Source organism: Ovis canadensis, chromosome 5, assembly GCF_042477335.2.
Source record: "Ovis canadensis isolate MfBH-ARS-UI-01 breed Bighorn chromosome 5, ARS-UI_OviCan_v2, whole genome shotgun sequence".
NCBI lineage: Eukaryota > Metazoa > Chordata > Mammalia > Artiodactyla > Bovidae > Ovis > Ovis canadensis.
The window spans coordinates 73,756,865-74,332,510 of record NC_091249.1 but is presented as its reverse complement, the minus strand read 5'-3'; the positions used below and the strand labels follow the sequence as shown (position 1 = coordinate 74,332,510).

Below are 575,646 nucleotides of genomic sequence, written 5' to 3'. Positions count from 1 at the left end.
CCCACCCCGCCACCTCTCTTTAACCGCTATCCACTCCAGCTGGTGCCTCATCTCTTATTGTCTACATCTGTAGTCTCCACCTCCTCACTGCCGGTTTACTCCAGAACTCACTGCAGAGGACCGGATTTCTTTCTATTCCTTGCTCAATGCACAGCAACATTTCTGCTCCCTTGAGGACACAGCTGCGATACCTTCTCCGGGAAGCCCCACCTCCTTCCCAGCATGCACTGCGTTAGGTCCCCCCACAGGCTCCACAGGCTTCTCTACCCACTCCCAGCGTGCACTGCATTAGGCCCCTTCACAGGCTCCACAGTCTCCTCTACTCCCAGCATGCACTGAGTTAGCTTCCTCCACAGGCTCCGCAACTGCCACTCCCCACTCCCAGAGTGCACTGCGTTGGGTCCACATGTAGGCTCGGCAGCCTCCTCTACCTACCTCACCAGAGCTCACTGATTTGAAGTCACCCGAGCAAGTGTCCACAAAACCGTGAGCTCCTCGAAGGCAGTCAACACCTTGTCCATGTTGCGGATGCACGCAGCAGGTATCGTCATCCTTGCCGAGGGTAGACCCCTGACAAATGTGTGCTGCTAAAATTGTTCACACCTGACCTCCTTGATATGTGCTCTCTCACGACCCTCGGTTCACCTCTGTGTGGGGCACTACGATTCTCTGCATTCCACAAATAAGGAAACTGTGGTGCAGAAAGTGAAGACACTGGCCCAAAATGGCCCCGGGAGAGAAGGAGGTGAGATTCAGAATCGGAACCACTCTGACCACCTGCTAGGGCAGGCAGCAGCCGGGCTGGGCTCCAGGGAGGACGCAGAGATGAGCTAGCTTGTCTCCTGTCCCCAGGAATCTCTGACCCCATCCCAGAGAGTGAGAACCAGCACTCAGGGCAGACTAGGGTGACGGCTGGACCTGGTAGCAAGGTTTCAGGAGCCAGAAAAAGAGGCAAGAGAGGGTGGCAGCACCTGGGAGTTCTGGGAGGATTTGTATGGATGCTTAGCAAGTTGAGATGTGGGGGAACCGTGCAGGCAAGAGCTGGGCTGAGAGCCCTGACTGGTGGGTCGGTTAGGGGAGAAGGGGGCCACAAGTGTCAGAAGGCTGAGAGTGCCCCTGTATCTACCGTGCTGCTAGCGTGCTAAGTTGCTTCAGTCGTGTCCGACTCTTTGACCCTATTGACTATATATAGTCTGCTGGGCTCCTCTGTCCATGGGATTTTCCAGGCAAGAATACTGGAGTGGGTTGCCATGCCCTCCTCCAGGGGTATCTTCCCCACCCAGGGATCGAACTCACATCTCTTATATCTCCTGCATTGGCAAATGGGTTCTTTACTACTAGCGCCACCTGGGAAGCCCCCTATCATGCTGGGGGCATGCCTTTCCAGGGCATGGGTGGGTCTCCAGCAATGGAAAAGGTCTTCCCCAAACCAGGGCCATAGTAAATCTTTCAGGGAACAACCCCCAGCCGGTGCTGGGAGTGTTTGCATAGGGCAAGGCGGGGCAGGTCCAATCCTGTGGGAATGTCCCCCTACTACGTCCTTCCTCCCGGGATGAGCCCCACCCTACCTTCTCCATCTGGGCCTGCCAAGGTCTCCATGGCCACTTCCCTCTGGGCAGCCGTCCCTTCCAGGGCCCTGGGCCACAGCAGGCAGGGAATGGAGTTATCTAGGAGTGGACTATAGCTTCCCTCAGGAAAAAGGGGTGGATTATCATCACTGTATGGCCTTGGGTGAGTTACTTTCCCTCTCTGGACCTCAGTTTCCTCATTATTACAACTATGGGGGTAAACTTGTGGCCCCCAAATATGGAAACTGGGCTGGCTGCTCAGAGTCACCCAGGAAGTTTGCTAAAAATACAGATATTCTAGGCTCCACCCACAGGGATTAGGACACATTAGGACTGGGCAGGGCTCCAGACCACTGTTGTTTTCGTAAGGACCTAGTTTGGGAATTCTGTATCGAGCACCCCCCTTCCTTGGTTCCCACAGTCATACTGGGATTCAGTTATCGGCAGGCCCCACCCAGCCTTCCTGCTTCCCCATCCTGCTCCCCTGACTCAGCTAGATCAATATTGACCATCGGCCCCTCCCCTGCCTCTGACTTCTGTCACCCCAACCCCTGAAACTCTCTGAGACCCTGACCCTGGGGCAGCAGAGGCAAGGTCAAAGCAAGGCTTTTGGCCCAGAGGACCTGTCGCACTCCCTGACCCCAATCCAACATCCCCCACCTCCAGCTGGTTTCGCAGGACATACCAGCTCACTGAAGAAACCATCAGGGCTCCTACTCATGAAGTCCATCCTGCAAGTGAGGAAAACCCCTGAATCTGGCTACAAAGAGGTGGTGCTCCCCACATAGCTCTCCATGGCATGGTCACTGACAAAAGGCTGAATTGAGCAGGCAAGGGCACAGAGCTTCCTTCTGCCCACGGCTCTCCCTCCAGTCACCTTTGTGGGGCACAAGGAGCTTTTTGTCCAACCCCTTCATCTTACTGATGGGGTCACTGGCCTAGCCTCCAAGGAACGTGCCATGGAGCTGGGAGTTGCAGGCCCTGTGCCTCCGTCTTGGCCCTTCTCTGGCTCCAAGCACAACATCCCACTCTGTTTCTTTACCTAGACAGCAAGCTCATGAGAACCATTCCCCCTGGAGAATTTCTACATGCCATGTTTTATGTGAAGCACTCTAATCATTTTTTTAAGCTATGCATCAAGCAGCTATATTATCTCATTTAATTTCCTGTTATTCTCCCCATCTGAGTCTGAGGACATCTGGGTTCAGAGAGGGCAAGTCGATTCAGCTGGTCACACAGTCAGTGAGCAATGGAGTCGAGATTGGACTCTGGCCAGCAGATGTTGGGTCCTCCTGGGCTGCCACCCACTTCAGTACTCAAAGGCATACAACTCACAGGTGTGGTGGACTTTAGCGGGAAAAGGCTTCCCTCACCCCCTGCCCACACCTCACAAATGAAAAGTAATCCTGAATGGGGCTGCTGGGAGGAGGCCACCATGTGGCCAGAAGGGGCCGGCTGCTGCTCTGTCCTGGGGGAGAAGGTCAGGCAGCAGGAAGTCAGGCGGACATGGAGCAGGGTGCTGACCATAGCTCTGCAGGCGGGAGGCTGCTCCGGATGCCCTTCCAGGGCAAGACGAGCGTCAGCGAGGCCTCAGGCCCCAGAGGGAGCGGTCTGGAGCTCAAGGAGCCAAACTTTCCATGAGCCATTAGCAAAAAATGAGCCTGGAGAACAGTGTCCACCGCAGACCCGGAGACTCAGCAACCCTGGGTCACGTGGAATTCAGAGGGGCTGGGACTGTCTTAACTCTTCCCTGGCTATCCCCAGAGCCACTGATGCTACACCCATCGTGCGAAGCTGTGAAGTGGCAGTGTGGGTCCCCCAGGCCACACAGCCAAGACAGGCAGAGCTGGAAATGACTGAGCAGTCATTTGCATGGCTGAGCAGTGCCCCCATCCCGCCCATGGGGCCCTGCTGCTGCCCCAAGCACTCAGGTCCAAGGAGTGCAAAAAAAAAAAAAAAAAAATCTTCATAATTCCATGAAATGGTTTGTCTCAAAAGGCCATGAGTTGCCCTGTGCAGGCTGACCTGGGCTGTCAGAGCTCACTGGATATAGGGCTGAGTCAGCCCCCATGAAGACTCCAGGAGTCCATACCTGGGTGCTGAAGAGTGTATAGAGATGGGCCCTAAAAGGATGGGCAGGATTCCAATGGGTAGATGGAGGAGGCACTAGGTCAGGGAGCCTGGACCTACACAGGGAACCATGCAGAGATGAACTTGGCTGGGGTGGTGAAGGGCAACGCAGGGGGAGGGCCTACTGAGGATCAAACACCAAGATAACCAGTGTGACCCCCAGTGTTATCTCTTGACCCTCACTTGACCTTGGGAATATGGCTGCTCTAATGTGCGGCCAGAAGCTTCTCTCTCCTTTGCCCCACCCCCACCCCCATTTGCTCTCACAGATCGTAGGCTGGAAGTCACTGCATTTGGTCCAGGGCCCCATCTCAGTGCCTCCCAGCATTGCCCAAGGAAACACCTTTTCTGAGGAGTCCCAGAATAGGAATGGAGGGCCCCAGGCCACCTTCCACCACATCCCAGCCAGGCACATTCATTGCCTCCCAGAACCCTCCACCAGCCTCCCAAGGTCAGGGGTCCATAGACACAAAGATCAACTAAGACAGGAAGCAGAGTGCTGAGTAGGTGTGGGGCGCCCTGGGTGGGGCTGCACTCTAGGTCATTCTCACTGGGGATTCTCAGGCAAGCCCTGCCTCTCTGACTGCTAAGCCCCTAAGTCTGCCAAGCTGTAGGCCTGCACTGAGGGCCCAACAGGAGGCCTTAATTGAGCCATGCTGCTTTATACCTTCCAAATCCTTTTTAGAAATGGGACATATTTTGTAAAACTCCAGATTTCACTCTTCTCTTAAAAACCTAGAATATCTGGCAACCCGGGCCCACACTTCTGAAGGGTAGCTGCTCCTTTAGAGAGACAGACCTTCTTTCCCAGCTCACCACAATCTGCACCAGGCCCTCTTGTCTCTCTAACACTCACTAAGGGTCAGCTGCCACTTACTCTCCCACTCAAACCTACAGCTTTGCTCACCCAGGTTCTCTGCCCAAGTCCCTGTAGGCACTTGGGTTTGGCACCTGCTGGGACACTCTAGGATTCCAGGCTAGGGTTCTACTCCAGGCAAGGCCGATGTCTCCTCTCAGGTGAGCACTGTGCTGTCAGGGTTTCCTCCAGCTGTGGGTCGCTGATCCCCAGTCGGCTCCCACTGCAATCGGGGCCTAACTGGCATCTGGTATAAGGCAGGGAGATACGAAGTCAATATGGGGACCAGGATGGGAGTAGTGGGGACACGGTGTGGGCAGCAGAGGGAACAGAAGTGTGGCAGGGCAGGGAAGGCTGTGGGAGCAGCAGGAATGGGAAAAGCAGGAAAGATTGGAAGACTGGGCCAGGGAGGACAGTCCAGGAGCTGCAGAGGCAGGAGGAAGCAGGGCTGGTGAGTGGGGCTGGAGGGGCTGAAGCTGGTGGGGGTCTGTAGAAACCTAGAATCCTCCAAATGCAGACTTGGAATCTAGGAAAAGCAAAGCCTAAACTCTTAGGATCCTCCATTCCTGATTCCCAGGACCCAGGCCTACAGCTCAGTCCTAGAGCCCAGGCTTAGTCCTAGATCAAGTCCAGAGCATGCTTCCTCCAGGCCCAGGGCAGCTCTGAGCAGGCTGGGCACCAGGGGCTCTGTGAGCAAGGCTTGAGCCCACCCCCACCCCCAGGGTGTGGGAAGAAGCCTTCTGAATTGTGATGGCCATTCCTGCATCTTTTGCAAATTAGCAAACCCATCTCTCCCCTACCTAGAGCCCCAAAGAGGGGTGGGGCAGAGGGGGCTCTGACCCTTTGTTAGGGGAAATTTATTAATATCCGAAATATGCAGCAGCCCCTCCTCTCCACCCCAATCAAAGCCTTTGCAGACACCTGGGCCTCGCATTTGAAAGGCCCTGGGGCCCTTTTATATTGGCAAGGTCCTGCCAGATGGGGGTGGGTAGAACCAGGAAATTCTTCCAGCCTGGGAAACTCTTGGGTCCTCCCAGTCCCTCTCTTGGAGCTCTAGCTGCTACTGCAGGTAAGGCTGAGGAAGACTTGGGGAGGAAAGGAGGACAGCCAGCCAGGGAAAAGAAGAGGACTGGTGGGCCCTGGTTTGTCCCCAGCTCTGCCTGTCTCCACGGGGTAGCCTTGAGCAAGTCTCTACCCCTTGGTGGGCCTTGGTTTGTCCACATGTATAATGGGAGACTAAGTGGTCATTAAGGACCTTCCTTATCATCCTTCCTAAGCCCCACCCACCCACCCCTGCCTTGGACAAATCGCAAAGCTAGTGTCAGGCCAGGAGGGCCAGGAAAGGTGGCAGCTGAGCTTCAGTTTCCTTATCTGTCCACTGAGAACCAGGAAGTTCTGTGCTGCCCACCTTGGGGCTCTCACTGGCAAGGAGGCAATGTAAGGAAGATGACTTCATTGGTGTTTATTAACAATAAGCCAACAGAACACAGATGAGTTGGGGAGACATTGGGAGAGAGAAAGAGCACAGAGGCTGGACAACCACTCCAGGCCGCCCTGCCCCACAGAGGATGCCATGTGCAGGGAAGCTGCTCAGGCATTTTCCCACCCCACCCTCACCCTTCAGGGAAGGAGGGACCCTAGGACAGCCCCTCCCATGCCTGGGGATTGAAGACGCCAGAGTCTCTGGGTAACCTGTCCCCAGGTCACAGGCCTGGGGTGTCAGTTGCTCTCTGCCTCTACCCTCATGTCCATGCCCAGGGACCCACGTGCTGAAGCAAAGTGGGCAGCATTGGGACCAGACAGTCATGCGTGTGAACCGGCTCTAAGTCTCTTAGTTGCCTGGTGGTCCATAGCCAAGGTCAATTCCCCAGCAATGCCTGGAGCTGGTGGAGACAGTGAGGGCTCCCAGGACAAGGAAGAGGGGAGGAGAGGGCCCTAGGTCCTGACTGACCCCTTGTCTCCACCTCTACAGGGCAGGGCAGGTGCCCCCTCCTCCAGTCCTAAGCATGTCCACGGCTCCCCGCACAGAAGGAAATGGGGTCCAGTGAGGGAAGTTGTGGGGTCCTCCTCCTTCCCCTTCCCTCCACCTGCTTAACACCCTAGCTTAGGCATTGGCCCCTGTGCTCTGTCCTCAACAGGCTTCCCACCTCCACCCTGCACACTGAGCCAGAAGTATATTCTATCTAAAGCACAGGATCATGCAAACGCCCTGCCTGCCCACGTCCCTGACTCCCCCACTCCCTCAGTCTTCATTCACACCTGAAACCTGGTGTAACCTGAAAACACTTGCTTCTCCCACCGTTCTCCCTTCTCACGTGCCCTTGGTCACTCCCTGGACTGCCTCCTGGCAACAGGGGAGGAAAACGGGGCCATATTCTAACCTCCATACCTTGGCTGGGTGAGCGCCTTGGCCAGAGGCCCTCCCCACCCTGCCCTCCTCTTTTTCTCTCTCCCCCCAAATCTGCCCATCCTCCAGGGCCTCAGGCCCTACGTCCTTTAGGAAACTTGGCCTGTACCCGTGACCCCATGGGAATCTTTCTTCCACTTGACTTGCTAACCCTTGATGGGGCCTCATGAACCTTGGGACACCCAAGTGTCCCTGGCAGCTCAAGATTCCGGCTACACTGAAGTGTATGGGGCAGGCTCCCTTAGGGAAAGAGAGGGGGCTGAGTCCTGAACAGAGATGAGAGGGTGGTGCCAGCTGCCATGTGAGAAAGGAAGCTCGCTGGTTAGGAGGCCTGGGGTCCGGCCCCCTCTGCCATGTGACCTTGAGTAAGTCCCTCCTTGGCCTCCGTCTGTCTGTCTGTGAAGAAAGGGCTGAGCTGGCTCATCTCAGCTTTGAATGTCTGTGTGTGTGTAGGGAGCAGACAGAGGTTTTGGGAGAGGCAGAGTTCACAAGAAGGACTTGCTTTGGGGACCAGCATCACCATGGCAGCCTCCAACAGCCTCAGGCCTCTCAGAACCCCCGAGAGTGTGCAGCTCCCCTCGGGGGCCGGCAGGGCCTGACATCTGCCTTCTTCCCGTCTCACATCATGGATTCCTCCTCCTCTGCAATCTCACGGTCTACTTCGATAGCCGTGTTCTCGAAGCTGGTGATGCCCCCGTACTTGCGCATGTGCACCATCAATGGCTTGGGTGACTGGCTCCCGGCCAGCGTAGCCACATACATGCCTGTCCGGTTCTCCTCCAGTGATGGGCCCCAATCCATGGTCGGCCGGCTCGCCTGCTGAAGCCGCTGCAGCAAAGCAACCACAGGGGTGAGAACCAGGGCTGGTGGAGTGCTTCTTGCGGCTGAGCACTGGTAAAACCCTCACCAAGTCACCTGGATTAGTCTTTGCAAAAACCTGGGGAAAGGGAGGGGGTGCTGTCACTTCCCCAGAGGAGTGTCACATAAGTGGAGAGAATCCTGCCCTGCAGCTCACAAGTTGGGTGGGTGGTCTTTGGGCATGAAGTTTAAGCTCTGCTTCCAGCATCTGTACCTTGGGAACAGGATGCCTTCAAAGGATGGTTAGCAAGGCACTGAGATAAAGCTCTCAGCAGGGTGCTGGCAACAGAGTAAGGCCCAGTAAATGGTGGCTGCTGTTGTGGTTACATGGTAGGCAGTCTGGGAGTCCACTCTGGGTCCCTTTCCCTAGATGCTGAGTCTTGAAGAGCTGGGAGCTTTGGTGGGACACCCATGCCCTAGAAGGATGGAGACAGAAGGACCATGCCTCTTTCTCTTTTTAATTTTTTAGTCACAGTGGGTGGCATGTGGGATCTTAGTTCCTTGATCAGGGATTGAACCCACATCCCCTGCATTGGAAGCGTGGAGTCTTAACTGCTGAACCACTAGGGAAATCCCAGAGTGGCCATCTCTGACATTCTGCCTCTGTTTTACTCTGACCTTTCCCTCTCCCAGCCCAGTTTCCATGGAAGGAGGGAGCTGACTAAGATGATAACTAAGCCTGGACAATCTAGGATTCTATCTTCCTCAAACCACATTCCCAAGCTCTCTGCCTGCCCTGCCAGGGAGAAGAGCCCCAGACTCTTCAGTGAAGAAAGACACCAACAGTAAGTGGAGCCATGGGGTGTAGGTTCCAAGGGAGATAATGTATGTGAGCCCTGGGCTAAGGGCCTCACACAGCCCCATACCCAAAGCATAGTGATGTCCATTTAGATGTGTTTATTGGAAGCATGTTACCCCACTGATCAAAAACCTGCCAAAAACTTGTCATCTCACTGGGAATGAAATCCAAAGTGCTCACCTGGCCTCCGCGTCTTGGCCCCTCTCTATCTTTGTGATGTTGGCTCCTGCCACACTCTCTCTACCAGCTCTGATCCAGTCTCACTGACCAAGTCCTTGCTGGCCTCAAACATGCTCGCTCCTCCTGCCTCAGGGCCTTTGCACTGACTGTCCTTCTGCCTAGGATGCTCTCCCCTTAGACGTCTTAACCTTGGCAGTTTAGTCAGGTCTGTATCCCTTCCTCAGAGAGGTCTCCCGTAGTCACGCTGGCCTGAACTTCCTTCACTCTCTATTCCGGTATTCTGGCTCGGTTTTGTTTTTAAGTATTATACTTACCACTGCCTTCATATGTTTGTTTATTGTCTGTCTCCTGCATTAAAATACAAGCTCCCCGAGTTTAAGGACTGAAATTTGTTTCCAGCTGCACTCTAGTGTCTAGACCAGGTTTCTCAACCCGAGAGCCCTGCTGACTGTGGTTAGAGAGGAGTTCTGCACACTGAACAGTGTGTAGCAGGATCCCTGACTTCCAGATGCCAGTAGCATTCTTCCTCTAACCCTGCCCTCTCAGGACAATCAAAAAGTCTCTAGACATTACCCAGTGTCCCCTGAGGGCAAAATCACCCCTGATTTTGAGGCGATTTTGAACTGGCTTAGAACTGAGCCTCGTGCGTCCCAGCTCTGTGCTGAGGATGGGCTTATGTAATCCTTAGAGTATCCCTGTGAGAGGGCAGTATTATTACCTCCAGCCCCACAGATACTATCTGAAGGAATGGTTCTGAGACATTAGTTAAATTGGCCAAGGTCGCACAGGGGGGACGTGGTAGTGCTAGTGTTTGAACCCAGGCAGTCTTGACCGCATCCTGAACTTGAAAACTACCCTGCTTTTCTGTGTCTCACAGTACTGACTATGTTGATGAGCTTTTTTTCTTCTCACAGCAACCCTATGGGCAGGTATCACTATACTTATTTTTTCCCCTTTTTTTCCTAGGGAGAGTGTGAACTCAGTCCCCCACTATCACAAATTATGCAGTCGAGTTTTCTGCATTTGGGGAAATCACAGGGGTTAGCACATCTGGAGTGCGCTGGATGAACCACACCCTGGAAAACCACGTTCGTGATCATGGCAAGTCCCCTGACAGGTAAGGACACTGCCCTCATTTTAAAGACAGAGAAAGCAAGGTTCAGAGAGGTGCACTCACTTGCTTAGGATCCCAAAGCTGGCAAGTGGCAGCCCCAGGACTCCTATCCTAGTGTGTCAGTGCTGGGAGCCCTGGTCTCTGAAGCTGGCACTCCTGAGCTGGACAGTGACTCCTCTGTGGGACTCACAGAGCCCCCAGTGCCCTGGCCCCTCTGCCTGACTGTGGGTGGTGGTGGCAGCGGGACAGGAGGGAGACAAAGCCAGGCTTGGGCACCATAAACTTCCTCCTTCCCTCCGCAGACACCCGGGCTCTCAACATGGAGACAAGTCTCCTTTAGTAGCACAGGTGGGGCTCCTGCGGTTCAGAGAGGGAAGGGGTTTGCCTCAAGTCACACAGCAGCTGGAGACAGAGCAATGGCTGGACTCCAGGACTCCCCTGTGGTCTGTGCTATGTGACCACAGTCCACTTCTGCCAGGGAAGGGCTCTGAGCTTCTCTTCAGAAACTGGAAGGTGGGATGAGGGACAGCCAAGGAACAGTGAAGGTGAACGAGCAGGGGGGCAGCAGTGTGCTGGTTAGCAGGCTGGGAAAGAGTGGAGGGGCATAGGAGTCCTGATTCCTAGCCAATTTCACTGTTACAATTATTCCCACCCTTGTCAATTTCATGTTATCAACGATTTGACAACTGGCTCACAGTTTTCCTGAATATTTAACAGTTAGCTCTCATGAAGCAGTGCTGGTGGCTCCAGCACACTTCTGATGGTGGGCGTGTATGTGTGTGTGTCCCAAGGCTGTCTCTGGGCCCTAGCATGCTCACTCAGCCCTGCTCACTCTGACACCCTCTTGCCACCAGAGGACTCCCCGCCCACTGCCTTAGAAGCGGAGGACCCAGCGTGCTGAGGGCACTTGAGGTTCAGAGGGGCTGGGTCTTCAGCAGCCATACAGCATCCTGGCACATCCACTGACCCACAGAGGGCCCCTCCTCCCGTCTTCTGAGCCTGCAGAATCCCATGCCGAACGGCTTGCACTCTGTATGCTTCCTGGGTCTCCCCACAAAGCCCTGGCCATGGGCAGGGCTCCTGGTCATAGGAGGAGGATGAAAGCTCATCCCTGGGTTCCCTCAATGTTGCTTCAGACCCGGAGTTCCATAGGAAAGCTAGCAACCCAAGTTCAAATTCTGACCTGTGCACAACTCACCATGGGACGGTGGGTAAACCCCTTGTCCTTTCAGGTTCCCCCATGACAGGGGGGCCTTGGCCAACATTAGTGGTCTCTGGATTGCTCCCCTCCCCTGCCAGAGGCCCCGCGTGGTATGAGGGGCCATAGGACAGGACTCTGGCCTCAGAGCATGCCGCAGCCCAAGCCGATCTGAGCTGACTCACAATTCAGGCTATGGGTTAGGAAAAAAATGCTCTTCCCAGTTAAAAGCACCCTGCAGGCCCTGAAAACGGTGTTGGAGCAGAGATTGTCTGCTCTAGAGGTTGGGCGCAGAGCAGGGCCATGGGGTTGGGGGCTGGGGGCAAGCAGGGGTGGGGCAGACTCACCTCCCAGAGCGAGCCCTCCTCTCGAAGCACGGCTACCAGCATGCCGGCTGGGATCATGAGGCAGGACAGCAGGCCCATCAGGATGCCCAGCAGCTCTGCCCAGGCTGGGAAGCGGTAGCTGCCATACTCTGAGGGCTGGTACTTGACGATGCTATACACCAGCAGGGCCTGCAGGTGGGGGCTCCCAGCATCACAGAGGGCCTTGGGCAGGCCCCAGAGCTTGGGATAGCCCAGGTTTGAGCTACTGTAAAGCCTGAGATAGCTCAGCCCAGGGCCATCCCAAGGCCTGAGAGAGCCCAGCCCAGAGCCACCCAGTCTCTGAGAAAGCCCAGTCCGAAGCTATACCAGAACCTGAGCTGGCCCAACTTTGGAGCCTTTGCAAGTCCTGAGACAGCCCTGTCCAAAGCTGACCCAATGCCAAAGCCTGAGATGGCCTATCCCTGAGCTGCTCCAAATCCAAGGCTAAGAAGCACAGCCTCACCACCCCAGCCCTAAAGCTCTGAAGCCTAAGAAAGCCCCACTCATTCTGCCAGTCAGATGCAGGGCCAGGCCCAGTACAGCTACAAAAGCTGGGGACACCACGGGAGAGGGGAGTAGACCGGGATCCTGGTACTCACTCTATCCCCTAGCCCTGACAGAGGTCCACTGAGGGTCAGGGCAGTCCTCCCAGACTGAATGCCCAGAAGGGCCCTGCTCTCACCCCTAAGCCTCCAGCCAGCAGCCCTCCCTTCCACCCTGGTTACCAGGAGCGTGGCTGGGGACAGGAACAGCCAGCAGGCCCTGAAGTAGAAGCCCGGCTTGAAGCCCAGCATCATGTGGATGTCCCGGCAGAACCTCTGGATGCCTGCACAGGGGAAGGAAGGGAATGGCCCCACCCACAGCCTCACAAGCACCATCAGCCCCTCCTCCACCCCAGTTGCCCCCACTGGAAACCCTGGCCCTTGGGACCAGAGACCCAGTGCAGGGGGGCCCCGGGGTAGACTCCCATTCTCCCACAGCGGGGAGCCTGACTCCGCCTCCCACAGCCCCTCTCACCATACACCCGGGTGACGGCGAGGCATGTGGTAATCACCACCACCATCAGCCCGAAGCTGGCGCTGTAGTCGTCCAGAAGGACCAGCCAGTACATGCCCCCCTGGAACACAAATCACAGCTCTGGAGTGCCCTCATCCCAGCCTCGATCCCCAATGCTGCCCCTTCTCCAGGCAGGAAGTGAGCTGGGAGCAGGCAGGCCAGCAGGGAGGGCGAGATGATAGAGCGTGACTGCTGTCTGCCTGTGAGCTCTCTATACACACCATCCAATTTGAGTCTCACAAGCCGATAGCCCATATGTAGACCCCACTTTATCAGTGGGAAAACAGGCTCAGGAAGGTGAAGCCACTTGTCCTGAGGTCACTCATCAGTGCAGGAATAAGGCTTGAAGACTTTTTAGACTCCAAAATCAGAACTCTGGGTCATAGGCCAAGCTGCCTCTTGAGAAAGAGGCTCTGGGGTCGACTAGCTTCCTCCCACAGAGGAAAGAAGCAGGTAGCTTGGGGCATGTTTGGACTGGCCACAGACAGCGCTGCAGGTGTCTGCCCCAGCCTTGCCCACCAGCTGTCCGCCCACCCCACAGCACCACTCACATCCGTCGTGAGGACCAGCCCCATCAGGTACATGGCCACGCAGATGAGCCCCGAGAACACAGCCTTCTTGGGCCGGAGGTAGTACGGGAACTCATCCGTAACAGCTGTCACAATGGTCTCTAAGAAGGCAAACTAGGGGGAGAAGGGGGCTCAGAGTTCTGCCCCCACCACACACATACAAACACACATAGAGAGGTCCATCCCACAGATGCAGATACACACACAACACACACATATCATACGCACATCACACATATCATACAAACAGAAACATCATGTGAAGACATACACAGATACACAGGCACACATCTCACACTGGACAGATACACACAAACATAGATGCACATACAGACAGATATACCCGCATCACACACGGATAACACGTGCAGCGAGACGCACACACACTGCAGACACGGACCACAAGGCACGCCCACTGGCATGGGCAGCTCACCTGGCTGTCCAGGCCGAGAGTCAGCAGCATGAAGAAGAACAGGAAGGACCAGAAGGGTGACAGAGGCAGCATGGTCATGGCCTGCGGGTAGACGACAAAGGCCAGGCCAGGGCCTGGGCCGAGGGCACACGGGGTCAGCAGCCTGGGGAACGTGGGGCCCCACACATGTACTTAAACACACATGATTACTACTTACACCCACTTGCGCCAAACCCAGAGATGTACACTCACTGCACACTTCCAACACTTTCTTAACTCCTAAGACACAGGCCAGCACACTGTCCGTGCTCCGTAAACACAGGTTGATTTAAAAAATGAATTAATAATAAGTACATGAGTAAACACAAGACCAAATATAAACCCTCATTTGAATACGCTTATGCGCACAATCATTTGCACGAACAGTTCCACGTACACACACACACTCAGATACTCCCATTGGCGCAAGACACTGATTCACAACATCATCCAAACCCTCAATGCACTTACACAGGCATCTCCATACAGGGTGTCACTCATCTGAACAAGCAAGGCAAGTTCCTGAGGTGTGACAAAACACGACAGTCTCCTCCAGAAAGTCACTTCTCTCCAGACACAGGTTGATACATATTCATTTGCACACCCATCCTTTTGCACTTGAACACTCAGAAAACAGCTCAAACACATTCATTTGCATGCATGCTATGCACGTACACACATACACACACCATACCCATCCACAACCTTGCTGGTCCACATATATGCTCACTTGCCCAGCCCAGCTGTGCCCGATGCACCCTCCACCCACCAGGGCCAGGCAGCCTGCCCACCTGCTTTGGCTACTTGGTCCACAGGTACACCCAGCTCCTGAGACATGTAGCCCAGCACGGAGAAGATGGCAAAGCCAGCCAAGATGCTGGTGATGGCGTTGCCCAGGGTGACAATGAAGGTGTCTCTGCCAGGAGAAGTCCAGGCACAGGCCGGGGTGAGCGGCCTCCATCCTCACCCACAAGGCCCTCCCCAGCAAGCCGCTCTCCTACCCACTCCAGCTGCCGGGGTCTGGGAGGCAGCACTGACCTATAGATATTCTGGTGAAATGTGTTGTAGGAGGCAAAGGTGAGGAGCCCCCCGAAGCCCACACCCAAGGAGTAGAAGATCTGAAGAGCAGCTTCGATCCACACCTGTGGCAGGGAAGGATGCAGAGGGAGGGCAGAGAGGAGAGGTTGGCACAGCGTGGTGCCCAGAGAGGGAAGGCGGTAGGGCAAGAGCCGGTTGACAGGCCCAGGGATGCTGTGATGAAGGACCTGGCTAATGAGTGACAGCACCTGGGAGCAAGGCCCGCTCTAACACTGCAGGACTTGGTCAAGTTCCTTCCTCTCTCTGGGCCTCAGTTTCCCCATCTAGGATCTAGAAGATACTCTCTAAGCTTGGTCCAGTTCTGAAGAAAGTAGTGCCTTGTATAAATTTTCAGTAGATGTATACTGACAGTCAGCCCCTGTAACCCTTTTACTGCCTCTAGAGTTGGAGGAACCTGGATTTGAATCCCAGTTCCCCCACTTTTGAGCTGTGTAGACTCTTCAAGCCAGTTACCTCTCCAGCCCTCATGTCCCCCATCTGTACTGAGGGGATAGGAATGGTACCTGCCTCATTGGCTGGTGGTAAGGATCACATGACTACATTATGCACAATGCTAGAGCAAGGGGCAGGCATAGTCATCCACCAACAAGTAAGAATGCTACCTGTCAGGACCATTTTTCTATTATTATTACTAATATCATCCTTGGGTTTTACAGTCAGGTCTGGGAGGAAATTCCAACTCTGCTGTGTGACCTGCTAATTCTTTTGGGCTTCAGTTTCTTCATCTGTAAAATGGGAGAATAATGTCTACTGCATAGGATCGTGTATATAATAAAGGAAAAAGATACACAGTGCCAAGCACAGTGTCTGGTACAGGGGATTCACCATGTGGGAGATCTTCCCCCAACTCCCTTTCCCTAGGGAGTCTTCTTTCCACTCCCTTTACATGCTAGCTTGACCCCTCCCTTTACATGCTGGCCTTGAGGGTCTCACCTTGGAAGACAACAGGTGGTGGAACTGAGGGGTGAGATAGAACTGGATGCCCTTCCAGGCCCCAGGGAGGGTGACTCCACGGACCAGCAGCATGAGCAGGATGAGGTAGGGGAACGTGGCCGTGAAATACACCACCTGAGAGACAGTAAATGGGGACAGAAGCGGGTGACCTTCTCTCTTCTCTCCTCCTCTCAGAAACCCCCATCTTACTGACTCACCTCCCCAACCTTCAGGTAGCCCAAGTTAGAAACAGCCACCATCTGTGATGCTCTCTTTCCTTCCCTCACTCCCACCACACATCACTGCTTCCCAGGGCTGTTCCCACCCATCCACTCTCTCCAGCCCTGCGCCCTGGTCCAGGCCCCCCACTCCACCCCTTCCCCCACACAAACCCAGCCTGCATGGTCATTAGACATTGGACATGCCCAAACTCTCCTCTGTCCTGTCTCTACCTGTTCCCAAACCTCCAGCTTCACCCCCAGCAAACACCATCAAGTCCCAAGCCTCTCACTGCCTTGGCTTGCACCACGATGACCTCTCCTGGCTTTCTAACGGTCTCCACACTTTCTAACCTTTCTTTTCATACTTCTTTTCCTCATGGACAACATCTCAGCACTTTGCAGAGAGATAAGTTCTAATTTATAAATGATCGAGTAAACCACTCAGAAGGTTTCCAACTCCTAAAACAGCTCTATGGCCCTTCCTACCCTCCATAAGCTACAGTGGGCTTTGTCTTCCCAGCTTCTAGCTGGTCTTCAGTTGCCTGACTTTTCCACCTGGGGCTGTTTCAATTTCCAGCTCCAAGCCCAGCTAAGTAGAGCACTCCACCCTTCTGCCCAGGGTGACTGGTCCAGAGATGAGTCTAAGACCCATCTATCCAGTGAGACTCAATTCTAGGATTTTTGAAACCTAGGGCAAGGGAGATAGCACCCCACTCCAGTACTCTTGCCTGGAAAATCCCATGGAAGGAGGAGCCTGGTAGGCTGCAGTCCATGGGGTCAGTAAGAGTCGGGCACGACTGAGCGACTTCACTTTCACTTTTCACTTTCATGCATTGGAGAAGGAAATGGCAACCCACTCCAGTATTCTTGCCTGGAGAATCCCAGGGACAGAGGAGCCTAGTGGGCTGCCATCTATGGGGTCACACAGAGTTGGACATGACTGAAGCGACTTAGCAGCAGCAGCAGCAGGGCAAGGGAGAACACTAAGTAGGAAAGATATATGTGTGGTGTTGCTCGGGGCAACCTCATGAAGAATGAAGCCTGAGAAGTTGACAAGAGAACAACATTCCTGATCTGAACCGCTAGATCCAGCAGTACCTGAAGCAGACCCTCTGGACTTTCCAACTGAGTGTGATAACTGGCTTCTAGTCCTTGCATTTCAAAGAGCTGTGACTCATGCGCACCCTCCAGGCATTCAACAAACACTTGCTGAGCTTCTCCAAAGTGCCAAGCACTAGATTAGGATACAAGCTTGAATAACAGATAGGTCCCGCCCTTGGCATATTTCTAGTCTAGTGAGCCAGCCTGGCCGCCATCCAGCCCCGTCTCCACATCTTTCTTCAGGCAGCGCCTCCCCCTTCCCCTCAATGTCCTCTCCCTTCCCCTCTTCCCAGTTGAAGTCCATTCATCCTCTCAGGCTCGGTCCACACCCTGCCTCCTCCAGGAAGCCTTCGCCCTTCCCAGCCTCTCAGGCCTCCAGGGCCTCCCAGCTTCACCTTGCCCGAGGACTTCACACCCTTGAGGATACAGAGGTACACGATGACCCAGGCGAGCAGCAGGCAAAGGCAGAGGTTCCAGCGGATATGCCCGGGACTTCCGATGCCCCGGCTTCCTTGGATGTGGAGGACGTAGCGGCTGTGGGAGACAAGGCTTGAATGTCCTCTGGTCCACTTGCCATGCTCCACAGAGATGGAGTGAAGCTGTGGCCGGCCCGCAAGGCTATCCTAGCTATTCTGTGTTTGATTCCCCTCCGTCCTTCTCTGAGCAGCTCTGCGCCCAGGAGCTGGGCCTCCAGAGACAATGTCACCCAGGCTCCTTCCTCGTCAGTCTCCACATGGGTCTGGCCAGTGGGAGGCAACAGCCGGAGACTGGATGATGGGTTAGGGTATTTGCACACTTGCGTGTATACATGTGTAAGCATGCACGCCTGCACACCATCAGAGGCTCTACAGCACAGCGCTGGCTAGGTGGCCCTTCCTCTGAGGCTTTCGATCTCCCCTGATTCTGATAACACTGCCTCCTTGCCTCAGGGGCGGTATGACTGTCCCTCTTGCTAGTCCCTGGTGCCTCACATTTCCATGTAGATCCCTGCACCTCTGTGAAGTCCCTCCACTCACCCAACTCCCTTCAGTGAAGCCCTGTGACAGTGCCATCTGCTTCCTGCCTGCTCCCCAAATGATATAGCAGGCCACAGCGTTGCCATGGAGACCCTAGGCAGCTGCCAGTGACCATGTCATGTTCTTTGGCTTTTAGTTGCAGACCCAAGCCTGTCCTTCCCCACTGGTCAGACATATTCCTCAGCAGGTGCAGACACTTTAGATTCATTTCAAATGGACAAATGAATGAACTATGTAATAAATGCAGGTTGGAGGCTAAAACATTTAAAAACATGGGGCTCATTTGGGAGAAAACTCCTAAGAGAGTAGCCTTTTGCAGGCAAAGGGTTATGGTTATCTGGTCTGTGTCCTCTGGTCAGCCAATGGTCCCTACCTAGGAACAAGGCTAGTTTGGAATGTTCCAGAACAGGATCAAGCATCAGGAGGCCTTGATTCTAGTACTGCCTCTGCCAGTAAGTTCTGAGCAAGCCTCTGGGCCTTGTTTTCTCAGCTATAAAGTGGGACTTTGGGACAGGCCAGTGGGCAGTGATGCCCTTCTGACCCCCACCACTCAAAGGGGCTCGTGATGTGGCTGGTTCTGAGTTAACTGTGTCATTCTCAAGCAACCCTTTACTCTCCTAGAGAGTCTCTCCTGTTAGACTAACCCGAGATGGTCCTGTTTGACCATGGTCTCTGCTAAGTGTTTTGCCTACTAATATAGTCGGCGCTCAATAAACACAGATTGAATAAATAAACGAGTGACTGATACCATCCTATGAAGCAGGGACTCTCACTACCCCTTGTACAGAGGAGGAAACTGAGGCTCCAGATGTTGACAATGACTGTTATCATCAACATCATTACTATCAGCTAGCATTTATTGAGCACTCACTATCCACCAGGCTGAGCGGCACAATTTATATGCCTTCTTTCCTTTAATCCTCACAGTAGCCTTCAGATACTATCACACCTGATTCAAAGATAAAGCATCACAAACCAAATAAATTGTTCAAGGCCACACAGCTGGTCAGGTGAAGAACTGGGGTTAGAACTCAGAGTGCATCCAACACAGCGCCTGAACTCAACCTTTGAGGCGCATGCGGAGCCCCACAGGAGCACGGGCACAGTGCTGCCCCTGTCCCCCCCTGACTGCTGCTGGGCCAGTAGGGGCCTGACCTCCAGTACTCCTCGCTGGGGCTGACAGTGCTGGTGAGGTTGAGGGGCAGGGCCCCGGTGCCGTCCGTGGAGCCTCTGTGCTCGAGGCAGAGGTCCGTGTTCCACCAGTTGCCACAGTGTTCCCAGGGCAGGTTGCTGGTGAGGGAGGCGAAGAGGTAGAAGAGGACGTAGGCGATAATCATGTTGTAGTAGATGGCCACGAGGCCCACGATGAGCAGCATGGCCGCGCCGGCGCCTGGTGGGGGGAGGGGCGGCCTTCAGGCCAAGGAAGCCATCCCCTTTCTAGATTTCACCTCCCTCTCTGCCTAGAGGACAGAGAGTAGGGGGCAACCTCCCTGCCTCCCTCAGGCTTTCAACACTGCCCACCCCTACAAGGCCTCACCTTTGAAGAGGGGGCTGATTTTCCAGACGGCCAGGGGTCCCAGACTGGAGAACTGGCCCAGAGACAGCTCGAGGAAGAAGAGGGGGATGCCGCAGATGGCCAGCATGAGGAAGTAGGGGACAAGGAAGGCGCCTGCAAGGAGGAGGGAGGGAGGGGAAGGTCTAGGGATGGGAGGTCAGCTCCCCTTAAAGCCTAGCTCTAGCCCCACCCCCTCCCATGACTGGCAGACACCTTCACTTCTCACGTGGGGCTGGGCACTGCGGGACTGTCTTCTTTTCTGCCAGGAGATCACTGAGGGCCAAGTGGACATATGGGGATTTACTTACCTCTGTAGCCCTAGTGCCCAGGCCAGGACTAGGCTCAGACAGACATTGAGTGAATGAATGAACAAATGAGTGAGTGAATGAATGCATTCCCTGCCAGATAAAGCACAAACTCCTCAGTACAGAAATCGATGACCTTTAGAATCTGCCTCCTGTCTACCTGCTCCTCCCCTCCTCCCAGTGGCACCTCAGATGCTTGTGGCTGCCACCTGTGGTTGCCTGTGCCCAGCATCCCTCTTCCTTTTTGTCTCATATTGGCAGCTAGCTCCTTTACAGGACTGCCTACGACCATATGGCTCTGGAAAGGCTCCCAGTCACACCAGCCAACCCCTGCCCACCCTTCCTGGGCACATATCCCAAGGCAGGCCAATTAGAGACCTTCCCTGCAATCCAACATAGATTCATTCAGAGGGAACAGTTCTGAGGAGGAAGTCATTCCATAGTTGTCTTTGGCCACCCCCGACACACCTGTAGGGAGGAAGTCTGATCCAGGGAAAATGAGGTCAGCACACAGAAAGAAAAAGCCTTGGGAACCAGGGAGAGGGAGGGCAGAGACCACTGTGGACATCCCCGAGTTCCCGGAGCTTCAGAGGCTAGCACTCATCCCATACTTCCCCGTCGTCCCAATTCATCTTGTCCTCTCTTCATCTAGTTTTCCTTGCGTTTCTGTCGCTCTGCCAACATCTGCTTCTTTAAGGAGTTTGGTAGAGACAGGAGGAGACACGGAGTGCTGGCAGGAGCAGATTGGCTCCGGAGATGATAACCCTGGGGTGGAACGTTGGGTCGCCAGCATGTGACCTTGGGCAAGGAACCTGGCCTCTCCAAGCACAGTGGCCTCATCAAGACAACAGTGCCCACCCAGGTGGTTGTCATCAGGGTTAAGTGAGGCAGGCCTGGGGCCTGGCAGATGGTGAGTGCTCAACCCCAGCTATTGGTGGTGAGACTTAGAATAGCCACTTGATGAAGAAGCAGGGACAGAGAATTTAAGATGGAAAAGATGTTGTATTTGCAGCTTGAAAGGAAGGAACCAAGAGGCAAAGCTAGATTGAAGATTTAAGAACCCAGGAGTAACTGATTGATGGAGTGAGGTTCCAAGGGAGGTGAGGTGGGAGAGGAAGGGATGCAGAGAATACTGAGAGCGCAGTAACCACTGACAGGCAGATACAGCTCTTTATCACAAAGCGGAGGCAGTCCCCTCTGCCCATCACTCAGGGCCCAGGAAGTGCCAAGGCTTAGGGAGAGAACTGAGTGAGTATCTACCCTGGGGATGAGAGGGGAAGGAAGAGACTGGGAGAGGAAAAGTGATGAGGCTGGGTGAGCGCCTACTTCCAGCCCAGGTCACCGCTTTCAACTAATCAGCCCAGGGTCACATAGGGGACAGTGGCCAAGGTCACTTAAAACCTCACTCCACCCTGAGCCTTGGTCCACTGGCCTCAACACCCCTCATGCAGGCATCGGGCTCATACCTCCTCCATTGGTATAGGCTCGATAGGGAAAACGCCAGACGTTCCCCAGGCCGACACAGTAGCCGATGCAGGACAGCAGGAAGTCCAGCTTGCCTGTCCAGTTCCCTCGGTCTGCGGCAAAGTCCACGTCCAGGTCTACATCGCCCTGGTCGCTTGGGGTCATTAGCAGGTCTGGGGTGACAGGCTGCCAGCGAGAGACACCAAAGAGGTGAGACAGAAAGGCGAGGCCAGGTTGAACTGGGACCCCCCCACCCCCACTCCCATCTCGAATAAGAATATGAACTCAAACAGGGCTAACTGCAAAGAACTCTATTAGTTCAGACAATCAGCTGCTCTCACTGTTACCCTGGGCTGACACCCAGGAGCTAACGTTAGCTGAGGAGCTCCACGGCAGGAGCTCCTCAAGATTTCAGGTGACTACAAACTTTTGAGAGCAGCAGGGTGGCTCTGGCACTAAGAAAGCTATCTTAATCTTAGTTTGGCTAACACAGAGGTGAAATCAAGTGATGGTCCTATTTTGATGATGATCTTAATAACAGTTACCATGTGTGAGCACTTATCATGCACTCACTGTGCGAAACATTTTACTCATTACCTGATTTCATTCCCAAAACAGTTCTGAGAGCTAGGTACAAACAGAGGTACTTGCATACTCAATTGTGTCCAACTCTTTGCGACACCATGGACTGTAGCCTGCCAGGCTCCTCTGTCCATGGAGATTCTCCAGGCAACAATACTGGAGTGGGTTGCTATTTCCTCCTCTAGGGGATCTTCCCCACCCAGGGATTGAACCTGTGTCTCCTGCATTGGCAGGCTGATTCTTTACCACTGAGCCCCCTGGGAATGTCTGAAAGCTAAGTATTCATCAAAGGGAAACTGAGGCTCAAAGAGGTATCAATAACACATCCAGAGCTTTTACAAGGCTGACTAGTGGGAGAACTAGGTCTCCAGTCCAGGCTTCCTAATGCTGAGGCCCAGATCTTCAATCACCCAGTGCCGGAGTTCCGCTACTCCATTCTAAGCGCCGTATTTTAAGAACGATACCAGCAGTTTGGAGCATGTGCACAAAGCAGGTGGCTGGACTGGAGCATGTTCAGGAAAAGCAGTTACAGGAGGACAAGAGGAAGAAGCAGGGCCCTTAGCATAGAAAGGATGGGGCGTGGAGGGAACGTGGGCTCCCTTGGGTTTAGATGTATGCTGTGTGGCTCAAAGAGGCCTGCTGAGGACTGTGAATTTTAGTTCTGAAGCAGTAAGAAGCTACTGAAGCCCCAGTCTGTCTAAGGAAGTTGTGACCTTCCTGTCTCCAGAGGAGAGATGCTCGCACAGAGGGGAATGGGAACCAGCTGTCCCTAATATCCCCTCCCATAATTTGAGGAGGGTGGAGAAGTTCACTGGGCATCCTCCCTTTAGGCTGGGGCTGGGAGATGGAGGCCCTCCTCAGGGTGCTTGGAATCCTGGCCCAAGGGATGTGAGGTAGTGTGTCCGTGAGTTGTCTGGGCTTTGGACCCGGAAGAAAGCCCAAAGTCCCCAGGATGACTATCTAAAATTCACACAGCAGCTCCCAGAAGTGCCTCTGGGAGCAGGGCAGGAGAAAAGGGGCAGCTAGATATTTTCTGCTTGACTCTGAAAGCCATGTCCCATGTAGAGGAGAACAGAGCTGCAAAGAAGGCAGGTTATCAAATAGTGTCATGGTTTTCAGAGAGGAAAAAGGACCTCCTGCTTCCTGCTGAGGACAACCATGAGAAACTGTGATTCCACTAGACTGGACGTCAGGAGATGACGATTCTCACCCCCGATCTGTGCCAATTCAGTACGCAACCTTAGGAAAGACTCTTCTGAGCCTTAATTTCCCCATATGGACACTGAGGAGATTTCCAAAAACAAATCACTTGAAATGTTTGTAGATGTTTGAGGGAACAAGGGATTTTTTAATCAAAAAAGTTTGGGGAAAGCTGGGTTATCACAAGGTAAAACAGGTTTCTTTGTTGCAGGACTTGTCATATCCTTTAATGGGCGTGCACTGTGACTCTCCAAGTAGGTTCTAGAACAGACAAATATCCTCCAATTCTACTTAAGAAAAGGGTTTCAAGGAGCTAGCATGCCAGGATATCCTTGGCAGAAACACAGATCTAGATAATCTTTAGTTAGTAGTCTTCTGGCTCTGATGGTCTGTGAGGCGAGATTCACCAAGGAGACTTCACTGCAGTGGTCACGAATCAGATCAGGTCCAAGCACAGGGATTCAGCAAATAGCTCCACCCGATTTGTTTTATCTCCTAAAATTGCCCTTCCTGGCACCAGCCCAAGGAGGTGTCTACATACACATCAGGTGACAGAGGAAACTTTGCTGGTGACTTGTCATCTGACAAGTGCTAGCATGAGGATGGTGAAAGGACGGTCCAGGTATCACAGAACTGGAAGTTTCTGGCTGCGCTGGCAGAAATGTGGTAACAGCATTGGGCCCTCGGTGATAGTGACAGCCGTGGTGGTGATCCCGCCTGAGGCTGGCTATCGGCCAGAGGGGCAGTGGTGATGAGGGCAGCCTAGCATGATTGTGGGTGACGGTGACAATGAGAAAGAGCATGAAAAAGCTGCTTTTCAAGTAACGGGGCTCTAAGGGTTGAAACCAGTATGTTGCCAGTAATTTCTTAGCTGTGATCTCAGACATGCTGGGGTGAGGGTAGCAGCAGTTCCCGGACCTGTATGAAACCCACCTCTTCCCTCCGATTCCCTTTCACTCTCCAGCTGAATGGGTTTACAGCCCTCTGGAGCCACTCCCTCCCAGGTGAACTCTAAGAGGGATAGGGTAGCAGCCATTGACACTGGCCCCTGGTATTGGATGGGGAGGCAGGCCTGACACCCTGTGACTCCCCAGTCCCATTCACGCCAGCTGGCAGGAGGGCCCGATAATGAGGTTCCTCTGATCCCTCCTGAGAAGCTGCTGCCCTTTCTGTGTTCACAGAGCGGTCCTGGCTCTCTGTTTCCATGGTGACAAGAGTTTCAAGAGCAGGATGCTGTCAGCTCCTCCCCCAGTCAGAGGGAAACCTGTTTCTGCTCCAGAGACAGAGGATGGGGTCCTCCAAAGCGGAGCCAATCCAAAACCCATGTGGTACCTCCATCCCAACCACGGGGTAGATCCCAGGGGGCTGGCATAGCAAGGATGGAACTAATTGAGAGACAGGAAAGCAACCAAATCAATGGGGCAGGCTGGAAGCTTAATGAGTAGCTTCACATGTCTGCCTGAATGTGAGGCTGCCACCCCTGATCCCCCCACTCCCCACCCAGAGTCACAGAGGAACACAAATCTTAGCTTGCCAGATCCGCACCCCTCTTTTAGGGACCAGCAAATGTAGTCACCAGCAGCAGCAGGTCTGGGAGAGGTAGGATTTCTCAAGCCAAGGCTCTCATACCTTCTTCAGGATGAGAGAGACAATAGGAATTTGGAGTCTGACTTCATCATTGTACAGACGAGGAGATGAGTTTCAGAGGAGAAGAGGTGAGCTCAAGGTCAAATGGTAAATTAAGGGCAGAGCAAAGCCGGGACCCAGACCCCTGACTCTCAGTTGTATGCTCCTCTCTGAACAACACCATTCCTTTGCCACACTTGGTACTTCCTCACTCCCTGCCCCCTTCTCTTCAAGACCAAGAGAGGGGACCCTGAGGCCAAGGGCCCCACCCCTGCCCTGTTGGTTTTAGGTTGCTCAGTTTAACCTTCAGGAAAGCAGTTAGTTGCACCCCTCTGTGCCTCAGTTTCCTTGTCTATAAATGGGGGATAATAAGACCCAGCTCCCAGAATTGTTGGAGAATTACTTGAGATAAGGTTTCACACAACATGGGTATTTACATAATGAGTGGCCTTGTGCCAGTGAGGGGTAGGGGCTCTTGTGAGGAGGGAAAGGAAGGAGGAGAGAGTAGGATGGAAAAGAACAGCGGCTGGACTTAAGACGCAAAAGATCCACAAATGACCCTAACAAGTCACTCATGTCAGTAAATAAAAAGAACCCATTTATCACAGTAGTTCCACACTCAGCTGCCCCAGGGCAGAGAGCTTGAATGAGTGCATGTTGGGGGTGAGGGTGTGGCTTGTGGGAGAGGGGACAGTCAACAATACGAGCTGCTGTGAGTTCATGGTATCCCCCCACCCCAGGACTGGGGGGCCTGCTTTGGTGCCCCTCACTTGGGACCAGCGATGGTCCAGGTTAGACAACGTACTTGCTCAAAGTCACCGCGTAAGTGGCATTTGCAGAAACACTACCCATGAGTTTGGACTTCTTGGTTAATACTGGTACTTTTAAGCCCAAAGCCAGAAACTTCCCCCAAGACTCTCCCTTCTTATGCACTTGCAACTTGGCTGGGAGGTCCAACCCCAAGGACAAGGTGGGGAGGGGCTGAGGTCTGTGTCTAGGAATACAGAGACTTGGCCTCCTCTCTCATGCCAGCTTCCACCCCACCTCCTGAGCTATGGGGTCTTGCATTTCTTCCCTCCTTGCCTTTGCCTCTCTTGTGTCCTGCTGAGGGGCAGCCTGGGGTCTTAGCAGGGAAGCTCAAGCTGCCAGGAGAACGAAGCCAGTGGGGAGGAAGGAGGTGGTGGGCGCTGCAGGGGCAGAAGCACCTGCAGGAAACCAGAGTGCCCCTGCTGGCTCCCTGAGGCTGCTTCACTGTAGAGTGCACAGATAAGGACCTGGTCCAAGCCCCCACCCCCATTAACCCAGCTCAGGGCTGTCTCAGCTATTCCAGCATCCCCCATCCCCCACCCCCCTAATTAGCTCCTGGGAGAAAGGGATGCAGGTACTGGGGAGGGGCGCGTGCCTAGCCCCAGCACCCCTATCTCCCGCCTCCTGTGGCTGCAGACACCTGTTTGCAGAACTTGGCCCAATGAACCCTAGCCTCTCCCCGCCTCCCCTCCCCCACTTCCGCCGTCACACTGCATCCGGACCCCCAGATGGGGAAGGCCACCCCCCTACCCCGCGCAGACCGTGACCCCGCCCCTCCCTGCAATCCAGCTCAGCCGGCCTCCCCGAGAGCCCTGAGCCAAGTGTAGGTGTCCTCGCCAACCCTCCCAGGGGGCGGGCTTCTGCACCCCTCCCTCAGGTGCGCCCCTGCCCTCGTGCCCTACCTTGCGAAGGTGAGCTCCCTGGAGCTTCTTCATCTTGGAAGGCAGGTCGCTAGGGCTTCCCGGCTTGGCTTTTCCTGAGCGCAGAGAGCGGGCGAGGGAGCAAGAGATCGTGTCGCTGGCCGGCTGCCGCGCCTTGGCCTCCGCGACTCCCGCACACCGGCTGGGGGACCGCGGGCGCAGGCGCTGCCGTCTGCTACGGGCGTGGGGCGCGGGTTGGGCGCTGCAAACGCCCTGCTTCTCCCTGCGCAGCGCCCGAGGCTGGGGAGGGGCGCACCACTGAGCCGGTGTAGACTCCCAGACTGAGGGGCTGACTGATGGACAGAGGAGGAGGGGGAGGCGGGGGGAAGGGATGCGCACCCCCGCAAGCAGAGCTGCGGATTGGAGGGGCCCCGAGCGCGTGAGGAGGGGAGTCTAGGAAGGACGCCCTCGGTGTTGAGGCCTCGGCTGTTGCCCCCTGCGTGACCTTGGGCAAGTACTCTGCCTTCTCTGGGCCTCCCTCTCCCTAGCCGGGCAATGAGGGAGACAGGCCGTGCGCATGAGCACTAACAGCCCAGTCTTGGGTTCCAGCATCCCTGTGCCTCCTCTTTTCTGTGTGACCCTGTCCACGTTACTTAAACTCTCTGTGCTGTCGCTTCTGTGTCTGGAAAGTGGTAACAACAAACTTACCTTCCTGACAAGAATGTGAGGAATCCAAGACGTTTGTGCATAGAAAACATTCAGCGTAGGGCCTGGCACATTGTAGGGGCTCAGTAAACGTTTATGGACTTGTCCATATGAGTTGTCCACTCTTGCCAACAAATGAACAGCCAATAGCCAGGTATTTATTCAATCACCTAACCTACCAATATTTATTAAGCACCTAAAGTGTGCCGGATCCTGGGTTAGGTGCTAATATTTTCTCAACACAGTGACCTGGAGAAGAGGTTATTATCCTTATTTAACAGAAGGGGAAACTAAAGCACAGAGAAGTTGAGTTACTCAAGTTCACAGAGCTAGTGAGGGACCTTAGTGACAGAGTCAGGCCTCATGGGCCTTCTAGACTAGTAGTGGTCCTGAACATGCCCCTTTCCTTGGGATGAAAGTGAAATAAGAACTTTGGGGTGAGGGGAAAGAATAGGGCAAGTGGCACTGTATGGTGATGATAGCGACTTAGATCATGAGCACGTGGGTTCCTGTTCCCCAGAAGTATGACCTTGAAGATGTTCTAGCTTCCTATCTGTAAAGTGGGCCATCAGCCAGTTTGGGCTTGGCTGACTTCTCAGAGTGTTGTGAGGGTCCAGTAAGCCCACAGGTAGGATGGGAAATTATTAGCTAGGGCTTCCCAGGTGGTGCAGTGATAAAGAATCTGCCTGCTAATGCAGGAGATGCGAGAGACTCAGGTTCTATCCCTGGGTTGGGAAGATCCCCTGGAGTAAGAAATGGCAGCCAACTGCAGTATTATTGTCTAATGGTTGATTTCCTTTAGGATTGACTGGTTTGATCTCCTTGTTGTTCAAGGGACTCTCAAGAGTCTTCTCCAGCACCACAATTCAAAAGTATCAGTTCTCTGGTGCTCAGCCTTCTTTATGGTCCAGCGCTCACATCCATACATAACTATTTGAAAAACCATAGCTTTGACCATACAGACCCTTGTCAGCAAAGTAATGTCCCTGCTTTTTAATATGCTCTCTAGGTTTGTCATAACTTTTCTTCCAAGGAGCAAGCATATTTTAGTTTCATGGCTGCAATTACCATCTGCAGTGATTTGGGAGTGGGGTGATTTTTAGGTCCCAGCCGCTCCTTTCTTTAAGCCTGGCAGGGCTTTCTTTAAGCCTCACAGGGCAGGCAGGGCCTCTCCAGACCCAGGAAGGAAGGAGCCCCTTAGCCATGAATGTGAAGTGAAGGGGGGATTCACTGAGCCCTACTGTGTGCATTGATGCGCTCATATCCAATATCTAAATTTTAGTTCTTTCCAACAGCCTGGAGAGTCAGCTTTGTGCTTCCCTATTTTGCACCTGAGGAAACTGTCTTCAAGGAGTGAAGTTGTATGCCCAGAGTCACAAATCACTGAATCTTTGAGCTTTGAAGATAAAGCCAGGAGGGCCTTAGGCCATGCCTCAGTCAGTTCAGTTTAGTCACTAAGTTGTTCTGACAATTTGTGACCCCATGGACTGCAACACGCCAGGTTTCCCCGTTCATCACCAACTCCTGGAGCCTGCTCAAACTCATGTCTATTGAGTCAGAGATGCCATCCAACCATCTTATCTTCTGTCGTCCCCTTCTCCTTCTGCCTTCAGTGTTTCCCAGCATCAGGGTCGTTTGCAGTGAGTCAGTTCTTCGCATCAGGTGGCCAAAGTATTGAAGCTTGTTTCACCATCAATCCTTCCAATTAATATTCAGGACTGATTTCTTTTAAGATTGACTGGTTTGATCTCCTTGCAATCCGAGGGACTCTCAAGAGTCTTCTTCAACACCACAGTTCAAAAGCATCAATTCTTCAAGGCTCAGCTTTCTTTACAGTCCAGCTCTCTCATCCATACATGACTACTGAAAAAACCATAGCTTTGACTAGATGGACCTTTGTCAGCAAAGTGATGTCTCTGCTTTTTAATATGCTGTCTAGGTTGGTCATAGCTTTTCTTCCAAGGAGCAGGCATCTTTTAATTTCATGGCTGCAGTCACCATCTGCAGTGATTTTGGAGCCCCCCAAAATAAAGTCTCTCAAAGTTTCCATTTTTTCCTCTTCTATTTGCCTTGAAGTGATGGGACCAGATGCCGTGATCTTAGTTTTTTGAATGTTGAGTTTTAAGCCAGCTTTTTCACTCTCCTCTTTCACTTTCATCAAGAGGCTCTTTAGTTCTTTGCTTTCTGCCATAAGAGTGGTATCATCTGCGCGTCTGAGGTTATTGACATTTCTCCCAGCAATCTTGATTCCAGCTTGTGCTTCATCCAGCCCGGCATTTCACATGATGTACTCTGCATTTAAGTTAAATAAGAAGGGTGACATTATACACCCTTCATGTACTCCTTTCCCTATTTGGAACCAGTCTGTTGTTCCATGTCTGGTTCTAACTGTTGCTTCTTGACCTGTATACAGATTTCTCAGGAGGCAGGTAAGGTGGTCTGGTATTCCTATCTCTTGAAGAATTTTCCTCATTTTGTTGTTGTCAAAGGCTTTGGCGTAGTCAATAAAGTAGATGTTTTTCTGGAACTCTCTTGCTTTTTCGATGATCCAGCAGATGTTGGCAATTTGATCCTTGCTTCCAGGCCATGCCTGGGGAGAGGCAAAAGCCAGTGGTTCCTGGATCCAAGGGCCTGTGGCTGCTATCACACCTCCTACAGGATGGGTGGCAGCTTGACTGAACCACTCCCTCTCATTGGCTTGTAGGTTTCATTAGGCTCTAAGCAAGGCACAGAGAAGCATGGGAACAGGGAGTAGAGACAAGGCCTTGGCTCAGGAGCCCTGAAAGACTCGCCTCCTTATTGCCGCTTCCCAGTAGCACCTGCTCCCCGCAGATCCAGCCCTGGAGGGAGCCAGTGCTAGAGGAGGGGAAGGGAACAGGGCTGGGACTTTAGCCATTCTCAAACACATCATGACGTGGCCACCAAGCAGCAGCAGCAGTCACTGGGGCTCACCTTTCACATGGGGAAAGGGAGGCCCCGAGGAAGCAGGACTTGGAAAATCATTCAGTGAAGCAGAGGCAGGTGAGGCCTGGAATCAAGGAGTCTGACCCCACCCAGACTCTGCCCTCCATGTCACAACTTCCTCCATCCTCACCCTCATCACCACAGCCCTTGTTGGAAAAGTCTGTACTTCATACAACAAACAACCCCCCTTCCCCAACATTTTTCACAAGACATTGTCCACATGAGTCAGTCACCTTCTGAAACGCTGGTTTTATGATCATGCAACTGGCCATGAGTTCTGCCACTGAGCACATTTGACAGTTGTTCTCAACACAACCCCCCTCCCCCTCCAAGGGGAAACTTGGGTACCACTTGGCAAAATAACTAGTTAGGAATCAAAACCTAATAAATAATCTATTTCCCTTTTCCCCTTCCCTCTCCCTCTCCTTAATTTTTCTTAGTCTCACATCAAACCAGAAAAATGGGGATATGTACTGGACTTAAAGAAAATGTGAGATGAAAATGTACTTCCTTTTATTATATAGGAAGATATTTTTAAATGCATATAAATAAACATTTTTAGTTTGCTTAAATGTTCAGACTTTATCTCTGAAGAGCATGTGTTTTGTTACACCAGCCAGTGGTGACTGTGAAAGATGAGGATCCAGACTGCTAGTCCATCTGGTGAGATTCAGAGAAAGTAGTTCTGGAGCGGCCATACCCTCTGAAGCCGCCCCATCCTACACCTGCTCTGCTCCCAGCTTCTGTGTCCCACTGGTTGGGCATCTCTTCCACTTAGAGTCAGGCTGGCTTCCTGGCTAGAGACCTCATCTCTGTGAATACTCCACTCCCAGCCCCAAGTCCCTCCCTAGTCATGATCTGTGACCCTCTCCGCTCAGCCCACACCAGGCTCTGGGCAGTCAGTGACACAGTCTCGTCCATAAGACTCAGGTTCTCAACACAGTGTTAGGGGTCTACAGAGATGTAGCGCTAACATACATGTTTCGGATGTGCTAGAGGCCATGACTAGGCCCTGAGCCTTGCACAGCCAGGCCAGGCCAGATTTCACTTTTGCCTCCACACTTTCCCCATCTCTAATACCAACTCAGGGCCTGCCACGCAGCCAGGTGGGGAGCATAAAGTCACTGTATGCAAAGCAGAAGCAGCACCAGGTCATTCCTGATAGGAAAACCCGAAAACCTCTTAGCACGGGGGTGACTGCAGGGTCTGACAGTACTTGAGGGGTACTTTTCCTGAGCCATTACAACACCCAGAACTCTCTGTGTGGCAGGGAATGTATTATCTCACATGGCAGCTCAAGACATGGCTTGGAAGTTGTCTTAGATCAAAGTTTCCTTTTCCATGAAGCTCAAACAGCAGTTGACAGGTGATGGCCAGCCCAATCTGCAGGTCCCACCCAACCCCTTGACTTCCCAGTAGACAGCAGCTGCAACTCCTCTAGCCTGCCAGGCCTGGCGACTGACCTCCAGCCCCACGGAGGTCTTCCTGTGGCTGGGGACAGGCTTATCCTGCCTCAGATCCTCCCAGCCACCATCTGTCCTCTGCCCTGGGGCAGGGGTAGTTAGAGCATCAGTCAGGCCTACCAGTGTCTCACCCTAGGATATAGCGGCCCTGGGAGCAGGTGGCTAAACACAGGCCTTATTGCATGCCAGGCCCTGTGCTAAACACAATTCTGAGACAGCTTAGAGTGTTTTATTTCCATTTGACACATGGGGATGCTGAGGTTCAGAGATGCTAAGTAACTTGTCTGAAGTCTCACAGCTTGGAAGTAGGCAAGCTGGAGTCCAGGCCTTGTGACAACAAACTTGCTAACTAAACACTGAGTCACAGCTGAAGCATGGCCCTCCAGCCCCTCACTCCAGAGCACACAGTGTTCTGTGGGGTGCTGGTAGGTGCTGGTAGGGGTCTCCTCGACAGTGAAGCATGAGGAAGGCTGGATTAAAGAAAATTCAGGGAGTTTTTTTGCTGTGGGACTTGTCAGTCTTTGATGTGTTAATACACCTCTGTGACTATCCCAGAAAGGTTGAGTCTGCAGGACTTCCCAAATTTACTTGACCAGAGCCATTTTTTCCTTGATAAACAAGCTCCTTTATCTTACAGATGGGAAAATGAGGCTGAGTGGGGAAGCAATTCCCTGAGGGTCACACAGCAAACATTTCTGAAGATCAGAAAACTATATTCAATCCCTGCTAGCCACCCTGCCACCAGTCTTCTTCCTCTGCTCCTGGAAGACTGGTCCTTTCCCCTGGTTCCACCAGGTCCCCATGCCTTAGACGTCCACCATCCTCAGTTAAGCCGTGATGCCTCCCAGGCCACCATGAGGAGGAGGAGAGAACAGAGCCCCTGCTCCTCAGGGACTCATGTGGGGACTAGCTCTACCTCGCGCGTCGTCATGTGCCCCAGGAGCAAAGGGCAGGCAGGCAGGCTGCACACGGGTTTTATGGCTGGGCCACCTCCCAGAACAGTAAACAGAGGGGCAGGCAGCTGGCACTGGATCCCTCCAGGGAGTGAAGGCCCCAGGCAACAAGACTCCTCTCCACCTCTGAAAGGGAGCTGAAAATAGCAGCTTTTCTCCAGAGTTTCTAAAAAGTAGACTTCAAGCTCATGTTGCTCATAATCTTTTTTTTTTTTTTAACCATTCCTCCATCTTGGCTTAACAACACCCACGAGTCCTATAGGCCACACTTCAAACATCACCTTCTCCAGGAAGCCTTCCCAGATCCTCCAAGATAAGCTGGGAGCTCTCTCTGGACTCCCTGGATGCTCTGCTCCCCTGATACCTAAAGCATAGCTCAGACTGGGAATTCTGGGGGCAGGTCCAGCCATGCCTGGCACGTAGGAGTACCCAACGAATGTCATCTGCTAAACGAAATCCCTGAGTATTTGAAACATTCGAAAGACGGAAAGATTGAATCTGATGATTCTGCTTACAAAATGGACTTAAAATTTGACATAGTCTCATAGACTTACTCTAATGATGTCATGTTTTGATCTTTCAAATGTGTTTTAAAGGTGACCTTGTTGTATGCCTGCTTAGACTAGGAGGGACTATGCAGTTGCTGAGAAGGATGAGGATGATTTACACTTTTTAAATATTTTCCTTTCATGCTATTTATAATGATTTTTATACATTTTTAAAAAGAGAAAAAAAAGTTTATTCTTGAAGCTGCATCCAAGAGATTCCATTCTCTGTGCAACACACTTGCTCAGTTGTGAGGTCTGTTTGGTTCAGAGAAAGTCCTCTGGGGGCTCTCTGAGGCCTGGTCCCCAAGGGACAGCCTGGTGGGTTGGTAGAAACTTGGTAGGGTAGACTCTGCCCCTATGTCCCCTGCAGGGGCCTCCCCACAATCTGGAAACCCCACTGAGAATGGGTGTGAGGGGATATGCTGTGTAGCTCAGAGAGGATGGTCATCTCTTGCCCAGGCTCAATCCTGCGGGCTTTGTGCTTTGCATCCCACAAGGAGAGGGTTCAAGGCATGTGATGAGGGAGGCAAGTAGACCTGAGCCTGCAGGAAAAGGCAGGTGGCAGCTGACACCCTTCCCTTGGACCCCTCAGGTCATGGTCTGCAAACCATCTTCTCTGGATTCCATCTCCTTTCTCCAGGAGTCTGGTCCCTACAACGGCCTCCCACCTTTGAGCCTATGGAGGAGGAGCTAGCCCCTCCTCACCTTGCCCCCTGGGGATTAAGACTTCCCACCCCAGGCGCCCTTATCCCCCTGAGGCCTAGAACACCAAAGCGGGAAAAGGTTCACTGCACGGATGGGCCCAGGGGATGCAGGGAGTCGGTGGGTGATTTGCCCAGGGTTACTCAGAAGGTCAGTGGTGTGGCTTGGGACTCAGACTCCTGGGCCCCGACAGGAGCCACATGCCCAGCACCTGAGTCCTCAAGGGCCCCAGCCCACAAGGCTGGTCCGGGGGCTATGGCAGATATTCCTCCTTGACAGGCACTGGGGAGGAGGCACCCAGGAGGCTGGCAGAGCTGGGGCACAGGCCCCCCAGGGGTGGCCCTGCTGGGGTGGGGGTGATGTCATGGGCTGGCGGGGGTGGCTGTGGAGGCTGCTGCTGCTGCTTCTTCTTGTTCACTTTGCGCTCCTTGGCCCGCCGGTTTTGGAACCAGATCTTCACCTGTGGGATCAGAGAACAGAGATGGGGCAGGTGGTATGGAGACTGAACGGCAGAGCAAGAGGAAGAGAGAGGGCAGTGGAGCTCTTGTTTCTTGATGTGGCATTTGGGGCTTCCCTCCGGCTGCAGCTACCCCAACTGTTCATGTACCCTCAACATGTTCTCCCCTCCTGGAACCTGTTCCCCTGCCTTTTTGTTTTTGTTTTTTTTGAAGTACCTGTAATACTTTTTTATTCTGCCCAGCAGTTTTTTAAGTTTTATTTATTTTTAATGGGAAGATAATTGGTTTACAATGTTGTGTTGGTTTCTGCTGTGCAACATGAGTCAGTCATAAGTATACCTATATCCCCTCCCTTTTGAGCCTCCCTCCCACCCCCAAACCCACCCCTCCACCCCTGCTCCTTTACTCTTAAGACAACTTTTTCTGTAACCCTCTTCCTCTCCATCTTCCAAAGCCATGCTCTAACACCCCTCCTCCAGGAAGCCTTCCCTGTTCTCCCTGTGACTGCTCCCTCTGGATTTAAACAGCACTGATCAAAGCCTGCCGTAGCCTAGAATTAATCAGACCCCCTATCCCCCTATTGGTGCCCAGGGATATTGGGTTTTATTGGCCAGGGGATTTATGGCAGCAGCTCAGTTTCTGTTGTGTTTGTATGATCATGGCCAGGAGACAACCTCTCTGTCCTCCCTTGACTGAGCTCCATAATCTGCCTGGTAGCCTGGAGGCCAGACTTGCAGTACTGCTCCTGCGGCTGAAGTAGGGGCCCTACGCACCTGCCGTTCAGTGAGCCCCAGGTTGGCGGCCAGCTCTGATTTCCGCCGGATAGTGATGTAACGACTGTAGTGGAACTCCTTCTCCAGCTCCAGGCGCTGGTGGTCGGTATAGACCACGCGGTATTTATCCTTGGTCCGGGTCTTACCTGAGAAGCAGAAGTGCCAGGAGGAGAGGTGAGTGGGGAGAGGAGCCTGCAAAAGGCCAAGGCAGGGCTCCCAGGGGGAAGAGCAATCCAGGACCCCTGAAGAAGAACGCTGAGAAAGTAACAATCAGGCTTGGAGACTCCCAACTTGGGAGTCAAGCACTGTTCTCATGCCCATGTGGGGTCCCTAACACTGAGAGAGAGGCTTCCTCGATGGTTCAGCAGGCAAAGTATCTGCCTGTAATGCAGGAGATGAGAGAATGTGGGTTCAATCCCTGGGTCGGAAAGATCCCCTAGAGGAGAGCATGGTAACCCACTCCAGTAGTCTTGCCTGGAGAATCCCACGGACAGAGGAGCCTGACAGGCTACAGTCCATGGGATTGCAGAGTTGGACACAACTGAGCGACTGAGCACAAGGCTCAGAGACAGGATGCAACTGGCCCAGGGTTACCCAGCAAGCTGCAGGTGGAGTTGGGGTTTCAGCCAGGTCTGCTGACCCAGAGCCCTCCTCTGACTGCCAGACCCACCAGCTCTTATGCACCAGTTCCCAGGTGTGGCTGCACAACAGTCACATGGGGAACTTGTGAAAACACAGCTTCCAGAGCGTCACTGGGCATGTAAACTCGAAAGCCTTGGGGTGGAATCTGCATTTTTCACAAGCTCCCCAGGTGGTTCTAATTCGGGGATCCTTGGAGGAACACCTGGCAGCAGGGGTAGGTTGAGATAGAGACATCGGCTGCTCTTCTCTCTTGTGGTGGAGAGAGCAGGAAGGGCCGCCGCAGCCAGAGGCTGGAAGCAGAAAGCTTTCAGAACTGCACTGGGGTATATGCTCCTCACTTCCTGTTGAATGCCTGTTGGTTGCTGGCCAAACAATCGGACAGAAAGTATTGGGGCTGCTGGTTGTTCCCCAGGACCTGTCAGGTTCCTCAAAAGACCCTGGTTCTAGACAGGAAGCCCTGAGCTGGGGCTGCACACCTGAGGGGGGGGGGGGGGGCTAGTCTGCTTGGAGCCATTCACACTCCAGCCTGAGCCCAGGCACACAGCAGGAGTGCTCAGGCCAGCCCACAGATATTTACCGAGTTCCTGCTGTGGGCCAAGTCCCTGGTACAGCAGGGAGCTGAATTAAAAGTCCCTGCCCTCCTGAAGCTTAGGTTCTAATGAAGGGAGATGAGTAAAAATAAAAAATATGAAAATTATTGATATGTTAATTGATGAAAAACTTTTCAGAGAAAAAAGGAGGACTGGGAATTTAGGGAGGAGAGAGGCTATGATTTTGAACAGAGTGGTCCATGAAGGCCTTACCTTGAAGGGGAGCTTGAGCAAAGATCTAAAGTGAGAAAGAGCGATGCAGCTGTCTGGGAAAGAGGTGCCCAAGCAGAGGGAACAGCAGGTGCAAAAGCCCTGAGGTGGGGACGTGCCTGCTGTCTGAAGAGGGAGGAAAAGTGAGAAGGCTCGTGCGCCCAGGATGCAGTGAGCAGAGGGGGTGGGCAGGTCATGCAAGGCCCACAGGCCATGGAAAGGGCTCTGGGTTTTGCTCTGTCTGGGGCAGGAGCCATTACAGGGTTTTGAGCAGAGGAGACATGAGGTTTGATGTAGATTTTAAGATGCCTCTGGCTGCTGGATAGAGAACAGACTGGTGAGAAAGGGGAGGTGTGGGGAGACCTGCCATAAGAAGGTGGTGGAGGAGAAAGAAGTGGAGAAAGAAGAAGGAGAAAGAGGTGGTATCTTGGCTTCCACATGAAACTCAGCCTTGGACCAGGAATTGGTTGGGTTAATGTCAGGGATCTCTTTCAGGCTGGGATCAGAGGTCTGTCTGGAGAGACTATTAAAGAGTCATGCTTGGCCTGGGCTGCTGTGAGGGCCTGACTCAATACCAGTGTCCTTTTGTAAGAAACAACACGTGGCTATGACCAGGAGGCACATGCAAGCATTTTCAGACTCGCCCCTGCATCCCACTAGGGCATGGCCAGTCTGCATAACCATCGACCCCCTCCCACTTCACCCAGATGCCCCCACAACAACCTGACCATCTCCGTGGTCCCAGCTCTGGGCCTGCCTGTCCCTCAGCACCCCTGTGCTAACTACCCCCCCACACTGTTCCAGCCTCCGCCTTCCCCACCCAGCCCACACAGCTTGGCAGGACAGTGCTGGGCTCCCCAAGAGCCAAATGGTTTGTGGAGAACAGGAGACGGCAGATGTTCCTGGGCTCTTTCCCTTGAGTTTCCTGCCAGAGGAGCAGAACCACACTGGACTCTTCCACAACCACTGACCTCAGCCCATTGCCCGACACAGCACGAGACAGCCCCGGCCCTCAGCCAGGCCTAACCCAGGAAAGGGACCAGGGAGCGGCTGCCGAGGCCTTGGCTCCAGATGGGGCCCCTTCTTGACCTAGAAAATTCAGTGCCAGCTCAAAAACAATTCTGCCTAATGCCACCACCGCTGGAACCCAGCAGATCTCTGAACCCACAGCCCCGCTGGGTTCACTGGGCCAAAGCCAGAAAGGGTCATAGAAGTTCAGTCTCCTCCCACATTATAGATGAAGATACTGACATTCCGAATGGTTATACAGCAGCCAGAGGTCCAAATAAGAGAGGCCTTGTAAGTTCTTTTAGTCCAAACTCCCTGTACATTCAGGGTCACTGAAGCCCCAGGCAGTTACCAGGCCTGCAGCTCCTCATCCCACCAGATTTGGGGTCCACAGAGCCTGCTATATGGCCCTCTAAGCATTGGCAATAGAAGCTCAAACGGCAGGCCCATCGTCTACTTGTATTTCTGGAAGAGAGGGTTTAGACCACGGTGAGGGCAGATCCCCAAAAGTCCTGGCTGGGCCTGGAGGGCCCTCAGGTTGAAAATGCCAAAAAGATTCACTTTTGGCAGTAGCGGATGGAAGCTTCCTGCCCACCCAGACCTCAGCCTGAGAGATTATAAAGACACCCTTTTCCTCAGGCATCCAACCTTCACTCCTATTCTCCCTGATGAGCAAGTGGGCATCCATTATACCCATTTCATAGATGGGGGAAATAAAAACTCAGAAAAGGGCACTTGCTGAGGGTCATCCTGCCTGGTAGTGGTATCAATCTGGGCTCAGGTTTCCTGACCTCCAGCCTGAGTTCTTTCCCCCAACTCTGAGGGCAGCAGGAACTAGATAAGAGATAGCGTTCTGGCTGCATAGTTACTCCTCTCTGCATAGTTGCACCTCTAGTAAGGCTGCTAGTGAAGACCCAGGACCTGTTGCAGCCTCCTGGACCCAAGAGAGGGGCTGGTGGGCTCAAGAACCCAGAGACCAACTTCTATCTGGGGAAGTTGCTCAAAGCACACAATGTATTGCTGAAAAAATGGCTCTGCCAAAGAACCAAATGTTTGAAATCATACTGTGTGGTCCAGGAACCAGAAAGTCCCGTCTGCTGGCCAGAGGGTGATAACGGGAATGTCCTCCTTGGAGCCCAGCTTGGTGATCTCAGCCTCATTTAACATGCACATGCCCTTTGACTCCTGAATCCCTCTTCCAGGGAGTGATCCCACAGAAAACTGCCCACAGAGGTAGCTGTTTCAGATAGTACAAAAGTTAAGAACAATGTACATGTCTGTGAGTCAGGACTAGTTAATAAGAGATGGTACATCCATGGAGAGGATCATTAGGCAGTCATCAAGAAGAAATTATAAAGCTCTATATGTGCCAACATGGAGCAATTTCTAAAAACATTACGTTTTTTAAAAGGCAAAATGGTGTGAATAATATGTTACTATTTTCGTATAAAAATGGAATACACACACACACATACTCAAACATGTTTGTACACCCATAGAGTTCTTTCTGAAAGAATATACAGGAAGCCAGTATCGGGGCTGCCTGGAGAAGGGACTGAAGCCTGGGAAGCCACAGGGAGGAGGGAGTCTTTGGGGTATTTGCATTTTTACCCCCTGAAGATGTGAATTTGTATTTTTAATGACAATCAGGCACCTTGGGCTCCAGTCCCAACTCTGGGCCAGAACTCCCCACTGCTGTGAGCAACCCTCCTTTGCCCTCCTGTTATCACCTGTGCCACCCTGGGGGCCCAGGAGGGAGGGAGCAGGGAGGTGCGTGACAGCGGTGGGGCAGGGAGAGGGCCCAGGATGAATGATTTACAGGCCTTTGGGACACTGGGCCTAAGAGGGAAGTCCGGACTCCTATAACAGGTGTCTGATGGGGGCCAGGCCACTCCCAGTCACCTAATGAATAACTCTCTGGGCCAGATGCCAAGGCACGTAGGTGGGAGAGAGGGTGGGAGTCCCCCCACCAGCTCTTAGGGGTGAAGCATGGGAGGAGAAGAGCCTTGGATAACTCTCCAAATGAGAGTCTTTCTCTCTGCTCTGGTTGTAGGATGCTAGGAACGGTCCATCCATATGCATCAGGCTGCCATAGAGGTTAGCAAGCTCCCCACCCCTAAAGTATGCACAGCAGAGGCCCTGGAAAGCTCCAGGCTAAATGTCCTGACTCCTGACCAGCAGCCTCAAATGCCTGAGGAACCTTTTAAAAGCACAGATTCTGGCCCAGAAGTTCAGACTCAGGGGGACTAAAATCGGGCTCGGGGATTTGATACTTGAACAGCTCTCCAGGTGACCATGACATGTGGTTGTTTGGGCAGGCAGACCTCTAGGGCTTGCTGTCCAGCTTCTCACTGGCTGGGTTCTGAGCCTCGTGTTCTGTATCTACAAAATGGCAATAATTATTCTAATAACAGCCAATATGTCCATGTGTCAAGAACTTTGTATACGTCTCTCAATAACCTATGAAGCTGTGCAGGTGTTAGCCCCAGTTTACAGATGAGAAGACTGAGGCCCAGCAAGTTCTGCACATCTGCAGGTGGGACCTGGCCCAGGTCTGTCTAGTTTTAGAAACAGCACTAGAACCTATCACCCAGTGTAAGGTCTCCTATAATTAACTACCACCCTGAGTATATAGGGGATCACTTGAGATGGATGGATGAATGATGCCTAGCATATACCGAACACATAGTAGGCATGCAGGGAAAGGTAGATCCTAATGATTTCCATGGTGGGATAACCATACGGCAGGGATGCTGGGAAATGGATCTAAGCAATGGATTGTATGTTGGATGAGACCATTTATTTATAAGGTCCCTTCCAACTTGGAAACATGAAGTTCCCAATGTTTGTTGATGCTCTGATTATATTTGTTATTATTGCTGAAAGAATTCTAAGACTGATTTCCCTGTCTGAGAGTCTAGAAACAAAGTCTGCCCAGCTGGAGGGTGCGGGCAGGAGCCTGGCGGTCTGCAGTGGGGCCTCCTCATCCAGCCTGGGCCAGGCAAGGACAGAGTTCAGCCTCTGCCCCCAGGGCAGGGTTGGTGGCTCCCAGAAAATCAAGTGGCCTCTGGGTCAGCACTTCCTTTGACCCCTTCCTGCTGAGACTGTGGCCCTGAGGGATGACACTGCCAGCTCTGGCCCTCAGAGCTTGGAACACAAATCCATGACCCCTCTCTGTGTGGTCCAACCCCACTGGCCGTACATCAAAATACCCCACACCCGACAGACATACACAGACACAGAGAAATGCACACAGGCAGGCATGGATGCTTGTTAAATATACATATTCACAAGCTCGCAGGCCTGTTGCATCCTGGTCTCTCTGCCATCTTTAACAAGCCTACCAGAGGGGATTCTGAATCACCAGCTGAAGTAAGTATGTCCCGGTGCTGTGCCACCTGTGTGGCCATAAATAAGTCCCTTCTCCCCTCTGGGCCTGTTTCTCCGATGCAGCAGCAGAAGGTTTGGTGTCAGCTCCCAGGGCCCTGTAGATTCTGAACTTCTCTGTAGCTCTGAGCCCATGGGCCCAGGTCTGCATCCTTAGCTAATGGATTTAACAAGTGGTTGAACTTCTTTGGGCTTCCCTTCCCCCTGGGGAGCAGAATGGATTTGAAAGCAGTTTGCAAAGGGCAAAGAGCTATGGAGACGACAAGCTGAACCGAGCTATTTGTAGAAGCGGATGTTGGAGGGATCCCTTGGGAGAAGGAGGAATGCCGCCTGATGGGGGCCCTCAGGGCAAAGAACATTGCCTGGGGGTGGGGAGGTCTGGCTGAGCCACCAGCTGGACATGTGAGGTTCTGCTTGGAACCGTTTCCCCATGTGTATGACCAGTGGGTAGACTTCTGTCGCCCAGTTCCATGATGGATGGATATCCTCCCTGGGCCATGAGGCTCTCTATTGGGCCCATGATTAGTCCTTGTTTTGGCTGCTCTGCCAGTCCTACCTGCTCTAGCACGACTCCTCATTCACTCCTGCTCTTTCCTGGAGCAGGAGTGACGCTAGCATGGGTGTGCGAGAGAGATGAGAGGATGGCCAGACCAGCCACACTCAGGGGCCCTGCAGGCTTAGGCAAGCTTCTCCACCCCACTGTCACCCTCCTTCCTAGGCACTAAGCTCAGTCAGCACCTCCCCCTCCTCCTCCCAGGCTGCCTCTGCACCTTCCCCTCACCTATCTTCTTCAAGGAGGTCCCCAATCTGACTCGGCTATGGCAGGCAGTGAAGAGGACAGAAAGTTCATAGTCAAACAAACCTGATGATTCTAACCCGGCCCAGCCATGGGCTAGCAGTGGGAACCCAGGCAAGTCACTGAACGTTTCTGAATCCCATTACTCATCTGCGAAATGAGGACAGGCATGCCTCCTTCAGACATGGACGCTGTGGAGAGTAGATGTGATCGTGTATTTAACAAGGTATTAATAAAAGCTATCTGTGACAGCAGAGAAAAAGAAAGAGGGGAAGGGAGGAGGGGGGATAAGAGGGAAAGGAAGAGGAGGAGCAGGGGGAAGAAGATGATGATGCAGAGCCAAAAAGATGATGACTGCAGATTCAAAAGAGGCCAGAAAATCCTCAGTGGAGAATAAGGGGCACATCGGGAATGGATTACCGTGCTAGGAACTCTGGAGAGGAATTTTCCTGCGCCGTCCCATATGACAGCTACTAGCCACATGTGGCTACCTAAATTGAAATTAATTAAATAGAATTAAAAATTCAGTGTTTTAGTCATGCTAGCCATATATATAGCAAGTGCTCAGTGGACACGTGTAGCTAATGGCTATCACACTGGACAGTATAGATACAGAGCCATCATTACAGGAAGTTCTATTGGACAACACAGCTAGACCAAACTCCCAGCGAAGTCCAGACGCCCACATCCTCATAGCATATACCTAGCCCGACTGCTTGGACTATCTGCAAAGCAGCCTGCCTGTCCTTGCGTTCATCACCCAGTTATATTCTTCCTAGGATTTTCCACAAGTGGCACCAGAAATAGGGGGCACCTCTGGCCTAGAACAGCCCTTCTGAGAGTTACAAGCAGCAACTGCATCCCTCTGTCTTCTGGGCTGAACAACCTGCAGCCTCTCAACTGTCTCCTGGTGGAGTTTCCAGGCCTCTGCCCTACCCCGGCCACCCTTCTCTGGTCTGGAGGTGAGGTCTTTGCCTAATCGTCCACAGGTGTGGGTCCTGAAGAATCACATCTGGGGCAGAGGTACAGGGAGGGAGGAGCTGTGGACCCCAGCCCTTTTCATGCTCACCGAGGGACCTTAGCAAATCCCTTCCCTTTGGTTCCTGGCTCCCTACCTGCTCCATGATGGCAGAGACCATGCATCTTGCTCATTTGGTTCTACAACTGTGCCAGACACACACACAGGGAGTACTTGATGAATCCTTGTTAAACTTAACACAGACTCACTGCTTCCTGACCTTCTCCTCACAGTAAATGTCCCCTCTCCTCCAGCCACTCAGGCCAAAAGCCTAGGTGGCAATTTCCCCGCTCCCCACATCCCATCCATCAGCTGGTTGGCTTAACCTCCAAAGGACATCCTTCTGTCTAACTCCACTGTTCATACAGCCTTAGTCACAGCCACTGCTCTAATAGAGAAATGTGTTGTCCTGGGGTCAAAAATACTTGCATTTGAAACACAGTGAGTACTCAATAGATGGCAGTGCATATTATTATTACTATGGGAAGTGCTTGGTGCTTATTTGTTAAATGGTTCATTCCCACTTTCAAGGGTGGGGGGTAGATTAAAAACAAACCAGCATAATAGTTACAAACTGTGATTAGTGTGAAGGAAAGGAAGCATGGAGCTCAGAGCATAGCCTCACACCTCTTACAGTTATTATGATTAAGATGTGGGGGTGGGGTGGCAGGGGGCAGAGAGCCTACTTTATTTAGCTTGAGGAAAGTGTCCTGGAGGAGATGACATCTAAGCCAAGATCTGATGGTTGAGAAGGAGGTCTCTATGTCACCAACGGGGAAGAGTATTCCAGGAAGCCAAAAGAGCATGTGCAAAGGCCCTAAAGCAGAGAGAGTAGCAACAGAGGGCCAGACCCCCGAGGGACCCCGTGTGCCTTGCCCTGGCAGGAATCCCCAGCACCTAGCAGAATAGAAGAAAGACTCAGAGACTAGCACCACCTGCCTGCCTCATGAATGAATGAGAGAGGCACAAGAGAGGCTGAAAAGGCTAGCAGGGTTTTGAGCCCTAGGGTGAGGGGCTTGGATTTGACTTTGAGAGCAATGGGAAGACATCGGAGCCTGGAGGGTCAGTCTTGGCTTCCACTGACACCTGTTCCCTCCCTCTGTTGATGCTGAGGGGTCTTTGTGGGGCACCCCTATAAGGCTGAGGGGCAAGTATGGCAGGGGGAGGGCTTAGCCTCTTAACATGGTGATGGACCTGACTCCAGACATATATGTTGTTTCCAGGTCCCAAAAACTCTGGGACAGAAACTTAAGAGGCATCTCATTAAGATAATTTCCACCAATGAGAGAGGCTTGCTGCTAATAAAGCTGTTTTGGTCCTTCAGAACAACTCCCCATGCTCTCGGCAGCAATATCTGCAAAGTGGGGGGAAAACACCCAACCAAAAAAAGCCTTCTGCCACCTTCTAACTGGGTCATTCCCCCCCTTCCCAGCTACATCTGAGAGATGAGGTGTCGAATGGAGCTTCTGCCTGGAGAACCGGTTTTAAACAGCCTGCTGTGCCCATCCTCCCCCTTCAGCCTCTTACAGCCCATCACTGACTGGCCTCCTTTTCCCCACCTGGACTGGAATGCACATGGGGAGGGGGGCTTGGGCTCCCATTCTGAGGGTGTTGCTTCATGTGATAGATGGTCATCAGGCTGTAGAGGCTAGGTTTGAACCCTGGGCAGCAGCAAACCTGGCCGTGTGAGCTTTGGCAAGCCACTTACCCTCTCTGAGCCTCATTAACTCTACCTGTAAAAATGAAGCTTATAATAGATCCTCACACCTCTTACAGTTATTATGAGACTTAAATGAGATCACCCATGCAGAGTTTTTGACACAATGCCTGGCACGTGGTAAAGACTTAGCCGATGTCACAGTTATTAGCTTTATCATGAGCTCCTACTATGTACAAGGCATGATGAGAAGGATGAGACTGACTAGGACTGTTCCTTGAGGCAATAACAGATGGTAGATGGCAGAGATCAACAAGACAGTCAGTGATAAATGTTCAAACAAGGATCTGATACAGTGCTTGGAGGGAGGGAACCAAGGAGGGCTTCCTAGAGGAGGTGGCCTTGGAGAAGCAGCATTTGACCTGGTAAAGACAGAGGAGGACAGTTCAGGTCAAGGAACCCACACTAGAGAGGCAGGGAGTATGAGGTATGTGCTCTCATGTACCTGCTAATGACAGGTAGAGATGGTCACAGGCACCAGTACACTGAGCGCCTACTGTATGCCAGGCTCAGGACTGTGTTTTACAGGAACCATTGCTTCAAGGTGTAATCCTGTTATCATCTTAATATCACAGTGGAAGAAGCTGAGGCTTAGAGAAATGATCCACATCAATTTGACTGCAGCTAATGCAACTTCTAACAGAAATACAATTCCAGGCTTGAGGCTCTGAAGCTGGACTCTTAACCGTCCCAGGTAAGCATTTCTGTATCTCAACAAACTAATGGGAAAGTGGCTTCAAGAGTGGGTTGGGGCTGGTTCTCAAGAGGACTCTGAAATGGGGCTGGATTTTCATTACAGCAGTTGAACGGTATAAAGCGAAAAGGCAATTCCATGGCAGTGGGGAGCCATGGGATGCTCTTGAGCAGTGGATGAGCTTTGAGAAGGTAAATCCAGCAGTGGTTTAGAACAGTGCCCCTCCCCCCAACCTTGGCACCAAGGACTGGTTTTATGCAAAACAATTTTTCCAGGTATGGGCATGGGGAATGGTTCAGGGGGTAACGTGAACAATGGGGAATGGCAGATGCAGCTTGGCTTGCTCACCCACCGCTCACCTCCTACCGTGCCACCCATTCCCAACCGGCCACACACCAGTACCAGGGGGTGGAGACCCCTGGTGTAGAGGACATCAAGGTCAGAGCTGACTCATTTGAAGAGACCCTGAGGCTGGGAAAGATTGAGGGCGGGAGGAGAAGGGGATGACAGAGGATGAGATGGTTGGATGGCATCACTGACTCAGTGGACATGGGTTTGGGTGGACTCCGGGAGTTGGTGATGGACAGGGAGGCCTGGTGTGCTGCGATTCATGGAGTCACAAAGAGTCAGACACGACTGAGCGACTGAACTAAACTGAGGGCAGTAGGGGGGCTTCCCAGGTGGCTCAGTGGTAAAGCATCTGCCTGCCAATGCAGGAGACACTGGACATGCAGGTTTGATCCGTGGGTCAGGAAGATCCCCTGGAGGAGGAAATGACAACCCATTCCAGTATGTTTGCCTGGAAAATCCCATGGACAGGGGAGCTGTGATAGGCTACAGCCTGGTGGGCTACAGCCCATGGAATTACAAAGAGTTGGATATAACTTAGCGACTAAACAGCAGGAGCAGCAGCAGCAGGGTATTAGGGAGAGGCTGAAGGTGAGAGGCCAGGTTGGTGGCTGATGCTATGGGCCAAGGGAGAAGGCCTGGAACGTAGTGGGGGGAAGAGGGTTCATCCCTTCCATGGGCCTCAGTTTCTCTGTCTGACAGCTGAAGAAGTTGGACCAAGATCCAAACCCTGCTACAAGAGTCTTATCATCTGAGTGGACATTTCCCTACTTGTATGGGACTTCAGCCACACCAATGGGCCATTAACCTGTGAAAAACTATTTATTGATAGTGAATCAGAAACTGAACCTTTGTTAAAGGATGATTTATAACATTCCTAAAGAAAATATTTATAGTTGCAAAAGGGGAAGACAAAAAAAGTAGAGCTGCTTGCAGTCATTTCCTATCCTGGCCTCAGTCAAGTGACAGTCATCACTCAGAACTGGCTAATATTTTGTTTATGGACAACATAATAGCCTCTCTCCTTCCCAAGCTTTGTTGCCCTCTCCTTAGGTAAAACTGGCATCTTAGTCCCAGCCTCAGCTCCGCCAATTCTCCAGGTAAGAACAGAGTACTGACCACCCATGGAATAGGGAGAAAGGGGCAACCAGGCTTCCACTGGCATGAGCGGCTCAGCTGGACAGTCGTGGGTCCCATCTCCAGGTTGAGATCTTATCTCTCCCCTCTTCTCCCAGAGCTGTCTTACTGTCCCTCACACACTTGCCCTGTTCATTCATTCAACAGAAAATATTGAGGACCTACTAAATGCCACACACAGAGCTGGGTGCCTAGAAAGCAGTGAAGTGAAAGCCACTCAGTCATGTCCGACTCTTTGCAACAGTCCATGGAATTCTCCAGGCCAGAATTCTGGAGTGGGTAGCCTTTCCCTTCTCCAGGGAATTTTCTCAACCCAGGAACTGAACCCAGGTCTCCCACATTGTAGGCATATTCTTTATATGTAGGCATATTCTTTACCAGCCGAGCCACAAGGGAAGCCCATCCCTTCTCCAGCAGATCTTCCTGACCCAGGAATCGAACCGCGGTCTCCTGCATTGCAGGTGGATTCTTTACTGCCTGAGCTATCAGGGAAACACAGTCATGGGTCAAATAAACATGGTTCTGGACTTCATGGTAGTTTACCTTGGTGAGTTGGTGTGGGAATAGACACCACACAAACACACAAACACAAAGTAAGTAAAGTAATGGGAATAGACACCACACAAACACAAAATAAGTAAGTAATGAAACAAGGCAAAGATCATCAGTGGGTATGTGGGGGAGGCACCGACTTCAGAACATCATGGAAGACCTCTCTGAGGAAGTGGCCATGAAGCTAAGTAAGACCTGAAAGGGGAGGCAGCTTGCAAGGAGTTTTCCTGGAAGAAGGAATACAGCTAGTATAAGACCTGCCTGTAGCAGTACACATAGCTTTTTAGACCTCAGGAAGAAGTGTAAATTTTGCCCTAAATATAATGGGAAGCCATCAGAAAACTTTAACTGACTCATCCAACATATACCCCAGCCCAGCCCAGCCTCCACCTGTGTGATACTAGAACATTCCCTTACAATCTCCAGGCTTCAGTTTCCCATCTGTATGTCTGGTCTCTAACTGTCCACTCAGATATTCTAGAATGCTAGAAGCACAGAAGGCAAAGAAGGGGCAGGAAGGATACCATCAGATCAGGGACCAGCAGCATTGAGGGGGGATGGCATGCACCGACCTTCCCTCTGCTGTCCCAGACAACAGCGTTACCCAGGAAACACCCCTGGAAACCCCACATCTTCATTCCCCAGAGGGACAAACTGAGGCCAAAGAGGAGAGGAGCTTGGCCTCTCTCTCAGGGAGGGTCTGTAACCTCAACCCAGTTCTGCCCCCGCCTCAAGAGGACTGGTCAGCTTCAGACTCCACCTGAGTGGACAGGCAGCAGCTTCTAGCTTCCAAAAGGCAGAGTGGTTCTCGCCTGGCTCCAGGGGTGGCCCCTTTCCTTGGGAACCCCCAAACCTCCCTTGGCCTGCCCTTCTACTTTCTGGGAGTGAGGGTAAAAGAATGTTTGCCTTTGGGCAGAGTTAGTCCTAGGCCTCCAATGTGCCCAGGGCAACAGTTTCCAAATGACTTTCCAGACCCGAGCCGAACTGGGTTTGGCAGCTCCAGTGCCCAGAGAGCTGGGATTTGCCTGACATCACACAGCCTGGAAGCTCCTCAGGGCTCCTGCCAGTCCTCTGACTGCCACAGGCCCCTGGAGATCCTCCCCGTCCATCTCCATAGTCGGCTGATGAGCAGGAAGTAGCAGCTGGAATAAAGGAGCAGGACAGTGGACTTTCTTCTTCAGAGAACAGACACAGAACCGCAGGACCCAAGTGTCAGTGGCCCCAGACGCTTTCTCTCATATATTCTAAGGTAAAATTCTCAACTGAGGTTTATGGATAAAGCTTCTAGGGGCCTTTGGAACCCCTGAAATTGTCTGCCGAGTTAGGAAACACTTTTTCTTTTTTCCTAGGGAGAACATTTATGCTTTCCACCACATTTTTCAAAGGAGTCCTTTTGTAACTCAAACAAATGCACAAGACCCTTCTCGCTCATGTCACAGGTGGTAAAACTGAGACCTAGAAAAGATGGCTGATTTAAGGGACTCTGTTGAGAGGATCAGAGCACAGGCTTGGTCACATCCCAGCCCCACCGTGTACTGGTTACACAAGTTTAACTATATTTGCCCTACTTTGTCATCTCTCTATGCCATAGCTTCTTCATCTTGAAAATGGGGGTGATAATAGTCCCCATGATAAAGTTATAAGGATGAAAAGATTTTAGGTCAGAGCCTGCTGCATTACTAGGTGCTCTGTAAGAATTAGCTGTTATTATTTAGCCACGGAGACAAGTGGCACAGCTGCAGCAGAAACCTCAGGCCTCTGAGGCCTCTGGAGGCAGATAGGAGGTTCTGTGTTCCGGGGACTCTCAAGGAGGTGGTACAGTTGCAGCCAGACCTGTAGCTGCTGATCACCTTCTCCGCAGCATCTGCCCCAGATGAGCTGTCTGTGTCGGGGGACATGGGGGTGAAGAGAGAAAGGAGGGGGAGGTGGGGAAAGCCCAGGCTCACTCCCAGCTGGGGGAAAGGGAGGAGGGGCTGGACATCAAAGGGTGGGCAGGCCAACTTCCCGCCCCTAAGGCCAGGTGGCCTTTGTCAGGACAGGCCAAACACAGTCAGGACAATGGGGTATCATGTTCACTTTCCGGCCGACAGGAGTCACTACCGAGCCAAGGCCCAGCCTGTTACATGACAAAGGGGGGACCTATAAAGAGGTCAGGCCGCCCCTTATTAAAGCTGAGTCTTTGTCCTGCCCTGTCCCCTGCCTTTGAAGAGGGTGGATCCGAGAGGCCTGCCTGGGGGCAGGAGGTTCACAGGCTCAGGAGCCAAACAGCAGCCACCTTCCCAACTAATGCTGCTGCTGTCCCCTCCCCCAGGGTCAAGAGTTCAGGGAGAGCCCTGGGATGGTAAGGTAGGGACCCTCAACCACCAGCAATCTAACCAAAGAAGGCTCTTTTTTAGCCCAAAGGATATGACCCACCAATCTCTTCATTATATGGATAGGGGACTGAAACCTGGAAAGGAAAGTGACGTGTGTGTACACATATAGAGCATGTCCCGAGGCTGGGATAGGGGTGCAAGGAGCAGATGACCACCTGGACCAGTGCTGCCAAAAGTTTACCCCACGATAAAGGTCTGGGGACCTGTGTTCAGTTCCTACAGGGCGTCTTTCTTCATTGCTTGGGTCTCAGGTTCCCTACCTACAGGGAAAGACAGGTTGTGCTTTCCAATGCTCTGGCAGGCCGGGATTCAGAAGGGGGAAATTGAGAGAACAGCCTCCAGGGAGAGTGGTCGGGGGCCACGTTCTGGAACCCAACCAGGGCCACGGCAGAGGTCAGACAGCACCTGCTGGCTCCCAAGGGAACCATTCGGAGGCCCAGAGCGAGAGAGGGATCCTTACCGCTGCCACCGCCGCCTCCAGCCGCCACACTGCGCCGCATCCACTCGTAGGGTGTCCGCCTTTGCGCTCCGGGTGAGGAAGGTGTGCCTGGGCCGCCGAGGGGCTGAGCCAGGAGACCTGGGCCAGGCCCCGGGGGCGTGGGCACCGCGCCAAAGTCCGGAGGGGGCCCGAATGCCAGCGGGGCCGGGCTGGCTGTGGGAGCCGTGGGGCCCGGGCCGTAGGCGGCAGCCCATTCGTCCTTGGGCGCAGAGAAGGGCGCACTCCAGGCTGCAGGGGGCACGGGGCCCGGCTCCACGTGAGAGTAGCCGGTGAAATCAGGGTACTGCGGGGGTCCAGGGGGCGGGGGCGGAGGGCCATAGGCTTGCGGGCCCAGGCTGAGACTAGCGGGCCTGGCGGCGCCGGGGTACACGGGGGAATCCTTGTCCAGCACATAGCCCACGTACATGGTGGCCGCGAGGCCGCCCGCGCATGCTGGGCCCTGGAGCCGCCGCAGCCGGCTGCCCCGACGAGCAACTGCACACCTGAACTCCCAGCCCTGCTGCCGCCCGCCCCACCCAGGCCTTTTATAGCTCCGGGCCGCCTGCCGCCCCAGCCGAGGCGGGTTTGCATTTCAAAGCGGGGGGAGCCTCCAGGCCGCGAATCAAAGAGGGAAACCCGTCGGGGGCGGGGGGTTCAAAAGGAGACAAATTGCCGCCCCAAGCGGGAGGTGGACTCTGGGGCCAGAGAGGGTGGGGGCGCGGAGGGCGCATCCCGGCGAGCATCGAGGCACCACTAGGTATGGGAGCCTCCTGCAAGGCCCCGGCCCAGCGGCCTTGGGGGCTAGTCCTCCCCGCGGCCTTGTCCTCGCTGCCGCCACACAGACCTCTCCGCAACCCCATCTTACAGGTGAAGAAAAGGGACCTGAGTGGTGGTAGTGGGGCGACTGCAGGTTAGCGCCACACAGCCGCACCGGGCCTGTGGCGCAGTCGGTAGGGACCAGTTTGAGGTGAAAGGGAGGAACCGCTGACTTCAAACAGGGTTCTCGTCTTTAAGGTAGCGGGTCCTTAATCTTTTGGGGGGGAGGAGGGGTCACGACCCCTCTTAGTCTCTCCTGAGAGCTGTGGATGTTTTTCCCCTGGGGGAAAATGCACATATGCACATACGCGAGTCTGCAAACAATTGGGGAGTTCACCTGAGTTGGCTCTCTAGAGGAAGTTCTTAGAGAATTCGGGTAGGAGCACTCTTTCAGAGACATTCTAGGGAACCTTTCACAATTCTCTTGACAACCCCTCCCCCCTCCCCACCCCTGCCTTCCTTTTAATGAGAAGTTTCCAATATAATTGTAGAATGACTCACTATAGACCCATCATGAGCTTCAACCATTATCAAGATTCTGCCACACTTATTTAACTCTCGCCTCCCTTTTCTTGCTAAAGTATTTTAAAACAAATTTCAAACATCGTGTCATTTCATCCCTACATACTTCAGCATGCATCTCTAAAACACATGGACATTTTCTTACATAATATGCCATTATCAAACCTAACAAAATTAACACAAATTTCTGTGTATTATCTAATACCCGTTCACATTCAGAGTATTTCAATTGATTTTAAAAATGTCTTTTTAATAGTTGGTTTATGCTAAAGCCCTAATCCATTTATTATTATAGCTGGGGACCGCTTGGATTTTAAATGTTTCATGCATCTCCCCCCATCCTATCCAATTAAAGACTATCAAACATTTCAGAGCTATGATGGGTTGGGGGACAGGGTGAGGGTAAAAAGTTGAGAGGCCATTAGTGAATTGAGAGTGGGGAGTGAAACTGAGGGTTTGGGGGGAAGGATTCATGAAGAACAGGGCTCTGGATCAGAAGGCCTGTAAAAACCCCTTATGGGGTTTGATCTTCCAGCGTTTCCTGGGAGCCCCCTAAATGTGCAGGGACATGTGGCCCCGGAGGTGGAATCAGAGTCTTATCTATCCAGCCTGTCCCTCCCTTGAGTTGCCACACTAGCCAGGGCAGGTCAGCATCATTTCAGGACCAGATAGATATGTCAGGATGAGGATACAGTTCACAGGCCCCGGTGCAAAATGATATCGTGGGATCCCTTGTTCAAAACTCATTTTAAATTTCAGGATGGTAGCCGCAGAGTGCACAAGCAAGCACGGCACCCTTCTAAACACTGGGCCCTGAGTGACTGCACGGCTGTCTCAGCCATGAAGCTGGTCTTGGTCAGAATCTTGTTCTTCTGGGACTCTGATGGATACCATAGCCGAGTGAGTGACAGTAAGCCCAGGATGCCCTTTCCTGCTTGGAGGAGCTCTTTTCATTGTACAGCGGGAAGCACCAACATCCAGAAAGGAAAGGGGTTGTGCCCAACTCTATGCAGCAAAATGAACGCTGTTCATGGAAGAGAGGAAAGAGGGCTTCCTGGTTTATGGATGAGCTCACTACAGCCTCAGCAGGGAAGGTCAGGAAGTGGACGTGTTGGGGATGGTTTGATCAGAAGCCATCTGAACCCAGGACCCAATCTTTCAAGGGGTTGGTGAGAAACCGGGAAGTACACAAAGAAGGGAGAAGAGACCCAAGAGGACTGGGCTCTGTTCTCTGAGCTGGTGTAACTAGCACTGCTTAGACTGGACTGGAGGAAGAAAAGACCTGGAGCGTGGCTTGAAGGTCTGAGTTTGAGGAAGGAAACAGGGCAGACCTAAGACCTGAGAGAGAAAGCTGCAGGCACAGACACAGATTTCAACCCACCCATAGTAAAGTGCTCTCTAAAGGGCCATCTGCCGTGAAAGGGCTGCTGTGTGAGAGACTGAGTTCACCATCACAGAAGGTACACAAGTGATTGTTGGAGGTCCCCAGTCAGGGATGCTGCTTACAGGATGCCTATCCTGGGAAGTGAGAAAGTTGGTGCCCTCTAGGTACCATCTGATTCCACTAATATGTTACCTCAGAGCCAGATGGAAGGCTTAAAGTTTGGGAGTAGGTACAGGAATTCATTTGTTCCTGTATTCCTATGTTTGGTGGCAGGTAGTTGCTAAGTTGTATCCAACTCTTGTGACCCCATGGACTGTAGCCTGCCAGGCTTCTCTGTCCATACCATTTCCCCAAGCAAGAATACTGGAGTGGATTGCCATTTCCTTCTCCAGGGGATCTCCCCTATCTAGGGATTGAACCTGGGTCTCCTGTATTGCAGGCAGTCTCCTGCTTTGCAGGCAGTTCATACGTTTGGAAAATGTGTATTAACACTCCTCCTTTATGCTGACATTGTGTTAGGTACTAGGTGAGGCTCTGTCCTTGGGGTGCTTACAGAATGGGAAGGGGGTGAAGCAGGTATGAACAAATGATCACAAATAAGGGTAAAATTACGTTTTGGAGAGGGCCAGGAATCCAGAGAGTTCTCCCAAGGGAAGGAGACCTGGAAGTCTTGCAAGAGGATGTGACATATGGGTCAGGGCCCTGGGGAGCAGGAAAGGGCACTGTGGGCAGAGGGACAGTGTGAGCAGAGGGGCTGATGCTGGGGATACGTGGTCTTCCAGAACTGGAAGACTGATTTGGAGTTCAGTGATGGTGGTGGGGGCACAAGACGGGGGCAAGAGATGGGTGTGGGGAGAGACAGAGCAAGGCTTGGCAGAACAAGCTTGATGAGGGATATGGGAGGTTGCTATCAAGGGTTTTGCATGGTGGGAAGGGGGCTATGGCTGGTGTGTGGAGAATGAGCCAGAGGAGAGGCGGGAAGCCCAAGAGCTACAAGGAAGCTGGGCAGGGGTCCAGGACTGATGAAGTGTTCAGGACTTGGGTGGTGGCTGAGGGAGGGGGGACTTTCCAGGCAAAGCAGGGACTATTTTGCTAGCCAGGGAGAGAGCAGAGTCAGGGCAGCCTGAGGCCTGGGGTTGGGGGTGGGTAGGGATTGGGGAAGGGCTCCATGGCCCCCTTCATTGCCATCCTCTCCCAGGGTGGAGGCAGGAGGTGTCTACCCCTCCACAGACATCTCCTGGAGAGGCCTCTACCCATCTTTCTGTCACCCCATCTTGGGCCTGTTCTTTCTTGAGCCCTGGGTACTGGTGGGACAAACTGGCCTCATTTGCTGGATGAGGAAAGGAAGCAGAAAGCATGGAGAGGTTTAGGTGTCTGGCCCAAGTTACACATGGCTGGGCACCGAAGCTGGGTGCCTTTCTTGCTGCCCAGCCCAAGTACCCAAGGGCTTCTCAGCCAGCCCGGTGGATCCTCCAACTCACTCCTTTTACAGATAGAGAAACTGAGGCCCAGGAGCCTAAAGAAAGGATTTTTTTCCAGGTTCTCTCAGCAAGTCAGCGCTGTGCTGGAATCAGACCCAGGTCTTCTGATGCCCAGCTCAGCACTCTTTCACTAATCTTTCTGAGGTTGCAGTGTTTACTCTTTCACCTGTGCTGAAATAATAATAATAAAAGCATCATTATTTATTGAGCATTAATAAATAATGCCTAATAAATATAAATAAGTAAATAATAATATAAAGCATCATTATTTACTGAGTGCCAGGCATCATGCGAAGTTGTTTGCATGTATCAATCTCATTTCATCCTCACACAACGCAGTAAGGTAGGGTCATTGTTATCCCCGGTTTGATTTGCAGATGAAGCAGCTAGAGCTCAGAGGAGTGAAGTTCCCTGCCTGAGCCCACTCAGCAGGTCAGGGGCTTGTCTGAAGTTTTTTCCTCTCCGGCTGAGCTGCCTGGAAGGATAGTGAGCCTGAATGTGCCTCTCCTTCCCACCCAGGGTTTTGCCTAAACAAATACCTAGTTCTTCTTCCTCCTCTGGTTTCTCATGCAAAAGAACCTCAGCTACCCCCCACCCTCACCCCTATGTGGACCCCTCAATCAGAGACCTAAACTACCTGTCATGTTACATGTTAAGAGGACCCTATAACCTTGTTTAAAACTTTCAAGCTGGGCGTCGGAAATCGCAGGTCTTCCCCCTGCCTTGGCCTCTGACTCACCATGTGACCTTGAACCCTTGCCTCCTTGGGCTTCGGTGTCCCCAAGGTGCCCACTGTGGGCTGGTTGCTTTGGACAGCCATCTAGCTTTGGCACTGAGACCCTGTATAGCAGGAGAGCCCCCACGCCCTTGTCGAAGCCTCTTCCTCTGTGACAGCCCCTTATCTCTGGGAGCGGCTGTTTACTGGGCCCCTCTTCCCTCTGGAAGCCCTCCCTCTGGGCTGCTCTCACACACCCAACCTGGGCCTTCTGGGGTGGGGTGCAGAGACAATGGCCTCATAAAGATCTTGGTGATAACTTGGTTTTTAAATGAGGTTAATGGCCCTGAAAGAGAAGAGGTTCTGGGTTCAGCTTCCTGTTGGAAGTGATTTGCCTAAAGAGAAACTGGTGGGCACCAGGGCCAGCAGAAGGCTTACCTGGATTGCTCCCCAGTCCCAGCCCAGCCTCAACCTCACTCTGTGACCTTGGGCAAGGAACGCTCCCTTTCAGAGCTGTTCCTGAGGTGGAAGTGGGGATGGCGACCTCTGCCCATCTCCAGGGGACAGGTGTGAGGCTCATGGGTGTGTGCTGGGGCTTCTGGGAGCCCCTTCCCACTCCTGTCTCCCCTCTCATCACGGTCCTCTCCACCTCCTGCCCCCTCCAGTGGCTGGGGGTGCCACCTGCTGGCTCTATGAGGTACTACTCAAAGGCTCACTGGGGGCTTAGTCTCAATCGTGACACAGGAGGTGCTGATTCCTCTCCTCCTCTCAGAGCAGAGACAAGAGACGTAGGGGAGGGAGGCAGTCTCCAGCACACAGCTACTTAGGGAGCAGGGGGACTCGCGAGCCAGAGGTCCAGGGGTGGAATGTGCTCATCTGAAGGAGCACTGTGTTGACCCGTTGTTCAGAGGAGATAGAGGCCGGGAAAGGAAGGTCACCCTGTGAGTCAGAGGTCAAGCACGGACTTGTACCTAAAGCGAGCACACACCCATGAGCCTCACTCCCAGTTGGAACATCCTCCAGCTTCTGGGATGGACAGAGTCAGGGTGGGGACAGTCAGCCCATAGTCGACTACCACAGCCTCCTCACTAGACCCCTGCCTCGCCACACCTCTTGCCCCTGTTAGCCCATCCTCCTCAATGTACCACCATGATCCCATCGATCTCCTATTTAAAATCCTGCACTGGCCCCTGCTGACCCTCAGGACAAAGGCCATACTTTACTACTTCTCCAACCTTATACCCCACTATGTCCCCTCTCTGTGCCTCAACCTCTCTTTTCTTCCTGTTCATACACACCAGGCTTTCTGGCCTCCAAGCTTTTTCACATGCTGTTTCTTCTGTCTAGAACACTGTTCCTGCCCCTGCATTATATGTAGCCCTTTAACCTCAGATGCCAGTTTAAATATGTCTTCCCCAGAGAAGTCTCAGCCTACCTAAACAAGTACCTCTATATCCAGCCTATTATTCTCTGTTTCTTTCATCACTATTTTTTTTTTTTGGTGAGGCATGTGAGATCCTTGACATTAGTTCCTTGATCAGGGGTCAAACCTGTGCCCCCTGCAGTGGAAGCATGGAGTCTTAACAACTGGACTGCCAGGGAAGTCCTTGTCATAATTTTTATATTATTAATTTGTGGTTTCCTTAGTGTTTGTTTATGAGCTCTGTGAAGGTAGGGCTCAGAGCAGGTGTTCCACTAACTTGAACCGCATGAGGGAAACAGCCCGCTAGGCAGAGGTCCCATTCCAGACCTGCTGTGAGCCCTTAAGAGGGTTCTGGCCTTCTACGTGGCCCCTGTGGACCCTGTTGCCTGATGATCTGTGAGCCATCTGTGTACCAGAAGGACACACCCTTGTTTCCAGGGGCCCTAAGACCAAGGCCAACTGGAGGCTGGGGTGAGGCTGAGATGGGCAAGGTCTTGAAGCCCTTATCTCCGGGAACCCTGTCAAGCCTTGGTAGTGACAGCCTGGCCCAGCAAGAGCAGTTCTAGGAATCTAGGGTGGGAATGTGGCCTGAAGTCCCCACTGGCCCCTCTGCCCCACCAGATAGCCACTATGCTGAGTGTCCAGGAAGGGGAGGGGCAGTGTCCTCTGTGTGCCTCTTTTGGTTCCCTCGCCTTTAGGTACAAGGACCTACCTGTTCAGGGTGTGCAGGAGGGAAAGATAATGCACTGGGAGTCAGGAGTCCTGCCTTCCTGGCCCCTTCTGTCTCTGCTGACCTCGGGCAAGTCCCCTCCACTCTCTGGGGCTCAGTTTCTGTGCCTGTCTGATGGAGGCACTCTTAGGGCTCTTCAAGCCCTGATGTCCAAGATGAGTGTGCCAATGTGTGGGACATGCATGCTGCATCCTGACCCCAGGCCTGGGGAGCCTGGAGGAGGGGCAGTGCTGGGAGCGTGGGAGAGCCAGATGTGGTGGCTGCTGGCGCTGCCTGAGTGAGTGCTGAACTGGCCTACTGGGAATTCTCCCACTCAGGCGCCCTTTCTGGCCCCCCTCCTTCACCCTACGGAGAGCTGCTTCAGCTTCCGGCTCTAAGGGGCGTGGGTGGGGGCTGAGGAGGGGGGTCACTTCAGCCTGATTCCCTCCTTTAGAGAAGAACATGGTCCTGAGAGTCTAGACCAGAACCTGGGTGCCTGTCCTGGACTCACATCATAGTCACGCTCCATCCCTGGGCCTCAGACATCCTGGGTGTCAAATTGGCGGTTGCACAGGCTTCCCTCCAACCCTGGTGGTGGCAGCTCCCGGTGACACCAGAGAATCAGGCATCTTTTGTGGAGCTTTCTCACTCTGTCCTAGTCCTTGAACAAAATGCCTTTGGTGCATCACTTACTCAGGCCTCTCAACAACCCCATTTTACAGCTCAAAACACTGAGGCTCTTTGAGCTCAGTTCATGTAATTTGTCCACAGTCACACAGCTAGGAAGTGGCAGAGTTGGATTGGAACTACCCATATCAGAGCCTTGGTTCTTAATCCTTGAGCATGACACTGTGCAGTGGGAAGGGGACGCACCAAACCCCAAGGCCTGCAGCTCCTCTTTCCCCTGCACCCTCTACCTCAGGCGGGGCTCCCCGCACCCCTGCTCTGCCCTCTCAGCCTCACCCTAGCCTCTGCCAAGACAGGATGGTCAGAGGACGGACCCTAGCATCTGGACAGGTGGGAGACGGCTTGTGGCTCGTCCTGTCCACAGTGGGGCTGGGGGCCATGCTGACCACCCCAGTGTGACGGCACTGCTCTGCCCACTGCTCACCCCTTCAGAGTACATAGGGGAAACTGAGGCCCAGGAAGTGGAGGGCTCAGCCGAGGGGTACATAGTGGTGGGCTGCAGCTGGAATGAGGGAAAAACACTATTTCAAGAACAATTCAGACAGTGTACTAAGCCCTTGAGGCACATTATAAATGATAACAGTCTTTTGAGTCATTCCTTGAATTATCTCTTTTTTCAGAGGAGGAAACTGAGGCTCAGGAGTTTAAATGACTTGCCCAAGATCCTGTAGCTTCAAACTGCTAAAGCTGGGATTTGAAGCAAGCTCTGTCCATCTCTGAAACCTGCCCTGTCAATCATGACCCTTCTTCCTCAGCTGTCCAGCCCTCGGTGAGTGCCCTGTGGGGTTCCATGTGATTCTGCATCCCCCAACCCCATCTCAGCTGTGAGGAGGCGTAACAGCCCTGGTGCCTGCCAAGGGTTAATGGTGGTAGGGGCTAAGTGATTCCAGATGGGCTGGCCGGAAACCGGCGGCCGCCAGCTTCCCAGGGGAGCCACCAGCAGCCGCCCCCTCCCCTCTGTGCTGCATCTCTGGCCCCCAGCTGTCCCCTTGCCCTGGGGCCCACCCGCCTCCTCTCCCTAGCTAGAGTCCAGATCTAAGAGACTTGTAGACAGAGCATCCCAAGGGCCCTCCAGCGCAGTGTGCCCATGCTTGCTATGAACAGATGGGGAAACCGAGGTTCAGAGAGGACGAGGTATCTATCCAAGGCCACACAAGACGTGCATAGTTGGGTCTCGGGACTCCCAGACTATCTGGTTTGGGTATTGGGATTTGAAATGCCTCCTTGTTCTCCCCCACCAGCCCCACTGACCTGGTCCTAGCAGCTGGACCAAGGCTTCAGAGGTGAATGGCCAAGGCAGACGCTAGGAGGGGAGTTGTAAAGACTGATGAAATCTAGACAGGAAGGCCTGACTCTGTGGTCTTTGGAGTCCCCGGACTTGCCCTATGACCCCCTTGCCACTGAGCTGCACCAAGCCCCCTCCGTTGGGAGACTCTCATAGCTCCCACCCCATCATGTGGACCTAGTCTGAAAAACCCTTCTCCCTCTGTGGTCTAACCCAATGTTCTCCTGGGCAGTCCCTACTGGGACAAGACCAAGAAATGAGCACAAGATTGGTGACCGTGGTTGGCATGAAATCCCAACCTCCTTCCCCCATGAACAGACACATGGGGTGAGGTGCTGGAGGAAAAGGTTGTAGACAGAGGGCAGGATGGAAGGAGCTCTGGGCAGACTCCGTAGGGCTCCACCTGGGACACCTCTCTTTCCCTCTCTGGGACTTGGTTTCCCCCGTGTTACAGTAGTAGGAGTAGGGTGACACAACCCGATTCTCGTTAAAAATGATGCCCTTGGTCAGGAATCTGTGATTAGAGACTTGTTCTGATCTGAGGAAATGAGGGTTGAAGAAATGAAAGGATGGGACTTCCCTGGAAGTCCAATGGTTAAGACTCTATGCTTCCACTGCAGAGCAGCGGGTTCAGTCCCTGGTCGGGAAATTTCTGCATGCTATGGGATGCATGCAAGGGAAAAAAAAAAAAAGGAGAGGGTGAGAGGTCCAGGGGCTTCCAGAGAAGCCTTGGCAGACCTTGGGGCAGAGGTTGGAAATGGAACACAACAGTACTGGAAGGTAAATGAGAGTTGGGTTAGGGATAACAAGGAAGAGGGTAGGACCGGAGGGCCAGTCAACACTGCAGTGTGGGTCTTCCACTGGGGTCAGAGCACCTGAATCTGTCTGGTGTGTACAGATCTGACCCTGCCCTAGCTCTGCTGTAGCTGTGTGAGCTTGTGAAGCTCATCTGACTCCTCTGGGCTTCAGCTCCTTGTCTACACAACAAGGAAATAATTCTTTCCTGGTCCTCTGGGGATTTTGAGATGATAGAGGAAGATGTCTGGAAATCTGAAGTTTGCTGGGTGATCTTGGGCATGTCTCTTTCCCTTTCTGTGCTAATTCACCCCTGGACCTTGATTTCTTCTTATGAGAGATTGATAACCTCAGAAGGGCTTTTTCTCTCTTCTAAGTCACCTTTTCTCAGAAGCCCTTCCTGATTCCTTCAAGCCTCAGGGAGTGCCTCCCTCTTCGGGCACTGTATCTCCCACTAGCTGGGTACCCTGAGGTTGGAGACTGTAATTTACCACTGCAACCCCAACACCTGCCACAGTGTCTGGCACATAGTAGGTGCTCAGCAAGCTTGTTTAATGAATGAGTGTCGACTGAGTCACCGGGTGGGTTATCAGAGCTCCATCTGCAGATGGGAAAGCTGAGGCCCAGAGAGGGGACCCACCCCCAGGTGCCACAGCCAGGGGAGGCTACCCGAGACAGGCATCAGGCTAGTGGGCCAGGCCACTCTTTAATAAAAGTGACTCAGCGGCTGGCTGGCGTGGGCTGTGGAATTTCTAAACATCCCCTCACATCCTGAGTGAGCAGGCTACGGGAGGGAGCAAGCAGAGGGAAACGAGGAAGAAAAACAAGAAACTTGGGGGAAAAGAAAGAGGGAGGGGGAAACTAAAATTGAAAACAGACACACGCGCGTCCGCCCTCCCCGCCCCCAGCCCCCCTTCCCCCAGCTGGGCCAATCAGAGGCTGCTCTGCAGCCTTTCCCCCAAAGCAGAGGGGGTGGGGGCAGGGAAGCCCACAGTGGGGTGAGCTCCTGGGGCCGCCAGCAGCCCGCAGTCCCTGCCCGCCCTGTCTGGAGCCAGAAGGAAGGAGGGACTGGGAGGAGAGAGCCGGGCCCCTCTGACCAGCGCCACCAGGCAGCAGCCTGCGCTGAGCGACCCGGGCAGCCAGACCCAGGGCGGCCCCTCCTGGCAGCCCTTCTCCTCCACAAGGATGCTTTGGGAGTGAGGCCACTCCTCACCCCGTAGTCCTTCACTCCCTCCATTCTCCTGAGGCTCTGCAAGCCTACAACGCTCCTCACTGTCCTCCCGCTCTGCCACTGCCCCACTTCAGGTTCAGCAGAGTCCTTCTGATGACAAGGGAGAGTAGGCAGTGAGGAGGTCTTCCTGGAGGGGGTGACAGCCCAGAGCCCAGGACTTTGCCCACACTTCAGAAGGCATCAGCAGCAAGGTAAGCGCTGGGAAGAGGAGGGAACTCCAGCGTCTTGTCCTGTCCCCTTGTCCCAGACTGCGCCTTCTTGGGTAGGTCAAAAAACGGAAAATATTTTTAACAAAACCAGATGGGAAGAGGCAACGAGACTGTGGGTGACATCTGGGCTGGAGGAACCAGCTCTCTCCTGCTCAGGCTGCTTTTGGGGTGGGTGCCCCTTGCCCTCATCAAACAAATCCCAGGGGTTTCTGGCAGTGAGGGGGGAGGGGGGCTTCCAAAGCAAAGCGCTGCCTGTAGGGGGCCGCGAGGAGAGCTGGAAGGAGTATGAGAGGGGAATTGGGAGATGGATCCGGAGATGTATCCATGTATCCGGCTGGATACATAGAAAGAGAGCCTAGCAGGGGACTAGGGACCTCAGACACACAGCGTCTGTCCCTGGGCCCAAGCCTTGTCCCTAAGAATCTGCCTGGCTTTACGCCAGTCGGCCGCCAGGCAACCTCTCGGGATTTAAATGGATTTGCAAATTTTCCGGATTCCTAAGATGTCCTTCCAAACCCCCAGCGGCTGGGAAAGTGCGAAGGCGAGGGGGCAGAGGCAGGCCCATCCTCACACAGGCTGGGCTGGGGGTCTGGGATTCAGCAGTCAGATCTGGGGGCCCTGCTGTGAAGAAGGGGGTTGGCTGTTGGGCCCTGTCCTCCGGTCACAGGCAGCTTCTCAGGCCTTCTCATCTTCCTCTTTCTCCGCGCCATCCTAAAACATGCATCTGATCACCGTTCCTTCCGTCAGTCTCCCCAGTAGAAGGTACCTATGGAAAGCCCAAACTCCTAACAGCGGCTGCCACTCATCAACACATTGCATGATGCTAGGACCATTTGGCAGAGAAGGCAATGGCACCCCACTCCAGCACTCTTGTCTGGAAAATCCCATGGACGGAGAAGCCTGGAAGGCTGCAGTCCATGGGGTTGCTGAGGGTCGGACACGACTGAGCGACTTCACTTTCACTTTTCACTTTCATGCATTGGAGAAGGAAATGGCAACCCATTCCAGTGTTCTTGCCTGGAGAATCCCAGGGACGGGGGAGCCTGGTGGGCTGCCGTCTATGGGGTCGCAGAGTCGGACACGACTGAAGTGACTTAGCAGCAGCAGCAGCAGCAGGACCATTCGGAGTGTTTTCTATGCTTGATTTCATGTGCGTTCACCATCAAATCCAAAGGAAAGGACTGATTTTATACCATATTTATGGGTGAGGAAACAGAGGGTCAAGACAGCCACACAGCTGGTAGGTGGCAGAGCTCAGGAGATAGTAAGTTCCCTGCCCATCACACCAGACTTGGGCTTTGTGTTCCTGCCAGTCAGAGCCCAGTCTTCACAGAGGAATTTTCATGCTCCTGCCGGTAGGCATGGCCTTCCTCCCTACCTTGCCTTTTCCTTTAAGGACCCTCCTATTCTACCTCCTCCAGGCAACCTTCCTTGGTTCCTCCGGTCTTCCAAGAGCTTGCCATGCCCATCATCCTGGGGCCTTGTTGCTTGATCCTCTTTTTGTGTTCTGTTTACATATCAGAGATTGTTTGGGTCCCAGGCTTCTCCATCCTGTGTTCTGACCCCAGGTCCCCTGGGAAGACAGTGGGACTGAGCAAATGTAGTTGTGAAGGGGAGGAGGGACCTACTGAAGACCTGTGTTCCCAAGGGTGAGCCCAGAACCCAGGCCTCTTATCTTCCTTCCTTTCTTCCTTATCACCCTCTGGGTGCCTTTCCAGAACCTTACATGGTCCTCCTGACATTTTTCTATGTCAAGGGGGGAGTGTTCCTGCCTCTGTGATCCCAAAGTACACAGAAGCCTCTAGTGAGGTCTTCTGAAGTCAGGTATCTTCCCTTGCCTCCAAGCAGCAGGGCCTTGAATCCACAGCACTTGGGAACATGCAGACTATGTTGGTCACCATCCTGGAGTGCTAACTCTGTGCTGGAACCTCTCAGGCTTTATAATCCCTGTTGTAGGCCTTTAGAATCAGTATTATGATTACCCCTGTTTTGAAGACAAGGAAAACAAAGCTCAGAGAAGCTAAGTGACTTTCCCAGGGTCACACAGTTGGTAGAGTTGGTATGTAGGCTGAGGTCTGCCTGAAACCAAAGACTTAACCTCCTTGCTCCCAGGGAGGCTCTGGTCAGAGGAGAGAGTCTCCATTTTCCCTCAGAGCCTGCTCCTGGGTCTAGCATCTTCTCCAGCAGAAAGTTTAGCTCCTGGGTCCACCCGGCCCTGACTTGGTCCTGAGTGAGGAGGGAGACCATCTGGTGAGCCCTCTCCCTTCAGTGGTGATCAGGCTGCCCTCCCTCCTCTGTGGGAAGAAGAGCTGAGACTTCTAATTGCCCACAGATGTGGGGCAGCGGAAAGCACCGTGGATTCAGAGTCAGGAGACCCAGCGCTTGTCCTGGCTCCACTCAAATCCTCTGTGTGGCCAACCTCAGGCCCCCATGTCCTCTTTTTTGCTGCGTCTGCATCTGGAAGGCAGTGGGCATGGTGGGTAAACAACACCAGTTTCCGGCATCTGATGACGCCCCCTTGGCTCTAGCTAACAGTGTGACCCTGGGCCAATGCTCTGCCTCTCCGGGCAACAGGCCCCTCCTCTATGAGCAGTAGGGTGGGACAGAGGATCTACAAGATAATAATATAGATAAGGCACTTAGCATGGTTCCTGCATTTCGTGCGGCTGGACCTAACACCTAAGAGAGCAAAGAGAGCTCCTCTGCTCTCCCCGCCTCCTGTACAGGACGACATGGTTGTGACGTTGGTCTGCACATCGTGAAGGGCTGTAGCCATGGAAGGGAAGGGACCTGGGCGCCATGGCTGTGCTGAAGGCTCACTTTCATCCTCCAGGCGCACCCTGGCTCCGAGACCAGCTGCCTTCTGGGCTGAAGGAGAGAATTCTGGGCGTTTTGCTCAGGTTGGGCTACTGAATGGTGAGAGGGAGAAAGGAATGAGAGGGCCCCAGGTGCTGCTGAAACACCCCCATGCCCTATTTCTGGCAGATGGTTCAGAAGCCACAGCCAGTGGACCCTTGGAAGGGGGAGATCTTCCCCCCTATTTTCCACATCTCCTCCGCCCCCACCTGCCCATTGGCCATGTCTTCCCAGCATCAGAGCTTGAAACACCTCAACTGGGAAGCCATGTGTGAGAGAGGACAGAACTGGGAGCAGCCTTCTCTAAGCACTTTCACTGTGCTTTTTACATCCATTACCATCACGGTCATGGTTATATTCCTCAGCACTTAGAACAGGCCCGGCCTTCAGTGACTGCTTAATAAATATTTGCGGAACTAATTTAATCATCGCAAACTACCTCAAGGAGTGGACATAAACTCTCCATTTTATAGAAAAAGAAATGCCCAGAGAGGTTAAGAGGTTAAGTCAGTTGCTCTAAGTCCCACAGCTAGGATATGATGGAGTTGGGACTTAAACCTGGTGTTTTTGACTCCAGAGTCCATGACTGAGAGACTGGGTGGGGCCTGGGCTTCAGCTGTGGGGGCCCCTCAGAGCTCTAAAGGTGGTCATCAGACCCTGGAACCCATCCTGTATGACTGTGGGTGAGTCAGTCCCTCTCTGGGCCTCAGTTTTCCCATCAGTAAAATAAGGATTTTTGAACGAGATGATCTCTGAGTTCCTTCCAGCCGTAAAACAATTCCAGGATTCCAAGCCGCGCCAGCCCAGATTGGCAGCCACACAAGCCCTGTTGTGTACTCAGGGATCATGCATATTTAACTTCACAATGAAAGGGTTTTTTCTTACCCCTTTTCTGCACGTTACAGAAAGCGGTCAGGATCGATGACCACTAATGGAAAATGGTGCCCTATGATCAAGAGGAAGAACTTTCTGACAATCAGAGCCACCTGGAAATGCACTCTGTTTCTTGGGGGGGCTCTGAGTGTGTGTTTCCCCAGCAGCCACAGGCCCATTTTTCTTGGATACTGAGGAGGGAGGGTCAGGAGGACTGCCTGTGAAGGGGTGTGTGTGGATGCTGTGACCCTTTGCTGATTTTTGAACTTCATGTGCTCTGATTTCAAAGCAAGGCTTTGGCCTATGGTAGATGGACAAATGGTGGGGTCCAGAGGCAAGGGAATGGATGCAGAGACCCACCTCTAATGGGAGGAGTGTGGAATTCACACACTGTTGCTCCCAGTGTAGAAGCCAAATCTAAGCCCCTCCCAAGACTTCAGGCCCAGAACCCTCAGGCCAAAGAGCTTCCTGAACCCCCAGGCCATGGCCCCAGGACCCCTCTTCCTAACCCCAGCCAAGTGCAGGAGGTTGAAAATCAAAGTGCATCATTTTAGCTGCGTTAGCACCCTCTCTTCTCCTCACTTCAGATCAGAGCTCTTTAATGTCTCAAGTGCACAAAACCTTTCATCTGCCAGAGGTACCAGCTTCTCTGCCCTGTGATGGAAATGGTTGTCACTTGGGAGGTGGGGGCAGCAGGGCCAGGGGGTCAGACAGTTCCTGAAGGTCAGAGATGAAAAGGACTATGGGGATCACTGTGCTCAACTTCCTTATTGTATGCAGGGGACACTGAGGTCCAGAGAAGAGGAGACTGTGCCTCAGCCATAGCACTGAGCCCAGGACCCAGCCTGCTGGCCTGGACTTTCCTCTGTGCCAGGGCACGTGTTGGATCTTCTCCACCCATCTCTGTGGCCCAGGGCTCAGGCTCCAGCTCCCACTAGGTTGAGGTCACAGGGCAGAGTTTGGGCTAGAATGGAGCAACACCACCCCAGTGAGGGATGCGAGCCCCTCTGGGTAGTGCTGTGGACCATGGAGCCTTTGATTATATCACTTCTCCATCCCGGCCATAATTTCCTTTTGTGTAAAACGAGGGGGCAAGGGCACAGTTCAGTGACCCCAAAGGTCGCATCCAGCCCCATCCTTAGCCCCTGAGAGCTCCTGCCAGGCTCTGTGTGGCTGTGTCACATTTCACTGCTGTCCTGGCTGCCTTCTGTCTTGGAAGGGGAGCCGTAAGGGCTGTGACACCTCCTTTTCCTCCTCTTTTAGCTTCTCTACTCCTGAAGCTGAGCCTAAGTGGTGGATAGTGGGAGGAGGTTCCAGCATCAGCCCCAGAGGGAAGGGCTCAGGTTTACAAACCTGTCACGGAAGCCCAGGCTTCTCCTAGCCCAGGGCTTTGGGCATGAAGGTAAAAGCTCAGGGGTGACTCAGTGGACTGTGGGCTATTCCTCTCTTACCTATATTTCTGTTCTTATCATAATAATCTTATCTTATTATGTTCTTATCAGGCTGGGGCCTTTCTGTTGAATGCATAGTAAAAGTGATAAGTACACGGAGAGATGGATAAACAGGTTGGTGGATGGATGGATGGACGAATAGACGAATAGACGGCTCCCCTTTAGTCCAGGGAGCAGGGATGACTTCATAAACTTTCAACCTGTGCAGGCACAAAGGACTTCATGCTTAGAAGGGCCTTGCCTTGAAATGCTTAATAGTATTTTTTAACAAGGGTCCCAACATTTGCATTTTGCCCTCAGCCCAGCAAATTATATAGTTGGTCCTGCCAGGGAATTCAGGCTGGGTTTGAGACGGCTTCATCCTCAAAGCTGGTCTCGCTGCCTCTACTGTCCCCATCCTAATCCACACCCTCCCACAAAATGCCAGGCTCCTCCTGTCACCCCCTCTTGTGGAGGCCTCCCCGTAAGTGCTTAGAGTTGCCCTGTTGTCACCCTAGGCAGCAGCCAGCCCCCCACCCTCACTGTCAATACCCTGACAAGTTGGCTCCCCAGTGCCTCCAGGGCAGAGCCCAAGTCCTTACTCAGCACTCTAGTCTTCCCAAAGTGACCCCTGCCTTCCTTCTCTGCCCATCACCTGCCTCTTTGATGAAAAGCCCCAGTTTCCAGCCTCACAGTTCTTTGTTTGCCATCACCCGATGCCTCACGATCTCCCACTTCCTTAACTGCTCATACAGAGCTTCTGTGGAATAGCCTTCCCTGGCATCATCCCCCAGAGAGCCCAACTCACAGCCACTCCTCCCCCTCAGACCATCCTGTAATCATAACAGTTACCACTGACTGAGGACCTGTCATATGTCAGGAGCCTTTCATCATCTCTACCCCTCATAGCAATGGAAAAGGGTGTCTCTTTTGCTGTTTTCCAGGAAAATGGGACTCAGGGAAGTTAAACTCAGAGAAGTCGCATGGTTATGAGGCAGTGGATTAAGTGGCTGGGATTGCTGCTCCTGGCCTGGCTGAGCCCCTCTGGGTGCTTTCAGAGGCATCAGGCCCTGCCCTCTGGCATCAGAGTCCCATATGTCTGTTCAGCCCCCTCATCACCCTGAACCATCACCTCCCTAGATAGAAAGGGTCACCATTGCCTGCTATCCCAGTTTCCCAGCCCAGGGAGTCCTGAGTCATTACAGGGCAGCTGAGGACCAGAGAGCTGACCTTCCACAGCCATCTGAGCTCATGCTGAGTAAGCATCTATTGTGCACCTGTGTGCGTGCTAAGTCACTTCAGTTGTGTCCCACTCTGTGACCCTGTGGACCATAGCCCGCCAGGTTCCTCTGTCCATGGGATTCTCCAGCAAGAATGCCAGAGTGGGTTGCCATGCCCTCCTCCAGGGGATCTTCCCGACCCAGGGATCGAACCCGTATCTCTTATGTCTCCTGCATTGACAGGCAGGTCCTTTACCACTAGTGCCACCTGGGAAACCCATATTGGGCACCTACTGTAAGCCTAATCCTATATGAGGAACTTGAAGATATCCCCCAGATTGTTAGGTGGGCTTTCTCATTTGTGAAAAGTTGAACTAAGGGACTAAGACAAAGAGCAGGTTGGCAGACAGTGGACTGGGAGTCATTAGCCTTGGGTTTTGGTCCTGGAGGAGGGGACCCCACCCCTGCCCAAGCTGAGCCTGCTGACACCCCCAGTAACAACAGCAGTGACCCTTCCTGGCTTTCTCACCACCCCATTTCCCACACGCCCCTTTGCTGACAAGCCTAGCCTAGCCGGGTCTCAAGGCCAAGTGAGTGAATGAGTGAGTGACTTATTCTTCGTGAGTGAATGAAGAAGAGTCACATGGCCACTGACTTGGCTGAGGGCTGTGCGCCAGGCCCTGCTCTGTGCATTTTACTTGTATTAACTCATTCGAAGGCCTTGACAACTTGATGACGAGCCCAGACTTTGAGAGAGGAGACCCGAGGCACGGGGAGGCTGAGTAACAGTGAGTGGGAGACTCAAGGTGAGCTCCTGGAGGAAGGGATGAGAGAACAGATGTGGAGAAAATAAGGGGACTAAGACGTGGGAGTTTTCTCCCCTCTGGCTCTGCTGCGCAGGAGGGCTATGAGGGGAATCTCAATGCTCTGTAATTGGCATCAATTAATGGCAGATTCTTGTTAGCTAGCTGCCCCACCCGACGTGCAGACTCTGGGCTGCTGGGGGAAGGCCGCGTGCTGGTGGGTCAGTCCACACGGCCGAGGCCCGCCTGCCCCCTGCCCACTTGGCTCTGAGAACCCATTCTCTGTGCGGCCCCCACCCCAGCCCGGGGCTGATCCGGGGCTGGCAGCAGCCAGGGGAACAGAAGGTTTGCTTGTCTGCGCCTGCCGCACCCCCCTCCCCAGTCTGAGCCCGGGACCCCTCTCGGGGGCCCCTTTGGCTGCCAGGGCCTGGCGCTCTCTGTTGCCATGGCACCGGCCGGAGATGAGGCTCTGGGGGGCTGTGGGGGCGGGGTTGCAGGGAGGACAGCCGAAGGATGGTGGAGGCCTAGAACTCTGCAGCTGCAGGGGCCCCTGGGCCCTCTGAACAGTGGAAAGAGGGTGCTGGGGCCCCAGCAGGGGTAAGTCTGGACCCTGACTGCAGCATAGCATTGCACCTAGCCCGACTGCCAGGATGCTCCGTCTGAGGCCTTTGGGACAGGGCTTGTGGTAGACCAGAGCCCTGCTGTCCTCAGCAAAGACTCCTCTCCTCAGTGTAGATGCTGACCCCCAGGTTCTGCAGTGATGTCCCAGAAAGGTTCTGAGATCCCACCTTGCTTAACTTCCAAATTCCTGGGTGAGCTGGAGTAGATCCCCTGCTCAGGACTCTGACCTCTGAGGACCCCAAATACCTGAGAGTTTGACCCCGTTAGGGTGAACCCATGTGGTCGTGCTTCTCTGGGAACAAACCTGTTTCTGGGCAGAAGCTAGGCAGGCCAACATAGCGGTTAAGAATACATGTTTGGAGTCAGTCAGATGGGCCTGAGTTTGACTCTCAGCTTATCATTGGCTTTTATTAATTTGCTGTATGTCGTTGAGCAAGTTGCCACACCTCTCTGAGGCTTAGTTTTTTTCCTCTATGAATAGGAATAATGATTGTACCCTCCTCACAGGATTGTTCTGAGGATGAAACCAAATTCCCAGGTCATGTCATTTAGCAGAGTGCTTGGCTCTGAATTAGTAAGGGCTTTTGTTTGTTTCCGCATTGTAGAGCATCAGAAAAATGAACGGGAAAAAAGATGCCCTGCTTGTGGGGACAGGGGGTCATTGACGGTGGCAGGGGATATAAAGAGACAGACGGAGCACACGTAATAAGTTTCCAAACAACCTGACCCCTGAGGAACCTGAGCTGTTCAAAGTGGAATGGGCCATGGTGAGGTGGCGAGATCCCTATCATGGGAGGTGTGCAGTTGGGAGGCTCGACAATTGCAGAGAGGCTGGCGGGGAGGTGAGGTAGGAGGGCTTATAGCCCATCTCACACCTAAGAATACAGAGTTCTGTGAAAAATAATGTGACTGCCTCTTCCACCAACTTCAGTTTCACCCAGCTAAAGAGGGGAGAGGTTGGAAAACAGAGGGTGAACAAACAAGCCTGATGACTCCTTTATTGAACTCATACTGTGTGTCAGGCACAAGCTTGACGTCTTTGCCTCCTGCCTTAGAAAGGCCGTCCCACGGGTGTTGAGCCTGTGTGCTCTGGGATCAGTCCACCCGGGATCGAGCATGGGCTCTACCACTGGTGAATTCTGTGACCTTGGGCAACGATTTGCCCTCTCTGTTCCTTGTTCTCCTTATCTATAAAATGCAGATGCAACACCAGTGTCATGGATTGTTCTGAGACCATTCACATTAAGGGCCTGGCCCAGGCATTGGGTGATAAGAACTAAATCACAGTTAGCTATTCTTATTTTCAAGGTCTTCTAAGTCCTTGTTCCTTTTTGAGGGGGGCATTGAGGCCCAGCTGGGATCCAGAGGACTCTAGTCCAGGGATCCACTGGGCCTGGGCAGAGCCAGGCCACAATGGCCCAGGGGGTGGCCGTGGGGACGAGCAGGGAGGCCAGTGAGGCGCCGGAGGAGGCAGGAAGCGTTTGCTTGGCGGGCGGGTGGACAAGGGTATGTGGCAGGCCTCCCTCCCTCTCTGACCTCCTTCTCAGACCAGTTCCCAGCCTGTGTGGGGACCCAGACCCCCTCCCCTGGGCCCCCAGTGGCCGCGAGGCACACACTGAGCGCTTTCCCACGAACTGTTCCAAGTAACTAAGGCTGCTCCCCCTACCTCCAAGCGCCTGCTGCTACTCTGCGGCGGGTGAGGGGTGTGTGGCAGGAGAGGGGGCTCGGACTGGGAAGGATCAGTCCATGTTTTATCAGCCTGGCTCCAATCCAGACAGATGTTTCGTTTTATTTTGAACTTCCAGAAAAGAGGTCATTTCTTTCCACTGTGTCCCTGGGGAGGCCTCCTGGGGAGTGAAGAACAGAGTGAGTGACAAGAGCGTGGGGGCCTTGCTTGGGCCCCCAGGGAGCTGGAAGGACAGCATCCTGCCCCTTCTGTGGTGATGGACTGTCTGTCAGCAGGGCAGGGCGTGAAGGTTCTTACAGGCTGGGCTAAGAAGCCAGCTTTTATGTAGGGGGGATGGAGAGCTGTGGAGGCACCAGGGAAGGACATGGTTGGGTGGGGATTTCAGGAAGGTTCCTCTGGTCAGGGGATGAGGACAGACAGGAAGGCTCAGACTAGAGGCGATATGGGAGCATGTGGTACCAAGGGGTAGCCAGAGGTCACCAAGCTTGTGCTGGAGAGGGTGGGGTAGGGCCGTCAGAGTGATGTTCCATGGAACTGGCACTGTCCTTTCACCCCACATGGACTTCCAGAACAGCTGGATCCCATTCTAGGCCCCAACTTAGCTGATTTCTGCTGCTTTGTTTGGAGGACCTCATAGATACCTGGAAAACAGAAAGGTCCCCTGGGTCTAGAAGCAGCATGGCCGAGAACTGGGCCTGGGTGATTGTGTGGCATCACTGTGTGACTCAGGTCAGGCTGCTCACCCTCTCTGGTCTCCACATGATCCTGAAGTTTGTGGGGAGGTTCAGTGTGTAGGGTGGAACGCTGACCTTCAGCAGCAGAAGGGGCGTTGGACTGGTGGGGGGGGGCAGGTGAAACCTCCACAGCCTCTGCTCAGTTCTAGCTTTCTAACCCCTGCCCATGACTATCTCCCAGCCCAGCGGACCCTGCTCTCCTTCCTGGCTCCCAGGATGGGGTTCCCTACCCATGCTTCCAGATGGCACCGACAGCTCAGCCCACTTGGCGTGAGCCCACAGAGCCGCACCCTCTGCCATCACTCCCATACTCCCCCAACTGCTGGAGGGAGGACTCAGGCTTTGGCTCCAGATCCCTCTTGCCCCCACACACTCCCAGGCCTGGAGCTGGCTGCCTTCTTTGAGCTGAGTCATGACATCCTGGCCAGGGCCCCTCCCCACCACCCCACCCCCATCCCAGCATTTCAACTCAGCACGGCTACTTCCAGAGCAGGGTCCCGAGAGTCACCCATGTCAGCCCCAGCAGTGTTCTCAGGACAGCCCTGCCCACCCCATGTACAGATGGGGAAACTGAGGCTCAGAGAGGAGCAGGACTGTACAAGCAGGTGACAGAGCTGGGCTAGGACCCATATCCCCTCCTCTCAGCTGGGGATCTGCCCCTGAAGTTTGTGTCTGGGGCTGTGAAGTGTCCGTGGTGTATAGGAGGGAGGACCAGACCACCAGGCAGGAGACTGGAGTCTGCATCCCACTTCTGACAGCAACTTAGCAAGTCGCCTCCTCTGAGTCTGTTTCTAATCCCTGTCTGGCTGGGACAAGGCCGGGAAAGTGATATAAAGGTCTGTGTGTGATGGGCGGGGGCAGTATCCTGTCGGGAGGGAGTGGATAGCAACTGTTGTTCAAACCCTGGGCCTTGAACCACCAGCCTCACATCAAAGCCAGGGCTGGAGGCAGGGGCTGCCCAGTCAGTTGAACTACAGTGCCCCTTTGGCCCACTGAACCTGGCCTGCTAGGTCAAAACCCTGACACTGGTCCCTGTCCTTCTCCAAGCCTCAGTTTTCCCATCTGCACAGGGATGCACAGGAAGAGGGTTGGATCAGATAGATGGTCCCTGAGGGCCTCAGAGCTCTGACATTCCAAGACTCTAACCCCATGACCCTAAGGCCAGGCCTCCCCCTCCCTCTGGCATCTTGTTTATTCAGAGCATCCCTGGCCCGAGACTGCAGGCCTCAAGCACCCCTCCTCTGTGAAGCAGGGCTTCCTCCCATCCCCATCTCACTTGATCCTTGCCTCCAGACTGAGTGTCCCCCGTCCCTTCAGGTACCCACATCCCCTCCAAATCCTAAAACCAGCTCAGGGCCAGCTCCCACTCCTTCTGTTCTGCCTCATCCTCATCTCAGAAAAAGATATTGTGCCTCCAACACAGACACATTCCTGCCCCCTAAGTACTCCAAGCCAAAAATAGGAGTGGGGCTCATTTAGGATACCTCTTTCTCCAGCCCCTCTGCATCCAGTCACCACGTCCTGTCATTCTGGGCTGGATAAGTCTCAGTCCTGTCTGTTTCTATCAGTCCCCGCTGACGTGGGAACAGCCAAACCCAGTAAACACAGTAGTGGTGGCAGAGCCATCTGCCTTGGCTCAATCTCTGCTCTGTGCTCTTAGGCAAGTAAATAAGCACTCCCTGCCTCAGTTTCCCCATCTAAACAGGGTGATCCTTGTATCTGTCTACCTCATAGTGTTGCCTGAGGAGCAAGTGAGTCAGTCTACGTCAAGTGCTCAGGATAGTACCTGGCGCAGTAAGTGCATAGCGCACGTTGACTTGTGGCTTGTCTGCGCCCACACGTGCCTGTGTGTTCAGGTGAGTTTGGGGTCCCATGGGCACATGCTCTATGCATGTTGTATGTGCATAGCTTTGCTTGTGCTAAGTACACGTGTGATTTAACCTGCATGTGTGCACCTCTCATGGGCACGTGGGAAAGCCCCGAGGTGGTGATGCAGGCGCAGTGGAGCCGCATGCCTGCATGTGTGGGTGTGCGCATGTCTGGTGCCGGCGTGCGGGCTGGGCACACACAGCACCCGCTGCACAGGGGTGTGTTTCAGAGCATGTGTGAGTGAGCGCGGAGGCAGCAGCCTGTGCCGTGTGCACGTGCTCTCCGTGTGTGAGCCTCCCCCACTGGCAGCCGTGCAGGCCCCCCTCCCCAGCCTGCCTGTGTCGTGGGAGCCTTGGGACCCCGAGGGAGGGAAGCTGCTGCTAGCGGATGTGGCCAAGATGGACTGGATTTATTTAGATTAAGGCGGTGGGAAAGGAGTGGAGGCTTGCATGAGCAAGGCTGAGGCTCTGAGGAGGAATCCTCAAGCACACTTTTTCCTCTGGACTTGAGGTCATACCCTGGACTGAGGGGGTACCTCTGACTCACTGTGAGGAGCTGGGCAATTATCCCATCTCTGGGTGGATCTCTGTACCCCCAACTGAGCCAAAATAGGAAGAATCATGAGAGCGTCCCACACAGCACTCGCCTCACAAACAAAGGGGAGATCCCTGAGGGTCCCCTCCCTCTCTGCTCCAAGGGCCTTCTGAGGCAGGAGAGCTTGGTAGGAAGGGGTCCCTCCTCCCTATGACACCCACTTTGTCCCGGGCGGCTCCTCCCTTGAAAGCAGTCCTGCCCCTGAAGAAGAGAAGTGGCCACAGGCAAGCCCTCTTCCCCTGTATCAGCCACTTGGGCCTTTCTGGGGTTGGCTGGAAACATACAACCTCCAGGAAGCACAGAAGTCTATAGGCATTGGGTAGACACCTGGAGGTGTCAAGAGTCATCCAAGATGGCCCAGGAGGTTGGGTCCCAGTCCCCAGTCCGGTTCTTCCCCATCCACCAGCTTGTTGCCCATGCCACACCTCCCCTGTCACCTCCAGGGGCCCATATTACGTGTTTATCTGTCTGGAAGTCACCTGAAAAACAGAAGCCCAGAGAGGGAAAGACTCTGTCAAAGTACACACAGCAAATCTGGGACCAGACGGTTAGGGAATTGAATCCATGGAGCGAACATGGGTTATGGATGCTCATTTTGCTCCAGCCTCAGGAATGTTGCCTTTCCTCTCATCAACAACCCCATGTCCCCAGGCCACCCTGGCAGGAATAATAGTGACTAGAACCTTCTCTCTGGCAGTGTTAGAGCAAGGCTGGCTCTCTGAGATGATCCATCCAAACCTATCCCTGTATGGAAGGGGAAACAGACTGCCAGAGAGGGCTGGAGACTCAGTCTCATGGTAGGTCTGAAGTCCCATGTGAAATGCTCATTTCATGGAGGGAGAAGCCAGTTCAAGATCCCTGGTTATCTATACTCTCGCTAAGGTGTCTCCACTCTCCCTGAGCTCCTTTGCCCATCCCATCCTCTCTCTGCAGCCTGATTCTGCCTTTTTGATGTGACTGGGCCGTGACTGTCTGTTCAAGAAGGCCCCTCCCAGCTCAGAGCCTCCGGGGCTCTAATACCCCTGAGCCCCAGGTTTAGCAGAGAGGAGCCAGGGTCGGGGGCTGCTCACCCAGGGGCCTAGCACACAGCCTTCCAGAGCCAGGCCAGTCCTAGTTGTCATGACCTCCCATCTCCAGGCAAGCTGACCAAATTCCTCCTTTAGAATAATAAACAGTGTGGCCAGCCAGGGAGGTGGGGAGGGGCTGGGCAAGGAGGCTGAAATGACCCCTTCCCCCAGCCTCCACTGCTAATGATTTTCTTTGGCTGAGATCTCTAGCAGGAAGGGGGGATCCAGAGAGGCACCCACTAAGGGGCAGATAGGCCTCTGTGGGGGCTGCTGGCTCCACTGTGGCGCTGCTTCGTCCTGCCGGAAGAGGTCTGGCAACCAGCTGGAGGGCTGCAGCAGGAGGGGTGGGCGGGGGGCACTGGGGATGCAGCCTCAGCATGGCTGGGCTTTGAGTCTAAAGCATTTGTGAGAGGGGAGGGGGCTTTCAGGCAGGCTGGTCTGAAGGGATGGGGAGAAAGAGGAAGAGGAGAGCAGATTTATTCAGGGAGTTCTTAGGGTGCTGAGCAGAGAGCTGAGACCAGCGGTCCCCAGTCCAGGCCCTTGCCTGTGTCCCATGGTGAATGTGTAAACACAGCCCTGCAAGTGAGCCACTTGCCATCATCCTTTTTTTTTTTGAGAGCTGAAGACAGAGGCCACTGAAATGTGATGGTGCAGGAGGTAATCCTGCTGGGGCTCAAAGTCAGATCCTAGCCCTGGATTGCAAACTAAAAGGGATGAGATGAGGGTGGAGTGGGAGCAATCTGGCATGGGCTTAGGAGCCAGGCCAGGCTGGGCAGCCACTCAGGGAATGCACCAGGCCTTCTTGTCTCCTTATCACCTGGTTTCTCCCACATTTCTTGCCCTGGGACCCCCACCCACTCCTGGCCTCCTTCCTGTCGATACTGCGGTCAGAACTTTGCAAACCTGGGTATTGCTGGTTATTTTGGATCCTCGGATGGGGCTGCCAAGGGCAGGGAGAGGGTGAAGACCCATGTAGTCCAATCTGTCTCCCTCTGTGTCCCTGCTTCTCTTTCTGCCTCCATCACTGGGTGATTCCTGTCTGTATCTCTGAGTCTTTGTCTTTCTACCCCTATCGTTCCAGTCACTTTGTCTCTCTCCAGAACAAGCTCTGCCATGTAACCCTGGGCAAACTTCTTCCCCTCTTAAAGCCTCAGTTTCCCCATCTGAACACTGAAGGTGGGGGTGAGGGGTCTTGGATTCAGTAGTTTGCAAGGATGCCGTGCTGTGTGGTGAGGCCTCCTCTGGGTCCAGCCCCTGGCCCCTCCCCCTGGGCCTCCCTGTGCAGCTTGAGGCTGAGTTAAGGGGGCCAGGCATGGGGGGTGCCCCCCCCACATTCCACAGCCCCACTCCCCCGCTTCCCTTCCCATAGCCGCCTCCATTTCCTGTTGTGCTTGTGGAACTGTGGGAGTTCTTTGGGTTCTGGCTTACCCCCTCCCTCTCCCTCAGGCCTTTCATCACACTTTCCTAAATATTTGTCCTGGCAGATAAGAGCCTGGTATTGGAACTGTCACCGGGAGGACAGGCTGTTAGAGCCGGTGGGCCCCTGAACACTATCCAGGCCAAGATCCCACCCCCACCATACGTACCCAAGGAGAAGTGGGGGGTTCAGTCAAGGCCATCAGAGAAGTAGAGGCAGAGTCAAAGCAAGGTCCAGGCACCCCAAGACTTGGCCCAGTTCAGGGGAAGGAGCCCCTTGGGCATGAGTGCCCTCTTGGTGTGGGGTATGGGTAGTCTTTGACTTTAGCCTGATGGATCCAGGGGCTGGGTGGCTCAAGCTGGGTCTTACTCTACAGGACCAGGGCAGAGACGGGCTGTGGCACTGCCTCTGGCTACTCTGAGCCCTGACTCCTATGTAACTTTGCAGGATACCATGCGGCTTCCGAGCGCCCTGCGAGCTGCTGTCCTCAAAGGTAGGTAGGCTTGGGCAGAGATAGAGGGCCCTGGGGAACCTCTAGGTAGGACCCTGAAGCTGGCAGGGTGGTTTATGCTAGCACCAGGACCTGGGAGCCTAGGGACGCTGCTCTGCTCTTGAGCTTTGGTTCCCTGCCTTTCTAGTGGGTCTCAGTGGAGGCCTCCTTCCACTGTCCACCCCTCAGCTCAGAAACTTCAGTGGACCTCTGCCTGTTCAGAGCCATCAGCTCAAATCCTTGGTTTGGCCCTCCATACCACATGTCCCCTCACCAACTGTCCCCACCCTCTTCCCTAACAGTCACTCTGGTCTCCCATCTCTTATCAGCACTTACTGATACCAGTCTGGCCTGTCTGGTTCTGGTGAGGGACTCCCCTCCTGTTCATGGACCCCTCACTGGCTGTGAGCTCCCAAGTCTGGGTGGGCTTTTTCAAGCAATCAATGCTGACCAGGCAATCAGTGACCAGCCAAAGGTTCACCCAAGGATGACTGACCCACTGGCTGAGCACCCATCCATCTAAACGGGTGCTTATTTTCACCTCCAGGGTTTTCAGCTGCTGAGGCTGGGCACAAGGCCTACAGCATCCTTCCTCAGGGCATCAGCAGGCAGAGAGAAAACCAATCACTCGACATCCCCAGCACCCTTCAGCCTCCAGGGACCTCAGTCTCTTTCCTGACCTGATCTGGCCCACTCTGGACTATGTTGGCCACCACCTCCCTAAACAGGGCCATCTCTGGGCTTTGGGTACAACCTGGGCAGCTGGGGCAGCTGCAGGGAAGAGGCTCAGAAAGTGACCTGGGAAGTAATGCAGGAACTGGGGGCCTGGGAATTGCTTCCCAAGGATTTCCTGATGTCTTTGAGAGAACATGCCTGCAGCCTGAATGCTGCACTGCAGAAGGGCTGCAGGCTGGGGGTCTCTAGGCACTGAGAGCAAGAGGCCAGGAGTCCCTGGGGACTAGACCCTGGGCGGGCAGGTCTCGGAGCCAGGGCTTCCAGTCTCTGTTTCCTGTGGATTAGGGGGGTGTGCTCCTCAGGGTCAGCTGTGGAGAGGTGCTATTGCTCTGTGCCCTGACATCTGATGCCTCCTCTCCCAAAGGCCAGGTGCTATTGCTGCTCCTGCTGTTTCTGCTGGGACCACGGGCCTCCGGGAGCCTGGTCATCATACCCCCGGGGCCAGAACTTGTCCTCAACCTCTCCAGCACATTTGTTCTGACCTGCTCGGGCCCAGCTCCAGTGGTGTGGGAACGGATGTCTCAGAAACCCCCACAGGAAATGACCGAGACCCAGGACGGCACATTCTCCAGCGTGCTGACACTGGCCAACGTCACTGGACTAGACACAGGAGAATACTTCTGTGGCTACAAAGGCTCCCATGGGCTGGAGGCCAGTGAGCGAAAACGGCTCTACATCTTTGTGCCAGGTGAGGACCCCTGGCCAGTGCACTACTCCTCTACTGCCCTTCTCGGCTGCAGGCATCTGGGGGAGCTGAGAGAGCACTTTACTGAGATGGTGAAACATAGCCATCTCAGAAACGCAGATGAATCAGGGAATCCAGCCTGGCTCAGTCCAGGAGTATGTCCACTCTCACCCCTGGTTCTGGATGTTTGTCTGCTGTCTGCCAGCCCACCCCATTCCTGGTTCCCAAGAATGCTGCATTCTCAGCTGGTTCCAATGTGCACCCCCTTGGCCTCCGCATCCCATCTTCCCCATTTGCCAAGCTCCAGGTCACCAGCTGTCCTTCAGCTTGTGACTTACCTTCTTTCTCAGGCTGATGCTGTCCATATCAAATGCTAAGCTAGAAGGGACCTCTGAGAGCATGCTTCTTCTGTAGAAGGTAGACTGAGGGGCAGAGAGGGGAGAGACTTGTTCAAGGTGACCGAGCAAATCAGGGAAGAGCCAGAAACCCAGCTCCTCTGACTCACATTCTTGGCCCTGCCTCTGGCAGATCCTTCTGTGGGCTTTCTCCCTGTCGACCCCGAGGAGCTATTTATCTTTCTCACGGAAATAACTGAGACCACAATTCCATGCCGAGTGACGGATCCGAGGCTGGTGGTGATGCTGCACGAGAAGAAGGTGGATGTCCCTCTGCCCATAGCCTATGACCCTCAACGTGGCTTCTCTGGTACCTTTGAGGACAAGACCTACATCTGCAAAACCACCATCGGGGACAGGGAGGTGGATTCCGATGCCTACCATGTCTACAGCCTCCAGGGTGAGCCCCCTTTCTGGCCTGGTGCTCAGCCAAGGCAAGTCTGACCCTCCACAGAGGGAAAGACCTTTTCAGATTATCAAGTGTGCAATTCCATTTTCACTGGATTTCTCACTACAGCTATGGAAGGCAGGTATGTTGCCCTGTTTTACAGATGAAATAACTGAGGCTCAGAAAGAGGATGAAGTATGCTGAAGGTCATGGGAAGCATTAGTGGTGGAGCTGGGCTGTATATACTGTGGTAGGCAAAGGCATAGGCTTTCAACCAGTGGGATTTGAATCCCAGCTCTGCCACTTCCCATCTAAGTGACTTCACACAAGCAAATAATCTCTCAAAGTCGGCTTCTTCCTCTGTAAAATAGGGATAATACAGACCATTTATCTAGGGGGATTATTGTGAAGATTAAATAAACGATGGAGAGTACCTGGTTGTGCTCAGTAAGTTTCTTTTGTACTTAGGTGCCCAGAGAGTACTTTGATTTCAAAACATTTTAGAATGCCAGTTTCATGAGGACAGGAATTTTGTCTGTTGTATTTCCTGCTAAAGCCCTAGTGCCTAGAATAGTACTTGGCATATAGTAGGTATTTAATAAATATTTGTTGAAAGAATGAATCTTCCACACACCAGTCATGCCCTCCCTCTGTGGACCCTGACCCCATCCCTAAGCTGATGTTTGTGACTTCTTCAGCCCTAAGCCACTCTCTTTCCACCAGTGTCATCCATCAATGTCTCAGTGAATGCAGTGCAGACTGTGGTCCGCCAAGGGGAGAATATCACCATCATGTGCATTGTGACCGGGAATGAGGTGGTCAACTTCGAGTGGACATACCCACGCATGGAGGTAATGCCAGGCCACAAGTTAGAGGAAGAGTCAGGCAGGGATGGATATTTCAGCTTATAGCCTGACTTCCTAGACCTTTTCTGATGCGGGGTGCTTGCCCCAACTGTCCCTACAGAGTGGGCGCCTGGTGGAGCCAGTGACTGACTTCCTCTTTGAAATGCCCCACATACGTTCTATCCTGCACATCCCCAGTGCTGAGCTGGGAGACTCAGGGACCTACATCTGCAATGTGTCAGAAAGTGTGAGCGACCATCGTGATGAAAAGGCTATCAATGTCACCGTGGTCGGTGAGTGCCTTGAGCTTATCCCCAGCCTTCATTCTGAGCTGGACCCAGACCTTGTCACAGCCATGTTCTAATCCAGCTCAAGCCTCAGTGCCAACCAAAGCCCCATTTCCAGGATCAACCCAACCAAAGCACAGTATCAGCTCCAAATCCAGTCCTAATCCCAACCTAGACTTCCCAGCTAGCTAGAACCTTAGCATCAACCCGATTTCTAAATCCCTACTGCTTCCCTGGTGGCTCAGAGGTTAAATCGTCTGCCTGCCATGCGGGAGATCTGGGTTCGATCCCTGGGTCGGGAAGATCCCCTGGAGAAGGAAATGCAACCCACTCCAGTATTCTTGCCTGGAGAATCCCATGGACAGAGGAGCCTGGTAGGCTGCAGTCCACGGGGTCTCAAAGAGTCGGGCATGACTGAGCGACTTCACTTTCACTTTCACTGCCATTCCAGGCCCAGGCCGCCCCATCCCCAAACTGAAGCAGGCTATAACTCATCTCAGCCACAATCACGCACACCTAAAGAGCACTGCAACTCTAGTCTCGATCTTGAACCCTGCCCCCAAACCAATATCAGACTCAAATTTGGTTCCTGCTCCAGTCCATCTCAGTCCCAACCTGAACCCCCAAGCTCAGGTTCAGTCCCTAAAGCCTGAAGCCCCGCTTCCAGTATGCTGGGCTCCTTGGGTGTACTGCTGATGCCCCGCCCCAGGAGCCCCGCCCCCAGGAGGTGCTGCCCCATTGGCTCAGGACACAGCCCCACCCCTGACGGCTGCCCCTTGCAGAGAACGGCTATGTGCGGCTGCTGGGAGAGCTGGACCCTGTGCAATTCGCCGAGCTCCACCGCAGCCGGACACTGCAGGTGGTGTTTGAGGCCTACCCGCCGCCCACTGTCATGTGGTTCAAGGACAACCGAACCCTGGGTGACTCTAGCGCCGGCGAGATCGTGCTGTCCACGCGCAATGTGTCTGAGACTCGGTGAGCAGCCACCTGTCCACTCTATTATAATAGTTGTTGTTCTCTGCAGCTGCTAGGCAGCCCACAGCCTTAAGACCTATCGAGGCCCATCTTTCCTGAGAGCCTACTACGTGACAGGCACCCTGCCAGGCCACTGTGCCAGGCACTGGGGGCACTGCCTAGAAGAGAACCAGACAGTTCCATCCTTCCTAGAGTTTCCTCTCTAGAGGGGAAAACAGACGCTGGTCAGATGACCACCCAGATGTTTAGTTGTCCTTGTGATGGGTGGAGCCAGCAGGAAGCAGCCCTGGAGAAAAAGACAGATGACTAGGGAAGAGGGCCAGGCAGGCCACTGCCACCTATCCAAGAATGTGGCCCTGAGGCTGGAGATTAGCAGGCTGACCTGAGTGCTGTATGTTAGAATAAGGCAGTTCAGGCCTTTCTGAAAGGGATGAAATGTGGCCGAACAGACACAGTGTTTCCCCTCCACCATGCCCTCCACCCCAGTCCTCCTAACCCTCCCTCTTGGCTCACTGGAGCTGCCTATGGGTGGGGATCCAGAAGTCCTGGCACTGCTACCGACAGCCATGTGACCTTGGCAATCCCCTTCTACTCCCTGGACCTTGTTTTTCTTATCTTTACAAGAAAGGTGAGGGCTTGTAAGAGTTCTCCCAGCTCTGACAGCTGGTCCCCTGGCCTGTCCTCCTCAGGTATGTGTCAGAGCTGACACTGGTGCGGGTAAAGGTGGCTGAGGCTGGCTACTACACCATGCGGGCCTTCCATGAGGATGCTGAAGCCCAGCTCTCCTTCCAGCTGCAGGTCAATGGTGAGGAGCCTTCCCCCCTGCTTTCCTTCCCCTGACCCTCCCACCTCTATTCTCTCTCCATTCCTACACTGGCCATCCACCCAGAGGAGGAGCAGAAGACGGAGTCCAGGACTCAGAGGGCTGGATTCTAGACCAGGCTGCAACACTGACCACTGCTGTATGCACATCCCCTCTTTGGGCTTCAGTTTCCCCAGCTTTATCCAGTGCACGGAAGTCATTGCACTAGACTGGTGTTTGCAGAACCTCAGGCATTCATGTCCCAGTGCCATGATTTTTCCTTCTCACGCACCACGTACACTATACTACTAATTAGATGTTTATTGAGCAGCTACACTATGCCAGTCCATTCAAGATTCTTGAGGCCCTGCCATGGTAGAGCTTGCATCTTAGTGGGAGGAAGAAAAACATTCAGGAGTAGGGGAGAAAACCAGCAAGCCACGTACAAACAAGTGCTGTGAAAGAAAACAATAAAAGCTAGGTAAGGAGGATAGAGAGTCCTACGGACTGGGGAGTGAGGAGAGCTACAGTTTTAATAGCATGATCAGGGTTGACTGCATGGAGATGACATTTGTGTGAAGACTTGGAGAGGGTGAGGGCATTAGCCAAGTGGCTATTTGGGGAAAGGGCACACCAGGCAGTACGAAGGCAACATTGAAAGGCTTGTGTGGCCAGAACAGAGTGAAAGATAAACGGTGCAGATGAGGTCAGAAATGACCTTGAACGGTGGGAGATGAGATCAGAGCTGAGGTTGGCAGTTGGGGGCCCATGGGAGGATAGATAGTCTAGGCCCTCATGGGCTAGACTATGGACTTTGGCTTTTACTGTGACTGAAATGAAAAGCCACTGCAGGGTTTTGAGCAGAGAAATGACATGATACTGACTTAATGTTTTGTGGACTAACTTCCTAAAAATAAATTTATTTTGACTGAAAATTGAACCTCTCCATTGTAGATGGAAAATCAGCATCATATGTCAAATATAAAGCAACCACTAAAATAAACTCTGAGAAAACAAAACAAAAAAAATGCTATTAAATCTTGGCTCCATGTTCTTGCTGGTCCAGGACTCTGATCCGAGGCTTGCCCTCTCTTTGTTAAAAGGGAAGATTAGAAAATCTTAGGTGTTAAAGACAGACTAGCACCCCACAGGCATTCCCTTTGAAGTACCCAGAAGGGGAATCTGTCAGTTTTCACACGTGAGTCCTGGTATTTAACGCTCACCTGCAGTCTGCAGTCCCCCTCCCCCTCTCCCAAGGGAGACTCTGGACCCAGTCTTCCCTGAGGGCCTTGCTCATTGACTGTCTGTTCTGACCTCTCCACCTCTCTGCCTGCTCCCTCTCCATGCAGTGCCTGTCCGTGTGCTGGAGCTGAGTGAGAGCCACCCTGCCAATGGGGAGCAGACAGTTCGTTGTCGCGGCCGGGGCATGCCCCAGCCACACCTCACCTGGTCTACCTGCAGTGACCTCAAAAGGTGAGCAGACCCCCAAGCCTCAGTTTCCCAGGGTACCCACAGCTAACTAGATGGACTCAGTGAAAATCGTCTAGTCTGGATCCTTCCTCTGGGAACACTGTTCCAGGCTAGAGCCATAGTCTAGAAGACGTGGCCTCTTGGAGATGCTCTGCATGACCTAAACTGTCGCTTTTCTTTGCCTTGACCCTAAGGGTCAAACGAAGGGAGCGGATTTTGCAATCCAGGGTTCCCAAGTCTAGGGTAGGAGCGCCCCTGCTGGTCAGTCGAGAGATCACATGAGGAACCCACTAAGGAGCAGGCAGTGGGAAAAAGGAACTAGACAGGCCCGGCTTCCTTCCACCACCACCCAGTGGCGCTGCCTGCTTATGGCCTCAGTTTTCCCACCCGTGTAGGGTGGGAAGGGACTGGAAGTGAACCTGGCAGGTTCTCGGCAGGTGTCCGCGGGAGCTGCCGCCCACGCCGCTGGGGAACAGTTCCGAGGAGGAGAGCCAGCTAGAGACGAATGTGACATACTGGGCGGAGGAGCAGGAGTTCGAGGTGGTGAGCACACTGCGCCTGCGCCATGTGGATCAGCCGCTGTCCGTGCGCTGCACGCTGCACAACCTGCTGGGCTACGACGTGCAGGAGGTCACCGTGGTGCCACACTGTGAGTCCTCCATCCTCTGTGGCCCCTTGACGACCCCTCACCTCCACCTCCACCCTGCTGTACTTGGATCTGTGTCTGTATGCCCATGGCAGGCCAGAGTTGGCGGGGCCAGGGCACTCGGGAGCGCTGCGAGTGTATGTTCCTATGCGCTTACACAACAGCACAATATTGGCACACGTGTGTACATCCACGAGTGTATGTGTGTAAACCATGGCTATGAACAACTCTATCTCCTTATGTATGTACATTGTATATATGTATACTTGAGCATGCCTGATCCTTGGACATTGGTGTAAACCCTCCAAGTGTAGATTTGTAAAGCAGGTAGTGAAGAATGTCTCATCCTCATATACATGCATAAAGCTTGAGCATGTGTCTGTAAGCATGTACACAAGCATATTTGTGGGTGTAAACCCAGTAAGTATATGTTTGTAAACCACGTACATGAGCATCCCAATCCCTGGGCAGATATGTAAACCCACAAGTGTATGTCTGTAGGTGTGCATATGTGGTACACAATCCCCATATAAGTGTGCAAACAGTGCATGTACAACCCCTGTGCAGCGTGCAAACTGGCATTATGCATGGAGATGCAGCACACCTTTCGGTAAAAGTGTGCAACCCAATCCCCCACGTATATGCTTGCTGTGCCGTGCATGTCTGGTAGTAGGTACACATCCATGCATAATCCTCACCCATGTGAACAGTCACTACGGTGCCCAGATGCTTTTGCTACCTGCCAGTCCCAGTGCGTACATGGACCTGTATGCATAAACTTCATTTATGCACCTGTTTCCTCATCCAGTAAATAGTCACAGGGTCTCAGCTTCTCTCTGGAGAAAGCCCAGCCCTGCCTGTCCTCCTAGTGCCCATGGTCCAGAAAGGACACAGACGAGGAACTAGGCAACCTCACTGCGAGGGTCAGCTTCTGAGGGGAAAGCCTAGAGGGAGAAGGAGCTCCATCCCCATCTATAGGATTCAGAAAAGTATCCTGGTGAAATGAAGCTTTAGGCCAATATCTGAAAGAGAACTAGGAATTAGCCTAGTGAGGAATGGTGCTCCAGTCAGAGGGAACAGCCTGTTTAAAAGCCCAGAGGCAAAGTGAATTCAGAGCAATTAAAGAAATCAACGTGGTTGGAGAACAGAGTTTGTATGTATTTAGGGGGTGGGGGAGGAGGGAAAGGGAAAGGGACTACAGGAGAAGCCAGAAGCCAGTGTGAGCAGAGCTGTGCAGGTTGTACAAGGTGTTTTGGACACACTTATGCCGGCACTTAGGTAGGTATTTGGGCTTGTATAAGCAGATACTTCTTCACACAGGCCTGCCTTCCCCTGCCCTGTGGTGGGGTGGGTGGTGGTTTTAATGCCTTATCTCATCTACACTCCTATACATACCTTCATATTCCTGAGCAAGTGGGCACCTACCGACCAACTCTGAGCAAGGCAGAAGTAAAGCTTTTGTGTGCCGTCTGAGGGGGAAGCCATGTACCACCCTGCAGGGAACTGTCATGGCTGGGTGAAGTCCCCTCTTTTTGCTCAGAAGATGTAAGCTCCCTAGAGCTCTCTAGGGAGCAGAAAAGGGCCTGTGGGGGACAGGGGAGGAGGGAGGGAGTTTCCAAGGAAAGTCATGGGTGGCCAGAGGGGCAGGACAGGGGTGATGAGGGTCTGGCTGAATGAGGAGGGAGTGGGAAGAAGTGGGTATGTGCAGCAAAGAGGCTGAGGCTTTGAGGGTAGAGGAGACTCAGGGCTTGGGGGGCCCAGAGTTGGCCCTGTATGGTTATCCCTGTTGCCTGGCCCCTTCCTCATTCTGCTTTACGATTGCCATCATGGCGGGTGGGGGTAGGGGAGGGGAAACAGGCTCTTTTGTGGAGTCTGTATGCCTCAGGCTATGGGAGTTCAGTTATTGTATCCATCGGCCTCTGTCCTAGCTGTGCCAAGCCCCCATGAGGGCCTAGATTCAGAGGAAAGGTAAACCACAGCCCTGCTCTCAGGAGCTTGTCTTCAATCTGGACCTGCGGCAGACAGGCCAGACTGACCTTGGAAAGGGCTGAGGGGATATGGAGGCCAGTGGTGATCCAGGGGGAGTTACTGTAGGGCAGGGAGTATTTAGGGTGAGGCTGGAGGTGTGGCCCAGAAGAGAAAGGCTGGAGGTCTGACATCATAGGCCAAAGCGGGGATGGAGCTGGTTCCATTCTGGGCAGGATGGGCAGAGAGGTTTTGTGGTACCAGAGGTAGATTGCAGGGAGGGGAGCTGCCAAATGTCCTGTTTGTTCATAAGCATCTCTCATCTCTGCGTCCAGCCCTGCCCTTCAAGGTGGTGGTGATCTCAGCCATCCTGGCCTTGGTGGTCCTCACGATCATCTCCCTCATTATCCTCATCATGCTCTGGCAGAAGGTAAGCCCCGCCTTTGCCTAATGGGTTCAGAGTGGCACACCATTTTTTCACATGGACCTCTGCCATCCTCTAGTGCTGCAGGATCTGGCCATGTCTGGGGCCCAGCATGGAGCTCAGGGGATAAAATGATGTAAAGTAATGCAGGGTGTCTGAGCTTCCTCCAACCGCAGCAGCCTGGACCAACATGGGCCTGGTCCAGACCATCTGGAGTGCTCCGACTCTGCAGCGCACCCCACTCCCCACCCAGCATCCTGCTCGGGCATCATGTCTGTCCATCCTAGCCACAGGGCACGAGACCTTCAAGGTGGACTGCCTGGGTTCCAGCATTCTTCCAACTCTCACCCACACTAGGATTCTAGTGAAAGGCATTCTAATCCTGCTAATCTGTCATTTCAGTGGTCTGTACTGCCGTTTCACCATTCCATGATTCTACCGCAGGATTGCTGCACTCGATTCTGTCATTCTAAGATTCCAATCCTGTGATTCCAGCATCCTATGATTTCAACATTCTAAGGTTAAATCTTTCTGAGATTCCCACTGTGACTGACCCGGCATGGGGAGGGGCCATCCACATCCAGTGGAGTGTCCCTGCCTCATGTCACTTTCCAAGGCTACGTGCTCCTCTATTCCCATCGGAGGAGCAACTGAGGTTCTGGGAGAAGCTGGTGAGGAGGTCCTGATAAGCCTGTGGCTCAGCTGTCAGCTGCTTCTCTGCCACCTCCTCCTTACATCTGTTCCCATGGAGCCCATAAAGGCCTTGGCTCTATTGATAACTTGCTGTATGACTTCAGATCTACTGTATGACTTCAGATAATCTTTTCTGGGCTTCAGTTTTTCTTGCCTCATCTGTTTCATAAGGAGCTGGACCTAGTGGTCCGCCTCTGATGATCCATCCCTGATCTTGATCCTGCAGAAGCCACGCTATGAAATCCGATGGAAAGTGATTGAATCTGTGAGCTCTGATGGCCATGAGTACATCTATGTGGACCCTATGCAGCTGCCCTACGACTCCACCTGGGAGCTGCCACGGGACCAGCTTGTGCTCGGTCAGTCCAAGGAGGCCTCAAGTGGCAGTCTGGGGACTTGAGGCGGGTGGGAACACTGTCTGACATCTGGGCCCAGCCTTGCCATGATTGGCTTGAGACCTAGGGCTGATGTCTTGCCTTCTGTGGCCCTCAAGCCCTACCCTCTGTACAATGAGGGTAAGATGATCCCCCTTGAGACCCTCTAGCCTTTATGTTCTATGATCCAGAGATGCTGTGAGATGAAACCCCTTTGTGGAGAAAGAGGAAGTGCCAGGCCTGTGCTTAGTGCAGCTGGAGAGGCTGAGAGGGTACGGAGAACCTGTGCTCCCCTCTCGGGGAGAGGTTTTCCAGGGACTAAAGAGGGACCAGAAAGCAGGCAGGACTTAGGTGAGACCAGGAAGGACCGCAAAGCACTGTGATTTTAGGAGCCTTCATGGGAGAAACACCTACGTCCAGGGTGGCTTGAGGGATGTCTAACCTGACCTCAGAGAGCATGCATGTTGAGATTCTTCGTGAGTCAGCAGCTGAGAGATCATCTCTTTCCCAGGACGCACGCTGGGCTCCGGGGCCTTCGGGCAGGTGGTGGAGGCCACAGCTCATGGCCTGAGCCATTCTCAGGCTACCATGAAAGTGGCCGTGAAGATGCTGAAATGTGAGTCCTGGGAGCCCGCCCCTCCCTCCCCTCACCCCCACCTCCCCCGCACATTCAGGCACTCCCAAAGCAGGCCTTGTGCTGATTCTCAGGGCACAGAAGTACAGGCATACCACAGCCAGCAGCACTCCTGATTCTCCTTTGGGAAAGAGGCTTCCTCACCCTGCCCCCTCCTCCAGGAGCCTCCCCGCCCACCCTTTTTCCTTTCTCCTGCCCGTGGGTCCTCACCACCCTTGACCACCTGGGTCTAACAGCACAGACTGGGGCAGAGGAGCCAGAATAGGCTCCAGTGAGGCCTCCGTGACTGGGCCAGGCCTGAGGTCCTCTCTCTCCCTCAGCCACAGCCCGCAGCAGTGAGAAGCAAGCCCTCATGTCGGAGCTGAAGATCATGAGTCACCTTGGGCCCCACCTGAACGTGGTGAACCTGCTGGGGGCCTGCACTAAAGGAGGTACAACCCCCTCCCAGAGGATTCTGGGAAAGTGCCAGTGGCCAAGGCCTGGCCCCTCCCTGCCCCCTCCTCAGTCCAAGGACAACAGGACACTCTCACTGGAGGGCCCGTGCCTACCCAGTCCAGTGCCCTCACTTCACAGAGCCAGACGTGTGTCGGATTAGCAAGTCACAAAACCACATCACCTCTAAGACCAAAGCACTCCCCAGGTCACCATTCCTAGCAGTTTCCAAATCAAGGAGCCCTCTGACGTTTAAAGCTTGTCGCAGGCGATTTTAAAAAGGGTAATAAGTAACAGCTCATGAGACACTGAAACGAGCCCTTCCTCTGGAGACCACCAACCGGCTTGCTCACTGAGAGCTGCTTTCACTCGGATCGTAGAATAAGTAAGGTCTCTCCAGCTGAGTGTGTTTATTTGAAACTCTGATTACACGTTAGGCCACACAAAAAAAGTTATCACTACTTTCAGCTGCTTATTGTGAGATTTGGGATTTTCCTCAGTATTGTGCAACCAAAACAAAATACAGAAGTACACTATGTGCGTAGACTAATTTTTGTCTGCAGTGGTCACACATTTCAAAATGTTTGATTCCACCAGTATCTTCAAACTGCCAAGTCAATGCATTGTGCTTGAATTTAAACAGTAACCTGGTAATAATCAGTTGCCTTTGCTTTATATCCTGGGCTCAAATTTCAGCTTCATCAACAACAGCTAGCCCTATGCTTGCAGTTTGCCAAGCACTGAGCTGAGCTAACCAAAGGCATTATCTCATGAATACTCATGAGGTACTTTGGGGTGGGTATTACTAGCCCCGTTTGACAGATGAGGATAGTAAGGCTCAGGGAGACTGCCTTGCTCACAGCCAGGAAAATCCAGGTTTGCCTGGGGCCTGAGCCTGTTTGCTGTTCCACATGCAGCCTGTTGTTAGCCTCATGGCTCTGACCGGAAGCCTGAGCCCACCCCGACCCCCTGCCCTGGGACTCTTCCTGAGCCTGTCCTTCTGCAGGGCCCATCTACATCATCACCGAGTACTGCCGTTATGGCGACCTGGTGGACTACCTGCACCGCAACAAGCACACCTTCCTGCAGCGCTGCTCGGACAAGCGCCGCCCGCCCAGCGCCGAGCTCTACAGCAACGCCCTGCCTGTCGGGCTCCCTTTGCCTAGGTACCGCAGGGAGGCTGGGGCCTGAGTTGGTGGGGAGCCCTGAGGAGCACCTGCTTACTCCTCCTTGTCCAGGACAGGAAGTTGAGGCCAGGGTGGGCAGAGCCGCTCCTAGAGCCAGCCTGCAGCCTGGCCGCCTCGGCCACCCTAGAGGTGGGCATGATAATAACAGTGGTGATGATGGTAGCTGCCACCTGCTGGTTGTAGGAGGTGTGCCAGGCCCTGTACTGAGCACTCTGCAGGTGTGATCCCCTTCGACCTCTCACCAAACACACATCATGGTCTCGACCTCTCACCAAACACACATCATGGTCTCTCCATCAACGGGAAACACCTGGGGCCCTCCTGCTCCCGGTTGACCCTCACTGTAGCTCCACTCTGCTCCTCCCTTGCTGCAGCCTTCCCCCTCTTCCACACAGCAGTCTCTCCAGTGCTTCCAGGGTAGCTATACTCTCTCCTCTGCTTGTCCAAAAATGACATTTCTTTTCTCTCTTGCTCATTGCAAAAGCAATACTAGTCTATTTCAGAGGCAAGAGTCAGTTAAGAATAGCATTAAAAGATGTTAAAATTCATCCATGTTCTCTTCAACATTTTGATTGGTTTCCTTCCAGTGTTTTTTCTCCCCCTAGAGACACATGTGTACTTCGTCCCACAGCTCTCTGGGGAGCTGATGCTGTAGGCAGAGGCATTAAGGTGATTCACTGCTCACTTGCAGGGCCTCATGGCTGGACAGTGTCCTTCCTGTGACCCTTGTCTTTGGGTACTGGAATCACCCTGGGCATGAGTTCTCTGAGGACACAACCTAGATCTTATCGTCATCTTGGCAGCCCCAGTGCCCAGCTCAGGATGGGTCTGAGGTTGGCTGGAAGGGCTCACTACATGGTCGTTCATATTGTGACAAATTGTGAGTGGAGGATGCGTGAGTGAGGGAGAGAAGAAATGCATAAGTGATGGGGCCTTTCTGGCCCCAGTGTTGAGCAAAGGGGCAGGAGGGGGATGGACGGGGAGAGCCTGTGCTACTGTCTCTGTGATGCTCCTCTGCCCCCAGCCACGTGTCACTGCCTGGGGAGAGCGATGGTGGCTACATGGACATGAGCAAGGACGAGTCGGTGGACTATGTGCCCATGCTGGACATGAAAGGAGATGTCAAATACGCAGACATCGAGTCCTCCAACTACATGGCTCCTTATGATAACTACGTCCCCTCTGGTGGGTGCACACAGGGTCCTCACACCTGTGTTGTCATACATTCTTTCCAAACCCTTTCCTCCACCCAGTCTGGCAACAACCCTGCCAGGAAGGTGGCCTTGTGCCCATTTCATAGATGCAGAAACTGAGGCCTGCCACCTGCCCAAAGCTGCTGTGTGGTGGAACCACAATATCAACCCCTGTTTTTGGGTCAAGAAATGTACACACAGCCTTCAGGGAGGAGAGGAGCTTGGATTGGAGGGGAAGCCTGACCTGCTGGGGCCTCAGGAAAGAGTGGTCTGCTCAGAGCAGGCCCCAGGCTGACTAGTGCCCTGAGGAGCAGGCAGGCCAGGCTGAGCAAAAGTGGCCCAGGGCTAATGCCAAAAGTTTTTTCTGGAAGTTGGAGAATTTAAGAGATATTTGGAAATTGTTTTCCTTTTGGGGCAGCCTTAGAGGATCAGGAGTCTCCTCTCTGGGCCATCCAGCCTCTACGAGCCAGAGGCCAGGGTTCTGCGGCCCTGGGGAGACTCAAAATGTCCTTCTGCTCTTCTCTAGCTCCTGAGAGGACTTGCCGGGTGACTTTGATCAACGAGTCCCCAGTGCTTAGCTACACGGATCTTGTGGGCTTCAGCTACCAGGTGGCCAATGGCATGGAGTTCCTGGCCTCTAAGAATGTATGTGTAGTCACAGTGAGCAGAGTGGGGTCCTGGGGAGGGGGGTCCCCCGACCAGCCAGAGTCCTCCAAGTACGTGACCCGTACAGCGTCCCTCTGGTGGCTGAAGATGGCCAATGCCCCACACCTGGTGGCCCCTCATACCTGACCAGCCATGTATTTTTCATAAAGCCCTTGACCTGGAGAGCCTTTCCCCACAATTGCCCCACAGTCTCAGCTCCCATCCCCTCTGTCCCCAGTGCGTCCACCGAGACCTGGCAGCCAGGAACGTGCTCATCTGTGAGGGCAAGCTGGTCAAGATCTGCGACTTTGGCCTGGCTCGTGACATCATGCGGGACTCGAACTACATCTCCAAGGGCAGCGTGAGTGCCTCCACCGCCATCCTGGTTCACGTGGCTTTGGCTCACGGGAAGTCAGGACAGGGTCCTCATGGGCTCTGCCTGCCTGGCCCTGTGTGTAGGGACAGGAAGGGGAGCCACCAGCTGTGCATGGGGAGGGGGTGGGGGTGACAAGCCCAGGCCTGTAGGGTGGGCCAAGGGCTCAGATTTTCTGGGCATGGCAGAGGCCAAGGGGCCAGCTATAAAGGTTCTGGGGGAATGGATAGGGAGCAGGCCAAATGTGCTTCTCAGCAGTGATGGCAGGCAGAGGAAGAAGCCCAGATGAGTGAGTGGCAGGTGGTACTCGGATAAAAGGTGACCATCCTGCCTCGCACTCATGTCCCCACTTTCCACACAGGGACAGAACTGGAGGGACACTAGGCTCCAGAGATGTAAGGCAGCTAGGATGAGAGCTGGGGGACACCTGGGCACATCCCTGCCTCCCCCCGCAGGGGCCTCTGCTGCAGTCAGGAAAGGGATAGGGGTTGCTGTGTCCCCAGCTTGTGAGAAGAGAAACTCAGCCTCCTGATCCTCTGACTAACCAGCTTTGGGATGGGTGTGGGAACCGTGTATCGGCAGTGATGGGCCGTGGGGGACCAGGAAGTGAGAAACAGCTGAGGTGGGGACTGCCGGGCCTCCTCCTGCCTCCCAGGTGCAGAGTGGGGCTCAGCCCCTCCTTGCACTCAGCAGCCTCTGCCCTCCCACAGACCTTCCTGCCTCTGAAGTGGATGGCCCCTGAGAGCATCTTCAACAGCCTCTACACTACCCTGAGTGATGTATGGTCCTTCGGCATCCTGCTCTGGGAGATCTTCACGCTGGGTATGCTTCCGTCATGCTCCAGTGCTCACCCGTACACAGCACAGCGTCCACCCTGAGCGCCCACACCTCCATCCTAGGGGGGCAGTGGGACAGGACTCAGAAGCTCTGCTCTTTTCTTGTTACTGTGTAACCTCGGCAAGTGTCTTGCCAGCTGGATCTCCTTACCTCTGCATCTCAGTATAGATGGACTTGGACAGTGACGTCAGTAAGCCTGGCTGTGGTGCTCTCTGTTCTGATTCCGGGGAGGGATTCAGTCTGTGTCCAGGGCCTGTGAGGGAGCCCACATTTCCCAGCGCCATGATGCCCTCACCGATGCCTGGGCTGGTGTTCCTCTCCCTGTCCTGTAAGAGAGGGTTTCTGCCACTTTCCAGCACCTTGAGCCTGTGTCTCTTGTCTCTGCTCCCTAACAGGTGGCACCCCATACCCAGAGCTGCCCATGAACGAGCAGTTCTACAATGCCATCAAGAGGGGCTACCGCATGGCCCAGCCTGCCCATGCCTCTGACGAAATGTGAGTGGAGCATCTGGGAAGATATTTGGGGGTGCAGACAATACATATCCAACTTTACCAGCTTAAGACAAAAATAGATTAGCTCAGAGATGTAGAAAAATTAGGTTTAGACAGACCCAGTTGTTCACAGACATCATCCACATCTCTTGCTCTCCCCTGGGGCTCTGTTCTCCTTCATGTTGGCCTTACTTTCAGGCTGGCACCATCCAAATGGTTTCGGCCTGGCTGCTTTCACCATAGTTGCAGCAGAAGGCCCAGCAGTGGCTGTCAAGGACTCTGCTGGGGTCACAGGCCCATCTAGAACCAGCCACTGAGCTGAGGGGATGAACCCCTACTGGCTAGACCCAGTCGTGTGCTCACCAAGGTGCGGCCAACCCCATGGAAGCACTGAACTGAAGGTGAAGGAGGGGCTTCTCAAGGGAACATGCCAGAGCAGTAAAGGGGAGACCCCTTCCCTCCTCCCCTCCCACCTCTTTTTATTTATTCCTCACTTTGTCCTGGGAGGCGGCAGGCCCTGAGCCAGAGGCCCTGACCCCTCTGCCCCTTTCCCCAGCTACGAGATCATGCAGAAGTGCTGGGAAGAGAAGTTCGAGATCCGGCCCCCCTTCTCCCAGCTGGTGCTGCTTCTCGAGAGACTGCTGGGTGAGGGCTACAAAAAGGTATGCTGAGACAGGGGGGTGGGGGGGGTGGGGAGGGGGGTGGGGACTGGAGAGCACCAGTCCAGAAATAGACACAGGGTACAAGGCTCACTGTGACGCACTGGTGTTTGGGGACAATCCTTTCCCCTCTCTGGGCCTGTTTCCCTGTTGGTGCCAATAAGGGATGTGAGTGTAGTTTATTTTAGCAGTACAGAATTTCATAAAGTGAAATCCTACTTGGAAGCTGATTAATTTAAACTGGAGGCAGGGGCCTATAGCCCCCTCATCCTGCATCCTTCCACTTGCCTCTGCAACCAGACCAAACCCTGGGCCTCCGTCCCAAGTCTGAACAACCCCGGTGCAATGGCTACTAAGGGCCTGACTGCCTAGACCCCGTGGCAGGCTCGTACACGGCAGCTGTTGCCAGCGGGGCCTTAAAACCCTCCCCTGCCCCACTGCAAAGCTAGTGCGAGGGGGATGCATGTACCCTTTGTCCAGACACAGCCCTTTCCCTCAGTCCATTCCTCAGCCCACTCCGAGCCACATCTGGTTATGTGTCCAGGACCAGGGGTGAGGGAAACAGGCCCCAGCAAAGGAGGCTGTGGCAGGCAGAGAGCCCATGCCTGTCCCCTGAAGCAGGGGAGAGTTAGGGTCACGGGTGCTGGTCTGAGTACTGACCCCTCCCCAGGTGACCCTCAGCTCACCTTGTCTGGTGAGAGGCCAGGGAGGAGGGTAAATTAGTGGCTTTGGGCAACTCTCCTTCCTTTCTGAGCACCAGGGACCTTATTTACATAATGCTGGAGGGGCTGGCTCAGAATCTACCTGTTAGATGATCCCTAAAGTCATTTCTGGTCTGACCCTCCCTTTGTCTCGAATTCTTCCTGCCCCCTGAGCAGAAGTACCAGCAGGTGGATGAGGAGTTTCTGAGGAGCGACCACCCAGCCATCCTTCGGTCCCAAGCCCGCTTGCCTGGCTTCAGTGGCCTCCGATCTCCTCTGGACACCAGCTCCGTCCTCTATACTGCTGTGCAGCCCAACGAGGGGGACAATGACTACATCATCCCCCTGCCTGACCCCAAACCCGAGGTTGCTGATGAGGGCCCACTGGAGGGTTCCCCCAGCCTTGCCAGGTAGCTGTTCCTACTTGTAGCCCAAAGCAGTAGTGTACATACTGTGTGTGTGCACACGTGTGTGTGTGTGTCTTTGTATGTGTGTGTGTGTCATTCTGTATCTTCATGCCATCAGACTTGGCTTAGCAGTGAGTTACCTCAGCTGAGTACTTATTCCTGCCAATTGAATAGCAAAAAGAATGGAACTCATTTGACCTTTGATGACCTTAGGTGGAAATGGCAGGCTGGTAAGAGAAAGAATGGCCTGGGACACATTTGCAAAGTATCTGTTTCGTTTAAAGGAACCTCCACAGCCATCTACTCTGTCCCCTCTCTCGGCTGTGACTTAGCCCTAAGGAGAGAAAAGGAAAATCTAATTTGCATCCCTAACACCACATGTATTATTCTGTGGTGATCCCCAACCCTGTGATCTGGCCTTCAGCACCATGCGCTGAGGACCCCAGGGAGCATGGAACAGGGAGACAGAGGTGTCTACAGAAGTTCAGGCCAAAATTCAGACTGGGGAGAAGGTTCATGCTTTTCTTTTGCCTTGGGATGTGAAGTTACAGCATGAGAGGAGGGTTTTGGAGGAAGGCCAGCTATCGCCTGGGCTAGATGTTCCGCATGTGGCCAGACCTACACCCAAAACAAGATCCACCCTGTGGCGAAATGGCTGGGGCTGCAAACTGGGTTCCAGCTGTATCTCTGCCACTCGCTGCAATGAGACCCGGCCAGGTACCTTTGCTGTGAGCCCATCTCTCTACATGTACTAGGAGCACACACAGGACTTAGAAGGCCCTCCCCACCCTGTTTGAGAAGCTAATATTCCAAGGCTCCAAGCAGCCAGTGTACAGAGGAGTTCAGCTGAGTTCAGACAGCTTGGAGTATGAATGCTGGGGCTGCTCTGAGCCTTCAGACCAGCTGCTTCTCCTCTCTGAACCTCAGATGCCTCGTCTGCAAAATGAAAACAGTAGGAGTACTTCAATTTGGAGGTTGTTATGGGGACTGAACGAGGTCATTATGCGTTCAGGCATGTGGGAGATGGAGACTGATGAGTGAGCAATGGACTTTGGAGTCAGCTAGATCTGCTCTAAGTCCCCACTCCTATACTTAGCCACTGTGTGATGCAGGGCAATGACATAACCTCTCTGAGCTGCACTTTCCTCACGACGCCTGCCTCGCGTAATCTCTACAAGAATTTTAGTGAGCTAAAGTGTGTAAGGCACATGCAGCCAGCTCAGGTAGATAGAAGGCTCTATGTTAATGCTGTTCTTTCTCTGAGGTTCCCTCCAGCCTCTTACTCACTCGCCCTCCCTGCCTCTAGCTCCACCCTGAATGAAGTCAACACCTCCTCTACCATCTCCTGTGACAGCCCTCTGGAACCCCAAGAGGAGCCAGAGCCAGAGCTGCAGCCCACCTCCCACGTGGAGCCAGAGCCCAAGTGGCCACCGGATTCCAGCTGCCCCGGGCCTCGGGCCGAGGCGGAGGACAGCTTCCTGTAGGGGCTGGCCCCCACCCTGCACTGCCCTACCCGAAGCTCCCCTCTACCTCCCAGCACCCTGCACCACCTGGCCGGGCCTGGCCTCCCGTCAGCCAGGCTGCTCCTGTCGGCTGTCCCTTTCCAGAAGGCTTCTGCCCCTGGCACATCATACCCAATCCCTGGGGCTGGCTTAGGAGGCAAGAGAACTGGAGGAGCCGTGACCAGTCCTCTGCCTCTGGAGCACCCATGTGACTCTGAGCCAGGGTTCTCCCAGGGGACTCTGTTTCCCCATCTGTAAGATGGGAATGATGGGCTTGGCAACCCATAGTCTGGGATTCTCACCCTGCCTGATAGATGTGGTGGATGGAACTCTCAAGTTTCGTGAAGTGGTGGATTAACTCTTTTCTGTTCAGCCAGGTGCCCCTCAAGGAGCTGCAGCTCTCTCCTTGCACTTTTTTCTCCAAGAGCTGGGGAAGGGACCCTAGCATCTCCGGCTCCTGGCCAAGCTAGGGCCTGGCCTTGGACAATGTTGCCTCATCCAGAAGCCACCTGCCCTCAGTGCCAGTCTTTGCTTTCCCAGGCCCAAGCTGGTCTGGGGCCTTCTGTGCTTAATTAATGCTGGGGGCTGAGCCAAGTACAGGATACCCTGGCCTGTAGCCCCAGGCCCAGGCACTTAGGGTGCACCTCCCCATAACATGCCATGTCCATGTCTTCCTGGCCCCATGGGTCCAGGGATCTCCTTTCTTATCACTGCCAGTCTTACTCCACTCACCAGAGTCTCCAGGGCCAGATGAGCCCCACATCTCTGATGCATGTGTTGACATGCTTGCAACAGGTGCCTGCACGTGTGGACCAGTATGGCACTGGACCTGCTAAGAGACCTTGGAGGATTCCTTCACCCTCTCTGGGGCTGTTTTCCCTGTTGAAAAATGAGCAATTGGACTCACTGACTTCTGGTACCCTGCCAGCACTAACATTCTAGAGTATTCCAGGGGTTGTACACTTGCCCAGATGAAGCAAAGATAAACACTCCACACCTCTATCCTGGGATCAGCTGGGACCTGGAGAGGCTCCAATCACACATCGCACACTTCCGGGCATTCAGGAACTGGGCCCCTTCCCCAGTCCCCCGGCAGGTCCCAGAGGGCAGCTGCCCAGGCCTTGGCTCTGAGTGATAGCCATGGTCCTGGAAAGCCCCCAGAAGCTGCCCAGAAGGGACGGGGTGGGGAGACCATGGGATCCCTTTCATGACCCACATGGCCTCTGGCTGGAGCTGTCCTGGGCAAAGGAAGCAGGCAGCAAATCAGAGTGCCTGGCGCAGCCCGCCACTCCAGCACCTGCTGTCCAGGGCTGTGCCGCAGACCTGACGGGCAGTGAAAGGACAAGATGCCTTGGAGGGGGTACCCGAGGAAGGGGTGCAAGGGGTGGGTACTTGGGGGTTGCCTTCCCGCCTTCCAGCTGCCGCAGCCTGAGGAAGGAACTGTGAAGATGGCTTTGTCTGCCCAGGGGTGCTCACCTCATGCCTCTGTCAGCCCAGTGGGCAGTGGTGGGGCCTAGGCAGTGAGGGCTGTGGCCAGGACCACTGGCAGGGGAAGGGCTGGATGGGGTGGGGGTGGGTGGGTGAGGGAAGGTCAGTGACTCTGGGAACCAGCCAGCCTCCTGTGTCGGTTGGCACCTCCCTGCCCTGGGACCCCCAAAGCCTGGTCAAGGAGAGGGTATGGGTTCTCACTACGGTACCAAAGATGTAATCACCTAGGTTTACAAGTATTTTTAGGACTCACGTTAACACACATTTATATGACAGAAGTGCTATTTTGTACGCCATCAAATTTTCCTCCCTGTGTACTTTTTTAAGAGAAAGATTTTAATATTAAACCTGGTGCTTCTCACTCACAGACTTTGTGGTATCCCACAGGTGTGGGTCCCTGGGCCCAGGAGGAGGCAGGAGTGGGGTGGGGCAGCTGGGCTCACCCAGCCGTAGGATCCCCACATGACCCCTCTGCTCAAGCCCACTCCCATTTGTGAGATGGGGTTTTTCACACTCCCACCCACCACTCCCTGGTAGTTGGGGGACCTGGACCTCAGGCTTTGGTTTTCCAAGTTGTGGAAGAAGAAGGCTTTTCTGGCACCGTAGTGCTTGGTTCTGGGTGGGGGCCCTGAGTCCCACTGCCACCCCCACCCTACCCTGCCATGTGCTTTGGCTTTGGCCATTAAGCCAGCCACCCTCCCTGCAGCCTGTGGCCCAGATCCAAGCTGGTGTGGCTCATAAGAAGCATTCGCTACAGCCCAGATCCCAGGCCCTGGTGACTGGTGGTCAGGTCTCAGGTACGGGCAGGGAGACAGACGGTGTGCCCGAGAGGGCAGAGAGGAGGAAGGAAAGAGGAGAAGAAGCAGCAAGGAAGATGTGGGTGAGTGTGGCCACAGCACGGCCAGGGGAGGGAAGCAGGGGCCTAGCTGTGGCTCCGAGAGCAGAGTCTGCCAGGCTGGGAGAGGGGTGCAGACTCACCCCTCATGGCTGTGGCAGCTTAGTGGTGTGTGGGGCTGTTGTGAGCCAGGCGTCTTGGTGTCCACTGGCCAGCTCAGTACTGGCTGTAGGCTCTAAGCAGAGCCCAGGTACAGACAGCCCTGTCTGGGAGACACGGCAGCAGAATGGGGCCAGGGCAATAGAGCTGCCGGGACGAGGGCAGAGCACACAGATCCTGGCCCTCCTGCCTGTGTCCTTTGGGACGGGTCACCTGAGGGGCAGCAGGGTTCTGCCTGAGACCTGTCACACCTCACTGTGTGGCCTTGGCCATTCCTTGCTCTCTCTGAGCTGGGGATGGGGCATCCCAGTTTGCTTCTGGGGACTAGCACATCCTTTTGGAACCACAGCCCTCCCTGGACTGCCTCCAGAAGTCTGGGGCCGTGGCTGCCAGTGGGGAGAGGAACAGAGACGTGAGGCAGCTCTGACTCACCAGCCCAGCCGCCAACTCAGGGGCAGCTGAGCCATCCCCAGGGAAACCCCGCTGCCTCACCTCCCCTGCTGCAGGGCCTGGGGGTCCTGGCCTTGGAGCCCATGACCCCATCTCCCCTGGCTGTGGTAGGAGATGAATAAGCCACACCAGGATCTGCCCTGTAAAGAGAATAATCAGCCACATTCCAGATGGGGATTATCCTTGTCTTTGGGAAAGCCTCCATCTGGTCAGGGGACCTTGATCCCTTCACCTCAGGCCTGCTCCTTATGGGGTCTTGGGTGGGTTAGACCAGAAGTGGATGCAGCTAAGACACCACAGAGAGAAGGGAGGAAGACAGTGCGGGTGCCGCTTACTGAAGCGTTCCTCTGTGCCAGGGATGTCCTGTTGCTGCACACATCTTCCCGTTTGCCTTCACATCCACCCTGTGAACCTAGGGCTGCTTCTGTCCCCATATTACAAAGGGGATACCAGTTCAGGAGAGGTTGTGGTGACTTGCCCACGGTTGTCAGGTTGGTACAGCAGGGAGGTGATGGGCGCCTGGGCCAGGCCGAACCCCAGGTCAGCTCTCAGGAGGGCAAAGGGAAGCTTGGGTCCCAGCCCCTGTCTCCTGACTCCAGACCTCTGGGGCTGTGAGTCCCCAAGAGAAAGTGCTGGGGGGAAGAAAGGAGCTAAGAGACTCTGAGGGCTAGGTATATGTAATAAACAAGCATCTGATGGGCTGGGAGCCCACACACCCCTGTGCAGAGGGGATGTGGGAATGGGAGGATGGGGGAAACTGTAGCTCCTGTGGCTCTCCCATCCCCACCACTCAGACGGGCCCATGGGAACTGGTGAGCTGGAATTTTCCTCCCAGACGATGAGCCACTTGACTATACAATTCTTCCACCACCCTATTCACAGCCAGGGTCCTTGTTCCTGGAAAAAGAGAGAAAGACTGAAAGCTTTTGCTTCCAGGGCCCTGACCCTCAGCTGACAAGGGGTCCCACAGCACCCATTAATGCTCCCTCTTTGAATTAGAGCCCTGTCTCCACAAGCTCTCTTCTATTTCAGTTTCTCATTCAGCTTCATAAACATTTAAAATTGCTTTCATAGATGCAATTATATAATATATGCCTGCATTAACAAGTATCCATTAGCAGATGTATGACAGAAAGAGACCCATGAGACCATGGCTGTCTTGGTCCCTCATCATTTAGAGTGGGTTCCTCTCTGTAAGCCGATGTGATGTTCACAATAAAGCTAGGCAACAAGCCAAGGGAAGACCCAGATGAAAAAGCTAAGGCTCAGAGCCATGAAGTGCTGGTCCAAGGTCACATTGGGAGGCTCATTCCTGCCAGTCTGGTGTCTTTGCTATTGCCTTCCTCAGGGAGATTTGGAGTCCAGTTTCTGGATGCAGAGGGGATAGCAGGCTGAGAAGCCATTGGATCAGGTTGCCAGCTGCCCATTCAGGGAGAGGGTCTTGGAATTCCCTGAGTCGGCTCCTCCTTAAAGGGAGCTTCTGGGGCTTTTTCTGGGCTGTGATCGGTTCTCACAGCTCAGAATACCATTAGCCATGACTGCTTTGGAGCCTGATGAAGGGGCCTAGGCCTGGGGCAGGGAGTTGGGCCTTCTCAGGATCCAGCAGGAACTCGGGGACATCACAGAAACCAGACTATCTCCCTGTGGTCCCCTCCAACTGGCTCAGCCTCTGCCCTTCTCTCTGGGCACATTATGGCCTGTGTGTCTGCTCTTTCCAATGGCTTCTTTCCACCTGACAGGGTTGGGGCAGTTCCAGTCTCTTTCTGGTTTAGGGTTTTGTGGGTAATCACTGCGAGGAACTAGAAAGTCACAAACACAGGGAAGTAACAAAGCTTCTGGAAAATCACAGAATTCTCAAGTAGGTTGTTGTTCCCCTTCTGAAGGTACAAGATGGCAACTTCCATGTCTAAAAATTTTTCTTCTCCATTACTGATCTTCTTGAAGCATACTATGATCTTGTCTCTATTTGCTCAGACACCTTCAATGGCTCCCCATGGCCCAACAAAGTCCAGACATCCTCATGTGGTCGTGAAGTTCCCTCCTGACCTGGCTTCAGCGTCTCTCGCCTCTCCCATGCCTGTGCTCCAAGGCCTGTCTGTCCCTGTGTGGGCCCCAAGCTGTCCAACCTTCCAACAGTGCACAAGAGCTCCCTTCTCTCCACATCCTCGCCAACACTTGCTATTGCTTGTCTTTCTGACAGTAGCCATTCTAACAGCTGCGAGGTGATTTCTCACTGTGGTTTTGATTTGATTTCCCTGATGATTAATGATGTTATACATCTTTTCATAGGCCTGTTGGTAATTTGCAAAAATGTCCATTCCTCTGTCCGTGTTTTAACTGGATTATTTTGCTGTTGAGTTGAATGATTTCCTTACGTTTGGATATTAACTCCTTAGCCAATACATATAATTTGCAAAGATTTTCTCCCACTTCACAGGTTGCCTATTCATCCTGTTGCCTGTTTCTTGTGCTGTGCAGAAGTCCTGCCTCTTTACCTCTCTGGGTGCTGCCCTCACCACCTAGGACACCCAGCTCTCTATGACTGAAAGGAAAAGTCTTGCTCTAACTTTCAGCCCAGTGCAAAGCCACCTCCTCCAAGAAGCCTTCCCAACACCCAGCTAGAAGTGGTTTCTTTGCCCAGTCCTTTGCTTGTGCCTCTGATGGGCCCTCATCAGTCCACTAATGTCCTATGCTCTCTCATCTCCAGGCCTTTATCATGCTGTCTCTCCTTCCTGGAAAATTCCCACTCCTCTCTGCACCTCTCCCCAGCTCCTTCTCAGTTTAGGCAGACTCTTTCTTGTCCCTTCTGCAGTGCTCCCAGGATGTCTTGCAACTCCACTGCTGTCCTGGTTCGTCTTCACCACTCGGCCATGAGCTCCAAAGGGGAGGAACTATGCCTACCACGCTTAGCACCATTCCCAGGGCCAAGCAGAGAGTCGGTGCTTGATAAATATTTGTTGGATGCACTTCACCTGCCATTACTGTCTCACTGAATCTGAATTAGTAACACTTCCCTTGTTTTACAGAAGAAAAAAAAAAAAAAAAACAACCTTAGAGGCCAGGATCTGGCTGTGGTCACACAGCTATGAGTGGGGAATGTGATTCCCAGTCTGTCTGGCTCCAAAAACCAGGCCAGTCCCCCTCTACCCTTGACCTTTCTGAGAGCCCCAGCCGTTGCTGAAGCAGGTAGTTAAACACATGGGCTCTGGGGCTGAGTTCCTCAGTTCAAATCCAGCTCTGCCACATGTCAGCTGTGTGACCCTGAGCAGAACACTTAACATCTCTGAGCCTGTTTTTCCTCATCTATAACATGGAAGAATTAAACCTATCCCCTTAGATGATTATGAGGATCAGATGAGATGACTTGTACAGAGAGTCTAGTCTGGAGATTCTCACAAAGGAAGTGTCTAATGAACAGAGGACTCAAGATAGCCCCTCTTCGCGTAACTGCTTTACTGTAATTGTTAATGGCATCCCTTTTGGTCTCAAAGGTTCATGTTTGGATGACAAATCGAGCAACAAAGATTGATGTCAGAGTGAGCACCTGCATTATAGTACCACTACTGGGGACAGGGAGGGACCTGCAGATAGGAAGCAGCCCTGAGCCTTTCCTTCCTGGGCCCAGAACAGGGCATGGCTGGTTTCTGAGAGTGGAGGACTCCGTTCACTCTCTTTTCATTCATTTACGGGCTTCCCTGATAGCTTCCTCAGCTGGTAAAGAATCTGCTTGCAATTTGGGAGACCTGGGTTCGATCCCTAGGTTGGGAAGATCCCCTGGAGAAGGGAAAGGCTACCCACTCCAGTATTCTGGCCTGGAGAATTCCGTGGACTGTTATAGTCCATGGGGTCACAAAGAATCGGATATGACTTAGTAACTTTCACTTCACTGCCTGCAATGCAGGAGACCCTGGTTCAACTCCTGGGTTGGGAAGATCCCTTGGAGAATGGAAAGGCTACCCACCCCAGTATTCTGGCCTGGAGAATTCCATGGACTGTATAGGCCCAGAACAAGTCACTGCTGGTTTCTGAGAGCGGAGGACTCCTTTCACTCTCTGTTCGTTCACTCTCCGCATGTTTAATCACTTATTTGTGCATCCAGCACTGACTGAGCTGCCACCACCTGCCAGGCATGGGCCAAGAGCAGAGGGTGAGGAGAAACCAGGGCTGTGCCGGGGGTGGAGGGGCTCGGTCAGCAGGACGTTACATCAATAATGTCCCCCACTGAGAACAGCCCTTCACTGAGAAGTGCTGTGACCTCAGGGGGCCAGTGTAAGGCAGACAAAGGGAGGAGGGGCGAGTACAGACCAGACAGGAAGGACCACATCGCGCAGTAAGAGAGCAGGGTGAGTTTGGGAGCTGGGAACTGGGGCTTCAATCCTGCAGAGAGAGTGGGTAGAGAGGGCAGAAGCACTAAGGCCAGCTGTGGGCAGGTAGCAAAGGCCACTGTAAGCCCGGCTAGAGCATGGGCCTGACCTGCACCTCTGGGCTGAAACAGTAGATGGGAACAAATACCCTTGGTAGCCTAAGACAGATGCTAGAACTCTTCCCGTCCTCAGTCCTGACGGGAGTCAAGTGTCCTGATGATGGTCCCTGTGTCCTGGCTTGGCCCCCTCTCCCTGGTGGGGAAACTGCCTGCATGGACTGGGGCTGGGGTTGAGTAGTCAGGAATGTGGAGGCTGAGCTCTCCCTGCCATGGAGCCTAGAGGTGCCAGGACCCCAGAGCCAGGGAGAGACCCTCAGCATGTGCAGGAGTGTGACAGGCCCACACAGTTGCTTCAGGATTTCCTACCATTTGGGCTGACATGCAAATCCTTTGCAAAGTTCCTCTGCCACAGGAAGCAATGATGTCAGTCTGGAATCCCTGTTCATCATCCTCCTAGCAGCATCACTGAGGCTTCCCCAGCCAGGGGTCTCCCCTACATCACCCCCACTGTGCCCTACAGTGAGCCCAGGGCACTTGTACCCACATTTATGGGTGGTCAGCACCCTCACCGTAGAGAAAGACCCAGGGTCACATTGTGTTTTGTGGCGGTCATTAGCAAAGTCTCTGCAGCCATCTCGGTCACCTGGTGGCTCTGGGACCTGGGGCAAGTGCCAACCTTTCTGAGCTTTGCCCTTCTTATCTGCAAAATAGGGATAATTAATAGAACCAGCCTCCTGGTTGAGAGGATTAAATGAGATAAATATGCCAAGAGCCCAGTGTGGTACCTGGCATGTAAACAACACGTGAACAATGTTAGGCCTCCAAATGCCATATTTCTAGGAGGGCAGAGTGCCTTCCTACTCGTCGAGCTTTGGAACACGGCTTTCATTCACAGATTCATACATCCCTCAAACATCTAAACTCAGTGGATCAGAATGTTCAGGTATACCACAGGCTCAGGAGGCAGAAATACCCTAACCACCTGTGTGATCTCAAGAAAGTGACTTAACTACACTGAGTCTTGGGGTAAAAGCCACACCTACCTGTAAGTGTGGCCTGCAAGTGAGGAAAGAACTGAAATGCGGATTAGTCCAGAAGGCTTGCGATGCATAGGAAGGGCAGGGAGGCCCCTTCGAGTTAGTCCAAGCTGTCGGATTTTCCGGGTGGACAGAAGTAATAGGACACGCAGCTGAAAAGCTTCCTCTGATCTCTGGGACAGGGACATGCTCTGCTGAGGCCACCCCTCAGGTCCACTGTTGACTTCCACTACCCACCTGGGCTAGACCCATCTCTTCTCCACCTCTACACCCTCCACCAGGGACGGGCCTCCGCCAACCCGAGCCAGGGACTCTGAGAACTGCATGAAAGCCGAGTATCCTACTCCAAGACCAGAGACAAACTTCTCCTACATCTTAGAGATTCTCAGGTTTCCACAATGCCATTCGTGAGCTTTCAAGGGCGGTGGCCTCAGACATTAGTATTAGAATTCCCTAGAGAGTCTGTTTCCTGTACAGGTTCCTCCACTTCTAATTCTGCAGGCTTGGGATGGCCCTGGAATCTGCTTTTTAACAGGTCCCCTTGTGATTCTGAGGCTAGGGTTCCTGGACTGTAGCTGGAGGTACTCTGTCTGCCTGCTCCCAGGAAGAACTGTGGCCTTTGGGATAAAGCCTAAGCTCCTGGCCATGTGGTCAGGGACTGTTTGCATTTGGACGTCACCCCTTCCCACCTCTGCCTCTGCACCCCTCCTCTGGCCTGCCATGGGGAACTTGGACTTTTTGTCCCCTCCGTCCTCATGCCAGTCAGTCTCCTGAATTTCCTTTTTGCCTGAATGACTCCTCCAAGGACCGCCTCCAAAGCCACTGCTCTTGAAGGCCTCAAAGACTCTCCATCCTGTCCCCTCATGACATCTGACTGTGCTCCTGTCACCACACAAAAGGGCTCCCTCCAACTGGGTGGGACGTGAAAAAGTTAATCACATTGGTGACCCTGCATATTGCTGAAGATCTGACGAGGGTGAGGCTGACCAGATGTGCTGGGAGACCAGGTCCCAGGAGGACCGCTAAGGGACTGAAGTGCTTGACTTAGAGACATGGTGCGTCCAGGGGCCCCGGCGAGGTCCCACGTTCCTGGAGGCCTGTCAGGGGACAGGGAACAGAGGTACCTGGGGGTCCTGAGTGCAGAACCAGGAGCAACAGGGGGTGCCCCAAGGAGACAGTTCTGTTCCCTGATAGGAAGTGCATGCTGCAGCTTTCTAAGGACTACAGGCGTGCAGGTGACCTGCCAGGAATGCTATGATTGTATGGGGAGTGGTAAGTAGTAAGTAGTAAAGTCACTCAGTCGTGTCCGACTCTTTGTGACCCCATGGACTGTAGCCGATCAGGCTCTTCCATCCATGGAATTTTCTAGGCGAGAGTACTGGAGTGGGTTGCCATTTCCTCCTCCAGGGGATCTTCCCGACCCAGGGATCGAACCTGGGTCTCCTGCACTGTGAGCAGATGCTTTACCGTCTGAGCCACCAGGGGAGTGGTATGAGTGGATTAACTTGATAGCAGGGAGCAGGAGTCTGGGCCTGAGACTCTGAGAATCCCAATTCTCTCTCCAAAGTAAAAGTGAAAGTGAAGTCGCTCAGTCGTGTCCGACTCTTTGCAACCCCATGGACTGTAACCTATCAGGCTCCTCTGTCCATGGGATTCTCCAGGCAATAGCACTGGAGTGGATTGCCATTTCCTTCTCCAGCGGATCTTCCCAACCCAGGGATAGAACCCAGGTATCCCGCATTGTAGACAGACGCTTTACTGTCTGAGCCACCAGGGAAGTCCATCTCTTTCCTAAAGTCTGTGTGTCCTGAGATAAGTCACTTACCCTCTCTGACCCTTCTTTTTCTTATTTGGTGGAGATACTATGCAACAGAGTGAGTCCCTGTGGCCCAGGCGTGTATGAGAAAATGGAAATGAAAGTGCCTTGTAGACAATGAGTGGCTCAGCCTTCCTCAGTTCAGTTCAGTCGCTCAGTCGTGTCCAACTCTTTGTGACCCCATGAATTGCAGCACGCCAGGCCTCCCTGTCCATCACCAACTCTCAGAGTTCACTCAGACTCACGTCCATCGAGTCAGTGATGCCATCCAGCCATCTCATCCTCTGTCGTCCCCTTCTCCTCCTGCCCCTAATCCCTCCCAGCATCAGAGTCTTTTCCAATGAGTCAGCTCTTCGCATGAGGTGGCCAAAGTACTGGAGTTTCAGCTTTAGCATCATTCCTTCCAAAGAAATCCCAGGGCTGATCTTCAGAATGGACTGGTTGGATCTCCTTGCAGTCCAAGGGACTCTCAAGAGTCTTCTCCAACACCACAGGTCAAAAGCATCAATTCTTCGGCGCTCAGCCCTCTTCACAGTCCAGCTCTCACATCCATACATGACCGCTGGAAAAACCATAGCCTTGACTAGACGGACCTTAGTCGGCAAAGTAATGTCTTTGTTTTGGAATATGCTATCTGGGTTGGTCATAACTTTTCTTCCAAGCCTTCCTCAGCAAGGTACAAAACCCAGAAACCAGAAATGAAAACACCAACAAATTTGACAACATACAAAGCTTCTGTGTAAACTTCTGTGTAAATAGAGAGCAAAATAGAAAGCTGAAAGAGACGTGGTGGACTGGTAGAGAATATTTTCAACATATCTGATAATAGGGTTAATAGACATAATACAGAATGTAAATAGTGTCAACAAATCAATAAATAATAAGAAACAGGACATGGATCATGGATATGTGCAGAAGAAAAAAGCCAAAATACATGTCAAAAAAGTTCATTTCACAATCAACCATGAAAATGTATATTAAAATCTCAGTGAAATAACATTTTACTTTTCCTATCATGTTGGGAACATTTTTAAAGATCAGTAATAGCCAATGTCAGCAAGAATGTAGTGAAGCTGGATTTCCCCGCACACTTTTGGTGGGAATGCACATTTATACAGCCTCTTTTGGAGGGCAATTGAACAGTACCTGCACATTTAACTGTACCTACTTTCAGGCCCAGCAATCCATCCTCTAGGAATGGATTCCGCTAAAGTGATGTCACACATGCACAATGATTCACATGCTCAGATGATCACTGCGATGGAGAAAAATCAAGTAATAAAGTGTCCATTCAGTAGAGGAATGGTAAAAAAAATTATGGGATATTCACATCATGAATACAAGAAGCAGTTTCAAAACCAAGGAGGTAGGTGTCTATGTACCCTACATATAAGTTAAATAAGCAGGGTGACAATATACAGCCTTGACGTACTCCTTTTCCTATTTGGAACCAGTCCATTGTTCCATGTCTGTTTCTAACTGTTGCTTCTTGACCTGCATACAGATTTCTCAGGAGGCAGGTCAGGTGGTCTGGTATTCCCATCTCTTGAAGGATTTTCCACAGTTTGTTGTGATCCACACAGTCAAAGGCTTTGGCATGGTCAATAAAGCAGGAAGGAAGGAAGGAAGGAACGTCACTCAGTTGGGCCCCATGGACTGTAGCCTACCAGGCTCCTCTGTCCATGGGATTTTCCAGGCAATAGTACTGGAGTGGATTGCCATTTCCTTTTCCAGCTGATCTTCCTGACCCAGGGATTGATCCCAGGTCTCCCGCATTGTAGACAGACGCTTTACCATCTGAGCCACCAATAAAGCAGAAATAGATGTTTTTCAGGAATTTTCTTGCTTTTTTGATCATCCAGCAAATGTTGGCAATTTGATCTCTGGTTCCTCTGCCTTTTCTAAAACCAGCTTGAACATCTGGAAGTTCACGGTTCACGTATTGTTGAAGCCTGGCTTGGAGAATTTTGAGCATTACTTTACTACTGTGTGAGATGAGTGCAATTGTGTGGTAGTTTGAACATTCTTTGGCATTGCCTTTCTTTGGGATTGGAATGAAAATTGACCTTTCCCAGTCCTGTGGCCACTGCTGAGTTTTCCAAATTTGCTGACATATTGAGTGCAGCACTTTCACAGCAGCATCTTTTAGGATTTGAAATAGCTCAATGGTGATGGAATTCCATCACCTAGCTTTTCCATCCTCCATTAGCTTTGTTCACAATGATGCTTCCTAAGGCCCGTTTGACTTCACATTCCAAGGATGTCTGCCTCTAGGTGAGTGACCACACCATTGTGATTATGTGGGTCACGAAGATCTTTTTTGTACAGTTCTGTGTATTCTTGCCACCTCCTCTTAATATCTTCTGCTTCTCTTAAGTTCATACCATTTCTGTCCTTTATTGAGCCCGTCTTTGCATGAAATGTTCCCTTGGTAGCTCTAATTTTCTTCGAGAGATCTCTAGTCTTTCCCATTCTATTGTTTTCCTCTATTTCTTTGCATTGATCACTGAGGAAGGCTTTCTTATCTCTCTTTGCTATTCTTTGGAATTCTGCATTCAAATGGGTATATCTTTCCTTTTCTCCTTTGCCTTTAGCTTCTCTTCTTTTTTCAGCTATTTGTAAGGCCTCCTCAGACAGCCATTTTGCTTTTTTACATTTCTATTTCTTGGGGACTGTCTTTATCCCTGTCTCCTGTACAGTGTCATGAACCTCTATCCATAGTTCATCAGGCACTCTGTCATTAGATCTAGTCCCTTAAATCTATTTGTCACTTCCACTGTATAATCATAAGGGATTTGATTTAGGCCATACTTGAATGGTCTAGTGGTTCTCCCTACTTTCTTCAGTTTAAATCTGAATTTGGCAATAAGGAGTTCATGACCTGAGCCACAGTCAGCTCCCGGTCTTGTTTTTGCTGACTGTATAGAGCTTCTCCATCTTTAGCTGCAAAGAATATAATCAGTCTGATTTCGGTGTTGACCATCTGGTGATATCCATGTGTAGTCTTCTCTTGTGTTGTTGGAAGAGAGTGTTTGCTATGACCAGTGCGTTCTCTTGGCAAAACTCTGTTAGCCTTTGTCTTGCTTCATTCTGTACTCCAAGGCCAAATTTGCCTGTTACTCCAGGTGTTTCTTGACTTCCTACTTTTGCATTCCAGTCCCCTATAATGAGAAAGACATCTTTTTTGGGTGTTAGTTCTAAAAGGTTTTGTAGGTCTTCGTAGAACCATTCAACTTCAGCTTCTTCAGCATTACTGGTAGGGGCATAACCTCGGATTACTGTGATATTGAATGGTTTGCCTTGGAAACAACAGAGATCATTCTGTCATTTTTGAGATGGTATCTAAGTACTGCATTTTAGACTCTTTTGTTGACTATGACGGCTACTCCATTTTTTCTAAGGGATTCTTGCCCATAGTAGTAGATAATAATGGTCATTCAAGTTAAATTCACCCATTCCAGTCCATTTTAGTTCGCTGATTCCTAAAATGTAGATGTTCACTCTTGCCATCTCCTGTTTGACCACTTCCAATTTACTTTGATTCATGGACTTAAGATTTCAAGTTCCTATGCATTATTGCTCTTTACAGCATTGGACCTTGCTTCCATCACCGGTCACACCCACAAATGAGTGTTGTTTTTGCTTTGGCTCCATCCCTTCATTCTTTCTGGAGTTATTTCTCCACTGATCTCCAGTAGCATATTGGGCACCTAACGACCTGGGAAGTTCATCTTTCAGTGTCCTATCTTTTTGCCTTTTCATACTGTTCATGGGCTTCTCAAGGCAAGAAAACTGAAGAGGTTTGCCATTCCCTTCTCCAGTGGACCTCATTTTGTCAGAACTCTCCACCATGACCAGTCTGTCTTGGGTGGCCCTACACGGCACGACTCATAGTTTCATTGAGTTAGACAAGGCTGTGGTCCATGTGATAGATTGATTACTTTTGTGTGATTGTGGTTTCAGTCTGCCTGTCCTCCGATGCCCTCTCCCAGCACCTACCGTCTTACTGTGGTTTCTCTGACCTTGGACATGGGCTATCTCCTCTCGGACACTCCAGTGCCGTGCAGGCACCGCTCGCTGCTCCAGCTTTGTAATGCTTCAAGTGTCTGTAGGATTGGTGGTGATGTCCACGCTTTCATTCTTGACATTGGTAATTTGTGTCTTTTTTCTCTTGGATATTTTATCCTTTTTTTTTTTTTTTTTTTTTTGCAATGAAATAGCTTTTGGCTTTACTGAATTTTCTCTAACATTTTCTGGGTTTCATTCATTTCTGTTGTTATCTTTCCTTCCTTATAGTTACTATGAATTTAAGTATTCTTTCTCTAGTTTCTTACGTAGAAACTCAGATCACTGATTATGTTTCATTCCATTAAAACAATTTTCTAATTTCCCATGTGATTTCTTCTTTGACTCAAGGCTAGCTTGTAAGTGTGTTGTTTAATTTCCACATGTTTCAATTTTCCAGTTATCTTCCTGTTAATGATTTCAAGTTCAAATTATTAACCTTGCTCAAGAATTGTGCAAGTTACTGTGCAATATCTGTATGATTTAGATACTTAAACTTTGTATGCTTTTTCAATTTTTAATGGTTTTTCGTATAGATAAGGTATGGCACATCTAGGTGAATGTTCCATGTGTCTGTAACAATGTGTATTCTGCTGTTAAGTGGAGAATTTTATTAATATCAATTAGGTCAAGTTGGAGTATCGTTTGGGTCGGGCTTTCTGTATTCTTACTGACTTCCTATTAATACTTGTACGGTCTGTTAGTGAGAGAGAAATGTCATCACAGATTTTCTGTCTCTTCCAGTTCTATCAGTTTTGTTTCACGTATTTTGAATGTCTATTCTAAGGTGCATATACATTTAGAATTATTGTCTGCTTTAATAATTGACTCTTCATTTGTGGTTTCTTCAGTATTCCTAGAAATATACCTTGTTCTGATGTCTATTTGTCTGATGTTAATACAGCACTCCAGCTTTTTTTTTTTTTGACTACTGCTTACATGGAATATCTTTTTGCATTCTTTTACTTTTATCCTACCCTCGTCTTTTTATTTAAAGTGGTTTTCTTTTTTTAAATATTATTGATATATAGTTGATTTACAGTGTTGTCTTAGTTTCAGGTGTTCAGCAAAGTGATTCAGATATATGTATGTATGTGTACATATATGTATTCTTTTTCAGATCCTTTTCACTATAGGTTATTATAAGATATTAATTGTAGTTCCCTGTGCTAAACAGTAGGTCCTTTTTATTTGAATATTTTGTATATAGTAGTGGGTTTATGTTAATGCAAAATTCCTAATTTATCCCCCCCTTTCCCCTTTGGTAACCATAAATTTGCTTTCTATGTCTATGAATCTGTTTCCTTTTATAATTAAGTTCATTTATGTAACTTTGGCAGATTTTATATATAAGTGATGTCATGTGGTATTTGTCTTTCTCTTTCTGACTTCACATAGAATGATAATCCCTAGGGCCATCCATGTTGCTGCTGATGACATTATTTCATTCCTTTTTATGGCTGAGTTACATATACACATATAGATAGATAGATAGATAGGTGTGTATTCTTAACGAAACCAGTCCTGATCACCTTTGGAACAGATGGGTAAAGGAGAGATAAGGGAGCAGAAAACAGGAAAATTCACCCCAGAGCATCCCTGCGTCTGGCCTATAGGAAGTTTATACAGCTGGACACATTTTGATTCTTCCTCACAGAGAATTTTAACCCTCTTTTGCATTAGCCAAACCAGCAGGGCGTTAGTATCGAATGGCTTTTAAGTATGTCTGTGTCTATGAAGGAAAGTTTGCCATGAGGAACAAAGATTGTGGTGGTGCTAAGGCCACGTGCCATGTGAGGTCTAGACTGAATGTTTTCTACTTGGAAATTTCCCAGATGCCAAGATGAGCTTGTTTTTGATGTCTGCTGGGGAGGTAAAATGTTGTGGTCATCTACCAGGAAGATTAAGCCCCTCCATGCTCAGAAAGGGAGGGAGGGCTTGAGTATTTCAAACTGTATGCTCCTGAATTCCCCTCTCAAAGTCAGCCCTGACTGAGTCTTAGACAATCCCCTCCTCACTTTGGTTTCTTCAAGGGGATACAGCCACCTCCTTCACCTGCCTAGTCATGGGGGAGGTTTTCCAGGTAGTGAGACAGAGTCTGGACTCTCCTAGGCTCCCCTGCAATGGGAAGCCTGCCCTCAGCACTCAGGGAAATTTTTAGGAGCCTCTGACCACACTGGCTACAGTCTCAGAACTGCCAGGACGGATTCCTGGGCAGCTGGGCAGCACCAATGACCCGTAGGTAAGTGGGCCCAGGTGCTGCCTATAAAGAAGCAAGTATGCACAGAGCCTCAGTTGGCAAGTCCTGGGGCTTCCCTTCCCCTCCCATGAATGCAGGTGTTTCCTAGGTGCAGCCAACTTTGCAGGGTCTCGCAGCATCACAGTGGGCCCAATCCGTAAACACTGGGGAGAAGCAGCAGGCATTTGGTGAAGATAGTTGTTACAGGCTCTTCTGGGGTTTTGCTGGCCAAGAAGTAAATTATCTTGAGCACCACAGTGGAGGAAACCCTGTCACCCAACTGCAGAGCCCAGTCTCTCTAAGGGCTTGGTTTTCTTCAGTGGATAAAAGCCTGGCTGTTCTATATCAGCCCAAGAGTAGGTAGGTATGGGACTCTGCTTGGAGCTGAAGTGCTGACGCAGCGGGAGGTGGGGTTCTGTGGGTGGGGGGGCGGTGGTTCAGAGGAGGGAGATAAGCCCACCTTGCAGCCCTGGCTGGTGGTCGGAAAGCACCAGAGGCTGGGGCAGTACCAAGCGGCAGTCACGGAGTCCCCAGTGGCTGTGCCAAGTGACTGGCAGAGCAGGAGGATAGGCAGAAGGGAGGAAACTTCGCAAGTGTGACCCAGCTGAATACTCTGGACTGGGAAAAAGAAATGGAGGAGGCAAGATGAAGGGCAGAGGGAAGGCTCCTGCATACACAGGGGATGACTCTTCGCCCTCTACCCCTTAGCCTCCCTTTGGTTGTATGATTCTCTTCTTTTGTGAAAGCAGTGCCTGCTTGAGGCCTGGCTGGGGGCTCAGCCCATCCACTTCTTGGGGTGCGTGTCTCTCCCTGGCGTCCCTTCCCCTTCCCATGTGCCCGCTGTTCAGTGGTGTATATTTCTCCCAGATGCGGGGCACATGCCCCAAGGGACAGGATCCTCTCCTTAGTCTTAGCTCCTGGAGCTCTTCATAAGGAGCTGGGGGAGGGGGAGGCACAGGAAATAGGAACTGAGCTGAAGCAGGGGCTGAAACTAGGCTGGGTGAGGGTGCGCCTCGCTCCCCAGCCTTCTTCGGGTTCTAGCTGCTGCTTCCAGGCAAAAGCATGGTCTCCCCCGCCCTGCTTGTGGGCCCCATGGTGTGATGCTGTGTCTGTGTGTTCTACACAAAGGTACTTGCCCTTTCCCTTCATAACCTACATTTGATGTGGACTAAGCCAGCATAAGGACCTCCCCAGTGGCCTCCTGCAATGCAGGGCCTATAGAAGACTTGGGTTTGATCCCCGGATGGGGAAGATCCCCTGGAGAAGGGCATGACAACCCACTCCAGTGTTCCTGCCTGGAGAATCCCTTTGGCAGAGGAGCCTGGAGGGCTACAGTCCATAGGGTCAAAAGAGTCTGAAATGATTGAAGCAACTCAGCACACACCCAGTTTGTCTCAGGGCCTACTGTGCCTCAGGCAAGGCAACATCCATTAAGACAAATTCCCTCAGGGCTAGAAGATCAAGATCCACCCAGGGTGTTTGTGTGCCCTCCCCACTTTTTTACCTCTGATCTGTATAACTGAAGGAAAAAACTCACACTTAAAAGGGCAGCTCTCTCTGTATGCCTATATATTCACTTTTGGGGAAGAGATCTATTAAGAGAATTAAAAGATTTTCTACTTTTCAGGAGAAAGTAGGCATTAAAGAACTTCCAGGTCCATGCTATATCCTGTACTCTGTGCTGTTAGAATCAGGAGACAAGCCTCAACCAGAAGTCCCTGAACAGATTCTACAAAAGGTTAAGGGTGGCTGTATGGGCTTACTGGAGGCCAGGAAGGGCCAAGAGGGCTGACCCAGGAGAAGCTAAACTCTGCAGCTGCCAAGGCTCCAGATGGAAAGCAATGTAGTGAAGTGAAGTCACTCAGTCGTGTCCGACTCTTTGCGACCTCATGGAGCCTACTACACTCCTCCGACCATGGGATTTTCCAGGCAAGAGTACTGGAGTGGGTTGCCATTTCCTTCTCCAGAGGATCTTCCTGACTCAGGGATCGAACCCAGGTCTTCCGCACTGTAGGCAGACGCTTTATTGTCTGAGCCACCAATTGGCGTGGGAAGGAAGATACAAAGCCTCTGATAACCTTTCTTAAATGTCTGTTAATATGACCCTGTGAATCCCCATAGAACACTCCAATTCTACTGATACAAAAACCTGGAGCCAGAAATTATTGTTTAGCACAGGATTTGAAACTGTAGAGGATGTGTATCTGGTTCTGTCAAATCCTTACACTTACTTACAACTTTATCTGGAAACTTTTGCTGGCTTATATTTCTGTGCTTGTTGAATTATAGGAGATATATCTACAGAGATAGATATATTCTAGATGCTTAACACTCATATATTTTGCAAATGATTTCTGCCATGTTATGTTTTCATTCTCTTGATGGTGTTCTTTGCACCAAAATGTTTAATTTGTGATGATGTCTAATTCATTTTTTGGTTGCTTGTGTTTTTGATTGTATAGTTATGAAATCACTTAGTCATATGCTTTCTTCTAAGAGTTTTATGGTTTTGCCTTCGATCCATGTTGAGTTAATTTTTGTATATGGTATGACATAAGGATCTGACTTCATTCTTTTGTATGTGGATATTCAAGTCTCTTAACACCATTTGTTGAAAAGACTGTTTTCCCCCATTGAATGGTCTTGACATCCTTGTTGATAATCAGCTGGCTGTAGATGTGAAGGATTTTTTTTTCTGAATTATAAAGTTTATTCTATTGATCTCTGAATCTGTTCTCATGCCAGTACCACACTGTTTTCATTTCATTAGCTTTGAGGTAAGTTGTAAAATTTAAAATTGTGACTCCAATTTCATTTTTTCAAGATTGATTTGGCTATTCAGCATCCCTTGAGATTCCATATGAATTTGAGAATCATCTTTTCCACTTCTGTAATAAAGGACACTGGGGTTTTGATACTGAATTTACTGGATCACTTGGAGGTATTGTCGTCTTAACAGTATTAAATCTTCCATTATGTGAACCCAGATGTCTTTAAATTCATTTAGTGTTCTTAATTTCTTTCAGCTGTGTTATGTGGTTCTCGGTGTTTATGTCTTGCATCTCTTTGGTTAAATTGGTTCCCAAATATGTTACTCATTTTGATGCTATTGAAAAACAATTATTCTTAAATTTTTTTTCAGGTTGTTCACTGCTTGTGTGTAGAAATACACTTGAGTTTTGTGTGTTGATCTTGTATCCTGTGACTTTGGTGAATATATTTATTAGCTCTGTGGGATAGTAGATCCTTTAGGGTTTTTCTATATATAAGATTATGTCATCTGTGAATAGAGAAAGTTTTACTTCTTCCTTTTAATTTGGGCACCTTTTATTTTATTTTTTTCATGATCGCTCGACTAGGACCCCTAATACAATGTTGAATAGAAGAGGTATGAGCGGGTGTCCTTGCCTTGTTCCTGATGTAAGGGTGTGGTGGGAGAGGGAGTTTTCAGGCTTTTATCATTGAATTAGCTGTGTTTTTTAAATATATATATTCCCTAGTTATGTGGAGGATGTTCATTTTAATTCCTAGACTTTTGGATGTTTTATTATGAAAGCATGCTAGATTTGTAAAGGGCTTTTTTTCTGCATCAGTTGAGTTAATCATGTGAGATTCTGTTGTGTTGATGTGGTGTGATCAATTGATTTTCATGTGTTGAACGAATTTCTGAGATGAAGCCCACTTGGTCATAGTGTGGCTCTTTATTTTAATATACTGTCATCATTTTAATATGCTGTCAGATTTGGTTTGCTAGTGTTTTGTTGAGTATGTTTGTATCTCTTTTTCTAAGGTATATTGGTCTGTAGTTTTCTTGTGATGTTCTTGTCTAATGTTGGTATCGAGATAATGCTGGCCTCCTAGAATGAGTTGAGAAGTGTTCCCTCACCTTCTATATATATATATTTTTTTAATGAGTTCAAGAAGGATCCAGGTTAATTCCTTAAATGTTTGAAGGAACTCACCAGTGAAACCATCTGGTCCTGGACTTGTCCTTGTTGGTAGGTATTTGATAATTGATTCAATCTCTTTGCTAGTATGGTTCTGGTCAGAATTTCTAGTTCTTAATCAGTTTCAGTTGGTATCCATGATTGCAAAAGGCGCAAAGCACTTTGCTAAAACATTAAGATTGGGTGAGTGAGTGATAGTCGCTTAGTCATGTCCAACTCTTTGCAACCCCATAGACTGTCGCCTGCCAGGCTCCTTTGTCCATGGAATTCTCCAGGGAAGAATACTGGACTGCCATTTCCTTCTTCAGGGGATCTTCCTGGCCCAGGGATTGAACACAGGTCTCCTGCATTGCAGCCAGGTTATAAAATCTGTATATCTAGGTGGATGGAAAGAACGTCTGGATAGACGGAAATAACAGGGCAAACAGCTTCCTCTCATCTCTGGGACAGGGACACATTCAGCTGAAGTAGCCTAGGCCACCCCTCAGGGCCACTGTGACCTCCAACTCCCTGACCAGCCACATCCCTTCTATACCTCAATACCCTCCACTAGGGTGTTGAGGTCCAAGTCAGGGACTTTGAATTACATGGAGCTGAGCACCCTGTCCTGAGACCAGACACAAACTTCTCCTACATCTTAGAGATTCTCAGGTTTCCTCAAGACCGTCTGTAAGCCTTGGAGGGCAGTGGCCTCAGACATCAGTAAGCATCAGAATCTCCTGGAAAGCCTATTTCCTGTGCAGGTTCGAACTTTGGGTCTGGAATGGCCCTGATTTGCATTTCAACAAGTTGCCCTGTGACTCAGAGGCTGGGGCTCCTGGACTGTATGTAGTTAGAGGTCCCCTGTCTGTGGCTCTCAGGAACTGTGGCCTGTAGCATAAAGCCTAAACTCCCGGCCACCTGCTCAGGGACTCTTTGCTCTTGGACGTCACCCCTTCCTACCTCTACTTCTGCAGCCCTCCTCTGGCCTGCCATGAGGAACTCGGACTTTTTGTCCTCTCTGTCCTCATTCCAGTCAGTCTTCTGGATTTCCTTTCTGCCTGAACGACTCCTCCAAGGACCAGCTCCAAAGCCAGTGCTCCTGAAGCCCTCAAAGACTCTCCGTCCTGTCCCCTCATGACAGCTGACTCTGCCCCTGTCATCTCATGATGGGGCTCCCTCCAACTGGGTGGGACGTGAAAATATTAACGTCACATTGGTGACCCTGTGTATTGTTGAAGATCTGCCGAGGGTGAGGCTGACCAGCTGTGCTGGGAGACCAGGTCCCAGGAGGACCACTAAGGGACCGAAGAGCTTGACCTGGAGACACAGTGCCTCTGGGGGCCCAGGGGCGGTGCCACATCCCTGGAAGCCTGTCAGAGCACAGGGAACAGAGGCATCTGGGGGTCACGACAGGTGCTTGTCATGACTGATGGGTGCCCTGAGGGAAGCACCTGCTGTAACTTTCTAACGATAGATATGCAGGTGACCTACCAGGAATGCTGGGAGTGTGTGGGGAGTGGCATTACCCATTGACCCCAGCTGTCAGGAGTGGTAGCCTGGCCCTGAGACTCTGAGAATCCTAATTCCAGCTCTAAGTTTTCCCCAAAGTCTCTGTGTGACCTGAGATAAGTCACTTGCCGTCTCTGACCCTTCTTTTTCTTATCTCTGGTGGAGATGCTAAGTACCACGCCGAGTCCCTGTGGCCCAGGGCTGCATGAGAAAATAGAAATGAAAGTGCCCTGTAGACAGTTAGTGGCTCAACCTTCCTCAGCAAGATGCAAAACCCAGAAACCAGAAATGAAAACACCAACACACTTGACAACATAAAAAGTAAAACATTGGTGTAAATAGACATAGCAAAAAAGAAAGTTGAAAGAGACAGGGTAGACTGGTAGAGAATATTCAACACATATGATGATAGGGTTAATAGACATAATACAGAATATAGTGTCAACAAATCAATAAAAGACAAGTAACAAATGGGAATATTGGCCAAGAATATCTACAGAAGAAATCCGAACAACCAATATACATATCAAAAAATTTTTTTCTCGTTTCTCCATCAACCAAGAAACGCACATTAAAATCTCAATGAAATAACATTTTTCTATCAGACAGGGAACATTTTTAAAGATCAGTAATAGCCAACATCAGCAAGAAAGTAGTGAAGCTGGGTTTCCCCACACACTGTTGGCGGGAATGCACATTTACACCGCCTTTTTTGGAGGGCAGTTGAATACCACCTCCACATTGTACTGTATTTAACCCTGGGACCCAGCAATCCCACCTCTAGGAGTTGATCCCCATCAGATGATGTCACACATGCAAAGTGATTCAGGCACTCTGATGTTCACTGCAGCATTGTTTGGAGAAAAATCAGTTAACTAAAGTGTCCGTCCAGTAGAGGAATGGTGAAAAAAAGGAATATTCACATCATGAATATGATAAGGCAATTTAAAAAACAAGGAGTAGGTCTCTAAGTACTGACATGGAAAGACTTCTGAGATATATGGTTAAGTGATAAAACCTAAGCCCCTAGCCTAATAAATAGCATATGAGACTATTTTTTTAAAACCACAAACTCTGGATGAATGGACGGATGAATGGACAAATGGATGAGCCTGCATCTGCACCGACCAACATCAGGAAGTGGGTACTGTGTACACGATTCAAACCAGTGGCTGTTGCTGGGAAAGAGGCTTGGTTGGGAGAAGGGTGTGGGGGTGCTTCCATTCTGGGGAGAGTAGATCCCTCTTTCTGTGAGACTATGTTACAGTGAGCGCTGTAGGAGCAAAGAGGACAATAGCTGGAGACCTGGGTTCGATCCCTGGGTCAGGAAGATCCCCTGGAGAAGGAAATGGCAACCCACTCCAGTACTCGTGCCTGGAAAATTCCATGGACAAAGGAACCTTGTAAACTACAGCCCACGGGGTCGCAAAGAGTCGGGCACGACTGAGCGATGTCACTTGTCACTTGTCACCAGGAAGATTAAGCCCCTACATGCTCAGAAAGGGAGGGAGGGCTTGGGTGTTTCAAACTGTATGCTCTTGAATTCCCCTCTCAAAGTCAGCCCTGACTGAATCTCAGACAGCTCCTTCCTCACTTTGGTTTCTTCAAGGCGATGCAGCCACCTCCTTCACCTGCCTCATCATGGGGGAAGTTTTCCAGGTAGTGAGATAGTCTGGGCTCTCCTAGGCTCCCCTGCAATGGGAAGCCTGCCCTCAGCACTCAGGGAAACTCTTAGGAGCCTCTGACCACACTGGCTACAGTCTCAGAACTGCCAGGACAGATTCATTGGTGGCCAGGCAGTACCCATGATTTGAGGCTACAGTTCTGACAGCCCTCCTCCTTAAGAGAACCTTCAAGTGCAACCTGGTCATCTTTGAGACTGCCCATTCTCCTCTGTGGCTTCTTCAGGGAATTCTTACAGCCAAGTTGGACTTTCCTGGTGGCTCAGAGGGTAAAGCATCTGCCTACAGTGCAGGAGACCCGGCTTGAATCCCTGGGTCAGGAAGGGGAAGGAAATGGCAACCCACTCCAGTACTGTTGCCTGGAAAATCCCATGGATTTTACCAGGATTCTACCAGAAGCCTGGTAGACTACAGTCCATGGGGTCACAAAGAGTCGGACCCGACTGAGCGACTTCACTTTCTTTTCACTACTACATTTGCTTGCTGCTTTCCAGAAAGCATGCTAGGAGATGGAACTGGATCTAAAATCCTCAAGTTCTTGTTTTCTCTCACACTTCTTGAGGCTGTCTGAGTTTCCTCTGCTTTTATGGGAGAGTGAGGGAAGGCCATTTCAAGCCTAGAGACTTGAAACCCACAGACTGTTCTCAGCTCTCAGATTTGAAACCTGGGATATTGACTAAGCCTTTGGCTTAGGGGTTCCTTGTTCTCATGCTCTGTAAACGTGCATTCTCAGGGGCCAGCTAACCCCTCAGAAGCAGCACTAAGGTGGAGAGCAGTTGAGGGGCAAGTGGCCAGCGTGCCCAGGTGCTGCCCATAAAGGAACAGAGTGCTCAGAGCCACAGATGTGTCAAGCCCTGGGGCTTCCCTTTCCCTCCCGTGAACGCACAGGTTTCCCAGGTGCAGCCAACTTTGCAGAGTCTTGCGGACCTGCCTGCAGTCTCCGAGAACACTGCTGGTTGAGATAAGGTCCAATCAGGCATTTGTTGAAGGTAGTTGTTCCAGGCTCTTCTAGGGTTTTGCTGGCTGAGGAGTAAACTCTTTTGAGCACTACAGCGGAAGAAACCCAGTCAGCCAGCTGCAGAGCCCAGCCTCTCTAAGGACTCAATTTTCTTCTGTGGATAAACTTCTGTCCTTCCTTTATCAGCTCAAGAGTAGGTAGGTGCAGGCCTATCCTTGGAGCTGAAGCGCTGCCACCCAGAGGGTGGGGTGGGGTAGGGGTTGGGGAGTGAGAGGAGACGAGCTTGGGGGAGGGGATCAGCCCACCACAGCCCTGGCTGGCAGCCAGAGCACCAGAGGGCTACGCTGAGGCAGCACCAGGTAGGACCCCAGGGTCCCTCTAGAGCAGCTCCCAGTGGATGTGCCGAGAGTTTGGAGGGAATGTCAGAGCAGGGGAGTAGGTGGAAGGGAGGAAACTGGATACTCAGACTGGGAAAAAGAAATGGAGGAGGCAAGATGAAGGGCAGAGGGAAGGCTCCTGCATACACAGGGGATGACTCTTCGCCCTCTACCCCTTAGCCTCCCTTTGGTTGTATGATTCTCTTCTTTTGTTAAAGCGGTGCCTGCTTGAGGCCTGGCTGGGGGCTCAGCCCATCCACTTCTTGGGGTGCGTGCCTCTCCCTGGCGTCCCTTCCCCTTCCCATGTGCCCACTGTTCAGTGGTGTGTATTTCTTCTCCCAGATGCGGGGCACATGCCCCAAGGGACAGGATCCTCTCCTTAGTCTTAGCTCCTGGAGCTCTTCATAAGGAGCTGGGGGAGGGGGAGGCACAGGAAATGGGAGCTGAGCTGAAGCAGGGGCTGAAACTGGGCTGGGTGAGGGTGCGCCTGGCTCCCCAGCCTTCTGTGGTGACCTTCCTGGGTTTCTAGCTGCTGCTTCCAGGCAAAAGCATGGTCTCCCCCGCCCTGCTTGTGGGCCCCATGGTGTGATGCTGTGTCTGTGTGTTCTACACAAAGGTACTTGCCCTTTCCCTTCATAACCTACATTTGATGTGGATTAAACCAGTCGTGTCCAACTCTTTGTGACCCCTTGGACTGTAGCCTACCAGGATCCTCCGTCCATGGAATTCTCCAGGCAAGAGTACTGGAGTGGGTTGCCATTGCCTTCTCCAGGGGATCTTCCCGACCCAGGGATCAAACCCAGGTCTCCCGCATTGCAGGCAGACGCTTTAACCTCTGAGCCACCAGGGAGGCCCCAGTAAACAGAGTAGATAGGTACAATGTTTGACTGGTTTTTCCAAGTTATTTTGCAAAATCAACTTGAAGAAGCAATGTAAAACTATATCCTATACCCAGTTTGCCCCAGGGCCTACTGTGCCTCAGGCAAGGCAGCATCAAGATCCACCCAGGGTGTTTGTGTGCCCTTCCCAGTTTCTACCTCTGATCTACATAATTGAGAGGAAAAAATCCACACTTAGAGGGCAGCGCTCTCTATATGCCTGTATAGGCCTGAATATTCCCTTTTGAGGAAGAGATCCACTAAGAGAATTATATGATTTTCTAACGGGAGAAAGTAGGCATTAAAGAACACCCAGACCCATGCTATGCCCTGAATACTGAGCTATTAGAAACAGGAGACAAGCCTCAACCAGAAGTCCATGAACAGATTCTACAAAAGGTTAAGGGTGGCTGTATGGGCTGACGGGAGGCCAGGAAGGGCCAAGAGGCCTGACCCAGGAGAAGTTAAACTCTGCAGCTGCCAAGGCTCCAAATGGAAAGCCATACCATTTGAAAAGTTGTGGGAAGGAAGATACAAAGCCTCTAATAACCACCTCTCTTAATTGCCTGTTAATATGACTCTGTGAATCCCCATAGAACACTCCAGTTCTACTGATACAGAAATCTGGAGCCAGAAATTATTGTTTTGTACAGTATTTGAGAGTCATTAACACAATCATAGAGGATATGCATCTGGTCCTGCCAAATCCTTACACTTTGCTTATACCTGGAGACTTCTGTTGGTTTATAGTTCTGTTCTTTTATAATTAATGGAGAGAGATACAGATATACTCTAAGTACTTAGCCCTTGTGTATGTGGCTTGCACATGTTTACTGCCATGCCGTGTTTTTAGTTTCTTGATGGGATTCTTCATATCAAAGTGTTTAATTTTGATGAAATCCAACTTATTTTTTGGTTGCTTGTGTTTTTGATGACAGAGCTATGAAAGCATTTACAAGTCCAGGTCATATGCTTTCTTCCAGGAGTTTTATAATTTTCCCCTTTATATTTAGGTCTTTGATCAGTTTGAGTCAACTTTTGTTCATGTTATGAAGTATGGGTCTGACTTCATTCTTTTGGATGTGGATATTTAGTTGTCTTAACAGCATTTGATGAAAAGGCCTTTTTTCTTTTTCTAAGTCTTGGCATTTTGTTGGAAATCACTTGACTGTAGAAGTGAAGGTTTCTTTGTGAACTCTCAAGTTAATTCTGTTGACCTCTGAGTCTATTAGGCCAGTACCACGCTGTTTTCATTTCTTTAGCTCTGTAGTAAGTTGTGAAATTGAGAAGTGTGACTCCAGTTTCCTTTTTCTGTTTAGCCTTTTTTTCAAGATTGATTTGGCTATTCAGCATCTCTTGAAATTCCATATGAATTTGAGAGTCATCTTTTCTATTATCATAATGGCCATTGCCGTTTTAACAGAGACTGAATTTATTGTTCACCTTGGGGTATTATCATCTTAACAATATTAAATTTTCCAATCTGTGAACACAATGTCTTTAAATGTATTTAGTCTTAAATACTTTGAGCAGTGTGTTGTGGTTTTCAGTGTTTACATCAGAATCTCCTTCAGTTAAATTGGTTCTGAAATATTTTATTCATTTTAATGCTATGGTAAATACAAAATTCTTTTAACAATTTTCTTTTTAGGTTGTTCACTGCTCGTGTATAAAAATACACTTGACTTTTGTATGATGAACTTGTATTGTGATTTTGCTGAATATATTTATTAGCTCTAATATATTTTGGGGGGTTATGGTCTTTTCGGAGTTTTTTGTATATTGGATTACGTCATTTGTGAATAGAGACAGTTTTACTTCTTCCTTGAAGTTTGGGTTCTTTTTATTCCTTTTTCTTCATGACTAGAACCTCCAGTACAATATTGTAGAAGCTGTGAGAGCAAGCATCGTGGCCTTGTTCCTGATGTAAGGGTGTTAGTAAGGGAAGGTGTTTTCATTGAGTTAGCTGTGAGTTTTTTATATATGCCTTTACTTATGTGGAGGATGTTCATTTTAATTCCTAGCCTTCTGGATGTTTTATTACAAAAGGATGCTAGATTTGTTAAGGGCTTTTTTGGCATCAATTGAGTTAATCATGTGAGATTCTATTGTTCTGTTGATGTGGTGTGGTCAGTTGATGTTCATGGGTTGAACCATCTTTGCATTTCTAAGATAAAGCTCCCTTGGTCATGGCGTACAATCATTTCAATGTGCTCTCAGATTTGGTTTGTTAGTGTTTTGTTGAGTATGTTTGCATCGCTCTTGTTTCCTTTTCTTGTGATGTCCTTATTTGATGTTGGTATTGAGATAATGCTGGCCTCTGAGAATGAGTTGAGAAATATCCCCTCATCTGTTTTTTGAATGAATTCGAGATGGCTCTGGGTTAATTCCTTAAATGTTTGATGGAACTCACCAGTGAAACTGTTCCTGGGCTTTTCTTTGTTGGGAATTTTTTTATGATTGATTTTATCTCTTTGTCAATTATGGTTCTGGTCAGAGTTTTTAATTCTTAATCAATTTTGGTTGGTATTCATGATTATGAAATGTTCAGAACACTTTGCTGAAACATAAAGTTTAGGGTTATAAAATTTGTATATCTAAGGAGATGGAAAGAATGTCCAGATAGAAAATATTAGGGCAAACAGCTTCCTCTGATCTCTGGGACAGGGACAAGTTCTGCTGAGGCGGCTGAGGCTACCCCATGGGACCACTGTGACCAGCCATATCCCTCTCCACCTCAATACTCTTCACCAGGGAGGAGTCCCTGCCAATCCAGGTCAGGGACTTTGAATTACATGGAGCTGAGCACTCTGTCCTGAGACCAGATACAAATCTCTCCTACATCTTAAGAGATTCTCAGGTTTCCTCAAGACTATCTGAAAGCCTTGGAGGGCAGTGGCCTTAGACACAAGTAAGCATTAAAATCCCCTAGAGAGCCTGTTTCTTGTGCAGGCTCCCACTTTGGGCCTGGGATGGCCCTGATCTGTATTTCAACAGGTGCCCCGTGACTCAGAGGCTGGGGCTCCTGGATTATACTTGGAGGTCCCTGCCTCTGCCAGCTCCACGAGGAACTCTGCCTGGTAGTATAAAGCATTAGCTTCCAGCCATGTGGTCAGAACCCTTTTGCAGTTGGACGTTGCCTGTTCCTCCCTCTGCCTCTGCCCCTTTCCTCTGGCTAGCCACGGAGAACTCTGACTCTTCACCCTGGGAGGCATCTGATTGAGCCCCTGTCACCACATGAAGGGTCCCTCCAACTGGGTGGACTTGAGTGATTAGTGTCATAATGTTGACCCTGCATGTTGTTGAGGATCTGATGATATTGAGGATGACCAGATGTGCTCGGAGACCATGTCCCAGGAGGACTGCTAAAAGCCTATTCCACAGCACTGGAGGCCTGTCAGGGGACAGGGAACAGAGGTGCCTGGGGTCCTGAGTGCAGTGACTGCTGCGTGCCCCAGGGAGGCAAATCTGTTCCCTGGCAGTGAAGCATGGGCTACAGCTTTCTAACAAAAGGCACACAGGTGAGCTGCTAGGAAAACTGTGAGTGTGCGGGGAGTGATACTGGCAATTGACCTGGGCAGCTGGTAGAGATAACCTGGGACAGACCCCTGAGAACCCCAATTCTGGTTTCAACCTTCCCAAAGTTGCTGTGTGACCTGAGATAAGTCACTTACCCTCTCTGACCCTTTTTCTTGTCTCTGGTGGAGATCCTATGCACTTCCCTGAGTCCCTGTGGCCCAGGCCTGCATGAGAAAACAGAAATGAAAGTGCCCTGTAAACAATAGTGGCTCAGTCCTTCTCAGCAAGATATAAAACCCAGAAACCAGAAATGAAAGGATCAACTGATTTGACGACATATAAAGTAAAACTTTTGTGTAAATAGAAAGTTCAATGAGATGTCGTATAGGTTGGTCAATAATTTTTTCTTTTTTTAATATTTATTTTTAATTGATTGATGATTGCTTTATAATATTGGTTTGATTTCTGTCATACATCAACATGAATTAACCATAAGTATACATATATCCCCTCCCTCTAGAATCTCCCTCCCCTCTAGGTTATCACAGAACCCCAGTTTGAGTTCCCTGAGTCATAGAGTAAATTCCCACTGGCTATATATTTATGTATGTTAATGTATCTGCATCCATGATGCTCTCTCCGTTCATCTCACCCTCTCCCTCTTCTCCCCCATCCTTGTCTGTAAGTCTGTTCTCTGTCTGCGTCTCCACTGCTGCTCTATGAACAGGTTCAGCAGTACCGTTCCTTTAGACTTACGTATATGTGTTAATATATGATATTTGTTTTTCTTTTTCTGACTTCACTCTCTGGAATGGGCTCTAGGTTCATCCACCTTATGAGAACTGACTCAAATGTGTTATTTCTTATGACTGAGTAGTATTCCATTGCAACTAAGATCATGGCATCTGATCCCATCATTTCATGGCAAATAGACAGGGAAACAGTGGAAACAGTGTCAGACTTTATTTTTTTGGGCTCCAAAATCACTGCAGATGGTGACTGCAGCCATGAAATTTACTCCTTGGAAGGAAAAGTTATGAACAACCTAGATAGCATATTCAAAAGCAGAGACATTACTTTGCCAATAAAGGTCTGTCTAGTCAAGGCTATGGTTTTTCCAGTGGTCATGTATGGATGTGAGAGTTGGACTATGAAGAAAGCTGAGCGCCGAAGAATTGATGCTTTTGAACTGTGGTGTTGGAGAAGACTCTTGAGAGTCCCTTGGACTGCAAGGAGATCCAACCAGTCCATCCTGAAGGAGATCAGTCGTGGGTGTTCATTGGAAGGACTGATGCTGAGGCTGAAACTCCAGTACTTTGGACACCTCATGCGAAGAGCTGACTCATTGGAAAAGACTCTGATGCTGGGAGGGACTAGGGGCAGGAGGAGAAGGGGATGACCCAGGATGAGATGGCTGGATGGCATCACTGACTTGATGGACGTGAGTCTGAGTGAACTCCAGGAGTTGGTGATGGACAGGGAGGCCTGGCGTGCTGTGATTCATGGGGTCACAAAGAGTTGGACGTGACTCAGCAACTTAACTGAACTGAGTACTGCATTGTATACATGTACCACAGCTTCTTCATCCATTCATCTGTCGATAGACATCCAGGTTGCTTCCATGCCTTTGCTATTATAAATAGTGCTGCAGTGAACATTGGGGTACGTGTATCTTTTTCAGTTCATGTCTGATAGGGTTAATAGACATAATTCAGAATATAAATAATGCCAACAAATCAGTAAAAGACAGGCAACAGATGGGAAAATGGACCAATATAGAAGAAATCCATATAGCCAATGTACATTTCAAAAATTTTTTTTTCTCATTTCACCATCAACCTCAGAAATGCACATTAAAACATTAATGAAGTAACATTTTTCTATCAGACTGGGAACATTTTTTAAAGATCAGTAATAGCCAATGTCAGCAAGAAAGTAGTGAAGCTGGGTTTCCCCACACACTGTTGGCGGGAATGCACATTCACACTGCCTTTTTTGGAGGGCAGCTGAACACCACCTCCACATTTTACTGTACTTTACGCTGGGACCCAGCAATCCTGCCTCTAGGAATGGATCCCGCTCAGATGATGTCACACATGCGCGGTGATTCAGGTACTCTTATGTTCACTGCAGCACTGTCTGAAGAAAAATCAGGTGGCTAAAGTGTCCAGTAGAGGAATGGTGAAAAAAAAAAAACTACAAAATATTCATCCTGTGAGTACAATACAGCAATTTTAAAAATAAGGAAGTATAGATCTCTATGTACTGACATGCAAAGACTTCTGAGATGTGTGAACGAGTGGTAAAACCTAGGCCCCGGCCTAATAAATAGCATATGAGACTACTTTTTTTTAAATCACAAACTCTGGATGAATGGATGGATGAATGGATGGATGAATGGACACATGGATGAGCCTGCATCTGCACAGACCAACATCAGGAAGGGGGTACCTTGCGCCTGATTCAAACCGGTGGCTGTTGCTGGGAAAGAGGCTTGGTTGGGAGAAGCGTGTCAGGGTGCTTCCATTCTGGGGAGAGTAGATCCCTCTTTCTGTGAGACTATGTTACAGTGAGTGCTGTGGGAGCAAAGAGGACTATAGCAGAGTGGTGGGAAGCGATTCCTGGCTCTGCTGCCCTCTGCCTGCTCCTGTAACTGCTGGTGGTTGACTAGCAGGTCTGCTAATTGCCTTTGTTGTTCGTTTCTTTCTAAACGCCCTTTTTTCTTCCTTGCCTCTGCCTGGCAAAACCCAACCCTCTCCAGCTTTTCTTGCATAGCATTCAAACAAACAATACCCCGCAAATCCATAATAAAAATGAGACAGTTATTTCTCTCTCAGCTACACCTTGCGCAGCTGATCCGGTGGTCTTAGTAGGCATCACTCGTGGATCTACAGGACAGTTGGAGGTTCTGCTCCAGGCTGGGCTTGGCAGAGAGACCTTAGGTGGTACAGCCCTGCTTTACATGTTTTATTCCTCCCCTAAGGAGCAGCCAGTCAACTCAGTGATGCTAGAAGCATCTTCTTGTCTTGCCAGAGATTTGTCCATTTTCTCTATCTTGTTGAAATTACATGCCTAGAGTGCATTATAGTGTTCCTTTATTATTTATTTAGTGTTTGTAGGGTTGATGGTAATGACCACTCTTTGATTCTTGACGTTTGTCATTTGTATCTTTGTTTTTTTAATTTTTCTTGGATACTTTTATCAATTTGTCTGAATGAAACAGCTTTGACTTTACTGATCTTTCTTTGACATTTTCTGAATTTCATTCATTTCTGTTGTTATCCTCTTTCATTCCTTATAGTTACTATGAATTTAATGTGTTCTTTCTCTAGTTTCTAGTTTCTTAAACTAGAAGCTCAGAGCATGATTAATTTTTCTTTTCATTACAAATAATTTCTAATTTCCCATGTGGTGATTTCTTCTTTAACTCATGGGTTGCTTCTAAGTGTGTTGTTCAGTTTCTACGTATTTCACTTTTCCAGTTGTCTTCCTGTTAATAATTCCAAGTTTAATTCTGTTCTTGTGCAATAAATACTTTGTATTGTTTAGATATTTAGACTTCGTATGCTTTAAAAATTTTTTTAATGGTTTTTCATATAGATGAGTTATGGTACATCTATGTGAATGTTCCACGTGTCTCTAAAATGTGTATTCTGCTATTAAGTGGAGAATTCTATTAATATCAGTTTGGTCAGGTAGTTGTATAGTTTGAGTCTGGTTTTCTGTATTCTTACTGACTTTCTACTTGTACCGCCTGTTACTGGGAGAGAATTGTCAGCACAGATTTTTTTGTCTCTTCTTTCAGATCTATCATTTTTGTTTCATGTATTTTGAATGTTCTAAAGTATGTATACATTTAGACTTATTATCTGCTTGGATAATTGACTTTTTTGTCATTATGTGATATCCTTTAGTATCCCCAGAAATACTTTGTTCTGATGTCTACTTTTTCTTATATTAATTCAGTACTCTAGCTTTTTTTTTTTTTTTTTTTTACTGTTTACATGAAATACGTTTTTCCATTTTTTTAACTTTTATCCTGGTTGTGGTATAGTCATTAAGTCGTGTCTGACTTTTGTGACCCCATGGAATGTAGCCTGCCAGGCTCCTCTGTCCACGGGATTTTCCAGGCAAGAATACTGGAGTGGATTGCCATTTCCTTCTCCAAGGGATCTTCCGACCCAGGAATTGAACCTGGGTCTCCTGCTTTGCAGGCAGATTCTTTACCGACTGAGCTATGAGTGAAGCCCCAAAATGGAAGTTTTAGGTGTTGGCTATGAATTCAGCCTTCTCCTAACACTTTTATCCTACCTATGTCTTTATATTTAAAGTGGCTTTCTTTTTTAAATTATTACTGATGTGTAGTTGATTTAAAATGTGTTAATTTCAGGTGTACAGCAAAGTAATTCAGATATATGTATATGTATGTGTGTGTGTATATATATTTTTTTTCATACTCTTTTCCATTATAGGTTATATAAGATATTAAATGTAATTCCTGTGCTATAAAATAGATCCTTTCTGTTTATATATTTTGCGTACTGTGTTTATTAATCCCAAATTCATAATTTATGCCCCCCTTCCCCCTTTGGTAACCCTATGATTCTGTTTATCTTTTGTAAATAAGTTCATTTATTTAATTTTTGCAGCTTTCACATATAAGTGATACCATGTGGTATTTGTCTCTGTCTGACTAGACTTACTATGGTAATAGCTAGGTTCATCCAGGTTGCTGCCAGGTTGTTCTTTTTTATGACTGAGTTATATATTCAAACACACACACACATACAGGTATACCAACCGGGATTACCTTGTTGGGACAAGCAGGTAAAGGAGAAAGGATGCATAAAGCAGGAAAACTCTCTGCCCTAGAAGGACATACTCTGGTTCTGGCCTAAAGGAAATTTCTACAACTGGACACATTTTAGTTTTTCCTTACTGAAAATTTTAACCCTCTTTGGCATGCTTAGAGAAAAAGGGGGAAATTGAAATAGCACCTTTTAAGCTGGTTTTGCCTCCTTAAATATGTTGTTGATGAATCAAACCTTTATTTTATGGAGACAACACAGCCCTGCACATGCGCAAGATGGGAACCCATGCCTTCAGGGTAACCCCAGAACCAAGAATATTTAGTCTGTGAAACTCAAAGAATAGAAATGTTGCCACCAGCGTGCTTTACAAAGTGAGAATCCTTCATAAGTAAAATCTGGTTTCCGGCAGCGTCCCAGGTAGCTTATACAGACTATTCGAGACTAGCCAATCAGCTTCCAAGCTTGAAATCTTCCTGAACCCTTTTAAGTGGAAGTGAGTGAAAGTCCTTCAGTCCTGTTGGACTCTTTGTGACTCCATGGGCTATACAGTCCAGGGAATTCTCCAGGGCAGAATACCAGAGTGGGTAGCCTTTCCCTTCTGTAGGGGATCTTCCCAACCTAGGGATCGAACCCAGATCTCCCTCATTGCAGGCAGATTATTTACCAGCTGAGCCACAAGGGAAGCCCCAAAATACTAGAGTGGGTGGTCTATCCCTTCTCCAGAGGATCTTCCTGACCCAGGAATTGAACCAGGGTCTCCTGCATTTTAAGAGGAATCTTTACCAACTGAGCTGTCAGTTCAGTTCAGTTCAGTTGCTCAGTCGTGTCTGACTCTTTGTGACCCCATGAATCACAGCACGCCAGGCCTCCCTGTCCATCACCAACTCCCGGAGTTTACTCAGACTCATGTCCATCGAGTTGGTGATACCATCCAGCCATCTCATCCTCTGTCGTCCCCTTCTCCTCCTGCTCCCAATCCCTCCCAGCATCAGGGTCTTTTCCAATGAGTCAACTCTTCATATGAGGTGGCCAAAAGTATTGGAGTTTCAGCTTCAGCATCAGTCCTTCCAATAAACACCCAGGACTGATCTCCTTTAGGATGGACTGGTTGAACTTGCAGTCCAAGGGACTCTCAAGAGTCTTCTCCAACACCACAGTTCAAAAACATCAATTCTTCGGTGCTCAGCCTTCTTCACAGTCCAACTCTCACATCCATACATGATAACTGGAAAAACCATAGCCTTGACTAGATGGACCTTTTTTGGCAAAGTAATGTCTCTGCTTTTGAATATGCTATCTAGGTTGTTCATAACTTTCCTTCCAAGGAGTAAGCATCTTTTAATTTCATGGCTGCAGTACCATCTGCAGTGATTTTGGAGCCCCCCCAAAATAAAGTCTGACACTGTTTCCCCATCTATTTCCCATGAAGTGATGGGACCGGATGCCATGATCTTCATTTTCTGGCTGTCAGAGAACCCCTTAAATTTCACCCTAAATCCTGGATGAAAAGAGATTTGAGAGCCTTACTTCTTATCTCCTTGCCAGTTGACCTCATAATAAAACTTTGTTTTCTCAAAAGCTAGTGCCATAATATTGGCTTCTCTGCATGTCTGGTACTGAGTCCTTGCTGGGTAACACCCAGGAGTAAATTACTGGGTCATGTGGTAATTCTCTGTGTAACTTTTTGAAGAACTCACAAATTGATGACTGCAGCAGCTGCACCATGTTAAACTCTCATGAGGGTTGTATAAGGGTTCCAATTTTTCCACATCCTTGCCAACACTTGTTATTTTCTGATTTTTTTTAAAATTGTGGGCAACCTAGTTGGTGTGAGGCAGTATCTCACTGTGGTTTTGATTTGAATGTTCCTAATGACTAAGGATATTAAGCATCATTTCATGTATTTGTTGGTCATTTGTATATCTTCTTCGGAGAAATATCTATTCAACTATTTTGGTCACTTTTAAATTGAGTTGTCTTTGTTGAATTACAGGTAATATATCTAGAGGAAAATATATATGATACTTAACCCTTGTATAAGCATTTTGCAAATATTTTCTGCCATTCTGTGTTGTCTTGTTACTCTCTTGATATTCTTTGCACCAAAATGTTTAATTTTGATGAAGTCAACTTTATCTTTTTTTTCCTTTTTGTCTCTTATGGTTTAAGAACATAGCAATGAAAACATTTTCAAGTCCAGGTCATGGATATGTACCCCCCGTGCTTTCTTCTAAGAGTTTAATAGTTTTAGCCATGTATTTATGCTTTTGATTCATTCTGAGTTCATTTTTGTATAAGGTATGAAGTAAGGGTCTGACTTCATTCTTTAGAATGTGGCTATCCAGTTCTCTTAACACGATTTGTTGAAAAGGCTGTATTGTCCCTAATGATTGGTCTTGGCATCCTTGTTGATTATCAGTTGGCTGTGCATGTGAGGGCTTCTTTCTGAACTCTCAAGTTTATTCTCTTGGTTTCTGAATCTATTCTTATGCCAATACCACACTGCTTTGATTTCTTTAGCTTTGTGGTATGTTGTGATATTGGGAAGTGTGAACCCAGCTTTGTTATTTTCAAGGTTTATTTGCTATTTGGCATCTCTTGAAATTTCATATGAATTTGAGAATCAGATTTCTCCATTTGTGCATTAAAGGCTGTTGGGATCTTGATAGGGACAGTGTTGAATCTAGATCACTGCGGGGAGTATTGTCATTTTCATTTTGTGTGTGAGTGCTCAGTTGCTAAGCTTTGTTCTGCTCTTTGCGACCTTATGGACTGTAGCCTGCCAGGTTCCTCTGTCCATGGGATTTCCCAAGAGAGAATACTGGAATGGGTTGCTGTGATCCAGGGACTGAACCCACATCTCCTGCACTGGCAGGTGGATTCTTTACCACTGAGCCACCTGGGAAGCCCATGTTAACAACACTTACTCTTCCAATCTATGAATACAAATATCTCCCCACTTATTGAGCTTTCTCAGTTTCCATCAGAGTGTGTTGTGGTTTTCAGTGTTTATGTCTTGTATCTCTTTGGCTTCCAAGTATGTTATTCATTTTGATGCTGTTGCAAACACAGTTGTTTTACTGGATTCTTTGCTAGTGTATATACATGCGCTTGAGTTCTGTTTGCTGATCTTGTATTCTGCAACTATGCTGAATACATTTATGAGCCCTAATAGATTGGGGAGGATTATAGATTCTGATAGATAGAGTGCCTGATGAACTATGCACTGAGGTTCGCCCATGCACTCACCATCCCCATGGGAAAGAAATGCAAAAAAGCAAAATGGCTGCCTGGGGAGGCCTTACAAATAGCTGTGAAAAGAAGAGAGGTGAAAAGCAAAGGAGAAAAGGAAAGATATAAGTATCTGAATGCGGAGTTCCAAAGAATAGCAAGAAGAGATAAGAAAGCCTTCCGCAGCAGTCAATGCAAAGAAATAGAGGAAAACAAGAGAATGGGAAAGACTAGAGATCTCTTCAAGAAAATTAGAGATACCAAGGGAACATTTCATGCGAAGATGGGCTGGATAAAGGACAGAAATGGTATGGACCTAACAGAAGCAGAAGATATTAAGAAGAGGTGGAAAGAATACACAGAAGAACTGTACAAAAAAGATCTTCACAACCCAGATAATCATGATGGTGTGATCACTCACCTAGAGCCAGACATCCTGGAATGTGAAGTCAAGGGGGCCTTAGAAAGCATCACTACGAACAAAGCTAGTGGAGGTGATGGAATTCCAGTTGAGCTCTTTCAAATCCTGAAAGATGATGCTATGAAAGTGCTGCACTCAATATGCCAGCAAATTTGGAAAACTCAGCAGTGGCCACAGGACTGGAAAAGGTCAGTTTTAATTCCAATCCCAAAGAAAGGCAATGCCAAAGAATGCTCAAACTACCGCACAATTGCACTCATCTCACACGCTAGTAAAGTAATGCTCAAAATTCTCCAAGCCAGGCTTCAGCAATACATGAACCGTGAACTTCCAGATGTTCAAGCTGGTTTTAGAAAAGGCAGAGGAACCAGAGATCAAGTTGCCAACATCCGCTGGATCATGGAAAAAGCAAGAGAGTTCCAGAGAAATATCTATTTCTTCTTTATTGACTATGCCAAAGCCTTTGACTGTGTAGATCACAATAAACTGTGGAAAATTCTGAAAGAGATGGAAATACCAGACCACCTGACCTGCCTCTTGAGAAACCTATATGCAGGACAGGAAGCAACAGTTAGAACTGGACATGGAACAACAGACTGGTTCCAAATAGGAAAAGGAGTGCGTCAAGGCTGTATATTGTCACCCTGCATATTTAACTTATTTATATGCAGAGTACATCATGAGAAACACTGGGCTGGAAGAAACACAAGCTGGAATCAAGATTGCTGGGAGAAATATCAGTAACCTCAGATATGCAGATGATACCACCCTTATGGCAGAAAGTGAAGAGGATCTAAAAAGCCTCTTGATGAAAGTGAAAGAGGAGAGTGAAAAAGTTGGCTTAAAGCTTAACATTCAGAGAACAAAGATCATGGCATCATCTGGTCCCATCACTTCATGGGAAATAGATGGGGAAACAGTGTCAGACTTTATTTTGGGGGGTTCCAAAATCACTGCAGATGGTGATTGCAGCCATGAAATTAAAAGATGCTTACTCCTTGGAAGAAAAGTTATGACCAACCTAGATAGCATATTCAAAAGCAGAGACACTACTTTGCCGACTAAGGTCCATCTAGTCAAGGCTATGGGTTTTCCAGTGGTCATGTATGGATGTGAGAGTTGGACTGTGAAGAAGGCTGAGGGCCCAAGAATTGATGCTTTTGAACTGTGGTGTTGGAGAAGACTCTTGAGAGTCCCTTGGACTGCAAGGAGATCCAACCAGTCCATTCTGAAGGAGATCAGCCCTGGGGTTTCTTTGGAAGGAATGATGCTAAAGCTGAAACTCCAATACTTTGGCCACCTCATGCGAAGAGCTGACTCATTGGAAAAGACTCTGATGCTGGGAGGGATTGGGGGCAGGAGGAGAAGGGGACAGCAGAGGATGAGATGGCTGGATGGCATCACTGACTCGATGGACGTGAGTTTGAGTGAACTCCGGCAGTTGGAGATGGACAGGGTGGCCTGGCGTGCTGTGATTCATGGGGTCGCGAGGAGTCGGACACGACTGAGTGACTGAACTGAACTGATTCTTTAGAATTTTTCTGTGTATAGGATTATGTCATCTGTGAATGAGATGGTTTTATTTCTTTTTATTTGGATCCTTTTTCTTTTTCTTCACAATCGCGCTGACTAGAACCTCCAGTACAATGCTCAATAGAAGTGATAAGAGCCAGTGTCCTTGCCTTGTTCCTCATGTAAAGAGGTGGGAGAGGGACCTTTCAGCCTTTTATCATTGAGTAAGCTGTGACTTTTTTGTATATGCGCTTAACTGTGTTGAGGATTTTTTTTTTTAAATTTTAAAAGCCATTCCTAGTGAAACATTTATTTTTCCAATAATTGTATTGGGATATAGTTGATTTACAATGCTGTGTTAGTCCTGCTATATAGCAAAATGAATCAGGTATACATATACATAAACCCACTCTTTTTTAGATTCTTTTCCCATATAGGTCATTACAGAGTATTGAGTAGAGCTCCCTGTGCTATACAGTAGCTTCTTATTAATTATCTATTTTGCATATAGTTGTGTATATATGTAAATACAAAACTCCCAATTAATCCCTACTTTCCCTTTCCCCCTTGGTAACTATAGGTTTGTTTTCTACATCTCTGACTCTATTTGTTTTGTAAATTAGTTCATTGTACCATTTTTTTTTAGATTCCACGTGTAGGAGAAATCATATGATATTTGTCTTTCTCTTACCCCACTCAGTACGGCAATCTCTAGGACCATCCATGTTGCTGCGAACGGCATTGTTTCATTCTTTTTTTTATGACGAGTAATATTCCATTGTGTATATGTACCATGTCTTCTTTATCTATTTATTCATCAGTGGATACTTAGGTTGCTTCCATGTCTTGGCTATTGTAAAAAAAAAACACTGCAATGGCATTAGGGATCATGTATCTTTTTGAAGTATGATTTTCTCTGAATAAATGCCCAGGATTGTGATTGCTGGATCATATGGTAGCTTCATCATTAGTTTTTTAAGGAGCCTCCATACTGTTCTCCATGGGGCTTCTGTGATGGCTCAGATAGTAAAGAACCTGCCTGCAATGCAGGAGACCCAGGTTCAGTTCCTGGGTTGGGAAGATCCTCTGGAGAAAGAAATGGTTGCTCACTCCAGTATTCTTGCCTGGAGAATTCCGCAGACAGAGGAGCCTGGCAGGCTATATAGTGCATGGAGTCACAAAGAGTCAGACATTACTAAGTGACTAACACTTTCACTTTTTACACTGTTCTCCATAGTGGCTGTAGCAACTTACATTCCTATCAACAGTGTTAGAGGGTTCCCTTTTCTCCACACCCTCTTCAACTTTTAATGTTTGTAGATTTTTTTGATGATGGCCATTCTGTCTGAGGGCTTCCCTGGTGGCTCAGATGGTGAAGAATCTGCCTGCAATGCAGGAGACCTGGGTGTGATCCCTGGATCAGGAAGATTCCCCTGGAGATAGCTACCCACTCCAGTATTCTTGCCTGGAGAATTCCATGGACAGAGGAGCCTGGCGTGTTACAGTCCATGGGGTCACAGAGAGTCAGACACGACTGAGTGAAAAACACTTACACTCTGATTCTGACTGATGTGAGGTGATACCTCATTGTAGTTTTGATCTGCATTTCTCTAATAATTAGTGATGTTGAGCATCTTTTTAATATGCTTTTTGGCCATTTCTATGTCGTCTTTGGAGAAACAACTGTATTTAGATCCTCCGCCCATTTTTTCACTGGGCTGTTTTTTGGATATTGACCTTCATGGGCTGTTTGTACATTTTGAAAATTAATCCCTTCTTGTTCACTTTGTTTACAAATATTTTCTCCCAATCTGAGGGTTGTGTTTTCATTTTCTATATGATTTCCTTTGCTGTGCAAAAGCTTTGAGTTCAATTAGGTCCCATTTATTTATCTTTGGTTTTATTTTCATTACTCTAGGAAGTGGACCAAAAAAGATCTTGCTGCAATTTATGTCAGAGAGTGTCCTGCCTGTGTTTTTCTATAAGAGTTTTATAGTAGGTAGTCTTATATTTAGGTGTTTAATCCATTTCGAGTTTATTTTTGTATGGTGTTAGAGAATGTTCTAATTTCATTCTTTTACATGTAACTGTCCAGTTTTCTCAGCATCATTTATTAAAAAGACTGTTTTTTCTCTGTTGTATGTTCTTGCCTTCTTTGTCATAGATTAAGTGACCATTGCCATGTGGGTTTATCTTTGGATTTTCTATCCTATTCTGTTGATCTATATTTCTATTTTTGTGCCAGTACCCTACTGTTATGATGACTGTGTCTTTATAATGTAGTCTGAAGCCAGGGAACCTGATTTCTTCAGCTCTGTTTTTCTTTCTCAAGATTACTTTGGCCATTTAGGGTCATTTGTGTTTCCATAAATTGTAAAATTATTCATTCTAATTCTGTGAAAAATGCTACTGGTAATTTTATAGGGATCGCATTGAATTTATAGATTACTTTAAGCAAAAACAATACCCAGCTGTGGATGTGACTGGTGATAGAAGCAAGGTCTGATGCTGTAAAGAGCAATATTGCATAGGAACCTGGAATGTCAGGTCCATGAATCAAGGCAAATTGGAAGTGGTCAAACAAGAGATGGCAAGAGTGAACGTCGACATTCTAGGAATCGGTGAACTAAAATGGATTGGAATGGGTGAATTTAACTCAGATGACCATTATATCTACTACTGCGGGCAAGAATCCCTCAGAAGAAATGGAGTAGCCATCATGATCAACAAAAGAGTCCGAAATGCAGTACTTGGATGCAAATTTCAAAAATGACAGAATGATCTCTGTTCGTTTCCAAGGCAAACCATTCAATATCACAGTAATCCAAGTCTATGCCCTGACCAGTAATACTGAAGATGCTGAAGTTGAACGGTTCTATGAAGACCTATAAGACCTTTTAGAACTAACACCCAAAAAAGATGTCCTTTCCATGATAGGGGACTGGAATGTAAAGTAGGAAGTCAAGAAACACCTGGAGTAACAGGCAAATTTGGCCTTGGAATGCGGAATGAAGTAGGGCAAAGACTAATAGAGTTTTGCTAAGAAATGCACTGGTCATAGCAAACACCCTCTTCCAACAACACAAGAGAAGACTCTACACATGGACATCACCAGGTGGTCAAAACCAAAATCAGACTGATTATATTCTTTGCAGCCAAAGAGGGAGAAGCTCTATACAGTCAACAAAAACAAGACCGGGAGCTGACTGTGGCTCAGATCATGAACTCCTTATTACCAAATTCAGACTCAAATTGAAGAAAGTAGGGAAAACCGCTAGACCATTCAGGTATGACCTAAATCAAATCCCTTATAATTATACAGTGGAAATGAGAAATAGATTTAAGGGCCTACATCTGATAGACAGAATGCCTGATGAACTATGGAATGAGGTTCGTGACATTGTACAGGAGACAGGGATCAAGACCATCCCCATGGAAAAGAAATGCAAAAAAGCAAAATGGCTGTCTGGGGAGGCCTTACAAATAGCTGTGAAAAGAAGAGAGGTGAAAAGCAAAGGAGAAAAGGAAAGATAAGCATCTGAAGGCAGAATTCCAAAGAATAACAAGAAGAGATAAGAAAGCCTTCTTCAGCAATCAATGCAAAGAAATAGAGGAAAACAAGAGAATGGGAAAGACTAGAGATCTCTTCAAGAAAATTAGAGATACCAAGGGAACATTTCATGCAAAGATGGGCTGGATAAAGGACAGAAATGGTATGGACCTAACAGAAGCAGAAGATATTAAGAAGAGGTGGAAAGAATACACGGAAGAACTGTACAAAAAAGATCTTCACAATCCAGATAATCACGATGGTGTGATCACTCACCTAGAGCCAGACATCCTGGAATGTGAAGTCAAGGGGGCCTTAGAAAGCATCACTACGAACAAAGCTAGTGGAGGTGATGGAATTCCAGTTGAGCTCTTTCAAATCCTGAAAGATGATGCTGTGAAAGTGCTGCACTCAATATGCCAGCAAATTTGGAAAACTCAGCAGTGGCCACAGGACTGGAAAAGGTCAGTTTTCATTCCAATCCCCAAGAAAGGCAATGCCAAAGAATGCTCAAACTACCGCACAATTGCACTCATCTCACACGCTAGTAAAGCAATGCTCAAAATTCTCCAAGCCAGGCTTCAGCAATACATGAACCGTGAACTTCCAAATGTTCAAGCTGGTTTTAGAAAAGGCAGAGGAACCAGAGATCAAGTTGCCAACATACTGGATCATGGAAAAAGCAAGAGAGTTCCAGAGAAACATCTATTTCTTCTTTATTGACTATGCCAAAGCCTTTGACTGTGTGGATCACAATAAACTGTGGAAAATTCTGAAAGAGATGGGAATACCAGACCACCTGACTTGCCTCTTGAGAAATCTGTATGCAGGACAGGAAGCAACAGTTAGAACTGGACATGGAACAATAGACTGGTTTCAAATAGGAAAAGGAGTATGTCAAGGCTGTATATTGTCACCCTGTTTATTTAATTTATATGCAGAGTACATCATGAGAAACACTGGGCTGGAAGAAACACAAGCTGGAATCAAGATTGCTGGGAGAAATATCAGTAACCTGAGATATGCAGATGACACCACCCTTATGGCAGAAAGTGAAGAGGATCTAAAAAGCCTCTTGATGAAACTGAAAGTGGAAAGTGAAAAAGTTGGCTTAAAGCTCAACATTCAGAAAACGAAAATCATGGCACCTGGTCCCATCACTTCATGGGAAATAGATGGGGAAACAGTGGAAACAGTGGCAGACTTTATTTTTGGAGGCTCCAAAATCACTGCAGATGGTGACTGCAGCCATGAAATTAAAAGACGCTTACTCCTTGGAAGAAAAGTTATGATCAACCTAGATAGTATATTCAAAAGCAGAGACATTACTTTGTCGACTAAGGTCCGTCTAGTCAAGGCTATGGTTTTTCCTGTGGTCATGTATGGATGTGAGAATTCGACTGTGAAGAAGGCTGAGGGCCCAAGAATTGATGCTTTTGAACTGTGGTGTTGGAGAAGACTCTTGAGAGTCCCTTGGACTGCAAGGAGATCCAACCAGTCCATTCTGAAGGAGATCAGCCCTGGGATTTCTTTGGAAGGAATGATGCTGAAGCTGAAACTCCAGTACTTTGGCCACCTCATGCGAAGAGCTGACTCATTGGAAAAGACTCCGATGCTGGGAGGGATTGGGGGCAGGAGGAGAAGGGGACAGCAGAGGATGAGATAGCTGATGGCATCACTGACTTGATGGATGTGAGTCTGAGTGAACTCTGGGAGTTGATGATGGACAGGGAGGCCTGGTGTGCTGCGATTCATGGGGTCGCAAAGAGTCAGACATGACTGAGTGACTGAACTGAACTGAACTTGGGTAGTATTGTCATTTTGACAATATTAATTCTTCCAGGCTAAGAACGTGGTATGTATCTCCATCCATTTGTGTGATCTTTAATTTCTTTCCCCAGTATCTTACTGTTTTCTGTGTTCAAGTCTTTTGCCTCCTTTGGTAGATTTATTCCTAGGTATTTTATACTTTTTGATGAGATGGTTGATGGACTTCTTTCCTCAATTACCTGTTAAGCTTTCATTGTTAGTGTATAGGAATGCACTAATGTATAGTGTGCATTAATTTTGTATCCTAGAATTTTTGTTTTAATTCACAGTTTTGTAGGTATGTTACCATGAAAGCATATTAGATCTTGTTAAAGACTTTTTTCTATATAAATTGAGATAATCATGTGAGATTCTATGGTTGCTTTATTAATGTGATATTGATTTTCATGTGTTGAATCATCTTTGCATTTCTGTGATAAATCCAATTGGTCATAGTGTATAATCATTTTAATATGTTGTTGAAGTTGGTTGCTAGTATTAAGTATCTTTGCATCTATGTTCATAAGGGATATTGGTCTGTAGTTTTCTTTTCTCCTGATGTCCTTGCGGATTGATGGTATTAATGTAATGCTGGCCTCTTAGAATGAGTTGAGAAGTGCTCACTCATCTTCTAATTTTTTAATGAATTTGAGACAAATCTGGGCTAATTATTTAAATGTTTGGTAGAACTCAACAGTGAAACTATAAATCTCTGATTGGGCTTTTCCTTGTGGGGAGGTTTCGATGATTGAATCATTCTCTTTGATAGCTATAGGTCTGGTCAGAGTTTCTCGTTCTTGATGGTTTTGGTAGATGTTCATGATTAGTAAAGATTCAAAACACTTTACTAAAATACAAATGTATCTAGAAATTTGAATAGCTAAGGAGATGGAAATAATGTCCAGATGGACAGAAATAACAGGGCAAACAGCTTCCTCTGATCTCTGGGACAGGGACAGGTTCTCCTGACATGGCCTAGGCCACCCCTCAGGGCCACTGTGACCTCCATCTCCCTGGTCAGTCACTTTCTCCACCTCAACATCCTCCACCAGGGTGGGTCCCCACCAGCCTGGGTCAGGGACTTTGTGACAGTTGTACGGAAGCTAAGCACCCTATGCTAAGACTAGAAACAAACCTCTCCAACATCTCAGAGATTCTCAGGTTTCCTCCAGCCCCATCCGTGGGCTTTGGAGGGCAGTAGGCTCAGACATAAGTAAGCATCAGATTCCCCTAGAGAGTCTCTGCAGGTCCCCGCCTCCCACCTCTAATTCTGCAGCCTGGGATGCCCTGAAATCTGTAGTTTAACAAGTCACCCTGTAATCCTGAGGTTGGGGTTCCTGGGCTGTACTTGAAGGTCCCCACCTATACCAGCCCCCTAGCCTCATAAAATACAACACAAGCTCCAGCCACCAAAATGTTTAATTTTGATGAAGTTCAAGTTATATGTTTTTTCACTTTGGTTGCTTGTGGCTTAGCAAGCAATGTTAATTTGTTGACATAGCCATGAAACCATTATGAAGTCCAGATTATGAATATTTACCCCTGTGCTTTCCTATAAGAGTTTTATACTTTTAGCCTTTGTAGTTATGACTTTGATCCATTTGAGTTAATTTTGATATATGGTGTGAATCAGGGTCTGACTTAATCCTTTTGCATGTGGATGTCCAGTTCTCCTAACACATTTGTTAAAAAGACTTTTTTCCCCATTGAATTATCTTGGCATCTTTGTTGAACATCAATTGACTGTATATATAAAGGTTTCTTTCTGAGCTCTCAAGTTTATTCCATTGATGTCTGAATCTGTTCTTATGTACTTACCATACTGTTCGGATTTCTTTAGCTTTGTAGTAAGTAGTGACCTTGGAGAGTGTGACTCTAACTTTGGGTTTTTCCAGATTGATTTGCTATTTGGCATCTACTGAAATTTCATATGAATTTGAGAATCAGCTTTTCCATTTCTATCATAAATACCATTGGAATGTTGATACAGACTGATTTTGTCACTTTGGGAATATTGTTATCTTGACAATATTAAATCTTCCTATCTGTGAGCACAAATGTTTTCTGTTTAGTCTTAACATCTTTCAGCAGTCTGTTGTGATTTTCAGTGTTTATGTGTTACATTTTTTCATTTAAGCTGGTTCCTACATATTTTATTCATTTTGATATTATTGCACATAATTTAAAAAAATTTCCTTTTAGGGTTCACTGCTGGCATGTAGAAATGCACTTGAGTTTTTTGTGTTGATCTTATATCCTAGAAGTTTGATGAATGCATTTATTAGCTCTAATAGGTTTCAGAGTATTTTGTAGATTCTTTAGGGTTTTTCTGTATATAGGCTTATGTCCTCTCTGAATAGATGAACGTTTACATCTTTTAATTTGAATGCATTTTAATTCTTTTCCTTTGGTTGTTCTGACTAGAACCTCCAGCAAGTATTGAATGGAAATAGCGTCAGTGTCCTTGCCTGGTTCCTGATGTTAGGTGGGTGGAAGAGGACACAGAGCTTTCAATCTTTTATCATGGAGTTAACAGTAAGTTTTTTATATAAGCTTTTAATAATTTTGAGGATTTTAAAAAATTCCTAGTCTTTTGTGTGTTTTATCATGGTAGCAATTAATGTGAGGTTGGTTTTCTTGAGTTAAACTATTATTGCATATGTGGGATAAATCCCACTTGGACATGGTGTGTAATCATCTTAATACGCTGTCAGATTTGGCTTGCTAGTATTTGATTATGTTTGCATTTATGTTTATAATGGATATGTGTGCTTAATCACTCAGTCATGTCCAACTCTTCGTGATCCCATGGACTGCAACCTGCCAGGCTGTTCTGTCCATTGAGATCCTCCAGGCAAGAATACTTTAGTGGGTTACCATGCCCTCCTCCAGGGGACCTTCCAAATCCAGGGACTGAACCTAGGTCTCCTGCATTGCAGGCAGATTCTTTACCATCTGAGCCACCAGGGAAGCCCAAGAGTACTGGAGTGGGTAGCCTATCCCTTCTCTAGGGGAACTTCCCAACCCAGGAATTGAATTGGGGTCTCCTGCATTGCAGGCAGATTCTTTACAAGCTGAGCTACCAGGGAAACCCATAAGGGATATAGGTCTGTAGTTTTCTCATGATATCCTTGTCTATTCCATCAAAGTAATGCTGGCCTCATGGAATGAGTTGAGAAGTGCTCACTCATATTTTATTTTTTGAATGAGTTTGAAATGAATTAGAGTTAATTCTTTAATTGGTACAACTCACTAGTGAACCTTTCTGGTTCTGGGCATGTTCTTGTTGGGAAGTTTGATTCAATCTCTTTGCTCGATATAATTCTGGTCAGAGTTTCTAGTTCTTACCTTAACTTTGGTTTGTGTTCATGATTAGTAAAGGTGCAAAACACTTTGCTAAAACACAAATGTTATTTGCAAAATTTCTGTATCTAAGGAGATGGAAAGAGTGTCTTGGTAGACAGAAACAAGAGGTCGAATAGCTTCCTCTGATCTCCAGGACATGGACAGGTTCTGCTGAGGTGGCCTAGGCCGCCCCTCAGGGCCACTGTGACCTCAGCCCACTGATTAACACATACCACCAGGAAGGGGTCCTCAACAGCTTCAGTCAGGGACTTTGAGACAATTGCATGGAAGCTAAGCAACCTATCAGAGACCAGACACAAACCTCTCCTGCATTTCGAGATTCTCAGGTTTCCACCAGCTCTTCAATGGGCTTTGGAGGGCATTGGGCTCAGATATAAGCAAGCCTAAGAATCCCCTAGAGACCCTATTTCCTGCGCAGTTTCCCTCCTCCTGCCTCTAATTCCACAGGCCTGTGATGGCCTTGGAATCTGCATTTTCACTGGTTCCCCTGTGATTCTGAGGTTGGGCTTCCTGAACTGTACTTGGAGGTCCCCCGCCTATGCTGGCTCCCCGGCTTTATAGGAAACACCTAAGCTCCAGCCACCAAAATGTTTAATTTGATGAAGTTCAATTTATCTATTTTTTGTCTTGGTTGTTTGCGGCTTTGGTGACATAGCCGTGAAACCAATTTCACATCCAGGTTATGAATATTTACCCCTATGCTTTCCTCCAAGTGTTTCATATTTTCAGCCTTTCTATTTATGTCTTTGATCCATTTAGGTTAATTTTTGAACATATATGAAGTATGGTTTACTTCATTCTTTTGTATGTGGATATCCATTGTCTTAATAACGTTTGTTGGAAAGACTGTTTTTCTCCCATTGAATGGTAATAGCATCCTTGTTGATAATCAATTGCCTTAAATTCTTTCAGGAGTGTGCTGTGGTTTTCAGTAATTACGTCCTGCATATCTTTCATTAAATTGGTTCCCACGTATTTTATTCATTTTGATACTATTGCAGACACGATTATTTTTAAATTTCCTTTTTGGTTGTTTGCTGGTAGTGTATGGAAATACACTTAAGTTTTGTTTGTTGATCCTATATCCTGTAACTTTGCTGAATACATTTATTATCTCTAATATTTCAGAGTGTTTTGTAGACTCTTTAGGGTCTTTCTGTATATAGAAAGAATTCTGTTCTCTGTGAATAGAGAAAGGTTTTCTTCTTTTCATTTGGATGCATTTTATTTCTTTTTCTTTGTGATTACACTGACTAGAGCCTCCAGTACAATGCTGAATAGAAATAGTGATAGCTGGTATCTTTGCTTTGTTCCTGATATAAGGTGTGGAGTAGGAAGCTTTCAATATTTTATTATTGAGTTAGCTATGAATTTTTTAATATGCTTTTAATAATTTTGAGGATTTTTTAAAAATTCCTAGTCTTTCGTGTGTTTATCATGAAAGTACATTAGATTTTGTGAAAGGCTTTTTTCTGTGTCATTTGAGATAACCATGTGAAATTCTGTTGTTCTATTAATGTAATGTTGATTTTCTTTTGTTTACCCACCTTTGTATTTCTGCAAAGTGGGCTAAATCTCACTGGTAATGGTGTTATTTATTTTAATAGGCTGTCAGTCTTGGTTTGCTAGTATCTGGTTGAGTATGTTTGCACTTATGTTTATAGGGGATATTGGTCTGTAGTTTTCCCATGAGGTCCTTGTCTACTGATGGTATCAAGGTAATGCTGGCCTCATAGAATGACTTGAGAAGTGCTCAGGCATCTTGTAATTTTTAAATGAGTTTGAGACAAATCAGGGTTAATTCTTTAAATGTTTGGTAGAATTCAGAAGTGAAACTATTAGTATCTGGTCCTGGGCTTTAACTTGTTGTGAGGTGTTTGATGATTGAGTGAATGTCTTTGTCATTTATAGGTCTGGTCAGTTTCTAGTGCCTAACTGATTTTGTTGGTGTATATCATTAGCAAAGGCTCAAAACACTTCACTAAAACACAGATGTATCTATAAACTTTATATTATCTAAGGAGATGGAAAGAATGGGCAGATACACTAAATAACAGGGCAGACAGTTTCCTCCGATCTCCTGGACAGCAACAGGTTCTGCTGCGGTGGCCTAGGCCTCCCCTCAGGGGCACTGTGACCTCTGTCCCCCTGATCAGCCACCTTTTCCACCTCTACACCCTCCACCAAGAGGGTCCCACCAGCCCGGGTCAGAGATTTTGTGACAACTGCATGGAAGCTAAGTACCCCATCCCGAGACCAGACACAAACTTCTCCTGTATCTTAGAGATTCTCAGGTTTCCTCTATCCCCATCCATGGGCTTTTGAGGGCAGTGGGGCCAACATAAGTAAGCATCCAAATTCCCAAGAGAGCCTGTTTCCTGTGTAGTTCCCACCCCTAATTCAGCAGGCCTGGGATGGCCCTGGAATCTGCATTTTCACAGGTCCCCCTGTGATTCTGAGGCTGGGGTTCCTGAATTGTACTTGGATGTACCTGCCTTTGCCCACTCACTGACCTTATAGAACACAATCTAAGCTCCAGCCACCAAAATGCTTATTTTTTATGAAGTTCAGTTTATCTATTTTTTTTTCCTTTGGTTGCTTATGGCTTTGGTGACATAGCTATGAAAACATTTTCAGTTTCAGGTTATGAATAATTACCCCTATGCTTTCTTCTAAGAGTTTCATACTTTAGGCCTTTATATTTTTTCTTTGATCCATTTTGAGTTAATTTTTGTATGTAATGTGAAATCAGAGTCTGACTACATTCTTCTGTATGTGGATATCCAGTTCTCTTAACACCAGTTGTTGAAAAGACTTTTTCAACATTGAATGGTTTGGGCATCCTTGTTGAAAATCAGTTGACTATGGAAGTAAAGGTTTCTTTCTGAACTCTCAAGTTTATTCTATAGATATCTACATCTATTCTATGTATTTCACTGTGCTGTATTACTAAGAAAAACTTTGGAAACTTCTTTTACCTTTTAGGATAGGGTGTAGGTTTAAGACTTACAGCCCAGAAATTCATTATACACCCCTCATAAAACCACTGCTCTGGAATTCAATTTATTAAAAAACACACTCCAAAAGCAAGAAATACCCACATTCCTGATTGAAATATTTACTTAACCTGGAAAACCTTATCCATCAGAGGGCAGACAGAATGAAAACTACAATCACAGAAAACTAACCAAACTGATCACATGGACCACAGCCTTGTCTAACTCAATGAAACTATGAGCCTTGCCGTGGAGGGCCACCCAAGATGGATGGGTCATGGTGGAGAGTTCTGACAAAACATAGTCCACTGGCAAAGGAAATGGCAAAACTCTTCCGTATTCTTGCCTTGAGAACCACATAAACAGCATGAAAAGACAAAAAGATAGGACACTGGAAGATGAACTCTCTAGGTCGGTAGGTACCCAATATGCTACTGGAGATCAGTGGAAAAATAGCTCCAGAAAGAATGAAGAGATGGAGTCAAAGCAAAAACAACGCCCAGTTGTGGATGTGACTGGTGATGGAAGTTAAGTCTGATGCTGTAAAGAACAATACTGCATAGGAACCTGGAATGTTAGGTCCATGAATCAAGGTAAATTGGAAGTGGTCAAACAGGAGATGGCAAGAGTGAACATTGACATTTTAGGATTCAGTCAACTAAAATGGACCGGAATGGGCAAATTTAATTCAGATGACCATTATATCTACTACTGAGGGCAGGAATCCCTTAGAAGAAATGGAGTAGCTGTCATAGTCAACAAGAGTCCTAAATGCAGTACAGGGATGCAATCTCAAAAACGACAGAATGATCTCTGTTTGTTTCCAAGGGAAACCATTCAATATCACAGTAATCCAAGTTTATGCCCCGACCAGTAATGCTGAAGAAGCTGAAGTTGAACGGTTCTATGAAGACCTACCAGACCTTCTAGAACTAACACTCAAAAAAGATATCCTTTTCATTATAGGGGACTGGAATGCAAAAGTAGAAAGTCAAGAGATACATGCAAGAACAGGTAATTTTGGCCTTAAGAGTACAAAATGAAGCAGGGCAAAGGTTAAGAGTTTTGCCAAGAGAATGCACTGGTCATATCAAACACCCTCTTTCAACAACACAAGAGAAGACTCTACACATGGACATCACCAGATGGTCAACACTGAAATCAGATTGATTATATTCTTTGCAGCCAAAGATGGAGAAGCTCTATACAGTCAGCAAAACATGGCCAGGAGCTGACTCAGATCATGTGGCTCAGATCATGAACTCCTTATTGCCAAATTCAGCCTGAAATTGAAGAAAGTAGGGAAAACCACTAGACCATTCAGGTATGACCTAAATCAAATCCCTTACAGTTATACAGTGGAAGTGAGAAATAGATTCAAGGGATTAGATCTGATAGAGTGCCTGAAGAACTATGGATTTATCACTTTTTCACTTTAAATTAGTCATATCTATTGTTTAACTGAACATCAGTAAGGACATGGAATTTTTTTGCTAGATGGAAGCAAAAGCACATTTTGTAGTGGTGTAATCAAAGCCAAAACTTCCCTGGTGGCTCAGTGGTCAAGAAGGAGACACAGGAGATGCGGGTTCCATCCCTGGGTCAGGAAGATCCTCTGGAGGAGGAAATGGCAACCTACTCCAGTATTCTTGCCTGGAAAGTCCAGTGGGCAGAGGAGGATTTTCTGTATATAGGATTATGTCATCTGTGAAGACAGAAAGTTTTACTTCTTTTAATTTGGATGCATTTTATTTCTTTTTCTTTGTGATTTTTCTAGCTCGGACCTCCAGTATAGTGTTGAATAGAAACAGTGAGGTATGCTGTCCTTGTCTTGTTGCTGATGTAAAGTTGTGGTGGGAGGGGTGGGGGCAGGGAAGCTTTCAATGTTTTATCTTTGAGTTAGCTGTGGGTTTTTTTATATATGCTTTTAATAATTTTGAGGGTGTTTTTATTTCTAGTCTTTGGGTTTTTTTTTTTTATCATGAAAGCATGTTAGATTTTATTAAAGGCTTTTTTCTGTGTAAGTTGAGATAATCATGTGAAATCCTCTCATTGTATTATTGTGATGTCGATTTCCTTGTACTGAGCCACCTCTTCATTTGTTGGATAAATCCCAGTTGAGCATGGTGTATAATCATTTTAATATGCTGTCGGGTTTGGTTTGCTGGAATTTGGTTGAGTATGTTTGCAGTTAGGTTCATAAGAGAAATTCGTCTAATAGTTTTTTTATGATATTCTTTTTTGTTGATGGAATCAGTTACTGTAGCCCTCATAGAATGAGTTATGAAGAGCCCAGTTATCTTCTATTTTTTTGAATGAGCTTGAGACAAATCAGGGTTATTTCTTTAAGTGCTTTTTTTTTTGTTGGGTGGTTTTTACTGATTGATTGAATCTCTTTGATAGTTATAGGTCTGGTCAGATTTTCTATGTCTTTGTTTTCATGATTTGTAAAGGTTCAAAACACTTTGCTAAGACAGAAATGTATTTCTAATACTTATAGTTCTAAGTCTATGGAAAGATTAATCATTTTCTTGGATCAATGTTTATTGAGTGGTTTTCTTTTTAGATTCCAGAATTAATTTTATAACCATTTGAATAGAAATAAAGACACTGAAATAATCAACTAAAAGTGGTAAACGCAACTGCATCCAGGAAAGGCGGCAGAGGAATGCTGATTTTCTTAGACGTACAGCCGCACAGTTTACCCCTTTGTAAAAGTAAACAAACTTAATTAGTTCAGAAAAAGGCAGTTATATAGCCTGTGATGTTGCTGTTGTTGTTCAGTTGGTAAGTCATATCCAACTCTTTGGGACCTCATGGATGGCAGCATGCCAGGCTTTCCTGTCCTTTACTATCTCCCGAAGTTTGCTCAAATTTCTATCCATTGAGTCAGTGATGCTATTCAGTCTTATCCTCTTCAGGTTGTCTAGATCCAAATTCCACCTCCATTTGGTAGCTATGTGACCTTGGGCAAGTTTACAGTGTTTGAGCTCTCTGAACCTCAATTTTCCCATTGTAGAATGGGAATGATAACAGTACCTACTGTATAAAATTTTTGTGGGAACAAAAGGGGACAGTGGTATGTAAAGGTTTGGCTGGTGAGTATCCTATAAATGGAAGCTTCTTGATACTATCTGTTATCAGGCTTGTCCAGACCAACCTAACTTCCTTTTCCACTTAGCAAGAGCCCACTGCTGCTCTGGAGACCCCATGTGTACAGTCAGCTGCCTGTCTAACATTGGGCATGTCTCTACTCCCAGGGCCCCTTAGAGGCGGCTTCGGAAGGGCTCCGAACTTAGTGGTCCTACCCTTACTCCAACCCCGCCCCCTGGGGGTCATGTCTTTATTTTGTTTTGTTTTGTTTTTAACCAAGATTTCCAAACTCTGTGGTTGCCTTGCCTAGCTAAAAGAGGAAGAGTGGGATCAGCCCAAGAAGAAGGAGGAAGAGGAAAACAAGACAAACAGCCAGGGCTAGTGGAGAGGAACACATGTCCAGCGGGTCCGGTCCCATCAGAGCCAGTGTCTGAGAATCCGGCTCTCTGCCCACCCGCGAGCCCTGCATCAGCCTGCTACTTTCCTGCTGAGGCCATGGGCCCACGGACCCTGCTGATCCTGCTGGTGGCCACAGCTTGGCATGGTAAGAGCAGAACCAGAGCCTCGAGGGCCGGTGGGGGTGACAGGGTAGTGACAGGGTTCCGAGGGAAGGATTTTCTAAACCTCTGCCCCTCACTAGGTGTCTCCACTCCGTGTTCTCATCTCCCCAGCCCTGGACTGTGGGTGTGTGGGTGTCTGCTTTGGAAAGGCAGTGGAGGGAAAGCTGGTATGGGTGGAAGCAGCCTGGCCAGGGCTGTGGACCTGGCCCAGCTCAGATGGTGACTGTCCATGTGTCCTGAACACATTCCTATGCCCTCGGGGCTCTTTGGTGCCTACCGAACGGTCAACAGCATGTTTTGGGGGCTGATGGGCCAGACAAAATGCTCCTCAAACCCCGCTGTGCACACAGATCCCCCAGGGATCTTGTTACAGTGCAGACTCTGACTCTATTGGTCTCAGGTGTGACCTGAGATTCTTCATGACTAGCGAGTTCCTAGGAGATGCTAGTGCCACTGGTCCAGACCTACGCTGAGCAGCGTGGCCCAGAGAGCCCCTCGCGGCTCCGCTGGCACTGCCAGTGTGGGACTCATGAGGCGAATGAGGCAGGATGTGACTTGGAGGGGCCTGAAGAGGCAATGGTCCTTCCTTGGACAGCTTGGGCAAGAAGTCAGAAGGAGAGGTAAGAGGTTAGCCTCTCTGGCCCAGGGCTCAGGAGAAATAAGTTTGGGACGAGAGAGTACAGGGCTAGCAGCTTGTCTCAGGGGAGGACAGCGAGGGTCTGCTAGGCTGAAATCCTCCCATACACAGGCTGTGGGGCCTCAGGACAGAGAGCTGTGGAGCAGACCCCGCCCGAATCCCATCCCTCCGACAGCATTGGTGATGCAGGATCTCCCGCTAGGAGGGTCCCTAACGGAGGCTGGGGACTAGGTGCTGGACTCGTATCTACAGTAGGCCCAACAAACACGTTAAGTTCTTCTGGCCACTCTGTGCTGGATATGGGATCAAACCTGTGCCCTCTGCACTAGGAGTGTGAAGTCTTCACCATTGGATCACCAGGGGCGCCCCTAAATTTTCTTGCTTGTTTGGAGGAACACTGGGGAAGGATGGAGACTGTGAGTGGGGTAGGAAGGCAGTGGCATCTCCAGTCTTCCCACAGTCCTGTGGCTGTAGGACCCTGAGAAATAGGTACGTCTGGTCCCTGAGGGGGAGATGGCCCACTAAAGGGCTCTTTTGGGCCCAGTCAGTTGTGCTGGGCTTGCAAGTCTGTCCTCTCTTGTTGAGATGAATTTATGTGTAATAGAAAGCACAGATTCTTAAGCACCTGCGATGAGATTTGACAAGTATATATGCTTGTGTCCCCATCATCTCAGTTAAGATAGACACTATTCCCCTCATCCTAGAAAGCTTTGTGGGTTTAATTTCACTCTTTTGTCCTATCTTCCTGCCCAGAAAATGCCCGTGGGAGACTGATGGGGGATGGAGGGGCTGTCCAGTATCTCGCCTCAAAGGAAAGAAGAAATGGGGACTGCTGGCTGGAAGCCTACATTTTCAGTAGACCAGTGATGAATGGGGGGCAGTTGTGAGAAAGTTGGGGAACAGAATCAGTGCACCCTAGAGGCCAGAAGAGGCTTGCTAAGACTCTGGGCCAAGGAGGAGGCTGTGCCCCAAACTTTGGCATGGCGTGGGTGGGTGGGTGGGTGGGTGTGGGTGTGTGTGTGTGTGTTGGGGGAGAGGTGGGGGGTGTTTGGGGCACACCCTGGGAGCTGATGATGAGGGGGGTCTCCCAAGCAAGTGGGAGGGGGCGAGAAGGTTTGGGGAGATGAGATGGTGGGGTGAAGGGACAGAAGGGGTCTGGCCCCCACCCAGGGAGTAAAGGCCTGAGCAAGCTTTTCCTTCCCTCCAGTCAAGCCAGCAGTGGGCAGCTGGAGCGGAAGCTGAGGGTGTCAGCCCTGTCCTGCATGAATACTCGAGACAACAGGACCAAATAAGATAATGCCTCTCTGACTACACTTCCAGGAGGCCGAGGCTGGAGTTAGAGGACAGGGGAGGGGTGGAGGAAGGAGAAGGCGCCTGTGAGACCCAGCAGGGGCAGAAGCAGAATACAGAGTCACAGACTTTGAGACCGCGGGATGTTACAGGCATAGGCTGTGACCTTTAAAAGTTAGCACTTCAGCTGTCAGAGTGTCAGGATCAGAGAGGAGAAGTAACTTAGCAGCAGCAGCAGCTGAAGCAGTAACATAGGACAGGAGAGCTGACTCAGCCAGAGGTTGCGTATCACCTCCTTGAATCCTCCCAGGACCTCTCAGATGTGGAAATTCGGATTATTCTCATTGAAAGAGTAGCCTGAGGGTCAGAGGTTAAGCAGCCTTCTTAGTTAGCAGGGGAGAGCCACGTTTTAGACCCAGGTTGGCATAGCACAGTGGTAAAGAATCCTCCTGCCAATGCAGGAGATGCAAGAGACTCAGGCTCGATCTCTGGGTCGGGAAGATGCCCTGGAGGAGGAAGTGGCAACCCACTCCAGTATTCTTGCCTGAAGAATTCCATGGACAGGGAAGCCTGGTGGGCTACAGTCCATGCGGTCGCAAAAAGTCAAACATGACTGAGCGACGACTGGCTGACGTGAGCCCACAGTCAAGCTCTTCCCCCCAGTCCCGCACCCCCACCCCGATGCCCTGCGTGGCTGCAGCAGTAATAGGCTAGCACCTGCTCTGTTGGGACTTGCCAGTAGCCTGCCAAAAATGATGCTTGCCCCTCTCCCTGGGGGTCAGCAGCACAGGGAAGCCTGGCTACAACCCCCAGGCGTCGGCTTCCGCAGTATTCCTCTGGTCACTCCATCCTTTATGCGGATCAGAAGCCTGCACATCTCTGATGTGTACAAAATCAAAACATAAATTAAGTCATCCTGAAATAATTTGACAGCGAGGATCTTTCTGATTCGGGGGTTTGTGGTGAGGGCAGGGTGCAGTGGGATGGAAAGACCCATTTAAGAAGCTTTTGTGCAGTACTTCCCTGGTGGTCCAGTGGTTAAAAATCCACCTTCCAATGCAGGGGACATGGGTTCAATCCCTGGTTGGGGAACTAAGATCCCACATGCCTCTAAGCCCACACACTGCAGCTTCAGAGCGCTTATGCTGCAACGAAAGAGCTCATGTGCTAAAACTAAGACATAATGCAGCCAAATAATTACACTTTTTTTTTTTTAAGATGAAGCTTTTGTGCAAGATGATGAAGAGTCCCTGAATTTGCCTGGTTCCCTCAGGGTTGGGATGTCCGTGGCCCCATCACTGGGACAGACAGATTGGAATCAGTAGGGGGGTACCTAGTAGGTCAGTGGCAGTGCCGGGTCCCACAGCTTGGGACATGCCAGTGCCCAGCAGGTGGTACCGCCTGTTTCGCGGGGTGAGGGGTTCTTTCCCCTAAAGGGGACAGTGGCCAGGAAGCAGAAGTGAGAGCCTCCCTGGGAGAAGGACTGCAGGCTGAGCGGAAACGGGGGCTAGGCTGGGTGCCAGCAATGTGTTTCCGCCTGCACAAGCTGGAGGGCGCCTGGCAGCCCCTCCATGTCCTTGAATCAGCTCTCACTTCCCTCCTTTACCCCTATTTTAGGCCTTGGAAAAATGCTGACACTGCAGAGGCAATGGGCCTTCTTCCCGGAGGGCCTGAGATGAGTTTCAAGTTCTCTTTTCTCCTTCAAGAAAATTTTCCTTAAAAGAGATTGTCTCCCTAGTAAACACAGCAGCATTAGGATGTTAGGGTGGGCTCCTGGGGGTAGACTAGATGGTAAATAGAATGGCTAACCTTGGCTGAGTTATTTATATTTGGTGACAGGTGATGTTCTAAAGCTTTCTGTGCATTTAAATCTCCTGACATCCCAATAAATGGGTATAATTTTGGTCCACATCTTATATGGGGAAACTGAGGCACAGAGCCTCTGAACCTCCCCACTGTGCTACAGACCAGTGATGAGAGAAGGCACAGCAGAAGACTCTGAACTCTGCTATGCTAAGATCCCACACCCCTTTTCTTCTTCTTTTATTTCTTTAAAATATTTTTTTAAGGTATATGCATTTTTATTTGTTTTTGGCCATATCGTGTGGCATGTAGAGGAGTCAAACCTGTGCCCTCTGCAGTAGAAGCTCAGAGTCTTAATCACTGGACCATTAGGGAAGCCCCTTTTTCTTCTTCCTGGTGTGAATTAATTCAGAGCACTTTGCCACGAACATTCTATTCATCTGTTTCTTCCTTGCCTGGAGAATCCCAAGGACAGAGGAGCCTGGTGGGCTACAGTCTACGGGGTTGCAGAGAGTCAGACACGCCTGAGCGACTTTCATTTTTGCTTGTTTGAAACCCCTTCTTTGAGCTAGGTGCTGGACTTCGTAGCAGGAATGCAGGCCATTTATTACATCAGGCCGAAAGAGTCCACTCCTGGGGAGAATGATGCAGTCATGGCCAGGAAGACTGAGGCCAGAGGCCGGGGTAGCCCCCATGGGACAGTGGCTGGGTGGGAGGCCAAGAAAGCCCCCAGTCCCCTTCTCTCAGAGACATCAGAGACGTCAGTCCATCACAGAAGGTTTGGGGCAGGGCCTGAGTGACTGACCGGAGAGGGGCAGGGACTTCTTCGAGGTGGTCCTGCAGTTCGTAGCTGAACCCCAGAACCAGCAGCACCCTGCCAGAGCAGCACCCATGTCAGAGGCAGGGTACAGCCAACGGGATGTCACCTCAGCCCTCACTTCTGTTTGCCACTTCCCATCACCAGGTCAGGGGGTCCCGGTGATAGAGCCCAGTGGCCCTGAGCTGGTGGTGGAGCCAGGCACAGCGGTGACCTTGCAATGTATGAGCAATGGCAGCGTGAAGTGGGATGGCCCCATTTCCCCCTACTGGACTCTGGACTCTGATGCCCCCAGAAGCATTCTCAGCACGAACAATGCCACCTTCCTACACACGGGAACGTACCGCTGCACTGAGCCTGGAGACCCCTTGGCGGGCACTGCTGCTATCCACCTCTACGTCAAAGGTGAGGACTACGAGCCCCCTCCCAAGAGGACTAGCCCAGCACGGCCCACCAGGAATGGCCAAGAGGGCTGGGCCCTGACGTGAGCCATCATAACAGGCCAGCTCCACGTTTACTGAGAACCTGCCACGAACAAGGACCTGTGGTAGTGCTTCTAACTTCATTCCTCACAGCAACCCTGTGAGAAGGTTCTTGTTTCTGCCCACTTTCCAGATGCTCAGAGAGGCTGAGTCATTTGCCCAAGATCACACAGCATTAAATAGTGGGGCTGGACCTGGCCCCAGCGCCCCCAAGCATCAGCTGAGCCTCCCCGGTATTATGTGACCTCAGGCAAACAAACAGCATCTCTGAGCTTCACTGTCACCAATGTCCAGGGACTGGTTAGTCTGGCGGAGGGAGGGGCTGTTGTAACCCTGTATCTCCATGCTCCCCAGACCCTGCTCGGCCCTGGAGGGTCCTGGCCGAGGAAGTGACGGTGCTGGAGGGTCAGGACGCACTGCTCCCCTGTCTGCTCACCGACCCGGCACTGGAGGCGGGCGTCTCGCTGGCGCGGGTGCGCGGCCGGCCTGTCTTGCGCCAAACCAGCTACTCCTTCTCGCCGTGGTACGGCTTCACCATCCACAAGGCCAAGTTTATTGAGAGCCAGGACTACGAGTGCAGCGCTCGGGTGGCTGGCAGGGTGGTGAAGTCCCTCAGCATCCGGCTTAAAGTTCAGAAAGGTGCGTGGACAGGGCTGACCTGAGAGCTGGTGCCTGGCTGGAGGGCAAGTAAGGGTGGGTGCTTCGTTTCACCTCTTCCTCCCAGTCATGCCTATGGCATCCACGGGGCACCTGCTGAAGCAAGGCCATGAGGTGTGAGGTGCTGGGAGGAGAACCACATGTGTGCTGATAACTCAGCTGGCAGGGCAGTCTCAGGTCATGGAACAGGCTATGGAAAGCATTGAACTGGGCGGTGGCGTAGAGTGTGGGCGTGGGGGGCTCATGGAGACAGTGCCGTTTTATTTGAGCAGAAATGTGAGTTATGAGAAGGTGGAAACAGCAGAGGAACAGCAGGTACACAGTCGTGAGCTGGGAGCAGGCTTCAGGTGTTCCAGGAATGGAAGGAGGGCCCGAAGCTCTCCCACCCCTTCAGACATGGGTTCCTACTCGGGGCCCACCAGGTGCTGGGTGCTGAGCGCAGGAGAGGGGGCCACCATGAGCAATGCCATGGGGGGTCAGGATGGCAGGCGCATGGGACACCTCAGCATCAGCATCAGTGGTGTTGAAGTCTCTCTCCTGTCCGCTCCCCCCTTGTTTCTGCTGGGCTGGTAGATGGATTCCGGTTTCTGGGAGGACTGGTGTGAGTCAGCAGGACCCCAGGATCAGAATCTGAGCCTGAGACAGGAAGCAAGCACCAGCAATGAGGCCAGGGTCAGAGTGGCAGGGCTGGCCCAAGGCCCTGAGCCCACAAAACCTGTCCAGGAAGCCAAGGGAACCCACTGTGTGTGCAGAGGAGCCAGGCAGGACCTTTCCCTGTAGCCCACCTTGCAGAGGGATCCTAGGGCCCTCGTTTTGCCATGACTCTGGGACATGAGTGCGCTCCTTAGCATCTGACCCTGAGAAACTGAGTTAGGTTATCTTTCAACACAGCCAGAGATGTTAATTCATAGGCTAGGGCTTCCCTCGTGGCTCAGTTGGTAAAGAATCTGCCTGCAGTGCAGGAGACCTGGGTTTGATTCCTGGGTCAAGAAGATCCCCTGAAGAAGGAAATGGCAACCCACTCTAGTATTCTTGCCTGGAGAGTCCCATGGACAGAGGAGCCTGCCAGGCTACAGGCTGTGGAGTCGCAAGAGTCGGACACGACTGAGCGATTAAACCACTACCGCTGTTTTAGGCACTGGGTTAGCTGTGCCTAAACTAGGCATACCATACTAGGGATACCACCTTCATTTACTGGGGATGACAGATGAGAGAGAAAGCAAATAAGTGTGATGAACAAGAAACCAAGCTGAAGAGATTTGGGTAGGGGAGTCCATGGGAGTCTCCAGGCAAGAATACTAGAGCGGGTTGCCATGACCTCCTCCAGGAGATCTTCCCGACCCAGGGGTCGAACCCAAGTCTCTTACGTCTCCTGTATTGGCAGGAGGGTTCTTTACCACTAGTGCCACCTGGGAAGCCCAAAGCTAATTCAGCTAACCTGTGACAGGAGGCCCCTCTGAGGAATGTTTGAGCTGAAGATGTGAAGGGTGAGAACAACCAGTCAAAGTGTGGTTGTTGCATGGATCAAGCATTCCCAAAGGGAAGGGCAAGGGCGCATCTTTGGGTGGGAGGGGCCACGTGGCTGCAGAGCAGTGGTGGGTGGCAAGTGCATACAGGTTGGGAACAGGGTCTGGGGAGGTATGAGGGACTGCAGATTTTAGTCTGAGAGTGATGAGAAGCCACGGAATGTTAGCACAAGAGAGGAGCGTGACCCAATCTTCCTTGTAAGGAGCTCACATTGGCTGCTGTGAGGAAGCAAGGAGGCCTTCCAGGTAGCTGCAGGAGTCCAGAGCAGAGGGAAAGGGTGTGACTGGGGATAGGTGCTGGTGATGGAGCCAAGGGGACTATTCAAGGTCCTTTTAGGAGATGGGACTTGTTGCAGGGAAAACTGAGGTGTCATGGCTGCCTCCCAGGGTTTGGGAAGGGAGCCTGGGCCTATGGCAGGAAGCAGAGTGGCAGCTCTGGCCTGGGTGCTCATGGATGCCTTCCCCTGACCTCAGTCATCCCAGGACCGCCGACCTTGACACTGGAGCCTGCAGAACTGGTGCGGATTCAAGGAGAGACTGCTAAGATCGTGTGCTCAGCCAGCGACGTTGATGTCAACTTTGATGTCTTCCTTCAACGTGGAGACACAAAAGTCAGTACCTGGGGGTGGGAATGGGGTCCTGCCTGTCCTCCTGGCACTCCAGGCCCCACCTCAAGCTGGCACTGGGAGCTGAGGGCATGGCTCAGGACCAGAGAGGGGAGTAACTCTCCCAAAGTCTCACTGCTGGTCAGCAGATGATGCAGAAGCAAGTCTCAGGCTCCTGCATCTACACATGTGACGGGAGAGGGAGGAGGCAGTATTCCGCCCTCTTGACCCATGACCTTTGCCCTAGCCTGTAGACAAGAGGCACATGTCAGCTCACTTCTGACTTTGCAAGGGGTTCCAAGGCCACCTCTGAGGCTCAGGAATGTAAGGATTATTTCTGAAAAACTCTAGAGAGAGGAACAGGGGGTTTTCTCAGGAGGAAATGGCATTAGGCCACTTCTAAGAACATACTTCCTCCCCATGCCTTCTGCATGCCAGGCATAGCCCTATGCCATTTGCATTCTCCATCTCACTTACTCTTCACTACAGCCCTAGAAGCATGGGCCAGTGTCAGGCCCAATTTGCAGATGAAGAAACTGAGGCTCACAGTTCAGCCGCTGCCCAAGGAAAAGCAGATAGTAATCCTTAAAGGCTGAGAATTAGAACCCAGCTCTTTCTAATTCCTAAATCACCTCTGTGTACCGTTTCTGTTCCTTCTGGATGCAGCTTGCAATCTCTCAACAATCCGACTTCCGTGACAACCGTTATCAAAAAGTCCTGACCCTCAAACTCGATCACGTAGGCTTCCAAGATGCCGGCAACTACACCTGTGTGGCCACCAATGCCCGGGGCGTGCACACTACCTCCATGGTCTTCCGGGTGGTAGGTGAGCATTGGGGTGGTGGGGGAGGGTCAGCATGGATCCTGGGGTGAGGGGGTGCATATGGGGATTGAGAAAGCGAGAGCTGATATTTAAAAAAGGAGCTGACACTGTTAGGATAGCTCGCTAGAATCTCCCTTTTCTCAGCCTGGCTAAGGAGCCATGTCTGTGTCAGCCCTCTGATTCCTTCTCTCTCAGAACCCTCCCTCTCTCCCACCTTGGAGGCCCCACAGTACACGGCTGCATCTCATTCCAGCGTCATTTTGTTGTGTTTTGGGACTGATGTCCAGTAGCTCCCTCCTAGACTTCGCCGTTCACTCACTCATTCATTCCTGCATGCCTGGGACTCACACCTCATGGGCATGTGAACAGACAGCAGGCACCTGGGCGGGCGTGGGAGAAGTCTGAGGTGTCCTGGGGACACTAAGGGGGCTCCCCAGCAAAGGCTTGGACTAGATGGACTCTAAGCTGGGACCAGAGGAATGGAAGTGGGTTAGCCAGGCAGAGGGGAGGGGAAGAAGCAGAGCAGCACTTCTGGCCCAGGGAACAGCATATGCAAGGCCCAAAGGCAAAGAGAACAAGAGCGTCTGAGACATCCAGAGGAGCCGACAACAGCAGGGACGCGAAGGGGTCGGGGGTGGCCATAGGAAAGCGGGGCTGAGCGTAGTGTCCGAGAGCAAGTTGAACGGGTAGCTTGCATCATCTCTGGTGGGCGGGCGTCAAAGGTCTTAAGAGGAGAGTGATGGGATCAGATGGCAGAGAGGATGCAGGAGTGGTGGCCAGGAGCCCGTGGTCCTGAGCCACATTCCAGCCTGCCTCCACCAACGACGTAGGTAGGCTGCTTAAACTCTCCCCATCTGCGAAATGGGGATCCTAACAGTAACTGCCTCATAGGTTTGCTCTGAGGATTCATTGAACGTATCTTAACTAACTAGGGCAGGGTCTGGCACAGAGCAAATGCTCAGTGTGCCTGAGGAGATGTCATTTGAGAAAGCTCTGCCCTGTGTCATGTGGATTGGATAGGAGACTCAAGGCTGGAGACCCATCAGGGCAGTTAATGCGGTGTTCCAGGCCAGAGATGGCAAAGGGTGCTGGATTATGGTGGCAACCCCAGAGAGTCTGTTATCCAAAACAATCTAGGAGGGACAGTGGCTGCTGGGACAAAGCAGAAAGGAGCCGAGATGACCAGAGTGATTGGGGAGGAGGCAGCGACAGTCACTGGGCTGAGAATCCAGAGCAGAGGGCAGCTTCTTCAGGATGGGGACAGGTTCAGAGCGCTTTCATTTTGGCCACACCTCATGTATTAACCTGGGAGCCCGAGGGGAGGCGGGAGGGCGAGCCTAAGAATCGTTACCCTCACAGAACAAGTAATACACCAGGCTTGCAGGAGCACCTAAGCTCTGTTGTGGGCCCATTCTGTGCCGGCAGCTCTGAGGGCTAAGGCAGGAGAGGAGAACAGTGAACTGTCTCCCAGTTATGGATTCTAATCCTATCCGTTTTGTACTGCAGACCTACAGCAGTCACTCAACGGATGTTGCTTTCCTTCACTCTTCCCATTAGATCCTTTTTAATGTGGGGGATCCCATTACAAATGAGAGAGAAAATGCCCTGCCCACACGGAGTTTGTATTCTAGTTGGAAGAAGACAAGCAATAAGCAAAATAAATTATGAAAAAGACAATTGGATAGGATTTCCAGTTTAAAATTGGGTGGTCATCAAGGAAGACTTACTGGGAAACTGACATTTGAGCAAAGACTCGAAGTTGGTGAAGGACCAAGCCATGTAGAATCTTGGAGAAGAGAGCTGCAGACAGAGGGCAAGCAGTGCTCTTAAGGTGGGTCCAATCTCACCACGTGCAAGGAGTAAGTCAGCCAGTGTGGTGGGTGGAGCTTGAGAGGAAGTGTAGTACATGATGACATCAGAGGTGAAGGAGAAGGTCCTGGGAGGCCAACGTGAGGCCTGGGCTTTCCTTCTTGAGAGAGAGGGGATACAATTGGAGGGTTTGAGCAAAGGAGTGACATGATGTGACTTGAGGGTAGCAAGATGTAATATGGCTTTCTGGTGCTTTGTTGAGGATTGTCTATTGGGAGACGAGGATAGAAGCCAGGAAACTGTTAGGAAATTCCTGCTACTAGTTTGAGCCAGAGGTGATGGTGGCTTGATTAGGGAGGGATATGGTGGAGGTGATGGGAAGTGGTTGGAGTTTGGATGAATGAATGGCTGGCTGGCTGGCTAAGGAAGAAAGAGAGAAGAAAACAGCCTTGCCCTCAAAGCTCACAAGCTTGGAGAGAGAAGACAGCTACCTAAAGGGAGGACCAGATGCATGAAGTAGTGTGGTGGTGGTGGTGGTGGCTGAATCGCTAAGTTGTGTCTGACTCTTGCAACACCATGGACTGTAAACTGCCAGGCTCCTATGTCCATGGGATTCCCTAGGCAAGAATACTGGAGTGGGTTGCCATTTCCTTCTCCAGGGGGTCTTCCAAACCAGAAATCGAACCCAGGTCTCCTGCACTGCCGGCAGATTCTCTACCAACTGAGCTACGAGAGAAGCCTGAAGTGGTGTAGATGTGGTGCCTAATGACTGTACGATCTCGAAGGGCCACAGTGGGCATCCTGCCAAGTGAAATAAATCAGACAGAGACAAGTGCTATGTGACATTGCTTATATGTGGAATCTTAAAAATACCACAAAGGGACTTCCCTTCTGGTCCAGTGGTTTAGATTCCTCCTTCCAATGCAGGGGCTGCGGGTTCAATCTTTGGTTGGGGAACTAAGATCCCACACACTGCAGGATGTAGCCAAAAAGTTAAGATAAGTAAAACTTGGGGGAAAAGATCCTTTAAATATAAATAAATTAAACATTTTAAAATACTACAAACTAATGAATATCACACAAAAAAGGCTGACTCTCAGAGAACAAACTAGCCGTTACCGGTGGGGAAAGGGACGGTGGGAGGGGCCATATAGCAGTAGGGGATTAAGAGGTAGAAACTTTTATGTATAAAATAAATGAGCTACAAGCATGTGTTATACAACACAGGGAACATAGTTAATCATTTTTAACAACTTTAAATGGAATATAATTTTTAAAAATTGTGAATCACTATATTGGATAGCTGAAACTTAACAAATATTATACGTCAACTATACCTCAGTTTTTAAAAAAGAAAACGGACCCAGAGGAGGGAGCAGTCCTTTAGCCTGGAGTGATGGGTGGAGTCTCCCTGCTGGAGGAATCTTAGAGAATGAGAAGGATCTAAATAGAAGAAAGGAAGAATACGGGGTTCCTGGTGGAGGAAATGACTTGAGCAAAGAGCCCAGGTTGGAACTACTGTGGGGTGTTCTGGGGATATGAGAACACCAAGGTGGGTGGAGAATTGTGTGCGTGTCTGTGTGTGCACATGTGCGTGTCTGTGTGTGCACATGTGTGTAGGAAGAAGGGCCACGGCTAGATGGGCATAGAGAGACCTAATTGGGAAGAGCCTTGAATGCCAGGCTGAATAGTGGAGGTAATGGGGAATCAGAGTAGGCTTTTTGAGCAGGAACATCACAGGGTAGAAGAGTGAATTTTGGATTTTGTAGACTTGAGTACGAAAAGGAGCCCTGAGAGATGATCCAGTCCAGGGAATTTTTACAAAGCCTTGGAGTTTTAAGAAGGCATTTCAGAGGCATCCATGGGTGGCATGGAGAATCTGTGGATGGGGGTACCTTTCCTTTGCCTGCAATTCAATCAGAGCAGCTTGATTTTTAATTCATGCAACATTTAATTAGAAGGAACCAGTCAAGAATCTTTCATGTATAGGCAGTAGAAATCAAGTCAAACTGACCTCACCAAAAGAGGATTTCACTGGCCTTATAGCTAAAGCAAAACAAAGCAAAACGTGGTTATGAGCTTCCGGCACAGCTGGATTTTGATGTTCAGATGTGGACAAGAATCTATCGTTTTCCATCCCTCGGCTCTATGTTTTTCTTGTGGGGCAGCACCAAGCTTGGAAACCCCAGTGGAATGAAAGCTTCTGTTTTCCTCCAGTTCCAACAGAAACCATAGGAATGAGTGAGTCCATGGCAGTCATGACCCAAAGGGCACATATTACCCTGAGTGGCTGGCCTGGGTCGCATGCCCACTTTAGAACTGGATATGGAAGTTGCACTGATTAAAGTTCTACCAGAAAAAGGGGAAATATAAACTACTACCAGAAAAGGGGGCATTTTTAGCTGCTAGAAAACATTTTATACAGTTATAACAAGATATTCTATTAATCTCTTTATTACATAAACAACGAGGTAGAGGTGCCGAGGAAGTTAGGAATTTGCCTAGGTTCTTTCAGGAACTTGGAGATAAGAGTTTAAAGCCAGGGGCTTTTGAGAGGGGCGGGAGTGGTGGGAAAAAGATGAGAGGGCAAGTTTTGGTTGCAGGCAGGGTCTGTGTGACTGGCACAAGCTAGGTGCTCAGGGAGGGTCCCGCTGAAAGACTGGATGCACGGGTGGATGACCAAATGAACACATAGATGGACCTCTCCCCACTCACTCCAGACTTCTGTGCGTTCTGCTTTCCAGACAGTGCCTACTTGAACTTAACCTCCGAGCAGAACCTCCTCCAAGAGGTAGCCGTGGGTGAGAAGCTCGAACTCAGAGTCAAGGTGGAGGCCTACCCAAGCCTGCAAAGTTTCAACTGGACCTATGAGGGTCCCTTCTTTGGCTCCCAGCCAAAGCTCAACTTTGTAACCACCAGCGACACATACAGGTACCACCCACTAGCTCCCATCTGCATGGCCGGCAGCCAGACAGAGAACACTTTAACCTAGAGTCAGCACTCTTGGGTCCTGTCTCAGCCTTGACTAGGGGTTGAGTCCTTGCCCATTTCTAGGTCTCAGTTTTCTTGACTAGGTAGAGCCTCAATGTCAGTCATCTGTGTTTGAGATGTAGATGAAATCAGCATACCCTTTGTGCTGTATCCTTGGGAAATTAAACACTGCCCTCAAGAGCTCTACCATTTCTTGGGTGTGCGCATTCTGACAGTCACCCAAGGTCTCCTGAGCTTATTCATTTTCCTCTTTTGTGACTAATCCAAATGCAGAAGGCCATCCCCATGATTTCCACTCAGAGTCACACTCCTGATGGCAATTGCTCGAGGTATCTAGAGCTACACACACAGGTTTGGGGGACTAGAGGGAATTAATATCTCTCAGTCACAGATACATCGAAAGTTCTTTAAAAACCTGTGGCCATCCACCCTTGAGAATTTCTCACCAGCTACTCTTCTCTGCTGGATCAAAACTCTTCTTATAAAGGTCTGTCTGCCTGTGCATGCCCCCACCCTCCACTCTCAGAGTCCTGCAGAGCATTTTAGAAATGTCTTTTTGTCTCCTGTGGACTCTCTCCTCAGGGTCTTACTTTCCTGCCCAAAATGACCTAACCAGGCAGTTTCTAAACAAGAGAGTTTCTTCCCTAAGGAGGAACACTGATAACAAGTGTGAAAATAATCATTTCTCTACCCTGTTCTATTTCTAAAATTTTTCCTGGAGTAAGGAAACAGCAACCCACTCCAGTATTCGCACCTGGAAAATCCTATGGGCAGAGGAGACTGGCGGGCTACAGTCCCTGGGGTCACAGAGCCAGACACCGCTGAGCATGCGCACACTCCATCCATAGCTGCTTTACAGTGTGGTGTTAGGTTCTACGGGCAGCAAAGCGAATCATCTGTATGTATACACATATCCCCTGTTTTCTGGACTTCTTTCCCATTCAGGTCATGACTGCAGAGCAATGAGCAGAGTTCCCTGTGCCGTACAGTAGCTCTCGTTAATTACCTATTTTATACATAGTATTAGTAACGTATATATGCCAATCCCAATCTCCCAGTTCACCCCACCTCCCTTTTCCCCCATGGATATCCATGTTTGTTCTCTATGTCTGTCTCTATTTCTGCTTTATAAATAAGACCATCTATACCAATTTTTTCAGATTCCACATATATGTGTTAACATACGATACTAATTTTTCTCTTCTTGACTAACTTCACTCTCTATGACGGCCTCTAGGTCCAGCCACATCTCTAAAAATTACCCAGCTTCATTCCCTTTTATGGCTAAGTAACAGTCCACTGTATATACATACCACATCCTGTCTATTCCTCCACCATTTGAATGAGAGAGAACAGGTCCATTAAAGACAGCAAAAACGTGAATCACATGCAATCACTTCTCCTGCAACTGTGATGAGCAGCCCTAATTCAGTTTTGAACCGTTTCCTGCAATGTCTAAGCGCAGCCTCAGAGTCCTTCTCAATAGTGTCTTCAGGCTATGTTTCTACTAGAATTGGCTCGTGAGAGGAGACCTGTTTGCCACCTCTGCGGTGGGTAATCCCCAGACATCTTCCAACTCCCAAACTCTCCGGAGTCCTCTTTCTAGCTCTGGAAGCCCAGACCTCTTCGATTCCTGGATTCTTGTTTGTTGATCAACAGAATCAACAAAGACGTTCCCTTGTCCTCGTCTTCTTCTTCCTAGTTCCTTTCTTGTCCTTGCCAGCCAGGATTTCTAGCTCCCTCTTGTCTAAAGGAGAAGTTCTGAACTGGAGTCTGCAGACACCTGGTAGGGCGCTGATCCATGGATATGTTTCAGGGGTCTGTCAGCAATAGGGACACTGTGGAAAGGAACCAGAGAGGTGCCCTTGAACTCGGTAATCTGGGGCCTTTCAGCGCAGGGCACCAAACTGAGCCCACGTGGTAGGTGTGTTCACGGTGATTTGGACTCCTGCGAAGAGTCTTCCATTTAAGAAGCAGGCATTAGTTATCTCAAGAACTGACACAGGTAGAGGGGTTCTCTATGCCGACGAACTGGCTGAGTAAACACCATGGGTTTTAGTCTAGTAATGGCTGCAGATATTTTCCAGTGAAGGGGCAAGTGTCTGCAATGAGTCAGGCTCTCTGAATACAGATCCCTCACGCTCACAGAAAAAGAAGCAAAGGAACAGAAAGGTTAAGTATCCCTGCCTAAGGTCCCACAGCTGGGAAGTGGCAATACTAGGACTGGAGCCCTGGTCTCTGGAGCCCCCTGGCTGCATCCTGCCTCCCGTCCCTTTCAAAGCCCCTCCTGGCAGGGCTGGCACTTTGGGGATAGAAGCTGATCAGGTACTGGTGTTTTCAGTGAGGACTGTTTAGCCCAATGATGGTGGTGAAAGTAGATACATTCAGTGAGGCTTGTGAGGTGCCTCCCAGCATTGGCACTGTACAGACACCGCCTCCACTAAACCTCAGAACCAAAGTGCTTTGCGGATGAGAGCGGCAATTAAGGAAATCGGGTTGGTGGTTTTTCCATGTCTCAGTGGACCCAGCCTGGGTACCTGGCTCAGCCAAGGCCTTCGTGCCCCAGACCCTTGACCAAAAATAAAACCACCCGCTCTAAGGTGGTTGTCGGAACCCTCTGTCCTCACCCCAGATGGCCTGCTCCTCCCACACAGATACACCTCCAAGCTCACCCTGCCTCGCCTGAAGCCCTCCGAGGCCGGCCTCTACTCGTTCCAGGCTAGAAACGCCAGAGGCGAAGATACCCTGACCTTTGAACTCACCCTTCTATGTGAGTAGAAGGGCTTGGGGACAGAAGGTCCCTGGGGCGGCTGAGATAGACGAGCTGGGGGAGGTTGGGCTGGGGCAGAGAAGGCTCAGGATGGGCGGTCAGGCGAGGAGACTCAGGCCCTCTCTACCTCAGACCCCCCGGAGGTAGAAGTCATGTGGACCCTCATCAATGGCTCCAAAGCCCTGCTCTGTGAAGCCTCAGGGTACCCCCAGCCCAATGTGACGTGGGTGCAGTGCAGCAGCCACACCAACAGGTAAGTGACTTCCCTCCTCACCTGGGCTCGGGCTGGGCACCCCAAAGCTCTGACCACATTCTGTGCTTCCCAGATGTGATAAGACCCACGTGCTGGTCCTGGAGGAGCTGAACCCTGACATCCTGCGCCAGGAGCCCTTCCACAAGGTGACCGTCCAGAGCCTGCTGACCCCTGGGACCTTGGAACACAACAGGACGTACGAGTGCAGGGCCCAGAACAGCATGGGGAACACCTCTGGGGCCTTGGGGCCCATCTCTGTAGGTGAGCCTTGGACCCCTGCTCCAGGCTGTGACAGGAGGGTGCCTGGGGAACTACCCCCACCCACTCCTGGGAGCCAAGGGCCAGAGTTTCAGCGCTGAGCGGATCCCAGCCGTACCGAGTCTAGCTTTCCATGCGCGACTCTAGGCCCCTCGTGACCAAAGGCGGCAAGATGGGCAGTCTAGAACCCAGAGGGCTGGAAGTAGGAGGGGGAGAAGGGCAGAGGGGAAGCAGAGATCTAGACAGCAGCCTGAAGCGGCGGCAGCCTAATCTGGCCCCTCTGCTCTTGCTGCTGCGCTTGAGCTGACTCATTAGTTCACAGGTGTGTATTTGAGACTCACAGGGGAGCAGGGCCTCCCCCGGGGTTAGAGTCTGGTGATGGGGACAGGCGACTAATGAACACAGTCCCCGCCCCCAACCCAGGGCCAGCCTCCCCGGCCTTTCCCATCCCTCCCAGACTCCCTTCCATCAGAGACACAGTCCTATCCACCCGCGGCCGCTGTGCGGTGCGGGTGGGCGGCACCTGCCGCAGCAGCATCGTCTGAGGAAGACTCATCCCTCTCTGCACTGCACAGAGGCTGCATGTGGGTCAGTTCTTTGATTCTGAGTGGCCCAAGACTGTACAGGGCCACAGCACCCTCAGGCCTCTGAAAAGCAGGTTTGGCACCCACTGTGTGCCAGGCCCAGAGAGGACAGACTGGGGCCTCCTCCTGGCTCCAAGGGGCTCCTGGTGCCCTCGCCTTGGAGTCCCAAATTCACATGCGCTACCCTGGCGGCTGTGTCTCAAGCTGGTGGGCCTATGTTACAAATAAGAAAGCCAACATCTTGGCTTACGCTGCGCCAGGCATCATGCTAAGCCCCTTGCAGACATTATTTCAGTGCACTCGCCCAACCCCAGGAAGTCGCTTCAGTACAGTTTGCCTTCCCTCCTGGGCCATGATGGACCCGAGGCTTCGGGAGTAGCCACAGGTTTGCTCTCACGCCTCATAAGAGGTGGAAGTGAGGCTGAGCCTCAGGTTCATGCTGCTGACCTGGCCCGGGGGTAGAAATTAGGTCCTTCCCAACACATCAAGGGAACTGGGGCTACTGATGTGGGAAGAGGAGACCTGGGTCCATGAGCCTGGCTTTCAGACTCTTAGAGGGCTGTGTGGTCCCAGAGGGCACTTGGGGACGCTGCAGGGACCTCCTGGGGAGGCAGATTTCAGTCCAACCTCTAGAAGGTCTCTCCGTCCAAGCTGGCCAGAGGTGTAGGTAATGAGCCTCCACATTGGGGGAGGGTTCAAGTCGTGGCTGAGCCCCAGAGGCTTCTTACACAGGCAGGGGGTGGGTTGTGTGATCGGAGGGGCTCCCCCGGCTGCAGAGGCTATGAGTCTGGGCAGGGTTTAGAGCTAGGCGTGAGCAGGGCTGGAGGTGGGTCCTTGCCCCTGGTTGGGGGAGGGTCTGCAAGCTTCCTACTGAGAGGACACCTTGTTCAGTCAACAAGAATTTGGGGGGCACCTACTGCGCTCCAGGCCACGGGCCTGTTCCAGTAGGGTGCAGGGTCTCAAAGGCCCCTTCGGCCGGCTTACTCCCCTGGCCCGCCCCTTCGTGCAGGAGCCTCCATGCAGCCCCTCGATGAGCCCCTCTTCACACCGGTGCTGGTGGCCTGCGTGTCCATCATGGCCTTGCTGCTGCTGCTGCTGCTGCTGCTCTTCTACAAGTACAAGCAGGTGAGCCTGGGCAGGGCGGGGGCAGCCAGACCCTGGGGCAGCACCGCCAGGCTGCGTGGGTCCACCCGGTATAGCCACTCACCTGGCAGCCGGCCATTCACCGACGAGAGCTCTCTAGTGGGTGCCTGCTGTATGCTAGTGTGAGTGGCTGCGTGATCAAGACTCAAACCTCTGGGGTTCTGCTCTCGTAGGCTTCACTGTCTAGTGCAGGAAATGGCTGGTACCATGAAAGTGAAGGCGTGGATTACAGAGGAAAGATGCTACCAGGACAGCCGTGGGAGTCGGGGAGAGGGCGGAGGGGGGATCCTCTCCCGGCTGGGGCTTCCAGGGGCACAAGAGGGGCCCCAGGGGCCAGGCCTGTGTCTCTGTCGGGTGGCAGGTGAGTTAGTGGAGGGAAGGTCTGACCATCATCATCCTCTTCATTATTTTTTAAAAACGTATATTTGGCTGTTTCGGGTCTTAGCTGCGGCACCCCAGCTCTTTGGATGCACCTCTAGTCGAGGTGCATGGGCTTACTAGTTTCATATGCACACTTAGTTGCTCCACGGCGTGTGGGATCTTAGTTCCCCATCTAGGGATCGAACCCACGTCCCCTGCATTGGAAGGTGGATTCTTATCCACTGGACCGCAAGGGAAGTCCCCATCCTCTTCACTGTGCATGCTAAGTTGCTTCCGTTGTATCTGACTCTGCAATGCTACGGTCTATAGCCCGCCAGGCTCCTCTGTCATGGGATTCTCCAGGCAAGAAGACTGGAGCGGGTTGCCATGCCCTCCTCCAGGGCATCTTCGCAACCTAGGGATCCAACCCAGGTCTCTTATGTCTCCTCCACTGGCAGGCGAGTTCTTTACCGCTAGCACCACCTGGGAAGCCCCTCCTCTTCATTATTTAATATTATTATGAATCAAGTCTGATGTTAATTGCACTTTGATGTTTAGTACCCTGCCTGTCACTTTGAGGGCTCAATCAGTGATTGAGCAGTGATTTTAGGGGCATTTTTATGACATGTGTTACCTGTATCCTCTCACTTACTGCCCTCAGCAGCCATGGTGTGTGAGCAGTATCACTAACCCCATTTTACAGAGTTGGAAGCTGAGGTTCCAAGAGGTTGAGACAGATGCCCTAGTCTGCAGCTGGCTAGTGGCAGAAGCTGGTTTTGAAACAGTCATTTTCAAAACCATTTTGTAAAACATGAAGCCATCTTATTTTACCCTCACGACAATCGGGAGGCAGGGACTAGAGCAGTCAGCATTCTACAATAAGGAAATGGGCTCAGCAAGGTTGAAGGACCTGCTCAAGAATGCTAGTTGCTTCCTACCCCAGAGCCCATGGTCTCCACCATTTAGCTGCTCTGCCTGTCTAGATGAAAGACCATTTCCAGTACGGTTGGGCACTGACAGGGCCAGGCCAGAAGGCTGCGGGAGGCCAGAAGTGGAGGGATGGTTTCTGGCTGGCAGGGAAGGGAGTCTGCTTGGAGGAGGTGGCCTGGCATGGGTGAGACTGGCCATGGAGGAGGGGGCAGGCAGCCAGGGGAAGAGGAGATTCAGGGCAAGGGTGTCTCTGGGGAGAGGGCAGTGTACACAGAGTGGGGAAGACCACGGGGAGCACTGGAAATACTGATGCCTGGAAGGGGCACGTTGGATGTCTGGACCCCATCCTGAAGGTTCAGGAGATGTGAACAAGAGAATGAAGTGAGTTACAAACGAATAGCACACCTGTGAGCCCCTTGCTGCCTCTCCTTCCCCGCACCTGCCTTGGGGGTTTTAGTGTAAGCAGAGGTGGATGCTATGTTGAGGGTGCCCAGAGGCGCACAGGGTGCTCGGTATGTATCAACACCCAGCATGAGGGCGCAGCTGAGCGCAGCCTCCAGAATCCGGGGCCCCAGGCCAAGTCTTCAGGGATCTGGGTCCACCTCTGACGCTGGCCATGCGACCTTGACTGGCAGACTGCAGGCTGCAGGCTGCAGGCTGCAGGCCACTCAGCAAGATCCTGGGCTTGGACAGCGCTCAGAATGGATGCTGAACACGCCGGGCCCAGGAGGAAGTTGGCTGGGGAACCGAAGTTTGCTCACGCATTTTGGGATTGGAGGGCTGTCTGAGGTTGGGCATCTCCTAGACTACACGCCCAAAGTGGTTGTCGGGCACTGCTCGCCCACCTCCAGGGGGACAGGACTTTAGTCACTCTCGGGGCCTCCCGTTCCTTCTCTGAGCAGCTCTGTTGCAAAGTTCTTCCTTATATGGAGCTGAAACCTGCCTCCCTGTGCCCCACTGAGCTGCCTCCCCAGCCCTGCCGAGATTCCAGAGAAGGGCCCAGTTCCCCCTCCAGCCCTTTCTGCCTTGGACTGCCCGGCCCCCTTGGTCAGTTGTTGTTTGGGGACACTCTACCTTCTCTTCAAGGGACCATTTTTGGAATGTGTACTCCCAGGCACCTCTTATCCCATTTAGGAGATTGAACTGGCCCCTGAGCCCACCCGAGAACAAGAGAAGGAAGGCATCCCAGGGGTCAAGATGGCCAAACCCTGATGTGATGGCCATGCCTGAGGGCTTACAGCCCAAGTGTCTTTGCTTTGCCCCTTGGGGTTCTGAGCCTCGCCCCTTCCTGGGGAGCCAGCCTGGCTTGTCCTTACTAGCCAGGCCTGAGGGGAGGGTGGCCCCAATTGGGGGAAGGGTTGCTTCTGTCCCAGGGCTGAGTCATCACCTCTCTGGCCCCCAGAAAGACCACAAGGGGGGCTGAGGGGGAAGAGAAAAGGGCAGGAGTCAGCAGGCTAGAAGCAGGAGGGACGTGCGGAAGAAAGGATGACAGTGACAGGGAGGAGCAAAGCGGATGGTGGGAGGGGCAGTGGGGAGGCTGGAATTCTCGGGAATGAGGCGCATAAAGGGAATGCACAGGAGGGTCCCTAAGATTTCTGGTGAGAACTGTTCAGATCTTCCCCTTCCCGAGACAGAAAGCATCCTCCCACTGAGACAGCAGGCCTGCATGGGGAGTTGTAGGGACTTTGATGATTCCTTGCCCACCTCGGTCGGCAAGGGGAAGTGGCTGGGGCCCGTTACAAGGAATAAGTGAGATGACGCACGTTGAGTGTGGAGCCCAGCGCCCACTCACAGGAAGTGCTCAGCAGGCACGCACTGCCAGCATTCTGTTCCGAGGCCACCCAGAGGAGAGACCCCTCTGGGCAGGAGCTCCCAGGAGCTCCGCAGGAGGAGCCATGTGTAGGCGTGGCAGAGGCTGGGCAGAACTGGAGGCCGCCTTCCAAGAAGAGGGGTGGGGGCGCCTGAGACAGGCGGGAGAGAATGGTGTCTTCCTCCAGCAATCAGGTCTGGGATTCAGAGGCTGAAGTCCCAGCCAGACAACCTCGCTTGCCTTGATTGCCCTCCCCTTCCCCACTCTCCTCTGCCCGGCTGGGGGTGGAGTGGGGAGGGGGCTGACTCAGGCCCAGCTGCAGGGCCAGAGGAAGGAGAAGTGGCAAGGAGGAAAAGATAGCTTCACCGCAGTGGCTGCTGGAGATGGAAGTGGCCAGGAGAGGAAAAGGAATCCTTCCTGGTGCTGTTTCTGTCCTTTGAGTTGGAAAGGCAGCCACAGGCAGGGCTTGAATCCTCTGACACTCAGGAAATCCTCCTGTTCCATTTCAGACTATCCGCTATAACTCTACCATGGCCATCCTGACATTTGCCTGTAGTCTCTCGTTCTGAATCAGAACCTGGAAGTTCTTCCTTAGGTCTAACTGCAATCTCTCCCTCCAAACTACCGTCTGGACGTTCTTCCTGATGGCTACCTAGGAGGCTTCAGTCACAGGCCGCCCTCCTCCCAGCACCCACTTGAGCTCCCCCCACCTCGAGGAGGGTGCCCCATGGAGGAGCCCAGCTGCTAAACAACACAGCCCAGCTGGCCTCCATGCCCCACGAGTGACCGGAAAGAGAGTTGGACTGCTGACCTCGGTGTTCTCCAACGCTCCACCCCAGCTTCCACTTTCCACCTAAACTCTGTCTTCCATCAGCACTTCTCGTGGGCACCCCCTGGCATCATGCCCCCATGCAGCTGCCACCCTGGGCAGGAACGAGAGCGGCAGCCACTTCCCCGAAGTTCAGGCTCTGCCACCGGCCGGCTGGTTGGAGCAGCATGGAGAGCCTGAGTGGGTGCGCCAGCTGCTCACTGTTGTGTGTGCGGGGTCTCTCTCCATCTGTCCTTTAACTTTGTAAAGTCTGACGCATCACTCATCTGCATCAAGCCTAGGAGGTTTCTCCTGGCATGGAGAGAATTCACTCAGTGACTGGCTGCCCTCAAGACTTTCCTGCCTTCAGAACTGTGCCCGCTCGCCTCCAGCCACGTGGCACCTCCAGTCCCTCAGCCTCTCCAGAGCCTTTAGCACCTCCACACCCCTGTCCCCCCACTGCTCCCCTGGCCGGCACCCTCTCACCTCCCCGGGGCCCCCGCTGCCCCCCTGGCCGGCACCCTCTCACCTCCCCGGGGGCCCCCACTGCTCCCCTGGCCGGCACCCTCTCACCTCCCCGGGGGCCCCCGCTGCCCCCCTGGCCAGCACCCTCTCACCTCCACACCCCTGTCCCCCCGCTGCCCCCCTGGCCGGCACCCTCTCACCTCCACACCCCTGTCCCCCCGCTGCCCCCCTGGCCGGCACCCTCTCACCTCCCCGGGGGCCCCCGCTGCCCCCCTGGCCAGCACCCTCTCACCTCCACACCCCTGTCCCCCCACTGCTCCCCTGGCCGGCACCCTCTCACCTCCACACCCCTGTCCCCCCGCTGCCCCCCTGGCCGGCACCCTCTCACCTCCCCGGGGGCCCCCGCTGCCCCCCTGGCCAGCACCCTCTCACCTCCACACCCCTGTCCCCCCACTGCTCCCCTGGCCGGCACCCTCTCACCTCCCCGGGGGCCCTCCCTGACTTGTCTTCCAATGTCCCCAGCTCCCTCTGTCCTCTCGCCCTGCTGTATTGTCTCCATCGAGCCATCTGAAAATCTATTTTTTTCTACACTTTGTATTTGTAGTCCTATGTATGTATGTATTTGAGTGGAATGCCTGTCTTAGCCACTAGAATACAAACTCCAGGGGACAGGAACTCTGTTTTGTTCAACTCTGAATCATTGATGCCTGAAACAAATATGTGCTCAGTGAAATATTTAGATGGGAGTAATACCCAGCCTTAAAAGGGGAGGCAATGTTGATATAGGCAACCACATAGGTGAACCTTGAAGACGTCATGCTGAGTGAGACGAGACAGTCACAAAGGGACAGATTCTGCATGATTCCAATTAAATCAGGTACCTGGGACGGTCAGATGCACGAGATGAGTGGAAGGTGGGAATGGGGAGCTGTTGTTTAGTGAAGGCAGTTTCAGCTTTTCAAGATGGAGAGAGTTCTGGAGATTTGTTGCGCAACAGCGTGAATGTACGTACCACCACCGAGCGGTATACTGAGAAATGGTTGACTTGGTGAATTTCGTTATACGTATCTCACCACAAGTGAAAATAAAATAGCTGATACTTGGATGGGGGGGTGGATGTGTGAACCGACCTATAGTTTCACCCTCCCTCCTAGCTCAGGAATTACCAAATTATCAGAGCTGTCAAGACCCTCAGACATGGTCCTAAATCTTCCAATATACAGCTAGGGAAACTGAGGCCTGGCGAATGGATGGTCCCTTGGTAAGGCCAAGCCAGACAAGGACTGGGCTCTTGGTACCATAGGCGTGGGGTGGCATGGCCCCTGTCGCCAAACTGCGGGCCACACACCCACCTCCTTGCGCTGTGCGGTGGGACCGCCCAGCCCCTGTCCTCCTGGGTCGGGATGATGTCCCAGACCCCCCTGGCAGGCCCGGCTGACCTTCCTCCCCTGCCCCGCCCCCGCCCCCTACAGAAGCCCAAGTACCAGGTGCGCTGGAAGATCATCGAGAGCTATGAAGGCAACAGCTACACCTTCATCGACCCCACCCAGCTGCCCTACAATGAGAAGTGGGAGTTCCCCCGGAACAACCTGCAGTTTGGTGAGCCGGGGTCTCTGCACCCCCCACGCCCTCCTGTCACAGGGCCGGAGTGGGTGGCGGGGAGCCTGCAGGCCCTTAGAGGGAGGCCCTCTGGCGCCCCAGGACCTGAGAAGGCTGTGTGTGTGTGTGTGCCAGGTAAGACCCTCGGAGCCGGAGCCTTTGGGAAGGTGGTAGAGGCCACGGCTTTTGGTCTGGGCAAGGAAGATGCTGTCCTGAAGGTGGCTGTGAAGATGCTGAAGTGTGAGTGCAGGAGGGCTCGGGGGTGGGGGAGCGGGTAGGAGGCGGCGGACACCACCGGGACGGTCTGTCCTGTGGTCACGGGGCATCGCCCGCATTTTCGGCCTGTCAGAGCCTGGGATCGGGCGTGAAGCCGCTCTGTTTCCTTTGTGAGCTCCAGGCTCTCTCTTATCCTGGGTGTGGAAGGGCTTCTGACTGAACCCCAAAGGGGCTGGGATGAGAGGCCGCCCTGGGCTCTGGCTGGGCCCCAGCTTGGCCCAAACCAGTTCAGTGACACGCCACCTCTCCTCTCTCCCCCAACTCTCATCTGAATGCCACTGACTCTGCCTCTTTCGGCTTCTGATTACCGTGGGTGCTCCGGGTGCCCCCTGCTTTGCTCCGTGTCTCCTGTGTGTGGCCCTCCACGTCCTGCCCTTTCTCTGTGGCCCCACCTCCCAGCCACGGCGCACGCTGACGAGAAGGAAGCCCTCATGTCAGAGCTGAAGATCATGAGCCACCTGGGCCAGCACGAGAACATAGTCAACCTCCTGGGAGCCTGTACCCACGGAGGTGAGGGGCCCTGGCAGGCATGGCGGGGCCACGATCTGGAGTGTCTGAGGGCCCCAGGGCCTCACGCCATCCATCTTCCCCTTCCCATCCCCACAAAGTGAAGGTAGGATCCCTGTCTGGGCACCCCTTGAATTCCTAGGCCAGACGCCTGGACTGGTCAGAAGCTGCTTGTGGATGACAGGCAGTTCTGGGAGCTCTGACCAGTGGCTCTCAGACATGTGGGGACATCAGAGTCACCTGGAAAAGGAGCAAAGAATGCAGATCTCTGGGCCCCACTCCAGGGAGTCTGATGCTGTGGGTCTGGAGTGAGGCCCTTCAAACCTAACTTTAAGCCCCGACTCAAAGAGGCTGGGCACTCACTGCAGGGCCCATAGAAGTGTCCCAGGATCCACTGGGATTCAGCCCACCCCATTCTCTTCTCCTATAGCAACTGTGACTTATATGGAACTGCCTTAGTTTTCCTTTGAAGAAAGAATTCTTCAGCTAGTTTTTTGGAGGGCCCTCTGCTCTAGACAGATGTGGTCACTGAGGCCCAGAAAGCATGGAGGGCTGCTTACAGACAAGCAGGATAAGAACCTGTGACAGAGTCACAGCCCAGGTTCTTATTGCCCTTTCCCCACATTCTTGTCCAGGTGGGGTGGTGGATTAAGGGTGCACTGACCCCACTCTTGTGGCTGCTCTAGGCCCTGTCCTTGTCATCACGGAGTATTGTTGCTATGGTGACTTGCTCAACTTTCTGCGAAGGAAGGCTGAGGCCATGCTGGGACCCAGCCTGAGTCCAGGCCAGGATCCCGAGGCAGGCACCGGCTACAAGAACATCCACTCGGAAAAGAAATACATCCGCAGGTAGTATCCTGGCAAAGGCCGGGACTGGGAGGTGGGGCCCTGTGTCTATTCCCAAAGTCAGCTCAGGGTTGGGTGGCTGTGTGGGCTTCACCTTCCCGCTCGTGCTATGGGGAGTAGCCGCCAGTATTATGTGGGCACTTTAGTTTGTCTCCTACTTATTCCTATTGTCCAAGGAATATTTGATCCCCTACTATGTTCCGGGAGGATAGCGGGCAGAGATAGGCAGCTCACAGTCTGGTGGAGTCAGGTGTTAATGAATCATTTTATCGTGCATATAAGATCTATTCAGGGCCCTAACTAGAGACGGGCAAGTCTTGGGGATAATGGCCCTATTTCTCCCATAGCATCCATCCCAATTTTGAGTAGCCATGGGGAAGCGGGATAGAGTCTGTTCCTTGTTGGATGAGAAGGCATCATCCAACACAAAGTATCACAGCATAGCTGTGGCCAGGTCCTTGGTCCACTTGGGCCTGTTTCCCCAAGAAGCCATCCAGGCTGAGCCTCTGAGTCTCTGCTCTCTCACTCTGAAATGCTGTGATTTCTGGAAGCTACCCAGAGGGAGGGGGACAGAGCCACATGGGGAACCACAGAGAGGAAGTGGCATTTTGTGTCACACATGAGTCAGGGGCAGAGGCGGAGCCTGGTTGGGCCCTGCTGCTGCCACCTCGTCCAGTGCTCACCTAAGCCACGCCGCTCTCCTGCATGCCTTGGACTCAGGGCCTGTGAGGCCTCTGGGCCAGGCTGCTGGGAGCTGCAGCAGGATCAGGAGAGGGTATACACTGAGCTATTTTACCACTGTCAGCTACCCAGCCTGGGAGAAGGGGAAGGAGACCATGCCACTCTATCCAGTGACCTCGAGCACGCAGGCTGGCAGGATCTGCTTCCTCTTCGGAGTTTCTGACACCCTTTGGAGAGGGTGGCTCATGCTGGGCCTCAGCAGGCTGGGAACTCAGGCCAGATCAACTTGAAATGAGAACAGAAGTCAAGTGTTAGCTTCCATTTTCACGATTTCAAGAGCAAGTGGCATGTGGACCAATCCTGCTAATGGGATCCCAGGCTACATTAATAGAAGTATAGTTTCTAGACCACAGGAGAGAATAGTTTTTCGATGGTCAGACCATAAATAAAACACTGGATTGTTTTTCTGGGAACACTAGAGTAAGGACGTCATCACGGTGCACATCTCTATCACAGCAGGGGGCAGGAGGTGAGAGGTCCAGGCTCCTATCTGGTAGAAATATTAGAAGCTACCCAATCTTAACAGCTACCCAGAGCACAAGCTCATGGTCTTCTGAGAGCTGTTAGGAATGTACAATCTAAGGCCCCTCCAGACTTGCAGAGTCTGAACCTGCATTCAAATAAGATTCTCCAGGTGATTCACACACACATGCATTAGTTTAAGAAGCTCTAGATCAGGCCTCCACTCTGGCTGCACACCAGAATTGCCTAGAGAAAACTGCTAAGTGGGAATGACTGTTTGGTCCCTAGTTTCCAGTCTTTGGTCTGAGGGGGTCTGAGTATCTGGAGCTTCAGGGTGAAGCCAGAAGGGAGAGACACAGTGCAGACAAGTGGACTCAACAGAAGGGGCCCTGGCGTAAGATCAAATCCTTGCTGGGCATTCCAGGAAAGAGGGAGACACTTCTTGAGGGCAGAGCAAGGACCAGGAGGAGGGACAGCCCGGGGCCAGACTAGCATCAGGAACAGTGGAGGACCTTCTAACAGGCAGAGCTGACAAAGACGCAACAGGCTGTAAGCTTCCTTACTGGACGGCCAGGCAGAGGTCGCTGATCACTTGAGAGAGTGGGTCAGAAACTGAAGTCCAAGTTGACTCAGGGCCCTTCCTCTCTGCTGAGTGGCTGGGCGAGGCCTGAGCTGGGCAGCAGAAATAATGGGCCCCTCTCCTATGCAGGGACAGCGGCTTCTCCAGCCAGGGTGTGGACACCTACGTGGAGATGAGACCTGTGTCCACTTCTTCGTCAAATGACTCATTCTCTGAACAAGGTGTGAGGAGGTGCCGGGGCTGAGGGAGAGGAAAGGGGTTGCTGGGGTCAATGCAGGGCAGGGAGGTCAGCGGGGCCATCCTAATGCCTCTACCCGCCCTAGACCTGGACAAGGAGGAAGGGCGGCCACTGGAGCTGCGTGACCTGCTCCACTTCTCGAGCCAGGTGGCCCAAGGCATGGCCTTTCTTGCTTCCAAGAATGTAAGTCTCAGAAAATGGGTCCCTCTCTGTGGTCACCCAGGGGGGTGGGGGCAGCTGAACCCGTGAGGCTAGATGGGTGAGGACACGGGAGAGAGAATGGAGTTTGTGAAGGGGGCCATGCTCCTCACAGCACAGACTGGAGTCTAGAGCTGGAACAATGGCTCTGCCACTTGCTGTGTGGCTTTGAGCAACTGCCAAACCTCTCCGAGCCCAGGTTTCTACACCTATAAAGACAGCAATCGTAGGATGGCATGAGGGTAAGATAGGGTTACGGTGTGCGCAGATACTTAGGGGAGGGCCAGCCCTGAGGGTGGCAGCCGCTTGTCCTGTTAGCAGCTCCAGACCACCCAGCTTCTGAGGCGGCTCCTGCTGCTCTCAGCCAGAGGGCCAGTCACGGCGGTTTCTCAACACTGCCTGTCTGACCACATGACATTTTCTCCAACTTGGGTCATGGTACTGGAGCCAGGGTACAGGAGCAAATATGACGGCCACTGCCTCATCCGCCAAGCCCTCTGGGGCCCTGGCTGCTGCCCCTGCACCCTGGGGGGCCAGGACTGACCCTCAGTGCCTTCCCAGTGCATCCATCGGGACGTGGCGGCCAGAAACGTGCTGCTGACCAGCGGCCACGTGGCCAAGATTGGGGACTTCGGTCTGGCTCGGGACATCATGAATGACTCCAACTACATCGTTAAGGGCAACGTGAGTGCTGGGAAGGCTGGGGAGGGGTGGCGACCCTGGGCCCAAGGTGACCGGGGTCTGCTGTGCCAGGCTCGCCTGCCCGTGAAGTGGATGGCGCCAGAGAGCATCTTTGACTGCGTCTACACCATTCAGAGTGATGTGTGGTCCTATGGCATCCTGCTCTGGGAGATCTTCTCACTCGGTAAGCTGCTGGCCCGGTCAGGCTCAGCGTGGGGCTGGCTGGTGCTTGGTGACCCATAGCACCTGTACGTCCTGGGGGATGCTGGCCCAGGAGGCTTGGAGGTCAGTGCAGAGCAAGGGCTGCTGAGGGCGCAGGGGTCGGGGAAGCATCTTAAAACCAAGTACTGTGGCTCCCAACGTAGGCTGAGCCCCTCCACCCCGACAGCACTCACTCCAGGTCCAGGCTTTTTCTCGCCTGTCTGCTTGGACAGTTGCTGCTTCCTTGAATGCCGTTTCCCCTTGTCTGAAATGTGCATGTCCCTGAAGACCCAGCGCCCATCTCTGGGGCACTAAGACAAGTACTCAGGCTCGGCCCGTCAGTGTGCTCCTCCACCGACCAAAGCCTGTGCTGCAATTCTGCGGGTGTAATGAGACCTGGGCGAAGGCTTTCTACATCCTAGAAGTCTATAATAAGCAGGACACCTTTTGCAGCACCTGGCCCGTAGTAAGCGCTTGTTAAGGGGAGCTGCTGTTTGACTACCACGTCCAGCTGGGACCTGCCACCCAGCCCTGCCAAGATGTAGGGGACGGCGGGTGCTGAGCGTCTTTTCCGTGATCTTGCCTTTTGCAGGGCTCAACCCCTACCCTGGCATCCTGGTGAACAGCAAGTTCTATAAGCTGGTGAAGGATGGATACCAAATGGCTCAGCCCGCGTTTGCCCCAGAGAACATGTAAGCGAAGCACCCCAGGGTTTGGAGGAAGTGGACGGAAGGGGGTGTGGCCCGTCTTTCCAGTCCAGTGTTCTAGGACAGGTCTCCTCCCGCCCACAGTGGACCAATGCGGACCCCTTTCAGCAAGTTCAGGGTTTCCATGGGTTTTCCAGGTAGCATGGAGGACATTCTCAAAGAGGGATCTTAACGGGGCTGACCCCAAGACAGATGATGAATGTTTAATTCGGACTGCCATTATGAGCCCAAGAAGGCTCTTCTCTTTTCTTCTGTCCTGGCTGCCAGCCTCTTGCTCAACACAGCCACTAGCCACTGCAGTCTCTAACCGCCTCCTGACAGCTGGCTCCCTGCCCTCACCACAGCCCTTCTGCAGGCCTGCTGGCCGGTCTCGCCCACTGCGTCTTTCTCCAGCCACTGTCTCCCCACAACTGCTCCCTATGCCGCCCAGGCGCTCCCTGCCAAGGTGGATGCAAACAGCCCACTAACCAGCTCCTCATCCACTTCAGTACCACCACCAAGCAGCCACTTAAACCTACCTGCAGGCAGCAAGGGTGCCCCTTTGTGCCAAGAGCTTGGGCAAAGTAGCATCCTCGAGCTTTTTTTCTCAACTTTCAGGCCCATTCTGACAAAAGCCCCCTTTCCCAGGGTTACCGGAAAGATTAGATAAAGCGCACCAAGGACTTCGCACTGTCTTGTGCTAAGCTCACTTCTGACTAAGTTTCAGGACCTCTGCCAGGCAGGAGTGAGTGAGTGTGTGTGTGTGTGTACACGTACGTGTCTGCACATGTACATGATGACTCCCAGGCCCACGAGCTGCTTCTTCCTCTCCCGTCTCAGATACAGCATCATGCAGGCCTGCTGGGCCCTGGAGCCGACGCGCAGACCCACCTTCCAGCAGATCTGCTCCCTCCTCCAGGAGCAGGTTCAGGTGGGCAGGAGAGAGCGGGTGAGTGGGGCCAGACTCACGGTGGGCGGCTTGGTTAAAGCTGAGCCTGACCCTGGGGGACTGACCATGCCCTGGCCTCTGCACCCAGGACTACAGCAATCTGCCGAGCAGTGGCAGCAGCAGCAGTGAGCCGGAGGAGGAGAGCTCCAGCGAGCACCTGACCTGCTGTGAGCAGGGCGACATCGCCCAGCCCCTGCTGCAACCCAACAACTACCAGTTCTGCTGAGGAGGGGGCCACAAGGAAGTACTGCCCTCCCCGCCTCCAAGCTCGCACCTCCTCCGTGGATGGGGCACCACAGGGAGAACACACAGACTCTGCCCTTCGTCTTTTCCCTCAACAGCCTGGCCTAGCCCTGAAACTCAGGAATGGGGATCTACAGGAGGCTGACGAGAGCCCCACTCCCAGGGCCTGGGCCATCACTGCCAGTCGGGGACCGGGGCTGAGCCCCACCCCACCCCTCCAGTTCTCAAAGCTGTGGCCTCAGCTTCACTGTGCCAACTGGGAGCACACCCAGCTCATTCTTAACCTGTTCCCACTTCTGGGAACCACCTCCCTTCCATCCCTCCTGTTTCAATGGAAATGGACTCATTTGGTGATTGAAGTTTCCCAAGAGCTACCCAAACACTGAGACACCAAGGTTCCTTGGGCCCTGGCAGAATGGAGGAGACACCTACTGAGTGGCTCGATGAGAGCAAACAGATGCTTACGGCTGTGCTCAGGCCCTGGGAGAACCTAATTAACTGTCCCCTTCTGCCTCTAGGCCTTCTCTCTACAGCCCCATCCCGCCCTGGGTCTGGTACTGCTGCAATGAGCCAGGTGGCAGCTAAAAGCTTGGGAGTGTTCTGTCTGGCCCCCACCATACTGAGGTGGAAGGCAGGGGACCCGTGTGGCTGGCCACACCAAGCAAGCAGCACCCGCTCCAGGTTGACTCATCGTAACTAACAGTTACACTGTGGAATGTCCCTGTCAGCATTAAACTAACCCCATTAACAAAACCGGCCTCTGTGTCTTTGTGCCCTGCAGACTTCCAGGGACCTCCTCCGTCCTTCCACGGTGAGTGACCCTCCCCAGCACCTCTGGGGCCCAACCACACTGTACCCCACACAACGAGACTGGAACTGACTCTTGTTGCACCCAAACCATATAATTTAATAAACTTTATTCTGGTCAGGGAAGAGAGAGGGGAAAAAAGCCATCTATCCCACTCCTCTCAATAAATTAAGTAACACGGCCAGTTCCCGTGCCCTAAGCAAACCATAGGCACTTGAGCCAGTCCTGCTGTTTCCTTACGACCCAGTCTGCTTCCCCTTCACAGAAGGGAGTTTTCCTACTGCCGCTGGGTCATGCCATGCTCACAGGCCACTTCCTCTTTAGGAAGGAAGCTGCAGCAGCAGTGGCCAGGAGAGGAGGGGTCCTCACAGGTTGAGGCAGAGGAGAGTCCTGGAAGGGAGCACTGGCTCGCCCCTTCAACCCGCTCAGCTGCCCCCAGATGCGGGTGCAGAAGAACAGGACAGAGATGCACGCCTCCTCTGGGAGAGTGACGAGCCCTCAGAGCTAAGGAAGGCCCCGAGGCAAAGGCAACAGGCTGCAGGGGAGAAAAACGGCATCCCCGGGCGGGAAGGGCAGCCTCGGCCCAGCCAGGGCCTCCACCCCGACCCGCAGGCGCCCCAGGGAAGCAGCAGTCTCCCCGCCTTCTCTCAGCCTCCCCATCTCTCTAGTGGACACATGGTGCCACCCACGGTGCCTCTGGGTCTAGTAAGGAGCGTCCTGGTGCCTCTCTTGACCGCTGGAAGGCTGAGAACCAAGGACCCCGGGCTCCACCGAGCTCAGGAAATGGAAGCTCTTTGGTCAGTCCCAGCCTCAGAGGCTGGTCCCCTGGATGGATGTGCCTCGGGCAAGGGTCTTGTTATGGCTTGAGACGTGCAGTCCCTGGGCAAGTGCCCGGCTTACTCTGTGGCTGTGGCCCTGTCCTCTTCCTCCCCGTCCTCTTCCGCCTCTGTCTTGATCTGAGCAACCCCAAGGCGGTACAGGGTGTCACGGATGACCACCTCACCAGGCTGGCAGCTCTGCACAATGTCGTGGATCTGCCGGTTGACAATCTCGCGGCTGGTGAGGAAGTCCATGAGGCGGTTGTAGAGGTAATAGTGGGTGGCATTGTCAAAGGCGATGGGCCGCTGGCGGACGCTGTGTGGTTTGCTGTCTGCAAAGGAGGCCAGGATGGCTGCATAAGGTGCCAACTCAGGACACAGGGCCATGGAGTGGTGTCCAGCGCTGGGGTCGCCAGGGCTGGGCTGTGTGCCCGCGTGGACGATGCGCCGTGTGGCAGTCTTGGTGACTGGGTGCTGGACAGAATGCTCAGCTTCTGTCATGTCCACTGAATAATGCTGGTCCACGAGTTCTGGGCAGGACACACTCTAGAAGGGAGATAAAAAGCCACTGTGATGAAGGGAAGGTTAGGGTCCAAGTTGTGAAGGATGGAGTGAAAGCTGTGGGCTCAGCCAGCTCTGTTTCAATCCTCCATTACCACAGGGCAGGCACATCTCCTGGGGTAAGTCCCCCGTTCCTCCTCCCCGGGGGCCTCCGTTTCCTCATATGACGAGGGGGACATTAACAGGGGCCACCACCCAGAGCAGACACCGATTACCGGAAGTGCTCTTATTCTGTGTCTAATCAATTCTGCCCAGGGTTGCAGGGGAGGCTCCCCCAGAGATTCCGAATGGCCACCACCCAGAGCAGACACCGATTACCGGAAGTGCTCTTATTCTGTGTCTAATCAATTCTGCCCAGGGTTGCAGGGGAGGCTCCCCCAGAGATTCCGATGTCCTTCTGCAACGCCCTTCACCAACTCACGAGCGAGCAAGGCCCCGGGAGTAATAAGAAAAAGGCAAGCGATAACAATGATGTCCCCTTCCTCCTACCAGTCTAATGTCTTTTCCAGCAAAGGGCATGTGCCTGTGCTAAGAACCAAAGCCTGAGGCAACGCACTAAGACACAGAGGCCAGAGCTCTGCTATTAATCTGTTGTGGGACTCTCAACCGGTCCATTTCGCCCTCGTGGCCTTACTTTCCCCTTTTAGTTAGAGAAAAGAGGCTGATGAGGTGCCTCTAGATCACAACACAATGAATGCCATGCAGCAGATTCAGGCAAAGCCAAAGTAGGGCTGCTCTGGGCCTTTAGTATATCCTCACAGGAGGCAATTTTCTAGGCTCATCTGCAAGGCAATCCCTTTGACTCCCACGATATCTGTGTTTTTACCCTGGGTACACTAAATGACATGCTGTGACCTCACACACAAGGTCAGTAGAGATTTGTGGCATAAATACTGGTTCCAGAGTACTGAGACAAAACACTGGTGGAGAAAAAAAAGATGCTGGATGGTTCACAGAAGACCTGCCCAAAGAACCAGGGGGTGAGGCGTGGTCAGCCTTGTGGGATCCCAGAAGGGAACGTACCACTGGCGGCTCCGTGGGGCTAGAGAAACAGCCCTGATTCCTCCCCCACATCTGGCTGGTCAGCTCTGGGTAGCAGAGGTCAGCACACAGGGCCACGGGTGTGGCCATGTCAACCACGTACACAGGAGGCCAATGGCGGGAAGAGACGAGCAGATCCACGTGGTCGAGGGCACTCTCACCCCGCACGAGATACTTGGAGCCGCAGACCACCTGGTGGAGACGGACGGCACAGCACAGGGTGAGGAAGCATCTGCAGACGGGGGTGCGCTCAGCTCCTCCCAGGATGGTGAACAAGCAGGTTCCATGGCTCAAGTCCCGCCATCCTATAGGAGCCCATGACATGCCACTTCCCTCCTGCTTCTGTCCCACTTCACTCCCACACAGGAGAAGAGCATCCAAGCCTCAAATGAGGCTGAAACACACCCCCCTCCCCAAGACGTTGGCTCCAAACCCCCCTCGATATCACACCCCTAAACCCCATCTAGTCCGACGGTTCCCAAGCTGCATGGTACCTGCAGCTCAGAGATGGTTAGAAGCGAAAGTTCCTGGGTTTCCCTCCGAATCCACAGAATCAGCCTCTGGCAGTGGAATCTAAACACCTGTATTACAAGCAGCCGCCTACTAGACCCTGAGGAAGCTGTCCCGATGGGCACCTCTGGTGAAGGCTACACCTCCACCAGCAGGATCCCCCACATGCCAGGCTACTGCCGGGCAGCTCTGTGTCCGCTTTCTGTCCACCGTGTCCAATTCTGCCTCTACCTCCCTCCCTCCACAGCAGTGCTGGCTACCGCCTCCAGGTAGTATCACTGACCCCTCACAGCCCTAAGATTTATAGCGCTCACACCCCTGAGTCCTCGTGAGATGGATGCCAGTCACATAACATGATGCTCAGAGCAGGCTCTGACTTGTCAGGGGTTATAAAAAAGGGCTGATGACCTGACTCCCTTTTGATGGCCAGTCCTCTGCCCACTCGGCAGGCTTTGTGAAGCTGTCTTCCCCATTCATCACTCACTTTTCCAGGAGGTTTCCTACCCTGGCATCTTCTTGGTTCGCAATGACTGTCACACAGGGTACAACCTTCCCAGAGGTATCCTGGCAGACACCCATCCTGTGCACGCTCTCTAGAGATCTAAGGAGCAATCTTCTGAGAACCCAAACCAGACCATTTCCATTCAAGCCATCCAAAGGGCCCCTCACCACTCTTGGAAGAAAATCCAAACCGTTCCTCTGGCCCACCAAGCGCTACAGAATCTGGCCTCCAGTGACCCCTCCCCCCCCCCCCCCCCCGCTCACTAGGCTCCCCTCTCAGGACTCAGTGGCCACACGCCTCCCCCAGCTCACATGGGGCTCTCGGCCTCCTCTGGCTGCCCCACCAGGCAGCAGGCTCCTCTCAGATGCTTTCTATCTCCGATCCTTGTCTCGTTTCTGCAGAGCCGTTGCCACGAGCCATGAAAAAGTCGCTGAGTCATGTCCAACTCTTTGCAACCCCACGGACTGTATAGTCCATGGGATTCTTTAGGCCAGAAAACTGGAGTGGTAGCCGTTCCCTTCTCCAGGGGGTCCTCCCAACCCAGGGATGGAACCCGGGTCACCCGCATTGCAGGCGGATTCTTTGCCAGTGGAGCCACAGCCATGGTGACTTTGTTCCTCAGTATGAGGGCACTGAGGAGGAGCGAGGGCTTTGCCACTCACCCTCACACTCTCCACCGCTGATGCAAAGGCCAGCACACAAAAGCGTGTTTAGTACTCACTGGCGATAACCAGGAGGAGCTGTTACACAGTGGCCCAGCGACCTAAGTGCCAGCTCCAGGATGAGCTGGAGGGAGCAGATCCTCTGTGTGGCTAACTGCCATGAGCAAGTCCACCCCGAGTTCCTCACCATCCTCTTACCTGGTGGGGGCACACCTTGTAGACTTTGCCCCCTGTGAGATGAGGTGGGGGCTGTCGAGCTCTGGCTCCATTCTGAACAGATTCGTAGAGGGCCAACAAAGAGAAGCAGAGCTGCTCCTAAGCAGAAGAACAGGGTTAAACGGTGGTAAACGCTCAGGGACCAGGCTTGGTCCACAGCAACGAATGCTTGCTCAGGGCGAGTGAATCAACTGGTAAGGCCAGAGCGGGCCTTGAAGCCTCGCCAGCCCAACGTCTTGTACCTAAAGGTACAGATGGGAACACCGAGGCCCTGGAAGGACCAGGTCACAGACAGAGCCAGCCACACTGCTCAAGCTGCCAGGCTCTGAGGCCTGGGTTCTCCTACTACTTTTTACAGGGCAGGGAAGGCATCAAAGAGGAGCCAACATTTGGATCTGAACTCAGCACATGGGGTTTTTAAGCACGAAATACATAATATGTGGGTAAAATACACACACATTCATGCATACTCTCTGAACGCTACAGCACTTGTTTTGTAAGAGCCTGGAGAGGTGACAACCAGACACTGCAAACATCATGACGCTGGTATTTTGGTTACTGTCACTTTGCAAATGAGGAGAATGAGGCTCAGTTTATCTAAGGTCACACACAGTCAGCAGGAGAGCCTGGATTCTTGAACCGAGTCTGGACCCACTACCTTCAATAGAGGAACTGCCTGGATGCAAAGGCCTCACATGCAAGGCCTGACCCGGCTGCTGGCTATCTCCCAGGCTCCCCTGCCCGCCAGCACCCTCTGTCCCAAACAAGTACCCAGTCACAGGGATTTGTATTCCTGGTCAGAAAAACTGCCCACCAGAAAGTCCCTGTCCCCAGCACCGCCTCAAGACCCACCTTGGAGTCTTCTGCCCTGAAGGGGATGTCACACTGCCTCAGCAGGCACTGCAGCTCCTCCTCGCTGTAGGAGCCAATCTCCTCAAGCTTACACGCACCCTCCTGGAGCAGCCGCACCAAGGCACTGCTGTTGCCTGCAAGAGATGATGAGCTGATGGGAGGTGCTGCTTCAGCCACCAAACACCCTAGGAAGTCATTCACACCTGATGGACAAGTCGAGCAGGCTCTGCCCCGAGCACTGCCTGGCGGCTGAGAGAGGGGAACTCAAGGCAGGCCTTAGGGTGTTCCACCGACGCCTGAGGTCTCTCGGAACCAGCCTTCTGCCTCTGAAGGTCTAGGGGAGATATCCAGCAGAGCACTGGTGCAGAGAGCCCCCCAAATGTCAGCTTTTAACCTTTTAAGGTTTTTCAAAACCATGATCTCAGATGGTTACCACACCGCAGTAACAAGAGGAACAGCAGCTCTCATTCTAAAAATGCTCTTGATACGCTATGTTCCTGAACCTGCTAATCAATAGAACTATGTGGGGGCCTTACTTATAAAATCAATTTAGCAGGCCATAGTAGAGCTGGACACGACAGAAGTGACTTAGCAGCAGCAGCCAGGATTTTAAAAATGAAATAAGACAGCATTTGTTAAGGAAAAGGACGGTTTTATGAAAGTTGTGTTACTTACAGACACATACACACGTGCTACTTAAAGAGCAGCACACTGAGGAACAATGTAGAACCTACTGCTTAAACAAGAAACTCCACTATCAGCTCACTTAACCGTCACAACATCATGGCCCTCTGTAAACAAAACAACAGAGGCTAGGGCAATGAAGAGATGCGGCAGAGGCCACAAGGCTACTAAGCGGCACAGCTAGGAATCAAACCCAGGCTGTCGGAAACCGACGTTCTCAAAGGAGCCACCTGAGGGCTTCTCAACATATAAGCACAGACTACCTGCAAACCCACCTGAAAGACCTGTTGAGCAAGCCTGCCTCCCCCTACATCTGTTGATGAGAATCTGGGTTGCAGCCCTGACCCCAGCATTTTTCAGAGGGTTCCCACTGTTCAGTGCAGGGCATGCCAGAAGGCTACCAAGTTCTGTGGGTCAGTCCTAGACAATGTGGCCGACAGCTCTTCAAAACTCTGCACATGACTTGATTCTCCAGGGGATTTTGTCACAGGTTGTCACTATCTTTCCAGAAAGCTCTCTGGGTGGCCTTGGCCCCCTCTCTACCACTCATGCTATCTGGCTACAAACAACCTTCCAGACTCCACAGGACCATGCCCTGACCCCAGGCACCAGCAGGTGGCCTCACCAGGTACTGGCTGCACGTCCAGGCTCTTGTCTTTCTCGGTGTTGACGACCACAGCTCCTCTCATGAGTGGTGGGAAGAAGGGGGCAATGACGGAGGCGTCAAACCTGGTGATGGGGATGCTGGCGGGGAAGGCCACCTGCTCAATCACCTCTGTCTCCATTGTGGCCCAGAAGTCCTCCACGTTGACCTCATTAGATGCCAGGAAGTCAGGCCAGGTGAACTAAAAGGTCAAACAAAAACAGTCAAAACATATGAGTCACACAACATTAGCAACACAACACACAACAGCCTACTGTCTCAACACAGGCTTAGCAGGGGGAGGGAGAGCGAGAGCCATGTCCTGCTGGGATACCCTCAAATTTAACATCTTAGTGTCTTGCCTCACTGCTCCCTCCCACACCACTGTGTTCCCCAAGACCTAAGTTCCCTTTGCCTGTCATTTTCGCTGCCTCGCCAGCCTATCATGTGCCAGACACTGGCTAATTAACTACTACTATACAAGTCAGAGGGGGCCTGAGGTAAGACGAGACCACCAGGGTGAGGGACAGAATGAGAATGTGAACAAAGATCTAGTGCCAAACCCTCAATCCCTATGCCTGGCTTGCAGGAATCATGAGAGTAAAACTTAGCGGCACTTGCCCACTTTCAAGGCCCTGTTGTTTCCTCCCTCCCCACGAAGGTCCTCCCGACATGCAGTGATCTCCTCTACGTGCAGCACGTACCATCCACTGTAGACATCTAGCCTTGTGCTATTCAATTCTCCTTCTGTGAGCCCTCTGATGCGACCCCAAAGTAAGACCCTGATCCTAGTACTTCATCAGTCAGTTGTGTTCCCCAGAAATGCTGATACCTGGGCTCCATCTCAACCTGGATGAACTAAATCCCTAAGTTTGCATTTTTAAAAGTGTCCCTAGGTGAGTGGTTCTCGAGGTGTGATCCCTGGATCAGTGGCAAGAACACCACATGGGAACTTGTTGAAAATGCAAATGTTCGGCCCACTCCCCACGCACTGAAGCAGAAATCCTGGGGCTGGGACCAGCAAGCCTCACAGCAGGAATTTTGCAAACCGCGGTCCACTGTAATTCTTAGGACCACAAAATCTGAGAACCACCGCTCCACATGTGGACAGTCCAGATGGTTCTCCTCTACACAGTCCCCAAGGGGAGGGGTCAACTCTACAATTGCCTCATGGACAACTGCATATTTGTTTTGTTTTATACCTTCCTGTTTTAGTTCACAGACTTTAGAACACTCCCATCCCATTCTCCTCATATGCACTATCCAACTTTGCATCCCACATGCAAAAGGGAGAAAACTAAGTCCTGGTCTCTAGAAAGAAACAGCCGGTAACCCTGAAAAGAAGAGACACGCATATGGAAAGTGAAGGCAGCGCGACTCCATTCCGTGAGGAAAGAGCTTTGGTCGGGCCAGGGAAGGTGCCAAGGAGGACAAGGACACAAGAGCTTTGCAGGAAGGTGGACTTCTCTCTACTCTGGAGCAAAAAGTCAAGCAGTCTGTGACCACATGTGTTTCCAAAACTGGAGTTCAGGGTCCCAGGAAGTGCTGGTGAATATGGCTGTGCTTAAGAGCTCAGACTCTACAGTTAAGGAGCCAGATCAAGGCCAGGTCTCAGCACCACCCCTTCCCGGCTGGATGAGCTTGGAAGGGCTTCAGTCCCTTCATCTACAAAAATCTCACCGGGCTGAGAAGTCAGTTAGAAAGTAAAGCACTGAGGACAGAGTAAGAACCTGACATATGTGATAAAATGCTCAACAAATCATAGCTGCATTACTAGTAACATTTCCACCAGACAAGCAGATTTGAATGAGTCTGGAAAGAGCCACTTTGGCGATAGTAACACAAAAGCAATTCATTTTGCCTACAAGGAATACTCAGAAGGCTCCAGAAGTATTATGCCAGTTTTCATGTATCTTATTATACACTCCCCCCCAAATAGAACTATTTGATCATATAAATACTTTTTTTTTTAATTGAGAAGAAAAAGAAGAACATGCATTAAATCACTAATACAGCTGGTCAGGCGAAAACACACCAGAGCTTTTCTTCAGAGGTCCTGAACCATGCCCAGTGGAGTGAGCTACACCTCTAGTGCACAAAGACTCACACGGCTGAGTTCAGAGATGGAAAGCCTGCACCCACTTGCGACTACTAGCACACTCACTGGGCACCCCAAACCTGTGCAGGCAGACCAGCCCTCTCAGCATGATGATAGGGATCTTTTTAAAAAATTCCCAATACCAGGTTAAAGAATTTTCTCTATTAGTCTCAATTTGCAACAAGTTTTATCACAAATGGGTGCTGAACAAAAATGAAAGCCTTTTTAAGACATCCAATGAAATAATCATATGAGTTTTCTCCTCTAAACTGTTAAGTATTCAACTACATTAGGATATTTTCTAATGTTGACATAATCCTCCTTTCCTGGGATAAACTTAAGAGTCATGATTTTACTTTACATGCTGTTAGATTTGTACTCATTACTCTACTCATTATTAGATTTGCTATTATCTTATTCAGGACTTTGGTATCGATATTCCTGTGTACCATCAGCCCAAATTTTCATCTGGTATTAAATGTTTGGTTTTGTTTTCAGTTATATGGCCTTATGTCTTATGGAAATAAATCCACTTTTGCAATTCTTCTATGACTGGAATCTTATTTCTTGGATATTTGTTAAAATTAATATATTAAGTCATTTGAATTTGTTGTTATCTCTGTGTGACATTTTTCAGTTAAGAACCTAAGTCAGGTCTTTCCTGTTGGCTCAGTGGTAAAAAATGTGCCTGCCTGCCAGTGCAGGGGAGACAGGTTCAGTCCATGGCCTGGGAAGATCCCACACGCACGGAGTAACTAAACCTGTGCGCCACAACTACTGAGCCTGTGCTCTAGAGCCCGGGAGCTGTGCCCACTGAGCCCACAGGCCCTAGAGCCTGTGCTCTGAAGAAGAGATGCGACCGGTCCTCACTCACTCAGTCATGTCCAGCTCTCTGCAACCCCATGAGCTGTAGTCCACTAGGCTCCTCTGTCCATGGGACTGTCTGGGCAAGAGTACCGGAGTGGGTTGCCATTTCCTCCTCCAGGGGATCTTCACCTAGGAACTGAACCCGCATCTCCCGAGGCTCCTGCATTGCGGGTAGATTCTTTACCACTGAGCCGCCGGGGAAGCCCACAACAAGAGAAGTCACTGCACCGCAACTACAGAGCAGCCCCTGCAGCCGCAACTAGACAGAGAGTCTGCCCAGCAACAAAGACCCAGCACAGCCACAACTAAACAAACAAAATTACACACACATATATTCAGACAGGCCACTCTTTCTCAAAACCCTTCACTGGCTCTCCATTTCACTCAGCAAAAGTCCTTACAATGGCCTGGGCCGCCCAAAGCCTCTCAAGTCTCACATATCCTACCTCTCTCTCCCCTGCTCACAAAGAGCCAGCCACATCGGCCTCCTTCCTCAACCATGCCCAGCAAGCCCACCTCCGACTCTGTTCTTGCTGCTCCCTCTGCCTGAAAGTTTCCCCTGCTGAAATCTACATGGGCTTCAGAGCTCTATTCTGATGCCCTTCTACCAGAGAGGACTTCCCCGACCACCCTCTATAAAGCAAGAACCCCTTCTTCCTGCCACACTGCTCTCATCTCCTACCATGCCTTATTGTTACTATGTTACTTTTAATTAATATATATAAATAGTATATTAATATGCACAATTATTAATGTTTGTTTCCTATCTGTGTCCTCATATCAGAAAGGGAGCTCCATAAGCACAGAAACTCCATGGGTTTAACTGTCATTTCCCAAATGTCTAAAAAGTACACCTAATTCACGTTTAATAAATTAGTTGAGTAAGTAACAAATGCCTCCATTTCCATCTAGCCTTTCTTAGATGAAAACCTGGGCAGTCGAAGGAAAAGGCTCCTCGCCTTACTCTGGAAAGAGCCAGAGCATCTGCTCCAGGGACCTCATGCAGGAAGACGGCTGCCTAAGTGTAAGGAGGCTCTAACAGTGGCCCGTGGAGGCCAAGGGGCACTCACTTCCACACTCTTTAGTGCCAGCACATTGTTCTCACTCCTCTGTGCGAATTCCACTTTGGGGGCCACTCCACAGATGCCACAGATCATGTCATTGTAGTCTCGGACAGTGAGGCACTCGAAAGCCCAGTAGCCATTGCACAGCAGCTCCTGCAACTGGCTCAGCTCCTCCGAGGTAAGAGTCTTCTCTGGAAGGAAAGCAAGAGCTCTGAGAAGTTCACAGAAAAAGATCTGGAGGCCACGGGGCATGAGCAATGGCCATGAAGAACAGCAATTCTCTAAGAATGCTTCTCTCCTAAGAACACCTAAGAGGTGCTGTATCAACCACTGGAGTGTCAAGCACCTGGGCCTTTAGGTGTTCAGGCAGCAACTCAAAGGCCAATTGCCATCAGAGTACTGATGGGTGTACCCAGCACCCACTGGGACCCAGATGCTGTGCTGAGAGCTTTGAATACATTCTCTCATTTAACTCTCATCTTTATGAACCAAGAACAGTTATTATCTTCACTGTCTAACTTAAAAAAGCTGAGATTATAAAGAATAACTCACTGAAACCCACACTGCCACTAAGCAGCAGAGGCCAGAGTCAAACACAGACCATCTGACCCTACGACCTTTGCTCTACTCCATCTCACCTCACAGCAAGGAAGGGACAGGGGGCTGGATTCTATAGGAATGAATGGAGAAGCGTAAACAGAAAGAAATGAGGGAAGCAAGGGGAGAAATCATTTCTAATAATAAAGAGTATGGTGCCCATGCTCAGGTCTCAGTGTGAGCTTTATGGGGGCAGATCTCCAGAAACTGTGTATTCAGAGTGAACTTGATTAGCATGTACTAAGGCCAAGTCTATCTATGACCAAAGAATGAGCTTCTATAAAGTCTGTTCAATCTTGTGCTGAAAGCTGCTGGACCCGTGGGAAGACTCATGTTTTCCAAAGTTAATTCAGCACTTGTAAAACTCAAGAGGAAGACTGTGTTAGGAAGTCAATGTCTCCTTTTCAAAATATCAGACTCTCCTCCAGATAATTTTTTCAACAGAAGTCCATCACTGAAAATTCCCAGGGAGTCTAGGACTAACCTTGGGAAAAGGGAGGAAGCCAACCTTTACCTGTCTGCTCCTGTACTGACTTCAGAAGAGTGCTGATGGACACTCTGGGGTCCTCTCCCAGCTTGATCTGGTTTCGGATTGCAAAAAGCAAGTCCAGGCTCACTAGCAGCTTATTTCCCACATTAAAGAGACCTGCAGATTAAAAGTGGCAACAGAGAAATTCACTGTTAACAACATCCACAATGGCAAAAAACTGGAAACTAACTAGGTGCCCATCAATGGGGAACATTAAAAAAATAAACCAAGGTACATTCATAAAATGCAAAGCTAGAGGTCACCTGCAAGTTGGTAACCGACAAGCAGCTGTGAAGGAAACTGTTTAACTGGATTCCATTGTACCCGGAGCACCACATGTACTTCGTAGCATGCAGGGGTTGCTCAGAAAAACTGTATGGAAGATGGCAGAGTAGAAAGACGTGGGCTCACCTCTTCTTGTGAAGACACCAAAATCCCAACTAACTACCAAAAGAAACGTTGAAACCTACCAGAAAAGACATCCAACATCCAAAGACAAAGTAGAAGTCACAACAAGATGGGAGAGGGGAGCAATTGCTATAAAATCAAATCCCAAATCCATCAGAAGGTTGACCCACAACTGGAAAGTAATTCTATCACAGAGGTTCTCCCACAGGAATGAAGTACTGAGCCCCACGTCAGGCTCTCCAGCCTGGCAGTCTGGCAATGAGAGGAGCAGCCCCAGGAGCACCTGGCTTTGAAGGTAGTGGGGATTGATGGCACGGATTCCACAGGAGTGGGGGAAACAGAAACCATCCTTATAGGGCTCACACAAGGTCCTGTGTGCATCAGGACCAGGGGAAAAAGTAGTGACCTCTAAGATACTAGAGGGGCTTCCCTGGTGGCTCAGACAGTAAAGAATCTGACTGTAATGCTAGAGACCCGGGTTTGATCCCTGGGTTGGGAAGATCCCTTGGAGAAGGGAATGGCTACCCACTACAATATTCTTGCCTGACAAAATCTCATGGACAGAGCTGCCTGGCAGTCCACAGTCAAGGCTGTGTATTGTCACCCTGCTTATTTAACTTACATGCAGAGTGCATTATATGTTATATACTCTGCCCAGCCTGAAATGCCAGGCTGGATGAAGCACAAGCTGAAATCAAGATTGCCAGGAGAAGTATCAATAACCTCAGATATGCAGATGATACCACTCTTATGGCAGAAAGTGAAGAGGAACTAAAGAGCTTCTTGATCAAAGTGAAAGAGGAGAGTGAAAAAGCTGGCTTAAAACTCAACATTCAAAAACGAAGATCATGGCATCTGGTTCCATCATTTCATGGCAAATAGATGGGGAAAAGCAGAAACAGCAACAGATTTCATTTTTGTGGGCTCCAAAATCACTGTGGATGGTGATGGCAGGCATAAAATTAAAAGATGCTTGCTCCTTAGAAGAAAAGTGTCAAACCTAGACAGCATATTAAAAAGCAGACACATTACTTTGCCAACAAAGGTTCATATAGTCAAAGCTATGGTTTTTCCAGTAGTCACGTATGGATGCGAGAGCTGGACTATAAAGAAAGCTGAGTGCTGGAGAATTGATGCTTTCGAACTGTGGTGCTGGAAAAGTCCCCTGAACAGCAAGGAGATCAAACCAGTCAATCCTAAAGGAAATCAATCCTGATACTCACTGGAAGGACTAATGCTAAAGCTCTAATACTTTGGCCACCTGACACAAAGAGCTGACACAACAGAAAAGACCCTGATGCTAGGAAAGACTGAGGGCAGGAGGAGAAGGGTGTGATAGAGGATGAGATGGATGGATGGCATCACTGACTCAATGGACATGAGTTTGAGTGAACTCAGGGAGATAGTGAAGGACACAGAAGTCCGTGGTGCTGCATTTCATGGGGATCGCAGCGAGTCAGACACAACTTAGCAACCAAACAACATGACCCAGCAGTCCCAGTCCTGGGCATATTGTTGTTGTAGTGAAGAGGCTCTTTAGTTCCTCTTCACTTTTTGCCATAAGGGTGGTGTCATTTGCGTATCTGACATTATTGTTATTTTTCCCAGCAATCTTGATCCCAGCTTGTGATTCATCTGGCTCAGTATTTCATGTAATATACTCTGCATGTAAGTTCAACAACAATATACCTAGGCATACACTTGGAGAAAACCATGGTTCAAAAGGATACGTGCACTCCAACATTCACTGCAGTACTTCCAAGACCTGGAAGCAATCTAAATGTACATCAACAGATGAATGACTAACATGCGGTACATATGTACAATGGAATACTACTAAGCCATTAAAAAGAACGGACTAGGACTTTCTTGGTGGTCCAGTGGTTGAGAATTTGTTTGTCAATACAAGAGACACAAGTTTAATCTTTGGTCTGAGAAGATTCCACATGCCACAGGGCAACGAAGCACTCATGCCACCAACCACTGAAGCTTGCATGCCCTAGAGACCATGCCCCACAACAAGAGAAGCCACCATGATGAGACGCCCGAGCACAACAGAAACGGGCACCACTCACTGCAACTAGAGAAAGCCCACATGCAGTAACGAAGACCCAGTGCAGCCAAAAAAAATACCAAAAAACACAAAACATGCCATTTGCAATAACATGGATGGACCTGAAGATTATCATGTATGTGAAGTAAGCCAGACAAAAAAGTAAACATCAAGATATTGCTTCTATGTGGAATAAGAAAAATGTTAAAAATGAACTTATTTATTAATATGAAACAGAAACAGACTCAGAGACTTAGAAAATGAACTTGTGGTTATTACCAAAGAGGAAAGGAGTGAGGGGAGGGATAAATAGGGAGTTTGGGATTGATATATACACACTACTATATTTAAAACACATAACCAGGACTTCCCTGGTGGCCCAGTGGCTAAGAATCTGCCTTGCAATGCTGGGGCCAAGAGTCCAATCCCTGCTTCGGGAACTGAGATCCAACATGTCTTGCAACAACTAAGCCCGCGTGCCACAACTACTGAACTGCGCCACAAGTGGAGCCCACACACTACAGTGAAAGACCCCTCCCAAAACAATGATGGTGCCACAGGCCACAAGCAAGGCTCAGCGCAGCCAGGAAATACGCATGTTTGAAAAAACAGACTAGATAACCAACACGCACCTACTGGCGGCACAGGGCGCTCTGCTCAATACTCGTGAGAACCTAAATGGAAAAGGACTGACACCTGCGTGCGCATGGCTGGATCACTCTGCTGAGCACCCGGAACTAACACAGTCTAATCAACTATCTGCTGTTGTTTAGTTGCTGAGCCATGCCCAACTCTCCCGTCCACAGTCTGTAGCCTGCCAGGCTCCTCTGCCCATGGGACTTCCCAGGCAAGAATGCTGGAGTGGGTTGCCATTTCCTTCTCCAGACAATCTTCCAGACCCAGGTATGGAACCTGTGCCTCCTGCATTGGCAAACTATATTCCAATATAAAATAAAAATTAAACAAACAAGAAACCATTAAGAATAAAGTAAGTTTAAATGCTGTGACATGAAGTTTTCCACAATAGTTATATGAAAAGAACTACTAATAAAATACGCATCACAGGGTTTTTTCCTTTTTAATAAAAACATGAAATATCGCCTTACCACCCAATTCAGTCCTTATCACCAAAAGGATTACCATTCCTCCACCTCTCACAGTTATACCATGAGGAAAGGCCAGGAGCATCTTTTAGCCCAGGGATATATACGGAATATAAAAAAGGCTAATAACATCACCCCTATGTCAAATCTTGGGACCAAAGACCCAGAATAATTTAAATGCAGCTAATTTACGATGAATAAAAGAGGGTGGTTTTACATGTGCACAAAATGAACAAAAGCAAATTTTGGCATACGATTCCCAATAATGAACGGTATAGAGGAGAGGGAAAGACCTTTTTAAACATGATACCAAAGGCTGAGACCACAAATGAGAGGGTCCAAGTTCTGATCACATAAAAACTTAAGAAAAAAAAAGAAACACTACACACACAAAAATCCAACTCTCATGTCCAAAAAAATCAAATTTAAAAAACAACTAATAAACTGGTGAAAAACTCCATCAACAAAACAACCACAAAGAATGAAAATGTTTACAAAAGAAATTCATGAAAGAGACTGAAAAACACAGAAAACATATAATCTTCCCAGCTGTCAAAGAAATACAACAGGAGGAGAGTGATCAAGATGGTAGAACAGCAGGGCATGGAGCTCACCTCCTCCTACAAATAATCAAAAATACATCTACAAATGGAACAATTCACGCAGAACATCTAAACACCGCAGAAGATCTGAGACTTCCAAAAGGGCAAGAAAAACTCCCTATAACCAGGGAGAACAAAAGGGCGGGGGGGGGGGGGGGAGGGGGAGGAGGGAAATCAGGATGTGACCTGTGCCCCAGGGAGGGAGATGTGAGAGAGGAAAGGTTCCTGCACCTTGTGAAGTCCCAGCACTGGTGGGGAAACCAGCCTGGAACCAGGAGGAGCTTAGAGGGGAAAGCACAGCAGTCAGTGTGAGGAAGGCAAATCAGAGACTGACTTTGCACAGGTGGTCAGTATGGCCTCCCTGCACTCTCCGGTCTGAGATGCTAATCCACCCGTGCAGGCAGTGGGTGGGTGCTGAAGCCCAGACTTCAGAGATCATATCTGGGAAGAAGACTGGGGTTGGCTGCATGGAGACAGTCTGAAGGGGCTGGAGTACGGTAACTGACTGTGTACATGAAAGAGCCTGGGCCTCCCAGTGAGGCGAAAGACCACTGTTGGGGGGGTACACAAGGAGAGGGGCAGGAGCACCACAGGGGCGCTTCTTTCCCCACACATGCTATCAGACAACAGGACACTCTATGCAAGCTCCAGGAGCCAGCATGAGCTGCCGCTGCCATCACAAGCTCCAGAGGCACACAGGCCGCCCCTACTGCTAAGACATGCATGAGCAGGCACCAATCACTGGCCCTGCTGGTATGTGGCCCCAGGAGCACACGTAGGCCACTGTACCTTAACACTCCGTATCATAAGGATGACGGCAAGCATGGGCTAAGGAGAGAGGTGACAAGCATCCAAACTAATAGCAACAAAAATATTAAAGCCATACAGGCTTATACAAGGATGCTCCCACATACAGTGTTCCAAGACTATGGTAGATAATTGTTTCTCCTAAACTCATACAGTAAGAGAAATATAAGTAAAATGAACAAGCATAGGAACCATTCCCAGTTAAAAGACCAAGAGAATCCCCCTGAAGAACAAACAGTAAAAGATGCTTTCCATCTGAAATTGAGTTCAAAAAAGAAGTAATAAAAATTCTGAAGGAATTAACAGAAAGGCCATCGACAGAAACACAGATTACTGTAAAAAGGAACTAGAAACTATAAGGAGTAGCCAAGAAAAGTTAGAAAATTCATTTGCTGAGACAAAAGATGAGCTAAAGGCAATGAACAGCAGAATGAATAATGCAGAAGAATGAGTAAGTGATCTGGAAGACAGAATAATGGAAATCATCCAGTCAGAACAGGAGACAGAAGGGGAAACAGAAAAGTATGAAAGCAATATAAGAGACCTATGGGATAATCTAAAGCATGCTAATCTATGCCTAATAGGGATTCCAGAAGGGAAAAGATTGAAAATGTATTTGAATAAATTATGGTTAAAAACTTTCTATACCTAAAGGAAGAAACAGATAACTAGATACAAGAAGCAGAAGGTCCCAAACAAGATGATCCCAAACACACCTATGCCGAGACAATAAAAATGGCAGGGAGGGAAGGGACATGGGTGTACCTATGGCTGATTCTTGTTGATGTTTGACAGAAAACAACAAAATTCTGTAAAGCAATTATCTTTCAATTGAAAAACTGGCCAAAAAAAAAAAAAAAAAGGCAAAGGTTAGAGGATTCTAAAGGCAGCAAGAAAGCAACCAAGTTAATCCCAATGGAATCCTCCCCATAAGGCTACTGGCAGACTTCTTTACAGGAACTCTGAAGGTGTGAAAGTGAAAGTCACTCAGTTGTGTCCGACTCCATCATCGATACAGTCCATGAAGTTCTCCAGGCCAGAATACTGGAGTGGGTGGCCTTTCCCTTCTCCAGGGGATCTTCCCAACCCAGGGGTAGAACCCAGGTCTCCCACACTGTAGGCGGATTCTTCACCAGCTGAGCCACAAGGGAAGCCCTAGGGAGTGGCAAAATACATTCAAAGCAACCTAGAATATAAAACCCAGCAACATTATTTCTTAGAATAGGAGAATAAGAATTTCTCGGACACGCAAATACCAAAAGAATATAGCAATACTAAACCTACCATAAAAGAAATATTGAAAGATCTTCTCTAAATAGAAAAGCAAGAAGGTACAGATGTCACAATGGGAAAGCAAACCACAAAAATATCCATTTGTGAAAGTGAAGATAAACACAAGGAACAGCAATAGGATAAACAAGAAGATGTAAAATAAAATGTGGAGGAGAGGAGTAAAAACATTTAGATTCTCTCTCTTTTTTTAAAAGAATGTGTTTGAGCCAATATGACTATCAGTCTAAAGCAAGTAGATATAGGAAGGGGTTAATATACTTGAAAAACATGGTAACTGTAGATCAAAAGCATACAAAAGATTCACAAAAAACAGAGAACACAAGCATAAGACAAAAGGAAATCATCAAGCCACAAAATATATGATAAAAAGGAACAAGGAAGAAACATAGAGCCAATAGGAAAACAGGGTTTAAAATGGCAATACATAAATATTTTATCAATAATTACCTTAAGTGTCAATGAACTACATGCTTCAATCAAAACACAAGGTGGTAGATTGGATTAAAAAACAAGAGCCTACAACATACTGCCTATAAGACCCACTTTAAGGCAAAGCATATACACAGATTTAATGTTAAGGGATGGGAAAAGATATTTCATGCAAACAGAAATGACAAGAAAGCAGGGGGTTGCATACTCCTACCAGATAAAACAGGCTTTGAAACAAAGGCCATAAAGAAAGCTAGACCTTATATAATGATAAAAAGGGTCATACAAGAAGAGGATATTACATCCATTAACATATATGAACCCTCTAAAGGAGCACCTAATTATATAAAGCAAACATTAACAGACATAAAAGGAGAAACTTACAGAAAATACAGTAATAGCAGGAAACTTTTAACACCTCATTCACATCAATGGACAGACCTTCCAGACAGAAAATCAGCAAGAAAACAGAAATCCAAAATGATACAACAATCATTAGACTCAATTATTTCAGGATATTACATTAAAAAAAAAACAAGAATACACATTCTTTTCAAGTGTACATGGAACATTCTCTAGGACTGACCACATACTAGGGCACAAAACCTCAACAAAGTTAAGAGTATAAAAATTACTTCAAACAATCTTCTCTTCTCTAATCTACAATAGAATGAAACTAGAAAGCAACCACAGGAAAACAAATGAGAAAAAAAAATTACATGGAGAATGAAAGCATTTTACTAAAAACAATGGATCAATAAGTAAATCAAAAAGAAAAATTAAAAATGCCTTGAGACAAGCAACAATGAAAACACAATCATACAAAATCTATCGGATGGAGCAAAAAAAGTTCTTAAGAGCTAGGAAAGCTCACAGCTATACAGCCCTTCCTCAAAAAACAAGAAAAATGTCAAATAAGCAACCTAAATTACCACCTAAAAGACTCAGAAAAAGAAGAGCAAGCAAAGCCTAAACTCAGCAAAAGGAAGGAAGTAATAAAAGATGAGAAAAGAAATAAAACAGAGATTAAATAATAGAATGAAATCAATAAAATCAAGTGCTGGTTCTTTGAAAGGGTAAACAAAATTGCCAAACTTCTGGCCAGGCTCACCAAGAAAAGAGAAAGAACCCAGATAAACAAAATAAGAAATGAAGAAGAAGAAATAGCAACTGATACTGATGAAATACAGAAACCACAACAGAATCCTACAAGCAGTTATATACCAACAAATTTGACAAAACAGAAGAAATGGACAAATGTCTAGAAACATACAGCTCACCAAAACTGAATTAAGAAATCCATAATTTGAACAGATTGATTACTAGAACTGAAGTAGAATATGAAGGGAAAACAAAAACAACAACAAAAAACTCTCTACAAACTAAAGTCCAGGATCAGATGGCTCCACAGGCAAACAATACGAAACACATAAAGAAGAACTTTTACTGACCCTTCTCAAACTCTGAAGCAGAGGCAACACTCCCAGAGATATTATATGAAGCCACCACCACCCTGATACCAAAACCAAACAAAGGTTAACGCCAAGAAAGGAAAACTGTCGGTCAATATCCATGATGAATGCAACAATTCTCAACAAAAACACTAACAAACCAAATCCAGCAATACATAAAAAAGATCATATACCATGACCAAGGGGGTTCATTTCAAATTCACAAGGATGGTTCAATATACACAAATCGATTAATATGCTACACCACATCAGCAAAAGAGAAAAAACACGTAATCATCTCAACAGATGCAGAAAACACACTTGACAAAATTCAACATCCATTCATGATTTTAAAAAGAGGACTCTTAACAAAATGCATATAAAGGGAACATATCTCAACATAATAAAAGCTATTTATGATAAACCCACAAACAATACCCAACAATGAAAAGCTGAAAGCCTTCCCACTAAAATGTGGAACAAGACAAGGAAGCCCACTCTCACCACTTCTATTCCACACAGTATTGGAAGTCCTAGCCACAGCAATCAGACAAGAAATAAAAGGTATCTAAATTGGAAGGAAAGAGGTAAAATTGTCATCACTATATGCAGATGACACGATGCTATACATAGAAAACTCTGAAGACTCCACACAAAAACATTTAGAATTGATAAATGAATTAAACAAGGCAGCAAGATACAAGATTAACCCACAGAAACTGGTTGCAGTTCTTTACACTAACAGTGAAGTAGCAGAAAGGTAATGTAAAAAAAATAATACCTTTAAAAACCACACTCCCCGCAAAATAAATAAAATACTTAAGAATACTTTCACCTAAGGAGGTGAAAGACTTCTACACTTTATTCATAAAATATGAATAAAGGAAACTGAAAATGATTCAAAGAAACGGAATGATAGCCCATGCTCCTGGGTTGGAAGAATTATTATTAAAATGGCAACTATCCAAAGCAATCTACATATTTAATGTGATCTCTATTGAATTACTCAGGATATTTTTCACTAAAACAAATAATCCTAAGATCTATATGGCACAATGAAAGACCTTGAGGGAAAATAACAAAGCAGGAGGCACAACCCTTCCATTCTTCAGACAATACCCCAAAGCTACAGTAATCAAAACTGTGGTATTGGTACAATAACGGACATACAGATCAATGTAACAGAATAGAGAGCCCAGAAATAAACCCACATACCTATGGTCAAGGGAGGCAAGAATATAAAATGGGAAAAATCTTCAGCCAAGTGGTGTTGGGAAAGTTGCACAGCTGCATGTAAATCAATGAAGTTAGAACACACCCTCATGCCATGCACAAAAATAAACTCAAAGTGGCTTACAGAGTTAAATATAAGACATTATAAAACTCCTAAAAGAGATCACAGGCAAAACATTCTCTGACAGAAATTGTACCAGAGTTTTCTTAGGTCAGTTGCCAGGGCAATAAAAATAAAAACAAAAGTAAACAAATGGGATTTAGTCAAATTTACAAGCTTTTGCACAGTAAAGGAAACCACAAACAAAAGGAAAAGACAACCTATGAAACGGGAGAAAATATCTGTGAATGATGTAACCAACAAGGGCTTACTCTCAAAGACATACAAACAGCTCATGCAGCTCAACAACAACAACAACAAACTAAACCACCCAACTGAAAAATAAGCAGAAGACCAAAACAGACATTTACCAAAGGTGACATGCAGATGGCCAATAGGTATACGAAAAGATGCTCAACATCATTATTAGACAAATGCAAATCAAAACTACAATGAGGTACCACCTCAGATCAGTCAGAATGGCCATCATTAAAAAGTCTACAGATATAGAATGAAAGATCAAAAAAAAAAAGGAAAAAAAAGGGTTATATACAGTAAAAGCTGGAGACAGTGTGGAGAAAAGGGAACCACCCCCTCCACTGGTGGAATGTAAACTGGTGTAGCCACTATGGAAAACTAAAAATAGAACTGCCATATAATCCAGCAATCCCACTTCCGGGCATGTAACTGGAGGAAAACATGGTGCCAAAGAATACACGTACCCCCGCAGCAGCAGTATTCACAACAGCCGGCGGAAGGATGGATGGATAGATACACACACACACAGAATACTACTCAGCCATAAAAAAGAACAAAATAATGCCATCTGCAGCAATAAGGATGCGACAAGAGTGAAGTAAGTCAGAAAGAGAAAGACAAATACCACACAGTATCACTGATATGTGTAATCTAAAACAGCACAAACGAACCTACATATGAAACAGAAACAGCTTCAGACATAGAGAACTGACTTGTGGGGGAGGGGGTTGGGGAGGGATGGACTGGGCATCTGGGGTTAGTAGATGCAAACTATGACATAAAGACTGGATAAGTAACAAGGTCCTACTGTAAAGTACAGGAAACTATATTCAATATCCTGGGATAAACCATAATGGAAAAGAATATAAAAAAGGATATATATATGCATGTGTATGACTATGTCACTTTGCTATAGAGCAGAAATTAACATTATAAATCAACTATGCTTTAATAAAAAATAAGTTTAAAGAAAAGCAGTTTTATAACAGTTTCTATGTATCAAATTGACAAAGCTGAAATAATTATAAAGATGCGGAAGCGAAAGGACTTCTGGTTCACGATGGCAGAGTAGAAGGGTGTGCGCTCATCTCCCGCAAGAACACCAGAACTGCAGCTAGCTGATAAACCACCATTGACAGGAGGAAGCTGGAACCACCAAAATGAGATACCCTACATCCAAAGACAACGAAGAAGCTGCAGTGAGATGGGAGGAGGGGTGCAAACACAATATAATGCAATCCCATTCCTGCTTGGTGGGTGACCCACAGACTGGAGCACAATAATACCAAAAGAAGTTCTCCCACTGTGGTAAAAGTTCTCAATTCCATGTCAGGCTCCCCAGCCTGGGGGTTTGAAAAGGGCCTGGGAACCCCCTGGCAATCTTGCCTTTAAGGGCAGTGGGATTTGATTATATGACTTCCAGAGAACTGGGGGAACCACAGACTCCAGTCTCAGAGAGCACAAACAAAATCTTGCCCACACCAAGACCCAGAGGAAAGGAATAGTGACCCAACAGAAGACTGAACCTAAACTACTTGCTAGAGTTGGAGGGTCTCCTGTGGAGGCATGGGTTGGCAGGGGCTTACCACAGGGACAGGGGCGCTGGCAACATCAGACCAGGAAGTTCCCCTTTGGCATAAACCCTCTTGAAGTTCACCATTAACCCTACCATAAAGCCTGCAGGACCCAGGGCTGGGTCAAACAACTACCAGGGAATGGGTGCAACCCCACCCATCAGCAGATAACTGGATTAAAGCTTTACTGAGCAAGGCCCTGCCCATCAGAGCAAGACCCAGTTTTCCCCATTGCCAGTCCCTCCCTTGAGGAAGTTTATACAAGCCTCTTGGCCTCATCCACCAGAAGGCAGATGGAAGAGCAAAAAGAAGCACAGTCCCACAGCAGCCAAAACAAAAACCATATTACAGAAAGTTAATCACGATAAAAAGCAGAAAGTTAGGTCCTAGATGAGGAGCTTCCCTTGAAGCTCAATCCACTCCTGCTGGCAGTGCAGGAGACCCTGGTTCAATTCCTGGGTTGGGAAGATCCCCTGGATAAGGAAATGGCAACCCACTCCAGTATTCTTGCCTGTAGAATCCTTGGACAGAGGAGCCTGATAGGCTATAGTCATGAGGTCACGAGAGTTGGACATGACTTAGGAAGGCTTCCCTGGTGGCTCAGATGGTTAAAGAATCTGCCTATAATGCAGGAAACCTGGGTTCAATCCTTGGGTTGGGACGATCCCCTGGAGAAGGGCATGGCAACCCACTCCAGTATTCTTGCCTGGAGAATCCCCATGGACAGAGAAGCCTGGTGGGCTACAGTCCATGGGGTCACAAAGAGTTGGACATGACTGAGTGACTAAGTACATGTCCCAGATGAAGGGACAAGATAAAACTTCAGAAAAACAACTAAATCAAGTGGAGATAGGCAACATTTCAGAAAAAGAATTCAGAATAATGATAGTGCAGATGATCCAGGATCTTGGGAAAACAATGGAGAAGATGCAAGAAACGTTTACCAAAGGTCTAGAAGAACTAAAGAACAAACAGAGATGAATACATACACTAGACAGAATCAACAGCAGAATAACTGAGGCAGAATAAATGACCTGGAGGACAGAATGGTGGAAATCACTGCTACAGAACAGAATATAGAAAAAAAAAAAAAAAAAAGAGTTTAAAACAATTAAGACACCGTAAGAGACCTCTGCGACAACATTAAGTGCACCAACATGCGCATTATCGGGGTCCCAGAAGGAGAGAAAGAGAAAGGACCTGAGAAAATATTTGAAGAAATAACAGCTGAAAACTTCCCAAACATGGGAAAAGAAATAATCAATCAAGTCCAGGGCATGATAAACCCAAGAAGGAACACATCAAAACACATACTAATCAAACTGACAAAAGTTAAAGACAAACATAAAATATTAAAAGCAATAAAGGAAAAATGAGAAATAACATACAAAGGAACTCCCATCAGGCTATCAGCTGATTTCTCAACAGAAACTCTACAAGCCAGAAGGGAATGGCACGATATATTTAAAGTGATGAAAAGGAAGAACCTACAACCAAGAATACTCTACCCAGCAAGACTCTCCTTCAGATTTGGTGGAGCAATCAAAAGCTTTGCATACAAAGCAAAAGTTAAGAGAAGTCAGCACCACCAAACCAGTTCAGTTCAATCGCTCAGTCATGTCCTACTCTTTGCAACCCCATGGACTGCAGCATGCCAGGCATCCCTGTCCATCACCAACTCCTGGAGCTTGCTCAAACTCACATCTATCAAGTTGGTGATGCCATCCAACCATCTTATCCTATGTTGTCCCCTTCTCCTCCTGCCTTCAATCTTTCTCATAAGTATGCATAATGTATATATTTTAGAAAACTTATGAATTTTTGCCTAACTAAAAAATTTATGACATTTTGATTCCACTTGACTTACCATGAATAGAATGCTATGTTTAATTTAAAAGAGTAACTGTGCAACAAACAATGAAGGTTTACTTTACAGCACAGGGAACTACAGTCAGTATCCTGTAATAACCTATAATGGAAAATAATTTCAAAAATGTTATATGTATATATGTGTAACTGAATCACCTCGCTGTGTACCTGAAACACTGTAAGTCAACTATACTTCAATAAAATATATATATTAAGGAAAAAAAACCATTCCAGGAAAGAAATTATAATGCTAATCTACTGAAGTTCTTAAGGTTAATAAGTGAGTTTTACAAGGTCACTGATTAAAGTTCAGTAGATAAAACCCAATTATGTTTTTATACTAGCACCAAACAGAAATTGAACCATGTCATTTAACACTGAACAAAATTAAATGCCTAGGTATAAATCTAACAAAACACCTGCAGGACCTATATGCTAAAAACAATGAAACACTGATGAAAAAAAAAAAAAAGAAAACCTAATCAAATAGAAAGATAGACTATGTCATGTATTAGAAAGACTCAATATTTTTAAGCATGTCAAATTTCTGCAAGCTGGTCTACAGATTTAACACAATTCCAATTAGAATTCTAGAAGGATTCTGTAAATACTAACAAGCTGATTCTAAAATTCATATGGGAATGCAAAGAAACAAGAGTTAAAACAATTCAGGAAGAACAAGGTTGGAGAATTTATACTACCCAAATGATAAGAGCTACTGAAAAGCAACAGTATTCAAGACACGTGGTACTGGCCAAAGAATGGACAACATAACCAATGAAAAAGAGGGCAGAAATAGACCTACATATACATGACTATGGAGAAGGGAATGGCAACCTACTCCAGTATTCTTGCCTAGAGAATACCATGGACAGAGGAGCCTGATGGGCTACAGTTCATGGGGTCACAAAGTCGGATACGACTTTGCCTGTGTGTACTGAACTGTAACTTCCTCCAATTTTAAAGGAAAACTGGAGAAGGAAATGGCAACCCACTCCAGTGTTCTTGCCTGGAGAATCCCATGGACGGGGGAGCCTGGTGGGCTGCCGTCTATGGAGTCGGACACGACTGAAGCGACTTAGTAGTAGCAGTAGTATACATGACTAATTGTTTTTCACTTAAGTAGCAAAGGCAATTCAAAGCAGAAAGGACTACTTTTTAACAAACAGTGGAATAAATGGATGTCCACATGGGAAAAAAAAACCTCAATCTGGATCTCACACTTTACATAAAAATGAATTCAAAATGGATTACAGACAAATAAAAACCATAAATTATAAAGCTTTTAGCAGAAAACACAGGAAAAATGTTTATGATCGTCACCTAGATAAAGACAGCAATAACATCAACACAATTGGTAAAACAAAATTTGATGAATTGGTCTTTATCATACTTGAAAATTTTTGCTCTGTAGAAGATTCTGTTGGGAGAATGAGAATATAAGACACAAACCATAATAAAATATCTGCAAATCACTTATCTGACAAAGGATGTATATGAGAGTATATAAAGAACATTCAAAACTCAACAGCAAGAAAACTACCCAGTTCAACGGGCCAAGATGGAACAGGTACTTCACCAAAGACATAAAGACAACAAATAAACCCACAAAAAGATGGTCAACTTCATTAGTCTTAAATTGAGACCACACTAAGTTATTACTACACACACCTATTAGAATGGCTGAAACACACACACACACAAAATAGACAATACCAAGTGCTGACATATGAAGCTAACTGGAATTCTCACTAATCATTAGAGGGAACACAAAATGGCACCAACATGGGTAACCGGTTTGGTGATTTCTCATAACTAAACATACACTTACCACATGACCCAGCAATGTGACTCCTAGGGTATTTACCCAAAATAAAATGAAAATTTAAGTTTACACAAAATCCTATACATGACTATTTACAGTTATGAATACAACTGTCAAAATTGGTAAAAATCCAAACATTCTTCAAGGAATGAACAGACAATCAAGTGCGGCGCTCCACACAATGCAAAGCTACTCAACAATAAAAAGGAAAATCTACTGATACACAGAACGACATGGATGAACTTCAAAGACACACACACACACACACACACACACACACACACACAGAGTAAAAGAAGTCAGACTCAAAACACTGTTCACTATAGATTTACATGACATTCTGGAAAGACAGAAATATATGGAATGAAGAAACTATCAAACAGTTGCCAGAGGTTAGGGGCGAGGGGTTGTTGAAAGAGAATGCTTTTGGGATGATGAAACTGCTCTCCATACTGACTGCGGTGGCAGTTACAAAACTCGGTGCATTTGTCAGAGCTCAGAGCTGCACCACAGCAAAGTTTACTGCATGCACATACAGAACATAAGGTATATTAGAATAAAGAGAGAGAGGCCCAGGTGCTATACGCTGAGACAGACTGCAGGGAAATGGCACTCTCACTGGTGCTGAAGTAGTACAAGCTCAGTCTGGCAATACAAGACATTAAAAGCATGAATTCCAAATAAGGCACCTTAAGGTTCTGAAGACAAGGAAAATAAATACTCCTTAATCTTCAGCACTCGGTTCTACATATAAAACTCAAGATTCAAATTCTCAAAATGGTTGGTACATGGTCAGTGTTCAGTGAACGATGCTGATGAATAGAGGAAAAGGATGAATATACAGCAATTCCACTTTCGGGCATTTGCCCAAAGGAAGTAATTAAGGCTGTACACAAAGACTTAATTATAAAGAGAACTCTTAAAATGGATCACGGTCATATATTTCTCCTTAAAAATGGTGATGCATTTTGCCACCTGCCAGCATAAAAGGATACCCATGATACATTGCTAAATTTAAAAACAACACTCCAAAACAACATCCAGCACAACCCCATTTTTGTTCAAAGAAAAACTATTAAACCTATAAAACCGACACCTTCTTTTATTCTATAGGGATGAAAAACACATCTGAAAGACTACAGAATACAATGTTGAATATTAATCTCATAGCAGTAGGATTACTACTGATTTTTAGTTTTTTCCTTTTGTCAGCGTTTTGTTTTTTCCATAACAAAGATCTGTTACTTTAAACTTAACTTTGTTTAAAGAGCCCTAATAAGAGAGTCCTAACACTTCAGAGATAAATATAATCTTCTGGGGCTGGGCTAGCCAGGAGGAAAGACGTCCTCTTCCTCAGAAGCCTCATCTGAGAGAAAATCCAATGCTCACAGGACCAGAAGTCTGACCCACAGAAGCTGTTCTCAAACATGTCCTTTGAGGATAAAGAGGCTGGCACCCACCTGTATAGATGTCCATGAAGCTGTGCAGGGCCAGACAATGGGGATTCAGACATATCTTCACCTGAGCAGTCACGACCTGCAGCCAACTGGCTGTCAGCAGCCAGCACTCCTGGGGCCCCGCCAGAGAGCTAGTACCAATATTTGAAAAAAAAAAAAAAGGAAAAGCAACTTTTTAATGCAGTTCCTAGGCTCAGTGATCAACAGCAAACTCAAGACTTTAAATGTAGTAGGAAATGAAGGTGTTGGACCTTGTGCTTCAAGGATTTTCTTAGGTGGGTGTTCCCCCTTTGTTGGAATTGGGCTTATGGAATCACCCCTAAAGTTAACATAATTCTGAACTTATTAAACAATTTAACCAACACTAATGAACTCCCAAATCTAAGCATTTTACCAGGCAGTCCAGAAGTAAACTAAATCCTAAGTTGGGGACAGTACCATTTCAATAGAAATAATATATAATCACTCTTATTATTATTATTTTATTTTTGGTGATCGCAAAAGGAAAGGAAACCTTAGAAAAACTGAAAAGAACATCTGCAAAGGTTATAGCCTTAATGGTATTTGAAGAAAGGGTGATAGAGGTTAAGTAAGATGGGGCAGCTAGGGGAGGGTAAATCTGAAAGCGGTGCTTACTTTTGTCCCCCTTTGAATAATGGGCTGCTACAGAGAAGGCACTGCGTGGATGGAGACTCGTAGTAATTCGACCAAGAGGTTTGCTCAATGGTGACCGTCTCCTCACTCACGTTGGACAGGACAAGCCGAGAGCTATTAAGTTCATGAATCAAAGAGAAGACCTCGGCCAGCTCTGACTCATTCTCGGGAATCTGCAGGACTTTGCGCAGCAGCTGCAGTGTTGATTGGCGCTGGATCTCCCTCTGGGCTGCGTTCAGGGGCTCTGTGGCACTTAACACATCCGGGAGTGGTGAGCTTGCCTCCTGGAAGAAAGCAGATCCGTCACGAAACACCATTGAGGGCATAAAAGAGGCGGCCACGGGCTAAAACCACGAGAGGGCATGAGTGGCAAAGGGAAGGGCTTATGACTGAAGTGGGAAACCTAGGTCCTTAAGCCACTCAGCTAGTAACTCACTTTGTGACTCACAACAGGAGTTTTCTCTCTCTGGCACTATTTCTCTACCAGTAAAATAAGAGGATTATATACCCCTCTTGGTAATGGTTTCAAGATTCTGCTCCCATGCACTGGCTGTGAGGTTTGGAGGATAACAGACCAGGGGTTCAATTCTGGATATGCCACTGAAGAGCTGTAAATGGGTAACCCCCTCAAAACCTCAAAAATGAAGGATCAAAATACTAATAATCTCCTAGAGTTGTTGCAGAGTAAATGAGATAGTGCAAGTAAAGCACTTAGCATGCAACAAAAACTCTCTGAATGGTAGTTTTGATGTGTAAACGGGCACCTGTAGAGCTTCAAGCATTTATTTTTAACACTGTGTGGCTTCTGAGTACAAGGGCACTTTATACACCAGTCAGAGGCTTCCAGGAAACAAGGTTCTGAAACGCTCTCTGAAACAGGTCCTTCCTACACCCGTCCCGTTTCAATGGCGCTCCTTCCCTGATCTGTGCAAATGCAGCATCAATCACTCGCTCCTTCTACAGTCCACTCCTTTACTGCGTATTTCACTTTCTCGTAGGTGGTAAGCCATTGTTCTCTCCCCTGCTTATTTACTGAACTTCTAATACCACCACTGAGGGCACACAAAAGATGCTAACTCATATTTGCTGGACATATTATATGTTGTTTCACGGAGGTTAAGTGCATAACAACAACTTATTAACTCAGTATACCTTTGACAACTCTTATCTTGCTATCTGTAATAGTTTGGTTACCTATCTTTTTCCCCAAGCTAGACTGTAAGCTCCTCAAGGGAAGTGGGCATGTCTTATTCATCTTTGTATCCCCCAAAGCTGACCCGTAACAGGCTTTCAATACATGCTTGCTGAAAAAATGAATTTGAATGAATGGCTGTAGAAGAGTTGAGTGACACTAGAATGAGTTGCCCCAGGATTCTGTGTGTTCTTTCTCATTTATGACTTATGCTGCACCACGGGTTGGAAGATCGATTGGAAAGCATACTCTCCTTTGGCTCTGAAACACAGATCAAAGATGGGAAGGGAAGATCATTCCAGCCCATAGATATTGCAGTCTTAATGATAGCCACTGGTGACAAACTGCATAGGAAATGTATGCTCACCGGGGGCTCCAAAGAGAAGGCACATAAAGGTCCTTGGGTTTCCGAACAGTGTTTTGTGGAAAACAATTATTTTGTTTCTCTGAAATTTAGAGAATTAGAATGTGAGGGAATGTATGAAGATGAGGGTCATGGGGGTAGGCAGCTACCAACTCACCAAAGAAAAAAGAATATAAAAAAGAGTTGGACTTGAAATCAATTGCCAAAAGGTCCCCAGATAATTCTTATCTGACCAAAAAAAGTTAAGTCACTTCACCAGTAGAGACCAACACCCATTTTCATAATGCAAGCCACATCGACAGCTGAAGGAGTTCAGAGCATCTACCTACACAGGACTCAACTCCATTCCATAATCACTGACACATTATATATGCAAGCTCCAGCATTGGAAATATGGGGGCTGGCAATTCCCTGGGACCAGTGGTTAGGACTGTGCTCTCACTGCCAAGGGCCTGGGTTCAATCTCTGACAGGGGAACTAAGATCCCAAAAACCACGTGGCCAGAAAGAAAAAGGAGTACGGGCCAACAGATTACACTTGGCTGACTGTGGTCTTACAGGGAACTAAGAGGGTGTCAAGACAGGGTGTCGTCAACATTTTCTATTTGTTTCCTTAGAATCTTGTTTTTGTTTTAAACTTTTTATTTTGTATCAGGGGGCAGCCGATTAACAATGCTGTAATAGTTTCAGGTGAACAGGGAAGAATCTTTATATCCACAGTTTTACAGAGTTCTAAGCAAAGTACTGATGTTGAAGCTGAAACGCCAATACTCTGGCCACCTGATGCGAAGAACTGACTCATTTGAAGAGACCCTGATGCTGGGAAAGATTGAGGGCGGGAGGAGAAGGGGACGACAGAGGATGAGATGGTTGGATGGCATCACTGATTCAATGAACATTAGTTTGGGTAAACTCCGGGAGTTGGTGATGGATAGGGAGGCCTGGTGTGCTGCAGTCCATGGGGTCACAAAGAGTCGGACATGACTGAGCAACTGAACTGAAGCAAAGTACCCAGAACATTTGAATTTTTTCACTTATTAGATCATAACTTATTTCCATTTTATAGACTAATCTAATCTTTTTTATGCAGCATTAATAATTTACTATTAGTAATTAATACTTAATTATTGTTCTGTCACTAAGTCATACCCGACTCTTTGAGACCTCATGAACTGCATGCAGCACGCCAGGCTTCCTGTCCTTCAGTATTTCCCTGAGTTTGCTCAAACTCCTATCCACTGAGCCAGTGATGCCATCCAACCATCTCATCCCTTGTCACCCCGTTCTACTCTTGCCCTCAGTCTTTTCCAGCATCAGGGTCTTTTCCAATGAGCTGCCTTTTCATATCAGGTGGCCAAAGTACTGGAGCTTCAATACCAATGAAAATTCAGGGTTGATTTCCTTCAGATGGACTGGTTGGATCTCCTTGCAGTCCAAGGGACTCTCAAGTCTTCTCCAGCATCACAGTTCAAACGCATCAATTCTTCAGCACTCAGTGTTCTTCACGGTCCAACTGTCACATCCAAACACGACTACTAGAAAAACCATAGCTTTGACCAACAAAGGTCTGCCAGTAGACCTCTGGTGGCAAAGTGATGTCTCTGCTTTTTAATACGCTGTCTAGATTTGTCCCAGCTCTTCTTCCAAGGAGCAAGCGTCTTTTAATTTTGTGGCTGCAGTCACCGTCCGCAGTGTTTTTGGAGCCCCAGAAAATGAAATCTGGTATTATTTGTGCATTTTCCCCATCTAATTGCCATGAAGTGATAGGACCGGATGCCATTATAATTTATTTCAATGGTAGACACAGGTTATTTCTAATTTTATCTGTTGTAATTACAGAATGTGTGATGTTCCAGACAGGCTTTATTTCAGATATTTTAATTCTGGGAATATGTATTCTAGTATTTGTCTAAAGTATCTGTTCTGAATTTGAGTCCCAACACTTGTCAAGAACCATATAGATGTGTGTTTGTATGTGAGCACCGAAAGTTTTACTCTGGAAACTGACTTAAGGAAATAGTTCAAACAAACAAAAAGTTAATCTGGGGTATAAAATTTTAGATCTAAACCAATTTTCTTTATATTGCACTGGAATTATCCCTGTTTACAAAATAACATTCACTTTCTCGAAGGAAAAAAAAAATGGTGTGGTCAATGTGATATGAAGAGGAGCGTATCAACCACACGGAGAAACCAGAAGGAAAAACTCACTGCCAGCAGAGGGCGCCCTGTGTAACAGGACATGACGGGAGGCAGGGACGCATCTACAAGTTCTGAGACTCCTTGAAGCTCAACTCGTGTTTTCTCTAGCGCTCATGGCCCCAAGAATAGAACGCCCAGATCTAATCCACCTTGCCTGCTTTGTTTTACTGATGGGGAAACTAAAATTCAGGATAGGGAAAGCAAGCAACTTAGGGTCATTTCCAGGCAGGTCTCTCAATTCCTATTCTCAGTGTTTTTTCCTTTTAGTTCCACTTCTCTTTCTCACAATAACCTCAGAATACTACCTCAAGCACAGAAACAGTCCTGACGATTAGGGGTGAGATTCACTGCCAGAAAGCCCCCTCCCGTCCATACACATAGAAAACTTAGCTTGAAGAAGTCCTCCCTAACCTCTCTAGTTCTGTCTGCTCCCAAACCCCCTGACCTCCTGACATAACCCTCTGGGCCTCTCCATGGCTCAGGACATTCAGTATGACCCCCTGCCTGAAAAACAAACTGCCTAGTCTTAGCATTAAAGATCTTCCACGATACATGGTCCCAATCTTTTAAGACTTCTTTTCCATACTCCTCCCCATACACTCTCTCCTCTAACCCAATGGACCATCAGACTGCCTACCTTTTCATCTCTACTCATGCCTATCCTTGAGTATATTGCACACCTTTCTCTCCCACCCACATCCTGCACATCTTGTGAGGTGTGGGTTAGATTTGGAGTGGCGGGGGCTCCACCTTGGATCCTGACTTGTTCTGTGAGCCATCCTCTTTCCCTCCAAAGCATATGAGTTGATCTCTCTTTTTATGTTCATCCCAGTCATTCTGTTCACTGTCTTAGGTAGGTACTCTTTCTGTTCACTTAAAAAAAATTCCTATGTGGAAATTCAGAGGTCCCGTGAAACTGCCCATTTTCCCTGGTTCTAGTAAACAAACAAACAACAAACACAAGCCCTAAGGAGCCAAGTGGAATGTGTTTTACTATCCAGCAGGTTGGTCCCACTTCAGAGAGCAGGCCTGCCAAGACTGCTAGAAGTAAAGCGCTGTGGTTGGCCAAATGCTCTGCAGGGAACCTGAGTAGCAGCAATCTCATCTACAAAGTCTGAGGCTGGCACTATGTATTTACCAAAATTCTATTTACAGGCCCTTCAACAACCTCAGAGCTAAACTGACGTAACCTTTCCAACCCCTTCTACTTCAGAATCCTCACTAAGGCCTGTGTTGGCTATTTTTTTCTCCTGTGAATGAACTCTTGGTCCACTGAGCTCGAAGATTCTCGGAGATCAAGGTATCTGATAAACTCCCTTATCTTAGCAAAGAGGATAAGGAAGCCCAGAAAGAATGCACTTGCCAGGTTTAGAACCTAGAACCTGGCTCCAGTTCTGGTGCTAACTACAGTATGTACCAAGAAATCCTTTTATTTCTCCTAAAGCTGAACTGCTAACAGAGCCCTGTCCAAGACTGGGGGGTGTGTTTGGGGAAGGAACTCACGAGAACCTTGGTGGTTTTCTCAGTTCGGTCTTTGGCAAGGTTAAAACCACAGCTGGGACAAATCCGAGGTTTATGCCGGTTGGTGTAGACATAGCTACAAGAGGGATTCTTGCACTTTCCCCGACCTCGTGATGTAGCCAGGCCCAAATCCTAAAAAATAAGACCATATTTCAATTCTACAAGTCAATTTACACCTGGGCAGAGCCAAGAATCAGGATGACCTGCTACTGGTAAAACAGATGAGAGTGACAATTACAAACCCAGATTGAGACCAGCTCTCAAAGAGCCTTGAAAGTATCTTGAAACAAGATACTTTTTCTATGGTTATCCCCTTTCAGTCTTAATATAGCCTGAACAGTTCTGGCAAGTCCTCCTATCTGTGAAACAAAGATGAATCTCAAAGGTCAGAAATTCAAATGCCTTCAGGGTCCAGGCAATCGGCAGTGAAGCAGGTCTGTTCTAACAGAATGCCAGGGGGACCAAAGACTTCAAGCTCCGTCTGAAGAAATACTGTGACCTGTGGCCTCTACAAGCTCACAGCTCTGGCACTGAGGCTCTTACAACAAGCTGCAGTCTAATCAGCCGAAGAGAGGGTCCTGGGCAGTCCCCACCAAATGGTGCCCCCAGTGGCCTCCCATAGCCACAGGGAAGAGACAGTGAAGGGATGGACGGCACAAAGAAGGGAGTGATTAGGCCTTTGGAAAATGAAGCCTGAGCAGCCCTCCAGGATAAGAGAGCCCTATTCCCAAGATAGGAACAGAAAAGGCAATGACCCACCATACTATGTTGTTTTGTTCCTACTGAATGCCCAGCAGAGGGCATGGCACAAAGAATGTGCTCAATAGAAATTTCTGAATTTTTAAAAATCTTGAATTTAAAAAAAATCTAGCTGCTTCCTCAAAATCTGTGCATCTCACTCATCCAGGGGAACTGCCAAAGGTTACCTGACTGGTTTGGTACCTTAAGGATCAACAAAATTAGAGAGTATTGAGCAAGAGAAGCCCCAAAACATGCTTTCTAAGCCAAGAGAGTATTTTACAGACAGTGAAAACTGAGGACCAGAGAAGGAAAGAGCCTCCAGGTCAGACGGCATGCCAGCAGTGGAGCCAGAACCGCTTTTGGACTAGGTCTTTCGACATCTACTGTTTACTTCACTGCTCCAGGCTGCTAAGCCTGCAAAAGAATGACCCCAGAGCCCCACATTCGTTTTGGGGGATGTTAATATGTTATGTTAAAAATAAAAGCAGGGGAGGGAAAACCTTGGTGGGAAACACCAGGTTGAACAAAATAAGTTGCTTTTACTAAAGCACTTCTGAAACCCTATCAGATACCAGTACTGAATGTGACTGTTTTAGGGAGAAAAAAATACATTTCTCAAACTTGCATGTAGAGCACTAAAAGGTCTAAAGATGGCTGAATGCTGAAGCTGGACTGAATTCTCAGTGACCTTCCCGGAGAACTACTCAAGAGAAATATCTTGGTCAGCTGGCCTACACTTCATGGATCTCACTTGGGAAAAACAAGAAACCTAGCTGATTCACTCAGTAATCACTATGATTTGTTCCAGTGACAAGATGTTTAGAATCAATGATCGAGCCCTCACCCTACTCTCACTCCCAAGTACCACTCCCCACCCCTCCTCAGACTCCTACTCACCCTCCACCACACAACCAAACCACCCCTGTGTCCACCCATCACTTAGTTCCGCTTACCAGTGTGACAGTGCAGCTGTACTTATATGGAGGAAACATATCGGGCTTGACCTCCACAACTTTCACCTGAGATGTCCTGTTGGTTTGGCCATTTGATAGCTGCAGATCAAAACAGATTACTTAGTGCTCCTGAACCTCAGGCAAGCTCCTGAGGTCCTATGTACTGGAACAGCTTGAGGAAACAGTTGCCCAGGAAGTTGTAGAGCTATGCTCCAAATGAGCCCTCTGGGATGCTAGTCAGCAGTCCCCAGCCCACCAAAGGTTGAATGTCGCTTTCAACTCCCGGGGTTGCCACATTCCTTTGCACAGCTTCTAACACTGCATATTGGTAACACTATAAATCAGATTTACAACTACTATCAGGTGAGAAAAGCATATAATTGCTCTATACACAAATATGTGGTTGAATTATGCTGACATAAAGAAGTCTGTGGAATTCCCCAGCAGTCCAATGGTTAGGATTCTGCACTTCCACAGCCTGGGGCCTGTGTCTGATCCTTGATTAGGGAACTAAGATCCCATTTTTTTTGGCATGGCCAAAAAAAAAAGACATCTGAAAGATTACTCACTAAAATGCCACAGGTTAAGAGGAAGATAATGGTTGTTTCCCATTTTACCAGTAGCTATAAATTTCTCAAATGTTCTACACAAAATGCAAAAAAAGATGAAGGAAGCATTCTAAATTAAAAATATTCTGTAATAATTTAATTTTCAGAATATAAGATTTCATGGAACTTAACTGGTTTAAGACAGAGAAGGCGATGGCACTCCACTCCAGTACTCTTGCCTGGAAAATCCCATGGACAGAGGAGCCTGGTGGGCTGCAGTCCATGGGGTCGCTAAGAGTTGGATACAACTGAGCGACTTCCCTTTCACTTTTCACTTTCATGCACTGGAGAAGGAAATGGCAACCCACTCCAGTGTTCTTGCCTGGAGAATCCCGGGGACAGGGGAGCCTGGTGGGCTTCTGTCTATGGGGTCGCACAGAGTTGGACATGACTGAAGTGACTTAGCAGCAGCAGCAGCAACAACAAGAGCATTTGCCGCTTTTTACAAATACTGAATTTGCAAATGAAAAGGAAACTACGGAGAAGATTGGCAACTTACACACATAAAGGAGCTCTAAGGCCTTGGGATCTAGGAAGTCGCCGAAGCAGACTCATTACCATCCTTCTAGACTCAAAGACCACACATGCACCCAGAGGTGTCACCACTACTGGGTGAAAAAAGACCAACCTTCAAGGGAGAAGCTGACTGATACCCTTGTTGGGACAGACTTAGAACTATCACATAAAAGCAGGTACCTGACAGCACAGGGCAAGGGAGAAGGCAGACTGATGTTCCTATTCCAATGTGGTCCATTTTGGGGTTTTCAATTTCAAACTGAGGGGTCATGAAATTAATTTAATGGGCTGAAATCAGGATTTTGAAAAAGAAATGGAAAAATGACTGCATTTAATATGGGCATAGCTTCATTAAGCTTTTAATGTATAGATGTATGTACGTCTACTGATGTAGAAATGTATTTATTACTGATAGGCATGCTCAGAAAAAACTACAACAAAAAATCTAAGAACAAAGGTGCTTCAACACATGCAATTTTGACACCTGGTAATAAATCTTTAACAGCTTTATCATTAAATGGAATGAACTGTACTGGCTGCATGCCAGTGGATGAGATGGTTGGATGGCATCACCAATTCAATGGACATGAACTTGGGCAAACTTGGAGACAGTGAGGGGCAAGGAAGCCTGATGCGCTGCAATCCATGGCATTGTGATGAGTCGGACTTGACTTGGTGAATGAACAACAAGCCAGTATATGGAGGAAGAGCCATTCTTTTAGGTTTGAAAGATTACATTAAAAACATAAACACAGACAAATGCAGGAAAGGACTCGAGGGCTGAGACAGTGCACACCAGACTGTCAATGACTGGTATTTCTGGGTGACAGGATCCTAAGACTTATTTTCTTTCTGCCTTACCTGAACTTTCTACAGCAATCATGCATTCATTTTTTTCTAAAAAGATATGACAACTAAATGCAGTATCTAATCCTAGACCAGATCCTGTACTGAAGCAGAAAATGCTACCATGGACTTAACTGGGTAAAACTGACAAAACTGGAATACACATGAAAAAGTATCAATGTTTCATTCAGTAGCAAAATACTCCTATTTTTAGGAAATGCACAATTAAGCATTAAAGAGTAAAAGGCCACGTTACCCTTAAATTATGACTATTTTAAATACACACACACACAATGGGGGAGGATACATGAGCACAAATTATAATGCAAAATGGGCTAATACTAGAGAGTGCACAGGTGCTCTTTGTACTACTTTTATTCTTACAACTTGTTTTAAATTGTTTCTAAATAAAAGTACACATAACAAGAAATTTAAAAAATAGACAAGTCATTCATGCTAAACCTACTCCCAGAGCTCTACCAGTGTAATAATGGAGGCTTTTTGCCTATGGCTTTGAGACACTCAATGGAAGCCCTGTTCTCAGAGCAGCCAGTCCCCCCAGGGAGCTCCCCCTCTGGGGAATGGTCTTACCTTCACCTCACCAGTGCTAGATGGCTGCTGGATGGGCTGGCCCAGCTGCTTCAGCGTGCTTGGCTTCAGGCCACAAGTCCTCACAGAGGGAGTCTTATCTGAGACAATCAGGAGCCAAACTGGTGACTTAAGTGCATTCAGAGTGGCCCTAGGTCTCTCATCTCTATGCTCAACCCCCACTCCTGCCCCCTTCCCTTTCAACAGTCCCTCTTCCCGGGTCTGTCCCAGACCTTACCACTCAGAGGGAAGGCCTGCCTGGCCCTGGGCAGTCCCATGCTGCTGCCTCGGCCCACATTAGCTGGGGCTGGAAGAATTGCTCTCATGGGTCTTGCTGCAGCCAGTAATGATGGCTTGCCCCGCGCTCTGCCTTTAATCTCTGGGGCTCTGGGCATAGGAGTGAGCAGGTCAACTCTGAAAAAAAAAAAAAAAAAAGGAAACTTTCCTAGAAATTCCAGACCAAGGGGAAGAAAATCCAAATGCCATCTCCAGATAGCACTTTATTAGAGGAATACTGTCCTGGTTAAAATGTCATACTTTAGACATTAATTAAACCATTAAGTAGCTCTGTAACCCTGGGCAGGAAATCCCACGTCTGTTTACCTTAAGTTTCTGATACATAAAATGGGAAAGTAATTACAGGTACTACATGGGTCATTATGAAGATTTTTTAAAAGTGCAAAACCATGCCTACAGTGAGGAATTATCACCAGCAAAGGTAGTTGTAACATCTAGTCCACCCCTAGTCCGCTCAAGTATTTACAGTGTATCAGTCTCCCACATGAGGGCTGCTGAGAGGCCCTGGAGAACAAAGTCCGTGTTTCCTTCATCTCTGTGGCTCCAATCTGAGCATAAAGCCTGCCCACAGGAGGCCTCAATACACCTTGGCTAAAGCGCTTCAGCTGCCCAAAGCAAAAGTGCACAGCATCCTTCTCTAAAGACACAGAACCATCTCAGAGTATTGATATATTGTTAAATTTTAAAAGGTAATGAGTCAAAGTATGTATGTTATGCTGCCATTTGTGTAAAGAAAGGTGGGGGAAAAAAATAGACACACACACACACACAATTGACCTTGAATAGCATGTATTAGGGGAACTGACCCACACGTACTCAAAAGCTCACTGATAACTGCACAGCCCTTTCTCCATTTCCAGAGTTCCCCAACCCACTGCACACCATGTAGTACAACAGAATGTATGTGCTGAAAACAATCCATATGTAAGTGGACCCACACCATGCAAGTCCATGTTTGTTCAAGAGTTAACTCCTATGTACAAACATCACGTTTTCCCACCTTTCTTTACACAAATTTAGCACAACATACATATTTTAATATCTTGATTTAAAAAACTTAATATTATTATAAACACACACACACACACTCCTATCTGTTTATATATACTTAAAATTATCTCTAAAAACACAGAAAGTTGGAAATATTGTCTGTGGTAAATGGGAATGGAGCACTGAAGGATGGGACAGAAAGATTTTTTTTCAGGATATATTTTTTACATCTTGGAGTTTGAACTAAGTGTATTTTCTATTCAACAATAAAAAAATTTCATCATAATAATATAAACCAGAATTTCTAAACCATGACAATACTAACATTTTGGGCCAAATAATTCTCTGGCACAACAGGCTGTCCTGTGCAGTGCAGGATGTCTAGCGGCATCCTTGGCCTCTATCAGTAGATGCCAGTAACACTCTCTCCCCAACTGTGTCAACCAAAAATGTCTCCAAACACTGCCACAATGTCCCCTGGAGCACTGTGCCCCTTTGAGAACCACTGATATAAACAAATAAGGAATTTCCATTTTAAGATGATAGTTGCCTTTGGAAAGCAGCTACATAGAGCATCCAGTTAAACCTCTAAAAAAGGGAGGAAAAACAGCCCATACTTACGGACCTCTCCTATCTGAAAGCTTTACATGTGATCTTTTTCAGGCAGTATGGTCAGGCATTGAGGATATGATTTTTTTTTTTTAGAAGACTCAACTCAAAATTTTCCAGAGGGGGAGAATGGGTATGAAGTATCTGTGCCCAGTCAAATAGAAGCCCAGGAAAGAGTCACAATCAGAATTTAGTTCTCTGACCACCAGGACAGGAATCTTTACATAAGATGCCTTAATAATGCCTCGCTTTCCAAATGTAGGAGCCAGGATTGAATACTAGGTCTGTAACACTACCCACAGTCTGTACTAGCAAAACTCTACAATAAACGCTTTAGGCAGACTGACTGAAGGGATGTATAAGGACCAGGAACAGTAGCGAAAAGACAGCAGAGTATAGGAGAAAAAAAGGCAAATCAATGTCTCTAGGCCTTGGTTTCTGTATCCAACATAGAAACCATGAATTGGGCTCTGTTGCCTGTCTCAGGAATGCTATAAAGACATGGACAAAACACACACTGGGCACTTCACAAGCTGCTGTTCTAAACGCAATGCTATATATAAACACACTGGGTTACCCTGTAGGCTTTTTAGGAGCAGGGAGTGAACCGGAGGTGCTGGTCCCCTCGGCTGGTGGTGGCACGTCTAGTCCAGGACTGTCATTTTCAGTTGTTCCCAGAGAGACCTCAGGTTTGACCACTGGCATCTTAATGACTGCTGTACCATGATTCCCAGGAGTTTCCTTGACCAAAACATGGGCATCTGAGATGATCACTTCCTCCCACTCATTCTCCTCACCCACTTCTCTTGGAGGAGCTACACTGAGAAGCTGGCTTACAGCTTCTGAGTTCTCCAGAGTCAGTTTGGAAGCGTTTTCCTTAGCGGAATTTTGCTCAGTGGTGACAGGCTGCTGATTTCTTTTAACCACAGAGCCTTTGGAGGAGACACCAGAAGTCAATTCCACTTTGACTTTGGCTGGCTTTTCCTAGAAAAAATAAGAAAACCTTTTATGCATGTGGCATTTTACAGACGACAACACATTTACAAATATTCTCTCATTTGATCCTCGTAACAATAATGTGTGAGCAACAGATAAGAAGTTGAGGCTGAGAGAGGAAGAGGCTGACTTCAGGTCCCAAGTTTTATAAAACTGGTCTGAACCTAAGTCTTCTGATTCCCGTTTCCTTTCGCCATAATATTCAACGCTATAGTTGGCATAAACCTATTCTTCTAATAAATTTCTTAATGACATGTTTCTTTAGGTTTCAGCAAACAAATACTGGCATTTTTTTACTTGGACCTCTGACTGTTCAAGGCCTACTTCTTAAAAAAATTTCTTAACAGTGGTTATGTCCAAAATGGATCTCAGAGTTTTTTCTTCCACATGAATAGTGAAAGGCACTATAAACTAAAAGACAAACCACAAAAGCTGGGTTCTGTCTAGCCTCTGCTTCATCATAACTGCTTATGTCACCTGAGGCAAGCTTCATCTGATTCGTCATTTCCCATTATGGAAAAAGAAAGCTCTTGGGTCAACGGCAGGAAGACAGCCTTTTGGGAGACTTAATTGTTCATGGAAGGGCAGGATCCCTCTTTGCACTTTTCAGGAAGCTCAGTACCTGTGGCCAATGCCATTCAATTTCAGTATTGTCTCCCAGTCATTGACTATCAAAAAACCCTTACATTTCTTAAGTCCCTCTGGGCCACATGGTGCCTCTGGCTAAGAATCAACATAGATAATCTTTAAGAAATCTCCTATAAAGCATTCTTAGGTTCTAACACGGAGAAGGAAATGGCAACCCACTCAAGTACTCTTGCCTGGAATATCCCATGGATGGAGGAGCCTGGTGGGCTGCAGTCCATGGGGTCACTAAGAGTCGGACATGACTGAGCGACTTCACTTTCACTTTTCACTTTCATGCACTGGAGAAGGAAATGGCAACCCATTCCAGTGTTCTTGCCTGGAGAATCCCAGGACGGGGGAGCCTGCTGGGCTGTCATCTATGGGGTTGCGCAGTCGGACACAACTAAAGCGACTTAGCAGCAGCAGGTTCTAACACACGATGACAAACCATGAAGACAAGAAACATTCTTAGTAAATTGTACTCAGCTTCCTGACTGCTCAAGAGGGAAGTCAGCAGAAAAACAGGAAACATGTTAAACCAAATCCTTGAGATGAGGTATTTGAGCAAAATGTTGCCCACTAAGTAGGCTATAGACAAAAATTCTTTGCAGGAAGACTGAGTAATTTAAGCAAACAGAGCAAAAAAACTTGAGCTAGTGATCTCACATTTCCTTCACCCAGCATACCCTTTTCAGATGTCACTTTCTTTCAAGATGGAAGACAAATACTACCAGTTCCTCGTGCAGAGACCTCAATTATTGCTATAGGAGTGAGGCCTTGAGCTAAAGAGCCTTATATACCATCTTTTGTTCCATCCAACTCACTGGGAACTGTGCCACATGTTTCTTGGGCTAATTTTAGCCAGTATGAACTCCAGAACAATATAAGAAAAGGTGAGTCATTTCCTGACTGGCATGGACATATTTGGAACTTTCAGGAACTATTTATACTTGCTCCTTCAAAAATCAGAACTCAAGAAATCTTAAGATTCTGCAGCTTAACAGCACAGCAATGCCTGCAGTCTGGTTTAGTGGAAAAGACAATAGCATAATTAACAATGTGAATGTAACAAGTCATTTCTCCTCAATCTATTTTTCCTCAGCTAGAAACTGGGAGTTGAACTAGCTGATAACCAAAGTCACTTTTATCTCTAAAATTTTAAATGCATTTATGCTACGTTACCCTTTTTCTTCTCAAAATTACTTATTCTGTTCCAAGGAGACTTAGAAATCACGCTATATGCTCTTTACATGGTAATTCTTTTTTCAAAATATTTACTTATTATTTATTTGGTGGCATTGGCTCTTCGTTGTGGTCAATAGGCTTAGTTGCCCCCAAGGCATGTGGGATCTTAATTCCCCAACCAGGGATTGAACCCGTGTCTCCTGCATTAGGAGGTGGATTCTTAACCATTGGACCACCAGGGAAATCCCTACATAGTAATTCTTGGAAAAATCTTGGAGAAAAAAAATCTCTGACTTAGCAAGTAAAGACAGGAGACAAGAAGCTAAGAAAAAAAATTTATGCACGTCATGAGTTCAATCTCAGAAAGAGAATGGCTTAACAGTTATTTCAATAAAAGGGCAGGGGAGAAGACAAAATGAAAAAGCAAAGAAAGCCAAAGTCAAAACAGAATCTGAAACAGACTGCGCACAGGATCGGTTAGACTCACACAAAAGCACAGGAAACAAGATCATCCGACAGACCTGCTGTGTATCAGTGAAGAAGAAGGACCAAGGAGAAGTCCAACTGCTACCCAATTCTATCTTCCTACCGCAGTTGGGGAAGTGTATTTTGGGAGAATAATTAGGGTGGGAATAAATGAAATGGCTTCACAACACAAAAACTCCACAAAGCCCTAGGTATTTCCTGCCCCTTGAAGTGTTAATGTTCACAGTAATAACAAGAGACAGTTATACTGCTGCCAACAATGGGAGCAGTGAACACCTACAGAGGATTGAATATATAATTACACTAGAAATGAACCATCCACTTTGCATGGATAATTTCATCTGACCCCTCCAACAACCCTACTGATGTAGGTAATATTCTTAGCTTCTATTTACAAATGAAGCCTAAATCAAGAACAGAAATGTAGAATGACTTTCCCAAGGTTACAACGTTAAATACCTGAGTAGGGGTTTGAACTGAGGAAGCTGACTCCAGAATTATATTCTTAATTATTAACCTATTCTGTCTCCAAAACTGGTGCTATCCTGAACTTCAATACTTAGCCAGAGGGCAAAAGTCACTATCCTGATAATTTTCTAAGAAATGTTCTGTGGAAAATGCCCCAAAGGAACTTAGTAAGTATGATACTATGTAAGTTTTCTCTACAGAGAAAATAAGTCTGGACCATGAGTTGAAACACATGATGAACACAATCCTAGCCTAAACTATTTTCACAAAAACAATGCCTTCTCTTTCCTTTTCTATCTACCCAACTCCTATTGCTCTTTCCAAATCATCTCCTCTATAAAACAGCTTCTATTTTAGTCCTTTTGTCCCTAGATAATTTATAGTCTCATATCAAAAATGTGGCCAGTAGGTATGATTTATAGTCAGTGCCAAGCACACAGCAGGTAACAAAAAACATGTTCTGAACTGAACATCACAGGGGCATAGCTCTAATGCTCATTTATTTACCGAGCACCATTTATTTGGAGACAGAAGTACGTATTTGGAAAGTTAAACTATGGCCGAGCTTGAATACTGGGTTAAAGACCTCCACTTTTAATAGAAGCTATAGGAAACTAAGTGGGCTTCCCTGGTGGCTCAGACGGTAAAGAATCTGCCTGCAATGTGGGCGACCTGCATTTGATCCCTGGGTCGGGAAGATTCCTTGGAGAAGGAAATGACAACCCACTCCAGTATTCTTGCCTGGAAAATCCCATGAACAGAGGAGCCTGTTGCGCTACAGTCCATGGGATTGCAAAGATTCAGACAATACTGAGCAACTAACACTTTCCACATGAAACTAAAAGGACTCAGAGCTAAGGAATGAGATGTGCCCTGTGTGTATGAATAGTTAAGTAGTTAGTGTGGAGGGTGGAATGCTAAAAATGTGACCCTAACAGGAAATGAATAATTTAACATAGTATAGTCATTCATGGAAAACTATGAAGCAATTAAAGATAACATTTTTGAAGAATTTTTAATGATATGGTACAGTGAAAGAAAAAAGACAAGATACAGAATTTCTATACCCACGAATAAAGACTAGAAAAAATCTTAACAGACACTGAAATCTTAACAATGGCTTTTCTTTGGATGGAGGTTACGGATAACATTTTATTCTTTCTTCTTAAAAAGAAAGAAACTGACTTATTTGTAGCATCAGAAAAGTTAAATGAATATTAATTTAAGTCATCTATTCTTAAGGGGAATAGTAAGGTTACTCTGTGGGGTTTCCAAAGCAGTGATGGCCAATGGACTCTACCTTTGGGATCCACTTCCCGCCGAGGAAGTTACCACAGGTGGGGCACTTGGGTGGCTTGTGCCTGGTGACGTATGTAAAGGAGCAGCCCGGGCTGGTACATGTCCCATGGCCCCGCCGTGTGTATGTAGTAGTCTGTAAGAATAGAGAAGGAAAGGTCAGAATCAACAGTGCAACCTAATCTCTCTCAGATCCTGATGACTATTAGAACCCCAACAATGGCAGGAGGATATCAGCTTGCAAAAAATTAGCCAGTTCATGGTCTTAAAAGGTCAGAACTGGAAAGGCCCTAAAATACAACTAATTAGTTCACTTTTTAGAAATGGAGAAAGTGAATGCAAATGAAGAAAAACAACTGCGTAGGGTCACAGAGTTAGGTACCAGAAGAACAAAGATTATGATAGCTACAATTAATTAATTAAGTGAAGTACCACACAGGGCTAAACACTCTATCGATATCTCATTTAAAGTTCTCAGCAATACTGAGGTAGGTATTACTACTACTGAGGTTCAGAGTGGTTAGATGCTTTGTTTCAAATCATGAATCATGTGGTGACTCAAGGACAGAGCCAGGCCTAGAAGACAGATCTTTTTGATTCCTGGTCAAAACTCCTTCCATGCATCCTGCTGCACCCTACGGCTCTCCATACATCAAAGCACTTGCTTCATCTTCATTCTTATTAAAAATCAGAGAACCTAGACTCTAGGATTCAAAGATATAAAAACAGTCCAGTCACTAAAAAAATGAGAGGGAACTCCAGTTGAAACCAGGTCCTTTGACACTCAACAGAATTTGATTATTTGTATACATATATTCAATCACTGGCTCATATAATCTCTGGTGATTTCCCTTTGAACAGAATGTATTATATTTCAGCTAGAAATAGAAATTAGCCATGCTCCATTTCTTGATTAATGCTGGAAAGAAAACACTTCCCTGTCAGATCTGTTCGGTCACTTATGAATGGTTTACTCAGCTACTAATCCCTGTCTCCCTAGCCTGGCCAGAAAGCAAAAACCTCCCTTAGGAAACACCAAGCTGCCTCTAGGCTGCCTCTGGCCAGAACACCTAAGGAAAAAGGAATATGACAGTGATAGTAAATCAAGGATGAGTGTGAAGTTGTATGGCACCAGGAGCTGGGGGTAATTCATCTTTGTTCTTGGGCCCTTGATTTCCTCTTCTGTAAAATCACCTGCCCTTTCTGCTTAATGGGTATATCTTGAGGAACAAAAAGTTTGTAAGACTATTTTTAATGGAAAATAAAACATTTGTCTTTTCTCTGACTGTGACCCCACACAGAATAGTCATTCTGAATACATTCCCAGAGAAAAGTTAGTTCCATAAATAAATCACCACCAACCTGGAAATACTCCTAAAGAGCAGCATACAGAAATGACTTTAGAAAATAATGCCAGTGTTCAAGGCTGATGTTGCCTTCTTAAGTAGTTCTAGAAGAGCTTGATTTAACATTTATTAGACCATGAAAGAACATTAATTTCCTGAAGAGGAAAGGTTCAGGAAAAATAATTTACTATAACTTTCTTACCTAATAAAATATTATTTATCTGTAGCGGGAATTTTAAGAGGAAAAGGCAGACTATGACAAGTTAAATATATGTACCTAAAAGAAACCAAGATACATATCCTAAAAAAAAACCAATATGGTAATGAAGACAAAGTTAATGAGCCACAGACCAATAAATGAGATAAAATAGATTCATTAAAAATATTCAATTTGGAGTTCCCTGGTGGTCCAGTGGTTGAGAATCCACCTGCCAATGCAGGGAACATGGGTTCAATCCCTGGTTCGGGAAGATTCCACATGCTTCGGGGCAACTAGGCACTCATGCCACAACCACTGAGCCCGGGAGCTGCAACAACTGAAGCCCGTACACTCTAGAGCCCTAGCTCTGCAATGAGAAACCTGAGCACCACAGCTACAGAGTAACTCTCACCCACTGCTACTAGTAAAAGCCCACATGCAGCAATGAAGACCCAGGGTAGCCAAAAATAAATAAATCATTTAAAAAAATTTAAGCATTTCAAAAGAAAATATAATAAAACATAACCAAAACAATAACAAGAAGTAAAAGGACATATTTAAACCAAATCATATTAATAATCACATTAAATATATAGTGCCTAAATACTAAATACCTAAATTATAAGGCAGAGACAGTCAGACAGGTCTTGCTCTTACAGTCAAACTATATGTTGTCTACCAAAAAGGTACTTTAAATACAATGCTACAAAAAGGTAGAAGGATGGAAAAAGATATAGCTTGTTAATAACAATAATCAAAAGAAAGCTTGATACCAGACCTAAGTAGATTTCACGGGCAACAGTGTGAGAGATAAATGCCACTTCTTAATAAAGAAGTAATAAACTTCTCCAGAGAATTTAACAACCCTAAACATTTATGTATTTAGTAACAGTCAGAATACATGACACATAAACTAACAGAACTGCAAAAAGAAACATATAAATCTACAACGACTGGTGGATGCTTTCTTAGTAGTTGACAGAAACAGTCGACAGAAAATCAGTAAGGATCTGAAATGTACAGAACATTCCGACACCAGACTACACATTCTTTTCAAATGCACTTAGACCATTTATCAAGAGAATTCATACTCTGAGCCATAAAATAAGCCACACTGAATTTAAAAGGATTCAAGTCTTATACAAACTACAAAGTTCTAATCACAATGGAATCAAATCAGAAATCGATACAGAAAGATATCTGGAAAATCCAATATTTGGAAAGTGATACACCTCTAAATAACTCATGGGTCAAATAAGTTAGAAAGCATTTCAAACTGAATAAAAATGAAAACATACCCTACCAAAATTTGTGGGATGCCACTAAAAGTAGTGCTTGACAGTGAAAGTCGCTCAGTCGTGTCCAACCCTGCAACCCCATGGACTGACTATACAATCCATGGAGTTCTCCAGGCCAGAATACTGGAGGGGGTAACCCTTCCCTCGGAGAAGGCAATGGCACCCCACTCCAGTACTCTTGCCTGGAAAACCCCATGGACAGAGGAGCCTGGTGGGCTGCAGTCCATGGGGTCGCTAAGAGTTGGACATGACTGAGCAACTTCACTTTCACTTTTCACTTGCATGCATTAGAGAAGGAAATGGCAACCCACTCCAGTGTTCTTGCCTGGAGAATCCCAGGGACAGGGAAGCCTGGTGGGCTGCCGTTTATAGGGTCGCACAGAGTCAGACATGACTGAAGCAACTCAGCAGCAGCAGCAGCACCCTTTCCCTTCTCCAGGGGATCTTCCCAACCCAGGGATCGAACCCAGGTCTCTTGCATTGCAGGCAGATTCTTTGCCAGCTGAGCCACAAGAGAAGCCCGAAGTAGTGCTTGGAGGCAAATTAAGCACTAAGCAGCTATATTAGAAAAGAAAGTCTCAAATCAATAACCTCAGCTTCTACCTTAAGAAACTAGGTAAGACCAAATTAAACCCAAAGCAAGCAGCAGAATGATAATAAAGATCATGGCAGAAAAGAGTGAAACAGAAAGTAGAAAAACAATAGAGAGGATCAATGAACCCAAATGTTCCCTCTCTGAGAGCAGTAAAATCAATAACCTCTAGCCAAGTTTATCAGGAAAAAAGAAAGAAGACCCAAATTACCAGTGTCAGTAATGGAGAAGGGAAATCACTACATATTTTATAGACATTAAAAGGACAAAACTTTAAAGACGGAATTACCACATGATTCAGCAATGCTACCCTTAGGGTATTACATCCAAAAGAACTGAGAAGACGGACTCAAACAGACATTTGTATACCAAAGTTCATATCACCACTACTCACAATAATCAGAAGGCAGAAATAAGCCAAATATCCAGCAATGTTTATGAACAGATAACAAAATGTAGTATACACACACAATGGAATATATTTTAGCCATAAAAAGGAACGAAATTCTGATACATGCCATAAGACAGATGAACCTTGAAAACATGTTAAATGAAAAAGTCAGATTAAAAAGGTAGTATTTGAATGATTCCACTCATTTGAGGTACCTAGAATATACAAATTCCAAGAAATTAAATAGCTATTACTAGGGCCTAGGGTAGAAACCAGGGGCAGGGAATGGGGAGTAACTGTTTAATATACACAGTTTCTGACTGGAATGATGAAAAAGTTCTGAAAATGCACAGTGCTGATGACTGCATGACACTGTGAATATACTTAACATCAACAGCATTTGAATTGTACACTTAAAAATGACTATAAGGGTAAATTTCATTACATATATTTTACCAGTTTTTAAAAATTCTTTGAAAGACAAACTTTCAAAGCTTACATATATTTTAAAAATTGGACTTGCCATTATAAACCTTCCCACAAAGAAATCTCCAGGCCCAGATGAGTTCATTGGTAATTCTAACCATTTAAGGAAGAAATAACGCCAGTACTATACAAAACTCTTTCAAAAAATAGAAGAGCAGAAAATATTTCACAGCTCATTCTATGAAGTAAGCATAACTTTGATACTAAAACAAGAAAAACACTGTATAAGAAAATTAAGAGACCAATATTATCCCTCAGGAATATAAATAAAATTCTGAACAAAATGTTATCAAATCCAATCCAATAATATATTAGAAGGATAATATATCATTGCTAAGTGAAGTCTACCCCAGGAACACAGCGTTAACATTTGAAAAATACTATTAATCATACTAACAACAACAAAAACCCAATCATCTCTAAAGACACACAAAAATCCAATATCCAATCCTGTTAAAAACTTCCAGCAAAAATAACTTCCTAAACATGATAAGGGTACCTATGAAAAACCTACAGCTAATGATGAAAGACTAAAGACTTTCACCCTAAGAAGACAGACACACAAAGATGCTGGCTCACACCACTTCTACTCAACAGCATGCTGGAGGTCCTTCACAAAACCCTACGACAGTCTCAGCCCACATGCTGCAGTATGTGATTCAAAGAACAGTGAGAATCTAAAGACCTGGGTCCTTGTTCTGCCTTGTTTCGCAGCTCAGTGACCCTGACTCATAGAACAAGCCCTTTTTCTTCTTTGGACCTTTTCCCTAACCTGCGCAATAACAGTATTGAATCCCACCAGTGATCTCTCAAGTTTTCTACGCCTATACTTCAGAAAATATGATAAAAGCCAGGGAACCTGTCCCAAGAAATTACTTTTTCAAAGAGAAAAATTTGTATGTAACTTGAGTTCAAGGATCCTGTGGAGCTCTATTCACAGACCCGCCCCCCACCCCCTCACCCCCAGTTAAGAATATCTGAACCAGAAAATCTCTGAGATTTCTGCCAGTCCCCATGTCCTAAGTTCATAGAACAAGCCCTTTTTGCTAAATGGCAAATTGTTAAAGTTCATTAGCAATTTTAGAAAACTACCTGAAAGAGAATTCTTACGGAGCCATAATCTCCATCAACTCCCCACATACTAACCAGTTTGATGGAGGTGGGGTTCTCCACAACCGAGTAGGCAGGAAGAGGCAACATAATGAACTGTGTGGCTGGCGCAGAGGAGCTACTCTCACCAGAATCCTGCGGGTACAGGGAGACAAGACAGTTTTATTGAGATGGAGTGAAGAACACCCAGGAGCACTCGTAACACTGAAGACAATCAAGTCCAATAACCAGAGACAACATGCTTACCTAATGGATGCAGCAAGAAAATGTATGGACCTACAATTGTCTCAAAATAAAAGCTCAACTAAGGACAAAGGAAACCACTACCACAGGGAATGTGCTAGCCTCATTTTACAAATGAGAAAACTGAGGTTAAGATACTGAAGACTCCTAAGATCACATAAATAGTCAAAGAAACCAATTCTTGTGACCCTTTCAAATGTTCTTAGGAACCTATTCACTTCAGTTCAGTCACTCGGTCGTGTCCGACTCTTTCGACCCCATGAATCACAGCACGCCAGGCCTCCCTGTCCATTACCAACTCCCGGAATTCACCCAAACTCATGTCCATCGAATCGGTGATGCCATCCAGCCATCTCATCCTCTGTTGTATCCTTCTCCTCCTGCTCCCAATCCCTCCCAGCATCAGAGTCTTTTCCAGAGTCAACTCTTCACATGAGGTGGCCAAAGCATTGGAGTTTCAGCTTTAGCATCAGTCCTCCCAAAGAACACCCAGGACTGATCTCCTTTAGGATGGACTGGTTGGATCTCCTTGCAGTCCAAGGGACTCTCGAGAGTCTTCTCCAACACCACAGTTCAAAAACATCAATTCTTCGGCACTCAGCTTTCTTCACAGTCCAACTCTCACATCCATACATCACCACTGGAAAAACCATAGCCTTGACTAGACCTTTTAATCAGGCCAATGGCATGCTTCATTACCATAAACAGCATTGTGGCAACAAATAATAAAATTTATGCCTGGCAAGGAATCCTTTGGAGGGCTATCTGCTCTCACCCATCCAGGCTGTAGGGGCCACTGTACGCTGGTCCTCTTAGACTGAGCAGGACAACTACCTCTCTGAGGATGCCATCCTACCCAGGATGACAGACAGCCTGGTGGCAGCTCCTCAACTCTTCACTTCCAGGGTCCACACTGTGGAATCACTGAAATCACTGCTCTTTCCCCTCAACTGGGCATGACTGGAAAGCCACTGGGAAGAGATCTCCCCCTTCTTTCTTGGCTATTAGACCGATCAACCTGGCTGTGAAAAGAACTTCCTTCTTCTACTTACTCTGTGCCCAAGAAGACCATTTACAATCCCTCCTGAACAGTTTTCAAGATGCTATTATGTTTGCTGAAACAATCATATGGGAACATAAAATCCTAACCAATGCTAACAGCCTAACAGATCCTGGCTTTGAGTCATGGACAGGCCAAATCTCATTCCCATCCCTCCTGCTAATGTACCTTATCTCGTGTGAAGAAAACACTGGCTAAACTGAGCAAGAGGAGATGTGAGTGCCTAAGAAACTGAAGAGGACTTTGGACCAAGCCTAGGGGCAAAAAGGTTCAAGAGGACTACAGTCCAACTCAGAAATGCCACACCAATTCCTAAGTACCACTACTCCAGAATCACACCGCATGGGTCTAGCTGCCTTTTTAACTCTCTCAGGTAAAGCTCAATCACAGTACCTGTCACTTACCCTCATGACTGTTACTACAGACATACTCTCCCCCACCTGCGGGTGGGGCACAGCCAGGCTTCCAGTGGTAAGGTCTGATGAGCCGTTCACTAAGGTCTCTTCAATAACCAGGCTCGTCTGATAAGGTTGGTGGCTCTCCCCTACCTCCAGGGAAGCCTCATTTAAGAGCACATCCTGGCCGAGGATCTCTGAGGTGGCGATCTCCTGTACAGCACCAGGCTGGGCAAGGGCTCCCACATCCTCAGCTAAGGCCTCCACAGCCAGGCATTGTTCCGCCATGCCTGCATGGCCGGGCACTGTCTCCAGGGCAGTGTTGGACACAAGAGATGGTCCTTTGGGGGACATCTGGTTCTGGGCCACACACAGCTCTAGCTGAGGGCAGCTCCGCTCCTCCTGCAGGCTGCTCTTGGGGATGATGATGTAATCTGAGCGAGGGAGGATCTTGCGGAAACCTGGGATGTCCGGAACCACAGCAGTCAGTCCAGAGAGCTTAGAGTTCTGATGATGAAGAAGCCACGTCGGGAGACAAGGAGAGATAAACAGAGTTAGACCACATGAAATACACGTATAAGCTTCCCACCCCCCACCCCCCACCCCCCACCGAAGAACCAGAAAGATTCCATTCTCTTGACTTATGACTTAGATAGGGTCAGCCTCTGCCAACAGCAATGTCACACTTTAGCCAACGTAACTGACTCACTCAGTCACAAAGGAGACAGAAAGTGGATTAGATTCTATAAGGGGCACTGATCTTGGCATCATGCAACTGTGAGCTGAAATCCCAGATCTGGTGGAGTTTTGAACAAATTCTTTCCCCTTTTTAGGCTTTGCTGCCCTATCTGTAAAACAAGGGAACTGAATCTGGCTATTTATGAGTTCTTTTCCAGCTCTGACGCTTTAGGATTTCAAATTAGCTTTAGATGCCAGGATGTATAATGGAGATTTAGATGCCAGGACGTATAATGCTCAATGAAGCACTTAAAGCATAAGATACAAACCAATAGGCCACTCTGGATCTCAGGGAAGCAAGGAAGAATTCTAACATCACAGCATCTCCCAGACTTGCAAAGAAGGCTTCACAACAGAATGTGTATAGGGAAGGGGTTGTATCCTAAGGACCTGAATATACTAGAGGAGGTGGGAGAATATAAACAGTAACACTGACCTAGGAAGGTTTAGAAAATACTTCTTAAAAGCAATACTATTAAGTTAGGTACTACTGTCATCCCCATTTCTCAAATGAGGGAACTGAAGGAGGGCAAACTTTCCCAAAACACACAATTAGTGAATAGTAAGACTGAGACTCCAGGCCAGGTCTTCTAAGGAGCTAGAAGACCAGGTACTAGAACACTAGAAGCCACAGCGCTGCATGGCTACCTGGAACCAAGAAAAAGGTGCTTGTGTTTTATTTTTTCAATTTAAACTGCAAGTTACCCAACAAGAAAAACAGACAAGTTCAAAGTGAACAGGTAAGTGAGAACGGAAATTAAATGGACCTAAAACTAATTTTAGAAGCATCGTTTAAAAAGAACTAAATCAATTACAAAAGGATCTTTAAAAAAAAAAAAAAAAGAAGTGGATGAGACTCTTAGGCTACAAAAGCAGCACTCAGGTGAAACTTGAAAGGAAACTGTCCAAACCCATGATGGAGCCTGTACTGGAGAGACAATGAAGAAATGACATTCTCAAGCCACCCCGTGAAGCCGACAGGTCAAGAGAACAAAGCTAAACGGTGGCAAATACAAAGGCTGGTCTGGACTTTATCAACAAATCCAAGCCCAGAGAAACCAGGGCAGCCTGAATGACGTTCATCTTACACACTGTAAGGAATGACACTGCAACCACAGGCCCCGCAACCTGGCAAGAGACCTAAAGAGCTGCAAGGGACATAGCCCACCACAAGGTCTTCGGCAGGTTCCCACAGTACAGGCAGGAGGCTCCCACCTGCACACCAGGTAACTGGGGAGAGGTCAAACAGCACATACAATCTCACCCGGTCTTGGCACACCCCAGACACTCACTGAATGTCACCTTTTCTTGTTATATGGCCACTGGACGTTTAATCTACTAAAGAGTGGTATTTACTGACCAAATCAATATGGTCCAAGAACTCAGCCAGGTGTTTTACATTATCTATTTTAAACATTGCAAACAGATACTATTATCCCCATTTTACAAATAAGGAAAACAGGACTCAAAGCTTAAATGATTCTTTCAAGGTTATAGCTAGTTAATATTAGAGCTAGTTTATTCATAATAATCTTGGAGATAGTGGTGGAGATGACGGTAGATACAAATTTACATATGGATAAAAAATCATTATAGATGATCTACTTAAATTTTTTAAGTCTTAATAAGGACCTATAACAACACCCAGCTTTAAAAGCCATGTCAGGGGACTTCCCTGGAGGCCCACTGGGTAAGACTCTGTGCTTCTATAATAAAAAGCCTGGGTTCGATTCCTGGTCAGGCGAACTATGATCCCACATGACCAAAAAATTGAAATCTCTTTAAAAATTAAAAACTATATCATTTCAGGATTAGGTACAATTTTCTTGTATCATGGGCAAAAAGTTTGTGACTTTATAATGGGGAAACCAAAGAAAATATGTGTACTTTTCCCAGACTTCACCTCTCCTCCTCCACAGGGATTGTTTCCTAGACTCAGTTTACAAACAAATCATCCAGAGGAGGAGTAGAGTGGCATCTCCCAGATGGCAGGTAACACCGAGCTCTTCTAAGAAGAGAAATGCGAAGCCAACAAGGACAAACTAATCTAAACGGCGGCCAGTGGCAGATGGGCTCCACTAAAGGAAACAACCTGTTTTGCTATAACACGGTCACTGTATTCCTGAAGAACTTTTGCTCTGTACGATCAAAAAAGTCAGAGACTCTTGTTTCAACTGGAAAAAAAGGAGTTAAGGTGAAAAGGTTTCAGCTTATAATAACAAGGTTATTTTTTCCTGCAGGAATTTTTGTTTAAAAAAAAGCAGTACTAATAGCTGTCAGTACATTTTATTATTATGAACAATAATAACAAAATGGCTGACAGACACAAACCAAAGAGCTTTCTTGCTTATTCTTTAATGCAACCGTTCAAAGCCTTAGTCCCTTCCGTGAACTTCAGCTTTAGCCTTACACTTTTCGTTCAATAGTTCAATACCAGTGCTAGAACATGTCTTATATAAAGCAGCTGTGTCCACCTCTAAATTCACAAGCCTAATTGCTGATTATGGAATAACTGATAGTGGTCAACACAACACAAATTAATAACATTTACACTCAACTGATAACATGAAAATCCACGGTGTAGGAAAAATGTCTGTAGAAGCTACTCGATGAAGGGAAAGGAACACTTAACTACTCAAGGACGAGAGGCTCCAAGTTTTGCTAAAATTCAGAAAAGGAACCTAAGGCTCCCTGGAGACAATGTACGGCCACAAGCAAAGGGTACAAGAGAGTGTGGGGCATCATCAGAATAGAAACAGAGAGGGAGTGCCCTGGCAGTCCAGCGTTTGAGGCTCAGCACTCTCCATGCCACAGCCCAAGTGCAACCCCTGGTTGGCTTGAGATTCTGCAAGCCATGCGGCGCAGATAAAACAAGAGAGACACAATATCAGACTCAAGAAAGGTAAAAATGACTCAACTTTAAAGTTCTCCCAAGAGAAGAAAATAGGAGAACAAGAGGTTGGATTTCCCAAGCCTTACCACTAGAGCAATGGAGGCATTAGCTGAAGGGGGTAAAAAATTACTTACAGGATCCAGACCTTCTTTCTCTAGTTTGGCTTTCTCCAGGTAGTAACTCCTCTCGGCCACACTGAGCAGCCTCCAGCTCTCACTAATCTTCTTATTGATCTCAGACTGAGGGAGGTGGGGCAACTCCTGCTGCACTTTCAGGTAGATGTCGTAATAGTACAGAAGGTAAGCGGACCTGAGGAAGCAAGGACTTCGTAAGGCTTCCTCTCCCTCAACCAGTAAACTCTACAATATTTGAGTAGTGAAGAATTAAATACAAAACCCAGCTTTTCATTTCAAAAGCATTTCTGTAAACAGAGACTGAAGCAAAGAAGCGTTTAAATAATATCCCCGGAGGGTAAATGACAGGAGGGTTCTCCCTCCAGAAACCTGGAAGCAAAGGCTTACCTGGTTTCACCACCACCACTTTTTCTGCCGGGATGACTGACTTTAAATCCCAATTTGGGCAAAAAACAGATACAAATGTTCTGTCATTCCACTTTTAGGAAGAGGTTAGAGGACTGACTACCACTCACATCCTCCTCATCTACACAGCCTTTGGTCATCTCTCTGCTAAACAGCACCTAGCTGAGGCTGAGGGAAGCAAGCAGGCCTGTCGAAGTGACCCAGAGCTGGGGGGCCTCAGCAAGAAGACTGCGGAGCTCACAGTTAAGGAGGAGATTAGAGCTACAACCTGGATATTCTTTATAGGTATCATTGGTGCTACTTATAATCCCATACTTTTATTGATGCCCTAATTAAATATTTAGACAACAGTAGTATTAATAATGCAGGATGTGGTTCTCTTGTACAGAGCGTTCCACCATTTGTATGCCTATTTCCTGCTACAGCCTAGAAACAGGACCAAACTTTGGAAAGGAATGACAACTGCTGACATCAACTGGCCACTTCCTACTCCCCAACTCCCTCTCCCCCCAGCCCCACTACCACCATCAGGAGACAAGAACTGACATGGCACTCTCAATGAATCTGGACACACTCTAAAGTCTTCTTGTTCAACAGAGCTCTCCAAGCAGATTCTGTTTATAAATGCCAGCTACCAAAATGTGTTGGCTAACCTGGGTTTCTTGGCCTTTTCTCCATGTATTTTATACTTTTTCTTCTTCTTGGGTGGCCCAGGGGAGGTATAACAGTAGGCTTCCTCAATTTCCTCCATCACGACAGTTACCTCAGTACCATCATACGATGCATCCATGGCTAGAGGAAAGTCAAACACAAACAAGTGTCAAGAATCTACCTGAAAGAGGACAGCAGCCTCCCAATCCCATGATCCCTTATCTCTGCCAGAGCCTTAAGACTCAGTCATGTCCCAAACTCAGCAGATGGATCTTAAGCACCACCTGGGGGACTTACTAAATATACAGATTTTAGGATTCCACCTCAGCCTTCTAATCAGAATCTCTAAAGGGTATGGCAATGTATCCTTAACAAGATTTTTGTGCCATGTGCTTAGTTGTTCAGGCATGTCTGACTCTTTTTGACCCTTTGGGCTGTAGCCTGCCAGGCTCCTCTGTCCGTGGGAACTTTTCGGCCAAGAATATTGGAGTGGGTTGCCATTTTCCTCCTCCAGGGGATCTTCCTGACCCAGGAATTAAACACTCATCTTCTGTGTCTCCTGCACTGCAGGCAGATTCTTAACCTGCTGAGCCTTTGGGAAGCCCTTCATGCTGAAGCTCCAATACTCTGGCCACCTGATGCAAAGAGCCAACTCACTGGAAGAGACCTGATGCTGGGAAAGATTGGAGGCAGGAGGAGAAGGGGGCAACAGAGGATGAGATAGATGGTTGGACGGCCTCACCGACTCAATGGACATGAGTCTGAGCAAACTCCGGGAGACGGTGAAGGACAGGGGAAGCCTGGCGTGCTGCAGTCCATGGGATCGCAAAGAGTCGGACATGACTCGGTGACTGAACAACATCATCCTTAACAAGGGCCCCAGGTGATTCCTCTGACTAGGCAAATCTGGGGTCACAAGCTCAGCCCTTTCACTTATATTCACTCATGAGACACTCAGTAATCCTTCAACTCAAAGATTTATTAGCCCCATATTATAAGAATTCCATATAGTAACAGGTAAATACTTGGCCAGGAGTCAGTTCTGGATGCTCCCTCATGTTTCATGCCTTAAGTAAAATGCTTCATTGATTTTCATTCATTCAAACGTGTAGTAAGTGCCAATATGCAGGAAGTTTCTTTACACTCTGCCAGCTTGTGTGACTTTGGACAGGTTCTTAAGCTGCTTTAGGTTCAATTCTCTCTTTTTAAACAGTAAAAAGCAATGTCTCTCCCACCTTACCACAGATTTATAGTGATAAGGCTCAAGGAACAGTCAAGTGCTATACAAAAAGGATTTATTATTAAAGATGAACAGTCTGTGACTGAGATGCTTAATGACCTGCCCGAAGGGACACTACACCCAGGGACTTGAAAAGCAGGTTTTTTTTAAACTCAAAAATTCAACTGTGAGCCTTCTTCCATTATACTACACTGCTCCCATCTCTATTAGCAACATTCTAAATCAGCACTGTTCTATTAACATTTTGAAATGATCTAAATGTTCTTCATCTGTGCTCCTCCAATATGGTAGCTACTTATAGCTACTGAGCACCTGAAATATGGATTGTGTGACTGAAGAACTTGAATTGATTTCATTTTGTTTAATTGTAATTAGTTTAAATAGCCACATATGGTTAGTGACTTACTGGTGTAAACAGTAATCTGACAGACAGGCATTAACTCTCCAGAACTAGTCTAAGAAACAGATAATCTACTAATAGCCTTTCCTAGGGAAAGGAAGGCATTACGAAAAAATTCAATGACTAGTTCAAGAAGAGTTAGTTTATTTGTGGCCACATCCTAAATTGGAGTTTTACACACAGGCTCAATCCTTGGATGCAGAAAGGTTCCCAGAAACTTCATTTTACGAGAAATAACATAGTTGCTCGGGAAAATCTGTGAGAAGATAATTTAGGATTCTGGGAAGAAGGAGCTGTGTAAGTAAAACACAGAACTGATATGTGTATTACCAGGTCCACTCACATCTCAATTTAGAACTCACTCCACAAATGATGAAGTATCTGATAAGTTATAATGAGAAAAAGCACTGCATGTTGAGTCAGGAGACCTGGATCCAAGTCTAAATTCTAACCATGCAATATCAGGTAAGTCTATTCCCACCCTAAAATTCTGTTGTTCCTCAAGTGAGATGGAAGAGGCTGAAATCTGTGGCTCCTAACTTTGAGAGGCAAGAATACCTTTGAGAATCCTGTGAAAGTGGAAATACCCTCTCCTAGAAAATGTAGATAAACATTTCACTTTTAATTTTTAAAGATATACCAAAGGCTAAGAATACACTATTCCTAAAGTTCTTTCTACTTCTGTACCACCTCTAAATGATTTACCACTAGAAAACATAACCACCCCCCACGCCACCCACCCCCACCCCGCCTCCGCCAAAAAAAAAACCCCAGCCTTCTGTTACAGCACAACTCTGGAGGAGAACATAACCCACATTTGGCTGGGTCAGAAACAGGCCAGTGCCTTCATCGGGTAAGGGACCTGAGGGTTCAAATCAAGGCTAAGTGAGGATATGCTTTTTTTTGCCTTCAATAATTGACTCCTCAGCCCTTGAGTCTTACAGAGAAAAACAATAACTGCAGGAGAGCTTCTGTAAAGAATGACATACAGGGTTTTAGCACGCAGAGCAAAACAAGTTAAAAAACAAAGTCATACAAACACATTGAGGGTTAGGGGCAGGAGGAGACTACCCTAGGTTTTGGCTTGACTAGCCTGGCTTAAGCCTGGGTTCAAGAGTTGTTTTCAGATCCTAGTCCCCAGTACAGCAATGCAAAAAAAAAAAAAAAAAAAAGCCAAGATAATATAAAGGGTAAAACCAAGGGCTCTGGACGGCAGAAGATCAGGGTACTAATTTAATTCAGGCACTTTAACAGCAGGAGCACAAAGTTCTATGACCTTGAGCAATCTACTCTCACTCTCGAAGCCTCAGTTTTCTCCTCTTGTAAAAGAAAAGTAAGGTAATACTTGAAATACGTGACACACGTTGACTGTCCCATCAAATACCCCTCGGACCCTCATTAAACGGCTTTGACAGCACAGCTGTGGGCCATGGTTGGCCTATGAGCCTTAGACGAATGCGGGAGGAGACTAAGGCTCACTGCTCCTACACTGAGGAAGAGGCAACAGCGCTCAGAGAGCCGCAGCTCCCAGCTGTGGGCGCCCAGCTCTCGCAGCGCGGCGCTCAAGGGCGGGACTTACCTGGAGAAGCGTGCAAGCCGCGCGGCTCACATTCCCGGTGGCGCGCGGCCAGGGGGCTCGACGAGGGGGCTGGCCGGCGCACTCGCGCTCCGCGCTGTCGGCGAGAGGCGGCTCCAGTCGTGGCAGTGGCAGCAAGGAAGTGGAGGCGAGGACTCGCGCGCGCATCCCGGGGGCTAGAGGAGCCCCGGCCCCGCGGCGCCGCCCGGCGACACACGGCGCGGAGTCGCGACAGCCCCTCTCGCTCCCCTTCCTCGGAGTCGCGATATGGGGTCGTGGAGGGAGGGTGTGGAAGCACACGTTCGCCCCGCAGGCTCTTCAATGACGCCTGCCGAGGGCCCCGGGGGTCAAGCCCCGGGAAGCCCGAGAAAGAAAGCAGGGACACGGGCGTCACCGCGGCACTGGCTCAGCCGCAGCAGCGGCAGCGGCGACGGCAGCAGCAGTAGCAGCGGCAGCAGCACACCTCGGATCGTCAGGGAGACCCGTCCCGGCGGCCCTCGCGGCGCACCGGAAGCGGCCGGCGGCGCGTGACTGCGTGCGACTCCTCGCGCAAGCGCAGTAGCCCATCTCAGACTGAGGGGCGGGCCCATAGAAACTGCTTAGAAACTCAGAAGGGGGCTGCTAAGGAGGACGGACTGCTTCCTGCTAGAGGTTCCGGGAGGCGGAGGAAGCTACGGCCGCCCGCGGTGGAAGCTCTCAGCCCCTCGGGTGTTGCTGTAAGGCGTTCAGGTAAATGGGGCGGGGCTGTGCCGAGGGCGGGGGTCGAGGCCCCGCCTCGCCTGTCAAAGCCAAGTCGGGCCAGGGGAGCCTCAGCACGCTCCCCTAACACGGCGTTCGAGGCATGACCCCATTCCTGCTCTGTCACCGCTTGTTCAGGATAGGTTTGTTACTTCTTAGCGCGTCATCAAGCCGTCCTCCTCACCCAGTGATCTGCCTGCAATCCGTCTCTCCCACCGTCCCACGCACAGTAATGGTTGTGACTATTCAAATGGAACTGAATGACATGTGCAAGCAAATAAGAATTGTCCTTTCCTGCCGATGTCACAGATCGTCCTACATTTGTACAAGCCCCTGCACTCTTCAGTTCAGTTCAGTCGCTCAGTCGTGTCCGACTCTGCGACCCCATGAACTGCAGCACGCCAGGCCTCCTGTCTGTCCATCACCAACTCCCGGATTTGCTTATTTTCTCCTTATACCACTATCACCTTTCTCCATCTACCACTGTCGCCAGCCTTCTCCTAGTCACCTGCCTGAACTGATGCAGTTTCTTCCAATCTCCTCTCTTTCCCCTTTACAGTCTATTCTCCACACAACATGCAGACATATCTTTTTGTACTGTAAATCTGATCAGGTCACTCTCTGCTTAAGACCCTCCAATGTCCTCTTGTTTACTTAGAATAAAATTCAAACTTGACCTCCAAGGTCTTGATTTGGTTCTGAGTCATTCTCCTTCCACATCTCTTCTCAGTACTGGTATTGTTCCCAGAACAAGCTATATCGCACTCTGTAGTATGCAGAATGCTAGCTTTGTACTGAGCCTCCTTGGGTTTGAATTTCAGCCCCATCACATGTAAGCTGTATTAAGCATGTAAAGTATTAATAACAAGTTATGTTTACAAAGAACCAATAATTGGTACTCATTTCTGTAAATGGCATCACCATTCACTCGATTGCTAAGTGCTCAAGCCAGAAATCTGGGTGTTATCCTTGACTCCTCTTGCACCAATCCATCAAGAAGATCTGAAAAAACATTGTCCCAAACTGACCACTTCTTACCATCTCCATTATTACTCTAAAACAAGCCACCATTATCTCACATCAGGGGTCCTGCAACAGCCTCCTAGTCTCCTTTTTCTCTGACACCCTTCCATTACATTCTTCACACAGCAGTCATCTTTCTCTTTGCTTAAAATCCTTCAGGAGCTTCTTGTTGCACTCAAATTAACATATCCCAACTATATATCGCCTACTAGGCTAGCCTGCATTTATCTTCAGAGTTAGGGCCACCTCTTAGGAAAATGTGCTTTACCCATTAGGTACTCCACCTTGCAACCAAAAGACTTTCTAAAGTGCAAATCTGATCATGTCATTCCAAAAACAAACAAACAAAAAACCCCAAAACTCTAAAGGCCTCTTACTATCCCAAGATCCTTGTTTTCTTCTCCAAAGACACTCCCCCCCCACCCCCCGACAATGACTTTTTATTTTCTACAGTACATCATTGCTTTTACACATAGTTCCTTCTATCTCATGAATTCCTTTAACTCCCAACATCAATCTTGTTTCTTCTTAGAAGTACACTGCCCATCTCTGTCCCACTTCTTTGTTGATCATCCCACTTCTTTGTTCTTCCACAGTACACTGTAGCCTCTATTAAAGTACTCCATACACTCTATGGTTTTGTCTTCCCTGCTTCCCTAGTAATGTGCTCAGTGGTAGGCACTATGCTGCATTCATCCTTGTATGGCTGACATCAAGTATAGTGCTTTGCACAAAGAGGATGTCATGAATGGATAGACATGCGTGGAGGTAGTGGCAGAAGTCTCACAGCCTAAAGCACAGCAGCTTGTTCTCAGAGGATTCTCATGATAAAAGGTTTAAGCAGGCAGTTACCAAAACTGCTGCTGCTGGATCATTTCCTTCATAGCACATATCACACTCTAGATTAACAAATTTCTCTGTTCAATTATTATCTCCCTACATCACACTGTATATTTCATAAGGGCAGGAACCTTGACAGTGTTGTTCATCACTGTATCCTCACCACTAGGCGTAGTTATTTATTAAATGAATGTGTGGCTACCAGAAACATCTTCCCACAGTGAAAAATCCTTCCAAACCATGATGACAGAGCTATAAAGATTTCGCTGTGGTGGGATTTCAAGCAGGACTATAGATTGACAGTAACAGCACTAATCTGAGTCAAGAAATCTGAGCTATATGAACTTGGGTAGGCCCCTTCCCTGGGCCTCAGTTTCTGCATCTAGGAAATGAGCCTGATAATAATTCCTTGGATTTATATAATGCATTGCTATTTACAGAACTTTTACCATCTATTATTTCAGTCTAGTCTCATAGCACACAGAGCAGACAGTTATTATTTTTATGAAGGCTCAGAAAATTTGAGGAAATGACTAGATCTCTTCTATTTCAAACATTCTATTAATATGGTGAATCTGTATAAATAATCTCTACAAAAAGTCAGTAGCATGAATCCCATCTTCTCTTGACTTTGGCCTTATCATTTTTTAATATGATTTTTAAAAATCTGAACTCATCTGTTAGGGGGAATCCATTATCTTTGGTTCCTGATAAGCGCTCCATCTTGTCTTGTCGGTTTTCCACACTTGCAGCAAAACAAGCCAAGAGGAGGCACGGACACAGCCTTGGTAGTTGTGGCCTGACCCTCACTCTACAGATATGGGAAACAAGGGGAACAGGAAGCATCCGCAGTTCTCCCTGGAGGAGAAAATGAGAGTTGTGGAAGCTGTAGACTCAGGCAAGAAGAAAGGCAATGTGGCCGAAGAATTTGGCATCATTCCTTCTACTCTGGCTACATTCTTAAAGTGAAAGTCACTCAGTCGTGTCTGACTCTTTGACACCCCATGGACTATATAGTCCATGAAATTCTCTAGGCCAGAATACTGAAGGATCATGCCAAATTTGAAGAGAAGATGCAGGAGGCATGTATGGGACTTCAGCAGAAAAGGATAAGGAGTGCTTTTTATGATGACATTAATAAGACTGTTTTTGCCTGGTTTCAAGAAATCCATGCCAAAAATGTTCTTGTGACTGGTTCTGTCATTCGGAAAAAAGCACTAAACTTGGCCAATAAGGTTGGCTACGACAATTTTCAAGCAAATGTGGGCTGGCTGAACAGACTTCAGGATCGCCACGAAATTTCTTTGAAAGCAGTGTGTAGAGGGGATAGTGAGAGACTAATGCAAGGAGATCCAACCAGTCCATTCTGAAGGAGATCAACCCTGGGATTTCTTTGGAAGGAATGATGCTAAAGCTGAAGCGCCAGTACTTTGGCCACCTCATGCGAAGAGTTGACTCATTGGGAAAGACTCTGATGCTGGGAGAGATTGGGGGCAGGAGGAGAAGGGGACGACCGAGGATGAGATGGCTGGATGGCATCATGGACTCAATGGACGTGAGTCTGAGTGAACTCCGGGAGATGGTGATAGACAGGGAGGCCTGGCGTGCTGCGATTCATGGGGTCGCAGAGTCGGACACGACTGAGCGACTGAACTGAACTGAACTGAACAAGTGGCATGCAGAGGAAATTATAAAACTAGTTGCTGACTTCAGCCCAGATGATATCTTTAATGCTGATGAGACAGGAATGTTTTTCCAGTTGCTTCCCCAACACACACTTGCTGCTAAAGGGGACCATTGTCAAGGGGACAAGAAAGCGAGGCAGCGGTTGACAGCACTCTTTTGTTGCAGCGCTTTAGGAACTGAAAAAATGAGACCATTGATTGTTGGTAGGTCAGCCAACCCACACTGACTCAAGAATGTCCATTCCCTCCCCTGTGACTACTGAGCCAACCAGCAGGCATGGATGACACAGGATATGTTTAATGAATGGCTGATGCAAGTGGATGCCAGGATGAAGCAGGCGAACACTGGATCCTCCTGCCAATCAACAAGTGCTCTGCTCACAGCATGCTTCTTCCATGCTTGGCAAGGACTCAGGTGTGGTATCTGCCCTCAAACTGCACTGCCGTCCTGCAGCCACTGAATCTTGGCATAATTCATACCATGAAAGTGCGGTACAGGAGCCACCTTTACAACTGATCTTCCTCAAGTTCAACAGCAGTGAGGATCAAGAAAAAGTGGACATCAAGCAGGCTGATGGCATGATTGCTGCAGCATGGTGGTCAGCCAAGTGGTCCACAGTGGTGAAATGCTGGCAGAAGGCAGGCATCGTTCCTGTGGAACTGACAGATTCTGACAGAGGACAGCCACCGGTGAACCAGGTATTGCCACTGAAAAGTTGTGGCACTTGGTGGTTCTTGCCACCTGTGTCCCAAATGAATTTCCAAGACGTCGTCACTGCAGACGATGACCTCATCATCTCTCAGGAGCTGTTGGACACAGAGGTCATCCAGGACATGGGAGCCAGAAAAAGTACTGATGAAGCTGGAAGTGAAGATAAGGGGGAGGCATCTTTGCCACAGCAGCCAAAAATCACTATCACAGAGGCCATCTCAAGTGCACAGAAGCTTAAACGGTTCCTTTCCACTTGTGCAGGTGTTCCTGATGCCATTTTTGGACAGCTAAATGGCATAGATGAATATTTAATGAGAAGAGTGATGCAAACTCTTGTTGATTCCAAAATTACAGATTTTCTCCAAACAAAATAATATAGAAATTAACTGCTTCTTTTAATTCAGAGGATGTAGTTTACAAGAATAAATTTCTTTAGATAGGAATATTGAACTTAAATTTTGAGCAATATTATGACAACATTCCAGTTTTCTGAAATAATCAGGGAGCTTTCTTGAATGGAATTTGGGACCCAAGGGTTTTCATTTCTACCAAGTTCCCAGGCGATGCCAATGCTGATGTGGTCCAAGGTCCGTGCTTGAGAACCACTGGTCCTGCTGGGTTCTACCGCTTCTCTTTTTAACTGGCCATCTAAATACCCCTAATCACTAACTGTCAAAAAAAAAAAAGCATCAGCTGTTCTTACTGTAGAACTGTAACTCCTTCCTGCTGATCTAGTAACTCCAGAACCTTCTTAGCTATTTTCCTGAATGCCCTACCAAGTATTCAGTAGAGGTACATCTATGTCAAAAGAATTACCAAGAGCCATCTAGCCTATCAAAGCATCTTTTAGTACTTCAGGATTATTATCAGTAGGGTGCCAGAGTATAGGGAAATAAAGTGCCTGAAAGAGGAGACATGCTACAACCTGGAAAGCATGGTAATACCAGTGTACCTCTAAAATCCAGGCAAGGCGTGAGGAACGTTCATAAGAGAGATGACCTGTGTGAGAATGTTTGGATTATTCGGATAATCCACGGTGGTCCTCTGCACACCAGTGAATAACCCAGCCTGGACCATGTTATTAATACAAGGGCACACTGTTTGCCTCCACTACAATTACTTCATTGCTGTTGTTGTTCAGTCACTAAGTCGCGTCCAACTCTTTGCGACCCCATGGACTGTAGCCCACCAGGCTCCTCTGACCGTGGGGTTTCCCAGGCAAGAATACTGGAGTGGGTTGCCATTTCCTTCTCCAAGGGATCCTTCCAGGTCAGGGATCAAATCTGCATCTCCCACACTGGCAGGTGGATTCTTTACCACTGAACTACCAGGGAAGCCCGTAAGTCACCCTTATTCATTTGCGTTTGTTCTTCAAAGAGTCTGTAAGAGCAAAGTGAAGTTATTTAAAACTGTATAAATTTATCATCAAATTTATATTAAATATACCACTGTAAAGCAATTATCCTCCAATTAAAAATAAAAAATAAAATTATATTAAAAGTTTTTCTCCTATAAAAAGGCATGCTTAATATCCTCTGAAACCCTAGTATCTGTTAGTCATGAGTTAGATAAGTGTCAGGTTCATTTTTAGAAGGTACACGCAATACCTGTTACTGTTGTAGTGTGGTTCCCTGCCACAAGTTAATTTTATGGCTATTTTAGAAATCCATAGCAATTTAGTGATTTTTCTTCCTGTAGTTACTTAATTGAAACAGATGTATAAAGCAGATTAATCATAGAAAATACCACTTCCATGTTGAACAAAAGAACAAACACACACACACAGCAGATGCTTAAATAGATGTGTTTTTTTAAAAAACCTTATTATGGATATTTTTTCCTTTTAACAAACTAATAATATAATTTGAATTAAAGTTCTCATACATATTTTAAATTATTAACACATAGGAGAGGAAAATAGTGTCTTCTGGCTAAGTCCTGTGGTTCTGTCTCACTGTCAGCACCTTAATTGCTTTCATCATGTGTCAGGATTACTCATGAAATTTCTAATTTCTTCTCTCATCTTTCTTCCCGAAGTCCATTTTGCACATGTTAGAACTCTTTCCCCTCCCCAGTTATCTGTAGTGGCTCCCAAAGGCCTACAAAAGCAGAAGACTGTTTAGCTGAGTTCTAGCACCCTCTGGAGTTGACTACAACCTGCATCTGCACTTGGCTGTCAGCACAGCTTAGTGTGTGAGGCCCCCACCGTGGGCCGTTGTCTCCACTCCACACCATGTCTGCCAGTGTGCCTTTGCCTGAATGCCTCACCCTGCTCTCTACCAAGCTGGGCCTCACATGTTCTTCAAGCTCTAACCAGAGTCATCTTTTAGCCCTTAAGACTCCAGCGCCTGTTCCACCTTTCTCTCCCTCAACTCCTCAGCACTGCTGTCTCTATCATTCAGTTAAGCACGTAAATGTTTTGTCAACATTCTTAAATGTTTGTCAACATCACTTAAATGTTTGTCAACATACAGTAGCCAGACTGTACATGAGAGCAGGAACCTCTGCCTTTGTAACCGTAAAGGTACCTAGCACTGTTATGGGAACATCAGTAAACATCAGTAGGCACATCAGTAAACACTGGTGTATAAATTAATGTCAAGTAATGTCAAAGCCACCTTATTTTTAAAGCTGCAAGAAGCACTGATCTTACTAGAAAATGATTTGGAGATAAGATAGGGCTGCCATCTATTTTAAAAGGACTTGGCAAAATTTTTCCATGATTCATCGTTCAAATATTATTCCAGTCCAGGTTACAATCTATTCTTTGATTATGAAGAATTCTAATACAGAATTAAACCTATTCCCTTGCACAGAAAGTCACTGCTGGAATCTCCATTTCTGTAAGATAAGACTTTAGTGTGAAAGGCTTTGTCTCAGTGCTTTGTATATAGTAATATTCAGTATGTGCTTAAACGTGCTCTTTAAAAAAAGAAATCTCACATTCTTGATTCATTTAACATATCATATGAATTATATCCAAGCAGATGGAAATCAGACCCAGGGGAGCTTTTGCAGTCTGGTTTATGTCAGGTGAAACTTGGCTCCTCTTGGATATTGGGGGTTTTTGTTGTTGCTGTTGTTTTGCCTTCTGCAATGTGGGATCTTAGTTCCCTCACCAGGGATCAAACCTGTACCCCCGCAGTGAAAGCACAGTTTAAACCACTGGACCACCTGTAAAGTCCCCAAATTAGAGGGTTTTGACACTGTTTTAAACTAAAAGAGGTTGATGCTATCCCTCCTTGGTCTGCTGTCTTCATCAGGCCCTCTCTGGCTTCTCTCTGACTTTCTGCTCCCTCCAACCCCACTTGAGGATATAGTTTTGTCCCACCTGACCAATCCATTTTGTAAGCCGCCATTCTGGGATTACAGACCTACCTCAATTGTCCTGTCATGAGGATAAAAAAGTGTACCTGTAAACGCTGTCTGTTGTCATCACTTGCTTCCCAAGTGGCGCAGTGGTAAAAAATCCACCTGCCAATACAGGAGGCACAGGAGATGCAGGTTCGATCTTTGGGTTGGGAAGATCCCCTGGAGTAGGAAACGGCAACCTGCTCCAGTATTCTTGCCTGGAAAGTTCCATGGACAGAGCCTGGCAGGCTACAGCCCACGGGGTCACAAAGAGTCGGACACAACTGAGCGTGCGCGCACACACACATTGTCATTACTATCCACCCAATTTGGAACCTAACCATCTAGAGGCAAGGACCTGCCTTACCACTAAAATATCTTGGGGTTCAGTGTTCCAGAACCACCCAACCTGAGCAATAGATAAAACTCAATGAGTTGTCTTTGCCCTATTCCTATGAAGGGCTCTTTCATTAAAAAGGAAGAAAGCTAAGGGACTTCCCTGGTGGTCCAGTGGCTAAGACTCCATGCTCCCAATGCAGGGGGCCAGGGTTCGGTCCCTGATAGGGGAACTAGATCTCACATGCTGCAACTAAGACCTCAAGCAGCCAAATAAGTATTTTAAAAATTGATGTGTAAAAGAAGAAAGCTAAGACTTATTGACTGCATATTTATGTCTAACATTGTGTCACTTCTTATCACTTAATCTTTCCAACAAATCATAATACCAAAGGATAGATAGTTATCTTCGAATTGGGATGTGGTAGAGGGCTACCAGGGGTAGCTCAGTTGGTAAAGAATCTTCCTGCAATGCAGGAGACCCTGGTTCGATTCCTGGGTCAGACAGTTCCTCTGGAGAAGGGATAGGCTACCCACTGTAGTATTCTTGGGCTTCCCTTGTGGCTCAGCTGGTAAAGAATCTGCCCGCAATGCAGGAGACCTGAGTTCGATCCCAGAGTTGGGAAGATCCCCTGGAGAAGGAAAAGGCTACCCACTCCAGTATTCTGGCCTGGAGAATTCCATGCGTTGTAGTCAATGGGGTCACAATGAGTGACACAAATGAGCAACTTCACTCACTCACTCAGAGCATGTTCCTGCCACCAGAGGGCAGAGGTGGGCTACATGAGGGAGACAGTTCAGACAACTGAAGAAATTAGGAATTTCTTGGAATTTCTCTGACATAGCAGAGACTGAGAAAGTAGAGGAGGAAAGGGAGAGGAGACACAGGATGTGGGACTTGATCAAGCAACTGATTTAGAAATACTATAGCTTGAGCTTCCCTGGTGGCTCAGTGGTAAAGAATCTGCCTGCCAATGCAGAAGACACGGGTTCGATCCCTGGTCCAGGAACATCCCACACGCCAAGGAGCTACTACTAAGCCCATGTGCCACACAGCTACTGAGCCTGTGCTGCAGAGCCCTTGCACTGCAACTACTGAAGCCTGTGTGTCCTAAAGCCCATGCTCCGTGACAAGAGAAGCTACAGCAATGAGAGGCCTGCATACTGCAACTAGAGCAGCCCCCAATGTCCACAACTAGAGAAGTGAAGCAAAGACCCACCACAGCCAAAAATAAATAAAATTATTTTTTAAAAAGAAAGAACTGTACCTCAGACTACCCAATCCACCCTGTTGTACACATTTATCCCTTCAACTATTGATAACCACATGCCACATAATTGACTCTGGGCAGATAATTGACTCTGCAAATAAGCCAGTGTTAGAGAAATAGTCACCCATCAATATATCCATGCTTTCAATAATCACTGAAATGTTGCACCTTATGAAATACCCACTGCTGACCTGAAAGGCACAGAGAATGAATTAAGTTCATGACCCTCCCTTCAAGCAGTCCAGGAAGCAGAGGATATCAATGAGAGGGGAAAAATAATAATAGAGTTGTAAAGGCCATTTTAGAGAATAATCAGAGAATTTACAGAATTACAGAGATAGAGCCCAAAGGAGCCCCTGCATGAGAAGAGGAATTCAATAGGAATTGTTGCCAAGAGCCAGGGACATTTAATATGAAGTGTCTGAAGAAAAGAGTAGGGAGTTGTGTATATGGGGCTGGGAAGCAATCCCTGGCAGAAGGAACAGCCTTCTATAAAAAGGCCTGAGTATTTAAAAAATGGCCCATTTGGGAACAGCTAAGGTTAAGGTCCGTCTAGTCAAGGCTATGATTTTTCCAGTGGTCATGTATGGATGTGAGAGTTGGACTGTGAAGGAGGCTGAGCGCCAAAGAATTGATGCTTTTGAACTGTGGTGTTGGAGAAGACTCTTGAGAGTCCCTTGGACTGCAAGGAGATCCAACCAGTCCATTCTGAAGGAGATCAACCCTGGGATTTCTTTGGAAGGAATGATGCTGAAGCTGAAACTCCAGTACTTTGGCCACCTCATGAGAAGAGTTGACTCATTGGGAAAGACTCTGATGCTGGGAGGGATTGGGGGCAGGAGGAGAAGGGGACGACAGAGGATGAGATAGCTGGATGGCATCACGGACTCGATGGACGTGAGTCTGAGTGAACTCCGGGAGATGGTGATAGACAGGGAGGCCTGGCATGCTGCGATTCATGGGGTCGCAAAGAGTCGGACACCACTGAGCGACTGAACTGAACTGAACTGAAGGTTAGAGGTAGGGATGTCAAGCAAAGGATGTGTGGTAGGACAAGTGACTGGAGATGCAAACAAGAACATAGTTTTTAAGGTCCTCTTGGCTAAAGCATTAATTCTGAACTTACCCTAAAAACACTGGAGAACCACTTACAAGTGTCAAACTTCATTTTTGTAGAAACTGAGAACTAACGTAAAGGCTGAGCTGCAAAGATAAGGTAAACTAGTTAGGCTGTGACATCATCCCAAAGAGAAATGATACACATTGAGGGCAAGGAAGAGGTGTTGGACTTCAAAGACTCTTTGTCAGGTAGATGGCTTTGGTGTGAGAGATGAAGAGGAATGTTCTAGAATTTCCCAGGATTCTGGCTTGAGTACCTAGCTCATGCCATAATCAAGAAAGGTTAAACAGGAGGTGCTTGGAGATATATTGCTTATGAGATGCCCGTGGGATCCAGGTTGAACTGTCCAGGAACAGCTGTGGAGATTTATACACAGACAGACATGCTGGTTAGTGTTTAGAAATGTCAGGCTAGAAATTATGTTTGGCTGGCATTCGCATACATATAATAAGGGGATTAAAGCCATAAATGTGGGTACAGTCATCTGGGGAGAGCTTACAATGCAAGGTGTTTATGATATGAGGGTCCATGAACCAGCCTTTTTCTATAATCGTCTGTGTATACATGCACATGTGGCATTTCTCCAAGAAGAGCCATACTTGAATCAGTTACAATGGATCTGGAAATTCAAACTTTAAGCAGTAGTGCTATATGAGGAGAAACAAGGCCAAGGACACAAGCACTGAAAGGACCGACAGGACAGCAGAGCCCTCCAAGCTGGTTAGAGGAGATGCTAGAGAATGAGTGTGAGGCACTGCAGGGGCTCTGGATCCTAGATGCTGCGTGCAGACGGAGTGAGGGCACACTCCTTCACCCTGTGGGGTAGGTACGAGCTTAGGAGCAGAATGCCCAGGGCTACCAAAGCACTGCCAAAGGAACACTGAAAACTGTCCTTAACCCCATACACACACTCCTACTTCTTCTCCACAGCTGAGAGGCAGACGAGGGGGGACATTCCAAGAGGCTCTCAGCAGGTATGGTGAGGGGATGGTGGTACAGATTTGTCCTTACCAAGCGGTATGTGCTCCAGTTAGGAACTGCACTCCCACTTCTCTCACTTAGTTGGTATAAGGTGTTAGCTGCAATCTCAGGAGGAAAATGTGCTTCAAAATTCAGTGTTAGGACAGGAGTAAAACATAAGCCAGATTTGAGTTTTCTGATTTCAACACAGTAATGATCAGGAGTCATGCAACATAAGAACTGGCAGACTCTTTGAGCAATCCAGTCCTCTTCCCCTACTTCACTGATAGAAAACTTGAGTCCCCAAAGGGGACTCAGGACCCCAAAAGCAAAAAGGAAAGAACTAGGCTTTTTTATGCTTTAAGATTTTCTGTAAGGACAAATACTTTTGTCTGGTGGGAAAAATGATGACTAAATCACACTCCAATGTAAAGAAATGGTATTTTAAAATTCACTGGTGACCTAAATGTGCTTAGTTAGAAACACTTCCCTCTTGCACTTGAATAATTTATACACAGTAATATTTTATTAGCATGACAATTTATTAGCAGACAAATGACACCTCTAGATCTCAACACATAAAGGATCTTATTAATAATCATCACAAACAGATCCCAGAAGAAAAGGAGCTGCTATTAACCAATCCCCCCCTCTCTTGAAATAGGCTGTAATCCATCAATAACTCATCCTCAATCCATGGAGGATTAAGCATAATTTACGTGGAGTAGCATCAGCGCACTTGTTTTGTTTAAACAGATATACATACATGGTATAAAACACATTCCCAAAAGTCATTAGCCTTGAATAAACTGGAAAAAAAAAAAGCAGTATACTGTTTTAGTGAATAGACAAGACTCAGAATTTAAGTTCATTCAGCTCTAATCCTAATATTGTCTTGATTTGTATACAAAACTGAAAGACCAAAAAAGGTAGCATTTTATATAGATTGGTTTGTTCACACTAATTTGATGAATCATGGCAGCATCAGAACTCAAACAGTAACTCCAATTGATTTGAATTGAAAAGGCAAGAGCAGTTTCATTCCAAGTAATTTTTTAGGGATGGGGATTGGGGTGTGGGAAGAAAACTTTCCTAAAATAAGTTTCTTTAAACTGCAGTTAGAGATCCTTTGTGCCTAAGGATGCTTGTCTGTTTGCCTAGTAAAAACCCTTTGTTAGAAATTCTGTCATTGGTATTTTTAGTAAGATTACAATTATTTGGCCAATTTCAGAGTCATAATTCAGGTCCAAGAAAGGTTATTCAAAGTTCCAATGTAGATTTATAAATGTGGTGGCTCCAATGTAGGCATCTAGTGTCCTTCATTATTCCAGTTTTCATAATTTAATATCTCCTTCCAATTTTACATCACTAGGAGAAAAATACACACCAGAAAAAAAGTCTACTATTTGGTATAATGCTTATTTTACTTTCCTAACTGTATTAACATGTTTACTTTAAAATTTCAAGTGCAAAACACTTGTTTAAAAAATAGTCCTTGTCAAGATAAAAATTACCTTACAGAAATAAATTTCCCTCACTTATACGTTTAAATTCTCCATTTTAAAGTTACTAACATCTTTTTTAAAAACCTAAAATTGTATATAGTATTTCAAAACTATTTTACTTTAATAATGATAATAGGCTATGATAATAAACTAGTTGGTATATTATTTTGGCCTACTGCATAATTTTCATTCTTGTTATTAGCACTTGAATGATTCCATTCATGATTTCTAAAATCTTTATACCACAAGAAAAAAAAAAGCCTAATTAGTTCATAGCCTAAAAGCTTTCTAGATCTAATTTCTTCCTTTTCACAGTCCTTAAAGCACAGTTTCAAATAAGGCATCCACTAGAACAGATAAAACAGTAGAGGAAAAAAAGAGAAACATCAAAGAACAGAAAAATTAAAAGTCTGAATCCTATCGATTGGATTCTTACCTTGTCACTGTGCAATCATCCCTTGAGCAGAACAGGGGTGTCCTTGTTTGCCTCAGTTGCCTGCCTTCCCACTCAGACATCAGTCCAGGTTCAGCTTAGGCCCTCCATAAAGCACCTCCAAGTGCTGCCGTGTGTTACTAGAAGAGTTAGCATATAGCCCACCTACTGGATTTAGTATTTAAGTCCCAGCACCTGGCCCGCACCCTAAACTCCTGCATAGGTCCTCAGGAAGTATCTGAGGTACTGTCTACGTTGATGTTATGGCTCATCTATAGGAATACATAGAGGAAAACAAGAACGTGACTATGGAGCACAAAGCTTGAATTTATCGTTATAACCTCTAGCTTTAAGTTTCCAAAAAATTCACTACAACCCTGTTCTCACTTTTATATTAAGCTCAGGGCTAACACCACACATGTTCTTAAGTGACAAATTACTAACAGAATAACCCTGCAGAGAATTATTTTTCTTGTTAAAATGTGATCATAACATTAGAATAGTCTGATGAACTCATCTAATATATTGACAGTTTAAAGATCACCATTTACCATGCTATAAATTTACCAGTAAATTTTGGCTTCAGTGTCTACTGATGTTTAAAAGCTATTTCAGTTTATCCAAATTTTGTTTTCCTTTGCTCCTTAAAAAAGTTGACATCTTTCAGTTTTACTGATATCAGAGGCTACAGTCACTCAATCTAGAGTATCTACAGTAGGTCAACCCCGGCTTTGGCCTCAACCTTGGATACCGGCTCTTTCACTTTGGCGAATCTGTGCACTCCCCTTCTAGAAGCAGAATCCAGTTCTGAGTCTGCTCTCAAACTAAGCTGTGGCTCTTAATCCTGGTCTCCCTTCTTATGGACAGTCATGTCTGAAGCTAACCAGGGGCTGAATCCTGTTCATCTGAGGCCCTCATCTCCCTTGCTTGGTCAGAGATCATCTTTGTAATAGTCTATTCCCTTCACCTCTCTCTTGAATGTTACCCTTTGACTTTAGGTGAACTCTACCCCTCTGGTTGTATGAGTTTTAACCATCAAGAATGTACATATATTTCAATTAAATTACCATTTTAAGATAGTCAGAATTTTGTACATTCATCAATAAGCAATACAAATATGCGTCAGTTAGACTCTAAAGTTCAGAGTAAGCAAGACATTTTTGTGTCAATAAAGTGTGTAAAATATCACCTCATCAACTAAATCAACCAAACCTTTGAGCAAGAAAGCAGATTCCTTTGGCTTTGGTTATAGGCTTGATTCCTTTAAATACCAGCAATCAAAAAATCTTAACATGAAAGTACAGGCAGATTTCAATCCAAGCAGACAAGGTAAGATTTAAATTCTAGTGTATCTTCAGTATTTTTACAAATGGCTTCCAAAAGTAGAATCTCTTATTCGGTCGGGTAGGTAGGAGAAAAGCAAACCAGAACACAGATTCAAGAATCTGCTACTTGCATAAAGTTCCAGAACTGCTTATATCTACATTTTGGGCAGAAATGGGAGGTAAAGGTCAAAGCCTGTTGTTCTTTTAAGAGATTTTCTAAATTCTCTGGAATCTTTTCGAATTCCCCCGTGGTAAGGTCTGCTAAATTATAAAGTCATCTTGAAGAGGCACTCATTACTCTGTCACATGGCATTAGGTATTTACCACAATCTGGACTCAAACTTGGCTCGGGTGAGGTACAAGACCGGGTTGAAAACAAATGACAACCAAGATACTTTGATTTTACTATTCCTTTTCGTCTAAGACTAGAAAGACAGAGCAAATATTTGCTACAAACAATAAACAAAAGAGACACAAATACAAACAGCAGTTAACATTTCTGCAATTCAAGACTTAAATTCTAAAAGGATGTCAAAACTCTAAGGACACTATTACATTTAATCATGATGTCAATCACCTCAAAGAGAGAAATCTAGCTCCTGAGAAACTGCTTTGTTTTAATGATAGAAAGGTGTTTTTCATGTAAACTGATGGGCAGAGCTCTATCAGAAAATCAACACTTGCAGTTTATGGAGCCAACAAGAAAGATGTTTAAAAGTCTCCCACTTCTGTAGATGTGTTATACAGTTTGTTTCTCATAAACACATTGTTTAGAATGTAGGAATGGGTTAAAAATGATTTTGCACTTTTGTAGTTTTTATCTTGTTTGTTTAAAATGGTGTGCTAAATGTTTCAGTCTCATATAAACCATTTTCCTAAGTTTGGAAAATCTGTTTTTTTCCCTCACCCATAAAGGTCCAGATACAGAACTATAAGCTTTCAAGGTTGGACATACTTTTCCAAAGGAAATATTTCTGTACCACAACTAGTGACCAGGTATGATAAATAGTACATCCCCAGAACCTGGGTTGTATGAATATGATGCTTCTAAATCCTTTTACACAATAGTTTTAGGTGGCCCATAAAGCAAAAAGTGGTCACTGTCATCAGTATTTATTATACATCAACAGGGTGCATAGCGGTAAGCGTTAGCTTTGTTTTCACTAAAACATCTACAATTACTGATGTTCTTTTGGAAGCATTCTGTCACTTCTGTGCATTTTTCTCCATTGGTCACAATAAATTTTTTCTTACAGAGTAAAAATGAATAGTAGCTTCTCAAATATGAGAAAGACTGTCAATTCCCAGCTGACTTGCTAAGCATGGGAAGGAAAGAAAAATTCACTACTAAATAAACAGATTTTTAAAGGAAGTTGTCAGTCATTCCTTTTTTGCAATCTGTCCGGAACAGTTTGCCTCAAGGTCACTTAAAAAGCTACATGAAATTGCCAAGTCAGCACTGTGCCTTTTCTCTGGCAAACTTGTCAATCACTGGCAATCAGACATAGAGGTTTAGAACAGATTCCATGGGAAACACACTACACGAAAGTTAAAACAGAGCTTAATGGCAGATTAATACTCAGAAACAAGGACAGACAGGAATCACAGAAGAGACAGGGAGGATTCTCACTATGTTGACTGGCATGAAGAGCTCTTTTCTCACCTACTTACCCTAAACAAAAAGGCTGACTAAAAACATCAAATGTATCACACCACAAGCGTTCTGTATAATGTGGGACTGGCTGCTAGGGTTTCACAAACCTGCTCTGCCATCGGACTCCTGATAAGACTGTGCCAGAGAGGAACGATACTTTCCTGTAAAAAGCCAGAGATCCGACTGCCATCTGGAGAGCAAAGACGGGATAGAGAAGCTCAAGTGAGAACAAGCTTGTCTAGTTACCACCCTGCACTCCAGAAGCTTCTTGACTTGCTGTTACAAGAGAAGACATACATTCTTTCCCTACTTCCTTTATCCTCTCTCTCCAAAGAGCCATGTCAAACAGGCTCCAGCTCCTCTTATATACATGCCAGATTTACCCCTTTACCTCCTGAAGAAGCAAAAGTTCAGATGCCTATCTCCTAAAACAGGATGGTAATTAGGTTTGGGGCTACTTTACAGTTCAACAGATATTTAATTCCAAGAATATCTCATATTTGAGAGAAAACTTAAAACCACATTTTCTTTTTTTGATTCTGCCTAACTAAAAGCTCTGCTGCATTTGTGTATTTACAAAGGCCATCAACTTCAAAGGAAGAATTCTGCCTAGCCTAAAGGTTAAAATTTCTTGTGTGCAGCAATTTCCAGTTCCACAGTATAAAATGCTACACACTTGAATTTTAACCTATTGGCTAGATGGGATTCTTCCTTCCATCTACCTTCTCAATCACTGGAAAAACTTGGACCATTGGGAACATATCTCTCTTTTTGATTCTGAGAGTCTTCTGCAAAAGTCATGGCTTCATATACACTATAAAAGAGAAGGTTTTCTTCATCCTTTTTGCAGTACTCTCCCCTGGCCAGGGAGTCCCTCACAGAGGGATTGCACTGAGCCAGCAGAACCTGGATGCCAATAGCTTCATAATCTCTGCGAACTTCTTTCAGTGTATGGATCCCTGCTGTATCTAAAAACTGTATTGCACTACAGTCAATCACTATTGTATGGAACTCTAAGGGATCATAGGAAAGTTGCACTGAAACTTCGTCCTGGATTCCACTGAGTGTTACCGTTTCCCTTTTGATCTTTTTCTTTGCTGCCTTCCTCTGAGCTGCTTTTACTAAGACTGGGTTGAGAGTTTTTTTGTATAAGACAGATTTAAAATATTCTTTGTTTACGTAGTAGAGAGGGGCCACAAAGCGGAAAATCTTGATGCCTGACTTGGCCTGAAGGTTCTTGTAGGCACACATGGACTCAAAGACTTCAGAATCTTCCACCAAGCCAAGCAATGAAGCCTTTGGCTTCTGAGTGCGGAGGATAACACAAAACATAGAAAAACAAACCCCAGTAAGCAGGCCTATTTCAGTACTGATCAGTGCAGAGGACAGCATAGTAACAAACCAGATAACTGTGTCCATTCTGCTAATCCTCCACATCTGGGGCAGATCCTTAAATTTACATAGGGCTCCCCGGAGATTTACAATAGTGATCACACCAAGGACACTTTTCTGCAGGGAGAAGAACAAAGGAGCTATGACCAAGAGGACCAACAAAAGAACCAGAGCTGTCATCACACCAGAAACCTGAGTTTGACAGCCTGTGGATTCCTTCACCAGTGTCTTTGCAAGAGCTGCGCTAGTAGTGAAGCTGTGGAAGAAGGAAGGGATGATATTGCAAAAGCCGATAGCATACATTTCCTGATTAGCTTTGACTGTGTAGCCATGTTTCTTGGCAAACATCTCAGAAAGTGATACAGTGATAGCAAACCCAATGATAGCAATAGCTATTGCATCTACAGCCACTCTAGGAATTAAGTTCCAGTCAGGTGCTTTGGGTGGCATAAACCCAGTGGGAATATGCCCAGCAATACTGGTGCCATATTTCTCAGAGAGTTTTCCAAAATGAGAGGCTAATGTGGCTGCCACAACAACAAAGAGTTCAACAGGAATCGGTGCCTTAAGCTTGGACTTGAAGCGCTCATTGAGTTCTTTGGTTGGCAAAAGAACCAAAAGGCACAAAAGGCTGGTGATGAGATCACAGATATTGGTCTTATGGATGTTTCTGAAGATATGTATCCAAGTAGTGATGAGTGATCCCACTCCACCACTCCGAGGAAGGCTGAGTCCAAGGAGGTACTTGACTTGAGATGTAAGAATAGTGAAGGAGGCACCAGTGACAAACCCACCCAGCAAGGCATCGGAGAGGTAGACTGAGACAAAGCCCACTTGAAAGAAGCCCATCGCTACCTGGAAGAAAGGATATACAAGTGTTAAAGATCAATGGAAAAGACCTTATAAATCCTATATTCCCCTAGTATTTCTTTGTGTGGAGGCACTCTACCTGAGCACTACAGAATGTCACAGCTAGAAACAAAAACACAATCATTTATCAATTCTCTCATTTTACAAAGAGAGGGCTCATTTTAATGACACTCAGAGGCCTGAACAAGTTGCCCAAGGTCACAGTGTTACTAACTAGCCCAGACAAGAATTCAGGATTCCTACTTTCTTGTTCAATGTTTCTTAAACTTGAATAAGGTTCAGATTGCTTTGAAAAAGAAAAAGTCTCCCAAGGATCTATGAGAAATCATAAGGATGCAAATTGGAAAAATTCTAACTTAAAAAACATTTATTTTTCTTTAAATCACGTATCATTACTGTAAGTTTTTACTGATAAAACAAAAAACTAGATTCACATCAAAATGGAACCACACTTTAAAAATGATTATAGAACTCTCTTTAATCTAACTTCAAACTGAGAAACGATTTTCAGCTTGTGTACATGTGGTTATGCCACACTGCCTTCCATGTGAATTCTACATCCTCAAATATACAGTATTTTATTTCTTTTTCCTCTTCCCAATTAATTCTTCCTCAAAATTCTATTGTACCCTTTCTCATTCTTGGTGAGGCATACTAATGAAAAAGCAAAAATGAACTCTGAGGACACAGCTCTTCTGTTCACCAGCCTCTTCTCCCTCCCCTCCTACCCAGGCACCTAATAGAGTAAGCTACTCTTCTGCGTCCCATATTGGTTCTAAATGTCTCTAACAGAGAAAAGGGTTAATGCTGGCACTGACTCCTGAATGCCAAAAGGCACAGGCATGATGATAATGGCAGATCAGTGGATTCTGTGGAGACCCAAGAACTTCATTTCTAATCCTTCTCCTGGCTGACAGTATGAAATAGAGGTCCCCAACTTGTTTCCTCCCCAACAGTCCGAGAAAACTACAAACTTTAGTGAGAGTCACTGACTAGAGCAGCAATTCTAAAAGAAAGGGGGAAGTCACCTACAGTTTAAAAAACTTGCACTCTTCCTCTCCCAACCCCAGTCACCTTCTTGCCTGTTAGTGCTGACTCTGCCAATAACCAACCACAAGAAACTTCAAGCAAATCTGATAGTTCTTAATATACAAAATTAAGAAGTTGAACTAGGTGGTCTGAGGTCCCTTTCTGGTCTAAATTTTTACAACCAAATAATTAAATTCTGGCTGACTGACATTCACTAGTTAAAAGGCAGGCTGAAGTTGAGAAAATAGAAGCAGCCTTATCTTGCTTGCAGAGTCAAACCAGTGTTTAAATTTTGGCACTACCTCTTCCATATCCTGTGCACTCAATAAATGACAGCTTTAATTATTATGATTGCTAAGATCCCTGACAGAACTAAGACTTCACGTATAGTGATTTCTTTGCCAGAAAGAATCACTTATTCCATCGTTTCTTACCTGATAAACTCCAGCCACAAAGGTTACAGTGCTGCCAACTGTAATTGCATAGCAACTTCTGTCACATGTCTTGTTTGACATCTGGTTTACTAATGAGCTCTCATTTGAAGCGGCATGGACAGTGTCATAGCCAGCTATGTATAGTTCTCGGTCAACTACTTCACCAATCATAAGGCACAGTATTCCAAAAATGCCCACAGAGATGTGACGGGAGGTACCCAAAATGAAATAAATGAGGCTGGCAAAAAAAGATGTGTACAGACCATAGATAGGTTCTTGGCCAGCCAAGAGAGAATAAGCAATGGATTGGGGCACCAATAAGATGCCCACAATCAAGCCAGACATCATATCTCCTAAAATGTTTTTCTTCAGATCATATTTTGGGAGCCACTGCAAAACAGGAAGGAAACCAAAAATGGTATTTTTGGCTTTGGTTGAACTACACTGGCAACTCTTCTCTAGTTTTTTGATAACAAACTTCTTGAAGTTATTATCTGATTTCTCTTGAGGCTCCAAATGGATCCTAGGGTGTCTAAAAAGATTACTGGACTCAAACTGCCAGAAGTCATTACGTGATTCCTCTTCATGCTCCACATGGATCCCAGATGGAGCTCTGTACTGGTCATTTCCTTTAACTGAGTCCTTGGGTGAAAGGTCATTTTGCTCTTCATTTTTCAAAGACATTTCTGGAGACAGATGGTTCAGCCTCCTATTCCAGAGAAAACAGCAGGGTTAACTTATTATGTAATTCTCAGTACTCACATATTTTAATAGTCCTACTTGTCATGGATGAGAGTTAAGAGGAGTTCAATTTGGGGGTAGGTATCTTTCATTCCCGTTCCTTAGTTGAGCCTCATTTGTCTTGACCCAGGAAAGAAGAATCAGACCGTAAACAACCAAGTTAAAGCAAACAACTTACTGAGTACAGGGCTTCCCGAAAGTATAAACTATCAAGGATTCTTCTCCACCTCCGCTGGCACCTTATGCAGTTTTTCCCTTCAGAAACAGTATCAGGGTAGCCTGTCTCCTCCTTTCTACCTGCTACTAACTATCTTACTTTCAGGTTTTCTACTCTGAGGAATTCTGCAAAAGAGGTTCTGGTCTCAAACCTTAACATCTACCTTACCTGCGAAAGTCCTTGAAACAAGAAAGATGACTGATTTTTTTTAGAGGTAGGGCCCTTTTAAAATAACCTACTAGCTGTTGAAAATAAACAGAAAGGAAATGTGAGTGACAGAGTAAACTTAAATGTTCTGGGAAATTAAAAAAAAAAAAAAAGGACAGGATGCCTTTGGATCTTTGAACAACATATTCTAGTTTGGTAGAAAAGAAGAGAGTCAAGTTGATAAGGGACTGTTGAAGGAAACAAACCACCAGCATGGGGTGGACTGATGGGGCAAGTGTCTGACACACGCTCTGAAAGGTTTTGGTCTATTCATTCTACTTTGTTTTAGTATAGAGTCACATCTGTCCTGTGTGCAGGATCTATAAACATGCAAAGACAGATTTGCTTTCCTATTCCAAGTACATACTCTGAAACATAAGCTGAATAGAGGATTGATGGTGCCCAACATGTCAACTTGGAGGGCAATCCAGGTGACCCTGCATCTCTGGGTCCTAAAGCACAAAACCAGTGCCATACGACCTGTCACTAAAAACTATAGGAAAACAAAAAAGGTAGAAACAAGTAAACAGAGAGGAGGGATGACAACAACAAGAAAAAAATAAATCTTGTAGTAAAAGAGAAGGAAAAAGAAACAAGCCTTCAGAGGAACAGAGTGTCAACTGGCAAATACTTCACAAATCAGTGTCTTTGTGTTAGCTGTTTGCTTAGCTTAGAATGGCCATCCAACTCTCGCCTATCAAGATCCTAACCATTTTAAAAATCCAGTTAAAAATTCTTTCTCTTCTTCAAAGCACTGACCAATCTTCCTCAGCCCAAATGAATCTTAATCAACTGGCACTTCACAGCTGCATTACAGTACTAACCACATTCTTATATTAAGGAAGAGTCTCCTCAGCTCCTGGGGGAAAAGATATCTTGTTCATCTTTGTAATCATCAACAATGTACAGTAACTGTGAGAGAGCAGGCTTACAAAATGTTTGAATGAAGGAAAGAATAAATGAATAAACAAATTTATGAGTGTGGCCAATAAGAGGTAAAATAATATTAAATAAAGGATTCAGGGAGTTTTCCATTTCAGAACTGACAAAAAGATAGGCCCTTGTGAGGTTCCATAAGCCTAATATTGCCAAGACGCTGTAATCCAGGACCCATGACCCATTCAAGAACATAGTATTTGTAAAAGCAACCCACATTGATTTTGTTTAGGATAAAAGGACTATAGCTGGTCATCCCACTGAACAAGAGTAAAATAACAGTTACATTGATGGTCTTGTTAAATAAACAAGGAAGAAAAGAACAGATTTAGATGACTACTTACCCTGAGCAAGTCAATCAGATTGATGAAAACACACAGCAGCTCTTCATTCCTCAATGCAACTGGTCCATAACTTTCTTCTCACTTTCTACTTTCAGGCCAAGCTTGCTTGAGTGCATTCCCTATGTCATTCTATTTTGGAATAGCTCTTAGTGATTTCTGGGTCAGAAGGCTTTTCCAAACCTAAGGTATGCAAAAGAGGCATAAGAAAAACTAATAAAATTCAAATCTTGCCCTATATGACAGCTAGCTGGAAAGGAAAAGGTAAAAATTAATACTAGAAGTGTGACAGAGTAAGGAAATTGTCAGGAAGAACTGAGATGATATACGAAAAGTGAGAAACACAGTAACAGAGATAATGAATGCCTCCGACAGGACCATCAGACCTGACAAAGCGAAAGAAAGAATTGATGAAATTGAAGATAGGTCGATAGAAATTACCCAAACTAAAACAGAGAAAAACAGAATTTAAAAAAATCAAAAACAATAAGAACATTCAAGAGTGGTGGGGTGTAATAAATAACCAAATTTATGCATAATTAGAATCTCAAAAGGGGAAGACATAGAGTGGGTAGAAGGAATATTTGAAGACATAATAGTCAAGAATCTTCCAAAATTAATGACAGACACCAAACTACAGATCCAAGAATCTCAGAGGATACTAAGAAGGACAAATATAAAACGAAACCAAACAACACAGCACCACACACCTATAGAGATCGTATTCAAACTGCTGAAAACAAAGATAAAGATAAAATTCTGAAGACAGACAAAGGAAGGGGGAAAAAAAAAAACATGCTAAATATAGGAACAAAGACATGAATTATAGCAGACTTCTCTTTGGAAACCATATAAGCCAGAAGATGCAGTGATACTTTTATCACAGAAACATAACTGTTAACCCAGAAAAAAAACATTTTTTGAAGGATAAAAAAGAAATAAAAACTTTCTCAGACAAACATGAAGAGAATTTACTGCCAGCAGACCAGCACTACTACTGCTACTACACACACACACACCAGACAAAAACTCAGGTGTGCACGATACACAGAGAAATAAAGTCTAGAAAATGGAGCAAATGAAAATGAAGCTTGTATTTAATTAGAGCTCTTTAATTGCTTTAAAAGATAACTTCCTAAAGCAAAAATAGAAATGCATTTTGTTTATAGCATATGCAAAATAAAAAGCGTAAGAGTACAAATTACGGTAGGCAGAATTAAGAATTCTAAGATCTTGTACTATATATGAAGTAGTACAATACTATGAAGGAAGATGGATACTGTAAACTCAAGGGTAACCACTAAATTTTTTAAGAGATAAATAATAAGCTACTTGTGGAGATAGCATAGAATCGTAAAAAATTCTCAATTAACCCAAATGAAAAATGAGACCCAAAACAGACAGAACACGTTGAAAATAGCTAGTAAGATGGTAGGATTTAATTCAAACATATAAAAAAATCACATTAAGTGTGAATAGTCTAGACATACCAATTAAATAGATTGCCAGATAAGATTTAAAAAGACCCAATTATATGCTGTCTATAAGAAACCCACTTTAAATATAAAGATACAGACTATAATAAAGTGAAATGACTTACAGTAATTCATATAGCTTGTAAGTAAATTAACCAGATAATAAAATCCAGATTTTAAGACTCTAATAGCTCTTTTTTTGAGCATGTTACTATCCATGTCACGAATTAGTTTTCTTTAGCCTCACTTATCTCTAAACACTTTAAAATTCAGGTACCCTACAGATCCCAGTTGCACCCACCTGCTACCCAGAATGCCCTAGCACTGACGCCAACAAGCTTGTGTCCAGCTCTCCTTTCTCTATAGCCATGGCCGTGGTCCTTTCCCATCGGCAGCTCTCAAAAACTGAGGTGGAGCTAAAACAGGTATTCACTCACAAGCAGTCCTAGAAGTGGAACTGACTTAGCCATCAGTTTGAATCCAAAAACTATCTATAGTCTTTTACTGATCCTAGTCACCCTCTAGAATCCTTCACAAAAACTACTTTTTCCCCTTTTTTCAAGCCTATTTTAAACCCTCCCCCAAAAAAACTACATTAAAAATTATGTAAACTCTTAAACTAAATTGTAGGTATGACCTCTGTATGAATTAAGCTCCTTAAGAGCAAGTTCCATTCTGGTTCATCTCTGTATCCCCTACTGTGTCCAAGTGTATGCTTTCCAAAACATAATGAAATGAAAATATTTGCTAAATAAATAGCTGAAACACAGAAAAGGTAGTATGCAAAGCAGTATTTATTTTCAAGTGGAAATATCTACTGTGGAACACATTTTTCAAGTATCCTTTTTTTGCACAAAAATCCTCTCATTCCCTCAAACCTGTTACTGCTTAATTATAGTATTCACCAACTGCTTCATGAAAATTAAGAAGTTACAGTGTTTATCCTGAAATATAGTTGATAGCCAGACCCCCATTTTTAAAAAGTTAGAATACCTACTATATATTCCATGAAATTTAATAAAATAGGGTTCTCCTGTATCATCCAGGCTAATCTTTCCCTTTATCAACATTGATGTTTGAGAGTGAGGGATAAAAAAGGCTCAAAAGGAAAACGCTTGAAACTTTCACATTATCTTACAGGAACTGGAGAAAAATAACCAACAAAATATTTGATAAATACATTTATACATTCATATATTAAAGTATAATGGCAGTTCAGGCAACACAGAAAGAACATTTCTGTACTTCCTTCTTTGATCAGGCACATGAAGTTGTGACTACTTAGTTCTCTTTTCCTGGATGAAACAGCAGCCCTGGCACTGTTTTCCGTGTGAATTACTGATTCTGGGAAAGATTGAGGGCAGGAGGAGAAGGAGGCAACAGAGGGTGAGATAGCTGGATGGTAACACAGACTCAGTGGACATGAATCTGAGCAAACTCCGGGAGACAGTGAAGGACAGGCAAGCCTAGGTGCTGCAGACCATGGGGTCGCACAGAGTCAGACACAACTGAGTGACTGAACAACAGAGAGCACTGGATGAAAAGGGAGGGACATCCCTTCCATGTGAGCCTGACAGCAGTCGGCCAGCTTCTTTTTGGAATTTTGCAGATATAAGAGAAACAGTGTCTACTTTTTGGTTAGTAATTATAGCAAATTTTAACCAACAGTGTATATAAGACAGTTTTGCAATTTGTGAAATTGAAATGCCTTTTTGGAAGGCAATAGTCTTCAGAGACTGGTAAAGTCTCCCTCTGAAGCATAATGGTTCCATATTCATGCTTTGCTCTACTGTACTTTAGACTCTAACTGTATATTAGACAACTCCCTGTTAAATACACTCGAAGCTGCCAACTACTATGATCAGAGCATCTAAGCAGGGAAGAAATCTGCAAGAGATGAACAGTTTAGCAAGGCTTCAAGGGAACAACGTACCTACCTGGGCTCTGAAGTCTGGGTCAGAAATGAAAGAATGAAGACTTGGAAAATGGATGAGGGAGAAGAAAACACAAACAACAATAGTTCTGGGGTTGGAGGGAAAGAATGAAAAATTAGTATGATACGTTTAAACCACCAGGTGCATATGGAAGATCAGTGAGAGAGAAAGCGGCAAAGGTACTGAGGGGCAAAGGTATTGTGGGGCCTCAGTATGCCAGGTAAGAAAGGCAGACTTTCACGTGCAGACAGTGCACAAGCCCTGAAGGTTTTTGAGAAAATCACTTACTGTATCACTCATTTGATAATAATTATCTGTTATCTCATTACATCTTCTAGTCTTTTATGCTATTTAATTCTTTTTCAACTCAGTAATTAGTATTTTACTTTTCTGCCCTTTATGAATAAAAAGTAGTTTTAAGATTATTTAAAAACAAAAAAACTAAACTGTAAACAGGTAAAACCAAGACAGAGTTTCCATTTACACAGTTCCATCTGATCCTCTAGCTCACTGTTGTCAGATAAGTTCAGGGAAGATCATGACATTGTACAGCCTGGGAAGCTAAAAGGATGAGCTAAAGCTTTTGTATCCAGCTCCATCCCATCCATGAGTGCCTACAACCAGGATGGCTCAGCCCTGGCCACTGATCCAGCCCTCTGCCGCAGACTAAGAAGTTCAAATACTATGAGATGAAAATTCAGACCCGTCTTTGTTCTGTGGGCCTGCACCCCTGCTTGCTCCACAAATGTTCCTAAGTGTCAACAGCCTTCCAAGGATGGACTGGTTAACTTTCTATGTGAGCTCCTAGAGACTGAGTACGGGTCTCCTCATCTACTCCAAGCTAACCACTGTGCTAGACACAGTGCATCAGAACCTAGACTACAAATCTAGGGGTCGGTTTTGCTTTTGTTTACCCCTTACATACCCCTCCCCCCCCACCCCCTCATCTGCTCTACCTTAAATATATCCATCCTCTCCCCACTGTCCAAAGTATCTGGAATCCAGTCACTTCTTACTTCTCTCCACCATCAGATCTCAACTGGGCTACTCCAACAGCTAATAATATCTAAACCCTGTCCAACTCTCCAACCTCATTTCCTACTGGCCTTCTTGCTGTTACTGGAACATGCCAACCACATGCCAAGTTGATTCCCTTATTAAGGTCTCTGCACTTGCTCAACTTCTCTGCCTGGAACAAACACACACTCAGATCTAGCAGGCCTTTTCTCATTCTTCAGGCCTCATTTCCATATAATGGCCTTCCTTGACCACACCAAATAATACTGCCACTCCTCTCAAAAATCCTTATCTGGCTTTATTTTCTTCACAGCACTTTCATAGACTTTTGCAATTATATTGTGCATTCATACTTTTAAAAAATATTATTTACAGTCTTTTTCATACCTACTGTATCCCCAGTAAGAACACACAGTAGCACATAGTAGGAGATCAATAAATTCATATGAAAATGGATAAGAAACCCAGTTTCTAACCACAATTAGTGGGTTAAGACAGATTTATAAACAGATAAACTATAACATTCTAAGTGCCATAACAGAGGTTTGCCATACTCTGAGATAGAGAATAGGCTGTAGGTCAATGTGAGGAAGTTGCAAAGTAGGTAAGAAAAGAAAAGAAACTCAGGCAAGTGGAAGGTCCCAGAAAAATCCAAGACCCAGAAAAAAGTCACCTAGCTTGCCAGATTTCTGGAGTGAAACTGCAGAAGGTAAGACTGGAGTGCAAGACGGGTCCTTATGTAATCCCAAGAAGCCTGGACTTCATCCTGTAAGCTATGGCAGACAAAGACATAAACTCCAAGACAGGGCAGGAAAGGAGGTTTGATGTTTCAGAGGTGCAACTAGACAAAAGATGATGCTTGTAGGAAATGGACACATCTAAGATGAATTCTGAGGTCGACCACAGAAAAGGATAGTACATGGGACTATCGAGGAGAGAATGGAAAGACAGGAAGCAACAAAAAGGTTGCCTTATATTTCATAGGTTTGAGATTTTTAGATATCCAAATAAGGATATCCAGTAAGCAATTAGGAATGGGCATTTGGGGGACTTTCCTGGTGGTTCAGTGGTTAGGACTCTGGCCTTCCACTACAGGGATCGTGCATTTGACCCCTGGTCAGGGAACTAAGATCACACATGCTGCATGGTGTGGCAAAAACAAAAAGAAAGCAAGAAAAAAGAAACTGGGGATGTCAAGCATAGGAGAGAAGCCAAAATTGAAAAAAAAATAAATGAGGAGGGGAAGAGAACATAGATCATCAGCACATAAACAGAATCTCATTTATCTCTGGATTCTCATTGTTTGGATGTTCAATAAATGTCTGTTGAATATACATTTTATCTTTTCAACTAGATTAAAAATTATTCAAGGAACTACTTTATGCTTTTTGTGAACTCTCACAATACCTTGCATAGAACTGGGCACCCAAGAGGCATGTACTAAGTTTTCTGTTGGATAGATTTTTTAAAAAATTATTTTAACAAAAAAAGTTTTTTCAAAAATAATTTTTAACTTTTAAAACTTGATTGTTTCTTTGAAACATAATTGATGCATTGCATTGGGAATGTAAAATGGTAAAAACACTGCAGAAAACAGTTTGGTAGTTCCTCAAACAGTTACACAGAATTACTATATAACCCAACAATTCCACTCCTAGGTATATCCCCCAAAGAACTAAAAACAGGGACCAATTACCTGTACACAAAAGTTCACAACAGTATTAATCACAATAGTCAAAAGGCAGAAATAACCCAGGTATCTGTCAATAAATGAATGGGAAAAAAAACTATGGTCTAGGCCGCACAATGAAATATTACTTAGCCAATTAAAAGAAATAAAGCTCAGATACTCTTCATCTACAGCAGAGATGAGTGAAAGAAGCCAGACACAAAAGGACAAATATTATATAATTCCACTTATATACTTAATGCTACTGAACATTTAAGATGGTTAATAAGGCCAACGTTATGCTATATTTAATTTAATATATACAAAACCAGGAGCAAGCATAGAATTGCATCCTATACTATACATTAAATGATATAATATCACTTGAAGGCAAACTGTGATAGTTACAGATGCTATAAACTCTAAAGCAATCCCATTAATAACAAAAAGTTATGGCAAATGAACAATAGAGATAAAATGGGATCACAGAAAATACTAAATAATCCAAAAGAAGACAGAGAAGGGTGGACTTCTCTGGTGGTCCAGCAGTTAAGACTCCATGCATCCAGTGCAGGGGATGTGGGTTTAATCCCTGGTCAGGGAACTAATATCCCACATGCCATGTCGTCACAGGCAAAAAGAAAAAGACATAGCAGGGGATATAAACTGCTACTATATAAAATAACCTCAATCTTGGCCACCTCGTGCAAAGAGCTGACTCACTGGAAAAGACTCTGATGCTGGGAGGGATTGGGGGCAGGAGGAGAACGGGATGACAGAGGATGAGATGGCTGGATGGCATCACTGACTCGATGGACCTGAGTCTGAGTGAACTCCAGGAGTTGGTGATGGACAGGGAGGCCTGGCGTGCTGCAATTCACGGAGTCGCAAAGAGTTGGACACGACTGAGCGACTGAAAACTAAACTGAACTAAACTGAAAGTTTGTGGAAAACTTGAGAAGTCTTAACATTAACCTAATATTAATGTGAACAAAAAGTCTCTTTTCCTAAGTGGAAAATCTCAGTTAAACTGGGCTGGAATAGGTGTGGACTCTGTTGTTTAGAAATAATTTTCCAGCACTCACACAGCTTTTAAGTAATAGAATCATGATGAGAATCAAGACCTGTCTGATTCAAGCCTACTCTCTGTCTCTGAACAGCTTATTTTGAAACCTTTCAAATATTCAGAAAAGTTGAGAGAATGATACATGGACACTGGTTATTCATAACTCACCCACTTAACAATTCACCAATTGTTACTGTTTTGCTATATCTGTACTACTTTTGCACTCTTTACACATACCAATTGGTTTGTTTGGTGATTTTTCTTTCAACTATTTGAAAGCTGCAGACACACTTCAGCCTTAAACACTAAATAGAAGCAATGTTTTTAACCACCATCCCATGCTGCCTCTTCTTCAAAAGGAGCATTCATTAACAACATGACATCAAATCATTTGGATACACTCTTCAAAAATCTGCAATAACTCTCTACCTCCTTGAATACAGTCAAATAAGTTTAGTCTTCTCTCTGTGAATAAGCCTGCAGCTGCCTTTCTCTTGCTTCTTTTCATGCACCAGTGTTCCAATCACCAGTCCATGAAAATACTAAACAGCCTTTGTCCTTTGGGGCCCTTGCTCATGTCATTCCTTAGTCTGGAATGCCTTTCCCTTCTGTCTTCATCTGTCTTAGTCCTTTTTCTAATCTTCTAAGTCTCACCTCAAATGCCATAGAAGAAGGGGGCTGAAATTTCACAGGCTGTTTCTCCAACAAATGACATGATATTTAGCACTCAAGTCGCTCAAGTCTCTCAAATACGCGTACCATTTTCAGGACAGACACCAAGTCAACCCAGTGTCTACACACCCAGAATCTAATGCAATGCCTCCAACTTGCCATGTATGGCTACAGATTTATGTTTACTGAAATGAAGAAACAGGTGAAGTTCCAAGTAAATATAGTGAAGACAAAAAAAAAATTTCCTGGACTTCCCTGGTGGTACAGTGGATAAGAATTTGCCTGCTAATGCAGGGAAGATGGGTTTGATCCCTGGTCTGGGAAGATTCCACATACGGAGGGCAAAGTAAGCCCGTGTGCCACAACTAATGAAGCCCACGTGCCTAGAGCCTGTGCTCTGCAAGAAGAGAAGCCACTGCAATGAGTAGCCTCTGCTTACCGCAACTAAAGAAAGCCAGTGCAAAGCAACCAAGACCCAGAGGAGCCAAAAATTTGTTTAAATAAATAAATAACTTAAAAAAAAAAAAACCCTCCTCGGGCTTCCCTGGTGGCTCAGTGGTAAAGATTTTTGCCTGCCAGTGCAGGAAATGTGGGTTTGATCCCTGATCCAGGAAGATCCCACATGCCTCCGAGCAACTAAGCCTGTGTGCCCCAACTACTGAGTCTGTGCTTTAGAGTCCGTGCTCCTTAATAAGAGAAATCACTGCAATGCGAAGCCCAAGCACCACAACTAGAGAAAAGCCCGAGCAGCAACGGAGACCCAGCACAGCCAAACATAAATAAATAGTTTTTTTTAATTCCCTACTTTTCAGTTATCACAAATGATTAACAATGTCCATTAATGTCTGTGATGCAAAAAGAACCACCACCACAAGGCTTACATCAGTAGTATAAGCACTATGACATATTGTTTCTTTTATAAAGCCCAGTATAAGACAAAAGAATAAAATACCCAAGAGGAAAATAACTTACTGTAAAACCATGGTAAAATAAATAGTTCCTTGCACAGCACTACACTGCTTTCAAAGAAATTTCACCCAAATAAGAAAAAAAGAAAAAAAATGTAATAAAAATTTAGTAAGATTTCATCAGCATCTTCCACCTGCCTCCTCAGTAAATCTGAAAATTTACGAGTAAACTTAGAAAATTTAGAGTACGAATTCCTATTCTCCAGTATGAGAAAAATCAAAGTTTAGTCACTTGTTCAACTGGTAGAACCAGATTCTCAATCCTCATTTTCCAATTTCCAAGCTTCCTACTGCTACTGCTAAGTCACCTCAGTCGTGTCCGACTCTGTGTGACCCCACAGACGGCAGCCCACCAGGCTCCTCCGTCCCTGGGATTCTCCAGGCAAGAACACTGGAGTGGGTTGCCATTTCCTTCTCCAAAATGCCATTTCCTTCTCTAAAATACCACACGGACCCCAAATTTGCTTCCTTGCTAAGAGGTCTTAGGAGCTAGTTCAAAGCAGTAATTCTGTGGCCAAGTACTCAACTCATTTCTGAGTCTATTATTAATTTTGATAATTAATGCAGTTTGCAACTGTATCCCCTGTACCTTGAAACTGTATAGGACCTAATAAGAGCTTAACAAGTATTTGTTAAGCAAATGGATGAGTAACAGTTTAAGAGTTATGTTGGTGAAGAAAAGGGAATCACTCCTCCCCCTCCACCCTCATACCCCATAACCAAGTTTGTGTCAAGAAATTAGTTTGGCAAGCATCTATCTAACAATTTATACCCATTAAAAGTAACATCAATTCTCAAAAGGACCCCTAGTGAATCTAATTTAGATCTTGTCAAATCCCAATACATCATCTCTAGATCTTCCTCCAGGAGACAGCAAATTATATTACAATGACCCCCAACACAGAGCTCTGTTAAGATGCAGATTCTCAGACAAACCCAGGGATGAGATTCAAGACAGCCCCTTGGGTGATTCTGAGCCAGTAAGTAGACTGTGGGCCATATTTCAAGAATCACTAGGTATGTTCTGAAGTCAGAAAGAACTCTAATCAGATCCCAGCCACACTGTTCAATATCTGTATAGCACCAAGTGAAAAACTTCATTTTACTCAGCATTAATTTCTCACCTGTAAAATGGAGATAACATTTCCTAACTTGCAGTGTTGTTTTAAAACGAAGCCAAGTAAAGTACCTAGCACAGTGCCTAGCACATAGCATTTGCTTAAAAAAATGACAGCTACTAGTCTTCATCCTTTAAGATTACTGAAGAGAGAAAAAAAAATGGACTTATTTCTTGCCAACAGCTTTGGCTCTCCATTTCTCATTCACTCAACTTTTGAATACAAGAACTTCTGCTTAACTCAATATCTGATATCACATTAGTTCCAGATTTCACATAAAGAGCCCTAGGAATGAGGAAAAAAGGTTCTAGAATGAGTGTCAGAAAGGAGTTTAAGTCTTGAATGCTTCTAACTCACCGTGGTCCAACAATGTGCACAAAGAAGGGGACCAGTCTAATAGTCTGGATGAGTCTGGAAGAGCTGGGTACAAGTCCTAGCTCTGCAAATGACTTGCTGTGTGACTTCAGCAAGGCTCTGTCCCTTTTTGTGTCCTTTCAGTGTCTCCATCTCACCAGCGAAAGGACTTCAACTTCAGTCTATGAATCCCAAAGAAGCAGAGGTCTGATTTGTACTTAACCTGGTGTGTGGTTTTTAAAACCAAGATAATCAAGTCCTCTCTCCTGCCCAAGGCGAGTTTACCCATCTGAAGTGGTGAAGGTGGCCCTCATCTCCTCGGTCCTGCTCCCAGATATCTGGGTTCTGGATGGCACAAAGAGGACTCCGGCGGAAGAGCCGCACCTTCAGCTACGAGCTGAGGACCACCCGGCGCGTTAGACGCAGAAGGACGAACAGACCTCAAGCGCAGGAGCTGGGTCGGGTTCCCTGGGTGGGGTTCCCTGGGTGGGGATGTGGGACTTCGACGCTGGCCCTGCCTCCGCCCCTGCAGACAGAGGAAATAACCCCGAGGCACGCCCACCTCTCACGGCCCAGCCACGACTGCCCGCAGCGACCGTTGGCGAGGGCTTCCTCCCACCACACGTGGGACGCTGGTGAAGACGACTCCAAGAAGAGCCCGCTGACCGCGCGGAGGCCAGAACTGCTCACTCTCCCCGGGCTCAAGTCCCTCCCCTCGCCTCACCTCTCGAGTCTCGGCCGTACCGTGCGACCCGGCTCCAAGGCGCGTCCTCCGCCGCGGAAGGACTGAGGCGGTAGCGTGGCACGAGCGGAGGTAGCCCACTCCCGGGCCGGGCTCCCTTTAACCCGCCAGTCCCCTCGCCCGCCCATCGCCCTGCCCCAGGAGGAGGTGTGGCCCGGCTGGGCGGGACTGAGGCAAGCCGCGAGCAGGCACCCGCCGGGAGGTGCGGAAGGCGACTATAGAGAGAAAATTCAGCATGCGCAGTCACGTGGCACTGCGAGAGAGCGACGCGGCTATCAGCCAATGACGCGGCCAGAACCGGCAAGAGTGCCGCCCCCAAGCCGCTTTCCTCCTCGCGATTGGCTGTCCTGTACAGAAGAAGCCACGCGTTCCTGATTATAAAGGAGATTTCGTCTGTTGAAAGTGGGCAGATCACGGTCCTCTGGCTTAACTTCGAGGGTGATGCGAGGACTCGCTATCGGGCGAGACGTGGAAATGCTCTAAGGAGAGCTTAAATTGTTCTTCCTTTAAGAGGGGTATCGTTTTCATCTTCGGCTTTTTGGCACCCCTCTCTTTTATTGATAGAGGAAAGAAAGTGCTAGTCTCTCAGTGTCGTGTCCGACTCTTTGCGACCCCATTGGACTATATAGCCCGCCAGGAACTTCTGTCCGTGGGATTTCCCAGGCAAAAATAATGGAGTGGGTTGCCACTTGCTTCTTCAGGGAATCTTCCTGACTCAGGGATTGAACCCAGATCTCTGACATATGCGAGAAGATTCTTTACCATCTGAGCCACCTGGAAAACCCACTGAGAGAAATGGAGGCCTTAAATGGGGAAAGGTCACTACAAAGTAAGAGGGCCTCTTGCCCCAGTTTAACTTACTCTCCACCGAAGGTACCAATACCCAAAGGTTCTTTTAAAGATGTAAATGAGTATATAAAAATAAATATGAAATGTAATTCCTCCGTGGCTTTCCTTGACATTCATATATAATGTCAGATTTCTCCCTATTCCTCCAAAGTCCTCAACGTTCTGGGCCCTGGCTCCTTCCTTCTAACGTCGCAACTCTCCTTCCCTCAGCCCTCTCCTCCATCCTAGCCTCTTTTGCCAAGCTTGTTCTCTTTCTCTACCTAGACACTGACTGGTTCCAGTACCTGGTTTTTACTTATTTCTCCAGTGTCAGCCTAAAGACCTGCCTGCCCTTTCCTTGGCGACTGTCCTGCTCATCACTTTCTAGCATGTAGTCTTCATTTAATTATGTGCCACAAACTAAGCACTATCCGATATAGATTATATGTTCATTTGTTCATTTTCCATCTTGTATTGCCTGTAGCGGGGGTTCACAGATGATGATTGCATAGAATGATAGGATAGATGGGAGTGAAAGAAAACCAGTGAAGGAAACAAAATGGTTAGCTTCCTTTTCTTCCCTTTTCAAGAACACATTCAAGGAACTCCCTTTCTTATCCTGAGATGAGCCTCAGGTTTCTGTCACCCACCAGCTTCAGAACTTCCAGAGTCACAAGCCATATTAGGATTAGAACACCTGGGTTCTGCTCCTGGTGCAATCCCTTAGCAATGAGGACAAATCGCATAATCTCACCTTTCCAAGAGTAATTAATGGCCCCACACTCAAGAGTCCTGGAGAGGGTCAAGTAAGACAATGGGTAATGTATTTTGTCCACTCCTTATAAGTTGCAAACAAACAGAAGACAACAGTTAACAATTTCTGGTTATTTATTTCTGGATGCACAAAACTTCACATTTATTATCTTATTTAGGCCTCATAGAAGCTTTTGTGGAGAAGGAAATTGCAACCCACTCCAGTATTCTTGCCTAGAGAATCCTGTGGACAGAGGAGCCTGGTGGGCTGTCTATGGGGTCACACAAAGTCGGACATGACTGAAGCAACTTAGCAGCAGCAGCTGAAGCTTTTGAGGGAGTGTTATGTTATGATTCTCCCTTTATCGGGTGAAGAAATGAGACTCAGAGATGTTAGGTGATTTGTCCACAGTCCCACAGTTATTAATAAATGACAACAGCATGATTTCAATCCAATTATAGCTGCCTGCAAAGCCCACCCTTACCACTACACTCACTGTGTTAGTCAAATGTAAGACTATCCTCATCCCTGTGTGTAATAGATACCACTAAGGACTGGTTTAATATAATAAGGGCTATCATTTTCTGTCTCTTATTCCATACGTTCTCATCAACTTTTGTTGTTTTTGAGTTGCTAAGTCGTGTCCTATGGACTATATAATCCACCAGGCTCCTCTGTCCGTGGGATTTCTCAGGAAAGAATATTGGAGCAGGTTGCCATTTCCTTCTCCAGGGCATCTTCCCTACCCAGGGATAGAACGGGCATCTCCTGCATTGCTAGGCAGATTCTTTACCACTAAGCCACATGGAAGCCCCTCATCTACTTTGCAGATGAAGAAATTGCAGCTTGGAATATTGTTACTTAACAGAGCCACTCAACTGACAAGTAGTGGATTCTGAGGTGGGACAGGGAGGGGTTTTCTTTGTTATAGCTGTCTCTCTCCTGAGCCTGTCATTGGTGCCTCTCACACCACTAATTCAGCATCCAGGCTGCTATTTAATGTTGTGGTCCTCTCACCCACTCACATACAAATCCCCAGGGGCCTCATACAGCTAGACATTGGTCCACCATTCCTATTGTACTTCATCATGCTCCAGTTCTCTGCAGCAGGAATCTTAAGGTGTGAAACAGATAGCCAAATCCCTGCTAAAGGAGAGCTGGCTAAGTAATAATCAGCTTTTCCTCAATAACAGCATGTCAGCAGCCCAGCCAGCCAGAACCCAGATCTCTTCACCCCTCCCAACCAAGCCTGAGCATTTTCGTCCCATTGGTCTCAGGGTGCACAGAGGTGACTAGCAGCCAGAGGGTTTTACATTGTAGCCATTACTCTGTCCCAAACTCTTTTCCAAAGTGTAACTAATGATGTGTTAACTGGGGATGTTATGGGCCAGCAAAGAAGTCATCTCAGGTTAGGGATTACTTCAGGATTCAGTTCCTCAGCCCTTCCTGACTACCCACTCTTCCAGGAAGGACAGGTCACTTCCTCTGAGACTCCACTGTTGAGTGGACTGTTCCTGATTTGCTATTTGGGATTCATTTCTGCTGAAGTCTGCCTCCAATGTGGGAGACCCAGGTTCGATCCCTGGGTCAGGAAGATCCCCTGGAGAAGGAAATGGCAATCCACTCCAGTATTCTTGCCTGGAGAATCCCATGGACGGAGAAGTCCATGGGGTCACAAAGAGTCGGACACGACTGAGCAACTTCACCTCACCTTCTGCTGATATAGCTGTTTTGCTTTTTTCATTTTCTTTTTTTTTTTCTTTTTAATTTAACTTGATTGTTCTTTGGCAGAACTCACTGGTAGCTCAACTGGTAAAGAATCTGCATGCAATGCAGGAGGCTCCAGTTCGATTCTTGGGTCAGGAAGATCCCCTGGAGAAGGGATAGGCTACCCACTCCAGTATTCTTGCCTGGAGAATCCCATGGACAGAAGAGCCTGGTGGGCTACAGTCCACGAGGTTGCAAAGAGTCGGACACGACTGAGCAACTAACAGTGATTATTCTTAGAAATAGGTAACACTAGTAAACAAGTTCAAAATATCAAAGAGTTTACAATGAAAAGTAGATCTCTCTGCTACACTGTCTATTCTTACCCCAGCTTCCCTTTCTGGAGGCAAACACAGCACCAGCTTCCTGTGTTGCCTTCCAGGTTAGTCTATACCAGCAGTTCCCTACTCTGGCTACACATCAGAATCTGTTGGGAAACTTTTAGAAAACAAAAATACTTTGGTCTCATCCTCAGATATTATGATTGAGTTGGGAAAGAGTGGGCTCAGGCACATCAGGTGATGCTTTTTAAAAGCCCACCAGAAGATTCTAACGTACACCTAGGGTTGATAAGCCAGTGATCTATGCATGTACAAGACTCCCACAATCAACCAATTAGTCACTCTCATATATACTTTAAAAAAAATGGGCAGGGACTTCCCTGGTGATCCAGTGGTTAAGAATCCATCTTGCAATGACAGACATGGGTTCGATCCCTGGTCAGGGAACTAAGATCCCATATGCCTCAGAGCAACTAAATCTGCCTGCTGCAACTACTGAGCCTGCACACTCTGGAGCTTGTGTGCCACAACTAGAGAGTCCATGCACTGCAGTGAAAGATCCCACATGACAGTGAAGATCCTGCATGCTGTCACTAAGACCTGACACAGCAAAATAAATATATAAATTTTTTTTAAGAAATGGGCATAAATTATTATTCTATACTCTTAGAAATTAATAAAACTAAGCTTTGAAGATTCTTCTATCTCAGTGCATAAAGAGCTCCTTTATGAACTATCTATTGCTAAGTAACAAATCACTCCAAAACTTAGTGGCTTAAAATACCAATCGTCATTTTGTTATTTCTCATGGTTGCCGTGGGTCAGAGGTTTGGTAAGAGTTTCCATGGGTGGTTCTGGCTTGGATCTCTGATAGAGCTATATAGTCAGATAGTGGCTAGAGTGGAGACAGGGAATGAAGAAGCTGAAGGCTGAACATCTCTCTTCATGCAGACTCAGGGCCTCACCCTGTGTCTCTCTCTATGGGCTAGTTTAGGCCTCCTCACATCATGGCATTTTCAGGGCAGTCTGTGCTTAAATGACCTCTGAAGACTTCAAAGGTTCCAGTAATAGGATTATGTATAGCCTTTTAGGATCTGGCCTCAAAAGTCACTTACTTGCAAGTCTCAATAAGAGACATGTCCAAGTCACATTGTGAGAAGGACATGTGGGGTGGAGAAGGAATATCGCTGTGGCTATCCTTGGCCATAGCAGCTTCATGGTATCCCACTCTTTAGGGGGACCATCATTCATGTAAGCATTGATGGACATTTATATTGTTCCCATTCTTTTTAACTAATTAATTAACTTTACTATGCTGGGTCTTAGTTCTGGCATGTGGGCTCTTAGTTGTGGAATCCAGTTCCCTGACCGGGAATTGAACCTGGGCCTCTTTCACTGGTAACAAGGAGTCTTAGCCACATACCCCCAGGGAAGTCCTCTCCACTTTTCCTCAGCTCCCTCTTCCCCAGTTCCTAGAGGGGGCTTGGCACTTCTTGATCACTTGCCTCCCAAGGATGCTGTGTGGCAGGATAGGAAGTAACTATTCTCAGACTCAAGGAGAGATCCTCTCTTCTTTTTGGCCTTTGAGGGAAATTAGACTGAATTATCCTGGAGAGAGAAAGAATGGAGGAGGAAAGGAGATTTTTGAAAGCCTCTGCCAAGAGGGCTAGGCTTGGCAGGATCGTCAAGTGGCAAGGACGTGGGCCTCGTCCTGCCCTGGGGAGGTGGGAAGGTTTGACACGTGGGTGCCTTTTGGTAGCTCTGGGAGGCTGAAGCCATAGAAATAACCCCAGAACCCTGGCCAAGAAGAGCACTGTTTCAGGGCATTATCAGTTTGGACAAGGGGCCCATGTGTGGATGCAGAATGGACCAAATAAAGGTTACAGGGCTTTTCTCCAGCTGAACTGAGTTAGACCAACAGGTCTTCACGTGACCCTGGGGTGGAACAATGGTCACAGTAATTATTGAGATTGGATATCCTGCCAGCACTGTGGGATGGGGACTTGGAACATATACGATTTGATTTGGAGGAAGAAAAGAAATGTGACTCTTACACTGGGGGTGAAGCCGTACAAGTCACCCTTGCTGTAATATTTAGGTACAGAAAGTGATCTGTTATTTGGTGTTTCATAGTGATAACAAGTCCCAGCATTCCAGATTTGCTCTTTCAGGATTCTGAGCTAGGTGCTGTGGGAAATGGTCATTCAAGATGGAACATGCACTAAAATATTGACTTTCTCAACATTTCTTTACTTAAACGCTTTTATCTTTGGATAGCCAGGACAACATCTTGAAAGATTAGTAGTTGAAATTGTTCTTTCTGTTCATATTTTTATTAAAAGATAAGACAATAAGAAAGTGCACAAAGATTTAGCAAATGTTCTTTAAGAATACCAAAGAAAAGAAAAAAAGAAGGAAAAAAAATCAGCCTAAATAACCAATAGTTAGAAATATGTTAAATTATGGTACAGCCACCCAGTGGAACTCTGTGAGACCATTAAAAGTCATGTGGTAATGGAATATTTAATGGCACAGAAAGATGTTTACATACATTTAAACAAAATATCTAGGGACTTCCCTGGTGGTCTAGTGGTTAAGACTCCACACCTCCAGTGTAAGGAGCAGGGGTTTGATCCCTAGTTGGGGAACTAAGATCCCACATGTTCTGTGGTGCAGCCCAAAAAGTCTTAAACTACCTTTATGGGCTTCCCTGGTGGCTCAGATGGTAAAGAATCTGCCTGCAATGCAGGAGATCTGGGTTTGATCCCTGGGTCAGGAAGATCCCCTGCAGAAGGGAATGGCAACCCACTCCAGTATCCTTGCCTGGAGAATCCCATGGGCAGCAGAGCCTGATGGGCTACAGTCCATAGGGCCACAAAGAGTCAAACATGACTGAATGACTAACATACACTTTTTATTGAGAACTAGCCACAAAGAAAGTTTTATACATACACTGCCACTAAGCCTCACCACAGTTCTATAAAATAAGAATCATTATTGCAATTTGCAATCACAATTGGCAAATGAGAAAATTGAGACCAGAGTTTAGGAAATTGTTTGATCCCTGTTTAGGGAACTAGATCCCACAGGCCTCAGCTAAGAGCTCACATACAGCAACTGAAGATCCCAGCACAGACAAATAAATAAAAATTAATATTAAAAAAAGAAGAGAAAATAAAAATGATGTAAAGGTTAAAATGCACCTAAGGAGAACATTTTTCATGGCTCATCCATCACCCAGGTTAGATCCTCAAAGTAAAACAAAGAGAACTTCACAGACTAGCCACGCTCTGGAGGCAGACTCAACAGGAAACCCATGTAGCTGAATAAAGGCATTACGTCAACATCAGGAGGCAGGACAGTGCGGAACTGACATCAACTCTAGGTCAAGAAAAAGAACAAATGAAATATGGCAGACAGCCAAGATTAAGTATAAAATGAGGGTGTGTTTGTGTGTGTTCGGTCACTCAGTCGTGTCTGACTCTTTGTGACCCCATGGACAGTAGCCCACCAGGCTCCTCTGTCCGTGGAATTTTCCAGGCAGGAATACTGGAGCAAGCTGCCATTTTCAGCTCCAGGGGATCTGCCTGACCCAGGAATAGAACCCAAGTCTCCTGCACTGGCAAGTGGATTCTTTACCATTGTGACGCCTGGGAAGCCATAAAATGAGGATGGAGCCCGACAAAATGAGGCTGGAGGCCATTCCAGCAGTTTCAAGGTGGGGCCGGGAAAACCCTTCCCTTCTATGGCTTCACAGCGGTGGTGCGGTTTGGCAAGCCAGAGGTGAAAGTCCTCCAATCAGGAAATGGAGGCTAAATCAACATTTAATGCCAGCGAAAGGTCCTGAAGGGGGGCACTCAACGCCCAGTGACGTAAATTACCCAGGCTGACGGCACTGTTTCTCAGGCCCTGTCTCCCAGTCAACCAGTGTGTCTTCCACACCTTTTTCTTGCTTCTGTACCCACTTCCTTCCCTCCAGTCTCTCAATCCTCATTCTAGGCCAGTTCCTCATTCCTCTGGGAAAATCGCAAATCAACTATACCCCAATAAAATTTATTTTTAAAATATTTGCAACCACTTCCTTACCAATAACAGGAATCATCTTCCTATTTAAATGCTGATATTCGAATCCTCTGCCTTGTCCTGGGCTTACCTACTTTCGATGACAAGGACTTGACTATCTTTAAGGTTAATCTTTGATAGTTCTGATAACTAATATTGGTTGGATGACTACTATTAAACTGAACAGTCTGAAACTGCTGTCCCTGGAGGACAAAAATAGTCAAAGAGGAGCAATTTTATATGGTTCAATTTAACATGCACTGGGTACATAGCTGCGCATTACACAATATATTGTTTCATCTCCACAACCACCATGTAAAAGAATTCTAATTTTACAGCTAGCCAAAGTGAGGTCCAGGGATATTGAATAATTTACACACCACCTCTTAAGCACTATGGGTATTGCTTTTTTTTTCCCCTCACTGCAAGGCTTGGGCTATCTTAGTTCCACAACCAGGGATCAAACCTAGGGCCCTGGCAGTAAGTGCTAAGTCCTAACCACTGAACCACCAGGGAATTCCTTGGTGTTGCCTAATTATAATAACTTTTGTCTCTGACCTACTGGCTTGTCTGGCTCTCTGGTTCCTCACTGAACAAGCTGGCACACTCCACTCCCAATAATCTTTCAGAGCCTCTTCCTAGTTGAACATCCTTAGTTCCCTCATCATTGCTATTAACACAAGCGATGAACAGTGGGGGCCTGTGGACACCATTTCACACAACACTAGGATTTGTGATGGCCACTGACATACAACACAACCCATTCCCATTCTAGCAGGTCCTGAATTTCAGGCTCCTCTTCTTTCCAAAAGGTGCTTCACAAAACACCTTTCCACACATACCTCTCCTTCACCCAGTTGATTCCTTGCTGTGCCCTGTTTCTTTCCTTTATTCCTCCCTCTTTACCTCCTAACTCAGTGTCTTAAAACCACCTGTGGACCCAGCAGTTCCACTCCTGTGTATATACCTAAGAGAACCAAAAACACATGTCCACGCAAAGACTTGCATAGCTAAAAAGTGAGAACAACCTACATGTCCACCAACTAATAAATGGGAAAGTGAAATGTAGTATCTATATCCATCATAATGGAACATTATTCAGTCAAAAAAAAGAATGAAGCTCTGTTACATGCTGCAGTATGGATGAACCTTGAAAATATTATGCTAAATGAGAATGGTCACGTTGCAGGAAGGGGGACCCCTTCCAGGGCCCAAAACTGGGCTCTTGTCTAACACTCGGAAATGAATTGTCAGAGGAGACGTGCTGACAAAGCAAGAGACTTTATTGGGAAAGGGCACCCGGGTGGAGAGCAGTAGGGTAAGGGCACCCAGGAGAACAGCTCTGCCGCGTGGCTCGAAGTCTCGGGTTTTACGGTGATGGGATTAATTTCTGGGTGGTCTTTGGCCAGTCATTCTAATTCAGTCTTTCCTGGTGGTGCACGCATCGCTCAGCCAAGATGGATGCTAGCAAGAGGGATTCTGGGAAGTGGATGGACACCCAATGTCTCCTTTTGACCTTTCCTGAACTCTTCCGGTTGGTGGTGGCTTATTAGTTCTGTATTCCTTATCAGGATCTCCTGTCATAAAACAACGCATGCCAATGGTTACTATGGTGCCTGGCCAGGGTGGGCGGTTTCAATCACTGTGCTTTCCCTAACAGTCAGACACAAAGGCCACACACATATCGTAGAATTCTATTTATATGAAATGTCCAGAACAGATAAATCCATAGAGAAGGTAGATTAGTAGTTACCGGAGGATAAGAAAATAGATTAGTGGGGGCACAACATATGAAATACACTAAAAACCACAGAATTATACCCTTTAAAAAGATGTTTTTATGTAATGTGAATTTTATCTCAATAAACACAAATTTTAAAATCACCTATGATTTGAATCACCTAAATTTTCAAAGCTTTTCAATTTTCTTTTCAGTGAAATATAGATCTTGGGGTAGAGATTATGTTAAATAAATAGTTCCAGCTTTTCTTCCAGGAGGATCCTTTGGCAAGGCTTGTGGTCAGAAACAGACAGGTCAACCATCTGGTCAGTCTTCCCTCACTCCAGCCCGTTCAGAGTCCTGGAACCAGGAGTGCTAGAGATGATGTTATTCAACTCTTCTGTTTTGTTCTTAGGAAAATCAACAGAGCCTTGAGAGAAGACAGAACCTTTCCAAGGTCATAGAATGAGTCAGTGGCATTGTTGGGTCTACAGTCCTGTTTTCTCCTTTCCAGTAGAACATGTTCGTGTTTAGACTGGACAGAAAGCATTCTCTCCTATGCGTACTGGTAGCCCCTGTTTCCAATGAAAGAAGCTTCAAATTTCCTTCACTGACATCTGAACTGGTAGGCCCATTGAACAGGCTTATAGGAGGTGACCTGATGCAAATACTAGCTTATCCCTACCTAGCCAACAATTAGCACTAAAATTTGTTAGCAGGTTTGACTGTCTCATTCTGGCATATTGAAAAATGAGGTAAAAATAGATTTCTTGCAAAAGAGTTGCTTATATTCCCAGCCAGAACTAAGCCTGGTGGGCATATGACAGGAAAGGACCTGGCTGGGCTGTTTTAGAGACTTTTTTAAATGGGTAAAGCTTTACTCCTATCCTCAAAGACTTTGAGTTTGATGAGAGTACAAATGTATAGAAATGACACAGACTAGATTGTAGAAAGTCCTATTGACATGGAAGCAAACCAATAGTTTGGAGTTCAAAGTAGAAAAAGTCTAACTGCAGCATAAAGAATCCATGGTGGGAACAGCATTTGGACTGGGTGGTATGGGACAGGTCAAGGGCTCAGCAAGAATCAAGAGGCAAAGTCAGAGAGAATGAAAAACACTAGGGTGGAGCTTAGAGGATGTGTAGAGAAACTGCGCAAAATAAAATAAGAAGGAATATTGGGGTCAAATTTCGGAGTGCTATTTATGTCAGGATTAAGAAAGATTGCTCAATTTTTTGAGGGGCTCAGGGGTAAGAACAGCCTCACACACTCTGATAGAGCCTCTTAGAGCAAATTTTGCATTATGTATTCAAACCCTTAGATAGCTGCAAGCTCTTTGGGCCTGGGGTTTCACTTCTAGATATTTCCACTAAGAAATGTAAGTGTTCATTACAGCATAATTTATACTACTAGAAAATTAGAAACAGCACAGCAGTGGAGCAGTTGTTCTCAGTAGGAATAATTTGATCTCAGGGGACATTTGGAAATGTCTGGAAATGTTTTTTATTTCCACAACTTAAAGGGGAGGAAGTGCTACTGGCATCTAGTGGGTAGAGGCCAGGAATGTTGCTAAACATCTTTATAGTATACAGGACAGCTTCCCACAACAAAGAATTACTGAGCCCAAAATGTCAAGGTTGAGAATATATATATAGATATAGATAGGTATGGAAAGGTTTAAAAATATACAGAGAATATTGGCGATGATAATATCTGGAATTATGTTTTATTTCAATTTTTTCCTTTGTGACTTCCTGAACTTTCTAAATTTTAATCAAGAATATATAGGACTTTGTGGGACTTCCCTGGTGGTCCAATAGTTAGTTAGGAATCTGTCTTTCAACGCAGCGGATGAGGGTTCAATCCCTGGTTGGGGAACTAAGATTCCAGATGCTGCAGGACAACTAAGCCCACATGCCACTACTAGAGTAAAGCCCATACACCTCAGGGAAGACCCGGTGCAGCCAAAAAAAGAAATACAGGACTTTGTGTTAGTCAAGAGTAATATAATTCAGTTTGAGTCCAGGGGACGAAGGTTTAAGTCCTGGTCTGAGTCCAAGAATCAGGAGTGCCAACATCTACGGGCAGGAGAAGATATATGTCCCCACTCAAGCAGAGGGCCGATTCACCCTCCCCTCACCTTTTTTTTTTTTTTTTCCTATTCAATCTCCTGATGGATTGGGGAATGCTCACCTGTGCTGGGGAGGGTAAAATTCATTACTTTGTCTACTGACTCAACTAATCTCTTCTGAAACACCCTTAATGACAAACCCAGAAGTAATGTTTTACTAGCTACCTGGGCTTCCTTTAGCCCAACTAACACATAAAATGAACCACCACGAACATCATTTAAAAACAACATTACTGAGCATCAAGGATTATGCAAAGCCTCAGGAATCAGTCCTGACAGGTGCCTGCCCTCACTGGAGCGAGCTCACAGTAAAGAGAAGACACAGAGTAGACAAACATAGAACAAGGAGACACGTTTTATTAGTAATAAAGGAAATAAATGGATGATATGACAGGCAGGAATTGGGGAGAGAGTGATTGGGGCTCCTTGAGATAAGACAGTTAAGGGTGACTAGCATGAGCTGAGACCTTGAGGCTGAGGAGCTGGTGAGCCAGGGATTCACATTCTAGACAGAGGGCTCACGTTAGTTATGGTGGATGTGTTTGGAAAAGTTATTGCGAGGTCCACCAGACCAAGGGTCATCTGTATACACAGTGTTGAATAGGCACAGTATCCTGGGAATTAATTACACTCTACAATAAAGGGAGTGATCTATTAATACTTTCCATTAAAGTTCACTTACACAGTTCAAAGTGCCAACCACAGTCTATGATCCTACATTCCACAGTATTTACAACACAGGTGTGCCAGGCTCTCATATATATATATCCATAGTCACTACAGTATATTTCATCCAGAAAGAATGCTCTCCTCTCTTCCTGCCCTGGTGGGTTCGGAGAGACAACCTAATGAGGATTCTGGTATTTTGAGCCTCACCGGAGCTGATAAAATCCACACTATTGTGTGCGTTTCTGACTGACAACCCAAGAAGATACTGACTGAAGCCAGCAAAAGCACCCTAAAATGCCAAAACAAAGATCACGGACTGGAGGACAATAGAAAGTTAAGCCTCTACGGAAAGGACAGAAACAAAAATGTTAGCTAAAGGTTACCTCTGAATGGCAGGGTTATGGGTCATTTTAAGGGTCTTCTGTGTGTATTTTCTGCAGTAAACATGTGTATTGTAATAGAAAAAAAACTCTGAAAGGTGTTATTTTTATAAAGTGAAAAGTGAAAGTCACTCAGTCGTGTCCGACTCTTTGCGACCCCATGGACTATACAGTCCATGGAATTCTCCAGGCCAGAATACTGGAGTGGGTAGCCTTTCCCTTCTCCAGGGGATCTTCCCAACCCAGGGATCAAACCCAGGTCCCCCTCATTGCAGGTGGATTCTTTCCCAGCTGAGCCACCAGGGAAGCCCTGTTTTCATAAAGGTCCTTCAAATTCAGAGATGTATTGTGGAGATTTGGCCCATAATGTACACACGGGAAGCAGGTTCAGCGGTGAGCATGCAGAGGGAAGCCGTGTGTTAGGGAGACCCTGGGGACGGGGTGAAGAAGAGTGGGGTGAGGGGCCAGGGGCAGGAGGTGAATGCCCAGTTCCTCTCAGCTCTAGCCATTTCTGCCACAGAGAAACTGGATATGGAGTTGTTAGATCTTCTGATTCTCTGAGAGAAGCTAAACAAACCTGTTAAACAGTAAACATGGGCTTTCATGTCAAATGTAGAAGAAAAATACCATAGAGGGCAAAGAAAGCATCTTTATAACAGTATATGTCTTGTGTTACCAGTTTGCAGCCTCTGTTTTTGGTGTTTTCTTTTACTTTATCTCAATGCCAGCTCTGTGCCAAATTTTCTTCTCCTATTAGCGGACCAAGGTGAAAAGAGAACTCTCACCTCTCCCATCTGGGGCCCAGGAGCATCCGGAACACCCTGATCCTCATAATCCTTGTTCTGGGGAAATATTAATGATTTAATCTCCCAAGCTCACTCATTCTGCTCTGCAGCCACACCAACGAGGTTCACAGACAAGACTCAGAGAAGTCTAGGCCAGCCTCAGCCCCATCCACAGAAATAGACAGTGCAATTCCCAGCCATGGGCGAGGTGACGGCAGAGGAAGTAGAGAAGTTTCTGGACTCGAATGTCAGCTTTGCCAAACAGTACTACAACCTGCGCTACCGGGCCAAGGTCATCTCAGACCTGCTGGGACCCAGGGAGGCGGCCGTGGACTTCAGCAACTACCACCCGCTGAGCAGCGTGGAAGAGAGTGAAATTATCTTCGACCTCCTGCGGGACTTTCAGGACAATCTGCAGGCTGAGAAGTGCATCTTCAACGTCATGAAGAAGCTGTGCTTCCTGCTGCAGGCTGACCGCATGAGCCTATTCATGTACAGGGCCCGGAACGGCATCGCGGAGCTGGCCACCCGGCTCTTCAACGTCCACAAGGATGCTGTGCTCGAGGAGTGCCTGGTGGCACCTGACTCGGAGATCGTCTTCCCCCTGGACATGGGAGTGGTGGGCCATGTTGCGCTCTCTAAAAAGATCGTCAACGTCCCCAACACAGAGGAGGTATCCTCTTCCCCATGGGAGTCGGGGACAGGGAGGCATTATTCCACGGGGTTTGGAGGGGAGGGTATATGGGACGGAGAGCTGTCAGCCACCAAGACTGGGCTGGTGACCATTCGGCACTTTTCTTTTTTTACTTGTCTATTTTTTTTTAATTAATTTATTTTTCGCTGCTCTGGGTCTTCGTTGCTCTGTGAGGGCTCTCTCCAGTTGCTGTGAGTGAGGGGATACTCTTCCTTGTGGCGTGTGGTGGCTTCTCTTGTTGGCGGAGCTTGGGCTGTAGGTCCTCGGGCTCAGTAGTTGTGGCGCACAGGCTTAGTTGCCCTGTGGCATGTGGGATCCTCCTGGACCAGGGCTGGAACCTGTGTCCCCTGCATTGCCAGGCAGATTCTTAACCACTAGATCACCAGGGAAGTCTCTCTATTTGTTTATTGATCACTTTTTATTTTTTAAAGAAAAATCAGAAGAGTTTAAAATACAGTACCAAGAACTGTATATTGTTTATTCCAGTTCATCAACTGTTTACCCCTTACCCAGCTTCCCTGGTGGCTCAGCTGGGAAACAATCCACCTGCAACATGGGAGACCTGGGTTCAATTCCTGGGTTGGGAAGATCCCCTGGAGAAGGGAATGACTACCCATGCCAGTATTCTGGCCTGGAGAATTCCATGGACTGTATAGTCCATGGGGTCTCAAAGAGTTGGACACGACTGAGCAACTTTCACTTACACCTTACCACATTTGCTTTATGTCTCTATTTTTTCTGAGCCATTTGGGAGACAAACACAGACAACGCATCCTTTTAACCCCAGGAATTTTTCTGTGTGTTTTCAGAACAAGGACATTTCTTACATAGCCAAAGTACAATGATCAAACTCAGGAAATGTGACAGTGGTTACAATACTATTATCTAATGAACAGTCCATATTCAGTTATTTGCAAATCGTCTCAATGATGCCCATTTAGCACTGTCTCTTTAGTTTCCAATCTGAAACAGTTTCTCAATCTATCTTTGTTTTCCATGACACTGGTGTTTTTGAAGGATACAGGCCAACTTGTTCTGCAGAAATGTCCCTCCATTTGGGCTTGTCTGATGTGCCTTCACATTTAGATTCAGGCTATGCATTTCTGGCAGGACAATCACAGAGGTGATGTTATTTGTACTTTGTGCCTTGCGTCGGGAGACATAGGCTGGCAGTCATTACGGAAATGCTAAGTTGACCACTTGGTTAAGCACTTGGCCCTGTCTTCTAAGAGGTTAGGGTTCTGTGGGATTCTCCTGGCAGCTCTGACAAAGACTTCTTTGATCACCTACAGCAAATCATCTAATGCAGTTCTCCCCATAACTATCTGCCAGAGTCCACTCCTACTCATCCTTCAGATCTTAGCTTAAAGTTCACTTCCTCAGGGAGACCCTCTCAGATCCTTCTGTAAGTTTCCTCCCTAAAACCATTTACCACAGTAAGCCCTGGAGGCCAGGGACCATGCCTGCCTTATCGTCCAGTTTATACCAAATGTTTGTCCACTTTATAGCAAAGGTTTGGCACAAAGCAGATTCTCAACAAACACTTAGCAAAAAGACTCACTCTCCAGTAATTTTGCAATGATCCCTTTAACACCTGTCTCACCCCAATATTTGCCCTATGCTGTCAAGGCCAATGTGGGTCTCATTTATTGCTGCACTGGCCTAAGCAGGAGCCTATGTTCAGTCATTCCCAAGATCCAGCCTGGACATTTTGTGACTTTGTGTTCCCCTTACCTCTGACCTAATTTCAGATTAAAGGTCTTAAAATTAAAAGTTGGGGAGGTATGGGGCTTCAGAGATCATCTCATCCAGCTGACTTGTTTAATGGATGAGAAGTCTGGAGTCAGAAGATCTTGAGAAGCGGCTTGCCCAAAGTCACCAAGGCATCAGAGCAGAGCTTCCTGGACTTCACATGCACAGATGTAAGAATTCCAATGGATCATCTTTTTGACTTGGGTTCCTTTTTTGAAAAAAATTAATTAATTCATTATTTGGCTGCACCAGGTCTTAGTGATGGCATGAAGGATCCTCTAGTTATGGCATCGGAAAATCTTTAGTTGGGGCTGGCAAACTCTTAGCTGCAGCACATGGGATTTAGTTTCCTGACCAGGGATCGCACCCTGGCCCCTTGCACTGGGAGGGCTGAGTCTTAGCTACTAGACCACTAGAAAGTCCCTTGAGTTACTTGGCATAGACTTGGGCCTTTGTGGAACCTGGTTTTCTTTGAAGTATGCTGGGCTAGATCTCCTATGGGGTTCCTCTCTCCTTGGCCTTCCTAGAGTAAGGGTAATTCTGCACCCAGGGAACTTTCCTGAAGACTCATTCGACTGGATTGGAGTCTGTTCTCCCTTCAACTCTCTCTAGACTTCAACTGTAGCCAACATGGGTTGTCACAGTCTTACAACTGATTATCCCTGTTTTACAGATGATGAAATTAAAATCTTTTCTTAGTCGCACAGAAAATGGAGAGCAGGGATTTGAATTCAGGCACTCTGACTGGTGCCACACCCTTCACTGCTCTGCTGTTCTCTACTTCCTCCTGGCCTATAAAATGAATGCATTAAACTAAGTGCAGTCTTTTCAAATTACATGGCAGAAAATTGAGAAGTTAAGCTTTGAGGTCAGATCTGGGTGTGAATCAAGACTCCCTTTCTAATAACATGGCCTTGGCAAACTCTTTAGCTTGTTTGGGCTCACTTCCTAATTTGTAAAATAGAGGGAGAAAACCTAGCTTCTTTAAGTGTTGTTGTAGGATAAAATGAGATAATTCTTCCTCCTGTAGCAAAGTTCTTAGCGCATAGTTTAGGCTCTTACTGACAGCTTCTCCTCCTTGTTAATATCACTGCTACTTTGTTGTTGCTGTTAAGGAATTTATTCTATGGAATAGATGATGGACCAGGGCTGTGTGGGGCTTGGAGAGGAATCCAGTCTTGCCTTTCTGGAGCTTTCAGTTTAGATTCTGTTTGTGGGAAAGACAGAACAGAAGTGCTGAAAGCTTCTGTGGACCCTGGTGTTAAGGGACTGAGGATTTAAGTAGACTCTCTGATCCTAAAATATCCCTAAGAGTTTGCTGAGCCCCTGCACTAAAGGACAGCCTGCTGTTTCTTTGTCAGCCCCAAAGTTCACCCTGGACAGGATGGCTGTGTTCTCAGGAAGCTTTCGGGCCAGGCAGCCCCCTTGGTGTGTGCCTCAGGCCTGGAGTGATGTCAGTTCAGGTCAGCAAGCCTGGGTCCTTCAGTTGTACATATCTTCCTCCTTGAGATATCATACTTTATTGGGGTCTGTGGACAGACACTGGGACCTGGATGGAGAAGAAGCAGGGATGTGGCGTAGATTGGGGGATGGGTGGTCCCTGAACCACTAATAAGTGATACTGTTAGCCGTTAGCACACTTCCCGTCAGCCCCCACCAAAACCTGAAAGTGGTTGTAATTACTGCATTGAAAAATGTGAAACCATGAATGGGGTTTCCCATGGTTGTAATGTGGCTCCCATGCTCTGACACATTCTTACTTATCCTTGGGACCCTCGCGGGGGCAACTTGTCATTAGGGCTGCCAGATATAATGTAAGCTGCCCAGTTGAATTTGAATCTTAGATAAACAAAGAGTACTTTTTTTTTTTTTTTTTGGCTGAGCTGCACAGCATGTGGGATCTTAGTTCCCCAAGCAGGGATTGAATCCATGCCTCCTGTGATGAAGTGTGAGTATTAAGCACTGGACACCATGGAAGCCCCAGAGAACTAGTTTAGTATGTGTTTTGTGCTAATAACTGTTAAACTGTCAGTAATCAATGCTGTGACTGGACAAGCCCATATGGTTCTTACGATGAATGCAAGATACCCTTTAGCACTAGTGATCAGGAAACTTTGAAAAAACAAAGGCTTATTACTTATAAGACCTAGAAATTACATTGCCTACCTGGGGCCGCACAAGGAGGTCTCAGGTTAGAGAGGGAGAGAGTGGGCTCTGGCCTAGGACTTTCAATGAGGGTTGAGGGTTTCACAGGTTTACTCTTTATAGCGAATTTAAAACATAAGAACAGAAATTGAAATCTTGGTAAGAGAAAATAGAAAGCAAAAAGTGGCTCCAAATGATCAGTTATCAAAATCAACCAAGATCTTTAAAACAAAGGAGCCTCAGTGTGAGGAGTTGGCATGGCTCTTTATCTAGTGTGTGGCTGACAGTGTGTCTATTTGAGATAGCCAGACAGCTATCTTTGAGATGGATGTCAGCAATCAAAGCGTAAGTCATACACTTACATTACAAAAATGAAAACAACTACCAAGAGTGTCCAGCTCACACTATAGTATACCCTATGCAATACATGATATACTAAAAAACCGTTTACCTGAAATTCAAATTTAATTAATCCTGTGTTTATTTGCTAAATCTGGCAACCCTACTTGACATTGAGTATATGTCTGTGTATTTATTCTTTACCCTTTCTCCTTGGGAAAGCCCACAAAGCTTGTCTGTTCCCGCATATCTTATTCACCACTACTGGTCACCAGACCTAGCCCAGGGCCTGGGACAGAGTGGTTTCTCATTATAGTTTATTGAGTGCATTAATAAGTGATGGCCCTTTCCCAGGGGGCTGTGATATTGTGATTTATAAAAAGAAATATTTATTTGATCTTTGTCCTGGTTCCTGACACAGAACTGACCCTTGTAATTTCCTGAGTGATAGAACCATCTGACACAGAGCTCCTAAATCCCTTGGAGTTTCCTGGGTGGTAGGTGGTCTTTTGTTCTAATGAGAGGACTCTTGGTAGACTCTTGGATGGGGACCAGAAAGATCAAGCCTTGATTAGATACTTGAAACCTTCAGCCCATCCCCTATTCTCTTAAGAGGGTTTCCCAGGTGGCCCTAGTAGTAAAGAACTTGCCTGCCAATGCAGGAGGACATAAGAGATGCAGGTTCAATCTCCTGGAGGAGGGCATGGCAATCCACTCCAGTACTGTTGCCTGGAGAATCCCATGGACAGAGGAGCCTGGCAGGCTATGGTCCATAGGGTTGCAAAGAGTCGGACATGACTGAAGAGACTTAGTATACACGCACCAGTGCGAGAGACTCAGGTTTGATCCCTGGGTCGGCAAGATCCCCTGGAGAAGGAAATGGCAACCTACTCCAGTATTCTTGCCTGGGAAATCCCATGGATAGAGGAGCCTGGAAGGCTACAGTCCAGGGGGTTGCAAAAGAGTTGGACAAGACTTAGCAACTAAACAACAACATTCTCGTAAGAGGGGAGAGGGGCTGGAAATGGGGTTAATAATTGATTATGCCTTTGTGATTAAACTGTCATAAAAAACCTCAAAAGTACAGGGTTCAGAGAGCTTCTCGGCTGGTGAATACATGCATGTGCTGGGAGGGTAGTGTACACCCCAACTCCAGGGGACAGAATCTTTGGCACACAGGACCTTTCTGGATCTCACCTTATATATCTCTTTATCTGACAGTTCATCGGTACACTTATTCTAAGACTGTAAATGTAAACACTTTCCTGAGTTCTATGAGCTTTTCTGGCAAGTAATCAAACCCAAGGAGTGAGTCACTGGAACCTCGATTTACAGTCAGTTAGCAGAAGTACAGATGGCAACCTATGACTTGGCATTGGCATCGGAAGCAGGGGCAGTCTTCAGGGACTGAACCCTTCAGTTGTACGTTCCTGTTCTCCAGGTAAACAGTGTCAGAACTGAACTGAATTGTTGGATACCCAGCTAGTGTCAGAGAACAGGTCAGTGTGGGGGAAAAAACATCTACATATCTGGTTTGCAAAGTGTTGTGAATATGGTAGTTTTGTGAGAGTAAAGGAAAACAGTGAGTTTCTTCCAGACAGTGACAATCCCATTTCTGAAGACTGAAGCTGAAAGCACTGTCATCTCCAGAGGCTCTTACACTGGTTGTCCTGCTCTCCTTCCTGCCCTATGACACCTGGAACCCAGCATGCCAGGCCAGAAAGAAACCTCAGAAAGGACCTGGTCTGACACAGTGATTTTACTGAAGAGGAAACTGAGGCTTGGAGAGGTTTCAACTACTCACAGGCTCATGAAGCCACTCAGAGAACAAGTCACTACCTCCTGGGGCCCCAGGATACCATCAATTCTCTGGGGGCTTTCTTCACATTATGGCTTGAATTGTGAATTCATGCTTTACATGATGTCCCCACTGTACAGTGATAACCCACTGAGGACAATCTCACCTTTCTTACTGGTCTTGGCAGACCCAGTGCCTCTCACAGAGCCAGTGCTCAGTAAATATAAGTGGATGAATGACTCAATCCATCAATGAGCCGATCAGTGTATCAGTGAATGAATGAATGAATACAGAGGCGGTGCCATTTATGAGCAGGAGGATTGTCTATAAAACAGGGAAGGAGAGAGTTCTAAGTGATAGGGAAGATGTGAGAGTTAATGAATTGTCTGGCTCTGGGCCCAGTACATCATTGAAAGTGAAAGTCATTCAATAAATAGATTTCATCATGGCACACACTGGAGCTTGGCACAGAGGATATTTGAAAAGAGAAACTGGGTTTCCATGAATGAGAAGCAGTCTTGAATTACATTGGAATAAAATCAAAGCTCTTCCAGTGGCCTCCAGGGCCCTGTCACATAAGGCCTCTGCCCACCTTTCTGAGGGGCTTCCCTGGTGGCTCAGATGGTAAAGAATCTGCCTTCAATGTGGGAGACCTGAGTTTGATCCCTGAGTTGGGAAGATCCCCTGGAGAAGGAAATGGTTACCCGCTCCAGTATTCTTGCCTGGAGAATCCCTTGGACAAAGGAGCCTGGCTGGCTACAGCCCATAGAATCACAAAGAGTCAGACACGACTGAAGCAGCTTAGCATGCACATAGGCACGCAAGCCACCTCTCTGACTTCCTTGCCAACCAGTCTCCCTCACTAAGTAGGCCTTCTTCCTGTTTCTCAGATCAGTCAGTTCATTGCCCCCTGCTCCTTGGTGTCCTCCGTGCCCTCTGCTTGGAATACACTACTGTCTGGCTGGCTCTTCTGAGCCTTCACTCTCTGCATTACCTCTTAGAGAAGCCTCCCTACCCTCCAGGACTGACCAGAGCAGCATCAACCTACCCCCGCTTCCATCACTTTCTATAGCGTCATCCAGTTTCTCTTCTTCAAAGCAGTTGTTTACTTGCTTTTTGTCTGTCCACCCCATTTGAGTGGAAGCTTTACTAGGGAAAGATATTCACCTGTCTTATTCACTGCCTAAACTTCCTCAGTTCAGTTCAGTTCAGTCGCGTCCGACTCTTTGCGACCCCATGAATCGCAGCACACCAGGCCTCCCTGTCCATCACCAACTCCCAGAGTTCACTCAGACTCACATCCATTGAGTCAGTGATGCCAACCAGCCATCTCATCCTCTGTCGTCCCCTTCTCCTCCCGTCCCCAATCCCTCCCAGCATCAGAGTCTTTTCCAATGAGTCAACTCTTTGCATGAGGTGGCCAAAGTACTAGCATACATTAAAGGCTTTCTGTTAATGCCAACTGAATGAATGATGACTTGGGCTTTCTTCCGCTCGACTTCTGATTCCTAGGCTTTAAAACAGATAGGTTAGCGACTTCCCTGGTGGTCTAACGGTTAAGACTGTGTTCCCAATGCAGGGGGCCCACGTTCAATCCTTGATCAGGGAACTAGATCCTACATGCTGCAGCTAAAAGTTCGAATGCCACCGCTAAAGGAAAAGATCCCTCATGCAGCAACTAAGACCAGGCACAGCCAAATAAAAAATAAATAAACAAAATAGTTTTAGCAGTTGGCCTTTAAGGTCCCTCCGCCACTGATAAGTTGAGGTTCTATGACACAGCTGAGAACACTGTATATGCTGAAAATATAAGGATGCCAATGATTATACAGACACCAGCCAATTGGCAGCTGTGCTATTTGTGAGAAAGTTCTAGGGCTGAGAACTCAGTGGGAGAAAAGGTACTTGTGGCTTTAGTAACATTTGCCTCAGATGCAGGTAAGCCCCAAGTACTGCTTTCCTTGACAGAAGTGAATACTGAAAGACTGAACTGACTTGATGAAATGAATCTGGGCATGTCTCACTCAGGCTTGTATTCATCAGTTGTCCTTAGAGAGTGACATGGAAAACCCTTACGGTTAATACCTCTTTAGAGATTTTGCTTAATCCTCCAACACTAATTCAAGTTGAGCATTACAGGCTTCTCTTAATTCCTTTACCCTTCACCTGGTTCAAGACAGCTTCATCGACACCAGGGCCTGTTTATTTAATCCCATTCCAACTGGAAGAATCCACAGATGCACAACTTCTGCATTGTGGGAAAGTCCTAGTTCTAGCACAGCTCTGTGAACTGGCTCTGCAAAATACATTTCCTTCTCAGAACAGCATGAACTGTACGCAACTCGGCTGGCTTATGTTCCCAGCAACGCTGACTGTTGGGAAGCCTCACAGTGTGACCAAGAAACAGGAAGGTGGATTCTTTTGGATTTAAGACAACAATTCAGGCTCTGTCCCCACTTTCTGACCACCCAGACTGTACCGCCCTATACCGGCCTCCAAGTTTGCCTTCGGGGTGGGGTGTAGGAGGTGTGTGCTCTTCTGCACTCCGACTGCTTTGAGCCAACCTGTGTTAATTCTGTTAATTCTGTGTGATTCATCTGTGTGCTGGCCTGAATTTTAGTCTTCCCTCTGTCCCCGGTGCTTAGCATAATGCCTGACACAGAGTGGGGCTTCTGTTGAGATTTGTGGAACGGGGATAGCCATTGGATTGGCTGTGTGGTGCTAGAACTCGATCGCAGAAAAAGCTGAAAGTGGACCTCCCTGGTGGTGCAGCGGATAAAAACCTGCCTGTGAATGCAGGGGGTACAGGTTCAGGCCTGCTCTGTAAAGAGTCCACATGTCTCAGAGCAATTAAGCCTGTGAGCCAGAGCCACTGAGCCCAGACTCTAAAGCTCACGAACCACAACTCCCGAGACCGTGTGCTGTAACTGTTGAAGCCTGAATGCTTACAGCCTGTGCTTCATAAGAGAGACCACCACAATGAGGAGCCTATGAACCACAATGAAGAGTAACCCTGACTCGCCCCAACTAGAGAAAGCCTGCATGCAGCAATGGAGACCCACTGCAGCCAATAAATGAATAAATAAAAGCTGGAAGTAACAAATTCTTTGGTTCAAAGTCCCAGACCCAGGTCTACCCTTATCCAGGCTTCCCTGAAATAAAGCTTCCCTGGATGAAGCAGCAGAGCTGAGGGCAGTTTCTCAAATCACATACACACACAAGTAATAAGTAATGTTAATCTTGAGTTTCAGTTTCCCCCTTTGTAAGATGAACTGCTAATGGTCCCATTTCTGGGGTTATTGGGAAGAATACAGTGAGCTGATGCAGGCAAAGCGCCACACACGACACCTGCTAGCAAATGCGACGATGATACTCACTAAGGTCTCTTCCTCACTCAAGTTTCTGATTTACACTTAACTGTCATCAAAGGAAGAGAGCCTTCTCAAAATCTTCCTCCACAGACAAAGCCAACCCTCCACCTCCATCCTTGGGTCCCTCCAGTGCATTGCTCATGTCTCCATAACCCTTTGTAAGCTGTATTTCAGAGTTTCTTCTACTGGATTTTGGAGGCTTCCAGGGCAGAAATTATCTCTAATTGCCTTGTCCCTGATGAAGGGGAGTAGATGGAACTGGCTTCATTCTTTTGTCAACAAGAGAATGGGGAGCTTCTTTACCCCACCTCTGCAGCAAACTGTGGAAAATTCTTAAAGAGATGGGAATACCAGACCACCTTACCTGTCTCTCGGGAAACCTCTAGCAGGTCAAAAAGCAACAGTTAGAACCGGAAATGGAACAACAGACTCGTTCCAAATTGGGAAAGGAGTACATCAAGGCTGTATATTGTCACCCTGCTTATTCAACTTCTATGCAGAGTACATCATGAGAAACGCTGGGCTGAATGAAGCACAAGCTGGAATCAAGATTGCCAGGAGAAATATCAGTAACCTCAGATATGCACATGACACCACCCTTATGGCAGAAAGCAAAGAGGAACTAAAGAGCCTCTTGATGAAAGTGAAAGAGGAGAGTGAGGCTTAAAACTCAACATTCAAAAAATGATAATCATGGAATCTGGTCCCACCACATCACGGCAAATAGATGGGGAAACAATGGAAACAGTGAGACTTTATTTTCCTGGGCTCCAAAATCACTGCAAATGGAGACTGTAGCCATGAGATTAAAACATGCTTGCTCCTTGGAAGAAAAGCTAAGACCAACTTAGATAGCATATTAAAAAGCAGAGACATTACTTTGCTGACAAAGGTCCATCTAGTCAAATCTATGGTTTTTCCAGTAGTCATGTATGGATGGAGAAGGCAATGGAACCCCACTCCAGTACTCTTGCCTGGAAAATCTCATGGATGGAAGAGCCTGGAAGGGGTCACTGAGGGTCGGACATGACTGAGCGACTTCACTTTCATGCATTGGAGAAGGAGATGGCAACCCACTCCAGTGTTCTTGCCTGGAGAATCCCAGGGATGGGGGAGCCTGATGGGCTGCCATCTATGGGGTTGCACAGAGTCGGACACAACTGAAGTGACTTAGCAGCAGTAGCAGCAGCAGCATGTATGGATGTGAGAGTTGGACCATAAAGAAGGCTGAGTGCTGAAAAATTGATGCTTTTGAACTGTGGTGTGGGAGAAGACTCTTGAGAGTCCCTTGGACTGCAAGGAGATCCAACCAGTCAATCCTAAAGGAAATCAACCCTCAATATTTATTGGAAGGACTGATGCTAAAGCTGAAACTCCAATATTTTGGCCACCTGATGTGAAGAGCCAACTCATTAGAAAAGACCTTGATGCTGGGAAAGATTGAAAGGAGGAGGAGAAGAGCACAACAGAGGACAAGATGGTTAGATGGCATCACTGACTCAATGGACATGAATTTGAACAAGCTCCAGAAGACTGTGAAGGCCAGGGTTGCCTGGTGTGCTGCAGTCCATGGGTTGCAAAGAGTCAGACATGACTGAGTGACTGGACAACAACAGCAACCATGGGCACCTGGGACTCTGGGTTGTTTTCCTGTCTTTGCTCTTCCTCTGCCCACTCATGCTTTTCTTTGTCTACCTTCAGGATGAACATTTCTGTGACTTCGTGGACACCCTCACAGAGTACCAGACTAAGAACATCTTGGCTTCTCCCATAATGAATGGGAAGGACGTGGTGGCCATAATCATGGCTGTGAATAAAGTGGATGGGCCCCACTTCACCAAGAATGATGAAGAGGTAAGAGCGCTTAGAAATTGCTGGGCTGGTCACGCCAGCACATTCTCCCAGCTCACAAATCCTCTGACCCTTGCTATTTGTCCTGATCTTGGCTTTCCGCTCTGTAAGATAAGGAAGTTAGCGGTCTGATGATCTGTGAGGGAGGCAGGACAGGATAATCATTAAGATGTTGGGCTTTGGAGATAAGAATGTAAGGATAATGATTCTGGTTCTGCTAATATCTGTTTGACTTGGGCACATTTTTCTGAACCTCAGAGTACTTATTTGTAAAATGGGGATAATAGAGTATCTATAGTATCTCTTGAGGTCATTTGTGGCCATCAGGATAGCATATATACTTGACTTATCACGGGGCCTGCAAACTCAATGAACGCTAGCAACTTCTCATGAATACACTTCTAATAACATTGACGTTCTACATTCTGTGAGTTTTACCCTCACATAATGCAACATTTTATGAGTCAGCTTTCCATGATCCATCTGCTCAAACTGTCTCAGATGAAGCTTTGAAAATGTTCAAACTTATTGGCTGATGGTAGAAATGGCCAGAAGAGGGATTTCTCCTTCTCATCTGTTTCTCCTCATGCTGTTTGATTTTCAGATTCTTCTCAAGTACCTCAACTTTGCAAATCTAATCATGAAGGTGTTCCACCTGAGTTACCTGCACAACTGTGAGACTCGGCGTGGCCAGGTAAAGGGCTTGACTTGAGGGAATGGACTGGACTGAAGATGTCCTCTTCCTGAAGCACTGATGTGCTCAACTAGAAGGCAGTAGTGACAGAAGTGCCTGGGAAGTATCGAACAGTCTCTCCCAGCATCCCTGGGGTGCATGAGTCATGGACGTCTGTAAAGCTGTAACCCAGGGTGACTGCACATATATGCTTTCATGTCAGCCAGCTTGTATTTGAATCCCTGCTAAGCCGTTTACCAGTTCTAAGACCTTGAGCAAATCATTTAACCTGTCCCAGCTTCAGCCTCCTCTTTTGAAAAATGGGGCTAATTATGGGATAAAGTATATAGGATACTTGGGCTCTGTCAATGTTTGTTGTTATCACTGTTGTTAACAACCTAGGAAATAAAAGAATTGGAAAGAGTTAGACCCAATAGAAGCTGCCCCATTATTCACCTCTCTGAACGTCATTTTCTCCATCCACAAAACAGGGACAGTTATTCTTGGTTATTGTGAGCTGCTGTTCTGTGCCTCAGGAACACTAACTATGTTTTTGTATTTCTTCAGATACTGCTGTGGTCTGGGAGCAAAGTCTTTGAAGAGCTTACAGACATTGAGAGGCAGTTCCACAAAGCCCTGTACACAGTCCGTGCCTTCCTCAACTGTGACAGATACTCTGTGGGGCTCTTAGACATGACCAAACAGAAGGTGAGAACACTTAAGAGTAGACATTTCCAAGAACAGGTTAAATATATAGCAGCTATATACCAGGTGGAACCCAGCCTTGTGTCATGAATTCGGCTGCACAAGGAAATGGCTGGCAGGAGGTAGATGGTTATGAAAGGTTTTTCATAGGTCTTTTACACTGAGGAGAGGAGTACCAGCCTTTACAGAGGACAAGTCATTCCAGGGCACAGGGGAGGAAAAATAACCTGTATCTTCCCTAGTCCTTAGGGAAAAAATGAGCATGTGAGAAGAAGGCATGATGAGGTGGTAAAGGTGAGTGATAAAGAAGTTTCCATGTAAGGTGAAAGGGCAGCAAGAAGAAAGTTGCCAACTTTAGAAACTGTCAGAAAATACACTCAAAGGTGGGCAGAAACCTCTCCTATGGTGTATGGAGACCAGAGCTCATCCAGGCCGTGGAAGTGGGGGTACATACTTAGATCTGGCCTCTCAGAATGCTCTGAGGCCATGTTGGCTAAGGAGGCAGAGAGACTCAAATGGCCTCCAGCCAGTTTCTTCAGCCAGATTTCACCAAACTGACTCTCCCGTTGTTCTTTCTCTGCCTGTCATTGCAGCTAATCATTTTCTGCCTTGGCACAGAGTTCCAGAGTTACCTACACACATTTCCTCTCCAAAGTCCTAAGACTAAACTGTCAGTTTCATTTTGTGCCCTTTGTCATGTTGCATGCAGTACACAGCCAAGTAGAGATCCTCCAAATATTTGGTTGAATGAATAAATGAATTACAGAATCTGGGGTTGGAAAAGACCTTAGGCCTAGTCCAGAGGCTCCCAAATGTGACAGTAAATTAGAATCTTCTGAGGAACAGTTTCAAAATTGCCGAGCTAATCATCAAAAGGTCTACAAATAATAAATGCTGGAGAGAGTGTGGAGAAAAGGGAACCCTCCTACCCTGTTGGTGGGAATGTAAATTGGTACAATCACTATGGAGAATAGTATAGAGGTTCCTCAGAAAACTAAAAATAGAATTATCATATGATCCAGTAATCTCATCCCTGGATATATATCCAGACAAAACTGTAATTCAAAAAGATACATGTATCCCTATGTTCATAGCAGCACTATTCACAATAGCCAAGACATGGAAAGAAGATGTTATGGAAAAACTCAAATGAACTTTTTGGCCAACCCAATATATATAGTGGCATATTACTCAGCTGGAAAAAGGATACAATAATGCCATTTGTGGCAACATGGAGGGACCTAAAGATTATCATACTAAGTAAAGTAACTCAGACAGACAAAAGCAAATATCATATGATATCACTTATACATGGAATCTACAAAATTGATAAACTTGTACACAAAACAGAAACAGACTCACAGATTTTGAAAACAAACTTTGGTTACTCGAGGCGAAATGCAAAAGGGAGGGATAAATTAGGAGTTTGGGATTAACAGATACACACTAATAAATATATGAAATAATCTACAAGGACCTACTGTATAACAGGGAAATCTACTCCGGGAAAAGAATCTAAAAAAAGAATGGATAATGTTTTTATATAACTGAATCACTTAGCCATATACCTGAAAATATCATAACATTGTAAATCAACTATACTCCATTAGGAAATAAAATTTAGGACTTCCCTGGTTTTCCAGTGGTTAAGACTCTGTGCTTCTACTACAGGGGGCATGCGTTCAATCCCTGGTCGGGAAACTAAGAGCCCACATGCTGCATGGTGCAGCCAAAGTAATAATTATTGTGAAAAAAGAAAAAATAAAATAAAAATTAAATTAAAAAGATTAAATAGAAAATCTGACTAGACCTATAACAAATAAAGAGATAGAGTTGGTAATTAAAAAAAAGAAAACTTCCTCCAAAGAAAAGCCCACAGTCAGATATTTTCACTGATAAATTCCACCAAGTGTTTAAAGAAAAAATAATACAAATACTTCACAAACTCTTACAAAAATAGAAGAGGATGAAACATTTCTCTACTCATTCTATGTGGCCAATATTACCCTGATACCAAACATATTACAAGAAAAAATCATACCGATCAACATATTATCTGAATACAGAGGCAAAATATCTTCAACAAAATACTAGCAAACCACATATAAAAAATTGTGGTCACATATAAAAACCATGGTCAGTTGATTTTCAACTAGGGTGCCAAGACCATTCAAGGGCAAAAGAATAGTCCTTTTAACACATGGTGCTGGAACAACTGGATAGCCACACACAAAATAATGAATTTGGGGCCCTACTTCACATCATATACAAAAATTAACTCAAAATGGACCACAGACCTTAAACTATAAAAACTCTTAAAAGAAAATATAGATGTAAAACAAGTGGGACCTAATTAAACTTAAAAGCTTTTGCATAGCAAAGGAAACTATAAACAAAGTGAAATGACAACCCTCAGAATGGGAGAAAATTATAGCAAACGAAACAACTGACAAAGGATTAATTTCCAAAATATACAAGCTGCTCATATAAGTCAATACTAGAAAAACAAACAATCCAATCAAAAAATTGGGAAAAGACCTAAACAGACATTTCTCCAAAGAAGACATACAGATGGCTAACAAAAACATGAAAAGATGCTCAACATCGCTCATTATTATAGAAATACAAATCAAAACTCCAATGAGATACCACCTCACACTGATCAGAATGGCCATCATCAAGAGGTCTACAAACAATAAATGCTGGAGAGGGTGTGGAGAAATGGGAAGCCTCTTGCACTGTTGGTGGGAATGTAAATTGATACAACCACTATGGAAGATGGTATGAAGATTTCTTAAAAAGACTAGAAATAAAACCACCATATGACCCAGCAATCCCATTCCTAGGCATATACCCTGAGGAAACCCCAAATTGAAAAAGACACGTGTACCCCAATGTTTATTGCAACACTCTTTGCAATAGCTAGAACATGGAAGCAACCTAGATGTCCACTGGCAGATGAGTGGATAAAGAAGCGGTGGGGTATATATATATATATATGTATAATGTAATATAACTCAGCCATTAAAAGGAACACATTTGAGTCAGTTCTAATGAGGTGGACAAACTTACAGCCTATTATACAGAGTGAAGTAAGTCAGAAAAAGAAAGATAAATATTGTGTACTATTGTAATATTGTCTATCCCTGGTGGTCCATTGGGTAGGACTTAGCGCTTTCATTGCCCAGGGCCTAGGTTCAACCCCTGGTTGGGGAACTAAGAGCCTGAAAGCCATGTGATTCAGCCAAACAAACAAACAAGGAATCTAGAAATATGGTACCTATGAATTTATCTTCAGGGCAGCAATGGAGAGGACACAGGGTGGGGCACAGGAAAGAGAGGGTGAGATGTATGGATAGAGTAACATGGAAACTTATATTACTTTATGTAATATAGACAGCCAATGGGAATTTGCTCTGTGACTCAGGGAACTCAAACAGGGGCTCTATATCAACCTAGAGGGGTGGGATGGGGAGGGAGATGGGAAGGAGGTTCACGATTGGGGAGACATAGGTATACCTATGGCTGATTCACGTTGATGCTTGACAGAAAACAAAATTCTGTAAAGCAATTATCCTTCAATTAAAAAATAAATTACTTTTAAAAAAAGAAAATATCGATGTAAATCTTTGTGGCCCTGGATAAGGCAATGGTTTCTTGGATATGACATCAAAAGCACAAGTAACAAAGGAAAAACAGATAAACTGGGCTTCATAAAAATTTAAAACTTTTGTGCTTGAAAGGACAGTAATGAAGAAAGCTTTTGAAAAGACAAGTATGTAAAATATGAAAAGAACTCTTAAAATTAGGAGTATAGGATTAACAGATACAAACTATTATATATAAAATAGACAGGCAACAAGAATTTACTGTATAGCACAGGGAATTATACTCAGTATCTTGTAATAACCTACAACGGAAGGTGGTCCACTGGCTAAGACTCTGTGGTCCCAATGCAGGGGGCCCAGGTTTGATCCTTGGTCGGGAACTAGATCCTATGTACTACAACTAAAAGTTTTCATACCACAGCAAAAGATCAAAGATCCTGTGAACTGCATTGAAGACCAGGTGCAGTCAAATAAATATTAAAAAATAAATAAATAAAATAGTCATGATACATTTGTTAGTTTAAAAAATAATGGAAAAAATATATAATAATCACTTTGCTGAAACTGTCACAATACTTTAAATCAACTATACTTCCATCTTTTTTTCAAGTTTGGTGTTTGCTTATGAAGGGGAAAACAAAAATCTCTTAGTACTCAACAATAAAAAGATAACCCAATTTAAAAAATAAATTGCTGGGCAACACGAAATCTGCCTTTTTTACATAATGCCCTACAAACATAATTCCATAGTAGTACATGTGGATTTTTAAATAATATATGTATATATAACAAACACAGAGAGAAAAGCACTATTGCAGGAAAATAGTTCAGTGAATTATCACAAAGTGAACATTCCACTTAACTACCACCAAGATTAAGGAATAGAACATTACTGGCCCCTCAGAAACCCCTTTCTTACCTCTCTCTAGTAACTCCCATTCCTTCCTCCCAAAAGGTAACCACTCTCTGACCTTCAAAGCCATGTTAGCTTTTCCTAATTTTGAAATTCATATAAATGGAATTATACTCTTCTGTGTCTGACTTCTTTTGATCAAAATTTGGGTTGTAAGATTCATTCTTATTGCTCATCATAGTCATCAATTTTCATTAATTAGTTCATTAATGTTCATTCTTGTAGAATATTCCATTATATGAGTAATCCACAAAGTATTTATTTATTCTACCACTGATAGACATTTGAATTTTCCAGTTTGGGCTTTTATGAATATTGCTATCATGAACACTCTAGTACATATTTTTTCAGTACACATATATATTCTATGGTTCCTCTTTCTATAATCTGCTTTATTTCTTGATTTTTCAGTTAATCCCTATTTTGTACATGCCCATTATTTTTGTTTGAACACTAGAAATCTGTATAAAATGTTTTAGAGATGACTTGAAACTCTTGGCAATGCTGTATTCCTCCAAAGGGGATTTATGTTACTTCTGGTTATAAGTTGAGACAAAGGCAGAGTATCTGAATCTAATCGAGGACTGAGCCAATTTGAAGCTCAACTGAAAGCTCAACTGAAGCTGGTCTTCAGTTTTTGCGAGGGTTATTCTGTTTCTGATTCACTTTTACTCTTAGAGTATAAATCTTTAGGAAGGACCAGCTAAAAACCTGGGTTGTTTTCAAGAATGCCTCCTTTTTTGCAGGTCCTGAATTTCAACCTAGTCCTACTAGCCAAGTAGGTCTACTGAAAGCTTTGCACACCTTTCCAGTTGCTCCACAACATCTTTGGTGTCAGTAAGAGGAAAAGTTGAATCAGGCATCAGGCTCATATCTCTGGGCTTCCCTTCTCTGTGAAATCTTGGCCCATCAAATTATTGCTGCCTTGCTAGCGCTATGATTCCTTCACGTAAATGTTTATATACACATACACACATACATATACACAGTCCAGATTTCATGATAATTCTCGGAGGATTGGTTTGAAACAGACTGGCTACCATTGGTAGTAGTAGAAATCCTCTTTCTTTGTTCTTTAGTCCACATAGATTTACCTCATCTTTAAAAATAGTATGGGTATACCATAATTAATTTATCCTTTCCCCTATTTCTGGGCATTTAAATCATTTCTGGATAGTCTTGCAATTAAAGGCAATGCTGTAATGAACAACCTTGGAGTTAAATTCCTGCCCACTTGACAGAGACTATCTATAGAACAAAGGTGTGGAAGTAGATTACTAAGAAAAAATTTTTATTTCGCTTTCCCCAAATTTTCCCTCTAAAGGCTAAATCATTTAATACTCCCACTTGCACTGCATGAGAGTTCCCTTCCTCCAAACTCCTGCCCCCAATTCTGTGTATCATAAATCTTTTTTATTTTTCCTACTTAAACCAGCAAAAAATGTTATTATTCTTTTTTTCTAATTGTTTTTTTTCCACTGATTATCATAGAAGGGTAAATACATTTTATATATTTATTTGTAATTAACTTTTCTTTTTACATATATTGCCCAAGTTTTTCTGTGCAATATATTGCCCATTTTTCCACCTTTAAAATTGAATTCTTTGTCTATTTCTTATTAAAATATATGAGTGCTTTATATTATATCTGGAGAAGGAAATGGCAGTCCACTCCAGTACTCTTGCCTGGAAAATCCCATGGACAGAGGAGCTTGGTAGGCTACAGTCCATGAGGTCGCAACAAGTCGGACACGACTGAGTGACTTCACTTTCACTTATATGGATTATGTATCTGTCACCTGTGGATTATATTTCAACTTTGTCTATGGCATCTTTCATCATACAGAAGATTTAAATTTTATGGCTTCTGTGTTTTGAATTTTGTTTAAGAAAGACTTCCTCAACCTTAATATTATAGTCTGAAATAACCTGATGTGCTTTGATTAATACATTTTCATCTTTTACTCATCTTGAAATTATTAATATGTTATAAGGTGGAGATAAATTTTGTGATGTCCTCATAATTTCCCATTTAAAGAATAGTCTACCCTTTCTCTACTGTTTTGAAATGCCACCATTTTGATATGCCATTTGACAATATATCAGATTTTCATATATTCGTGGGTTTATTATTCTGATTTTTGACTTTAAAATAGCTCCCTAAGTGACTCTGGCGCAGTTGAGTCATATACTGATTTCAGGGAACTTCTGGCTTTAGTGCAGCTGTCCCTTTGATTTTGGTAAATTCCTGAATCAAATATTTTGCCAAACATGGCTAAATCCAGCAATAACACTGATACTCCTTCAGAAAGCACTAAATGAATGGTTCTTTTTTTTAATTAATTTATCTTTCATTGAAGGATAATTGCTTTACAGAATTTTGTTGTTTTCTGTCAAATCAGCCATAGGTACACATATATTCCCTCCCTTTTGAACCTCCCTCCCATCTCCTGTCCCATCCCACCCCTCTAGATTGATACAGAGCCCCTGTTTGAGTTTCCTGAGCCATGCAGCAAATTCCCGTTGGCCATCTATTTTACACATGGTAATGTGAGTTCCGTGTTACTCCTTCCATACGTCTCACCCTCCCCTCCCCTCTCCCCATGTCCATATGTCTATTCTCTATGTCTGTTTCTCCACTGCTGCCCTGTAAATAAATTCTTCAGTACCATTTTTCCAGATTCCGTATATATGTGTTAGAAAACGATATTTATCTTTCTCCTTCTGACTCACTTCACCCTGTATAATAGGTTCTAGGTTCATCCACCTCATCAGAACTGACTCAAATGCATCCTTTTTATGGCTGAGTAATATTCCATCGTGTATATATACCACCAATTCTTTATCCATTCGTCTGTCGATGCACATCTAGGTTGCTTCCATGTTTTAGCTATGTAAATAGTGCTGCAGTGAACAATGGGATACATGTGTCTTTTTAAATTTTGGTTTCCTCAGGGTATATGCCTAGGAGTGGGATTGCTGGGTCATATGGTGGTTTTCTTCCTAGTTTTTTAAGGAATCTCCCTATATCTTCCATGTGGGAATGGTTCTTTTCTAATCAGAAGAATTTCTGAGTAGTTGAATTCAAGAGTCCATTTTAAGGTGCTCAGTTTTTATTTTAAAAGATCAAAACACAGCTCTGAGCTGCAGCATTCTGCCCTCTGTTTCTTTTGAACTCTCCCTCAAAAGGGAAAGTCACATTTAAGTGAGAATATCCTGATTTAGTCATCTCCAATAGATGGAACAATCTAGCAATTAGAAGTGGGTTGGGTTGCCTATAATCACTCTAAGAACTGGTTCTCTTTCCCCTCCCCTGCCACCTTGCCCTACCCTAGATAGCTAAATTCTTAACTGAAGTATTGACTTTATGAAAAATGTCAATAAAGGCCATTGAATTGTACACTTAAGCTGGGCGAGTCACATGGTGTATGAATTATATCTCAGGAAGGCTGTTTAGAAATGAAAGAGAGACAGAGACAGAGGAAGTCAGGCACAGACATGCCCCACATTCCAGCCCACACTTTGTTGACATCTGCTTCTCCTCAGGACAGTCTTCAAAACCATGCAGTGTTTGACCTTGACAGTGTCAGCCTGATATCCTTCTTCTTGTCTCCTCTAACATTTGTGTTCTCTTTTTATTACTGTTTTGATTCTTACCCTGGCTACCTTACTAAAGTCACTCCAAGGCTTAGTTGTCTCCTCCATGAGATAGTAGATTCCTCTGGGCATGAACCCTACCTTGTCTCTATCCAGCACGAAGCGTGCTGTGGAGCTTAGGTAGGTCCCCAGCTCTCATTTTCACCCAGAACTGAATTGCTTCCTATTGTCGATAGTCAAGAGGAAGAGGCCACCTGGGCAGAAGGGTGAGGATGTGAAATGTGAATTTCATGTGGACTTCATTTCCCATCTGCTTGCCCTCTGGATGGTATAAGAGCAGACAAACCACCACGACAAATGTTTTCAAATGAGACAGAGAGAAAGTCTAAGAAGCAGAGCGGCTTGACATCCTGCCCATGGTAACCCAGAGTGAGTGGATCACTGTCTCTAAACACAGCAGATAGGGGAACAGAGAGGCACTGGAGGACAGAGACCTCCTCCTCAGGCCCAGATTTGGCCCAACCCAAGTGTGCAGGAGCATGTGTTGTAGAAAAGCCAGAGGAGAAGCAGCAAGGAAGCCCGTGTGGCGTCCTAGTCAGTTTCTTCTCCTGGGGCTGCGTGACCATGCAGAGCCTTTGCTGACCCTTTTCTCTCCTCTCTCTGCCCCTGTCTTTGCCAGTTATCTTACAGGTATCATCCTTTCCTGTTGAAGCTCAGATAAAGGTCTATCTGTCCATATTTGGCACCATTGTTTCTCTTTCCTTATTTGGAAAAAAAATTTTTTTATTATGAAAGCCATACATTTTATTAAGGAAGAATTGCTAAATAATCTCATTCCAATCCCCCCGAGGAAATCAATTGTTAATGCTTTGTTGTGAATTCTTTGAGAGCATTTTCTATATAGGGTTAAACCATTGGGGATCACATGATCTATGTATCTTTATCACTTCACATTTTTTACTCATTGATGTATCATGGACATCTTTTTAATCAATACATACACATCTGTAATATGCTTGTTACTAGATGTACCAAAATTGATTTAATAAGTCTCCTCCTTTTGAATACTTCGTGCTCAGTCACTAAGCCATATCCAACTCTTTGTGAACCTATGGAGTGTAGCCCTCCAGGCTCCTCTGTCCATGAGGCTCTCCAGGCAAGAATACTGGAGTGGGTTGCCATTTCCTATTCCATGGGACTCTTCCTAACCTAGGGATTAAACCCATGTCTCCTGCATTGTAGGCAGATTCTTTACCATTGTGCCATCGTAGGTTTTTTCCAATTTCTCACCACTATAAATGGTACTGTAAGCTATTGTTCTAGCTAAACATTTGATCACATGTTTAGCAGGTATGTAAGGTAAATTTCTTGGCCATAGAGTCCCCTTTCTCCTTCTCATGTCCCACAGCAGAGGAAGTATGCGGTTGCTCTTGCTCACCTCCCAATTCTTGGTTATTGATTAGACAGATCCAGTTCTGATAATACTGATATATTTCAAAGCACAGACATAATTGACTTTTTCCAAGTCTAGGGAATCTTGCAGCCCTGCCAAGCTTAGGTTCCACTGAGTTCTTCCCGTCTTCCAAATTTCAGTGATAGATGACTCATCCAGGTGAGTCTGCTTTTCTTAATCTCCTTTTTTGATCTGCTTTCAAGACGCATAATTATTGTTTTTCTCAATCCTAGGAATTTTTTGACGTGTGGCCAGTCCTGATGGGTGAGGCTCCACCCTACGCTGGTCCCAGGACTCCGGATGGAAGGGTAGGTCTCCCTCTGGCCTGTTCAGTATGAACAAATGTTTAATGAAATATAATGTAAGACACTGTAGGCCCTGCTGAAGTTTCTCTACCACTTAGGTATTTACCTCTTCTGGGTTGGGTCGTCACTGTTGAAATTATGGTAATTCCTCATGATTGCTCAAGCCCTGTATTTTGCAAGGTGTTTTAATATCTCCCTGGAGTTTCACAACAACCTGGTGGGACTGACAGAAGAGGAAAACTATTCTTATTCCATAGATGGGGAAAGAAGTCCAGAAAGATCAAGCAACCTGCTTAAGGATTCACTCAGCAGAACTGTAGACTATTAAAGCTGTATGTAAATAATTCAGCGTATGTGAATAATCTCAAAATCTAATCTAGAAGTACACGTTGATAGCTGGAAGTTCATTTCCAGTCAATAGATAAATATGTTTAGCTATGAAAGTTTTTTAATTCTTTATTTCCAACAAATGTCTAGATTCTCAGATTCTTTTGAAAAGGTGGCAGATCATTCAAAACTGCACAGCTCCCTCACCCCCATCCCACAGGTTAAATTTGACTGGAGCTGAGTAGCAGCTGCCTCCTTGCAACCTGGCCTGAGCTCCCTAGTTTGCCACAGTCCCCCTGACTCCCTCTTGTGGACCCCTGGCTGCCTCCTCTCGTTTTGTTTCTGTTAGGTCTCCCTTGGCTTTCAGTGTATGACCTCTGGCCTCCTACTATTGCTACATTTTAAAGATGAGACATAAACACTTTGGAGAAGCTGTAATGAAATATGTGGGGATGCAAAGATGAAGCAGGGTAAACAGATCTGGCACTCCAATGGCCTAGAGAGCCTGTGGAATGACTTTAGCTGGGGCCACAGAGAATATGTAAGCAGCATGGCTATATCCTGAACTGAGCTTTAGTCCAGTCATCCTCTCACAAAACCTTCCAGGCTGTCCGACATGGTACACCATTTCTGCTAGGAGGCCTGATTCCCCTTAGCCAGCACTAACACTACCCAAAATAAAGGACAGTCTGCGCGCGCGCGTGTGTGTGTGTGTGACAGACTTTATTCAACCTTAATTCAAACTCTAGGTATTTAGAATTAACACCCTGGCTGTGAGCTTCATATACACACCAAAAAAGATTTCAGCCTTGGAATCGACAATGTCTGTAGTGCTTTATCCAAAATGACCTTTATAATCTGCCGCTGTCCAGTTTCAAACTACTATTTTGCCCATACAATTTCATGTTTTTATTTTGGAGGACTAAGTCTGCAAGTCTAACATCATGTGCTACTATCAGAAAACTGTTTGGGGACATTTTTCCTTTTTAAATACAGCTTGCTGTATTGGCATAGTTGAGATGTTACTACTGAGTTTTCATCAGATTCACATATGAGCTGGTTTTGTTTCTTCCAGAAATTTAGAATTTTAGGAACTAGGGTAGAGACCATTCTAGCTTTCAGACTCCACCAACCTCAATTAATTTCAGTTTCCTGGGCTGCTTTATGAGCTGAGCCCTGTGGTCAGAGGTCATCTCCAACTCCAGAAGGCCTAGAAAAATATCAGGCCCTATCTAACTTATTCACCCTTGAGGATCCCTATCTTCAAGATTGAACTGAAGATTGGGGAGAATACAGATGTATATGTTTGACTGAGGCCATTTGCTGTCCAGTTGAAACTATCACATTGTTAATTGGCTATGCTGCTACTGCTGCTAAGTCGCTTCAGTCGTTTCCGACTCTGTGAGACCCCATAGACGGTAGCCCACCAGGCTCCCCGATCCCTGGGATTCTCCAGGCAAGAACACTGGAGTGGGTTGCCATTTCCTTCTCCAATGCAGGAAAGTGAAAAGTGAAAGTGAAGTCGCTCATTCATGTCTGACTCTTAGTGACCCCATGGACTACAGCGCACCAGGCTCCTCCGTCCATGGGATTTTCCAGGCAAGAGTACTGGAGTGGGTAAATAAAAGGTTTTTGTGTGTGTTTCTTTTTTTTTTAAAAGATTGAACTGAAGAGGACGTTTTCTCACTAAGCTCCAGCCTAAAAGGGATGCTCATCATCTGATCACTTCAGAAGCTTTAGTTTCACTGAGGTGACCAGCATATTCATGGGCAAAACTTTTCTTCCCCAAACCCTCCTCCACCTCATGCAGCAATGACTTAGTCCTTGCAAGAGTGTGAGATGTTAGGTTGCAATGGAAAAGGCCAGAAGACAAAGAACTTTGGTCTTAGTGGGTTGCTAGCCTGTAGGGTAAGCTTGGTCAAATAACCCCTTAGGGTCTCCACTTTCTCTTCTATGGAATGCTATCACCGAATTTATCTCCAAAGGCAGTTTGATGTTTAGGACACAGCTGGTGAGGAAAACACACAGAGGCCTGAGCCAGGGCCCAGACGCAGCAGGACAGGACTGGACAAAAGCAGATCTTCTGGAAAGAGCATAGGGTGAAGGGAAAAAGACTAAATTCAGGTCTCTGCTCTAGCAGCTGCCCGTGTAGCCTTGGGTGCCTCTCTCAGCCTCCCCTTCCTCATCTGGAACACCCAGGTAATCAAGCTGACCTAATCAGGCTGACCTAGGCAGGCCATCGGAGAAGGCAATGGCACCCCACTCCAGTACTCTTGGCTGGAAACTCCCATGGACAGAGGAGCCTGGTAGGCCGCAGTCCATGGGGTCGCGAAGAGTCGGACATGACTGAGCAACTTTACTTTCAATTTTCACCTTCATGCACTGGAGAAGGAAATGGCAACCCACTCCAGTGTTCTTGCCTGAAGAATCCCAGGGACGGTGGAGCCTGGTGAGCTGCTGTCTATGGGGTCGCACAGAGTCGGACATGACTGAAGCGACTTAGCAGCTCAGCAGCAGGCAGGCCATGGTAGCTAAAGTGAATCACACTGACTTGGCAGGCAGTCCGACAACCACGGCAACGTAAGTCTCACTCTCTGCTGGGCACTTCACCTGGAGTCTGTCATATACTCTTCTCAACAGCTTATGGAGGAGGTATCCAGGTAGCTCAGCGGTAAAGAGTCTGCCTGACAAGCAGGAGACATGAGTTCAATCCCTGGATCAGGAAGATCCCCTGGAGAAGAAAATGGCAACCTACTCCAGTATTCTTGCCTGGGAAATCCCTTGGACAGAGGAGCCTGGCAGGCTACAGTCCGTGGGGCAAGAGTTGTATACGATTGAGCGACTAAACAACAACAACATTCTCTTTATGTCTATTGGATAGCAGAGGACATTAAAGGCTTAAAGGGGAAAAACCATTTACACAGTTTCAAACCCTGGATACTTTTATTTCAGGTAACTATCATTGCAATCATGCTCCTTAACATCCCCTGTTGCCTTCTAACATCACTCTCACAATTGATCTGCCATGTTCACGCTGGAAACACAGTTTCTGTCTGGATTTTGACCAATTAACCTCCCTGAATCTTGGGTCTGAAGCTCTCCCAAAGCAGCTATACCTCACTTCATCTCCTTTTAAAAATAAAGCATTGTATGTGTGTGTGCTTTCATTATGAAAAACAGCTACATAGGCTTCATGAAAAAAACAAAAATGGCACTTCTTTTAAAACTGGTATATTTCCATGCACGATGATCTGGCTCTGGCTATATCTGGCTCTCTCAAAGACCCTGTGTTACAGTGTCAGCTGCTTAGGTGCAAGGTGACAAAGGCCCTCATTGATGGCTTGGTTTTGATTTTCCAAAAGCGGGTGGACTCCTACATAAATATGGCCTTGAAAGTAACTTGGCTGAGCTACAGCGTGTGGAAAAAGTTTTATTTGTCTAGAGAACACTGATTTTTCTGTTGCTGTCTGTGAAGGTAAAACTAAGTCTTATGTAAGTTTAAAAGAAAAAAGTCTATCTCTCATCTTTCTGAAGGAACCTAGTAGAGACCTCTGGGTAGGGCAGTCTACCAGGCCCAGAGAGCCAGCAGGTTGCCTGGGGAGCAGTGAACAGCCCAGGTCCAAGGACAGATGACCCTGAAGCAAGAAAGCCATCTCCCCAACCAGAGGAAACAGCTCTGCCAAAGGCCCAACAGATTTCTAGAACTGCCCATAGGATATGACTTCATAGTTTTAAAATGTTCTTAGCACAATTTGTTTATATTTACTGAAAAAGTAATACATGAGAACAGAGAAGAGCTCACACCATACAAAAGGGCACAGTACAGAAATCTAGCCTGCCTTGAAGCAGCTAGGCAGCCACTATGAGTGGTCTATCTTTCTCAAATGTCTATGGATATTTCTGTATGCACATAAACAAGCTGGGTTTGGAAAAGGCAGAGGAACCAGAGATCAAATTGCCAGCATTCATTGGATAATAGGGATTCCCAGGTGGCACTAGTGATAAAGAATCTGCTTGCCAGTGCAGGAGACATAAGAGACAAGGGTTTGATCCCTGTATCGGGAAGATCCCCTGAGGGAGGGCATGGCAACCCACTCCAGTATTCTTGCCTGGAGAATCCCATGGACAGAAGAGCCTGAAGGGCTATAGTCCATAGGACTGCAAAGAGTTAGACATGACTGAGGCAACTTAGCACTGGATCATAGAGAAAGCAAGGGAATTCCAAAAAAAATCTACTTCTGCTTCATTGACTACACTTAAGCCTTTTTCTATATGGATCACAACAAACTGTGGAAAATTCTTAAAGAGATGGGAATACCAGACCACTTTACCTGCCTCCTAAGAAAACTGTATGCAGGTCAAGAAGCAACAGTTAGAAGTGGACATGGAACAATGGACTGGTTCAAAATTGGGAAAGGAGTACATCAAGGCTGTATACTGTTACCTTGCTTATTTAACTTTTAGGCAGAGTAATCCTGGGCTCAATGAATCACAAGATGGAATCAAGATTGCCAGGAGAAATATCAACAACCTTAAATATGCAGATGATACCACTCTAATGGCAGAAAGTGATGAGGAACTGAAGAGCCTCTTGATAAGGGTAATAGAGAAGAGTGGAAAAGCTGGCTTAAAACTCAGCATACAAAAAACTAAGATCATGGCATCCGGTCCCATCATTTCATGGTGAGTAGAAGGGGAAAAAGTAGAAGCAGTGACAAATTTTATTTTCTTGGGCTCCAAAATCACTTCAGATGGTGACTGCAGCCATGAATTAAAAGATGCTTGCTCTTTGGAAGAAAAGCTATGACAAACTTAGACAGCATATTAAAAAGCAGAGGCATTACTTTGCTGACAAAGGTTCATATAGTCAAAGCTATGGTTTTTCTAGTAGTCAGGTATGGATGTGAGAGTTGGACCATAAAGAAAGTTGAACGCCAAAGAACTGACGCTTTCAAATTGTGGTGCTGGGGAAGACTTTTGACCGTCCCTTGGACTGCAAGGAGATCATTCCAGTCAATCCTAAAGGAAATCAACCTTGAATATTCATTGTAAGGACTGATGCTAAAGCTGAAGCCCCAGTACTCTGGCCACCTGATACAAAAAGCCAACTCATTGGAAAGACCCTGATGCCAAGAAAGATTGAAGACAAAAAGAGAAGAGGGCAACAGTGGATGAGATGGTTAGATAGCATCACCGACTCAATGGTCATGAATGTGAGCAAAATCCAGGAGATAGTGAAGGACAGGAAAGCCTGGCGTGCTGCAGTCTGTGGGGTCTCAAAGAGTTGGACATAACTTAGTGACCGAACAACAACAAATGTATGTATTCCACCACCACCCCCCTTGACAAATGTGATGATTCTATTTTGTGCCTTACTTTTCCACCTGAGAATATTTGGCACCTTTCCCTATCAGCACAGATACAACTCTGGAGACAAGCACCCACTACGCACAGGCACTGTTTTTTAATCATCTCCAAGGGCTGGACATCAGCTATCTCTAGGCTTTTTAAAGCAGTCTGGCTGAGAGCCCTAGGTGGGGAAAACAATGCTTTTACCTACGTTTGGGTATATATCTATAGGGTTTATTAGCATATGTAGAATTACTGAGTCAAAGAATATGTGCATTTTAATCTATAAGAGGCTATTCATGCTTACTATCCACCTACAGTCTTAGACTCAAAGCTGGAATGGGCTTTATGGATTCCCCAGTGCAGTGTTTTAAATTACCGGATTATCTTTAGAATCCTAGGTTTCCACAGTGGCTGCCTCAGCGAGGGGTGAATGGGGCAATAGAGGACAGGCAGCGAGGGAGAACCCAGAGATGCAGGAGCTCGAGGTACCGGACTCTGCGCCCATCAGGGTGGCATTGCTTTCCTCTGCTTTCTAGGAGTAGGGCCTATGCTTTGTGAGGAGAAAGAGTTCTGCTACTTGATACCGACAATAAGCAAGTACCACCCATCTTACAGCTGGGCCCAGAGAGGATACCAAGTGGAACCAAGACCAGAGCCTGAGTCTTTGCACTAAAGATCTATTCCTGACTCCATTTCATCGTGCTGCGGGGGGCATCTGGCCTCCCCCTGCATGCTTCCCGCTGCAGGGAGGTCCTACCTACCCTGGAGCAACCGTGGGTGCTCTGAAAGGGCACAGTCACTGTAGCTGCTTCCAGTGCTGGGCATTGAGGGGCAGAGTGTCTCCTTCTCCCTCATGATCCTGCAGGTCACAATTGCCTATCAACTAGGTACCTTGACTAGATGAGGAATTTCTATTTGTGGAGGTTCTAGGTCAGGCGGCCTGAGTGGGCTCAGCTATCTACATTTTAAATTCTAGGGCAATACTTCTCAAAATGCCTGGATTAAGGAATAATTTTTTTAAATTTCTAATTCATTTTGGACTAATACTTTTCAAGATATGATAAAGGTCTATATTTGAAAAAATTGTCTTCTAAAAATTTTAGAAGACATACAAAATGTTGTCTTTTAAAAATTATTAGTTTCAGCAGACATAACATAGTCAAATTGCTGTAAAACTTTCTAAACGCTGACTGCCAATTTCTGCTTTTATCTCATCATGGAATAGTAATAAATAGTGTAGACACTGGTACCAATCCAGGGACCACACTTTGAGTAACCTTGTTGTAGGTGAGGCTGATATGGAGAGGAACACACTATTTAAGCCGATGACCCTTAAGTGACACAGCAGAAAGAGCTCTCGGCCTGGAGTCAAGGGCCTAGGTTCTAATCCTAGTTCACTGTCTTATAATAAATGTGTCCTTTCCCCTCTCTGGGTCTCAGCTTTTGAATTTGTAAAATGCTAACATGTCTACCACATGTAGGTGTTTAGACATTTTAATAAGGTAGTGGATTTTTCCCCAATTACATTTTTCATGTAATTGAACAGATCTACTGTAAGAGAATGGGGGTTTTAATGGTGCAAGGAGGCAGGAAGGATGGAGGAGGTGGAAAGTGAGTGGGACGCATAGGGCATGATTGGGAAGGCAAGTCTGAAAGAGCTGACGAAGTAGAGAGGAGCTGAGTGAAGGAGGAAGGGGCTGTGACCGTGAAGCTGACTCCGCATGGAGGATGGCTGGGTTAATGATGATGCTAATGGGATAGGAGCCCCCTTCCATCTTCTTCTCTCACTAGACTCCAGCAGTAATCTTTTCTCCTTGTACTGAACCCCCAGGCCCCCTCGGAACACTTCCTACTCCTTTTTGAAGCCCCAGATCCCAGCCCCTGCCTGGCCACTGTGAGCTGGCTCCAGGGAAGAGCAGGATGAATCTTGAGACTCAGCTGACAGTGAGCTCCAGGGGCACTGGGACACGGCCTCAGAGGGCCAGGCCAGTGCTTCTGGAAAACCACAGGGCACAGGGGAAAGAACAAAGCCTTTCTCAAGGACATACTCCTGCTGGAGTTCTGTCTCAGACTCTGAAAGTATATATTTCTCTCTCTTCTGCCTAGGAAATCAACTTTTACAAGGTAATTGACTACATCCTGCATGGCAAAGAAGACATCAAAGTCATCCCGTAAGTCTCTTCTCCAAACGTGCAGAATTGCAGGCGCATTAGTGTCTATAACACACTCATTCAAAAATCAACGCTAACCAAACCCAAGAAGGCCACACACTCAGGCAGAGCAACAAAGAGACAATGCGGAAGGGTGGCAAAGATCATGCAGGCTGGAAAACGAGGCTGGATTCTTAGTCAGCTGCTGTGAGTTCAAATCCCAAGTCCAGTTTAGTAAGTGGCCTCTCTATGGAATGAGACCATGGATCTGATCAGTGCTTTTCAATGGTTTTCTGTGGAGGCACATCTGGGGCCTAAGGCAGAGGGTGAGGGAAAGGCAGGAAGTTAGCAAAGGAAGTGATTCAGCCCCCAGGGAAGGCTTACTCTCTAGTGTCTGTTTTTTTTTCTGGTTGTACCATGTGGGGTCTTAGTTCCCCAGAGATTGAATCTGCGCCCTCATCAGGGACAGCTCAGAGTCCTAACCACTAGACCACCAGCGAATTCCCCTCTAATGTCTTACGTGATCAAGGAGGATAATGAAAAGGCTGAAATCCCAGAGGGTGAGGCCTACCTACAGGCGGTGGGGCCTCAAAGTCCATTTTAAGATTCCAACAGTTGAGAATGTTTTGCATGTAAGCTTGAACTTTTTGGCCAGGAGAGCATGCCCCAAAACTCAGTTGGCTTTTTATCTATTCGAATCCTCTGTGAGTGCCAGGAGCCATGCCCACAGTTCTATCTGAGGCTTGGCACTTTCCCAAGTGAACTTCAGACTCCTTGAGGCCAGAATCAGCCTCAGTGGAGAGCCTCACCTTTCCTCCCATTTCTGGTTCAAATGAAGAGATTTATTGCAAGTCACCTCAGTCCTTAAACAGTGGGTATGAGAGGTCTCAACTGTTGTCAAAGAATTTTGATAATGCTGTCACTCAGATAAGCCAGTTCTCTGGTTTATCTTTTCCTGATGAGGGATGAAAGATTGCTTTAAGTTCCGGAGTTTCTGAGTTTTCTCTGTTCAGTCCTGTTTACACAACAACTAAGTCTTTTCTAAATTCATTTCTTTTTCTTTTTTTTCTTGTCAACGACATACTCTGCCCCCGTCCTGTTTTCTGACCCCTTCTCTAGAGGTGCTGGTTTATCAGACTCATTGTCTGTGTTCAGAGTTATCACAGGTCCCAGCATTCCCCATTTCACCACTTCTCACCAAGCATCACATCCTCTAGTCTCTGATAACATCCACCTCGCTGCCTTCTACAGTGGGGCTGTATCCACACTGAATTTGATACAAATTCCCAGAAACAACTTCAAGAGATTATACTACGATGCAACACCAGAACAAACAGCAGCTTTGACTGGCACAAAGAGACGGGAAAGATGCGAGGTGTGATAGACCCTGAATCTAGGTGCCAAGAGAGCTCTGTCGATATTCATGCAGAATCGCAAGTTCATAAAGCTTTGCATCACAGATTGACTGGCAGAATATTATCTTTCTCAGGTGCGTATAAGAAACGGTTCTTGGGAATTTCCTGGAAGTCCAGTGGTTAGGACTCTGCACTTACACTGCAGGGCTCAGGCAGTTTAGATCCCACAGGCTGGTTTCTTCTAAGAACGGATGAGTTCCAAGATATATTGATATATGAAGAAGTACCATATATCCTCTTTACAAGAGACCTATCTAAAAGATCATACAGAGAAAATGAAAGGATGAACAAAAGATATGCCTCGAAAATGATAATCAAAAGAAAACTGATGTAACTATGTTACTATCAGATTAAAAAATAGGTGTCAAGGTACACATTAGTAAAGATAGTCACTTCTTAATGATAAAGGGGTCAATTCAACTTGACTTTCTGGGAAGAATTTACAAATGTGTATATGCTTAATAACGTGGCCTCAAAAAGAAAGAAAAAACTGACAGAAACTTAAGAATTTATAGACAAATTCATGTTTGCTAATTGATACAGCAGACTAAAATAAACAGAATAGAGAATATTTAAATAAGATAATTACCAAACAATCTCATGGATATATACATTAGTAGAACATGACATCTCACACCCAAACTATAGAACACTCAGTCTTTTCAAGAATACTTGTTTCTTTACGATAACTGGTGATATAACAGACCATAAAACAAACCTCAAATGATTGAAATCATACAGAAATGTTCTCTAGTCACAATGAAAATATGCTAGAAACTAATAACAAAGAGCTAATTAGGAAAAAAAAATCTTCATATGCTTGGAAACTAGAAACTACTTTTACTAAAAAAAAAAAAGGAATACACTTCCATATTATCCATGGGTAAAAGAAGAACTCAATGGAAATTATTACATTTTCTTTCTGAACTGAAAAGAACAACAATATCACATGATATGTTATAAAACCAATGTGATGCAGTGAAATCATACCTAAGGTGAAATTTACAGTATTACACTTTCATACTAGAAAATAAAAAATAAAGTAATAAACTGTGTACCAAAATTATATCAGCCAGGGTCCCAACAGATACTAGGTGTCACGTTTAAATCAGGGTATTTCAGGACTTCCCTGGTGGTCCAGGGGCTCAGACTCTACGCCCCCAATGCAGGGGGCCTGTGTTTGATCCTGGTCAGGGGACTAGATCCCACATGCTGCAACTAAAAGTTTGAATGCGGCAACTAAAGATTCTGTGTACCACCACTACGACCAAGCACAGTCAAAAAATTTTTTTCATCAGGGTAAATCAAGGAGGGTTTATTTACAAAGGGATGAATTACAGAGGTGTGTGTGTGTGGAATGAAGGAAACCAACCACAAGAGAATATTTTAGTAGTAAAGTTGTAAGCACTTCTAGGCCCCAAGGAAATTTCTAGAATGTGGTGAGGGGAAACAGTCATGTAGAACAGGCCATCATTAGAGAAGTGCAGACAAAACAAACTCAGAGCAACGCTGTCGGGGGAACCCAAGGAAATAAATAGCCTGATCTTCCTGTTCTACCGCCCTGCAGTTTTGGCCAGGTCTCCCCTTCAGTTTAAACTCAGTCAGAAGCTAGAAGGCCAGACACCCTGTTGATGAAATCCACACAGACTGGCCTCCCGTGACAGGGAGGAGCAGGTTGGAAGTGGCTCTGGAAGGGCAGATAGGAGCTATCCATCACATGATCTCAAGAAACTAACAACAAACAAGCATACCCTTCCAAAATAATAAAGATAAGCCCAGAAATTAATTAAATATTAACAAAATATTGAACAAATGCCAAAAGTTTTTTTCTTGGACAGATTAATAAAATTGATGAATTTCTGGCAAGACTGAGCAAGAAAAATAGGAACTCGAATGAACTGTATTAGAAAGGAAAAGGGGAATAACCACAATCATACAGACACTAACAGGATACCATCAAAGGATATTATGCCCAGAATACTTTAAATCTAGATGAAAGAGGCAAATTCCTATAAAAATAAAACCTACTAAATATAAATCACAAAAAAATAGAAAATCACAATAGTCTTATAACAGTAATTAAAACCCTTCCACAAAGACATTTCAGGCTCACATGCCTTCAGAGATGAATTTTACTAAATATTTAAGGAAGAAATAACACAATTCTCATACAAATTATCCAAGAGAATAGAGAAAAAAGAAGTGACTAGTATAAACTTGACACCAAAACTCAACAAAGTCTGTATGAAAGAGGAAAATTCATACCAAGCTTACTTGTGAACCCAGATGCAAAGATTCTAAAAAAATTTTAGCAGATAATAACTAAAAAGGGTTATACATCATGACCCAATTGAGTTTATTCCAGGAATGCAAGGCTAACATTAGAACAATCAATCTATAAAATCTGTCACATTAACAGAAACATGTTATAATTATTTCCATAGAGAACTTTACTAACCTTAAAAAATATATTTTTTTAATGTCTGAAAATACTAAAGCATTGACAGAGACATGGAGCAAAGGCAACTCTAATATACCACCGATGGAAGTGCAGATTGGATTTTAGAAAACAATTTGGCTTTCTCAAGTAAAGTTGAGATATGCACATCTTATGACCCAGTATTTCTACTCCAGAAATACCACGTGGAACTGAGAGCATGCATATACCAGAGAGTTGGAAGCAGCAATATTCATATTAGACTCACACTAAGGGGAATGTCCATCAACAGTTGAATGCATAAATTATATACAAGCTTACAAGGAAAAATCGTTTAAGTCTATCAAACAAATGAATTATAGCAACATGAAAAAGAAGTCCAACAAAATAATGCATGTACCTTGAATGAGTCTACCTGAATGAAGTTGAAAAATATGTGAAACAGGGCACAGGAAACCAGGTGGTAAAGCTCCACAGAAAGCAAGAATCCTAAAGCTGGGACAACCATTCCCTTTGGGGTTCAGGAGAAGGTTGTGAGTGGGAGGGGCAGGTTAGGGATGTCCAAGATGCCAACAGGTTGTTCGAGTTTCATAGGTATAGTTCCATAGGTGTTCACTTCCAATCAACTGAAGTTCTTAATACATTTTTCTGTGTATTTTTAGCAATAAACAAGTAAAAATATATATAAAATAAATATATAAGTCTAAATTGTGATATTGCTGTGTATGTTAGTCACTCAGTCGTATCTGACTCTTTGCAATCCCATGGACTGTAGCCTGCCAGATTCCTCTGTCCATGGAATTTTTTCCAGGCAAGAATACTGGAATGGGTTGCCATTCCCTTCTTCATGGGATCTTTCTGATCCAGGAATCAAACCTGGGTCTCCTGCAATGCAGGCAGGAGAGTCACTGGGAATCTGAGTCACTTGGGAATGAGGAATAAATAAATATGTAAAGCTCCTAGCTTAGTGCTTGGCATGTGGTAGCAGCTCATCCTAGGTGGGTTTCCCTCACTCTATACAGTATTGAGCAACTCACTCTACATAGGGACTGGTGGAGGGAAATGATGGCATCCGGTTTTTCTCAGCAGCCAATAACCATCTGTTGGATCAATTTGTCTCTTAGAGAGCACGAAATCCATAAAACTGATTTATGACTTTTTTTTTAATGTCTACATTTGGACATTAAGATGCTTAGCCAAGATTTGGGGCTTGATCTTGGTGGGGGTGGTACTTGGAGCCACCAGAGGGAAGAGGGAGGGTAAGATCCAGTTTCAAGTTTTTAGTCCATCTGTCCCCACCTCGAAAGTCACCACTGTCTTTGGTCTTGACAGGAATCCACCTCCAGACCACTGGGCTTTAGTGAGCGGTCTCCCCACTTATGTTGCCCAAAATGGCCTGGTAAGTAATATAACGTTGAAGGGGGAGAGTTTTGAATCCGTTTTTGAATCATTCTTCTTAATGTTGAAGAGTGAAGGGATTTCAGATCAAGAGTGGGAAAAACTATGGGAAGTATGGATCTCTCAAAGCCTGATTCTCTCGTTTCTCAACTCACCTAATGGCTGGTCCAAGGGGATGTGCAGAGAATTGACATTTGAAGAAACATGAGACAGAGAAGTGTAAGTCTCCCTGACAACCAAAGATACATATGCAAAAATCAGGGATAATGTCATGACTGGCTGGTCCACTAGGCTCACCACAGAGCAAGACCCAGCCTCTTATCCCAGAGACCTGGTTGCCCCTCCCAAGGCCCCATTCCTGCCACATTTCTAACCACACAGCGGAGCTCAAATGCTCTGTCTCCCACATGCCCTACCCACAGGGTCCAGGGGAGAGTGACAGCATCCCCTGCCCTCGAGAGAAGGGCCATTGGTGTTAGCAGCACATCACCCCCGAATTTGAGGCTTCTCATCTCTGTATCCTTTCCCAGGCACACACTACACAGTGCTGTTCGTGTATCAGGGTGTTTATTTATTGGGCATTCCTGTGTGCCAGGTGCTGCAGTTGGCTGTGGGGATACAAAGATAGATGAATCAAATAATTTCTGTCCTGAAGATCACCATCAAATGAGAGATATCTTTATGAACAGATGTTTATATTATAATGCAATAGGGTCACAATAGAGATATACATGATATATTCTAGGAACACAAAGGCGGGGGGCGGAGCATCTAAACCAACTTTTACTTTCCAGGGTGTTTTGGTATGAGTTGAGTTTTAAAATAAATAGGGGTAAGGCAGGTAGGGACCAGGAAGCAACATAGTGGAGAAAACAACACGGGCCAACAACTCTAGCTTGGAGATTGGGTGCAGTTTGGAGTAGCTGGAGTGTTAGGTCTGAGACAGGAAGATGGCAAGAGATGAGGCTTGAGAGGGACAAAGGGAGGGGCCAGATGACAGCAGCTTTGGATGCTAGATCAAGAGGGTGGAACTTTAATCCACAGGTGACAGGTTTTTAAGTAAGAGGGTTGACACAATAAATTTCATTTTAGAATGAAAATTCTGAAAGCTCCCTGGAAAATAGATCTGGAGAGACAAGATTGGAAGCAGAGAGAAAAGAATGTCGTCACAAACAAGAGCTGATGAACATCTCAACAAAGGCAGAGGCAGTAAAGAACAGTAAACAGCCACAGCGTGCTGATGATAAGCCAGGCAGTAAATACATTTGGTCATTTAATACTCACGACTCAAACAAAGATCAGGTGGAGAGAGGAAGATCAGAACTCAGATCTAACAGTGCAGGGCTTCGTGACTGATTGTGAGCAGAGAGACAGGGAAAGAAGAGTCAAAGCCAGCTTCAGATTTCTAGACTGGATGCATAATGCTGCCACCAGGTTGGGATGTTACCTGCTGAGATCAGTTTCAGGTAAGGTGTGACAGAGACTTTTTTCAAGAGTAGGTGTCCAGCAAGTAGCTAGAGAGATGACTCTGCTGCTGTGGAGCTAGATAAGGGATGAAGATGGAGATTTGTGTCAACAAAAGGTAGAGATTCATACTGACTACAGTGCAGAAGATAATAGTAGAGAAAATATTATAATCCTTGACCATTTTGCACCCAGTAGCAGATGGTACTTGAAACCATGAGTGTGGATAAAGTTACCAGGGAGAGTGAGAGGAACTCAGTTAGGATATTGGAGGATGCCAAAATTTAAAGACTGGGTGGCAGAAGAAGAGTGTGTGAAGGAAAATTGGTAGAAGGGTTTAGAAGTGTCTGGAGACCCAGGAGTGGGTACTGTCATGGAAACCAAGGGAGTGGAAAGTTTCAATAGAGAGAGAGAATACCAAATGCAACGAAAGTGATCCAGTGAGATAAGAGCTGAAAATCCCCATTGGGTTTGGCAATTAGGAGGTCACTGACGTCCCTAATGAGAACAGGCCTGGTGGTAAGGTGGCGGGATAGGGGGGTGGGGACAGAAACCAGCAGGTGGTCTTCTGAGGTGTGGGTGGGTAATGAGAAAGCAGAGAATGCAAGAGAAGAAAGAGAAAACCTGGATGGTTACTACTGGGTAGGCCAAAAAGTTCATTTGGGTTTTCTGCAACATCTTATGGAAAAATCTGAACAGGGGCCCCATGGGCAGGGCTCTGGAGGGATCAGATAAGTATCACTGGCGCAGTAGAGTAAACTGGCCTAGCTGTCAGGAGAGAAATTTTGCAACATGCAACCAGAGCTACAGCACTTTTTATTTCTTCATCTGCTGTGACATTTATACCACAAGGAAAAACTCTTGCCCAGCAAAACAAATATAATCATTTCTAAGATGTTTACAGTAGCATTATTTACATTAATTAAAAACTGGACATAATCCAATCTGAACAAAAGGGGGAAAGAAAATGGGACACCTTACTATAAAGCTACAGTAACCAAAACAGTATGGTGTCAGTACAAAGACAGACGTATAGATCAATGGGACAGGATAAAAAGTCCAGAAATACACCCACAAGCTATGGCCAATTAATCTACGACAAAGGAGGCAAAAATATACAGTGGAGAAAAGACAGCCTCTTCAATAAGTGGTGCTGGGAAACTGGACAGCTATGTGTAAAAGAGTGAAATTAGAACATTCTCTGACACCATGTACAAAAATAAACTCAACATGAATTAAAGACCTAAATATAGGACCAGACTCTATAAAACTCCTAGAGGAAAACAGAGGCAGACCACTCTCTGACATAAATCACACCAATATCTTTTTAGATCCACCTCTCAAAGAAATGCAAATAGAAGCAAAAATAAATAAATGAGACCTAATTAAACTTAAAAGCTTTTGTGCAGCTAAGGTAACCACAAACAGAACAAAAAGAAAACTCACAGAATAGAGAAAATATTTGCAAAGTAACCAACAAAGGATTAATCTCCAAAACTTACAGAAAGTTCATACAGATCTATATCCGAAAGAAAGGACGATGCAATCAAAAACTCAGCAGAAGATTCTAAACAGGTATTTCTCCAAAGAAAGTATACAGATGGCCAAAACATATGCTCAACATGACTAATTATTAGATAAATGCAAATCAAAACTACAATGAGGTTATCACCTCACACTAGTCAGTACGGCCATCATCAAAAAGTCTACAAACAATATATTAGATTCCACATATAAGTGATTATATGTGATGCTACAAAGCACATGCTATCAGGTATGTATGGAATCTAAAGAAAGAGACACAAATGAACTTATACACAAAGCAGAAACAGACTCATAGACTTAGAAAACAAACTTATTGTTACGTAAAGGGGAAAGGTAGTGGGCGGGGGGAGGGATAAATTCGGAGGTTCAGATTAATATATATTAATCTGAGTATATATATACTCTACTATATATAAAATAGATAATCAACAATGATCTACTGTATAGCACAGAGAACTCTACACATACTCCGTAATAACCTATATGGGAAAAACATCTGGGAAAGAATAGGTCTATGGATATATAACTAAAAAAATGAAATATGAAAAAAAAGCTAATGTAAAAAAATAAAATGGGACACTATACAGCTTTTAAAAATGACAAACTGTAGCCTTAACTTTCTCAAAGCTTAGAAATGACTCAGAAGGAAGGCAAATGGTAAGAAGTCATGTTTATAAGGCAGCGTTCCTGTTCAGGAACCTCAGTTAATAATTCAAAACCATCATGAGAATGTCTACCTAATGAAAAGAATGTGAGTGCCGTGGGGCAGGGATGTGGTATTTTTGAAAATAGCATGCCCAGTGCCCTCGATGTGTACTCTATCAAGTCTAAACAAACCTCCATTATTCCTCTTCACGGCTTTCAGATTTGCAACATCATGAACGCGCCTGCAGAGGACTTTTTTGCATTCCAGGTAAGTCATTTTTCATTTGCTCTCTTAGTTATATGGAATTTTTCCCTGCAAGGAGGATTAGAATACATTAAAATCCATCTACTTTATTGGGAAGCAATCTCAATAAAGTGAAAATGTGAGTGGAAAAAAGTCATGTGCCAATGGAAGTGGGGAGAGAATTAATTTGGTGAATGCCAAGGTTCCATTTGGTTTTAAGGTTTATAGCCTTTGCTTTCTGGCCTCGGGACCTTTGCTTATGCAGTTCTCTCTCTCACTACCATCTCTTGCCCAGATGCCCTCTGCCCTTCAATGACAGACTCAATGCTATGAAACTTTTATGAAGTTTTATTCTGCTTCCCCTGGCTGAGTATCATTCTTGTCTCCTTAAGATGATCACAGAATCTTGTTTAGTATTTCATTTGATGTTATCTGTGTGTCTTTTTAAAAAATTGTTTGTGGAGGGCACGGTCTGGGCCAGGCATTGGCACAATGCCACACTGGCTACAGAGGTGGACCAGACGGGTATGGCCTACATTTGCTAGGAGCTCATGATCGCATGGGGAGAGAGACATGTGGCGTGCTGGCCAGGAGGAGGGTAGAGGGGGAATCTCAGGGGGGCCTGAGTTCATCCAGAAGGAATCAAGGGAAGTGTCCTTGAGAAAGCACATTTGGACAGTAAACAATGAAGAGAGGATTGCAGGAAAGAGAAGGCTTGTGGAAGGAAGAGTAGACCAGTTAGCCTGAGGGGAGAGTGGCAGGAGGAAATTCTAGAGAGGGAGACAGAGGCCAGGCCACCCAGGGCCTAGAAGGCCATGCCAAGGAGTTTGTCTTTGTCACTCCGTTTCCCTTACCTCATATTTTATACTCCTTCCTTGCCTTTTAGACTAATTCTTCCTGGCAAAATATTGGCTTCCTTAAGTCGAAGGTTGTGGCTTATCTTTCTTAACATCTTCAGCTGCAGGTGCCCTGTCAATATTTTGAGTTTAGCATGCTAGATACACAGAAAACAAATCATGAGCAGTCAGAAAATAATGAAGAAGGAAATAAAAGTGACTCATATAAAAATTAGTGGCTTATGTGTTTACTCCTTAAAGAACATTATGAAAAACCTTGGAGAGAATATCCTTCCAAGGTTAAAACTCTATGTCTTGTGTTGTAATGTTGACCATATCAGTATGACAAGGCTGATTGTTGCTGAGAGTTGCTACCATGATTATAACCAAAAGAGAACTTGGTCTTTACCCAAGTCACCTGATTACAGTTTACTCATATTCATAAATCAAATCTGATCCTGTTTTTAGATCATAGTCTTCTATCTCCACAAAGTAGCCCAAGTGATGTTTTAAAAAAACATAGGTTGTCTCAAATAACTTCTCCCCTTAGAAATCTTTAATGCCTTCCCATTTCACTCTTGATAAAATCTGCCTCCTTATCAGGGAGGGAAAGGACTCCCCCAAGGTGAGGAAGAGAGTGGGGAGGAAGGCAGGCCTTAAACTCGTTTCCTGACTGACAGCCCCGCACCCTTTGGACTCTGTTCTTCATCCCTCTGGAGTCACTCTCCTACCAGGTGCTAAGTGCCAGTGTTACAGAAATAATAACACCTTCATCTTTCCACCTTCAAAACCTGTGAACACCTCCGACTCCAGGAAACCTTTCTTGACTTCCTTCCCTTCCCTGGCTCCCACAGTACCTGAGAGAACTCTCTGCGTGCCATCTGATGGCCTCCTTACCTTCCAGATGATGGGCAACTTGAGAACAACACCTGTGCCTTACTTGCCTTGGTCTCCTCAGATTCTAGCTCTTGCATGTTGTAAAACACTTGATAAATCTTTAATGAGTCAGTGGGAAAAGAGCCTAGAAAGTATCTAGTCTAGTTATTCCCATTTCTATAGATGATGGAAGTGGGGGTGAAATAGGAAATGATGCACAAAGAGCACCTTCTAATTGACCAAGAAATTTCACCTCTATTTTCTCATTTGTCCCATGAGGAATTTGCTCTTACTACTGTCCCCATGTATAGATGAGAAAATTGAGGTCCATGGAGATGAAATGACATGCCAAAAGGAACACAGACAGGCAGATCGGCAGTCAAAAGGTGCAGGTTATATCTGCTTGATGAGTTCAAAGTTACAAGTATCACCAGGGCCCCTGCTAAGCCAGTCCTCCACAGTCAGCTCCTGTATCTGAAAGGGAAACACTGCCTCCCTGTATTGGTTGTGGGCAACCTTAGAGCCAGCAACACACAACTCACTGCCTGGCACATAACGGCCCTGATATCTTAGGAATGAAAATGGTATTGCTATTTGGCTTATGGAGCTCCCAACAGATGGGCAGAACTGCTTGTGGCGTTTGGTGACTAAAACCAGGCGTAATCCAACAAGGTCTAACCTCCTGCCACCCCCTTGGCCAAGCAGGATCACAACACGGCATGAAATCTGTCATGGATGTCTCTGTAGCCTGGTACCCGGGCAACTTATTCTGGCTCTTCTCTTGCAGAAAGAGCCTCTGGATGAGTCTGGATGGATGATTAAAAATGTCCTTTCTATGCCAATTGTGAACAAGAAGGAAGAAATTGTTGGGGTGGCCACGTTTTACAATCGCAAAGATGGGAAACCCTTTGATGAAATGGATGAGACCCTCATGGAGGTATGGTTTTTAAGGAGGCTTCTGGATGTGGGATTCTCAGGGTGACTCTGGACGTGGGACTTCCAGAGCCACGTGGTGGGGACCTAGCACACTGCCGTCCCAGCCCAGGATGGGTGGGGGCTCGCCTTGTAGATACTTTCCTGATCCAATGTTTTTGTTTGGCTGTCCTCCTGCATTCCCTTCTTTAAAAATTAGCAAACTTCACCTTTTAGAGAAGCTTTAGGTTCACAGTAAAGTTGGGCAGGAAGCACAGAGTTCATTTACATGCTCTGTCCCCACACAGGGACAACACATTCCCTTTTTGTGAAGATGTTATGCATGAGGATGACACTTTGTACTAGAGCTTTACTCAAAGTGTATTCTCATCCATCATTTTATCCTATCCTCACAGCATCCCTTTGAGGAGGCCAGCGCACAGCTAACCACACCTGTTTTACAGCTGAGAAGATAGAGGCTTAGAGAGTCTTGCCCCAAGTTACAGAGAAAGGCCCAGACCAGAACGTTCTCCCTCTGACTCTTCCTTTCTCTCCTTTCAGTCTTTGGCTCAGTTCCTGGGCTGGTCTGTCTTAAATCCTGACACTTACGAGTCAATGAACAAACTTGAAAACAGGAAGGATATTTTCCAAGACATGGTGAAATACCACGTGAAGTGCGACAATGAAGAAATCCAGACAATCTTGGTGGGTAGTGGTTTTTCCCTGTTTCTCCTCAAGAAAAGGCTGTTCTGGGAACAGCTGTCCCTCCCAGGGTTCAGTTCAGTTCAGTCACTCAGTTGTGTCTGACTCTTTGCAACCCCATGAACCGCAGCACACCAGACCTCCATGTCCATCACCAACTCCTGGAGTCCACCCAAACCCATATCCATTGAGTCAGTGATGCCATCCAACCATCTTGTGCTCTGTTGTCCCCTTCTCCTCCTGCCCTCAATCTTTCCCAGCATCAGGGTCTTTTCAAATGAGTTAGCTCTTCACATCAGGTGGCCCAAGTATTGGAGTTTCAGCTTCAACATCAGTCCTTCCAATGAACACCCAGGACTGATCTCCTTTAGGATGGACTGGTTGGATCTCCTTGCAGTCCAAGGGACTCTCCAGTTCAGTTCAGTCACTCAGTTGTGTCCGACTCTTTGCGATCCCATGAATTGCAGCACGCCAGGCCTCCCTGTCCATCACCAACTCCCGGCGTTCACTCAGACTCACATCCATCGAGTCAGTGATGCCATCCAGCCATCTCATCCTCAGTCGTCCCCTTCTCCTCCTGCCCTCAATCCCTCCCAGCATCAGAGTCTTTTCCAATGAGTCAACTCTTCGCATGAGGTGGCCAAAGTACTGGAGCTTCAGCTTCAGCATCAGTCCTTCCAAAGAAATCCCAGAGCTGATCTCCTTCAGAATGGACTGGTTGGATCTCCTTGCAGTCCAAGGGACTCTCAAGAGTCTTCTCCAACACCACAGTTCAAAAGCATCAATTCTTCAGTGCTCAGCTTTCTTCATTACCTCAGTCTTAAAACCATGCCTTGGCTTAACAGCTCTAGAAACTCCATTTTCCTCTGTGCTCAGGGCTGACATGGTTGGTATTAGAGATGGAGTCACCAACCACAATTCCCACTCTGAGAGGAAGCTCTATCTGACAGACCAATGGACAAAGGTCAGTCGCTCAGAGCCTCCCTCCATGAGGTCAGCTAACCGCACCTATTTTATAGTTGAGAAGCTGGAGGCTCAGAGAGTCTTGCTCTAAATTACAGAGATAGGATCAGACCTGCCGTAGGAGGTCAAACTTTCTGAGCAAAGAAATAGTTGAGAGGGTAGGGTCAGATGTTGGCAGGAAGCCGTCACATAGTTTCATCGCTATAGAGTATATCTGGTATTTCATACCTGTGATGCTTACAATAGCCCAGTAAGATGGGCACAGTAAGGATTTTCACCCTATTGTAGACATGAAGAAATTGAGGCCTAGAAGGGGGAAGGAAATTATCCCCAAATCACACAGCTCACTAAATAGTTCCCATTTAACATTTATCAGGATAATGAGCAAATTATCACTGTTATGAAAGGGCTTCCTTGGAAGGTAGCAAGCACCCTGTCGTGGGAAATATTGCACCACAGGCTGGATGATCACATATCAAGGATGCTATAGAGGAGAATCCCATGTGGGTAGGAAATGGGATGACAGGCTTTCCAAGATATGTGAGAATCACTGATCCACCATTCCTGGAATTTGGGACTCAAAAAGATCAAGATTTTAGAAGCAGACTGAATTAACCAAAGAGCATTAGATATGATGCCCAGCTGAGTTCCAAGACTTGTTGGGTTTATGCACTGCACAAGTAGAAAAATATAAGCCAGTGTGTTCAGAGGGCATTTCTTAAGCTGGAAAGATTTCATGACAAATTGGATCATTTTGATCCCAATAACTGAGAAATCCAGAGAAGAAAATATCTAGTGTGGATAAACTGGTTAATGGTTTGCTTGTCTCAGTCCACAATTTTAAGCCACATGATGTATATGTAGACCCTATGGAGGCATAGTGAACACTTAAGTAGACTCTGCTCTAGATCAAGAAATCTGGAACAAGTTATTGGGTCCAGGTTCCTCTCCCCCTGTAACACACGGGAAATAGGACCAGAGGGGAAGGAACTTGGCTCAAGTCACATAGTAAGAGGAAAAGCCAGGGCCATGAGCAAGAAGACCTCCAGGCTCCCAGTTAGTAATAGAAACAGTAAGAATATCACAGCATTATTTAATCCTAGCACTCACTATATACTGAGCACTGCTCTCAGCGATTTACATGCATTATTTTAATTTCATATACATTTTTAAAATGACTTTGGATAACATAATTTTAATCTGCCAGTTAAGTACTTTTAGTATCCCCATTTTGCAGATGAGGAATGGGGGATCCAATTGGTAGAGTTTGAATTTGCACGCAGGACTCCATGACTCCAGATCCCATGACCTTGAATTTACTTGTCAGTAAACGCTGAATGGGAGACTCTCTGAGTTGGTAGCTCTGTTGCAAGAACTTTGGAGGAAGAAGAAAAAGGGAAATGGAAAAGTAGAGACATACTTTGACCTCAGATGTAGTAAACTAATGTTTTTCTCTGCTCTTTCGGGCCCTGGCAGAAAACCAGAGAGGTGTATGGGAAGGAGCCGTGGGAATGCGAGGAAGAAGAATTGGCTGAGATCCTGGTGAGCTGGGCAGCCGCGCCGTCCTGACCTGTTGCAAGCGCAGGGCATGCATGCCCCAAGCATGTGTGGGGAGCATCTCTGCCAAGTGTGGCCCTTGCCACTCTGCTCTGATCCTTCCAGCAGATTCAGATCAGGGATAGGGCAGGTGGGGGGTGGGGTGAGGGAGGGACCAAGGAATTCCTCATGTGCCCCAGTCACTTGACTCCACGTTTCATACAGCAAGGAGAGCTGCCAGATGCAGACAAATATGAAATCAATAAATTCCACTTCAGCGACCTGCCCCTGACGGAACTAGAGCTGGTGAAATGTGGAATACAGATGTACTATGAGCTCAAAGTGGTGGATAAATTTCACATTCCTCAAGAGGTGAGGTTGAAACAAACCTTTGGTTTCCCTTCCTTTCTTGCTTGCTTAAAACACACACACACACACACACATACACACACACACACACACACACACACACACACCCCTCAATCTGTAAACTACCTTAGAAAGAGGGTACTCTCAGTTTTTAAGATTTAAAGCATTAGTCACAACACACAGATGAGTCATTTACCAGAAAAGAGACACATGGTTCCTCTGAACTGTGATGTTTCTCAAGGTAGGTTCTGAGGCACTGAGTTCTGAAGGTTGTGGATAAAAGTAAGGCAAAAAAAAAAAAAAGTTCCTACAGTTCAACAGGGTGGGAACTGTGTGTTAAATCCCTTTAGACAGGGCTTTTCCCCTGCAGGATTCCTTAGGTGTGCTGTGCATCTAGAGGCATGGGGATGGACAGAAAGGTGGAGCTGGGGGTATACTGTGTGCAGAATTTCCCAGACTTCTTTGATTAAAGCAGCAGTCCTAACTGTGCTTTGAACCACATCAGTATCACCGGAAAATGGATCAGTGCCAGCCCGGGTCCACCAGCACCCACACGTACACTCTCTTTCTCCCACTCCTCTCTCCCCTGGCTGTGAGGAATCAGAAATTGTTTTAACAAGACCTTCCCACACCCCGTAGCAATGCAGACACGCACTCAAGTTTGAGAACCACTGATTTCGTCTCGCTTTTGCTTTTCTCTCCTACACTTCCTGCAAGCTTCTCCCAGGGCCTGGTTTCATAACCACGTCCATTGTCATAGTATCCAGCCGTTTCAAAGTGCTCTCACGGTCTTAGCGCATCTATCGCGAGCTCCCACTTGTGGTCCAGTGCGGGGACTGGAACACTGAGGGGCTCAGCCCGGCAGGGCCCCCGCCCGCCCCCGTGCGGTGCTGCTGCCTTACAGTGTGCTGTGTGTTGGTTCGCAGGCCCTGGTGCGGTTCATGTACTCCCTGAGTAAGGGCTACCGCAGGATCACCTACCACAACTGGCGGCACGGCTTCAACGTGGGGCAGACCATGTTCTCGCTGCTGGTGGTACGAGAACAGGGGGACCCGGCGGCGTGGCGGGAGGGTCCTCGGGCTGCTAGGGGCTCCCGCTACCCTGGACTCCTCAATGCAGCGCCCCAGGCAGCAGCGGCATCATTCTTCTGTTTATTGCCTTTTTAAAAAATAGACAAGAGTACGTGCTTAGCATAAATGAATTCCAGAAGCAAGAAGTATGTAAAATAAAAAGTGAAAGGCAGCATTCTACTCCCACCCCCAAGCCAGTATTTGGAGAAAACCATGGCACAGCTCCTTCCAGATTTCCTTCTAGAAGCATCGAGATAGATTTGTTCACACACACATACACAAAATTTATTTTATTTATAACCAATTAAACAATATGATTCTATAATATGCTTTTTTATTTGAAAATATATAAATATATCAATCACATTTTTCTATATATATATTTTATTGTGGTAAAACATATATAAGCTAAAATTTACCATTTAAGCCATTTTTAGGTGCATAATTCAGTGGCATCAAGTACATTCACAGTATTGTGCAACCACCACTACTCTCCATCTCTAGAACTTTTCCAACTTCCCAGACACCCTGTCTCCATTAAACAACAACATTAACACAACTCCCCACTTTCTCAGTCTCCAGCCCCTCGGGACCAGCATTCTGCTCTTTCAGACTCTATGAATTCCCTTTCTTATAGGTACCTCACCTAAGTATTTGACCTTTTGTGTCTGATTAATTTCACTTAGCATAATGTCTTCAAGGCTTATCCATGGTCTAATTTTATGACTTCATAGTATTTTGCATTGTTTAAGTAGACAACAATTTCTTTACCTAGCTCCTCTATTCGGAGAAGGCAATGACACCCCACTCCAGTACTCTTGCCTGGACAACCCCATGGACAGAGGAGCCTGGTGGGCTGCAGTCCATGGGGTCGCTAAGAGTTGAACACGACTGAGCATCTTCACTTTCACTTTTCACTTTCATGCATTGGAGAAGGAAATGGCAACCCACTCCAGTGTTCTTGCCTGGAGAATCCCAGGGATGGGGTAGCCTGGTGGGCTGCCATCTATGTGGTCGCACAGAGTCGGACACAACTGAAGTGACTTAGCAGCAGCAGCAGTAGCAGTTCCTCTATTGTTGACAGGAGGATTGCTTTTGATCTTTCACTATTACAAACGACGCTATTATGTCCTTGGATGGACATACCAATATGTATATGTGTGAGTCATTTTGTCTCAGAAGGTTTGGAGTTTTTATATTTCATTTAAAAGTGTTTTCCCATCCAGGTTATGAAACAAATCTCTGCCCTTGCCCAGTATCCTCATCCTCATTCCTTTCCCTCGTGTCTGGAATGGTCAGGCCAGAGAAAGCACTGGGGCCTGGGGGCAGGAATTCTAGCCAGGCTGCCTCTGAAGGTGAAAAACATGCCACTTCCACGTGATCTATTTCTTAGAGTCACAAGTCAGCAGCACCTCCTCAGGGCTCTTTCCACCCTTGACTCCAACACCCAGCACAAACAAAGAGTTAAGTGAGGACACCCAGGGAAAAATTCTTCTGAGCTGTGTTTTAACCAGTAGACCAGGTCTGGAAGGTTTGTTTTACCAGTCTGGACATGTTCCAACACCCTCTAAATCCTCAAAGTCCAGGGTCGTCTGTTTCTCAGCAATCATCCAGTCTGACGCCCTCCACTTTAAGGCCCAGAGGGAGGTGGGACCAGCTAAGGTGACTCGAAAGTAAAATGACTCACCATCACCTTTGCCTGGACTGTCCCAGTTCTAGCACTGTTGCTGCTGCTGCCGAGTTGCTTCAGTCATGTCCGACTCTGTGCGACCCCATAGACGGCAGCCCACCAGGCTCCCCCGTCCCTGGGATTCTCCAGGCAAGAACACTGGAGTGGGTTGCCATTTCCTCTCCAGTGCATGAAAGTGAAAAGTGAAAGTGAAGTCGCTTAGTCGTGTCTGACTCCTAGTGACCCCATGGACTGCAGCCCATCAGGCACCTCCATCCATGGGATTTTCCAGGCACAGAAAGTCCTATATCCCACATCTCAGTCCTGGCAAATGTCTGGTCATCCTGTGGCACCAGGGGTCAAGCCAAGATCAGACCTGTGTTTCCAAGCGCCAGGCCCTCCTCCTTACTCCTGCTCTCTCAGTCCTGCTTCCAAGCCCCCCACAAAAGGAGTGAGCAGCATCTCTGACTGCCCTTCTAGACCGGAAAGCTGAAGCGATACTTCACAGACCTGGAGGCCTTGGCCATGGTTACTGCTGCCTTCTGCCACGACATTGACCACAGAGGCACTAACAATCTCTACCAGATGAAGTGAGTCAGCCCTTCCTGGCCCTGCTCTCTACCTCCTGCCTCTGGGATTGATTACCTAGATCTGAATGGGTCTTAGACAGACTCACTTGCCATGGGGAATTCCCACGGTCCACAGCTTCCCACTTCCTCCTACCCTTTGGTTCTGGGTAAACTCCTGTGATAGAATAATGAAGCTCAAATATGTCTACACCCCAGTGCCTGGGGCCTGGGGATATGTTGCCTTACATTCAAAAGAAACTTCATAAACATGATTAAGGATGTTGAAATAAAGGGATTATCTTGGGTTATCCAAGTGGGCCCCAAATAGTTAGAAGAGTCCTTGTAAGAAGGAGGTAGGAACTCAGGGAGGACAGAAGATGCTACACTGTTGGCTTTGAGGATGAAGGATGGGTCACAAGCCAAGGAATTAGGGGCCTCTAGAAGCTAGAAAAGGCAAGGAAACATTCTCCTCTAGAACCTCCAGAAGGAAAGCAGCTCTTCAGACCATTTTAGAACTTCTAAACTCCAGAGCTGGAAGGCACTAAATTTTTATTGTTTTAAGCCATTTAAGTTTGTGGTGATTTTTTTAGAGCAGCAACAGGAAACTAATATATTAAACCTTCTCACTCTGCTCCTTCCTGTCCTACCTACTGAACTAATTTAAGCCAAGGTGTTAGTAACTGCTAATGATTCATTTATTCACCTTGGGTTTATAATGTGCAAAAGGCCGGTGTGGTAGGCCCTATGTTAGGCAAAGGATGTTCCACGGTGAACAAACCAGACCCAGTCCCTGGCCTCACAGAGCTTATATTCTAGATAGTCTCTGAAGTAGGGGCCATGAACCATGGTCTTGGGGGGCCCTCATGACCACCATGTGGACTGGCAGAGCAGGGACTAGTGTCATATCCAGGCTCTGCCCAGGGCCCACAGACCGTGAGTCATGCTTCTGTGAGTTTTCTCGGTTTTTGCCTACTGCTCCAAGGTTAGAGATTATGTTTACACTTTACCTTGTAGAAGGCGAAGTACTGATCTCAGTGCCTGGCACACAACAAGGGCTCAGCGAAAATTTATTAAATAAAGACGTGAATAGATATGTTGCTTGTGGGAATCCAGTGACTTCTCAGAATCAGGCTTGGAAGATCTGGGGCTTGGTGATCTTCAAAGTACTGGCCAGTGTCCGTGGATGGCTATGGGGTGGGTTTGTACAACTGCATGTGGTATTGTGTTTGTGTCTTTTTCTGGGGATAAGGGTCCACACTTCTAGGGAGGCCATGTCCCCAAAGAGGCCCAGAGTTAGTTATGGAGAAAGTTAGAGTATGAGAGCCAGGACACCTGCTATCTAGTCCTATTTCTCGCCGTCATACTGTGTGACGAGTCCCTTCTCATTCTTGCACTTCAACCTCTCTGCCTGCAGAATTAGGAGGTGACAGGAATGGATGATGTCTTTAACCTTCATCTCAGCCAGTCCATGTTAATCCTCTCTCTGTGTGTCTCTTTCTCTCCCATTCAGATCCCAGAACCCACTGGCCAAGCTCCATGGGTCCTCCATCCTGGAAAGACACCACTTGGAGTTTGGTAAAACACTGTTGAGAGATGAGGTAGGATGAGGGCCCTCTGCATTGGCTTTGGGGCCTGAGAAGGAGTCCCCATCTCACAAGAAGCCTGAGCGTAGCCAGGCGTTGATCTGGACCGTCTGTCTGGTCACCTGGGGCAGCCATCGGGAATTGAATGACTTTACCTCCAGCGTCACTTCTGCCTTCTCACATCACTTCTATCCCTCCATTTTCTCTTTAGAGCCTAAATATCTTTCAGAACCTCAATCGCAGGCAGCATGAGCATGCAATCCACATGATGGACATCGCAATCATTGCTACAGACCTTGCCTTGTATTTCAAGTTGGTATTTCTTCTCATTTTAAGAATAAAAATGATTAGGGAATTCCCTGCCAGTCCAATGGTTAAGACTTGGGGGTTTTACTGCCATGGGCCCAGGTTCTGTCCCTAGTAGGGGAAATAAGATCCTGCAAGCTGCAAGGCGTGGACAAACAAAAAAGAATACTGATTATTATAAAAATAATGAACACCACAGTTCTAACTGATTTAGTGAGTATTCTGTGCCAGGTACCACACTTGCACTATGGATGCATCCATTCCCACTACAGCTCTGACTCAAATAGTCTTACCCTGTTATACAGATGGGGAAACTGAGATTGGGGGAAGATTAGCTAAGTTCAGATAATAAACCCATGGTAGAGTCTGAGTTAGAACCTAGGTCTTCACTCCCAGGCATTGGTTCTTTTCACCTTTCTTTTTAAAAATTACACTGCCATAATTAGCCTCTGAAACACCCAACATTAGAAGGCCAGGGGTTGCTGTATTCTAATATGTGCTCCTTTAACAAACTGGTGTTTTTTTGTAGGAAAAGGACGATGTTCCAAAAGATCGTGGATCAGTCTAAGACATACGAGACTCAACAGGAGTGGACGCAGTACATGATGCTGGATCAGACACGGAAGGAAATCGTTATGTGAGTTGAGACAAGACTTAAACCCTGATTCCCTTAAGCCCAGGGTCAAAAGGCAAGATGCTATACTGACAGGCCTCTCTGTCTTCAAGAGAGCCCTGCAAAACTTTTCATTCTGGGGGCCTCTGACACACAAAACAAAGAAGTCATGCCAAAACAGCACTGCAGGAATGATATGTTTACTCTTCATTCTAGCACAAAAATACAAGACAGTACTTATGGCTCAGTAAGTAAAGAATCTGCCTCCAATACAGGAGACCACCTGTAATGCAGGAGACATGAGTTCAATCCCTGGGTGGGGAAGATACCTTTGAGAAGAAAACGGCAACCCACTCCAGTATTCTTGCCTGGAGAGTCCCATGGACAGGGGAGCCTGGTGGGCTATATAGTCCATGGGGTTGCAAATGGTCAGACACGAGTGAGCGACTAAGAATGCATGCATGCATATCTCTCTGTACACAAAAAGTACAAGATTTGAAGTACTTCTATGCTAAAATGCAGAATTTCGGTGGTAAAGTGATATAAATTTTGGTGATAAAGTTTTTGATAAAACACAGAGCATTAAACCAATTATGGTTTGAGTGATAGCTAAGTGTTACTCAGAATACACCGGCTTAATCTCTTTAGTGTTCCTTTATACATGGCAAAAGCAGGCATGCAGTTCACAAGTTAGTTCCCTGGTTTGTGTGACATTCATAGTGCTTGGTTGGCACGAGGTCTGGTAATGCGACTCAAAGTTTTCTGGTTTAGTTTTTTTTTAGTTTCTCAGTATGCTTCCTTGATTCACCTCAGTTGATGATGGGGTGAGAATTGCAAATTTGAGTCCTTTCATGACTATGTGGCCCAAGCCAATGGGTCCCCCTGGCTTCCCTGTGACAGGTCCTGGGTGATATTAAAGGAGACAATGCCCGACCCAGGACCCAGAGAACTGTTGTTTGTTTATCCCTAGATGCTTCTGCAGAGGTGAGGTTTAATCAAGTCACGAATTTCGCAAGTCCAGAGAAGAGACAGCTGCTGGGACAGGCTCAGAGACGGTGGGGCCAGTTGTCTTTCCCTCAGCTGTGAAGTTGTCCAACCAAGCCTCCCTAAAGGTCCTCCCACCCTGGGGAGCAGTGTGACCTGAGGCCACTGAACAATGAGGCACGCTCTAGCGATAGCTGCTCCCAGGCAGACCTGGAGCTGCTGCACGGCATTTCAAAATGGTGCTGCATAAGGACTGAACGAGTGGGAAGAAGCCTAAGCTCTTGGACAGGGGTGCTTATTATTCCAAAGCTGTCTGTTCTCCCTATTTAGTTATTTATTTAAAGTGATTCCAAAGAAAATATCAACTTTATTTTGTGGAGAATTAGGAAGGCAATTCCAAAATCCTTATGAGAGTTAAGTATGCAAAAAGAGCCAGAAAATTCTGAGGAAAAAAGGAAATAACAGGGGCCAGCAGAACTGAAGATAGCTCGGTCCTAGGTATGAGCAGGAGAGGTCAGTAGACAGACTCAAAAGACAATGCCTGTGCTAAAAGTAGATTTTCTGCCAGTGGAGAAGGATAATTTCATAAATGGTGTTGGGACCATGAGGTGATCTGATGTATTTTTTATCCCCTCAAGACCAGCAAGCAGTTCTCCAGTGCTCAGTGAACACTGACAGGCTGTCCTACAAATTTAACTCAAATCTCACACTATCTACCTGGAGATAGCAGCAGACCCCACAGACTAAGGGCTCAGCCTCACAAGACTGGCTTCCTTTCAGATGAAGCCAGTCCGGGTTGCCTGTGCTTCTGATTGCCCAGCTATAAACTGGAAGTTGCTGTGAACTCCTCCTTGGGTTTGATTAATTTGTTAGCATGGCCCACAGAGCTCAGAGAAGCATTTACTTACATTACTAGTTTAGTATAAGGATTGTTACAAAGAATACAGAAGAAGGGCCAAAGAGGTACATAAGGTAAGGCCAGAAGGGTGCTGAATGCAGGGGCTTCCATTACTGCAGAACTGGGGTGTGTTCATCCATGCTGATGCTTATTAAATCTTTGTTCAATAGTTTTTACAAAGCTTAATCTGCAGTCCCCCGCCCCCCCATCCCTTTCCCAGAGGCCAGCAGGTGGGGCTGAAAGTCCATCCCTCTATTCCCTTGGTCTTTCAGGTAGGCCTGACCCCATCTAAGGACCCTACCCTCAGTCACTCTAAGTCACTTCATTAGTGTAAACCCAAAGGGGGCTTCTTGGGAAGGACAAGACACTGTATCACTAGGGAAATCCCAAGGGTTTTAGGAGCTCTGTGTGAGGAACCAGGGACAAAGAAGAAATATATTTCAGATTCTGCCATAGGTGGTCACAGAGGCAGACCCCTATTTCACTCCTATAACAAATAAATTCAAGATGAATCAAGGATTTTAAAATAATGCGAAAATAAACTAATAATATGGAGAGAGGAAAAAAGCTTGGGAGAATTGAAAAGAGTAAGCTTTTCTAAGTGTGACATAAAATTCAAAAGTCGTAAAGAGATTGATAAATTTGACTACATGAAACTTTAGAGATTTCTGGACAACACCCACAAGAACTCAGAGCTAAAGTTAGAATTTAAGTGATACACGGTGGGGAAATATGTGTAATGCTTGTGACAGAAAAAGAGCTAGTTTCCTCAGTAGTGTTAATATAATTCAAGAAAAAGACTAATCCCACAGGAAAATGAGCAAAAGGCGTGAGCAAACATTTCCCAGAAAAGGAATTACAGTGGGGTGTAAACATATGAAAAGATGATGACCTTAGCCATAGTGAGACAAATGAAAAATAAAACCACTTTGGGATATAACTATTCATCCCTCCTATTGACTAAGGTGAAATGTTTGCTAACACGTGGTGTTGGGCAGAGTCGGGGGCAGCAGGAGGTCCTGTTCACTGTGGTGGGAATGTAAACAGGTGCAGTTTTTGTTTCTTTGTTTTTCAATGTTGGCTTATACTTTTTTTGGCCACAAGATCTCAGTTCCCTGACCACAGTGAAAGCGCCAAGTCCTAACCCCCGGACGGCCAGGTACCTCTCCAATAGGTGCAGTTTTACGAAGGGCAATGCCTATCAAAATTGAAACCAGCCATACTCTTTGACCCAGGGAATCCCAGATCCAGGATTTACCCTACAGAATTTCTCCCACCTGTGCTACAAGAAGTATACATAGAGTTATTCATTGCAACGTTACTTGTAATCATAAAAAATATTGAAAAAAACTTAAAAGACCATCATGGGGGACCAGGTTAAATACATTGTATTATTTTCACACAGTGCAGTATCATGTAATTTACAAAGATATGACATGAAAGGTTTCAAAAATAAAAAAAATAAAGCCAGAAGCAAGACTTCTTGAATCATTGTAAAAGCCAATGTAGTCTTAAGAAGAAGTCTTCAGACTGCACACATAGTCCTTGCAAAGCCTTCCAAGACAAACACAGGCTTGGATGGTCTCAAGGGAATCCATATTTTCTCTCTTTACATTATCTTCCAGAGAAAGCACAGTAGGTGAGGCATGGTCAGTTCCTCACTCTTATCCCATGTGACAAAATAAAGACAAACTTGCCCTTCCTTGAAGTCTATAGTGTAAAGACCCCTGGGGCATCAAACAGAGGGACAATAAATATTGGTGTTTTCAAAGCTCCTTTTAATCACGGCGTTATAAACCCAAGGGAGGGCTTTGGACCTTCCCTGTCTTATATATTTATTTTGTTAGGGCGTTAGAAGCAGAGAGCTTTGTCCTTTGATTGTACAGTGGGGCAGCAGGAGCTGAGCATCTCTTATTTAGCACTCTACTTCCTTCAGAGAATGAACCACGTTCTCTGCTGTTAGGGGTGTGGGATGGCCCCCTGCTATCAGGGCCATCAAAAAGGTAGCAGTACTTGATTTCATCCATGCTTCTGTCTGTCTATCCATCAATCTATCTAGTCTACCTACATACCTGTCCATCTATCTATTAGTACCTCTGCCTTTCTTAGAATTAAGAATAAAAAATAAGGTGGGGGTCAGCAGAATGGATTCTAATAACATGCTTATATGAAATGAAAAATAAAGTTCAGATTCTTTCTGAAACAAGTCTTATTTGCAGGCTTTAGTTGACAATAAAAGACTGGCATTTCCAATTATGTTACATGGCAGACATTTCCAGAAATAAATGAGTCAAACTTGAAGGCTCAAAGTTTTGATGAAAATGTTGCTAAATGTTGTGATAAGATAAAAGCGCTTTATAAAAAATACAGCGCTGGGAGGGGGAGGGATAAATCGGGAGTTTGGGATGACATATATGCACTACTATATTTAAACAAGGACATACTGCACAGCACAGGGAACTCTGCTCACTATTCTGTAATAACCTAAATGGGAAAAGAATTTGAAAAAAGAATAGATACGTGTACAACTGAATCACTTGCTGTACACTTGAAGCTAATGCAACATTGTTAATCAAATTGCTCCAATATAAAAAAAAGTCAAAAAACATAAAACTGAAAGATATATTAAAATAAATAGTGTTTTAATTGACCTAACATATTCTGAGTATCTTGGGTTAACCAAAGTGCCACACAGACAGTGTCTGGGGTACAATTAATAGTCATATGAGGAATCCTAGTCAAATCTTTATGGCATATTTCCCAGAAACTAAAGAAGTAAATGACTCTAATGTTTGCTTTGGACAAACTTAAAGGAGAATCTGATTAAACTGTCAACTGATAATGTGGAAGAATTTAAGGAATGGAATGATGTTGTAACAAAACTTTTTCCATTCCCAGGGTTTCTAATTGTTGCATCTAATTAGTCTTGCAGTATGAAATATTCACGAACTCATTTTTGGCCATGTCACATGGCTTATGGGATCGTAGGTCCCCAACTAGGGATTGAACTCTCGCCTTGGCAGTGAAAGCTCAGAGTTCTAACCACTAGATTGCCAGGGAATTCCCCATGCATTAACTGATTAGAAAAAAAAATAGTCCCATCCTCTTTATCAATAGATGAACTTCTAAAAATATTTGAGTTTTTAATAATTTCTAAAAAATAGGTAATATATTTTATTGTATTGGTTAATCATGTAATAATAGTAATTCAATCCAGAAGAAAAGTTTTCTATACTTGGAGATATATGATCAAAGACAACAATATTTAGTTACATATTTCAGTTAATGGACATATTTGGTTAAAAATCAGTATGAAAAAGTGATCAACACATTTCATATATATATTTGAATATCTATAATATATATAGTTATACACATATACAGATACATACACACACACACACACGTATAAAACCTTAGGATAAACTCTGTAGGGGAAGTTAACTGGAAATACATGTTTATGGAGAAAAAAAGAATGCAAAGTTCCAGACTTTTTTTTAAAATTGAAGCATAGTTGATGTATAATATTATGTAACTTTTAGGTGTATAATATGGTGAGTCACAATTTTTAGAGGTTATATTCCATTTATAGTTATTATAAAATATTGGCTATATTCTGTGCTGTACAATACATCCATGTAGCTTATTTTATACTTAGTAGTTCGTATCTCTTAATTTCTTCTACTGTTATTGCCCTCTTCCCTCTCCCTACTGGTAACCACTGCATCTCCAGCTTGTCCTTCCTATCTGTGAGTCTGCTGCTGCTTCTTTCATCGTGTTCACTAGTTTGCTGTATTTTTTAGATTCCATGTTTAAAAGACATCATATAGTATTTGCCTTTCTCTGACTGATTTCACTTAGCATAGTACCATCCAAGTCAATCTATGTTGCTGCAAATACAAAATTTCATTTTTTTTTATGACTGGATATTACTCCATTGGATGTATGTATGTGTGTGTGTGTATATGTGTGCACATACATATACGTATATATGTACACACACATATACACATATACACCACATCTTTATCCCTTCATCTGTTGACAGACACTGAGGTTGCTTCAATATCTTGACAATTGTAAACAGTGCTACCAAGAACATTGTGATGCATGTATCTTCTTGAATTAGTGGTTTTTTCCCAGATATATAACCAGGAGTGGAGTTTCTGGGTCATATGGTAGTTCTGTTTTTAGTTTTATGAGAAACTGTCATACTGTTTTCCGCAATGGCTAAACCAATTTACATTCCCACCAACAGTGTATAAGAGTTCCCTTTTCTCCACACTCTCATCAGCATTTTTTTTTTTTTATGATGATGGTCTTTCTGACAAGTGTGAGGTGATCTCTCATTGTAATTTTGATTTGCATTTCCCTGATGATTAGCAATGTTAAACATCTTTCCATGTTCCTATTGGTAATCTGCATTTCCTCTTTGGAAAAATGTCTATTCAGTTCTGCTCATTTTTTAATCAAATTGTTCGCTTTTTTGTTTTTTATGCTGTTTTTTGATATTGTAGCAATAGTTCATATTTTTGGATATTAAACTTATTAGACATATCAACTGCAGATATTTTTTCTCATTCTATGGGTTGAATCTTTGGTTTGTCAATGGTTTCCTTTGCTGTGAAAAAGCTTTTCAGTTTAATTAGGTCCCATTTGTTTACTTTTGCTTTTCCTTCCTTTGTTTCAGAAGACAGATTCAAAAAATATCGGGACAATTTATGTCGAAGAGTGTTCTGCCCACCTTTCCCTCCAGGAGATTTATGGTTTCTGGTCTTAGGTTTGCGTGTGCATGCTAAGTCCCTTCAGTAGTGTCTGACTCTTTGTGACCCTGTGGATTGTAGCCCACCAGGCTTCCTTGTCCATGGGATTCTCTAGGCAAAGTCTTTTATCTCCTGCATTGGCAGGCAGGTTCTTTACCACTAGCACCACCTGGGAAGCCTTTAAAACTCTAGAATCTTAAAGAAATGCTGGTTCATTTGTTTTTAAATGGATGGTACACTGATGGTTGATATAAAAATGCTATGCTATTTAGATTTCTTTCTATTTAAAGAATAATGCAACCATTTTAATAGTCAAGATGTCAGCTTAAAAATGTACAAGAAGGTAAACATTTTTCAGAATTCTTCTGGTAGGCACTCAGTGAAAAATGTTCAAAGATCTATAAAGTAGGGTTCTCAATCTTAACACTATTGACATTTGGGAGAAATAACAGTAATAGGGGCTGTCCTGTGCATTTAAAGATGTTTAACATAATCCCTTTCTACTCAGTAGACCCCAGTAGCAGCCCCTCCTCCCCAGCTGTGCCAAGAACTATCTCCAGACATGGCCAAATATCCCCTGGAAGCGAAAGTGGCACCTGGTAGGAAAGCACTGTTGTGAAGCAGTCTTGGGGCTGATGCATCTATTAGGTGATTAGACACACAATTAGAGCTACTACACACCTGGGTATAGTGTACCTGTTACACACTTAGGGCTTCACTCCAGAAGGTCTGGTCTCATCTCTCTCACTTATTGGTGATTGACCTTGAGCAGGTGACTTCACTTCTCTGTACCTGTTTCCTCATCTGCTCAGAGAGTAACAGTAGTGTCTATCTTATGGATTATCACAGGGGCTGAGCCGGGGCACGTGGAGTGCTCTGCTGCATTGCTCATGACAGGCACGGTGCCAGGCTTTTCCTGTGATATAAAGAGACCTATGTATTTTGGCCTTTGTCCCCATTTCCCAACACAGATTCTAAAACCCTTGATAGCGATGAGTCACAGACTTGATTGGAGTGTCTTTGGTTCTAAGGGTTTCCCTGGTGGCTCAGCTGGTAAAGAATCTGCCTGTAATGCGGGAGACCTGGGTTCAATCCCTGGGTTGGGAAGATCGCCTGGAGAAGGGAAAGGCTACCCACTGGAGTATTCTGGCCTGGAGAATTCCATGGACTTATCTATGGAGTCGCAATGAGTCGGACACAACTGGGCCACTTTCACTTTCTTTTGGCTCTAATGAGGCAACTCTTGGTAGAACCCTAGAGGGCTTCGGGGTGGGTGCTGATCACTAGAAAGACAAAGATTAGAAGCTTGGAACTTTCAGCCCCAGCCCAACCTCTGGGGAGGGGAAGAGGACTGAAGACTGAATCAGTCAGTGGCCAATGATTTAATAAACCATGTTTATGGGGCAAAATCTCCATAAAAACCTATGAAAAACAGTTCAAAGAGCTACTAGGTCAGTGAATATGTCGACATGCTGGAAAAGAGCATGGGAGCTCTGCAGGCACCCATGACCCCACGCCTTGTCCTGTGCATCTCTTCCATTTGGCTATTCCTAAGTTATATCCTATACAGTAAACTGGCAAACAGAAGAGTTTTCCGAAGTTTTGTGGGCTGTCCTAACAAGTTTTTGAACCTGGGGTTCATGAGAACCCCTTGCCTCTGTAGTCAAGTCAGAGGTGTGGTAGCCTGGGGCTCTGATACTTGCAACTGACTTCCAAGGTGAGGGAAGTCTTTTTGGAAGGAGCCCTCCAACATGCAAAGTCTGACGCTAGTCAAGGGTTAAAAGTGAATTGTATTGAAATGAATTGAATTGAATCAGAGGACACCCAGTTGGTGACAGAATTGGTTGTTTTGAGGAAAAAAACCTGACACTTGTCTCCTACACTCTGATTACCTTGGAGCGCTCGGGTCAGTAAGCTTCATCTTATCTGAGGTCCACACCTCAATCCTTGAGGTATCTTTTTTTTTTTTTTCTCCTCATCCTGAGGTGTGGGATCTTAGTTCCCTGACCAGGGATCAAACCCATGCCCTCTGCAGTGGAAGTTCCTGCGGAGTCCTAAGCACTGGACCACTAGGGAAGTCCCAACCACATCTGTGAGTCTCCTGCTTTGCTATCTCTTGGGTCAGCCTAATTCACTGTGCTTACTGTAGGACCAGGATGTTACAGTACCTTCAGAATCAGGGCGTGACTTCCACTTGTCATTAAATCCTTTCGGTCTCCACCGAATTGAAGGTTTCACACCTGGTAATATGACAAAGGATGCCCTGGATGGCTTAGAGATCCTCCATGGCTAGAGCGTGAGGCCTGCCACCTGCCATGAGCTATGAATGGCAATTATCTTTTTACAGTTCAGTCTCTCAGTCGTGTCCTACTCTTTGCGACCCCATGAACTGCAGCACGCCAGGCCTCCCTGTCCATCACCAACTCCTGGAGTTTACTCAGACTCATATCCATTGAGTAGGTGATGCCATCCAACCATCTCATCCTCTGTCATCCCCTTCTCCTCCCACCTTCAATCTTTCCCAGCATCAGGGACTTTTCAAATAAGTCAGCTCTCTGCACCAGGTGGCCAAAGTATTGGAGTTTCAGCTTCAGCATCAGTCCTTCCAATGAAAACCCAGGACTGATCTCCTTTAGGATGGACTGGATGGATCTCCTTGCAGTCCAAGGGACTCTCAAGAGTCTTCTCCAACACCACAGTTCAAAAGCATCAATTCTTCGGAGTTCAGTTTTCTTTATAGTCCAACACTCACATCCATATATGACAAGTGGAAAAACAATAGCCTTAACTAGACAGAGTTTTGTTGGCAAAGTAATGTTTCTGCTTTTTAATATGCTATCTAGTTTGGTCATAACTTTCCTTCCAAGGAGTAAGCATCTTTTTTTTCATGGCTATAATCACCATTGACACTGATTTTGCAGCCCCCCAAAATAAACTCTGTCACTGTTTCCACTGTTTCCCCATCTATTTGCCATGAAGTGATGGGACCAGATGCCATGTTCTTAGTTTTCTGGATGTTGAGCTTTAAGCCAACTTTTTCACTCTGCTCTTTCACTTTCATCAAGAGACTCTTAAGTTCTTCACTTTCTGCCATAAGGGTGGTGTCATCTGCATATCTGAGATTATTCATATTTCTCCTGGCAATCTTGATTCCAGCTTGTGCTTCATCCAGCTCAGCATTTCTTATGATGTACTCTTTAAATAAGCAGGGTGAAAATATACAGCCTTGATGTACTCCTTTCCCGATCTGGAACCAGTCTGTTGTTCCATGTCCAGTTCTATTGTTTCCTGACCTGCATACAGATTTCTCAGGAGGCAGGTCAGGTGGTCTGGTATTCCCTTCTCTTGAAGAATTTTCCACAATTTGTGATGATCCACACAAAGGCTTTGGCATAGTCAATAAAGCAGAAATAGATGTTTTTCTGGAACTCTCTTGCTTTTTCAATGATCCAGCGGACGTTGGTAATTTGATATCTGGTTCCTCTGCCTTTTCTAAAACAAGCTTGAACGTCTGGAAGTTCATGGTTCACATACTGTTGCAATTGTGCTATAGTTTGAGCATTGTTTGGCATTGCCTTTCCTTGGGATTGGAATGAAAACTGACCTTTTCCAGTCCTGTGGCCACTGCTGAGTTTTCCAAATTTGCTGGCATATTGAGTGCAGCACTTTCACAGCATCATCTTTCAGGATTTGAAATAACTCAACTGGAATTCTATCACCTCCACTAGCTTTGTTTGTAGTGATGCTTCCTAAGGCCCACTTGACTTCACATTCTAGGATGTCTGGCTCTAGGTGAGTGATCATACCATCGTGATTATCTGGGTCATGAAGATCTTTTTTGTACAGTTCTTCTGTGCATTCTTGCCACCTCTTCTTAATATCATCTGCTTCTGTTATACTATTTATGTCTTTTATCAAGCCCATCTTTGCATGAAATGTTCCCTTGGTATCTCTAATTTTCTTGAGATCTCTAGTCTTTCCCATTCTATTGTTTTCCTCTATTTCTTTGCACTGATCACTGAGGAAGGCTTTCTTGTCTCTTCTTGTTATTCTTTGGAACTCTGCATTCAAATGGGTATATCTTTCCTTTACTCTTTTGCTCTTCACTTTTCTTCTTTTACAGCTATTTGTAAGGCCTCCTCAGACAGCCATTTTGCCTATTTGCATTTCTTTTTCTCGGGGATGGTCTTTATCCCTGTCTCCTGTACAATGTCACAAACCTCCATCCATAGTTCATCAGGCACTTTATCAGATCCCTTGAATCTATTTCTCACTTTCACTGTATAATCATTAGGGATTTGATTTAGGTCATATCTGAATGGTCTAGTGGTTTTCCCTACCTTCTTCAATTTAAGTCTGAATTTGGCATTAAGGAGTTCATGATCTGAGCCACAGTCAGCTCCCAGTCTTGTTTTTGCTGACTGTATAGGGTTCCTCAATCTTTGGCTGCAAAGAATATAATCAATCTGATTTCTGTATTGACCATCTGATGATGTCCATGTGTGTGTTTTTGGAAGAGGGTGTTTGCTATGACCAGTGTGTTCTCTTAGCAAAACTCTCAGCCTTTGCCCTGCTTCATTCTGTACTCCAAGGCCAAATTTGCCTGTTACTCCAAGTGTTTCTTGACTTCCTACTTTTGCATTCCAATCCCCTATAATGAAAAGGACATCTTTTTGAGGCGTTAGTTCTAGAAGGTCTTGTAGGTCTTCATAGAACCATTCAACTTCAGCTTCTTCAGCATTACTGGTCAGGGCATAGACTTGGATTACCGTGATATTGAATGGTTTGCCTTGGAAATGAACAGAGATCATTCTGCCGTTTTTGAGATGGCATCCAAGTACTGCATTTCGCACTCTTTTGTTGACTATGATGGCTACTCCATTTCTTCTAAGGGATTCTTGCCCACAGTAGTAGATATAATGGTCATTCAAGTTAAATTCACCCGTTCCAGTCCATTATAGTTCGCTCATTCCTAAAATGTCATTGTTCACTCTTGCCATCTCCTGTTTCAGTTCAGTTTAGTTCACTTCTGTTGCTCAGTCATGTCTGACTCTTTGCGACCCCATGAATCGCAGCACACCAGGCCTCCCTGTCCATCACCAACTCCCAGAGTTCACTCAGACTCATGTCCGTTGAGTCCGTGATGCCATCCAGCCATCTCCTCCTCGGTTGTCCCCTTCTCCTCCTGCCCCCAATCCCTCCCAGCATCTGAGTCTTTTCCAATGAGTCAATTCTTCGCATGAGGTGGCCAAAGTACTGGAGCTTCAGCTTTAGCATCATTCCTTCCAAAGAAATCCCAGGGTTGATCTCCTTCAGAATGGACTGGTTGGATCTTGCAGTCCAAGGGACTCTCAAGAGTCTTCTCCAACACCACAGTTCAAAAGCATCAATTCTTCGGCCCTCAGCCTTCTTCACAGTCCAACTCTCACATCCATACATGACCACAGGAAAAACCATAGCCTTGACTAGACGGACCTTAGTCAGCAATGTCTCTGCTTTTGAATATACTATCTAGGTTGGTCATAACTTTTCTTCCAAGGAATAAGTGTCTTTTAATTTCATGGCTGCAGTCACCATCTGCAGTGATTTTGGAGCCCCCCAAAATAAAGTCTGACACTGTTTCTACTGTTTCCCCATCTATTTCCCATGAAGTGATGGGACCAGATGCCATGATCTTTGTTCTCTGAATGTTGAGCTTTAAGCCAACTTTTTCACTCTCCTCTTTCACTTTCATCAAGAGGCTCTTTAGTTCCTCTTCACTTTCTGCCATAAGGGTGGTGTCATCTGCATGTCTGAGGTTATTGATATTTCTCCCGGCAATCTTGATTCCAGCTTGTGTTTCTTCCAACCCAGTGTTTCTCATGATGTACTCTGCATATAAGTTAAATAAGCCGGGTGACAATATACAGCCTTGACGCACTCCTTTTTCTATTTGGAACCAGACCAGTTCCAATTTGCCTTGATTCATGGACCTAACATTCCATGTTCCTATGCGATATTGCTCTTTATAGCATCGGACCTTGCTTCCATCAACAGTCACGTCTACAACTGGGTGTTGTTTTTGCTTTGGCCCTGTCTCTTCTTTCTTTCTAGAGTTATTTCTCCAATGATCTTCAGTAGCATATTGGGCACCTAACGACCTGAGGAGTTCATCTTTCAGTGTCCTATCTTTTTGCCTTTTCATACTGTTCATGGGGTTCTCAAGGCAAGAATACTAAAGTGGTTTGCCATTCCTGTGTCCAGTGGACCACATTTTGTCAGAACTCTCCACCATGACCTGTCCGTCTTGGGTGGCCCTATACGGCATGGCTCATAGTTTGACTGAGTTAGACAAGGCTGTGGTCCATGTGATCAGATTGGTTAGTTTTCTGTGATTGTGGTTTTCATGCTGTCTGCCCTCTGATAGAGAAGGATAAGAGGCTTATGGAAGTTTCCTGATGGGAGAGACTGACAGGGGGAAACTGGGTCTTGTTCTGATGGGCCTGGCCATGCTCAGTAAATCTTTAGTCCAATTTTCTGTTGATGGGTGGAGTTGTGTTCCCTCCCTGCTATTTACCTGGGTCCAAACTATGGTGGAATCGGGCTTCGCTGGTGGCTCAGATGGTAAAGTGTCTGCATGCAGTGTGGGAGACCCAGGTTCGATCCCTGGGTTGGTAATATCCTCTGGAGAAGGAAATGACAACCCACTTCAGTACTCTTGCCTGGAAAATTCCATGGACTGAGGAGCCTGGTGGGCTACAGTCCATGGGGTTGCAAAGAGTCGGACACGCCTGAACGACTTCACCTTCAAACTATGGTGGAGGGAATAAAGATAATAGCGAATAATATTTCCTGATAAATGGAAATTATAAAGGAGAAGGCAGTGGCGACCCACTCCAGTACTCTTGCCTGGAGAATCCCATGGATGAAGGAGCATGGTAGGCTGCAGTTCATGGGGTCGCTAAGAGTTGGACGTGACTGAGCAACTTGACTTTCACTTTTCACTTTCATGCATTGGAGAAGGAAGTGGCAACCCACTCTAGTGTTCTTGCCTGGAGAATCCTAGGGACAGAGGAGCCTGTTGGGTGCTGTCTATGGGGTCACACAGAGTCGGACACGACTGACGTGAGTTAGCAGCAGCAGCAGCAGATGATCTCTGACCCAACTGCTATACTTGAAGATATAAATTGCATTTATTTTAATAAAGTTTATAATTTTGTCCTTGAGCTATTAAAAAAAAACTACTATAAAAAAGAAAAAGAAATTATAAGAATTCCAATTTTAGTACCCATAGATTGATATCCTTTAATAGAGGGCCACATTATGACATTTGTAGATGGGTCATAGGTACTTTACCTTAATGGCATCTTTCTCCATTTAAATAAATAAAAATCATATTTTATGACTGTTAATATAAATGCAAATATAATCCAGGCTTAACTCATTATTCATATATTCAATATTACTATGTTGTTGTTTTTTTTTTTTTAAAGAAACTAAAATTTAAATATTTTCACAAGTGCCTAAAAGTAACCTGAACCTACTTAGGCACTGACTTAGAAATAAGTGACCCTGTCATTTTCTTTCTTTTTTTTTTAACTCTGCAGCTCATCCTCCCCTTCCCCATCCATCCAACCATCTAGAAATGAATGTTAAGAATTTAGAATCTGCCCACACTCTGTCTGTGGAGTGTTTTTCTCCCAGGGCCACTCTTGCCTTTTGAGACAGACCACATTCTGTTGATGGAATGTGTACCTCTCTAAATAAATCCACTTCTTACCTATCACCTTGTCTCTCACCAAATTCTTTCTCCATGAGACATAAAGAAGTTGAACTTCAGTAAGTCCTGTCACTGGGAACTAAGACCCCCACCCAGGTAAGGGATGGAATGATAATGTGGACCCTCTTGACTTCAATCAAGTGAAACTTGGACTCAATCTTTGCTCCAATTCTGTGCTGAATTCTCTACTCAAGCCCCCTCAGAAATACACATGTACCCATAGTTTAAAATGTCCCCAATTTTGCTAGTTCAGGGAGACACGGCTTTGGGAAAAGAGGCCCTGGTGTTCCCCTTATTTGCTGCAAGTAATAAGTCCTTCCTTCTCCACCCTTTTCCCCATAAAAGAATTTAAAAACAGTTTTTGCATTTGAATCCAAAGGCAACCACTGTGCTAAACATGTTCTTCTAATATACATCCTGCAAATAATGGAATAGTGGCCAAGGCTTTGTATATAGCTGTTGTCAAGCAGCAATTAAGAGCCACGTAAAACCCAGTGAGCTCATCACCTTGGCTCCAGTGTCACCTGGTACCTGGCATAAGGTGCTCACTGTGTTCAAGAGAGTGGAACTTTGGGAAGGACCAGAGGAAAAGTATGAAAACCACGAAGACACCAAAAACACCGCAAACTGCACAATTCATGAACCCCAGTGGTGTGGGGCCAGTCGATTAAGAGCTATTTTAATGGTAAATGCCTCCAGGGCTAAGTCCTCAGCAATCTCTCCAGGGCCTGGCATACAGTGAGCACTCAGCAAAGGGGTGCTGGGTGAGTTAACAACCTCCAACTCCCCTCAAGCCCCAGGCCACGAAGCCCAGGCCTCAGCAGCACCTTTCTGGTGGCCAAGCCCCAACTGATCTTATCTGTGGCTGCTTTCCCATTGCGATGATGAAACTGAGTAATGCAATCGAGTGCACATGCTCTGCAAAACCTAAAATATTTGCTATCTGGCCCTTTACAGAAAAGGTTGGTGCCTCCTGGTCTCATGTTTTACAGATGGAAAAAATGAGGCTCAGAGAGACAAAGTGACTTACCTAGTGTCGCAAGGGCATTCGTGGAACATCAACCAGGTCACCCTATCCCCCTCCCATACACCCACAGCTTTCCTTGGCTCCCTTCAAACTTCCCCCACAGGCTATCCACTTCAGACCAAGGGTAATTCCAGGAAGAGTCTGAATGCCTCGCAAGGGTCCCTGGGATGCTTCCAGGGTCACGCTTCGAGCTAAGGGTCAAGGAGAAGCACTGCTGGGCATCTCAGCTGAGCAGAAGTAATGTTTGCTTTGGGCCTGGTGCGCAGGAGCCCATCCTGGTGATTAATATGATGCAGGTGATAGTGATGAGGATAAGGACCATGGTAGCACTTATAAAATCATCTTATGTATTGGTCACAGTAACCCCTAGGACAGATATATTGCATTGAGCCCATGAAATTGCTGACTTTCAACTGTTTTACTTTTTTTTTTAACTTTTTAATATATAGCTGACAAACAATGTTGTGATAATTTCAGGTGAACTACAAAGGGACTCAGCCATACATATCCATGTATCCACTCTCCCTCAAACTCCCATCCAGGCTGCCACATAACATTGAGCAGGGTTCCATGTGGTATATATTAACAGTAGGTCCTTGTTGGTTATCCATTTTAAATTCAGCAGGATGTACATATCCACCCCAAACTCCTTAATTATCCTGTTCCCCATCCTTCCCCCTGGCAACCATAAGTTCGCTAAGTCTACTAGTCTCTGTTTTGTAAGTTCATTTGTATCATTCTTTAGATTACGCATTTAAAATGCCATACGATATTCCTCCTTCTCTGACTTACTCCCCTCAGTATGACAATCTCTAGATCATCCATGTTGCTGCAATCGACTGTTTATGACCCACAAAATCAGAATTTTGTACGACCCAACCTACTGTGATTATCTTGTTTCACCAAAGATCAGAGAGAGCCTCAAAGACATAAGTCACTTGTCCTGGATAGGACAACTAAGGACAAGAGTGAGGATCTAATTGCTCGGTCTGACTCCAAAGCCTTGCACTCAGTTTCATACTGTTCAACTTCATCCGCCCCCACAATTGATGACTCTCACCCACCTTGAGGATAAGGTTCAAATTTCTCCACAAGTCTTCAAGACTTACTCTAGCTCTCTTCTGCATAATAACCACGGTGTCCTCTTTCATCCTGACACTGCCATCTACCTCACTCTGCATGTCTAATCTATCCCCAAGTCATGCTGAGTTTACTTTTAAATGCCTTGTCTGTCTGGATGCTTCATTTTATTGCCACATCCATCTCTTCATCTCTTGTCTGGACCCTTCAATGGCTTCCTAACTGGGCTCCTGGGACCTCATTACTGAAGCCATTGTGTTGTTCTCTGCAAAATGCAAATATGACCCCTCCCCCACTCTTCAGTGACTCTTCCTGTTGCTCTTAGTATGAAAATGTCCTGGGCTCTGGGTCTACCCTGTTCATCTCAGGTCCCCTCTCAACCCCTCTTCCATCTGCTCCCTGAGCCCCTCCTTGCTTCCAGGCTTTCTTCCACCAAGGCCTTTGCACGAGGTGTTCTCTCTCTGCCTAGAATGTGTTTCCCCTCTGCTCCTTATGTGACTCCCCACAGGCCTCTCTGGGTCCCTAATGCCTAACATAGCATCTTGGTCAAAGAACACCTAAGGCCACAGTGCTGAAGTGAATATAATGCCTTGTCTTTAGGGCATGAAGCTTGGGACTGACTTTTCTGGTGTCCAAGTGTCCCCCACCCCCAGCCCCCATCCCATGCACATATCAAATCTCTATCTATAAAACATTTAGGTGTTTCCCTAACTCCTGGGAGTAATTGTCACATGCTTTCTTCACCCAGGGAAAGTAAACATCCAGAGCTCTCCTGTGTCCACTCACAATGTGGACACTGACAGGTAACAAGGAACCAGTGACTCCTGGATGTGCAACCAAACATTCATTTGCTTAATGTGTTTGACAGAAAGCGTAGCAAGTTGACAACACTTAACAGCAAGCAACAGGCATGTGTTCTGATGCTATTACAAGGAATAATGTTTTCCTATGGGACTTCTCTGTGGCTCATATGGAAAGAATCTGCCTGTAATGCAGGAGACCCAGGTTCGATCACTGGGTCAGGAAGATCCCCTGGAGAAGAGAACGGCAACCCACTCCAGTATTCTTGCCTGGAGAATCCCATGGACAGAGGAGCCTGGTGGGCTACAGTCCCTGGGGTCGCAAAGAGTTGGATACGACTGCACGACTAACACTACTACTGAATGCGTTCCTAAGAAGATGTATGCATTCCTGAAAGCTTATTTACTTAAAGAATTTTTTGAGTTTTTGAGGTTAAAGATAGTTAAACTTGTTAACATTTCATAACTCTTAAGGCCTCCCAGACCAGCTTATGTAACCTATGCCAGATATATCTGGTTAATTGTAAAATCATCCAAGTCCTAGTTAGGTTCAGAGCCCCAAGCTTCTCCAACTATCCCCCACAGTCTCTGCCCATCCTCTCACCAAGCGGGGTTGACTCTACCACATGGGGTTGATCCCATGCTCTCCCAGCCAGGGAGTTCAGGCCCTCTGCTGTCTTCCTGAGCTGCTGTAGCATCTCCCCTTCCTTCCTCCCTGCCTCCCTCCCTCTCGCTGCTCTATCCCACAGGTGCTGCCAAGCAGCTCTGATGAGTCATGATCCAACCCTGAAACATCAATGGGCTCCCTGCTTATTGGATACACCTGCACTCCCCAGCATGGGATTGACACCCACAGCACATGACCCTGGATTCCCATCCCAGACTTCATACCACTGTGCCCCATCTCTGAAATACCTTATCAAATTCCCTCCTCTTGCTCCAATTCTTTTCACATGGTCCTTCCCTTTCTGTCTTATGTCATACCTAACTATGTAACAATACCTGTCTTACCTTCCTATTACTGTGAAAGTCTTTTAAGAGTTTATCTTTTAATCCTTTCTTTCCTCAGTCCGTTCCTCTACTTCTTAACATAAGGCTTCCTCTCAATGACCAGGGTTGTCCTTCTCCTTTCATCATGCATTACCTGATGGGGCAAAAAGTAGTTCTCAGGAGAGGAGCAAAAAAAAAAAATCTTAGATAATACAGTGATCTGTGGCCCTCCAGAGGTACAGTATGTCTGTGTTATTAAAATTTCATGGTGAAGTGGTTATAGGAAAGATGTATAAAAAGGTTCTTTGACAATAGATCAGGGAGGATGAAGAGAAAAAGGTTGAGAAATACTGTTCCATTCTAGTCAGAAGGAACTCTGAGGATGTGATGAGATTTAAATGAAATTGATATTTATAAAATGCCTAGAACAGTGTGGGGCACCTAATGTATGGAAACCCAACATGTGTTCCTGATAATTGCCAGTTTACTGTGCACATGGGCTTCCCCGGTGCCTCAGACAGTAAAGAATCTGCCTGCAATGCAGGAGACCCCAGTTTGATCCCTGGATTGGGAAGACATCCTGGAGAAGGGAATGTCAACCCACTCCAGTATTCTTGCCTGGAAAATTCCATGGACAGAGGAGCCTGGCAGGCTACAGGCCATGGGGTCACAAACAGACACGACTGGCTAACACACACACATTGTGCACATAATATATCTAGGCACCATGCAAAGATTTTTACACACATTATCCCATTGAATCTTGCACTCACTCCATGAAGAAAGTAGCAGTGTTATTACAGACAAGAAAACCGCAGCACAGAGAACTTAGCTTAATTGCTTAATGCCAAACTCCTAATAACTGACAAAGGCAGGATTTAAATCTGTTTGACTTCAAAACCTGACCTTCAGATGCAGTTGGGCATTGACACCTCTGTTCACAATGGGATGAGGCTACCTACCAGTAGGGGCAGAAAAAGAAGAGATAGATGGACTCAACCAGATATACAGCACTGACTGCCTCCGGACTGATGGATGGTATCCTTGTGTGCAGGGCCATGATGATGACCGCCTGTGATCTCTCAGCCATCACCAAGCCTTGGGAGGTGCAGAGCAAGGTACGCACTCCTCCTGTCCTGAGAGGAGGAGAATCCCAGTCCTGGTGACAGCAGCTAACGCAGCTTGGATTCTCTAGCTGCTGAGGCAGCCCACTGCTCCATTATCCTCTGGCAAGACGTGGGAATCCCTTGTGATGACATAGCGTGGGTGTTAGGGCAGGAGTGGGGTGTTTTTTGCTGAGCTGGAAGCCCAAGTGGGATGGGAGCAGGGGTAGGACCGGGGCTGGGACCTGACTCTGTGGAGGGCGTCTGCCTGTTGCAGGTGGCTCTGCTGGTTGCTGCTGAATTCTGGGAACAAGGTGACCTGGAGCGCACGGTGCTGCAACAGAATCCCATTGTGAGTAGAGAAGGGACCTCAGCCTGATACTGGGCGTGTGATCTTGTTCTGGTGGAGAGCAGTGACCTGGCCATGATGGAGAGATGTGCCCCTTCATCCTTGACACACAGATGTGTGACCTTACCACAGAGATGACCTTCCCCTAATGCAGTGGTTCTCGAAGTGTGTTCCCTGGAGACCACCATCAACCTTGTTACCCGGGTACACATTAGAGATGCAAGTCCACAGACCACTCCACCTCCTCCCCCGCCATGCACACCCTGGACCTACCTGGACAGAAACTCTGGGGGTGGGCCCAGCAACATACTCCCTCACAAAGTTTGGAGACCCTGCTCTAAGGTGTATCCTTGGCTCAGTCAGCTCAGTCGAGATTGACAAGTGGCCAAAACTTAGATTTCCCTTTCAGTTCCGACAGTCTAGGAGTCTACCTCCCATGGCTCTGTGCTAACAGCACAGACCATGCAAGGGGAAGACCTGTCCAGCTGTGAATCTATCGATGTTGAAAGTAAACTTGGCTGGAATGGTCCGCTGGCTCCCCACCAGACTCAGGGAGACCAGTGAGAGGGTTTTTGTTTTGGAAGAATGCTTCACTTTATAGGTAGGATGGGTTCCCTGCTGCATCAGCCCAACAGGGGCCCAGTGCAATTAACTCTCTCTCCCCAACAGCCCATGATGGACAGAAACAAGGCAGATGAACTCCCTAAGCTTCAGGTTGGCTTCATCGACTTTGTTTGCACCTTTGTCTACAAGGTAGGTCCTTCGCTTTCTGAGGCCCAACAAAATGTCTCTGATGAGCCTGGGATTCCCAAATGATATCAGGAATAAAAAACCCTGGCAAGTGACCTGTGAGTGCTACTTTACAAAATGCATCTCATCTCCAGTGGCATTTGGTTGTCAGGACAGCCCCATAAGAGCTTCTGTGACTTTTCACCCAGGCGAGAGCCTGGAGCTTCATACATCCTAAGTGAAGTTTGCTCAGTCGTGTCCAACCCTTTGCGACCCCATGGACTGTATAGTCCATGAATTCTCCAGGCCAGAATATGCGAGTGGGTAGCCTTTCCCTTCTCCAGGGGATCTTACCAACCCAGGGATCTAACCTAGGTCTCCCACATTGCAGGCGGATTCTTTACCAGATTAGCCACAAGGGAAACCCAAGAATGCTGGAGTGGGTAGTCTATCCCTTCTCCCGGGGATCTTCCTGACCCAGGAATCGAACCGGGGTCTCCTGCATTGCAGGTGGATTCTTTACCAACTGAGCTATCAAGGAAGCCCCGAGTTGTTCAGTAAATAGTTGTGGGTCAAATGATGTATCATCTTTTCAGGCAGAGACATGGGGAGCATAGCAGATACATGTCCAGTTAACTTCCCCAGCTGGCGGGAATATGACAGGTCACAGTTACTCAACCGTCGAAAGATACTCTGAATTTTCTCTTTGAGCTTTGGCTCAACGTTAAAGTCTCCCTCTTGAGAACCTCACCATGCCCCTATCCATATTATCTGTGCCACCATCCACCTCCCATTGGTTATTTTTATTTTGGCTATGTTACACGAGGAGACAGATGTCAGAGAGGAGAAATGACAGGGCCAGGACACAGCATCAGAGGGGGAGCCTGACCCTGTATTTGAGGGCTCTTTCTGCTGCGTGGGCGCTTTCCTGATAAACTCATTGTTAAGGAATCCACCTGAAATGCAGGAGACTCCGGTTCGGTTTCTGGGTTAGGAAGATCCACTGGAGAAGAGATAGGCTACCCACTCCAGTGTTCTTGGGCTTCCCTTGTGGCTCAGCAGGTAAAGAATCCGCCTGCAATGCTGGAGACCTGGGTCTGATCTCTGGGTTGGGAAGATCCCCTGGAGAAGGGAAAGGCCACCCACTCGAGTATTCTGGCCTGGAGAATTCCATGGACTACATAGTCCATGTGGTCACACAGAGTCAGACACGACTAAGCAACTTTTACTTTCACTTGAGCTGCAGCCCTTCTGCCCGCAGGGGGCGCACGAGTGCATCTCTGATACAACGCAGACTAACGGGGATCCTCCAAGCAACAGGGCAGGGTAGCTGATGCTCTCTGTGATCATCAGTAATATACAAAACAATGGGGCCTGGGCTAAGAGCTTTACGTGCATTATCACAGCAACTCCATGAGGTACCGTCCCAATTTCATGGGGACCTGCCCAAGGTCACAAGGCTGGTGGCAGAATTGATCTGAGCACAGCTAGCTCTGGCTGAACTCTGAAGTGAACCCTGGATGTGCCTTTCTCACCTTATGCAAATCTCTGCCAATCTGCATCTCCATGTCTTCACCCAAAACTCTAGGAGTGAGGAGTCTCATTGTCCCACCTGGCAGGAGTTTTCTGAGGACCAAAGGAGACACAGAGCATCATAAACTGTCTCATGCTGTGCTTAAAGGCATTATTTTTATTCTAGGGCTAAGAAACCGTTAGAATCCTTGTCGCATCTTTGTGTCCCAGACCTTGTATTGGGCCAGGGTCACCCCAGTGAACGAGCAGAGATGTGCCTGCCTCCCCAGCGCACAGCTCCGGAGGCAGACTAGCAGAGGGGGTCACTGCAGTGAAATGTGAGGTGGGAATGTAAGGTTTGGGGAGCTGCTAATAGAGGATTCGACTTACCTTGGGGATCAGAAGAGGCTCCCCTGGGGAAGTGATGTCTGAGTAGAGCCCTCAAGGGAAAAGAGGGGGAAGTTAGAGAGTTCCAGCAAAGCGACGAGCTGGTGTGAGGCCCAGACAGAGATCTGGAATGTCCGGAGGGTTCCAGCTGGTGATGAGGAAGACCACTGGGTCTGGGAGCCTTGTGGAGTTTGTGATCCATCCTGAAAGCCAGGTGGTGCCGCAGGAGGGTATTACGCAAGCGAGGTATGGGACCTTGTGACGGAGGGCCCTGCAGTGTCGTCTCCAACACCACTGGGTGATGGAAGCTGCCGCCCCCCTGGGGAAGCTCACTCCAGTGAGGACGTGACACACTGTGCTCTGCCTGGAGCCGGATCCCAGGGCTCTATGCCTGTGCCAGAGGCTCTGTCTCTTGCAGGAATTCTCCCGTTTCCACGAGGAGATCACTCCCATGCTGGATGGGATCACCAACAACCGCAAGGAGTGGAAAGCACTTGCCGATGAGTATGAGACCAAGATGAAGGAGCTGGAGGGGGAGAAGCAGAAACAGCAGGCAGCCAACCAAGGTTTGCGGAAGCGGGAGGATGGGGGGCCCAACCCCACACACACTGGGCGCTCACGACCACAGAGCCTTACACACGTAGGCCCATTCAGGCCCCTCCACAACCCAATTGCCCCCATTCTACATAAGAGAGCACAGAGGCTCGCAGAGGTGAAGTGTCGTGGTCAAATCACACCTCAGCAGTGGCACAGCTTGGTTCCCAAGACTGAAGCTCCCAGCAAAGGAGCCTCCCCTCTACTCCTCCCCAACCGCCCCTGACCAGAGTAGGACAAACTCCAATAGTGGTGGATGTAGGACCTCCAAAGCCCTTGAGTTTGCAACTCTTGGTCCAAACAAGGTCATAGGGAAAGCCCGCGGCAGCCTCCTCTCACCTGGTGTGTTGTCTTTCCTGATTGCAGCAGCCGCAGGAAGTCAGCCCGGCGGAAAGCAACCTGGGGGTGGGCCTGCATCCAAGTCTTGCTGTGTCCAATAGCAGAGCGAGGACCCAGGGCCCAGGCCGGCCCCACCCTTCATGAACGAGAGGACCCAGGCCTGTGGGAAACCACACTTCACCTGCTAGAGAAGTCAGAGTTGTGGGGCTTGAAAACTGAAAGAGAATTTAGTTTACATCTTTCCTAGTGGCTTTCAAGCCTCTTTTTCAGCTGTGAGAACTTTTTATTGAGTGACAACTGACATTTTAGCTTTCACAGACCCAAACATTAGTGCGGGACTCACCTACTTACCTAGAATCTTTTGTGTTCTTATACTTTCATTTTATAGTACACAAATATGCAGCCATTCACAGAAGTAGAGAATTACACAATGAATTGACTCCTACCCGTCAAGCAGGTAACGTCAGGATTTTTGCCGCATTCGCTTCATCTGTCCTTTTAGAGTTTTCTTCTTTTTTTTCCTTAGCTGAAATATTTAAAAGCAAATTCCAGGCATATCATTGACTCCTGCATTACGCATCTTTAAAGATGAATGGGTGTTTTCAAACATAATCACATCATGACCACACGCCACACATGAACCCCTAATATCCAGTTGTGACAGATACTGTGATGAGCTGCCCAGACCCTTTACACAGTCTTTACTGAAGACTGTGGTCTCAGCAGTGATGAGCGCTGTCAACAAGCAGCCCTCAGACTCAGTCCCTTCGGGATTACCTCATCCCCAGGGAGACAGTTTGCCTGAGGGTGGTGGCCTGCAGCCAATGACAGATCCGTGCCAGGTGTTAAGGCCTGGCCATATTGGCTCAACCCAGGGCAACTTCGCAGCAATAACACACACGTCCAAGATGAAAGGTCCTGGGAGATGCCACTCTTCACTGCTCTCACTGGGAGTAAGTAAGCAAAGGAAAATGTTTCAAGTTCACCCAAATATGGTACACAATTCAAGTCGCTTTTCCATATTCTCTGTCCAGAGACTGTTTCACAGTTGTCAACTGGCAAGTGTCTTTGCCTGAAACCATAATGTCAAAATATCTCTTTTAGCACATATATGTAGTATGTGTGTGTGGAAAAGCAGATATACCAAAACAAGGGAGTCCTCGTTCAGAAGGTGGTATAGCTTTATAAGTCATACTGGCAATAAGTTGGTAATGGAACAATGTTATGGGAAGCAAGTCTGAATGGTTCCTTGTGATCCATGAAAAGTGCTATGAAGAAAGGACAAGCAAACTTGGAAAGTTTTGGAGAGGCACCCTGGGCTGAGGTCTTCTCTGAGAGATGACCCTGAAACTAGAAGCCTTTTCCTAGTTAGTAGCCAGAGCAACCCTCAACAAGCACATAGGACCCAATAAAGAAAGACACACCTGGGCAGAGCTGTGGGTGGTATTTTCTTTTTAATCTCCATAGTGTATTTGTTAAGTTTATTTATAAGCAGATCACTTCACTATTTACAGTACATGAGCATAGAGATTCTACAGTTTTTGTGATGTAAACAATAACTCCACAGTGGAGTTTGAGAAAAGAAGCCAGTTCTGAAGTATTTACAGACATTAAAATAGAACTTTATACTCACAGAATAATAATACATAGAGCAATTTGGTTAAATTATCTATGAAACTATAGAATCTGACAATGTACAAATACAGGAAAACATTTTCTCATTTAGAAGGTAAGACAGATAAATCACACCAGAAATAAAATAGGGACGATGACAACCACAATAATTAAAAGCAAAGAAGTTTTCTTCCTTGCCTCTCACAGATAAAGTATTTATATAAATAAGGACACAACCCAACAAAATGGAAAAAATATATAAAAAATCCTCTACCAATTAAAAAAAATAGCAAAACTAAAAACTCGATTCTCAATCATTAGCAGTGTCCTTTAAAAAATTAAAATTTAGCTTTCTATTATAAATAACAAAGCAGATGTGTCCCTCTGTGTAGGTGAAATTCTTGCACCTTTCTCAAGAAATGCATCAATGTAATTCCACACACACACACACACACATAAGCGTGCACACGTGCAGACACACACACACACACACACAGCCTTGCACTCACGCACCCCAGGCTGTAGTTACCTTGTTGAGCTTCCTAATAAATAATGCCCCCTACGGTAGTACCCCGGGGATACCCAAACCTCACAAGGTGAGCCATTCCCTGGTTTGACCCTGTTACAGAGCTGAGGAAAGCCCTGGCTTCCTATTGCTCAGAATTCTCTAGGCTCATGATCACACCAAGAGAAAAGGATTTGAGTCCAAGATTTGGAAATGCTGAAAGGGACCATAGGGACCACCTTGCCCAGTCAATTAAGGCTAGCTACAGACACCATCTCTTTAGAAACCTGGGGTGGGTGGGGTGAGGAATCTTGGGTTGGTTTCAACATTAGCAGCCACCTCTGGAAGAAGCAGATGCTCCAAGCCAATGCTAATGCTAATATCGCAGCACAAGGAGGTGAAGGGGGTGGGTGTGTGTGAATTTCTGGAGCAGACTGCCCCACGTCGCACTTCTGGATGGTCATCTTCCACTGAAACCATTTGGAAATCCAAGCGGTCCACTTCCCTGGTCCACTGACCACCCTGACCACACACCCCTTGAGATTTCCAACCTCTTTCTGTTGGAATCAGAACATTCCTCAAGAAACAAAGTTGGGAGTAGTTTATGACTTTTTATTCCTAACACAAAAACATTTGACAAGATTTTTAAATACAAAATACAAAACAAGCAAACAAAAGCTGTTTGGCTATTCAGTAGACCATATCAAAGGCCACGGCCAGGCCCCCCCAAAAAAATCCTCATGCACAACCTCTCTGCTTGTCCTGAGGGTCCAGTGGGGGCCACCTGGCAGAGGTTCACTTATAAGGTCAGCAGCTGGGCTGCCAGTATTGCAGTTACAGTAAACCCCTCCTGGGCACTTGGGCCGGGTCCACTCACGTTTCCGCTGCCCTCGGGAGAGCTAGTGTATTTTTCAGTCTGAGTGGTTGCTTCTGGGGCTTCTGACTGGTGTTACACTGGGCTCTAAACACACAGACAGTTCGCTCATGTCCTTGCATTTCATTCCCAACATTGGTGTTGGACTGCAAGGTGGTCGAAAGGCTTTATTTTATTTGCCTTCTATCTGGGTAGCTGGTGGATACAGTCTTTGGCCACTAGATGGCGACTAGACATTGATAAGGCAAAGTGCTGAGGTGGAAGCTGACCAATCCCTTCAAAAGTCACCCACGAGCGAGGCCGGCAAAGTGGAGACCTGGAGGATCCTTTGACAAAACATACAGCACAGAGGGGGTCCTAGCTATAAAACACCTTTTGGAGGTGTTATTGAATAGCCCAGGGACTGACCACCTGCAAAACCCTATTCTTCGAGCCCCCAGTTTGGGCAGTTGGATTTCTGTGCTGCTTCTGAATGTGAAAGGCATTCTGATGAAACAGAGTTTTCTGAAAATCTGCCCCACAAAATCTCAGAGCCTCAGCTACCACTGCTATACCATTAAAGGAACAAAAAACAAAAGCTGCCCTAAACATATGCAGTGTGATCCATGCCTCCTGTTGCCCCGTATGTTTTACAATCATTTGAAACAAATGTGTGAAAAGTACCTAAGTTAAGCTGTTTTGCAAAAACAAGTGTATTGCTAGTATTGTCTGACAGCAAGAGAGAAACAGCCAAGAGGTCACAACATTCAGACTGAAAGCTGTTTGGAGGGGAGGAAGACAAAGCTAATATGAGATTTGACATCGCCACCCAGCCAAGCTGGGGTTTAACCTCTCACCATCCCCACCAGAAACTATGGCTTAGATCTGTCCTGGGGAGCTGGCCTCCTCATATAAGGTTACTCGGCCAGGACCATGTGGATTTGAATTCCCTGCTAGTTGGTAACCTTGCAGAGAACTCTCACCCTGAACATGAGTTGGGCGCAGCCAGAGAATGGAATTGGTTTCATGAGTTAATGATGGCTTCCTGGTGCTCCAGGATGGGAATCTTAGCCCATCAGAGGTGAAAGAGACTTTAGCGCTCAGCCCATCCAATACTCATTCCCATCTGTAAATGAGGAAACAGAGGCCCAAGATCACATAGCAAGTAAGAAACATTGGGTTTCTCACTTTAAGATGGCTTATAGGTAAGTGACTTGCTCTGCAAACCCATTTCAATTGGCTGCGCTGTCTTCATTTTTTTTTTTTTTAACAAAAATAGGTACCAGATCAAAAAGCACTGCTCCATTTTTTTTAGGACTGGCCCTAGGATGGGCTCTCCCTCGGCTGATGTCTATGAAGGCATCTCTGCCTTCCTCCCTCACCAGCCCCTTTCCTGGCCCCCTGTCCCAGTGCCTAGGAGAGGACCTCACATCACCCAGGGAGATCCATGTTTGCCAGTGGAGAAACATGGAGCCAGGCTTAGTGTCATGGGTTTCTCAAAGTGCTTTTATTGGTTTAATGCAAAGTCAGCCTCTGCCTGCTTCCTGGGCATTCCACAGCCGGCTCCCAGGGGCCCTCCACTCTATGTCTGTTTCGAGCCAAGGGCATCTCTATGCACGAAGGTTTCCCAGCTCCCGAGCTCTCCCTCCATTTACCCTGTACCCCTGGACTCAGCAGACAGTCCTGGAGCCCATCTATGTGTGCAAACGTCTCAGGGACTTGGGGCCCAGCTTAAACATATTGCACATAAGCACTAGCCAGGTTCCTTCTGCCCCAATGGGAAGGACCCCTCTTCTTTGGCCATTGAAACCGTTAGGTTCACTTTATTTGCTACTATACATTCAGCTTCTTTCCTTGGTCATGTCTGAGGACAATTGCTAAATCACAAACGGTTTAAGAAAAGACTGCAGTTTCGACATGAGTGAGTCAGATCAACAAATCCTTTGGGGTTGATTCTGCTTCACAGCTGGGTCATCCCATCGCTCTAGCTGGGGGCTCGGCTGTCATTGCAACTGAACCCGAGGCCTGGGAGAGGGTTTCAAGCTGTCCATGCAGAAGGGCTGCACTGTCATGCTGTCCCTGTCCCCTCAGCGTGCATACTGCATATGCCTAGAAGAAATTGCTCTCTAAACATCAACACAGGCTTTCAGCGAGACAGATTTCTTATTGCATCTCTTCCCACATAAAAGACCTGAGTACCGAGTCTTTGCAGTTCAGAGCATCCCCCACCCCTCCCTCTTCCCACCCTGGAGCTCCCAAAGCCCCACCTCTCTCCTGAGCACATTCCACACACAGGGCTATGAGAGCTCACAGCAGCTGCAGACACCTGACTGGTGCTTTGTAATGATACTGCAAAGCAGTGTTCTGATTGGGGGTCAAGGTGTGATGGGGAGAAGAGGGTCAGGGCCTTAGCTGCACTCCATCCACTCATATTCTTTACCTCTTTGATGCATTTTCCTTCATTAACCAGAGCCCCCGAGAGTGAGGATTCTGATTCAGCCTTGTACCGACTGAGGAAGGAGATGGAAGAATTCCACTTAGCATTTAGATGGAACATATTTGGAAAACACCAGCACGGCACAGAGATGGACAGTACAACCTGCCTTGTGTGGGTGGCTACTAACACAGTCTACTGTAAGCGTGTATGGCAATCACATGTAAACATGACGGAGAGCAAACACGAGGACAGAGCTACAGTGAGATGCTTGCCAATGGCAGCTGCTCCCTCTGGGTGACTCCTTAATTTGGTAGGAAAGAGACCAAGGCTAACTGGTTTTCCTGGAGAGACCTTGGAGTCTCCTTGGTAAATAGTACACAGCACCGAATGAGTCTTCGGATGGAGGTTGTCTGCAGGGTTGGTCAATTTTAGAACTTGTATCCTTTTACGTATGGGATGGTAAGAAGAAACTGCTTGATGCCCTCGGCAGGCACCCTCTCCCATCCACAGGCCCCAGCCCCCAACCTTAAGCATATCACGTCCCAGGACTAAACTCAAATCTCTGCTCAAGGGCTAGTGTCTGACCACCTTCAAGTGCCTTGTATTAATCTGAAGTGAAAGGGCAGCTTCAGCTGACCCAGTAGAGGGAAGAAACTTGTCCTTCACTAAAAATCTGCGTTTCTTCACCCTAAGGTACCACCTGCCCATGGCAGAACCCCTGGTCTAGTGCAATCAGGGAAGAAGCAAACAGGAGAGGCTCAGAGATCTTCTAGTCCAACCCCTCCTAGCACACTGAGACTTAGGGAGAGGAAGGGACTCTGACTTATTTAAGTCACAGAGTTAGTTCTTGGCAAAGCCAGTACTCAACGCAGCTCTCTCCACTCTGAATGCATAGTTCCTTTCTATTTTTTCCACAGGATGAAATTTCAGTTTACTCGTTGGTGCAAATCAGGAGTTAGGGGAGACATCAGGTGGCTTTAAATTTTATTCCATTCCATTCTATCCCATAATGATTTACTGTGTGCCTACTGTGTGCTAGGCAGTGAACAGCTATAAAGGCAATTTATAACGTACAGACTCGTGCCATGGAAATTCTCCTTTTTGGTTTATCCCTATCAACCCTGCCTTCTTCAAACATATTCCTGTCCACTATTCCTCTTGGCCCCCACCTCCAAGCAGGATTGTGTCAGAGTGGTACTGGGAGTCCTGTGCCAAGGGACGGCTTAAGGGCAATCTTCTCTCATAGATCAGGACATGACGGACAGGGATGGGCCAGCATGAAACCTGGCCACCACAGGTTCTGTATGACAGAAAACTTTCAAAGATTAGACCAGGATGTCAGATGGGTTAAACTCTGATCAACTAGTCATGACTGCTCAGAGCACTGTGATGAGGATTGTTGAGCATGACCAAGTTCAAAGAACATGAGTGCAGTGGTCAACTAGTCACGTCTGCAACTGCCCAAGGATGTGGGAATAGTGGCCCATGCGCCATGTACTTGCTAGATACCACCTTAGAGGCCACAGCTATCAGCTGGCAGGGACCTTAGAGATCAGCCTGCCTAATTCTCCTCCTTGGTCCATTTCACATAAAAAGAAAACTGGGGTCCAGACAGGTGAAGTGACTTGATACACAGGAACTCAGATTCTCTGTTTCTTCCAGTGCCATTGCTCTCCAACCTTCTCTGTGGTCTTGAAGTATGCTCACCTCTCAGGAGAGGTTTACTGGCCCAGTTAACCTACTGAGGTATTTTATAATCTTAAGAACATAAATAGAAAACCCAAACCCCATAACTACCAATTGCCAAAGAACAAGGCTTGGCATTAGTAATAGATTATATCACTTTGTTTAGTTACATGAGCCAAGTTCAAACTTTTTTAAGCAGCAGGATCTTTTTTCTTTCAAATACAAAAACTCCCCAAGGAACTCTGATGTGTGAAAAAGACCAAGTTGGAGCCACTCTGTCTGAAGCTGTAGCAGTGCACTCTCACCCTGCCTGGCCATGCTCCCCCTCACAAATGGCCCCCAAGGCACCTCCTGAACATCCAAGGTGGACATGGCTTTGATACCACTCAAGAACACAAACTTTAAAATAAAACCCAATGAGAATGTTTTCTAAGTTGGAAAGGAGCTTGGAGATTGTCTTATTTATCCCCATGCCTCACATCCCCTCCTGCTCCCCGTTACCCCTGCCACCCAAACAACTTCACAGGTGAAGAAAAGGGAAGTCAAGCTGAAGGAGGATGAGGTGGTAGCTGGCCCCAGAAGGGTGACTGCTCCCAGATCGTCTCTCTGCATCACTCCAGGTGTGTCCCTGAAGCTCTGATGGCATGTCCACAGGTGTAAGCACACCTCAGGACCCCTTGGATCAAGACAGGTGCCAAAGCCTGAACTTGCCCAATATTGACGAGGGAGCTGCCAACTTGCCCCGCAAAATGAGCCTGGAGGCGCCTAGCCTGTTGTACTTTTCAGTTGAACCCGCTTCTACCAGTCCTTGCAACTTTGCCTCTTTACCCTAGCTAAGGCAGGAGGAGGGGCCTGGGCTGGGCCACTAAAGTCTCACAGGTTGTGAAATCCTGGGCAAGTCATTTTGCCTCCTGGGGCGCTGCTGGCCTCACCTGGAAAACAGGAATAATGCAGCTCACCCCACCTTCTTTCCAAGGTGCGCGGGGATCTGGGCACTCATGTCCAGGCACAAACTCTAAGTGTGAGCTGGGCACCGACTGTAAACGGACCCCAGCTTGCTCAATGAGAGACAAGGCAGCGCTTAGCAGAACAGGCCCAGAAACAGGCCCTCTCTCCATCGCTCCTGATGGTGGCTGCATGCCACTCCTCCCTGGTAACCAGGCTTCCGGCCACCAGCACTTCTGGGGCATTCTGGTAAAGGGAGCAGTGCAGGTCAGTGGCAAACACCTCATGACAGTGCATAGTTAACAAAATCAAGGAAGCAATATAATAATCCCAGGCACAGGACATCTGAGCCATAAATACATTATTTTAAGGATATACTTTTTTTTTCTTCAATTAGAAATGAGTTTATAATCCTGATTCTATTCACGAGTAACAATTTCATCATCACACACTACAGACGAGAAATGGTATGGTGAACACAGCTGCACGTCTACGAGGGGACGTCGGTCGGGGAGGAAGGGGAGGTGGGTGCCAGACCAAGCATCCGGCGCGCACCCAGGACACCCGTCGGAAGCGAGGACACTAATGTGGCAGTGGAACATCAACACCATGGAAACTCACAGACAGAAGCAGCTTTGTTCAATGTAAACATTGATCTTTTTTTTTTTAAAAGGACAGCAGTTCCGAGTTTCTCTCTCTCTCTCACGCGCTCGCTCTCTCTCCTTCTCATATACTTAATTTCTTTGAAAACGTAAACATTTTGGAAGGGCCTTGTCTGAGGTATTGAGGTATTCCTCGAAGGTTAAGGCTGTTATCAGTGCAGGCTCTGCTGGGCCTCCTTCAGTAAGCTGTCAAAATCCATGGCTTCGTACTTGGTTTTCACTGACGCAGGCAGGGCCTCTTCTGAATTAGAATCTGGGCGGGGGTGGAGGAGTCAGTGAGAGGGGAAGGCAGAGCGATTCAGAAAGCCTGCCAATCAGAAAATCTGCCACCGGGGTCAGCCCCACGGAGCGGAGGTGGCCTGAGGTTTCAGACAGCAGTGGGCAGTGGCTCTGCGCTCCTCTGGGCCAACTCTGCCATGTGGGTGGAGTCTCGGGGGCTCGGCTGCCCTGGCTGCAGGCTAGGGATGCCTGAACCAGAGCCCTCCCCCCAGGGCTCCTTTCCCGCTCCAACAGCCTCTAATTCTCCTTCCCCTAATGGTTTCTTGCCCTTTAGGAAACCAGTGCAGAAGTCACATAAGGCAGACAACTACGATGTCCTCAGAGTGTGGCTGGGGAACTGGGTCCCCCCACTGGGGGACACAAAGTCAGGAGCACTGCCTGGTCAGGTGCCTCCGGGGTCTCCTGATGCTCAGATCTGCACTGTGGAGGCTGCAGCAGACTCTGGCCTACCACGAACTCTCTCCCAAATTGTACTTGTCCTTCTTTACCAACTTGCCCCCAGATGCTAAGGGCATGGTGACAATATCGTTTCGCTGTGGCCCAGTAATGGACAAGGCTGCTGCCTGTCAGGGCCACCATGGATGGCAGGGCGGCTACCGGCCCTGTGAGGTCACAGACACGGCAGCCGTGGTTCTGCCCCCTGGCTGCGAACACGAGGCTGGACCTTCCAAGGGACCATGAGAGGCTTCATCTCTTTGGTACCAGTCCTGGCATAGGGCAAGATGGGCCAGAGGCCAGAAGGAAAGCAAGAGGACAGCCTCCAGGCTGAGTGGCTGCCAAGTTATTCCCACCAGCATGGGGGAGCCTGGTCTTCCCCCATGGCTCAGGGGTAAAGAATCTGCCTGCCAATGCAGGAGACATGGGTTCAATCCCTGGGTGAGGACAATCCCCCGGAGAAGGAAATGGCAACCCACTCCAGGATTCCTGCCTGGGAAACCTCATGGACAGAGAGCCTGATGGGCTGTACTCCCTGGGGTCACAAAGAGCTGGACACAACTGGGTGACTAAGCAACAATCACAGGGCAGCCTGGGCATGGGAGCCATGTCCAGAGGGGGCTTTCGGTTCAATAAAGGAGGCCACTGCCCCCAGAGCTTCGGGTATGAGTGGGATGCACAGGGCCTGCATACTCACCGTAGTCAGTATAGCGGGGCCAGCAGAAGTGCCGGAGCCCCCCGTAGCTCAGCTGGAAGGAGGGCTCGCTGCGCTTCCTCAGGGCGGCGCCATTCCTCAGGGACAGGGCTGCGTGCTCAGAACACCGGTAGGTGATGAGGCCATGCTTCTCGCCTCTGGAAGGAGAGGAAACGGGCAGCGTGTCACTGGGCCAGCCTGGTGGGCACTGTCGGGCCAGCCTGGTGGGTACTCTCAGACCAGCTGCTACCAGGTGAGGAGCGGGAAACCACGAGTCATGAGTCAGTCTTTCGGGCTCCCCGAAAGACACGATGACGGTCACTGGGTTGGCAATAAAGCACTAGTAAGTGCTGGCCGCCACCCATCGCCTCACATGCTCTTCACACCCCTGTGACCAGGAACTCTGGGACGAGGAACAGGCTCTGAGTTCAGGATCTGCCCAAAGACAGGGGGCAGAGCAGGGACTCACAACCCAGGCTTCCTGCCGTGAAATCTGAGGCTCTTCGTGGTCCTCTCTATTTCCTTCATGACCCCCATTTTTCAGGATCGGCCACACCTATGCTCCATCCTGCCACCCCCGCGCGCTTCAAGTCAGCCTCAGCTGCCACTTCCTTTTCTTAATTAAACGTTCGTTCATTTCTTTGGCTGTGCTTGCAGCGCGTGGGCTTTCTCTAGCTGCGGCACTCGGGCTGCTCTTCTTGGAGCTCACGGGCTCCAGAGCGCACGGGCTCAGTAGTCGTGGCAAGCGGATTCTCTAGCTGCACACAGGGTCTCTAGTGGTGGCACACAGGCTTAGCTGCCCCATGGCATATGGGATTTCAGTTCCCCAACCAGGGACTGAATGCACGTCCTCTGCATTGGAGGTGGATTCTTAACCAGCGGACTACCGGGGAAGTCCCTCAGCCGCCACTTCTTTGGCTGTTAACCTGTCCTTCGCCTTCCCTAAGATTGCTGATTTTGCACATACGTCTCCTCCACGCCTGCCTATTCAGCTTTCTCTCCCTGCCCTCTGACAATACCACCCGGTGCTCAGCTGGGCTCAGGGCACCAGGGAAAGGCACAAGACAGTGACCCTCCTTGGCTGTAGTGATTGTTCAAGCATGAACCTGTCACCCAAAACAGAACCCCGAAGATTCCATGCCCTATCTTTGCTGGAACTCCTGCTTCCCTGGGTAGGAGATATGCTTACTGCTGGAGATAACCACTTTGCAAGCATGAGGGAAGCCTGCCTGAGAAGAATGCCAACGTGAGGGGGACCTAAAGTCAGATCTACACTCATCAGTTCCACAATCAAATGAATCCTGATCTATTGGTCTGCTACTCAGACTCCTCAAGGACAGCACCATCCTACCACTCAGCACAGGCCTACAGACCTCGAGTGCCTCACAAACACTCGACTGAATTGCGTTTCCTGACACGTCTCTGAACCAGGCCAAGGCTGGAACCCTCTGACTCTAAATATCCGAGACTCCTGAGTACTCTTTAAATCTTAACACACTGAACCGTCTCCTTAGAGATTAATTTGCTTGCTTTGTTTTTACACGGGATACCTTCATGGGATATCCTGAAGACTGCACAGAAGGTACATAGTTTAATTTGCGTCATGACTTTTTAAAGCAAATTATGACAAAAATGCATATCATAAAATTTACCACCTTTATTATTTTTCAGTGTATGGTTCAGTTGTGTTAAGTACATGCGCGCATGCTAAGTGGCTTCAGTCGTGTCCAGCTCTTAGTGATGGTATGGACTGGAGCCCACCAGGCTCCTCCACTCATGGGATTTTCCAGGCAAGAACACTGGACTGGGTTGTCATTCCCTACTCCAGGAGATCTTCCCAACCCAGGGTTTGAACCCATGTCTCTTACATCTCCTGCACTGGCAGGTGGATTCTTTACCACTAGAGCCACATTGTGTTAACTTACACTGTTGTAAGATGGATCTCTAGAAATTTTTCATCTCGCAAAACTGACACTTTGAACCCATTAAACAGCAACGCCTTATATCCTCTTCTCCCAGCCCCTGGCCACCACCATTCTACTTTCCATGTCTGTGCGTTTAACTCCTTTAGATCCCTCATGTGAGCGGAATCACACAGTATGTGTCCTTTGTGACTGGCTTATTTCACCCAGCATAACGTCCTCAAAGTTCACGCATGCTGTAGCACGTGACAGGATGGACTCCCATCCTTCTTAAGACTAATATTCCACGGCATGCATATACATCTTGCTTATCCATTCTTCTTGAGTTGTTGCCAACTCTTGGATATTGTGAATAATAGTGCTATGAACATGTATGTGCAAATGCCTCTTCAAGATCTTGCTTTCAATTCTTCTGATTATATACCCAGAAGAGGAATGGCTGGGTCAAATGGTAATTTTATGTTTAATTTTATGAGGAATCCCCATACTATTTTCCATAGTGGTTGCACCTTTTATTGGCTTGTTTGGGTTTCCATAACATCAGTTGGAAAAACCCAAATGAACTTTTTGGCCAACCCACTACATTCCAACTCACAGCGCACGAGGATTCCAGTCTCTCCACATCCTCACTTGTTACTTTTCCATAGCCATCGTAAGGGTTGTGAGATGTGTAATGATTCTTATGTAGAAACTATTTTCTCACTGAAGTTTTTAAAAGTCATTATTATATTAGAATTTTAAAACCTTAATAACTCAGTTTACAAGTAATAACAGGAGATACTTCAGAATTATTTCAAATCTGATGAAGTTTTGACACGTAAGTTGTGCATTTATATGCAGCCTATTCTTACAGATCTCCCGAGAGATGAAACACTGCTTCCCTGGGTGAGTGGGACACAGGGCTGCAGCTGCAGAGGAACGAGGGATGGAATAACATGGGGTTTGCAGCCAAGAGTGCAATGCAAGTGTGCCTTCAGCCACCACGGGCTTTTGGCAGCCCCATACCAGCTCTAGGATGGATAACCAGAAGCTGACACATGGGCTGCAGACCCTGCTCTGCCACTAACTAGCTGCTCAGCTGACTTATCTGCGCCACCCAGAAAGGAAAGCAATGGAAAGAGTAAGGCTGCATGTGTCACACGCAAGTTGGGAAACTGAAGTAAGACAATGCGTGAGAGTTGCCTCGCACTTTAGCAGACATCAGTACATGTTTGCGGCGATTCCTGGGCTGCAGAGTTGTTACTGGTCCTCCCTTCTCGTGTACCTAATGGTAGGTTTGTCCTGGAAGTCTTCTTGGGCACCTTCAATGTGGTGAGCCCTGAATTGGGACCTCTGCACACCCCTACTCCCCTCCTCTGTGAGAGCCTGACTCACCTCTTGCTTCTCGTGAGCACCTGGCACTCCACAATCTCGCCAAACACTTCAAAGCGCCTCTTCAGCTCACGTGAGCTCATGTCACTGGAGAGATTTCGGACGTACACCACGCGGCCTTCGCCCTGCCCAAGGAGGACACAGAGGGACCTGTCATTAGGGTTGCTTCCTAGAGCCCCCTAGATGGCGGGCTCCCACAGAGTCCTCATCCCCAGTCCATGCCACCCGGCTGAGCAAGCGACACCAGCTGGGACTGGAGTCAGAGACAGGATAATGACAGGTGCTATCCCAGACGACCTGCCTTATGGGAGGAGGGGGCTGTTAGGCATCGGATGGGAGGTGGCCCGGAAGGAAGCGATTGCATACTTGAAGGGAATGAACAGAGACTGGGCAGAGACAGGAGAGGGAGTCACCGCTACTAACGTAGCTTCTGTATCTGTTTGGAGCCTGACTTCTTCTGGCACTGGGGGAGGTGCTGAGGATGCTAGAGGGCGAGCACTGGCGGCCAGGTCGCTACAGGGCAGAGGGGGTGGGGAGGACAACAGTGGGACCGGGGCCTAAGGATGTGGAGCCACCGATAGCTTTGGTTTTGCCAGGATACTATGTAGACACTGGCCACCTTTAGGAGCCAGGCTCCTAGACTGGCCCAGCAGAGGGGGGTGCATCAGGGAAGCCTGGTTGGGACCTCCCCGCACCCCCCCACCATCATCTAGTGACTGGATCCAGTTAAAGGCATGGCCATCGGAAGAGTGGCTTTGATTTGCTGGAGGAACTCCAGCTGTGCTCCTGGTGGGCAAGACCACCAGGGTCTGGTCTAGACAGGCTTTCTCCGGAACAGGTTAAGGCCAGCGGTCCTCCAGCCATGCACCTCAGAGGGCAGCGGTCCAGAGAGAGCACTTCTGTACAGTCACAGGCGCTAGGTATGTTCCCCAGGGTGGCCCAGGTCAGCTCCGTGTAAGAGTGCAACCGCCCCCTGCCCACCCCCTCTCTCCTCCCCCCACCCGCCTCCTCCAGGACCTTGAACTCACAAGGCTCTCTCCAGCCTTTGCACCCCCGTCCTCCTGAACCTTTGCTTGGATGGCTTCTTCCATCCCTTGGGGCCTAGCTCTCTGAAGATGCCCCTCCCAGACAACCATGTAAATAAATCCTCCCCACAAGTCATAACATGATTTGTTTCAGACATCTTAGTCGTGGCGTGATTAATTTCACAGTGCACCTCCCAATCTGTAATTACAGTGTTTACTGCTTTGCTTATGAGTCTGTCGTCTCTCTCTCCCTTCTGGCCCAACCATAGGAGTGGAGACCTTGTTTGTCTCATTCACTGTTGCCATCCAGCATCTAGAACAGGGCCAGGCATGCCACAACTACTGAATGGTCACACAAGGATCCCAAGAAGTTGCTCCATGTGGTTTTAAGTACCTGCTTGCAGACAGCTGCGAGGACACCTCTGGGGTATGCATACCTGAGTGTGCCCTGCCCTGAAGTACCACGTTGTCGGGGGAGGAGGGCACGTGGGGGCAGGGTGTGGGGGTGGTGGGGTGGGGTGTATGGAAATCCAGTGAGAGTCTTTCTGTGCTTCTGTCTTGCTTTCCCTTCCCTCCTTTCTAATGATATGAGGACACTGACTCCAGCTTCCTAATGACTTTTCCCTGCATGGTGCTCTGCAACAGGTCCACCAGGCACAGCCTGGGCCTCTGGACTAACTCTGGAGGAGGACTAGAGAGTCGGGCAGGGAGGAAGAGACAGGCTCTCTTGGTCCTTTAGCCCAGATCACACCAGGGGACCCTATATACAGATGAGTAAACTGAGGCTCAAGGAAGTTGCTCAAGGTCACACAGAAGTGGAAGCAGGGCTGGCTCTGCTCCCTCATCAGTGCTCACCCCCTGGGCCCTGTCGAGCCTCTGATACTGAGCCCTAAATCCTCACCAACAGCACACCACCCCACCCCACTCCCAGACAGCCCCTTGGCTGCATTTTGCACGCGCCACCTTTGATGCCCTTTGGTGACCCTTGTGGTTTTGTAAATGAGAGAAATACAACTATCTCCTGTAGTCCAGATGACCTCAGAGCACTTCAGGTCTCTGAAGCCCCCACACTTCCTGACGCCCCTGCTTGTCCCCATTCACTCTGGGCTCTGGGGCCCCAAGTCACTTACAATGGCCTTTTCCCGCCGCTTCCTGGCATGCCGGACGCTTGGCGTTCCGTCTGAACACGACCCTCTGCTCTCACATCTGTCAGTGAACAAGCAAAGCAGACTCACTCACTCTTAGCAGGGACCACAGTGGGGCGGGAGGAGGACTTGCTCCAGGAGGCGAGCGATTGTTTCTTCCGCTTTGTTAGGACTCATTCATTAGTGAAGGTAGGACTAGGGGAAGGAGCCCAGCTCTCCGCCTCAGCGGTGACCACCCAGGGCCGCATGTGGGTCTGAACGTGTGACTGACACACGCCTTCTACATTGCGAACCATAAGCCCTGTGAACCTTTCTATGCTGTTGGGGGTGGGAAAGGCCCTTTTGCTTCATTATGATATTTGACCTGATGAAGAAATATCCTCTGAGGTCTCATGCTTCCCCATTTTTCAGATGAAAATCTTAAGGCTCAGGTTCAAGATGAAATTTTCCCCAAAGCTAAGAAGTGGGGAAGCCAGAGCTAGTCGGAGGTCTGCTGATTCTAGACCCACGGCTCCCCCTCCATTTGTGCTGTCTGGCCAGGCAGCAACCTCGGCCATCACAGCCCCCACACCCCAAGCAGCCAGTGGGCTACTCAGCTGGAGAAGCTCCTGGGTGCCGCAGGCCTGCGCCCTCCCAGGCACCTGTCTGCACAATGCTCTCTCTTCCCAGTGGCCCGGCTGCTGGAGGGGAAGGAGCTCCGCATGTAAGGGGGGTCGAGTGCTGACTCTGCCACACACCGTCTGCATCCTTGGGAACACAGCAGAGAATGAGAGCAGGGGCTCCAGAGTCAGCTAGTATTCCGATGCTGATTCTACTACCTCTCTGCTGGTGACCCGGGACTGGCTATTTAAGCCAGTTCTTCATCTGTAAACTAAGGAGAATCAATTATATTTGCCTCCTCAGCCATTTGGGAGGATCAAATCAGAACATACCTGTACATGCTTAGCCCAGGAATGGCTCAGTACTTGCTGGCTATATTTTCCTATTGAACCTTTTTGAGCCTCAGTTTCCTCATCTATAAAATGGGGATGAAAAGCACTTGAGATTCCCTCAAGTAACTCTGTGAAGCTCAAAGAGGGTAATAGAAAGGGATGTGACTTGCAAACTTTAAAGCGCTATATAATGAGAGTACCGTTATCTACTTGCAGCAGCATTAAGTCTTCCCCCATGAAGAGCTGAGAGGGACTTGAAGGTGCTGCAAAGTGAAGTAAGTGAAGTTGCTCAGTCATGTCCGACTCTTTGTGATCCCATGCACTATAGCCTACCAGGCTCTGAGGAGCCTCTCAGTCCACGGAATTTTCCAGGCGAGAGTACTGGAGTGGGCTGCCATTTCCTTCTCCAGGGGATCTTCCCAACCCAGGGATCGAACCTGGGTCTCCCGCACTGCAGGCAGACGCTTTACCGTCTGAGCCGCCAGGGAAGCCCTGAAGGTGCTGTAGGGCTTGTTAAACCAGCTCAAAGCCTTCCTGTTGATTGATGTTTGGTAGCAGAAGCAAAAGTAGAGAAATGCTGGTCTGGAGAAGACTGATGACTAGTTTATCCAACTGACTAGCCATCAAGCTCTGCTAGGCAGCTGAGTAGGAACCAAGTTAACAATTAACTTTCTCCAGCGAAAGCCAGCCTGAACTTAGCCCAAAAGTGAGAAAGAGGAAAAGGAGAATCCATGGTGATTGAGAGAGGCCCCTGACTCTTGTGCCAAGCCCATGGGTAAAGGGCTGAACAGGCCAGGAGGGGAAGGAAGCCAAGAAGCTCCAGCTCTGGCCTTGGGGGATGTGCTTCAACAGGAGAAAAACCTTAGTAGCTCCTGAACAGACGCTGCAGAAGAAACCAGCTAACGTGAACACAGACAGACTAGCTCAAAGCGACCCGCTGGGGAAAGGAGAACAGAGCTGAAAGGGGGGCTCAGAGAGGTCTGACAGAAGATGGCTCTGACTAACTGTTCTGGCTTATTACATAGACAGGCTTTTACAGAAATTGCTCAAAACGAGTTTATTTTAAATAACAGATAGTCCAGGGCTTCACCATATTAATGTCTGGGGTTGGGGGGGCGGGGAGGGTGGTGTCCAGAAGTCCCCTAAAATCCAATGCCCAATTAGTTGTCTGCGTACATTTTAATGGGGAAAGTAAGCTTTGTTTTCATCAGATTTTCAATTAAGAGCCACCAGTGTGTGTGTGTGTGTGTTAGTTGCTCAGTCATGTCCAACTCTTTGCAACCCCATAGACCATAGCCCACCAGGCCCCTCCGCCCATGGGACTCTCCAGGCAAGAACACTGGAGTCGGTTGCCATTTCCTTCTCCAAAAGGAACTATAGCTAGAAAGAAAGTGAAGTCGCTCAGTAGTGCCTGACTCTTTGCAACCCCATGGACTGTATGTAGCCTACCAGGCTCCTCCATCCATGGAATTCTCCAGGCAAGAGTACTGGAGTGGGTTGCCATTTCCTTCTCCAAGAGCCACCAGTAGAGATAAGAAAATATAAACAGGAATTTTTCTAAGGTTATCTTTCTACTACCTGAATTCTGTTTCTCAGAGTCTAGCGCTCTAGCAATGTCATCATTACCCCGGAACTTGTTAGAAATTCTCCACCCCACCCCCGACCTACAAAACCTGAGGCTCAGGGGGCGGGGCCCAGCCAACAGCTTGGCAAGGAGGCCTCCCGGGGATCCTGCTTGCTGCACTGCTCTGAACCCAGGAGCGCCATCTGGTGGTCACTCAGGTGCATCTCGAGCAGAGGGTTTGGGACTTGCACCCACGCTTCTAAAGCCTCCCCATCCAAAGAGCCGGATCCTGCTGTCATCAGGGAAGAGAAGCAACCTGTCTCCACCAAAAGACGCCAGACTTCCATTCTTTCTGCCCAGCTGCCCACAGAATTCTGGAACGGCTCCTTCTACAGTCCGGTTCAGTGAGCCAAGACGGGATAAGCAAATGCTTATGACACGTCATCCTGGTGTGAAGGAAAAAGAGCTCCCCCACTGGGTGGCTGACTGCTGGAAGACTGCACAACTCCGCAGCACCGAGAAATGAGAATAAACCTTACCATTGCTTTAAAGCCGGGTTTTTGGTGTTTTTTAAGAACACGTTAGAATTCTGCTAATCTTTGTTTTACAAGTAAATGTCACATAGGTATTACACTGTATAGATGTGTTGACCCTTGAACAACACAGGTTTGAACTCTGAGGGTCCACCAACACGGGTTTTTTTTTCAGTAGTAAATACCACACTGTCAGAAGTTGCTGAATCTGCAGATACGGAGTTACCTTGGATGAGGAGAGTAGACTATAAGTTATACACAATTTTTGACTGTGTGGAGGATTGGTGTCCCTAATCCTTACATTATTCAAAGGTCAAGTGTATATGTTTACACAAAAACCTACCTATTTTACAAATATAAAAGCAGAAACAGATGAGTAAGGTCACAAAAGGCCAAAAAGTGTGTTTTCTTCCTCCCCCGAGGCCAGGCTATCCGGACCACTCCTCACTGGACCACTGGACCACACCACAGGCTTCGCTTGGCTTCAGGACTTGCCCATAACTCCCCAAGGAGTCCACCTCCAGGGCCTCTGACCAGGACACAGGCCACACAGGAAGCTGGGGCCCTGGTCTCAGAGCTCCTCTCTCCCCTGACACCTCAGAACTGGGGGTGCTCAGCTGCCCACCATCCATCCTGAGGCCACCCACCCATCCATACCTGAAGGTCCTCCGTGTGGCTGGTGACCGGGAGCGGCAGGATGAGGAGCCAGAGCTGGAGCGGCTGCGGGGACAGAGCCGCCGACTAGCCTTGCTGGGTGGGCTCTGGTAGGGGCAGTGGTCAGAGCGAGGGGGGCTGACCCCCGAGTCTTCTTCTTCATCGTCGTCCTCCTCCTCGTCCTCCTCCTCCAGGAGGAATGTGCTCTCGCCACTGCTGCTGCTGCTGTCTTCAAAGACAGTGTCATACTCGGGGCTCTTGCAGGAGGCCAGGTCTTCATCCTCCAAGGCTGTCTCTAGGAGCCCAAAGTGCTTAGTGAGGCTGGCACGGATCTCGTGGTCTCTCAGCAGCATGCTGTCCTTGGTGGGGGCACCAACATCACAGCTTCCGTCTTCTTCCCTGCCAGCGGCCTGGGCCTCAGCCCGTGGGGGCCCTGGCTGGGGCCAGTCCTTCAGGTGGGCCCCAGACGGCTCCCAGGACCTCAGCACCTTCCTCTGCAGGGCACCGTCTGGCTTCAGCACCTGGCAGTAGTCATGGTCGCCGAAGGAACAGGAGAAGGGTCGCTTCTGGCCAGCCTGGGAGGCTGGCTGGGCTGGGGCATGCCGCAGGTGGGACAGGAGCTCGCTCCGCTCTGGGCGCTTCTTTGGCAGCTTGTGGGCAGCCTCGGTGGTGGCCCCGAGCTGGGGACCCTCTGGGGTGGGAGCTCTGTCTTTGCCAGGGCTGTGCTTGATGTCTGGCTTGAAGGGGTCTTCCTCTGTGGGCTTATACGGAGGCGTGGTAGGCGGAGTGAGTCCTACCCAAGCAAGAGGAAAAATGCGAGACAGATCATTTCTCCAAGGAGCACTGAAACCCTCCTTTGGGAGGGCAGAGAAATAGCATGCGTCTCACCACTCTCCAGACCCAGTGGATGGCAGGCATCGCTAATCGATCACTGCGCTGCTGACTGAGCCGGGACATGGCCTGGGACTCCATCTCATACAGTCCATCAACAGTTTTTCGGAGCTGGCATGTGATGAAATCCATTTGCCATCCCTTCTGTAGCCTTGCAGAAGCCTCCAGGTTATCTGAGATCTCTCTTCCTGCTCCACATTGCATCATTCCACAAGCCCTCCCAAATGGTCATCCCAAATACCTCTGAAGTCTCCCAGGGTACAGAGGTGGCAGACACCACAGGCCAAAACCTCCCATCTGGATTTGACCACCACAGTGACCTTAGGTGGTTCTGCAACTGACCTGAGCCTTCACCCTCCCCCAGGTACCAGAAGGAACTTGCCAAAATGCCAGCGATCTCTTCCTTTCTGGGGCTCCTTGGAGCCTTGAGGATCTACGTGAACCCCTTCAGCCCGACATTCCTCTCAGCCTTTGATGTTTGCTCTTGCCTGGCCCCCCAGCACTACCATGGCCGGTCTCCTCCGATGCACCTGTACCTCCGCTTTTCTGTGCCTTTTTGCTCATGCCAATTCTGCTGCCAAGAACACCCTTCTGTTGTGTTTTTGTCTCCTCCACCTAAATGCCTGCTGCTCTGGGTACACTTGCATCTTCTCAGGCCACACCCTGCCCCTCCCCATGCTGTCCCTTCCCCTATGCTCCCAGAGCTCTTGCAAGGTCTTTGGAACAAGCCCATATCAAACAATACTTGTCATGGTGCGAGTCTGTTTCCCACATAGGACTGCGGGCTGCTTCAGGGGAAGACACATGTCTCATGCGTCTCTCTCTCTCTTTTTGTTTTTTTTTTTACATCAGGTCATGTGCCAACTGTTGGCAGCCAAACAGCTGAGCCTGGGTCCTGACTCTCCTTATAACTCTCTCAATGGGAATCTCAAGATCCAGCGTAGCCTGTGCAGTGGTGGCAAGGAGGGCTTGTTGGGGTACCCCCTTAATCCCTGAAGTGCTTCTTCCCAAAGGGCACCTCCCCGTTGAGCCCCTAGCTTACCTGCCGTGCCACAGAGCTCTACCGTCAAGGTCTCCTCGAAGCTCTTCTTGCCAAAAGGAGGGTCACCAGCGGGGCTGGAGGACGGGAAGGAAAGACGCCAGTCAGTAGCAGGTTCCACCTCCCCGAGCACAACAGGAGGGCAAGGGCACACTGTGACAGATCCTGCTTCTGTAGCCCACAAAAATGAGGCCTGGGGAGAATCTGCAGGAGAATCCCCATCCTGGCTGTCAGGGGAATTAAAAGCTATACAGCTTTTAGGAGACACAGGAGATATCTGAGGGAGGTGGAGACAGGACAATCATTGTCAGCCTTATTTTACAATGGAACAGCTGAGGCCCAGAGAGGAGGCACTTGCCCAAAGCCACAGCACTGTCAGCTTCTCCCCATGAAATTCTCCATCTCCTTGGCCTGCAGAGACCAGCTTCTAAAACCAAACTGCCTATCAAGGAAACCCAGCTCCTGAGAACCCCACGTGGTAATGAGGACAGGGGTATGTAGGGACAGGATCAGGCTCAGGGGCCAATGAGCCACCCTACACCCAACCAGAAAAGGTCTCATGGAATAATAAGTCAGCAATTTCTAGAAATCTACCTTTGTGACAAGGCCAGCATGAGGCACCTGGGAGAATCTGAAAAGAAGAGAAAACAGAAATATAAGATTCTTCAACATGGCATTGCTAGAGAGGATGTTTCCCTCTGAAACGCATCGGTACCAAGCACAGCTTCTTTCAGGCATGTGACCCAAAATCCTCTGCCATTTTTAGGGACAAGCAGGAACAGCTCAAAACCTTCATTCCCCCAGACACAGCAGACATTTACAGTGGGCGGGGCTCCTGCTTTCTCAGCGTTGATGGGTACTAGGGCGACCCCTTATGGCCAATCAGTATAGCGCGCGTGGTGAAGCATTCCAGCTTCCAAGGCCAGGATCTGTGGGCTCAGCCCCAAAGAGATGCAGGACTAACTAGTTGACTAACCATTAGACACCTCTGTGCCTTTGTTCCATGTCTTAAAACAGGAATTACAACAGCACCCACCACACAGTTTTCCTATGAGGATCAATGGGGATAATCTGTATTAAATCACAGACCAAGCCTGGCAGAGCAAGTGTAAAATAGATGACTGCTGTATTATTATCCTCACTCTTGTTACAATTTAAAATTCACCCTCATTGTGGAGCTGAATTTAGAGACTCACACCGTCCATCACATTGTTACCCAGGAAGTCTTCTTTAGAGGATTTATCACAATTTGTAATTAGTTTCCTTTCTTGCTCACTTTATGACTGCCCGTCTTCCCCACTGATACACAAGCCCCAAGAACGCAGGCATCTTGCTCCTTGTTCATTAAGGACGCCTGGCCCACGCATGATGAAAAACTCAGAGATGCTCAGGTAACTCCTGAAGGTCTGCCCAGCTAAGCCCATTATACAGGAAGGAAAGTTGAGAGCCAGAGAGGGAGAGGGGTTTGCCAACCCGGGGCTCCTGGCTCCAGTGCAGTGGGGTCAGCCACACCTCAGCCCCGCCCCCTCTCTTGGACCACCGACTCCGACTACCTCCGGAAGAGAGCCGAGGGCAACTGGGGTCCTCGTCTGTGTCCCCACACCCGCTCTCACAGGGGCTCTCCAGAGCTGGGATCTGGGGTCCCCGCAGGAGCGGCTGGTCTTGGCCACTGTCCTCATCCGTGGGGCTGCCAGGCTCCCCCTCCACGTCATAGGCTTCGGGGGCCAAGCGCGAGGGCAGAGGCCCCTGGGGCTCTGCAGGGACCATGGGCTCATCGGTGAACGTCAGCCAGGGGCCAAGCTCGGGGTTCAGTCTCCTGGAACGCCGCACAGGGCACACGGAGCTCTCCGGCTTCCTCCCCATCTTGGTCCACGGCAGGCCACGCCCTGGCCTTTTCCGGCCCCATTCCTCCTCGTCCTCTTCCTCTTCTTCTTCTTCTTCCTCCTCCTCTTCTTCCTCCTCTTTCTCCTCGGGCTGCATCCTGGCCGACCGGCTGACGTGCCCTTTCACCTGCAGCCGCAGTGGGCGCAGGCTGGGTCTGGGCCCTGAACTCTTGGGTGAAGGTGAGACCCTCACCTCTTCCACAGGGCCCGGGTGGCCGGCGGAAGCCTGGCTGTCCTTGGGCCGGGGCCGGGGAGTGAGGGAGGCATAGACAGGTGTGGCCAGGTGGTAGGGTTTGCTGACATCGCAGAGGACATCTTGAGCCAGAAGTTCCCTCAGGATGGAGAACTCGGTCCAGGCGGCTTTGGCAGGGAGCTGGGACCGAGGCCGGGGTCTGACCTGCTTGGCGGGGCTGCTGCTGGGCTGGGGAGCTGGCTCTGGGGCCTGTGCGGGCAGCTTCCTCTGTGGGAGGCAGTAGGTGTGCATGTAGCGGATGAGTTGCACCATGGCCTGCAGGTCCTCCTGGGAAGCCTGGGCGCTGGGGTCTGTCCTGCCCAGCGCTGGTGAGTCCCCGGGAGAGGCTGGAGCCAGCTGGGGGCTTGGGCAGTCCTCGCCCACCTCCTCATCCTCCTTGGTGGGGAGCCGGGGACTCAAGGATGGTGGTGGCTGCAGGCCTCTATCCGGGGAGAGGGCTTTAGCCCGGGGGCAGGATGGTGCCGAGGTGAGGTGTTTGTGTAGCTCCGTGCAGCTCCGGCTCTGAGAGTGCGGCGTGGGGGCCTTCCTGTCTTGGGGACCATCCATCTGGAGAGGGAAAGAGGCCAGAATGAGGAGGGAGACCTGCACGGCTTCTCCCTGCTGCCCACAACTGCACCACTGGCCAGGCCCAGCCTGTCTCTCCAGGATGATCACACCGGGTTTCATTGCTCCATCCCCAGCTTCCAGCACAGCACCCGGCACTTGGCAGCGCTCAGGGGATGAGAATGAAGGAACGGGCAGCCTCCTAACAGGGACCCCAGCTATGGATCCCGCCCTTTCCAGGTTTACCGCCAAAGCCCTGTTCTGACTACCCTGCTCCCCTGTGTGGAGCCCTCGGTGAGAGCACCAAGAAGTACATTAGTGGCTGCTTGGGGCAGAGCGTGGGAACAAGGACTGACTGTAAATAGAGACACTGGGGATCTTCCTGGGGGGATGGAAATGTTCTAAAACTGGATTGTGGTCATGGCTGTACAACTCTGTAAGTTTATTAAAAATCACTGAATCATACTTTTAAAACAGGTGCCTTTTATGGTATGTAAGTGGCACCTTCATAAAGCTCTTTAAAAGAAAAAAAAAAAAATTCAGTAGCTTTCCAGTGCCCGTGTAGTAAAGAGGAAGCCCCTGGCCAGGGGTGCTCTGCAACGTGGCCCCAGCCAACTGCCCTCTCCAGACTTATCTGCCTTCACTTGTCTACATAGGGGCTCCACCCCCAGAGCAACCGTCTCTCTGCTGAGGCCAGGCTGGCTGTCCTGCTGTCTCTCATGCCCCCTCCCGCAGCAATGCTTCCGAACCTCCCAGAGGGCAGGCTGGCTCACAGAGGGGCTTAGCTGCCTCCTCTTTGACAAAATGGAATATGAGGGATGGCCCTCTCTTTTGGGAGGCCAGCCAGGACAAGTAGGGAGGGAGCACAGGGAGAGGGTCCTCCCTCCTCCCCTTCCTTCGGGGAGACCAGGAGGGGACAGGCTCCTACACTGAACCACGACCTGAGAAAGATGCTTTCCTGAGTCTGCCTAGAGGGGTGGGACTGTCTGCAGCAGTACGTGTTAACAGTGTCTGGGAACAAGAGGAAGGGCTGGGTGCAGGCTCTGAGTAACAAGAGCACTGGGAAGTCACCTTGGAAACCCCTCCTTGGAGGTCTCAGAAGATGGAGCCCAAGAAGGGAAAAGGATTTGGTTCCCTCCTGGGTGTTCATGATGGCGCTTTCAGCTCTCTGATGCGCCCCACTCCCAGGAGAAATTCAAACTCCTCTTTGTGGTCTCCATGGTACCAGCAAAGATATTATGCTGGCTTCTGTCACCTCATTAGAATAAGCTTCCTGAGGGCAGGCCACAGTCTCCTTGTCCCCGCTATAAATCTAAGACTGCCTGGAACACTGAGGTTGAGTTGGCTTATTTTTTTTTTTAAATATTTATTTATTTGGCTGCGCTGGGTTTTAGTTGAGGCATACGGGATCTAGTTCCTTGACCAGATTGAATCTGGGCCCCCTGCACTGGGAGCGTGGACTCTTAGCCACTGGACCACCAGGGAAGTCCCTACAGTTGAAAATTTCCACACAGTGGAAAGTTCACATGTGACTGATAGTCACTCGTCGGTACCCACGGCTCCTCTGCGTCTATGGATTCAATGAACTCAGATCCTGCAGTACTGTAATGTTTACTACTGACAAAAATCCACGAAGAAGTGGCCCTGTGCCGTTCAGACCCATGTACTTCAAGGTCAACTGGACATGAAAAAGTCCAGGGCTCTTTCTAGAACCCCAGACTAGCCTAGGTTTCAAGTAGTGTCCAGCACATCAGCAACAAGGGTTGTGTGAGGAACAAAGAGCGGACTGTGAATGTATTGAACTTGATGGCCTCTAACAAGAGTGGAAGGGTACATCCCCTGCCCAGAGACCCTCCTGGAGGAGTCCTGGGTGGGTCTGGGGGCATGTGTAGACATACCTTGACACAAGGCCGCTGATTTCTGGACCTGAGGCCTGCCTGGCGCCATGCGGTCCCTTCCTTCTGGCCATCGGAGGTCGAGGTTGGGTAGGACGTGGCAAGAAGGAGTTTCTGCAGCTGTGGGAGGAGCAGATGGGAGAAGACAGGGCTGAGCTACAGCCAGAGACACAGGGAAGCACATCTTAGGGAGAAGCCCGGCCCGGAGCCAACCCCCCCAGGACTGACCACACTCTGACCCCATCATCATGGGAGCATGGAAGAACACAGGGAGGGTACTTACTGGCCTAGAATACATTAAGTACAGAAAGCAGGTTGCGTAGCAATGCCAAACAGACACAAGTATCCCAGTAAAATGTGAAGTCCTTTGCAGAGTGAATAACCCAAGAGAAATATCTATGATCTTCAGAAACCCAAACAGATCTCGAGTGATGTCTATCCATGCTACCATTGAAATGTGATGCACACACATGATTGGGACACTCTACGTACACTTGTAGTACACACACACACACACACACACACACACACACACAGAGTCTGGATGGTGAGGTCCCACAATGTTTCTTTGGTGTAGGATTTTAGCTGATTTTCCTTTGTTCTTTTTGTTTAATCATATTGTTTAGAAAATGGAGTCCTTACCTTAAACAAGTAATACCTGGAAATGGTGAAAAATACACATACCACAAATACTAATGGGCAGACAGTGCCTGTCCAAGGTCCCAGAGGCAACTGCTATTAACCACCTTCTTGAGACCCTTTCCTGAGGTGGGACTCAGAACTATACACACACACAGTACAGGAACGTATATATGCACACATCACCTCCAACCAAGCCAGCTGTTTTCACACAAGTGGAAGCATCCTAAGCTGATGCTTGTCTGGTTTTTCTAATTTTTCTATAACAGTTGATAAGCTCTTCACACTTCTACACCCAGAGGAAAGGTGCTCAGTGTATTCCAGCCAACAAAGCAGGGAGCTGAGCACACCTGGGGGTTTCGCCAGTGATCCTACCACAGCCAAAGTTGAGAACAAGTCAGGAAGCACGAGCGGTTTCTATTGTAGCACTGAGTGTTTCCTCAGGAGACGTGACCCCCCAGGGGGATTGCCAAGGGCCCAGGAACCACAGAAAAGGCCACTCCCACTGCCCTAGGAGCTGGAGGAGCCACACGACCCTACCGAGACCCCAAACCAGCATGTGCATGTCCGTAATTCTCTGACACGCACAGTAAAAGATGGTCATACCAGAGCAAGGGACCTGGTTCTAACCCAGTTCAACCCAACTCACTGTGAGACCTTGGGTGAGTCCTTTTCTTTTCCTGGCCTTGCTTTCTCCAAGGTTGTGAGTGTGCATGTGTGTGTGTAAAACAGGAGCAGGCAGACTAAATAATTGGGTCTTTTTTGGTTCAGGGGTCCCTGTAAGAATATGAGAGAAGCTGCTAGCCTCAGAAAACACACACGTATGCAAAGGGCCATGGGTTCTGCAGGCGGACTCTCTGGGACCCAGGACTCCAGGTTAGGGATTAGCATAGATTCTCAGGGCCTTTCTGGAACCATGTTGGAATGCGGGGAGTCTAGATGGCAAGTCTGTTTCCTGTGTGCCTAGCATAGTGCCTGAAAGAGGAGTACAGCAAGGCATGAGAGGGAACAACCAACTGGTGACCAGCAGGGGTCGCTCTCTACCTCTCTACTCAGGTGTGGTCCCTCTGCAGAGCCCCATACAGAATTCCTAGTTACTACTACAACCATTACTACTAGGCTTCCCAGGTGGTGCAGTAGGAAAGAATCCACCTGGCATGCAGAAGACGCAAGAGACGTAGGTTTGATCCCTGGGCCGGGATGATCCCCTGGAGAAGGAAATGGCAACCCACTCCAGTATTCTTGCCTGGAAAACTCCGTGGACAGAGGTGCCTGGTGGGCTATATAGTCCATGGGGTCACAAAGAGTCAGACGTGACTGAGCGACTGAGCAGACACGCGCTCACACACACAAAGTATTACTACCACTAATACTGGCTTCCCTGGTGGCTCAGCTGGTGAAGAACCCGCCTGCAGTGCAGGAGACCTGGGTTCGATCTCTGGGTTGGGAAGATCTCCTGGAGAAGGGAATGGTTACCCACTCCAGTGTTCTGGCCTGGAAAATTCCATGGACTGTATAGTCCACGGGGTAGAAAAGAGTCGGGCATGACCAAGTGTCTTTCACTTTCACTTTTCACCTTTCACTACTATAACTACTACTAACACCATGGCCAATGGTTGTGACTATCATTTAGATAGCATTTATTGAGTTTCTTTGTACCAAGCAGTGTTCTAAGTGCTTTACGTGTACATATTATCTGCTGTACTCCTCCCAACCGCCTTTGAGATAAGCACTACTATTAACCCCACCTTACAGACCAGGAAGCTGAGTCAGAGAGAGGCACAAGAGCATTCACTGGTGGGGCTGAGATTCAAACCCAAGAGGTCTGATTAAGGACACTGACCCTCATCAGCAGGAGCCAAAACGTGGGGCTGAACACACTCTTGAGTCTGGCATGCACAGGTGCTTATTAAATGTCCCACACTGCTTTGGGGAACATGAAGTCAGCAGGAGAGAGGGAAAGCAGTCCTGGAGTAGGAATCAGAAGACCTGGGCTCCAGCCCTTGCTGGCACACCAACTGGTGTGGTCCTGTGATCCTGGGAGAGGCCCTCGCCTCACTGGGCCTCAGTTTCCCCAGGCGTGCACTTTACACTTTATGATCACCAAGGGCCTGTCCAGCTGTAACTCTCCACGACCGAAGACCCCTGCCACCTCCAACAGGCCCTGACTTTCCAGCTAAGTCTTGCCAGCCCTAGGAGTGCCAGTGATGAGGTAAGGAGCCCCAGACAGATGAGCTGGACTTCACAAGCCAGTACATCTGGGGTTCTGGCACCTTTAGCCTGAGAAAAGAGCAACTGCTTTTGGCAACTTCTGGAATCCCTTTGGAATCTGAAAAGGCTGAGACCTTCTCCCCAGAAACCTGCAATACCACGTGTACATTTCCACATTCCACGTTGATTCATGTAGCATTTAACTTTCACTGGTCAGAGTATGAACCGGTCCAGCCTCTTTGGAGGTCAGGCTGGAAGTACTTGTCTAAACTGAAAAACCACATACATTAAGACCCAGGAATTTCTTTTCTAGGAATGGATCCTCTTCCTCCTGGTGAAGGACACAGTCTAAAGCAATGGAACAATAAAGGAGTTGAAACGATGCATATATCCACCAACCAGAGGATTAGTTAAAGAGGTTATGGTACCTTCTTATGAGGGAACATTATGCAGCTGAAAAAAAGGATAAAACAGAGCTACCTCTGTTCATCTGAAAGTTTCCATGCCACACAATTCACTGAGAAAAGCAAGGTTTAGGCTGTGTGTAATGGAGGCTCCTTTTGACGTTTAAAAAAAAAGTAGAAGAGCAAAGTCACACAACAGATCAGTAACCATGGTTACATCTGGGGAAAGAAAAAGCCATTATGAGATGGGTAAGGAGGTTATGCTTTTAACTCTCCACACTTCCTGCTTGCATTTTTCACTGTGTGTATATGTGTGAAAAAGTGAAAGTGAAAGTCAGTCGTTCAGTCATGTCCAACTCTTTGCAACCCCATGGGCTGTTGCCTGCCAGGCTCCTCTGTCTATGGGGATTCTCCAGGCAAGAATACTGGAGTGGGTTGCCATTCCCTTCCCTTCTCCAGGGGATCTTCTCGACCTAGGGATCGAACCCAGGCCTCCCATATTGCAGGCAGATTCTTTACCGTCTGAACCACCAAGGGTGTGTGGAAAATATTTGCACTTAATTTCAAGGTTTAACACACACTTAGGGTAAATCCATGGAATCCCAAAGGGCCTACAGAGTTGCAGGTTAAGCCCAGGGAGGCTGCCCATCACCAGTCCAGGCTGTCTGCCCTGAACCCTTGCCGGTGATGCACAGAGATCCCTGCTGGACCTAGAGCTGGTTTCCCTGCACCCACCACCCCTACAACCACACACCCCATCTCAGGCCACCACCATCACTTCGGTTGGAAACAGATTCTCACCAGCGAGAGCTCGTCCACCTCAGGGGCTGAGGCAGGGGGCCCCTCCGGAGAGGGGCTGGGCGGCGCAGAGGAGGAGACGGGTGATGCAGAAGCACAGGAGGGTGTGTCTCCATCATCCAGGGCTGGCAAGGCAGCCAGACTCACATCCTCAGGCATGTCATCCAGGGTTTTGGTGAGCGCTGCCAGGAGGGCCTCATTCTCATTGTCGATTATCTGCAGTGAGCAGAGAGGCAGAGAGGGGACACGGTTAGCTAATGCCTTGGGCTCAGCGACTTTGGGTAGAAGTCTTCTCTGTACCTGCAGCTGCACCACCTCCGCCATCAGCCTTCCGCCAAACCTGCTCAGATCTTCCCAGTTTCCTTGGAAAGCAGATGCCCAAGAAATGTGCTACGGACTCTAAGAATCAGAGATTTTCGAGCAGGCAGCAGGTGGTAACAGAAAGGGCCTTGGCTTAGGGTCACATGCTTATCAGGGGACACCCATCCCTTCCTCCAAGGACAGTCACTTCATACCACAGCCTCCTGTGTCCAAACTCCTGGACAGAGTACTGAGGCTGGTCTATGCCACTGGCAGCCCCAGGTCAGCCCCTCTGACCCTGGGGCCCAGACAGCTGGTGGAAAGACTGGAAGCTTCAAGGTTCGTCCGTGACAGTGACGAGCAGAGCAACAGGACAGCTGCCATGCCCCGGTGGGCTCCCAGGGCCTGCAGCCTCATTCACTCATGGACGGGCAGGGCGGTTAGTGTGGTGGCTAGGAGCTTGGGATCTGGAGCTGGGGTGGATCCCAGATCTCACATTTACCAACTATAACAATAGGACCTACTTCATAAGGCTATCGTCAAGGACCGAGTAAATATATGTAAGATGCCTGTAAACCGTGCCTGGCACAGAACAAGCACTCCTCACTACCACCACCACCACCACCACGGTCGCTGCTGCGATGACTCTTGCTACAAGGATGGTGGTGGTGACAGCGAAGGCGACGACCGTGGTGGGGGTGATGGCGACGATGATGGCTGTGGCGGGGGCAATTCCTCCCCGCCTCTACCCCCGTCTCCTATCACACATGTACTACTGCTCTGTGCCTGGCGATGACTGGAGACGGGTGATACAGCCTGGTAGCTCATGCAGTTTACCCCTCCAGTGGAGAAAAGAGTTAAACAAGGAAACAAAACTAGATCATTTCAGAGTGAGAAAGCCTGGGGAAAAAAAAATAAAAGGAAGCTGGGATGCAGAATAAGAATGCGGTAAAGATTTATAGGCTATTTACAGCAGTCAAAGAAGGCTGCTCTGAGCAGCTAATACTGAAACTCAGGCTTGAAAGATGAGAAGGTACCAGCCAGGCAAAGAGCTGAGGAAAGACGATTCCAGGCAGAGTGAAAGCCTAGTGCCAAGACCAGGGACAAAGAGTTTGGCTGATGAAAGAACTAGAAAGGCTTTGTAAACAGTGCCTCAGGTAAAGGCCACAATAACCCTTGTGGGGGTGGGGTCGTTGTTCAGTCGCTCAGTCATTTCCAACTCTTTGTGACCCCATGGACTGCAGCACACCAGGCTTCCCTGTTCTTCACCATCTCCCGGAGCTTGCTCAAACTTATGTCCATTGAGTCGGTGATGCCATCCAACCATTTCATCCTCTGTCGTTCCCTTCTCCTCCTGCCCTCAATCTTTCCCAGCATCACGGTCTTTTCTAAGGAGTCGACTCTTTGCATCACGTGGCCAAAGTACTGGAGCTTCAGCTTCAGCATCCGTCCTTCCAGTGAATATTCAGGATTGATTTCCTTTAGGATGGACTGGTTTGATCTCCTTGCAGTCCAACAGACTCTCAAGAATATTCTTCAACACCACAGTTCAAAAGCATCAAGTCTTTGGTGCTCAGCCTTCTTTATGATCCAATTCACACATCCATACATTACTACTGGAAAAACCACAGCTTTGACTATGGACCTTTGTCAGCAAAAAGTCCACTATCATATTAGATGGTGACTGCAGCCATGAAATTAAAAGATGCTTGCTCCTTGGAAGAAAAGCTATGAAAAACCTAGATAGCATAAAAAAGGGGGGTTGGGGTACTACTCTAATTGCCATTTTGCATTTGAGGAAACTGAGCCCATGGAGGTTGATCAACATGCCCTGGGTACATTTAATTCATCCACACAGCAAATCCAGGGCAGAGACGGGCCTAACACAGAGCACAGCATGAACAGATGAACTAACAGGCTTCCTTCCCTGATGTCTCAGATCTCTGACACGAGGGTCAGCACGCACAATCCCAGCTCACCAGCCCTGCACGGAGATCACCCTGCCTCCAGGTGAGGCACTGAGCATCCCACTCAGTAAAGCCCAGCTACTGGGCTTGTTCTGGCAAGAGGCCTGTCTGTCACATGATGTCTTAACCAGTGCTCTTTCCCATCCCAGGTCAAGCTGTTTATCCTTTCTTCAGGAAGTTCATCTGAAATACACATCCCATGACGGCCTTTTGGCTGCACTAAATCTGTTTCAGGCCTTGCAGCCAGAGAAGCAGCTGAGTAATTCAAAGGGGGACATGCGGAGAAGAGAACAAATGTGGTTGTGACTTTGCAAGACAGCTAAGAATAAAAGAGAGGTCAAAGGAAGGTTTCAGGTTAGCCTGACCCGGGCCCCCAGGATGGAGGTTCAAGGGCAGGTCCAGGAATTCCGGTTCAGGAATGCAACAGAGCTCAAGCAGCAGCCCCAATCCCCATCCACAGGCTGGCCCCCAAACCTGTGTTTCCAGAGCAATCTGTCCAGCCTGATGGGGAGTTAAGATCTTGGACATGGGGCTCAAGGACCACTCTTGGGGTTGACTGGGGGGCACTCTATCACTGACAGGGTGACCTTGGGTAAGTCATTTCCCGTTTCTAAGCCTTGAAGCTTTGGGGGAAGACCTGGTCCCCAGTCAGTTTTCCTCCATGGGTTACTAGGGAGGCCGGTCTGGAGGCAGCCACACAAGGGCTCAGTGAATTGTTCCTCAGCCTAGCTCAGTGCCTGGGGCGTGGGAGGCTCCAGGCAGATTTGATGAATGGAAGAATGAGTGAACCAAAAATGAACTCTGACCACTGGGGAGATTAGAGTCTCAAAGAACCCGTTCCAGAGGGAAGTGATTCACAAGTCATTCAGTGTCATCGGCACTGGAAGGAAGGAGGGGTCCGGCTTTCACAGCCAGAGGAAAAAGGCCCGGAGATATTCTGAATTATCACAAGTATCAGAGCTGGAAGGGCCCCTGGGGGTCACACAGTGACCAGGGAAGTCAACCATGCAGCTTGCGTGCTCCTGGGTCCCATCCCTCATGCCCCCACCCAGTGTTCCTTTCATGCCCTTTCTTAACACAACCCTCCAGGCAACACTGTGGATCATCTGGGTTGGAACTCACATGGAAGCCTATTTGCCATTCTTTTTTGGGGTCGGGGGGATGAAAGTCCGGGAGAGACTTGTCAAGATCACACAGCAAGTTGGGAGGGGGGTAGGGAGGATGGTCAAGGACTTACTAGGTATTCGGCATGGTGCTGAAATGAATACCAGATGGTAGAGACCGCCAAGGAGCCCCAGCAGGTTAGGCAAAAACAAAATGACTAACAGAAGGGCTTCCCGTTCTGTCCTCAGCCCTCCCTTAGCAGGGCCAGCTTGGAACAGCCAGGCGGGGTTGGGGGTCCTGACCCCGGCTGGGAAGAGAGTCCGACCCTGCCCTCAGCATGGTCCCACCAGCACCCCAGGATAATACATCACAGGGAGCCGGGCTGCCCCTCTCCTCTTCCCAGGCCCATTAGCTCAGCTCTCCCAGCTCTGCTTAGAAACGGAGTGCAAATTAATGGAGAGTTAATCAGCTGAGGAAGGGATATTAATAGGCTTGGCCCCACCCCCAATCTTCCTGAGCGCTCTGAGGCTGGAGAAGAAGGAACCTGCAAGAAACCAGAGGAAGCACCTTCACGCTGAGCACCTGGAGGGCCCCGAGGGAAAGACAACAGAACAGAGTTCAGGCTCCCAGGGCCAGAAGAACACTCAGGGATTGCCCCCATTCACTGGGGTGCAGGAAACCCAGGAAGTCAGTTTCCCTTCCTTTTTTCTGGGGGTCTAAAAGGACCCAGTGGCTCTCTCTCTATAACAGATTAAGGACCGCTGATCTAATCTGTGCTCTTTCCTCATTTCTCACCCAAGGAAACTGAGGCCCAACAAGGAGGAGCTACTAGCCCAAGGCCACACAGCACATGGTGACAAAACCAAACGCCTGCCTCCGCCAGAAATATTCACTAAGTTTAGCCTACTGTGGCCCTGGCCCCAGCACTCTGGGCACACAAACAGAAGGCACTGTCCCTGCCTCCAGGGCAGTTGTCAGCTCTTGTAAGGATAGCTGTTCTCCACTCTCCCGGTCTGTTTCCATAGCAATGGTGCCACCTGACTTGTGAGAACACGGCTCTGACTCAAGGCAGCATGCCTACACGACTGCCACTGGTCAAATGAGGACTCTGTCCCAGTCAGTGGCGGGGGCGTATTAGAACCTCTGGGCTCTGAATTCCAGCTCAAGGACTCTGGAATGGGTCATGTCTGGTCCTTGGCAAGAAAGAAAACATTGCAATCAGTTTCTTCATTCAATACCTATGACCAGCTCTTTTCAATTCAATGTGCAATGGCCTCACAGAAGAACAAAATACTGCTTGCCCTCAAGAAGCTTGAATTCTGAAGGTCACATGCATGCACAGGATGGGAGCCCAGAGAGGAAGTGACTGACCACCTGCCTTAGGAAGAGCTAACGTGAGAGCTGGGTGTTGAAGGATGTGTTTCATAGAAATGTTTTTTAAGCCCAAAGAAAGTGCTGGTCTCTGTGCACAGCCTGGGAGCATGACAATTTACAGTGCTGTATCAGCCCCCAAGCTCCAGGGTGGGGAGGGGACCAGGGAGGAATCAGGCACTGATCATGTAAGCACCCTCGCAGAGAGGCACCAGGGTGTGATGGGTGGCGCAGGTCATGGAATGCAGGGCATGAAGGGGAGAGAGGCAGGGTATGCAGAGTTCCACCACAGTCCTGACCATCTCCGAAGATTCTTCTGCCTTCCTTGCTGTGCAAAGAGCCCAAAGGCCACACCAGGCTGACTTGTGTCTGAGGCCATTTCATGCACATAGTAGGCTCCTGGCAGGAGCTTACTAGTGGGTCTGGCCAGTCTCTGAGTAGGTGGGGCCTGTATAGTTTAGGTGGGGATGGTCTTTAAGTTGCTAAGCGATAGTCACTGAGTTGTGTCCAACTCTTTGTGACCCCATGGACCATAACAGTCCATGAATTCTCCAGGCCAGAATAATTGCTTGGGTAGCCTTTCCCTTCTCCCAGGAAGATGATCTTCCCGACCCAGGAATTGAACCAGGGTCTTCTGCATTGCAGGTGGATTCTTTACCAACTGAGCTATCAAGGATGGTCTTTAGGCAGCATCCAAATCCCTCTTGCCATCAGTTCTCTATAACCTGAAAGTGTTTCCTGGAAGTTGGCTCCACTCTGAGGGAGGGAATAGCAGAGCGCAGTTTACCCCATTGTTGTGAGAAAGAATAGAGGCCCCGGAAGGAGCCAGAACCAGAGCCCTGTCCTGCTGATCCTCATACAACAGCGAGGGGGTTGGGTTCCTGCATTAGAGTAAACACACTGACCCTTCCTAACTGTGTGGCCTTAGGCAAGTTACTTAACCTCTCTAAGCATCACTTTTCTCATCTGTAATATGGGTTACTTATAATTTTTTTACTGATAGGTTAGAATAATCTTGGGGAAAATCTAACTCCTTCCCTGGTGGCTCAGATGGTAAAGAATTTGCTTACAATGCAAGAGTCCCAGATTCTATTCCTGGGTCAAGAAGTTCCCATGGAGAAGGGTATGGCAACCCACTCTAGTATTCTTGCCTGGAGAATTTGATGGACAGAGGTGGGTTATAGACAACGGGGTTGCAAAGAGTCAGACACCTGAGCGGCTATCGCTTTCACTAATACGACCCAGAAGAGCATGCATAATCTGGCCCTTGCCTGGCCCATCCCCACGCCCCATTTCCTGACACTTTCCTTTTAGCTACTTCCCTCCAGCTCTTCGGTTCCCCAACACAGCAAGCCTTCCTGCTTCCTGGCTCTGGGATCATCATGAGGCTCCTTTGTCCTCCTTCAGCGGAAGCATCTCCTCCTAGAAAGCACCTTCCTGACCACTCAGTTTCTTCAGACGCTCCTCATTCCAGGTTTATTCTTACTGTGCCATGTCCCTAGTGACCACTGTTTGTCTATATATTACCTGATCTAGGGTCAGTCTTCCCTCTAGACCGTAGAGTCCACTGTTGAATGCAGTGTCTGACACACATAGGGAGCTCCATAAACATTTCTAGAAGGAATGATACAATTTGTCAGGAGAATTATTTGAGATGATGCTCTTGGCACACTGACTTGGCACATGGTATGTTATTATTGTTGTTATTGTTATCACTATTATTATTATTATATTGTCAGACAGGCACAGGGAGATACGCATTCTTCCTTCAGTGTTTATAGAGGAGCATATTTCAAGGGAAGAATAATAACTCCAAATGTACTCATCACCCAGTTTCAACTTGGCCAATCTTATTTCACCTATTACTCTCCATGCTGCACACTCACACATGCAAATGCAGGCAGGGATTGCTTTATTCTGAAGCAAATCCCAGACATCACATTATCCCACATTAGAGGCCTTCTTAAAGGAAACATGCCTCCAAGACTGTGGGGCTCACAGGGGAAGAGGCATAGATATGAACTGCAGGTCCTGGCATTGCTTCTTCTTAAAGACCCTCTCTGGGAAGGGGGGAGGGAGGCTCAAGAAGGAGAGAATATATATATAATTATGACTGATTTGCTTTGTTGTACAGCAGAAATCAATATAACACGGTAAAGCAACTATCCTCCAATTAAAAAAAATTTTTTTAATAAAAATAAAGAAAAAATAAATAAAGAACCTCTAGGTACCAATGGAAATATGGAGATAAATACACTCCTGTCTGAGAGTTGTTAATAAAATTAAGTGAGTGAATATACACACACAGGGACAGTCCTGCCACAGAGAATGGGAGTCAGTCCCATTATGGTGTCAGCCATTATGGCGTCAGCATGGTTATAAAGCTCTGCTTAGGAGGCAGGCAAACTGGGTTTCAATCTAGTTCAGCTACTGACAAGATAAATCACCCTAGGCATGTAGCTAATCTTCTCCAAGCCTCAGTTTCCTCATCTGTAAAATGGGGAGATAATCTCACTTGCTTCACAGAGTGGGAATGAGAGTTCAGTGCGATCATTCAAGGAAGGGAGGAACTCGCTCTGGCTCACAGAGAGACTCAGTTCTGACTCAGGGCATGGAGAAAGTAGCTCTTCCCAGTCCCCACTTCCCAGAGGCGATAACACTGCCTCTGAGAGGGCGAGAGCTGCCCAAGACCAAGTGCAGGCCCAGGACAACAGACAGGGTCCCAGTAGCTGCAGTGGGTGAAGAGACTTCTTTGCGTGTGCAAGTGGAGAAGAAGGTGACTCAGGGCAGAGCCAGGCTTTCAGGGGCAGAGAGAGGCACGGCGAGGCAGACGGTGGTGAGGCTCGGAGGGCGTACCTGGAAGAGCTCCAAGTCATCAGGGCTGTAGTCGCTGGGGTCGGCTTCGGAGTTCTCTGGGCACCACTGCAGCTCCTCAAAGCAGGTGGCTGAGTCAAAGTCGTTGGCATCCAGCTGGGAGAGGTCGAGCTCGGGAAAGTCAGCGCAGAGTGGTTCCTCCCCAGATCCCCCACCCTGAGGAGACAGGTAGAAAGGAGTGGGTCAGAGCTGAGCCTGGCTAGACCCAAGAAGGGACCCTCCTACTTAGCATGCTGCCAGTCTGAACCCTTGGCTACCTTTGTCTAGGGCCTGATTTTGCCAAGTGACCAAGAAAGGAAAAGATCTACCTCGTCCTCTTGCAGCTGTTGAACCTACCAGGAAGTAGGTCAGGCTGTAGCATTACAAATGCCCCTGCCTGCTATATCTTCCCTTCTCCTCCACACTCCTATATACCCCTCAAAGCTCTGCCCACATAGGACCTCTTTTCTCTTCCCAGAAATGTTTGGTTGAAAACTTGATTGCAACCTGTAAATAGAGATCTACTCCTTTCTATAACTGTTCCCATTTGAAAGGGGATTTCTAGAAGGCAACAATCCTTCTATATGAATAATGAAACAACAAAAAGCAAGAACCAACATCATTGAGTGATTGCTGCATTCTAGAAAAACAATCACCCAGGTTCCCAGAAATAACTATCATGTCTAAAAGGGTAGAAGATCACCCATCAGCAGACAATAGGTAAGTAAAACTATAACCATTTATATCATGGAATATTACAGTGCTGTTGAAAAGAATGAGGGTATTATGTATGATAATATCATACATACATATCATGTTAAATCTAAACTGCAGAACATCGGCAGGTAGAATACTATCCCACATGTGTAAAAAGAATGAGACAGACTCAAGCCACACACTGTTCATGATAATATATATGAGACTACAGCGCCAATACATAGGAGGTCTAGAAGGCCATTAAGGGGTGGGTGGGATAGAAGACAGTCAGGAAGGACCCGGTGCCAGCACTGACTAACCCGGTGCTTCTCAGAGTGTGGTTCCAGGACACCTGGGAACCTGATGGAAACAGTGCAGATTCTCAGCCTAACCCAGAAGATAGACCCAGAAAGCCATCACTTTCTCACTCTGGCCTCCCAGGTTTAATAGTTACCAAGGGACTTCCCTGGGGATCCAGTGGGTAAGACTCCAGCTTCCAATGCAAGGAATTAAGATCCTGCATGCCACTGGGAGCAACCAAGAAATTTAAAAATTAAATTAAAAAAAAAAGTTACCAATAGAAGGGTGCCTTGCAGATTCAGAAACAGCCTGAGTTGGGGGAGGCTGACACAGAAACAGGATACCACAGACACTGGGGTCCAGCATCTATGAATCACAATCCCCATGTACCCGCTGTGATGCCCTGGGCAAGTCCCTTCACCTCTTTGAAGCTCAACTATCTCATCTGTAAAATGGGACAATAACACCTGCCTCATACAGTTAATATTAAATGAGGCAATGCTATAACTTGGCTTGGTAAGTGCTCAATAAACGGCAGCAGGCAGGAATGGTGACAAATTTTAAAAAATAATATAAAACAGCAGAGTTTCATGGCAGGCAGAAATGGGTGGAACTTCCTTTGAGAACAGAAAGAGGCCTGCGTGACACTGAAGAGAAATAGGTTTTATCCAGGCCTTTTCCTTAATTGTTACCACTTACTAGGCCTCATAAATTATGAATAAATGTATATTATTAGCTCAACTTGACACAGGAAAAAGGCTTTTATCTGAATTTGGGTCAAATGTCTTAATTGGCATTTTGCAAGAATCCTGTACACCCAGGCAGCAGCAAGTCTGGTTCTTGCAAGCAGCCAGTCCCTGCTTTCAGGCCAGGTAGCACATGCCCAGAGAGAGCAACTCCAGGGCACTTCCAACCATGCCTGCCCTCTATCTGCCCGGCCTTCCTCCAAGCCACATGTGTTCAGCACTCATGGGAACTAAGCCCTGTGTCACTCGGAGAGGATTCTCAGCCGCCCCCTGGGGCTGCCTCCTCCTCCCCTACTGAGTTGGCTCATGGGGGTACAGTGTTCTTGCCTATTCTAAACAGACATTTGGTTTGTTTCCAGTTTTTGGCTGTGATGAACAAGCCTACAGTACTTGTGTACAAGGCTTTGCATGATAAAGACTCACATATCATACGATTTTCTCTCTCTTGGGTGAATATCTAGGAGTGGAACTGCTTGCTCATATGGTAAGTGTCTGTGCATGCCTGCTCAGTTGTGTATGACTCTTTGCAACCGTATGGACTACAGCCCGCCAGGCTCCTCATCCGTGGAATTCTCCAGGCAAGAGTACTGGAGTGGGTTGCTATTCCCTTCTCCAAAGCATTGGTGAACCTTGATAAAAGCTACCTGAAAAACTGCTTTGGCAGTGCACACTCCCATAGGCTGTATGGAAGTTCCTATTGTTCCAGGCCCTCACTAGCACTTGGTTTTGTCAGTATTTAAATGAGCCATGCATGATAGCGGGGCCTGCAAACATTATATTAAATGCTACTATGAGACAGGCCCTGTGATGTTTAAGACTCCATGTGTTCCTTTATGATTTGCCATCTCAGTGGGAAAAGAAAATGCATACATATTTCATTACAGATTGTGTTAGTGCCACAACGGAAACAAACCAGGTGCAAGGATGGAGGACAAGAGAGGGAGGGGAATCTACTTAGATGGGGTTGACCAAAGGCTTCCTGGAGAAGCCAACGTCTGGTTTGAGACATGAAGGAGGAGCCAGGCAGTTGAAGATGTGGAGAAGGTTTCAGGCAGAGATCCAGGTGGGGACCAAGCCTAGAGTGTTGGGCCTTGCCCACAGGCCAGTGAGGCTGCAGCTCAGCCCTGGAGTAGGGGGAGGGAGAGGATGCCTTCAGAGAGGCAGAGGAGGCCAGCTCAGGTAGGAACTCGATGGACTGGGGTCTGATGCCAAGTGTGATGAGGGTGGAGGCACTAGTGGTAAAGAACCCGCCTGCCAATGCAGGTGACAGGAGAGACGCAGGGGTTCGATCCCAGGGTTGGGAAGACATCCTGGAGGAGGGCATGGCAACCCACTCCAGTATTCTTGCCTGGAGAATCCCCATGGACAGAGGAGCCTGGGGGGCTACAGCCCATAGCGTTGCAAAGAGTCGGACACAACTGAGGCGACTTAGCACACAAGCATGCAAATGGTGGGGGTGGGGCCAGTGTAGAAGCAAGCAGATGGGGTAGGCTGACTAGCATCCAGTAGAGACTCAGGCGGGAGCGCTGGGAAGACCGAGGCCCTCCACTGAGGGCCTGTGGAGCAGGAGGAAAGGCCAAAAGCAGAGACACAAAGATGCTGGGCAACTGGCAGCTCCCTGGCCAGCAAAGCCCCCACCTGTAAGCTCTCTGGGGTGCTCTTTCTTTACATATTCCAGAATCAGCCCATCCTAGTAACTCAGAGCAGCCACCTCTGTAAGACTTGCCTCTTGAATCTTATAAACAACTTTTAAATCGGAGTTCCAGAATTCCAGATCAGCAAGGAACAGCTGCCCCAAGAGGTTGTCCATGCAGGTCTTTGTGGACAATTCAGGAGACCCCTTTCAGAACCAGATACGATATCTGTGCACAATGCATGTGTGTGCAAGGAATTCAGACTGAACCTCTGAACCTCTTAGCCTTTCGTAGACACAGCTAAGAACTTCTGACTTGCCTTCACTTGGCAAATATGGAAACTGAGGTCCAAGGAGGATAATGGATTAGCTCAGGGCCATCCAATGAGTATCCTTCCTATGAAAGCCATACCACTGCCTTTACAAAATGCCATCAAGTGGCCATGACCACTGCACTTATTGATTTACAGAGCAGCTCGACACACTCAAAGTGTACCTAGAACATAAAATAAAGAAATCTCAGCTTCGCGGCCTTGTCGATTAGGGCTGAGGCCACTCTCTGGCTAAAAACCATTAAGCGTTGCATTAATAGTGATTTCTCTGGCCCTCTCCTTATTTAGAGAGGCTTTTGGAGGGGTGCCTCAGGTGACTAAAGGGCCTCTAAACCGGCTGGCTCCTGTAGGCCCCACCCACAGAATGGTGGGGGCAGGGGCGTCAGAGCACAGTCTAGGCCACTATGACTGAGTGCTTTCTATACACCGTGGGTCAGGCCAAGTGCTTCATCTGCATTCTCTCACTGGATTCCTCTAATAACACTGCAGGGCAGGCGTCACTGACCCCTTGTTACCACTAACCAGGAAACTCGGAGATCCCGTCCCCTGTATTGGCCTGCCAGGGCTGCCGTAAGACAGCACCACAAACTGCGTGGCTCAAACAACAGAAATATTTTGCCTCCGCGTTCTGGAGGCCGGAAGCCTGAGATCAACATGCTGGCAGGGGTGGTGCCTTCCGAGGCCTCTCTTGTTGGCAAGTGGATTGCGTCTTCTCCCTGTGTCTCTTTTCCCATCATCTTCCTCCTACACATGCCAGGCTCTGTGTCCAAATTTCCCTAGATTGGGCCCACCCTGATGACCTCATTTTAACTCAATGACCTCTGTACTAGAGACCCTATCTCCAGATAAGGTCACATTTTGAGGTAATGGGGATTAGGAGGCCAACATATCTTCGAATGGAAGATGCAGTTCAACCCTTAGCACCCAGGGTCCCAGAAATGTAAAGCTGAGATTCCAATCCTGGGTCTCCTGGCTCCCTACACAGCCTGTGCCATGGTCTGACAGCCTGCTTCTGAGGGTGAGAAGGAACTTTTAAAACCATTTCCTGCCATTTATGGGCCTTCCTGGTGGCACAGTGGTAAAGAATCCTCCTACCAATGCAGGAGCCACAGGAGACGCAGGTTCGATCCCTGGCTCAGGAAGTTCCCCTGGAGGAGGAAACGGCAATCCACTCCAGTACTCTTGCCTGGAGAATCCCATGGACAGAGGAGTCTGGCAGGCTACAGTCCTTAGGGTTGCAAACAGTCGGACACGACTGAGCAGCTAAGCACACATGCATGCATCCCCATTCATGGAGGGGGGACAGAGCTTTGGAAAAAGTCTGAGAAAGACCCAAGTCACAGGGTGAGTTTGCAGCTGAGCAGGGACAGGCCTGGGGCCACGCATGCTGCGTTGTGCGCTGGCCCCAGGCACACAGCCCCCTGCGGTCCCCACCACAAGTCTGCCTACACCACTGCGGCAGGAACACCTCTGGCTGCCGCATCATCTGCACCCATTCCTCCAGCAACATCACACCCCGTATCTAAGCAGGCTATGGCTGCCCGGGAGATAAACATCCCTGGCAGTGGATTAATTGTGCTTCGTCCAGGTTCACATAAGTGCCTTCATTGGAAGCTTGTGCATCTTGTTGGAAATCGATTCCCTGTTTAAGAAAGAATGCCTCTGCAGGAAAAATTGGTGGCTCCACTTTCCAGACTACAATCAGCAAATCGCCTAGCTTAGCACGCCTGGCCCAGAGCACATTCTCAGTTATACCTGGTGGAAGGAAGCAGGAGAGGGGGAGGGGCAGGTGCCCTGACAGAACCTGGGTGCTGGGCCTGCCCGCAGTCACCATGCATCCTTCAGTGGGTCACCTCCTCTCTTGGGTTCTCACTGCCCCCTCTGGAAAAGAGAATATCAAACACACAGACCCTATGGACCCATCGTGCTCAAGCAGTTGATACAATTTTGTACTTATCTAGTTTCTGTGATCCACATAGACTTTGAGATGAAGGCAGAATAAATAAATGAAAGTTATGGAGGGGGAAACAAAGGTACAAGGAAGGTCTGTATTAACATGGAAAGAGGCCCAGACAAGAAGGACAAAGGGCTAAGCCTGGCTTGGTTGCTAACACTCATCCTTTGAGGTCAGGACCTATATTTTGTAGCCTCAGTTTCTATCAACAATATGGGGATAATAAAAAAATTCTACTTCACAATGTCCTTACAAAGACAAAACAACACAGGTCAGACTCAGGTCTGCCATGTGTCAGATACCCAGTGAAAGGTGGTCACAGATATAGCACTTACAGTTGACATTCAAGTGACATCCACAGCTATAACCTCATCGATACCTTCCCAAGAGGCAGGAAGGTAGGCAGTGGTCAACGTTCCCACTGCACTGATGGGGAGAGCAGGGCCTCTCAGAGGGTCAGTGCTTCAAGAACTTGTCTCCTGACCCATCCCCTCAGTCCTAAACCTGCTGACGCCCTCAACCCTATCTTCCTTCAGCTTGCACCAGCCCCCGACTCCAGTGTTACCACGGCTCGTGGTTTCCCTTGGAGGATGGTCTTGCCCTAACAGATAGACCACACTGGCTCTCTCTGGGCCTCACACACTTCTTGACCGCCATCCTGGATGCCCTAAGCACTGCCCTACTGCCCGCTTGGAGCCTCCTTCACTGACAAAGTTGTATTTGATGGTCTCAGGCTTTAAATGATTGGGCATGAGATCTATTAGGGGTGCAGGTATCTAGCACTGGGCTCACCTTTCCTGCCTCCCTAACCATGGCAGACACCACCAATCAAACACGGCTCTGCTTCCCAATGAGCCCCAAGCATTTGCAACAAGGAGGCTTCATGGCCACTGCTAACCCATTAGACCCAGCCTGGTCTAGACCTATGAGCCTACGCCTCTATTTGCCTTCTAGGAAGGGAGGGAAGTAAGTATGCATGAAGTCCCCACAGAGTCATTTCACTTTAAAGATGTTTTCCTTTTTCTCCTCCCACCTCTGCTATTTGGCTGGCCTCCCACCCATTCCCCTTCCTAATGTGGCAGCCCACCGATATTCCTTGGGGACATCATCCCTCCTCCCAACCCAGTCGGTCCAGGTGAGTATAGTCTGGCCAGTTTAAAGGGTTTCATCCAGTGATGACGGCAACTGGTTCACAGCAGTGGTTCAGGGTGACTACCAGGAATGCACTGGAGCATTTGGACAAGGGTGCCCAGCTGCTTGAATGTATTTCTGGAGACACTGAGAGACATTTTTGCTTCTGCCTGAGAATGAAGCCAGCACAAGGAATGCAGAGTCAAGAAGCAAAGAGAGATGTATTCCTGAGAAAACAGTGTAAACACTTGGATCCAGCCGTGCCTGAAGCCAGTCTAGTCCCTGTTTTTCACAAATATGTGAGTAAATAAGTTCCCTCTCCAGACTAGGTGCCAGCTGGAGTTTATCATCTATCAATGAAAAAGTTATAATTGATTCATCTCTCTTACAACCAAAAGAAAAAAATGAAATCTTCCCACTGTCTTCCAAATTAGTACAAAACTCCTAAAGATGCTTCCAGGAGAATAGTAGGAAAAGTAATTGATTTTTAGACCACAAAGAAATACTACCAGCCTCCTCTGAAATAAGACTCAGGAGTCATAGACACAAAATTAAGCTCCAGGAAGAATAAGTAGAAAATGCAGGAGCTCTGAGCCAGCCTAAAAGCAAAAAATATTCTGAGCTTAAAGATAAATCAGACCATTGAAAGGATCTTTTACCTAGACACTCAAGGCTAAGTGTCTCAAAACATCATGGAGGCCCTTTCCACGCAAAAGCATCAGTCCCAGGCCTGCCAAGCGCAAACTCAGTGATGTTCAGCCCTTTTCAACCAGGTCCCAACCCCCAGCCACACAGCTGCTCACTCAAGGCTTAGAGTAAGGTGATTTAATGGAAGATCACTAGATCTGGTGGGAGTGGGTCCTCCAACACAGAGAGCAAAACAGGTCCAGGGCTCAGAACTGGCTACAAGGTCAGGCCAGACCCAGACAACCAGAGAGGATGATAACTTAGTTACCAGTGACCTTGAGAAAGCAGCTCTGATTGGTAGACAGGTGAACAGGATGGAGGAGGTGGGGTCCCTGATATTTCAAGCATCAATCGGCCCTATGTCACCTTAGGACATAAGGGAGCAGTCAGCTTGGAGCTCCTCAAAGTTTTCATCATTTTGGGCAGTCTTCTGTTACTTGCCATCAAACCTAATCCTAATCAGGCCTTGTCAGGCCTCTGGTACAACAGACGCTTCCCTAAGCAACAGGCCAGGTTAATACACACTCTTCATCCCCTCCTGTAACAACACACATTACTAAGGCCCACAGTGCCCCAGTGTCTCAGAGACAACCCTCCAGGTCATCTACACACCTGTCTCCAGTGGCTGGGTTATTTGTTTAATGTCGGTTGTGTTTTCTCCCAAACACAATTATAATTACAGACTTTTTTGTTTTCGCCGGCCCATGGGGCATGTGGGATCCTAGTTCCCAGTCCAGGGACCAAACCCGTGCCCTCTGCAGTGGAAGTGCAGAGTCCTAACCACTGGACCACCAGGGAATTTCAATCATTGCTGCTGCTAAGTCGCTTCAGTCGTGTCCGACTATGTGCGACCCCATAGACGGCAGGCCACCAGGCTCCCCTGTCCCTGGGATTCTCCAGGCAAGAGTGGGTTACCATTTCCTTCTCCAATGCATGAAAGTGAAAAGTGAAAGTGAAGTCGCCCAGCTGTGTCCGACTCTTCGCGACCCCATGGACTGCAGCCCACCATTGTAATGATTCCAATCATTACAAATTTTATTATTATTTTTTAAATATTTGTTTATTTGGCCACACTGCACAGCTTGCAGTTCCCCAACTGGGGGGTCAAACTCAGTCCCACAGCCGTGGGAATTTGCAGTCCTAACCACCAAGGAATTCTGATAATTACAAACTTTAATGAAATGGTTCATCAAGAGAAAATACAAGGATAAGAGAAGAGACTGTAATGGAAACTAAGTTGAAGGCTATGGAAGGAGTCAATAAAGTTGAGCTGTTTTTGTGGGTTTTTTTTTTCTTAAAAACACACACACACATACACACACACACACACAAACCCTGCTGTCAAATTATGTGTGGGTGAATTAATAGTAGAAGATGAGGAAGACATTGGCAAGAATCTGAAGAACTCTGCACTTAGATTGCTTGACGGGAGTCTAAATTCTTAATCCAGTTGAGTGCATCCCCAGTCTGGAAATAGGAGCCCTGGCAGTGTGGGTGTGGACTAGGCAGGAGAGAGCTTGGGATTGCAGTGCCAGCAGCACCTGCAGTCCTAGGGCAAAGACTGGCAATAATGAACGCGCATGCCATATGGCTTCATTGAACAACCATGGTAGGCATTAGGTTTTATGGTTTTGTGCTTCCACTGACTTTGTCTGAGGAATTCCCCTCTCTGGCCCTCCACCTACCCCTCCAACCCCCAGCTGTAGTTCCCACTCTTTATCACATAAGGTGACTATTATACATGGATTGCAGCCTCCATAGCACAGAAAATTAATCCCTACAATGGATTCCCAGATCTGGGGCTTTAGGCGCTGGAGGAGCCTAGGGAAACACTTCCAGAGACAGAAGACTCTTCTTTTGCAGATAGGGACACTGAGGCAGAAAGTCTCCTGGGACAGGTGTTATCTTAGTCATATCCTTTCTTCCTCCCTGTTGCCTTCCAGCAGCCCCTTTGCCAACTGAGATCCCTAATATCTCTGAGAGCTGTGCCTGAGCAAGGTGACCTGGGGTGGAGCGACTCCTGGATGTCCTGGCAGGTGGCTGGCACCGAGGTCTTAGGGGATGCCATCAGTGCCCTCACCACCCATTCTGGCACCTGCCAGCCGGCATAGGCTGCCCCTGGCTTGGAAAGGCGGTGTTTTGTTTATTTGAAAAGCATAAAGTGTGCTCTGTGACACGAGCGGACGAGTGAGTGAGGCTGTTCCGGGGCAGTGCCATTCACACACTGTGTTCCCCTACAATTGCTATCAATTTTCTGCACTTGAATTCAAGGGCCTCTTGAACTCAAGGGAGAGCGGCAGGAAAAGCGCTTTGTAAACTGCGAAGTGTGCGCAGGTATCCACCTGTCGTTAAGACTGCTTGAAGTGGAGCAGGCCCTGGCTGATCACCTGCTAGCTGCAGGGCGTCCCCTAGCCTCTTTCCATCTCCAGGGACCGGCCTACAACACAGAACAGTTGTGCCTTGAGTTGCCTTGAGTTTCTACCCTGGGGCCTCTGTGCCGGCAGCTCCCTCGGCCTGGGAAGCCTTCTCTTGCTTTCATCTGCGCACAGCTGGTCCTTTCTTATCAGCCCCAGCCCAGATTAAGTGTCCCTCTGAGACGAGCCTTGCTGACCACTGTATCCTGAAGTGGCTGCCAACCTCTTTCCCATCACCTGCTCCAAGTTCCTCAATTAGCACTTTTCTCTCTGATATCCCCCCACCACCTTTCCCGGTATTTTTTTTTAATTGTAGTAAAATATACATAACATTTTAACCATTCTTAACTGGGCAAGGGGGTGGCATTAAGTATATTCACACTGTTGTGTAACCACCAGCAGCACCCTTCTCTAGAATTCGTCCCCATTTTTCATGTCGCTACTTGTATATGTCACGTCCCCCAGCTAGGAGTTCCATCCGAGCAGAGGCTTGTTCCCCGCTGTTTCCCCAGCACCTAGCAGAATGCATAGAATGTAGTGGCTGCTCAATAAACAAAGTGACAGACACGTGGAAGCGCCCTGTAAACTGTAAAGGGTGGTGCACAAGAGCAAGAGAATGTAACCTGGACATTTTTTCCATGAAGTCTCGAGACGAGGCCTAACTGCCCGGCAGCCTCACTTACCCGATAATGATTTTTGTCCTACTCGGTGAGGGCAAAAGCCCCAGGAGCTCCTTTTCTTCCCTGGCTCCAGGCCCCTTTGAGAGGTCAAGAATGAAGATACACGATCACATAAGCCACCTGACATTGACACTCACCATTTCAACACGGCAGCTCTACCCAGAGCAACATGTTATCAGTCACCGAAGGGCAGGCACAAAAATAGATGGCAAGGATCAAATGCCACCCTCGGCGGTGGCTGCAAGGCCCTGGCATAAAGGACTTGAGGCCTGGGGACCTGGGAGGCAGGGGGGGGTCCTCTGTCATAGGAGGGCACAGACACTGGAAGGTGGAATCAGGGCTGGGATTAGCCTGAGGTGCGGGAGGTACCAACCTCAGGCACCAAACATCCAGCAATCGAGACAGATCATATTTAATGTAATAATGTGAAAACAATCAAAATTAATGTCTGCCCCTCAATCCAGGATGAGCAAAATATCAAGACTCTAAATAAAGACAAGGTCAGTAGTACTGACTTTTCCTTTTGCTTCAGACTATTTGGCTCTGCATGGCAGTTTTCCTACCTTTAAAGATGTGGTATTATTATATTCAAAATGGATATTTTGGCATTGACTATTAACAAATTAACCAACACATTAACTACTGCAACATATTTAAAGTGTTGCATTAAAATATAACTTATCTTGATTACTGAACTTTCTGTCATCTCAACTTTTGTGCCTGAGCCACGTGTCTCCTTTGCCTCACTGTGCTGCTGCTGCTGCTGCTGCTAAGTCGCTTCAATCATGTCCAACTCTGTGTGACCCCATAGACGGCAGCCCACCAGGCTCCCCAGTCCCTGGGATTCTCCAGGCAAGAACACTGGAGTGGGCTGCCATTTCCTTCTCCAATGCATGAAAGGGAAAAGTGAAAGGGAAAGTAAAGTCGTGTCCGACTCTTCGCGACCCCATGGACTGCAGCCTACCAGGCTCCACCGTCCATGGGATTTTCCAGGCAAGAGTACTGGAGTGAAAATGAGTTCTGTATATTCTGGTGACTGAAATGAGATCAGATCCTGCCCTAGATCCCTTCAGTCTGGGGTCTCGGTTCCCACATCTCTACAATGGAGCCCGTAACCCTAGGGTGTTCCAGTCCTGTCCAGTGAGGCATTTGGGACTCTCAAGTGCTATCTATAGGTGAGGAACTGTTATTACATTTTTATCAAAGGTTATAAATGGTCCATGACAATGGTGAGCAGCATTCAGCTTTGAGGTGAGTTGCAACAAACTTGCCTGATTCATAAAGAAAGAAGTGAAGTTTGCTAAATGAATAGGTTTTGCTTAAGAAAAGCGATTAGAGCAGATTCATGGTTCTCCCAGCAAGCAGGACCTCCTCTCCCATTCTGATTCCTTTACTGGATGCAAAGGAAGGCAGAGGGCTACAGGGAGCCCTGGGAAAGCACCCACTCCTTGCAGCTGAAACGGACAACCCCTCAACTCCCTGATCACACTGCAGGATTGCTGTCCTTCACCATCATATTCTTTGGGGTTCCCTCAAAATCAGAATATGCTCAAGAGCAGAGGAGGAGGGACCAGCATGTGTCAGCTATCCTCAGGTATGAGAAGGATGAAGAAATGCCTGGAAATGGATAGCGGTGCTGTTGGTACAAAATCGTGAATGTATTTAATGCCACTGAACTGTACACTTAAAAATGGCCAATATTATCTTATGCATATTTTACCACAATAAAATTAAAATTAATGCTTAAAGTCCCAGACACCTAAAATAAAGTGCCTGGCCCACTCCTTCTGGGAGTTCTCTGGGGTCCTACGGTGTCCACGTTCTTTGCTCTATTTATGTGTTCCTTGCCGTGGCTGGCAGAGGAGACTCGGGGGGAGCTGGGCCAGAGCTCAGCTGAGAAGCCCTTCTGCCTGTTCACACTGTTATAAATAACCCAGAAAGAGGCAGAAAGAGGGGTCTGGCATGAGAGTGAAGGTCAGGCAGCCCCTTCGTGGCATTTGAGGAAATGTCACGCCCTTCGGGCCAGCGGTGCCGGCTCACATCTCCAGCCGCCACGCTGCCCAGGGCTGACTGTGGCCATGCTGTCGTGCCAGGGAGCATCACTCCTACTCTGGAAGGGCAGCCCCAAGGTGGCCGGCTCCTGGAGGTTCAAGCAGAGAGGAGACCGTGGGGTGAGTTGGAGGAGCAGAGAATAGCTGAGGATCCCCCAGCCTAACGGGCAGGGGGTGAAGTCAACTTCCCAAGAACCCAGGCCAGGGCTCAGCCACCAACACAGCAGCCTTGGCTTGTCAGCCAATACACACAGCTCGCGGAGGGAGAGATGACTCAGCAACGTGCAGCCCACAACTGCCCCTGCTGGGGCTGCTGCACAGCGTGGGAGCCGGGAAGGGCCTCACAGCCCATCTGGTCCTGTGGTTCCCACGCTGGGCTCCCTGGGGAAGCCCCTGCGTGCTCTCCACCCCCACAGCCCGCCAGCGCCCTGGGCTTGGAAGTGGGAGGGATGATGAGGGAGCTAATTAATTAGGTTTTCCATTTTTATTAACTAAAAACTACACAGTGGCAACGCATCATACTCCTATTTAACCTGAGTGAAATCAACATTATGAGCTTGCCAAAAACCAAATACACAGGAAGCCAAATTTCTGTTTCTTTCTTCCATGTTAGAAATACGACGACATTGTTTTGCACGTGAATTTTATACCTCCCCATACCCACACACTCATACCTACTTTTCACATATGCTATTTTGTTGGCAATTTAAAAGCTTTACTGGGTTCATTTGAAATTTCAGACTAAGAAGACACTTTCCAAGTAGGTGGTATGTACCACCAGCAAAGTGGGTATTTCCACGTGGTACAGATGAAGAAGTTAAGACTCAGGGAGGTAACATGACTTTGCAAAGCAGAATGTAAATGTTGGAGAGTCTTTATGGGCTCAGGAAGCCCAGGTAAGAAGGTGTGTGTAGACCACAGAAGATACTGCTAAAGCTGGGGCTCGCCCACCATCCCCAGGGAGCTGGAGGCACAGCTGAGACTAGGGGCTGTTGCTCACCCTCCTGCATTTGTACGAGCCTTCCCTGACTTGTCACCACCCTTGACAAAAACCCAAAGTCCTCACCAGCCTATGAGGCCTGGCACGGCCTGGGCCTGCCTCCACTTGCACCGATTCCTGGGCCCTCTCGCCCTTCCCATGCTGCGGACACAGCGGCCTTCTTCTTCTCCTGGAGTGAAACTCTCTCAGCTTGGGCTCTCCACCTACGACACATCTGTCCTGCCTGGTCCCAGGTTACTTATCCAGCATTGGGTCTCAGTGAGAGGCCTTCCCCAACCCCTAACCCACTATGGATCATGTCCCCATGTGTTATGCACAGCATAAACCCCAGGGACTGTCCCCTCCAGAATACCAGCCGCAGGAGAGCAGAGGTCCAGGCTTGTCCTCTGTTGAATCCTGGTGCCTGGGACAGTGTCAGGCACAGAGTAGGTGCTCACTAGATCTTTGTGGGATGGGTGGAGGTGGGCCTGGGGAGCAGAGCTCCAGTTTCCCAGGTCAGTTCAGGCAGCTCTGCCTCACAATGCTGTGAGTCCTGCAAGGCCTCCCTCTCATGCACCCTCCTTTCCTGCTGGTGGTGGGGGAGGGGGTGCCTTCTCCATCTATTTATTCCTTTAAGGAAATACATTTCACAGAGGTCAGATGATGAGAAACCCAGACCCATGGCTCCCAGATAAAGCTGGTGGGAAACAGACTCTCTGGCCTCAGCAGGCCCTCCCTGGTCATGTGGTCAGTGAGGGCCCACTTACTCACGTCCCCCAGGCCCAAGGCACTGGCTCTCTCCAGCCATAGGTGAACCTGTCTCATGTGGAAGTGTGTTCACCAGGTGTGCAAAGTGAATTTTTGTCAACTAAATCATACCTTTCCATTCCCTTCTTCTTAAGTAACAAGGAGGTGGTCCACAGGGTGATATTACCACTTGTTTCCCAACCAGAGCCAGGGCCCTCACGGTGGAATAACAGGCACCAGAGCTAGGAAAGGGGCACCATCTGACAATGCCTGGTTACCACCCAGCCTGCAGGGAAACAGGCTGGAAGGGGGGATTCTCCAAGACAAAACAGTGAGGTCTTTCAGGGAGTGAAGTTCCTGCCATGGGAGCCCACTTCTCTGACCCACCGGGCTCCTCCCACCCTGCCAGGATCAGGGGTCTCGGGGCTCATAAAAACCCTTTACACCTGTAAACTAGACATTCTCCCATCTGACCCTTACAATAGGGCAGAGGTTAAGCCATTTTTTCTGATGGGGAAGCTGAGGTTCAGAGAGGGGAAGTAACTTGCCTAAAGTCACAGAGTAAGTTAAAGAGAGGAACAGGACTAGAACTCCCAGACCTCTGACTCAGTTGAAGCAAAAATATCACTGATTAGGAGCAGCAATCTTGAACTCTCTGCTCGAGTGGCATGGGACCTTGGACAAGTCCCTCCACTTCGCTGAGCCTCAGTTTCCCTATATTCCAAAACTGGTTAGGCTTGGAGACCACGGTCAGTCAGCTGGGCTTTGGGACAAGCAGGGTCAGCCTATGATGTCCTGGGCATAGTAGGAAAGCCTTAGCTGCCCCACTGGCAATTCCCAACAAGGGGGAGAGGTGGAGGAGATGGAGGTGATGACCGCTGCAGGAGGCATCACATGGGGTGTGTCTGCAGTGGCGTTGTGAGAGGGCACGTGGAAGACCTGCTAGCTCCTCACTCTGCTACTCAAAGTACAGTCACGGACCAGCAGCATTGCCCAGGCCTGGAGGTTGTTCAATTCTGCAGAATCTCATGCTGAAGCCTAACACCTCCTGAGTCAAAACCTGCATTTTAATAAGTTCCCTAGGTTGATTCACAGGCACATTAAAGTGTGGGAAACAAAAAAAATTTTAATCGGAAGACCAATTGTAACATGTGACCTTCAGTTCAGCACCTAAATCCTCCGAGCCCCAGCGTCTGCATCTGTGGAGTAGAGATAACAATGTGTACACCTCAGGGGACTGCTCTGAGCGTTATGTTAGATCACGCATGCCAACAGTCTCGCCCAGTGCCCAGCAGGTAACAGCTGCACACACTGCTAGTTCCTTTCCTTCCTGAAAGGCCGGAAGGAAGAGAGCCTCTGCTTCCATTCCAAGTCCTGCCTGCAACATCTGGGAGGCGAGGAAAAGACCCCCGTGGGGCAGCAACAGATGGGGACAGGGTGGGAGCAAAGGGAGAAAGGAGGAGGGCAAAGGAAATGAAGAAGCAAAATAAAAACAAGCAGCAGAGACCATCTGAATCCCCAAGAGGAAGGCGACATGTGAAACCCAGAGACACAGCCATTTCAGCTCACGTCAGAGGATAAAAGGCTGAGGATGGAGGGGCAAGGGCCATGGGGCTGTGTCCTCTCAGGTCACACACGGCCCCTCCAGCCTAGCTCTGAACCAGTTCTTGTAGCCAGGGTGGGCACAATGCCAAGGGTCACTGGAGCAACAGAAAGAAGCCGGGGGACTCAGGCTAAGCCCTGAGAAGGGTTAAACTTGGCTGGAGGACACTGATCCATGGGTCAGTCAGCCCAGAGGAACTGGACAACAGGGGGCTGAGCTGTGTGATTTTTGGCTGAATGATTTAAACTCTCTGGGCCTCAGTAAAACAGGGGGTGGTAATAATAGCCATAGGGATCTTATGAGGATTTAATGTGAAGGGCTTGCATCGTGTCAGGTGCACGGTAAGTGCTAAAAAGATGACGGTCATTCCTGAGATTATTACACAGGAGACCTGAAGCAACTGCTGGAACAGATGCAGCCCTTTGGGATTCCAGCACTTCCTCTGTACCCCATCACTGTGTTAACCCTTCCAGCTCAGACTGACCCAGGCCAACCACTATCAACTCACAACTTAGTGGCAGCCATGGCTTCCCGCTTCTACTCCAGCCCCCTCCAGGCTGCTGGGCAGGGGGCAGCCATAGCCAAGTGCTTTCAAGTCACAGATCCGACTGTACTGGACCCTGTTTAAAACCTTGCTTGTTCCCAATTCCTCCGGATAAAGAACTCAAACTCTTTAAGAGGCCTTTACCATTCTGCATGATCTGGCCTCTCTATACCTGTCCAAAATCATTTCCTGGCATTAACCCACCGTCCACCCAACTTTCAGCCCCACTGACCTCTCCAGCACTAGCACTTGCCAGGACCTCTCTCCCATAAGACCTTCACATGTGCTATTCCCTCTGCCTGGAACATAATCCCACACACAGATGCTTTGTCTAGTTATCGCGTATGTACCCTCCACTCTTTACCTCCTGAGGAAGCTTTCCTTGAGCCATGCAGACTACAGAAGGAGCCTGGCCTTCTGGAGGTCCCGAGCCTCCAGAGCTTATCACAGTCGGTAATTAAACGTTTACTTGCATGGGCATGTTATTATTGCTCACCAAGGTATCCTTGTGCTTCCCTGGTGGCTGAGTTGGTAAAGAATCCACCTGCAATGCAGGAGACCTGGGTGTGATCCCCGGGTTGGGAAGATCCCCTGGAGAAGGGAATGGCAACCCACTGCCTTATTCTTGCCTGGGAAGTCCCACGGACAGAGGAGCCTGATGGGCTACGGTCCATAGCATTGAAAGAGTTGGACACGACTTATTGACTAAACCACCACCACAATGTATCCCTAGCACCTGGCACATAATAAGTGTTTAATAAACACAGAGAATAAATGAACAACTCCATTCTCTGGCAACCATCTGGCCGCCCTCCCCAGTCCTAAGAAGTCCCACCTTACCCCTCATGTCTTCCCCTAGGCTTTAATTAATTCTTTATATGCACATGGGACAAACCCCAAGGCTGCCTGGTCCTCAGCCTCCACCCTTGACCTGCAGGACCAGTGCCAGAGATCCTAACGTTTCTAGATCTGATTTTCTTGAAAGCAGCGTTGGGCTATGGCCAGGGGAGGTGTGCGCCGCCGGCCTCGGCAGTAAATGCTGATGAAGCTGTCTGGACCAGCTGAGCTGAGATCAGGAAATGCCAAGATTTAAAAGCATCCGGAACCCATTTATTTATTGTTGTTCTTGCACTTCCAGGCTATTTTAAGCTTCAGATCGATCAGATCCTCTCTCCAAATATCGCTCCAGAAACACCCACCACGCACCTGGCCCTACATGTCAGGGCTCAGCTGCCCCCTGCCCCATCTGACACACCACCCTGATGACAGCAAAAACAAGCAGCTAGTCTTGTTGATTGGGTACCTCTGTGAGCTGTAAGTGAAAGTCCCCAAACATCTCAAAGGTAGGTTGTATTAGCTCCATTGGGAAGATAGGGAAACTGAAACTCAGAGAGGTAAAGAAACTGGCCCAGGGTCACACAGCTAGAAAGTGCTGGAGCTGGGATTCATCCCCAGATCATCCAAATTCAAAGGTCAGCCTGGGCTCCTAACCACTCAGATTATTGCTTCCCTCATTCCCCTGCCACAGCTTTTCATACACAGTGTGGGGTTTCTCATCTTCCCCATGCCCTTCCAGCCACCTGCAAGGACCAGCAGAGTTCTCATGCTATGAGTCAGAGCCACCAACCCCCATGAGCGCTGCTATGGGAAGAGTGCCAAGCTGGGCTGTTAAGAGAAAAGGGGAAGTTAACGTTATATGACCATGTTTATTTTTTTAAATGATGCATGGGTGGGAAGACGGACAGATGGTTCATAGATTACCAGCTGAGCCACCAGGGAAGACCAGATTACTGCCAGAAGGACACAAAAGAAAGCACCAGGAGCTGGGGGTGGGTTTCGGGAATAAGGAATGAGGAGTTGACTGGGGATAAGGGATGTCAGACAATATCTGCTTTCTATGTTACGTCTTTCTTTACTCTTTGAAGGTTTTTATTTTCATTGATCATATACAGGCTTCAACCCATCCTTGAAAGGCCAATTCTGACTTCCCTGGTGGTCCAGTGATTAAGAATCCACCTGACAATGCAGGGGACACAGGTTCCATTCCTGGTCTGGGAAGATTCCACATGTCTCGGAGCAACTAAGCCCATGAGCCACAACCACTGAGCACGTGCTTGGCAATAACAGAAGCCACCGCTGTTCACCGCAGCTAGAGAAAGGGTGTGGGCAACAACAAAGACCCAGTGCAGCCAAAAATAAAATAATAAATAAATAAATGGTCAATCCACATACCACCTCCCCCACAGAGCCTGCCCTGATTGCCCCTACTTGTCTCTCCTCTGCATCCTTACCACATTCTGCCTGCATCTCTCAGGGCAGTTAGGCCACTGAGCCTGCATCCTCAACGTGCAAACACCCACGGGAGTCCCCAGCCAGGCAGGAGCCTGGGTCATTGTCCTGAGCCTGAGCCTGAGCCTCTGCTGAGGCAGGGGTGCCGAGACGCCTGCCAAACGAACAACCATGTTGCTTTCTAACTTGGTCCATGACCTCCTGAAGCCAAGGAAGTTGGAAACTCTAAAATGGAGCTGGGGGATGGGGAGGAGAGAAGAGGAAAGCAGAGAATCAGAGGGTAAATTCAGCTCCTGGAAACCTGCCCAGTGCGCATCCCTGGGAAATGACTCAAGCATGGCTGATGCCAGCAGACAGTCCATTTGGGCCCTGAGGTCACCAAACTTCATCACAGCCCTGCTTATTAAATATAGAGGCGCATGAAATAAAGCCACCAATCTGGTGTGGGGCACAGAGGAAGGCGCAGAGACAGGGATGAGAGGCAAGGAGTCTGGCCCCCACTCCCCACCCTTGACTAATCACCCAGGAAGCTCTGGGCTGTGGCTGAGAGTGGATCCTTCGGTCAGGCTTGGCTCCTGGCCTTGGCGAGAACTTGGTGACGGTCCCACTTCACCTCCCGTGCAGCAAGGGGGTTCCCGTCCCCCTCAGCACCCACCCCTGCCTGAGGACCAAGGAGAACTCGGTAACCTGTGGCCTGATAATCACAGCCTTTGGTGAGCCTCTCTTTTATGCTGTGCACTCTACAGCCATTTCATTGATCCTGCTCAACCAAATAAAGAAAGGCAGACACCATCCAGTCCATTTTACAGATGAGGAAACTGAGTCCCAGTAATGCAAGTAATGGGCTTGAGATCACACAGCCAAGTTAAGTGATGTTGGAACTAGACCAAGGCTGCGCAGGGGAAAAGCCAGAACCAGAACCCTATTGGCTGGAGCTAGGGGACCATAGCCACCGGGTGACTACAGGCCTCAGCTTTCTCGTTATCTCGGGGCTACTGGCCTACAAGGCAGCCTAAGAAGCACTGAGTCGAGGCCATGCCTCTCTGTCTCTGATCACATACCCACTGGGGCCGCACTGGTGGGCTGAGACGTACTCCAAAGGCACAGACTAGGTAAGGTGCCTCTTTTCAGAATTTCCCTCCCAAGACCTGCCATAAAAGAAAGTTAACTTATTTCGCTAGTAAGAAAACCTTTCTTCTATAAAAAACAAGAGTATGCTAGGGACTAGGATGTAAAAGCCATAATAATTTTTTTTGGATAAAATAACAGTTTTTGTGCTGTGGGTTCTGTTTAAATCGGTTGTAGGTTTAGCTGACAGAACTACATTGGAGGCCGTGGCGGGACTGTTAAGAACTGTGGGATCAGATAGATCCGCATTAATTTGGGCTCAGCCACTCAATCAGCTGTGTGACCCTGGCCTGATCTCAACCTCTCTGAGACTTAGCTTCTAAACTGGGAATGATAAAATCATGCTTGCAAAGTAGGAGTCTTTAACCTTTTTTGAGTCATGAATCTCACTGACAGTCTAGTAAAGGCTATAAACTTCTCAGAATGTTTATGAATGCATAAGATAAAATAAGTGAAATATTTTTAAATACATAAAATAAAAGGATTATTTAGGAAATCAACACTATCAAAATACATTTATAAAATATTAAAAAGACTAAATTTATGTTACAGTAATATAGCAGGCTTTCTTATTACTATACTAAATAAGATGTAGTAGCAAGTGTAATAATCACCAGTAATTTCAGAGTAGCAATGAGTATAAGTATTTTTAGGTATTCGAAAAAACTGTAATGTCATATGAAAATTATCTGATTTCCATTGGTGACAAAGTCAAAGTGTACCACTAATATTTCTACAGTTTGTCACCTACATTCCCAATGGGAGGAAATGCTAAATTTCACTTGGAGGCTGGCAAAAATAAAGATGTGACTTTTTTTTTTCCATCCAAGTTCACAGACCTCTGAAATCTATCCCCTGGGGTTAAGCAACTCAGTTGTAAAGCACTCTGCACAGGGCCTGGCATACCCTGTGAATGTTCTTCAGGGTAGCTGGTTCAAGCTATGCTAGACTCTGCCCCCAGGCATGACAGGGTTGGTTCCACCTGCATGCCATTAGGAGTCCTCTAGGGGAGGGGTTTGAGCAGCCCTGCACCCATCAGAGGCTCAGGGAGGGATGTGGGTCATGCAAAGCTGTTAGGTGACTAAGGAAAGCTCTTAAAGTTAATCCAGAAGCTTAGGGCTGGCAGAGGGTTAAGCCCCAGCTAGATATGCACTCAGGCTGTCTCAGCTCAAAACAAGCTGCGTCCTTCCATGCATTAGCGCGTCCTCAACCACTCTGCAAAGCAGCCCTTTCACATCTTACCTTCTGACAACTCCACTTGGGTGGCTTATTGGCATCTCAACCTTATGTCCAAATGGAATTCTATTTGCACCCAAGCCAGTTTCTCTTCAGTTTTCCCAATGTCAATAAATGGCAAACCCTTCACCCCGCTACTCAGAAGGAAACCAAGGACCCTCTTTCCCTCCCTGCCAGATTCAATCCGTCAGTCCTGTCCACTCCCTCTCCATCTCTGCTGCCACCACACAAGCCCATAACCTTACCACCTCCTACCTAGGCTTTTACAGCGCTGCCCAACAGGACTCCACTTCCCTCCTTGTCCATCCCACCCCAAGTTCGCCCTCACACAGTAGCTCAAATTATCTTAAAAAAAATGTAAACTAGATCATGTCACCCACTTCCCACACAAAATTCTCCAAAGACTCTCCTATTGCACATGTAAATCCAAACATCTGTGGCCTAGAGTGCCTTTGCCCAGGCTGCCAGCATCCTCCCTGGCTGCTTACCGCCTTGATCACCTGCCCCAGGCACCCCAGCATGCTTTACATCAGAGGGCAAAGCAGTCACTGCCCCAGGGCCTTCACATAAGTTATTTTTGCATGGCTGGTTCCTTCCTGACATTGAAACCGAATGTGACCTCTTCAGAGAGGCTTTCCCTGACCATCCACGATTAAGTGGTTACTCCTCCCCACACCCTGGCAAACTCTCCATCACATGGCTGCATCTCATTTCTTCATGACCCACGTCACTGTCTGAAATAAACTTGTCCATTCTGTTGATGTGTTTGTTATCTGTCTCAGTTCAGTTCAGTTCAGTCGCTCAGTCGTGTCCGACTCTTTGCAGCCCCATGAATTGCAGCACGCCAGGCCTCCCTGTCCATCACCATCTCCCGGAGTTCACTCAAACTCAAGTCCATCGAGTCAGTGATGCCATCCAGCCATCTCATCCTCGGTTGTCCCCTTCTCCTCCTGCCCCCAATCCCTCCCAGCATCAGAGTCTTTTCCAATGAGTCAACTCTTCGCATGGGGTGGCCAAAGTACTGGAGTTTCAGCTTTAGCATCATTCCTTCCAGAGAAATCCCAGGGCTGATGTCCTTCAGAATGGACTGGTTGGATCTCCTTGCAGTCCGAGGGACTCTCAAGAGTCTTCTCCAACACCACAGTTCAAAAACATCAATTCTTCAGTGCTCAGCCTTCTTCACAGTCCAACTCTCACATCCATACATGACCACTGGAAAAACCATAGCCTTGACTAGACGGACTTTAGTCGGCAAAGTAATGTCTCTGCTTCTGAATATACTATCTAGGTTGGTCATAACTTTTCTTCCAAAGAGTAAGCGTCTTTTAATTTTATGGCTGCAGTCACCATCTGTAGTGATTTCAGAGCCCCCCAAAATAAAGTCTGACACTGTTTCCACTGTTTCCCCATCTATTTGCCATGAAGTGATGGGACCAGATGCCATGATCTTCGTTTTCTGAATGTTGAACTTTAAGCCAACTTTTTCACTCTCCTCTTTCACTTTCATCAAGAGGCTTTTGAGTTCCTCTTCATTTTCTTCCATAAGGGTGGTATCATCTGCATATCTGAGGTTACTGATATTTTTCCCGGCAATCTTGATTCCATCTTGTGTTTCTTCCAGCCCAGCGTTTCTCATGATGTACTCTGCATATAAGTTAAATAAGCAGGGTGACAATATACAGCCTTGACTCACTCCTTTTCCTATTTGGAATCAGTCTGTTGTTCCATGTCCAGTTCTAACTGTTACTTCCTGACCTGCATACAGATTTCTCAAGAGGTAGGTCGGGTGGTCTGCTATTCCCATCTGTCTCAGAATTTTCCACAGTTTATTATGATCCACATGTTATCTGTCTACCTGCACTCAAATAGAAGCTCCTGATTGCTGAAGACTAGTCTGTCTGTCTTGTTTCCTACTATGTTAGCACACAGTAAGCACTCTTCAGATTTTACTGAATGAGCTTTTTACTGTGTAGGGGAAATGGGCTGAGTTCTGGGCAGGCACTATATCACGCAGTCCTTACAGCTGCTATTCTTCCCCTTATACAGAGGCGGAAAGTGAGGAGGCCCAAGGAGGTTCCCCAACTGGTTGAGGGCTGTCTGATCCCAAAGCCGGATTCTTTATCACTTCATCGTACTCTTAAAAAAAAATAAAAATAAAAATTACCCCTTCCCACTCCTCCATCTTCTCCAAAAGTCCTCCCCAAAGAGAAGACCAGGGATGGATGCTTCTACAGAAAGACGCAGAAGTGCAGGGCTGAACTGATGGCCTCCCAGAACTCACGATGCTGCGACCTCATCCTGCTCACAGGCTGTTCCCCTGCTGGACCACTCAACCCACGGAAACTGGCTGGTAGGGATGTGGCACCCACACCTGGACTCACATTTGCCTGCAGCACCTTGGAAACTCCCCATGGCTCCTTTCTCCTCAGCTGCTTTTTCGAGGCCTCTAATCTCCAGATCAGGTTTCCAGAGCTGGGGGTGTTGTCTGTGTAGGAAATTCCCCAGGCAACACAGGGGCAGGAGGGAGACCTACCTGAGAGGCTGGAGATCTCAAAATCAGAGCCACAGAACCCCAAGCAGGAAAACAGCCTGACTACCAATCAGTCCAACCACTCTCCTTATGCTTAACCAAACAATAGGTGCAGGTGCCTCGTGGGATAGGTTCCCTTATAGCTCCATTTCACAGATGAGGAAACTTGAGACCCAGAGAGGTTTGCTAATTTCCCTTGGAGACACCCAGCTAAGTAAGTTGTTATGCTGGGATGGGAACCCAGGAAATCTGACTCCTTAAGCCGTGACATTTAACCTCCATGCTAGAATAAGAACAAAACCCTTTTTGTTTCAGAGCCTCACCAAGGGAGGCACAAGTGCCAGAATCAGCAGAGTGAAAGGGGCCCTTAGACAGACCTGGCTCTAGCTCTCCTATCTTCCAGTGGAGGAAACTGAGGTTCTGAGCAGGACAGTCTGACTGCCCCTCTAACTGCATCAAGCTGCCTCTGATGAACTCCACCCAGCTCCAACGCAGGCACCACGCATCGGTGGGCAGTGACCCCCACGAAGGACCAGCTCCAGGAGCACTCGCCCCTGGAGTCCGCATTCCAATCGGGTTACAGCAGGAAGGGCAGGTGCTGGGCAGACAATGCTCCATCCGCAGCAGGCGGGAGGCAGCTGTTGTGCAGGAGCTCGCCTTAAACAGAACTCCCTGTTTCCATTTTAGCCCTGTTGCCATGGGATGGGTCTGGCTGGGACAACGGCCTCCTTATATAGGGCAAAGCAGAAATCCTTGCCCCCCTTCTCCTAATGCAAAGGCAACTAACACAGAAAAAGACAAAATAAGCAACAGCTCTTTAGAGGCAAACACATCTCTTTGCCATGTTACTGCTTAGAGGATTTTGCTCGTTTGTGTGTGCTCGCACGCACGTGAGAACACACGGGTGCATGCACACACACACACGCCACTGAACAGCAAATCAGAACAAAGTGCTCTGGTCTGGACTTGACACTGAGGGCTGCCACCACCATATGCACCCAACAAAGACCCCTTGCCTCCCCAGGCCTCGGTCTCTCAGTTTCTCCATATGGATAGGCAAGAGTCAGATGAGACACCGGTAACATCCTTCTTGGCCTTAATATTTTACAATTCTATGAAATGCAGACGATCTGAAACCTTTTCCATTCATTAAAGAATCAACATGTGAGGAACAACACCATCAGCCAGTCTGTCTGGAAGTTCTTCCCCAAGAGACTTCACTCCTCCACTCCTCCTGGTCTTGTTCTAACACAGGCTGAACTTATTTTTATTTTGGCGGGGAGAAGGGAATGCTGCATGGCATGTGGGATCCTAGTTCCCTAATCAGGGATCAAACCCACACCCCGTGCAATAGAAGTACAGAGTCTTAACCACCGGACCGCCAGGGAAAAAGGCTGAATTTTAACCCTTCCTTGGTAGCTCAGTCATCAGGGGTTGGCAACCTTTTTTTGTAAAGGGTCAAATGGTAAATGTTTTAGGCTTTTGAGCCATACAGTGAACCACTCGGTCCTGGAGTTTTCGTGTAAAAGCAGCCAGACGTGTGAACAAATAGGCATGGTGGCTTCCAATAAAACCTTATTTATAAAAACAGGCAGTGATTGGATGTGGCCCTTAGGGCCTCACTTTGTTGACCTCTGGGACCATTATCTTAACCACCACTCCCTCCAAGTGGTCCTCTGCTCTGACACAGTACTGCCCCTCCCCTCGGGACTCTGCGATCTTCAGAGCTGCTGGTCTCTGCCCTTAGCAAAATCATCTGCCCTGGACAGTTGGGTGCTTGGCTGACACATTTTCCTGCTGTGAGTCTGCTGTCTTCAAGAAGCTCCACCCTTCTCTGCTTAGGTACCAGTTCTAATCAACAGCAGACTGGTCAACCAGATCTCAAAGCTGAAGGCTCCATCTAAAACAAGAATCAAGGACTTCCCTGGTGGTCCCGTGGTCAAGAATCCACTTGCCAATGCAGGGGGTGTGGGGCTTGATCTCCAGTCCAGGAAGAGTCCATGCACTGAGGAGCAGCCACTAAGGCCTGTGCACCTAGAGCCTGCGCTCTGCAACGAGAGAAGCCACATCAATGAGAAGCCAGCACACTGCAACTAGAGAGTAGCTCCCATGCGCTGCAACTAGAGAAGACCTGTGCACAGCCGCAAAGACTCAGTGTAGCCAAAAATAAACAAATAGACAACAGCAAAGCAAACAAAGGACAACAACAGGAACCCGTGGGCTCTGAAGGAGACTCATTCGGGGGACTTCAGGGCCTGGTCCCTGTGGTAACGCTCTTGGCTACTACAGGCTCGGCTCTAGACTCCAGAAGGCGTAGGCTGCTGGATGAGATGTTTCTGAAGGCATGAGGAAACCAGGGTGTGATCTGTCCTCCCCACAAACATTTGTTGCTTGAGTGTTGAGTGAGGCAGCACAAGAACATTCTTCTAAACAATGGGCTACTTACACTATCAGTGACAGCATAAGGGGATTTGGGGAAGACAGAGGATGCTCAAATGAACCAGCTTCCTTCTATCCTTCCCTGGACGTGTTGATAGAACCACTTTTCCCTCTGACAGGAAAACATCTCCTGTGACTCAGGGGCTCCTCCTGGCAGGCAGAAACCACTCCCTTGTCCAGGAAGCACTTGCCCACCTCCACCCAGTTCTTAGGCAGGCCAAGAGGAAAGAGTAGGCAACAGCAGCTGCCCCCACAGGCCTTTTTGTGGGGTGAGGGAGTCACTGGACCAGCAACCCCAACTGCAAGGGCAGGGAGGCCCAGAGGGGTGAAGGACACACCCACCACCAAACCCAGTGAACCGGGCTCTGATGGCATGGCCTGCCCCAAGGCTGTGGTCTCTGCGATTTTATCTGCCCATCTCTGAAGGTCAAGGAGAAGACACATGAAATTCTTTCAGGGGCCCCAAGGGCAGATCCAAGAACCAGTGGGTGAAAGCCACATTTTTTCCCATAGAAGGAAGAATGAAGGCAGTGATGTCCTCTTTGTTGGGATTTATACAGCGGCCGGCAGTGCAAACTGCAAAGGGAACTCAAGCACCCAAGAATGAGGATGCTATAACTGATCAGTATGACTAGGTACCAAATCTGTTTTCCATTCAAGTTCTTATCCTTCATCAGCATATTCTTTTAGCCTCACATCAATCCTCAGGGTAGAAACGAATGATCTACTTTTCAGATGGGAAAAGCTCAGTGAACAAAGGCTGTAACAGAGAGGCAGAAGCAGCATAGCTTGCCAGGATTCGACCCCAGCTTTCTTGTGTCAGTGTTTCCATAAAATCACATTCTCTGGTGCTTCCCTGATGGTCCAATGGCTAAGACTCTGTGCTCCCAATGCAGGGGGCCTGGGTTCGATCCCTGGTTGGGGCACTAGATCCCACAAGCTGCAACTAAGAGTTTGCATGCCACAACTAACGATCCTGCATGCCAGCAAGATGGAGGATCCCAAGTGCTGCAACTAAGCCTCAGTGCAGCCAAACAAAAATATATATTTGTAACTGGTTTTTTAAAATCACATTCCTTTAATGACACTCAGACTCCTAGTCCCATCCCTACTCCATCCTCAAAGTGGGATGAATCATTCTGGGAGGTGGTCTCAGCCTTTCTTTGACTCTTGCCTCTGGGGAGCTCCTGTGAAGAGCAAAGAGGTGGAGACCCCACATCTTGAAGGCCCCAAGGAAGAACACTGTCTCCCTCTGCCCCCATCATCCCTGAAGGATCAGAACCTCCCTCAGGAGGACTGGAAGGGCTCTCCATGCCAGGCCTGCTTGCTAATGCCTATTTTACAAAGTCTGCCCCACCCCACCCCACCCCACCCTCTACTCCAAACAACTGATGGCTCCACCTCAGCACCTTCGGACGTGGCGTTCTACCTTCCAGCACTCCACCTGCTCCCCTGCCCAGGACGGTCACTCTGTCCTCTTCTAAACCCTGCCCTCCCAATTCTTGCCCCAGGACACCATCTGCCCAGCTTATATCTCTGTGTGTGGTTAGCATCATTCTCCCAAGGAGAGGCTTCGAATCCTGTGTGTCCCAGGGTCCCCTGGGGCCAGCAGGTGCTCATTCATCCCATGTGTGTTGAATGAGTGAAGCTTTTATAGACATATCCTTTTATATTTAAACAGGAAAACCACAAGGCACTGGGATATGGTCCCTCATCTTAATCTGTAAAAGGCTGTAAAAACAGCAAGGGAGCTGCTAGACACCAGGCCAATGACGGCAGCTCTCCCTGTCTCCTCAGCTCATTGGGTCTTCAGTTAAGAGTGTCTGCAGAAGGGGAAAATGTCCTGGGTGAGAAAATAAAACTTCCTTCAGGCTCTAATATTCCCTAATTACCACGCATTCTGCAGAAATTGACTTTTGCTATAAAAGACTAGCCTCTCCAGGCAATGAAATCACAGAATCGATCTCAGCACCAGCATCTGCACGTAGTCAGCCCACAGCCCCAGTCCAAGCAGGCAGGCTCCAAGCCGCTTGTACATTAACAGGGATGGGGAGCCAATGAAGAAGTAGAGAATCAACTCTAGAAACTTCTAATCAGGAGTTCTGGGGGTCCTGCAGGGCCTTTCACCCCCAAGAGTTGGAGTTGGAATGGCTGAGAAAGCGGAGTTAAGGAGAAACATAATAGTGAATGACAACAACAGAATCAAAGGATATTCTTAAGAAGGACTCTGTTTCTCAAGGATTGGTTCCCTGACCACCCGTTGCAGAATCTCCTAGGGGAACCTTGTAAAAATGCAAGTTTCCTGGGCCCTACCTCAGAGGCCCTGAATCCATCACTGGGGGAGACCCAGGAATCTGCATTTTAAACAAGCTTCCCAGTGATGAAGCAACCATTACTGTCCTCTGCCCAGATTCCTGCCCCAGCCCAGGAATCTGTACCTATCACACACTGCCCATGGACTGCCAGGCCCTCCCTGCAGATGGGAATGTCTCCAGAGTGACTGACGGGAAAGCAAAGCCCCAGTAAGCTCTCTCACTCGTTTCTTTACTTCATCAGGTCCAAAAACAAGAGCACTTGTTTCCAGATGTCTCATCCTAGAATCAGGATCTCTTCCGGCTGTGCTAGCTCCTTTTATTCTAATTCTGAAGCCTCAAAGGCCTTTAGGAAATGCAGGCTACAAACCAGCTCACTCTAGATCTGGCCAGACTGGGGCTGCAGCAGGGTAGACACAGAGTGGACAGGGAGTACAGCTGGAGGCTGAGTGAACGCGGCGGGAAGAACTGGCAGCAACACGCAGGGGTGAGGAAACAGGCATGCCCAGGGTGCCTGAGTCCCACGTGTTGGGGCTGAGGGCGGGGGTGGTGGCTTTCACTTGGGAGGGGAGAATTTCCTCATAATAAATGATGCTGCAGGAAGAAGAGTCCCGGTCCTCTGCCCAGTCCTGGAGAGGCAACTCGTGCCCACCATTTCAGGTCCCTTTAACTTCTGCACCCCTCCTCCCATCACCTACACTGAGTATTTATTATGTTACCAGGCACATCCCTTACATTGTCTCATTTACTCCCTGTAATAATCCTACACAGAAGGTAGGATTTTCACCTCTGTGTACAGGTGAGGAAACTGAGGCTCAGAGAGATTAGAGAACTTGCTCAAGGTCACCCAGCTAGAGCCAGGAGATGAACCCAGGCAGCATGACTGGAGATCAGGGGCAGACCCTTAGATTTACCCTGCTTCCCCTTCTTAACCCCACACGGTCTTAGAAAGATGTCACTGAGCTGTGAAGGGTTGGCACACAGACCACAGCAACCTTCGTGGGTCTTAATGAGAGGGTAGACAAGTGAGGCATTTCTTGAGCAAGAAAAGAAATTAGAGGTACTGCTTTAGGTAATCCCTTTCAGGTGCACTGCACTGTACAGTTTACCGTGGGAAGCATCACAATGCCGAATAAAGGGATCCAAAGCAGTGACACCAGAACCAGGCTGCCTGGGCCTGAACCCTGCTCCCAGTTATATGATCTTGAGAATGTGACAACGTCGGCACCTAAGTACCATTTCCTATAAAATGAGGATAACAACAGTAACTACTCCAGAGTTATTCTGAGGATTTAATGAGGATATAAGTAAAGCACTTAGAACGGTGTCTGGCCCATAAAAAGTGTCATTTAACTGCTCGCTGTTATAAGTATGATAAAATGATCTCACATTTAGTACTTTATTTTATCCTCATAACAGCCCTGCATGGTCCACAGGACTGGATTATTTGTCCCAGTTTTCAGATGAGAAAAGCAAGCTTCAGCAGGGAAAATGAATTCCACAAGGAAACACAGACAGCAGCAAGAGTCTCTGAATTCTCAAAGTACCTCCCAGGCAAGCCCCCATTTTGCATTTGTTTTCCTTTTGAGCCCTGAGGTTGCCTCCATTTGTTCTGTTGACTCATATCTAAAGTGAGAGAGCTGAAAAAAGTACAAGAATGGTCTACTACACAACAAACAGGCCACCACTTTCAATGCCTATGTACATGGCAGACACCACTAATCAATCATGGGCCTTGCTCCTCCTGAGCTTGGGCATAGATTTGGACTCTCCAACACAGTATTCTTGACAGTCATTACCAACTGATCACAGATGGTAGATGATCAAACCTTCCACTGTGTAGACAGAACCTTCTATTCAAACTTGGACTATTTCCAAGTTTAGTTCTGATTGGGAGACAGGGGTACCCATAGCCTAGTCCCATTACTACACGTCAACCTCCCTGCAGATACTTCTCATAGATTATAGTGTCCCTGTGAGTATGTGGTCACAGCAGCATCCATCTTTCCCTACACCCAAGAAACTGCTCAACATCTATGCCTTGCTTAGCTGGTCCCACATCCTGACTAGCAGTCATGTCAGCTCTTGGGGGAAGCAAGTCTTCTCTGATAATGGATACTGGTGGTAGGTATGGGAGGTAATTAGTTACTAATCTATTTTAAATACCCAACCTGAAGAATGATTTGGTTTTTAATTAATGTAAAATGGAGCAATTCAATGGGCACAGGGGTTTCTACCTCTCCACCATCCTTCCTTAGAAGGAGAACAATACCTTCTAATCCTGGATCTCATGGGGCAATGATGCTGAACCTACATGCATACTCTTGCTCCAGAGGTAGACCCATGGTCCAGTCCTGGGCAATCAGAGAGCCACACTCCCAGACATCATGACTGGCTTGAAGCTGAAAAGTATACTCCCTAATCCAAACAATGAGAGTCAGTCCCAGGATGTTAGCTGGTGCTATTGGGAAAGAATGTTCTCATCCTATTGCAGTTGCTAAGCTGATCCATGAGAGGCCTTGCAGTCCTTTTTTTTCATTGACTGGGAAGAACCTGTGTGAGAATGGAGCCCCAGTAAAAGAAAGCTAACTGAAAGATAGTGCTCCTGGATCAAACTGAACCTGAACCTCACTTTTTTCAGTTATGGAAACCAATAAATTCCTTTTTCGGAGGTGACTTTGAGTCCACTCTCTTTCACTCACAGCAATCCTAACAGTTAAATACATAGATTCTGATGTGGTTAGAAAAGATCTCCAGCAGGAACATGGGCCCTGCAGCTTCTCTCACCCAATTTACAGCTGATAAACTGGGCACACATAAAGGAGTGAGCCCGTGTTCTCTAACATGTATGTTGGGGTAAATTTTTAAAAAAAGTCCGAGAATCATTGAGCTTGACCCTGTGGTCTTCTATTGATGTCTCTTTTCTACTCTGGGCACCTAATAAAATTGACAACACTTGAGCCAAGAGAGTTAATGCTCTGCTTCTGAGGCCCACGAAACAATTTTGCTTCTATTGGCAGAGGACCTTTATTCATTTGTTGGTTCATTCATTCCTTGGTTTATTTCACTGACATTTAGTGCTTTTTGATGGTCTTCACTTCAACCCTCTGAATTCTTCTCCATATTTTCTACTACCTGAGACATTCCTCCCCTGACTGTCTCAAATTCCAGTTTCTACAGTCTGTAGCATGGATGCAGCTGGGTTACACATAAGGCTACCCTACGACAGGGTGTCCAGGTCTGCACAGATACTTGGATCTTGGATCTTGGCTGCTGCCTCCGGGGCATCCTCCCATCAAGAATGGATGTCAGGCTTGGTCCTTGGCTTGCCTTCGCTCTAAGCCCAGCCCAGCCCATTGGGGAGCTAATCTAGTACATGTGAGGGGAGGGGTCAGCCAACGATCTCATATTCTGGCCTCATTTAGTGCCTGGGATGAGGTGCCACAAGCCCTCAACAGTCACATCAACCACAGCAGGCTCCACAGTCTCATCCAAACCACTCGTGTGAACCACCACAGGAAACCATGAGGTCTTCACTCTGTATGAGAGATGGGGACTGGGATCTCAGGAGAAGCAGAGGGCGGGACCAAATACACAGGGGAGAATCCCAGGGATGGGGTAGCCTGGTGGGCTGCTGTCTATGGGGTTGCACAGAGTCAGACACGACTGCAGTGACTTAGCAGCAGCAGCATTCTATAAATGCTTGGCACTAAAAGTTAAGAGGAGAAAAAAGAACTTCCCTTAATGATAACAATTGATGAGTCATTTGAACTGCCACATTTCATCATCAGATTGTAAACTAAAAAGGAAGGGGTCCCCGTTTCCAGTGTGCTTACTGTCAGGCACTATGTTGTCTCACTGGAGATGGCAGAAATGAGTACCTCCACCTCCTTCACAGATGAAGAAACCAAGGTTCAGAAAGGCCCCAGGTCACCTGCCCAGCAAGTGATATAAGCCACAATTCATATCTGGGTCTACCTGGCTGCAAAGTCCATGCTGTTAGCCCATCGTTTTTTCTGCCCTACCTTTAGAACGGGAACAGCCCTAAGACAAAGGTGCCAGGTCCAATCCTCAGATAGGAGATTGAGGCCCCAAAGGAAGAGGCCTGCCTGGGACCCAAGGTTGTTGCTGCCTTAGGTGGGGCTTCTCTCTAGGATCCGGAACCCTGAACACAGTATGGAGAAAACCTGTCATCCCGAGGGTACATGCACTTCCCTCTTTCCTGAACTGTCACTTCAATGCGAACCTGAGCCGTGCTTCCAAGGATACAACAGGGATAGAAAGAAGGCGCCCCCATCATCCAATCAGGTGGTGCCCAGGCTAATGCCCAGGTGATTAGAACATAAAGGAATTGAGAAAAGTTCAACCGGCTGGAGTGAGGGCCAGGGATGAGGATCAGGAGAAAGCAACCTGAAGGACTTCTAGGCCTCGATGGGGAGGTTGCCCTTTGCCCCAAGATCATGGGGCTTCATTGACAGCGTTTCTGCAGCACAGTGACCTGATAGCTCTGTGCTCTAGCTGCCATGTGGAGATGCAGACAAAAATGGCAGCAGGAGGCCCAACTGGGTGCCGTCCCACTGGCCAGAGTGACACAGTCGCTGCTAAGTGGAAGGAAGTAAAATGAACAGGAATGAATGGACTGGACTGATTGCCGACAGGGCAAGATGAGGCAGATGAGCTGATTGGTCAAGACAAACTCTCTAATCTCACTGGGGGGCTGTGCATCTCAGTGGAAGTTAATTAATGGGCTTCTGGGGTATTGAATGTGGCAGGAGGGAAACGGATGTGTCCCAGGGGTGAGGAAGGCCTGAGTGGGCCACCAGTCTCTCTCTGCAATTCCAGTGTGACACTGAGACAGTGACCCAGGAGTTCCGATGCTCATTCCATAACCTCTGCCCTAAGGACCTTGCAAGTGCAGAACCACTGGCTAGGACAGCCCTACCAGCTGCCTCCACTCAGGCCTTTCTTCCCTTCCTCTTTTCTCTCCCCTGCCACCCCTGCCACCCCAGTCCCAGCCAGTACTTGGCAGCCCCCCAGAGGCCTGCTGGGGCTCAGGAGGGAATGTTGAGCATCTGGCCAGAGCCCAGGCCAGCCCTGTGGGTTCACATTAGGGCACCTGCTAACGTGCAGGACCCTGGGACACATCACCCTGTGACTGGTTGGCAAGACCAGGCATCGGGGCCATTCCAGCACCCAGGGCCGCATGACCCCGAATCCTGGCTATAAATAGAAAAGAACCTGTCAGCTCCCCACGCCCCGGCCCATACCCAGCCTCCCCTCCCTCTTGGCGAAGAATGAAAGGGCGCCTTGAAATGGTGCAGAGGCCCAGATACCCAGCTCAGTTGCTCTGGACCCAAACCTTCTGCTGATCTCAGGGAAAACACTCCATCGTCTAGAAATCCAGGGATCCATCAAGCTCAGGCCCCACTCAGCCCACATCTCTCTTCTATCCCCAGTAACTCTCCTGCTGTGGTTACTGCTTCCAGCCCCAGATTTCTGAGTCATTCGGGTCACATATACTGCTACCAGCAAGGCATTCATTAGGTAGTCACTGCTGGAGAAGGGTGCGTGTGTGCACTGGTCTTTGCAGAAATATTTGTCTTTTAACACTTCTTCACAGCTTTGAGGATATGAGACCAATCCTCGCCCCTTACCTTACACAAAACGTATGGGCCTTGAACTTATTTACAAACTAGAAACAGATTCACAAACTTAGCAAGTAAACTTATGGCCCGGGGGGTGGGCGGAGGATGAGGGGAAGGGATAGTTACGGAGTTTGGGACGGACATGTACACACTGCTACATTTAAAATGAATAACCAACAAGGTCCTACTGTAGAGCACAGGGAGCTCTGCTCAGTGTTATGTGGCAGCCTGGAGGGGAGGGGAGTGTGAGGAAGAATGGATACATGTATACATATGGCTGGGTCCCTTTTCTGTCCACTTCAAAGTATCACAACATTGTTAATCAGCTATACTCCAATATAAAATAAAAACTTAATAATAAAATAAACTGCACAAATTTAAAAAAAACAAGGAATGAGCATTCCCCGAGGTCACATAGTAAGTGGGTAGTAGAACAGGGACCAGACTCCTAGGCCAGAGCTCACTACAGCCCCTAGTGGGATCAGGAGCCCCGCTCCCAGCCCAGTATCACTTGGGTCTTTGTTTTGTTGTGTTCTGTGCTGACAGTTACTCAGTCATTTCTGACTCTTTGCAACCCCATGTACTAGACTGCCAGGCTCCTCTATCCACAGGCTTTCCCAGGCAAGAATACTGGAGTGGCTAGCCACTCCCTTCTCCAGGTGACCTTCCTGACCCAGGAATCAAACTGGGTCTCCTGCGTTACTGGCAGATTCTTTACCATCTGAGCCACCAGGGGGGTCTTTGCTTATGCCATGCCTGTGGCCTGGAGTGCCCTTCCCACTTCTTTCTTCTCTCCCCTCTGTCTTGGACTCAGCCCATTACCACCTCCACCAAGAGGCTTTTGCAATCATTTAATTACTTCACAGCTGTCCTGATCCCCATGCCCCACCAATGCAAACACTTCCCTTAATGCATTTACTGAGTCACTTGCTTGGCACCGACCAAGAATGGCATTAGTATTTATTTCCCTTTATTTAGGAGTAGCTAATAGTCTGTCTCACAAGCTAAATATAAGTTGGTAGTAGCTGCCATCGTGTGGGTAAGGATTCTGCAGGAAAAGGTATGGTGATTGATTAGTGATGTCTGCTCCAGCCAGACAAATTGTCAGTACTCATGTCAGCTTTTGTCATATCTGCTTTAGTATCTACTCTTCATTCTTCTCCCCCAAAGATTAAATTCCTTAGGGCAGAAGCTCACCATATAGATCAGTCAGCGTGGGCTATGAATGCAGGGATTCTCCACTCCCTATGCATGCATGCTCAGTCGTGCGCGACTCGCGTCCGCAACCCCATGGACTGTAGCTTGCCAGGCTCCTCTGTCCATGGGATTTTTCAGGCATAAATACTGGAGTGGGTTGGCATTTCATCCTTCAGGGGATCTCCCTGACCCAGGGAAGATCCGCTGAGCCATCAGGGAAGCCACTCCCTGCCCACCACCAGACGTCAGCATGGCAGCAAGTAGACACCGCAGAGGAGGGAAAAAACCGATAATTATCTCTTGCTCGCACCTGTAGCTGCACCACACAAATGGCTCCACAGTTGTCACCTCGGCTAACCTGGACAGCAAGGCTGAGAGGTAGACAGGTATTCTCTCCCCTTTTCACATGAGGAAACTGAGGCATATGGACACTAAGTGACTGTCCCTGGATCAAGTGGCAGGTGTCAGGCCTGAACCCAGGTCACAGGAGGGCAGCCATGCAGAACCAGCAAGTATCGTCACAGCCAACAGGTGACCACCCACCTACCCTCTCATACCTCCCATGACAGGAAGTGCCCTGCCACCCAAGGCAGCCCTGTTCGTTCCATCTGGGTCAGTTCTGGACATCGGGGAAGCTCCTTACTTGCCTGAGTTGGAAACTTTCCGCATTAAGGTGTGGCACCCCCTCCAGTGCCACCCCTCGCCCATGTCAAATATTCACAGGCAGTTCGTGCCCTCCCTAAACCTTCTTCTTTCTTTGGTTGCACACTTTACAGCTCCTGCCATTTGGAAGAACACGTGGTTTAGAGCTACTCTCTTGTGGTTCCTCTTTCTCCGACAGCACATCTGTTTGCCTACTTTGTTGAGGACCATCTCCTCCCTAGTTCTAGAGGCCAGACTTCTATTAATACAACCAAGCATTCAGAAGCACCCGTAGCTTTCTGAGACTCAGCATGCTTCACACTGTACACCTACTTCCCCCAAATATCCCCGTTCTGCAAAACTAGGAAAAACTAGAATAACAGACTATCAGAGCAAGAAGGGCCTCAGAGATCCTGAGGTCAGACTTCTCACTGCATGGCTAAGGGAGAAGGGCCCTGTTTCAGGTTCAACGGTGAGATGGTGGAAAGCCAGACCAGAACCCAGATATCATCCTCTACCTCTTGAACTCTGCCCACTAACCACTAGGTAATGTTTGACTTGAAACCCTACACCCGACTCAAGGTCAGGTGAGCCAACTTGGGCCTTACTGAGGACTGTTGAGAGGTCAGGATGGGAGTCTGAACCCAACAGGTCTGGGGTCACACTTGGCTCTTGCTGCTCTGCACACGGGCTGCTCTCTGTGTTAGAACCCATGCTGGTGACTTTGCCTCCCCGGGTGTGTGGGCTGACCCCCCTTCAACCCCACGCAGCTCTGCGCCCCACTCCTGCCCACCTCCAAACTCTGCAGCAGGAATAGGCCTGCGAGTCATCACAGGCTCTGCTCCCTCCACCCTACCCAGGAGGAGACCGTTTCACCTAGATCTCCTTTCAGCTTTGGGTACAGGGATCACATGCTGCCAGCCAGAGGGTGTTTGCAAATGCCAAGTGAAACAGGAGAGCTCCCACACAGAAGGACTGGGAGTGGGCTCTGGGTACCCCTCTATCAAACATCACCTGCCCTGAGCAGCCCTGGAGCCAAGATACCAGGACAGCAAGCGGGGTTCTGTGCACACCTGACCTCATCACATCTGGGACCTGCTCCTGTCTCCCTCCCCTGTACACTCGTGTTTCCGCCACACCACCCTCCTCTTCTCTTAAAAGCCCACCCTGCCCAGGCTTTCAAATGCTCTTTCTTGCCTGGCAGTCTCAATAGTCAATCCCAGAACACGTCTTCCCCGATGCCCACCCTCCCCTACATTATTTCCTCCTCCTGCACTACCACCATCCCACAGCCTGTCACCAATGTCCCCTGATTTGTTTCCTTGTTTCTGTGTTTTTAGAGAGCTCCACAGGTGCAGCGACTGGCCAGCCCTTACACTGTTGTATCCTCACTCTCTGGTATATAGCAGATGTTCAATAAAATCCTGAAGGCACGAGTGCTGTGTGCCTGAGGTGGTCTACCCACACTCTGGGGACAGAAGAGGCAGCTGCTCCTCAGGCTCGGGGGTGCCTACTGTCTGCTGTTTACCAGTTGCCGCACACTTATGATGCACCAGGAACGAACATGCAGCCTACAGAGTCCCTACAACACTCACCCTACCTAAAAGATGGGGAGACGCAAGTTCAGAAAGGCTTAGTGTCTGGGACACGCACCGAAGACACAGCAGAGACAGGATTCAAAATTCAGGACTCTTCTGTGGACTGTGCTCAGAATTGAGGCCTGGCTGGGATCAGATAATGCCAGGACCTTGCCTGGATTTTATCTCACAGTTAAGAGAAATCTGAGGAAACCCTTCTGAGGAAAGGCTGGTGTGGGCCCTTCAATCTGGGACACTCAAAAACTAGATCTTGGACTTTCCTGGTGGTCCGGTGGTTAAGAATCCATCTGCCAATGCAAGGGACATGGCTTCACTCTGTGGTCTGGGAAGAGCCTGTATGTCTCCGGGCAACTAAGCTGATGTGCCACAATTACTGAGCCCATGTGCTGCAACCGCTGAAGTCTGCTCAGCTAGAGCTGGTGCTTCCCAACAAGAGAATTCACTGCAATGAGAGAAGTCCTCACATCGCAAGAAGAGTAGGCCCCACTCACCACAACTAGAGAAAGCCTGTATGTATTAGTGAAGACCCAGTGCAGTCATAAATATAATACTGCTGCTGCTGCTAAGTCGCTTCAGTCGTGTCTGACTCTGTGCGACCCCGTAGACGGCAGCCCACCAGGCTCCCCCGTCCCTGGGATTCTCCAGGCGAGAACACTGGAGTGGGTTGCCATTTCCTTCTCCAATGCGTGAAAGTGAAGTCGCTCAGTCGTGTCCAACCCTCAGCGACCCCATGGACTGCAGCCTACCAGGCTCCTCCGTCCATGGAATTTTCCAGGCAAGAGTACTGGAGTAGGGTGCCATTGCCTTCTCTGGTATTTTTAAATTAAAAATAAAATTAAAAATACTGGATCTTATAAATTATTTCTTGGATACCTGCTCCCCGAAAGACTGGTCTGCAAGCAAACTCCTTGTCAGATGCAGACAGTGGGCACAGGCTGTCTCCCCTGTGAGATGTTTCTAGAACCTTCTGGATAATCTCTTCCCATGGAATTCTGGAAACTTGGAGACAGTTCTGAGGTCACACAGTCACTCACACTTCCCTTTTGACTAACAAAGAAATTGAGTGCCAGTTCCTGCCTGAGATCCCCCAGCCACAGCCAGGTGATTACAGATCCTGGATGGTTGGCCTGGGGTGTTGTGAGGGAACCTGGTGGGAAGAGGGGATGAGGGGCTGTGACTGGCAGGAGGAGAGAGCTTCCTTCTGAGAGGTCCCATGAAGCTGAGCCAGGGCAAGGGTCGGAGCTGAAACTGCAGGTCACTCATCCTAAGGAAGCGCCTGCGACAATCCGAGCTGCCCAAAGATGGTCACAGGCAGCCCTGTGAGACAGTGAGGGCTCTGTGACCCATGAGTGCAAACACAGTCTGCCTGGTGGACGGCAAGGCGTGCAAGCAGGAGATGGTAGGGGCGGGCTCAACGAGATAGCCTTGTGGTCCTTCCAACCCAGAGAATCTGGGAGCTCTGCTCTGAGCCTCTTCTCGCAGCGTCCGGGGTCTGCTGGAGGCCCAGGAGAAGTCAGGAAGCCTCACAGACCTCTTTCCCTCCCCAACCCCTCATCGAGATGCAGGCTGAGGCTGAGAGACAGACTAAAGTCTTCTTGCCGGGAACGTGGGCCTCTTCCCCACTCACGGTTCAGGGGCTGCCTCTCTTCTGCCATGCACCTATATAATGCACCAGTACCCGCAGACACCCGGGTGATGCTGGTCCATGCATGTGAGCAGCTGGACAGGGTGTGTGTGTGATTTCAGAAGAGGGTTTCAAATCCCTCCTTCTAAGAGTTCCTCTCTTGGGGAGCTAGAGCTCTGGGAGGAGGATGGGGCGGTGCGGCTCTCAAGGGGAGAGAGGACCAAAGAAGGCAAGATGTTAGGATGCAGGGGGAGGGGCAGCTTCCGGAGGAGGCCCAGGCTGTAAAAGGAGTGAGGCCTCTGTGATCCAAGAGGGACAAGGCAGACACTTAACTCTTCCCTCCCGGCATGGGAGGGCAGCGGAATTTCCCGACACATTCCCGGGCACCAGGCCCAGCGAGCCCCCTCTCACTCCTGGCTGTGGGCGCAGCTCTGGCCAGTCCTCACTACTGAGCAGGGCTGGCAACGGCCCCAGGGTGGTGGGCTTTTGGAAGGAGATGGGAGAATTTGGGGGTGAGGGAAACAGGCCCTGGAGACAAAGAATGGCCTCAGATCCTGGCTGTGCCATCCTGGGCGGTCTTGGCCTGCGCTTTGGGACTTTGCTCAAAAGTTTCCAATCTGTGAAGTGGGCAGACAATGTGTGAGAGATGGATGATTGAGAAAACTGCTCCAAAGCCCTGGCACACTTGCTTGACTAATAGATAAAGCAAACCACAAAACTACTGCGGCAATCATGACAACAGCAAGAATGCATCCACACGGAGTCCAGCCCGGGCACTGCTGCTTAACTAAGATGAGCTCTGTCACCGCTTCTGAGCCTTGGGCCCTCCATCTGCTGAGTGGGAAATGATAGCAGACTAAATCGTGCAATACACCAGGACATGGTCATCCCTAGTGTGGAAGAGCTGGCTGGAGGGGAGGGTAAGGACTCGGGGGCAGGCACGAGGCAGGAGCATGAGAGAGTGAGCACGTCTGTGCATGCGTGTCGAGTACAAATGGCCTGAAGAGCCCCACCCTGTCCGCTGCCAAAGGGAAAAGGTTACTGGGCTATTTCCCTCATCCCCTGAGAACTGTGCTCAGTCCTGTTCAAACCTGTCTAAAGCCTCAGAGGCAGTAAGTGGCCAAGCAGAGCTATGCACTCAGGTCTTATTGCTGAGGCCTCAGTCCCTCTGTTACTCTACAGAGGCCTGGGTGGGGTCACTTCCAGGGCCTTGGATGAATTCACGGCAGCTCAGTTGCAGTTGGTACAAGAAGCCTGTCCAGGTCTCTGCAGGCCAGCATTCACCTCATCCATGATCTGAAGACCCCTTGGTCTATGGATGCCAACCACAGGAGGAACCACTGCCACAGGCATTTGGGAGTTCCAGGTTGGCACAATGATCTGACTCAGGGGCCTGGTGGCTATATTTCCTGCACGAAGAAAGCTGTCCAGCCTAAGAAACTTCTGGTACCCCTTTAGGGAAACACACAGGCAAACTTTCCAAAGCACAGATGGGGAAACCACTGCCCACAGAGGAAAAGGAATGTGCCCATGGTCACACAATTAGCTTGCAATGAAAACGCGGCGGTGGTTCAGCTCTTCCTGCTCCCGGTGCAGTAGCTCTTGGATCGTCTTTATCACCTACACTCTGCTGCCTTTTCTAGGATATCCGTTGGAATTAGAACAGAAGGGGTCCAAAGGAAATATCCTTGGATGAGGATGCTGGTAACAATCACTGTTGAGGAGGCCTGGGCAGTCAGTGCTCTCTTGATGCCAACCACTAGGGGGCAATGTTGGCTTCACACAGCTTGGTTGTGTTGGGAGACTGTTAAGAGGCCATCAGAGAGAGGAAATTAGGAGAACTCCATTAACTTACTTCTATCTCACCCGATTTTCTTCCCTTATAGACTGTTCAGTGTGCCTAATGCCACGATTCCCTTCAGGGCCACCTGTGGAGGGAGGGAAGAGGGACATGGAAGGAGGCCCAGAGGCAGATGCAGGTCAGGTAAGCCACAGAGACTCAGAGGACCTCCTAGCTCCCATCCAAAGCCAAAGGGAGAGGAGCGGGTATCTCTAGCTAAAGCCTTCAATGCAAGATAGGCCCAGCTGCAGACTCGGCATCCCTTTCTAGATCTCTGAGAATGTTTATCTCAAATGCCCAGCTCCAACTGATTGGTTGTTCTGCAGAGGGTGCTGAGGCCGTTCCAGGTTCATGGGGAGAGTATGGTAACCGATCAGTTCTGTCCACCATGGGCAAGTCACAGACTCCTGTGAGCTTCAGCTACTGTACCATCTCAGGCATGACCCTTCTTCTTTCCAGGAAGCCTCATTCTACTGCAACCTTCAAGTGTCCTGGGCAGTGGGCAGGGCAGAAGCAAGTGAGCCCCTTGAAGGGACGGGAACTGAAGACCCAGCAGATTGTCCCAGGGATGCAATGTCACTGACAATAACAGGCAAGAGCACCTGGGTAGGGGGCTCCATCCCCCCTCTTATTACTGCGATGCATCCACAGAAGCGTGTTCTCTGTTGCCTCTGCCCTCATGGGGCGGCAGTTAGGGCTTCTTCAGTGAAACTGAAAGGGGTGAGAGTTCAGTCATGTGAGGCTATGAGAGGCTGTTGCGGTCTCCGCGGCAGGGAGCTGCCCTAACCCACCCCTACACACCCTTCACACACCCCTCAGTTGCCCATGAACACACCCCACCAGAGAGGAAAGGGGAGCTCAGTCCAGGTGAGGTTGTGCAATCAGCTCCATCCATCTGCACCTGCCTGACAGCTGCCAGCACGGGCTGCAGCTCCCCCTGCTCTGATGGAGGAGTGTGTTGCTCAGAGGGTCCCAGCCTGAGACTCAGATGAGGCCACCTCGACCCTAGAAGACCCTGGTGTACAGTCACCCCCCTCCCCTCAAAGGCCATGCTGCACAATGGGAGGAACACTGGACTCAGAGTCCAAAGTCTCAGACTGAGGCTTCAGCTCAGCCACTCACCCACTCTGAGTCCTTGGCCAAGTCCCCACCCAACCCTGGGCTTCCGTTTCCTCTCTGTTCCATGACGGTTCGTGGCCTCCAAACGCCATGAACTGTGGCCAGCAGCATCAGAGCCACCCAGGCACAGGGCCAAATCCCAACCCCAGACCCAAGTGAAGACCTGAGCATAAGGCTTGGAAGCTATGCTGTGAAGCACTTTCCCACAGGACTCTGAGATCTCGAGATAGAACTCAATCCCTCAGCAAAAGGCCGTCAGCTCCCAAACCAGCAGCCTCATCTCAATGACTTCCTTGAGCAGGTCCTAAGCAATCTCAGCCATTTTCTGAGCTGGCCAATGGATGCAAGAGGTGAAGGGAGGTTCAGAGCCTGCCCAGCAGCAGCATCAAATGTAGGGGGTGGGGGAACGACCCAGCCAGCTCATCTCTGAACAGTGGCTCACCCTGAAAAGAACCTGGCTCACTCGGGGTGCAGTCTCCTTGCTGAGTGAACAAACAAATGTCAAAGCTGGAGTCTGAGGAATCACGCCAACCTCTTCTCAATGCTCAGATGTGACGACTGTGGTCAGGCCAGTCACCATGGGACCAACCCCAGAAAGATGAAAGTGGCAGCAAATCTTTATGAAGTCCTCGCTCAGTGCCAGGCCGACAGGTAACTGCATCACCTGGGAACTGCTCAACCCCAGGGAGCATGCGATATACTTAGCTCCATTTCACAGGTGAGGAATAGGGGGCCAGTGTACCCAGCCAGTAAGCAGCAGCGCTGTGGGGCCCTCTCATCAGCGGGGGACAGGGGGCTCCCCCAGGCTCCCGGCTTCACAGATGCTATGAGATGTCAATCCCAGGCTTCCCAATGGGGCTCAGATGCCCATACCATCCTGGCCTCTGCCAGAAGGGCGTTCAGGTCAGAGCTGAAAGGGGGACCCAGGACAAGTGGCTCACTTGCTCTCCTAACCGGTGCTAAAATGACTCTGAGGCACCCCTGCAGGCACCTCCTTTCTGACTGATGGGGTGTGCAGGTGCCAGTGGGGCCCACGAAGGGCTAGATGGGACCCTGGGGACAGAATAAGCTGGGACCTGTCCATAGTCACCCAGGCCAAGAGTCACCACCAAGCCAGGCAGCTAGGTCTCTTCCTTCAGAACTTCAGAATCGGCTTACTTCCCTAAAACTCTGCCCTCCTCCCCCATCTACTTCCACCTCACTCCAGTCTCCAGCTTACGGCCACCCTGCCGGCCCTACCTCAGTCCACCTCCCTGGCTGTTGAGCCTCCAGGCACGAAATCTGTGAGCTTCATAACACCCTCCCAGTGTGTAATTACACGTTGAGGTAGATACTTAATTAGTGTCTGTCTCCCCCCACAAAGGCAGGGACACTGTCTTATTTGCCTGTTTGCCCAGTGCTGGAAAATGGTGGGCCCTCAATAAATGCTTGTCAAGAAACAAGCAAATCCAGTAGGAGGCAAAATGCAAAGTTGAGAGCGAATGGTCGCAGTAGCAAAGACTGACAGAACCCCAAATGGGCAGAAATTGATCAGGGCTGGGGCAGATGGAAGAGAATGAGTCAGTCACGGAAGGCTTCCTGGAAGAGAAGTTAGGCTTCCAAAGGGGAGTAGGAGTTCGGTGGTCATTTCAAGAGGGTGGACCCTCACAGGGCAGAGGTGGGGCTGTCCTTGGTGGGAGGGGTCCAGGAGGGGGTCAGACTGAGACTCCACCTCTGAGAGAAGAGGCTCCCTCACACCACACTGCCCACCTGACAGAGAAGGAACAGAGGGTCAGCCCTCCTGTGGGCAGCAACGGCTGAGAAAGTTCAATGCCAGGTTCATTCAAACACTCAGCATCCGTGCCCATAGGATATGAGGGTACACGGGGCTGCCCCAGTTAAGCTTTGGGGGGCACTGTTGTGTTTCCTCTGGAGGCTGTTTTCATTAATAAAAGGTGTGGAGGCCTGCATGGGCCACCACCCCAGCCATCCCTGTCCCCCAACGCCATCGCAGCCTGTGTGGTCCCCCGTCCCCATCCCCAAACATCAAGAAGGTAGAGACAAAGCATCAGTTTTGCCAGCACACAGCCAAAAACACCAGCATTGTACCTACAAGAAAACACTATCCTGGAACACTGCCGGAGCTGGGGCCAAAACCTTCAACTCCAGGCACAGTCACGCTATGTCGGCACATGGTTCTCGTTGTTCAGTCACTAAGCCGTGCACGACTCTCTGCAACCCCATGGACTGCAGCACGCCAGGCTCCCTGTCCTTCACCATCTCTCAGAGTTTGCTCCAACTCATGTCCACTGAATCAGTGATGCCATCCAACCATCTCATCCTCTATCGCCCCCTTCTCCTCCTGCCCTCAATTTGTCCCAGCATCAGGGTATTTTCCAGTGAGTTGGTTCTTCACATCAGATGACCAAAGTATTGGAGCTTCAGCTTCAACATCAGTCCTTCCAATAAATATTCAGGGTTGATTTCCTTCAGGAAACATTGACACATTGTACCAAACCTTAATTGCACCTTTACCTAGTCACAAGCCCTGGCGCACCCAATCTGACCACAATGCCACCACCCCTGTCACTAAGCAGTTACAGCAAACACCACGAACACCACAGCAATACCACGCAGCCCCAGAGCCAAATCCATCACCCCAGGCACCTTAAAGATGCATCATTAACACAAATCCCACATCCCATGACAGTCAGCAGGACACAAGTACCATCATCACACCCTAACCCATGAGCGACATGTTACAACCATGCCCCTACAGAACACACTCGCAGTCACACATCACAGTTGCCAGCCCAAAAAGCTCACAGCAAAGGCCTTACCTGCCAGAGCTTATAAAACACACTCAGACCTAACATCCAGTACTGCCCTTGTGCCTGCTTATCCAAGGGTCCTGGGGCTACCTGGAGGGGGCTTTCGGAAGGGCCTCACACTGACCGGGTGTGCAGCCCACCAGATCTGGCTCTGGATCCCACTGTGCCTGCCCCCACACAGTACAATGTCCCCCGCACACACCCAGAACACAGCAGACCAGCAGCCGCACAACAGTGGGCCACCCTCTCAGTGCTCTGCTCAGTCCCTGTGGGACCTGCCTTCTCCACCCCACCCCACCCACCCCAATAAGCCAGTCACGCTCTCCAGATAAATGCCCCATCGGAGGCCCTGCCTGAATTCTCAGAGGAAGTCATAGGAGACTAGAAGGGCTTTTTAAAAAACTCCCAGAGGCTCTGACACGGAATCCAACCCCCAGGGAATCCCTGTGGTAAAGCCTGACACGAGGACCAGAGGGAGAGAAACCCTCCTTGCCTTTGGGGTGATATCCAGCCCTCAAGAGTCCACAGTGGCAGCCCCCCTCACCAGAAGGAGACCTTGGGGGTGATCTCAGTCTCCCTGTCTGCAGAATGGGGACCTCCATCCTGTCAAGATCACCCCAGCGGGCCCCTGCTGAGCAGACACTCCTCAATACCTCTTGCAGGGCCAAGCCTCGCGCAAAAAAGCTGGCAGTATATATACTGCTATAACGCTGGGGCCTTAGCATATTATTAGAACGTACTGTTCAGCTAGGGCTGCCGTAACAAAATACCACTGGGTGGCTTAAACAACAGAACTCATCTTCTCACAGTTCCAGAGGCTAAACGTCTGCCAGCAGGGTTGGTGCATGGTGAAACCTCTCCTCAAGGCTTACAGGGCAAGTCTGCCTTCTCGTTGTCTTCACATGGCCTTGTCTCTGAGGGTGAAGAGAGATCTCTGCTGCCGCTTCATCTTCTGATAAGGATGCCAGTCCTACTGGACGAGGGCCCACGTTTATGACCTCATTATAGGCCCTATCTCCAAAACAGTTGCACTGGGCTTTAGGGCTTCGAAACATGAATTTTGGGAGGGAAGCAATTTAGTCCATAAAAGGGGGAAAGGCTTTGTAGGTTTGGCAGTCTGACAGGCCTGGGTTAGGAAACGTCACCTTCTGAGCTTGCTTCTTATCTGTAAGTAGGAAATAAGTGTTCACAGTGTTGTTTGAGGATTAAAATAAAAAGGTAAAGGGACTTCCTTGCTGGTCCTGTGGCTAAGGATCCATGCTCTCAAAGCAGGGGACCTGAGTTCCATCTCTGGTCAGGGAACTAGATCCCACATGCTGCAACTAAGAGTCTGCGTGCTGCAAATAAAGATCCTGAATGCGGCTATGAAGACCCAAGGTCCCCCATGCTGCAACAAAGAATGGGCACAGCCTAACTAATTAAATAAAATGAAATTAATATTTTTTGTTTTTAAATGAACATCTGCTTATTTAACTTATATGCAGAGTACATCATGAGAAACGCTGGGCTGGAAGAAGCACAAGCTGGAATCAAGATTGCTGGGAGAAATATCAAGAACCTCAGATATGCAGATGACACCACCCTTATGGCAGAAAGTGAAGAGGATCTAAAAAGCCTCTTGATGAAAGTGAAAGAGGAGAGTGAAAAAGTTGTCTTAAAGCTCAACATTCAGAAAACAAAGATCATGGCATCTGGTCCCATCACTTCATGGCAAATAGATGGGGAAACAGTAGAAACAGTGACAGACTTTATTTTTGGGGGGCTCCAAAATCACTGCAGATGGTGATTGCAGCCATGAATTTAAAAGACGCTTACTCCTTGGAAGGAAAGTTACGACCAATCTAGATAGCATATTCAAAAGCAGAGACATTACTTTGCCAACAAAGGTCCGTCTAGCCAAGGCTATGGTTTTTCCAGTGGTCATGTATGGATGTGAGAGTTGGACTGTGAAGAAAGCTGAGTGCTGAAGAATTGATGCTTTTGAACCGTGGTGTTGGAGAAGACTCTTGAGAGTCCCTTGGACTGCAAGGAGATCCAACCAGTCCATCCTAAAGGAGATCAGTCCTGGGTGTTCTTTGGAAGGAATGATGCTGAAGCTGAAACTCCAGTACTCTGGCCAACTCATGCAAAGAGTTAACTCATTGGAAAAGACTCTGATGCTGGGAGGGATTGGGGGCAGGAGGAGAAAGGGACAACAGAGAATGAGATGGCTGGATGGCATCACTGACTCGATGGACGTGAAACTGAGTGAACTTCGGGAGTTGGTGATGGACAGGGAGGCCTGGCATGCTGCGATTCATGGGGTCGCAAAGAGTCGGACACGACTGAGCGACTGAACTGAATTGAACTGATAGAGCAGATGAAAGCTGGAGCCAGCTTGGAGAGATCGCTCAGTAACATTCTGTTGGTAATATGAAATCAGCTGTAGGTGGGCAATTTACATCATGGAAACTGGTCAACCCTAAAAATGATGACTCCCACCCCATCCCTGAGCCCACTGTTACACATTCACCAGGACACCACTGAACACAATACTGTTAAGTACAGAACTTTCTACTCAGTGCTGCCAGACAGGCAAACAGAAAGAACAAGGAGAAAGGAATACCACTCACAATATCTTTCTATGCAAAACTAACAGAGCAAAGGAAAACAGTTTCCTTGCTATAATTTACGTGCAACATAATAGGTGTTTCCTGTTGTGCTGTGCTTTTGTTCGGATTCTCTCCACTCCCCAGGTCTGACCTCATAGATCTGTGGCCACACCCAGCTGCTCCCACCCTCATGCCTTTGCCTACACACTGCCTGCAGCACCCCACTAGTGTCCCCAGCAGCCCGACAGACCTGGGCCACCAGGGCCCCTGCACTGGGCTTTGTTTGCACCTTAGAGGGCTTGGCGCTGGCCCTCCTCCAGCAACCCCCTCTGGACCCACATATGCCTGCCTAAATGGCCCTGGGCCTGCTTTCAGGGCCATGCTGGCCTCTCCCCTGGATCTATCATCCGCAGGATGACTGCACGGTGTGTGTGCACTCTGAGGCCCAGGGGTGACCCAGGGTGGCTGTCTGCGGTTCCCTGGTACGTACATGGAGCTGACGTTCTGCCGGGGGCACCACTTGTACTCTGTCCTAGCTTCAACAAACCTGCCATCCAATTTCTTCAAGGTTCTAGAATAAGAAATTTGTCAGTGTCGATGATGGCGATCCTTCAAAGCCTAAGGTCTTCATCTCCTCCATAAGCCATAAACCATAGTCAGCACTGCCCCTAGAACAGTTTTATATCACATTTAGTCATTTAAGTCTTTATAGTCTTTGATGTGACCACTCAAGGTTATTTCAAGTCATTCCAATAAACCTTTGTATTTCTATAATAAAATCTGTTTTTATTTTTAACATAACTCCTGGGGGGAAAGAGACATGCTATTATTTCCACCTAACACGCAGAAGACTTAGAGCTATTAAGTTACTTGCCCAAAGTCAAAAGTCTGCATGGGTGCTTATGTATGTCTCCCTCTAATGAGATGATCAACTTCTTTGAGGGTGGGGATAATGTCTTATACTTATCTGGACTTTGAGGGGCTACTAGGCAACAAAAATATGGTTCCTAGAAGTGTGAATGGGGCTTCCCAGGTGGCTCAGTGGTAAAGAATCCACCTGCCAAGGCAGGAGCCACCAGAGACACGGGTTCGATCCCTGGGTTCAGAAGATCCCCTGGAGGAGAAAATGGCAACCCACTCCAGCACTCTCGCCAGGATAATCCCATGGACAGAGGAGCCTGGCGGGCTATAGTCCATGGGGTCGCAAAGAGTCGGACACGACTGAGTGAGAACTCACGCATGAGATGTAAAAATTAGGTCCCTTTTTTTATCTTTGAACTTCACTCATGAGAAACTGAGCACAATGAGACAGCTGGAGAAGGCGACTTCGGGACTTCAGAGCTCCTCCCCGCCACGGAGCCAGACCCGGCGAGAAAGCAGGGGGCTCCCTCAACCCTGAGGAGGCGTAGGTGCAGCTGAGGGGGATGCCGAGCTGTCACAGAGCTGAGGGGGCTCTGGAGATGGAATACTGTCCCCCGCAGATGCCCGTGTCCTAAACCCCCAAACCTGGGACTAGGCTAAGCTATAACGGGTTTTGCAGATGTAATGACGTCAAAGATCTTGAGATGGGGAAATTACTTTGGGTTATCTGGTTGGGTTCCATGTAATTACAGGGTTTTTATAAGGAGGCAAGAGAGTCAAAAATGGAGATGTGACGATAGAAGTTGAGGTCAGAGCAACATAACCACAACCAAGGAATGTGTACAGCCTCTAGAAGTCTTCAAAGGCAAGAAGACAGATTTTGCCCTGACTCTCCAGTAAGAAATGAAGCCCCGCCATTGGTGCAAGTCCAATGAGACCCATCTTGGCTGTCTGACCTACAGAACTGTAAGATAATAATTTTGTTTGTAGTGATTTGTTACAGCAGCAATAGGAAGCTAAGACAACTCCTGTTGAATGTATAAGAAATTGAAGCCCAGAGAGAAGGCAGTGGCCCTCGACTGTGAGGACAGACCCAAGAAGAAGCAGCGTTCATGGTGCTGCTGATGGGCTTCTGGCCCCAGTGAGAACCACCTCTCCTGCAGTTTGCTATTTAGCCATCTTGGTTATCATTTGTAAGGAAAAAACGTAAGAAGTCATGTGGAAGAATACATACAAATGCTAAAAAGTTCCAGGGGAGCAGAGTTCATCTCAACAAAAATACATAAGCTGTCAGATGTACTACAGTGAGAACGAATGCCTTATCCCTGGAGGTGACAGCTGATTGGGTACAGCATTTTCGGGGATACTAACAGAAGCTTTCTTACTTTGGAAAGTTAGACCAAAGGGTACCCACGAATTCACGATTTGAGAGGATCCTAGATTTCTGGAATTCCTCTACGCTGAGAATGAGTCTCCATTTCCCTGCAGTTTCTCCACTCTACCCTTCAATAAAGCCTGAGACCCCATGCTTGTAAGATGTCTTTACGTCATCTCTCCGCACATCCTCAAAGCTTCCTGGTGTCTCTGTGGAGTCAGAGGAAAAACCAGGAAGAACACTTCCCCTGGGAGCCCTGAATTTCTAAACGATTATTTTATTACCAAGAAATCATTCCAGACAGCCTCACTCAGACCACACCTCCTGGATCTAGGAGAAAGGCTGGGGGCACAAGAATGCATTTGCGGGCTCCTGCACAAACACCCCCTCAGGTTCCCAGAGCCCACCTCTGTGAAATTTACACCCCAGCCCACACCCTTCCCTCCCAGCCAAGCCAGCGTGGGAAATAGGCCGAGACGTTGAACTCTGCAGAAAGAAGACTGTTGTTTCCTAGCACAGGCAGACTTCCTCCCCTGGCGCAGGGGATGTCCTCGCAGGGTGGGTGGTGGGGAGCCAGGCCAGGGAGTTGCCAGGACAGCTTTCCACTCACTCAATGCAGGGACCCTGTCCTCATCTCCAAGCTAGCCACACTAGCCACTCCAGGCTGATACCACCGGCCAAACTAACTGGGAAAGGAACCTGCTGGTTTTGCTTACCCCTCACACCCCTGCACCGCATCCCCCCCCCCAAAACCAGGCTGGTTCCATGCTCAGGTTCTCAAAGTACAAGCAAGTACCTGCTTCACTCTGAGCCATTCAGAGAACATCCACCTTTCCCAGAGAGGACAGCCACCTGACTCTGTAAGGGGAGGGAAACAGGAAGCGGGAGGAGAGAATTCCATCATCTCACTTTCGCCTTCAGTTGGATGCAATGAAATTATGATGGTGCTACCATGCTCTGTAAAGGACATAGGCAGGACTCACGGCATAAACCCAGGCCCTAGGGTGATGCAATGCTTCTTCAGGCCAGCTGCAGGCAGAAACCAAGAGCTCAGCCTAGTAAACCCTCTGGGATCCAGAAACAGTATGGATATTTGGCCTGGCCTTGGTTGAGGGGCAATAAAAGGGTTAATATTTCTGGGTATTTATCTGAGGAAAGCAAAGGCACTAACTGGAAAAGATCATCGGCACGGCCATGTTCACTGCAGCACTGCTTATGACCGCCAGGACACGGGAACAGCCTGCGTCCATCGACAGATGAATGGATAAAGAATTTGTGATGAATATTTCATATATATAATTTTAGGCGCTTCCCAGGTGGCTCAGGGGTAAACGATCCACCTGCCAAGGCAGGAGACCTGGGTTCAATCCCTGGGTCAGGAAGATCTCCTAGAGAAAGAAATAGCAACCCACTTTAGTATTCTTACCTGGGAAATCCCATGAACAGAGGAGTCTGGCGGGCTACACTCCATGGAATCACAAAAGAATCAGACATGGCTTAGCGACTAAACATTAGTAGTAGTAGTTACTTTACATATGTATAAGTAACTGTATACATAGCTACTCAGTCATGTCCCACTCTTTGCGACCCCTGTAGCCTGCCAGGCTCCTCTGCCCATGGAATTAATGAGCTACTATTTCCTACTCCAGGGGATCTTCCTGACCCAGGAATAGAACCCACATCTCTTGTGTCTCCTACATTGACAGGAGGATTCTTTACCACTGTGCCACCTGGAAAGCCATATATATATATATGTACACACAAACACACACATAAAATTCAGTCATAAAAGCAGGAAATCTTGCTATTTGCAATAACATGAATGGACCTTGAGGGCATTATGCTAAGTGAAATAAGTCAGAGAAAGACAAATACCATATGACCTCACTTATACACAGAATGTTAACACACACACACACACACACACACACAACTCAGTGATACAGAGAACAGACTGGCAAATTGGTGGTTGACAGAAGCTGAGGGGTATGGAATCAGTGAAGATGGTCAAAGGGAAGAGCTTCCAGTTATAATTCCTAGGGATATAATGTACAGTGTGGTAACTATAATAATACTGTACTGCACATTTGAAATTTTAAGAATAATTTTTTGAAGAAAGGGCTAAGATCACACACAAGCTTTGGAATGCGACTGCATGTTAACCCCCAGCTCTGCTGTGTGAGGTGAGGTGCACGTTGTCAGGCAAGTTAGTTACTTCTGAGCCTGTTTCCCCTTTTGATATATGGCACTAGTAAGTAATATTGATCTTGCTATGAGGAACAGACTACAGAGGAGGTATGCAAAGGGCTAATCAAGTTGCCTGGCCTATTAAGAAAGAGCTTATTTAGTAGTACCTTTAAATATATAGATTTCTGGACCATTAAGGCCCTACCAGGTCTGGTATTCTGTAGTTAACCTGGCAAAGATATTTTAGCTTGTCTTTCCCAGTTATTCTGTAACCACATGACTTACATGTTCTGATCTATCTCCTTTCAGACCACCCCACTGAAGACAAAAATAAAATATGACGATAAAAAATAAACCCAAAAGTCCTGAACCTGCAATTTGGGTGATCTGCCACACGGTGGCAGACTTCTCGATGACGAAGTCTCATAAGGTCCAAGCCTTGCCAGAGGAGTCAGAGGTAACACCAGTGACAGATTAGTAATCAATCAATTTTTACATGTCTTCATTTTTATAAATCTCTCTATTAAAATAGCAGCTTTAAATAAATTGAACAATATCTTCTAGGTACTGTCAAACGCTTAACCTCATTTAACCCTAAAAACAATCCCATAGAAGCTGGCGTTATCATCCTAATTCTGAGGAAATAAGGAACTGAAGGCTCATAGCGGTGCTGGGGCCCAAGGCCACCCCGCCCGCATCTCTTAAAGGCAAGAGAACCTCAGGTAAGAATGACCACCTCCCTCCCCTTTCCACCCTGAAGTTTTGCCCTCAGCTCCAAGTAGCTCCAGTCACAAGAGCTCCAGGCGGGCAGTAAGGTCTTACCAACAAGGCACCAGCTGACTGCCCCTGGGCCTCCCACGGGGAACCAGCACCAGCCAGGCTGGCCTCCACTGTGTCCCTCCCCCAGCTAAAGGAGGTATTCTCTTCATTTAATAAAGAAAAGGTGAAGAAGAGGGTCTAACCCTCCTTTCCTTCCATAGGATTAGTCTGCCTTAAAAAGAAAATTCTGAGTTATCTCGGAAAGGGAAAGTGTTAGTCACTCAGTCATGTCCAACTCTTTGCAACCCCATGGACTGTAACCCACCAGGCTCCTGAATTCTCCAGGCAAGAATACTGGAGTGGATTGCCATTTCCTTCTCCAGGGGATATTGCAGACCCAGGGATCGAACCCAGGTCTCCTGCACTGCAGCCAGATTCTTTACTGTCTGAGCCACCAGGGAAGCCCCCTGTTATCTCGGGGTACCCCCTTAACACTTCCCTACCTGTCAAACATCAGTTGGTTTCCTTCCAGCAAATCCTAGGGGGAAATGCCCGTTCTTGCCTTTTGGCCATCAATAACTCTCTGTCGTTGCTGTTTAGTCGCTCTGTCATATCCAGCTCTTTGCGACCCCGTGGACTATAGGCTGCCAGGCTTCTCTGTCCGTGGGATTTTCCAGGCAAGAACACTGGAGCGGGCTGCCATGTCCTCCTCCAGGGGATCTTCCCGACTCAGGAACTGAACCTGCGTCTCCTGCTTGGCAGGTGGATTCTTAACCACCAGCACCACAGGGGAAGCGCTGGTGGCACTGGTGGTAAGCAACTCTAGTCCCCTTCATTAATAAGCACCTTCCACCCGCATTTTCACATTCCTCCCTCCCCCAGCACCCCTCCTATCCAATGACAGGAGGGATAGCAAGCAGTACACAGGTAAGTAAATCAGACACCATCCTGATGGGCGCCAGACTTGCTCTAACCAGCAGACCCTTCTAGGGAGGGGCACCTCCATCACTTCCTGCCATTTGTCTACTGGCAGCCCCAGTCACAGTCCTGACTGAGCCTGCACCCTCCCTGCCCTGAGACAGCCAAGGCCTAACCGAGCCCATCACTGCACAGGCCCAAGGCAGCTCTCCCAGCCTCCCTATCTCACAGACCAGCAGGACGTATGGCACTGTCCCTTTAGTTTCCTGAGTCACAGAGCTAGGAGCAACCTAGGCTAGAGCCCAGTCCCATGTCTTTGGGCTTCAGCTCCCAGCCGGTTCTGCTCCATCAGCCTGGAAGAGGTCGAAGCTCAGGTCCTGGAGAAAAGCCCTAAGTAGCTCCAGGCCCCCTGGGTCCCTCCTTTGCTACGCCATTCTTGGGAGAAAGCCTGTCCTAAGAGGGAAGTAGGAGGCACGAGTGTTTGGGGCCTATGCTTTGCCCTAAGTGGATCCCAACCTTAGGGCAAAGGACTCAGGATTCAGGACTCAGCCCGGGTCAATCAATGGTCACTAGAGTGCTATGCTTCCCATGCCAGCTGCCTGAGTCTTACCATATCTTTGTAACCCCTCCAGTGATTTTTTTACCCAAAAGTTTTCTTTAAATCCTTTCCTTTTTTCTCCTTAGATTCATCCTTGTAAGATACATACACACACACACACACACACACACACACACACACACACACACATAATAGCTACACTTCCTCAAATGCATCTAAATAAATACTTAAATGAAATACCCTGATTTGCTTGCTGCCCTAAATCAACAAGCAGACCACACTTCCCTTGGAACTCTGAAGTCTCTCATTCACACGCACTAACTTTATCCTAGCTGCCTGCCCTTGCGGGCTCAGGTCTTCCTCTGGAAAATTCTGAAACAGTGGCAGCTGAGGTCTTTTCAACCCAGCACCTGGCCTCCCTCGGTCTGGCACCTTCACTGGCCAAGGATCACGTCATCCTTGTACTGGAGCCTGTCTTGATGACATGAATTCACAGGTTCCATATCTCTCACCAATTCCCACTCCCGCTCTCCAGTCCCCATGTTGGATCCAGCCCCCTCAGCGGGGCTGGAGGACATCACATCCTGAGCCTCTGTCCCTCAGGGTCCTTCTCACCTACCTCCCTCCTCGTCCTGGCACACCCCACCAGCCCCGCTCCAGGCTGAGCCACCTGACCACTTGGGCTTGCTCTGAGCGCTTCTTTCCTCCCCAGCCTCCCTGCCCTCCCACCATTCACTGTGAAGTGTGAGGGTACTTCTCTGGACCTCAGTTCCTCTGTCTGTACAACGAAGGAGGAAAGATTGAGATAGAAGTTCTTAGGTGGGGCCTGTGCCTGGCTTTCAGAGTCGATGAAATCACATGCACACTTTTCTGTTTCAACATTCTTATGTAAAACAAGTCCACGCTATCTTCAGAGTTCCACATGAGGGCTCTGCCCCTGTGTTAGTCGGCCCCAGGAGCACAGGCTCTCTGAAGGCCTTGGGGTTCTCACGCTCACACCCTGAATCCTCGAGATGTACACACTCCCCACACCACACCCACGACCCAGCGTACAATGGACCTCAATAAAGACCTAAAACACCTTCTCTTCTCCCCAAAATCCATGCTTCATGACCAACAGCCCCTGACAACAAAATAAAAAGAGAGAGAGAAATACACCAAGTGCTTGATGCCTTTTATTCAACTTGAGAACCAAAGCAAGTTAACAACTTTTATAACAAAAAAAGAGGAAAGTTCAAGAGTCACCCCAGGACCTGGGGCCATGTCAAAGCTCTCACTCCACCTGGGCTCCCCCAGGAATCCAGACTGAGAACTGGAGGACCAGGGCCAAGGACCAGAGGGAGGGAGGCTACAGGGCCAGGGAAGGGGAGAAGAGGGGAGCAGGGGCCAGCCAGTTCACCTCTCCAAAGGGACCAAGGGGGCTCCCGGGAGAGCCAAAGGATAGAATTCACAGATTCAGCTCAACACCCATATGTCCCCAAAACAATCCCCTCAACAAAACAGAGAGCCTCCAGAAATAGCAAGCACCCTGTCCTGCGTGCACAAGCAGCAACTGGGAAATCTAAGTCCTGTCCATCCGGGAGGACGTTGGCTGGGATGGCCTCTAAAATCTCTTCTATTCTTGAGAGTCTTGGAATTCTTCCTCAGGACAGAAGAGAAGGCTGGGGCCTGGGAAAGCTCAAGAGCCATCCAGAGAGAGGCCTTAGTGGGTGAGTCAGGCCAGGATCAGCAGAGAGGCCCGCGGAGGCCACCACGAGGGCCTCCTGACCAAAGTCACCCCATGTGCCCCTCTGCTTGTTGCTGCCCTTGCACTTTACACCATCACTCACACCAGTCTTCACGGGAACCCAGAGAGGATGAGGGTCTGACCAGAGAACAGAATGGGGAGTAGACAGAGCTAAGGAGGGAACAGCAAGGCAGGGGCAGACACTCTAGCGGGGAGAGCAAGCAGCAGCACTCACAGCAACGGGCACCGCGCACTAAGCTCTTTAAACGTGTGTTATCCTGTTCCCCACCCCCAGCCCCCATGATGAGGCCGTGCTGCCAGTGTCCATGGGCCCAGAGAGAACATGCGCTCCCTCGTTCTGGACAAGGAGACTGAGGACAGCAGGGACCCACAGCCTGTCAAACTAATAAGCCACAGAAGCAGGATTGGACTCCAAGCAACCCCTCCAGGGCCCACAAAACCAAAACAGTGTTGTGAGTGTGTGAGAAGGGGCGGGACATGGAGCTAGCATCCGTCACTGAACAAAATAACTAGAACAGCAGGAAATATGCCCAGATTCCAGAAGGAATTCACCCTGCTCCCCTCCACCCTGACCTGCAGCTCAGGGCAGGAGTCTTCTTTTATCTTTACTTCAGGGAGGGCAGGTTCTCCCAGAAGGCTCACTGGAACACCAGGGACCAGGTCAGATGGGATTTTGCCACACCTCAGGGCAAATTCCAGAAATGCCTCTACCAGGGGCAGCCAGACACAGCAGGCCTCGGGGGCTTTCTTATTTGCGTGGCAGGTGCTTAGATCATTGGTAGGGCAGTGTCTGTCATATTTGCATAGCATTTGGGCTCCACTTACATTTCACTCCACAGCAAACAAGCAATGCCAATCCCAACATGTCCCAGACTTCTACATACCTGCTGCTGCGAGGGACAGTGGCAAAGAAGTTAGTGAGGATAACCCTATGACTGCTGGAGACACATGATGTCTGTTTATTATCATTTTATTCTTCAGTTCAGTTCAGTCACTTAGTTGTGTCCGACTCTTTGAGACCCCATGGACTGCAACACTCCAGGCTTCCCTGTCTATCACCAACTCCTGAAGCTTGCTCAAACTCATGTCCATCAAGTTGGTAATGCTATCCAACCATCTCATCCTCTGTCGTCCCCTTCTCCTCCCGCCTTCAATCCTTCATAACATCAGAGTCTTTTCCAATGAGTCAGTTCTTCACATCAGGTGGCCAAAGTACTGGAGCTTCAGCATCAGTCCTTCCAATGAATATTCAGGACTGATCTCCTTTAGAATTGACTGGTTGGATCTCCTTACAGTCCAGGGGACTCTCAAGAGTCTTCTCCAACACCACAGTTCAAACGCATGACTCCTTTGCCGCTCGGCTTTCTTTATAGTGCGACTCTCACATCCATACATGACTCCTGGAAAAACCATAGCCTTGACGAGATGCACCGTTGTCAGCAAAGTAATGTCTCTGCTTTTTAATATGCTGTCTAGGTTTGTCACAGCTTTTCTTCCAAGGAACAAACATCTTTTTAATTGCGTGGCTGCAGTCACCATCTGCAGTGATATCGGAGCCCAAGAAAATAAAGTCTGTCACTGTTTCCATTGTTTCCCCATCTATTTGCCATGAAGTGATGGGCCAGGATGCCATGATCTTAGTTTCTTGAACTTGCATTTTAAACCAGCTTTTTCATTTTATTTTCATTTTAAAAGGGTGCATTTTATTCTTGCACCCTTTTGAAACAGGGTAGGAGGCTCAGAAAAGCCAAGCAACTTGCCCAAGGTCACAAAGACTGATAAATGGCAGAATCCTCAGACCTAGCACTCAAGTAGATCTGACTCAAAAGCCCTACCTTGAGCTATCTTCCATGCCAAGGCCCTGCTCCTGCCTCCAGGGGCACTGCAGCTGGGGCAGCCCAATCTCGAGTCTCAACCCCCAGCAGTTTTTCCCAGCAACTGCCACCCATGATGTGATGTCCCTCACTGGACTGACTCAACAGCCTCGACCTTCTGACAGCTTGCTGTCTGCTGGTTGATGTGGTCTGCCTGCTTGCAGCTGTGTGCACAATGCAGACCATGAGTGTGTGCTGAACAATGAATCAGTGGATGGCCCTGCTGCGTCCTTGGCCCTTGCTACATCTCCTACATATATGTACAAAGACTGCAGCCCTTCTTTGCACCCCCACAGCTCCTTGCAAATAACAGATGCTCCATCACACTGGGTGAAAGAATCTAACATAGAAAATGTGGTAGGAAATCTCTGGATCCAAATCTCAGCTCTGCCACTAACACACTGCCTGACGTGTGGGTCACTAGCTCAGTCCCTCTGGGCTTCCACACTCAGGACAGGTGTTGGGAGCCCCCAGCTTGGGAGGTTCTTGGAGGCCAGACCCTTCACCAGCTCCCAAGGAGCAGCCCTGCAGCTGGGCCTGTTGCTGCTAGAAGCAGGCCTGGTGCTGGATGTGGGTCATTCTTAACCAAATGCACTTCCTCTGGTTTGTGAGGACAAGGGGAGGGGCGAGAGCTCCATCTCCACATTCTATGCCTACCCAGGGAGCAGCCCAGCACAACTTTTTCATTTATATGCTGCTCAAGTTCAACTCTGGTCAGCTGTGTAAGGCAGGTGACTTGAGTCTCCAGCTTCTGGCCACTGAATCAGGAATGGTGGTACCCCTTCCCTCACCTCCTGCTTCATGGTGGCAGAGCTATACAGCATTCTCTAGGCACCAGGCCCATCTGTTCATTCAACCTGCACATTCACTTCAAGAGGCAGGCACAGTAATTTCTCCCTTTTACAAATAAATAAAGAGGCAAACAGGAGTCAACTACTTGCCTGAGGTCATGAGTAAAACATAACTGAACAAACCACAAAACAGAATCTCTAGCTACGGCCATGAGAAGTATTATCTTGCTGGCATCAAAACAGTGAATTAAAAAAGGCCAGGGAAGGCCAGGGAAAAGACCTTCTATAAACCTTAATGAAGATTAATGAGATCTTAATAAGGATATAGTATCCAACATAATGTTAAGTGAAAAGTCACAAAGACAATATGATCTGATCTCTTTTTTAAGGAAAACTGTTTATGGGAAGAAAGAAGAAACATTCATGGTGGCCACGCCTGGATACTGAAATTATGGGTGGTCTTTATTTCCTTTTGGAGAACGTACCTATATCTTCAACTTTTTTTCAAAAAATATTTAATTCTTTTGTAATTAAAATTTTAATAAATGTTTGTTTTATACTTCAAAGGGACTTCCCTAGTGGTTGAGGGGCTAGGACTCTGAGCTCCCAATGCAGGGGGCCGGGGTTCAATCCCTGATTGGGGAACTAGATCCCACATGCTGCAACTAAAGATTCTGGGTGTTGTAACTAAGACCCAGTACAGCCAAACAAACATAAATAAATAAAAACTTAAAAAGAAAAAAAGAAAAACAAAGCAGAAGTAACTCTTCTGTGAACCAGAGGAATTGTGAATGTATAAAATTACTGTCCAATTCTTTAATTACATCTGCTTTAAAACTGGAAGTAAAAATGTGAAAAATGTATAAGTATAAACATTTGTGGTTATTCAAATATTTGTTGAATTAAAATAAAAAGCAAGATATGACCCCACAACAGAGACAGAGGACACCTTGGAGCCTGGAAGCAGGCTCAAGCCCATGGGCAGAACCGGCCTGCAGGCATCTGTGAATCCCCGAGGCAGGGAGCCCCCAAACAGGACCCCTGCTCCCACAAGGCGGCACCTGGCCCAGCACGCCACCACACAGGAGATCCCGCCTGGATCCAAACCCCCCAGCCAACTCCCAGTGCTTATCTTTTGAGGTCCGTCTCACAACAGCAACTGCCGGCTTCAGTGCTCGGGTCCACTCTGTCCTCTTCCCAGAGCACTGAAGACAGTGGGGACAGGCTGTCCTGCTGCGCCTCTAGCTCCCAACAGAGTTGGGATCGATGATGGATGAGGTGAAAGGGAATGGACGAATAAGTGAACGCTGACCTAAGAACAAGCTGGAGGCTGGATTTGTCCCAAAGGCAGGGTTACCTAGCCAGAGGCCACCCCACAGTAGGTCACGAATTGGCTGAGTATACAACCTTACCACCGTTGAGCTCACATGGCCACTACGTGGTAGACCTGTCCCCACGATCAGCTGGCTTTGCCCACAGACACTACCATGTGTGGAATGGGGGATAAGGGCATAAGGGAGATGGAAGGAGAAAAAGATTCCATCATCTAGGCTGTTGCTAGGAGAGATTAATCACCAGTGGTCCAGTGGCTAAGACTCCACACTCCCAATGCAGGGGGTCCAGTTTCGATCCCTGGTCAGGGAGCGTGATCCCACATGCAACAAAGAGGACTAAGGACCCCGCCCCCCAAGCCACATCTAAGACCCGGCCTAGCCAAATAAATAAATACATATATTTTTCTAGAAAAAGACCAAAAAATGTCCCAAGCTGCCCACCGGGTCTCTTTCTAAACTTCTGGGGCAACAAGACTCCCTCCCAGGGCAGCGGAGTCTATGGGAGTCCAAGGCCTCCACATTCACCTTCGTCAGCTCGTGATCAGTGCTTCCCTCTGGCTGGGCCTTCCTTTCTCCTCCTGGCCTCGCCTCCTCCTCTAGCCCTGTGGTTTCTCCACTCTGTGACCCTGCCCTGGGCCCAGTTATTCCAGTTCTAAGAATCTCCTTCTTATTAAGCAACCCAATTAGCCGCGCTGACCTCGACTCTCTGTAGCTCTCTGAGCAGCCGGGCGTTAAATCGCAGATCTAAGTGGAAATTGACTTTGCATCAAGGGTGCCTTAGGATGCTGACACGACTAGATGGAGAGCCAGTGAGGAAGCCTTCATCTGTTAGGACAGCCTGCTGGAGCTCCTTTGAATTAGCAAAGGCCTCCATTCTGCAACTTGGAAAGGCCTTGTGCATTCTATTCATTTCAAAGAAATATTATAGCCTAAGCAATGGGCTAAAATACAGATGTATTCACTCAACTCTCCCAAGCAGATCCCCTCAGGCAGGGCCTACTCTGATTTATAACTAGCACATCACCTGCTCTGCAAAGATGCTCAAACTCCAGGTCTCTATGCAGCCTCCCCTGAGATCCTGGCTGCACAAGTAGTGGGTGTTTCTTGTGAAGACTGACAGACCCAGCTGCTCCAGGCTTTTGCCCATGCTGCTCCCCAATACCTAGAACAGCTTTTCCCCAAGAGGTTGCTTCCTTTTTTATTTCTCAGGCCTCTACACAAATGGCTTCCCTGACGGCTCAGCAAGTAAAGAATTTACCTGCAATGTAGGAGACACAGGAAATGTGAGTTCCATCCCTGGGTCAGGAAGATCCCCTGGAGGAGGAAATGGCAACCCACTCCAGTATTCTTGCCTGGAGAATCCCATGGACTGAGGAGCCTGGCGGGCTATAGTCCAAAGGGTCACAAACAGTCCATGTCTTATTTGTTCTTAAAGTTTATTACTAGCTGAAATCATGTTCCTTTTCTGTTTCCCTGAGTCAGTTCCCCACAGTCAGGACCGAGTCTATCACTTTGCCCCCTTGTCCAACCACAGGAAATGGGCATTAAATACAGGTGGAGTGAGATGGAAACTCCCTGCAGCCAAAAGAACAATGAACCAGGCAGCGTGATCCAGGCCCAGGGGTCAGGAAGCCAGATCCTATCTCCATGGAAAGTCAGACAAGGCACTGGATCTTAGAACTGCAGCTGCAGTCAAGAAAGCTCTGGTCCCCTCCACGCACAGGTCATCAGATGAGCCCCGCCCCAACTCCTATCCCCATTTGGGGAAGGGGAAGGCAGGTTGAGTCATATTTTCTGGGATTACGGAAAAAGAACATTTCACAGGAAGTGATCTGCAGAGTCTACAGGAGCAGGAAAAGTCCCCAAATCCCCTCAGAGTGTGTGTCCTCGGGGTTCTAAGTCAAGCAGAATCCACATTAGGACTTAACTATGGCCAGACTCTGCAGCCCTTACTATGACCAAGAACAATAATAAACTAGGATGTAGGCTTCCCAAGGCCAGGGACCCTGCTTCCTTTTGCTAGATCCTCAGTCTGGACCAGTGTCAGCACATAATAAACAATTCATTAAGTATTTTTTAAATAACATTTTTTTTATTTGATGCCTCCTACATGGTTAGCATTTTATATACAAAGTTCACTGCTTCTTCAAATCCATTCTGTATAGCCAGGACTGCTAACACTTCCTCAGAGAGGTGAAGTAAGATGGCCAACCAGCAAGGGGAGGACAGTGCAAGGCCTTGAACCCAAGGTGTCAGACAAACAGTAATAATGACACCACCTACCAAGCCAGACAGGCAAGGCTCTACCTTTGTGGTCTCAGTAATCCTTTCAACAGCCCTCTCTGCTCCTCAGAGAAGGCAATCATGGCCCCAGAGGGTGAAGTCACCTAGCATAGAGTCTGCAGTTAACACTGGGCAGAACTGGGATTCCAACCTAGATATCTCTCAGCTCTGAGCCACGGGCTCTTGGGGTTCAGCCACAAGGCATTCCACTGAAACAGAGACACTGTAGAAGTTAGAATAATTAACCGTATGAATCACAATGCTCTCAAAGAAACTGCACATAACTACGGCTCACTGTAGTAAGACAGCTTGGGACCCTATTCTGGGCCAGACCAGTATCTGACTTGGGGCTCTGGCAGGTCTACTCTCTGGGCCTCACTTTTCCCACCTATTTGATCGCTCTTTACCCAGATGACATGGCTCTCAAGTTTTAAGAATCTAAAATGTTTTTTCAGTCATCTGAAACTAAGTAAATATTCATGCAATTTTATGTTTTTACAGCTTTCTACAGTTTATAAACACTTTTTAGATGGATTATCTAATCTATCCAACAACCCTGCTCTTGAACTAACAGCCTCGCTTTACAGAGTGGGAAAAAGTGACTCAGAAAGCTTAAGTGACTAGTCAAGTCACACTGCAGGTAGGTGTCAGGACCAGGATCTAGATTCCAGCTCTAGTCCACTGGGCTTTCCCCTTCACCTGAGGTGCAAGAGAGGAGGGTGCTGCCTAAGAAGGTGCCAGGGTATTACAAGGGAAAGTAGAGGGAAAGCAAGCACATCCATATAAATCAGGAAGAGTCAACAACACAATAGGCAGGTAACTGGAAAGGAAACACAAGTGACTCTTAACCATGAGAGAAAGTCTGCAAATTAAAACTTCAAAGAAACACCAGATTAACAAAGATAAAAAAAAGTTAATACCATGCTGTGTTCCTGAACAAGCATTCCCTATTCATTTCTGTGGGAATGCAAAACTGATGTAATCTCATGAAGGGGAATGTGGTAACATTCATCAAAATTTTAAATGCATACACCTAGGACTTCCTCGGCAGTTCAGTGATTAAGACTCTGAACTTCCACTGCAGGGGGCACTGGTTCGACCCCTAGTCAGGGAACTAAGATCCCACAGGCTGCAAGGTGCGGCCTTGCAAAATAAATAACAGAGGTAAAAATAATAATAAAAAATGCATACACCCTTTAACTGGGCAAATCCATTTGGCAGTATTTATCTTAACATATCCATTCACAAGTGTAAAATGACGCTCATACAAAAATATTCACTACAGACTAGTAGGAGCGCTAAATTAGGAATAACCAAAATGTCCAATCGAAAACTGGTTAAGCAAACTACAGTCAACATAAAAAGTGAAGTAGACCTTTCTTTATACACTGATAAGAAATTATCTTTTAAGACATAATATTAAGTGGAAAAAAAGCAACCCACAGGCAATAATCTTAGCTTGCTACCATTTGTGCAAAAAATAGAGGCAGAAGTTTGACCGTATATATGCCACACAGTTTTCCTCTGGAAGAACATTTTAGAAATTGGTAGCAGGGTTGCTGTGGGGACAGGAGCACGAGAATGGGAGAGAGGACTTCCCTTTGTAACTTTTACAATTTTTATCAAGGAGGATCACATATTAAGTTTTCAAAATAAATACAAAAGCAAGTCTATTGTTTCTTTCCCATTGAACGATGCTCTATGTTGAAACCAGTATGAAAATTAACTTGCTAGGTGGCTGGATCTTCCCAGGACCTGCTCCACATGACCCCCACCCAATTTCTTCCCCTTGGGTCAGCTCCAATTGAAGCCTCAATCACAAGGTGGATCAGTGAACACTTTAAATGGTCTGGCTGAGTCAAGAATTCTAAATCGGGAAATCTGGGTTTAAATACCTTCTCTACCAGCACGGGTACTTAACTTGCTCTGTACATACTAACAAATATATATAAAAAGATTTGATATAATATGTGTGTGGGGGAAAAAATGTATGTGTGGAATAAAAGCCAAATCTCTGGGATGATTAAATTCTGGGAGATAATGGTGATGGGTCATGTGAAACACTTGGAGGTGATCAGATACTGTCCAAACTTGATATGGTCTGAGTTAAAACAATAGCATAACTGTGGTGGGTGCAGGCTGGTGAAGTAATAACACTGCCTTACATCTGTTTATGATACAATGTGCAATTAGCTTTGAAATCCATGATGCGTGCATTCTCAAGGCAATGCAGGGGTTGATTCCATGTTATGAAGAAGGACAGAGGTCACATGGTGGGCAACATTTAAACCAGGACTTCAGTCAAAGTTATCTGTTTCTCAAGGCCATGGGCAGAAATCAGTCCATAAAGGACTGGAAGGCGGAAGTGTGCCCAAGGAGGGAAGTTTGGCTGGTGGTAGAACAAGCCAAGAAATAAAAAAGGACTGCCTTTGACTGGTTGTTCCTGGTTGTGAGATTATTTGTTTCCTTTTGGCCTATTTGTACTCTCTTAAATTTCAATAATAAATTAAGAGTTGATACTTTTACAACAAGAAAATACAATGTACATAAAAATAAAACAGAGAGTGACATATTCAGTTAAAAGGCATTTAAACACAATCAAGATGCTAAGAGTGGTTGTTTCTTGAGGGTAAGAGATTACAGGATGGGGGTGGCCTCTCACTTTCTCTGGCAAGTTAGCTCCTACCACTGGAATTTTTTTTTAATGTTTTTAAATTTTTATTAAAAACATTTTAGTATTTTGAATATTAATTTAAAAACATATATATTTGTTGAAAAAAACAACAAAGATATTTAAAAAAAACTTAAGGCAATAAGTTATTTCTCCAAAACACTTGGGGATTAATGGTGAATTATGGAAAAAAACGCTGATTCTGGGAAAGGTTGAGGACAAGAAAAGGGGGCGACAGAAGATGAGATGGTTGGATGGCATCACCAACTCAATGGGTTTGAGCAAACTCAGGGAGATAGTGAAGGACAAGAAAGCCTGGTGTGCTGTAGTCCACGGGGTTGCACAGAGGCAGACACAACTTAGTAACTGAACAGCAACAAAATGGACCAAGTAGACAAATGTCTGAGTTACAGTGATATCAGATGTTTGTTTCAAATACCATTATCGTTAGCTTCCTTTATTACCCAGCAAACCTGATTTTTAACTAACTTGCTCTGGAAGGCTCAGAGCAGAGCTTCCCCTGGATGCAGGCGAATGCTGTCTCCCGGGCTAAAGCGGGGCCAGGCTGCCTGCGTGTACCCACTGGGCGCACGTGGACCTGCCCATCAGTCCCTCTGTCACCTAATCTCCCTGCTGCAAGATCTGGCAGCTGGTGTGGGCCAGAGAGAGCTGGGTAGCTCTGGTGTTGAATTGCCTGTTGGCCACATGGTACGGTAAGTGCGGTCGCTCTTTTTCCACTTGCTGTGAGCTTTCTTTAAATAATTGCAGACCTCGTGGCTGAGCCAGCAGGAGCTGCATGTGAAAGACTCCATGGGCCAGGGCCCACGAGTGGCCTCAGAGAGCACCCACAGCCAAGTCTGCAGTACCCTCGGGGTATCTCAGAGTTCACTAACACCTTCCCTCCCTTCTTAAAAAAAATTTTTTTTAACTAAAACAGAGAGGAAAGCTGAAAGGCAGTTTTACAGATAAAAGAATGATTCCAGATAGATAACATAGCGCTGTGGGGGAGGGGGGGAGGAAGAAATCAATTTTAGATATAATCTATCAATAGGATTCTGAATAATTTGCTCCTTTAAAAAAATCTGGCCCGAAGTTCCTGATTTTCACCTCATCTTTCCACCCTCATGAGTGTCTTATCCAAGTGTTCCGTGATTCACCGGGGAGATTGGAAATCAGGGACTCTCTTGCCTGGAGTTCCTCCTCCGCCTTCTTCTCTTTACAAACCCACACATTTAAGGCACATGATCCTATGACAAACTTCTTCCAACTTGCAGTTCAAAGACAAGTCGGCACCCGTCACCAGCAAAGGAACCACAACCTGGGGAGCTGAGGGCCTGACCCTGGCTTTGCCCCCTGGATGGAAGGAAATCACATGCCCATCTGAGATGTGATGGTCCCCCAGCTCCGTCTGCCTCTGGTATCCAAACTTCTCCCTCTTATCTAGCACCCGGCAGTTCTGCCCCAAACAAAACTTACAAAAGCAAGAGAGCCTCCATGACAGAAAAAGGATAAGTCACAGCATGGTAGAGATGGGGAAACTCAAGCCCAGAGAGGAGGTGAGACTTGTCCAGGGTTACCCAGTGGAAAGGGATGGGCAGGACCCGAATCCAGGCCTGCCTCCAGACCCTAAGAACTATGTTCTCACCATGGTACTCTTAGCTCTCTCATCTCCAGGACAGCTACAGAATCCTCTAAACAAGATTTTTCTCTTCCCTAACTCAAAGAAGAGTTGCTGGAAATTATACTTTTCTGGGGGAGTTGCAACTATTGCAAAATCACACAGTGGATTTTGGAGTTGCTGTTGCAACTCCATAAAGACTGAGGATCATTGCCCCAAGGAGAATTCAAGATAATCTTGGGAATTCAGTCTAGACAAGGCACAGACGTGAATGGCTGAGGGCCCCTTTCCAAAGCCATGCCTTCTTGACCAGGCAGAACTTGGGGGCCACAAATGCCATATTCTTCTCAAATTAAGAGGGTAAGACATTGACCTTATTGGGTAAGACATTTCAATATCCCTGGGTCTCAGGTTCTTCATCTGTAAAATGAAAATGGAAATTGTCATGAGGTTATAAAATACTATGAGAACTTCCCAGTAATATGCTAAAAGGGATAATAGTAGAAGTGAGATGAGTAATAGTAATAATAATTATGGCAATAATTATCACTCTCATCATTAAATTTATTAACGGCTTCTTCTGTAAAGCTACTAGCCTCCTCCCTGTCCATCAAGTAGTCAGTGGCTGTGTGGGGCTGGCCCCATCATGATGGAGATTACTGCCTCATTGGGCAAAAGGACCTTGGTCAGTTCTGCAGGTGAGAAGCTGTGCTCCAGCCTTGTGCCTCCACTCACACCTAGGGCTGCATAGACCACAGGGTGATAGCACTCATTCCATCCTGCCTGTGAGGCTGGGGGGAAATCGAGTCAACCCCCACTCCCAAAACCTCCCCACTCCTTCAGAGCAGCCTCCTGCTAGTTCCTATGGGTGGAAATCTTGGTGCTCCTACTTGTGATTCTTCTAGACACTTAGCTCATCCTGCATGTTCTTCCCCCTCACAGGAGTCATCCAGCCAGCTCAAAGCCTCCACCGATGGGGAAGGAGTCCATGTCCCCCTGCAGTCACTCACTGCTCATTCACCAGCCACAGGACATGCTGCGCCTTATGACACGATGGCCTCTCTCTAGGATGCCCTCCCCCACTGGTCAGCTAGCTCTCTCCTCAGTCCTCTTTCTGCTACATGAGCTGCCTGGACACTCCCTCTGTAATGGCCACCCTCCACAGCCATCTGCGGATCTGTTCTTCCCAGGATGGGAAGCAGGGCTTGTTCAAACCTGCAATTGTAGCTTCCTACACAGAGGAAGTGAATGCCACACAGATAGAGAAAGGAAAAGGTACCAACTGATAATCAACGGTTCTGTAACTCATGGGGTCTACCGGTTTTTGCCATCCATCTGTCATCAAACCAACCAGTCACTGATTGCCACTGTTACGGAGAAGAACCACCTCCACATACCACACTAAATTCTTCAGACACTATATCGTTGCAACCACTCATTGATATACTTACCATCATCCCATTTCACAGCTGAGGAAACTGAGGCCCGGGCAGATTAAGTAACATGCCCTAAGCCACTCAGCTGCTAAATGACAGATTCTGGACTCAGACCCCGATTTAGAGCTCCAGTCTTAACCACTGTTCTACTCTGCCTTCCACCGCCCCTCACAATCCAGACCCCAGGCCGAGTCCATTACTGGAACCAACTGACACCTCTCCTCCTCTGGTTGTCCCACAACTGGATCCTTGAAAATTTACTATGAGGTCACCTGAGCAAATAAGAGATGTGGGTTTGATCCCCAAGTCAGGAAGATCCCCTGGAAGAGGGCATGGCAACCCACTCCAGTATTCTTGCCTGGATTATCCCTTGGACAGAGGAGCCTGGCAGGCTACAGTCCATGGGGCTGCAAAAAGTTGGACATGACTGACATGACTTAGCATGCATGAACTTGAGCAAAAGAGGACTTCTCATTCTGGTGTAGATTCTACATTCCCCTCCTTCCTCTCATGCTTTTGACCTAATTCTCTAGCCCAGGGGTCCCCAACCTCCAAGATCTAATGCCTGATGATCTGAGGTGGAACCAATGTAATAATAATAGAAATAAAGTATACAATAAACGTAATGTGCTTGAATCATCCTGATACAGTTATCCCCCTTCCCACTGGTCCATGGAAAAACTGTCTTTCATGAAACCAGTCCCTGGTGCCAAAAAGTTTGGGGACCACTGCTCTCGCCCACTCTGCTCTCCCTACACTCCAATCCTCTAAACTGGGCCCATTTTGTCTCTAGGGAAACAAGCTTCTAGGAAAGTGGCGCTAGGGCTAAAGAACCCATCTACCAGTGCAGGAGATGTAAGTGAGGCAGGTTTCATCCCTCGGTTGGGAAGATCCCCTGGAGGAGGGCATGGCAACCCACTCTGGTATTCTTGCCTGGAGAATCTCATGCACAGAGGAGCCTGGCGGGCTACAGTCTATAGGGCCACAGAGTCAGACACCACTAAAGCAACTTAGCACACACGCACAAGACACCATCATTGTCCTCTAGGCTCACCTGCTGCACTGACTGGTCTGAGACCACCTCCAGAGGAGGGAGACAGCCACACTCCTGCAGGGGCTGGTCTACAAAGTACATGCCAGGCAGCCACTCCCTTGGCCACCAGGACGAAGGGCAAGTGCTGGAGGCCTGGGTGTTGCTGGACAGGTGCCCGTGGTGACACCCACAAGAGAGGGTGGTGCTGTTGCCCAACCCAAGGAAGAAAGTGGCATGAGGTCACCGGAGCACTGGGGCATGACTCGTCAGCGGCAGGGTGCTATTGGAACCCCAGGTGCCTGTGTGTGTCTTGGGCAGCAGAGAAGCTAGTCCCCCAGCCCACACTCACCCTCTGAGCCCCAGGCCCCTCATCTGAAGTTTGGGGCTCTATGTCCTGGGGTTGTTGGGAGAGTTAAGTGAACTCAGCACTAAAGCCAGTACAGATTAAAGGCTCAACACAATTCATTCATTCAGGAAACATTCAATGAACAACAACCGTGGATCAGGCCTGAGGCTAGCTTCTGGGCGTGCAGTGGGAACCAGATGGGCAATATCCAGTCCTGATGGGGCAACAGGCACTCAACGGGGTGAAAAGTAATAAACAAGAAAGTACCTGGGATGGTTAAAGACCTTGAAGAAAAGAGAGCATGGCACTGCAACAGAAAGTGGGCAGAACAGGAAGACCAGGGAAGGCTTCTCTGAGGAGGCGATGTCTCAGCAGATCTGCAGGAGGCGAGGGAGCCTGGGAAGAGTGTTCCTGACAGAGGCACAGCATATGCAAAGGCCTCACCACATAGCTGGAAGATTACTCCTATTATCACTGGTGCCAAACCCTGTCTTCTCCATAGAAGCAACACATAGAGCTGGGAGGACAACTAACGGCCTCAGGAGAACTGGCTTCCAGCTCTACACCATCAGAGGGCCTCGTAGGACAACCTGCACCAGCCTGTAGATGGGTCTTTAAGGGTCTGTAAGCAGCCTAGCTTCCCTCGAGCTCCCTCCTTTCTCGTTCTTCCAACCCACACCCTTTGCAGTCATCATGATCCCCACCTCCTGAGTTGCCCCAGAAATGTGTGTGTGTGTGTGCGTGTGTGTGGCCGAGGCTCTAGTGGGACAGACAGAGAGATAAAGACAAATATCTGATTCACTGCAGGATCATATCAGATCACCCTGTGGCTCCACCTGCCCCTCTGTAAAATGGGAAAGCTGCTCAGGTGGTGCTAGCAGTGAAAGAACCTGTTTGCCAGTGCAGGAGACACAAGAGACGTGGGTTCGATCTCTGAGTCAGGAATATCCCTGGAGGAGAATGGCAACCCACTCCAGTGTTCTTGCCTGGAGAATCCCCAAGGAGAGAGGAGCCTAGTGGGCTACAGTTCACAAGGTCGAAGAGAGTGGGACCCAACTGAAGTGAATCAGCATACACATAGGCTCTCCTCTTGCTATAACATGAGATTAACGTGAAGGTCAAGCAGAAATGCCAGATAAGGGAGCCACCCTGCTTTACACAGGCATCATAAAGGGGCCTTCTATCTGCTTCTGGGTCATCTGTATCCTGTGCTCTGGACTAACGCTAGAAGGACAGAGAAGGGAGGAGACAAGAGAGTTCATTCCAGACACTCTACAAATAGTATCTGCTTGTTTAGGACCAAAGAAGGGTGTCTATGACAGGGAGCTTTCGAAAAACACAGACACTTAAGGGGTTGCTCTCAAAGATCCTCATTCAATAAGTCTGGGATGGCCTCAGACGTATAATTATTATTTTTTTTTAAACTACACTGATGATTCTGATATGCAGTCACGGCTGAGAACTACTGATTAGTTCTACCAACTCTGGCAGGTAGGAGCTATTATTATTCCCATTTGGGAGCTGGCAAACAGGAGCAGAGTGGCTAACTCCTTGGGTCATACAGCTAATAGCCATAAAGCTAAGATTTAAAACAGACGGTCAGCTTTCTTTCATCACGAGGCTACAGTTTCTTGAAGCCAGTCAGTATGTGACACGGGCCCTTTCTATTATTCCCTGCAGCCTTGGAAATCCAAAAGACAACCTCTCACGTGACAAGACTGCCTCAGCTTTCAAAGAAACTTTTACAGCTAGACAGACTCCTTCATCAGCCATTATCAAGAAATAATGTGTGCTCACAATAAGCTTCATTTATAGACAACTTTGGAATTTTCCCTCCTCTTGATAGACCGCCTGTTTTAGATAGTGACACCAAAATACATTTCACTTTCTTGCTTTCTTGAACAGAGACCACTGATCAGAATATACCTTTCCTTGGGGATGATACACTGTCTCTATGAGGCATTAGCTTTGTACTTTTGCACAGTAATGTTTTCAGAATAAGGGGGCTGCTTGCTCAGGCCCCAGTGGCTTTCAGTGCTGAATCCACGTGTTTCTGCCACGCACCCTGCACCCCACGCTTGTGTGGACACACTAACAGAACTGACTTGCTGCTTCTAATGTCCTGAGGCTTGGACAGGACTGCCAAGCCTGTAAGAACTGTGTGTAAAAAAGGAGTGAATTGGCCCTAGGCGGGAAGGGTGAGGGGTGATCTTCTATGGAAGAGACTGAGTCTCCAGGCGATTCTGAGCAAGGAATGATGGATCTGGCTTGGAGCTAATCCTCTTGGGCTAAAGAGTACAGTCCTGGGTTCCTGAATGATCCCTTTACCTCTCTGAATTCCCTCTCTACTTTCTTCCTCCAGAGTGGAGGCCAGACCCAATGGAATAGCAGCTGGGCAATGGACATGAGGCCTGGTGTAAGGTGTTGCTTTTGGTCTCCCTGGAAGACATAGCGACATTTGACCAAATCCCTCCCTGTAGATTCTGGAAGCTCTGAGCCCCTCCCCAGTCGGGCCAGAGCAACAGACTGGATTCCTAACCCCATGTTTTAACATTCCACAAAGACCTGCCCGCTAGAGGTGTGTTCTGATAGGGGGTTCTGGAGGCTCCAAAAGATGTTTGTCCTTTGATTCCTTTGTGTGCAAGGCTTATCTTGGAGACAAGGGCAGTGGGTTCCTTGTGGAAACTAGCACAATCCTCCTAAACTCCCCTCACCCACATCCTAGCTCCACACACAGAGAAGGGGCTTCTGTGGCCAGGCAAATGGCTGGTGACATTCCTGAAAGATCAAATGGCATTTGTTCATTCATTTAGTAATTCAACAAGTATTTATTGGGGGCCTACAGTATACCAGCCGCTGTCAAGGCATTGGGAGATCTGATGTTGAACCAGCTTGACAAGATCCCTTTCCTTAGGGAGCTCTGGTCCTGACTGGTCAGAGAAGAGAGAACATAAAGAATAAACACATAAAAGTTATCACGGGCTGGGACCAGAGTTCTGCATTTAACAAGGCTCCAGGGAAGGTCCAGAATAAATAGGTCTCCTCCCCATACAAATCTTCCCCCAAAGCAAACTCTCCTCTGCGCCCCACCGTACCCGCATCTCGGCTATAGGGACGCCACTCTGAGGCCCCTGCACTGTCTCCTCCACATCCACTCACTTCCAGTGAGCACCCCCCAGCTGAGGCCAAGTTTAGACGCCCCCATCCCGCTGTCCATCACCCCCATTCCAGTCCTTGCTATATGCTCAGCCAGACTGGTCACACTGCAGTGGGCAAGACCATGAGCTCTGAAGCCACGCAGACCTAGGCTCAAATCCCAGCCTTTCCACTGTCTGTCTGGGTGATAGGGCGCAAGTCACTGAACATCTGGTAGCTTTAGTTTTCTGGTTTGTCATAGCACCGACCTCTCCAAGTAGCTGAGAATCCTTTACCTGACAATGTACCTGAAGGTCCTATCTTAGTACCTGGCACATATTAAGTGATCATGAAATGTTAGCTACTTTCTATGCTTACTGTTATTAATAACAATACTAACAAAATCCTTTGCTGATGCCTCACCAGGACATTCAAAACCATAGCCAGTTTCCCCACGTGCTTTGTTTTGGAGGGGCTAAAGGGCAGATATAAACTAATCAGGGTGACAGAATACAAAATGAAGATAGGAGATGCAAATTCTGTCATAGACTATAGGATCACAGAGCAAAGGGGGAGCAATTCTCAGAGGGGGATTTAGGGGAGGCAGCCCTTGAGGCCTTGAAGGATGCTGCTGGAGTTGGGGAGGGGCAACAGATACCTCATGGTAGGGGTCCTAGGGGTTGCCAGGCATAGGGAAGGAACTGCAAAACAATATTAGCACCATAAACTGGAAGTCAGCCTCAGTTTACCCAATTGCGAAGTTGGGTAAACCCCACTTCATGGGGTTCCTCTGAAATTAAATGCTCTTCTTGAAAGGGTTAGCAGTTTTTAACTGTTCTCATCGTCATCACTGTTCAAGGATATGGTTGAAGAGGAGGGCAGTCTAGGAACACCAGGATTCATGTTAAAAATAATATATTGTTCTGCTCTGTGGCAATGGGTACAGTGCTGCATGGTCAACAGTAGTGGAATAATAGATGGACAGATAGATGGATAAATGGATAAGCATTTGAGGTCTTGGATGCTGTACTAAGGAGCTTGCTTCTGCAGGTCACGGAGGATGAGCCTGCAGATGTTTTGAGCAGGGGTTCCTGGGGTCTGGGGTCACTAGCAGCATGGAGGCTGGGTCATCCTCAGTGCCAAAGAACCAGGGCAGGGCCCTCCCCAATGTCCTGGGTACCACACTTCTCTGAGAAGAGCCTGAGACCAGAAATAAGGTTCAAGCAGCCACGTTGCCAAGGCTGTTTGCCATGGCAACATCAGGGAGCCACTCGTGGGCTGGCTGCTGCAACTGCTCAGGGCCTGGTTTCTAACGTCTCCTCACTCTCCCTCTGCTAAATGACTCTGTTCTGCCAGGCAAGCACAAGGAAAGAACACGGCAGCAGAGCTGCCGGGGAGCATCCATCTCAGCCAAGCAGGGCTCGCCCGGCTGAGTTCCCAGACAGTGGGGCCCAGACAGTTGAGTCCCTGCTATGCAGAGCCAGCTCTGGCCAAGCAGACAGCAGCCAGGCTGGGTGATATGAAGGCATTCCCTAGTCTGCTCCTTGTCTGCTTCTTCACCTCAAGGTAAGGGCATTGAGGAAGATGGTCTCTAAGGCACTCCCAACTCCCTTAAAGCTCAAGTCTACCTTGGTGTATTTACATAATTACCACTGTCATCTTCACAGTGGCTTACTACATGTCAGGTGGGTGCTTACTATACGTCAGGCAATGTGGCAGGCACATTTCTCTCCTGCAGTTATCTTAAGAACATACTATAATTATCCCCAGTTTTGCATGAGGTAACTGGAGTCAGAGAGGTTAAGACCCTTGGTGAAGGTCACACAGCTAGTAAATGGTAGAATACAAATTTAAACCCTTGGCAGTTAAACTCTAAAGCCCAGAGCTCATAATCACGGATATTTCTTCTCCTCTCTTTAAGTAGCATCTAACTGGATTTGCTTTTCGAAAAGTCAGCATGGGAACACTTGGCTAAGGCTAGAGGGGATTCCTCTCTAGTCCCCCCAGAACGACAGGGTGAAGGAAATCATAATACTAGAAACCTCAGGGCTAAGACAGGATCAAGGACCAAGAGTTCAGTGGGAAGATAAATAGCAAGGTCTGAATTATATTTGTCTGTTTTTTAACAATGGCTCCTATATACTAAGCATTTCTAAACACTTTACAGGCATCATCTCAAACAGCCTTTTGTACAACCCCTTGAAAAAGTAAAAGTGTTAGTTGCTCAGTCCTGTCTGTCTCTTTGTAACCCCATGGACTAGCCTGTCAGGCTCCTTTGTCCATGGGATTCTCCAAGCAAAGAATACTGAAGTGGGTAGCCATTTCCTTCTTTAGGCGATCTTCCCAACACAGCGACCAAACCCGGGTCTCCTGCATTGCAGGCGGATTCTTTACCATCTGAGCCACCAGGGAAGCCCGAGTGCAAATGTTAGTCACTCAGTCATGTGTGCGACCCCATGGACTGCAGCCCGTCAGGCTCCTCTGTCCAAGGAATTCTTCAGGCAAGAATACTGGAGTGGGTTGCCATTCCCTTCCCCAGAAAACCCCTTAAGTATGTGCTACTATCAGTCCTATTTCCTAGATAAAAGTGCTAAGGCACACACACACAAAAAACTCTTATGCCAAAGGCCACAGGGCTCGCCCCAAGCAGGGTACAATCCTAGGATTCAAAGCCCTCTCAGCCACAGAAACAAATAATTAGAGCAAACCTTTGTTTTCTTCCCTAAAAGAGCAGTAATTACAGGCCTTTGGGGATAATTGATAAAAGACTTTGCCCTTGACTTGTAAAAGTCTCTCTGGTCCCCTACTCTAGACCTGGGGCCCAGGTGGAAACTCAGGCTCTGCCTTAAAGGAAGGGCAGGGCAGGAGCCCTGGAGTCTTGCTGCCAGGAGCCTAGCTAGCTATGTGCCTTCAGGCCAGCTTCCTCCTCTCAGCTCTGTCTCCCAACCCTGTTTCCCTCAGGGAATGGTCCTGAGCGCCTAATGAGAAAACTCAAGGTCAACTGCATGTTAAAAAGCAGAAACATTACTCTGCCAACAAAGATCTGTAGAGCCAAAGCTATGGTGTTTCCCATAGTCACGTATGGATGTGAGAGTTGGACCATAAAGAGGGCTGAATGCTGAAGAATTGATGCTTTTGAACTGCAGTGTTGGAGGAGACTCTTGAGAATCCCCTGGACTACAAGGAGATCAAACCAGTCAACCCTAAAGGAAATCAATCCTTAATATTCAATGGAAGGACTGATGCTGGAGTTCCGATACTTTGGTCACCTGATGCTAAGAGCCGACTCGTTGGAAAAGACCCTGATGCTGGGAAAGATTGAACACAAGAGAAGGGGATGACAGAGGATGAGATGGTTGGATGGCATCACTGACTCAGCAGACATGATTTGAGCAAGCTCTGGGAGTTGGTGACAGACAGGGAAGCCTGGCGTGCTGCAGTCCATGGGGGTCGCAGAGTCAGACACGATTGAGCGACTGAAAAACAAAGGTCAACTGCAAGAGGAATGGGTGAACTCACTGGGGTTTAGGCACAGTGAAGGCTGGAAGAACTTGCAGCCTGTTCCAGGAGTTGGTGATATGCACCCCAGGACTCTACAGCCACCACAAAGCCTGGCCACCTCGGGCAGCAGAGTCTCTCCTCGAACCATCACCCTGTCCCTCCCCCAGAGCCAAGACCCACCCTCCCCTCAAGTTCTGATACCAGAAAAGAACTAGTTAGGGAGTAGGAGACCTGGGCATCATCCAACAAGGTGGCTTCTCCTTCTCTGCCCAGGGCCCCTTCTCCTGGGATGGTAGGGGTCGATTTGATGTGCTCCAAGGTCCCTCCCAAGTCGAGAAAGTAAAGTCATTTAGTCATATCCAACTCTTTTGCAACCCCATGGACTGTAGCCTACCATGCTCCTCTGTCTGTGGGATTTTCCAGGCAACAGTACTGGAGTGGATTGCCATTTCCTTCTCCAGGGGATCTTCCCAACCCAGGGATCGATCCCGGGTCTCCCGCATTGTAGACAGATGCTTTACTGTCTGAGCCACCAGCAGCTGCTCAAGAACCCATGTTCAAATCCCAGGTTAGACACTCACTAGCTCCAAGACCCTGCATTACTGCTTTAGCCTCTCTGTGCTTCAAGTTCATCACTTACAAAATGGGGAAAACAGAAGCAACCTCACACTGGAAGAAACCATTGCAACAGTATTCAAAAGTCTCTTCACAGATGCACACTGAACAGCCACAGATGACATGTGGTCTGTGAGTGGACGAACAAGAGTGGCCGCTTGTCAAAAATGGCCAAAGCCGGGTGACAGTGGCATAGATATTCTCGATTCCCTTCCTGCCACTGGCTTTGGCTGTGTATGGTCACTATTTTCCATCATAAAATGTTTTAAAATACAAAGTTCTTTGCAGAGAACCTAACACCTAGTCATATAAAACATTGTTCTGCTCAAAACTTTGCCTACCTAATGGGTAAACACAAAACCAGACCAGGAGAAAAATATGTTTTCTTGTCCTTTCTAAGCTGTCATTTTATTTATAGGGATAAAGCACACAGGCACAACTTTCTCGGGCTGTCCAGTGGTTCAGACTTCGCACTTCCATTGCAGGGGACATGAGTTTGATCCCTGGTCAGGGAACTGAGATCCTGCATGCTGCACAGAAAATAAAACGAAGCACTAGCAGATAGTAAGCGGCACCCTCCATGTCAGCAGAACAGTGTGCTTCACAGGCTTTCCAGAGTGGTCAAGTGTGAGCAGGCGCTTGAAACACAGGTAGCCTATGAATATATTAAAATGCTGGGGATGAATGTCTGGAGAGGAACTTTCAGGTCATTCCAAAAGATTTTTCAATCTGCCTCGTCTGATGAACCTGTGCTCTGAAAAGGTTCATAGTCTAGCTCATTTATTCACCCAGAGAGGATTCTGAATGGCTACTGTATTCCAGGCATTTGTCTATTCATTGTGGGAAAAAAATGTTTAACAAAGTGAAGAAAAATCCTTGCCCTCATGGAGCTTAACAATCTGGAGTGATTTCCTAAACAATGAGACGTATGTTACAAGAGATGCATCTATCACCGAGTGCTTCTATGCCATGCATTCTGTTAGGTGCTTTAAATCCATATGTCCTTTGATTTTCATTGACTCCATAGTGAAACAGCTTTATCAGGGAGGTACTATTATCATTATCTGTACACCTGAGGAAACGGAAATTCGGAGAAGTCACGTGACATACTAAAGGTCTCACTTCTGGTAAATCACAGAACCAGGACTCAAACCCAGGCAGGCTGACTTCAGAATGCTCTCTGCTACACATGGGATGGAGCAGTGGTACCTGGATGTGAGAGGTCACTAAAATGATAGCATGGGAGCTGAGTTTCGTGCAGGATGAATAATGCAAATAGCAGAAATTCCAACAGAAGACAGAAAATAGCTGCATGAGCCAATACCTCCTGGAAGATTCATGACATAGCCTGGGGCAGGCCAGGATCCCAAAGAGAAAGCAGACAGCTTAGGATAAAGTCAGGGGCCTAACTCTTCAGCCTCAAGTACCTGAAGGCCCTTGCGCATGAAGTTAAACTTTAGGTTTGCATTTAAGAGTACTTGGTGGCTCAGACAGTGAAGAATTACCTGCAATGCAGACCTGGGTTCAGTCCCTGAGTTGGGAAGATCCCTTGGAGGAGAGCATGGCAACCCACTCCAGTATTCTTGCCTGAAGAATCCCCACAGACAGAGGAGCCTGGCGGGCTACAGTCCGTGGGGTCGCAAAGAGTCGGAGACGACTGATCAACTAAGCACTGCAAGCAGCCATGCATGATGTGTGAGCAACAGGGTGGCATCAGACATGTGCTCTAGGAGGACTGGTCTGCCGCTGGGGCTGAGGACAAAGTCTGGTGTGATAGTAAATACAGGAACCCAGTTGTGAATGGACAAGGACCCAGACTGGAAGTCAGGGAGAGTAACAGGAAGGTCAATCCAGTTCAATTGATTCCTCATCAGCTGAGTGTCCACAGGATGTAACTGAGGCATTCAACTATGTTGGAGAGGGAGAGACAGTAAACAACCCTGCTCATTCTCTTCTAAATGACTTTATTTGGGTTCCCTCCATCCTTATCACAAGAATTGTGCTTCCCTTTCTTACAGAGAAAAGTTTGCATGGGCAGGAGTTAATTCTATCTTCTATCCTTGATCTTGCCCTTCTAAAGTGTTTCAGAGACAGAAGGATTCCAAGTTTTGTGCACAACAGATGCTCATTTTACGTACATTCTATTATTTTCCAATCCTGAGAGTTAGGGCCTAGTACCCCCATTTCACAGAGACCTAGAGAAGTAGTTCTGCCTTCTCTCTTGACAATTTGCCTTCATTTGCTCAAGATGCTGGAAGACGATGAAGAGAAAGAAAGTAGTCCCTGTCTTCATGGAACTTGAAATCAAGAGGTCTGGGGACCTTGCCCACTGATCCTGCCATTTCCACTTATTCCAAGGTAATGCAGGTAGATCATCTTCAGCAAGTCAATGAGTTTTCTGAAACTGTAAATGCCTCAGCTGTAAAATGGGAATAATGACATAATTGTTGGGAGAAATATCAATAACCTCAGCTATGCAGATGACACCACCCTTATGGCAGAAAGTGAAGAGGAACTAAAAAGCCTCTTGATGAAAGTGAAAGAGGAGAGTGAAAAAGTTGGCTTCAAGCTCGATATTCAGAAAATGAAGATCATGGCATCTGGTCCCATCACTTCATGGGAAATAGATGGCGAAACAGTGGAAATAGTGACAGACTTTATTTTTGGGGGGCTCCAAAATCACTGTAGATGGTGATTGCAGCCATGAATTTAAAAGACGCTTACTCCTTGGAAGAAAAGTTATGACCAACCTAGATAGCATATTCAAAAGCAGAGACATTACTTTGCCAACTAAGCTCTGTCTAGTCAAGGCTATGGTTTTTCCTGTGGTCATGTATGGATGTGAGAGGTGGACTGTGAAGAAAGCTGAGCACTGAAGAATTGATGCTTTTGAAGTGTGGTGTTGGAGAAGACTCTTGAGAGTCCCTTGGACTGCAAGGAGATCCAACCAGTCCATTCTGAAGGAGATCAGCCCTGGGATTTCTTTGGAAGGAATGATGCTAAAGCTGAAACTCCAGTACTTTGGCCACCTCATGCGAAGAGTTGACTCATTGGAAAAGACTCTGATGCTGGGAGGGATTTTGGGGCAGGAGGAGAAGGGGACAACAGAGGATGAGATGGCTGGATGGCATCACTGACTCGATGGCCGTGAGTCTGAGTGAACTCCGGGAGTTGGTGATGGACAGGGAGGCCTGGCGTGCTGTGATTCATGGGGTCACAAAGAGTCGGACACAACTGAGCAACTGAACTGAACTGATACTTTGTAGAATCTTTATGAGAATGAAATGTAATAATGCAAACAGAAGGCTCAGCAGAGCACACAGCACATAGAGGATGCTCAATAAATGGCATTGATGATGATGATAATGCAGGAGGAGATAGCTGTTAATACTGCAATGCTCATGTTAGGGACTCGCTTCCCAGCATAAGCCCCCATTTGCAAGGCTTCTTCTGACTCAAACCAGTATTCCTTCTATTGTTCCAGAGACAGAAGGAAAAGGGTGACTCACATCCTGGCAATGATGAAGCTTCTGGCTAGCCTGCAGCAGCTGGGGAGAGGAAGGCCCTAGGGTGAAGGGGAAACATAAACCCCCAGGGCCCAGTTGCTGGCCCATTGCCTTTCCTGGGTTCCATAAGCATCCTGATCATTAGCACCAGCCAGGAAGCCCCAGTGAAAGTGAACCCTGGGTCTCTGGTAAACAGGGCCAGCAATGTGTCCCCTTCTGCGCTCAGGTGAAAAAGTTTTTTAAGTCTCCTGGGTCTCACACAGATGAAGAGTGGGTAAAGGCACCCAGCAAAGGTTACACTTCAACCTGCCCCATAGATGGCCAGAACTTTGACTTGGAAAAGAAGTTAGCCCTGGTTTCAGGGGCTGTGGAGGCAACAGCATTCCAGACCAAGCAAGTCAACAGTAGTCAAGCCATTTTTTCCAGTTCTCCGTGTGGCAGGTACTCCTTCGGGTGTTCAGATCCAGTTTTAGAACAACGAGGAAACAGCATACCAACTGAAAAACAGGCCAATTTCACTAACACGACATTTCACAGAACAGACCATAAATGGCCCATAATCATTTGGGGAAAAGTTTCAGCAGCACAAGTCATCAAAGAAATGCACATTAAACCAATAAGGTGACAAAATTTATTGATGAATAGACTGGTAAAAATGAAAAACAATTAAAATGCCAAGAGTTTTCTGAGTATGGGGAACTGGGCATTCCCATACAATGCTAGTGTGCAAATTAGCACAGTCTTTCTAGAAGGCAATCCAGAAATGTGTTTACCAGATGCCTGCATAGTTCCTTTGACAGAGTAATTCATTTCTAGGAATTTAAATGAAGAAAAGAAGACATAGGCAGAGATATTCATTTCAGCATGGCTTACAAGAGCTATATATATATATATATATATATAAACTACTTACATGACTAACAACAAAGGATTGATTAAATACCTTTTGGTTCAACCCTCAATATTACATAACCATTAAGATATTAAGATACTAGGTAGAATACTTGCTGATGTGGAAAGTATATTGTTTGGAGGACAAAAAAACCATGTTGGAACGGTGTGATTCCAAGATACAATTACTATACAAAGAATGATTCCATTTTTGTATAAAAATATAATCCATAGGAATCAATAGGAAAGAATAAGTCAGAAAACACATATAAAAATTAATGGTGGTTATGTTTGGGTAAGATTTCATATTTTCTTTTCTTTTTTTCTTTATGCTTGCCAGTATTTCCTAACAATTCTATTATTAAATATTTTTAAATGATAAGGGGTTGGACTTGATGATTTATAAAGATCCTGCCATCTCTGACAGTTTGCACATCTATGATTGATGTCCCAAGTGTCTTCAAACAACCCATATTTAGTATGGGCTTACTATGTGGTCTCTGGAGCCTAAGTCACTGCCCACAGCTGCAGCCCTCTGCATTCCTCTCTCCCCATACTCGGCCCAGCTGTTCCCCCAACCAGCCTGAGAGTGTCCCTTGTCTGTTTTCTGTGCCTAGCCAAGAGCTAAGCAAAGGAGCTCAGCACAGTGACAGGTGACCAGGGGCACAAAGACATGAAAGGCACAACTCCAGTTCCAGAATCTTATTGGGCCACAGGACTCTCACACAAAATGCTTGGTTGTATAACACAGACTAAGACAACCAGAGGCTGGAGAAAGCAGGGCAAGCTGGGCTAGAGAGGCCTGCTAGAGGAGAGGGCCACGCAGGGATGGTGGGTGAGGGCACTACAGGCAGGGCCCGAAACAAGGAGAAGCCCACACAGAGTCCTTTGCAACACATGCCCCAAACCTTTCCAAGAAACTTTCACAAGCCTTAATCTGTTGAATTTCTGAACTTTGACCTGAATGGGTATAAGTCTCCACAACAGAAATCCTCCCTCTATCTAACCCTGGATTAGCTGCCAAAGACAAGTCTTTGGGATAAAGCCGATAAATTACCTTTCTACTCACTCTCCCCACCCCTTCCAAAGGGGGAGACAGTGAAGGGGAGGGCCAGGGAGGGTCTGGGGGGAGGAGAGGAAGTTACAGGAAGGACCAGACATTTCACATGCAAATAGTGCTCACCCCCAACCACCGGGCCTTGGGCTTCTCTTGCCGGCACCACCAGCCCCATTTGACAGATGGGAGAAAGGAGGCTGAAGGGTTAAAATGGCTTGCTCCGGGGTCACCCAGCCAGAGAGTGGGGAAGGCGACTCCACTCAGGCCTTCTGACTCCAAGTCCAGTGCTATTTCGAGGTAACACACAGGACCTGGAGTCAGGAGCCCTGGGTGGCTCTGTCACCCACTGGCTGCGTGGTCCTGTACCAGCCGTCCAGCCCTCTCAGCCTCGATCCCCAACTGTAAAATGAGGAGGCCCGCGAAGACCCGCCCAGGTCCTCTTCCGGCTGGCTCTCAGAGCCTTCTAGGGGCGGCGGCAAAGCTCCCCCTATCAATTACACTTCCCAAGTTGGGACGACAGAGATCACCCGAAGGGCCTCAGCCCATCACGTGGTTACATAAAAAAAGCAAAACGTCCCAGATTAACTTCCACTGCACTGCTTCTGCTGATACACGATTACCCAAATTTCTAGTTTCCTTAGGTGAAATTTGCCTGCTGGGTAGGCACTCTGGACGGCTAAAAGGGCAAATGAGAGCCGAAGAACACTGAAGATGGTGTTGAAACCTTGGGTCGGGTCCAAAGTGGACGAGTTCTTCCTTTGGGTCTCTGGACGAGTCTCTGGCTATTTCAGGCCTCTTACATCCGCGTCTTAGTAGAGGGGTTTGGAGACACCCCCGGACAAGCGAGAGGGCCGAGGGCAGAACTTTCCTAGCAGCAACTCTGCCCGCTCTGTATCCAGTCCCCCCGGCCCCATACTGTCGGCTAGAGGGCTGGGGGCTAGAGGGCTGTGGGCGCGGTGGTGGTGCCGAGGCTGGGATCGGCCTTCGGAGCAGACAGGGGCCCGGGGCAAGTGCCGGCGCCCCGTGATTGCCGCTGGAGCTCCGCTGCAGTTTCGTCAGAGGTAAAGGTACGCGCCCGGTGCGCGCGGCGTGTGCACACCAATACACACTACCGCGCACAGACCACTCATCACACTTTTCCCCGGGCCTGGAGAAGCGCGATCATACGCCACTAGCCCCTGCGGCCCCTGCCCGGAACCCACCCAAACGATCCCGCCACCGACCACGAGGCCCCGCGGCTCCCTGACGCATGGACGTCCGCAGCGATCAGGGACCGGCCTTCTTCTACGCGTGGCGGGCTTCCTCTCGGCGACACCCCGCCACGCCGCACGGTTCCAGCAGCCAGCGGGACTCGCCACCCAGAGTCCCCCAGAGCTGAACGTCTCGGCTGTTGCGTCCCCTCCAAGTCGCATCTCACGGCAAGGAGTCAGCTAGCAAGCCTCTCCCCGCCCACCCGGTCCCATGACAGCTGCTGCCGCCCAAAGACAGGCAGATATAACAAGAAGCAAAGTTTCCCTCTCTCCCCTCCCACATCCCGCCCCCTCCCCCTCCCTTCCAGTGTTATGCAAAACAAGCCGGCACCGGCGCTCAGACTCCAGGTACCAAACCAGCCCTAGCAAGCCGCGCCCGGTAGAACCCAGCAGCCCCTCTGCCTCCCGCGTGCATCCGCATCCGGGGTCTCATTCGCGGCTCGGCTTCACCCTCAGCCTCCCCGCTACCCGTGCCGGGGTGGCCGTAGAAAAAACCCTAACTATGGGGCCAAACTTTATGCTTGCAACAGGCAAGGGGTGGGGAAAACTGGGGAACGGGTAGGGGGCGCGCACTCCCTGTGCGGGCATTTTCCCGGCTGTTTATCCCAGCAGCAACCCCCCTCCGCCCCCGTTTCCAAGTAACCAGCTTCCTCGCCCCTCCCGGCCCAACGGAGCACCCTCTCCTGTCACGCGCGTGTCGCCAGTGGGTCTCCCAGGCGCAGCCTGAGCCGGGTTCGCCGCCTCGCCTGCCCTTCCCCCAGCATCGCCGAGCGCGCACCAGGGGCCGCGCGCTGCAGGGGGACCCAGGCGCCCCCAGACAGTCCTCCGGCCCCATCCTGCCGGGCTTTCGCCCCCGGGGGCTCCACCAGGTAGCGAAACCAGGAAGGTGCTATCCCCGCCCGCATGTCCACGTGCCCTGCAGACCCCTATGCCTTCAGCGGGAATTGGCAGAAAACTCCGCGCTGCGGGAGCTTTTGGAGAGCCTCAGGGGGGCTAGCTGTAGAAGACCGGGTACCCAGGACCGGAGGATCAGGGGACTCCGGGGACCGGGACAGGCGCCTGCGCCGGGGCCACAAGTCCACGTGAAAGTACGGCAGCAAGTGCCGGGAGCCTGAGGGCGCGCCTTCTGCACCCAGACTCAGCATGAGGGTCCCCAACACCTGACGCGGCTCAGCCTCTTCAAGGAAGCACCGAACCCCCCAGCTCAGCGGGCGGGGTAGGGGGGTGGGGGTGGGCCGGACTCCAAGCAACCGAGGCTAGACCCTCCCCAGAGGCCGTAGCGACCGCAACGGTCCGGCATGCGTGGTGGAGGGACCTCCAGCTACCTGTCCCCAGAAAGAAGTGCATCGCAGGGTGCATGGAAGGGGGCTCTGCAGTCTGGAACCCCCGATCCCCTCAATGCGCCCACCGCTGTCTCCCGGCCTCCGCAGCTGCGGCGGCAGCCCCCGCAGCTCAGCGGCCCTGGCTCCCCGGCCGTGGCCCCTGCTGATCTTACCTGCGTGTCCGCGAGATAGTTGAGGAAGAAGGAGGAGAGCTCCTCGTCCAGCAGCGAGCCGCAGTCGTTCCCCGCCATCTTCCAGCCGCGGCTGCAGCGTGCGGCGGAGTCAGCGCCGAGCCGGCGGGGGGGAGGGAGGGAGCGAGCGAGTGAGGGAGGCGGGAGGAGGGAGGGCGGCAGGCGGGAGGAGGGAGGGCGGAGCTCAGGCCCCCGCTGCCGCAGGGCCGCTGGCTGCGGGGGCGGGGCCGCAGGGCGCCAGCGCAAGCCGGGGGTCGCACCCCCACTTTCCTGCGCAATGTGTGGCGCCGGGATCCTCGCCCGCGGCCCCCGGCCCGGGAGGCGAGCGCCCGCAGCCGGGTGACGGTACTCAGCCAGCAGCCCGATGCCTGCGCAGCAATGCAGGCAGCCCACTGCTCCTGCCGACCGAATCACGTTGCGTTAGCGCTGGGCGGGTCCTTACGAGACAACCTGCTTCGGCACAGCTGGGGAAACTGAGGCCTCAGAAGGCAGAGAACCTCGTTTGAAGCCACGATGTAGTTTAATACAGGAAAACAAAGCCCAGGTCTGACTGCCCTGGAGGCTTGAGTGTCTCGCTGGGCTGCAGCCAGAGAGGGAGGGATACCATAGGTCAAAGGTGGAGAAATCAAGGGAGGCTCCTCGGAGGGGGAAGCTTTTTTTTAAAAAATCTTTTCTTTGGAAGATGCGTTGACCCATATTCTTAGCCATCTCTCTCTGGCTTCCTTCACTATGTACTTCGTCCCCGAAAACTTTAACTCCTTTTCTGACCATGGCCACAGTGCCTTGAAGTGGCCAGCTGCCTGCTGGGCCCCTGGCCTCCCCATTTCTTGGGTAAGCCATCCAACTACTGAATACTGTTCCCTGCCCACGGACATGCACCAAGTAAACCACATCTTTACTGTATCCCTCCCTGCTGCGCCTCAGACTGTCAACTCCCTCTCCTGCCACTTCCATCATTCCCTGCTGCCTTAGCTCTGCAGACCTTTAAAACACTGGTAACAGTTGCCGTTTTACCCTAGTTACAGTGAAGATTTGATCTTCAGACCTCTTCCTTCTAGACTTTAAAGACCCATGAAAGCAGGGCCTGAGTTTGCTTTTGCACATACTGTCTCCAGTGCCAGGCACATAGTAGGTTCTTAGTAATGTGTTAACTAAAAATCCCAGAGGATTTAGATCTCCCATTACCATCACCACACATTTCATAGATAAGAAAACGGCCTAAGGTCAAGGGTATGCATGGAGTGAGTGCCAGGGCCAGATCCAGAGCCCCCAGGCCTGCTGATGCCAGCCTTGAACTTTCATCATCATACCCTGCTGTTTGCCAGCCGGGAGGTGAGGGCACAGCCTGGTAAAGGCAGAAAGGCGGGAAGATTTCAACCAATTGCTCCTGCCGCCTGCTCTCCTCCCACCCCAAGCTAGCAAGGCCTGCCCCACCCTGCCCACCCTACTTGGCTCCCTCCCAGCCGGAGGAGAAAAGGAGAGTACAGGGAGAGTCCCCAGCACACCTGCTCAGACTTGAACACCAGGGCAGGAGCTTCCTTCTCCAGTCTGAGGTTCCCAGAACCAGAGGGCGTGATTTCACTCTCTGGGCTTTAGTTCAGGGCACTTTTAAGGAACAATGGATCCCAAGAGAAAGCCTACATGGAGCTTTGGAGCTCTAGCCTGGGAGTCAGCAGTCCCAGGCTCTGGTCCAGCCCATTACATCTCACTCCAATATTGGGCAACGCAGGGAGTTAAGAGTGTGGGCCCTCTAGTCAGAGTGCCTGGTTTCAAGCACCTGCAAGTCATTTATTCTCAGGCTTTGGTTTTCTCATCTACACAAACGGGGACCATAGAGTCACTTACTTAAGAGGGGTGTTATGATGATCGAGAAGCTAACATATGCAAAGTGTTTGGTATAGTCCCTGACTTCATGGGAGAAGTGCTAACCTCTCTAGTCCTTTGTTTCCTCATCTGTAAAAATGGGGGTGAAATATATTTCCCCCGAAGCCCTGGCCAATGTTATTTTCCTCTCTTCCAGAGCTTATATGCTGCTGGCTACCTTGAACTCCAATAGGTCTGAATTTGAATCCTGGTGCTCACTAGCTTTGTGCTAGTTTACTTAACCTCTCTAAGCCTGTTTCCACCAGGTAGGGATCTTAAGAAGACTGAACGGAACAATGCATGTAAAATTAATTGCTTGGTTCTGTAGCCTGCAAAGAGGAAGTGCTGATTCTCACACTCATCATCATCACCACGGTCACCGGTGTCATCACCTTCAGCACTAAAGATGTGCTCTCCTGAGGCCATGCTTTTTTGCTGCTGCCTGTAGACATCAGAGCCAGAGCCTCCCAGGTCGCTGTTTCCAAGAAGCGTCCCTCCCAGATCCAGTCTCACCTCTGATTGGTGTTATGCCCCTTATCCCCCAGAGGCCATTCTTTGAGGGTCCCCAAGACTAGCCATTGCCAGCCTTGGCCTGGCAGAGCTGCAGTGCCAGACAGGGCCTCCCAGGGAAGCCCTCAACAGCACCACCCAAAAGCTTTTGTCTTTAATTGCCCAGCTACAGGGCCTTTCTCACTAATTCCTGTGTCCTCAGAATGGGCTACTCGTTGGCAAGAGACTCAGATGAGAAGGCACCTGACCTGAGATATCTAACTTCTTTTACAAAAACATCTTATCCCAAGGATTCCTTTATTAAAGGCCACTCAATAGATCCTCAACCTCTTCACATTCTCTGATCCATAAAAGCCCTCAAGAAACCTAAAGGGCTATATAATCTGCAATCACCGTCCCCTCTCTGAGGCTGTTTCCATCCCTGTAGAAAACAAAAGAGTTGAGCTAAATCGACCTCTACTGAACCCTGTAGCCCAGATATTATGGGTGTTTATAGGTACCAGCCCAAACTTAACAGTTTCTTCTGCGCATGTGCCAGACAACTGAGCTTATTATCATCTCAGATTGACTTCAACACCCTGAGTATTTGGCAGTGTGATATTCATTTTATGACTGAGGAAACAAATGCTTAAAAGGGGTTGAAATGATTAGTCCAAGACCAAGCAGTTAGAGACACAGCTGAGATCTGAAACCAGATCTGTGCACGGTGTAAACCCCAGACTCCAGTCATGACAGATACCTGGTCCCTGTCACCAGAGATTAAAATTCAATAGGTCGACAGTGGGCCCAGGAATCTGCATTTAATAGGCTCCCCTAAATGACTGTGCTGCAGGAAACTACCCATCAGTCAATAGATATTTGATGAGCACCCACTATGTGCCAGCTGGGATTATGTGAACCATGGATAAATCAGTGAACACAACAGCTGCCACCCCTGCCCACATTCTATTCAGAACGATTGCTTAGTAAATTTTTGCTGGTGAATGGGGGAGGGGACATGAGTCTTGATCATCACTGAAGTTTCCTGCCAGCCGCCCACAACTTGGTGATTCTCTGACCCAGGCCAGGGAGTCTGACACACCTGTTTCCCACCTATTTCTCCAGTCCCAGGAGGCAGGGATTCAAGCCAAGAGGAACTAAGAAGTCACCCAGGTTGTATTGTTAATTTAGAGAGCTGGCTCCGTCTCCTATTGAATTGTAGAACTTGAGAACTGTGGAGTGTATGTTACCCATAGGCTTCACTGCACACGTAGCAGAACGTGGCCGAAGCTACACACCCCTTCGGGACAGAGCCGGGGCAGAAGCCGGGGCTCCAGGTTGGACGCATCGTGATCAGGTATCTTCACAGGACAGACTTCTCCTCATGGTTGCGCCTGTGGAAGAAACCACCCAGCTGTGTCAGCTGAGGGTCTCAGAACTGGGGACTAGAGCTTTCAGTGCTTGAAATTCTATCATGGGACTTCCCTGGTCATCCAGCAGTTATGACTCCATACTTCCACTGCAGGGGGCGCAGGTTTGGGGAGGTTCCATATGCCACACAGTGGAGTCAGAATAAAAAAAGTAAGTCCAGCATAAGCAAAGCATTTCTTTATGTTGCCCTCTTCTCCCTGTAGGGCCAACTTATAAACTCAGCAGGACATTTAGGGGATACTTAGCAGATCACAGTCTCTTTTACACACTACAGATGATGAAAAGGGTTCCCAAGTCAGCGGGTGGGGGGCACCAAACAGCTGTGGAGTCACCTATGACCTCTTCCCAGTTTTGCAAGTGCAGGTTTTCACCCACTCGCCTCTGCCTTGTTAATGACTGTGCACAAAGCATGGGGATAATGAAGCGGGGTAGGAATAGAAACACCTTTTTCTTCATCTGTCCACAGAGCAAAATGATCCTAGACAGGTGGGACAGGTATAATGGTCTCTCATTATACCCATTTGATAGATGGAGAAACAAAGGTCCAGTGATATGAATTATTCTGTTTTTTTTACAGAGATGTAAATTCTACCAGGTTATTTTATATGTATAATACATAATTAGATGTATAAAATACATATATGTGTGTATTATGTATATAATACAGCAACATTTAAAGAGTTACCTGAATTAAAGGGCAACATTTAAATTTAGTATCTCTAGCAAATAAGGCAAGCAGATGGTAAGAATGCCTGAGTACCTATTGTTTGTGAATATCTTTATACTCTATCACTTTGGGACCTTTTTAAGGATCAACCTGTCTGTCCTACCTGACCTAGAATTTTGTGTGGATCAAGTTAACTTACAAAGGACTTTGAACTTCACATTCATTATCCTGCTGCTGCTGCTGCTAAGTCGCTTCAGTCGTGTCCAACTCTGTGCGACCCCATAGATGGCAGCCCACCAGGCTCCCCCATCCCTGGGATTCTCCAGGCAAGAAAAGTGGAGTGGGTTGCCATTTTCTTCTCCAATGCATAAAAATGAAAAGTGAAAGTGAAGTCGTTCAGTTGTGTCTGACTCTTCACGACCCCATGGATTGCAGCCTACCAGGCTCCTCCATCCATGGGATTTTCCTAAATCATCAATAATGCTCCTTTGGAAACATATCCTAAGGATCCGATTCAAAAACTGGGACTGCTACAGCATAATGTTTATGTAGAGAAGGGAACGATGACAGAGGATTAGATGGTTGGATGGCATCACCAACTCAATGGACATGGGCTTGGGTGAATTCCAGGAGTTGGTGATGGACAGGGAGGCCTGGCATGCTGCGGTTCATGGGGTCGCAAAGAGTAGGACACGACTGAGTGACTGACCTGAACTGAGATAGATAAATAGATAGATTCAATAAATATTTTTAGAACCTGCCAGATGCTAGGCACTGTGCTACAGGCCCACAAATGGTAACCATAATATAGTCTTTGCTCTCTTGTAACTCACAGCTCTGATCTCCACAATATGCAGGGGAGAGACCAGTCAACATGCAGTTCGCTAGGATGTAATAAGTCCTTTTTGAAAAAAGATCATTTACTTCTGAGTGCACCAGGTCTCGTCGCTGAACTCGGGCTTCCTCGTTGCAGTTCGAGTAGGGGCTGCTCTCCGGTTGTGCTGCTCGGGCTTCTCACTGCAGTGGCTGGCTTCTTTTGTTGAGGAGCACAGGCTCTAGGCACATGGGCTTCAGTAGTTGTGGCATGTAGACTCAGTAGTTGCCTTTTGTGGGCTCTAGAGCACAGGCTCAATAGCTGTGGGGCATGGGCTTAGTTGCCCCATAGCACGTGGAATCTTCCTGGAGCACGATCGAACCCATGTCCTCTGCACTGGCAGGCAGATTCCTAACCACTGGACCACCAGGAAAGCCCTGTAATAAGTGTTTTCATGGAGGAAGCTGGAGGGCTGAAAGCCGGGTGGGGCTGGGAGAAGAGCCCATGGGAGAGGTGGGATCCTGAGCCAAGACAATGAAAGTAGTAGGAGGGATCTGGAAGAGTGAATGGGTGGAGGCCACATTTTAGAGTGGGATCACTAGGCTTTGGTCATAGATAAGAAAGGATGGGCTGATTACAGGGAAGAGTCAGGACATCCAGGCTCTGGCTTCAGTGGATGATGAGTCTTAGAGAAGAGGCAGCTCATAAGGGTTCTCCTGAGTATTTTCAGATGACTATGGGACAAGAGGAGACATACAGGGGGAGCACACTGATATCAAGCAAAAAATTGGAAAGAACCTTAACATCTAGTAAGACAGAGCAGTTCAATTCCACACCTAGTTATAGACAGTAGACAAAAGCTCACACATGTGTACAGAGAACTGTGTTCAAGGGAGTTCATTGCAGTATTATTAATTATGGTTAAAAAAATACAGGTTACAGGAAAAAATGAACTGTGTGGTAAGATCACACAATGGAATATTAGACAACTGTGAAAATCAATAACAGCTGCATGAATCCACAAAGATGAATCACAAAAGCAATGAGTGAGATAAATAGGCACCCTAAGGATACATGCAGTATTATACTATGCATGTAATATTTTTAAATATGCAAAATAATACTCCATTGCATTGGCCAGTACCCATATATGAAGTAAAAGCACAAACATGGAACAGCAAAGGCACAGCTCATTTCAGGAAATTGAGAGGAGAGCGGGGACCCAGGACTGGCTTTATGGGTGAGCCACCTCACTCTTGAAGCCACACTGGCCTTGCACGTGGTTAATTACTCTGCTGCTGCCGACTTGAAATTCATGATGATTTTAAATAAGGGTTCCTGCATTTCATTTTGCACCAGACCCTGCAAGTTATGTAGCTTCTCCTGGTGGGATTAGAGTACATTGTATGTAAGAGAGCTCCAGTTGTACCTGTGATCTTGTTTTTAATCTCAAAAATATTTTTAAAGTATCAGTGTTTGATATATATGGAATTTAGAAAGATGGTAACAATAACCCTGTATGCAAAACAGCAAAAGAGACACAGATGTATAGAACAGTCTTTTTGGACTCTGTGGGAGAGGGAGAGGGTGGGATGATTTGGGAGAATGGCACTGAAACATGTATATCATATAAGAAATGAATCGCCAGTCTAGGTTCGATGCAGGATAGAGGATGCTTGGGGCTGGTGCACTGGGATGACCCAGAGAGATGGTAATGGGGAGGGAGGTGGAAGGGGGGTTCAGGATTGGGAACACATATACACCTGTGGTGGAATCATGTTGATGTATGGCAAAACCAATACAGTATTGTAAAGTAAAATAAAGTTTAAAAATAAATTAATTAAAATTAAAAACAAACAAAAGTATCAGTGTTTGTTAAATCTGTGTAGTGCATTGTTCCTCGTGCTTTTCTGTATGTTTGAAATATTTTATAATTCAAAAACAATGAAGATACTCTGCAGAAGGTAGAAAGCTATATGGAAAATGTACAGGAAAATATATATAACATTAAGTGAAATAGGGTTATAAAAATGTTTATAAAGTGATTGTAGTTGTACGCATAAATGTACATGTAAAGTGTATATGTTAGAGTGACATAAGAAGTGTGAACAAACAAAACATGATGAGGATGGTAGAAATCATTTCTTTTCATATTTTCATTTGTATTTTGTTTCAATTTTGTTTTTATAATAAATAAAATGTAACTTGCCATCTATGTTATTTAAGTAGCCCATTTGCATTGTAGCAGGGACATTTCAGAGACTTAAGATCTCAACATAAAGGAGTAGCTATGATGGAACTGGTAGGAACCCTCCCTAAAATGAGCTTTGAACTGGATGTCAGTTTGGAGTCCCACTTGGGCACCGAACTCACGTTTGGACAAACCTCTTCTCCATGCTGAGACTCAGATTCCCCGTCTGCACAACAATGCGCTTGGACTGGGTGGGCCATCCCAAACGTGCCTTCGATGGGTGTCTCCCCACGGAGACCAGAGCCCTGACTGTGAGATGCTCTGATTCCCTCTCCCCTTTGCAGGGAAATCATTCGGGCCACGTGTAGTTTGGCAGCAGACACGGTTGGAGTCAAGATCCTGAGCAGAGAATCCAGGTCAGTAGGCCACCCTAGGAGCGTTTTATATGGGGTGGAAGCTCTTTGGCTCCTGGAGCAGCCAGACCTTCAGAGTCCCAGGGAAAGGGGCATGGCCTCACAGGCAGGGCAAGGTATAGAGGACACAGTGTGGCATCGTGGGTGCAGTGGAGCATCCTGGGTACAGCATTGCGGGCGCAGCCCTGTGCTCTTCAGCTTCCCTGAAGAATACTGCCAGACAACTCCAAAGATGAAAGATCGGTTGAAAGGGAATAGTCCACCTTCTGTCAGAGTTATTATTTTTCATTGTAATTTTTTTTTTTAACTTTTTGGCCTTGTCCTCTGACATGTAAGGATCTCAGTGCCCCAACCAGGGATCGAACCCACACCCTCTGCATTGAAAGTGCAGAGTCTTAACCACAGACCACCAGGCAAGTCCTCCACTACAAATTATTTTAAATTACGTGTGATACAATTATTTTTATCCTTGTATAAAAAACGCAAACAAGAGACTTCCCTGGTGATCCAATAGCTAAGACTCCATGCTCCCAGTGCGGGGGGCCCAATTTCAATCCCTGGTCAGGGAACTAGATCCCATATGCTCCAGCTAAGAGTTCACATGCTGCAACTAAAGATCCAGGACAGCCAAATAAACAAGTTAAATGAATATTTTTTAAAAATAAAAATAATGTAAACAATACAAAGAAAGGACAAGCTTCTACAATCACCTTCACCCAATATCACTCCTTCCCCATAGGTGCCCACTGTTACTGTTTCATGAATTGCCTTACAGAAAAGGGGAAAAAAAGATATTTTTTTCTTTGCTTTTTATACCTATAAAACCTAGAAACCTTCAAAGTTTCAATTGAGACTTTTAAACAAAAATGGAATCCTACTATAATCACTGTTTGGTAATTTCTTCCTTAATATGTCTTAGAGGTCTTTCCATATCAGTACATGCTGCTGCTGCTGCTGCTGCTAAGTCGCTTCAGTCATGTCCAACTCTGTGTGACCCCACAGGCGGCAGCCCACCAGGCTCCCCCATCCCTGGGGTTCTCCAGGCAAGAATACTGGAGTGGGTTGCCATTTCCTTCTCCAATGCATGAAAGTGAAAAGTGAAAGTGAAGTCACTCAGTCGTGTCCAACTCTTAGCAACCCCATGGACTGCAGCCCACCAGGCTCCTCTGTCCATGGGATTTTCCAGGCAAGAGCACTGGATTGGGGTGCCATTGCCTTCTCCAATCAGTACATGCAGATCTACATATTTCTTCAAACTGTTGTTCAGTCACTAAGTCATGTCCAGTTCTTTGCAATCCCATGAAGTGCAGCGCTTCATGCCAGACTTCCTGTCCTTCTCATGTCCATTGAGTTGGTGATGCCATCCAACCATCTCATCCTCTGTTGCCCTCCTCCTCCTCCTGCCCTCAATCTGTCCCAGCAGCAGGGTCTTTTCCAATGAGTCGGCCCTTTGCATCAGGTGGCCAAAATATTGGAGCTTCAGCTTCAGCATCAGTCCTTCCAATGAATATTCAGAGTTGATTTCCTTTAGGATTGACTGGTTTGATCTCCCTGCTGTCCTCTTAAGAATCTTCTCCAGCACTACAATTCGAAAACATTGATTCTTCAACAAGCAGCCTTCTTTATGGTCCAAATTTCACATCCATACACGACTACTGGAAACACCATAAGTTTGACTATATGGATCTTTGTCAGAAAAGTGATGTCTCTGCTTTTTAATACGCTATCTAGGTCTGTCATAGCTTTTCTTCCAAGGAGCAAGTGTCTTTTAATTCTTTCAAATTGCTGCATGGCTCTCCCCAGGGTGAATGTGCCATGGACTTGATTTGTAACTGCTGGCGCATCGTGTTTCTAGACTTACATTCTTCAGGTGGTTATATGGTCCTAGTTATATCACTAAAGACTATACAAAGCTGGGGATAGAAAATAATGACAATGGATGCACTCTTTTATTCATTCAATCAACAAAAGCCTGTGGAATGCTTCTTTTGAGTATAGACTTCATCTTTTAATACACAATCAAGCCAGACCTGCATGTATGAGTTTAGTGAATAATATCAGTCATGTTACTACATTGTTTGAAACTCATTCATCATTCCTTCATGACCCATCTACTTTGTGCCAGGCATTCTGCTAAGCTCTGTGGGACTATAGAGTATTAGTTGTGGCTGCTTTGGTTGCAATTAATAAAAAACCCTACTTAACCTGGCCTTAACAGATAATATATCGGCTTCCATTAATTAACACATTTAAAGGAATATCACCAGGAAGATGTGGATGCTCATTTCTCAGCTCTGTTTTCCTCTGAAAGCTTCACTCTGGGACAGGTTCTGTCCTGGTGATGGCAAGGTGGTATGCTCCAGGCCTAAACCCAATCCTCTTAGCAAGCCCAGCAAAGGAGCTATGCCAGTTGCCTAGCAAAAGACTGGGATTCACTCTGATTATATCAATTTGGCTCAAATGCCTGTCACTAGGCCAATCCCTGCTCCAACTGGTCAGTACTGGGTTACATGCCCACCTCTGAGTCTAGAGTCAAGCTGTTTCATTCAATACCCCTGCTTTCCCAAAACCAAGGTTCTTAAAAAGAGATCATTAATTTGAATGTGAAATAATTATATCTCTTTCTATTAACTTCTAAGTGAAATTTAGCATTTCCTTCTATTATAAATGTAGCAAATATTTCACAGCAGTATTAAAAGTTCCTATAACTTTGGCACCAATAGAAATCACAGATATTTCATATCTCATCACAAAATGTCATTTACATTCATCACTATTTTGAAACTTAGGGTAACAATCAGACCAATTAGATCTTGTTGTTCATGTGTTAATGAAGAAATATATATATATTACTATATCAAAATTTCTTATCTTGTGATAAATGTTTCAATATAATTGAGTTTTAAAAAATTATTTGTAGCTGATATTAAGCATTTAAAAACATCAACATGAGGAGGGGTCCATAGCTCACGAAAAAGGTCTAGATATAATATAGGAGAGATATATAATATTAGATATAATATGATTTCCTCTCCAAAAGGACATCAGGTGCCTTTGCCAGAGGTGCCTCTGCCCCACAGGGAACACTAATCTACACAGCTCAGGAGCAGCTGATCCTCACGACTCTGCTGACTTTATTGTCCCCGAGAAGCCCTGAAGAGGTTCTCCATACCAGGAGTCAAGATTTCCTCTGTCAAAGGAGGTGCAGAAATAGAAGGAATAAAATGAAACCTGGATCTCCTTTGTGGAGAGGAGGAGGAGACTTAAGCAAGATGCTTAAGGAGAAGTTCATGAGATCACTTTGCTCTGCAGATGCTGACTTGTCCCAGCATAGAGCCCAGCAATAGGCCTGCCTCCCTCTTCCTGGGAGTTCACCTTAGAAATCAGTAGAAGGAAGAGAACAAGCTAGCCAGGCAAAAATATTCACTAAGGTAGGCTGGGGCTAGGGAGGCTGGGTCTGGAGCCTGGAGTCAGGCAGGCCTGTGTTTGAAGCCTTGCTCAAAAGGGTGACCAAGAGTGCCTCCCACACACATGAACACTGCTCCTCTGACATCGGGGGTGGCATCTAGCTCTTCCTCTGGATTTCAGACTAGCTTTCTGACTTGATTTAACCAAGAGAACTCAGCAGAAAGGATGCTATCCCAGTACCCGCCCTAGGAGTCAGGACAATGGGAGCTTCTACTTTCACTCTCTGGGAAGCCAGTCACTGCATAAAGAAACCCTGCTAACATGCCAAATAGACCATGTAGAGAGACAGAGGCCCTGAAGGATGAGGGGCCACAGAAACAGAAACCAGCCGACTTGTAGCCATTTTAGCCTCAGCTGCTGCAGCACCAGTTCAGTTCAGTTCAGTTGCTCAGTCATGTCCGACTCTTTGCGACCCTATGAATCGCAGCACGCCAGGCCTCCCTGTCCATCACCAACTCCCAGAATGCAACACCAGACATCTGAATAAACCCATCTTGGAGCCCCCAGCCCTAGTGAAGCTGCCTCAGTTAGCACTGTGTACAGCAGAGATGACTCAACTCCATCAAGCTCTGACCACACTGCAGAACCATGAACACATAAATAGTTGTCATCCCTTAAGCTACCACATTTTCATTTTCTAAGTGAGTGAGTCTTGGTTTTGTAAGTTCATTTGTATCTTTCTTTTTAGATTCCACACATAAGGGATGTCATATGATATTTCTCCTTCTCTGACTTCTTTCACTCAGTATGACACTCTCTAGGTACATCCATGTTGATGCAGTGGCATTATTTCATTTTTGGTTTTGTTTTGTAATGGCTGAGTACTTACTATTCCACTGTATGTACGGGCATAACCTTTAAAAGAATAACATAGCCCGACATAAACTGATTAGAACCAAATAGGTCCAAGATGGTGGACAAGTCAACTTCCACTAGACTGTGAGTCTCAGTATACACTCATGTTAACATATCAGCAAGCTGATTGACAAACCCACAGGTGCCACGACAGTTCCAAGGCCAACTATAAAGGTCAAAAAGTGAAAGGTGGCCCAGTCCCTGGAAATCCCTGTCCCTTCCCCCAAACAGCTGGAGTATTCCTTCTACTCATTAGCCTATGAAATTACCCACCTCTATAAACACTGACAACTCCATACCCTGGGGCCACTCTCACCTCCTGAGTTGGCCCACACTCTGTCCGTGGAGTGTGTTTCTCTCTAAATAAACCCACTTCTTACCTACGACTGAATTCTTTCTGTGATGAGTCATCAAGAACCTGAGCTTCACCAAGTCCTGAGACCAGGTGTGTGATCTCAGTCCTGGCCCATAGGTTCAAGTCCCATTCTGGGTTTTTGCTGGGTTTGAGTCCCAGCCTGATTAACACAGTTTTAATAATATGTTATAATTTCCTGCAGGGGCTGAGTTTCTCTCAGTTATTGGAATGACTCTACTGGATAGAATAGCATGGAACCATTAGAAATCATAAGCACAAAGTTCATTAACTTTATTTATTGTATAATTTGAAGTAGAGAGAGACTTTCTGATTCCAATGAAGAAAAAAAATTTCTGAATAAAAGTTGTAAGGCAATAGGAGAAATAAAAACTGGTAGTGTACTTGGGTGGTGGGTTTTATTTATAAACATACTTTCAGGATTTCTGTAGTGTTATTTTCAACTTCTAATAATAAATCATTTTAATGCAATTTCCAAATGGGATTAAGTTTTGGAGAAAACATGGAGAAATGAAGACTATGTATTTGAGTTTTGATTTTAGTGAAAATGTTCTCTACTCAAATTTTCTTTAATTTGATCTTCATAAAAAATAATTTTAGTGCAATTATTAAATAGAAAACTGATCATTGTGTAATTTATCCAGTGCTATTATGAGCCCAGCAGGGAACTAAGTGCTTGTGTTCCTTTATTTATTCAACAAATAGTGAAATCCAGCTCTTTTACCAAGGACCCGCCAACATGGGCCGCGTTCGCACCAAAACCATAAAGAAAGCGGCCCGGGTCATCATTGAGAAGTACTACACGCGCCTGGGCAATGACTTCCACACCAACAAGCGGGTGTGCGAGGAAATCGCCATTATTCCCAGCAAGAAGCTTCGCAATAAGATCGCAGGCTACGTCACACATCTGATGAAGCGGATTCAAAGAGGCCCTGTGAGAATGGCTGCGATCCAAAAATCTGCAAGCAATAAATGCTGGAGAGGGTGTGGAGAAAAGGGAACCCTCCTACACTGTTGGTGGGAATGCAAACTAGTACAGCCACTATGGAGAACAGTGTGGAGATTCCTTAAAAAATTGCAAATAGAACTACCTTATGACCCAGCAATCCCACTTCTGGGCATACACACCGAGGAAACCAGAATTGAAAGAGACACATGTACCCCAATGTTCATCGCAGCACTGTTTATAATAGCCAGGACATGGAAACAACCTAGATGTCCATCAGCAGATGAATGGATAAGCAAGCTGTGGTACATATACACAATGGAGTATTACTCAGCCATTAAAAAGAATTCATTTGAATCAGTTCTGATGAGATGGATGAAACTGGAGCCGATTATACAGAGTGAAGTAAGCCAGAAAGAAAAACACCAATACAGTATACTAACACATATATATGGAATTTAGGAAGATGGCAATGACGACCCTGTATGCAAGACAGGGAAAGAGACACAGATGTGTATAATGGACTTTTGGACTCAGAGGAAGAGGGAGAGGGTGGGATGATTTGGGAGAATGACATTCTAACATGTATACTATCATGTGAATTGAATCGCCAGTCTATGTCTGACGCAGGATGCAGCATGCTTGGGGGGGGTGCATGGGGATGACCCAGAAAGATGTTATGGGGAGGGAGGTGGGAGGGGGGTTCATGTTTGGGAATGCATGTAAGAATTAAAGATTTTAAAATTAAAAAAAAAAAAAGGAAAACCTAATGAATGGAAAAAAATAAAATAAAATAAAATTTAAAAAAAAATTAAAAAAACAAACAAACAAAAAAAAAAAAACAAAGAGGCCCTGTGAGAGGTATCTCCATCAAGCTGCAGGAGGAGGAGAGAGAGAGGAGAGACAATTACGTGCCTGAGGTCTCAGCCCTGGATCAGGAAATCATTGAAGTAGATCCTGACACTAAGGAAATGCTGAAGCTATTGGACTTTGGCAGTCTGTCCAACTTGCAGGTCACTCAGCCTACAGTTGGGATGAACTTCAAAACACCGCGTGGAGCCGTTTGAGTCTTTCTGCTGTGCTGTAATATTTTCAATAAACCTCGGACAACAACAACAACAAAAAAAAATAGTGAAATCCAGAGTTCAAGAGGAGGGATTTCCATGCTTTGTTCTTTGATGCCTCCCAGCAAATCTATCATGTCAGTGGTGTTATTATCCCCATTACACAGATGAGGAAACTGAGACTCAAGAGAGGTTACATTTCTTGTCAAAGTCATTCAGCTTGGAAGTGGCAGGACTGAGATTTGAGCTCAGGTCTCTTGAGACTGTCTTCTCATTATCATTCACCTCTTAGCCCACAGCAGTACAGACTGCTCCCATTAAACAGACTCAGCAAGTCTGTAAGCACTAAGAAGCAGCATGCTTTTGTCATAAAATAACAGCATGGAGTCAGGAGACCTGGACTTGGATCCTGGGTCACTGTGTGGCTATTCCCTCTATACCTTCATGGCCTCACAGGCTAAATGAGGGATTTGGATAAATACTTGGAAAATTCTGGAAAATAACCCAAACCATAATGCTTTGGACCTTAACTTTAACTGATTAGAGTAGGTTATCCTTAAAATTGTGGTTCAAATGTCCCAATTGTGCTCAGATACTATTCTAAGCAGTATTTGGACTTAAAGTTCCAAGATTTGGGTTCAAAGATTGGCTGTGCTTTTGAGTGATTTGGGGTCAGTTTTCTAGCTCTCTGACTTTCAGTTTCAAGGGCAATAGCAATCCAAACCTCTCTCGTTGATTGTATGCACCCAGTGTTGACCCAACCCAAGTGGAAGAACTGAATAGTCAATAAATAAATATATGTATGTGTATGTATAGATCTTAAATGAAAGACACTTTAATGAAACCTCACAGTAAAAGTATATAATATATACAATTAGTATAAATTGTATCTGCTTTGATGTTTTATTATCACTTAGGAATTCTTTGATAGGTAGATATATACAATTTGAATATGTGTATACTATATATGTGATACAGATGATACATAATATTCAAAAATATATTTTAATATGATAAATGAAAGGTAACATGCCTGCATCTCTGTGATGATAGAATTTCAGTGGAAGCTCCCCTCAGCTCCTTACCCTACCCCACCTCAAATCTTCCACCCAACATCACACCTGGCTGGAGAGTGGGCTTCCCTGTATCCTGGGCTTACTATGACTGATGCACTAACAACTTGAGTGAAAACATTTTCTCATTTAAGTCTCCATTTCCCCCTACAAGACTATGAACAAATCAAGGCCAGGAATTGAGTCTTATTCTTAGATACAACAACCCTCACTGTAAATGACACAGAGTAAGTAAATAAATATTTGTTAAGCTGAAGAAAGTAGGGAAAACCACTAGACCATTTAGGTATGACCTAAATCAAATGCCTTATGATTATACAGTGGAAGTGAGAAATAGATTTAAGGGACTAGATCTGATAGATAGAGTGCCTGATGAACTATGGACTGAGGTTTGTGACATTGTACAGGAGACAGGGATCAAGAGCATCCCCATGGAAAAGAAATGCAAAAAAGCAAAATGGCTGTCTGGGGAGGCCTTACAAATAGCTGTGAAAAGAAGAGAAGCAAAAAGCAAAGGAGAAAAGGAAAGATATAAGCATCTGAAGGTAGAGTTCCAAAGAATAGCAAGGAGAGATAAGAAAGCCTTCCTCAGCAAACAGTGCAAAGAAATAGAGGAAAAGAACAGAATGGGAAAGACTAGAGATCTCTTCAAGAAAATTAGAGATACCAAGGGAACATTTCATGCAAAGATGGGCTCGATAAAGGACAGAAATTGTATGGACCGAACAGAAGCAGAAGATATTAAGAAGAGGTGGCAAGAATACACAAAAGAACTGTACAAAAAAGATCTTCATGACCCAGATAATCACAATGGTGTGAGCACTCACCTAGAGCCAGACATTCTGGAATGTGAAGTCAAGTGGGCCTTGGAAAGCATCACTATGAACAAAGCTAGTGGAGGTGATGGAATTCCAGTTGAGCTATTTCAAATCCTGAAAGATGATGCTGTGAAAGTGCTGCACTCAATATGCCAGCAAATTTGGAAAACTCAGCAGTGGCCACAAGACTGGAAAAGGTCAGTTTTCATTCCAATCCCCAAGAAAGGCAATGCCAAAGAATGCTCAAACTACCGCACAATTGCATTTATCTCACACGCTAGTAAAGTAATGCTCAAAATTCTCCAAGCCAGGCTTCAGCAATATGTGAACTGTGAACTTCCAGACGTTCAAGCTGGTTTTAGAAAAGGCAGAGGAACCAGAGATCAAATTGCCAACATCTGCTGGATCATTGAAAAAGCAAGAGAGTTCCAGAAAAACATCTATTTCTGCTTTATTGACTATGCCAAAGCCTTTGATTTGTGAAAGTGAAAGTGAAGTCGCTCAGTTGTATCCGACTCTTTGCGACCCCATGGACTGTAGCCTACCAGGCTCCTCCCTCCATGGGATTCTCCAGGCAAGAATACTGGAGTGGGTTGCCATTTCCGACTCCAGGGGATCTTCCCGACCCAGGGATCGAACCCTGGTCTCCTGCATTCCAGGCAGATGCTTTAACCTCTGAGCCACCAGGGAAGTCCAGACATGACTGTATAGATCACAATAAACTGTGGAAAATTCTGAAAGATGGGAATACCAGACCACCTGACTTGCCTCTTGAGAAACTTATATGCAGGTCAGGAAGCAACACTTAGAACTGGACATGGAACAACAGACTGGTTCCAAATAGGAAAAGGAGTACGTCAAGGCTGTATATTGTCACCCTGCTTGTTTAACTTATATGCAGAGTACATCATGAGAAACGCTGGACTGGAAGAAGCACAAGCTGGAATCAAGATTGCTGGGAGAAATATCAATAACCTCAGATATGCAGATGACACCACCCTTATGGCAGAAAGTGAAGAGGAGCTAAGGAGCCTCTTGATGAAAGTGAAAGAGGAGAGTGAAAAAGTTGGCTTAAAGCTCAATGTTCAGAAAACGAAGATCATGGCATCTGGTCCCATCGCTTCATGGGAAATAGATGGGGAAACAGTAGAAACAGTGTCAGACTTTATTTGGGGGGGGAGGCTCCAAAATCACTGCAGATGGTGATTGCAGCCATGAAATTAAAAGACGCTTACTTCTTGGAAGGAAAGTGATGACCAACCTAGATAGCATATTCAAAAGCAGAGACATTACTTTGTCAACAAAGGTCCATCTAGTCAAGGCTATGGTTTTTCCAGTAGTCATGTATGGATGTGAGAGTTGGACTATGAAGAAAGCTGAGCACCGAAGAATTGATGCTTTTGAAGTGTGGTGTTGGAGAAGACTCTTGAGAATCCCTTGGACTGCAAGATCCAACCAGTCCATCCTAAAGGAGATCAGTCCTGGGTGTTCATTGGAAGGACTGGTGCTGAAGCTGAAACTCCAATACTTTGGCCACCTCATGTGAAGAGTTGACTAGTTGGAAAAGACTCTGATGCTGGGAGGGATTGGGGGCAGGAGGAGAAGGGGACGACAGAGGATGAGATGGCTGGATGGCATCACTGACTCAATGGAAATGAGTTTGAGTGAACTCCGGGAGTTGGTGATGGACAGGGAGGCCTGGCGTGCTGAAATTCATGCAGTCACAAAGAGTTGGACACGACTGAGAGACTGAACTGAACTGAAGCTGAATTGACAAGCTGTAGAGCTTGGAGATTCTTAAAAGCAGAAAGTATTTTTAAAATTTGATCTATTTTATATGAATAGCAAATAGGCACATGGAAAGATGCTCTATATCATTACCAGTCATTGCTGCTGCTAAGTCACTTCAGTCGTGTCTGACTCTGTGCAACCCCATAGACGGCAGCCCACCAGGCTACCCCGTCCCTGGGATTCTCCAGGCAAGAACATTGGAGTGGGTTGCCATTTCCTTCTCCAATGCAGGAAAGTGAAAAGTGAAAGTGAAGTCGCTCAGTTGTGTCTGACCCTTAGCGACCCCATGGACTGCAGCCTTCCAGGCTCCTCTGTCCATGGGATTTTCCAGGCAAGAGTACTGGAGTGGGGTGCCATTGCCTTCTCCGTACCAGTCATTAGGGCAACATAAATGACCATCACAATGCAATACCACTACCCCTTCCCTGTGATGACTGAAATTTCAAAATCTTGCCATATTCAGCATTTGTAACAATGTGGAGCAACTGGAACTCTCATACGATATCGACAGGAATGAAAAATAATTCAAAGACAAAATGACACCACTTTGGAAAATAGTTTGCCAGTTCTTTAAAAAGTTAAACATATACCTTCCAAATGATCAAGAAATCTCACTCTATGTATTTATACAAAAGAAATTCTTTTTAAAAGTTTACATAAAGATGCATAGGTGAATCATCATAGCAGATTAACAATAGCCAAAAACTAGAAAAACTCCAAATGGCAGACCGACTAAACAAATTAAATGAATAAACAGATCATGGTAATAGTTATTCAATGAATGCTGCCCAGCAATAAAAAAGAACAAACTCTTGACATATGCAACAACAGAGAAGAATCTCAAATTCATTATGTTAGGTGAAATAATGCCAGACTCAAAAGATTGAATACTGCATCATTCCATTTAAATGAAATTCTAGAAAAGGCACAATTATAGTAAGAGGAAGTAGAGTGCAGAGATTGGGAAAAACAATAGATTACAGAGTAGAGTTTGGGGCCTCGTGGTGGTGGTTACATAACTATATACGTTTTTCAAACTAAATGTTATACTTAAATTGGTGTATTTTATTGTATGTAAAGTATATTTCAATAAAGCTGATTTTTAAACCGTATATCTATTTTCATGTTTTTCATTTTTAAACATGGGTTGCTTTTTAGAGTATTGAGTGTCCTGTCCCCAGAGAATTCCAAAGACCAGCCAAATGGATATGTGTCAGGCATGTTGTAGAAGGGATTCCTGAGTTGGGTGCAAGCCCAGACGAGACGGCCTTTAGCATCATTACGGTTACGGAATTTAGGCTTAAGTGAGTATTGCCTAATGTGTAGTAGAAAGAACAATGGTCTAGGAGTCAGGAGCCATTCATTCATTCATTCATCATTTACTGAACACCTAACACAAGCCTGGCAATGTTCAACAGTGTTGAGCTTAAGTTAGTTTGAGTTGGGTTTCTACATAGTCACACCTAAAAAATCCTAACAAATATAATCCCATTAAGAGTGCTCACTTGCTCAGTCATGTCTGATATTTTGCGGCCCCATGGACTGTAGCCCACCAGGTGCCTCGTCCACGGGATTTCCTAGGCAAGAACACTGGAGTGGGTTGCCATTTCCTTCTCCAAGGATCTTCCTGTCCCAGGGATGCAACTTGCATCTCCTACCTTGCAGGCAGATTTTCTACCACTGAGCCCCTAGGGATGTGGGATAATCCCATCACTAGGTATTAAATTGGATGATACTCCTTTGACCCTCTTCCTAAGTGCCTCATGAGGAGATCAGTGAGGGCCTGAGGAGGCAGGGAGACTACCCAGTTTTCTCCCTCTCCATCACCACAGCCTTAGTCCAGGTTGCCATTGCCTCTGACTCTGAATGGTTACAGCAGCCCCCTCCTGGGTCTCCCTGAGTCTGCTTGAACTTCCTTGGGTTCATCTTATACACAGCATTCAGAAATCCACCACCTGAAATCCAGATCTGACTCTAAAAATTCTTCCATGCTGTCTCCTTCCCCCAAATTAAAGTCTCAGTTCCTCAACATGGTTCCAGGGCCCCCTGTGACAGAACCCTGAATTGAAGGAAGATCAGCTAGGGAGATGTGTGGCAGCAGCTATGGGCTGGTGTGGGGAGAAAGAGCAGGAAAAGATGGACTGGAGAGATGGTTTGGAAGCAAAAACTGCCTGAGTTCAGGCACTGGCTATGCTGTTGCCCTGTGTAAACTGAGCCTCAGTTTCCAGCTCATCCAGAGATGAGACGGGTGATCACGAAGGACGATTTCAGTTCCAGAGTTGTAGGTTTACGCTCCTAGGTATGTTTCCTAGCTGTCCCTCCAGCTCTGTCTCTCTGTGTGTGCCTCTCACTCAGCAGACACCTTTACAGAAAATTGTTATCTGCGGATATGAGTCACAGATTATAACTGGCTCAATCTGCAGGAGGCTTCACAGCCTATCCTGCTGACATGATTCTCTGCCCAGAGGAGCTTGAGGGTCATGTTACTGACCTGAAGTGCAAAAGAAAACCTGGTGAGTGTCCTTTGAAATGGGAGAAGAAGGAATGCACTTACAGCCGCTGACACTCTCCTGGACAATAATTGTCCCCTGGACAGCAAAAGGGAGTAAGTGGGAGAGGGAAGGTCCAGCCTTTCAGAGCTTTCAGATGCTGTGTGTCCAAGGCACTCAAAACACTACCCTGGAGGTGCTTCCTTCCAGTCGAATGGAAAGGTCACTGAACTGGCCATGAATCAATGGGCTACTCAGTCACTCAGTCTTGGCTTGACCTTGACAATGTCACTTCACTTCTAGCTCAATTTCTCTACCAACCAGCCAGACACAGTAAGGACAGCTTCAATTCATCCAACAGTTCCCATTATTTTCAATTTCACAAGCAGTACATGTTCCTTAAAGAAAATGTAAAGCATGAATAATCAGAAAGGAAAAATAAATTCCTTAATCTCACCATTCTGACACAAACAGATGTTTTTCTATTTTAATCAAAATGGGACTGCAATTGCACATTCCCTCCTGCACCCAATTATTTTCTTCAACAATACACTGCAAACATCTTTCCACGTCATTACACTTTCCTCCACGTTAGGATACTCAGATGTGACTGGATACCCACGGGTATTCTCCAACTGAGGCCAGACTCGGTATTTCATTTCACCCTTCAAAATTACATCCAATCCCAAAAGAACCAGCAGGCACTGCATATTTCACTGAAGACTTTGTGGGCCATGGAAAAGAGAGTTGCATTGCTCACCATCCAGCAAGCACTCTCAAACACCCCACTTGGTAGCTCCATTCTCTCTGTAGTCTGACTTTGCTATTCCCCCAACACAGTCTCTCAAAAACCACCACTAGCCCTTCTGGTCTACTTGTATATGCCACGTAGCAAAACAATAGTAAAGGGGCATTCCTCAAGGATGGCCCTGGGAAATTAATTTGACAGTATTATTTATTCATTCATACCAAACACCTTTATATGATGGACAATGTTTTGGGTGCTGAGGGAACTTTCATTCAAGAAGAGGAAAAAAATCTTGTTTCTCATGGGACCTATTATTTTTCAACATTTGCACTGCTAAAGAAGAGAGTCTCATAATGTATTTCAAAAGTCAACTCTTTTTGGACTTCAGTGTTATTTCCCGTTCTCCACCTCCTGGTGGTAAACAGTGCCAAAGCGAACATTGCTGAGGCATAGACTCCAGTTTTTTAATTTTTAAAGATCTTTATCTTGTTTTAGTTATAAGAATCTACAGAGGCTTTACTGAAAAGGAAGGTAAGGGCCAAGAGAAAACAAGTCATTTCCCCAGGGTTACATGTTTGGTTATTTGGTGGCAGATTAAACAAACAAACATGAATTCACAACAGTATGAGTCAGATCACAGTGAGTCCTCTCCCCTTGAGCAGCTGGGAGAGGTAGCTGATGTTTACAGAGCACCTACCATAAGCATGACCCCATCACATGTGTGCCAAGTCATTTCAGTCATGTCTGACTCTTTGTGACTCTATGGACTATAGCCCACTAGGTCCCTCTGTCCATCGAATTCTCCAGGCAAGAATACTGGAATGGGCTGCCATGCCCTCCTACAGGGGATCTTCCCGACCCAGGGATCAAACCCATATCTCTTACATCTCCTGTACTGACAGTTGGGTTCTTTACCACCAGCACCACCTGGGAAACCCCAACCTCAACATATACATCTCATTTAATCTTCCTTAAGCTATCAGCCCCATTCCACAGAAGGGTGATGGACAACAAGTGACAGCCAAGTCTTGGACCCAAGCAGGTCTGATACCAAAGCCTGCACTCTGAAGTACTCCTCACTTGGCCTCGCTGCTATGTGTGTCCAATTCCAATCCCAGTAAACTTGTCTTTGAATCTTAAAAATTGCATAGGAATCTGCTAGTGCTTCTGGCAGATGCCTTTTATAGGCAGGCCAGTCGTCATTAGTCTACATGCTGTTTAGCATCATAATATCTTAAGGATTTTATACATTTTTTTCTTTTTTTTTTTTTTTTTACTTTATTTTACTTTACAATACTGTATTGGTTTTGCCATACATTGACATGAATCGACCACAGGTGTATACAAGCTCCCAATCCTGAATCCCCCTCCCAGCTCCCACCCCATATCATCTCTCTGGATCATCTCCATGCACCAGCCCCAAGCATCCTGTATCCTGTATCAAACATAGACTGGTACTTCGTTTCTTACATGATAGTATACATGTTTTAATGCCATTCTCCCAAATCATCCCACCCTCTCGCTCTCCCTCAGTATACATTATTTTCATTTCCCTGGCAGTTCAATGGTTAAGACTCTGCACGTCCAAGGCGGGGGGCACGGGATCAAGCCTTGACTGGGGAACTAAGATCACACATGCCACATGGCCAAAAAATAAAAAGTAAAAATAAACACATAAAATAATACATTTTAAAAATCACTCTGTAACAATTTTACATTTTACAGTCTCACATGCCACCATCTCAATTGATCCTTACAACAAATGCTCATTCTCCAAGGCCCAACCAGGCATCTACTTCTCCAGGAAACACTTTTTAATTGCCTCTAGTTGAGAAGTCTCCCCTCTTCAGCCTTACAGGGCACCAGACTGTGATTCTTTCAGGCTGTGTTTATTCTCTGTCCCTGAGAATGGTGACCAAGGCTTTTTCACCCCGAATGTCAGGCAATATGCCTGGTTCACTCTGTAAAAAGTTTGTGAGCACCACTGCTTACACTTGGTTCCTAGGAAGAAAATGAGGATTAGAAATCAGGGTTCTTCACTCCATTTCCTCACTGTAAGATTTTTCCTACTACATTTGCTTTAAGCTCAGACAGTTCAAGTCACTAGAGCCCTGTCTGGTGTTAATGATGCTAAAAATGAGCAGATGAGTGGATAGATGGGAGGAAGGAAGAAAGAAAGGATGGATGGATGGATGGATAGATGGACAGACAGCAGGATGAATGGTTGAATGAAAGAAGAAAGAAAGGATAACTGGATGGATAGATTAAATGAAGGAAAGAAAAAATACAGATACATGATTGGATAGAAAAATGATAATGCAAGTTTGCAACAGTTAGAACTGGACATGGAACAACAGACTGGTTCCAAATAGGAAAAGGAGTACGTCAAGGCTGTATATTGTCACCCTGCTTATTTAACTTATATGCAGAGTACATCATGAGAAACGCTGGGCTGGAAGAAACACAAGCTGGAATCAAGATTGCTGGGAGAAATATCAATAACCTCAGATATGCAGATGACACCACCCTTATGGCAGAAAGTGAAGAGGAACTCAAAAGCTTCTTGATGAAAGTGAAAGAGGAGAGTGAAAAAGTTGGCTTAAAGTTCAACATTCAGAAAACGAAGATTATGGCATCCGGTCCCATCACTTCATGGGAAATAGATGGGGAAACAGTGGAAACAGGGTCAGACTTTATTTTTGGGGGGCTCCAAAATCACTGTAGATGGTGATTGCAGCCATGAAATTAAAAGACGCTTACTTCTTGGAAGAAAAGTTATGACCAACCTATATAGTATATTCAAAAGCAGAGACATTACTTTGCCGACTAAGGTCCGTCTAGTCAAGGCTATGGTTTTTCCAGTAGTCATGTATGGATGTGAGCGTTGGACTGTGAAGAAGGCTGAGCGCTGAAGAATTGATGCTTTTGAACTGTGGTGTTGGAGAAGACTCTTGAGAGTCCCTTGGACTGCAAGGAGATCCAACCAGTCCATTCTGAAGGAGATCAGCCCTGGGATTTCTTTGGAAGGAATGATGCTAAAGCTGAAACTCCAGTACTTTGGCCACCTCATGCGAAGAGTTGACTCATTGGAAAAGACGCTGATGCTGGGAGGGATTGGGGGCAGGAGGAGAAGGGGACGACAGAGGATGAGATGGCTGGATGGCATCACGGACTCGATGGACCTGAGTCTGAGTGAACTCCAGGAGATGGTGATGGACAGGGAGGCCTGGCGTGCTGCAATTCCTGGGGTTGCAAAGAGTCGGACACGACTGAGCGACTGAACTGAACTGAACTGAACAGAAGTTTGGGAGGAGAAAAAAGGGGAGAAAGAAAAATGGCAGGAGAATGAAGAAAGAGGAAACAGGAGAAAGTAGGGATGGAAGAATAGAAGGTGGGAAGGAGAGAGGAGGAAGGGAACTGCGACTTGGTTGAATAGGAGATTCAGGACTGATTTATTTAGAACCTTGCTCGAAATCACACACCCCTCAGATGATCAAGCATAGAAGACCTTCTCCACTGAGATTTTGCATTCCAGCCAGTAACCAATATTTCACATGCTGGATTAACCAAGAGCTCAGAGAAGTGATAAGTTTATTCTTACAATCAAGAATTAAGTTCATCTAGACAGTCAAACAGGATACTCAGGACTCCAAGGCTAAATCTCTAAAGGACAATAAAATCAATCTTTAAAGAAGCATTTGCTTTCTAATCTATAGAAGAGACAAAGTTATAGGAGGCACAGAAGGTCAGTAAGGAAACAGAAGTCTTTCAATAAGCCAGGTAGACCTAATAAATACCTTTGTTATAAACCAACTAGACCTAATAAACACCCATTTGAGTTAAGCAAACAGGATCAATTTTTGTTAAACTTATGTGCTTGGCCTTAGGGACTTTCCCTCCCTGATGCTCTTGAAATGCCTGTACTAGGGCTTCTGAGACTCTTTCTGAGAGAGGAAAACACACTGGGGTGATCACGGTCCAGCCTAGAGCGGCTGCTCAGACCTGGACCATCTGTTTCCTGAATCCCTCTGGGTTTCCCCACCCCTGGGACACAACCTTGGTTGCAAAAGCCCAGAACTGATCAGGCAGTAAGTTCAAATGGAGACTGACTGTCACCAATTTGCAGCTACTGCCTCAGAGGGATGGTTGAGGTGGGGTGGGGCGAAGAAGAGGTCCCCACTATCCTGGAGGCTGTGCAGATGGTAGGGGCCCAGCTCCAGCTCCTGGGCCAGAGGGCCCCCACTGCCCCGAAACAAGCCTTAAGACACAGGAAGCCCTGCCCTGGGTTCTGGGGACACAGAGATGAACCAGATGTGGGACTGCCTTTTCAGAGCTTCTAGACTATTTGGGGAGATGAAGCCAACAAACACTACAGAGTAGTGTGAAAAGTGGCCAGAGCCATGTGAGGGTGTGATGGGGAGGGTCTGTGGGATCTCCAAGGAAAAGGCATTCTTTCTAGCTGGGACTGGGAAAGGGAGTGTCCTAGAGATGGAGACTTGGAGCTAGAACTGGGCCTTAAATGTTTGGAAGGATTTTACCAAGCTAACAGAATAGCAAGAGCAAGGGCACCTGGTCCACAGGCCCATAGCAGAGAATGGATACATGTATATGTATGGCTGAGCACCTTTGCTGTCCACCTGAAACTATCACAACATTGTTAATCGGCTATACTCCAATATAAAATTTAAAAACTTTTTTAAAAGGTCCATAGCAAATGTGGGTGCCAGGAACTTTCCAGAAGGGCTGCAGTGGATGGTGAGTGAGGTGGGAGGAGGGAGATGGGGCTGGCGGGGCAGGAGAACGGAAGTCCAGCATGCCTTACTCAAGAGCTTGGCTTAGGGTGAAGTATGGGAAGACTTTGCAAGCTTTTGAGCAGATATCATCTGCATATATATAATCTCTGTGTTTCCTTTACACACTGGCTTGATGACCAAACTCCTCTGGAGGGCTTGGTAAAATGCAGATCCCCAGACCCAAATGCAGGCAATTTTGATCTAGTCTTTCTGGGAAGTGGGGCTATGGAGAAGGACAAGCATGGTTTTGATTAGTCCCTCAGATCAGAGCTCAGCCTCATGTCTTTCCAAGTCCTCTGTTTATGTTGTGTTAAAAACCTCTAGCCTTCAGTTGTATCAGGAATTGGGGCGGTAGATAAGCAAAGCATGGGGATATTTCCTATGGTGTGATGTGTGGGAGAATCAACAGAGCAATGTCTCCTATCCCAGTGACATCAACCCCAATGAACCTGGCCCAACACTCAGAGCTGCGATCAACCCCTCTAACCCCACACAGCCTCATGGGTGTTGGAGGCAGGCAGCCTGGCCAAACGGCACGAACTTTGGCCTAGTGTTGTTATCACTTTTCCTGAGAAACTCAAAAGTGGCCAAGCAATTCAAAGGTCTGTTATGACCAAGAGGACAAAAGTCAGCTCCAACCATTAGCCATTAATTACTCCTCACCACACCTTGGATGAGATCCTTGTCTCAGTTTTACAGACAGCCTTAGGGTTATTCTAACAGATAGGATGCCAAGATGTCTTACCATACTCCCAGGTAGGCTTGTTCAGAGAGAGAAGGCTTCTAAACTCACAACCACTGAAGTTGTGAGTGCTCAGGTTGGAAGGGGTGCTCAAGGTCTCGACCAGCAAAGGAAAGATTTACACTTAAAACCAAGATCTCCATAACAACAAAATAGTAATTATGTGAGGTGAAGGATATGTTAATTGTGGTATTGTGGTGACATTTCACAATAATTACATGTATCAAGTCATCACATTGTACATGTTAAATTTATACGATGTTATATGTCAATCCTGTGTCAATAAAGCTGGTAATCAATAGTAAATCAAACCAAGATTCTTCCTCTCCTGGCTATAACAATCAATATCAAAAATTTTTTAAAAGCTCTAGATTCTTTGTTTCAGCTATTCCATTTCAGGAGTCTCTCTCAAGGAGTTAATCTTCAGCACAGACAAGCCTTCAGACACAGAGGTGTTCATTGTAGAACTGTTCATGAGAGCCAAAAAACCAGATCAACCATGTCTATGCTGGCTGTAGGTGAATTGTTAACATTTATTGCATTGAGCTGTTGGCAAAGCATTTCACTGGCATTACCTTGCTGGATCCTAGCAGGAACCCTGTAAGGTAAATACTGATATTTAGCCCATTTTGTAGATAAGGAAACTGGGGCACAGAGAGGGTAAGTAACGTACCCAAGGTAACATAGCTAATACCACAGCAGAGCCAGGATATACAGTAACATGAAAAAAATACTTCTTTTGAAATGGGTTTTATTAAACAGGGTCAAAATTGATATATGGAATGATTACAGCTATATAAAACAATAATAATGACTCAGACAGTTATTCCTAAAGACTTCAAAGAAATACTCCAAAATGTCACAGTGATTGCCTTTAAGTATTGGGTGTGCGGATGTTTTGTGGCTTTAGCAGGGGTCGGGGGGTGTCTACTTTTTCCTATTTGACACAGTTGTTTATTTTTATAGTGCAGGGGAGAAAATGAATTTCTCGTTTGTTTTGAAATAGAAATTTAGAAGTGATAATGCAAAGAGGATAGTCCCAAATTGAGCGATTTTAGGCAATGGGGGGTTATCCAGGAGTAATAAGGACCTTGCTGCATCAACTGCCAGAGGACCTTGGAAGTTTCTGACCAGTTCACTTTGATCTGACCTAGCATCACCTCAGAGGTGTGCACAGAACAACAGAGCAGAAAAGTCACGACCAGGAAAGACTCAGAAAACAAATCTCAGAACAAAATTTCTCAATTGTCAGTCCCAGACCATGGCGCAGACCAGGGAGGTTTTCCAACAAGTCTGGAGACAGGGAGTCTGGAGGCGTCTTTGTTTTCCTTTCCCCTCTGCAGGGTGGGGACTGGCAGCCAAACACCGAGTTCTCCCCACTGTCACCATACAGGGGGACAGGGAGGGTGGTCCCAGAGCTGGCTCACTCCTTCATCTCCATCAGTTTCCCCCAATACCTGCATATTCCCTTCTTTAAAATGGACAGTTTAAAAATGGACAATTAATGTTTGCTCAACCTAACAAAGCATGAATAAAAAATTCTTTGGAAAACATTGTTTTTATTTGACTATAGCATACTATTTGTTCTTTAGTCACTAAGTCATGTTTGAGCCTTTGTGACCTCATGGACATGGGATTTCCCAGGCAAGAACACTGGAGTGGGTTGCCATTTCCTTCTCCAGAGGTCTTTCTGACCCAGGGATCTAACCCACCTCTCCTGCATTGCAGGCGGATTCTTTATCACTGAGCCACCAGGGAAGCCCATAGCATACTATTAGCATACTGTCAAAGTAAAAATCTTGTGCTTATTGGACAAACATACCTTCCAAAGAACCCCCACGTTCCTCCTAGAGAGGAATCTGGAAGCTCCTTGCTCTCTGCTGTGCCCTAATTCCACCAGTGAGTGCCAAGGGTTAAGGAGACCTAAGATGGAGACTGGTGAACAGTTTGCCAGGCAGGAAAGGCCATCTAAGGGCAGCGGGAAAGGCCAGGCCCAGGGTCTGAGCCAAGGAGGCTGCAGAGAGTGGGGCCAGAGGGAAGTGTCCAAGGGCTGCTCGGAGGTCAAGGTCAGGTCAGCACTGCTTCATCAGCAGCTTGAAACTGGCAGCTTTATGTTGAAAAACTCAGTTAATTACAGACATTTTCCAACATGGAATAATAGATATCATTCTAGAAAATTCAGAGGAAAAAAAAGGAAAAGGGATGTTAAAAAATAAATGACCCTTTCTCTGATGCCTTTGTTTTACTGAAAAATATTTTATTGTAAGTGTATTTTCCCTTTGAAAGTAAGCTAGGAGTAGTCTGTGTATACTTTAAAGATTTCTGTGTTGTTTGAAAATTTTTTTAAATATCTGTCTAATTTATGTTAAGTAATATCTGTTAATTTAGTAAATATAAAATAGGGCAGAAACTAACGAGTGTTTTTTAACCTAAATATTTTTTTTATTCTATGTTTCAGAAACTTTGTTTTTATGACACAAAGCAGGTATGCAGGAAAAAACATATATATCTTTGAAAGTCCAGCTACCACATTCAAAATGTACAGACAGCAATTGTTATTGCTGTTGTTGGTTACTAAGTCGTGTCCAACTCTTTTCTGACCCCATGGACTGTACCCTGCCAGGCTCCTCTGTCCGTGGGATATCCACTCCAGGCAAGAATACTGAGTGGGTTGCCATTTCCTTCTCCAGGGGATCTTCCTGACCCAGGGATCAAACCTGCATCTCCTGCACTGGCAGGTGGATTCTCTACCAATAAGCCACCAGGGAAGCCCCAGCTACAGTTAATAACACTGTATTGTATAACCAACAAGGACCTACTGTATAGTATAAGGATCTATACTCAATATCTTGTAATAACCTATAATGGAAAAGAATCTAATATATAACATATTATATGTGTATTTGAAGATATATATATAATGTATATAACTGAACCTCTTTGTTGTACACCTGAAAGTAACACCACATTGTAAATTAACTATCATATATTTTAATAAAAAAATTAAAAATAATTCTATATTGCATATTTGAAAGTTGCTAAGAGTGTAGAACCTAGAAGTTCTCAGGACAAGAGAAAAATATTTGTACTATGTATGGTAATGGATGTTAACTAAACTTACTGTGGTGATTACTTCACATTATACACAAATATAAAATCATTATGCTATACACCTGAAATTAATATTATATGTCAATTACATCCCAGTGAAAAATGTTTAGTTTTGTTGAACTCCAATTTATTTTTTCTTTTGCTTGTACTCAAGGTCATGAACACTTACCCCCATGATTTCTTTTTTAGGAGTTTCATAGTTTTAACTCTTATATTTAGATCTTTTTTCCAATTTGAATTAACTTTTGTATATGCTGTGAGGGAGTGGTCCAACTTCATCCTTTGCATGTAGACGTCCAGTTGTCCCAGCATCATTTGCTGAAGAGATTGTTCTTTCCCTCATTGAATGGTCTTAGTAACCTTGTTGAAAACCAACTGAAGATGTATATATTTATTTCTGGACTCTCAATTCAATTCCATTTATCTAAATGTAGGTAATATTTATGCCAATAACATTGTTTTGATTACTGCCGCTTTGTGGTAAATTTTGAAATCAAGAAGGGTGAGTCTTCATACTTGTTTTTCTTTTTCAAGATTGTTTCAGCTTCTTGGAATTCCTTGAAATTTCATATGAACTTCAGAATCAGTTTTCCACTTCTAAAAACAGAATTTGTGGGATTTGAATATTTTTTTAGGGATTTCATTGTATCTGCAGATTGCTTTAGGGAGTACTATCATCTTAACAACATTATGTCTTCAACCCACAAACATAGATGTCCATTTATTTAGACTTCCTTTAATTTCTTTCAGCAATATTTTGTAGTTTTATTATACAAGTCTTGCATCTTTGTGGCTAAACTTATTCCTACATATTTTATTCTTTTTTGGTACTATTGTACACAATTTTTTTACAATTATTTTTATTATGGTAAAATACATGTAAACTTATCACCTCATACATTTAACTGTACAGTTTAGTGGTATTAAATACATTCATAATGTTGTAATACTATCATCACCATCCAATTCCAGAACTCTTTTCATCTTATAAAACTGAAACTATATATTCATTAAATCATAATGCCTCATTCTCCCCTCCCCCACAGCCCCTGGCAGTCACTATCCTGCTTTATAACTATATAATTTTGATTACTCTAGTTCAGTTCAGTTCAGTCACTCAGTTGTGTCCAACTCTTTGCAATCCCATGAATTGCAGCATGCCAGGCCTTCCTGTCCATCACCAACTCCCGGAATTCACTCAAACTCATGTCCATCAAGTTGGTGATGCCATCCAGCCATCTCATCCTCTCCTTCTCCTCCTGCCCCCAATCCCTCCCAGCATCAGAGTCTTTTCCAATGAGTCAACTCTTCGCATGAGGTGGCCAAAGTACTGGAGTTTCAGCTTTAGCGTCAGTCCTTCCAGTGAACAACCAGCACTGATCTCCTTTAGGATGGACTGTTTCTCCTTGCAGTCCAAGGGAATCTAAAGAGTGTTCTCCAACACCACAGTTCAAAAGCATTGATTCTTCAGCGCTTAGCTTTCTTCATAGTCCAACTCTCACATCCATACATGACCACAGGAAAAACCATAGCCTTGACTAGACGGACCTTGGTTGACAAAGTAATGTCTCTGCTTTTGAATATGCTATCTAGGTTGGTCATAACTTTTCTTCCAAGGAGTAAGCATCTTTTAAATTCATGGCTGCAATCACCATCTGCAATGATTTTGGAGCCCCCCAAAAATAAAGTGTGACACTGTTTCCCCATCTATTTCCCATGAAGTGATGGGACCAGATGCCATGATCTTCATTTTCTGAATGTTGAGCTTTAAGCCAACTTTTTCACTCTCCTCTTTCACTTTCATCAAGAGGCTTTTTAGTTCCTCTTCATTTTCTGCCATAAGGGTGGTGTCATCTGCATATCTGAGGTTATTGATATTTCTCCCAGCAATCTTGATTCCAGTTTGTGCTTCTTCCAGCCCAGCGTTTCTCATGATGTATATAATTTAAACAAGCAGGTGACAATATACAGCCTTGACGTACTCCTTTTCCTATTTGGAACCAGTCTGTTGTTCCATGTCCAGTTCTAACTGTTGCTTCCTGACCTGCATACAGGTTTCTCAAGAGGCAGGTCAGGTGGTCTGGTATTCCCATCTCTTTCAGAATTTTCCACAGTTTATTGTGATTCACACAGTCAAAGACTTTGGCATAGTCAATAAAGCAGAAATAGGTGTTTTTCTGGAATGCTCTTGCTTTTTCCATGATCCAGCAGATGTTGGCAATTTGATCTCTGGTTCCTCTGCCTTTTCTAAAACCAGCTTGAACATCTGGAAGTTCACGGTTCATGTACTGCTGAAGCCTGGCTTGGAGAATTTTGAGCATTACTTTACTAGCATGTGATTACTCTAAGTGACTCATATAAGCAGAATCACACAGTATTTGGTTGCTGGCTTATTTCATTTGAGCTTCCCTAGTGGCTCAGATGGTAAAGCATCTGCCTGCATTGTAGAAGACCTGGGTTCAATCCCTGGGAAGGTAAGATCCACTGGAGAAGGGAATGGTTACCCACTCCAGTATTCTTGTGTGGAGAATTCCATGGACAGAGGAGACTAGTAGAGAGTCCATGGGGTCCCAAAGTGTCGGACACTACTGGGCAACTAACCAACACTTTCACTAATTTCATTTAGTGGCATGTCCTTCAGGTTGTTGCATATGTCAGAATTTCTTTCCTTTTTAAGGCTGAATAATATCCCTTTTGCTTATCCATTTATCTGTCAACAGACACTTGGGCTGCAGTCATGTGTTATCTGTTGTGAATAATGCTGCTATGAACATGGGTGTACAAATATTTCTTGGAGACCTTGTTTTCAATTCTTTGGGGTATATATCCAAAAGTGAGATTGCTAGATCATATAATAATAGTTCTCTTTTTAACTGTTTAAGGAACTGTCAAACTGTTATCCGTAGTGGCTGCACCATTTTATGTTTCCATCAACAATACACAAACTTCATAATTTCTCTAACACAATTTATTGAATCAAAAAATTTTTAACTTAACATTTGGACCTCTTTTCATGTTAGTGGTATAGAGGACTACCTTATCACTTATGGCACATTATGGATATATAATATGTTTCAATAATCCCTTAATACTGGCTATCTTTTTAAAGCGCTAACAAATGTTGCAAATTGTCCTCCAAAAATCTCAGAACTCTGAACAGCAGTGGGTGAGGAGCCTGTTCCTTACACAAAATCCAGATGATTTTTCCCCAGTGTCACTTCCAGAGGAGCAGAATGGGGACCTTCACATACTCCTTCACAAGGCAGAAGCCTTGAACACATCAGAAACAGTACCATTCAACAGAAAGGTCTTCCTCTAGACCTAGAAGGGCCCTCAGCACATCTTTATTACAATTTTTATTGTAAAGACAATTTGTCTGGTTTTTGTTTTCATGTTACTTCCTCTAGACTGTAAGCTGCGTGTGGCATGGGACTGTGTCTGGCTTGTTCACTGTGCCAACATCTTGCACAGTGCCTGGCACAGGGAAGGTGTCAGAAAAGGTTACTTATTATTAGGATGGGGTAGAACACAGATTACCACAAGCTGAAATTCCCTGAGAACAGGAACGGTGACTATCACTGACTTTCGTGCCTCCGAGGCTGCCACAGCCTCTGGCACAGGGTGGCAAGTTCAGGGGGTATTTGTCAAATGAATAAAAGAAAGTGCCTGGCTCTAGAGTGTCAATGGTAATAGAAGATCTGAAGATTTCCTAACCCAGCGTTGTCTGTGCACTCTGCACCCTCTTACTTTTATTTGAATGTTTGTACTGGATTTCTGTCTTTATGGTCCCTTGGTTTCTATGCCTCAGCACAACAGCCATATTTCTGCTGCCAAACAGACAAGCATGGGACATCACCTGTCAGCAATTCTGAAGTTCCATCTCGCACTCTCAAATGATTTTTCAGCGGTGAGGACCAGGGCGGGAATTTCCCCATGTGTGCCCAGCCCTGGCCCATCTGTGTCCCCTTTGCTTGGATGATGTTCTGCGGGCTGGAGTCAGCATGAAAGCTATTTTTGACTAAGTGGCTACCTAATCTTACATAACCCTCAGCGATTCAGGCCAAGGTCATTCGGCTTAGTACATGAAAGACACATCACAGAGAGTGATTCCCCCTTCCCCAGAACCCCTCCAGAGCTTGGGAGCTGCGAGGGTAGTGCTAGTGGTCCTAGGTCTTCATTGAGAAGCCCAGATAGGACCTCCTGAGCACAGCCCAACTTTGCTAACAATCCAGGGGAAATTTTCCCCAATAACTGGCTTCCTGGTCTCCTTGGCACGTGTGTGGAGTTATAGAACTCAGGATGCAGGAAGTTTGAATACTCCCTCCCCCCCACCTCCCAGTTCCTTCCCTAATGTGGGGATGCCTGAGCTGAAGACAGTTGAGAGGCCCCACGAGTGGGGAAGATCTTTGTCTCACCTAGGGGAGAAGGGATAAATTCACATCCACATTTTAAATTTGTGCTATTGGAAGAGAGATAGAACAACAACATTCAAAGTCCTCCGGAATCTAATCCCAAACAGCTTTTCTATCTCATCAGCAAACCCTTAGCCAGAAGCCTGACCTGTCATAGATGCTCCCTAAATGCTTAGCGAGTGGAATTCACTGGCTGCTCCCTGAGACTTTGTGCTACACCCAATCTCCTGCCTTCTGCAGGTCCTACTGGTGGACTCCGCACTTTGCATGTGCTGTTTCCTTCACCTCATAAGCCCTTTGCTGCATGCTCCACCTTCCTGGCCCAGCACAAAGCCCAGTGCCTCCATACCACCTTCAAGATCTTTTACACAGAATGTGTTGTTCTTTGGTCTATATTTTCCTAGCTTGCCATGGACACTTCTCTTTTAAGCTTCCTATAACTGGTCAGACATTCATCTGTTTCTTCTGCCAGACTGTGAGCTCCTTGAGGGCAGGGTCTGGTCCTTAGTCATCATGGCATCTCCAGCACATATCGCTGGCTGGCACCCACTGGGCTTCCTGTAAATATTCATTTGTTGGTTGGATGGATGACTGGAGATGTGAATGAGGTCTGCAGTTCACAGAATTCTTTGTTTTTCAAATCCCCATGAGCTGGCTGAAGGAGAGAGCCATAAATGACAACATCCCAAGTCAATGTTCTGCACTCACAGAAAAAATGATAACTTCTCTCTTTTCAAAAAATTAAACATCACAGACGATTGGTGTCCACTGTAGAAAACACAGCACAACTGCAAGAAAATCACTTTTAACATTTTAGAATATCTTTTCAGACATTTTTACTCCTATGTTTTTACAGAAATGGGGCCTCACTGTGCTTACCGTTTTGTTATCCATTTCCATCACCAATAGGTAGAGGATCACTGAGACTGCTGGTCCAGTTCCCTTTCCTGGGAAATGATGTTTTTCATTTAATTCAGGAGCTTTCATTATGTCAAAGAGACCCCTCCTCAGTCTTAGCGGATTGGTCCAGAGGCAAGTCTTGATCCAGCTGGGCCAGTCACAGTGCCTAGCTGCCTTGACCACAATTGATTGGCTGTGATTTGAGCACTTGACCTAAGGTAGCCAATATAGTCTTTGCTTGGGATTCCTGGATTGAAGGTTAGAAACAGCTTCAGGCAGACTCTTGCGTTCCAAACCTTGCTCCCTGCATCTTGTCTGTAGTGAGAAAGTCAGTCTTGTACACAGGGAAAAGCAAACCTGGCAGATGAAGAGTGAGTCCTGGAGCTGAAACTGGATTCCATTGCTTAAGATCTGGCTACACTGTGGTCCTTCCCAAATCTTGAATGCTCAACTCTCCTTTGGATTCCATGGGCCAACAAATCCTCCCTGTGCCTTTCCCATTTTGAGATGGATTTCCATCACTTTCCATTTTTTCACTGTGATAAGTAATGCTATAGTAAACATCCTCATAAATTCATCTTGCTTCCATGCATTATTTTATCAAAATGAGTTCCTCAAGGTGGAATTGCTATAGCAAAATGTTTTCATATTTGTTAAGGCTTTGTGGCACAGCTTTTGAGTCTCTTGACATTTTCTGACCATTGCTTCTTCCAATGACACTGTCCACACCATCATTGGACGCCTTCATGGGATTATATTATCTTGGACTGAGTTGGTCCCAGTGAGTTTGACCTTCAATGCTCATTACAGGGGTGTGGAGGAGGGGGAGAAGGGGTATCCAAGTTTTGGCTCCAATCTGCCTATAAACCATATCCAAGTACTCTGCTGAAAAAGTAGGTGTGGAGTCAGTCAGGGGCTGGAGCAGTTTCAGAGGATTTTGTAAAGAGAAGGACAAGTCCCTGAGGGCACAGTGGACACCTGAGGTGTAGACAAAAGAAAGTCCAGCTTCAAAGTCACTGGTTGGGTCCCAAGGGTTTATTCCAGAAGGCCAGGGAAGAACATGGCTGTGAGGATGTCTGGCATCCAATGTCAGGGGGCAGGGCACAGTCCTCAGTCTGGGAGGTCATGGAAGACATCTGTCAGCAGTCCCTGTGCTGACTTCTGGGCTCAAGAGCCAGGTACTCAAGCAGACAGGACCCAAGCCCAGGCTAAATGGCCTGTGCTGAAAACTCTTCCCTGAGTGCAATGGGAGCTTTAGAGGGGACAGCAGGGCAAGATGTGAGTCATTTCCCTCAGGGGGAAGCAGGGACAGGTTGAATGAAGAAGTAACAGAGTGCGTTTCTGCCCCTAGGGCCTGTCTCAGTGGCCCACGCTGGTGGAAACCTTCTCTGCCCATTACAGAGGGGCTTCCGACCCCTGAACTCAGTCCCCTGCAGTGTGAGCCAAATCCAGGACCTCAACCAGTCCTCTTGCTTTGGCTGATGCCCTTGTGTGTCACCCAGGCTCCCGGCCCAGAGCCTCCTCTCTGAGTGGATAAATATAGCATGTTCACGGAACAGCACACGCCTGAGTACATCCCTACTTTCCACATAAAGAAACAACATTCCCCCCCTCGCCCCACCCCCACCTTGACTCCCATACAGACAGGAATCTTTGTCTTGAAATCAAATGGAATGAGATAATGGAACTGAAAGTGCTTTAAAAGGAAAGAGGACTAGAATGGGGGCTTTCAGTTTTGTTTTGTTATTTTTTTTCCTCTTAAGCAGCAGATTCTTTTTCAAATAAAATCTTACTGTACATCCATTTATCCATCTGCTCCCATGATGCAGGCTTTGGGGACATCTCACATTTCACATGTCCAAAACTACTATCCTCTCTAAATCTGCTCTTCCCCTACCTTCTCATCTTCGTTCTGGTACTTCTTCTCACCCACGTGTTCATGCTGGAAGCTGGGGTGGGGGGCAGCCACGATGCCCCACACACTCTCACAAGCTGCCAGTCCCTCCCTATCATCACCCCTCCTGTGGGCTCTTCCCCAACATGTCCCCAATCCATTCTGAGCTTGCCATCCCTCTGCCATCCCTCTGGACCAACCACTACTTGCCTGGATTCTGGAACAGCTCTACCTTGTCTCCCTCAGACTGCAATGCCCACTTTCTAGTCCAGCCTTCATTGCTCATTACGGGGGTGTGGAGGAGGGGGAGAAGGGGTATCCAAGTTTTGGCCCCAATTTGCCCATAAACCATATCCAAGTACTCTGCTGAAAAAAGTAGGTGTGGAGTCAGTCAGGGGCTGGAGCAGTTTCAGAGGATTTTGTAAAGAGAAGGACAAGTCCCTGAGGGCACAGTGGACACCTGAGGTGTGAACAAAAGAATGTCCAGCTTCAGGATCACTGGTTGGGTCTCGAGGGTTTATTCCAGAAGGCCAGGGAAGAACATGACTGTGAGGCTGTCTGGCATCCAATGTCAGGGGGCAGGACATACTCACATACTGGCCATAATGGAATATACAGAGAATCATGCATAAATCATGCATAAATTACCGTTAAGTTTGATGAATTTGCCTAAACTGTACACACCTGTGCAGCTAACACCCAGCTCAAGAAACAGAACGTCACCTGTACCCTAGAAGACAGCATATGCACCCCCCTTCAGTTTAGTTCAGTTCAGTTGCTTAGTCACATCCGACTCTTTGAGACCCCAAGAACTGCAGCACGCCAGGCCTCCCTGTCCATCACCAACTCTCAGAGTTCACTCAAACTCATATCCATTGAGTTGGTGATGCCATCCAGCCATCTCATCCTCTGTCGTCCCCTTCTCCTCCTGCCTTCAATCTTTCCCAGCGTCAGGGTCTTTTCAAACGAGTCAGCTCTTTGCATCAGGTGGCGAAAGTATTGGAACTTCAGCTTCAACATCAGTCCTTCCAATGAATATTCAGGACTGATTTCCTTCAGGATTAACTGGTTGGATCTCCTCACAGTCCAAGGGATTCTCAAGAGTCTTCTCCAACATCACAGTTCCAAAGCATCAATTCTTGGGCACTCAGCTTTCTTTATGATCCAACTCTCACATCCATACATGACTACTGGAAAAACCATAGCTTTGACTAGACAGACCTTTGTTGGCAAAGTAATGTCTCTGCTTTTGAATATGCTATCTAGGTTGGTCATAACTTTTCTACCAAGGAATAAGCGTCTTTTAATTTCATGGCTGCAATCACCATCTGCAGTGATTTTGGAGCCCCCCCCAAAATAAAGTCTGACACTGTTTCCCCATCTATTTGCCATGAAGTGATGGGACCAGATGCCATGATCTTAGTCTTCTGAACGTTGAGCTTGAAGCCAGCTTTTTCACTCTCCTCTTTCACTTTCATCAAGAGGCTTTTGAGTTCCTCTTCACTTTCTGCCATAAGGGTGGTGTCATTTGCATATGTGAGGTTCTTGATATTTCTCCCAGCAATCTTGATTCCAGCTTGCGCTTCATCCAGCCTTCATGATGTACTCTGTATATAAGTTAAATAAGCAGGGTGACAATATACAGCCTTGACATACTCCTTTTCCTATTTGGAACCAGTCTGTTGTTCCATGTCCAGTTCTAACTGTTGCTTCCTGACCTGCATACAGGTTTCTCAAGAGGCAGGTCAGGTGGTCTGGTATTCCCATCTCTTTCAGATTTTTTTTCCCACAGTTTATTGTGATTCACACAGTCAAAGGCTTTGGCATAGCCAATAAAGAAGAAATAGATGTTTTTCTGGAACTCTCTTGCTTTTTCAGTGATCCAATGGATGTTGGCAATGTGACCTCTGGTTCCTCTGCCTTTTCTAAATCCAGCTTGAACATCTGGAAGTTCACAGTTCACATACTGTTGAAGCTTGGCTTGCAGAATTTTGAGCATTACTTTGCTAGTGTGTGAGATGAGTGCAATTGTGCAGTAGTTTGAGCATTCTTTGGCATTGCCTTTCTTTGGGATTGGAATGAAAACTGACCTTTTCCAGTCCCATGGCCACTGCTGAGTTTTCCAAATTTGCTGGCATATTGAGTGCAGCACTTTCACAACATCATCTTTTAGGATTTGAAATAGCTCAACTGGAATTCCATCACCTCCACTAGCTTTGTTTGTAGTGATGCTTCCTAAGGCCCACTTGACTTCACATTCCAGAATGTCTGGCTCTAGGTGAGTGATCACACCATCATGATTATATCAGTCGTGGTGCCCTGCCCTAGTCACCCCCATTACTCTAGCAGGACAATTACCATCCTTATTTCTAATATAATAGATTCATTTTGCCCCTTTTTGAACTTTATATACAAGAATCAATACAATGTGTATTTTATACCACTGTGTTTGAGAGATCCAGCCTCACTGCTCTCATATAGTTACAGTTTGCTCATGTTCGTTGCTGTATAGTATTCCATTGCCTAAATTATCATTATTTGTTCAGTCAAGCACTGAGAGACGTTTGAGGGGTTTATAGTTTGAGACTTTCACAAAGTGATGCTGTCAATATTTTTGTCTTCGATGTATGTAAGTATGTATTTGTGTTGGGTATCTACTTAGGAGTAGAATTGCCTCATCATAGATTGTATGTATGTTCAAAGAGTGATATCTTTACAGCATAAGCAGATGGCAGCATTCCTTCACTTAAACCCTCCATGGCTTCCCAATGGGTTTAGAATAATGTCCTGACTTTTTATGTCAACTCACTTGGGCTTTGCATGCTCTGCCGCCCGCTCACTTCTGCCTCCCTGCCTCAAACCCTGCTCTTATACAAGGTGTTTTTCCACCAGACAGATGTTCTAGTCCGTTCTTTCACCTTGCCAAGCTTCTTCCTCTGCCAAAGGGCCAACTTGCTTGATGTGCTACAGTTTCCAACTGGTCAGTTCTTACTCATTCTTTATGTTGCTGGTCAGATAGAATATCCTCAGAAAGGCCTCTCCTGATTCGCTAACGTAACTGAGCAATCACTGTTATTGTTTCTCGTTGCCCAGCTCATAATTACCCAGAATTGAATGTGAAATTGTCTCATTGTTAATGACTGCCCCACCCAGCAGACTAGGCAACAAGGGACTGGGACTTTCATGTTCAATGTTAGATCCTCAACACCTGGCACCAGATAGGAACATAGTAAGGGGTCAATAAGTAGCAGTACTTATTGGGACTTCCCTGGTGGTCCAGTGGCTAAGACTCAGTGCTTCCAGTGCAGGGGGCCTGGGTTCAGGCTCTGATGAGGGAACTGGATCCCACATGCAGTAACTAAGAGTTCACATGCTGCAACTAAATATCCCACATGCTGCAATGAACACTGAAGATCCCACGTGCAGCAGCTAAGACTCAGCACAGCCAAATAAATAAATATTTTAAAATTAAAAATAAATAAACAGGAGCTTCCTCGGTGGCTCAGTGGTAAAGAATCCACCTGCCAATGCAGGAAACATTGGTTTGATCCCTGATCTGGGAAGACCCTACATGCCTCGGAACAACTAAGCTCATGAACCTCAGTATTGAGCCTGTGCTCTAGAGCCTGGGAGCCATAGCTACTGAGCCCATGTGCTGCAACTGCTGAAGCTCATGCACCCTAGAGCCCAGGCTCCGTAAGTGAGGCCACCGCAATGAGAAGCCCATGCACTGCAACTAGGGAAGAGCCCCCGCTCTCTATAATTGGAGAAAAGCACATGCAGCAACAAAGCCCCGGGACAGCCAAAAATAAAAATTAATAAATAAACTTTTAAAAATAAATAAATAAATAATAGCAACACTCTTACCTGCTCTGTAGAACTGAGGCCTGGTAGTCACACAGGGACCAGGGTACAAATCTTGGCTCCATTACTCTCTACTGTTGTACTGTTAGGCAAGTTACCTAGGTTTCCTGGGCCTCCATTTTCTCCTCTGGAAAACAGGCATAATCCTGTAGCTTGAGAATGTATGTGAGTACATCACCTAACACAGTGTCAGCCACATGGTGCTAATGAAACAGCGGCTTTCTATGCACCAGCTCTTTGAAGTCTCACCACAATCCCAGAGGCAGGAACTATTTTAAATCCCCATCTCATAGATGAGGAAACTGAGAAACTAAGGCCCAGGGAGGTTAAATACTTTGTCTAATCATTCTGGCTCCAGGCCCTAAACCCTCCTTCATGACAGTGTGGGTGGTAGCATGTGAAAGATAATAAAAACAGAGGAGAGGGGCAGAGGTGAGCTCCAAATAGCCAACCCCACTCACTCCCACCCCTTTGACATCCATTCATCCCTATGAAACCCAAAGGTTAGGACCATAGCATGGAAACCACTGAGTTACACAAACATCCGTGATTATTAATAGCTATGAAGGAAAAAATAGAAAGATCTGATTACAGAAAAAAATTCAAAGTTCTATATAACAAAAGACATCACAAACAAGGTCAAAAGAGAAAGAGCTTGTGGGAGAAAATATCTAAACTTCATACAACAAAGGTTTACTCTGCTTGTTATGAACATATTCCTGCAAATAAACTGGAAAAATACTAATGATCCAATGGAAAAATAGGCAAAGAATATGAACAGAAGAGGAAATGACAGTGGTCAACAAACAATGTGTAAGCAGAGAAATGAAAATTAAATAATGAGTTCCTGCTTGTCTCCTAATATTAGCAAAAATGAAAAATATTGGTAACATTCATGCTAATGACGGCATAAGAAAACTAACACTGCAATACCCATCATTCAGCTGTAAAAATATTGGAACTTTTAGGAAACATTTTCTAAAATATTATGAGACGAGTAATATGCAACAACTTTCAGAAATTAAAGCAATAATAGATGGTGATATAAATAGATACAAGAATAGTCATTTCAACATTTCTGTAATAACAAGAACCTAGAAACACCTCAACTGCATCAATGAAGTTATATATTACATAGCTATTAAGTGAGATAGATCCATATGCGCCAACTTAAAATTATCTCTAAAATGAATAAAGTAAAAAAGAATGTCAAGGAATAATATCTATGGCTTTAGCCTTCTGTTTCACAAAAAATGAAAATAAACATAACCAAATCACCCCAAACACTTCTTAAAGCAGTTACTCAGTGCTCTGTGGTGACTTAAATGGGAAGGAAATCCAAGGAAGAGAGGATATATGTAGACATGTAGCTGATTCACTTTGATGGACAGCAGAAATTAACGCAGTATTACAAATCACCTATACTCCAATTTAAAAAAAATAAGCGCAGAAAAAAGTAGGAAAATAAAATTTCTAATTACAGTTTGTCAAAGGAATCAGACTGGAGAGTTTTTGGCTTAAGACATATCTTTAAGTTTAAATTGTTGCAATGAGCATAAATTTTATTAAAAATTAATTAATAAGCCCTGCTCATTCATAATGACCCAAGAAATACTGCCTGCCTGTCTATTCTTATAAAATCTTTCCTGATTTAACATTTACTTTGCTTCAATTCCTACAAATAAGCTGCTGGATTGGAGAGAAGGTGTTAATTGTCTCTGAACAACTTCCTCTGAATAACCTTTTGGCTTGCTCTGCTGCCCAGCCTCTCAGGAAAAAGAAACCTGATATCATTATTATTCTAAAAAGAAATCTATGTTCTGAACATACAGTACATGCACGCAGTAGAAAATTCAAAATGAACAAAAGAATATATAGTAAAAAATGAGTCTTTTTCTCTCCCTAGTACCCAGCCACCCAGTTCTACACCATTTTCTTACGTATCTTTTCAGAGATATTCTAGGCGTATTCTAGCACGAACGTGTATACAGTCTATTTTTTAGAACACTAATGCTGTACATAATGTCTATATACATGGATACATTTTGTGATTTCTTCGAGCCAGAGCCGGAGTAGTTCCAAGGCTGCACTTCTTTTCTGCTTGAGAAGTCAAATTTCCATAGCAGTGGCAGTTTATCCATCCATTCATCCATCCATCAGTCTATCTGCCCATCCACCATTCATCCAATTGCATCCACTGACATCGGTGACCACTCAGTCTGTGCCAGGCACTAGGTTAGAAGCTGGAGATAAAGTGATGAAAAGATAAGGTCCTTGCTTTCACCCAGCTGGCCTTCTGTAAAAGTAACAAATTATGTAGAAGATGACAAATAATAAAAGAAAACTAACATATTTCAGACAATGAAACATGCCTTGGAGAGACTCATTCTCAGTTAAGAGAGGACAGAAGGAGGAGAGCTAAAAAGGAGAGGGGAGGGAAAAACAGAGCTTATTATAGGTGGATGGCCAGAGAAGATCTCCCTTGTGAGGTGACATTCAAGTTAAGAACTGAGCAACAAGAAGGAGCAAATGTTGCTGGCTTCCCTGCTCGATGACTTTAGAACGAGCGATTCCACGAGCAGAGTTTCAGCCTAATCTGAGTGGTGATGAGGGTGGGCTCTGAAGACCTGATGGCATTCACTTGAACCCCAGCTCTGCCACTGAAAGCCAGGGGAACCTTGGGCAAAATGCTTAAGCTCTCTGTGCCTTAGTTTCCTCACCTGTAATACAAGGTCATATAAAAATAGTACCAGCTTTAAGCTGGATCACAGTGAAAATTAAGCAGGTTAAGCAATGTGGGCTGCCCAGGCTGGCACAAAGAAAGTGATCAAAATATGATAAACTTTTAAAAAATTATGTTAGGTATAGTTCCCAGATGAAAAGTCAAAAGCATGCTCTATAAAAGAAGAAAGTGATAAAAGTTTTTATCAAAATTAGAAATATTTGCTCTATAAAAGACATTGTTAAGAGAATAAACAAAGAAGTTGTGACCTGGGAGAAAATATTTGCAAATCACCTGTTGGACAGAAGGCTTATATCCAGAATATACAAAGAACTCTCAAAACTTAGTAAGAAAACGATCCAATTAAGAAATGGACCAAAGGCTTGACCAGACACTCCACCAAAGAGGATGCATTATGCAAAAACACATGAAAAGACATTTAACAGCATTAGCCTTTCTGAAAATGCAAAATAAAACCATGATGAGATACCACTACACACCTATTAGAACGGCTTAAGAAGAAACTGACAGGATTTCCCTGGTAGTCCAGTAAGTAAGACTCTGTGCTCCCAATAAAGGGGGCCTGGATTCGATCCCTACTCAGGGAACTAGATCCCACATACCACAACAAAAGAGCCTGCAAGCTGCAACTAAGACCCAGGTGCAGCCAAATGAAAAAATAAATAGTTATTGTTTTTTTTAAGAATCTGACAATACCAAAATTAACAACAACAACAAAAAAGAATCTGACAATACCATGTGCTGACAAGATACAGAGAAACTACAATCCTTATGTATTGGTGGTGGGAGTCCACTCTGGGAAAGAGTTTGGCAGTTTCTTATAAAGTTAAGCCTTTACTTTACATATGCTCATTCCTACGTGATTACCCTAGAGAAATGAAAACTTTTGTTCACATACAGACCTATACACAAATAGCAGCTCTATCCATAATCCTCAAAAACTAGGAGTAACCCAAACGTCCTTTAAGGGGTGAACAGATAAATATACTGTGGTAAGTCCATACTACTAGAAAGCTAAAAAAAAAAGTACAAACTCCTGATACATGCAGCAGCTGAATGAACAGGAAAGGAGCCAGTCTCACACGGTTACGTACTACGTGATCCCTTTCATATGACATTCTTGAAAAGACAAAGCCACAGCAATGGAGAGCAGATCAGTGTTGTCAGGGGCAGGTGTGGGGAGGAATGTGACTACAGAGGGACAACTCAAGGGGTCTGGGGCTGATGGAACTTACCTGCATCCTGATCACGCTGATGGTTACACAAACTGGCATGCACGTCAAAATTCATACAAATATACAAGTCAATTTCATCACACGTTAATTTTTTAAATAAGAAAAATAAAAAACGATTAATGATACTGTCATTCTAACTCAGTCACTCACTTTCAATCTCTCCTCCCTCCTTTCTTCTCATTTTCTGTAGCCAGAAACTTCTTCAGGAAGAGGCACTTCTGCCCTCTAAATATTTTAAGACATCCTTAATAACTTGGGCTTCCCCCTGGTGGCTCAGGTGGTAAAGAATCCGCCTGCAATGCAGAAGACCCAGGTTTGATCCCTGGGTTGGGTAGATCCCCTGGAGAAGGAAATGGCAACCCACTCCAGTATTCTTGCCTGCAGAATCCCATGGACAGAGGAGTCTGCCGGTCTGCACAACCAAGCCACTAACGAGAACTTCGCTTTGTTTCTCTGCATACAAAGGTAACACATTTTTGTTGGAAAGAAAAGAAAAAGGAAGGGAGAGAGGGAGGGAGTCAGGAAGAATTAAATCATTACAGAAATGTATGACATAGAAAGTAAAAGGCATCAGGAATCCTGCCCTCCAGAATTAACCCCTGGGAGGAGCTTCTGCCAGAACCATTTCAAAGTGATTTTATACGGTTGTTTCCTTACAAGGTTCAGAACCCATATGGTGGGATTTCATTTGATTGATTGTCCAGGGAAACATGGAAGGGCCCTGGGGAGAATGACCTTGAAAGGTCAACATCCAGTCCATTCTCATACCAAGTCAAACCTTTTCACAGCTGGATGAAGTCTAGCGTGATCTAGTTCATTAAAGGTCATCCAGTCCCTTCCTGTCCCTCTCTGCTGTGACCCCTACAAGACTCCATGTCTCTCACGGCAGCCTGCTCCCCTCACCTTGAGCTCTCCCTCTGTGCCCTGACTGCCTCTTCCCTCTCACCCAGCTCCATTTGCAATCACTGTTTGATAAGTCAGTGTGCAACAAATCACTATCTGTTCCTTCCTCCCTTCCTTCAAAGATACTTGCTGAGCGCATGATATGTGTACAGTGCTGAGGCATAGGGATACCTCGAGAACAAGATCCACACAATTACCACCCTCCCAGAGCCTCCATTCTAGTCAGAGAGACGGCAGCTAATCACAAAATGATTCTAACACGTATTCAATAAGACCTGTGCTAAAGCCTGGAAAATGCAATTCCAGCCAGGGCAGGCTTCCCTGAGGAAGGGCAGTTAACTGAGACCTGCAGGAGAAGCAGAAGTTGGCCCGGTTCACAGCAGAGGGAAGGAAATTGCCAATGCAAAAACCCAAGAGGTCAGGGTGACTCCCATGCACCTTGGGGACCAGCAGGTGCTGGGGTCACAGCAGTGGACAGTGCACAATGATTGCTCTCCAGGGAAATGTTTTGGGGACATTTGCCACTGGCTTTGTGGCCTTCCTTGATCTTTCCTTCCCTTAAAGTCCTGCATCTGAAACAGAACGTTCCCTGTAGGGCTTAGGGCATGGGATTTGGAATCGGGTCTAGGCTCCATCACTCCCTACACATGGACAAACAAGCAACAGCTTACTCTCTGTGAGAGTAAGCTCATTTTCCCCCACCTGTAAAATGTGTATGAAGCTGTAACATGGGAGGACTTAATGAGATAACCCACACAAAGTCACATAAAGTCATGATCACAGTGCTTGGTACCTAGGTTCATAGTGGCTAGTGTTATCATTATATTATTAGAGGCCCTGGCTTCTCTGGTGATTCAGATGGTAAAGACTCCCTCTGCAATGCAAGAAACCCAGGTTTGACCCCTGGCTGGAGAAGCTCCCCTGGAGAAGAGAATAGCCAGCAATCCAAATATTCTTGCCTGGAGAATTCCACTGACAGAGGAGCCTGGGGGGCTACAGTCCGTGGGGTCACAAAGAATCAGACATGACTGAGCACAAACGCTTTCACTTTTCATTAGAGGCCCCGTGGTGCCTGACCTTGAAGGTGCAGTCTACATAGTCTAACTCTATTCAACTCTATATAGTCAAATATAGAGTTCATACAGAGCCAGGGAGGGGCTCCCAGCCTCTGGATTCCTACAGAACCAAAGTCCAAGTAATGATCCCTTTGGAATGAAATTCTGTGAATCCATCAAGCAAGTTTTGGGAGTGGACTTGCATTTGGCTGGAGAGTAGAGGACAGGGAAGACCCAGAAATGTTCCTTAGATGACAAATGTGTGCCACCAGTTGACATCAACCCACCCCCTTCTCCTCCTGCCCTGAAGGCTGACCTCTCATCCAAAGGATTCCAACAATGCCACTGGTAATGAGAGCCCCAAGAAGTCCTCTCTGGGCCGAGGAGTCACGGGTTCTGCCTTCCCAGAAAAGCACCTTTGCTCCAGCAGGAGCATGCCTTTGGACTGATAAAGACTCGCCGTGTCCAGTTATGGGTAGGAATATTGCAAGGGGGTGAAGCTATTTTTTGCCACATGCTCTATCTCTCCAGCAGGCATAGTGACATTGCTTGGGATCCAAATATTCTCAGCTGTAGAAGGTCACGGAGCTGAAGGCTAGAAGGTCTGGACTTCAGATAGCCAGGTTGGGGGTGGGTGATTATTTGCATCACTGGTTGGAGGGTCCCAGGACCTTGAGCTGTCATCCTTCCATTCTCTGGCCCAGCCCCAATCACTGCCCACAGGACTTCTGTTGAACCGATTCCCCTGGGCCCAGAGTCTAGTGGCAACTGTTTATTTTTAGCCTGTGATTCCCTGAGAATGCGGGTGGGCCGCTTGGAGCAGGGGGGAGGGAGCAGGGAGGAGAAAGAGTAACTTCAGGGCCTGGAGGGCCAGGGAAGACACAGCCCAGTCCAAGCCCTTAGCTCAGCTCTGTGACCGGCAGTCCTCTCTTGGTCCACCCCAGCTGAGGATCAGGTTGGACTTATGCCCCCGTGTTCCCCTTTTTCTCTTCCCTGAAGGCCCTAGAGACTGTGAGCTTTCCGTTCCTTTTTATAGTCACGCTCCCACACTGCAAGCCCTTGGTCCTTTGGGGTTCCCTTGCTCAACCCCAGTGGGTGTGATCCAAGACTTCTCAACACCTCCCTTCCTCCTGCCTCTGAAGAGAGGTCTCAGGCCCATCTCCTTGGGCCAGCCTGGCATCAGAATCAGTGCTTAATAAATATGATAGGTAGACTGAAGGATGGGTTTCAGGGCTCCTCCATACAAGCAAAGGCCTGAGTAATAGAAAAACAAATAAGGGGAAGTTATAGGGGTTAGAAACTTACAAAACCCTTAAGTCATTGTCTCTGGCTCTAGTTCCTTTCTCCTTTCTGAGAAGTTCCCTGGAGCCCCTGGGCCCCATCTTTGTCTTGAAACCTAGAGGGAAATGCATCTACCCCTTCTTCCTCTTCACTCTACCTTCAGTCATCCCTGACAAAAGGGAAACTCTTGTGAGCTGACCTCAATCCTGGCACACACTTGCCCTGAGACCCAGGGCAAGAGGCCCTGCCCCCTGCAAGAAACTATAAAGCACTCTTGTGGGACTGTTGTGAGAACTAGTGAGGGTATGTGTGAAACAGCTGGCGTGTAGTTGGTGCTTAATAAATGGTGATTGTTGTTGTATTATCATTAAATAAATGGTGCAGGACACCAAGCCTTTTTTTAAAAAATATCTTCTTTCATGGTATACCTGATCATTCTTCTTTATAGAGTACATTAATATTTTATAAGGCACTTTCACATCCATTAGCTCTTCTGATCCCCCTACAACCCCTTGAAAAGGGCCAAGTTATTATTCCATGATTATTATTCCCATTATACAGATAAAACCACTCTCATTCCAGAAAACACAGATGACATCATCGCATTGTCAGTGCCTAATGCAGAGCCTGGCGCAGAGTAGGTTCTCAAAACAAAACAAAGCAAAATCCTTCTGAAGGAATGGCCTATACAATGTAACCCTATAGGCCATTTTGCCTTTCCTCATCTGTAAAATGGGGACTCATGCTGAAGGATAACACAGGAAATTCAAAGTCTATGATTCAGGGACTTCCCTGGTGGTCTAGTGGCCAAGACTCTGCATTCCCATTGCAGGGGTTCTAGGTTCCATCCCTGGTTGGGGAACTAGATTCTGCCTGCCACAAAGATGATCAGAGATCCCACATGCTGCAGCTAAAGACCCAGCGCAGCCAAATAAATAAAAAAATAAATATTTTAAAACAAAACAAAGTCTAGGATTCAGCTCCAAAGCAGGGCTTGGTCTTTTTAACAGGCAGAAGGGAGTGAGGTATGTGTGGCACGTCTCTCCCAGAGGAGATACTCACTTTTTTAGTTTTGGGAGAATAATTGAGAAGCACCTCGAACAGGGAGATGGTTATAGCTCATTCCTGGGAGAGCATCAGAACAGATTCCCCATGTCCCTGTGTCCTGGGACTTCAGTTTCTCCAGCTGGAAGCTGAATTTTAGAAAGGAGATGGGCCTATGTGCCTATAATCATGGGGAGCAATTATCAGAGGAAGTAGGAAGGATTCTGGGGTAGAAATTAAAATTTCCTCTAACATTGACACCATGGGGAAAAAAGTCTGCCACATTTGGAAGAGATGGGGTGAGGTGGATGAAAACATAGGAGAGAACTTACATATGCAACATTTTAGGTCAAAAATCATTTTGCTAATTTGGGGACCTAAAAATGTATTATGCATAAGTTACTTTTTGCTGCAAAGGATCACAATCAGTATATTACATTTCAAAGTATAATCTTTGTGGTCAGGCAATAATTATAAACCTGTGGCTTATTTTTAATTTATTTAATTAAAAAAATAAATGGATATATAGCTGTTAAATTCTAGGGGATCTCTTCAGTTTGCCCACTGAGGAGAAGCAGAAGTCACTCACACTGAATTTCAAGAAAGCCTCTAATGTGTGGGAGCTTATGGTTTAAAAGAGACCACACAACTTTAAGAAAATTACCAAGACTGTGTAGGAAGAGAAAAACTCAACTCACTGATGACATCACAAGTCTCTTGAAACTGACCTCATCACCATGTGTATATTTTATTTTCTAGTTACTGCAAATCACATTTTTCTTCCCTCAGAATAATTAACAATGCTTTTAGATTCTTGAAATTGGAAATAAAGCTGATGTTTACTGAGCATCTACTATGTAGTAGATAATATTGTGATGACTTTCCATGCATTAATTCGTTTAATCCTTATCACAGCCCTGTGACAGAGGCACTATGATTATCCCCATTTTATAGATGAGAAAAGAAAGTTCAAGGAAGCAAAGTAACTTGTCTTAAGGTCCCATTGCTACCAAGTGGTGGAACAAAGATTTGAACCTAGGTTGGGAGCAAAGTGGCAAATAGATCAGCATGAACATTAGGCCCCAGTCAGCCCTCTTCATTCAATCAAGTTACCTCCTCGCAGTGAACTTGGGCAAACTACCCACCTCTAGCTTCACCATCACATGTAACCACGTGAACACTCTTCTCCCCAGATCCTACCCCAACAGGAACATTTGCGATTTAGAGAGCTGAGGAAAACATACCAATGTTCTTTAAATACTGCTTTTTAATTTTTTTTAAACTCAGAGCAATTTTTAACTCTTTAAATCTTTGTCTTAAAAGGATTATTTCTTTAATCCCTTTATGAGGTCACATGTGGGCTTAGTTGCTCAGTCATTTGTGACCCCATGGACTGCAGGCTCATCTGTCCATGAGGACTCTCCAGGCAAGAATACTGGAGTGGGTTGCCATGCCTTCCTCCCAACCCAGGAATCAAACCCAGTCTCCCACATTGCAGACAGATTCTTTACTGTCTGAGCCACCAGGGAAGCCCTCATGAAGTCGCAAGGATGAGAAAAAGCCTATTTCTAATTCCCTCCCAGCTCCCGACTTCTGTCATGCTCTCATTAATCTGTGTGAGGAAGCAGAAAGTAGGATCCCATTTCCAGTCCTTCGTCCCTCTAACACTTACTGATGGAGCGCTAGACCCTATCCAAGGTGGGGAAGAACACGGATGGCTCTGCCCTCACCCAGTGAAAACTGGCAGTAAGCAAGGGCACAGAAAGATGGACTAAGTTACAGGGACCGTGTCTGTGCTGTGAAGGAAATATCCTGTGGTTTGGCCTGGCAACATCAGTGCCCAGTCAAGTTCACAGTCAACACCAGGGGATGGGTGGGGGCACGCCCACCACCAAAACTGAAAGTCTCTAAGAGGAAGCCCCAAGCGAGGGGGCACAGACTTCCCTGTCTTGCAACACCAGCAATTTCTGGGTCCCAGAGGAGCCGTTTCCCCTCGTTGACCCACACCCGGGTCACCCTGCCCTCAGTGCCCGAGGACGGCCCAGAGACCACGCCAGATGCAGCTTTCCCTTCAAAACCTCCCTGTGGCTCAAGTTTCAGACATCCCTTCAGGATGGCAAAGTCTACCTGATAGTCTTTGGACAACTGATCCTAAGTGTTTTATTTGCGGGATTTTTTTTTTTCCAGATTAGTTTCTTTGAAGAGCCGAAAAGGTCCCTGAAATAAAATGGCATTTAATCGCAGCTCATGCCTCTAACTCCTACCTTCCAGACGAGACCCAGTGGGAGGAACAGGGCGGAGGTCACCACCTTTTCTGAGCCTGATAAGAGGACTGTCCTGAGAGCCAGCCCCCATTGGCTGGCACCGCGGAGTCCTGGAACATTTTTCCTCTCCAAGATGTGATGTTAAGCAACCCACAGGACACCTGGGAGGGGGAGGACAGAGGCTCTCATCCCCATTTTCAGGAGCAGAGCAGGTCATTTGCTAACACCTGATTTCATGGTTCTAAACCCAGGACTCTTTTTACCATCACAGTGTTTCCCGACCTCCATCACTCAAGTCCTTCCTCTGACTTTTGCCAAATCCCTATATCACCTGTATACCCTGATTAATACATTTCTCAAAGCTGCCTGCTTTTCCCCTTTGGCTTAAATGCCTTTGTTTGAAAACAAAGCTTGCTATCACTGTTCTAATTGGAAATCTGGTTTCACTTACCGTAAATGGAAGGCAGCCATAAATACAAATGCAAGGAAATGTCAGCAAACCCCAGCTAGACTCTGTGGCCGGCTGAAGGCTCTGAGCCCGAGATCTGCTCTCTCTTTGTAAAACAGGGAGGGCAGAAGCGTCAGAGGTGTTAAAGACAGGCTAGCTCCCAACTGAGGCTTTCTCCTGGAAGGATGAGGGAGAATTGAGAAAGTGATGAACTTTCTCGCCATGTGAGCCAACAGACACTAGGCCGTGCCTATCTTGAACGCTGGCCACTGGGAGCACTTGTCTCGCCCCTGGGAAAGCCTGTGGTGCAGCACCCCTTCGTGGGAGAAGAGAAGTGGCTCCCTTGCCTTGGCGCCCCTCAGTTTGTTTCCCCCGAGCACCACCCCCAGCCACCCTGACCTGTCTGGGAGGCCATCTTTGCAAATCCTTTCATCTCTCTGCCTCCTCAGTGTGAGCTCTGTCCTAGGCCCCATCCCTGCCTACTGTGTCCCAGCACAAAGTCTCTTCCTTCACCCATACCCTCGCCAGGGGCCAGAGCTTGGCAGGAGTGCTGCAACCCCTTTGGAAACACTTCCTTTTGCTTCCCAGACTCTCCACTTCAATGTGCCTGCCAAGCCAGCCTAGGGGCCTTTCTAAAGCTTGGCCAGACCTGCTGTGCTACTTCCCTGCTAAAAGCCACTCTGTGTCTCCCACTACCCTCAGGATCAGGTCCTTCCTCCCTTACTCACTCCTCCCCTCTTCCCTCCCCCAGTTTTAGGAATTCACCATGTTGGACTTCTTCATTTCCTTACCAGTCTCTTCTTTGACTTGGGAATTTCATAAACAACATTCCCTCTGCTTCACCCACACATTCTTCCCATCTCCAATTCAACGTCACTCTCTCAAGGCAGCTGCTCCTGGTCTCCCTCCAGGCAGACCCCGCCCCTTTGATGACCCATGTTTCTCCCCTGGCTCCCATGAGCTTATACCCTATCGGAATCACCTGTGTCTGTTTGCCTCCCTAGCCCAGAGTCTAGCAAAGGTTCTGAACCATGTGAAGCCGTATAAATGCGTGTTGATTGAATAGAAGGTTATTATTAATTCCCTGTACCTGTCAATCCCCACTCCCACTTTCTCTGCCCTGCCTTTGTCTTCACCTAAGTTCTCCTTCTCCCAGCCTTGATATTCCAGGTCAATTCCCACCTCCCAGGAAGCCACCCTTACTGCTCTAGCCCAGACAAAATTTGCCTACTATAGAACCCTTAGCATTTCCTTTGTTGAATGAATGAATGAGACATATTGTAAAAAGGAGCAGTTTGAGAAATGGATGTCATTTAAAACTCACACTCATGGGAATGACTTCTGTTTTTTAAAAGGGAAGGCATAATTTCTATCAGTGGGAGAATAAATTTCTAATGATTTCATTGGAGAGGCTGGTGGGAGACAGAGGCAACAGAGACAACAGGCTCAAATCACAAAGCCTTTTTTGGTTTTTCTTTGCAGTAAAGGTGAATTCTAAGAAGAAAGTCTCGCTCAAAATGTTACTTGGTTTTTTGGAAATAAATAACAATTTGCACATGGTACAAAATTCACGGGAGTGAACTTGGGCAAACTCTGGGAGATGGTGAGGGACGAGAAAGCCTGGTGTGCTGCAGTCCATTGGGCCTCAAACAGTCAGATACTACTTGGCGACTGAACAACAACAATAACAAAATTTAAAAAGCAGGTGGCCTTTCCTTAGCATTCCACGTTAATGAATTTGAATGTTCGAGGAGATCAGCATACATAGAGGTAGAGAATCCACTGTTCCTAATGACACAATGATAGAAACTGTACTCCTAGGGGAGCCCCAACAGGTGGAAAAGTGGACTCTAAGGGCAAGGGACCAAGAATGCAAATGTGGTTCTAGGGTCTGTGAATGGGGGTGGCCAGAGAGGAGATCTCAGGGTGGGTGGCCTAAGGGCCTTCAGGCCCAGAGCTGGCCAGCGGTTAAGTCACCCTTGCTGCCTTATCGGCTACCAGACCTTCGGCCCTCAGATCCCTGGAGGGACAGTTCAGGGGGCAAACAAGAAAAGATGGGTCCAATCACCCTGAAATCAAACAGGCTCAGAGAGAGCAGGAACCCAGGGAAGACAACTACCCTGGGGACTTGCGGAAAGCTTAGGAGGGCATCAGCCTTCCCACTAGGGAGGAATAGGGCTCCAGTCAATGGTTATTTTATCTCAAAGGACACATGACCTCAGCTCACACTGGAGTTATAAGCAGCCTTACTTTATATTATTATCTTTCTTGTTTATTGACACCAGGATCTCTGAGGCCAGGGAATGGGTCTCTTTTCCTCTGGTTTCAAGCCCCACTCCCCTGGCCAATAACAGTGAGCCCAGCACTGAATCCATTTTTGTGGCCACCTGTGACATTCTCATTGAGAGAGGACTGTGATTGTAATTCATATCAACCCCCAAACATACACACACACAGCACCTGGAAACAGCACAGGGGAGGGCAGAGGCACTGCTGGGCTGCCAGGAGCCCTGGGCCCTAGCCTGGCCCCTAGCCTGGCCCCCACTACCCGTGTGCCACTTTGGGCAGTCTCAGGGCAAAGCCCAGGACTAATCAGCTCTTGTTGTTCACACCCTCCAATCAACAGCTCAAGGAAACACAAAGCCATTCTTACGGCTGCTGTTCTGGCTGGACTGTAGGAAGGGCAAATAAGGCCATTTCTAAAGAATTCCCAACCTGTTCAGATATGAAGGTTATAATAACCAGTGATTGGCATGAGCAGGGAAGTCCAGGAAAAGCCAGATTGCCAGGGTTCTTTGTAACTGCTTCTGCGGCTGTACTGATCAGGAACCAGCTCCAAGTCAAACATGTGTACAAAGAGGAGGCTCGAACCGCTTCTCTCAGCCCAGGCCCAGCCGTCTTGCTGCCTCCACTGGAGAGATAAGAAAGCAAAGACTAGGAAAGTTAACACAGTCATGTGAACATCAACAGGGTAGTCAAGAATTAACTCCATTAGGCCAATACTCATTCCAGACTTCTGAAAGACTCTAGGTGACTGAATTTCTGCCAAACTGAGGTTGTCATTACTTTCCAGGGACAAACATTCTCCAAGTGATGTCAGCATTATAATAATAGTGTGTGAAGGTTGGGGGCTTATGGGCAGATGAGCTAGCCATCAGCTTGGGGTTCTAAATTCTTGACATGGCTCAATTCAAAGTTTTGGTTTTAATTATTTTGAAGTGAGCCAGAATGTTCATGGCATGCACTGGTGTCATTTTGTTGTGCCCAATTTAAATCATAGTTCCAGGAGGCCGGTGTCCTGGAAATATGAACAATAAGTAAGCCCAGCCTGCTGCCCAGAGGCTACATTTCAACATTGCTTTGTTGTTGTCACATGTCATATACCCTGGAATTCTCAGGAGGTTATATAAAAAAAAAAAACAAAAAACAAACTTTTGACTTTTTATAAAATGTAGTTTCTTGAAAAATAAGCCAAAATGTCTTGGTGATAGAACAGAGGATTAAAAAAAGTAAATATTCTTATTGTTTCTTAAGCCAGAAAGCAGAAGTTTTGGCTAAATTCAGAATAGGAGATTAGAACCAGTGGAAGTTCAGATCCTAAAACTGACAAATTCACCTTTTTCTCTAAACAGTAATTTTTAAAAAAAAGCAGTTTATAAAACCATTTCAAGTGATCAATGGCAATAGCAACAGCAACAAAAAAACAACTCTTTGATGAGCAAAAGAAGAAACTTCTGAGAAGTTGAAAAGCATTTGATGTGTAGCATGGCAATGTAACCCTTCCCACAGAAGGCTCTGCACCCCAGAACTGTCCTGTCTTGTTTAAATGGAAGATCAAAGACTTCCCTAGTGGTACAGTGGATGGGAATCCATCTGCCAGTGCAGAGGACACAGGTTTGATCCCTGGTCCGGGAGGATTCCACATACTGAGGAGCACTAAGCCCATGCACCACAAGCACTGAGTCCTGAGAGTCCTGGGGCCTGTGAGCCACAACTACTGAAGTCCGTGCGCCCATAGCCCCTGTTCCACAACAAGAGGAGTCACCACGATGAGAAGCCCTCACACCACACAAACAGTAGTCCCTGCTCCCCGCAACTAGAGAAAGCTCAAGCAGCAACATATGTTTAATTATCAAAGTAAATAAATAAAAACAGAGGAGAACTAATCTTCCACGCACACACACACACACAAAAACATGTAACCCTTGTTGGAAATGGGATTCTGCAGGAAGGCAATGACCCAAGCAAAGTTTTCCAAACACACAGGTTTAGGGCTCATGAAGGTCTCCAGGTCTTAGTCTGGAGAAGACTGGAAGCCACTGGGGAGTCTTGCCTCACCATCAACTTGCTCATTCTTCCATTTTGCCCCCACTCCCAACCCATTTCAATCAGGATGTCACAGTGGCATGTCATCTAGTGGTTGAAATGATCACTGCAAGTAACTGCCTCAGGCTTCCCATTTCGATTTCATTACACCTTATTTATTTATTTAACGGATCGTTATGGGGTGCCAAATGCTGAGACTATAATAGAGAATACAGACATGGGCTTTCCTTCAGGAACCTTATAGTCTCCTGAGGGATCAGACACATAAAATAAAATATGAAGATAGGATCATGATATATGATAGGGAGCTACAGAACACTGAGGATGGGACACCTAAATCAGATCTACCTCCCAAAGGAAGTATCATCAACACTGGGACCTAAAGAATGAGTAGGAATTCATTAAACAAAAGAGGAGAAGGGAAGAGCCTTCCAGGCAGAGGGAACAATTCGCCTAAAACCCAAGTGTCAAGAGTTCAGTTTCAGTTCAGTAGCTCAGTCGTGTCCGACTCTTTGCGACCCCATGAATTGCAGCACACCAGGCCTCCCTGTCCATCACCAACTCCCGGAGTTCACTCAAACTCATGTTCATAGAGTCGCTGATGCCATCCAGCCATCTCATCCTCCATCGACCCCTTCTCCTCCTGCCCCCAATCCCTCCCAGCATCAGAGTCTTTTCCAATGAGTCAACTCTTCGCATGAGGGGACCAAAGTATTGGAGTTTCAGCCTCAGCATCAGTCCTTCCAATGAACAACCAGCACTGATCTCCTTTAGGATGGACTGGTTGGATCTCCTTGCAGTCCAAGGGACTCTCAAGAGTCTTCTCCAACACCACAGTTCAAAAGCATCAATTCTTCAGCACTCAGCTTTCTTCACAGTCCAACTCTCACATCCATACATGACCACTGGAAAAACCATAGCCTTGACTAGATGGACATTTGTTGGCAAAGTAATGTCTCTGCTTTTGAATATGCTATCTAGGTTGGTCATAACGTTCCTTCCAAGGAGTAAGCCTCTTTTAATTTCATGGCTGCAATCACCATCTGCAGTGATTTTGGAGCCCCCCAAAATAAAGTCTGAAACTGTTTCCACTGTTTCCCCATGAAGTGATAGGACCAGATGCCATGATCTTCATTTTCTGAATGTTGAGCTTTAAGCCAACTTTTTCACTCCCCGCTTTCACTTTCATCAAGAGGCTTTTTAGCTCCTCTTCACTTTCTGCCATAAGGGTGGTGTCATCTGCATATCTGAGGTTATTGATATTTCTCCCGGCAATCTTGATTCCAGCTTGTGCTTCTTCCAGCCCAGCGTGGTTGCCATTTCCTTCTCCAATGCATTAAAGTGAAAAGTGAAAGTGAAGTCGCTCAGTCATTTCCGACTCTTAGTGACCCCATGGACTGCAGCCCACCAGGCTTCTCCATCCATGGGATTTTCCAGGCAAGAGTACTGGAGTGGGATGCCATTGCCTTCTCCACCTCATGATGTACTCTGCGTATAAGTTAAATAAGCAGGGTGACAATATACAGCATGGATGTACTCCTTTTCCTATTTGGAACCAGTCTGTTGTTCCATGTCCAGTTCTAACTGTTGCTTCCTGACCTGCATACAGGTTTCTCAAGAAGTAGGTCAGGTGGTCTGGTATTCCCATCTCTTTCAGAATTTTCCACAGCTTATTGTGATCCACACAAAGACTTTGGCATAGTCAATAAAGCAGAAGTAGATGTTTTTCTGGAACTCTCTTCCTTTTTCCAGATCCAGGAGATGTTGGCAATTTGATCTCTGGTTCCTCTGCCTTTTCTAAAACCAGCTTGAACATCTGGAAGTTCACAGTTCATACACTCTTGAAGCCTGACTTGGAGAATTTTTAGCATTACTTTGCTAGCATGTGAGATGAGTGCAGTTGTGCGGTAGTTTGAACATTCTTGGCTTGCCTTTCTTTGGGATTGGAATGAAAACACTTTTCCAGTCCCGTGGCCACTGCTGAGTTTTCCAAATTTGCTGGCATATTGAGTGCAGTGCTTTCACAGCATCATCTTTTAGGATTTGAAATAGCTCACCTGGAATTCCACTAGCTTTGTTTGAAGCTTCCTAAGGCCCACTTGACTTCGCATTCCAGGATGTCTGGCTTTAGGTGACTAATCACACCATCATGGTTATCTGGGTCATGAAGATCTTTTTTGTATAGTTCTTCTGTGTGTTCTTGCCACCTCTTCTTAATATTTTCTGCTTCTGTTAGGTCCATACCATTTCTGTCCTTTATTGAGCCCATCTTTACATGAAATGTTACCTTGGTATCTCCAATTTTCTTGAAGAGATCTCTATTTCCCATTCTATTGTTTTCCTCTCTTTCTTTGCACTGATCACTGAGGAAGGCTTTCTTGTCTCTCTTTGCTGTTCTTTGGAACTCTGCATTCAAATAGGTAGATCTTTCCTTTTCTCCTTTGCCTTTTACTTCTCTTCTTTTCACAGCTATTTGTAAGGCCTCCTCAGACAGCCATTTTGCCTTTTTACATTTGTTTTTCTTGGGGATGGTCTTGATCCCTATCTCCTGTACAATGTCATGAACCTCCATCCATAGTTCTTCAGGCACTCTGTCTATCAGATTTAATCCCTTGAATCTATTTGTCACTTCCACTGTACAATCATAAGGGATTTGATTTAGGTCATACCTGAATGGTTTAATGGTTTTCCCTACCTTCTTTAATTTAAGTCTGAATTTGGCAATAAGGTGTTCATGATCTGAGCCACAGTCAGCTTCTGGTCTTGTTTTTGCTGACTGTATAGAGCTTCTCCATCTTTGGCTACAAAGACTATAATCAATCTGATTTTGGTATTGACCATCTGGTGATGTCCATGTATAGAGTCTTCTCTTGTGTTGTTGGAAGAGGGTGTTTGCTATGAACAGTACGTTCTCTTGGCAAAACTCTATTAGCCCTTGCCCTGCTTCATTCTGTATACTCCAAGGCCAAATTTGCCTGTTACTCCAGGTATTTCTTGACTTCCTACTTTTGCATTCAAGTCCCCTATAATGAAACACCCATCTTTTGGGGGTGTTAGTTCTAGAAGATCTTGTAGGTCTTCATAGAACCATTCAACTTCAGCTCCTTCAGCATTACTGGTGGGGCATAGACTTGGATTACTGTGATATTGAATGGTTTGCCTTGGAAACGAACAGAGATCATTCTGTCGTTTTTGAGATTGCATTTAAGTACTGCATTTTGGACTCTTCTGTTGACTATAATGGCTACTCCATTTCTTCTAAGGGATTCTTGCCCATGATAGTAGCTATAATGGTCATCTGAGTTAAATTCACCCATTCCAGTCCATTTTAGTTGCCTGATTCCTAATGTGTTGATGTTCACCCTTGCCATCTCTTGTTTGACCACTTCCAATTTGCCTTGATTCATGGACCTAACATTCCAGGTTCCTATGCAATATTGCTCTTTATAGCATCGGACCTTGCTTCCATCCCCAGTCACATCCACAACTGGATGTTGTTTTTGCTTTGGCCCCATCTCTTCATTCTTTCTGGAGTTATTTCTCCAGTGATCTCCAGTAGCATATTGGGTGCCTTCCAAGCTGGGGATTTCATCTTTCAGTGTCCTATCTTTTTGCCTTTTCATACTGTTCATGGGGTTCTCAAGGCAAGAATACTGAAGTGGTTTGCCATTCCCTTCTCCAGCGGACCACGTTTTGTCTGAACTCTCCACCATGACCCATCCATCTTGGGTGGCCTTACATGGCATGGCTCATAGTTTCATTGAGTTAGACAAGGCTGTAGTCCATGTGATCAGATTGGTTAGTTTTCTGTGATTGTGGTTTTCATGCTTTCTGCCCTCTGATGGAGAAGGATAAGAGGCTTATGGAAGCTTCTTGATGGGAGAGACTGACTAAGGGGGAAACTAGGTCTTGCTCTGATGGGTGGGGCCATGCTCAGTAAATCTTTAATCCAGTTTTCTGTTGTGTTCCCTCCCTGTTATTTGACCTGAGGCCAAACTATGGTGGAGGGAATGAAGATAATGGCAACCTCCTTCAAAGGGTTCCATGCAAGCACCGCTGCACGCAGTGCCCCCAACCCTGCAGCAGGCCACTGCCAACCCGCGCCTCCACCGGAGACTCCTACCCTCACCCTAATCCCTCGTCTCAACCCCAAAGAATGCCATGAGGTTATTCTTTACTTTTTTTTCTTCCCAGGCATGAGTTGCTCATCTCACATGACCTTGAGGTCTCTTTTCCTTCTGTCAGCAAAGAAGTTTGTTTTGCATTGTAATCATTCTTAAGCCAGGGAAGAAATTCAGATCCTGCACAAATAGCTCTGGGAATGCCAAACTCCTTTCTAAGCACAAAGTCCTTGATGAGGAATCATGGCCACTCTGAGGGTGAGGTCCTGGGAAACTGTGCATCTGCAGCCTCTGGGCATTTGTCGAAGAGGTAGCTTCCCAGATCCCTCCTCAGGCCTGCTCAGTCCTCACTTGGAAGAGGCCGGCCGTGGAATGGTCACCGGTACCCCATGTGACCCACTTCCCTACCTATTCAGGTAGGAAGCACAGGTACAGGGATCAAGTGCACAAACCTTGGGGTTAGTTCCCTCCATGGTTCAGTCTCAGTTCTGCCTCAACCTGCAAGTGGCTCAGCTGTTTGACCTTAGGCCAACAACTTCATCTCCCCAAACACTGCATCCTCTTCTTCAAAAGGAGAATAAAAATCACAAAACCTACCTGATAGAGTTATGGAGAGAAGTAGATGAGGTTGTAGATACATGTAATTCACTTGGCGCAGGGGCTGGCATACAAGAAGCACTCAATAAAGATTAAAGAACAAAGACGGTCATGTCTCAGACCCCATTTCAGTCATAACTGAGCAAAGGGCTTAAGGCAGCAGGCTTGGATAATCAGGAACTGGAATCTAGGATTAAACACACCCAGAGGAGTGGGCTGGTGCTGAGAACAAAGCAAGGGCCTCATCGCATCAGACATGTGACTCTGAGAGGAGGGTGAGAGCCAGCAGTCCAGATGGGTAGTCCTCCTCTGGGCAGCTGAGAAAGGGCTAAGACAGGGGCCCAAGTGCACAGCAAACAGGGTAGAAATGAAATCTCTATGGAATAGCCAGAGAATCTGATAGTCTGATAGGAGGTTTGGCTCTGCCATTTCTGAGTAGGAGTCACAATTCTTGCCACTACAAACCAGCATAAGCTCATTTAACCTTGGGGTAGCTGAATCTAGTTTAAACAAAGTCATCAACCAGTCTCCAGTTCTCAGCTCTACTTCCTTCTATGTTAGCTTTGTTGTCAAGCAGGCTTGCTCTTTAGGGTTTCCCAGGTAGCACAGTGGTAGAGAATCCACCTGCCAATGCAGGAGATCCAAGAGACACGAGTTTGATATCTGGGTTGGGAAGATTGCCTGGAGTAGGAAATGGCAACCCACTCCAGTATTCTTCCCTGGAGAATCTTATGGACAGAGGAGCCTGGCAGGCTACAGTCCATGGAGCTGCAAGGAGTCAGAGAAGACTGAACTCATGAGCATCTTAGGCTTGCTCTTTATCTTCACTAAAAGTCAACCAGCAGTTCCAAATGTATCTCTGCATGCAACTCCAGCAGAGAGACAACACCTCTTCTGCCATAATTCCAGCAAAAATCAAGGGTGACATTCATTAGCTTGACCTGGGTCACATGCCCATCTCTGAACCAATCGCCATAAGTAGGAAAAAGGAGTATTCTGATTGGCCAAGCATGAATCATACATTCAATCTGGAACCCAAACTACTGATACATGAACTGAACATAAAGAAGGATTCCCTAAAAAAAAAACAGGGGCCTTGATTCTGGCAGAAGGTGTCAACCTAAAAACAAAACCATGAAAGTTTAGTTCAGAGACAAGGTATTTAATTAGGGCCAAAGAACTGCAATTCAGAATACACAGATTTAGATAGAAAAAAAATTGGTGTCCTCATGATAGGAAAGGGTCTCACGATGTTTATGGGGAAAAAGAGAGGGAGATGAGGTAAGCTGTTTTTTAAGAAGAGCTCACTGGTGCAAGTCAAGGTAATTCATCTGGTGAAGTGTTCATTGATAAAAGATGAGGTAAATCCAGATTTGTATTAATACTTCACTGGTCAGGTGAAGCAGTCACTAGGTGAAAGTTCACTGATGGGTCGTTTCAACAGGACATTCTGGTTTTTCTGCTGATTTGGAATGTTGGTGGTTTTGTCCAGTTCAGAAGTACAGAAAACAGGACATGAAAGGCAGTTCCTCTGGAATGACTGCTTCAGCTTTATTTTATATGGCTCCAACTCATGTCATCTTTCATAGAGGAATGAGGACAAGAGGTGACCTTGTTTTGTCCCTGTGTGAGACATCCCAGTGGCCAGATGTCCCTGGAACTAAGGTACTCGGTCCCCTGAGCATCTGTCCAGTTCTGCAGCAGCCCCGGCAGCTTGGTCCTCGGGCAGAGGATTCCAGCAGTGCTGGACAGCAGGTGGGAAGAGTCTCTCCCCGCAGAGAGCTGTGACACCGCAGATGGCACTTGCTGAGAAAGCAGTGCTGGGGAGAATCAGGCACAGCTGGTTTGCACAAGCCCCCAGCTAGATCCCCCTAGCGTCCTTCAGGAGAGTCTGTAAAGGACAAAAAATGGGGAATCTTATTGGGGGAGGGAAGTGGGGAGATGCTAAAATGCCTCTAGCACTCCAGAAAGCTAGGACTTCTCAACCACAGTGCCCAAAGCCCCCGGGTTGCTGGCAGCCTTGGACTGGGAGGGCATTAGGGACGGTGCTCCTGCTCAGACACTCTTGCTCTTCTCACTCCCTTCTTCCCCAGCTATCCTCCGCCCATACCCCAGTACCTTATGAACTACGCAGGCCTGTGAGGGCACTCTTTCTCTCCTGACACTCGTCTCCTGGGCCCTTGTATTCATTAGGCGGCTCAGCACCCATTATGGGCCACATTCTGCACCAACTGCTGCAGAGAGTCCCTAGATATAGCCCACAACTTCTAGGAACACACAGTTCTAGAAAGTGTGCATTCTTTACTTTTAATTGCACAAGTAACATGACTCCTGACTTGACTCTTGACTCCACTTTCCTCAGCCACTTGTCTCCACTCTCCGCAGCCAGTCACTCCCTCCGAGAAGCCTCAGTTATACATTTGATGTCTATCTGTTGAAACATTTTTCTGCATATGTACATCATAATATGTTCACTTGTAGAAGCATAAGCTAAGCCAGAAGTTAGTTTTTTTTGTTTTGGTGACTGTTGAAAATTAGGTTCAGGGATGTCCCTGGTGGTCCAGTGGCTAAGACTCCACACTCCCAACGCAGGGGACCTGGGTTCAATCCCTGGTCAGGGAACTAGATTCCACACGCCACATCTAAGAGTTTGCATGCTGCAACTAAAATCCCCCACAAAACGAAGCTCAAAGACCCCAAGCGTCACAGCTAAAAGAAAAAAGGCTTTGGCGAAGCCAAAGAAATAAATATTAGGGGGGAGAAAAGGGTTAAAAGGGTTTACCATGAGAAGTCTCCCTCCAACCCCATCCCCCAGCCAGGGATGAGCAATTCCCTTTCAGAGCAGCCAGCCAGGTCATTGGTTTCCAGTGCTTCCTTCCAAATAAGCTAGGCCGGAAGTTGACAAATCTTTTCTGGAAAGGACCAGTTCAGTTCAGTTCAGTCGCTCAGTCGTGTCTGATTCTTTGCAACCCCATGAATCGCAGCACGCCAGGCCTCCCTGTCCATCACCATCTCCTGGACCAGATGATAAATATTTTAGGTTTGGTGAGCTTATGGTCTCTGTCATAACTACCCAACTCTGCCAGTGTATTGAGAAAACAACCATAGACAATACACTAATTCATGAGCACGGCCATGTGCCAATCAAGCTTTGCTTGTGAACATTGAAACTTGAATTTCATATCTTTTTTGTGTATGGTGAAATAATATTCTTCTTTTGATTGTTTTTCAACTGTTGAAAAATCTAAACATCATTCTTAGCTGGGCTGTACCAAGGTAGGCAGCAGGCTGGATTTGGCCTGTGGACTATAGTTTGCTAACCCTGGTCTATTCACACAAAAAAAACACCAGTACCCATAAACATTCTTTCTCCTCTTTTTTCCGTAAGGGGACATGCTATACACACTGTTCCGTACACTGATTTTCTCACTTGGTGATACATCATTTTTTAAAAAACAATTTTATTTATTCGTTTTTCGGCTGCTGGGCCTTTGTTGCTGTGAGGGCTCCTCTCTAGTTACAGTCCATAGTCTCATTGCAGTGGCTTCTCTTTCTGCGGAGCACAGGCTCTAGAGCACAGGCTCAGCAGCTGTGGCATGTGGGACCTTCCCGTATCAGGGGTCAAACCCATGGCTCCTGCACTGGCAGGCAGATTCTTTACCACTGCACTAAAGAGAAGTCCCATTATGCATCTTAAAGATCATGCCATGTCAGTGCATATGAAAGTGAAGGTGAAGTCGCTCAGTCGTGTCCGACTCTTTGCGACCATATGGACTACAGCCTACTAGGCTCCTCCATCCATGGGATTTTCCAAGCAAGAGTACTGGAGCGGGTTGCCATTTCCTTTACCTTTGGCATAGTATTACATTTTGTTCCATGGTGGTACATTTACAGTAATTTACTTATTGATGCATATTTAGGTTGTTTTCTTTTGCTATTTTAGACAAAATTTCATTGAAAAAATTTGTATTTATTTGTATGTGTGGGCATTTTGAGCTTTATTGAGATACAATCCACACATCATACAACTCATCTGTTTTAAGTGTACAAGTAAATGGCTTTTAGTATATTTACAGAGCTGTGCACACAGCAGTGCATTCAATTTTAGAACCTTGCCATTACCCCCAAATAAATCCCTTACTCTTTAGCTGTCATCCCCTACAAAGTCCTAGGCAACCACTTAACTACTTTCTGTCTCTCTGGATTTGCCTATTTGGACTATTTATATGGAATCATAAAATATTGATCTTTTGCAACTTAGCACAAAGTTTTCAAGGTTAATCCATGTTTTAGCATGTTATTGGTATTTCATTGCTATTTATGGCAGAATAATATTCTATTGTATGGCTATACCATATTTTACTTATCCATTCATCAGCTTTCGAGTATCTCAATTGTTTCCACTTTGGGACTATTATGAATAATGATTCTATGAACATTTGTGTACACATTTTTTTGTGAACATTTGCTTCCATTTGGGCCTCCCAGGTAGTGCTAGTGGTAAAAAACCACCTGCCAATGCAGGAGATGCTAGAGACATGGGTTCGATCCCTGGGTCAGGAAGATCCCCTGGAGAAGGAAATGGCAACCCACTCCAGGACACGTGCCTGGAAAATTCCATGGACAGAGGAGCCTGGTGGGCTACCATCCATAGGAGCACCATTTTATATTCCTACCAGCAGCACCTGAAGATTTCAATTTCTCCACAGTCTTGCCAACACTTTCCATTATCTGTCTTTTTTTATTATAGCCATCCCAGTGGATATGAAGCAGTATCTCATTGTATTGCATACATTTTTTGAAGCCAAGTATATTGTTCTGAGATTTTTAAAATGTATTTCTATATCTTGGGCTTTCACACACACACACACACACACACACATATACATGTAGATCTTCTTTCTGGTTGTTAAATGCTAGGTAGTATGCCAGAGAAAAACTGGAGCCCAGTTCAGTCATTCCCTCCTGATGGCTATCTAGGCTGTTTCCAACTTTTTATCAGTACAAACAGCATAGCGATGCACATTCTTGTTTACATCCTTGTGCAGAGAGTAAGCATTTCCTGAGGACAGTCTTTGAAGTGGAATTGCTGGATGAAGAAGTATGCACATGTGAATTTTTTTAAATGTTACAAACTATCCTCTGGAAAAGCTCTACCAATTAGCCTTCTACCAATAGTGTATGAGAGTGTTCGTTTCGCTACACCCATGCCAGCCCTGGATATTACCCCTTTCATGGTGCTGCATCTAGTTTTAATTTGCATTTCCCTCATCAATGTGAGGTTGACTACAAGGCCATATCCCAGCTGTGGTTCTCCTCCTCTTTGGCACCAGAGTGCTGCCCGTTCATCTCTGTCTTCCATACTGCCAGCCCAGAGGTGAATGCAGCACCTACTGATAAATGCTGGAGTCAGGCACTGTGACTTTCGCAGTCCTATCTGACAAAAATGTGTTCTGAGACCATACAAAATTTTACAGTGTTTTGGTTCTCCAAGATTTCATTGCAGATGTTAGAGCTTCTATCTGAGCTGTGCTGTCTTCTAAGCCTTAAAGAAATCAGGAATCCTTGACTCCTGGTCTAGAGTGCAATTTTTTAGTGAACAGCAGAACAACTTGAATACCTGGTCAGGCTGGAACACGGGAGTATTTCAAAACAGGTCCTAGGATCCTGAGGAACAAGAAAACTCTTTGGCTAGAAACCTCCTGATACCATCATTCAAATGGAATGCAAAAAAACCTTAGGGGTCATTTAAAGCTATCTTCTTTGTACAAATCAGGAGACCTAGGCCCCAGCTAGAGAAGTGATTTGCTGCAGGTCACATAACTAGTCAAGAACAGAGCTGTGAGTGCAGCCGAGATTCTGATTCCAGGCCAGGGCTCTTTCCTCAAAACACGTGGAGTCAGAGAATTCACATCTAAACCCCTTCCAAAGCTCCTCTGCTCCTAATTGGAGAGTATGACCTTTCTCAAAGCAGCACAGAGTGGGGATTAAGGGCCCTGTTTTTTGAACCAGACAGTTATAGATATAAATCCCAGCACAGCCACCAAGGTCTAGTAACTTTGCTCTTTGATCCTTAGTGTCTTCTTCTTTAACAGTTAATACTACCTACTTCAAGGATTATATTTGTAGTTATTATTATCTATCTTACAGGACTATATCAGATTTTGTTTTTCCGTCTCTCAGTTATGTCTGACTCTACAGACTGCAGCATGCCAGGCTTCCCTGCCCTTCTCCAACTCTCAGAGGTTGCTCAAACTCATGTCCATAGTGTCAGTGATGTCATCCAACCATCTCATCCTCTGTCATCCCCTTCTCCTACCTTCAATCTTTCCCAGCTTTTTCTAATGAGTCAGCTCTTTGCATCACGTGGCCAAAGTATTGGCGCTTCAGCTTCAGCATCAGTCCTTCCAATGAATATTCAGGACTAATTTCCTTTAGGATTGACTAGTTTGATCTCCTTGCAGTCCAAGGGACTCTCAAGAGTCTTCTCCAATACCACAACTCAAAAGCATCATTTCTTCGACACTCAGCTTTCTTTATGATCCAACTCTCACATCCCTACATGACTTCTGGAAAAACCAAAGCTTTGACTAGACAGACCTTTGTTGGCAAAGTAATGTCTCAGCTTTTTAATAAACTGTCTAGGTTGGTCATAGCTTTTCTTCCAAGGAGCAAGCATCTTTTAATTTCATGGCTGCAGTCACCATCTGCAGTGATTTTGGAGCCCTCCAAAATAAAGTCTGTCACTGTTTCCATTGTTTCCCCATCTATTTGCCATGGAGTGATGTGACCGGATGCCATGATCTTAATTTTTTGAATGTTGAGTTTTAAGCCAGCTTTTTCATTCTCTTCTTTCACCATCAAGAAGCTCTTTAGTTCTTCTTCACTTTCTGCCATAAGGGTGGTGTCATCTGCATATCTGAGGTTATTGATATTTCTCCCAGCAATCTTAATTCCAGCTTGTGCTTCCTCCAGCCCAGCATTTTGCATGATGTACTCTGCATATAAGTTAAATAAGCAGGGTGACAATATACAGCCTTGATGTACTCCTTTCCAAATTTGGAACCAATCCATTGTTCCATGTCCGGTTCTAACTGTTGCTTCTTGACTTACATACAGGTTTCTCAGGAGGCAAGTAAGGTGGTCTGGTATTCCCATCTCTTTAATAATTTTCCACAGCTTGCTGTGATCCACACAGTCAAAGGCTTTGGCATAGTCGATAAAGCAGAAGTAGATGTTTTTTCTGGAATTATCTTGCCTTTTCTATGATCCAACGGATGTTGGCAATTTGATCTCTGGTTCCTTTGCCTTTTCTAAATCCAGTTTGAACATCTGGAAGTTCTCGGCTCACATACTGTTGAAGCCTGGCTTGGAGAATTTTGAGCATTACTTTGCTAGCATGTGAAATGAGTGCAATTTAAATGAGCCTAATTCAGTAAGCACTCATTAAACTGTGCCTTTAATTTTCCCCCTCTAACTGCCTCTTCTCTTGGGTGATTTGGCTATGAGGATATAAAGATTAATTTATCATAGCATAAGGAATTCCTGGTTCAGACTGCAGGAAGTTGGGTGGATCATGTGTCCCCCACTTTGTTATTTCATCTGGGTTGGCTTGAGTTGCCACCCCCCTAGTCATTCTTTTATTAAACCAACATTCACAGCAGAGGGACTGTCCACATCCTTGTTTATCTCCACTGTATAAATTAGAAAGAGCTGAGAACAGTGGTTTGGTTTGGTTTTGATCTCAGTGGTTCTGTCAACCTTCACTGCCGTTAGAATCATTTGGGAGCATTACAAAAACACCAGAGATGGACCCCATTCCCTCACTTACCCCTTATCCTGATCAGATTGGGAGTAGGACCCAGGAGGCTTAAAAGTTCCCCTGATGATTCTTTCTGAAGTCAGGCTGGAGAGCTACTGTTCTACATGAGTGCTTCTCAACTTTACCATCCATCTGAGTCACCTATAGAGCTGAGCCCCTTCCAGTCAGTAGGTCTGGAGTGGAGTCTATGAATTTGCAGTTCTTACAAGTTTCCACGTAATGTGGATGCTACCAATCTGGGGAACAGTGCTCTTCATTTTTTGTTAATTCTTTGTTTATTTTTGGCTGTGCTCGGTCTTCACTGCTGCAAGGGCTTTCCTCTGGTCGTAGTGAGCAGGGGCTGCTCTTCGTTGCAGAGCATGGGCTTCTCATTGCAGCGGCTCTTGTTACAGAGCGCTGGCTCTAGTGTGTGCGGGCTTTGGTAGATGTGGCCCACGGGCTCAGTAGTTGTGGTTCTCGGGCTCTAGAGCACACGTTCAATAGTTGTGTGGTGCACAAGCTCAGTTGCTCCACAGCATGTCTGATCTTCCCAGACCAGGGACTGAACCCATGTCTCCTGCATTGGCGAGTGGATTCTTCACCACGGAGCCACCAGGGAGGCCCTGGGGAACGCTCTTCAATAACCGCTGATCTAGATGAACCTGAGTGGACCTTTGGGTTTCTTTTCTTCCCAGCATCATTTTCCACTTTGGTAAGAGCTCGTGACTTGCCTTTAGTGAACTACCCATCCTCATATCTTAGGCCATAGATGTAAGTGGCCTCCCAACTTTGGAGGTAAGAACATGACCAAGCCTGGCCAGTAAACAGACTCTACACCCTGGCTCCAGTGAGTGATTGGTTCAGCAATGGGCATGTCACTTAAGAGTCAAGTGAGAATCAGCCCTGGTACTTTTGCTGGAACTCTTGGGAAGAAGTGCTAAGCTGGTAAGATGGAAGCCTAGGGCTGCTTGGGAAGAACCTGCCCAAGGATGAAGCAGGCAAAGGAGAGCAGAAGAGCCGAGAAGAGACCAAGTCCTGGATGATAACCTTCTTATCTCCCGGATCCAGCCAAGCCTGAATTCAGACCTAAATATTTCAGTTATCTGGGTCAATAAATTCCCTTTTGGTACATCACAGGGAATATAACCAATATTTTATAATAACTTTCAGTGGAGTATAATATATAAAAATATCAAATCACTATGTTGTGTATCTGAAATGAATATAACATTGTAAATCAACTACATTTCAATAAATAAATTCTCTTTTTAGCTTAGGCCAGTTTGAGGTGTGTTTTTTCATGTGCAGTTCAAGAAGTGCTGGGAATTACATGGTGGTCCAGTGGTTAGGAGTCTGTGCTTTCACTGCCAAGGGCCTGGTTTTGATGCTTGGTTGGGGAACTAAGATCCAAAAGCCATGCCACTTAGCCAAAAAAACAAAAAAAAGTGCTGCCTACATGGAATATCTAAAGTGCCTTCCTACCCAGAGACTGGATGGGACTCCAGGTTCTATCCTGGTTGCTGCTCCTGCTAGGCAATGATCTTCCAAAAGCCCCCAGAACGGAGCAGCAGAGCTCCTAGAGGTCATCTAGTGCCACTCTCCTCCTTGTTTCTGTGGGGAGACCTGAGGCACAAGGAGGGGTGAGGTCATGTCCTGAGTCATGCACACAACAAAGCTGAAAGGATATCAGATCTTGGCTCTGTCAATAAATCCACCCAAACCAGTGGGTGATAACAGCCACCACTTCGATGCCCAAACACTGACAAGTCTCCTTCTCAAGGACACCCACACAGGGACTGAGGCTCCCTCCTTCAGCATGAGAAGCAGCGTTACTGTGTCTCAGTTTCTCTAATTGCAATTGAACAAACACAGAGGTAAATTCTATTGTTCTTAATAAAGTGGAGTTTATGGAAATAGGGAAAAATTTTTTCAGGGGACAAATATGAGCAAAAAGAGGAAAATAAAACCCCCAGTAGTCTCACCACTTGGCTAACATTGACAACATTTGGGGAGCATGTTCCTTTGTGTTTGTTTGCTTTATCTATAAAGATTTACATCAGGTAAGGTGGAGACTGGCCCTGAGAGACCCAAACTACCTTCAATCAGGAATGAATTGGGGTGAGTCTTAGAAGTGAAAGAGGAGGAGATTTCTTCCAGTCTTGGGGGTTGTATCAGACAGGGTTCTTTGTGTAAGCACCAGAAATGAGAGAGGAGGGGATTCTTTTGGAAGACCAATGAGAGCTTACATAATTGATAAAAGACTAGAAGAGCACACTTGGGTCAGCAGGAGTTAAGGAAACTCTGAGGGTCAAGAAGAAGAAAGTAGGAAAACCATCATTCACTTGATAGGGACATAGGTCAGGATGCTATCAGTGATCCACAATGGCTATTGCCACAAAGAGAATGACCAGAAACCATTCCTCTGTCCTTGCCAGAGTCAGAGTCCTGAGGAAAGACCATTTGGGACCACATGTTCCCCACTAGTTCATCCAGGTAGAAAGAGGAGGGACCTGATCTCTTTGACTTCAACTGGAGGAGGCCAGCAGCGGAAGGAAGGATTCAAGAAGTATTGCTCCCTCAAAATAGTCAGGGATGGACAATTTTCCTTAATGAAAGGAGGGTGCCCTTAGGAGGGCGTGGTGTACAGCTTCAAACCAAGAGTTACCCACTAGAGAGCTAGAGGGGGCAAGAGCTTCAAGGTTGCTCCTTCTAGGACCAGTTTATCACTGATGCTGTAAATCAGTCCCAAGCCACTACCCCAGCACACTGTTGGCGTACCTGGGAAATAGAGCAACCATGTTTGAGTGTAGGTAGAAATAAAGAGCCACAACATTGGGTGTCAGGCTATAGGTCATGGAGTGTGTGCAAGAAAAGTTTCTTCCTTTTCCCAAATCCCCGTGGGAAGCACCTGCAGGACCAGCGAGATGGAATTTGCCTCCATCAATGAAGTGGTTTCCTTAGAGGGCAGGGGCTGTACCTGGTGCTGGGTATTGTTGACTGTGTGTCTCCAGGCTCTGCAGATGTGTTAGAGGAGCACTGACTGTAGGCAACCCAGCCGCCCGGTTTTAACAGTGTCCCCATGTGGCAGAATTCAGCAACTGCAGGATACACAACCGTCAGGCTTCCAGGTTTTTCTCCTTCAGGAGATGACAACGAGAACTGCCCCTTTGGACTAAGTAACTGCTCTGAGAGTTATCCTGGAAGGGAGGACCCCATGCTGGGGAGAGTCATTCTCAGAAGAGAAGAGATGGGAACTCAAGTCATTCAATTTTAGTAATAAAAATCACATGACATAGCATCCTCTTCCACAAAACCCAATTCACCAAGATCCTTCTGGTACTGATATCCTACTGGCTACAATCTATCCAGCTCTCCTTGAATCTGTCTCACAGTTTTCCATCATACATAACCATGGGGATAGCATGCATCTGCTTGTCCATTGTATTGCTCAAGTTCAGACATATGTGCTAACTTGCTTCAGTCATGTCCAACTCTTTGCAACCCCATGGACAACAGCCTGCCAGGCTCCTCTGTCTATGGGATTCTCCAGGCAAGAATACTGGAGTGGGTTGCCATTTCCTTCCCCAGGGGATTTTCCCAACCCAGGAATCAAACCTGCATCTCGTATGTCTCCTGCATTGGCAGGCAGGTTCTTTACCACTAGTGACACCTGAGAAACCTATGTTGCTATCATTTCCTTGTCAAAGAGGGACTTAAGGGGCTTACTGAAGGGAAGTGAAGGTACTGAATCCCTGACATTCAATGTCCCCTTTATTTCTGTGGGTGGTTTGTTGGAGACTCACATTGTACTGGAAGTTTGGAGTCTTGATCCTCGTTTCGAGCTTGACCATTAACTTGCTGTGTGATCTTGAGCAAGTTGCTGGAGCTTTCTGAACTCTACATCCTTCCTCAAGCAAGGAGCTTCCACATTGCCCACTTCAGGGGCTGTTCATTGGTTTGAAAGAAGTTAACGTTGCAGAAACCTAGAAAAGACAAAACAAATAATTATTAACAACAAGTAATATGGGGAGATTTTCTGCTGCAGTACTGGCTTTTCTGTGTCTGCAGAGCTAAGGAAACAGGAAATAGGGTTTTGGTTCAGAAAAACAGCTGTTAAGGGATATTTCTGTGTGTTGGTGTACATGCGTTTGAATTTCTCTCTGATTCATATTTCTCTCCGGGTGTTCCTCTGTCTCTCTATCTCTCCCCTTCCCCTACTCCTTCTGGACCTTTTCCCAGTCTTACCCTGGCCAGAGCTGAAGTGTTATCATGAGTGATAGTCCCCTTAAATCAGGTCTGTCCTGCCCTAATGGTTGCAGTAGGCAAGATCAGGCCAAGTCAAAACAGTCTCTGGGCTTTTCTGGCTCCAGGCTTGAAAGACAGAGCTTTTCAGTCTCTTGCAAGTCCTAGGACCTCAGTGGCAGATCAGGGCCAAGGGACTCCAGGCTGCTGTACTAGGCTCCTGGGGATTGGGGTGAAGAGACAGGAAGGGGAGGGGATTTCGCCAGCACTTGGAGACTGACAGCTTCAGGCCAACGCAGGCAGCACCGATGTCACCAGCTCAGCCCTGCCTCTTGCCCACCCACTGGCCTCTGCCTGCTTTCTGCCTCTAGAGCCTCTGGGATCAAGACAAACCTGGGTGCAAATCCTGACTCCCCCCACCTACTCAGTGTGTAACCTTGGGCAAGTCATCATTAACTTGATGAACTGGGTTTCTTTGTCTGGAAAATGAAGATGAAAAGAGGTAAGGTGTAAGGACCAGGTTGAACAACAGTATAGCATAGAGCAGGAGTCAGCCAGTCATGGGCTGCCTACGAAATCTGGCGCACTCTCTATTTTTGTATGACCCTGCAAGCTAAGAATTTGTGTTTGTGTGTGCCCAGTCATTTCAGCAGTGTCCTACTCTTTGTGACCCTGTGAACTATAGCCCTCCAGGCTCCTTTGTCCATGGGATTATCCAGGTAAGAATACTGGAGTGGGTTGCCATGGTTTCTAAATGACTGGGGGGAGTGGGACAAAAGAAAATGTAATATTTCCTGACATTGAACATGATATGAAATTCAAACTTCAGTGTCTCTAAAGAAAGTTTTATTGGCACACAGTCACACCCATTTATTTATGAGCTGTCTAGGACAACAGAACTGAGTCATTGGAACAGGGACTGTATGTGATACTCAATGCCTAAAGTACTATCTGGCCCTTTACAGAAGAAGTGTGCCTACCCTTGGCACAGGTTAAAGAGTACAAACCACCTGGGTTCAAATTTCTGTTCTGTCACTTCCTAATTTTGTAACTCTGGGAAGGTCACTTAATTCATATGTGCACAACTTTTTCTTCTGTAAAATGCAACTAACAAGTGTGATTAGAGGTTGTTTTCAGGATGAAATGAGTTAATATTTGTAAAGCACGAGGACCAATGTCTACATGCAGTAATATGTAAGCAAACAAACAAGATCATGTATATGAGGAATTAAGCAATGATTTTGTGTTTTGGATTTGGTTGGAAGGAAAATCAGAAGCAATGGTGGCTTTATTCTTGATACCATCCTGGGCAATCGTTTTTTTGGGTCAGAAACCTCAATGAAGAGGTGAGACAGTAGAATGCATGGACGGTATGGTTGGGAGTGACTGGGGGAGGATGGAATTGGACTCCTAGAGACCCTGTCAGGAACAAATGTATGGACTATACAGATAACAATTTGGAGGGCAAAAGCCATGTGTGGCTGATTACAGAGATACTAATGTGTGTTTTGTCATTTTATTTCTGTGAGGGGGTGGTTTTGCTGCTATTGAATATTAAAAAGAATGAGAGCTAGTTTCTTATCTCCTCCTTGATCACCTCACCTCTTCAAGAGCACAAGACTTTTGATTCATGTAGTCTTAAAAAAGAAATTGAATGGTGGAGGCAGTTCTGCCAAGGTGGGAGAGGGTTTGGAAGACTTGAGGTGACTGAGGAGACATGACCTGGTAGCTGCACATATAATATCCATTTTAATACAAAGCAAAATGTGCTACACCAAAGTGAGTACAATGTCAGGCCACATTAATAGAAGTAGATATGGTAGAAAGAGGGAAGTTATGTCTTTCCACCTACTCTGGGCAGCCCATTTCCTACCCTGGGCAATTTAAGAGAGATTAGAATAGATGGGAATCCACCTGCCAAAGCAGGAGACACTGGTTCGATCCCTGGTCCGGGAAGATTCCACATGTCACGAGGCAACTAAGGCTGTGCACCACAGATACTGAGCTCATGCTCTAGGGCCCTTGAGCCACAACTACTGAGCCCGAGTGCCGCCACTACTAAAGCCTGTGTGCCTGGAGCCAGTGCTCCAGCTCTCCACAACAAGGGAAGCCACCGCAATGCAAAGACAGTGCGCCGCGGCAAAGAGTAGCCCCCACTCACCACTGGAGAAACCTTGCGTGCAGCAATGGGAGAAGACGCAGCACAGCCGAAAATAAATAAATGAATAAATTTTAAAAAGAGCTGTCTACATTTGCTGTTATCCCCCACCTTCTTGTCAGCTGCACTGGGCTCCTCCCCACCCTCATCATTCCTGGTGCATAGGAGCCGTTGGTAAATGCCAGTAGCTCCCATCTTCCAAACATTCTCAGTTATGTGGAACTCACCCACTCTTTCCTGTGGAAGGCGGGCCTGGAGGATGAATCCCACTGCAGATCAAGAATTCTACTTTATCAGCAGCTACAAAGACATTAACCTGATCCCCGGGCGCAGGGGTGGCGGGGGCGGGGGGGGTCGGGGGGGGGTCGGGGGGGGGTTGGTCAAAGTTTAGCTTGTTTTGGCAACTCTCTGGCCTCAGGAACTCCTGAGCTCCCCAGTGGTCTCAGAGCCTGAGTGGCCCACCTCAAAGTCTTCAGTGGCCTCTGCCATGTGTCTGTAGCCTGATTTCCCAGCTTTATCTCCCATTACTCCCCTCTATACTTGCATGACTCAGCCAAAGGAGAGCACAGTTCAGCTTTTTCAAAAGCACATGCTATATTAGTTGCTTTTTGGTTGCGAGGGGCAGAACGCCAGCTCAGACTGGGTTGACCAAGAAAGGAAGATTCATTGGCTCATGTGACCAAGATGTACAGAGCTGTCTGGCATCAGGCCCAGTTGGATCCAGCACCTTAAGATCTCTCTATCTCATTCTCTCGGCTCAGTATGAGCTTCATTTGCATACCAACTTTCCCTTAGGAAGTTGTAAAATGGTTACTGAAAGCTCCAGGCTCAAATCTGGAACTCAACAACCCTAGTATAAATAGAATTTCACTCCCCCAAGAGTTTAAGCTCAAGGCTCAGGAAGTGGCTCTCAGAAAACAGACTGGGGTTATTGTCCATTCCAAATCAAGTCCTGTGGCAAAAGGCATTGAACAGTGATTGAACAGGCTCAAGTCACATGCCCCAGGATGCAAGGGAAGAGACCCTGTTAACAGTTGGGAGTGGACTTCCCTCAGATGGTAAAGCATCTTCCTGCAATGAGGGAGACCTGGGTTTGATCCCTGGGTCAGGAAAATCCCCTGGAGAAGGAAATGGCAACCTACTCTAGTACTCTTGCCTGGAGAAGTCCATGGACTGAGGAGCCTGGTAGGCTACAGTCCATGGGGTTGCAAAGAGTCAGACATGACTGAGTGACTTCACTTTCACTTTTCCAATACAAGGATTACAGGTTCAATCCCTGGTCAGGGAGCAACGTTCCCACATGCCTCTCAGCCAAAAAAAGAAAAGAGTTAGGGGTACAGTGAGAGTCAGTGTTGCTTACACACATGATCTGAGAGTGGGAAAAGGTGACCCTTAGAGACAGTGTGCATTCTGTGCTTCAGAGAAGGGGAAATGGGTGATGGGCACGCAGTGACACAGGCCCACAACCCACATGCTGTACCACTCCTCCCGGCAACCTAGTGAGCTAGCATTAGTCTGACAGAGAGCAAGGGAAGTAAAGCCAGGAGAAGCACCTCTGGATGTTGGCGGGAAAGTCCTGTGTTTCTTTAGGACACCTTGCTAGCTATGGGAGGGGAATGGTGGGGAGGATGAGGAAGCCATGGGGAGGACTTTGAAATCTGAAAGTCGACCTTCCTGCGAAGACCATGACTAATGAAAAGAAGGATGCCTCTGGAGCCTGGGCCCAGAATCAGGGAGGAAAATCCAGGGAACTGGGGAGGAATTGTGGAGCAGATACTACCCAACACACTTCCACCTCTTCCATCCTTCTTGAAGAGCCCTCTACTGTTCAGGTGTCCACTCAGCCCAGACTCACAGTGCATTGTGATTGGTCCAAGCTTATCACAATGCCCCACCCTACTTGCCAACAACTGAACTAAGTCTGAATGTGTGATGTAATTCTGACCAATGACCAATGGCTTTTCAGAACCAGTTTCTTTACAGACAAAAAGAAACACATAGGAAGACTCAGACCATCTCCCTGTGCTGGACATTGTCATGTTTGGAAGTGCAGCAGCTATCTTGTAGCCAAGGAGAGTCAGACTGAAGGCCTTGTGACTCCTGAAGAAGACAGACAAGAAAAAGTGAAAGAACCTGAACCTTTGCTTATGACACTGAGCCCCCAAATTAATCAGTCCTGGAATCATCCTACTGTGGGCTTCTTAGAGTGTAGTATAATACATCATCCTTGTTGCTCAGGCCCATCACATTGGAGTCCTCTCTTACTGTGGCCACAAGACACTAGGTGACTCAGATAGGCTCTGCTTATTGAAAGAGCTTCTGAAGAGAGAGGACATTTCCAACACTGGGTGTGGAGGCTCTAAGCATGTTGCACAGCCCCTCTGGAACACGTAGAGTAGTAGAAAAAGATGTACTTCAGAGACTCCTATGCCTAGATCTGTCGCTTACTAGCTGTGTGCCCTTGAATACATTCATTCACCACGTCTCTAGGCCTCAGTGTTCTCATCTGTAAAACAGGAAGAATAACCTGTACTTCATCAAGCTGTTGTGAGGGTCAAGACCATGTACCGAGTTCTGACATATAATTATAATGGCCACATATGGAAGGATCACTTTTGAATGTACATCATTGGACAAGGATCTCAATGATGTCCACACATGATTGATAAAGTAGCGACCCTTTATCAGAACCTCCTCAGAAGCTTCTTAAAGAATCCAGATTCCTGGACTCCATCAATGGGAATCAAGAGTCAATAGATCTGAGGTGGGGTCTGTGTATTAGTCTGGACTCTTTCAGTCACAAATTGCAAAAACCCAACTCAAAGTGACTAAAGCAAAAGCAAAAAAAAAAAAAGAAGGAGAAAGAAAACAAAAAAAGAAAAGAGTAATTTACTGGCTTAGTTTAGTTTATTGACTATGCCAAAGCCTTTGACTGTGTGGATCACAATAAACTGTGGAAAATCTGAAAGAGATGGGTATACCAGACCATCTAACCTGCCTCTTGAGAAATCTGTATGCAGGTCAGGAAGTAACAGTTAGAACTGGACATGGAACAACAGACTGGTTCCAAATAGGAAAAGGAGTACATCAAGGCTGTATACTGTCACCCTGCTTATTTAACTTATATGCAGAGTACATCATGAGAAAGGCTGGACTGGAAGAAACACAAGCTGGAATCAAGATTGCTGGGAGAAATATCAATAATGTCAGATATGCAGATGACACCACCCTTATGGCAGAAAGTGAAGAGGAGCTAAAAAGCCTCTTGATGAAAGTGGAAGAGGAGAGTGAAAAAGTTGGCTTCAAGCTCAACATTCAGAAAACGAAGATCATGGCATCTGGTCCCATCACTTCATGGGAAATAGATGGGGAAACAGTAGAAACAGTGTCAGACTGTATTTTGGGGGGCTCCAAAATCACTTTAGATTGTGACTGCAGCCATGAAATTAAAAGACACTTACTCCTTGGAAGAAAAGTTATGACCAACCTAGGTAGCATATTCAAAAGCAGAGACATTACTTTGCCGACTAAGGTCCGTCTAGTCAAGACTATGGTTTTTCCTGTGGTCATGTATGGATGTGAGAGTTGGACTGTGAAGAAGGCTGAGCACCGAAGAATTGATGCTTTTGAACTGTGGTGTTGGAGAAGACTCTTGAAAGAGTCCCTTGGACTGCAAGAAGATCCAACCAGTCCATTCTGAAGGAGATCAACCCTGGGATTTCTTTGGAAGGACTGATGCTAAAGGTGAAGCTCCAATACTTTGGCCCCCTCATGCGAAGAGTTGACTCATTGGAAAAGACTCATGCTGGGAGAGATTGGGGGCAGGAGGAGAAGGGGTCGACGGAGGATGAGATGGCTGGATGGTATCACTGACTCGATGGATGTGAGTCTGAGTGAACTCCAGCAGATGGTGATGGACAGGGAGGCCTGGTGTGCTGCGATTCATGGGGTCACCAAGAGTCGGACACGACTGAGCGACTGAACCTAACTGAATTTATTGGCTCATGCATTTGAATAGCCCAGAGGAGTAAACTTCTGGAGTAAACTAGCTGGATCTAGGCGCTCATAACATGCTATGAGCTCTCTCTCTCTCTTTTGTCATTCCTTGTCACAATTTACCTCTGTGTTGATTTCATTGTTAGCCAGCAGTTCCAGTCTGACAGCTACCAGCCTCTGAAAAAGAGAGCACCTTTTCCCCTACAGCTCTGCCAAAATCCTGCAGCTGCCCATTCCAGCCTAGTTTAGACCCCTAGGCAGATTACTCTGTGACTGGCCCAGCCTGGGTAACATGCTCACCCCTGGAGATCACCCAAACTCTGTGGGGCTATGTGAGGCAACCATAGCTCTCTAAAATAGGGGCTCTTTTCAGAAGAATAGGAAATGGGTGTTGAGCAGATGAACACGCTACAGATCTCACAATCTTTTTCACCAAGTCGCCTGGTTGATTCTGATGCACAGGCAGGTTTGGGAATGACTGCTGGACAGATCACTGGTTTTAGGACTCACTAGAGCCATGGACGGCATGAAGGCAGGAGGAGAAGGGGATGACAGAGGACGAGATGGTTGGATGGCATCACTGATTCAATGGACATGAGTTTGAGCAAACTCTGGGAAATAGTGAAGAACTGGACAGCCTGGCGTGCTGCAGTCCGCGGGGTCAGAAAGAGTCAGACACAACTGAGCAGCTGAACAACAGAGCCACGGAATCCCTCTCTTACTAGAAAATCTTAAACAGAAGCAAATAAACAAAATAGACCCCAAAGTGGTCCTTTGGGGTGGAAAAGTGTCCTGGTGGAAGGACAGGTTTGGGGGCCTTCTATCATTTCCCAAGCAGCCCCTAAAGCCCCCTAAAAGCTCCCTGCTTTCATTTTTTGCTGAGGTCCCTTTCGCTCTTATTCTCCAGTCCTGCATTTGGTGCAGTGGACTGGATGGGGTGGGGTGAAATCTCAAAGAGCTCACCTAATGCTGTCCCCGCTTCCAGCCCCCACCCAAGCCTCGGCAGTCAGTGCCAGAGGAGTAAATAGGGCCAGGAGGGGCCAGCGGCTGACTTAGGAGGTGCGTCAGACATGCCACATCGGATGCTTCTAGCTTTGAAAGCCCATCCTGGCCCGAGGCCAGATGGCTTCCAGGGCTCTGCAGAGCGCTGGGCCCTGGGGCTGCGTGGGCGTTGATGACCTGCCTGTCTGCCGGTGACAGAGGGGATGGCAGCAGCACTGTGTCCACAGTGGCAGGAGGAGACGCTGCAGGGACACACTGGCTGGGGAGACGTGGCGGGGGGTGAAGTCAATTTCACACTTTATTAGTCAGTCTGGGGCCAACTGAGGCCATCCTGAAACTGGGCTGAGGCCCCGATTGTCCCTCCTCCCTTAGCCAGCAAGAAAGGCCTTTATCGCCTGAAACTCTTCTTGTTGAAGGAGCAGTATTTTCTTTTCTCCTCAAAACCCCACAGCATTCAAACAAGGAGCTGGAATCCCTTTTGTTCTGCAAGAGACCAAGGCAGAGGGGTGAACAAATCCAGTGTGTGTGTGTGTGTGTGTGTGGGTGGGTGTGAGAGAGAGAGAGAGAGGAGAGAGAGATGTGAGGCAGGGGATGTTGAACCATGTTGTTTGTTTATTCATGCAGTCATCCATTATCTATTCAACAGATTTGCATTGAGAGCCTACTATGGGCCAGCAAACTGAGGCCAGTACAATGAAACATAGAAGGGAACCCTCATTCATTACCCAGATTTCACTGAACACCAACCAGGTACCTGACCCCAGGCCAAGCTCTGGGGATGCAGTGTGAATAGGCAGACATAGCCCTGCCCTCTTGGAGCAAAGGAGAGGCCCTCAGGTAAAAGGCAATTTCAATAGATAGGGATAAGGACCCAATGCTACTGCTACTGCTAAGTCACTTCAGTCTGTGCGACTCTGTGCAACCCTAGACGGAAGCCCACCAGGCTCCCCCGTCCCTGGGATTCTCCAGGCAAGAACACTGGAGTGGGTTGCCATTTCCTTCTCCAGTGCATGAAAGTGAAAAGTGAAAGTGAAGTTGCTCAGTCGTGTCCGACCCTCAGCGACCCCATGGACTGCAGCCTTCCAGGCTCCTCTGTCCATGGGATTTTCCAGGCAAGAGTGCTGCAGTGGAGTGCCATTGCCTTCTCCGAGGACCCAATAGAGGCCTACAAAGGAAGAGCACTTGAACCAAGAAAGGAAGGCTTCCTGGAAGAACTGACGTGCCACTGAGATTTGAAAGATGATTTGGTAGGAGGAGAGGGAAATGGGAAAGGGTGCACCACCCAGGTGAAGGAGTGAGTGCAAAGGGGACCAGAGAGAGCAATGTAGATTGAACTCAGCCAGAGCACAGAGTTCAAGGAGGAGAAGGAATGAGCAGGGGCCAGACCATGAAGCTGACTCTGGTGGTGGCTTTGTGAAGGAGGTCCCAGCCTGGGGGTTTGCTAGCAGTGGGGATTGTCAGAAGTGGGTGTCTTTGGGAGGTCTGAGGGACATCATGCTCTGGAGGGGGCATTCTCTACAGAGATCAGAGTTTGAGTACAGGAGACAAAGACTGCACTGGCAGTCAGATGAAGCCAAGTTCAGAACCTGTTCCTAACACCTGTGACCTTCAGCAAGTACCTGTGCCTCCTTCATAAAATGGGACTCCATACCCATCTAATGAGATATGGTGCATGAAAAGGCAAGTACACAGGGTATCTGTAACGGACATGAAGGAGCTTATGAAGAGAATGGGAAGAACTCAGAAGTCAATCCACACAAAGACATCTCAATGCAAGCCTGTCTGCTTTCTGCCTTCTTCAAAGCAATCACAGATCCAATGTTCTTTCTTTATAAACCAGGGTTGAGCTCCTAGCTCTGGACCTCTCTCTGTGGCTTTTCTTATAGCTTCAGTTTCCTTGTCTGTAAAATGGGGATGACAATATCAACTTAGTAGGCTGTTGTGGGAATGGCCTGAAAAGATGTATGTAAGTTGCTTAGCACAATGCTTGGTACATAGTAGGTTCTGAATAAACAGTCATTAGGGTTCTCATTAATATTCTTCATTCTTATCATCACTCACACAGGAACCATGAGGACTTCCTTTGTACCAGATCCTATGTTGGGCATCAGAGATGAGCTGAAAATAATAAAGATGTCTGTAAATATTTATTAAATGCTTATCTGATCTAATGACTTATTATGTGTGTGTGTAGAGACATTAATTAATTAAGTCCCCATATCACCCCTATGCTGTAGCTACTATTACTGTCAATACCATTTTACAGAAGGGGAAACTGAGCTCAGGGTAATTGGGGAACTTTTCCCAAAGTCACACCATGGGTGAGGAAAGTTGGATTTAGGCCTGTCTAGTTTGGCTCCTGAATCCACACATGATGCCAACTTGCCCCTTGAGGGTCAGCAGTCTGGTGAGCCACTCAGGGCCCCCTTGATTATGAGTGACAGCTGCTCCACGTAGTGGTCCAGCTCTGCCTGGATTTGAAGCCCAGAGTCTGCGTGAACATGAGCACATTATTTAACTTCTCTGTTCCTCTGTAGAGCAAGCGACAGTAACACCCTCATAGAACCGTGTGAGGTGACAGCCTAAAAGAGATAGTGCCTCTAAAGAGCTTGGCCCAGTGCCTGGCGCACACAAGTGCTCGAGAATGTTGGCTGTTATTTTGAAGCGAAAGGGGAACTTATGGGTATCTGTAAACAAACAAGCGACAGAAAAGATGGGGTGGCCCTGACTCTGGGTGGGTCACTGTGAGACACGAACCCCATCAGAGGGTGCCTACTGGTCTACCTGTGACTTTTGTCTCTCTCGCTCACTCATTCTCTATTGCTGTCCTGTTCTGTCTTTGTCTCTCTCCCTCTCCCCCACCCTCTCTCCTGTCTCATTTTCTCCCTTATCTTCACATACCGGTTTCATTCTGTTGGGACCATATTCCCAAGATGTGGGACCATGAGTCTCAAGCAGGGTTGCCAGTTAAATTCAGGGCACCTAGTTAAATCTGAATTTCAGATAAACTATGAATAATTTTTTTAGTACAAGCATGCTCCATTTGGGACATACCAAAGACTATTTGGATTTAGGACTAAATAAGATGGATAAAAGGGCCTCCCAGGTACCTCAGAGGTAAAGAATCTGCTACCAATGCAAGAAACATAGGAGATGTGGGTTCAGTCCCTGGGTCAAGAAGATCCCCTGGAGAAGGAAATGGCAACCCACTCCACCATTCTTGTCTGAACAATCCAATGGACAGAGGAGCCTGGCGGGCCACTGTTCATGGAGTCAGACATGACTGAGCAACTGAGCATGCACACATGCAAGATGGATAAAATCCTTACCTTTGGGAAGCTTCCTTTCTAATGAGGAAAGCAAGCAACAAACAGATAAACAAGAAAAAAAGAGAGAGGGGCACGAACTATTATGACAGGAAGACAGGGTGATGAATAGTGAGTGTTGGGGTCAGGGTGCAGAAGGTTGGAGACTACCCAGATGGAGTGGTCAGTGAAGGCATTGCTGAGAAGCTGACCTGTGTGGCAAGAAGCCAGCGAAGGGCAGATCTAGGACAAGAGTGTCCCAGGGAAGGAAAAGGCCAGTGCAGAGTCCCTGAGTCAGAAAGGAGCTTAGAGTAATTGAGGAATAGAAGGAAGAAAGCAAGTGTTGGCCGAATTACAGTGATCAAGGTGGAGGGTGGTACGTGATGCCATGGGAGGGAGGCAGGGTCCGTTATGCAGGCCCGGTTAGGTCTGAGTAAGGAGTCTGGGTCTCGTTCGAATTTAAGCACAGGCGTGACGTTCTCTAATTTAGTTTTCCGAAGGATCACTTCGTTCTGTGGAGAGTGGGTGAGGGGAAAACACAGGGGTGGGGATCGAGAGAGTGTCAGGGGGCTCCTTCAGGAGCTCGGGCGAGACAGGAGGGGTGGAGGGAGTGGAGAGGGGAAAAGTGGACCAGCTGGGAAGGTTCTGGAAGTAAAGTTGACAGGCCTTGCTGAAGGACTGAATATAGAGGGCTGAGAGGAAGAGAGGAAGTGGAATGAATCCTGGGTTTTTGGCATGAACAACGGAGAGAAAACTGCAGGAAGAGTGTTTCTGGGCTCATGGTGGCAGATTAGGTATTTGTTGGCACTGTCCCTTACAGGCGCCTAGGGAAGTGTGACAGGCTCTTAGGAGAGAAAGAGATACAATTCAAATTCCATAGTCAATTTTATTAAACATAATATATCACGTGCATATTGTAATACACGAAGAAAGACAAAAGGCACGTGCGAAAAGTGCCTTTTCACAAAACTGAAAAGCAAATCTGGACCAAGTGCTTTTGGTGGAAAATCCCACGGACAGAGGAGCCTGGCAGGCTACAGTCCCATGGGGTCGCAAAGAGTCAGACACGACTGAGCAATTTCACTTTGTGCTTTTTCAGGTGGGGATGGGGACACATGACTCCTAAGGGGAAGTGCCATGCCTTGGAATCTCTGGCTTGGGAGGGGGCGTGGGGGGCGGGGTAGTGTAAAGGGGAAGAAGGTAGATGTTAAGATTTTTCCAGTTGTGTACATGCCTCTGCCTCATGTCAGAGGGGTGGGAGAAGGGTGAAAAAGAATTGGAGAAAAAAACATTTAGAAACATGGCAGGGAACAAACATCAGGAGAAAGAATATCCACAAAGGCGTATCAGCAAGGCTATCTCCACTGCTCTGCCTGGGCTCTGAGGGAGCTTCCTGACAGGGTGAAGTAATCCAAGATGGCGAGCTCTAATCACCACGGAGTATCCGAGGACATGGTCACGTTATGTTCCCAGGGGGACAACCTTTGGCCTCTTAAGACATCCACTTGCTTTCAGTTGGGAAAGCGCCTACGCAGTGAAGGGGTATTTTTTAGAGCCTGAGGTGGTGAAGGGTCAGAAACACAGATGTTAGAGCAAAGGCTGAATGTACTCAGAGCGTCAGCCCAGAGAAGACTCGGGTGGGGGTCACGGTGGGCAAACCTGGGGAAGAATCCTTTGGAGGGGGTGGGAGCCAGAAAAACTGGCGGTGTCTTTGAGGAGCATTCAAGCAGCGTTCCTACGTCACAGACACAGGGCTAACGCCTCCATGACACAGTGCTAACGCCTCCGTGAAAGATCCCATCTCGACATTCCAACAGCCCTTTGAGGTAGGACTGTTTCCTGGCTTACCCACAAAGAGGAAAGTGAGGTTTTAGGGAGATGAAGTAACTTGTTCGATGAGGTCACACAGCTGGTAGGTGTGGAGTCGGGATTTGAATTTGGATGCTTTGCAGTGGGAAGTCTGGGCTCCTGACCCCCACAGCCTCTTCATCCCATACCCTCTCCATCCCAGCCCCTCACCCACAGGCAACCCATCTTGTTCCTTAGGTTCAATCCTGTCCTCAGATAGGAGAGTTTCCAGCAGCTCTGGCCCCTAGGGCTCCAAATGAAGTTCCTCGTGCCCAGTGCTGAATCCTGCCTCCTGCCAGTTTCTGATTTTAGTGGACCTGATTGCTAAGTCCCCAGGGCCTAGTACTTGAACTTCAACCCAAAGACTGGTACCCACTCTCTGACCTGGCCTTGATATCTTTCCTGTCTGAACATGAGGTGATACTTGTCCTTAAGTGCCCCATTGCAGTTCTGGACACCTACTATCTGTCCCCATATCTCTGGGGCGTGTGTCCTGGGATCACAGTGATCTCCCAACCTCACAACTTGTCACCTGACTTGACCCTCTTCCTGGCCCTGGCAGCTGGGACTATGTTGCCAGCCCCAGCCCCGCTCCAGGGGAGAGGCCTGGGTTTCACTGCAAACTAGACACCAGCCTATTTCATGAAATGCCTATAGAATAAGGTCCACAGAGGCTGGTTGCTGTTGAGATTTGTAGGGGTTATTTTTTTGTTTTTATTTTTCTTTAGCTTGCAGATCTTGAGAGCTTCCTATGTGCCAGCACTGGATTAATCATGTAAAGTGGATTCCCTCACATCACCCTCAAACAGCCCTCTGAGATATGAACAGAAGCTGCGGTGATTGCTATTACTGCACTGGCCTTTTCCCAGACCAGAGACTCTGCTGATGTGCCCAGAATCACTGAGACCCCAGAATCAAGACAAGCAGGCTCTTCCCTGGCCAGAAGCCCCACCTCCAGTTCCTATCTCACTGCCCCTCCCGAGCCTGGGCCAGACTCGAGGCCCTATGGCTAGAAGGAGGTGATCCCCTCCTCCCGCATGCAGCCTGGCTCTGCTCTCACACAGTGATCCGTGGGTCTCCTCTGGGTCTGCTTCTCTGAACCCTGTAGGAACAGCTTCAGCTGCCCCAAACAAGGGTTGATCTGCAGATTCTCACAGCCACTGACCCCGAGCCTGACCCACTCAGCTGCTGTCTACAGCTGAACACTCTTTCAAGAGCTCTGGGTGGGGAGGGCCCGACTGTTCCCTGACCCAGGGAAGGTGTAGCAGACTTGGTGATGCTCCCAGTCTCCTCTGAAGGCTGGGCAGCCCAAGGGGCAGAGGCATCTGGAGCTCCAGCTCCACTATCCACCACCTCCCTGTTCCCTTAGCCACTAAGCCACATAAGAGTCACTGTCCAGTCAGAAAGAGAACCACTCTATGACTTGTGAACAGAGAGACATG

The 575,646-nt window shown here is 47.2% G+C and overlaps 9 protein-coding genes and 1 non-coding gene across 28 annotated transcripts; 4 read left to right on the top strand and 6 right to left on the bottom strand.

Moving 5' to 3' along the window:
- Positions 1-5,992: 5,992 nt before the first annotated feature.
- Positions 5,993-26,394, bottom strand: SLC6A7 (solute carrier family 6 member 7). Its single transcript, XM_069592899.1, has 14 exons — positions 26,362-26,394; positions 21,247-21,430; positions 19,458-19,589; positions 19,076-19,310; positions 17,300-17,438; positions 15,583-15,717; positions 14,590-14,693; positions 14,343-14,467; positions 13,534-13,646; positions 13,083-13,214; positions 12,493-12,592; positions 12,201-12,301; positions 11,458-11,625; positions 5,993-7,789 (listed from the first exon to the last, which is right to left on the bottom strand). The coding sequence occupies exons 1-14, from the start codon at positions 26,392-26,394 to the stop codon at positions 7,580-7,582; spliced, it is 1,911 nt and encodes a 636-aa protein (XP_069449000.1). The 3' UTR covers positions 5,993-7,579.
- On the bottom strand, positions 9,761-9,923 carry LOC138441932 (U1 spliceosomal RNA). Its single transcript, XR_011257499.1, has one exon. It is a non-coding gene; the product is annotated as a U1 spliceosomal RNA (small nuclear RNA).
- Positions 26,395-33,119: 6,725 nt separating the features above from the next.
- Positions 33,120-50,264, bottom strand: CDX1 (caudal type homeobox 1). Its single transcript, XM_069592428.1, has 3 exons — positions 49,820-50,264; positions 34,886-35,031; positions 33,120-34,114 (listed from the first exon to the last, which is right to left on the bottom strand). Exons 1-3 carry the CDS (start codon positions 50,262-50,264, stop codon positions 33,908-33,910), a joined length of 798 nt encoding a protein of 265 aa, XP_069448529.1. The 3' UTR covers positions 33,120-33,907.
- A 10,156-nt stretch (positions 50,265-60,420) lies between these two features.
- Positions 60,421-98,356, top strand: PDGFRB (platelet derived growth factor receptor beta). Of its 3 annotated transcripts, XM_069592408.1 has the most exons (25): positions 60,986-61,076; positions 73,053-73,174; positions 74,479-74,578; positions 76,713-76,758; positions 77,855-78,178; positions 78,704-78,970; positions 79,682-79,809; positions 79,925-80,096; positions 80,873-81,065; positions 81,755-81,870; positions 83,217-83,340; positions 83,775-83,986; positions 86,284-86,378; positions 87,292-87,424; positions 87,951-88,055; positions 88,394-88,504; positions 89,512-89,671; positions 90,717-90,877; positions 91,412-91,530; positions 91,769-91,891; positions 92,614-92,725; positions 93,136-93,235; positions 93,789-93,894; positions 94,770-95,002; positions 96,306-98,356. In XM_069592408.1, the coding sequence occupies exons 3-25, from the start codon at positions 74,576-74,578 to the stop codon at positions 96,481-96,483; spliced, it is 3,321 nt and encodes a 1,106-aa protein (XP_069448509.1). In that variant the 5' UTR covers positions 60,986-61,076; positions 73,053-73,174; positions 74,479-74,575; the 3' UTR covers positions 96,484-98,356. The 3 variants fall into 3 exon arrangements, with proteins under 3 accessions (XP_069448507.1, XP_069448508.1, XP_069448509.1); XM_069592407.1 differs by lacking the exon at positions 74,479-74,578 and having other exon boundaries at positions 60,645-61,076; XM_069592406.1 differs by lacking the exons at positions 73,053-73,174; positions 74,479-74,578 and having other exon boundaries at positions 60,421-61,076.
- Positions 98,357-150,754: 52,398 nt separating this feature from the next.
- Positions 150,755-182,995, top strand: CSF1R (colony stimulating factor 1 receptor). Its single transcript, XM_069592412.1, has 21 exons — positions 150,755-151,198; positions 155,909-156,166; positions 156,598-156,882; positions 158,901-159,037; positions 159,698-159,857; positions 164,408-164,594; positions 167,309-167,424; positions 167,557-167,677; positions 167,751-167,938; positions 169,529-169,644; positions 175,508-175,634; positions 175,770-175,874; positions 176,310-176,420; positions 177,104-177,266; positions 179,176-179,267; positions 179,370-179,467; positions 180,044-180,166; positions 180,236-180,347; positions 180,957-181,056; positions 181,891-181,999; positions 182,088-182,995. Exons 1-21 carry the CDS (start codon positions 151,150-151,152, stop codon positions 182,223-182,225), a joined length of 2,895 nt encoding a protein of 964 aa, XP_069448513.1. The 5' UTR covers positions 150,755-151,149; the 3' UTR covers positions 182,226-182,995.
- Positions 182,996-183,125: 130 nt separating this feature from the next.
- HMGXB3 (HMG-box containing 3) lies at positions 183,126-244,664 on the bottom strand. Of its 2 annotated transcripts, none has more exons than XM_069592404.1 (20): positions 243,455-244,664; positions 240,238-240,376; positions 239,180-239,354; positions 235,424-235,921; positions 233,753-233,851; positions 228,299-228,430; positions 223,814-224,220; positions 221,579-221,754; positions 221,344-221,441; positions 218,783-218,881; positions 217,071-217,220; positions 211,793-212,094; positions 211,160-211,287; positions 194,680-194,811; positions 193,575-193,759; positions 189,522-189,741; positions 188,213-188,346; positions 187,343-187,459; positions 185,453-185,662; positions 183,126-184,414 (listed from the first exon to the last, which is right to left on the bottom strand). In XM_069592404.1, exons 2-20 carry the CDS (start codon positions 240,372-240,374, stop codon positions 183,947-183,949), a joined length of 3,867 nt encoding a protein of 1,288 aa, XP_069448505.1. In that variant the 5' UTR covers positions 240,375-240,376; positions 243,455-244,664; the 3' UTR covers positions 183,126-183,946. The 2 variants fall into 2 exon arrangements, with proteins under 2 accessions (XP_069448505.1, XP_069448506.1); XM_069592405.1 differs by having other exon boundaries at positions 217,077-217,220.
- On the top strand, positions 243,989-372,946 carry PDE6A (phosphodiesterase 6A). Of its 7 annotated transcripts, XM_069592414.1 has the most exons (23): positions 290,501-291,636; positions 302,764-302,916; positions 303,518-303,607; positions 304,154-304,294; positions 314,096-314,170; positions 321,953-322,017; positions 327,181-327,247; positions 331,121-331,168; positions 333,644-333,793; positions 334,330-334,473; positions 336,910-336,975; positions 337,195-337,341; positions 338,265-338,372; positions 340,558-340,667; positions 342,157-342,244; positions 342,441-342,541; positions 343,065-343,172; positions 362,504-362,567; positions 362,830-362,904; positions 363,571-363,654; positions 365,948-366,095; positions 366,851-366,919; positions 371,905-372,946. In XM_069592414.1, the coding sequence occupies exons 1-23, from the start codon at positions 291,163-291,165 to the stop codon at positions 371,946-371,948; spliced, it is 2,619 nt and encodes an 872-aa protein (XP_069448515.1). In that variant the 5' UTR covers positions 290,501-291,162; the 3' UTR covers positions 371,949-372,946. The 7 variants fall into 7 exon arrangements, with proteins under 7 accessions (XP_069448519.1, XP_069448520.1, XP_069448515.1 ...); XM_069592418.1 differs by lacking the exons at positions 290,501-291,636; positions 371,905-372,946 and adding an exon at positions 243,989-244,180 and having other exon boundaries at positions 366,851-367,895; XM_069592419.1 differs by lacking the exons at positions 290,501-291,636; positions 371,905-372,946 and adding an exon at positions 243,989-244,180 and having other exon boundaries at positions 366,490-367,895.
- SLC26A2 (solute carrier family 26 member 2) lies at positions 256,011-366,504 on the bottom strand. 7 transcript variants are annotated; one of them, XM_069592425.1, is made up of 7 exons: positions 366,463-366,504; positions 365,533-366,055; positions 365,166-365,256; positions 338,319-338,496; positions 266,575-266,754; positions 264,130-264,838; positions 256,011-262,651 (listed from the first exon to the last, which is right to left on the bottom strand). In XM_069592425.1, the coding sequence occupies exons 6-7, from the start codon at positions 264,811-264,813 to the stop codon at positions 261,131-261,133; spliced, it is 2,205 nt and encodes a 734-aa protein (XP_069448526.1). In that variant the 5' UTR covers positions 264,814-264,838; positions 266,575-266,754; positions 338,319-338,496; positions 365,166-365,256; positions 365,533-366,055; positions 366,463-366,504; the 3' UTR covers positions 256,011-261,130. The 7 variants fall into 7 exon arrangements, with proteins under 7 accessions (XP_069448526.1, XP_069448527.1, XP_069448522.1 ...); XM_069592426.1 differs by lacking the exons at positions 365,166-365,256; positions 365,533-366,055; positions 366,463-366,504 and adding an exon at positions 340,096-340,624; XM_069592421.1 differs by lacking the exons at positions 338,319-338,496; positions 365,166-365,256; positions 365,533-366,055; positions 366,463-366,504 and adding an exon at positions 277,569-277,725.
- On the bottom strand, positions 372,777-488,990 carry PPARGC1B (PPARG coactivator 1 beta). Of its 4 annotated transcripts, XM_069592409.1 has the most exons (13): positions 488,609-488,717; positions 403,873-404,046; positions 402,544-402,630; positions 396,278-396,490; positions 392,226-392,342; positions 389,202-390,330; positions 388,243-388,279; positions 387,652-387,725; positions 385,722-386,511; positions 382,021-382,096; positions 379,869-379,990; positions 376,576-376,730; positions 372,777-375,417 (listed from the first exon to the last, which is right to left on the bottom strand). In XM_069592409.1, the coding sequence occupies exons 1-13, from the start codon at positions 488,684-488,686 to the stop codon at positions 375,317-375,319; spliced, it is 3,153 nt and encodes a 1,050-aa protein (XP_069448510.1). In that variant the 5' UTR covers positions 488,687-488,717; the 3' UTR covers positions 372,777-375,316. The 4 variants fall into 4 exon arrangements, 2 of the variants coding, with proteins under 2 accessions (XP_069448510.1, XP_069448511.1); XM_069592410.1 differs by lacking the exon at positions 402,544-402,630 and having other exon boundaries at positions 488,609-488,990; XR_011257343.1 differs by lacking the exon at positions 382,021-382,096 and having other exon boundaries at positions 375,241-375,417.
- Positions 488,991-501,910: 12,920 nt separating this feature from the next.
- LOC138440437 (small ribosomal subunit protein eS17-like) lies at positions 501,911-503,265 on the top strand. The gene is made up of 2 exons (XM_069589962.1): positions 501,911-502,119; positions 502,986-503,265. Exons 1-2 carry the CDS (start codon positions 501,930-501,932, stop codon positions 503,201-503,203), a joined length of 408 nt encoding a protein of 135 aa, XP_069446063.1. The 5' UTR covers positions 501,911-501,929; the 3' UTR covers positions 503,204-503,265.
- Positions 503,266-575,646: the final 72,381 nt, after the last annotated feature.

Coding starts and splice junctions, on each gene's coding strand:
- SLC6A7 (XM_069592899.1), bottom strand. CDS start 26,394: ATGAAGAAGCTCCAGGGAGCTCACCTTCGCAAG. Junction 15,718..17,299: donor GTGTGAAGTCCTCGGGCAAG/GTGAAGCTGGGA, acceptor ACTGTCTCTCAG/GTGGTGTATTTCACGGCCAC. Junction 14,468..14,589: donor TTTCACCAGAATATCTATAG/GTCAGTGCTGCC, acceptor TTCTCCTGGCAG/AGACACCTTCATTGTCACCC.
- CDX1 (XM_069592428.1), bottom strand. CDS start 50,264: ATGTACGTGGGCTATGTGCTGGACAAGGATTCCCCCGTGTACCCCGGC. Junction 35,032..49,819: donor TGGAGGCGGCGGTGGCAGCG/GTAAGGATCCCT, acceptor TCTGCTTCTCAG/GTAAGACCCGGACCAAGGAT. Junction 34,115..34,885: donor TGGGGCTCACTGAACGGCAG/GTGCGTAGGGCC, acceptor CTGATCCCACAG/GTGAAGATCTGGTTCCAAAA.
- PDGFRB (XM_069592408.1), top strand. Junction 91,892..92,613: donor ACTACATCTCCAAGGGCAGC/GTGAGTGCCTCC, acceptor GCCCTCCCACAG/ACCTTCCTGCCTCTGAAGTG. Junction 93,236..93,788: donor GCCCATGCCTCTGACGAAAT/GTGAGTGGAGCA, acceptor CCCTTTCCCCAG/CTACGAGATCATGCAGAAGT.
- CSF1R (XM_069592412.1), top strand. CDS start 151,150: ATGGGCCCACGGACCCTGCTGATCCTGCTGGTGGCCACAGCTTGGCAT. Junction 156,167..156,597: donor TATCCACCTCTACGTCAAAG/GTGAGGACTACG, acceptor CATGCTCCCCAG/ACCCTGCTCGGCCCTGGAGG. Junction 167,425..167,556: donor CTTTGAACTCACCCTTCTAT/GTGAGTAGAAGG, acceptor TCTCTACCTCAG/ACCCCCCGGAGGTAGAAGTC.
- HMGXB3 (XM_069592404.1), bottom strand. CDS start 240,374: ATGGATGCATCGTATGATGGTACTGAGGTAACTGTCGTGATGGAGGAA. Junction 211,288..211,792: donor TTATTCAAAGGGGGACAAAA/GTAAGCACCGCT, acceptor TATTGGTACTAG/CTCTCTGGCGGGGCCCCAGG. Junction 184,415..185,452: donor GCCCCACGGAGCCGCCAGTG/GTACGTTCCCTT, acceptor TCTCCCTTCTAG/AGTGTGTCCTGCCCAGAACT.
- SLC26A2 (XM_069592425.1), bottom strand. CDS start 264,813: ATGTCTTTGAAAAATGAAGAGCAAAATGACCTTTCACCCAAGGACTCA. Junction 262,652..264,129: donor TTGTGGCTGGAGTTTATCAG/GTAAGAAACGAT, acceptor CCTTTCTTCCAG/GTAGCGATGGGCTTCTTTCA.
- PDE6A (XM_069592413.1), top strand. CDS start 291,163: ATGGGCGAGGTGACGGCAGAGGAAGTAGAGAAGTTTCTGGACTCGAAT. Junction 291,637..302,763: donor ACGTCCCCAACACAGAGGAG/GTATCCTCTTCC, acceptor GTCTACCTTCAG/GATGAACATTTCTGTGACTT. Junction 336,976..337,194: donor AAGAATTGGCTGAGATCCTG/GTGAGCTGGGCA, acceptor CGTTTCATACAG/CAAGGAGAGCTGCCAGATGC.
- PPARGC1B (XM_069592409.1), bottom strand. CDS start 488,686: ATGGCGGGGAACGACTGCGGCTCGCTGCTGGACGAGGAGCTCTCCTCC. Junction 404,047..488,608: donor ACTATCTCGCGGACACGCAG/GTAAGATCAGCA, acceptor CTGTCTCCTCAG/GGTGGGGGATCTGGGGAGGA. Junction 390,331..392,225: donor ATCAGCGGCCTTGTGTCAAG/GTATGTCTACAC, acceptor TTCCCTCTCCAG/ATGGATGGTCCCCAAGACAG.
- LOC138440437 (XM_069589962.1), top strand. CDS start 501,930: ATGGGCCGCGTTCGCACCAAAACCATAAAGAAAGCGGCCCGGGTCATC. Junction 502,120..502,985: donor GATGAAGCGGATTCAAAGAG/GCCCTGTGAGAA, acceptor AAAAACAAAGAG/GCCCTGTGAGAGGTATCTCC.